The sequence below is a fragment of the Triturus cristatus genome, chromosome 2_2 (genome assembly GCF_964204655.1).
Source record: "Triturus cristatus chromosome 2_2, aTriCri1.1, whole genome shotgun sequence".
Taxonomy (NCBI): domain Eukaryota; kingdom Metazoa; phylum Chordata; class Amphibia; order Caudata; family Salamandridae; genus Triturus; species Triturus cristatus.
This window is the reverse complement of record NC_140582.1, coordinates 557,857,561-558,434,276: the sequence shown is the minus strand read 5'-3', so window position 1 is coordinate 558,434,276 and position 576,716 is coordinate 557,857,561. Positions and strand designations below refer to the sequence as shown.

The 576,716-nt window shown below is 44.8% G+C and overlaps 1 protein-coding gene across 4 annotated transcripts; it reads left to right on the top strand.

Moving 5' to 3' along the window:
* The first annotated feature begins 206,044 nt into the window (after positions 1–206,044).
* MAP9 (microtubule associated protein 9) lies at positions 206,045–482,397 on the top strand. 4 transcript variants are annotated; one of them, XM_085641709.1, is made up of 14 exons: positions 206,045–206,203; positions 246,217–246,398; positions 297,849–297,954; positions 301,171–301,521; positions 309,582–309,790; positions 316,663–316,783; positions 319,888–320,138; positions 348,742–348,815; positions 356,826–356,988; positions 366,940–367,029; positions 379,454–379,618; positions 382,904–383,049; positions 430,501–430,636; positions 478,993–482,397. In XM_085641709.1, the coding sequence occupies exons 2-14, from the start codon at positions 246,321–246,323 to the stop codon at positions 479,110–479,112; spliced, it is 2,010 nt and encodes a 669-aa protein (XP_085497835.1). In that variant the 5' UTR covers positions 206,045–206,203; positions 246,217–246,320; the 3' UTR covers positions 479,113–482,397. The 4 variants fall into 4 exon arrangements, with proteins under 4 accessions (XP_085497835.1, XP_085497836.1, XP_085497834.1 ...); XM_085641710.1 differs by lacking the exons at positions 206,045–206,203; positions 246,217–246,398 and adding an exon at positions 246,746–247,263 and having other exon boundaries at positions 478,993–480,824; XM_085641708.1 differs by lacking the exons at positions 206,045–206,203; positions 246,217–246,398 and adding an exon at positions 247,311–247,487 and having other exon boundaries at positions 379,454–379,615; positions 478,993–480,824.
* The last annotated feature ends 94,319 nt before the right edge of the window (positions 482,398–576,716 follow it).

Sequence of the window (576,716 nt, the reverse complement as noted above, 5' to 3'; positions counted from 1 at the left end):
CCTCATAAAGGCCCAGCATCAGGATTTTTAATTATTTCTGCTTATAAATCTCAAAGCTGAAAACCTTCCCCTTAAGTCCTACCTTTAAAGCATCCCATACCAATGAACATGAGTTTGAGTTGCGATTGATGACAAGAAATTGCACAATCCAGTGTCTCATATGGCTAATGAACATGGTGTCCTGCAGAAGTTTCCTAAAAACTAGAAGGATATCGGAGGTCGACAGATGCCTATGACGGGAATAGCTAACATAAGAGGACCGTGATCCGTAGTAATCCTGGGGCAAACCTGAATTTGGGTCCCTGAAATGAGCGTCTTAGAGATAAAAAAAATAATCTAGCCTAACAAACTTATTATGTGGATGTGAAAAAAACGTAAGGCTCGGGTCAGGATACCTCAGTGTAGGCCGCACATCAACAAGTCAATAATCAGACAACAACTGCTGTAAAGCCTTAAAGACTATGGGCTCAGCCCATGTGAATATTGAAATCCCAACACAGTATCAAAGTTAGGCCATGATGCTAATTCTATATTAAGACCTTTGAGTACCTGCGCCTCATCATGATTCAACCCTTAGACTGAGCATACAACAAACTTGGCAGCCCCTACTGCGCAGTCCGTAATAACCTAATGGTCCTGCTTATCAGCTAGTACCCTGCCAGTGCCCTGTACACAATGCTTAGCCCAGATTGGACCCCCCGGACGGTCATACTCTGTTGTGTACATGCAATTAACGCATAGCCAAGCTCAGTTAAAATTTGCATTTACCCCACGGAATGTGGGTTTCCCGTATGCAGACCACATCAGGTTTCATCACCCATAATTCAGCTGCTACTTGATGCCTTTTTCCCTTATTATTCAGACCACATACATTGAAGGAGCAAATCCTTACCCCTATAAGTGACAACCTATTCCCCATTGAACCAAGCAACACCATTCCCTGAAGTAATCCTTCTAGATATTACACCGTATGCACCCAACAAACTTCCACATGTTATGGGTTGGTTTTTTATACCATCCCCCACCCTGACCCCCACCAGTGTGCCCCACTCCACACACTCGTGCCACCTCCCTCCACCCCCACCATAGGAACCGCCACTGGAGCATCCTCTATTAGTCCACCCCACCCCCACCCAAAAAAGAGGCAATAGGACCAATAGTCCCATAAGATGGAAAACTCCAGGCTACCCAGATCACCACCCCCCCCCCCCCACTACAGCACCTATCCAACCCGGCTCACACCAGCACATAACTCTAGAGTGATAAAAATAGAGCCTAGTGCCCCAACTAAATTTACAGTACAAATTATTAAGCTTGCACCACTGAGTAAAAAAATGACTGCAATTATTATAGATAACATTCAGCGTAGCTGGATTCAGAAGAAACACCAGTGCACCCTTCCCCTGAATTAGAGGAATAAGCTGCCAAAGCTGCAAGTGTTTTTCCATCGTCTGGTGGCCAAAATAGAGCCTAACAAAAACCTCACTACCCGTGCCTGCCCTTTTTCTATCTGGCCGTGCCAGTTCATACACCTCCTGGTGAGACTGGAAACTATTTAAACATATCAGGATTGTCCTGGGTCTCGGAGTGGTTTCTCCAGCTCTCGGTTGCTGTTGTGTTAAGGAGAATCGATGCACCCTCTGTATTTCTTGATTCCAATTCCACTGCGAGAGTTCGGGAAAAGCTTCTGAAAAAAGATCAACAATGAACTTTCGCATGTCCTGTCCTTCAGTGCCCTTTGGAATACCCACAACTCTGAGGGTATTCCATCGCAGGCAATTCTCTAGATCCGTGAATTTCCATTGTGTTATCTTTTTGTGAATGTATTTCTTCAGTTATAGATTTCTGAGCTGCAAGTTCATCCTCTAAAGTTGAAATTCGAGCCTCAGCTTCAATGATCTTTTCTGCAAACTCTGAGCAAGATCTGCCAATACGCCTTGCGGAGTTCTGGAGTTTTCGACATGCACCGTGCATCCTTTGACTCTGTTCTCGTCTCCTCTCTGTGCACCATTATACTCACAGCCAAAGAAATCTCCTCAGGTATTTCCAACATGGCCTCCCCCATATGATTAGATGTGGACACCCCTTTCAGTCCCACGTCCCGCAGAAAATTAGTAATCCCAAAGAAGTGTGCGTGGATCAATAGAGTGAGCGGCACCCTCCAACAGCTCATGCTTCTTAAATACTGTTATCAAACCAGAATCCAAATTGCCAGTAGTTTCTTCCTCAGGATGCATACTGCTTGCCTCACTCCAGCAGCTATCAGGTGACTCTCCTCCAGAACGTGGCCTGGGGATAGACAAGGTCTTATCTCTTATGAGTAAGAGGGATCTCACAAGGAAAAGAAATTGTCCCCAGAGTCAGTTTCTTTTACAAAGTCTTGATTACAGCAAGTGCCATCTACCCCTTGTCTATCAGGCACAGGAACATTGGCTGCTTTTAGTTTCCTCATGGCCATTTTACGTTGTATCATACTATTTGCCCTGCTAGGCTCAGTATGGCCCTTCGGGGTACCGTCCCCCATTGGAGTCAAGAGAGGTACTGAGGCATGTCCATCCTTCCCCCAGTCTCTCCATTAGTAGTAAAGCCACCGCCAACTTTAACCATCATATCATGTCTGCCTGGTGACTCGTTGAGCCGGTGGGCAGCATCAGCCTTAGAGTGAGGCTGACCGGTCCAAACAGACAGGTGTTGCTGTCTACCTGGTTCATCTTCATGACATATTGCAACACTACCTGGGTCAGTGCATTCACTTTGAGATGGCTGAGTTTTCTTTTTCTTCCCTGATAAAAATAAGGAAGGTGTATTCTTCTTACCCACAGATTCACCTCCATGGAATTTATCCAATTTCTCTGCCGCGACTTCTGAAGTGCCGACACCACGCTGTGTTCCGAGACCTCCCTTCAATGTCCCGGAAGTGTCAGCAAAAGCCCGAAGTTTCCGGCCCATAGCGGTCTTTGGAGGCATCACAGAAACAACACCGCCACCGTCCGTAGCAATGCAGGATGGACGCAGATCCGAAGGTAAGCACTGGGCGGTGTTGTACAAGGGGGAATGTAGCCGAAGGATGCCGCAAATGATCCAAATCATTCCAACCTTTCCCACCGCTATAGTCTACAGTGTAGGGCTAAAGCAGGATTAGAGCAATCGAGTCAGTCCAAAACGAAGAGGGGGGTTCCAGGAGCAACAGCTTATGCGTACGACACAGCGGGTGCCATCTTGCCCCTGGTAAACCTCTATCAAAATTAAATTAATAGCGCTATTGTGGTTTTTTAAACATTTTGCTCTTTATTTAAAAAAAAAAAAAATAGTTAATTTATACAAAGATGTATCACACAAATATTTTATTAATGTATTATAAAATGTAATAAACTTTTCAAATTATCTCTATACTTTACCATATTGAGCTGTCCACTACGACAGTGGCGGCGCAAACAGGTAAGTTATGTTTAACATTTTTGTATGTTATCTTTATTACTTTGCATGAGGCATTATTTTTGCTTTAGTGTCCATTAACCCTACACTCCTCTTTCTGTTTCTTCTATATTCCATTATGTTCATGCAGCCTACTCCCTTCTGTCTTCTTTGTTTTACTTTTATTTCTTACTGTGTGAGCAACCTGTCTCTTACCACCCTTTTACATTTCCCCTCTGCATTCTCTTCTCCTTCCTTAAATCATTGTTTTCCTGATCCTTCCCTAGCCAATTCCTTCCATTCTTAAAAAAGTTATACTTTTGATTTTTTTTGACCATTTGAGTCTTAAAATGGATAGCAATAATTTCAGATTATTTAGGTATTGTTTTATTACCGTGCAAATACTGGGGTTGATAGTGATTCTACTAAATAGATACCTTTTGTCTTTTTTCTATAACCTGCCGAAGTCCCCAAAGAGGATGGTAAGGAGTGACAGGACTTGGCTGCTAGGAAGAGTGGTACATCAAGTTCCTTTCTCAATGACAACTGCTGCATTTGTTAAGTTATCCAGTCCTTGATCCTAAGCACGATCCCCAATCATTTTGAACTATCCACCTTCCCCTATATGTTCTGTCTCTGTCGCTTGCCCATTTAAGTTAGAGTGTAGAAGAAGAGGTGTGTTATCCAGTACCCATTGCCCATCCATACCTTCCACCTCCCATTCCGGTCCTATCCCAGCACATAAGACATTTCACCCATAATGTATTCCTAAGTTTCTTCTTATATCAGCTCTTATACTGGTCTGTCTTCTATATTTCATTAACCACCACCTAACCTGTCCATAGGCATACCTAAACCTATCTCAAGTCAACCATTTAGAAAACTCCGTAACCCAGGAATATTATTTGTTGTACTGGGTAATACATTAAGGGAGAGGTTGTGTTATGGGGCAGTGGGACTTCTTAGGGTGGGAATCGGTGTGGAAAGAGCAGGGCCACTGGAATTATTATTATAATGTGCTAATGTACAAATTGTGTCCCAGAATCATGGCACCCCACCAAGTTACCTCAGATAATGATGGATGATATATAGTCAAATAAAATATTCAGCATAAATGTAATGCGCCCAATTTTTATAGGGCTATTTTACTTTACTGGTGAAATGTTTGACCCCCTATTAATTCAAATATTTCCTCCAGTTGAGAAAAAATATTATGGAGGAGGTCATGGAATAATATGTACAAGAAAAGGCCCCAAAACACATTACTTGTCCTTGGCCTACCATTGTTAACATGCTTTTTCTGCACTCAGATGCCCCTTTCTTGCCAGGGTGAGGGTGTTTGCTTTGTCAAATGTGCCATTTTTGTAACTCTCCCCACGTAACGGATTTGCGCAGCCCAACAAGTGTCAAATCTGTTGATGGTGAAAACAGAAACACCACAATGGACTGCACAACTTGGGTGATGAAGGTGTGAGTTGTCATGAATAAATAGACAGGTGGGATTAAGGAAAGCTGAGAGAGAGCAACAAACACAAAATTCAGCAACTCCATGAGCATATCACATCTGTCATGGAAGGAATATGACAATTAAATTAACCTATTCAAGCAGTCTTTAGCATCCCACAGACTCCAAGGTTAGTTCCAGGCTGGAAAGGGAGGACAGAGAGTTCAAAATTATTTATAATGAAAGTAAAGTCAATGATACTGCATACAAATGGTGCAACAGCATTCTTTCTGGATTGCCCACCCTAGGAACATGGCTGAACTGGAGAACAGCAGGAGTGACATGGAATTTCCTTGCAAAAGAGAAGAATTGTAGAATGGGAAAAGATGACAATATTTGAATAAAAATAAGCAAGGTTTAGCTGTGCAGATCATGTCAACTTATAACCACTTAGAATTAGCCACTCACGCCACTAGTGTGCTTTATTCTAAATAAATAACCTCTAGTCCACAGCTCAGTCACTTAGGCCTCTTAGAGTCATTCTTTCCATAGCTGTAGATAGGCATTGGACCTTCTCCCATATGCTGCTGATAGGACTTGCACATTTTATTTATTCAAAAAGAGACTGACCTGTTGAATAAGAAAGTAAAGTGAAATTTTGCCTTAATCTAGTATAGTTAAACCGAGAGGGCTCAAAAGAACAAAGAGATGCCAGAGTTTGGTTACCAAAAGGACAATCCAAAATGACCACCAAAACCTTAAATACTAATGTTACATAAGCCTCTCCCATCCATCACATGAATCATTATTTGGCATTCACTGATGCAAGTTACCTTTTTCAAGTGTGATATCCATCTACCTACCTCCTTGTTTCTTTCCCAGGAAAGTGACATACATAAGCAGTAAAGTTCTTTAAATCTTCACTGACCGCTGAGCATTGGAATGAAATAAAAATTAAGCATAGGATGTAAGCAATGGATCATGGCAACCATGTGTGGAGCTAGCCTGGCAATGCTGGAATGGTGCTCCCCTTGCTGCCAATCCCTCAGCAAAAGATACAAAGGTTGTAGGTGCTCCGGGATAGAACACAAAGTGTCAAAGCTGCTCATTAAAAAATAGCTGCCCGTGAGCGGAAGCACCACATAAAGCCACTCAGGGGGCTAGTTTACCTAACTGTTGGCTTATGTGATGACCAATAAAGGCTGGGGTACCACCAATGATTTGTAAATGTGTTGTAGGGGGCTCCAGGAGCTGTAGCAGCCCCCCAGGAATATTCTTAGGAAGCTCACCCAACCTCCTTCAGGGGATGAAATGCCTGCACCCAGGAGAGGTTTATAGTGATTTCAAGCATTGCCATTGCAAAGCTTTTGCTCTTGTGCTCTGGAGCTTAGGAGCCCCTTGTGGTTAGTTCTATGGCATTGGTAATCTAAGAGTAATACAAAGAAGAATCTGACGCACACATTTTCAAATTTAAAAAGCTTTATTGACAACATTGAATCTGACAATTCTGAATGCTATTGATTACTAATTCTATGTTTATTGATTTCAATGTGGGGAGAATGTGCAATGTTGAATCATGACATGCGTCTGCTAATACTAATGTGGTGACACCCTGACAAAACCAGTAGGCCTGCCTTATTTAAAATGACGCCCCCTTATGTTGTGATCTTGCATCTAAACCTCTGTTGCTTATACTGAATCCTAAAGGAGGCTCCCCAGCCTGGCCTAGCGCTGTGGCTCTGAGCCTAGGCTTTCCAAAAGCTTTTGATACTATCCATCGGGAGAATCTATTCTTGGCCTTTAGATGATTTGGTTTTGGCCTTAAATTGTCCTGTTCATTAAGACACTCTTCTCACACAATTCTGTGAATGTCTGAGTGGGGAAATCAATCTCCCCCTTTAAAATAAGCAGTGGAACCTGGCAGTCCTGTCCCTGTCCCACTTCCTTTTTGCCCTCACTATGGAGCCACTGGCATACTAACGCCATCCTGGTATGGAGATCTTGGGAATCCTGCTTCTGGATGGACCCAGACAGACCCCTAATATGCAGATGATCTTCTCCTTTAACTCCATGATTTTCAGGACTCCAGGGCCAGTCTGGCATAGACCCTCTCAGAGTTTGCTGCCGCATCAGGCCTCTGAGAGGACTGGCCAAAATCCTGCATCTTTCCACTGACTCTCATGGCCCATGATACTCAGCTTGACCTTGGAGGGTGCCTCCTTCAGTGGACGCTACCTGGGCATTAGGGTATATAACACTGACAAATACATTTTTTGATGGCAATCAACCTAAGTCAGAGACATCCATCTCCTCCAAAATATCATTTTAGATGGCTCTCCCTCTGTCTCTGATTGGGTGTGGATATCTTCCCAAGATGCTGGTCCTCCCTCGCCTCCGATACTGCTTCTAAGATATGCCGTTAGTCCTTCCCCTAGCATTTTCTCATTATTTAGACATGCTGCTGGGCAAACTTGTCTGGCACACAGGTAGGAGGAGAGTGGCTTTTGCTTATCTCCACCTCTCAACAGATGTGGACTCCTTTTTTGGGCTTTATTATCTTGCTGCTCAGCTTCAGAGGTTGAGGGGGTGACTGTCTGGCCTCTCTCTTGTAGAGACCGCATCTCGGTCTCAACTGCTGCATGGGAAAGACCTCAATGCCCTCTTAATCAGGACCACAAACCCCACTTTCCCGAGTGGCTCTGCAGGGTTATACACATACTATTATCTTACCATCCGTGCTCTCCCATTCGCCCCTGAAATCTCTCAATTACGTCTCAGGACCTCTTGTAATACCCTAAATTCTAAGTACCTTTTAAAGTTGGTGTGAGTTTAATATAGTAACCATAGGTGACCTCCATCATGAGGAACATTGGCTCTCCTTTGAAGAACTTATGAACAACGTCTGTTGTACGGTTCCTACTAATTCAGTAAGACTGTGCGTTTGGGCAACATAACCGACAAACTCTGGAGTCTGCCCATATCATCAGAATATGTTGGCATAGTTTGCCATCTGGACCTCTAAACCTTACAAAGTACATGATGGTGTCTGCAACCTCAGAACATGACAACCCCGACTCCCCCAAGGAAATCATGGAAACAGATCTATCCTTTCGTTGTCAACTCTGGCATCCCCAAAGGGAAACAGAAGAAGTACACAAACTGCCATTTCAAATATTTATTGAAGCAATTGGGCTATTGTGAAAAATATGTGTTCTGCAATGATTAATAGAAGGAAACAGAGCATTGCAACCAGCATTACAAGAATAGTGAAAAAGATGAACACTTCAACCACTGTGCATTTGCATTGATTATATGGATATATATAATTGTTCAGCTACCTAACTCTGCCTGTCCTAGAAAGCATAGGGTGCATGGGTCTGCTAGAATAACTTGTGGTGGTCTACCCCTCATTTACCTGCATGCATGTGTCATCTGATAGCCAATCTTGGTGTAAAATAGGCCACTCTCCTTCTCAGGATAGTGATTGGCTAGAATTCAGGCAAAGGGCGACTGCAACAATCCATCAAAATGTTCCTCTGCCTAAACAAATGCTTGGTACAATGTATATAATAAACTGGACCCATTCATTCTGTGCCTGAGCTCTGGCCTAACTGTTTTTGATGATTCTACCCAGCCAGAGCTGTGGCCAATCAGACAACAACAAACAATGACATTTCGAGTAGTGCATCCAATCCTTGTACAGAATGTTCTAAGGTATGATAGTGTGCCTACGAAAAACGTAACTGTAAGCAAACCTCTTCTGAGTACACTATGTCATGCTGGCGTGCAGGCACGTGATTGCTAAAAGTCATTGTCTAAAAAAGATTTCAACATTAAAAGTGAACATGTAAAATTAAAGTGTTTGTGCACAGGGCCTTTTAGCCTCATGACAAGTCGGCCTCCACAGGGGCCAAATTCCTCTTTATAACAATATAGACCTCACTTTACGTACTCTATGGCCCATTTTAAGTTCACCCTTAGAGACATATGCATTTGTCCAAGCCCTAATTACTATAGGTGGTATGAAACAATAATATGATCAAAGACTTGCTATCGATGGTATCAAATCAAATAGTAAGTATAACCATCTTTATTATTTGATTGATATCATCAAAAGCAAGGGTGCGATCATGGTAATTGAGCATATGGTTTCATTCCACCTACAGTAATCAAACATCCACAAATTGTATACCTGTCTATGATGAGTCATTTTTTCAAGGAATTTAATAATCCATGTGTGTTTGAAAATCTTTGACATGTTTGCACTATGCAAGGTAAGAATGAACTTGCTGCAGAAAGGTTTGGGATTTCAAATCCTTCATCTTCTACACTGATTCATTAGGCATTCATTTGTAATCCATTTTATGTCCGCACCGAGTCTCCCTGCACCTTTGTCAGAGTCACAATGGTTGCTGTGCTGGACTTTTATAAGGCTACCACACAAACACTTTCAGTAAATTTCAGTACTTTTATTTCCATTTCATAATACAGGACCATCAAATCCAGACTTTTGACCGAAGCATTTAAAAAATAAAAAACAATTTACAAATATCAGTGAATCAATTTAAGTGTGCAATTACTGGTTGTATATTGCTAAACAGGGACAAACTTACACGCTTCTTGCATCTCCACATGTACAGAGTACTGTGGCAAAGAGGAATAAATATGACAGTACCATCCTTGTGTACCAGCACTATAAATTACTTTGAGTCAAATTGTTCACCCTCAAAGTTATTGCACCTCTTCTTCCCACCCAATCAGTCTTTGATTTTGGCCATCTCTTTTGGGCTAATCAGCACAGAATACCCAGGAGAGGTACCTCGGTTTATACTCAACTTTTACTCTCTTAAGGTTGTCTAAACATTATGTTATTCTGAGTAGGAGTAGGAGCATATCTGCAATTTTCCAAAGTAGTAAATGCTATCTGCACCAGCAAATACCTACAGGTCAGAGGTCTGTGGCTTATGATATGACATCGGCAACTACAGATGGCACGTGTGTGCTCCTCAGTATCACTGAAGTGTACAAAAATGTTTGGAGAGGTGTTTAAAAAATGAGAAGACCTTCTTTGGTAGACAAGAGACTCACATGTCTCCAGGGTATATAAACCGCTCATATAGGGGCTGATTTAAAGTTAGGAGGACAGAGGGCACCTCATCGGGATGGTAGAGAACATTGCCCCTGCCATCCTGAGATTCCTCAATCTGCCAAATCTAGAGTTGCCCACCAGCCCTGTGGACAACTCTTATCATTTATAGGAACTACCGTCAGAGCAATTCCTGTCAAAGTTGTAAAAGTATGACCATGAATTTTGGGGAGAAAGTACTCCATCGCCATTGCGACCAAGAAAACCCTGTCTGCCAAACTTCAAATAATCCACATAGTAAGGCTGAGGACAAAGAGTTAGGTAAGAAAGATAACTGGTAAGTATATAAATTGTCTTCATTTGCTCCTATCATGTTTAAATACCAGCAAGATTAACTCAGTTTTCGTTTTATAAAATCAGCACAAGCAGCGCAACACTGCACGCCAGAGGGCACTGCTTCTTTCTGCTGCTCGTGTACAGTTTCAGCCTATCAGTCTCTGCACTTAAGATGTTATGTTGGGAGTCGAAGGAGGAGGTGGGGAGAAAAAAAAAGAGGAAGATTACTTATATTGAGTTGTAGATTTTTGTTGAGGATTCTGTTGGTGAGCATGACAGACTGTTTAAGAAGGCTTCAATGGCTGTTCCTGAAGCCATAAAGAAGCAGATATGGACCAGAATACAACAAATAATCAATGCAAAATATATATGGTGGAAATTCTGAAGAGTTTGTATAACCTGTGTTCCCGCACGAAGGAGAAGGAAGGCAATCAAATGAAGATGGCCACGGCTACAGGTGGAGGACAGATCAAAGAACCATCATCCTCCTCTATGGAAGAGATGATTGAGTCTACGTTGCATCCAGAAGTCATCTCAGGAGTGCCTAATGCTGACGCTTCTGTCCCCGCATCAGATGATCAAGATTAGTTGATTACTATTTTCATTCAAAAACATTTAGCTCTTGTATAATTTTTACAACACACATTTTAAATAAAATATAACAATGATTAACTTTTAAATGTATTTTATTTAATGGATTTAAGAATTACGATGTTTTCAAAACACCTCCATCAACATTGAGCAAAATATACATTTCATGTTTTCATAGCGTTCCACACATTGCATTATGGATAATGTAGTCAAAATGCTGAGATGAATTTGTTTGGTTCCACAATCAGACATTTACATGTGTATCCTCATGGCCTGGCAAATAAATACTGTTATTACATCATAGAGCTGTAATATAAACCAGAAATTCGAAAAGAAAATTGTATGTTAGTAGCAATGTACAATGTTAAAATAGAAGCACAGGAGTTCGTGCAGGGGTGGACTCCATCTCGAAGACTCCCTGCCTTTCTGCCTGAATCGCTGTCGCGCCCAGAGGCGCTTAAATTCATGTTGCGGGTCCCGCTCCTTGGGAATCCCGCGTTGCACACAGGAGTTCGTGCTGGGGAGGACTCCATCTCCCACACTCCCTGCCTTTCTGCCTGAATCGCTATTGTGCCCGGAGGTGCTTAAATTCACATTGTGGGTCCTGCAGCACGGGATATTTGTGGGCGGCACCTGGGCAAAGCCAGGGCCAAGGGCAGGCCCGTCATTGCCAGGAAGAGGCAGGGCAGAGCCATTTCCCTTGGCTTTTCTTTTTCGCTACTACTCGTGTGATATTGACGCCATCCTAAGGTACTGTACCACTGCAACTACATTTTTCTTTAATGCGCCTGGGCTGTGATTTATTGCTTTGACCAGGCAACTCAGACAGCCAATTGATGTGATTTTAAAACTATCCATCACTTACTTAATAGCATTATTGGACTACAGTCGGTGCAAAGGAATATTCTGCAGTTCGCTGAGGTTGGCAACTAACTTGAGCTAAGGCCTGATTGGCTTTATCTGTGTGGCTGTGGGTGGTTCTGTACCTTCTAGACCTGTAAACCTAGATCTAGGAATATAGATGGGGAAAATAAATCTGTTGTTGGTCGAGGAGGGGAAGCATAGGTGAAATCCAGCAAAGCCAAGCAGGCCCGTAAGAATGCTGGGAGTAATTGTGTCCTAGATCGTATTGATGATCTATTGGTGCAGTGTGAGGAGATTTTGTAGCCCAGGTGGACACTCATCGGACACCAAAACGAATCTCCTTCAATATTAGGAAACATAACATGTGCAGTAGCAAGGCAAGTGACAACTGATGCCGATGCTGACCCTGAGCCAGTGAGTCCAGTCCCACTTGTAAGTCTCACATCTCAAGCCCCACCTGATGCTGGTCTTATACTCAGTAAGTAAGTTTATACCTCTCTAAAAACTGAGTGATCATCAAGAGGGTAGGGAGGACATGAAGGGAGTCATGGGGGCAGAAATTGCAGGGGAGGTGGGCAAAAGAAGTGAAGCTGGAGGTGATGCGCCAATCAAAGGGCTATCCCTGATCATCTCTACTGTGACCAGGATTGTAGAAGATCTGAGGGCAGAAGCTATTATGCTGGGATCTGCAATTGGGGAACTAAAAGGACAGGTTAAATTTGTATTATCCAGAGGGGACAGCGATACACAGGCCTCGACCCAGATCACCACCCGACACCCCAATATAACCTACTTAGCATGGGTTGAGTCACACCCACCTTCTGCACGACCTGCCACTGCTAATCTTAAGTGTAGCGTCATTGAGGTGGCTTTATGTAAAGATCTACGGGTGAAGTACAGCTTAGTTACAAACAAAGAAAGGTTCAAAGGGGCCACAGGGATTTCCCCCTAACTATAATCACCCCCTAAGTTTCACCCAAGATTGCAATCCTCCTGATAATCACCAAGTCTGGAGTGATAATGTGCCATCGCCCACAAGACGTATCTACATGACCAATGTGTCCAAAGTCTCCTCTCACTCAAGGTACAAAGGGGAAGATTCCCTCATTAATAAACCTGTACACTGGATTCGTCATGTAAGGGGTTGCTGCTCAGTTATAAGGGAGGACATTGTGCAAGCCAGAAGGCTCACATGCTCTAACAACCCAATGGATTGTATTGAATTGCGTTTGGCCGACGGAAAGTTGTCCCATAGTTTGATAGCTCTGGTAGCTAGATATAGCCCTCCCACATCCACAAGCATTCAATTTAAGTACAGATTGCTGCAATGTTCTTTACCATGTTCAGTCTAACCTTCAGTCCCCCATCTTGGCTTAGATTCTAATTTAGCAGCCAATGATTGACTTCAATACTTAGGCAACCACCAACACCCAAAGCCCCCATTGGTTCAGTGGCCCATCTTTCAAAACACCCAGTCTTTCCATCCAACCAGAAGCCAAACTGCTAGAGATCTTTCCCAAACACCCCTGCTCAATGGCGACTGGAAAGCAAATGAGTTATCTCCCAGTGAAGGAAGGCTTTCGAGAGGAGTATCATTCGTAAAACAAACACAGCCTGATGTGCAGCCCGGAAATTCAGTACACGAGCTACGATCTAACTCGTAGATAGACAGGTATCCAACTAGTATCTTGGAATAAGGCCGGGGTAAGGTAAAAATTGGCACTCTGACATTGGATTGAATATATAGAAAACTTTGATATTTTCTATACTCCAAGCGAGCTGGAGTACCTTTCCTGTTTACATTCCAGACTATATAACATTTCATCGACCAGCGCATTCTTGCAAGCTTGGTCGGTAACGCTGGGGGTTGTTAATTTGGGTTAGAATTGCTCTCCAATGTATAATCCATGAGCTTCCGTCTAGTAGCCCAGACATTTTAGGCATTCAACACAAAGGACAGAATGGTGTCTCGCTTGACATTTATAATGTCTTTGCTAAGGGAACTAGGGCGGGAAGGAGGTCAGCTACAATACATGAGCTGGATGAGTTTTTGGGCGACAGGCCCATATTGCCAGCATTGATTGTAGCTGGTGATTTTAATGTTTCTTTTGAACCATTGGAAATGGAGGACTTCTGTGAAATAACAGAGATTGATGAGTTGTGGCATGTTCCCCAAATTGATCTGCCTCCCATTAAAAAACGGTCACAGGTGGCACTCCAATTCAATGCATTTGCATTGGAGTTTGGTTAAAGGGCTGCTAATGGTCGCACTAGTTTAGAAAAAACGGGTGCAAATACTTTCAATCGGACTAACAATATTAGTTGCCTGGATTACTTTTTGGTTGACGTACAATTATGGCCCAGTTTGATCGATATGGCAGTGGGTGTTACCCCCTTGAAACTCACATTGGTGTAGCCCTGGGGGTATGGGGGTTTCTAACTTACGAAAACCTGTTTTAACGTCAAGGGAGTTACTCCCAACAAATGATAATATGCGGCTCAAATGGGCCCAGGTAGCTTTGGATGAAGGCAAGCTTGAACTAATTAAGCGAAACTCATCGATTAGTACAGCAGAGGTCAGAAGTTTAACTAACAAGTTGGGGGGCTAATAGGGATTCCGGCCTGCCACACTCACCTATTTGAGCAGTTGTCTATATTTCTTTTTGAACTAATGCGTCAGCCCAAATCTCAGATCTAAGTTAAGATCTCAGTTTGTTTGGTTTAATCAGGAATGTAGAGGCCTTAGAAGACAACTATCTCAGGCAACTAGAACAAGGAATCTAGGTCTAATAAAGGAGCTGAGGAGATCCTATAAGTTGGTCCAGGTGAGAGCTAAAAGGGAGTGGGACAACAATCAATGGAGCCTAATCAGGGAGGCCTGTGCCAGGAAAGATTCTCAGAAGTTGTGGCTTCTAGTTACCAGGGGAGACGCCAACAGGCCATTACCTCAGTTGAATAATATTTCTATTAGAGCCTGGTTTGACCACTTTTCCTTATTATATTCAGGGCCATATGGACCGGTTCTACAAGATCCCACCCTGGAGATCGACCAAGTTACAGTTAAGGAATTTTTTCCAAAAGTGACTTTAAATCCGGGATCAATTTAATTGCAAGGGCAAAAGCACCAGGACCTGATGGTATTCTGGGCTACGTATTTCTATATGACAGCAAGAACTGGACTAGTTATATTTTGGTCCTATCTAATGCTATAGCAGAGGTGGCCCAAATACCTAATTCCTGGAAGGGAGACAAGGTGATCCCTGTGTATATGAAAGGTGCTAGATCTTAACCTTGTAGTTGTAGACCTATCAGTCTTATAGACTGTGTCCAAATGGTGTTCGCTTGTGTACTCCTTGCAAAGATTCAGGACAGGATTAGAGAACACAATATTTTGACCCCCTTTCAAGCTGATTTTAGACAAAAAACAAGGTCCATTGATCAGGTGTTTCGTTTTTCCCTTTAGACTTGGAAGGCTGTGCTTCTTGGATGTGGGAGTCTTCACATAGCCTTTATCGACCTAAAGACTGCCCTCTATCTTGTACCTAGGAACAAGCTCTGGCATGTCTTAAAAGAGATGGGTGTTCCTATGGAGATCTCATCACTTGTTATTTGCCTCAATGAGGCAAATTTTGCTAGGATTTGATAGGGTTGCCAAGTTCAGCTTACTGATCCAATATAAGTAAATAGGAGGGTACCCCAGGGTTGCGTATTGGCACCTACACTGTTTTCCTTTTTTGTGAATGACGTCGTCCAGTTTCTCTTGGAGGCCCCTGCAGATGGTCCGACTTTAGGGGGGATGAAAGTGGTAACCTTACTGTTGCAGATGATACATTGTTAGTATCCAAAACTCCAGGAGGGTTTACGCTGCTTCTAAATTGCTTTAAAGCTTTCTGTGATTCTCCAGGATTAGAGGCCAACATCTCAAAGATGCTTAACCCTCACAAATCTTTTAGAGGCAAACTAACCTTAGGAGGGGTGCCTTAGGAAAGGGGCGAGTACCTTAGATTATCTGGGTAGCATCTTATCGGAAGACATGTCATGGAAGCCCCACATAGCTAAGCAGACCCTGAAGCATAGACAATCAGTAGGGGCTCGGTTAAAAGAACATGGTATCTACTTCGGCAAATTAGTGGCAGCTCCACTCCAGATGTATGCTGCCAATGCAGTAGGTTCAGCTCTCTATGGAGCTAAACTCTGGGATTGGGAAGGGATGGATGCCCTCTTGAATTAAAAAAATACGTTTTTGAGGTCTCTGGCCCCATTACCCCAGAGCACGCCACTCCACCCATTAAGGCTGGATTTTGGTAGAGTTCCTATTATGGAGAAGGCTAAGCTACACCCTTTACTCTTCTGGCTACGTATAAGCTCTACTCCTGAGTTTCTGCCATAGTCTACAGCTCTCATGGAAGTTAACAGACTTGACCATTACAAGAAGATAGGAAGGATCCGCAATGTGAAATCTCTCCTGACTGCAATAGGGCTAATGGGTTACTGGGATGTCAAGGATCCAGCATAACTCCCTAGTAAAGATCTAGTCAAGAAGCAGTACTGGGATTGGGTAGCACGCGCTTCATTTACCAACCCTTTATGGGGCCGTTTAACTATGGAGTTTATGGATTTTAAAATGAACAGCTCATATGAACAGTATTTAAATATTATCACGAAACTGCATGATAGGAAACTTTATTTGCAGTTTAGATTTGGCTCCCTGGCCCTTAACTCTTTCACACGTTCCTGGCAGCAGCCTTTTGTAACCTCCCAGAATTGTCCCAATTGTGCTTTGGTAACAGAGTCAATTGCCCATGTATTTTTGCCTGTCTGATCTACTCCTGCCCAAGAGTAATTAGGCTCAAACCAATTCGCAAGCAACTGGGTTTTACCAATTGTGGTGAAGCTCTTCGTATTCTTAGATCGGACTCCAGTCCGGCAATTGCTTTATCAGTTGCTAAGTTTTTGGGCCGTATGTGGGTTATTAGAAAGAACCTGTTTAAGGAGTGAGCCAGTTGTACATTTTGTTTTTCTTTTTTAATCATTGAAGATTGTTTTTATCAAGCTATCTGCACAGAACTTAGTGTTAATATCGAAATGTAGTGCATTCTCAGATTAAGGGCATCATAGTGGGCCATGTTGTCCATTTTGGAATAGGCATAGGTTTTTGTTGCCCTGGACTTACATTGTGTACCAAAGATTTTATTAATTGTAAAGAAATTTTAGATCAAGGTTTGATTGATATTTTTATTAGGCTATTAATGCATTTGCTGTTTTTTTATAATTACTTATGAATTGTATTTCATTTGCACTTTTATGGTCTTACGGCCGAAATAACGTTTTTATGATGATGAATTTCTTTGGTTCCACAATCAGACATTTACATGTGTATGCTCATGGCCTGGCGATAAATACTGTTAATACATCATGTAGCTGTAATATAAACCAGAAATTCGAAAAGGAAATTGTATGTTAGTAGCAATGTACAATGTTAAAATTTAGACAAATGATGACCATTAATATTAAAGAAGTAATTTTATTTTGTTTTAAATTAAAATGGATCAGTCTTCTATTGCTACACAAAACAACAGATGTGAGTGAGACATTATCTTAGAATGAAGATGAAAATACCGAAAACCTTAAAATTCTCAATGAAAGTAAAACAAGCAGCCACTGCAACACATCTACACTTGTTAAGCAGGCTACAACTATAATAACTTCATTAACAGGTGAACTCTAAACCACACAATTAGTACTTGCATAGCATAGAGGAAGAAGGCATGTGAGGACTAATGTAAGGCCTGGGACACAATTCCAAATATTTGAGCAATCCATGCTCAAAATGCAGTAAAAGCAGCACAGGGCAATATCAGTACTGATTCAAAGGGCTGCCAGATTAGAAATATTCAATTTCTGAGGGCAATGAAGTAACGAGAGCAGGCTTTAAGGACTTAACTGTAGCTATCAAAGATCTTGCCGTAAAATGGCTCAAGATTCAGCATCACATGAGCTGCCATCATTTTGACATGCTGTGGAAAGTTTTGCTACAGTGATATCAACTATGTGTAGGAGAACAGATAACATGCCTTTTGAGTTAGTTCACTACAGTGATGATGTGGCAAAGAGCATTGCACAAATTACAAACAATCTTGGGGAAATGCAAACTGCTAATGCTTTTATCAGGCCACAGAGGTCGGTTAGTGAAACTGAGGAGAGCTGAAATGAGAGCAGTTTGTTGGAGCACCAGCTACACCAAGGAGCATTAGAGGTCAGAGTGAGGAAGGCAAGGAATGGCCAACCTGTGTTCTAATCAAAGACCAAGGACTGGATATCAAAGGTTTAAACAGTGAATAAAAGTATGCAATGCGTATTAGACCAAGTTGAACATTTTAATTACTATGGTTAAATGAAAATAACATTTGCTTTGTAAAAAAATGAGTTGTCCATTTGAAACATAATATGTGAATAAAAAACAAAATGGTAATTACTATTTTAATAATTTGGAACACTGTTTTTCTTTGTATATATAAAATATGTGTCAAGCACTTTAAAGTAGATCTACGTCAGATCATCTCTTGGCGTGCACGTCTTCAATAGCTCTTACAACATGTAACATGCAGCATTGAAGAAGGTAAGCGAGTAGAAATTATCCTCCTCACAATCCTCGCTTGCTGGCTAACTGGGTAAACTTCTATACACAGCTAGCTAAGTTGTAAAGCACAGCACATGTAGCAACACACAGTAGGGTCATAGTCAAGGACACCTCTACTTCTCTGCAGACTTCTGAATCTGCTTTTGAGTAAGCCAGACGTTTTCTCTATAATGCTCTTTGCATCTCCTATGTCTATGTACTAGATTGAAAGTAGGGAGTCATAATCCATGACCGTAAGGAATGTACACTATAATTTTAACGAAGAGGTTTAGTTTTTTACAAAAACTGTAAAAAATACAAACAAGTTAACAGATGACTTAAAGTTACCTAACAGCCTTCTAGAAAACTCACCACTGGGTGGCCGCTCCACAGTGTTTAAATCTGTAGGAGTCATGAGTGCTTCCAAGGTATCATGCTACTAGGTCTGTGATCAGATGTTTTGCATTACATACAACTTGTATGCTCAAGGAACTTTGGCTTTTTCTCTTCTGAAACACATACTTCCTGTCAGAGGGTGGACACATCCAAATATGGGTATCATCTACACATCCAAGCACTTAGGGAAATTGTGCAATGAAATAGAATTACATTTCGGTATTTTTCTATTCTGCAGGGGCACTTGGAAAGGAAATGTGGGAATGTATTCTAGCAAGGTTGCGGCTAAGAAATTCATTAAAACCTTGCATTGTCTACTTTGGGATATCCCTCCTGCAAAAGCCAGAGTGCATCAGTAGCTACCAGAAACTAACAGGTGTAAGCTTCAAAATACCTGAATATGTGTAAGTACTGCTACAATTCATTGTGTAGGCCTGCTTAATAGTGGGTACATATCATGAAGTAAATTAAGAATGACTCGTTTTGGAAAGCTGTATCGTTCATGAACATCCTCACCAGTTTGCTCAAGCAAAGTCACCCTTTGCCTGAATATCCTTTCTCTTCTCCTCCTTCTCCACATTTTAGCTCTAAGAATCCACATTTTCCTCACTAAAGCATAAAGTGCAGCCAATGCAAAAGATTGGAAGGCATTTTGGAACCTTATTTTTACCTGCAACTGGTTACCACCTGTTTCAAATCAGTGGTATATTACACTCTGCCTTACCGGATTTGCTATTAGCGAATGTTTTGTATATCGAAAAAGTGACTTACTATTTGGAAATCACATTTAGTGATTCTGTATTTTCTACTATTACAATAAGAAAACACATTTTTTTATGTGCGATACACTATTTTAGGAAAATAATTTTGCACAACTTTGTATATGTCGATCCCTCTATTTAGTGGCTGCTAATCAGTTTGCAACTGGTTAACAAATTTCAATTCTTTATATAAATCAGGCCACGGGTCAAAATGCTTTGAGAAACCGAGACACTACGACTAGAGTATCGAACCCCTCGTGAGTTGAGCTAGATCAGTTGCACCAGGACCCAACACATTTGCTATGTGGAACTTATATTTGCATTAACCAACAGCTCCAAAAGATAACATTTGCACTAATTGATCAATGCAAATGTCCTTCTTTGGGTTTTTTCATCACTAAAAAATTGTTTGCCACTATAGCGAAATTTGCCAGAGCAACATTCAATGTCACTGGTGCTATTTACATGGTATGGCCAGAAGGATTCTTCTGATACCCTACACGTAAGGGCTGAAAGTTTTGATTGTGTTACCTGAGGTTGAGCACTCGTGCGTGCCTGCATATGGAAGAGAGTGGGAGAGAGAGAGTGTGACAGAGTGACAAGGTGTTGGGGGTTAAGAGAATGGATTTAGGCTGTGCTGCATTTTCTCGAGAGACAGGTCTAACACGTCAATGTTTTGCTCAGTACTGTAAAGGTCACTGCAAAGGCGAGTTAGAGAGAATAAGAATCGTCTGTTCGAGATAGCTTCTTGAAATCGAAGGCAACCAGAATGCAGCTGTGAAAAGAAAAGCTGATGGCCGAGAAGGCGTTTCGGCATTTCTATGCCTGGCTGTCGAAAATAGTCATCTTGAGCAGCAGTTAGCAGATAAGGTTGCCAACATGGCTTAAATTAGCACCTGCCAGTGTTATGATTAAAATATTTCTCAGCAAGATGAGTACATTAAGGGGAATGTTTGGAAGGCAGAGCAGAACAAGAGCTTCGCGTGAAGCGCGTGCTTTATTTATCGAGGTCTGTTTATGATCGTTCTTAAATACATTAGATGGTGATTGGAATGCCAGAAAAAAATGTCAATTATGCTGTAAAACGCCCTACTGCCGAATACAGGGTTTGCGTGTGGCAAACAGAGACATATTCCCCAGGCCTGTTTCTAAAATTCAGATTAAGCTTCTGTCATAATTAGATTTCGCCGCTGAGGCCATCCTATTCTTCATGCTTTCCGTTTACTTTAGGTGAACGAAAATACCCTTTGCAGTCTTCGCTGCGTTTGTGCATTATACTCTGTGCAGTCGCTTAATCCCTCCAATAATAGCTTCCAAGCAATTTCACACAGCAGCCATGAAGATAAATGCCTAATGGCTGAGAGATCTCCTGCAGGCTTCTAATCACTGGCCAGGAAGCGCATCTTTGAACTTGTGCAGTGCAAGGCTCACTGCAAAGCAAAGGCTAATTTAAAATCCACGATTGTATGCGCATTTTAAAGAAAAACAACATCAGCTTTTGAGAAAAATCACGACCGGGCTGCAGAATGAATATCAGCAAATTTATTTTAGAAGCTGAAGCATACCGTGTTCGCATGCATTGCTTTGGAGCCATTATCCTGGTATATCAAATACCCAAATAGGTAGGTAGAAAAATAAATAAATAAATAGTTCCCTAATTGGAAAAGCTTCAAAGTACTGTATGCCTAACAGGAAGCTCCCACATTTTGCAAGCAAATATGCTACAACAGTGGTTCTTAACCTGTGGTCTGGGGAACTCTGGGGTGTCTGGGAAGCCTATTGAGAGGATCCTCGAGAGCTTAGAGAATGAAATAATATTAACAGATTAATAAAGTTGATGTAAATAAAGAAGCAAAATGTAAACTGGAGACCTAAAATTAAGGGCCTGATTTCGAGTTCGGCGGTCCAACCTCCATACAGCCGCAGTGGCAGTTGGAAGAAGACCGCTGCTGCAGCAGTCTCCCGCCCGCAATATTGCAATGTTCCTGATGGGCCAGGTGCGTATTTTCTTATGGTGGTGAATGTTTTTCATATTTGTCAATGCATATGTGTATATTTTGATTGCACAAGTGTTGAATGTACACATATGCATGAAACATGTGGGGAAAAAAAGTACTACCCAATGCTCGAGTCTGGACAATATTTGCCCATTCTAGTCAATGGGGTACATGGTTAAATAAGGACTTACCTGTATTTCGGCACAAAAAGGGTGTTTTTTTCTTCAGGGACAAGCAGCATGCTATGAAGGGGGTAATTGGAGGCAGCGGTCCATGTCAGAGACTGAAAGGAAAAAAAGGAAATTGGTGAGTATGCACCCCAAATCCTTTGTCTCTAGCGACTCGACGATCGGCTTGTCTGAAAGTTAACTCGTAATTCGGACAGCTGAGAAACTTCTCTATAACACCCTACAACAGCTGCTTTCCGCTGACCGACAGTCGGCGAATGTCTGTCTGCAGTGCTCCGGTGGACTTTCGAGGCGCAATCCAAAAACATTGCAACATGGCGGGCGGACCGCTTATTCGGAGGCGGTGTATCTTACTCCGACGCAACGGTGTGACTGCCGAACTCGTAAACAGGCCCTAAATTAGTATCCTCAGATTGAGTCATGGGAGCAGTGCAACTGCATTAAACAAGGTATATAGTATGGTTGATATGTGGCTTCAATTGAATTTAGAAAAGCTCCAACATTCCCATAAAATTTTTAATTTAGATTTTTTTAAATATTTGTTTGTGAATTAAGTACAATATTCCATCATTTATTTATTTGTTTGATGACTGCAGTTTTTTATGTGTACTATATTGAGGGGGACCACCGACGTCAAAATGTTAAGAGCTATAGAATAGGTAACTAGCCAACATACACAGAAACATTGCTATTTTAGTGCGCTTTACGGAGGATAATGCACAAACACAGCGAAGACTGCAAAGGGTATTTTTGTTCACCTAAAGTAAACAGAAGGCATGAAGAATAGAATGGCCTCAGCAGCAAAATCTAATTATGACAGAAGCTTCCCCTGAAGTTTAGAAACAGGCTTGGGGAATATTTCTCTGCTTGCTACATGCAAACTCTGTATTCGGCACTAGTGCGTTTTACAGCACAATTTTCATTTTTTTTCTGAAATCCAATAACTGTCTAATGTATTTAAGAATGATCATGAACAGCCCCCGATAAACAGAGCACGCGCTTCACGTGAAGCTCTTGTTTTGGTCTTCCTTCTCAAACATTCCTATTAATTTACTCATCCTGCAGAAATATATTTTAATCATAACACTGGCAGTTGCTAATTTAAGCAATGTTGGCAACCTTATCAGCTAACTGCTGTTCAAGATGACTATTTTCGACAGCCTGATGTAGACATGCCGAGACGCCTTCTCGGCCATCAGCTTTTCCTTTCAGAGGTGCATTCAGGTTGTCTTCAATGTCAAGAACCTATTTCTAGCAGACAATGCTTTCTAGCTTGCCTTTGTAGTTACCTTTAGAGTGCTGAACAAAACATTGATCTTGTTAGACCTGTCTCTCGAGAAAATGTAGCACCGCCTAAATCCATTCTCTTAACCCCCAACACCTTATCACCCTGTCACACTCTCTCTCTCTCTCCCACTCTCTCCCACTCTCTTCCATGTACAGGCATGCATGAGTGCTCAACCTCACATTACAAAATCAAATATTTCAGCCCTTATGGGGTAAGTTGCCAGATGAATCCTTCTGGCCATACCACATAAATAGCACCAGGGACATTGAATGTTGTTCTGGCAAATTTCACTATTGTGGCAAACAATTTTGTAGCGATGAAAAAAGCAAGAAAGGACATTTGCATTGAAATATTAGTGCAAATATTATCTTTTGTAGCAGTTGGTTAATGCAAATTTCTCGGGTCCTGGTGCAACTGATCTAGCCCAACTTTTGAGGGGCTCAATACTTCAGTCCAGATCTCTCGTGTTTTTCAACGGTTTGTAACCTGTGCACGTGCAATTTACCACTGGTTTGAAACAGGTGGCAAGCAGCTGAAAGTATAAACAAGCATTTACAATGCAATCGGTCTTGCATTTGGGACCTTATATGTATTTAGCTCTGCAATACATTAGCGTGGGTGCTGAAACATCTACTGTTCTTTAACATGGAGGAAAGTAAGCACTAAACTGCTTGACATGCCAGGTATGGGAACACATAGAGAGAAATATTGCCTTTCAGCAGGAAATGCTATAGTCCAAAGCCCTGTTTTTAATATAAAATCAGGGCCTTCTGTGATCATATATCAAAATATTATTGACTACGGCTGCTCGTGGAAGACAATTTCTATGGACTGGAATCTAGAGAATGCTAAAGTGATTCTGGTATTTTACTGACCTCTGCTGTTCGTTTTCTATCAAGAAAGGTAAATAGAGGCAGTTAGCAGAAAAAAATGAAAGTCCCTCAGCAGACAGCAATTCTGGTATTTTACTGACCTCTACTGGCCTTTTACATAAAGACAGTTAAATAGAGGCAGTTGAACAAGCAGAAAGCAATTCTGGTATTTTACTGACCTCTACTGGTCGTTTTCTATCAAGACAGTTAAATAGAGGCAGTTGAACAGAAAAAAAGCCCCTAAGTGGAAGCAGACAAGTCCTAGGGCAGATCTCCAGAGCCCACAAAGTGCATACACATATAAGTATATACTAAAGTATATACAAGAGGTCTTGAATGCTCGACCTAAAAAGGCCCCAATGTTCCTTGCAATCTTTTACATTGACTGCACTCTAAGCTGTAGGTAGGAGAATGTGCATTCTTGGAGCTAAAAGGAGAAAGAGGAAAAGAGTAAGGATATTCAGGCAAAGGGTGACTATGTTTGAGCAAACTGATGAGGATATTTATGACCGATACAGCTTTCCAATACAAGCCATCCCTAATTTAATTCATGGTATGGACCCACTATTAAGCTGACCCACACAATGCAGTGTAGCAATACCTATACATATTCAGGAATTGTGTAACTTACACCTGTTAGCTTCTGGTAGCTAACAATGCACTCTGGCTTTTGCAGGAGGGATATCAGAAAGTACATAAAGTAAGGTTTTAAGGAATTTCTCGGAGACAACGTTGGCTAGAATACATTCCCACATTTCCTTTCCAACTAACCCTGCAGAATCGAAAAATACCGAAATGTAATTCTATTTCATTACACAATTTCCCCACATGCTTGGATGTGTAGATGATACCCACAGTTGGATTTGTCTACCCTCTGACAGGAATGATGTGTTTCGGAAGAGAAAGAACCAAAGTGTCCTTGAGCATTCAAGTTGTATGTAATGCAAAACATCTGATCACAGACCTAGTAGCATGATTCCCTGGGAGCATTAATGATCCTACAAATTTAGACACTGTGGAGCATATGAGCGGCTAGTCCAGGGGAGAGTTTTTTCGGAGGCTGTTTGTTAGGTAATTTTAAGTTATCTGTAATTGTATTTGTCTTTTTTGCAATTTTTGGGGAAAACGAAACCTGCTTTGTTAATTTTCCGACTATTTTGCATATTCCTTAAGGTCATGGATTATGACTCATCACTTTCAACCTAGAACATAGAGATAGGAGGTGCAATGTTACTCACAGATAAACCAGGAGCATAATATAGAAAACATCTGGCCTACTTAAGAGCAGATTCAGAAGTCTGCATGTAAGTGGAGGTGTCCTTGAGTATGACCCTAAAATATGTTGCCAAATTACAGTTACATGTGCTGTGCTCTACAACTTAGCTGTGCATGGAAGTCTACCCATTGAGCCACCAAGTGATGATTTTAATGAAGATAATTTCCACTTGCTGACCTCCTCTAGGACCTGATGCTGCAAGAGCTCCTGAAGACGTGCGCACCAAGAGATGTGACACAGAACTATTTTAAAGTATTTGCCACATATTTTGTATATATAAAGAAAAACAGTACACCAAATGTTCAAAGTAGTAATCACAATTTTTTTATTCACAGATTATGTTTCCAATAGACAACTCATTTTTTTACACAACAAATGTTCTTTTCATTTCAACATAGTATATAAAATGTATCAACTTGATGATCTAATATGCATTGGTTTATTTATATTCACTGTTTACACCTTTGATATTCAGTCCTTGGTCTTTGATTGGAACACAGGTTGCCCCTTCTTTGCCTTCCTCACGCTGGCTTCTACTGCTCCTTGATGTAGCTGGCTCACCAACAAACTGCTCACACTTGAGCTCTCCTCAGATTTCCTAACAGACCTCGGTGGCCTATTAACTGCGTTAGCAGGTTGCATTTTCGCAAGCTCAATTGTAATTTGTGCATGGCTCTTTGTCACATCACCACTGTGGTGTACTAACTCAGCATGCATGTTTTCTGCTCTACAAATAGATGATGTCACTGCAGCCAACCTGTCCACAGAATCTCAAAATGTTGGCAGCCGAGTGTTTTGAGTCTTTGTTACTGCCTGTGTGATGCTGAATCTTGAGCCATTTATGTGGCAAGGTCTTTAATAGCTATAGGTAAGTCCTCAGAGCCTGCTCTTGTTAATTCATTGCATTAACGAATGGACTCTTCCTACTCTGGTAACCATTTGAATCAGTATTTATATAGCCCTGTGGTGCTTTTGCTATATGTTGAGCATTGATAGCTCCAATATATGGAATTGTGCTGGAGTAGGACATGCTTCACAGATGTCTTGTGTCACAGACCTTACATTAGTCATTACAGGTTGCCTTCCTCCATGCAATATAGGTACTGATCATGTGGTTTGGAGTTCACCTTTTACTGAAGTTACAATACTTGTTGTCTGCTCAACTAGTGTAGATGTGTTGCAGTGGCTGCTTGTTTCACTTTCAGTGGCAATGAGAGTATTCATTACGATTTTCATCATTTTCATCTTCATTCAAACATGGTGTTTCACTAACATGTATTTCTGTTTGTGTAGCAATAGAAGACTGATCTGTTGTAATTTAAAATAAAATAAAAGTACTTCTTTAATATTGATGGTCATCATTTGTGTATATTTTTAAATTGTACATGCTACTAACAATCGAATTTCCTTTTTTTATTCCAGGATTCTATTACACCTACATGATGCATTAACAGTATTTATTTGCTAGGCCATGAGCATACATTATGTAAATGTCTGATTTTTGGACCAAACAAGTTTTTTCAGCATTTTGACTACATTATCTACAATATATTGTGGGAAACAATATGAAAACATGAAATTTATATTTTGCTGAACGTTGTTGGAGGTTTTGAAAACATTGTAAATTGTTAATCTATTAAATAAAATATATTCACAAATTAATCATTGTTGTATTTAATTGAATGAAAATAGTAATCAACTAATTTTGAGATTCTGATGCAGGAACAGAAGTGTCAACATTAGACACTCCTGAGATGGCTTCTGGATGCAACATAGACTCAATCATCTCTTCCATAGAGGAGGGTGGTGTTTCTTTGCTCTGTCTCAAACCCATAGCTGTTGCCTCCTGCATCAGATTGACCACCTTCTCCTTGGTGCGGGAGTGCAGGTTATGCAACCTCTTCCGAATTTCTGCCACAGACCTTTTGGTGACTCCAACAGCATAGATATGTAGTTGTATCCTGTTCTATATCTGCTACTTTATGGATTCAGGAACAGCCATTCAAGCTTTCCTAAGATTCTGTCATGATCACCAACACACTCCTAAACCAAAATCTCCAAGTCAGTTTAACTCATCTTCTTCTTTCTTTTCCTCCCCACATCCTCCTCTGGCTCTCAGCTTGACATCTTGAGGGCAAATACTGATAGGCTGGAAGTCAACCTCTGTCTGTGCTCTGCTGTTACAGGCAAATGCACTTCCTGAACTGGGTGCAATACAGGATCATTGCAGGTGAGTTATTTTTCCAATTTGCGATTCATAATGATTGGCATTTGATGATTCTATGTATAAAAATACTGAAGGGCTAAATATCTCTCTTTGCATAAAGTAAAGGTATGTAAATCAACTTTAGAGATTCTTGTTTTGGTAAATTTAGATTTGTAGATAAGGCCCCTGGTAGATAATTCTGATTGGTTTCAACTAGAATATAGTATTTAGAGAAAATATGGAGTTGGAAATGTCGACTAACAAAAATATCGAGTTGTAAATATCATGACACAGAAATATCAACGCAAACAGATAGAGATGATTCGACGGAGCGCTGCAACTTTTCAGACACTCACCCCCAGTCACAGATCAGGGTTGAATCTATCATCGTTCTTTAGCTCACTTTGCCACCTCAGTTCAGACCCAGCTATGTGCAAATCAGTCTTGACCCTGTGCCTCATGGGAACAGTCCAACCGGAACTACCTAGCCATATCTTCCCTGAACTGGAAACAAGCATCCTGGGACCAATTTCGGAGTAACACCCCACATGAGCCAGGCTATCTTGAATCCAATGGCAAAGTGAGTAAGGGACCAACATCTGGGCATACCCTGCCAACTTAGGGCGAACAAAGCAAACACAAGGAGATGATGGACGGAGTGCTGACACTTTTCAGACACTCACCCCCACTCACAAATCTGGGTTGAATCCATCATCGTTCTTTAGCTCACTTTGCCACCTCAGTTCAGACCCAGCTAAATGCAAATCAGTCTTGACCCTGTGCCTCATGGGAACAGTCCAGCCCGAACTGCCAAGCCAGATATTCCCTAAACCGGAAAAAAGCATCCGGGGACCTAATTTCGGGGTAACACCTCTCATAAGCCAGACTAGCTTGAATCCAGTTGAAAAGTGAGCAAGGGACCCACGTCTGGGCATACCCAGCCAACTTAGGGAGAACAAAGCAAACACAAGGAGATGATGAATGGAGAACTGAAACTTTTCAGACCCGCACCCCCAGTCACAGGTCTGGGTTAAATCCATCATCGTTCTTTAGCTCACTTTGCCACCTCAGTTCAGACACAGCTATATGCAAATCAGTTTTGACCCTGTGCCTCATGGGAACAGTCCAGCCCGAACTGTCAAGGCAGGTCTTCCTTGAATCGAAAACAAGCATCCTGGGACCGGTTTAGGGGTAACATCCCTCATCAGCCATGCTAACTTGAATGCAGTGTTAAGTGAGCAAGGGACCCACGTCTGGGCATACCCTGCACACTTAGGGTGAACAAAGCAAACACAAGAAGATGATGGATGTAGTGCTGAAACTTTTCAGACACTCACCCCCAGTCACAGATCTGGGTTGAATTTATCATCGTCCTTTAGCTCACTTCACCACCTCAGTTCAGACCCAGCCATATGCAAATCAGTCTTGACCCTGTGCCTCATGGGAAAAGGCCAGCCCGAACTGCCAAGGCAGGTCTTCCCTGAAACAGAAACAAGCATCCTGGGACCAGTTTCAGGGTAACACCCCTCATCAGCTAGGTTATCTTGAATCCAATGGCAAAGTGAGCAAGGGACCCACGTCTGGGCATACCCTGCCAACTTAGGTTAAACAAAGGAAACACAAGGAGATGATGAACGGAGCACTGAAACTTTTCAGAACCTCAACCCCAGTAACAGGTCTGGGTTAAATCCATCATCGTTCTTTAGCTCACTTAGCCAACTCAGTTCAGACCCAGCTATATGCAAATCAGTCTTGACTCTGTGCCTCATGGGAACAGTCCAGCCCAAACTGCCAAGGTAGGTCTTCCTTGAACCGGAAACAAGCATCCTGGGACCGGTTTCGGGGTAACACCCCTCATCAGCAATGCTAACTTGAATGCAGTGGCAAAGTGAGCAAGGGACCCACGTCTGGGCATACCCTGCCAACTTAGGTTAAACAAAGGAAACACAAGGAGATGATGAACGGAGCACTGAAACTTTTCAGAACCTCAACCCCAAAACAGGTCTGGGTTAAATCCATCATCGTTCTTTAGCTCACTTAGCCAACTCAGTTCAGACCCAGCTATATGCAAATCAGTCTTGACTCTGTGCCTCATGGGAACAGTCCAGCCCAAACTGCAAAGGTAGGTCTTCCTTGAACCGGAAACAAGCATCCTGGGACCGGTTTTGGGGTAACACCCCTCATCAGCAATGCTAACTTGAATGCAGTGGCAAAGTGAGCAAGGGACCCACGTCTGGACAAACCCTGCACACTTAGGGCGAACAAAGCAAACAGAAGGAGATGATGGACATAGCGCTTAAACTTTTCAGACACTCACCCCCAGTCACAGATCTGGGTTGAATACATCATCGTTCTTTAGCTCACTACGCCACCTCAGTTCAGACCCAGCCGTATGCAACTCAGTCTTGACCCTGTGCCTAATGGGAAAAGTCCAGCCCGAACTGCCAAGGCAGGTCTTCCCTGAACCGGAAACAAGCATCCTGGGACTGGATTCGGGGTAACACCCCTCATCAGCCGGGCTAGCTTGAATCCAGTTACAAAGTGAGCATAGGACCCAAGTCTGGGTATACCCTGCCAACTTATGGCAAACAAAGCAAACACAAGGAGATGATGGACGGAGTGCTGAAACTTTTCAGACACTCACCCCCAGTCACAGATCTGGGTTGAATCCATCATAGTTCTTCAGCTCACTTCGCCACCTCAGTTCAGACCCAGCTATACGCAAATCAGTCTTGACCCGGTGCCTCATGGGAACAGTCCAGCCCGAACTGCCAAGCCAGATCTTCCCTGAACAGGAAACAAGCATCCTGGGACCTGGTTTCAGGGTAACACCCCTCATAAGCCAGACTAGCTTGAATCCAGTGGCAAAGTGAGCAAGGGACCCACATCTCCACATACCCAGCCAACTTAGGGTGAACAAAGCAAACACAATGAGATGATGAAAAGAGAACTGAAACTTTGCAGACTCTCACCCCCAGTCACAGGTCTGGGCTAAATCCATCATTGTTCTTTAGCTCAATTTGCCACCTCAGTTCAGACACAGCTATATGCAAATCAGTTTTGACCCTGTGCCTCATGGGAACAGTCCAGCCCGAACTGTCAACGCAGGTCTTCCTTGAATCGGAAACAAGCATCCTGGGACCAGTTTCGGGGTAACATCCCTCATCGGCCATGCTAACTTGAATGCAGTGTTAAGTGAGCAAGGGACCCACGTCTGGGCATACCCTGCACACTTAGGGCGAACAAAGCAAACACAAGGAGATGATGGACGTAGCACTGAAACTTGTCAGACACTCACCCCCAGTCACAGATCTGGGTTTAATTCATCATCTTTCTTTAGCTCACTTCGCCACCTCAGTTCAGACCCAGCTATATGCAAATCAGTCATGACTCTATGACTCATGGCAACAGTCCAGCCAGAACTGCCAAGGCAGGTCTTCCCTGAACAGGAAACAAGCATCCTGGGACCGGCTTCAGGATAACACCCCTCATCAGTCAGGCTAGCTTGAATCCAGTGGCCAAGTGAGCATGGGACCCACGTCTGGGCATACCCTGCCACCTTAGGGCAAACAAAGCAAACACAAGGAGATGATGGACGGAGTGCTGAAGCTTTTCAGACCCTCACCCACAGTCACATGTCTGGGTTAAATCCATCATCGTTCTTTAGCTCACTTTGCCACCTCAGTTCAGACCCAGCTATATGCAAATCAGTCTTGACTGTGTGCCTCATGGAAACAGTCCAGCCCAAACTGCCAAGGCAGGTCTTCCTTGAACCGGAAACAAGCATCCTGGGACCTGGTTTCAGGGTAACACACCTCATCAGCAATGCTAACTCGAAAGCAGTGTCAAAGTGAGCAAGGCACCCACGTCTGGGCAAACCGTGCACACTTAGGGCAAACAAAGCAAACACAAGGAGATGTTTGACGTAGCGCTGAAACTTTTCAGACACTCACCCCCAGTCACAGATCTGGTTTGAATTCATCATCATTCTTTAGCTCACTTCGCCTCCTCAGTTCACACCCAGCCGAATACAACTCAGTCTTGACCCTGTGCCTCATAGGAACAGTCCATCCCGAACTGCCAAGGCAGGTCTTCCCTGAACCGGAAACAAGCATCCAGGGACCAGTTTCAGGGTAACACCCCTCATCAGACAGGCTATCTTGAATCCAATGGCAAAGTGAGCAAGGGAACCATGTCTGGGCATATCCTGCCAACTTAGGTTGAACAAAGCAAACACAAAGAGATGATGAACGGAGTACTGAAACTTTTCAGACCCTCACCCCCAGTCACAGGTCTGGGTTAAATCCATCATCGTTCTTTAGCTCACTTTGCCACCTCAGTTCAGACCCAGCTATATGCAAATCAGTCTTGACCCTGTGTCTCATGGGAACAGTTCAGTCTGAACTGCCAAGGCAGGTCTTCCTTGAACCGGAAAAAGCATCCTGGGACCAGTTTCGGGGTAACACCCCTCGTCAGCGACGCTAACTTGAATGCAGTGGCAAAGTGAACAAGAGACCCACGTCTGGGCATACCCTGCACACTTAGGGCGAACAAAGCAAACACAAGGAGATGATGGACGTAGCACTGAAACTTTTCAGACACTCACCCCCAGTCACAGATCTGGGTTGAATCCATCATCGTTCTTTAGCTCACTTTGCCACCTCAGTTCAGACCCAGCTATATGCAAATCAGTCTTTACCCTGTGTCTCATGGGAACAGTTCAGTCTGAACTGCCAAGGCAGGTCTTCCTTGAACCGGAAAAAGCATCCTGGGACCAGTTTTGGGGTAACACCCCTCATCAGCGACGCTAACTTGAATGCAGTGGCAAAGTGAGCAAGGGACCCACATCTGGGCATACCCTGCACACTTAGGGCGAACAAAGCAAACACAAGGAGATGATGGACGTAGCACTGAAACTTTTCAGACACTCACCCCCAGTCACAGATCTGGGTTGAATCCATCATCATTCTTTAGCTCACTTTGCCACCTCAGTTCAGACCCAGCCGTATGCAAATCAGTCTTGACCCTGTGCATAATGGTAACAGTCCAGCCCAAACTGCCAAGGCATGTCTTCCCTGAACCGGAAACAAGCTTCCTGGGACCGGTTTCAGTGTAACACCCCTCATCAGCCAGGCTATCTTGAATCCAATGGCAAAGTGAGCAAGGGACCCACATCTGGGCATACCCTGCCAACTTAGGTTGAATAAAGCAAACACAGGGAGATGATGAACGGACCACTGAAACTTTTCAGAACCTCACCCCCAGTCACAGGTCTGGGTTAAATCCATCATAGTTCTTTAGCTCGCTTTGCCACCTCAGTTCAGACCCAGCTATATGCAAATCAGTCTTGACCCTATGCCTCATGGCAACAGTCCAGCCTGAACTGCCAAGACAGGTCTTCCCTGAACGTGAAACAAGAATCCTGGGAAAGGCTTCAGGATAACACCCCTAATCAGCCAGGCTTGCTTGAATCCAGTGGCAAAGTAAGCATGCGACCCACGTCTGGGCATACCCTGACAACCTAGGGCAAACAAATCAAACAGAAGGAGATTATGGACAGAGTGCTGAAACTTTTCAGACCCTCACCCACAGTCACAGGTCTGGATTAAATCCATCATCGTTCTATAGCGCACTTTGCCACCTCAGTTCAGACCCAGCTATATGCAAATCAGACTTGACTGTGTGCCTCATGGGAACAGTCCAGCCCGAATTGCCAAGGCAGGTCTTCCTTGAACCGGAAACAAGCATCCTGGGACCTTGTTTCAGGGTAACACCCCTCATAAGCCAGACTAGCTTGAATCCAGTGGCAAAGTGAGCAAGGGACCCACGACTGGGCATACCCAGCCAACTGAGGGTGAACAAAGCAAACACAAGGAGATGATGAACGGAGAACTGAAGCTTTTCAGACCCTCACCCACAGTCACAGGCCTGGGTTAAATCCATCATCGTTCTTTAGCTCACTTTGCCACCTCAGTTCAGACCCAGCTATATGCAAATCAGTCTTGACCCTGTGTCTCATGGGAACAGTTCAGCCCGTACTGGCAAGGCAGGTCTTCCTTGAACCGGAAAAAGCATCCTGGGACCAGTTTCGTGGTAATACCCCATATCAGCGACACTAACTTGAATGCAGTGGCAAAGTGAGCAAGGGACCCATATCTGGGCATACCCAGCACACTTAGGGCGAACAAAGCAAACACAAGGAGATAATGGACGTAGTGCTGAAAATTTTCAGACACTCACCCCCAGTCACAGATCTGGGTTGAATCCAAAATCGTTCTTTAGCTCACTTCGCCACCTCAGTTCAGACCCAGCTGTATGCAAATCAGTCTTGACCCTGTGCCTAATGGTAACAGTTCAGCCCAAACTGCCAAGGCAGGTCTTCCCTGAACCAGAAACAAGCATCCTGGGACCGGTTTCGGTGTAACACCCCTAATAAGCCAGGTTAGCTTGAATCCAGTGGCAAAGTGAGCAAGGGACCCACGTCTGGGCATACCCTTCCAACTTGGGCAAACAAAGCAAACACAAGGAGATGAGGGATGGAGCGCTGAAACTTTTCAGACACTCATCCCCTGTCACAGATCTGGGTTGAATCAATCATCGTTCTTTAGCTCACTTCGCCACCTCAGTTCAGACCCAGCGGTATGCAAATCAGTCTTGACCCTGTGCCTAATGGGAACAGTCCAGCCCGAACTGCCAAGGCAGGTCTTCCCTGAACCGGAAACATACATCTTGGGACCGGTTTCGGGGTATCACCCCTCATCAGCCAGGCTATCTTGAATCCAATGGCAAAGTGAGCAAGGGACCCACGTCTGGGCATACCCTGCCAACTTAGGTTGAATAAAGCAAACACAAGGAGATGATGAACGGACCACTGAAACTTTTCAGAACCTCACCCCCAGTCACAGGTCTGGGTTAAATCCATCATAGTTCTTTAGCTCGCTTTGCCACCTCAGTTCAGACCCAGCTATATGCAAATCAGTCTTGACCCTATGCCTCATGGCAACAGTCTAGCCTGAACTGCCAAGACAGGTCTTCCCTGAACGGGAAACAAGAATCCTGGGAAAGGCTTCAGGATAACACCCCTAATCAGCTACGCTAGCTTGAATCCAGTGGCAAAGTGAGCATGCGACCCACGTCTGGGCATACCCTGACAACCTAGGGTAAACAAATCAAACACAAGGAGAATGATAGACAGAGTGCTGAAACTTTTCAGACACTCTCTCAGTCACAGATTGGGAGGAATCCATCATCATTCTTTAGCTCACTGCGCCACCTCAGTTCAGACCCGTTATATGCAAATCAGTATTCACCCTGTTCCTCATGGGAACAGTCCAGCCCAAACTGCCAAGCCAGATCTTCCCTGAAAAGGAAACAAGCATCCTGGGACCTGGTACAGGGTTACACCCCTCATAAGCCAGACTACCTTGAATCCAGTTGCAAAGTGAGCAAGGGACCCACGTCTGGGCATACCAGCCAACTTAGGGTGAACAAAGCAAACACAAGGAGATGATGAACGGAGAACTGAAACTTTTCAGACCCTCACCCCCAGTCACAGGTCTGGGTTAAATCCATCATCGTTCTTTAGCTCACTTTGCCACCTCAGTTCAGACACAGCTATTTGCAAATCAGTTTTGACTTGGTGCCTCATGGGAACAGTCCAGCCCGAACTGCCAAGGCAGGTCTTCCTTGAACCGGAAACCAGAATCCTGGGACCAGTTTCGGGGTAACACCCCTCATCAGCCATGTTAGCTTGAATCCAGTGGCAAAGTGAGCAAGGGACCCACGTCTGGGCATACCCTGCCAACTTCGGAAAACAAAGCAAACACAAGGAGATGATGGACGGAGTGCTGAAACTTTTCAGACACTCATCCCCAGTCACAGATCTGGGTTGAATCCATCATCGTTCTTTAGCTCACTTCGCCACCTCAGTTCAGACCCGGCTATATGCAAATCAGTCTTGACCCTATGCCTCATGGCAACAGTCCAGCCTGAACTGCCAAGGCAGGTCTTCCCTGAATGGGAAACAAGCATCCTGGGACCGGCTTCAGGATAATACCCCTCATCAGCCAGGCTAGCTTGAATACAGTGGCAAAGTGAGCAAGGGACCAACGTCTGGGCATACCCTGCCAACTTAGGGCAAACAAAGCAAACACAAGGAGATGATGGATGGAGTGCTGAAACTTTTGAGACACTCACCCCTAGTCACAGGTCTGGGTTGAATCTATCATCGTTCTCTAGCTCACTTCGCCACCTTAGTTCAGACCGAGCTATATACAAATCAGTCTTGACCCTGTGCCTCATGGGAACAGTCTAGCCCGAACTGCCAAGACAGGTCTTCCCTGAACCAGAAACAAGCATCCTGGGACCGGTTTTGGGGTAACACCCCTCATCAGCAATGCTAACTTGAATGCAGTGGCAAAGTGAGCAAGGGACCCACGTCTGGGCAACCACAGCACACTTAGGGCGAACAAAGCGAACACAAGGAGATTATGGATATAGCGCTGAAACTTTTCAGACACTCACCCCAGTCACAGATCTGGGTTGAATTCATCATCGTTCTTTAGCTCACTTCGCCACCTCAGTTCAGACCCAGCCATGTGCAACTCAGTCTTGACCCTGTGCCTAATGGGAACAGTCCAGCCCGAGCTGCCAAGGCAGGTCTTTCCTGAACCGGAAACAAGCATCCTGGGACCGGTTTAGGGGTAATACCCCTCATCAACCAGGCTATCTTGAATCCAATGGCAAAGTGAGCAAGGGACCAACGCCTGGGCATACCCTGCCAACTTAGGGCAAACAAAGAAAACACAAGGAGATGATGGATGGAGTGCTGAAACTTTTGAGACACTCACCCCTGGTCGCAAATCTCGATTGAATCTATCATCTTTCTTTAGCTCACTTCGTCACCTTAGTTCAGACCCAGCTATATGCAAATCAGTCTTGACCCTGTGCCTCATGGGAACAGTCCAGCACAAACTGCCAAGTCAGGTCTTCCCTGAACCGGAAACAAGCATCCTGGGACCGTATTTGGGGTAACACCCCTCATCAGCCAGGTTAGCTTGAATCCAGTGGCAAAGTGAGCAAGGGACCCACGTCTGGGCATACCCTGCCAACTTGGGCAAACAAAACAAACACAAGGAGATGATGTACGGAGCGCTGAGCCCTTTCAGACACTCACCCTCAGTCACAGATCTGGGTTGAATCCATCATCGTTCTTTAGCTCACTTTGCCACCTCAGTTCAGACCCAGGTATATGCAAATCAGTTTTGACCCTGTTCCTCATGGGAACAGTCCAGCCCGAACTGCCAAGGCAGGTCTTCCTTGAACCGGAAACAAGCATCCTGGGACCGGTTTCGGGGTAACAGCCCTCATCAGCCATGCTAACTTGAATGCAGTGACAAAGTGAGCAAGAGACCCACGTCTGGGCATACCCTGCACACTTAGGGCGAACAAAGCAAACACAAGAAAATGATGGACTTAGTGCTGAAACTTTCGGGACACTCACCCCAGTCACAGATCTGGGTTGAATTCATCGTCGTTCTTTAGCTCACTTCGCCGCCTCAGTTCAGACTCAGCCGTATGCAACTCAGTCTTGACCCTGTGCCTAATGGGAACAGTCCAGTCCGAACTGCCAAGGCAGGTCTTCCCTGAACCGGAAATAATCATCCTGGGAATGGTTTTGGAGTAACACCCCTCATCACCAAATGCCAATGTGCTCTCAGCTCCCAATGGCAGATACACTTGTAAGATGTTGCAAGGCAGTTTCAATGCTAAGTGATGGGAGAGATAGGCCTTGCTACAATGAAAAACAAAATTAGCAGTATTTCGCTACCAGGACATGTAAAACACAACAGTACATGTCCTACCTTTTAAATACACTGCATCTTCCCCATTGGACTACCATGGGCCTACCTTAGGGGTACCTTACATGTAATAAAAGGAAAGGGTTTGGGCCTGGCAAGTGGGTATCGAAATGGCAGTTTATAACTGTACACACAGAGACTGCAATGGCAGGTCTTAGAGATGTTTGCAGGGCTACTCATGTGGGTGGTAAATTCAGTGCTGCAGGCCCCTAGTAGCATTTTATTTTCAGGCCCTGAGGGCACAAAGTGCACTGTACTAGGATCTTATTAGTAAATCAAATATGCCAATCAGGGAGGAACCAAATATCATTTTAGACAGGGAGCACTTGCACTTTAGCACTGGTCAGCAGTGGTGAAGTGCCGAGAGTCCTAACTGCAGCCAAAAACAAAATGCAGCACACAGTCACAAAACAGAGGATCAGAGGCCAAAAGACAAGAGGAAACCACGTCAAAAGATGTCAGGTCTAACAATCTGCCTCTTCTTGGGTATCTATGAAGTAATTGAATTCCATGATCCATGCTGTCTATCTGGCACCAATATTCTGCTTCTTGGCAGTGTCGAAAGGCGTGGTGGTTTCAGGAATGCGGCTGCACCATACTTCCTGCTTTTTTCAGCAGTCATTGAAAAATATCACTATTCTGAAGGCCTTTTCACTGCCCTAGATGCCACTTGCCTCTTTGCAGGCATTGGCAGCTCAACTAGGCTTGGTCGACACACCCGATTTGACGTTGTGTGGCACTTCCCTTGCACGTGCTGGTAAGTACGCTTGTACTTCCATACCTGGTTGTCACCGACTTTGGTGTCTGCTTTTTATTGATGATAGCTCTATGTTTCGCTGTATCTCTTCTTTTGACCTTACCAATGGGCTTTCAAAAATGCTCCTTTGTAGGGTCTTCAACTTCTTTGAGATCCGTATATGGGCTGGAGTGTGGCTCTGAATCCACATATGCCAACTTCGAACTACTTCTCATCCAAAAAGGTACACGTGGCACACAAGAGGAGTTTGCTGTAGCTTTGCACACATCCAGGGAGAGGTTTCTTATTTCTTCAGGGCACAGATCCCGCACTCGTTGCCAGTTGTAGGAGCCTCCACATCCCAGGAGCATGCAAATCCATACGCCACACACTGAGTTCTCGATTGTTCATATTTATTCATCAGTACACAATCTCAATCTGCTCTTTGATTACGTCAAAACTATTAATAACTACACCTTAAGACCTCCCAGTTATGTACTTCCTTTACTAAGTCTCCCCACAACCACAAGGGTCCTAGGACACATAGGGCCTTATTACGAGTATGTGGTGGTGGTCCGACCACTGCCATACTGCGGGTCCACCCACAGAATTCTGAGTGTGGAACTTGGACCGCCACAAGACTGCCGGCTCCCCGTGGTTCAAGGGTCCTCCTGGTCTGTAACCAGCTTGAATATGTTGGCGGTGCTGCTGTCAGCACCGCCAAGCATATATGAGTTGCCTTTTTACTGCCCTTTTCATGGCGATGAGCCCACCATGATAAAAAGGGTGTCACAGAGGCAACTCCTGCCAGATCTAGCCTGGGGGTGCGTGCAGGGGACACATGATCTGTCCCATGTAATTGCACCCCGTTCCTGCATGGTGTGACACCCTGCAGGTGCTGGCCCTCCCACCATAGATTACACTCCTAATCTGGCGGTGGGTGCACTACGAGCTTGGTGGTCCTCCTATCAGCACAGCGGTGCCTTGCCAATAGAAGGACTGCCAAACTCACAATAAGGCCCATAGTCTAACAACATTACACAAATCACCACACAAAAGTCTGAAAAGCAGCTGAGAACTCGAACAAGGGTTTGAGATTTTATTTAAATATATATATTTTCTTATTGTGCTATGTTAATGGCACTGGCAGATAAAAAGAACAGCAGGTTCTGTCCATCCTAAAGAACTTTACACTAAACATCTATGGAACTGGGAGACATAGAAGCTGCTAACAACTTTAGTTTGGCTTTAGGCTCCAGAGAATCACGTGACCTACTGCCCTCCTGCCAGTGGAGAACATGGAAGGTGTGTTCCATCATGTGCCTCTCACACCAACGGTCTTTCCCACTGCAACCTTTTCATGAACACCTCATGGCCCACATGGGGCGTAGGCAGTGCTTAATTTGTAAAATATTAAGTGCAGGTGCTCACATTTTTTTAAGAGGCCCCACTCACTTCCCGGGGTCCACCCACTTCCTTCAGTGGCTCAACCCACTTCCTTTATTGGCTCTACTCACATCCACAAGTCTCAACTCATCATAGCCACCTCCTCACTTCTTGAGCCACACAAAAGCTGAAGACCTGGCTCTTCATATATGCACCAAGGGACCTCACACCTACACACCTGCCCAAGCACCTGGATACCCTCTGGGTGATTAGTGCGCTTTACAAATCAATATACCATAATATAAAATATGGGAAGCCTTTACACACATTCTGTAATTCAAGTTCACTTTTAATTTGTTGTTCAAGATAAAAATGCAGCTTTAGGAAAGGTCATTTGAGGACTTGTGGCAGCTTCACAACTTAGAGAGAATGTGCTTGTACGGTGCTGCTTAACAGAAAGAAAGGGATGAAGGAAAAAATACATTAACCTCTTCAGTGCCCATGACGAGATAGTCTGGTCATGGAGCACGGTTGCGCTGTGCCCATGACGAGACTATCTCGTCATGAACCCCACCCACTAGTGCAACGCCCGGCACAGGAGGGGGAAAGGGCGTGGCACTGAAGGGGTTAAAGAAGGCACCAACAAATGCAGGCAGGAAGGGGAGCACTGGTCTGGAGTGAGGAAAAAAATTAGTAATGGATGAAAGGAGGGAAAAAAGAATGAAAGGGAGACATGAAGGGATAGGGGGAAAAAGGAATCAAACAATGTGAGATGGAGGACTAGAAAGAAGAAAGGAAGGAGGAAAAAAGCAGAAGGAAGGGTTGAGGATAAGAAAGAAAGAAAGAAATTAAAGAAGGGATGAAAGTAGCAGGTAAAAAATAAGGAACAAAGGAAGAAGAAAGAAGAAATGCACCAAGTGTGGTGATTGAATAAAAGAGATCTCAGTTCCCCTTGAGACATTTTGTACTATCAACCTTTATATCATGCTTTGCACACCCCCACGCTCTGGCCAGTGAGCCTGCATTGCTTAAACAGGTGCTTCTCACAGGGACATGCTAAAAGCGTGAATACTCGCACGTGCTGCAAGCCTGCTGACACCGATATCTTGTAATAATACATTAATATTATCACTTCCAATAACTTTAACATGACAAGAATGTCTCTCCATTCCTCTGGAGTGCCGCGCAAACTTCAATCCACAACACCAGCCTGTTCCTCCAGATTCAAGAGGAATCATTTCTTTCATTGCACATGCTTTTTCAAGCACAGTCCTCTCCTCTCTCTATTTTTAAAATAAATTACATTCCAAGCATATTCTCACATACCCGTGCCCATAACAATGCTACCTATGGCAGGGCTGACTCACAGTATAAAAACAACAGGAAAATGCGGCTACCAGAAATAAATTATAATTCTGACACTTGAACTGCTACACTGCCTTAAATTTCAAGCTAGAACGCAGTAATAGAGCTCAGTGGGTTAGGGCCCAGTAGCAAAGATTTGAATGCAACTTGAGATTCTTTCATTCTACACCTTAGTTTTGAAGTTAATAAAATAAGCACACCTGAGTTAGCTTTAAAAGTACTATGAAGCCCCACGACCAAGTTGCTAAGAAGTATATTAAAAAAATAGGTTATTTCTTACGCATTGCAGAAAGAATTACTGCCCCCGGCCACGTATCTCACCATTAGGGCTTCTGCCTGACTGCAGCAGGGACCGAGCTGCCCCATATTAGCAAACTGAACCACTTAGAGACACAAGACACCAGAACCGCAGGCTACGCATTACGGAGACTGCATTTTAGTTTTAATTAACCTGAGGCCTGCTGCGCAACACGCTGCTTGCTTCTTCTGTTTTCGGTGGCTTAGTGCTGCGGCAGCGCAGTATGCTGGGGCGGGCCGCGGGCGAAACAGTGATCATTGGTCCAAATCGGGACCCATATTTGAGGATTATCCATGGAGAGACGGGGCTGGACTAATATCATATTTTTACTTTGGTTATTGGTAGCACTTCTGTGACTGATTGGAGTGACTGGTAAGCTGAGGCAGGGACCCAGGCAGTGTGTGTGTCTCATAGTAGGATGGGCATCCGTGGCGTCTAAATTGAAATATTTTAAGCAGATTCACGTGCGATATCAGCTCTTTGCCGCCCCCGGTGAGACCCGTGTGAACTAAGGAAGCAGGCAGCAGGATAATATTGAGTGTAGACCCGGCCCTGACAAATAAGTGCCGGTGCTAAGCACCGGAAAGCACCGGCACAAATTAAGCACTGGGTGTAGGGAAGCCCCCGCTTTACCAGCTTCAGTGACGGTCGGGGTACACGCGGGTAGACTGTATTTACCCACTAATTTCTCAGGGCAGATGCCGTCCATTCTGCCAAGAAGCTGAGCCCCACTGAAATTTGTTGAACTTGTCCTGGTGTAATTTTCAGACACCGGGACACGTTCAGCAGTGCCTGTACGTTGTCTGCTTTCCATTCCCAGCAGGAATGTGCAGACAGGGAGGGGGCTTTTTTTATTTTCACTGCCAGTTGGGCCACAGATAAAAGCTGAAGCTAAGGGGCCATCAGACCTTCTTTTGTTCCCATATTAACCAGGCTGGGCACTATCGAGAGACTCACAGCTAGATTAAAATTCAATGGAAGGGAAACAAAGGCACGCAGCTTGTTATCACTTCACAGTTACTTAAGAGGGGCATGTTTTTGACTTTATTCAGTCCCTGTATATAAGATATATGCATGTATTGTAAGAATGTCTGATGTGTTGGTATGTCCCAGTATTTGCACAATTAACAATTTAAATACCACTATTGTATTTCTTTCATAGCACTACTCATCCTACTGCAGGATGTCAGAGTGCTTTACGTAACATACATATTATCCAATGACAATAAATCATGTAAACCATATCTCCCCAGCAAAAGTGTTAACCTCTAGAGTTATCTTATTTTATTCCCTGAGATTTAATGGGCACACAAAGATCTCTGCAGCATGTGCTTTAAACCCATAAGATATTTTGAATGGCAGACTTTGCAACTAATTATGCAGAACAGGTCTACCACAGCATTTCTCCTTGTTGTCAATTTCTTTGTAGCAGAGTTGAAAGAAAATGTATGAGTTGGGCCCCAATTTTGCATTGAGGTTGTGCCATTTTTTGGGGCACAAGCCGACGCAAAATCTCATTTTTTAAATCTCGTATTGCACTTCAATGTACTCATGACACACCTGCTAAACATGTGTAAAGTCTTATTATCTGATATTACTTCTTGTGATGTCATTTCCTGTGATGCCACTGCTGATGTCATGCACCGAGACGTCATGCACTATAATATAAAATCTAAAAAGAAATTCTTTGATGCTTCTCAAGACAAACAGACTCTCTACTGAAATATTGAAGCCAACGGTACAGGCAAATCAAATGATGTTAACTACTTATAGCATCCAGCAGTATCTTAAAACATTTCAGGTGGATGTTATAGAATGATGTAGACCCACTTTAGATTGGGGATCTTTCACAGGCTTACTAGTTTTCCTACCATGAACGATTGGTCTAGACCCATGAGTATGTGCCCATGCGATGATATGTCTCAGCAATCAAACAATGCATGTTCTTTTATTTTGTACATTTTATTCTGTACAAAGGAAGAGGTGGACTTAAGTTCACTTGGTCTCAGACAATGTCATCCTGCGTTTTAGTACTGCAATTTCTAGACAATTATCTTTTTACAATGTCATTAGCTTTATTTTTTTAAATGGAAAGAAATGAAGGAAAATCATTTTTATATGAATTTTTCATAATATGTTATGCCCCTCGATCAAAATTGAAGGAAATAGGACTTTTTACTTATGTAACTGTTGGCATTTTTAATATTTTTTAATAATAATTTCAAAGCTATATTGATTATAATGTTGTGTGATATTATGTGCTTTTATGATTTTTTTGTTGCAAAAACGAAGAAAGCTTTTGTTGAATTGATAACAGGTGCCATAATGTCACTTGCACACTGCCAAACCTTGTTGGTCCCCCCACTTCTTTTTTTAGGACTTGTGTCCTGGGTCAGAATAACTTGTTATTGCCCATTATTGTCTTTTATCTGTGACATGAAGGTCACAAGATAAAAGCTAAAGCAAATAAACATTAAAGGGAAAAAAATACATAGCAAAGCTGTGGGGTCAGTCAAAGGAGTCGCAAAGCGGAACAGAAAGAAAAGAAATTATGGCAATGACATAAATAAGTAAGAGGCTAATGGAGTGATGGAACAGCAAGGAGAAAGAAAAATAAGACTGCAAAGAAGGAAAGAAATGACACACAGCTGATATGCAGAAAGGAGGGCGGAAAGGAGGGAAGAGAAAACGAAAAAAGGAGAAAAAAGAGTGAAAGGAAGATAAAATAGAGGGAAAGAAAGTGATGGGAAAAAAGAAAGATGTCAGGAAGGAAAGAAAGAATGTAACAACAAAATTATAAAAGAAAAATAGAAGGAGGGAAAGAAAGAAGGAAAGCAGGACTCAAAAATTTAAAATTCAAGAACAAATCTCAAAAAGAGGAATGAAAGACAGGGAAAAAGAAGACAAGGAAAGGGAGAAAAGAAGAATAGAGAAAAGAAAATTAAAGAAGGCAAGGTATAATGAAACGAAGGAGGGAAGGAAGGGCAGGAAGATGGTAAGTAAGGAATGAAAAGAATGAATGAGAAAAGAGGGGAAAGGAGAAAAGAAGGAGAGAAACAAAAGAAATGAAATAAAGAAGGGCAAGCAGGCGAGATGGAAGGAAAGAATAATGGACAGCATGAAAACAAGATGGAAAGGACTTAAAAGAGTGGAAAGAAGGAAAGAAAGAATACTATAAAGTAGAACAGAAAGAAGGAAATAAAGGTAAAAAGACAGAAAGAATGATTAAAAGACAGGGAGAAATAGACAAGGAAAATATTGATGAAGAATAAAAGGAAAAAAATAGAACAAAGGATAGCGTAATAGTAGGGTGGAAGGGGAGAAGAAAGGACGACTGGTAAAAATGCAGCTGTTCTTTTAAATCTGTGCTACAAAAAAAGCATTGTTTCACTAATTTCTGCATGGGAGAGAGAGGAACAAAGGCCTGCATAGAAATGGTTGAGGTCTCTCACTTTGCTCTCATGTTTACTGCCTTGTGGTTCAAAGTGGGAGGCATTTTATTTGTCTGGCTACTGCCTTGATGGCACAGTTCCTCCCTCCCTTTGACTCGGAATTTGGATCCTCTGAATAGTAGCACTTTCTGGGCAGTTCATCTCACTGATTACTGAAAATGGCCCAAAAGTGTGCACAAGAAAAACTCCTCTATCTTGATTGACATTCGCCAAGGGAAGCTAAGCTTTTGTCGCTTTCTTCTTTATGGATATACTAAGTCAATCAGTTTCCCTGCGCTAGCCTGCGATACCCTTGTGCCACCATGGATGAGACGTATTTACAATACGACGCACCATGGCACAAGGATTGACAGATGCGTCAGAAATTCAGACGCATCTGTTGGCCCAAAAGTCACGCATTGCTGGAGTCGTGTCCCAAGCACGACGCAACTCCAGCAATGCATGTTGAGGTCTATACTTACTGTATTGCATCACTCCTTACGCCTGCTTCAAACAGGCGTAAGGTTTTGACGTAGTGGCATCCTAGAAGTGGCACTGTGAAATCTTTTAGATTTCACTGCGTCACTTTTACGAGGCTTTCCTGCGTGGGAAGGCCGCAGGGCTTAATACCGTGACGCATCTCCCTAGATGAATCACGTTGTAACTTGGCCGCATTATTTACGCCTCCGCTGCATCACAAAAGTGACGCAACAGTGACGCAAAAGTGTGGATAGGGGCTTGTAAATCTGCCTCTAACTCTGCTAGAGAAGGTGGCATGCCCACTTTCCGAACACACCATTTTCACCATAACTTCACTGCTCTCCATGTCAAAAATGCCAATAAATTAAGCAAATTGTATTACCTAACTTATGCTAATTGAAGCCTGTCTAAATTTGAACATCTAATTATACTTAAACTTTCACACCAAAAACACAGCAGCAATATGTCCTGCCGAGGAGCCCAAAATAGAGACAGAGAAGTAGAGATATGTAAAGAGCGGTTTTGATAATTTTACAAAGATGAGCAATTTGTCCACTTTGCCCATGCATTACGTACTATGTTTAGGATGTTTACTGCATTTATCTTTAAACACACGAGCCCCAAACCACATTGCTGTAAAATATAAGCAAAAAGAGTATGAGGAAAATATCTCACGTCTCTCCTAGTACATGAAACTGTTCCCTGTCTCCAACAGAGAGGCTTTGCTACCACCTAATGGATATCAGAAATGTTACAACAGCATTTGATTTCTGAGACTTAAGCGTATCCAATAAATTATGGAGTTATTTTTCCCATAAAAGTGTTTAAAGTTCAATGAAGGTGCACGACAATGACTCCACTAGGATTTATGCAAAAATACGGTTGTTTAAAGAATTTTGTCACAGCTCTTCTCAGATCCCTTTTCCATTTAGTATTCATTGCTCCGCTCGCTGCATAGATATACAAATTTCTACCAGTGTGTATGCAGCCATTAATGAAAGTTTACTTCAACTCCTCGTGTCGTCTTACAAAATACATCCTTTAGGAAACTGTTCATTCTTCAAAAGGAGTACATATTTATTTGAATTCAAATATAATAAATTATATTATACGAATTTAGCAGGTGGCTGGGGTAAGGTTAGCGAGGGAGAATGTGAACGGGATGGGTTTTGTAGTGTAAGACACGCACTTCGGTCTCAATGCGCACCCCCTCCCCCCCCCCCCCCCCGACCTTCAAGTGCGCGCATCCAATGCCCTGCTGAACGTACTACAAAAGAAACAAGCTCCCATCTATAAACAATGTCCCACCTGAGAGAGAGCTCATTTTGAAAAGCAGAGGCATCAGGTCAACTGTGATATCCGTATATCTTCTGCTTCCAGGTTAAACATCGGTGCACCTGAAAGGCTCCGTGCTGCAAAATGTCTTTCAACTCTTATGACCCACTGGGTTTATCCTTAATGTTAGGCCCCTAACTTTTTGCCTTCCATCTTCCTGTTTGGTGACGTTTTTGTTGCTTTTCAGACTCTGTGTACTTTACCACTGCTAACCAGTGCTAAAGTGCTTTTGCTCTCTCCCTAAAACATGGTAGTTTTGGCTTGCAAGAAATTGCCATATTCAATTTCCTTATGGGTCCCCATGAAAGTGGTACTCACTACATGAATCCAGGGCCTGTAAACGAAATTCTAATGGTGGGCCTGCAGCACTGATTGTTCCACCCACCGAAGTAGCCTTTAATAACATGTCTCAGGCCTGCCACAGCAGCCTATGTGTGCAGCTTTAGACTGCCATTTCCACCTGGCAAAACAAACCTTTTGCTAGTATCAAATCTTCCTTTTTAGGTCTCGCGAGCCAAAGGCTCGAAGAGACATTTTATATCTGGGCTTTTCAAAGTGCTGCCGTGGCCTAAAGCTACAGTGCACGTGAACGTGCACGTGCGCAGCGCCATGTGTCTTAACTCCGTAGCGATCGTAAGCACGATCACTTTCACTTTTGCGGGCTCCTCTGTTGCTGGCATTCCCCCCTCCCTTCTCGCCCAGCCCTTCTTGTTAAAGCTGCAGGCGTATTAACGCAATACTGCATTTCAACTCAAATATTCTTGTGCATGGAGCCAGTATTTGTATTGGGGCATTTAAACATCTATAACCGAGTGTTTGACAACATAAGATGAAAGTAATTTACCGTTGCGATTCATCCTGGCGTTTCTTAACCCCGCAACGGAGCTGAAAGTTAATTAACATGACCACGTGTCACACAACCAAAGCAACTTATCGCAGTGCTTTCCAGGGTTCCCTAAACTTGTTTTTTTATTTAAAGGGTAGCACAGTTGTCTGTTTCCCTGTCATGATTCTTCCCCCACAGTAAGGGCGTTGACGAGGAAGCACAGGACAAAGTATAATGACGATTACCAGCAAGTAATCACAGCATAACAGAGCACTGATGTGCCTTCTTAATATTGGTTACTTGCTACCCACCAGGACTTTACCACTTTCATTAATACCCTCCCAGCTCTTATCTCATACCTGCTCATGTCACCGCTGTACATTTCTACGAGTCGTACCATATCACAGCATTAATGTTGAGGGTTAAACCTGTATGCAACTTAAAGTTAGCTTTTTATTAACACAAAATGCGGCATCTTTTATTGACTAAATCCATTCCTGGACACGCCTTCCTTTATACAGCGGGTATCCCACACTGAAGATCTGACATCACAACTTTTCCTGGCTCGTTTTTTTTATTTCATGGAGCCAATATAAGCAAAGCTTTGATTTAATAAGATTCTGGACAAACACTGACATCATTCAGCGGCCGCTTATCAAAGCAGGCATCCTTCCCTGCAGCGACCATCTGGCTCGCCTCGCTGCTCGTCCCTCCTGGCTCCTGCGCATCTTCATTTATTACCTCTCAGTAAACAAGCTTCAAAGGGGCTGCTATCATCATTCACACCTCCCGTGCTTAGCAGGCAGCGCGGTGCCCATTTGCCTTGCATACCACGCTCCTTCTGGCCGGCGACCACAAAGCTGAAGCCATTAATCCAGTAGTCTAACAAGGTCCTGGGTTTCGTTAGAATGGTGCAAATATCTGCGCATATTTGAGAAGGGCATTCTCTGACCTGGAAATCTATGAATTATGGAGTGATGGTGACGGGGCACAGAGCGTAGAAGTGCCAAGACGCTCTAAAATGGTAAACTGATGTTGATGTGGGGAACATATTTGACACATGAGGATGTTCCACCTGCACCTACGTCATGTGAGTAACTCCAAAGATGTTAGCTGCCCATCAACGCAATGTGCTTCCAGTTCCTTTTACAAAATACATCGGTGAGCTGCTCTCACACAGGCGACTCTAGGCTCTACAATGTTTCACTTTACTACCGAAGTCATTTTTGGGTTGCGTTTGCAGTTTTGTGTAGCGCAACCACAACCCGAAGGTATAGCAGCGCTTTACATGAGCACCAGTTACATTACACATGGACAAACCCTTCTCTTTTTTATTACAGTATATGCAAGTGATTAACTGGCTTGCGTGTTATTGTAACGAATGAGTGCTCTCCATCACACATATGAACAACTAAAGGCCTACGTGAGTTGACAGGGCAAATATGCCAACATTGTGGATTGTAATTGCTTCGCTGCACCGTGCAATGAGGGGTTTCAGTCTCCAGGTCGGTAATAACCATGTCCACCTGTAATTACCGGTTCCCTTGCCGTGGGCTTATACCTGATTTCAGGGACATCTCTGCTACCATTTACCCCATTAATTGAGCTAACGGTAACAGGGTGTAGGGGGAGTTGGAGGAGGGGCAACGCGATGCACAGGGTGGAGGTGGGGAAGGCGGAGGTGAAGATGCAGGGCAGGCTTTGGGGCTGCTGGGGTGCCACAGGAGGTGGCCGGGTGGGGCCAGGCTGACCACAACTCCAACCCAACCTGCTTTTAATTTTACTGGGTGCAGGTGCTGAAAATAGAAAATATTTGCTCCTGGCACCCATGAATTGGTCAAGGTGTGGCAGAGGAATGGGGTGGAGGCACAAAAGGGCAGAGTCATGAAAAACTGTGTTTAACAGTCAACTTTACATTTTTTTTTTTTACTCTGCTGCCTAGAAACTGGCACTAAGGACAAATGAGACATCAAGTCTGTTCTGGCTTACCCAATTGGTCACACAGTGGCTGCATCTTAAAATATATTATGGAGTGAAGGCACTGGCCGCTGAGATCTTTGTGTGCCTAGTACTTTCATTGGATAATAATGGTAAGATAATTCTGGTGGTTCCAGGATTGATCTGTGTTTTATCTAATCAAAGTTTTGACTCATAAAGTAGCATAAAGTGTTACTGCATCTGCTGAAAAACACATTGCATAAGATGAAGATCACAGATTTGTATTCTAGGTAGATAAGTAAGTTGATCATTGCCTTTGACACAGAGATCCATATGTTGTTTGCAGTTCATACGTTGCAATCCTTATACTATAGAACAGTGAGCTCTGAATAGTCATTAAGGCGCTGCATGCAAGCTGCTAGCTATGGTGGGGTTAGAACCTTATTGTTTTTTTCTCAAGCTATCATTTTTCTTAGGTTACTACAAAGGGTTCCTTTTCGGAGTGATACTGCCTAATTGGTGCAGATAACCTCAATCACTTTTATATTCTGACTTTGTATTTCTCCCGACCATGCACTATTTAATATAAAGCCTAGCAGTATGGGCCATACATTCTAACCCTCATTGCCTTATATAACATTTCCTGCACTTTGATTTACACACTTGTATGATTTATTGTCTGTGTATAATATGTGTATGTGTGTGATGCAAAGCGCTCTGACAACCTACAATGGAAGGAGTAGGTATATACAAAGCAAATAAATAAATGAATTAGTAAGTTCTATTTAAATCACTATTTGTGTAATTACTAATACAGATGCTCCTGACATTCTTACAGTGCATGCATCTCTTACTTGCAGGGGTTGAACAAAGTCAAAGCCCCGGCTCCAGTTCATAGTTTCTGTTAAATATTTCTGAAACTACAACAACCTGAGTGCCTTTGTTTCCCTCCATTGCATTGGCGTATAGGTTTTAGGCTACAGATAGCTCCCACCCAGGATTAAACTAAAACAAAAGAAGCGCTGATGAACCTTTAAATCAGGCCTTTGTTTTTGGCCCAGATGGAAGTGAAACAAGCATTGGCATAGCCAATAGGTCTCGCTTTTGGGACCTTATAAGTGTTTAACTATGCAACAGTTGCATAACTAAATACTTATAAGGTCCCAAAAGCGAGACCTATTGGCTATGCCAATGCTTGTTAATACATTTCACCCGTAGGCTAGGTCCTGGACAGCCCAGAAGGCAGGATGGAGTGTATTTAAAAAGTTGGGTATGAACCTTTTAGTACATGTCCTGGTACTGAAAAACTCTGAAATTCGGTTTTCACTACTGCAAGGCCTACCTTTCCCATAGGATAACATTGGAATTACCTTTTTACTTTAATGAGTGATAATTTCCAAATAAGAGCAGGTGATCAGTTCATGCTTGGTGTCTTTCGAATAATAATGAAAACTCCTCCGTCATGGTGAAGTCGGAATTTAAATTTCAATTGTGAAAATGCCACTTTACGAAAGTTCATGCCACAGCCATTTATTGCCTGCAGTCTGATACTGGGTCACATGACTGGGCGTAGTTGGCAGTTAGGCTTTATGCATTTCTCCTACACAGCCACACACAATAGAAATCTTAGATGGGGGCTATCACTGGCAGAATGAAAGGGCGGAGCTGGGCACAACCCCACTTACACTTCAATAGCCTGTGTCCTGCCTCGACACAAATGTCTGCATACACAGGGGCTTCCATGGAGCACTTGAGCATCGCCTCCTCCCCCAGTGGAGGCGCCAGTGGCATAGTTGAAAAAATTAAATCCCATCCAAAGACTATGCAACACCCATTGCTACTCTGTGCTGGTTTAGGTGGTACTGGTGCAGCCTGCGGGACAGGCTATTAACAATGGCCAATCCGGGTGATTGGCATGCCATGACAATGCTCAGCAGTGTGAGGTCCAGTGTGCATGTCAGGTTGGACAGGTATTTAGCTATGGCCAACCTGACATCCGCACTTCAGACTCCTTGAGCCAGTGCTCTGTTTAGGAGGCTGGAGAAACACAGTGCATCCCACTGGTCTCTTTTGGAGCGCTGGGGGCACCTGCTCAAACCAATCCAGGGTTTACTCCCATTAACTTTTAAGTATAACAGCAAAGCCTGGATCGGTTTGGGCAGACTAGCCTGGCCCCGCGGGCCATGCTTTCAAGGCAGTGCAGGGGCGGAATGATTGAAGAAATGACCAATTACTCAGTGGCTTTCGTTTAAAGCCAGAGAGTGATTGGTCATGTCTTTAATGGTGATGCACCAGCACTGCTTTTCCCCTCATGCACAGCACTAATGACGGTGGTTGTGTTTGAGGGGAGCGAAGATGCAGTTGCCTTCTTGTGTCTTAGGCCACACTCGGAGCATGTGACCTTTAAGCTTGTTTAAAGTCTGTCTCTGTTCTTCTCTTCTGAGGCAGAGAGTGGCAAAACCCCTGGGTACTATGTGAACAGGTTCATTTATTAGGCTTACCACATAATTAACTTCTTTTTCTCCAATAAAAGCAGCTTTCCTCCCCTGTTATGTGCATGGGTAACATGGCGGGACATGTTTTTCTAGGTGGTCTAAGTTCTCGACAGACATCACATGAAAAACGTTGCTCAAATGGCACAATAAATACGTACATGCCTTTACAGACTCTGTTATTAGATGAAAGCGAGACTTTGTTGTTAATCTTTTAATCCTGTTACCGTGATCAGAGGAGGATGTAGTGTTCTTATGCCAGTGAATGAAATGATCTGCTTGCATGCACACCTGCTGTACGTTGTTGTGTACAATTCTGGCCCAAGCACATATTCATGCAACCAATTACATCCCTTCCTGCTTTCAGCATTGTGGTCTAATCTGGATCTCTCACACCACACTGTTCTATGTACCATAACTCATGCTTATGATGCTAGTGTTGGGAAAAACACAACCTCAGCTCGACATTCTGTTTTCTGCGCATCTAACCTAACCTCTCTATGCTAAACAGAAATAAACTGTGTAATGTAGTCTGATTTTGTGGGAAAGCGCCCGATGCCTTGGAGGCAATTCCACATTATAGAAAAAACTGCAGAAAGGGTGCGCTGTAAATCTGTTGATTGATCTTGAAAGCCATATCAAACAGTGGAAATACGCTTTTTTTTTAAAGCAAACCAATCAATGCAAACTTATTTCAGTTATCTTGTACCTTCAGTACACTTGTATATCATATATATTCACCATGAGCTTTTGTCTCCTATAGCACCTAGGTGAGTAATGAACAAAAAGTTGAAAACATTGCCCCTCAGATTTGTAGTAGCTCAGGTTACGGGTTGATGTTTTAGATAGCACATCGACCACCTGCCCTCACTCGCCACACTGACTTCTGACATCTTGTACAGCAGATAGGTTACGGGAGTTGGGCAAACCAGTGTCAATCAGCTGTCTTTGGGGGGCTGTATGAGCTGTGCATGGGATGTGGCAAGATGGAGATAGATGAGCAGCCATGGGGGCAATATTACCCACATAGCTATAAGGTTTATTAAAAATGTATACCACTGCCAACTCATGCTAATTGCGCTGTATTGTTTTGTATGGTATGCACCATTTGTAAAGCACCTCATACCCATGACAAAACTCAAGCGATAACATCTCTGAATTTCAGATTACTCTGCTTAAACCTTTCCTAGGAGACTTGTCACATTTTCTATAGAAATTGGGAGGTAAAGGGTGCAGGAGGTGTATTAACCATCATAGCTAATAAAATCTTTAGAAATCTATGTGTGCCCAGAGAGGAGGTTATAATATTGGCAAGACCACTCTGGTGGTTAATGCAGTTCTAGAAGAGTTATATGTTCTGCCCAGTCACAGTGTTGACTCATAAAGTGGCATAGAGGGTGTTAGAAATGGGGTTTCTGGTTTGCTGGAATTGCACCTCAGCCAGGCAGAACCCACCACTATAGTCAGGGCAAGAAAGTTACACACCAAAGATAAACTGTGTTTACACTCTGGTAGCTTGGCACAGAGCAGTCAGGCTTCTCCCCAGACGCACATGTAAGGCGTTTGTGCAACACATTCACACCAGTAACACAATGAATACACCACAAAACAGACTCCACACCATAATATATATATAATTCACAAAAAAAACATAGGTTTCAGGGACGTTATAGTTAGAAATTAGCATTTAACAAACCTTTGAATTGCACTGAAAAAAACATAGATTTCAGGGAGGTTATAGTTAGAAATTAGCATTAAAAAACATTGAAAGTCACTGAAAACAACATAGGTTTCAGGGACATTATAGTTAGTTGGACATTTCACTCGTACAAAACCAGAGAAATCCAGCCGGTATAGTTAGTTGAGCTAAGTATCACTCGCACCCATGCAATGCACTGCTGCTGACATCACATATTACATCACTCATGACATGGTCAGTGACATCACTGATACTGTAAATAATCTAGGGCAACTTCAACTGTATATGAAAATCAGAACATGTCTAATGAAAGATAGTGACACTATGGTATAGAAAAATACAAAATCATTTATTAAATAAATATAATAGTGAATCTAATGCAAATATGTCTGATCATTATAAATGTATGGGATAATTTGACTTGAGCAGCATACTAACTTCAGTCATTCATCATACATGCATGCTTCCAAATTGATTTTCAATGTTTCAATGCTTAATTTAATGGAAGTACAAATCATTGATCAGCTGTATGTACTGTAATTAAAAAGTTTTCATTTGAACACATAATTTTCGGGTGGTTTCCAGATTGTCTTTCAATGCGCGTTTTGGCAGCCCACTGCCTTCTTCAGGAGTTCCACCTCCAAATAGTATGTTCATTGGGTAAGTAATACTGGACTGTAGATATAATCTCGTTTGTAGTCAAAATGAAAAGTCATCCCTGGTATAATGGACGGATTCAAATAAAGGCAGATTCAGTATTTGCTATGATGTTACATTATGACCTGAGATTGATCAGCCCAAAGAGAAAACCCAATGATATTTCTATGCGGTGCACGTTCAATATTTGGCCATAAACTTATGGTGATAAGAAAAGGTCTATTTCGAGAAAACACGGTGTTGCTTGGCTCGCATTACTCGGCGTTTCTCTGCATTGGGCCGTTTCATACATATCGGTACAAGATCTCGAGCTGCCTGCACTCTGCATTTAACTTGCCTGAAACCTAGGCACCTAATGGAATCAGAGCTCTTCCATGGAATCTGAAACCCTTTTGCTTATAAGTTTATGTTCAGAGAACTGTATATTAAGGCGAGCCAAGCAACACCGTGTTTTCTCGATATAGACCTTTTCTTATCACCATAAGTTTATGGCCAAATATTGAACGTGCACCACATAGAAATACCATTGGATTTTCTCTTTGGGCTGATCAATCTCAGGTCATAATGTAACATCATAGCAAATACTGAATCTGCCTTTATTTTAATCCGTCCATTATACCAGGGATGACTTTTCATTTTGACTACAAACGAGATCATATCTATAGTCCAGTATTACTTATCCAATGAACATACTATTTGGAGGTGGAACTCCTGAAGAAGGCAGTGGGCTGCCAAAACGCACGTTGAGAGACAATCTGGAAACCACCCGAAAATTATGTGTTCAAATGAAAACTTTTTAATTACAGTACATACAGCTGATCAATGATTTGTACTTCCATTAAATTAAGCATTGAAACATTGAAAATCAATTTGGAAGCATGCATGTATGATGAATGACTAAAGTTAGTATGCTGCTCAAGTCAAATTATTCCATACATTTATAATGATCAGACATATTTGTAATAGATTCACTATTACATTTATTTAATAAATGATTTTGTATTTTTCTATACCATAGTGTCACTATCTTTCATTAGACATGTTCTGATTTTCATATACAGTTGAAGTTGCCCTAGATTATTTACAGTATGTATTTCCCTGTCTAGGTGAACTTCACATTAGTTTACAGGGGGGCCCTTGTCTTTGCATTATCAGTGACATCACTGTTGACATCTCAAGTTACATCACTGATGACATCACTAATGACATCATCCAGTGACTGTGTGTTTCTGTAAAGTTTAAATATGTTTTATATACATATAGACCAAGGTGTATTGAAGAATGAATGGGTATATGACTGTCTGAATGGATGATTTAGTAGGTGTGTGAGTGACTGTATAAGTGATTGATTAAACGTGTCTCACTGAATATATAGGTTAGTGACTAAACTGCGTGAATGTCTGTTTCGGTCTGTCTGTTGGTATGTAAGCGGCTGCATGGGTTGGTGAGTAGCTCCATGAGTGTCTATATGGGTTATTGATTGCTTGTCTCAGTATCTGTATGGGTGCCTGAGTGTCTGTGTGGGTGGGTTGGATGCGTGTGACTCACTACATCGATGTGTGAGTGGGTGATTCACTAGGTGTATGGGTTCAAGAGTGCATCTGTGAGGGGCTTTATGGGGTGGGCGAGTATGTATGGCTGTGTTGGTGAGTGAATGGATGTCTCAGTGGTACGTGTGAGTATCTACATATGTGAAAGGCAGTATATGTGAGTGTTGGAGTATATAAATGACTATATGTGAGAGTGAGTGAATGTGAGAGTGGCTGTATGGATGAGTGTGTGCTTGTGTCAGTGATTGTATCAGCGAGTAAGTATGTGTTAGTATCTGTGTGAATAAGTGCAGTTGTGTGTGTATACCTGTATAGGTGAGTAAATGGGATGTGATTGATTCTTTGCATGACTAACTAGCTGTGTAAGTAACTCTATGGGTGAGTGGCAGTGTGTGAGTGCCTGTATAGGTGTAAGAGTGCATATGATAGTCGCTGTATTGATGAGTGACTGCATGTATGAGTGAATGTATGGGTGAGTGAGTGGATGCGTGTGTGGACCTTGGAATCAGTGAGTGGGTATGTAGTAACTGGTATTGGTGTGGCTATGGTTTCGAGAATGGCAGTCTGTATTTTAGAGTGGGTGTATCAAAGGTTATATAAGGCTGTGAGGAGGTGCATCAGAGGGTCACATGCATGATGTCATCAGTGATGTCATTTGAGATGTCATCAGTGATTGAGGCAATGTTGCCAGTGCGCACTCGTGATTGTAGCTAGATGAACAAAATAAAATTGAATTTTAAACAGTGTGCATCTTTGCCAGTACGCCATGTCCAAAGGCGTCAAGTCTACTGAGCGAACAAGTATGCTAGAAGGGGAACCCTTCCAGCGAGCAGGAGCATGTATCCAATAATAATATTGTTGTAAGCTGCTTTAACTTGATTTCAATAAGTTCTTACACTTTTGATACTGTTGATAGGATTTCTTTTTAATTGGTGATTATGGTCACTGAGGACATGGTGTAGAATCAATAGTTCCTTATATGTCAAATCATACTCAGTTGAATAACACATTCATGTATCCCAAAGCATTTCTGGTCAGAACATGACCCTTCATCAGGAGTCACTTCATAAAGGTTCTAAAGAAATGAAATGAGACAGAAGGCTTTTAAAAAACTATCTACTGATTATTACTAACCCTGGGCGGAGTTCGTGTAGTCGCACTACGCGGACTTCTACGAAGTGGTAAAATGACTCCACAAGCTACACGGAATTCCGCGAGTACGGGGAGTTGCTTGTTCTGCCCATTCGCGATGCATTTTTCCTGTTCGGGAACGCGTTTTGCATGTTCGGGACGCTGTTTGCATGCTCGGGGGAAATATCTTGCGGACTTACCCATGCGGTCGTCAATTGGCGCGGCCATCTTGTTTTCCACTTGTCCCGCCCGTTCGCAATGCGTATTTCCCGTTCCGGAACGCATAGTGCATGTTCCTCCCCATTCGTGAAGCCTATTTCTTGCTCCCGTACGCGTTTTGGGGGAAGAGGGGGGGGGGAATAACGCCCAAACTTGCCCATGCGGTCCCAACGGGCACGGCCATCTTGTTTTTCACTTTTTTCCTATGGTTCTGGGCCTGCTTTTCTATCCTCCTGCTATCTTTTCAATCCTTTCTTTCTGGAAACTTTTTTGGGATCTTTTTGATTTATTATCCATCTTTCTATTTTCCTGATTCTATATTTTGAGTTTTTTTCGACTTTTTGTGTGTTTTTCACTACTTTTTCACTTTTTTTCTATTGCTTGCTTTTTTCATTTCTTTTACTTACTTTTTTAATTCCTGTCTTTCCTTTTTCTGCCCCCGAGAGTCCAGAACCATGGCAAAGGGCAAGGTGCATCACAGCAGCCAGAGCCGTGACCGCTTTCCTTGCAGAAGGTGGTGCCCAATTGGGTTGCAGGCACGGGCCTTATTTGGAGAGGCGGAGGTGGCCACACTTGTTTTTTTTGTGCAGCGCCACCTCCCCTTAACCCTGGCAGCAGGCGGCAGACCTGGGCCCGGGTACGGTCTCCGGGAGCATCACCAGCAGTGGGGAAGGGTGCGCCGGGCAGTGTTTTGCTGCTCTGAGGTCCGGCGCACCCCTACCCAGCTTACGCACCAGTGGTCCGATATATTGGACTGGGAGCAGGACCTACTGGACCTGCTAGGAGTTGAGGTCCTGGGGCTAGGTGAGTAGCTATATAATATTACTACTTTGAATTCTTGTGCTCTGTGTTATATATTGCGAATATATTTTTTTTCCGAATAGCATGAATGCAGCTGCTTACATTACAGGTAAATGACGTTTAAAAATCTTCTGTGTTTGTTATGTCACAGGTGCTCGGCGCTACTAATCTTACTTGTTTGCAACTTTGCGCTCGCTTGCCCTGATTATGTAAGAGTTTACTTAAGTTAGGTAATGCTGGAGAGACTCTAGTCCTTCTTTTTTCCTCCTGTCACTAAGAGATAGTGGTGGATTGATAGGTATAGTTACCTATTAGTATTAGTTGGTAATTTTTTAGCGGTCTGCTTGATGCATCCTCTGTTACGTCACGTGCTGCTGAGTGCTGCTTACCCCAGTCCTTAGTAGAACCTTTTGTAATTTGTTTAGTGAGTGTTAATAGGCTTAGCACTATCAGAACATCAGCAGCAACCAACCAATAATTTGGTGTATGCAAAACTTTATGCATGTGTCCTCCATCTATGCATTTTTGAGGACTAAAATAAATGGAAATGCAAATTTAGTGAACAATTGGCCAGCCTGGAATAGGTGGGCTAGGTCAGGTGTTACTTAGGCTTAGTTAGTATTCTGGAATCAGAATGGAACACTGGATTAGTATTCATAAATAATAAATAGACGGTCCGCAAATCCCGCACCGATACTACTAGTCGACCAGATTAGATAGGTCAATTTTATTGCAATTGTTTTCTCCATAAATGGTTTTTGAGCGTTTTAAAAAATATTTTATTTGTTTCACACCAAGCATCAATGTTTGTCTCTTTCTTTCTTATATCTTTCATGATCAGCATCCAGGGGCATGAAGACGGGGTCGTTGGAGTCGGCGGGAGCAGTTGCACAAGATGCCGGCCGGACCGCTCCTCTACCGAGGGCTCTGCTGCTGACCCCAGTAAGTCCTCCTGTTGTTAATATTAATAAATATACTTCCCTAACTTTTACTGCACCTTATTTTTTCCGAAACTATTATTTCCGTTTCCTAATTCTATTTTTTACCAATTCTTCTTCGATCTAGACTATCTGTTTCTAAATTCTTGTTATCCCTGCCTCTAACTGCCTCTGCTATGACTCTGTACTACTACTATTAGTCTGTCTGTAGCTAAGTTTGCCCAGTTGGCCACTCTATATTTGAAAGGTTTCAAAACTCAGATTCAGCAATAGCTCTAGCCACTCAGTCTAGTGCTTTGGGTTGTCCTCTTCTAGTCTTCTTAATCTTGAGGCTTTTCAACAATTCCCACCAACAAAATGCCCGACCAGATATTTTACTATTTTTCATAGGATAGGACATACTACTACTAGTCTACTCTACTCTAGTACCCAATTTGTAGTAGTGATGTATGTTGTATATGTATGTATTAACTTTTTTTCAATCTTGCTAGTGAAAAAGAATAAATAGGGGGAGGTATATATGGCATCTAAAAAATGTGTAAAGTTTTTTCTAGGCATCCCGACCACCAGTGCCGGGGCCAGTGGCAAAGGCGACGCGGTCAGTAAGGAGGGAGCAGAAGATGCGGCAGCCTCAGGGGGTGAGCCAGCAGCAGTGGTGGAGAGTGGTAAGCTATATTCCTTACTTATTGACATTACACTCGCTGCAAGGGTGTACACTGTACTGTTGAGAGAGACTAAGTTGTTGTGAACAACGGTTGAAGAAGACACCCTTTACTTAGCATTAGCAATAGCATTAGCGGCAGGAGTTGAGTAACTAATGGCCTCTTCTATCTGACTTCAACTCAGCTGTGAAAGTTTTATGGAGAAGACTAAGAGTCAGATCAGATTACCTTGATGGATGGGTTGAACAAAAAGGGAAAGAAGGGTGGAAGGAGGAAGGACTGGCGAGATGTAATATTTATGACTGGCAGAGAAGGATACGCGGGATGCATGCACAGGTAGCTGATAGGAAGGAATCAGATGCATCAGATGGGTGGTTGAAGGATGGGTGGAAGGTGAAAGAAAAGATGCCTGCCTGGGTGGGTGAAACTGTATGGGTGGATAGCAAGAATCCTCCAGGGTGTTTCATGGGTCAAACTCAAAGCCAAGGCAAGCAAGGAAGGAAGGACGCATGGGTGGTGGTTTTAAAAAAAAAAGAATAAATGTTTGTTGATGGTGAAACATACTAAGGTTTGTTGAGAGATTAAGAAGAATGCTAGACATGTTTACTTTGAATGGATGGATGCCTGGATGGTATTCATCATAGATAGCATAGGTGGAGACTGTCACTGGATGAAGAGTCTTAGTTTGAAGAGAATGTAAAAGAAACCGCACCAGAGTAGCAAAGCCAAAGAGAATAGAACAAAGTTGTATTTTCAGAATACACCCTTGACTCACATTAGTTTGCAAGCACAGCATATATATTGTATATGTATGTGTTATCAAGTGCCTCCCTCCAACTCCGAGGCCCACTCCCTACCTATGTTAATTTATTTTTAACTGTGTCAGCCTGCCATGGGTGGCCTAACGGCTGCATGTTTATTGTTTACACAATCAATCAAAACAAAGTACCTCATGTTGTCCCATATATAAGCAATGATCATTTGGATCTGATATCATCTGCCTTTTTGTAGTAGTCAGGGCAGGGTGATAGTGAAATTGAGCAGTTGCCCTTGATGTAACAGAGTATGGCCAGTGCCACCCATAATAGAAAAATACGATGATTGTGTAATTAGCTTCTCCACCTGCGGTTAAGACCCTGATGGACAAGCAACTGAGAGCCCGCCGAATCCGATAAGATTGCCCCTTTTCCTGGTGGGTGGGAATTGGGCGTTGGGGTTTTATTCATTCACCGGACATTGGTTCGACTTTTTATTGTTGGACATTGGCTAGCGTTAGGGAGAGGGGTGGGTCAGGTGTTGTAGGATTTTTTACATAGTTTATTTTTGTTAGGGGATTAAATTATATTTATACTTAAACTTTACATACAATGTTAATGTTTTGTGGGGGGGTTACTGTTTTACGTCACACGGTTTCCTTGCTGCTGCAGGACCGCAGCCAGTGTTTGATTTAAAATAAATCTGACGATTTTGTAACACACAAACTGATAGATGCGGTACCCCTCACTGAGTGGCTTGTCCTACTAGTACTGTCAGTCTCTCCTCCTAGTCTATGCATTCTGCAACAGGAGGACTCAAGGGGTGTGTGAATTAATTAATTAATACAAATTATACCTCCCCCAAACTTCTTCTCTTAACCTAGGCACAGCGATGGTTGAATGGCGATGATGGTTTGGTTTCCCAAGATGCCATGGTTGTGGTGGTAGTAGTAGAGACTGGCAGTAGCATTTGCAAAAAAAGAAAATGAGACAGTCAGTCACCTGAGGGAGACTCTGGGAGGAGTAGTAGAACAAAGTACAGTACATACACAGGAAGACTGCCAAACAATAATAATAATGCTAATTAGCAATGCTAAAGTAAAATAAAACATAATAGTGGCGGGGATAGCCTAGTACAAGTTAAAAACTGTAGTTGTGTTGAGTCACTCGACACAAGCGTAACCTTTAGTGCTGTGTAGGAGGATGATTAATTCAAACGATGTCGGCAATTAATGATGATGGATTAGATTCCTTTGGAAAAAAAATTGACTTGCAAATATACTGAGCATGGGTCGGCAAGCAGAAGAAGATCCTCGCCCTGCCTTGAAATTGAATTAGCATTGCTTTCACCACATCCGCCCCAGCAAGCGTGTGATCAATTATTGGGGTACATTAAATTTAGTCACACCTCAATATAAATCACACAGCCTGGGTAAAGAGGGTTAGGGTTTGATGAATGGGTGGAAAGGGGGTTTGGGGAAAGGTTTGACAAAGAAAAACACTACGCATGGACAAGCAACAAACATAATCTTGGCAGACGACCATCATATCCATAAATCTGTTAAGGAAGAAAAAGGAAATGCATGCATGTTAATGATGACTTGATGGTTAATGATAAGTAGTACTTACTAACTAGACTATTAAACAGTACAGGGCAGCAGTATATTATTAATTATTATGCAATGTGCCATGCCTGTCTGCCCATAATTACATACATTTTTACTTCTGTTGTACCGAGCTTACTTTTTAAAGCTAGCAAAGAAAATTAAACAATAGCTGTAGGAATCAATTATAGGCAGAAAGCAAACAACAACAACACACAGTCATAATGATTGGAGAGAAAAAATTAATCAAATTATTTAAAAGATGGACAAATTGGGGAGTTGCATCTCGGCATTCCTCTTGGGCCTCCCTTCCATGGACGCTGCATCCGTCAATATTGGGTGCCACTGACTGCCTGGCAGATACGGATTGGTAGGTGACTGTGAGTTGTTTTTTTCTGTTTAGCACAGGATAAAGGCAGGCCTGTAAGTAAAGATGGAAAAACAAAAGGGATATTTAAAAATTAAGGAGAAAAAAAGCATGAATTACGGAGGAGTGCAAAAACTTTCAGAGCGGCATGGCTAAATCATGTCTACTCTGTTGTCTGTTTCCAGCATTGACCTACAACAGCAAAGGACAGAGCAGGCCCACGGCGCCCACCCAAGCTCCACTTAGCTTAGCTTTTGACTGAGGCAGACAGAGCACACATGTCACATATACAGCAACATAGCATTTTCCAATGTAAGTAACTAAATCAATGGCATGCACAGCTGTCAGTCATACCACCACTACTACACTATTGACTTGACTCCACCACTACACAGACATGTAGGTCTGCGGTGGTTGTTGTTGGCTTGTTTACCTTTTATGCCACTCATTAAACGCCCTGAGTTATTCCATCAATCATCTCCGATCCTACTGACTGACTGCGAAGATATTATGTCACTGGGGTCATTATCATGGTGTACCGATTGAGTCCAGATTCCATATTCAAAAATGCAATGGATCGGCCTGTAGTAGAAGTACAATTTTGTTATTAAACAACAAGAAGGGAAACATTGACTTCAGTCTATTTTAGTGTGTAGATTAAATAATAGTACACAATGAATTCACTTCACCCACAACAGACAACAACCACACAGACACCAATCACTCAGTGTCAGCGTCCAATGCATGCCAGCATTACCTTATCCTTGTTCTCATCTTAAGTTAAGGGGCAGTCTCTCTCGGCGCGGAAAGGAGGATAGCTATAGTAGTCATCAGTTTCCACTTCTTCTGGAGGGCCTCGACGAGGCAACATTTGTTTGCTCTATTCTCCATCCAATCATCGACTGGCTTGAGGGAAATGGATTTAGGGCGAGTCAGGAGGATGGAGCAGGACTCGGAGGAGTGGACTTAAGTTAAATGCACAGAGCTGCAACTCCAATTGGGAAATAAAAAGACTAGAAGACGGTGGTGATGGATGTGTTGTGATTCGAAGATTCGAACCAGAAAGAAAGAGACACACACAAATAAAAGTAAAATAAAGAAGAAAGAAAGTAAGAAGTTTAAAGCCTAGTTGTCAGGGAATTATAGCTTGTCCTCAAACTCTGGTGGTTCAACCAGAAGTAGGTAATCATCTAAGACACTTCTTCCATCACCTAAATCGCTGTCCTCATCTTCCTGAGTTGTTTCACGTATTTTGTAATTCAGTGGTATAAAGTGCTGATTCATTTTGATCATGGTTATCCTCTCCACGTTTTTGGGTGAGTGACAGGTCATTTTCACTCTTACAATGGCATCATTAGCACTGAAAACAACATCTGAAGAGACACTTGCGACAGGACAATCCAGATAGTTTATCGCTAGCCTGCTGAGCACTGGCCATTGGCCCCTTTTCCCATACCAATACAGCAATGGGTTTTGATCAATGTAGACCTCTGTTGGGTCATCCAGATAGGTGTGGACCACCCACTAAATGTTCAGGGGTGCTCCAATTTGCTGGGCATCTTTTGTCTTTTCATCAGCACTGGACCTAGCAAGCCCTTGCTGTAATTATCAATCCCGTGCCGATTGTACTGGGGCTGATGATCCGGTTCTTGCTGTTCTCAATAGTGTTGATGATAGCTCTGAGCCAAATGCACTGCCCTCAGGCTCTGAAGTTGAACTTGACGCCGGATGCCCTGCTGCAGTACTTGTTGTGGGTTTGAGTAGCAGGCCTTTAATTAAGCAGCCGTTCAATATCCAAGTCACTGGCTGCCTCAGCTATCCAAGTTTTGTACTGGGCAACATCCACTTCTGAAAAAGGAATTAATGTCTTAGTGTTCAGTGCCAATTTGGATTGTGGGTCCAGAATTGTGGCACAAATGTAATGTTTTTGTAAAACAATGCGAGTTTGCACCCTTGTATTTTCAGCTAAGCGACGGGATGAGCTCTCCACCATTTCATATGCTTCGTTTTTTTCCTCCACATCTTTGTCAATTTCAGACACCTCCTTCAGCTGTTGCTCTAGCATGTGCAACAATGGGATAGCTTGGCCCATAGTACAGGCCTCCTTGCTGACTTCACTTGTGAAGAGCTCGAAAGGAAGAAGCATCTCTGTCAGGCATTTAACTAGGCCACATCGGTCCATCTGCCTTTCACAGTCGCATCCCTTATTCTTTGCATGACATACTCATTGATTGGTCTGTACTGATCAAGCATGTAATAAGTTGAGTTGCAACGTGTTGGCACCTCAGGGATGAGTGCTTTGACTGGCATTCTATGCTCACGTTGAATGATCCTCAGCTGCTTCCGGGCTTTAAAAGAATGGCTGAAATGTGTGCATGTTCTTCTGCAGGTGGTCAGTAAGTTGCTGACTCGGGCTACTTTTTTCAGAAAGTCTTGAACAATAATGTTAATGAAGTGCGCCAAACACAGGACCCTGAAATAGCCACCATCCTGCATGGCCTTAACTATATTAACTATATTACTGCCATTATCCGTGGCAACACAACCAATGTTAAGCCCTCTTGGGCACAGCCATTCAGACCTTGCTGTTAAACTCTTCCAAAATGTTTGCAGCAGCATGAGATTTCTCCGTGGCAAACATGGCTACAGTTGCATGTTTCCGAGTTGAATAAACAATCTCAGCAGTGTCAACACCTGCTTCAGATATCTTTTCTCTAAACCCCACAAAAGAGATTCATTGTGCAGTGATGCACATGTAATCACTGGCTTGGCAACTGTTCCACAAGTCTGTTGTCAGGTGGATATTGTGAATAGCACTCTGCTGCAAAGCTTGTCCAAGCAATTCCAGTACACCATGATGTAGTGCTAGAACAGCAACTCTGGCGAAATAGGACCAGCTGGGAACCTTCCATTTTGGGCAGATGGCTGTCACAAATTCAAGGAAACCCACTCCTTCCACAAAAGAAACAAGCATTTGCAATGCAATAGGTCTTGTATTTGCGAGGAGTTTAAGCTATTAGAATTGTAAATGGCAAAGCTTTTTATTTATATTTCAAAAACCAAAACAAATAAAAAGCATTGTCATTTACAAGTTAAGGGGAGAGGGCATGTTAAGGGTGGAGGGTGGGGAGTGCATGTGGAGGATGGAGAGGGCATGTTAAGGGTGGAGGGCGAAGAGGACATGTTAAGGGTGGGGAGTGCATGTGGAGGGTGGAGGGCGAAGAGGACATGGTAAGGGCGGAGAGTGCATGTGGAGGGTGGAGCGGGCATTTTAAAGGTGGAGAGGGAGGAGTGCATGAGGAGGACGGGGACTGCATGTGGAGGGTGGGGAGTGCATTGTAAAGGTGGAGGACAGGGACTGCATGTGGAGTGCATGTTAAAGGTGGAGGGCAGGGAGTGCATGTGGAGGGTGGAGAGGGCATGTTAACGGTGGAGGGTGGAGAGCCCAGAGGTCCATGTGTAGGGTGGAGAGTCGAGAGGTCTATGTGTAGGGTGGAGAGCAGAGAGGTCCATGAGCTGAGAGGTCCATGTGTAGGGTGGAGAGCAGAGATCAGAGAGTTCCATGAGCTCAGAGGTCCATGCGCAGGGCTGAGAGCCGAGAGTGCATGCGTAGGGTGGAGAGCCGAGAGTGCATGCGTAGGGTGGAGAGCCGAGAGTGCATGCGTAGGGTGGAGTGCCGAGAGTGCATGCATAGGGTGGAGAGGACATATTAAGGGTGGAGAGGGTATATTAAGGGTGGAGAGGGCGGAGAGGGCACCTGGAGGGCAGAGAGGCCACCTGGAGGGCAGAGAGGGCACCTGGAGGGCAGGGAGGGCACCTGGAGGGCAGAGAGGGCACATGGAGGGCAGAGAGGGCCATGGGGGGCAGAGAGGGCATGTGAAGGGCAGAGAGGGCATGTGGAGGGCAGAGAGGGCATGTGGAGGGCAGAGAGGGCATGTGGAGGGCAGAGAGGCCATGTGGAAGGCAGGGTTTGTATGTAGCGGAGAGTGCATGTGTAGGGTGGAGAGCAGAGAATGCATGTCTAAGGTGGAAAGCAGAGAATGCATGTGTAAGGTGGAGAGCAGAGAATGCATGTGTAGGGTGAAGAGCAGAGAGTGCATGTGTAGGGTGGAGAGTAGAGAGTGCATGTGTAGGGTGGAGAGCAGAGAGCGTGTGTGTAGGGTGGAGAGCAGAGAGCGCATGTGTAGGGTGGAGAGCAGAGAGTGCATGTGTAGGGTGGAGAGCAGAGATTGCATGTGTAGGGTGGAGAGCAGAGAGTACATGTGTAGGGTGGAGAGCAGAGAGTGCATGTGTAGGGTGGAGAGCAAAAGTGCATTTGTTGGGTGGAAAGCGGGATTGCATTTGTAGGGTGTAGAGGGCATGTTAATTGTGGAGTGGAGAATGCATGCGTGGAGTGAAGATCTTACCTGTGGAGGGCGAAGGAGAGTGTGGTGGGAAGTGAAGCACATCCTTACAGTGACACTGGCTGGGGAAGGAGGTGTGCCGCTGCAGGGTCAATGGTACAGAGGGTACAAAGGCCTGGGGGGTGAGGGCAGATGCAGATCGGTGCAGAGTGTGGAGGTGAGAGGGACTATGAAGTGGTGTGAGGGTGGGTGTGAAGTCACGCCCAAAGCGGGATACTTTGGAGCATCAGATCAGAGTCTCCGCTTCGGCTCAGCAGCCTGTGATTCTGGGCATATGACTTAATTGCGCAGTGACTGTAAATGAGTGTGCCCTTGTGTAATGTGACTGGTGCCCGGGTAAAGCACTTTAGCGCCTTCAGGGTGAGTTGTCGCTGTCAGTCGCCAATGAGCAGAGCAGGGTGTGAAAGATTTATTCAAGGGAGGGACAGGAGGCCCCTCGGTTGTGATGGAAAAAGAAGATATTTCACCTCTGGGGATCGCTGCCAGTACCTCCCCCGCACTGAGGTGAAAGCAGTCCCTGCTGCCCCGTGTTCTCGCCGTGGCGTAGGCTTTATAAAAAAATACGCGGAAGGCATTAAATACATATACCAAATATAATTGAGCAATGGCTTAACCTAGACAGTTGCAGGATTGGTGAAAATCTAGCTAGATCATCAAAAGAAAACAAAGCAATGGGAGGGGGGTGGGGGGAGAGTGCATGGGCAGGAAACTAATGCTGTGTGTGTTATCTGGTAAGCAAAAACCCTGCCTGCAACTGCTAATAGGAGAAAGTCAGTTAAGAAAATAGTGCTCACAGAATGCAAATAAAGCACACCAAATAACAACACAGTAAAAGGTCCAGTCCTCATGTGAGGTTACAAATGCAGACAAGGCGGTACTAAGGAGGGACTACTAAGGCTATTCACAAATCAAAAGCAATCCTTTATAAAGGACAGTAACAGAAGCCAATTGAAAAGATGGGCAGGAAATGGGCAGAGCTTCTATTCCATACCTCCATACAGCATGTTTTGAAGAGACAGTGCAAGCGCTGACTAGGCGAGAACTAAAAAAGGACATTAGCTGAGCAAAAGATCTTTGATTAATGGAGAGGGCAGGGGGTGTAGCGGAGCAGAGCTACACCAATGGGTAAGAGAGGAAGCTAGGGCAGGGGTTCCAGATTGAAGCATATAATTCATGAACAGTGGTTTCAAGCCTACCTAGGTGAAAAAGGCTTGGCATGAACAGTAGCAGGCAAGGCTACTCTGTGTCTGTGGTGAAAAAGAAAAAGAAAAAAAAAGAAATCACAAAACTGGATGCCACTGGAGTTGTGGGGCCGGGAGGAGGGGCTCATTTTGTGTGGGGGCGGGGAAGAGGGGGTGTTGGTCACGGTGAACATTACATGGTTCTAGCAGTCTATCCCCCCCTTTGGTCTGGAAGATTAAAGAGCAGATGATTGTAACTCTGGACTATTAAAGTATGCAAGTAAAAGGGTACAGCAGACATGAAGCAAATAGCGTATAGAGGGGGAGAGGGTTGCAGACGCGTCACCTACAAGCAAAACAAATGAAGCAGAGCTCGCTAACAGCAGCCGCACTCTCATATGGAGGGGTGGGTGAGGGATGCTATGTTCCCAAAGGGCAGGGAGTTTGTAATGACCTCCAACAGTCCCCTATACGGTAGAGATGGGAGCAATAACCAGGCACAGAGCAGTACACACAAAGCGCGAATATCTCATAACTTGTAGTCTCAACTATGCACATAGAGCAGCAGTGGTTGGGGGGTGTAAAGAACAGTGGGGGAGAAGGGGAGGAACTGGGAGGGAAAGGGGAGGAACTGGGAGGGAAAGGGGAGGAACAAGCAGGCCCACACAGGGCAGCAATTTCAGAAAAATGACCCACACACTATGCTTGCCACATGGATCATATGATAGGGAGCATCTAAAGAGCATTTATAGTCACTAATATGGAGTGAAGTGAAAGGGCCCAAGGCAGGGGTACGGAGTAGGGGGCTAAAACACAGAAACCCCAGTCAGGGTTACAGAGCAACCCGAAAGGACACATCAGGAGGGTGTTAGAGGATGAATAAGGGTACGGTGAAAAAAGGCAGGGCGCGCATAAAATGGCTCCTACAGTCATGGGCTGTCAGTCAAAGTCTGAATAATTCCAGCATATTTGGGAGAGAAGGGATCAAGGGGTTTTGTCACCAAGAGCAGGGTGAAACCAGTGGCAAGTTGAAGATCTCCTTCTCCTTGCACCTTTCTGGAGCTCCTAAAAAAGATAAGGATGCAAACATGAAGCGTGGCCGCTGCTCCACACATGGCACCGCGGATGCACCGGTGAATAGATTGTCACTGTATGAAATCACCTCAGCTAGGGACGGTGACAAACATGATCTGTGCTTTCCCACTTAATTTTTTTTCTTATTTTCCCATTTATTGTGTTTTTGTTAAAAGATTGTGATTACATTTCCCCATAACTTCCCTAAGGGCAATCGGGATTTAAGCAATGATTCATAGTTTTTTTTCATGATGGAAATTTGTAGTAAGGTAACTAGATACTCTTGCTCTAGTTTAGATGTTACACAGCAAGGGGACTGGATGCAATCAGAGACATTGAATGCCACAGGGCTGAAGTTACACCCCTGCCAAAATATCAAAATTCAGCATCACCCATAAAATTAGTTGAACCCGATCCAAGCTGCTTTCCTCAAGCTAAACCACATAAAGGGGCCAGGCACCTTCTCTTTAGAAAGAAGCACCTTTCCCCAGTACAACCAGCCTTCACAAGCTGGCAACAACCTTCCTAACATCATGAGTCTAAATCCACCCACTGTAGACTGAAGACTGTAATGCGGTCACAAAATTGTATGCCTAGCATAATTCAATGGAGACAGCAATGCAAAATGCGAAACAAAAAAAAAAACCACAATCAAAGTCAGGGTATCAAATAAAAACAAGCGGCCATGGGGCCGCAAAAGTGAAAGTAATCGCGGTAAAGCGCGGCGGGCGCGCCCGCGCACATGCACTGTAGCTCTAGGCTGGCCTGGTAGCACTTTTTGGAGCCCTCTTAATAAGTCTCGCCAGACCAGCGCATGCGCTGGGTCAGGCGAGACCTAAAGAAGGTCCAGCGCTAACATTTTAGCCAGCTTCGCATTGTACAAATGTGCCCATGGGTGGTTGCGTTCGTACCGCCCCTCCGACTGGATGGATTTCTTTCCTTTCTGGTGCAGCTGATGCAGGTGACTTCTTGAACCCAGTTAGGCTCAACGACACACTTTTTTTCATTGCAGTCTCAGCCTGACTCTTACTACAGTGCCACTGAGATGTTGCTGAGGAGGATGTGGGCGGTACCACTACACTGCTGGGGACAGGGCTACTTTGTGTACCAAAGAAAATGTCTCCCTCTTGTTCACTTTCCACCACGATCATATCTTCTTCTACTTCTTCATCCCCACCAACAGCAATGGGTGCACTTTTACTTTTTTGTACGCTAAGTAGGTGCGCCTCCCACTGGGTCATGTGGTGTTTTTTCAGATGGGTTGTTTGGCCTCTGGTACCATAGTTTGTACCAAGCTTATTCCGACTAACCACATATCGAAAAATTGAGCATATAGCAACGTTGTCCTCCTTACTGCTGACCGAAAAGAAGTCCCAAACTGGGAAGGTGAAGTTTCTTGTGCTGCTGAAGGTGTCACTTGCAATGCCGGATAAACCTGAGGGTGTGCCTGGAATTTGACTCTGTGCAGTTACAGTACCACTACCTACTGAGGTGGTGGTTGAGCTTGATGTAGGTCCTTGCCAGGCCTTTGCAAATGCAAATATGGAAGCTGGAGGTCGTGTTGGTGTTACCTGTGTTGGTGGTATCCGTGCCACATCCCTCACAGCAATTTGGGATGGGGTAATAATAATGTCGGTCTCCATCTCCACTGGGGTGGGAGTGATCTTCATGATGATTGCCTCGTCATCATTCTCCTCTTCTACATCTTCCTCCATAACTCTAAGGCTTTCTGGAACCTTCCTTTTCCTTAGCCTTGTCGTGTGGCGTGCCTCACTCCCAGGCTGAGCTGGTGGGTTCCAAGTGGTATCTAGATCATCAGAAGGGGGCTTGAAGAAGAAGTTGATGAACAAACCCTCCTTTTCCTTGCTGGGGATCTGGAAGACAATCGATCTTCCGAAAGAGTAGCTTGCTCTTCTTCGTCTGCAGGAAGCTCGATTTCCTGAATTGCCCCTACTTCGGGAAGAACAACTACTATTGTGGGCTGTTGTTTTTCTTGTTGTTGCAGCTGTTGTTCCGGCCGTTGTTGCCAACTTATCTGCCGAGTTTCCGCCTGCGTTGATTGGGTACTACTTTGCGAAAATGACATTTCAACATCACTGCTCGTTGGCGTTTGCACAATTAGACTGGCGACATCTGCGACACTCATGGGCTTGGGCCTAGGTTGGTGGGGTGGGCCCGCTGATGCGGAGGTGCTGCTCCCAGCTTGGTCCCCGACACCGCTGATGCAGGCATAATTTTTTGTTCCCAAAAAACATATTGGGCGGCACACCAGTCTTGGCAAGTGGCAGTGCCACTTCCTTCTTCTGTTCCTTCTTCTCACTGGCAACTACTTTCTTAGTACTGGAGGACCTATTACCTTTCTTTGGGGCCATCTTTTTCTGATGTCAGCAGGACACAGGTGCACAAGTTGCAGAGATGTCTGTGGTCACACGTCACGTGACGTTGTGCACAGCAGGACTTCTGTCTGGCAGAACAACGGGTGATGATGATGACACCTCCTCCAAAGTCTTTTTGTGCACCTAAAAGCAAAGAAGCCAAAAGAACATCAGTGAAATGTAGCATTTGTTGTTTTGGTTCAATTACTACTAGTACAAACATACAAATATAATATATAACTTAGTGTCTGGTGGTCACACTTGTTAGTGTTATGTTATTACATTATGTTAACTCTGTTTAAGTTATAAAAAAAACATAACAGTGTAGCCATGTGCGAGACTTTAACAACAAGGGCTTTCATGGTATACTGTGCACACTCAGGAAGGATAGGAAAGAAGAACAAAAACAAAAATACAAATGTAATGGAAGTGTAACCTGCTTGGCATTAATTTGTGCATCACGTCATTCAGGGAGCTGCAGCAGGCAAAGGGGATGGAGGCAATAAGCCAAGAGGAACAAAGGAAAGACATGCAGGCCTATATGGCAAAAGCAGCACACTGCTAAACTACCACCACAAAATGGCCACCAGCCACATGGTCACTCACAGTCACAACAAGCAGGAGGCCTGGCAAACAATGAACTCAAGCAGGCCTATATGGCCAGACAAAGGAACCATGCTAAACAACACAGCTTTACTGCAAAAATGCAAAAACGACAATCCACAGGGCTAAAAAATGTGAGAAAGTTACGCGGAAACCACACAACACACACACACATCCAACAAAGGCATTTATTTGACGCACACCAAAAAGTGAAATTCCGCCAAAAAAACAAATTTTGCAATTCAATCCAATGCCATCCATGCCCTAAATGATGTTTAAATTCAACACACACCACAGAGACAGTTGTTTCATGCACCCATGAGTAGCTCTGGGCCTACTGGATGAAAGGCCTATTGGCAGCCTAGGCCACAAGCTTGCAGGCCTATGGCAAAAACACCCTGGCGGGCTCCACAAAATGGCCACCAGCCACATGGCCAGGCCACCCACAACAACAAGAAAGGGAAGATAGACAATGCAGGCCTATGGCAAAAGCACACTGCCTGGCTTCAAAATGGCTGCAAGCCACATGGCCAGGCCCACAAGAAGCCTAGGCCAAGAGGACCAAAGGAAAGAAATGCTGGTCTAAATGGCAAAAGCAGCACACTACTAAACTACCACCACAAAATGGCCACCAGCCACATGGTCACTCACATTCATAACAAGCAGGAGCCTGGAAAACAATGAACTCAAGCAGGCCTATATGGCCAGACAAAGGAGGCATGCTAAACAACACAGCTTTAATGCAATAAAATGCATCCCTCCATCATTAAGAATTCAAATCTTAGTGAATACTTGTCCATAAAGGCTTGCTGAAATATAATAGATTTTTACGAAAACTTGTCCTGAAGAAGGTGAAGAAATCAGGTTTCACCGAAACGCTGCGTGAACTCTTTTATAGTTTTCTTCATGGTTTTCTTCATTATGTATGAGACCTTTTTGTATGATTAATGGATTGTATCTATAATTGATGTATTGTAACCTCTTCAATGAGAAGACTTTAAAAAAAAATCTTTAACAAATATTTTTTAATTCTGTGAAAATTGTATTGTTTCTTTTTCATATGTTTTTAAATAAATTTATATAATATAATTACTCCCTCTTTTTCACTTTGAATGATTTACTGCACATTGAAATATTTTTGTATTTTTAGAATATAACTTGAAAGAACGCTGATACTCACTATAACACATGATCCTTATTGAGGCGTATTGAGGCATACTCTCAGTTACGGAGGACTTTGCCCCAAACCTTAACATTTTAAACAGGGACTTTTGTGTTTTCTGACTTTACTACCCCGTCCCAACTCTAAGAATTAGGGTAACTCCCTTTCTTTTCGATACAGGCCTATAATAGCCAGGCAAAGGAGGCAAACTAAACAACACAGCTTTAACGCAATAAAATGGGCTAAACAAGGTGTGCAAGTTACACAACAACCACATCACACACACACACAAACACAACAAAAGCCTTTATTTAACACCCACCAAAAAAGTGAAATACCTAAAAAAAATACACATTTTGCAATTTAATCCAATGCCATCCATGCCCTAAATGATGTTTAAAATAAATGCAACACACACAGAAAAAACAGTTGTTTCATGCACCCATGACTAGCTCTGGGCCTACTGGCTACCCACAACAGATTAAATAAATTATGAAAAGTACAAAAATTGTAGTTGCAGCAACTGCAATGCCCCAATCAAACAAACAACACCAACTTACCTGTAAAATTTCAAATCTATAAGTCCTCAAATCCAAAAGTCCTCAAATCCAATGATATATGATGCAGCAGACACAAAAAGTGATCCTTCTAGCTCCAAATCCAAATGAAAAATTAACAGGACATAAACAAAGCACTGGGAGGAGCCTGCTAAACAGGAACAGGAAGATGGAGACTCTGGGGCAATTCCTTCCTCTCCCCCAAAAACCTAAAAAAAGAAACAGGACTCCTTGCACAAAAAAGTACAGCCAAATGTCAATCTGAGGAGTTTTTTCATCCAAATCATCATTTTCGAGAAGGTTTTATGCTGCTCCAGAGATATTCTTCTCCAGATTGCAAATTTTGCATGTTCGGCATCGCGAGCTTCACCAAACTTCCGCCGGATGTCCGATGGCACGTCCGAATGATGTGTTTGCTATCGCACACTCTCGCGGGATCGCGCGGGCGGCTACCAAGATCTTGCGGCGCACGCAAACGGATAGGAAAACTTGTCGGCGAACGCAGGGATCCTGGTAAATCGCTACCGTGCACGCAAAAATGCATTTTGAAAGCGCGAAAAAGGGAAAAACTCAGCTACACCGCAGATCGCTGAGTTTTTGGTAACTCCGCGTTCTACGCAGAACGCAGAGCTGCCAAAAATCCACAAACTCCGCGAGCGGAGCGGATTTTACCGCCCAGGGTTAATTATTACCAGATAACTAGCATTGATTACAACCTCCTGATTGTGAAAGTTGTGCACACTCATGAGTCTGATTGTGAATAAAGAGAACCATGCTCACCAAACTTAAAATTGGGCTACCGTGCCAACCGAACCAGTGTTCAAAACCCATGAGTATGTCTGTTCTGAAAAAATAGCATCAGTGGGTACTCATATGTGAAAATAGTGCATCTGCTGGTATGATCAAAGGATCATGCTGCTTAAAGCGTGATCACCTTGTGCGCGCTTGTGCATTCATTCTTTTAATAATATCATTCAACATGTACAAAGTGAGACCTTAAGAAGTGACCGCGTACTGCGCGTGATAATCCATTCACTCAGTTTGTGATCTCGTAAAACAAAGTAAGTGAGGAATAAAACGGAAACTAAAAGACTTAGAGTGCAAAAACGCGGAGCTTACCGAGACAGTGTCAGAAACCTGACTGCTTCACCAGAGATGTTAGTCACACGACGCGGGTTGAGTTGAAAGGTTTAATAGACGTCTTGCTTGGAGACGTTTTAAAGGAGAAGTGCTCACTGTTAGAAGAACGCAAGTGATAAAGCTAATTGAAAAAGCAAACTGAAAAAGCAAACAACATGTCACAGTGTGAATAAAACCAGGCAATGCTGCTTAAACGCAAACGTAAAGTTACAATTTACAGGCTAGATTAATAAAAATAAACACCATAAAATATACAAGAATAGAATTACATAAATCGTAATCAGAGGCTGCACATAATATGAAAAAAAGTTATAGAAAACAATTACATTCAAGTCTGTCATTCATTCCATGCGGTTGCATGGCCTGCAATTTCTTTGTCCAAAAGAATTCAGATCTTGCCAACATTTTTTGAGGATCCATACCCTGCTTGGGTTTAAGTGCCTCCAGTATAGTAAAGCGAAGTTGTGAGATGTTGTGTCGTGCTTCAATCCAATGTGTTGCCACGGTATATTTCATGTTTTGATTCCAAATGTTGCTTTAATGTTCCCCCACATGCACTTTTACTTTTCTTTCAGTCTTACCCACGTAAATGTTGCCACATGGGCATTTTAAGGCATAAATTACGTTAAAAGTGTTGCATGTGCTGGAATGTTGAAGCTTTATGGTGGTGCCTTTAGTGGGATGCACAAACACATTTCCACTGATCGCATTGTTGCAGTGTACACAATTCATACATTTTTGCATGCCTTTGTGGACTTGTGCTGTTTTACAGTGTCCTGGTTCTGTATGAGTTTTTTTCGCGTAGGTACGATCTGTACATACCCGATGCTGGGTGAGGGTGCTGGGGTACGGTGTTGGTGTGCGGCGCGTACATGCGGTGGGGGTATGGTGCGTACATGCGGTGGGGGGGTTGGGGGTACAGTGCGTGCATGCAGTGCTGGGGTACGGTGCGTACATGCGTTAAGGGGCCTGGGGGACAGTGCATACATGCGGTGGGGGTACGGTGCGTACACGTGCGGCCCTAGGGAACGGCGCGTACATGCGGTGGTACGGCGCATACATGAGGGGGTGCTGCGCATACATGGGGGGGTATGGCGCATACAGTTGCGGGGCTGGGGTGCAGTGCGGACAGGGTGGTGTACGGTGCTGACATATTTGGGGGTGGGGGGCTGTATGGCTCGTAAACGGGCATGAGTTTACCCGTGTACATGTGTGCTACTGCGTTGGCTCCGTACGGGTCTTTTTACGTGCGATTGTGTATTCGGACGGACGGTCGGGATCGTACTTGCGCGCTCAGACTTGTGTTTTACGATTTGTACGTGAAACTGTCAGGATCACTTTCGTACACTTTTCCCGACGATATTCGGACGTGGACACTTTCCGACGCACTCTCGTAGACTTTTCCCGACGCTAATCGTAGTTATTTGTCACGGACGGATCGTACTTGCCAGTTTGTACGGTCCTTGTACGACTCGTACGTAAAAAAATACGGATACGGGTCGTACGCAAATTATTTTTACCGGATCGGAATCGGCACCATAGTGTCAATCAATCAATACGTAGGATATAGCATTCCTAGAATCCAAGTAATAAATTATACAAAATAAATAATGAGTACATTGCATATAGTCTCAGTAGAATGTTTTTTACCTGAGCTAGCATCAGGATTCTCCTACCGTGATCTTGATAGACTTCTGTGGTTCTTTCACCCATTCACACACATTAAATATGTTTGTTTTTACACGGGTTGGGCTTTTATGTTTATCATGTAGGAGATCTGTGATTAGAGTCATGTTATCCACCTAGGTGGGTACTGTTGTCTTGATTTTCCTTTGTGTATTATTGTTTACCCTGACAGGCACATTAAGTGTTATGCATGAGATTATCCCAGGTAGGACTCACTTGGTTACACCTTAGGTGAACCCTTAGGTGGACTCCCCTTCTCTATTATATAGGGATATAGGGGACACTTTTTTTTAATGGTGTAGGGATCCAAAAGCCCTGATGAATGCCCCAGACCTACTTGGCTCTTTGTGTGGGCAGAAACATGTTGGCCGTTTGAGAGATGGATCAGTGATATTATTCTCTGTAGGGTTCATCGATTTCTTTTTTTTTAGTGTACCTCAGGTCCTCACTAATAAAGGTGACAACCGAGGAACCTGAAGGCATTTTTAATCTAACTGGATCCCGCTCTATCCTGTAAGTTTTATGTAAGAACTTCCTCTTACTGCCAGAAGTCTTCACGGAGGTTTAGTCCGCCCCGGTAGTACCATTTTACCAGGGTGGGGAGAGGATGCCTATGATGAAGCATGACACAATATTGGGTGTGAGGCATCCTATTCCATCAAGGATGGCCTCCTAGACATCCTTAAAGATTTCACATGACTTAGTACATTTGGATCTCCATTACTAACCACGCTTCCATTGCTTTCACATGAATATGTGGCTACCTACTTCTTTCTTGTGTAGTGGCTGTCTGGAAAGTATGCACAAGGTGTAGGTGCCAACCAGTCCCAGACATGGATTGGAGTCAGGCTGCACAGCACATGAGTTAAAAGCACAGAGAAATGCTCACTTTCTAAAAGGGGCATTTCTAAAATGGTAGTAAAAAATCCACCTACACCAGTAAGCATGATTTATCACCACTATTCCAAACACACCAAACATGGCAACACTACTCCTTTCAGATCAGGAATTACAACTTAAAACACATATAAGGGAATGCCTAGTGCTAACCTATTGGAGGAGTAGGCCTCACAGTAGTGAGAAACAAAATAGGGTGCTTGTCACTACCAGGACATGCCACACAATAAAGGAACATGTCCTACCTTTTACTTACACAGCACCCTGCACATAGGGCTACCTAGGTCCTACCTTAGGAGTGACCTATATGTCGTAAAAGGGGATTTTAAGGCTTAGCAAGTAGTTTTAAATGCCAAGTCAAAGTGGTATTAAACTGTGCACACAGGCCCTGCAGTGGCAGGTCTGAGACAGGTTTGAAAAGCTACTTCTATGGGTGGCACAATCAGCGCTGCAGACCCACTAGTAGCATTTAATCTGCAGGCCCTGTGTATATGGCATACCACTCTGCAAGGGGTTTACAAGCAAATTAAATATGGCAAACAGGTGTAAGCCAATCATACCAAGTTTTAGGGGAGAGGGCACATGCATTTTAGAGCTGATTAGCAGTGATAAGGTGTCCAGAGTCCTAAAGCCAACAAAAAGGACAGAGAAATAGGAGGAGAAACACAAAATGTTTGGGGACAACCCTGCTTAAAGAGTCATTTCCAACAGAGGGCTAATGTCCTGTTGCAAAACACATTGTGTCAAATTCAGGTCACAGATTTGTATTTTATGTAGATAAGCAAGTGGGCTTCTGCTTTTGACATGGAAATCATTTTTTTACTTTTAGTTCATAAATTGCAGTCCTTCTAATATAGCACAGTGCTCTATTTACCGGCATCAAGAAGCTGCATATAAACTGTAAGTTGTGTATATGTACTTTTTTTTTACTGCATTGTGATGTACTGTTCTTTGAAGAAGTGTGTCTTCAAATCTTTCCTACATTACAGCAATGTTGGGGTGCTGTTGATTGATTTGGAGCTATTATTTCACATCCTGGGTGCTGAGATGGAAAAAGCCTGCTGTCTTGTTTTTTTCTTTTTTGCCCATCTTAGTCTTCAGTCTGATGGTATCCTGACTGCGGGATTGCCAATAGCCACCAGAGAAGGTGAGCTTGGCAACATGATGGGGTGCTGTTCATGATGACTTTGCTAACCAACTACATCATCAAAACCAGCTGAATTATTCACAAAGTGTGTAAATGATGCAGCTGGTTTTGAAGATGTAGTGGACCAGCAAGGGGAGTAAATCGAGTTCTATTAGGATGGAGTAATATGATCATATTTATCCAGGCCCTGGATAATATGTGCAGCAAGCTATAGATGCCCTTTAGGGTTAAGGTCTTGCTGTTTTTTCAAGTGAAATAGCATTTGACCAGATGAAAAAGGGGTTATCCCAATCACAAGCAAGACTATGGTGGCAACTGGAACAAAGAAAGTAGTGTACTGTATACCAGAATTGAGGTCGAGTACAAAAATCCAGATTTTGGATATGACTGAAATGTTCTCTCCTGTCTAGCAAACGTCATCCTTTATGGAAGAGGAAAACTCACACACATAATAATAATGTCATGCTTCATCATCGGCATCCTCTCCCCACCCTGGAAAGGTAATGCCACCAGGGCGGACTCAACCACCTCGAAGACTGTAACGGAAGGAGGGAGTTATTAAATAAATTCTACTGGACAAACCAAAAGGGGATCCAGATTAGTTAAAAATACTTTAGTGTTCCTAGGTTATTACCTTTATTCAGCAGGACACTAGGTATGACTAAACACCAAACATGGATGGGTACGTGGAGAGTAATGGCTCAAATCCATCTACTATCTGTCAACATGTTTCTGCTCATATTTATTAGTCTAAATGGTCTGAGGTATTCTTCAGGGCTAATGGACCCCTAAGACTTGATATTGTGACTATCCAAGTCACCAACACATAATGCTAAAAAAGTGTGAGCTACCTTTTCAACCCAGGTGGAACCTACCTGGAACTGAAAAAGGGTAAACTTGATTCTCTAAATTTTAGGGGAGAATGGCATTATGGTCACAGATGGTTTGGTGTCCTTTCTAGTCACACGTTTTTCAGAAGGTACGCCACTTGTCTATACCTGTGTGTTTCGCCTGGTCTGAACCACTAGTACGAAAAACGAGTTGTATCATTGTGTCCAGTCAGATAATCACATTGAACAGACTTAGTAGATTTCATTTGCAAAGGCATTTAAATAAACATATGCATCTGTGCAGCACTAAGCATTGTGTTATCTCCAGTCAGTTGTCTCTTGTTACAGAATGGAACAATTATGTCATCATCATACTGCGTGTCTTGATTAATGTCATAACTACAAAGTAGTCTCCCACCATACAATATATAATCCGATGCAGTACAGAGACCGCTGTGTGTGCAGGTAAGATAATTAAAAACATTACTTGTCACACTGTGCAATTTGCACACTATAGAATGTGTTGTTAATGCAGTAGGATTTTTCATGTGTTTAAATAATTTAAAACTTCATATTCACAATTGCTTCATAAACTTGTTTGCTTTCTCTTTAAATTCTATTGAAATTTGCTTTAAAATGCACAATTTTCCACTCTTTATTTCAAACGTTTCTCTGGACAGATTCCCCCCTCTCTGAGCCCTCCTTGTATGTTGCACTGGCTCACCTATGCAAAGTACAGTCTGAAAGGTTCACACCTCACCACTATGAAATATCACTAGCCACCACTAATTGCAATGGGTCGGGTAACAACTTGCTGAAAATAAGTAATTACTGGGGAATTCGAGCCGGCATTACCAATTCCATCAGTAATTCCCCATTTCTAAGTGGAACTTTAGGGTCCAACTCATAAAGCACTGCATTTTTTCCACCATCAAAGTTACCAGTACCCCTGGTGTCAGAAACTCCACAGCAGAGAAATACCAGCCCAAGTTCTGGGCCACGCATCACGAGGAACTGAATGCAATACTAAATGGTGAATACAGATTTTGCTTTTCCTCAACAAGCACCACTCTCAATGTAGACTTTTCATGGAAATCTTAAAAACAGAAAGAGTTACTTTGAGTGGGCCAAAGCTGTTTCTGTCTTTCTTTCACGAGTGGAAGATGATTTCACATTCTGTCATTTCCAATATGCCAACATTTTTACCTCCTTTGAGCTCAGCAGCTCACATTCTCTTGAGCCTAAGCTAAACAGAGCGCTTCACACTTGCCTTCAACTATCTTAGAGCCACATGTACAAGCATTAAGAATTGCGATTTCCAAATTGTGATACTTACTGAATCGCAATTAAGAAATTGCTATTCTTAATGTACTGAAGAATATATTTAAAAATAGGGATTCCTAGAGCGGTCTCAAATCGACTTACCTCATGAATATTAATGAGGTAGTTCTTAATTTGTGACCCACTACTAATCGCTGCCATCACAGGGATGGTGGACTACTGGGGTCAGCAGACCACCATGTATGTGATCGCTTTTAAATAAAGTGGACTATTTTTAAATGCATCCCATTTTCCTTACGGGAAAACAAGATGATTTTTAAAAAAAAAAGAAACTTTTAAGTTTCATATATTAACAGTACTCAGTGGTCCTTGGGACCACCGCCTGCTCAGAAAACATATTTTTTCCATTCTCAAAGGGGATGGGGTCTGATTGGAACCCCGTCCCATTTGTGAATGGTTTGCCACCTACTTCTAGAAACCAGTAAAGTATGAATGTTTTGCGATTAGAATTCAAAACATTCATACAAACCACAAAGATTTGGTATTTGGAATAGATGCCATAAACATGCCCCTTTCAAGTACGGAATAGCAAACACAAATTATGTAGTAACGTGTTAGTGAATCACAATTTGTGCTTTGTAAATATGAAAAAGCATTTTTGTATTTGAAACCGGTACGATTCTATGAATCAGGCCATTTGTGACCACAAAAATGCTTTGTACATATCGCCATAAAGTAGCCATTAGTCTCTGTAAGAACCCCCATTAAAATTCTTACCCATTTGCAAAACATACCCTTGAAACATCAAACAATCTGGAGTTGTGAATGACCATGATGCATTTGCTGAAAACAAATAAATCATGCGCATTCACCACCTGTAATTTCCTAATCAGCATAAAAGTCTACGTTGTGATGCTTTATTTATTGCCCTCTCCACTCGTGTGGTATCGTTACCTACAATACTGTTTATGCTCAGAGTGGTTTCTGTCAACCTACAATTGCACCTCGCATGCCTGTTATCCAGGTGACATTAGTGTCCTTCAAGTCAAAAGTACAACCAGCTTAAAATTGATGTGCTGCAAATTAAACAAGAACAAACCAAATGGATACTTCAGTATGCATCATAAAATGTCTCATAAAAAATACATTCATGAGTACATCTCATTTGCCTGAACTTTTGTTGCTTGAATGCAACAGCTACATTCATTTTTTAGCTAGTCCTCGATAAGAATCATAGGGTCTTATTTAGAGTTTGGCAGACAGCATTCTCTGTCAAAATGGGACAATTTCCTGTCTACTGTATTACAAATTTCATAGGCTGTAATGCACTTATGATATGGTGGACAGCATATCCGCTATGTTTGTGGCAGAGTATCCCAGCAGCTCATTTATAGTTGAGCGCATATGAATTAATTTCTCACCAATTGTCCACTCATATGGAGTTAACAACTCCACATGCAAGGACAATGCTATTATGTCAGATTTATAGAAATCTTAATCTTTACTAAAACATGTGGGTTTCTGGGCTATATTCCACATATTGGCACACTGTCTTCGCAGATGGTGCTTGTGAGACCTGACATCCTTCATATGTTTTTCCCCTAAACACTTTTCCTTTATCCCTCCTGATTTGCTGAATATATTTTTGATGGCTCTAGGACTCTTCACACATTACCACTGCAAACCAGTGCTGAAGAGCTTATGTTCGCTCCTGTAAACATGGAAAAATGAGCTTACACCCAATTGGCATATTTACTTTACTCGCAACCCCCTAGTAAATTGGCATACTATATACCTAGAGCTGGCAAATTCAATGTTGCTATTGGGCATGCAGTACTTATTGTTCCATCCACTTAAGTAGCCCTGTAAAACATGTCTCAGACCTGACATTTTAGCCTGTATGTGCAGTTAACACTTCCATTTTTACCCGGAAAAATAAACCTTTTTGCAAGGCCTAAAAACCTTCCTTTTTAATACATATAAGGCACCCCTAGAGTAGGACCTGAACAGCCCACAGAGCAGGGTGCATTGTGTATAAAAAGGTGGATATGTACTTTTAAGCTTTACATGTCCTGGTAGTGAAAACTTCTCAAATTCATTTTTTACTTTTGAAAGGCTTAACTCTCCCATAGGATAACATTTAATAAGTGATCCTCTTGTTTGGCAAGCGGTAGAAATGTCATGTTTGTTGTCTGAGGAATTAAAATTTAAAACACTCTTTAAAGGTCAAGTAAGATTTTTAAGTAAAAAATTCTTAAAATGCCACTTTTAGACGGCTGGAATTTTCTAAGCCTAACTGTTAGACCTGGCACCTTGGCGTGGGTCTCCCTTCTACTTTTCGCTGTTGCCTCATGTATTTTTGCTGGTGTTAGATGCTCAGGGCACTGTGCCACTACTGTCCACTGTCACAGTGCAAGTGCTCCCTATGTTAAATTATTGTATGAATTAGTGATTCCATGATTGGCTGATTTGGTTTACTTGTCAGACCCTAGTACAGTGCACCTGGAGTGCCCAGGGCTTGTGAATCCAAATGCTGCTGGTGGGCTTGCAGCACTGGTTGTGCCACCCACAGAAGAAGCCTGTAAAAGTGTGTCTCAGGTCTGCCATTGCATAGCCTGTGTGCAGTCTAGTACTGTCATGCTGACTGAGCAAGTGCACCCACTTGCCAGTCCCTAAACCTTCCCTTTTCTACATATCAGACACCCCTATGGTAGGCCCAAGGGCAGGGTGCATTGTAAGTATAAGGTAGGACATGCCCTGGTGTGTGTGGCCTGTCCTAAGAGTGAATTACAGCCAATTTCGTAATTCACTATTGCAAGGATACCTGTTCTCCAGAGGACAGAATGGGCAGTTTAGATTATTACATTTTATAATCTTAACTGACTCAGGGAACATGGTAGAAATTCGAATTTAGTATGCCTGAACTCAGAATGATAAAATACATCTTTTAGTGAAGTTGGTTTTAACATTCTGTGTTTGAAAATACCACTTTTAGAAAGTAGGTATTTTCTTGCTTAACTGTCCAAGCCTGCCTCTGCTAGGTTGTGTATTGCTTGTCTGGAGTTTGAGTGACAGGGCTGGGGAATTCCAGGAGACAGGGTGAGGTAGCCCAGTGGTGAATAGAGAGATCTGCATCTAGATGGGAGGGAGGAGTTGCACCTGGGACCTGAATAGAACTGTGCCTTCCCTCCACAATTCTGGCTCCACCTCCTGTGGTGTGTCTGATGTCTCTGCCCTGATCTCTGAAAGGAAAGAAGGAGTCATGTAAACAGAGTGCTCCAGGGCTGACCAGAACCGGTTTGGACTAGGCAAAGGCCCCTCTGTCCACAGAGGACAAAGGATTTAGGGGTATAAGTAGTGGGACCCTGATGCCAAGAATTTAGATCACTTTTGGAACAAGAAGAAACATTTACTGAGGAGCAGAACCTGAAGAAACTGAGGAGAGACTATCCCTAAGATGAAGTGTTGCTTGGGGGATTTTACCTGCAGTGGTTTGCCTGACTGCCAAAGGAAGGAGAAGAGACTTTGTGTGCTTATTTCAACTTGTAAGGATCTCCAAGGGCTTGAGAGAAGAGCTTGCCTTTTGCTGAAGTCTCAGGGACAACAGACTTCAACCACCAGCTCCCCAAGAGTTGGTGGTTGGCGCCTGCTGCTGTTTTGGGCCTTCTGAGGGACTGCGTGTTGCAAGGAGCTGGAAGCGCGACTCAAGATGAAGAAGCGTGTCGCCGTCGCTGCTACTGCCGTCGCATCTTGGATGTCACCGCTGTAGCTGTCGTATTGCACCGCATCGAGAGAAGCGTCTCGCAACGCCAAAGAAGCATGTCACCTTCGCAGCCGCTGGGGCTGTTGCATCACACTGCATCACGAGAAGTGTCTCGCATCGGGGAAGAGGCGTGTCGCCGTCGCTGTCGTCGCATCTTGGATGTCGCCGCTGTAGCTGTCGTATTGCACCGCATCAAGAAAAGCACCTCGCATCCACGGAGAAGCGTGCCGCCGTCGGAGCTGCTGTCGTCGCATCACGGAACAAGGGTGTCGCCGCTGCAGTTGTCGCATCGAGAGTAAGCGTCTCGCAACGTCGGAGAAGAGTGTCACTGCCAAAGCCACTGTCGTCACATCACTGGACAAGGGTGTCGCCGCTGCAGCTGGCGCATCGAGCCGAGATCTCACGCAACATCAGAGAAGTGTGCCGCATCAGGAAGATCTTCACGTCTTTATTTCTTCGCACCAAACTTTCATCGCATCAACATCGTTGCAACACTTTCGTTGCCCTGCGTGTCGCATCTAAAGGTACATTGACTTAAAGTGTCACTTTTAAGAACTAAAGAGAACTAAGCTAAATACTACCATTTTAAAGTAACAGTATTGTGGATTTTTGTCATCTATGGCCTTGTGGTAAATCTATATAAAGAATAATTATTTTTGATATAAAACTGGTGTGGTATCCACCTGTAGTGTTGTCACTTGATTACTGTATGTGTTCACAAATACTTTACACACTGCCTCTGAGATAAGCCTGTCTGCTTTTGCCAAGCTACCAATGTGTTGAGCAGGGGTTATTTTAGGAGTGTACCCCTTTACCCTGACTAGAGGAGAGGGTCCCTATTTGTCACAAGTCCCTACCTGTGCCAACTAGAGACCCCCAATTCTAACACTAACTATTTGTTGTCTGCAGCCTGTTTTCTGGGTCACACGACTAGGTGTAGTTATCATTTGGCCTTTGTGTATTTCTCATAGACAGCCACACAATCTAGGGTCTGTGTGATGGTAAAATGGGGCATTCTGACTTAATGAGAGGGGCAGAGCTGTTCCCTGTCACACTTTCAAACCAAAGACAAAGCCTCAGCTCACATACAAAAAACCTCACATCATACAGACTGAGACCAGGACAGGGAGGCAGAAAATTCCAGACACTTCTGTAGAGGGGGCACTCCAGAGGTTTCATTCACTTCAAAGTGGGCATCAAGTATAAAAAGGGGATCCTCCATTTAGTACACTCCTAGATCTGTGAATACTACAGAAGAACTGCCCTGCAGCCTGAAGCCAGCCCTTCTGTCTGAGAAAGAGGACTGGACCTGCACCTTTCATCCCAGGCAACTTGAGTGACTACAGATGCTAGTTAGCTTTGCTCCTGTTCTGAGCTATAGGAACACAACAAGCTCCATAGATCTCTCTGAACCTCCCCAGCTGACCTGCTGCACTGGACCTGACTGGACCTGCAAATGGACTTCATGACTGCAAACATGCTAGATTGCACCAAAGTCTTGCCCCTGACCGTAAATGTGAAGCACTGGTGGACCTGACTCCTCGTGCTACAGCACCCACCAGGAGTTACCAGCAATGCGAGATCAGCACTTCACAATACAGCTTTGACAGCCAGCAGTGACCTCCAAAGCGAAGCTCCAGAAACCATTGTCAATGACGCCCGACAGGATTTTCGTGCTACAGCAACGACCATTCGCGACGCCTGGCCTGACCATCTGCAACGCTCTCCCTGCTCCTCGCGGTCTCCTCCACCGTAAATGGAATACTTCACGTTGGACTTTAGAAGGTAACTTTTTCAGCAGGATTAAGCGTGTCCCTGTATATGACCCGCATTCCATTGTGCTGGGCCTGAACTTGTGTCTTTCACCTGGTATCGCACGACCAGGTAACCATGAGTGGCGCTTTGTGATTTTATGCGCTATACTTACCTTTAATCTTTGAAATTACATATTTCCAGCTCAAGTGATTGGATTTTTATTGTTTTGATGTTAAAAAATGCATTCTATTTCCTCTATTTTTCTAAAAAATGTATTGCGTTTCTTGTGTTGTGTATTCACTTTTTTTATTTTTTGTTATGTATATGGCGCGAACTAGACCCGAGACATCGGGTATCACAGCACTTTACATGAGCACCTGTTTCATTACAGATAGACACATTAATTTTTGTTAGGCACAGGGAGATGTGGGGCCATATGTAGGTAGAACCGAATTTGCGATTCTCAAATTGCGTTTTTCGGCGAATCGCAATTTCGGAACGCAAATTCCGATGTAGGTATTTTTTCGCAATTATTTAGCGATTCCCAAAAAATCGCAGAATAATATTGCGATTACCCAAATAGCGATTCCTTAATTGCGAAATCGCAAATAAGGAATCGCAAATCCGGGAATCTGCAATTCAGGTGCAGAATGATGACATCACACCCAGGAAGTGTGACTGCCCATGCTGCACCTGATTGCCAGCAGCTGTGATTGAGCCAGTAGCTGTGTGAGAGCCTGTGTGGAGAGGAGAACAGTTTTGCTCAGCTTTTGGAAACAAGCCAAATGGAGTCCCAGGGGCCTGAGAAGCAGCATGATGAACCACCAAGGAAGAGGAAACATAAATTCAGTGACAGGGAGCTGGAGGTCATCACACAGAAGGTTGTCACCAGCCATGATCTCCTTTTTGGGAAAAGTTCCCTACGATTTCCAGAGGCCAGAAAGCGCAAGATATGGAGTGACATCCAAGAGAAAATCAAGGCCATTGGTGTCACACACCGCAGTGTCGAGGACCTATGAAAAAGGTGGTATGACATGCGGCAGAGGTCAAAGGAGAGGGTGGCCACAAGACTTGCAGAGGCCAAAAGAAACGGTGGGGGGCTTCCACTGCAACAGAACCGACGCCCCTGGAGGAGCTGGTGGAGGGCACACTGCAGCCTGAGAGTGTGAGTGGAGTGGCTGACCTGGACAGCTCCGAACACACAGACACCAGACAAGGTAAGATGCATGCCAAAACCCCCTGATACATCCCCAACCCACCCACAACCCCCAAAAGGCAACCTGACTGCAACTCCAGTACATGTCACACAGCACACCCAGAAATGCATTATGGGAGACGTAGTCACATGCACTGATAACTGTGCCAGTGAGACACAGCCAGGTGGAATAGGGAGGACTCCATCATGCAGATAGTGAAAAAGACAGATAGTACCATGTGAATTTATTGTGTAAAACTAATGCATTACAAATGCCAGACAGGACACAGAACTAATGTGTGCCATTCAATCCACAGCACCACCACCAACACACGATAGAGAGGCTGAATGTGAGGCAACAGCTGAGATGGAGGACGAGGCAGGCCAGGAGGAGCAGGGCGAAGCCAGAACTGCAGGCACAGCACCATGCAAGCGCCGCAATATTGTAACACCACTACCACTGTTGGAGGCACAGGCACCAGACACAGCAGAGGAGCAACAGCCAGTGCACAGGCAGCGTGCAATACAGCACCAAACACAGTCCCCTGAACACTCCAGAGTAGGGAGAGGGATGAGACGCAGGGCACGGCCGTCCACCAGCACTGCTCCTGGTGAAGAGGACACGTTGTTCTCGGGCCTCGAGGATAGCATGCTCAAGCAACAGCGCCTGCAAGTAAAGGGGATACGGTCAATCCAACGGCAACTGGCTGCACATAACCACAACATGACCGAGTTGCACGCAGGTGTAATGGCCATGACTGGTGCTTTGGAGGGACTGTGCAGGGAGATTGCGAGGGACAGGGCAGCCCGGCGCCGGGAGAGACATCGCCTACACACACGGCTGGACCTATACACCAGGGCAGTGAACCGCCAGTCAACCGCCACATCCCTGCTGGCTAGAAGATGTGTCAGCATGCAGCGCGAGATGGCCCCCTGCTGCCAGGACGTTGGCAGTGTCCTGGTGCAGGTTACACATGCGGTGGACCAGATGCGCGCAACTGCCACAGGTGGCATAGGCACACTTGGTGCCATGGACACTCATGAACAGTCAAGCAGGAGCAGCATCACTCCCCCACTTCCACAGGACAGACGCCGGAGTGCACGCCAGTGCAGAGTGGATGATGACTCCAGGGAGGGCACTGCGCAGACACAGCGAGGCTCAACAGGCCGTGCACGTAGGAGGTGAAGGGACACAAGGGACTAATGGCCATGTGTGACGCAACCCAGTCCATGATGACTCAGTGGCTGATGGTAGTTATTGCACTGTGACACAAACATGTGCATGCAGGGACTATAAAGTCACAATGTAAGATACCTTCATTCCTGAAGATAAGGAAATAAACATCTCTGTAAGAAACCAATCAGTCGCATCGTGTCCTCATTACTAACTTAGAAGTAGTTTTGTGTGATCTCATCTCGTCTCATGCGTCCGGCAGCAGCACCAGCACCACCTGCCGGACCGCGATGTGGTGCTGGTCCATCCTCATCTGATGATTCAGAGTCTGTCAGGTCCACTGGGGTTCCTTTTTTGGTAGCGATGTTGTGTAGCATTGCACAGGCAACCACAATCTTGCAACATGTCTCAGGCCTGTACTGTAGCGCTCCTCCACTCTTATGGAGGCTTCGAAAATGACTCTTTAGGATTCCAAAGGTCCTCTCAATGGCACAGCGTTTGGCTCTGTGTGCACTGTTGTACCTCCTCTCACCTGCAGTTGCTGAATTCAGGTACGGTGTGAGGATGTAGTCTCGTACAGCATACGCACTGTCACCTGCGGGGCATAAGCAGATTCAGGTTCAATAGTGTCCTGACACTGCATCACTCTACTGCCTCTGTGTGTGTTTGGCATGCATTTACCTAGCAGGTAGCCCTCTCCAAAATCACCATTTGTGAGTCTTCGATGTAATGCACAGTGGCGAAACATAAATGAGTCGTGTGTGCTTCCAGGGTATTTGGCCACAATATCAGTGATTATATGTTGGGCATTGCACACTATCTGGACGTTCAGGGAATGATATGACTTTCTGTTGCGAAATACATACTCATTATGTGATGGGGAGAGATTGCGACATGGGTCCCATCTACGCAGCCAATGACATGGGGGAATTGGGCAATTTGGTAGAATTCCTGCTTGGTCTGATCTAGTGCCTGTGGAGTGCTTGGAAATTGTATGTGGTGATGCAGCCTCTGTACCATTGCATCCAGGAAAGCATGGAGGAAGCGCAACAGTGCACTTTGTGAGACACCTCCTGCTGTGGCAATGACCCCACTGAAAACTCCCTGATGCCAGGAGGTGCAGTGAGCACAGCACCTGAACATGGGTGGGAATGGAGTGTGCCCTGCGTGTGGGGTGTTCAAGTATGGGTGTCAGCTCCTCTATTAAATCCAGGATGCTGTGTGGGTGCAGCCTGTAGTTCACATGGATCTCCTCATCGGTGAGTTGGAAGAGGGTGATGCGTGCTCTGTAGATCCTTTCCTGGCGTCTCCTTCTCTGCGTGGCATCCCTGATTTGCAGCCTCCTGGCTATCACGTACAGCCCAGCCATGGTGGGAAGTCCCTTTGGCATTGTGGGCCTGTTTAAATAGGTTGCACTTGGTTACCACCTGCTCAGAGTTGGTGGTAATTGAGAAGTGCTAAACTGCGATTATTGAGGAATCGCTATTAGCGAATTTTTTGAAAATCTGATTTTGCGAATTCGCAAATTGCGATGTCGGTAATTGCGATTTCCGCTAATACTGGGACGCAGACTGCGATTACGCTAAAATATTCGCAGAATTAGCTTTACTCAAAATTGCTAATCGCTAAATTAGCGAATCGCTATTTTATGCAGCGGACACCTTTCCTACATAGGTAAAGTCAGTTTTGCGATCGCAAACACCCAGAATCTTGCGATTCTCAGTGTTTGCGATCGCAAAAGTGTTTCCTACATATGGCCCTAAGTGATTTGCACAGAATCACAGGATGTTGAGCGTAGTTGCCGAGACCCAAACCCGGTTCTCCAGCTTTGAGGTCGACCGCTCTAGCCTTAAGGCTACATCCTCTCCTCTCTCACTTTATTACTGTTCGTGTGCTGCATAAATACATTAAACATTGTATCTAAGTTAAGCCTGACTGCTTTTGTGTCAAGTTACCAGAGGGATAAAGCACAGGTTAATTTAGTGACTTTTGTGGTTCACCCGGACAAGGATTGTGGCTATTGTTTGAAAAGGGCTCACAATCCCTTCAACCAACAACCCAACTTCTCACATTGGTGCACACTGGTGGAATTCAGTACTTGTGTTTGGGCACTGTCTTACAATAATTTGTGTAACACAAAAATCCCTTTATAAATAATTTGATACAAATTCGATTTTTTAACATTCTCCTTGATTGGCTTCTTTTGCGTGTTTAAACTTCACTTCTATTCCACCTGACTTTGTGCATCTGTGACCCAACCAGCAAGCATTGAGTTTGAGCTCAATAATCTGGAGGGCTACACCGTGGCTGAGCTCAAGGGATCTGCAGGGAGGAAGGGCTGCCAGCAACTAGGGCCCCATGAAGCAGGAGCTCCAGAAGGCCATCAGGGCCTGGTGGGAGGCTCACAAGTTACAGGCTGCTGAGGAGGAGGAGGAGGAGGAGGAGGTGGATGTTGAGGAGGAGCAGGAGGATGAGATGGAGGGGGAGGATGGCAGCCCCCTGACCATGACTCTAGAGGAGAGAGGAGGACCCACAGGTGTTAGGTCCCTGACAAATTCAGGGCATGCAGCAGCATCTCTTTCTGCAATCTGTATCCAGAGGAGCTGGAGGGCAGGATGGCAGAGAGGGATTTGAAATGTGTGCTGGCCAAACTCAAGCTGTGGAGGAAAGTGGCCAAGGAGGAGGGTACTGAAAAGAGGGTGGCATGGGAGGCTGCTGCCCAGAGAGCCATGGAGGAATGGTGACTGGACCATGAGCTAAGTATTGAGAGAGGTGTACATCGAAGCCAAGAAAGTAGAATCCAGCAACAATTGTGGCAACAATAACTCAGTGTCCACTTAAGGCAATAGGGTCCACATCCTCAGAGATCTGGTGCCTAACTTTGTTTTGGAGGGTGACATACATAAGTGGTTTGAAGCATATGAGGTTGCCCTGGAGATGCACATTGTCCCTGAAGAGAATTGGGGGACCAGCCTCTGAAGGCACATACCTATTGAGGGGAGGATGCCATGATGGCCCTAAGGTAGGGGACAGGATAAGGTACCCCCAATGAAGGACATCCTTATCCAAAAGTATGGGCTTACCCCTGAGAAGTACAGGCAGAAGTTTAGGGACAGACAAAAGGTGCCACAGCAGTCCTTGGTGGATTTTGTAGATCATATTTGCAAGGCAATTGATGGTTGGGTGAAGGGCAGTGATGTAAACGATTATAAGTAGCTGTACAATTATTCTGCTAGAGAGCACATATTGAGCAATTGTTTTCAAGAGCTGCGCCTACACCTAGTGGATAGTAAGCTCACTGACCCCAGAGAGCTTGCGAAGGAGACAGACCACTGGTTTATTACTGGTGTCCACAAGAACGTGTCTGTGGGAGATCACCCTAAAGATGGACAGGGTCCCCAACAGAGGAAAGAGGGAGGACAAAAACATACAAATAAGTTCTCTACAGGCCTCCAAAATAACTCCCAATGCAAAGGCAGCAGTCCCAGCCTCTTCAAAAGAAAAAGGGATTGAAGTTTGACCCCCAGTCTACTAAATACTACAAGCATGGGCATGAGACTGGGGGGATCCCAAATGCCTCAAGAGGGTGCAGCCTCCCACTGGTGGGCAGACACCGGGGTTGGCCACTTTAGCGCTTGAAAAGGAGGTGGTTGCAGTCAGCATTAAGGTGAGAGCGGAGCTGACCTTAGTATTTCTGGGTGATGAGGAGATGGTGCCCAAAGCCCACATGCCTTTCAAATGTTCAAAGTACAGGCAGGCAGGCAGTGGGTTACCATTAAATGGTAGATGTTCTTTTGAGGGACACAGGATGCTGTATGACTACTGTAAGATGTAATCTGATGCCCTTAGAACAGGTGATACCCAATGCATTCCTCCAGGTCATGGTTGCAGATAACTGTGAGAGTCACTATCCCGTGGCTCTGGATCACTCTGAGTGGTTGGGGGTCTCAGATTCTCTAAACGCAACTGTGAGCCCTGCTATGCTTGTACATTGTCTGTTAGGCAATGATATAGAGCACACTGTCTGAAAAGAAATGGAGCTCAGGTCACACCTGGAGATATTAGGATAGCTGGAGTGGGCCTGCATGACCACCCAGTCCATGGCTACCCAAGAGGTTAGTCAAGTAGGCCTAGAGCCCAGGCCACTGCCAAGAAGAGGAAGGACAACATGCATGAAAAATCAGCCCTTGAAACTCCCACGGTCTAGGTTGAAGGAGCACCTGAGGACGCCCCCCAGGAGCATACAGGGAGGATATTGCCACCCTGGGAGACCTGCCAGAACTTGCTGGATGGCAAGTTGAGGGTGGCCCACCAGGGAGAAATTCTGCAAGGCACAGAAGGAGTGCCCAACTCTAGAGGGCTTGAGTTTGAAAACTGAGGCCCAGACAGCTGTAGACACCTCTAGAGATCACCTCATATATTAGGAGAATGACCTCATATACAATGAGACAAAAGCTCTAATGCTTGGGTAAACCCATGTTTTGGGGATCCCCAGTGCTCCACAGCCTTCCTACTGGGACTCGCTGATGATGTACACTTGGGAGGGCATCTGAAGCAGGATAAAACCTTTGCCATGCTTGTTACTCACTTTTATTGGCTGCAGATAAAGATAGTTTCACATACATTCTGTAGGTATCGTACCACCTGCCATGCCTGCGGGAAAACAGGGGAAAAGCTGAACGCTGCCCTAGTTCCCTTGCCTGTCATTGGCACTTCCTTTGAAAGTGTTGGCATCGACATTGTTGGGCCCCTTGACCCCAAAACTGCCTTTGGCATTGTGTTCATCCTGGTTTAGTGGAACATGGCACTAGAAACCTGAAGGACATGCAGCTGAGATCTTTAACTGTATCTCCAGTGGATGGGGCCTTGATGGGGATGTGTACTTAAGTGGGATTCCCCAAGGAAGTGGTGTCTGACAGGTGTAACAACTTCATGTCTACTTACATGAAGACCATGTGGGATACATGTAAGGTAACCTACTGGTTTTCCCCATCCTATCACCCTCAGACAAGCGGGTTTGTTTAGAGATTCAAAAAAGCCCCCCAAAGGCATGGTTATGGGCCTTGCTGAGCCCATAAGGTGGATGTGGGACGTCTTCTTACCATACCTATTGTTCTCTATAGGGAGGTGCCACAGAAAGGAGTCTATGGCCACCTTGTTAGGTGACCTCTCAGTTGGTAAAGAAGGAATGGGAACAAGCTCCCAAGAAGCCCCCCCACAATGTAGTCAGCAACATGCTGGCTCTCCAAAACGATCTGCAGCACTTCCAGATGAAGGCCAAAGAGAATCTGAAGGCCAGCAATGAAGTAATGAAGCTCTGGTATGATCAGATGACCACTACGGTAGAGTTTCATCCCAGACTGAAAATGTGGACAATGGAGCCAGTGGAGCACTAAGACCAAGACCATTAGTCATTGCTTTATGAGGTGGAGGAGAGAAAGGGAAAGGTTACCTACTTGGTGGACTTCAATACCCCCAGGAACCCCTTAAGGGTGCTCCATGTCAATTTCCTCAAGCCACACAAGAGGTCTGAAGTCACTATGCTCATGGTGACTAATGATAATGAGTGCAAACCTCTTCCTGATCTCCTATTTTCCAAAGAGGGCTATGGGTCAGTGGAGGGTGTCAACCTCTCCCCTACCCTGACTCTAGAACAGCAGAGGGACTATAACCAGTTGCTGGTGCAGTTGGCGTCCCTGTTCCTACTCTCTCCTGGGCTTACACATTTGTGTCCCCACAATATTGATACAGGAGACAGAACGCCTTTAAAGAGCAAAATTGACAGACTGTCTGTCAAGCTGAGGGCAAGCATTATGGAAAAAGTCTTCAAGATGCTTGAATTGAGGGTGATTGAGCACTCCAATTGTCCCTGCTCCAGCCCTGTGGGGTGCTGGTACCTAACGACATCCCACTGGTAACCACCCCAGAACTCTTTTTCTGTGTGGATTATAGGAGGTTCAATACAGTTATCAAAACTGACGCTCATTCAATCCCCATAGCTGATAAGCTCATTGACAGGCTGGAAGCTGCTAAGTTCCTGACTACCTTTTACACAACATCAGGGTACTAGCAGATTGCCGTGACTGAAGGCGCTAAAGATAGTTCTGCATTTTCTACCCAAGAGGGTCGATTCCAATACAGGGTAATGCCCTTTGGGTTGGAAAATGTCCTTTCATCCTTCAAGAGTTTGGTCAACAGGGCCCTGGCTAAGATGGAGGCATTCTGTGCTGTCTTCAGCTTCAACTGCAAAGAACACCTGTTTCACCTCCAAAAGGTGCTTCTGGCTCAGCAACAGGAAGGTCTGACTATCAAAGCCATTCTGTGTTACATCTGGGACCCTTGGAGTGCGGGGGCAAGGTGGAACCCCTCCTAGCTAAAATAGAAACAATCCTGGCATGAAAGTCCCCCAAACCTCAAACCAAAGTGAGGGCCTTCCTGGCCCTCAATGGATAATATAGGAGGTTTGTTAAGGGCCATGGCACCATTGTTGCCCCTTTACCTTAACTGACTTCCAAGAAGCAGCTGAAGTCAGTGATCTGAACAGAGGCCTGCCAGAAAGCCGCTGACATCCTCGAAGAGGCCATGTGCACAGCATCTGCACTCAAGGCCCCTGAGCATGGCATAGGGGCTGTACTAGCACAGTTAAACGAGGAGGGCATAGACCACCCTGTAGCCTTTATCAGCAGAAGGTTATTCTCTAGGAAACATAGGTGGAGTGCAGTGGAGAGAGAAGTATTTTTTGTGCTCTGGGCACTGAAGAAGTTTGGACCATACATGTTTGGGACACACTTCCGGGTTCAGACAGACCACAGTCCCCTCAGATGGCTCATGGAGATGAGGGGTGGGAATCCCAAACTAATGAGGTGGTCCATCTTTCTACAAGGAAAGGAGTTTACAATGATAATGGTCTTTCCAGGTTCTTCCGCCTTAGGTATGAGAACTCTCTCAAGTGTGTTTGTCTGGGGGGGGCACACATGTTAGACCTGACAGCCTTGGCATGGTTTTCCACAACGTTTTTGCCATCATTCTTACTGTTTTGCAGAATTCATCTTTGTTGGCTCTAAGACTCTTAACCACGGCTAACCAGTGCTAAAGAGCTTGTGCTCACACTTGTAAAGATGGTAAAATTGGCAAACATCCAATTGACATATTTGATTTAGTATAATGTCCCTAATAAAGTTGTACATCATAAACCCAGGGCTCGTAAATTAAATGCTAGCAGTGGATCTGCAGCCCTTATTGTGTCATCCACTTAAGTGGCCCTGTAAATGCTGCTCAAATTGCAATCAGTATGCAGTTTTAAACTGCCATTTTGACCTTGCAAAAAAAACCTTTTGCCAGGTCTAAATCTTCCTTCTTAAAATATATGTCAACCCTAGGCTAGACGCTAAACAGCCCTTAGGGTAGGGTGTGTTGTATTTATAAAAGTTGGACATGTACTTTTAAGCTTTACATGTCCTGGTAGTGAAAGACTCTCACATTTCTTTTCTCTATCTCAAGGTCTACCTCTCCCATAGGATATCTTTTGTTTTGCAGCAGGAAGGAATATCATGTTTGGTGTCTGAGGATTTATAATTTAAAACCCTGTTTGATGGTAAAGTCATATTTTAAGTCCTAATTCTTAAAATGGCACTTTTAGAAAGTGAGGTTAAAGGTTACCTGTCACACTTGTACTTCAAAGACACTGTCTCACCTCACACATGAAAGACTTCACAAACCCTATTGAGTTTGAAGACAGATTTGAACCAGGGCAGGCAGGCTCAAATTTCCTGATACTTCTGTAGGGGAAAGATTTCAGAAGTTTCTTACACTTCAAAGTGAGCATCAGGTATAAAAAGGGGACCGTCAGACCCACTCATCAGTACACTCCTACCTAGACCTGTGGAAACTACAGAAGAAGGACTTCCCTGCTGCCAGAACAATGCCCTGTTGCCTGAGGCCTGCCCTGGTGTCTGAGAGGGAAGACTGGACCTGCACCCTTCATCCCAGACTGCCCGAGTGAATCCTAATGCTAGTTAACTGACTTGCTGTTCTGTGTTACAGTGGCACAACAAACTTCTGAGGTCTCTTTGCAACTGCTCAGTGGACCTGCTACACTGGACCTGTTTGAGCCCTGCTGGTATCAGCTGGACTGAGTTCCTGCTATCAAAGAGGGACCCCCCCGTTCCTACACTTCATGAAGAAAGGATAAATCCTAACATTTTTGCTCTTTGCAACCGCAAAAGAGCCAGTTTGCGCCAAGATCATGCCACACGCGCCAACCGCCAACGCAAAGTTCTTGTGAACCTGACTATTCACGCAAAAGTAACTGCCAGCAGCAACTGGCAACGCGAGATCTGCACTACACACTACAGTATCAACAGTCCAGGGTGACTCCCAACGCTGAGCTCCAGCAAAGACTGTCTGCGATAACCGACAGGATCTTTGCCCTACAGCAATGCCAGGCCTGCTCGTCGCGCTTCAGCGATGACTATCCAAGAGACTCTCCTGAACTCTTTGCACTGGACTTTAGAACGCAACTTTTTTTTAGCCGATCTAACCTGGTCCCTGTATCTGGCCCCAATCCCATTATAGTCAGGCCTGAACTTGTGACTTTCCCCAGTCTCGCATGACCATATATCCACGAGTGGCACTTTGTGCTTTTAGGCACGATACGTACCTTAAATCTTCGAAATTGCATATCTCTGGTTCTACTGATTCGACTTTTGTCGTTCTGGTGTCAAATTATTTATTCAAATTGACCCTATTTTTCTAAATTGGTGACAGATTTTTCTTGTGTTTTGTTTTCACTTTATTATTGTTCTGCATAAATACTTTACACATAGCCTCTAGGTTAAGCTTGACTGCTTTTGTGCCAAGCTACCAGGGCGTTAAGCACACTTTAATATAGCAACTTTTGTGGTTCACCATGACATGGATTGTGGTTATTGTTTGAGAAGGGCTCACACCCCTCTTATCCAACTAACCAATTTCCCACAATGCCCAAAAGCAGTGAAAAGAGCCCCTTCTTTTTAGTGTATGTTTTTGGCACATGAAGGAAGGAAGAAGGGCCCCAATTCTTTGCTTCCTGTCATGCTGTGATGAGATGTAAAGCAGAAGTGCAGGAGGGCGTTCAGAGACTTTACTTGCCCCGATTCGGTAAACTACTTTTTCTCTGTACTTTGGCAATGGGAGTTAATCAAAGAGCTTTTCAATATCTCTCAGAGCCGTTCCAACATAGTAAATCAGATGATTGAGAAGCATTTATTAAAAGTGTCAGTCCTACACATGAACTTACAAACAGGGCACAAGTCCTACAAAAAAAAGTAGGGGTCTAACCTAGAATCAGAATGCAAGTGGCAACACGGTGTGTGACATCCCGGCGCATGACATCCTGGCGCATGACATCAAGGCGCGTGACATCGCGGCGCGTGACATCACAGGAAGTGGCATCATAAGAAGTGACATCAGATCTTAAGCCCTCACATATATGTTTAACATGTCTATCATGAGTACATTGGAGCACATTTTGAGTATATAGGGAAACCCTCCTGATTCAGGCAGAAGATTCACACTTTTGTAAGCTACACATAAAACAATGTTGTCTTTTGTCAGTGTAGACTTCCTCTACCTATAGTGCTTCAAAAGAAAAAATAGTGCTACTTAATTTATTTCTAAGCCTCTTCAGGGGTAGTAAGCACTATATAAATTACATTTATTTTGTGTAAATACCGGGAAAGACTAACACATCTGACATTCTTACAGTGCATACATATCGACTTAAACAGAGTCTCCACAAAGTGAAAAGTTGCCTCTCTTAAGAATGTGTGAAGTGCTACCAAGGTGTGAGCCTTTGTTTCCCCTCAGCTGCATTTGCTTCTAGGTGTGAGGCTCCTGACTGCTCCCAGCCAAGAGACTGGAACAAAAGGAGGCCTGATGACCCCTCAGATTCGGCCTTTGTTATGGGCCCAGCAGGAGTCTTAAAAAAGAAAGGCCCTTCCTGCCTGCACGTTGTTGCGGTCCAAAAGCAGACAACAACGTGCAGGCGCTGCTAAATGTGTCCCGGTGTTAGAAAGGGGATTTCTGGTTGGCTAAGGCTTGCGCCAAAGCCAGGCAGAAACCACCACTCTAGTCAGGACAAGGGAGTTACACGCCAAAGATAACCCCTGCTCACCTCCTTGGTAGCTTGGCACGAGCATTCAGGCTTATCCCGGAGGCAATGTGTAAAGCGTTTGTGCAACACACCCACAGCAACAACACACTAGGCACACCACAAAAGGAACTCCACACAAGGTTATATCAAAAATAGCCTTTTTATTATCATAAAACACATTAGAATAGTAATCACACAATATACACTGTGCCAACTGGAACTAGGCAACATTTACAGGGGATTATATACACATGACAGGGCCACTTGGACCACTGTCAAGATCATCACAAAGTGAACATAGTAAATGTAGAATTTATAATAAACGTAGAACACAACCAGTAATTACTGGCAAAGACTGTACTCAGCATCATCCTGTAACACAAACCATATTATGCACAGTATCACCTCAGGTGTAAAATACTTTATGCGCCAACCTCATAAGCCTAAACATAATAGGCCATAACCTCTTAAGCATAACTCACATTAGGGGCATAAACCACAGTATGCAAATAACCTCATACATAAACCACATTTAGAGGCATAAATCAGGGTGCAGAAATCACACACATTTCCTGCGCACCACATTAATCACATTAGGGCCTGGCGCCCTATCAAACTAACAGTCCCCCTGGCCAACTGGCCTCCTCAGAGGGCTCAAATACCCTATGCCCAAAAGTGTCAGGGCGGCTGCCAATGCAGCAGAATCCCCAAGTGCGCAATTGCGCTGAGGCACAGGAGTGTACTTCACTCCTGTCTCACAAAAAATGCCTCCAAAGAACTAATGGCCTAAACATTGCAACTGCCGCTAATTGCCGTGCAGCTGTGATGCAAAGAAGGCCTGGCACTCACTGTGCCCTCTGAATAAGTATGCAAAAACGTTGCAGCTGCCCGCGCTGGTGCGGCGCAGCTGAGAACAATGTAAAATGGACCCTGGAACGACTGTGCCCTTGGGGCCCCACTGGGGCTCTCTAAATAAACTGCCCCCATTGTTGCAGTTGCCCACTGTCAAGCGGGGCAACTGTGAACACGTAGAAAAAGTGGGGAAAGCACGGGCCCCTCTGAGCCCTCTAACAACCAATATGCCCCCTCGTTGGAGCGGCCCGCAACGGCAGGAACGCTCAGGCACTGACAATGTGCCTTGGAATGCACAAACAAGGCGAACCTGGAGCCCCCACTCACCGGGACTCTCTGGGCATCTGCTCCTCTTCTCTTCTCGTGCTGGAGGCGGCGTAGCAACACGTGGGGCTCTCTCTCTCATGACAGCCTCGCCTGGACTCCTGCTGCACTTCTGCCGCTGCACGTAGGCAGGGTGGGCTCCCGCCTGCCTTCATCCTCTGCTTCTGGCGCCGGGGCTCCCAACAGCACACGGGAGCCCTGCTCGGGCCGGCCACTCATGCCCTTCACTTCCGGCTTTTCGCTGCAGGCCCCGCCCATAGTCAGGCGGACGTGCCTAGCTTCCGGGTCGCATTCAGCAGCGGCCCGGCATCTACTTTCGGCAACTTCTCCTTTTCGGCTGCAATGGGGGTGGGCACCTGCCAAAATACAGCACATAAGCGGGTGGGCACCCGCCATCAACTCCAAACGCGGGGTGGGCACCCGCTATAAAATCACCAAAATGCGGGGTGGGCTCCCGCTTCTTCTTCCGCAATTAGGGGGAAACCCCACGGCGGGATTCCCTCTGGCCATATCACAGCGCAGCGCTGCGGAGCCCTCGTGCTCCTTCTTCTTTGGTAAGGCTGGAGTCCCCCTCTCTGGGGTACCAGCAATAAAAGTATAGCGCTCAGGGGGTGCAAAAAGTCCTTAAGGTTTCAAGGGCATAGCTGGGCCCTGGGAGGCCAGCATAAAGGGCCCTCCAGCAGGGAGGCAAGCCCCCATGGCGGTTCCTCCTGGGCCCCAGCAGCAGCAAGCCCCCAGCACGTCGGACCAGCACACAAGCACAGAACAAGAACAACTTCATGGGGTCACAGCCCCTATACTTAGACCACACCATCCTTTGTCTGCAGCGTAGGGCTTGGGGAACTAGATGCAACTGGTTCAGTGAGGAATTGGATCACTTTGTTTTCCAAGCTCCTCTTCCCCTTTGTCAGGTGGGGGCTAGGTGATCAGACACTCCACAGGGAGCGGAGCCAGCATTGTCCAGGCTGGGCACAGTCCTATTCAGGGTCAGGGGATTACTCCTCCCACTACTCCCAGCACAGATGTCCCATTCAGCCTAGTGCTGACTCACCCTGCCCCTCCTGGAGCCACACACACCTCCTAGCCCCTGCCACTCACCAGCTAGACATGCAATTCACATCAGGCAGGCAGACACATAGCACACAGAAATGCCAACTTCTAAAAGTGGCATTTCTCCCATAGTCATAATAAGTCTGCGCACACCATCGCGAAGCATTTATTCTTACAATTTCATACATACTAAACTCAACCACGCTGCTCCTCTCATTCCAGGAATTACCACTGACACACTGATCAGGGAATCCCCAATGCATTCCTATGGGAGGGCAGGCCAACCTTACTAAATGTACACAGAGAGCGCACGCACTTTACACTAGACCACAGTGCTAAAGTGCCCAGAGGCCTTAAACCACCAACACCATGTCAGAGAAAAGGCAAAAAAGTTTAGGGGTGAACCTGCCAAAAAGGGCCAAATCCAACACCCGGTGTTTGCAAATGACACTGGGATGAATTCAGCATATTTCTGTGGGGCCCAACTTCTTGGCAGGGTGGACGGTGCCCACCCTGTGAAAATAGTGGGTGGACTCCGTTCACCCGCGTGTACCCCTGATTCGTGCCCTGCTTACAAACCTTCACACTAGTCCTCTCCTGTCCTGATGACAATATTGTTAATAATGAACCACGGTACAAGTCGGTTGCCATGTGCACCCTTTATGTGAACTAGATTCTTAATATAAATGGAGCCACATTACCGTCTATTAAATAAAACACAAAGAGGATTTTATAAAGCACACATCCTGGTATTGCAAGATGCTCTCAAATGTAATAATGAAGAAAAGGGAGGCACAGTTATGTTACGTTAAAAATATTTATATACCGCAAATACACCAACCAGGTGAATCTGGAGTAACAGCCTGTCATTCTTTTTTTTTTTTTTTGTGTTCAAAATATTTTATTGAATTTTTGTTCAAATACAACTAAAAGATAGACAGCACATAAAATATTATGATTAAGCAATAATACCTAAATAACATTGTATATCGTAAGCAAAATCATATAAAAAAGTATCTTAGGTAATGAGAAAATACATAATCAAAAAATACCAAAAGGGAGGATAGAAGAGGGGGGGGGAAGGTACGAATATACCAATTGACGTAGAAAATGCAAACAGATCTACTATATGCAATTATAAAACTAATCATATTAAGTACAAATCTGAATTAAAATTATTCATACAGCATTAAATGGATAAATATTCATCAACAGGTAACCAAAAAGATTGATAAGAGAACAAATTATGAGTGATCCCCTTCATAGATAATTGAGCACCTCTTCTGGAAAGAATAACCCATGACCACCAAGCATTAACAGATAATACAGAGACATCTTTCCAACAAAAAGTAATGGATTTTAAAGCAGCCGAAATAAGAAAATTAAAAAGTTTACTCTCTAAATCATGTATGTTTTGTGGAAGAATGGCAGATTTACAGATTATTAACTGATAGGAAAGATCAAGTTGAAATTTAAAAATCTTCTTAATGATATCCCAAACTTCAGACCAAAATTTAAAAACCAAAGGACAATCAAAAAGCATGTGTTGTAATGAGCCAGGGTGTGATTTACAATGCCAACAATCAGGAGAGGGGAGAAGTTTAGCTTGGAACAAACGTGATGGAGTCCATATACGATTATAAAGGATATAAGAATTAGTTTGGTAGATTGAAACAGGCAACCACCCAGATATACTATTAAGCCAAATATCTTTCCATGTGTCAGTGGACAAGGAAAGTGAAAGTTCATTATTCCAAAAAGTGGAAATCATCTCTATATTGCTACCTAGAGTATCAGATAATTGTTTAAATAAAATAGACACCCCATGAGATGATTTTGAAACTGTTTGAATATAAATTGCTAAATCAACTGTAACATTAGAGGGGATGGCATTAGGAAAGGAGTCTAAAATTGAATTGCACAAATATTGATACTTAATAAGATCAGATTTAATTAAACCAAAACTAGTTTGCAATGTTTCAAAAGAAATAAACGTATTATTAGAATAGACATCTTTAAGATAAAAAATGCCAGCCTTAATCCATGAAAACCAGAAATTAACATTCCTGTTCAATTTAATAACATTACTATACCATAAAGATAATTCAACAGTGTTATTCATGGGAAAAAGAAAAATCAAGTCAAGATCATTAAATAACATTTTAGTGGATTTAATAATAACTGACTTTTGAATAAATGGGGCATTATTATGCATGGACACCAAAGTAGGTAAAGGAAATGGATTCGTAATTGATTTCTCAATACGGAGCCACGTAGGAGAATTATTTCAAAAGGAGCAATTAAACCATAATGAACTTTGTTTTAAAATAAAAGCTTTATGATAAAGAAAAAAGTCCGGAATACCAAATCCAGCATTACGTTTAGGAACTCTTAATTTTTTTATACGCAATACGAGGAGGTTTGTTGTTCCATAAAAACTTTGACAAAAGTTTATCAACATCTTTATAAAACTTTAATGGAAATTGAGTAGGAACCATGGCAAGGGTATAGAATATTTTAGGAGCTATAGTCATTTTAAGAGAATCCATCCTACCCCACCATGAAAGATGTAATGCTGACCATTTAGACGTTTTGTCTTTAATATAGTTTAGGATGAAATCACAATTTAGATTGATTGTCGATTTTATAGAAGAGGAAAATAAAATTCCAAGATATTTTATCTTATTCTTTTGCCAAATAATTTCCTGCATGGGGAGCATATCAGGAGTGCAAAAAACATTTAAGGGAAAAAATTCAGTTTTATTAGTATTAAAAGTGTATCCAGAAACTGCAGAATACCTTGTAATAATATCCATTAATGAGGGAAAAGAAGATATAGGGTCACTAACAAATAAAAGCACATCATCCGCATAGGCAAGGGTTTTAACAGTAACATCCTTAATAGTGATTCCTTTAATATGGTCACAATTTCTGATTAAGTTAAGAAAAGCTTCAATGCCAATTAAAAATAAGAGGGGAGAGAGAGGACAACCTTGTCTTGTACCTCTAAAAAGCGAAAATTGAGTTGAAATTTGACCATTAATAAATAGATGAGCAGTAGTAATATAAAGCTGAAATCATACGAATAAAGGTATCTCCAAAATTAAATGAGGACAACGTATGGAATAAAAATTGCCAATGAAGTTTATCGAATGCTTTTTCAGCATCTAAGGCTAAAATTCCAGATGGCATCGATAACGTGGGACTTTGTTCAATAATATGTAGCAAAGTTCTCGTATTATTAGCAGAGTATCTATTCTTCATAAAACCAGATTGGTCAGGGTGTATAATAGAATCTAATATGGGGCCCAATCTAGTAGCAAGTATTTTAGCATATAATTTACAGTCTTGGTTAATTAAAGATATGGGACGATAATTAGATACTCTGGTGGGATCTTTATCTGGTTTTGGAAGTACTATAATTAAAGCTTCTGTAAAAGAACCAGAAGTAGTTCCCGTGGATCCAAAAAACGTAAAAAGTTGATGCAAAAATGGTAAAAGGTGTGACTGAAATTCTTTGCAGAATTCCGCAGGGATCCCATCAGGACCCGGAGATTTGTTCTTTTTAAGAGATTTTATAGCTGATAGGATTTCATCTATGGTAATAGGTGCATCAAGTCTAGTTTGATTAGATTGTGAAATCTTGGGTAATTTACATGATTTTAAAACGGAGTCCATTAAGGAAACCTCCAGAAAGTCTGGTTTATTATATAATGCCGAGTAGAAATTCATAAATTCATTAACAATTTCATTGTGAGAGAGAGCAATATTTCCATGAGGACCAAGAATTGAGTTGATTTGAGTTTTATCTTTTTTTATGCGCAAATAATTAGCTAATAGTTTACCGGATCTATTGGCATTAAAAATAAATCTAGCTTTAGCATTAGAAATTTGAATACCTGCCCTTTTACTAAGGATTGAATTAAATTCATAGCGCAATTTTTGTAGTTTAAATTTATATTGAGGATTGTTGGATGTAATAAAAAGTCGTTCAAATTTCGCAATTTTTTTTTGTAAGTTTTTCACAGTAGCATGAAAGGTTTTATTTTCATGGGCCATAATAGATATTGTGACGCCCCTAATATAAGCGTTGAAAGCATCCCATCTATTTATCATAGAAGTAGACCCTTCAGGATTAAGTATAAAATATTATTGAATAGCAGCTAAAAGTTTGGGCTTGTTATACTCATTCAAAATTACACCAGTGTTCATTCGCCATCTAGATTGTTTAGTAAAAGTTGACTCCAAGTTCAAAACCAAAGAAATCATCGCATGGTCTGAAATATCAATGTTACCAATATGAGGAGCAGTTATTGAACCAATTAGATACCTGGAAACCAATAAACAATCAATTCTAGAATGGGAATTATGAGGGTTTGAAAAGAATGTGTAACATTTTTCTGTAGGAAAATGTAACCTCCAAATGTCAACTAATTTAGTGGTTTGAATAAATGATTTGAAAGCAAAATATACCTTAGAAGGGCAAAACTTGGTAAGAGATGATCTATCTAACAAGGGGTCAAAGATGACATTAAAATCACCTCCGACAATTAAAGGAACATTACCAATCTTTAGAACCTCTGTTGTAAGATTAGACCAAAAAATATGATCATCTGCGGTAGGACCATAAACATTTAATAAATATAGAACTGAGTCATGAACTTTAATTTTAACGAGTATATATCTACCATCCTTATCAGATGATTTACTCAAAATTTGACAGTGTAATTTTTTTGCAAAGAGAATAGCTACACCATTTTTTTTACCATTGGCAGGAGAAGAGACAATAGCATCTACCCATTTTTTCTGCATATAATCTAAAATTTTATCATCTATATGAGTCTCTTGTATAAAACAAACATCAGCTTTGCAACAACCAAGGTAATCTAAAATTTTTGTACGTTTAACTGGATGGCACAATCCTTTAACATTTAATGAAATTACTTTAATATCATGGATATTAGCCATAACAGAAGAAAAGAGAAAAGAATACAAGAAGTGAAGAATAAAAGAGGATCAAGAAAATGAGAACAGGTAGCTCCATAGACAGAAGAAGTAAAGGAAAAAATGAAAAAACATAGAAAAAACGACAAACAGAAGACATAAATGTGAAATGTGAAACGCACACACGCTGTACAAGCATGACCGAAACCGCTGGAGCCCAATAAAGAGAAACTTCATAACTGTGTCAGAAGAAAAAACATAACTGGCAAAAATCAAGTAGCAGAGTCATTGGTATCCATAGAGTGCAGAGACTGCTGATCCAAAAAATGCTTCAAATCTTCTGGACGTTGAAAAGATTTCGAAAAATTATCCTTCCAAATGCGCATCGTCGATGGATCAAAAAGACCATATTTATAGCCCAAACTGCGAAGTTGCGGGCGAAGAGCCGTGAATTCTTTGCGAATTGAAACAGTTTCTTTGGCATAGTCTTGATGAATAAATATTTTATTCCCATTAACCATCAAAGAAGGGATTTCTCTAGCTGCTTTTCTGATTAAAACCAAATGGTGGTGTCGAAGAACTTTGAAAATCATTTGTCGCGGTTTTGTATGTTGAGGGTTCCTGTGTGAGGGAGTCCTGTGGGCTTTATCAATTTCAAACTTTTCTGAGAATTTAATTTGTAGAAGACCAGGTAATAAATTCTCCAAATATAATCTACAGTTATCCCCCTCAACATTTTCAGGAAGATTAAATATGCGTAAATTGTATTGTCTGTTACGATTCTCCAAATCCAATAATGTTGAGCACATAGGAGAAATTTTTGCCACCAGTGGAGTAAATGAGTCAAGTTTGACCTTATTATCGTTTATTTTGATGGAATTATCTGATATTTTCATTGAAAGGCTGGCCATATCTTTACGCACATTTTTTACTTCAGAGGCAATGGTATCTGTATTGACTCGAAGTGCCTGAATTTCCTCCAATATTAAAGACAGCGAAGGTTCAGAAGACTCCACTACTTTTGATTTAGCAGAAGGAGGTGAAATTTGCTGCCTCCTTTTATTAACAGAACTCTTATTCTCCATTTTAAAGTAAAAAGATTCAAAAATATAATTGCAGACACAAAATAACGAAGGAGGAAATGAGAGCTGTGGAAAACAACAAGGAATGACTGGTGCAGCAGCTAAAATGGGCTGGGGGCGTGGTTAGGCCCAAGCCAGGCCCTTTCCTGAATGATCACTCCGCCCCCTTGACTGAAAGCCTGGCTGTACCTGAGAGCTGTGTAGAGAGCAGGAACCAGGCGGTGAGAAAACCCACTTCAACTGCGCAGAAACCTCTCAAAACGCTCCACAATGAAGGTTGGTTCCTTAAAAATGCAGCGACCTCCTTTATGCTGCTTTTCTGACAGAATTTTGTCGTTAATGAAGTAAAAACGGGTCGAAAACGCTCGAAGACCTCACGCGGCGGCCATCTTGGATCGCGCGCTCGCGCGTCTCCAATGAACAGCCTGTCATTCTAATGTTAAGTGGAAAAGAATTCCAGAACCCGGGTGCTAATACAGAAAATCTGGAACCTCCTAGTCTCTTCTTCTTAAAAGGGGGAGTAACCAGAAGGTTAAGATGCAGGGACCTCAATTTACGACAAGGTTATGAATTCGAGAGCAGATGAACTCCGGACTGATGTCATGGGGAAGATTTAAAAATGAGGCAAAAGCAATTCACACAACAACGGAGGACAATTCAATCAACATATGAAAATTATTGATATTAGTTCATGGAACAAGAAAATCAATATGGAATAAGACGTATAAGCCCTGACGGAGTCTACCTAATTTTGAACGAAACGCATTGGCGGGATGCTTTGGGTGCTGGACTCTATGTTTTAGAGTGGAAGTAAATCAAGAAAGGACTTTTCCTATAAACAGACTTGAAGATTTGTGACCTTTCTTTTTGGGTGCACCTTTTCACTCTGTTTCAACATTTTGAAAATGATGGTATATTTCTCTTAGATCGTTAGAGAAACATTTCTAGGTGTCATGGCGCCCGGCAATCCTGACACAGTAAAGTAAAGCATTTGCCTAGGATCACCCATGATGGTCAAATTGGCAGGCCAGGATTGATTCCATCTTTTCTCATTTTAGATTTTTCAATTTAATCTGCAGACTGGCATCTCTTTTTCCTGTTTTACTTGAATGTTTAATGCTTTGTTATTAATTATTGGCTCATGAGATTAGTGCATGGTTAGCAGGTAGAAGCAGGGCTTGAAATAGGCTGGGTCCCTACGGGGGTAAGACCTGGTAGTAATTAAAAGCTCCTTAACAGGCCCGATAATTCAGTCCACAGTTTCACTGACAAGAAGATTGATTGATTTCTGAACAATAAGAGTAAAACATGTTAAAGTAATCCAAGTCCGCGATTTAGTTAATGTCCATATCGTACGTTTTACTTAATCTTTTATTCCCGGGAGTGTTTGCTATTTCGTGCAGGTTGTTTTTCGCTTTTTGTGAGCCAAATTACTCTTGTATAGTGCATACTTTGAACTAAGTTGCATAAATGTGTTTATAATAGTCTGCAATTGAGAATTCTGATGTTGAGTCTGAATGCAGACTAAGTTTCTTACTGTGGCTATCACTAAATCAAAAATGTGTTCTGAAGACATGGTCGTCCAATCCTTGGCCTCTCTGCAGCGCGCACACAGTAATGATCACGTGTACTAGTGCAACTGTGATGCTATGCAAATGTGTGTGAAGGAGCTAAATAGTGGTCAAAATATTGATAATGTGAAAGTAAAAGAAAATGCAGTACTTACAGGTGTGTAGGTATGTTGAGTGTCTTGGGGTGGTGAAGTGATGGAGATGAGAGGAAGGACATACAGGGCAGAATGAAATAAAGGTGAAGCGGGAAAAAATGAGTAGTGAGACTTGCAGATGGATGATTTTAGAATGATGTGAAGAGAAAAAGGGCACAAGTGTTTAACATAGACTGCAGAGGAATGTGGTGTGAAGGGATGAGCAGGAGCGAGTGAGACCATTACCATTTCCACAGACCTCAGTAATGTTTAGTTCACAATCTTATAATTTTAGAATTGAAACATTTGTTTTACAGAAACAACATTTTTTATCGTATATGTGAGAAGTTGGCCTGGCATATGCTGCCCACTAGTTATAGTGGGCAACTTGCACCAGTCCAAACAACCCCTTATTGATGATAGGTTAAAGAGAACCTTTATAGAAAGCTATCCCAGTGGTAGCTATGGAGAGCAGCCTTCAGGCTAAGTCTTGAAGAAATGTAAAGCAGCTTGTTTTACCAGTCTATAATCTCTTGAATGGCTAAATGAAAGGCAACCACACCAGGTATATATATAAAATATATGTATTCCTTACTAAACACACCCTACTAGTCTATTTATGAGGCTGGAGGTCAAAACTCATAAGTTACACTTCAAATATTACAGGTAAGTAGCACAAATACACGTTAGGCCCTAGGGGCAGGCCAAACCACATACTAAAATAGTGGTATAAGAACCACGACTTAACTAGACACAAGGCCTAGAGCCTGTAGAATCTCTGGGACCCCAAGGAACCACCCAAGGTAGTGACACAGGGGACCCACGGGGGCCGTGTGCAGTGTGAAAACACAGCCGCGAGCTCCCGTTAGCTTCTATGGGGGAAGTCGCGGTTAGTTTTTTAAAGATTAGGGACACTTAGAGATGGACTAGGACAAAACCCTTTTGGGCTTAGACAGTTCTAGGGTCAACATCCACGAGAGCATTAGAGTACTCGAGTTACCTCACCCAGGGAAGTCGTGTGCATAGGTGTCAATTGGTGTCGGGTCGCTTCGTTGTTTTCAATGTAAGCTGGTGAAGAAGTGCTGCTACCGTGAAGATGAGAAGTGTCCAAAGAGATCCAAGCCTGGATAAAAGATGTGAAGAACCTGAAAGGAGAGGGGACAGAGTCTGGGTCTCTTGCCAGTGACCAGGGACACGATAGACGAATGCCCACCGATGTCGGGTGTTTCGGGTGAAGATTGACTCTTCAGCCACAAGGACCAGGAGGCGTCGAGGATGACTAGGAGCTGGATTTGAGCTGTACCACAAAGGATGTCGAGTGCTGCAGCATTGGTGCCCGGATTGGACACAACAAGCCTTGGCAACTGCAACCCATGCAGAAAGGAGAAAGGTGCTTCGGTGCGGCCCAGCAAGGTCCGACAGTCTCCCCCAGCAAGGAGGAGTCAGGGTACGTCTGGAGCAACTAGGGAAGCCCAAAGGAAGTCAGATTTACCTTCACAGGGACCCACCATTTGACCGACCAGGGATCGCGAAAGGACCTTGAGAGGAATCATAAAATGGCGGCCCACGGGTCACTCGGGGTGACTAGGCTGACAATCTTCGGTGGATTCTCTGCCCGGGGTCTGGGCTACAACTAACCCAATGCACAGCCTCAGGAGACGTCGAGAAGCTGATGCACTTGTAAATGTGCACTGTGTCCAGGGGTTCCGGTTGCACGGTACCCACGAGGGCTACAGGTCTCAGCTTTACTGGGGACCTGGTTTGGCCTCTGGAAAGTCTGGAAATCCACCTCTGGTGTTGCCAAGTCTTCGGTATCCGGAAGGAGCTTCAGAGATGCAGACCGGACAGATGCATCTTTGGTGCCTACCAAGCAGGGGAGTAACTCCTTTACTCCAAGAGAGATTCTTCCATCATCTGGCGTTGAACAGATCGTCGAAGTTCCAGGATTCAGTTTCAGAGTTTTGTCCAGGGATATCTAAAGTCCTGTTGCCAGGGGTTCCTACTTTATTCCTAAGGAAGGGGTTGGACTAACTCAGGGGACCCACCTATGGGAGGGTTTGGAAAGAGGGGTGGCTACACCCATTTCCTTTGTCCAGTTTCGCGTCAGAGCAGGGGCTGGTAGCCCCTGAACCGGTTTGAGCTGGACTATGCACAGGGACACCAAATGTGCCCCCACTGCAGGACTTCAAAGCACTCTCAGAGTGCACCCACACAGCCCCAATACACTAAAGCCTGTCTGGGAGGTGGTGACACCTCCCTGTGACAGGAAACCTATTGTCCAGGCCTCCCCTGCCGGAGTTTTGGTCAGCAGCAGGAGGCCAGACTCGTGTCTGTGGCTGCAGCATCCATTTTGTGATGCCAGGGCTCTTTTAAGTTGGTACCGGGTATACCGGTGCTGTCATGTCTCTCCCTCTAGAAGGGTGGGATCATACTCCCACACCAGTAACTGGTGTGGGGGTATTATTCCAAGGTGTTTGACACCAAACACGACATGTTTCCGTGCAGCCAGTGTGGTAAATAATTTAATTACCGGGACTTAATTTGATACGGAAACATAATAAAAATAGCTCAGTAAATAAGAGGCAGAATCCGTGGTATTAGAGGTTCGGAATGGGCTTTATTCCAGAGGTCGATTATAATCGGTTGCTCCAGGTTCCATCACCACGAAGGTTCAGGAAGTGAAGTACATACGTTATTGACAATCAATTACTTTTATACAATAAGCATTACAGTGAAGCTAATACAAGAGGCGTAACAATTGATAGTGGAGATAATATATTCATACGTGACAAAGATAGGCGTAACTGGGTGTGTTTACAGAACGTCATCAGATGTGATGTCATAAGAGGGTGGTTACATGAAAGAATTTCGCAATGTCAGCAGGAATACTTGGCAGAAATGCGCGCGCAGCAGTATGACGTGTGATTGACGTGCAACTAGGGGGTGAAGGGGACTTGACATTTAGCTCTACATGTGGCGACAGAAGTCTGGAGGGTCAAGTCAACCTAATCCCAAATCATATCTAACATCCTATGTTTAAAGAACTATGTTATCCAAAAGAGAGGTCTCTTCGAGTGGAATCTTATTCTATACTGACTATACTGACTATTAGTGCGTGTACAAGCGTCTAAGTGTCTATACTAGATGCGAGGGCGGAATCTTCCATAGAACAGGGCTATGAATTATTTGCATGAAGACAGAGAAGCCGGGCCTTTGCTCGGTAACTGGCAGAATGTTTACTTAAGCTACTAGACAGGAATGCATTGGGCAGGGAGCGGAGCAGATAATTTTCGAAGGTGAAATACAATTTTTGGCAGGCAGCAGGCTGATGTCAGGCTTCGTGAGCCGCGCAGAGAATGAGACAAAGTTCATGGTCACAGATGCAGGCTCAGACTGGAGCTTTCAGAGGCAGAAGGCAAGAAAAGCTTGATGACAGAATCAGGGCCTACTTGCCTGGACTGAAAAATGGCATAAGTGAACCATATAAAGGCGGTGGCCTTTCGTACTTAGGAATGGAATATCCGGCCCATTCATGGCGGATCAGCAGAGGACATGTTAACGGTGGACGCACATGTATTTGCGTCTTCATAACTAGAACTGGAGGGAACATACATGTACTTGTAACATGCACATAGAACCGTTGGGGTCCAAGATAGGGGACATAACTGACCAGAAAAATCCATATTTCCACATTCCCTCCTTGTCCCCTACTTGCCCGTCAAGAGATATCAATCTTCATTAATCCATTGATCTGTTCATATAGCATCATTTGTTCTTCTTTCTTCTTCCGGGATCTTGAATGAAAATCTTGATGTGGAATGCACGATGTGGCACACAGACCACAAATCGCTGGTCCACATTGCAGGCATAAGCAACAACTGAATAATATGAGAAGGCCAATACCTAGGAAGGATAGGACTCTCCATCCAAAGGTAGATAATACACTCCAAAACCAACCGGACCAAGTCCAGGTGCCTGGATTCTGGTGTATCTGGCTTACAATCTTATGAAGGCGGGTTATGGCCTTATATACAGATGGCGAATTTTCTGGTATGAATATGCAACAGCTTGATCCGATGACCCTACAAGCTCCGCCCCTATCGGCCAGGATGACGTCAAGGACAAGACGATTTTGAAGCACAACAATCCGCATAGCAGACTGCTCTTCTGTTAAATTGCCTAAGGCGGAAATAGTTTCGTTCACTACTGCTTCAAGGGTTCTAGTTAATCTACGTATCAGCTTACTATTGGTAACTGTACCTATATAGGGAAAGAAACCTTTATTGAAATCGGTGTATTTTTCCCATGCTGTTTCAGTGTAATCGACTATTGGGAGATCTCTCCTTTCCCTATTATATACTAAATGAATATTTCTGTGATAATCAGGAGGAGCTAGAAAAACAGGTGGCAAAAGGAATCCAATGTAGCAAGTACCATTCCAATCTAGAGGCAAACGTACATATGCCGTCTGACCACATATGAAATAGGAATGGCGGGAAGCTCTAAATGTAGACTTGCCTTGATCACTAAATTCTACTACAATGGTGCATTTACTATGGCCCATATGTATGGAACCATTCTTTCTTACACATAATTCACCTTTTACTGGAAATATTGACATAGCGGGCAAAATTGGAGTAGCTTCGGATTCGACATTTAGGATCATAAGATTAAGCGTAAAGTTACCTAATCCATACACTTCATTTTCTAGATCAGTTCCTGTTCCTTTGGGAAGTCCCTCCTTGTTGGGGTGGCAGACCTTAAGTAAAACTGAGTTCAGATTTCCCCATACCCCATTGTCTTGATAAACTGCAGAGTTCGAATCTTGGGAATTAATTAAACTAAACCATGCTCCACAGGAGCCGTGGGTGTGAACGGGTATGGAAAAAGAGGTAGAATTCCTTTATAATTCTGATAGGGAGGGAGTCGGCCACATATCCAACAATTTGTAGCATTGCTAACCTGATGGGAATGATGCAACATACTAATAAACGTGTTATTGCGCAGTGCAAATCTATAAGACAACTCAAGCGGAGGTAATTTACCAAAAGAATGTTCAGCAGTAACATTGTAAATATGTCTAGAAATAGGATAATATATGTGCAACAATATACTTGCAATAATTACTAAAAGACTTGAGAAAAATAAAATTAATAACGTCACTATGCAATGACTACGCAGTGATTTACAGTACGCCTGTCGTTTCAACATTTTTCGGGTGTTTTCTCTATTCAGGTCCAAGGGATACATGTCAGAGACAATTCAACCGCTTCACCTTGGAGAGGACTTAAACAATCAAATTGCTCGACTGATTGGACCTGAGCTTTAATTTATAATGTTCAGAGTCACTTTTTTCCACAAAAGGAAGTTTTGAGTCAATGGGTGAAGACACACAAGGTGAGGTATTCACATCTGATTTTAGTCCATGAAATTTCTTGATATGACTTGAATGAATCCATCCTTTTCTGCCTTCGACCTTCACGGCTGTTCTTGTTGTGAGCAACACCAGCTGAGGTGACCTCCACCTAGGTTCCAGCTGCGTCTTTCGATCAAAGTTCCTCACGAGGACTAAGTCTCCCGGAACCACGTCATGGGGTTTCACCTCAGTGTTGTCAGGAAAAGCTGCAGCTACCTGTGAACGACAAGATTGTAGTGCAGACATCAAGGAAGCCAAGTAATCTGTCAGCATGTTACAGTCAATATCAGTTATTTTGCGTGGTATAGGCGTCCCCCACATATTTGGTGGTCTGCCGAAGATCACTTCATACGGGGATAGCCTTGTTCGAGAGTGTGCTACCATTCTTGTGTAAAAGAGTGCAACTGGTAATGCTACTACCCAGTCGACACCTTTCTCTCTGCATATTTTGGATAATCTTATTTTCAGAGTCTGATTATGTCTTTCTACGAGACCTGCTGCTTCGGGGTGTCGGACACAGTGGAATTTCCACTGATAGCCTAACAAAAGTGAAACGTGTTTCATTAATTCGGATGAGAACGGCTGGCCGTTATCTGAGTGAACAACACGTGGTAAACCGTATCGTGGGAAGAATTCTCGAACCAACTGTTTGGCAGTAGTCGGGGCAGTGTAATCTGAAACCGGGTATGCCTCCGTCCAACGGGAAAGAGCACACACAACTACGAGAACATATTTGAATCCTCTACATCGTTCCATCTGGATATAATCCATCTGGAGGACTTCAAAAGGATGATCAGGAGGATGAAATCCACCCTGTTCTACGGGAACGCTTTTTCCTGGGTTGAACTGGCAACATATCATGCAGGTACGAACTTTTTGTTTCGCTGCTGCTCGTAAATGCTTGTTGAACCAAATATGTTGAATGCTGTCTAGCATTGCTTTCTCTCCTAGATGTGCAGGACTATGTACAGTGTTAATTATAACTTGGACCATTGAATCAGGAAGGAACCACACAGATTTTTCCTTCATCATCCATCCTTGATCGGTTTGGATCCCTCCTAATTCAGTCCATTTCTTTATTTCGTCTGGTGTAGCGTATGTCTGTATGTCAATTACATCAAGAGCGGGATCCTTAACCATCATACAATGTGGTGGTATCTGGACTATTGTCTTTGTCATGTCGGATGTTTGAGTTTGAGCAGTCTGTTTAGCTGTTCTGTCAGCTAGATCATTGCCTTGAGAAATGATATCAGTAATTTTCGTGTGAGCTTTACATTTCATAATCGATATTGCAATGGGCAAATGTATTGCATTTAATAAGGCATGAATGAGGGGTCCGTGCTGAATGTGGGCACCGTGAGAAGTTAAATAACCTCTCTCTCGCCACAGCACGCCGAAGTCATGTACGACTCCGAATGCATAACGTGAATCAGTGTATATGTTGACTTTTTTATTTGTGGCTTGAATACAGGCTTGTGTCAGAGCGACGAGCTCTGCTGCTTGAGCGGACAAGGTATTTATACACTTGGTTTCAATAATTTCAGTGTCTGTGGTGACTGCGTAAGCGGCCACTAACTCTCCTGTACTTGTTCTCATACATGAACCATCTACATACAACGTCAGGTCTGGATCTGACAATGGGACATCTGTCAAGTCTTGTCTGGGTTTCGTCGTGATTGTAATAACATCAATACAATCGTGGGCTAATGGGTCTGTTCCATTTACAGGTAAAAGTGTGGCAGGATTCAATGTGTTACAACGTCTGATTTCTATATGTGGCTGAAACAATGTTAGTTCGTACCCTGTAAGTCTTGCTATAGTCAAATGTTGTGTTTGCGTTCGGTTCACAAGAACCTCTACTGCGTGTGGTACTTGTACTGTCAATGGATGTCCTAACACTATGGCATCGCTTTGTCTGATTGCTAAAGCTGTCGCTGCCACTGATTTCAGGCACGCAGGCAGAGCCTGAGCTACGGGATCTAATGTACTAGAAAAATAAGCACATGGTTTGTGTGCTCCTGCTTGTTCCTGTGTGAGTACTGACAAGGCAGTACCTTCGCGTTCTGTAATAAAGAGTGTAAACTGTTTACTGTAACATGGTGTTGCTAAAACTGGCGCTTGACATAAAGCTTTCTTTAAGCTTTCAAAAGCGTGTGTGTGTTCCTGAGTCCAAGGGAGGGCAGTCGATGTGGCTGCCTCCTGTGTTGTCAACTGAATGAGTGGTTTTGCTAGAAATGCATACTGAGGGATCCACTGCCTACAATATGAAGTGAGGCCTATGAAAGCCCGCACCTCCTTTTGTGTCTTGGGTATTGGCATGTTAGCTATTAACTGAATGCGGTCGGGTGTAAGCTGCCTTCCCTCCTTGGACAGCGAGTGACCAAGGTAAATAACTCGCTGGACACAGAATTGCAGCTTAGAAGGGGACACCTTGTGCCCTTTTTCGGCTAGAAATTGTAAAACTGCCAGTGATGCTTTTTCACATTCAGGTTCGCTTCGGGCGGTGATCAGCAGATCATCGACATATTGAAGCAAAGCAGTGTTAACTGGCATGTGGATACTGTCAAGTTCTCGTTTCAGTGCTTGGCTATAGATGCTGGGGCTTTCTGTAAATCCTTGAGGTGCGCGTGAGAATTTAAAGCTACGTCCATTTAAACTAAATCCGAACAAATATTGGCTTTCCGGATCTATTGGGACGCTGAAAAAGGCATTTTTGAGATCAATTACAGTAAAGAATGTTGCTTCGGAATCAATAGCTGTCAGTAATGATGAGATATCGGGGACCACAGGGAATTGTGGCACAATACACTTGTTTAATTCGCGCAGATCAATAATCAATCGATATACTGGCGGGGCCTTCGGATCTGTTCGTTTGAGAATCGGAATTATCGGTGAATTACATACATTGGAGTCTGTTTCTACAACCACTCCTTGGGCAATGAGCTCGTCAATGATTTGTAGTAAAGCCACTACAGCATCTGGTGGTAACTTGTATTGTCGCATTCGTGGTAGTACCACTCCTGCCTTTAGTGTAACTCGATATGGTGTAATATTCATGCAACCAACATCAGTAGGGCCTTGTGCCCATAGATGTGTAGGTAAAGTCTGCAATCGGGGATCCATGTCTCTAGACACATAATGACCTTTAAAATCACGTAAAAACAATCTTACTCCTTCCGGAGAACAACATATTATAGCTCCTAGAGCTTTCAATGTCTTTATTCCTAACAGGTTTTCTGGACATGATTTAGTAAGCAACAAATCTGTAGTTCGGGTCAAAGGTCCTATCGTAAGTGGAAGAGGTTGTGACACTTCATTAACAATAGGTCTTCCTGAAAAACCAAGGGAAATATTCTGTGAGCCTGAGAGGGGTGCCCCTGGAACTTCACTACGTTTTATAGTTGTTCGACTTGCCCCTGTATCGAGTAAAAATTTTCTGTCTTGGCCTAATAATTCACTATGCACATAAGGTCCTTCTTGATCTACAGGGATCTCGATAAGGGGTAAGTCAACTTCCCTCTCTAGGCTGGTTCATGCATATCGTTGATAATCAGGATAGTCATACTGTGCGGTCTGATACAATTGTCGTGTCGTGGTTTGCGTGGCAGCAACAGGCAGCGCTGGTGCAGCTGGCACAAACTGTATAGTCTGTTGTGGAGCTGGCATGGCCTGTGCATGCTGCGGTGCTCCTTGTTCATTCTGATCCTGTCTAAGTGGCCGTGGTCTTTCTTTTGTAATACCCGTGGCGATATTACGCTTCAGGACTGGGCAATCGTGTACATGATGACCTAGTTGTTTACAATAGTTGCATGTCCCTTTTACAGGTCCTGCTAAATCGCCAGAATGTGTCGTACCCTTTTTATGTCCTTCAGCTGGAACTGTCTGGGAGACTAGCATTTTCATTTTTGTGTCTTTCATGCGTCTTTGTTCATGATCTTGTTCCTCTCTAATTCTATTGTGATGATACTGTAACATTTGTAACATTTGTGATGGAGTGTTACCTTGCCAGGTACTCTCGAATTTTAATACTCTATTCTTCACTTGGGGCAAGGAATTTTCAACTAATTTTGTCACAAACAGATGTGGGTATGATTCGCTACTTGCTTTTATACCACTATTTATACCAAAACATTTTTCAAATCGTGCATAGAAATCACTAGTGTCTTCATCTTGCTTTTGTTTACAGGCTGAAATTGCACCCCAGTCTTCCTTTTTCGTGGTTAATAAACGTGGCAGTACCTGTACTAGTAGACCTGGCAGTGCTTTAGTTTTGTCCCCAAGCCCTGAACCTGGACCTCGGGCCTTTTCTTCATTTTCTAATGTTGTCCAATCTATTTTTTGGTCTCCCACCTCCCACTCTTTTTCCTTGAGTTTTTCATAAATGCCAGCAGGCATTAATACCTTTAATATTGTCATAATGTCGGGATAGGTATACTCTCCCATGAGTAACATGTCTTTAATTTCTCGGTGGAAACCCGCTGGGTCTTTGTCATGACTGGGTACCACTTTCTTCATTTCCAACAATTCTATTTTCGATATGGGCGTATACACATATACACGTTTAAACTCATTGTCCTCGCCCTTTATTGGGTGCACTTCTCGTAAGGGATTCTGTCTGTCCATGTAATACATGGTTCTTTCCTTGATGGGCAGTGAGACATGTTCTGGGCATATAAAAAGAATGTACTGCTTTCTTGATTCTAGTATTTCTTTAATTAGCTTAGTACCTGAACTTCTCCATCTATTCGTGAGTAATTCGGTCAATATATCAGGTAAGGGACCAGGATCTGAATGTTGGCTTTTATATAGTATAAGAAGTTGTTGAATCATATAAATCCCAGCTAAACGCTGTTCATCTGGGGTGAGATTCAAAAATGTGTGTGCTATTGTGTCATCACTATACTTCCCGGGGCTGTCAACCCAATGGACAGCTGACCTGGCTAATTCTTGTTCATCCATAGAATCGAGAAAATGATAACCCCTTCGTTCTCGGAGTAATTTATCTGCTGCTTGGAATGAATGCTCGTTAGACCTTATATTTGTTATTGGTGTTTGAAATGTCCTGTTATTTTCTAGACACATCGGACGTATCGGATCAGTAAGACATCTAGTACTATTACAAGATTTTCCTCTACCTACATAGGCTACGGTTTCTGACTGTCCTGTGGGCAGTCCTGATCCTTCTTCCTCCTCGTTTTGTTCAAACTGGTCTACCGTTAATCTTTCTTCGTGTAGGCGTTCTATTTCTTTACGGATCTTTCTGCACATGGCTATTATACAGTTTTGCTTATCATGTCTCCCTTCTGATATATTCTGGCTCCATCTGGTAAGAGTTTGCATTGCTTCCGGGTCTACCCCCGGTCGGTCTTGATTTCTGATCACACAATTTATGAGGAAACGCAACAGTTCCCCCTGTATTTCCACTTTCTGGTATTCCATAGCTCTGTTAATACATTCAGAATCTCGCCCGGTTTGGACAAAATGATATATATTATCTAGATGTGCAGTCATTCCTGGTAATTTCCCTAAATACACTGCGGCTCGTCTGATACGTAATGATGCTAGGATCATTTCGTCCTCTTTTCCGGGCACAGGGTCATATCTACAATCTATAAGAAGTTCCTTAAGCGTACGGGCATTTATGAGTTTGGGGGTACGTGAATGTGCTGACTCTTGAAAAGTAAGTTTATTTATTCTAGGTGGCGTAGAAAAGATATTGGTAGCACCTCCGGTAGCCCCATCTGGGGTATCGGGTGTGAAAGGATTTGTTGAACGTGATACAGCAACTATAGGTGTGGATACAGCTATAGAAGTAGCTGTAGGGACAGATGCAGAAACAGATGTGCTTGCCGGAACTTGTGTCAGAACTTGATGCTGTAAGGGTACAGGTACAGGATCTTGGCGTTGAACCTCCCCGGCCAACGGTCTATGTGGGGCGGGGTTAGCATACTCGGGAGCTGCGTCATCTAAATATGAGGAAAGAAAAACATCTTCTGCGGTTCTAGGATGCCCCTTAGGATGTACCTTTATTGGAAATAATGGGGTTGGCAAGTCTTTTGGTATCCCTGGAGTAGCCTTAGGTAATCCTTCAGCCAGAAGGGGATACATACCATTCATAAGGGCATTTCTTTGTCTGTCTACTTGTTCTGATTTCACTCGTGCACCTTCTTTAATTAATAGATTTTCTCGGACTTCATTTGAATTTTCTTTACTCTTCTCTTCCTGTCTACGTGCTTTTTCTGTACGTCTATATGATTCTTTACGCCATAATTCAATGGCGTCTTTCTGTGATTGTCTAGCTTTCTTTTTCCACAATTCTTCCTCTACTTTCACGATGCACTCTGCATCCCAGGTCCCAGCTGCGGGCCACCTCTGACTTTCTGGTAATTCCTTAGTGTAGTCTACCCATAAATCGAGAAATAATATGGCGTCTAGGCCATGTTTATGATACATGAAGTACCCTGGAGTGTCCCTAGGAGGAATGGGAACAGCTTCTTCGAGTACCCCTTTTCTGGTTGTGATCTGTCTTAATTTCGAAAAGAGCGGCATATTGAGAACTGGTCTGCTACTTGATCTTGAACAAACTTAATACAATAAAACACAATAATGAACAGTCATTCATACCACAATATGCAGGACGTATCAAATACATTTAACATTTAACATTTAAAATGAGCAGCGGTGATGATGACGATGATCTAGGAAAAACTTAATCATTTAAACATGATACTCGACTTGAACTGAATTATTCTGAATTTTTATACTTGATATACTAGATATACTGCTAAACAGTACAGATACACTGCTGAAACAGTGCAGACCGGATTTGTGTACCCAAACCCGTCTGGGCCGGCACAACTTATGTGCACGCCAGAACGCCTCCCCAGTAATGGTACTCACCGGGTAGCTCGGAAACGGAAGGCCTCAGAAACTGGACTGAACTTGAACCGGACTGGACTCGACTCGAACGCTTCGGACACTGGACTCGACTTGGAACTTCGGAAACTGGTGGGCCTCTGTATACCTCGGATCTTGCTCTCTCAGCTAGGCTCTGGTCGGGATACTTCGCACTTCTCACCGCCTCGTCTGGGTGTTGATCGCAGCCTCAGTCGCCCCCGCTTGACCGGAGGGAGATACAGGAAATCCTGCTGGTACGCGTTGTTGTCCGTCCAGCTGTGGCAGGAGACCGGGCCTGCAACGCACCGCCGGCGCGTGAGATGAGAAAGTGTCCCTATTCGGGCGCCATTTATGTGGTAAATAATTTAATTACCGGGACTTAATTTGATACGGAAACATAATAAAAATAGCTCAGTAAATAAGAGGCAGAATCCGTGGTATTAGAGGTTCGGAATGGGCTTTATTCCAGAGGTCGATTATAATCGGTTGCTCCAGGTTCCATCACCACGAAGGTTCAGGAAGTGAAGTACATACGTTATTGACAATCAATTACTTTTATACAATAAGCATTACAGTGAAGCTAATACAAGAGGCGTAACAATTGATAGTGGAGATAATATATTCATACGTGACAAAGATAGGCGTAACTGGGTGTGTTTACAGAACGTCATCAGATGTGATGTCATAAGAGGGTGGTTACATGAAAGAATTTCGCAATGTCAGCAGGAATACTTGGCAGAAATGCGCGCGCAGCAGTATGACGTGTGATTGACGTGCAACTAGGGGGTGAAGGGGACTTGACATTTAGCTCTACATGTGGCGACAGAAGTCTGGAGGGTCAAGTCAACCTAATCCCAAATCATATCTAACATCCTATGTTTAAAGAACTATGTTATCCAAAAGAGAGGTCTCTTCGAGTGGAATCTTATTCTATACTGACTATACTGACTATTAGTGCGTGTACAAGCGTCTAAGTGTCTATACTAGATGCGAGGGCGGAATCTTCCATAGAACAGGGCTATGAATTATTTGCATGAAGACAGAGAAGCCGGGCCTTTGCTCGGTAACTGGCAGAATGTTTACTTAAGCTACTAGACAGGAATGCATTGGGCAGGGAGCGGAGCAGATAATTTTCGAAGGTGAAATACAGTTTTTGGCAGGCAGCAGGCTGATGTCAGGCTTCGTGAGCCGCGCAGAGAATGAGACAAAGTTCATGGTCACAGATGCAGGCTCAGACTGGAGCTTTCAGAGGCAGAAGGCAAGAAAAGCTTGATGACAGAATCAGGGCCTACTTGCCTGGACTGAAAAATGGCATAAGTGAACCATATAAAGGCGGTGGCCTTTCGTACATAGGAATGGAATATCCGGCCCATTCATGGCGGATCAGCAGAGGACATGTTAACGGTGGACGCACATGTATTTGCGTCTTCATAACTAGAACTGGAGGGAACATACATGTACTTGTAACATGCACATAGAACCGTTGGGGTCCAAGATAGGGGACATAACTGACCAGAAAAATCCATATTTCCACACCAGTCCAAAGTTAGCATTTACCGTTGGGTTATAATGCACTTAAGAGTATATGGTCAGACTGCATCACAGACAACCCCGGAGAAGAGATTCCGAAGGCTGAAGAGGGGCTCTGCTCATGCATGGGCACCCTCTCTCACAAAACCAAGCACCCTGCCTTCAGGATTGATAAGGCCTGCCATAGGGGTGACTGATAGATTTCTATGTGCAGTGATAGGTGAGATATAGTGAACCTATATCTCTGTAAGGGGTGCATGCACCACCAAACTCAGGCTGCAGTAGCATACCTGTGGTGTCATTTTGGAGGGCTTCCCAGGTGTGGCATGATACTAGCTTCAGCCCCTGGTACATAGTATACCATATACTAGGGACTTATAAGGGCACCCCAGGATCCAATCTGTGGTGTACCTAAGGTACATGGAATCAATTTAGAGAGGAATCGGCTAGGCTGGGGTCCTGAATAGCTGGGCCCCAACCAGACTAAAGATGAAAAACAGTGTTACAGCAGCAAAAAGTGGGGGTAACCATACGAAGCAGATCCTACTCTCCTCCACGACCCCCCCCCCCCCAAGGCAGGAACATTAAACTAACCTTGAGCAGTTGAGTCTTCATGTTCTAAGTGGAAATATCTGGAGAGTCCATCTGCATTGGCATGGTTACTCCGAGGTCTATGTTCCACTGTATGGTCCATCCCCTGTAGGGAAATGGACCACCTTAAAAGTTTGAGGTTTTCACCCTTCATCTATTTTAGCCATAAGAGGGGTTTATGGTCTGTCTGAACAATGAAGTGAGTACCAAACAAGTATGGCCTCAACGTCTCCAGAGCCCAAACCACAGCAAAGGCCTCCCTCTCAATGGCTGACCAATGTTTCTCTCTGGGGTCAGCCTTCTGCTTATGAAAGCTACTGGCTGATCCTGACCTTCATCATTCAACTGCGACAGTACAGCCCCTACCCCCAACTCAGATGCATCTGTTTCCACAATGAACTTTTTGGAGTAATCAGGACTTTGCAGAATGGGAGCAGTGCACATGGCCTGCTTCAGGTCATCAAATGCCTTTTGACAGCTAACTGTTCAATGAACCTTTTTGGGCATTTTCTTGGAAGTAAGGTCATTCAATTGAGTCACAATGGATCGATAACCTTTTACAAATCTTCTGTAATACCCAATCAGGCCTAAGAAGGCTCTCACCTGAGTCTGGGTAGTGGGAGCAACCCAGTCCATTATGGTCTGGATCTTTCTCTGCAATTGTTGAACCTGGCCTCCACCTACAAGGTGGCCCAGGTAAAGAACCTGACTCTGCCCTATCTGGCACTTAGTAGCCTTGATAGTTAGGCCTGCCTTTTGCAGGGCCTCCAAAACATTCCTTAGGTGGACCAGGTGATCCTCCCAGGTGGAGCTAAAGACAGCAATATCATCTAGATATGCTGCACTATAGTCTTCCACGTCTGTAAGGACTTTATTCACCAACCTTTGGAAAGTGGCAGGTGCATTCTTCAAACCAAAGGGCATCATCACAAATTGGTAGTGCCCACTAGGGGTAGAAAATGCTGTCTTTGGCTTTGCATCATCCACTAGTCTGATCTGCCAGTAGCCAGCTGTAAAGTCAAATGTGCTCATAAACTTGGCTGAGGCCAAAGTATCTATAAGCTCATCTGCCCTTGGGATGGGATGAGCATCAGTCATAGTGACTGCATTGAGACCCCTGTAATCCACACAAAACCTCATCTCTCTCTTACCATCTTTGGTGTGAGGTTTAGGCACCAGGACTACTGGACTAGCCCAAGGGCTATCTGAGGGTTCAATGACTCCTAAATCCAACATATTTTGGACTTCTGTCCTGATACAGTCCCTGACATGATCAGGTTGCCTGTAAATCTTATTTTTAACAGGCAGACTGTCCCCAGTGCCCACTTCATGAGTGCACCAGGTAGTCTGACTTGGAGTCAGAGAGAACATATGCCTGAACTGGCTGATAACTTTTCTGCAGTCAGTTTGTTGCTGGTCAGTGAGGCTGTCTGCCAAGGCTCCACCATCTACTGATCCATTATCAGGGCTCTGAGAGAGCAGGTCAGGGAGTGGGTCACTCTCTTCCTCCTGTCCCTCATCAGTTGCCATGAGCAAGCCCTTGTCAGGCCTGTCGACATATGGTTTCAGTCTGTTGACATGGAGTACCCTATGGGTACTCATGGGAGTTTCAAGGTCTACCAAGTAGGTTACCTCTCCCTTCTGTTCAACAATTGTATGGGGGCCACTCCATTTATCTTGGAGGGCTGCTGGGGCCACAGGCTCCAACACCGACACCTTTTGTCCTGGCTGGTAAACAGTCAGCACAGCCTTTTGGTCATGCCAGACCTTTTGCAATTCCTGGCTAGCCTCAAGGTTTTTAGTTGCCTTTTTCATATACCTAGCCATCCTGGAGCGGAGACCAAGTACATAGTCCACTATATCCTGTTTAGGGGGTTTGAGAGGTAACTCCCATCCCTCCTTCACCAGACACAATGGGCCCCAAACAGGATGGCCAAACAAAAGTTCAAAAGGGCTGTAACCAACCCCTTTTTGTGGCACCTCCCTTTAGGCAAACAAAAGGCAGGGCAAAAGGGTGTCCCATCTGCGCCTAATCTTTTCTGGGAGACCTTTGATCATGCTCTTTAACCCCTTCGATGCGCATGACGGAGCGGTTCCGTCATGCGTGTCGGTTGCGCTGTGCGCATGATGGAACCGCTCCGTCATGGCCCCGCCCGCGCACAGAACCTTCAGCACAGCGCGGAAATCCGCGCCGCGCTGAAGGGGTTAAGGTTTTGTTGACTCTTTCAATTAAACCATTGCATTGTGGGTGATAGGGTGTGGTGAATTTATAATTCACTCCACACTCCTTCCACATTGCAGTCAAGTAACTTGACATGATGTTTGCACCCCTTTCAGATACTACTTCCTTAGGAAAACCCACTCTTGAGAATACACCCAAGAGGGCCCTTGCCACCACAGGTGCTATAGTGGTCCTAAGTGGAATGGCTTCTGGGTACCTAGTGGCATGGTCTACCACCATCAGGATAAATCTGTGCCCAGATGCAGTTTGAGGATCTATGGGACCAACAATGTCAATCCCCACCCTCTCAAAGGAAACCCCCACCACAAGTAGTGGTATCAGGGGGGTCTTTGTGGTTCCACCAGCCTTGCCACTGGATTGACAGGTCACACAGGAGCGACAAATTTCCTTAGTATCTTCAGACATGTGGAGTCAATGAAAGTGAGGAACAATTCTGTCCCAAGTCTTGTTTTGGCCCAAGTGTCCTGCCAAGGGAATATCATGGGCTAGTGTCAATAGGAAGCCCCTAAACTTCAAAGGTATTACCAACCTCCTGGAAGCACTAGGCTTGGTGTCTCTACACTCTGAATAAAGGAGTCCATCAGCCCAATAGATTTTATGGGTGCCACTAGCATTCCCAACATCCTCATCAGCAGCTTGCTTTCTGAGGGGTTCAAGAGAGGGGCAGGTTTTCTGCTCCTGGCTCAGATCTGCCCTGGAAAGGCCCCCTGTCCCCAAGAACTCAACCTGGTCAGGTTCAAGCTCCCCTGGGACAGTTCCTTCTTCAGGTCCAAGATCATCTCCCTCAGGAGGCTGATCTGTATTCTGAGTCAGGGGGAAGGTACTGCCTTAACCCTACTGCTCCTACTCTTGGGAGGCACCTGGTCCATTCTTCCAGAATCCAGGGCCTGTCCAGTGTTTGAAATTTTGACCTGTGACCTAGTCACAGCAAATACATGTGCAGGGATCCCTAGCATTTCTGCATGTGTCCTGAGCACCACTTCAACCCAAGCTGAAGTTTCCAGATCATTGCCAAGCCAGCATTCAACAGGGAGGTCTGCACTTACCACAACCTTTTTGAGGCCAGTTACCCCTCCCCAGGAGAAATTAACAACTGCCAAGGAATGGTCTGCCCTGACATTGCTAGCATTTGTCACTTGCTACATTAAACCAAGTATAATCTGCCCAGGATCCACAAGATCTTTTGTCACGATTGTGACACTTGCTCCTGTGTCCCTGGATGCCAAAGCCTCTTTTCCATTTATCAAAGGCTGCTGTCTGTATTTGCCCAAGTTACTGGGACTCACAAAGGAAGACATGTCGATGCCTCCATCACAGATCAGGACAGCCTGAGTTGGAACTCTGACTAGGCCAGAGTTCTCCTCAGAACCCAGGGTTAACCCTACTATACCCTTATTCTGAGTATTACCACCACCAATTGTAGCTGAACTAGTGGGAACAGTTGCCTTAGGGGCAATGGTGGCTGGAGTTGAGTCTTTGGACTTGGTGCAATCTCTAGTCCAGTGAGTTTTCTGCTTACAGATCTTGCACCATGGTTTCTTTTGGCCTTTTCCTTTATTAGATTGGGATTTTCCCCTGAAGAAGATTTTTGGGGACCTTGTGAAGATTTCTGGTCTTTACCCTTCTCCCCACCCTTGTCAGAGTTCTTTGAATCTTGCTTCTTCTGGTCACCACCTTGGTTCTGAACCTTCTGCCTCACCCTGGTTCTGACCCATTTGTCTGCCTTTTTCCCAATTCTTGGGGAGAGGTCAGATCAGAGTCCACCAGGTACTGATGCAACAGCTGATTTTAACAATTATTAAGGATCTGCTCCCTCATAATTAAATTTTACAATCCCTGAAAGTCATGCACCTTGCTGCCAAGTAACCAACCCTCCAGAGCCTTGGTAGCACAATCTACAAAGTCCACCGAGTCTTGATTTTGTGCCTTTTGGGTATCTCTGAATTTTAATCTACATTGTTCAGTGGCTAGGCCAAACCCTTCAATCAATGCACTTTCCAGACTGGAGTAATCATCAGCACCCTCCTCTCTAACAGTGAGAAGCTTAGCTCTACCTTTGTCTGCAAAGGAGAGCCACAAGATTGCTGCCCACTGCTACCGGGGGACCCTTTGTACTTTACAGGCCCTTTCCAGTGCAGTAATCCATGTGTGGATGTCATCTCCACTCTGGTAGGGAGGGACAATCTTGTTTAGGTTTCTATGGTCATGAGACCTCTCCCTAAACACTAGGGATTTTGCTGCCACCATGGGACTCTAGTCCCATCTTTTGACTAGCTCTATGGAGCTCTAGGGATTCCCTTTCTAAGGCTATCTGCTCTCTTTTAATTTTCAGCTGAGCTTGTTCATACTGAAGCAGTCTCTCTCTCCTTTCCTGGGAGGTTTCCCTCCTATGAGCAGAGATAGAGGTCCCTATACATGAACCAGAACGGTTAGACTCCCCTGAGGGAGATATGGACCTTCTAGGCCCACCACCAACTCTCCCAGGAGGGACAAAGAGAGGACCATTGTGGTTCTCTTCCTCATCTTCCAGGGGAGCTGGGTTTTCCAGGTCAAGATCATTGTCGACTTCCTGGTCAGCATCAGAGGTCTGGTCATGGGGAATTTCACCCCTAGGCCCTTCCTCCCCTGCTGCCCCACCCACTCTGCCTACCCCTTAAGACCCTATAGGTCTTCTGAGATCATCCAACAGAAGTACCTCTATGAGGCGTTGGGTGTTTGCACTTTTGCCTGTCTTCAGTCTCCTAGTACTGCATAATGCTCTCAATTCCAAGAATGGGAGATTATCATACTTGGTTGGAAGAAGCCCGGTGGCTTCTTGCAGGGACCCACTGGTTCCTGGCCTTGAAGACATCACTAATGAGGTGTGGTGTATTGCACTACCTACTCTACTGTGGCCTACTAAACTCTCTTGAGTTGTAGAAAGAGTGTGCTAAGCCCTTGACACACAACTCTAAGTTCAGTAGAACTTACTGTATTCTAAAGCTTGTATTATATGTACCTTAGGTACCTTTAGTGGTTTTCAGTTAATCACTCAATTGAGATTATCTGGTAAAACAATTGCAAGCTGGAATCCCACCCTCTGCACACCAATGTAAGAAGTTGGCCTGGCATATGCTGTCCACTAGTTATAGTGGGCACCTTGCACCAGTCCAAATAACCCCTTATTGATGATAGGTTAAAGACAACCTTTATTGAAAGCTATCCTAGTGGTAGCTATGGAGAGCAGCCTTCAGGCTAAGATTTGAAGGAATGTAAAGCAGCTTGTTTTACCAGTCTATAATCTCTTGAATGGCTAAGTGAAAGGCAACTACACCAGGTATATATATAAAATATATGTATTTATTACTAAACACACCCTACTAGTCTCTTTATGAGGCTAGAGGTCAAAACACATAAGTTACACTTCAAATATTACAGGTAAGTAGCACAAATACACGTTAGGCCCTAGGGGCGAGCCAAACCATATACTAAAATAGTGGTATAAGAACCACGACTTAACTAGACACAAGGCCTAGAGCCTGTAGAATCGCGTGGACCCCAAGGAACCACCCAAGGTAGTGACACAGGGGACCCACGGGGGCCGTGTGCAGTGTGAGAACACAGCAGCGAGCTCCCGTTAGCTTCTATGGGGAAAGTCGCGGTTAGATTTTTAAAGATTCGGAACACGTAGCGATGGACTAGGACCAAACCCTTTTGAACTTAGACAGTTCTAGGGTCAACACCCATGGGAACACCGGAGTACTCGAGTTATCTCACCCAGGGAAGCCGGGTGCATAGGTGTCAAATGGCGTCGGGTCGCTTTGTCGTTTTCAATGGAAGCTGGCGAAGAAGTGCTGCTGCCGGAAAGATACGAAGTGTCCAGAGAGATCCAAGCCAGGATCAAAGATGTGAAGAACCTGAAAGCAGAGGGGACAGAGTCTGGGTCACTTGCCAGTGACCAGGGGCACGATAGACGAATGCTCACCGATGTCGGGTTTCGAGTGAAGAAGGTGAAGCTTGACTCTTCAGCCACGAGGACCAGGAGGCGTTGAGGATGACCAAGAGCTGGATTCGAACTGTCCCATAAAGGATGTTGAGTGCTGCAGTCTTGGTGCCCAGATTGGACACAACAAGCCTTGGCAACAGCAACCCACGCAGAAAGGAGAAAGATGCTTCGGTGCGGACCAGCAAGGTTCGAGATACTCCCCCAGCAAGGAGGAGTGAGGGCACGTCTGGAGCAACCAGGGAAGCCCAAAGGAAGTCAGAGTTACCATCACAGGGACCCACCAGTCAACGGACCAGGGATCGCGAAGGGACCTCGAGAGGAATCACAAAATGGCAGCCCACAGGTCACTCAGGTGACTAAGCCAAAAATCTTCGATGGATTCTCTGCTCGGGGTCTGGGCTACAAGTAATCAAATGCACAACCCCAGGAGACGTCGAAAAGCTGATGCACTTGCAAATGTGCACTGTGCCCAGGGGTTCTGGTTCCACGGTACCCACGAGGGCTACGGGTCTCAGCTTTACTGGGGACCTGGTTCGGCCTCTGGGAAATCTGAAAATCCACCTCTGGTGTTGCAAAGTCTTCAGCGTATGGCAGGAGCTTCGGAGATGCAGATCGGACAGATGCGTCTTTGGTGCCTGCCAAGCAGGGAAGTAACTCCTTTACTCCAAGGGAGATTCTTCCATCATCTGGCATTGAACAGATCGTCGAAATTCCAGGATTTAGTTTCAGAGTTTCGTCCAGGGATATCTAAAGTCCTGTTGCCAGGGGTTCCTACTTTATACCCAAGGAAGGGGTTGGACTAACTCAGGGGACCCACCAATGGGAGGGTTTGGAAAGAGGGGTGGCTACACCCATTTCCTTTGTCCAGTTTCACGCCAGAGCAGGGGCTGGTAGCCCCTGAACCAGTTTGAGCTGGACTATGCACAGGGACACCAAATGTGCCCCCACTGCAGGACTTCAAAGCACTCTCAGAGTGCACCCACCGAGCCCCAATACACTAAAGCCTGTCTGGGAGGTGGTGACACCTCCCTGTGACAGGAAACCTATTGTCCAGGCCTCCCCTGCCAGAGTTTCAGTCAGCAGCAGGAGGCCAGACTCGTGTCTGTGGCTGCAGCATCCATTTTGTGATGCCAGGGCTCTTTTAAGTTGGCACCGGGTATACCGGTGCTGTCATGTCTCTCCCTCTAGAAGGGTGGGATCGTACTCCGACCAGTAGTTACTGGTGTAGGGGTATGATTCCAAGGTGTTTGACACCAAACACGACATGTTTCTATGTAGCCAGTCCAAAGTTAGCATTTACCGTTGAGTTACAATGCACTCAAGAGTATATGGTCAGGCTGCATCACAGACAACCCCGACGAAGAGATTCCGAAGGCTGCAGAGGGGCTCTGCTCATGCATGGGCACCTTCTCACACAAAACCAAGCACCCTGCCTTCAGGATTGATAAGGCCTGCCATAGGGGTGACTGATAGGTTTCTATATGCAGTGATAGGTGAGATATAGTGAACCTATATCTCTGTAAGGGGTGCATGCACCACCTTACCCAGGCTGCAGTAGCAGACCTGTGGTGTTATTTTGGAGGGCTTCCCAGGGGTGGCATAATACATGCTTCAGCCCCTGGTAGGCCTCTGGGGTACCTATGCCCTGGGTACATAGTATACCATATACTAGGGACTTATAAGGGCACCCCAGAATCCCATCTGTGGTGTACCTAAGGTACATGGAATCAATTTAGAGAGGAAGCAGCTAGGCTGGGGTCCTGAATAGCAGGGCCCAGCCAAACTAAAGTCGAAAAACAGTGTTACAGCAGCAAAAAGTGGGGGTAACCAGAAGATGCAGATCCTATTCTCCTACAGTATACAGCTAACAGCCACTGATAAAGCCAGTATTCCTGGCTTTTTTTAGGTGTATTCTATATCTGGATGCAATTACAGAAAGCATAGAAAATCAGTAAAATACCAGTCAGGTGGCACACTATGGGAAACTCAGATTTTTGCTCAACATGTTTAGGCTATGCCCTTATTTATATAGGCTCCACCCCTTTAAGAGACTCCCTAGTTGTTTTATTCATGGTAAAACCCTGGATGAAAGCCACAAGATATCTTGGATTCTTTTTTAGCTTGAGGGTCCATGAGATACTTAAAATAGAGCCCGGTACCTGGGCACATCCCTAGTGAGGGGAGGGACACCCTACTGGCCTTAGAGAAGGGGGACGAAAGAGGCCTCCATGAAAGATGGTTTGACCCCAGAAAAGTATAGGCAGAAGTTCAGGGAGAGTCAGATGCTATCCCAAGGGACCTGGGTGGATTGGGTTAATTCTATTTGCTAAGCACTGGTTGGTTGGGTGAAGGGAAGTGAAGTCAAGGATCATCAGGGGCTGTATACGTTGATTGCAAAAGACTAAAGCACATGTTCAGCCTTTGTTTTCCAGATCTGTGTCATCATTTGATTGACAGTAAGCTCTCTGACCCCAGGGAGCTTGCTAAGGAGGTAGACCTCTGGGTCAGCACCAGGGTCCAAAAGAAGGTTTCAGGGGGAGATCACCACAAGGGTGGACAGGATCCTCACCACAAGAAGGAGGGGGGGGGGGCAATGAGTTCTCTAAAAGGCCAGGACTCCCATCTCACCACTGAGAAGAAAAATAGATGGTTCCCTGACAGCAGGTCTTCAGGGAAGGCACCCTCTTAGTGCTTTGAGCACCAACAGGAAGGGCACTGCAAGGAAGATGCCAAGAGTCCCAAGCGGGCACAGCCCCCCACTGGTGGGAAGTCACTGGGGTTGGCCAGTATAGCGCTTGGGAAGGAGGTTATCCCAAATAGTGTGGGGGACAGAATAGAGGTTATTATAGTTCCCCTGGGTAATGGAGAGACGGTGCAGAGAACTCACATGCCTAGTAATACTAGGAAATACAGGTAGTGGGTCATCATCAATGGGCAGGAGCTGGAAGCTATGAGAGACAATGGAGCCAGCATGGCAACTATCAGATGTCATCTGGTGACATCAAAGCAGGTAGTCCCTAATGTGTTCCACCAAGTTGTTGAAGCTGACAATCGTGAAAGTCACTACCCAGTGACTCTGGTTCCCTTTGAATGAGGGAGGTCTTAGGCTCCTTAAGCATAGCTCTGAGTCCATTCATGCCTGTGGATTGTCAGCTTGGCAATGACCTGGAGCATACTGCTTGGAAAGAGGTGGCACTCAGGTCTGACTTGAAAATGTTAGGGTTGCCTGAGTGGGAGTTCCTAACCACACTGTCCATGGCAACCCAAGAGGGTAGTCAGGAGGACTTGGAGCCTGGAGGAATGGCCCAGTGTCTGCCATGAAAAGGAAGGGCAAGGAACATGGGAAAACATCCCCTAAAACGCCCACAGAGTCAGGGAGGAGGCTGACCCTGAGAGGGATGCCCCAGTACCTACAGGGAAGGATGTGGCCAAACTGGGGAACCTGCCAGAGCAGGCCAACTGGCAGCAGGAAGGGGGTCCCACCAGGGAGGAGTTTTGCAAGGCGCAGAGGGAATGCCCAACTCTTGTGGGTCTTCGGAAGCAGACAGAGACCCAGGCAGCTGGTGCCACCTCTGGTAAACACCTGATATACTGGGAGAATGGTCTCCTGTATAGTGAGCCTAAGGCTCCTAAACCTGGTGCAACCTGTGTGTTGGTGGTCCCCAGTGTTACATGGCCTTCCCCTGGCAGGTCATTTGGGGGCAAGACAGGACCTATGACAGGCTTAACACCCACTTTTACTAGCCTCAAATGATTAAGGTGTCTGGTGCGTTCTGAATGTCCTGTCCTACCTGCCAGGTCAGTGGCAAGTTAGGGGGGAAGTGCACGCCCCCCTACAGCCTTTCCCTGTCACTGGCACCCCCTTTGAAAGGATGAGCATCAATATTATTTGGCCTCTGGACCCCAAGACTGCCTTGGGCAACAGACTTGTTCTGGTCTTGGTGGACCATGCCACCCAGTACCTGGAGGCTATGCATCTGAGGACTGTGACTGCACCCAAAGAGTCAAGGGCACTGATGGGGATCCTTACCTGTGTAGGTTTACCCAAGGAGGTGGTGTCTGACTGGGCTATTAAGTTCATATCAGGGTACATGAAGGCCAGGTATAAGGGGTGTGGATAATCCTGTCACAATTCCGCTGCCGGTTATTCACTGACTGCTTTCATTACAGTGTAACCGGGTGCGGGACGATTTTATGTCTGTAAACTACAATTCCCAACAAGCTTTGCGAGTCACGCCTCACGCAAAGCCGGTCGAGGGGTCAAGAGGCGACGGGAGGATTTCCGCATTGCCGATGATTCCGTTGGATCAAGCCCTTCGCAGACTCCTTCTTAGAGCCACGTTTGTGGGACGGTAAGAGTGCACAGGCATCTTTGGTTTTGGAACCTCCGGTAGCGGGAGAAAATTTCCGCTGCTTAGTCTCGCTGAGCTCATTTGATTGAGACCCGATTCCTACGGTCCCGGTCAGGGGAATCTCAGTGCATTGTCCCACAGCCTACTGACTCCTCTGTTGGCAGAGACCGCTATTTCCACGGTCTTATGCAGAGGAGCTTTGCGTTTGTTTTCGTGTGATCCCATCGGACTCCTCTGTTGGCAGAGATACGTATCCACGGTCTCGTGCAGAGGAGCCTTTTTTGATACTATTCCTGATGGAAGTTAATAGCGGACAAATTTCATAGAAAGCTGGTGTTCGCATTAACTCATTATCGGATGTCTATTTTAAACTTGCATACTGGTAATTGTGGCTTCATACTACGCCCAAATGTGTCCCGGCTAAAGACATGAGGTTATTGCTCTTTGGTCCGGAAAAGCTCATCAGCTCCTTTTCTTTTTCTTCATTTTATCTCAAAATAGGAGAGAGGGTCGAAGAGCGTGTGTTGCCACTTCTGGCTAGGCTTCTATCTTCACGTCATGGCACCTTGGTAGGTGGATGGGGGGATATAGAAAACCAAGCTCCTGTACAGTGCGAAGAAAAGTCTGATTTCATTGCATAATTTCTTTGTTTGGTTTTTACAACCTAGTGTCAGTAGGTGAACTTGCCGCTGCCCTCAGCTCTCTTCTATGTTCTAGTTTCTACCTTTTGCTTTTCAGGTGAGGGGTGGGAAATAACTTACACATCGTCTTGCTTACAGTTTGCTTCTCTACGTCTATGGGTTGTATCCGTGCTCATCCTCCTCTCCTTCTCAGATCTCCCTCCCCGCAGTCCCTACCCTTTTCTTCCCCCACTCGATTACCCCAAAGTCTGTGTGTTTCATATGCCTGACTTGGGGTTGTCCAGAGGTGAGCCCCTTTAGAGCATCAACACAGTCCTGAGGATTTGGGACAGAGGAGCCTGACAAATCCAATAGGTTCTCCACTCCTTACCACTCCTAAACCAATCGGCTTGTTGAAAAGTTCGACAGGACCCTAAAAGGGATGATTATGGGCCTGCCAGAGCCCATGAGGTGAAAGTGGGATGTCCTCCTGCCATTTTTTTGTTTGCCTACAGGGAAGTACCACAGAAGGGGACTGGCTTCAGCCCCTTCAAACTTCTGTATGGACACCCTGTGGGAGGACCTCTCAGTTTGGTGAAGGTGTGCCTGGAGCAAGCTCCTGGTAGAGCCCCCAGGATATAGTCAGCTACATTCTGGCCCTTTGTAACCAGACAGCACACTTCCAGAAACTTGCACAGTAGAATCTGGAAGCTAGCCAGGAGGACATGAAACGGTGGTATGCCCAGAACGCCCCTCTGATCGAGCTTTAACCTGGTCAAAAAGTATGGTTGATGGAGTTCATGGAGCATACGGCCCTGCAGGACTACTGGTCAGGGCTGTTTGAGCTAAAGGAGCGCAAGAGTCATGTCACCTACTTGGTGGATCCAAGGCTCCCAGGAACCCTTAAAGGGTCCTTCATGTCAATCGCCTCAAGCCCCGATTTGAGAGGTCTGAGCTTATCATGCTCCTAGTTGCTGATGATGGGGTGGAAAAGAACAGTGAACCTCCCCCCAATGAAGCAGGATGGGTCAGTGGAAAGTTTCAGCCTCTCACCTACCCTGACCTAGAACAACAGAGAGACTGCCACCAGTTGCTGGGACAGTTTGCCTCTTTATTCTCTTTCACTCCTTGACTCACTGCATGGAGCCCCCATGATATTGATATTTGTGAAAGCAAGCCTGGTCCAGGCCTGTGGTTTTCATTCCCAAGGCTGCCCCTCCAGGTTAGGCCTGGGCAAAAATTTCGTTCCGTTCGCGGAAATTGCGATAATTTGACATTTTTGCGTTCCGCGGAGAGCGCGAAAATGTCAAAAATTCCGGTTTCCGCAGCTTGGCGATAATTTGTTTCTTGCTCGCGCTGTAAAATGATACATTCTCGCGCGCGCGCGATCGCCTTACCTGAATCCCTGCGTTCGCCGACAAGTTTTCTTGATCCGGTCGCGTTCTCCATGAGATGTTGTATTGTTTTTAGCCATTTGCGCTGTCTCGCGACAGTTCGCGCCCGCAGTGACGTCATGCGTCGCGCGATCACGTCTTTCTTCTCGCGATCATGCACCGCGAGAACAACTCAAAACAAGATGGCCGCGCCCGCAAGCAACCACATGGGTAAGTTGGCGACCCGCAACCATGCAGAAAATCTCGCGAACATGCCGGAAAAAAACTTCCGCATCTTTGCGATATTTCTGCTTGTTTGCGATAATTTTAAACATTCTCGCGATAATTTGCGAAGGTTAATTCCGCAAATTCCGCCCACCCCTACTCCAGGTGTCACACCAGAACATAGGTTCTGTGTGGACTACTGTGGGCTCAATGCGGTCGCCAAGTCTGATGTGCACCCCATCTCCTAAACTGATGAGCTCATAGATCGGCTAGGAGCTGCCAAGTTCCTCAGCATGTTTGACTTGACGTTGGGGTACTGACAGATTGTCTTGATTGAGGGGGCCAAAGAGAGGGATGCATCTCTACCCCAGAAGGGCACTTCCAGTTTGGGGTAATGCCCTTCTGGTTGAAGAACGGCCCTGCCACCTTCCAGATGTTGGTGAAGTAGGTCCTGGCTGGGTTGGAGAACTTCAGTACAGTCTATCTACATGACATTACAGTCTTCATTTCTAGCTGGGAGGACAACATGTGCCTCCACCAGGAAGTGCGTCGGGTTCTGCAGAGTTCAGGTCTGACTGTCAAGACCAGAAAGTGCCAGATATGGCAGGGTTCAGTTGTCCACTTGGATCACCAAGTGGGAGGTGGTAAGGTGCAGCCCCTCCAGACCAAAATTGAAACCATGCAGGTTTAGGATCCAACCCCCCCCCCCCCCCCCCCCCCAAGACCCAGAAAGAGGTGAAGGCCTTCCTAGGCCTCACTGGCTGTTTCAGGAGATTTCTCAAAAGATATGGCACCATTGTTGTCCCCTTAACAGAACTGACTATCAGGAAGCAGTTACATCAGGTGATCTGGACAGAGGTGTGCCAGCAGGCTTTTGACACCCTGAATGAGGCCATGGGCCCAGAACCCGTGCCCCAGGCCCCTGACTTCTCCCAAGAGTTCATTGTGCAGGCAGACACCTCCGAATATGGAGTAGGGGATGTGCTCTCAGAGATAAACGAAAAGGGCCTGGATCAGCCTGTAGCCTTCATCAGTAGGAGGTTACTTCTCATGGAACAGAGGTAGAGCCCCTTAGACATGGTAGTCTTTGCTCTGGTCTGAGCTCTGAAGAGGCTGAAACTATACCTTTTGGCACTCACTTCCGGGTTTAGACAGATCACAGACCCCTCAGATGGTTACTGCAGATGAGGGGCCAGAATCCCAAACTGTTGAAGTTGTTCATCTCCCTACAGGGAATGGACTTTACGGTGGAACACCATCCTGGAACAGACCATGCCAATGGTGTTGGTAGTTCCAGGTTCTTCTTCCCTAGTGAAGAGAACTGCCAAGGGGTTGGGTAGCTCCCCCCACTTTCAGCTGGGGGACACACGTGTTAGACCTGGCATACTTAGTGTGGTTCCCAAGACCTTTTGCCTTCAGACCTCTTGTTTTGGCTGACTTTGTTTTTGCTGGCTTTAGGACTATGGGCACATTAACACTGCTAACCAGTGCTAAAGTACATGTGCTCTCTGTTTAAAACATGGTAACATTGGCTTATCCACAATTGGCATATATAATTTACTTATAAGTACTTAGTAATGGGCACTATGTGTGCCCAGGGCTTGTAAATTAAATGCTACTAATGCAGCACTGATTTTGCCATCCACTTCATTAGCCCTTTAAACATATCTCAGGCCTGCCACTGCAGAGCCTGTTCATGCAGTTTTAAACTGCCATGTCGATCTGCCAAATTAAACCTCTTGCCAGGACTAATCCTTCCTTTTGAATACATATGTCACCCCTAAGGTAGGCCATAGACAGCCCAAGGGCATGGTACAGTGTATTTAAAATCAGGACTCAATTAGTTTTTCACTACTGCCAGGCCAATATCTTCTATAGGATAATATTAGGATTACCTTATTACATTTTATAAGTGTAATTTCCAATTGGGAAGAATTGGATTCCCAAGTTTGGTGGCTCTAGAATTACAATTTAAAATCACAACTTATGGCGAAGTTGGATTTTAAATTGCAATTCTGAAAGTGCCACTGTTGAACAGTTCTACAACAAACAAATGATGGACGGAATGCTGACAATGCAGGCATTCTCCCCCAGTCAAGAGATCTGGGTTAAATCCATGGTTCTTTTGCCCACTACGCCACCCCAGTTTAGACATGGCCATATGCAAATCAGTCTTGACCCTGTGCCTCATGGGAACAGTCCAGCCCGAACTGCCAAGTCATGTCTTCCCTGGACCGGAATCAAGCATCCTAGGACCGGTTTCTGGCTATCAGCCGTCATCAGCCAGGATAGCTTGACTCCAGTGGCGTAGTGAGCACGGGTCCCACGTCTGGGAATACCCATCCCACTTAGGGCGAAAAGCGCTACAACAAACAAATGATGGACGGAATGCTGACAATGCAGACATTCTCCCCCAGTCAAGAGATCTGGGTTAAATCCATCGTTCTTTTGCCCACTACGCCACCCCAGTTTAGACATGGCCATATGCAAATCAGTCTTGACCCTGTGCCTCATGGGAACAGTCCAGCCCGAACTGCCAAGTCATGTCTTCCCTGGACCGGAATCAAGCATCCTAGCACCGGTTTCTGGCTATCAGCCGTCATCAGCCAGGATAGCTTGACTCCAGTGGTGTAGTGAGCACGGGTCCCACGTCTGGGAATACCCATCCCACTTAGGGCGAAAAGCGCTACAACAAACAAATGATGGACGGAATGCTGACAATGCAGACATTCTCCCCCAGTCAAGAGATCTGGGTTAAATCCATCGTTCTTTTGCCCACTACGCCACCCCAGTTTAGACATGGCCATATGCAAATCAGTCTTGACCCTGTGCCTCATGGGAACAGTCCAGCCCGAACTGCCAAGTCATGTCTTCCCTGGACCGGAATCAAGCATCCTAGGACCGGTTTCTGGCTATCAGCCGTCATCAGCCAGGATAGCTTGACTCCAGTGGCGTAGTGAGCACGGGTCCCACGTCTGGGAATACCCATCCCACTTAGGGCGAAAAGCGCTACAACAAACAAATGATGGACGGAATGCTGACAATGCAGACATTCTCCCCCAGTCAAGAGATCTGGGTTAAATCCATCGTTCTTTTGCCCACTACGCCACCCCAGTTTAGACATGGCCATATGCAAATCAGTCTTGACCCTGTGCCTCATGGGAACAGTCCAGCCCGAACTGCAAAGTCATGTCTTCCCTGGACCGGAATCAAGCATCCTAGGACCGGTTTCTGGCTATCAGCCGTCATCAGCCAGGATAGCTTGACTCCAGTGGCGTAGTGAGCACGGGTCCCACGTCTGGGAATACCCATCCCACTTAGGGCGAAAAGCGCTACAACAAACAAATGATGGACGGAATGCTGACAATGCAGACATTCTCCCCCAGTCAAGAGATCTGGGTTAAATCCATCGTTCTTTTGCCCACTATGCCCCCCCAGTTTAGACATGGCCATATGCAAATCAGTCTTGACCCTGTGCCTCATGGGAACAGTCCAGCCCGAACTGCCAAGTCATGTCTTCCCTGGACCGGAATCAAGCATCCTAGGACCGGTTTCTGGCTATCAGCCGTCATCAGCCAGGATAGCTTGACTCCAGTGGCGTAGTGAGCATGGGTCCCACGTCTGGGAATACCCATCCCACTTAGGGCGAAAAGCGCTACAACAAACAAATGATGGACGGAATGCTGACAATGCAGACATTCTCCCCCAGTCAAGAGATCTGGGTTAAATCCATCGTTCTTTTGCCCACTACGCCACCCCAGTTTAGACATGGCCATATGCAAATCAGTCTTGACCCTGTGCCTCATGGGAACAGTCCAGCCCGAACTGCCAAGTCATGTCTTCCCTGGACCGGAATCAAGCATCCTAGGACCGGTTTCTGGCTATCAGCCGTCATCAGCCAGGATAGCTTGACTCCAGTGGCGTAGTGAGCACGGGTCCCACGTCTGGGAATATCCATCCCACTTAGGGCGAAAAGCGCTACAACAAACAAATGATGGACGGAATGCTGACAATGCAGACATTCTCCCCCAGTCAAGAGATCTGGGTTAAATCCATCGTTCTTTTGCCCACTACGCCACCCCAGTTTAGACATGGCCATATGCAAATCAGTCTTGACCCTGTGCCTCATGGGAACAGTCCAGCCCGAACTGCCAAGTCATGTCTTCCCTGGACCGGAATCAAGCATCCTAGGACTGGTTTCTGGCTATCAGCCGTCATCAGCCAGGATAGCTTGACTCCAGTGGCGTAGTGAGCACGGGTCCCAAGTCTGGGAATACCCATCCCACTTAGGGCGAAAAGCGCTACAACAAACAAATGATGGACGGAATGCTGACAATGCAGACATTCTCCCCCAGTCAAGAGATCTGGGTTAAATCCATCGTTCTTTTGCCCACTACGCCACCCCAGTTTAGACATGGCCATATGCAAATCAGTCTTGACCCTGTGCCTCATGGGAACAGTCCAGCCCGAACTGCCAAGTCATGTCTTCCCTGGACCGGAATCAAGCATCCTAGGACCGGTTTCTGGCTATCAGCCGTCATCAGCCAGGATAGCTTGACTCCAGTGGCGTAGTGAGCACGGGTCCCACGTCTGGGAATACCCATCCCACTTAGGGCGAAAAGCGCTACAACAAACAAATGATGGACGGAATGCTGACAATGCAGACATTCTCCCCCAGTCAAGAGATCTGGGTTAAATCCATCGTTCTTTTGCCCACTACGCCACCCCAGTTTAGACATGGCCATATGCAAATCAGTCTTGACCCTGTGCCTCATGGGAACAGTCCAGCCCGAACTGCCAAGTCATGTCTTCCCTGGACCGGAATCAAGCATCCTAGCACCGGTTTCTGGCTATCAGCCGTCATCAGCCAGGATAGCTTGACTCCAGTGGCGTAGCGAGCACGGGTCCCACGTCTGGGAATACCCATCCCACTTAGGGCGAAAAGCGCTACAACAAACAAATGATGGACGGAATGCTGACAATGCAGACATTCTCCCCCAGTCAAGAGATCTGGGTTAAATCCATCGTTCTTTTGCCCACTACGCCACCCCAGTTTAGACATGGCCATATGCAAATCAGTCTTGACCCTCTGCCTCATGGGAACAGTCCAGCCCGAACTACCAAGTCATGTCTTCCCTGGACCGGAATCAAGCATCCTAGGACTGGTTTCTGGCTATCAGCCGTCATCAGCCAGGATAGCTTGACTCCAGTGGCGTAGTGAGCACGGGTCCCAAGTCTGGGAATACCCATCCCACTTAGGGCGAAAAGCGCTACAACAAACAAATGATGGACGGAATGCTGACAATGCAGACATTCTCCCCCAGTCAAGAGATCTGGGTTAAATCCATCGTTCTTTTGCCCAATACGCCACCCCAGTTTAGACATGGCCATATGCAAATCAGTCTTGACCCTGTGCCTCATGGGAACAGTCCAGCCCGAACTGCCAAGTCATGTCTTCCCTGGACCGGAATCAAGCATCCTAGGACCGGTTTCTGGCTATCAGCCGTCATCAGCCAGGATAGCTTGACTCCAGTGGCGTAGTGAGCACGGGTCCCACGTCTGGGAATACCCATCCCACTTAGGGCGAAAAGCGCTACAACAAACAAATGATGGACGGAATGCTGACAATGCAGACATTCTCCCCCAGTCAAGAGATCTGGGTTAAATCCTTCGTTCTTTTGCCCACTACGCCACCCCAGTTTAGACATGGCCATATGCAAATCAGTCTTGACCCTGTGCCTCATGGGAACAGTCCAGCCCGAACTGCCAAGTCATGTCTTCCCTGGACCGGAATCAAGCATCCTAGGACCGGTTTCTGGCTATCAGCCGTCATCAGCCAGGATAGCTTGACTCCAGTGGCGTAGTGAGCACGGGTCCCACGTCTGGGAATACCCATCCCACTTAGGGCGAAAAGCGCTACAACAAACAAATGATGGACGGAATGCTGACAATGCAGACATTCTCCCCCAGTCAAGAGATCTGGGTTAAATCCATCGTTCTTTTGCCCACTACGCCACCCCAGTTTAGACATGGCCATATGCAAATCAGTCTTGACCCTGTGCCTCATGGGAACAGTCCAGCCCGAACTGCCAAGTCATATCTTCCCTGGACCGGAATCAAGCATCCTAGGACCGGTTTCTGGCTATCAGCCGTCATCAGCCAGGATAGCTTGACTCCAGTGGCGTAGTGAGCACGGGTCCCACGTCTGGGAATACCCATCCCACTTAGGGCGAAAAGCGCTACAACAAACAAATGATGGACGGAATGCTGACAATGCAGACATTCTCCCCCAGTCAAGAGATCTGGGTTAAATCCATCGTTCTTTTGCCCACTACGCCACCCCAGTTTAGACATGGCCATATGCAAATCAGTCTTGACCCTGTGCCTCATGGGAACAGTCCAGCCCGAACTGCCAAGTCATGTCTTCCCTGGACCGGAATCAAGCATCCTAGGACCGGTTTCTGGCTATCAGCCGTCATCAGCCAGGATAGCTTGACTCCAGTGGCGTAGTGAGCACGGGTCCCACGTCTGGGAATACCCATCCCACTTAGGGCGAAAAGCGCTACAACAAACAAATGATGGACGGAATGCTGACAATGCAGACATTCTCCCCCAGTCAAGAGATCTGGGTTAAATCCATCGTTCTTTTGCCCACTACGCCACCCCAGTTTAGACATGGCCATATGCAAATCAGTCTTGACCCTGTGCCTCATGGGAACAGTCCAGCCCGAACTGCCAAGTCATGTCTTCCCTGGACCGGAATCAAGCATCCTAGGACCGGTTTCTGGCTATCAGCCGTCATCAGCCAGGATAGCTTGACTCCAGTGGCGTAGTGAGCACGGGTCCCACGTCTGGGAATACCCATCCCACTTAGGGCGAAAAGCGCTACAACAAACAAATGATGGACGGAATGCTGACAATGCAGACATTCTCCCCCAGTCAAGAGATCTGGGTTAAATCCATCGTTCTTTTGCCCACTACGCCACCCCAGTTTAGACATGGCCATATGCAAATCAGTCTTGACCCTGTGCCTCATGGGAACAGTCCAGCCCGAACTGCAAAGTCATGTCTTCCCTGGACCGGAATCAAGCATCCTAGGACCGGTTTCTGGCTATCAGCCGTCATCAGCCAGGATAGCTTGACTCCAGTGGCGTAGTGAGCACGGGTCCCACGTCTGGGAATACCCATCCCACTTAGGGCGAAAAGCGCTACAACAAACAAATGATGGACGGAATGCTGACAATGCAGACATTCTCCCCCAGTCAAGAGATCTGGGTTAAATCCATCGTTCTTTTGCCCACTATGCCCCCCCAGTTTAGACATGGCCATATGCAAATCAGTCTTGACCCTGTGCCTCATGGGAACAGTCCAGCCCGAACTGCCAAGTCATGTCTTCCCTGGACCGGAATCAAGCATCCTAGGACCGGTTTCTGGCTATCAGCCGTCATCAGCCAGGATAGCTTGACTCCAGTGGCGTAGTGAGCATGGGTCCCACGTCTGGGAATACCCATCCCACTTAGGGCGAAAAGCGCTACAACAAACAAATGATGGACGGAATGCTGACAATGCAGACATTCTCCCCCAGTCAAGAGATCTGGGTTAAATCCATCGTTCTTTTGCCCACTACGCCACCCCAGTTTAGACATGGCCATATGCAAATCAGTCTTGACCCTGTGCCTCATGGGAACAGTCCAGCCCGAACTGCCAAGTCATGTCTTCCCTGGACCGGAATCAAGCATCCTAGGACCGGTTTCTGGCTATCAGCCGTCATCAGCCAGGATAGCTTGACTCCAGTGGCGTAGTGAGCACGGGTCCCACGTCTGGGAATATCCATCCCACTTAGGGCGAAAAGCGCTACAACAAACAAATGATGGACGGAATGCTGACAATGCAGACATTCTCCCCCAGTCAAGAGATCTGGGTTAAATCCATCGTTCTTTTGCCCACTACGCCACCCCAGTTTAGACATGGCCATATGCAAATCAGTCTTGACCCTGTGCCTCATGGGAACAGTCCAGCCCGAACTGCCAAGTCATGTCTTCCCTGGACCGGAATCAAGCATCCTAGGACTGGTTTCTGGCTATCAGCCGTCATCAGCCAGGATAGCTTGACTCCAGTGGCGTAGTGAGCACGGGTCCCAAGTCTGGGAATACCCATCCCACTTAGGGCGAAAAGCGCTACAACAAACAAATGATGGACGGAATGCTGACAATGCAGACATTCTCCCCCAGTCAAGAGATCTGGGTTAAATCCATCGTTCTTTTGCCCACTACGCCACCCCAGTTTAGACATGGCCATATGCAAATCAGTCTTGACCCTGTGCCTCATGGGAACAGTCCAGCCCGAACTGCCAAGTCATGTCTTCCCTGGACCGGAATCAAGCATCCTAGGACCGGTTTCTGGCTATCAGCCGTCATCAGCCAGGATAGCTTGACTCCAGTGGCGTAGTGAGCATGGGTCCCACGTCTGGGAATACCCATCCGACTTAGGGCGAAAAGCGCTACAACAAACAAATGATGGACGGAATGCTGACAATGCAGACATTCTCCCCCAGTCAAGAGATCTGGGTTAAATCCATCGTTCTTTTGCCCACTACGCCACCCCAGTTTAGACATGGCCATATGCAAATCAGTCTTGACCCTGTGCCTCATGGGAACAGTCCAGCCCGAACTGCCAAGTCATGTCTTCCCTGGACCGGAATCAAGCATCCTAGGACCGGTTTCTGGCTATCAGCCGTCATCAGCCAGGATAGCTTGACTCCAGTGGCGTAGTGAGCACGGGTCCCACGTCTGGGAATACCCATCCCACTTAGGGCAAAAAGCGCTACAACAAACAAATGATGGACGGAATGCTGACAATGCAGACATTCTCCCCCAGTCAAGAGATCTGGGTTAAATCCATCGTTCTTTTGCCCACTACGCCACCCCAGTTTAGACATGGCCATATGCAAATCAGTCTTGACCCTGTGCCTCATGGGAACAGTCCAGCCCGAACTGCCAAGTCATGTCTTCCCTGGACCGGAATCAAGCATCCTAGGACCGGTTTCTGGCTATCAGCCGTCATCAGCCAGGATAGCTTGACTCCAGTGGCGTAGTGAGCACGGGTCCCACGTCTGGGAATACCCATCCCACTTAGGGCGAAAAGCGCTACAACAAACAAATGATGGACGGAATGCTGACAATGCAGACATTCTCCCCCAGTCAAGAGATCTGGGTTAAATCCATCGTTCTTTTGCCCACTACGCCACCCCAGTTTAGACATGGCCATCTGCAAATCAGTCTTGACCCTGTGCCTCATGGGAACAGTCCAGCCCGAACTGCCAAGTCATGTCTTCCCTGGACCGGAATCAAGCATCCTAGGACCGGTTTCTGGCTATCAGCCGTCATCAGCCAGGATAGCTTGACTCCAGTGGCGTAGTGAGCACGGGTCCCACGTCTGGGAATACCCATCCCACTTAGGGCGAAAAGCGCTACAACAAACAAATGATGGACGGAATGCTGCCAATGCAGACATTCTCCCCCAGTCAAGAGATCTGGGTTAAATCCATCGTTCTTTTGCCCACTACGCCACCCCAGTTTAGACATGGCCATATGCAAATCAGTCTTGACCCTGTGCCTCATGGGAACAGTCCAGCCCGAACTGCCAAGTCATGTCTTCCCTGGACCGGAATCAAGCATCCTAGGACCGGTTTCTGGCTATCAGCCGTCATCAGCCAGGATCGCTTGACTCCAGTGGCGTAGTGAGCACGGGTCCCACGTCTGGGAATACCCATCCCACTTAGGGCGAAAAGCGCTACAACAAACAAATGATGGACGGAATGCTGACAATGCAGACATTCTCCCCCAGTCAAGAGATCTGGGTTAAATCCATCGTTCTTTTGCCCACTACGCCACCCCAGTTTAGACATGGCCATATGCAAATCAGTCTTGACCCTGTGCCTCATGGGAACAGTCCAGCCCGAACTGCCAAGTCATGTCTTCCCTGGACCGGAATCAAGCATCCTAGGACCGGTTTCTGGCTATCAGCCGTCATCAGCCAGGATAGCTTGACTCCAGTGGCGTAGTGAGCACGGGTCCCACGTCTGGGAATACCCATCCCACTTAGGGCGAAAAGCGCTACAACAAACAAATGATGGACGGAATGCTGACAATGCAGACATTCTCCCCCAGTCAAGAGATCTGGGTTAAATCCATCGTTCTTTTGTTAGTGGGCAAAGGAACGATGGATTTAACCCAGATCTCTTGACTGGGGGAGAATGCCTGCATTGTCAGCATTCCGTCCATCATTTGTTTGTTGTAACGCTTTTCGCCCTAAGTGGGATGGGTATTCCCAGACGTGGGACCCGTGCTCACTACGCCACTGGAGTCAAGCTATCCTGGCTGATGACGGCTGATAGCCAGAAACCGGTCCTAGGATGCTTGATTCCGGTCCAGGGAAGACATGGCTTGGCAGTTCAGGCTGGACTGTTCCCATGAGGCACAGGGTCAAGACTGATTTGCATATGGCCATGTCTAAACTGGGGTGGTGTAGTGGGCAAAAGAACGATGGATTTAACCCAGATCTCTTGACTGGGGGAGAATGCCTGCATTGTCAGCATTCCGTCCATCATTTGTTTGTTGTAACGCTTTTCGCCCTAAGTGGGATGGGTATTCCCAGACGTGGGACCCGTGCGCACTACGCCACTGGAGTCAAGCTATCCTGGCTGATGACGGCTGATAGCCAGAAACCGGTCCTAGGATGCTTGATTCCGGTCCAGGGAAGACATGGCTTGGCAGTTCGGGCTGGACTGTTCCCATGAGGCACAGGGTCAAGACTGATTTGCATATGGCCATGTCTAAACTGGGGTGGTGTAGTGGGCAAAAGAACGATGGATTTAACCCAGATCTCTTGACTGGGGGAGAATGCCTGCATTGTCAGCATTCCGTCCATCATTTGTTTGTTGTAACACTGTTGAACAGTTGACATTTTCTTACTCTAGCCATCTAATGCCTGCTGTCTGACTCGGATTGTATTTCTGGGTTGGCAGATAGCTGGGCACACACAAAGGGAGATTAGGTGTGACTTGATGAGCCATCTGTGTCCTGATGGGCCAACCAGGGCAGGAGGGGGAGGGAGGAGATATGCACACAACATCATGTGTACACCTGAATAGGATGTGTCCTGTCACCACACAAAGGGTTGCATAACCGGCTGAAGTGAATTTGGAGCCAGGGCAGGAAGGAAAGGGACTGTGTGCACTTCAAAGGAATCTCTTTGCAGTCTCCCCCACTTCAAAGACTCAACTGGGTATAAGTATGGCACCTCAGACACCATCACTTCAGAACACTTCTTGATCTATGAATACTATGCCAGAAAGAAGGGCTGCTATGTTTCTTATGTGAATGCCACTCTGCCGGACTGCTAATCTGATGGACTCCCCCTCTCCTGTGCTGACATGCGGCTATCTTGTCTGAGTGAGAATGAATGGACTCACATCACTTGAACCCAGAACCAGAGTGACTCGAAAGGCTTGCTAGCCTACTGATTGAAGTCTAAGGGATATAAAAGACTTCGAACTCACCAGCTACAGCTCCTGGACCCTGCCATCTGTGAGTCTGCCCAGCCAAGTGGTGCCAACCCAGTCCTGGAGCCTTGGAAGTGGGTTTGAAGTGCTGTTCCAGCAATATCTACACATTGCTGTTGATGCAAGGACTCGGAACCGGCGCATCTCCTCCACTGCGGGCGCATCAGCACAGTTGCAAGGATCGACTGACGCATCGCAGACTACACAGCACATCGACTGCATTCTTGATGCATCACCGCCGTTGCGCGGCTCTGACCGACACATCACCTACCTGCGTGGACCAATGATGACACATTATCTCATCTGCACCCCGCATCTCATCTTTGACGATGACACAACCAAGGTACTTTGCAGCTGACCAAGGATGGTCCATGTATCTGACCAGAACTCCATCACGGTCTGCCTGAACTATTGGATTTGATCCAGTCTAGTGCAACCAGATAATCCTGGTTGGCACTTAATGCTTTTAAGCACTGTATTTCAATGTATTCTTTAAAAATTCATAACTCCAGTTCTTATTATTGGATTTATCTGGCATTGGTCTTGTTTTGGTCATTAAATTAAGCTCTAGTCTTCTAACCAGGAGTGGTATCTTTTTGTGCAGGGTTTTTACTGTTCAATCGTTTGAAGTGTTGCACAAATACTTTACCTCTTAAGTTAAACCTGACTGCTCTGTGCAAAGCTACCAGGGGATGAGCACAGGTTAATTTAGGGTCTGTTTGTGACTCACCCTGGCTAGGATTGTGGTTCCTGCTTGACAATGGTGCACACCTCTATCCACTAGAAACCCGAATTCTAACAAACACAAATATAATTTTCAACCTAGGAGGAATAGCCGCAGGCATTTGAGTTTTTGTCTTGAGGTCATCACCAACTAATCCTAATAAACAATTAATGCTGTCCATGTTGAAACGACAGAAATAATTTTTCGCTAACTCTTACCCATAGGGTCAAGTCTTTACATCAAAATAAGTGGGCTCACCTTCCCTTTTCTCTGAAAGACCATCACCAAAAGAAAGCGCCTCATCACTGTCCATATCTTCATTTATTTAAGTAGATCAAAAAAGCATTAAGCAGCGGTAGCTTGCACTGAAAGAATTACACCTGTCACCAAAAGTGTTAGACTGCATACAACAAACATTTCCACAGCAGTCCTAGACAGATGCCCATCTAACAAATGTTACCATAAAAAAGTACATAAGCAGTGAAGTGGCCTTATGGTAGTGATTAAGGACATTTAATTTCAACAGAGGAATTTGAAAGTGACAGTGGCAAAAAAACTTGAAGTTTGATAAATATTTAGTAATAAAAATGTCATTAAACACTACAACATTAATATAGTCACAACTTCTTCAAAAACTCCCAGCTCCATCCTGCCATTCATAAAATCCAGTAATAAAAGGAAAAATTCATAAATGAAGGGTTGGAGGAAAAAAGTGCAATAACAAAAGCAGAATGATAAAACAGCCTTTTTACTGCACTTATATGCACTATTGGTAATCAAGGTTTTAGGCAGGGCGTTTTATGCAGTCTCTTACAGAGCCACTTGGGTCCTAGCTAGACAGCATTAACATAGTTTATAAAGATTAATGGAGAAACAGTGGTACAGATACAAAAAACGTACTTTACTATTTAAATGTGACGATTTCTGACCTGTTGGAATAGGTGAAACACCACCATTTAAAATTTACAGCCACACCCTGTTCTGCTTAGCTGTTGACTTTCTGCCAAAATTGTGGCTAAATAGTTCTTCTCCTAATTGTGCTACATGGTCATAACCTTCTGGTGTTTGGTGGCACTGAAATTCCATTTGGTGAGAGCAATGGCAATTATGTTCATGCCTGCAACGTGAATTGCAAATGTTGGGCACTCCTTAGCTGGTGCCACACCCTGCTCTTCTCCTCATTCTCCATCCTTGTGCCTTACGCTGCTCTTCTCCTCACTCTCCGTACTTGTGCCTCATGCTGCTCTTCTCCTCACTCTCTGTCCTTGAGCCTCATGCTCACGGTCTTCTCCTCCTCACTCTCATTCTGTGCACCTCAAGCCGTGCTTTATCTTTAAGTATTTCAGTTGCGCCTTTCTTTTGTTATGCACGGTGCTGCTCGCCCACCTATTTTTATTGATTTTGAATAGACTTTAACATATGTTCACTCAGCACTGTCCCCATTTCAGGAGCACCGCGCTTTCCGGACTGGTCCTAATTTTTTTATTTCCCCTACTCATGTTTCGCGTTTGGAGCCCTATCATTACCCTTCGAGCACATACACAGAGTTTCCATTGCCCCAGCCCCTCCCTTTCTGGTGGAATCGAGTGAGGCAGCAAGAGGTCTGGGAACCCGCTCAGCCTCAGCGCAACAGGACCCCAGCAGCAATTCAGCACCGAAGCAGCACCAGCTCAGCATCAGCACAGCATCACCTCAGAACAGCACCAGCCCAGCACCACCTGAGCACCAGCGCAGCACCAACCCCTCAGCATAACTTAGCATCATTCACCCCACCTCAGTATCACACATCACCACATCAGTAGCACACAGCACCACCTCAGCATCATCGCAACACCACCTCAGCATCATTGCAGCACCGCCTTAATACCAGCGCAGCACCACCTCAACATAAGCACAGCATCACTTCAACATCAGCACAGCACCACCTCAAAATCAGCGCAGCACCATCTCAGCATCAGCACAGCACCACTTCCACATCAGTGCACCACCAACAGCACAGACCCACCTGAGCAAAGCACAGCCCCACCTCAGCTCCAACACAGTCGCACCTCAGCAGCAATTCAGTACCAACGCAGCACCACTTACGCATCAGCACCGCACCACTTAGGCATCAGCGAGGCATCACCTCAGCACAGCACCAACTCAGCATCACTCTGCACCACCTAAGCACCAGCTCAACACCACCTGAGAACCAGTGCAGCACCACAGCATCACTGAGCACTACCTCAACATCACCTCCTCATCAGCACACCCCCACCTCAGCATCACTTGAGTGTCATTCATTGTCACCTGAGCATCACCTCCGCTCTAGCACACCACCACCTCAGCATCATCCAGCATTACCTCAGTCTGTCCCAGGAATCTGGCATCCATTGATTCACCCCTAGTGTATGTCCGCTGCTAGTGTTGCACTTCAGGTAGTATTTCCAAACCTCCACTCTTCTTCTGTTGGCTTCTTGGTTATATCTAAGGCAACAAAAATGCTTAGCGCTTTTTTATTATATGTTTTGAACATGCTGTTCAGCAGCCACAATGCTCCACACCATAGTTTAAACTCATTGACATATAAGGTCCCAAAGACGAGACCTATTGGCTATGCCAATGCTTGTTATGGACAATGATGTGACTATTCCTAAAGAGAGGCCTTGGCTCCGCCTACATGTTAGTAGTCAGGAGTACATGTTTTGATTGGTCAGAAGTGTGATTCCACAAAAAAAGTGCTTGCCCTCCAAGCTGCTGTAATTTTGTTTATTTATCCAGATGCCTAAGCTTGACCGTTGAGGGTCATAGGCAAGCATTGGAATGCTATTAAAGCATCTTTGATAATGTATGTTATTTTTCTCTGGCAGTAGCACAAATGGCAGAATGGCAGTCATTAACCTACATGGAGTTTTAGGTCTAGTTTGACAGTGCAAATGTCATCTGACTGTTTAAGCTACACCGATATTGTCATACAGTTCTTTGCTTCTGCACAAATAGATATCTATCCCTGTCTTATTCAATTGTAATGCTTCACATTACCATGCAACATTCCTTTAAAGCCAGACCTTTTTGTATAGCCAATGCTTGTTTTTAACGTACTGCAGCCAAGTATAAAGGAGGCTGTAAATCAGTCCAACTGTGATTGCCGCTCAAGGCACATGAAGCTATTTACTACGTTCAGCTTAAATGTTTTGCTACCACCTAGTGGAAATTAGGTAAGTTACATTGTTTTCAATTTCCTCGGTGCACGGACATTCTAGTAAAAACTACTTACTATATGACATGATCAAATGCATGCACTGGCTTCCTCAATAGACAGTGTGTATGCTTTGCGGAGAAAACAAGCAAAAAGAGTGATTTCTTCTAAAACAAGCATTTGCAATGCTATAGGTCTCGCATTTGCGAGAGTTTAAGCTATTGGCATTTGTAAATGACAATGTTTTTTATTTATCTGTTTTGATAATAAACACATAAATAAAAGGGATTTTCATTTACAATGCCAATAGTTCAAACTCTTGTAAATGCGAGACCTCTTTCATTTCGAAGAAGTGGCCGCCATTGTCCCGGGCTGCTTGGAAAGTGAAATTGCACATGGCGCGCTGAATGTTGTAGGAAAGCATATCGTGCCTGCAGTAGGAGAAACTCATTAAAGAAAATAGGGCAAGATGAACGACCCTTTTTTGCGTCCGCAAATGTGAGATACTCCCGTTTGCGACCGCAAAAAAGGTTAATGGAATGTACAAATGCTATATTTGCGACTCCCGCTATTATGAAGGGGCGTCCATTCCTAATATCGAGTCACCTCACCATGCCATGTACAATTGTTTTGTGTCCATATTAGTGCCCACAAAACACTTGCAGTTTAAAACCACTCGCAAACTGGAAGGGGTTCCAGGGGACCCCATCCCCTTTGTGAGTATGTGGGAAAATATTTTTAGGAGCAGGAAGTGGTCCCTTGGTCCAAGGGACCGCTGCCTGCCCTTAAAATAATTTAACTGAAAAGTTTCATTTTTCTTTTTTAAATGCATCCTGTTTTCCTTGATGGAAAACGGGCTGCATTTTAAAAAAAAAATACTGCTTTATTTAAATGCAAAAAGAACTATTGATGGACAGAATGCAGAACAATGTCATACATTCACCCCAGTACAGAGATCTGGGCCTAAATCCATCATTTTTTGTTCACCACCATGCCATTCCTGTTTGGACCCAGCCATATGCAAATCAGTCTTGACCCTGTGCCCAATGGGAACGGTCCAGCCCGAACTGCCAGGCCAGGTCCTCCCTTGACTGGAAACAAGCATCCTAGGACCGGTTTCGGGGTTTCACCCCTCTTCAGCCAGGATAGCTTGATTCCAGTGGCATGGAGAGCACGGGACTCACATCTGAGCATACCCGTCCCACTCAGGGTGACAAATGCAAAAAGAACTATTGATGGACAGAATGCAGAACAATGTCATACATTCACCCCAGTATGTGTCTTTTGCTTTATTTAAAAGCAGTCCCAGACATGCTGATCTGCTGACCCCAGCAGGCCAACATCCCTGGGAGTGCTAGCCATAAATCATGGGGTAGCTAATTGTGACAGCCTTATTAATATGCATGCGGCATGCGATTTGCGACACCATTAGGAATCGCTAATAGTGTCTGAGACAAATGCGACACAATTTGAGAATCGGAAATTGGTGAGTCGTACATCTGGCCCATACTGCTACAGACTAAATAAGACATACTGTGTAACAACTGAAGTATAATGGCCAGACCACATGGGAGGTTACAAAATGAAGACAAGGCTGTACTAAGGTGGGACTAAAAAGCCTATTAACAAATCAGAAGCCAGCATTTACAAAGGACAATGACACAAGCCAATGAAAAATATGAGCGAAGAGTGGACAGAGCTTCAAGTCCATACTCGAATACAGCATGCGCTGCCCAGGCTTGACCTAAAGAAAAATGCACATGCACTGCAGAAACACTGGTTATAAACAAGTCATGATACACTGCAGGCAATGTTTATTGTGAATCTGTTAGTGCATGGCAGAATGCACCTTAATCTAGGCAATGCAAAGCAGTTAGCTCAGTGCTGACGTGATTACAAATCGTGACACAAATCAGACACCTTTCAATAAGTGTGCATCGCATTATGCTCCTTGACCAGAACATGAAAAGCTGCAAGATGTACACAGTACCTTATTTGTTGGCTCTACACACCCACTTACACCACTGAGCCAGTTAAGTCCAAACCAGAAACAGCAGCAAGTATGGACTTTATACTAGGGGTGGGCGTAATTTGCGAAATTGACTTTCACAAATTATCGCGAAAATGTCACAAATCTCCGCAAACACGCAGAAATATCGCGAAGATGCGGAAGTTTTTTTCCCGCCCGTTCGTGATATTTTCTGCATGGTTGCGGGTCGCCAACTTACCCCTGCGGTTGCTCGCGGGCGCGGCCATCTTGTTTTCAGTTGTCTCGCGGTGCATGATCGCGAGAAGAAAGACGTGATCGCGTGACGCATGATGTCACTGCGGACGCGAACTGTCGCGAGACAGCGCAAATGGCTAAAAACAATACAACATCTCATGGAGAACGCGACCGGATCGGGAAAACTTGTCGGCGAACGCGGGGATTCAGGTAAGGCGATCGCGCGCGCGCGAGAATGTATTATTTTACAGCGCGAGCAAGAAACAAATTATCGCAAAGCTGCGGAATGCGGAAATTTTGACATTTTCGCGCTCTCCGCGGAACGCAAAAATGCCAAATTATCGCAATTTCCGCGAACGGAACGGAAATTTGGCCCAGGCCTACTTTATACTTGAAATGTGCCTCCGTACTAAGCTTTCTGTTATTTACACAGATGGCGACAGCAATCAAAATTATCTTTTACATGTAACATAACTCTAAAGAGACTAGAGTCTTGTGTTACAACCGAGACAAGATGGCCACCACTGTGGAAGTGAGACTTGATGCGCAACAGTGGAAAGCAGACAGGCATAGAATATGGGCTTTAGTTCCCACCTGGGACCACAACCAGGATGACAGGAAGCTCCTGCTACGAAGGCTTGGCTACCCGGCGTCCTTTGCAAAGACTGAGTATACAAGCACGGGCAGCAAGCACGATATGGCCCCAAGAAGTCACCAGTCACTCAGCCTAGCTAAAAGCAACTAGAGTCGCTCAGCCATGCAGCTCCTGCCGCAATGCTATGAGGTGGGTGAATGGAAGTTAGTGGCAGTAACTCTTTTCCGGCCTCCAACCACACCATCAGGCTGATGGCAGAAGAAAACACTAGGGATGCCGCATACCCATTGCCAGTGAAAAGAGAACAGTACACCACGTAGGTTTATGGGTGTATTTCCGTACAACAGTGCAGTAACTGTCGTGTCCAAGTTGCAGCTTTTGCAACTGTCACCAAACGGCCATATCAAAAGGATACCACGCGCCCTGGAGCACACAGCAAGTGTGCATGGCAATTATGACATCACTACTCCCTCAGATGCTTTATTATTATGCTAACATACCACACAAATAGCCCCTGAGAAACTATAAAGATTTAAATGCCCTAATGATTTCACTTGGAATCCCCAATTCTGAAAATTACCACAAGGCAGCTCAATTCCAGTGGTTAGCGAGGTGGTTGATAGATACAACATTTGGAGAGGCATCATGGCTTTGGCCCTGGGAACACCCCGGTGAGATACTGTGCCATTATCTGACACTGAGGACTACAAACACAGGATGGTTATCTTTTTGGGTGATTTCTTTGATACCAAGGTGGAAGAAATACTGGTGCACACGAAACGTTGCACATTTGTATTTCTCCAATATACTATTTGGAGCGTTATTTGCTGGACTATCGCATAATATTCAGGAATGGACCATTTGTAGAGTCATGATAGTAGGTGACTCATATGAATCTGGAACCCTACTACCGTTTGCAGTCCTAATGGAACTGGGGCATACCCACGGGCCTCTTTCTTAATTTCGGAGGCATGGTACGGAAACTGACAAAGATTGGGACAGAATACTAGAATATCCAATCCAAGTCCCTGAACGTCCCAGATTAAAACTCCAACAATTCCATTATCAAAATAGGGCATATTTGAATACCAAGCCAAGCGAATTGGCTTGATGGGACAATCTAAACAAGTTCAATGCCCAGATTAAAGGAACAAATGGCAGATTTCTAATATGTGAGCTGGTTCTGTCAATATATGGTAACATTCTGGAAAGTTGTGACAGACAAACTAGAACACACAACAGGCAGAACAGCACTATTTGACCCACAATGCTGTTTGCTGGGACTATAACCCAGTCCAAAAAAGTATAAGATATGGTCCAGGTTAATAGACTTGGCCTTAGAATTAGCAAAAAGATGCACAACCACCCAATATGGATGCCACGAAGGGCTCTGCTGTGCAGCAATGGTCATCTTTGGCAGGGCAATGGGTTGATTTAGAATTGGAAGCGTTGAGACTGGACAATTATAAGGGTCTGAGTACACAAGAACATACACACCGATGGGAGGAATTATTTATAGCATTCTGTCCGGCAAACCGTGACGCAAACACCTAGAGAGGCACGAGGAGCAGGAAAACACACCTCCAAGAATGAAATGGCAACAATATGGTATGCTTACCCCGCCTGGCTTTTGCATTTTTATAGGTTTTACTGACAATGTATAAGATGTCAGTTTTAGAGCAGACCCTAAGCTCTGTACACACTGTCCATGTTTATCTTTCGTTATATTGTATGGATCATAAATAGCTTTTTAAATGGAAACAAATAAAATGTATTTAAAGAAACACGATGGCATGACCAGTGGCGGCTGGTGACATTTGAAAGTGGTGTGGCGTTAAATTATGACAGTTCTGCACTGAGGCGAGCGAGCCTAGCGAGCAAGCCTAAACAACCTTCGGGGGGATCGGGGGTTCTCCCCCGAGAAAATTTTGAAAAAATAGAGGATAAATGGAGCATTTTCAAGCAAATATGAGGAAGCAGGAAGGTTATTAATGCAATACACCCAGCAATGCCCCAGCCTCTTCCTTATGACCCCTATTACCCTCCCATCTCTCTCCTTTGCTTCTCTCCACCTCTCTCAAGGACCGGAAGAGCAGCAGCACTTTAATCAGGTCCTCTGGAATTATGCAACAGGAAGTACCAAATAATGCAGCAGGGTTGACTACATTTTACAGTGTAATGCAGGGTCGTATTTCATTATTATGTCACTTTCTGCACATGTTAACACTATGTAAGTAAGAAATGTGCCATATACATTGGCATCAAACTACGCACTTTCCCTGCTAACCGGAACGGTAAAAGGAATGAAAAAGATGCCGCGACACGCAAGTCTGACATATATCATCACATTGGTGACAAACTCACAAAGCACTTTTTTTTTTCGAGGGCACATAGTTATGAAATGCCAGAGCGGCCACTTTCACAGTGTGACCTGAAAATTACCACCAATCAGGTCAAGCTGTGCAATAAACCAGGACAGACGCAAATCGAATTACATGCTATACCATAGAGTTTCAGATCGAGGTTCATCATTCAAAATGCAAAATTCTTCTTAGTACTCAGCAACCTCAGAAAAAAGCAACACACATGAACCCTTCTTGCTTCCAGATATCAACCTTGTGGAGGATCAATGTGCTGGTTCACACAATCAAGGCAAACAAAAACACATTCAATAGCAGAAAACAGTTTTCCAGGAAAAGACACAGAGTCATTGTTCCAATATGGGTCACCTCTTTCTGTCAATTCTTGCTGTATTTCCAACATTCATATAACGTTTAAGTGGAGCGAGCAGTTACTTATTTCTCCGGCCTCACACTATTTTAAAGCGGCAGTGCTAAAGAAAAACAGACGTTGGTATAGAAAAGTAACTTTTCTCCTGGAGTCGACGTCATTACTAAGAAAATGTAATGCAAAGTTTCCTAATACTCTTATTTACAGAGGGACACAGTTGTGTGAAACAAAAGATTACATGGAACCAGTAGGCTATTTTACCCTGTGTCAAAACAACTAAAACGTGGGGAAAGGACAAAGTGAAAAACTGAAAATACAGAGATGTTTGCTTTTACACCAGCAGCACTGAGAGTAGGGAAACATCCTTGATCTTTGTAGATACAAAGGGGACCAATACCAATTGTGTCAAATTTTAAACTATCAACATTTCAGCATCGCGTCTCTGAGGAATCTCTATATCGTGGCTGGTGTAATGTAGTCCAGTGCCAGATTGGGTCGCCAGTGAGTAAATGCAGATTGACCCCTAAGCATTTTTCTTTAGCTGTTCTTCAGTTTGTGAACTCCTTTCAATCCCTGAAACTTTGGAGAAGTACATCGTCTGGCTTTAATTTCATGTGATTAAACATAAAATGAAATTGCAAAGTTTGCACCGAGAGTAGCAAATCTTTTTCAGAATTCCAATGGACAAATATTGCTTTAGATACTTCATCAGTGGACGTCTTCATTAACCCTTTGTGTGCATATCGCACTGCCCAATAACCTGGAGCGCTCATGTGCTTCGTTTTACAGAGATACCCACAGCGGAGATAGACCAGGTCGTGCTAGGAGGTACTCTAATTGTGAAAGATGAAGGGCCAGGTCGAAATTACACATAGAAGGAAGTTGAAAGCCCCCCAGATGTAGAGTGGGCATGTAGCGTAAAAGGTTTTAATCTTGCCCCCTCCGAATAAATAATTGAATGTCATCATCTATTTGCAAATAAGAACTTTGGGACTAAGAACTTGTGCTGTACTACGAAATAACCTGCTAAATAGATTATGACCTTAAGAAATACTATAACAAAAACGAGAACTATTCAATTCCTTTGCAGCCGCGCCTCGTGTCGTGTGGGGGGGGGGACGTTTTTTAAAATTAAATCCTACCTGTCCTGAGCAGGTCCGGGTCCACCGTCCGCGCCGCCTCGGGTCCGTTTCCGTACTTCTGGCGCCTACTCACTGGAACAGCCCATCAGTGCTGGCATGCATTGCAAGCCCCCTCTCAGCCAATCCTGGTGCTGGAGCAGCACCAGGATTGGCTTAGAGCAGGCTTACGCTCCGCCCGCCTACCCATTGGAGACCGAGGTTTGAGCCTTGGCTCAACCCTCGCTCTCCTAATGGGCATGCGCCAGCCTTTGTAAACACGAGTGCGCATGACTGGGCACGGTGCAAAAATCGCCCTCCGTCCCCACTCATGCGCACTTGTGTGCTGCTGGCTGCCTGTCAGTCAACATGACGCCAGACCGCCCACCCCTTCAGACTCTGAAGGGGGTGGGCGGTCCAACGTCATTCTGACTGACAGTTCTCCCTCCCTCAGCGTCTCTGAACGTAAGTAAACTGAGAGTTTACTTAAATTCAGAGACGCGGCAGACGCCGAGGAAGCTGCGGGCACGGGGAGCGGGCGGGGGGGCAACGCCCCAACGCCCCCAATGGACGGACCGCCACTGGGCATGACTACATTCTCGTTCTGTTCGATAACACCCTGGTCTGAACTATCGCCTTTATCTCCACTCTTTGGGACAAATGGTGTGACATTCTGAATAATTTTCAAGTGATAAGTTACATGTGTGACTACGGCTTTGATGTAAAAATCAAAACTTAGTTCAGAGTCGAGAACGAAGGCAAGATAAATAGTGAGAGTGACAAGTTTAAATGGGAGACGAAAAGGGCAGTCACGTGGTTAGTTCGTGGGGTGAGAAAGTTATATTTTTGGTTGCAAAACGGGAGGAGTTCGATATATTTTGAGTTACATTTTAGTTTTGTTTGTTTCAACCAGTTTTCTGTCTTCTCAATGGAAGTTGCCCAAGTACAGAGGTCGTTAGAGCCAGCTTATTGCTACATTAAACAATTTACTGCAAATAGAAACAAGTCTTACCCTCAGAACTACGGACTCACGAGACGAGAACAACTCTCTGACAGACATGAGGGCGACGGAGATAGAGTAAATAGTGACCAGGTGGGTGGGGGATTGAAATAATGCCGGGCACCCGTACTAAAGTGAAAGCGGGGAAGACAAGGCGGTACTAAGGAGGGACTAACAAGCCTTCTAGGGAATCAGAAGCCAGCATTTACGAAGGACAATGACACAAGCCAATGACAAATGTGGGTGGGGCTTCTATTCCATACTTCACTACAACAAGTCTCGCAGCGCATGCGCGCTGCCTTTAAGCTCGACCTAAGAATACTTTTGGCAGCTGGGAGATGGAACCACGCTGAAGCATGTTTATATTGTGTTCAATACACTGTGAATAGCATACATGTAGAGAGCCTCATTCATGAAGCCTTTTCCGAAAATGCATAATTTTACCCATGGTTTTTGTGTGCATCGTACGTTGTTAATGTTATTATTTTGAAATTTCCAAAAGCTATTGGAAGCGTACATAGATTAGTAAGAGTACTTCCGCCAGCGCAACATTACGACATGTTAGCACAATATTATACAGTTAAAAAGCTACCAGCAAGGTGCAGTGTTGCTTGGGTTTACAAATGTGAGCTGTGTAGGGATTATCTCCTCAAAATGAGGACAGTGAAGAAAACATAGAGGAGTGGCACTGACTTTTACGGCAATACAACCACACCTACAAAAGGGCAATTTAGTTTAGCGACAGCCTAAGTAATTAAAAGGGAACACAATTTTCGTACTCTAGTAGTACTATAAGCCAAGGAGGCTCAAAATTCTACCAATTCATCATAGAAGTAAGTCACACTCACCACAGTCACACCGGTAAACTAAAGAATTCACACAAAGACCAACAAATGCAGTGAATTACACTGAAGCGCAATGAGAAAATGAAAAAAATGGGCAACATAGCACGAAATAAGTCAAAACTAGTGGCTGCTCCTCCGCTAAGAAGCGTCGCCCACTGCTATTTGAGCAATGCAAAAATAAAAATAAAATGATAATAACGAGGCGTTATTATTTAATTTTTCTGTGCGGGAATGGAGCCAGAAAGGTTGGGGCGGACTGAGCAAAGTGTGCAGTGGTTTGCACTCCCTAAGTGCACATAAATGTTTGGCTGGCCATCTTGGGCTGGCCAAACATTCATGAGCACTTATAATGTAATCCACCTGGCTGTGTTACGCAGCCCGATGGAACACATGGCCAGGCGCTCAAGAACTGACTGAGCGGCCAAACAGGCCGCTCAGACCAAGCAGGACACTGCTCATGCAGCGTCATGATTGGCTCAGAGAGTCTGCTTCCGGTGCTGCCAGTGTAGACAAAGAGGATGGAGGAGAGGCATGCGGCTGCAGCAAAGGGAAGGAAAGTTATTTTTCTTTTTTTAGCCATTCCCCCCACACCTGACCCCCTCCTGTTCTGAGGCAGCCATTGCTGGTCAAAACAATGTGGCAACAACAGCAAAAAGCCCTCCAAAACACTGCATGAAAACACAATACAAAAATAGAAATGTAAAATGTAAACATACAACAAGCCAAATGTCATACCAAATGAAATTTGAAAGACAGCAAAACACATCCATAACCAGTACACCCTGAACAAAACATGTTAAGTTGCTTTGCATAGCGCAGTAATCACCCGTGAGGGTATCCAGGTGCTTGATCAGAGGTATATGTGCGTGGTTCCCATCACATTATTCGAAGAGCCAGATCTTCAGTTTCTTGAGAAACTCAAGAAGTGAGGAGGAGGCTCTGATGTGTTGTGAGAAATTGTTCCAGCTTTTGAGACCTTTTTTAAGAAAATCACCAACCCCCTGTTCTCCGTTTGTGATTATGTGGCTGAGCATAGGTGTTTCAAAGTGTTAAAGTCTGTGCAGCTCTTGAGGTAGATAGGTCCCGTGTTGTGTAGGGCTTTGTAAGTGTGCATGAGGAGTCTGAACTGGCTGTGTTTGTGGATGGGGAACCAGTGGAGCTCCCAGAGGTGGGGTGAGATGTTACAGGGAGAGAGGTTGAGAATGAGTCTTACAGAGGTGTTCTGGGAGGTCTGAAATCTGTTTGTTAGAAGATTCCGGCGTACAGTACGCTTCAGTAGTCAAGGCTTTTTACGTGACGGTTCATCTGGTATTCTGCAGGAGACATTTGAAGATTTTTCGCAGCATTCATATGAAGTGGAAGCCAGCGGAGCTAACTGTGTTGACCTGTGATGGCCTGTTGAGATTGTAGTCCAAGATGTACCCCAGATTTGTGGCGTTATTGGTGGGTGTTGATGTTGGAGTGGGTCTCCGTTCTAAAAGGTACCATTTGTCGTCCCACGGGGAAGTGCTTGTCTCCAAAGACCAGTACTTATGTCTTGTTAGAGTTCAGTTTAAAGTAGTCTGTTCTCATCCATTCTGCCGCAAGGGTCATGTACTGGCATAGAGCTAAACATTGCTCCATGCATTTCCTAAATACCAAGTCTTTTCCCTATTCGAGCTACCAAAATACAGGACAGCAAATATCAAAAAATCATAGGAAAGGGTGGGAGTGAAACCTCAATTAGAACAACTGTACTACACCCTGCCACGGGTCCACTGAATAAACCTACTGACTAAGCACACGTTAGCACCATAATAAAGGCAGTCACAAACAAAAAGACTTTTCCACGATGGCTGCAGTCTTTAAAAAATGCCACTGATGAATCAGGAACAACAGATCAGGAGAGAGAGGATATTTATATAAAGAATCACATTGTTTGGTAAGGTTAAATTCGTAGGAGAGATCCAGCTTCCCTTCACATCTGAGCATGGACAATGTTAAGGAATGGAAAGTGGAGCTTACTTTACCCCCGTCCCACTCTCATTCCATGCATACCATGTCAAGATACTCTGCGCTGCATTTACTGCTTATATTGTGTCGTACCACAGAGCCAGAGTCATCAAGCCTGGTATCTCAAAGGCCGATCAGTGTCTTCTTAAGGAGTTTGAGGACCCTGGATAAGAGATATGGTGGAATCCCTATTTGGAACAACACCACAATTTATTATGCATTTTCAACTAATTCAAGCCTGTATAATAAAAAACTATACTGAAGTATATGTTAAACTTTCAGAAACTGGGCCACACAAAATAACTGAAACCTGTTTTACTAGAAACACAACATTTCTTAAGATGGCATTGGGTAGAGGGAGACAAAGTAAGAGGTACGGGCAGGCAGAGAGAGAAAGAGTGGTTTAGATAGTGAACTAGACATAGTAGACTGAGGTCAAATGTATATAAAGTGCACTTTCCCATGGGGGCCCTTGGAAGTTGAACGCCCTGGGCAATTGTCCACTTTGCCCATGCCTTATAACTCCTGACTGGCCAGCCAGTCCTGCACCAGATATTGTGAAGTCTTAACAACCAGCGGATCAGTGCATCATCAGGCCTCAGGCTAGGTATGTCATGGCAGTTGGATTCCCTTCAACACAGTACAGTACAATAGAGCACATCCAAACTATAGATGTATTATAAAGCACTCTTTTGGTCAACGCTGAGCTTCAGTTGACTTGAATACATGGGTGGTATTGCACTGCCAAGAATGGGATCCCTTTGTCTTGTCATGGTCTGGTCAACAATTGTATCCTAGTCTGTTGCGTATTGCACAATATTGTCTTGCACTGAATGTACACTGTTGAGGATGTGATTCAAATGTAAAACCAAACAACATCCTGAGACACCATTGTTCAAATACTGCTAGAGCTTAACCTTCTGATAAATTTTACAACAAACATAGCACATGTTCATGCATGATGTGTTTCCCTGTTATGTGGGAGTCAAAAATAGGGATGGTGCATCTTCAATAGATGATACATGTTTGCAATGTTTATAGACAGCAACCTCAATGTTGTGGGAGATTACCATCCAAAAGGAAACACTATACATCCATAAACTGCATTTATATCAATAATTGCTCACAGCTACAAATAAAACAATATGCATGCATCTGTCTACATAATTTGATCCCTTTGTCTTGTCATGGTCTGGTCAACAATTCTAATCTATCTACACATACTTTGGACAATAATCTCAGGGCCACCTTTATGAAAAGTTTTGCATTGCCCTGGTCCATCCAAGGGGACGCATGGTGACGCAAAACCTAAAATGAGATTTACCAAGCAAAGCAAGGCCACCTTGCACGGTCCTGCCCGGCTCGGCAAATCTAGAGTAACGCAGTGCAGTGCAAATTGCTGCCCTGCACTATTCTGCAGCAGGGAGGAGTGCCATGCATGAAGCGTTGGGGTTCACATGCATCTACCAATGCACTCTGACAAATTCCCAGATTTACCATTACTGGTAGACCTGGGTATGCGTCAGAATTGTACTTCCCCCCACCAAAGGTGCAACGAGGAGAAATGTATTTATTTTTCCTGTTTTTTAAGTTTCGCCTGCACAGCGCTTTAGCTGTGTTTGTGAAATCTATTGGTTTTAATATAAATGTTAAAAGGGGCTTACATCCTGCCCCCTCGCTATCCTGACATTTCATTGGTTTCTGTGCTTGCCACTTACTTTTCTTCTGTTTCTATTGGCTGTAGCATATTTTCCTGCATTTACTGCTTTTCTTATCAGTTTACCCCAACCGAAATACTGTTAACTTCTGCTTTGATGGAACTATTTTTTCATAAAGTTTTGCCTATTTCTGCTTTTTCGGCTTGTGCAATACTTCAAATGAAATTAGCAGATTTATGTAGCCCAGTTTAATACCCAGAGAGATTAAGTGATTTGTCCGGAATCACAGTATATTGCGCCACCGAGACTCAAATAGGGATCCTCAGCTCTAGAATCAGCAGATCTGGCTGATGCACCACATCGTCTCCACTCCTGTGATACTTTTTTAGGTCGAGGACTACCGGTCTGCCGAAGGCAGAACCGGAAGTCGGAGATTTAATGTTTTCTAGAGTGGCTCCTTAGCCCGCCTCTCTTTTTGCCTCTCCTCCATTGGCTGGCTTCCTAAACGGAGGCCAGCCATTGGAGGAGAGAGCCGTCCCTCCAAATAGGCTCCGTCTTTTTCAGATTCGGGGGCGTGTTCTTGCTGTTCTTTCTACTTTTTAGCCACGCTCTTTCTCAGGCGTGTTTTTCTCTCCTCCAGCCAACGGCAAGAGGAGAGAAAAAGAAACACGCCCCCGAATCTGAAACCGCCGCTGCGTTTCTCCGAGGCATTTCTGCTTCGCCTCGGAGAAAGGCAGTGGTGGTGTGCTTGCGCGAGAGAAATAACCGTCCTCTGTACTTAGCCTAGACATCAGGTTCCTCAGACTGCCTCAGCTAATACGGCGCCCCAGCCTTGCCAATTTGCTGGGGCGGTGCGCTGCCACACACTGTGGCCAAACGGAAGGGCACGATTACTCTGACCCCCTCCGCGGCTGCCGACCGATCGGGTGCCTTGCCAGCGCACCCGGTTGACCTATGACCTCGTGTGCCGTTCACCGTTGCAAATAGCTGGGGTGATGTGCGGCAACAGCCAAGCCCCTTCAGGCCATACCACAGGCAGTTAATGGGACAAACGTCCGCCCCACAAGACCCAAGCACTGCTGTGTGCAGGTAGCTGCGGATTACGCACTACCCACTCAAGGCACCTCGCGGCAGTAACAGAGGGCAGCCGCAGACACCGCATCTTCACAAGATGGCTGACGTAGAGCCGACCCAGGACAACCGACCTGTACGTTAGCTAGTCCGTCTTCAGTTTCCATGAGACAGCGAGCCCTGGACAGTCTGAAGATGGAGGCGTCCGTGGTGCTGAGCCTGGACACACTGCCCACTGACCCTTTGCTGCTCATCCTGTCCTTCCTGGACTATCGCGACCTGACCAGGTACCTGGGGGCGGGGAGCAGGGAGGGTGTAGGGGAAGCGACGAAGAGCAACACGGAGTGCAGAGGGTCGATGTTAGCAGTGGAGAGGGAGCAGGAGCCTGACAGTGGGAGCTACTTCAGCTGATGCACTTTCCACTTTATATGGTGGCAAGTTGGTCGCTGTTACTTTTGACGCTTGGAGTCAGTCTTGCCCTTTAGCTGACATAAACTGCTACTTTGGGATTTTAAAACTTTACCTTGACCTGAAAATATGCAAATTGCAGGTTTCTGGGTGAAGATGTCACACAGGATACGGGGATGGCCACCTGGCAGCTCAGTTAGTCATTACGTGTTTGGCATCACTGCTCGTACAGGCAATAGAGTTGTTGGCACGTCTCTCCACACCCCCACGTTAGCTTTAAGATGCCTGTTAAAAATGTCTAGCTCCTTACTGGGAGCCTTACTGGCGGTCGCTCATTCAGCCCAAACTAGCGTTTGAGTCACTAGCACATTTTTTTCTGTTCATTATTACACCTCTACTTGTATCTTGTATGTATTCACCGCATTGCAGACTGAGACTGGCAAATTCCGTGACATCACTTCTGGTGACACCACCTAACTTGGAGCGTCCCCGAACCTCTGTTTTTAGGACTTGTGCCCTGGTGTATTTATATATTTCTATCTCACTAACTCACTTTCACTCTCTTTCACTACCTCTCTCTCTATCTCACTACATCACAACATCACTCTATGCTTATATATCACTACCTCACAACATCCCTCTCCCTCACTACCTCACTCTTTCACTACCTCACTCTCTATCTCACTACCTCACTCTCTATCTACCTCACTCTCTATCTCACTACCTAACTCTCTATCTACCTCACTCTCTATCTCACTACCTCACTCTCTATCTACCTCACTCTCTCTCACTACCTCACTCTCTATTTCAATACCTCACTCTCTATCTCACTACCTCACTCTCTCTCTGCTAATGCAATAGGTATCACATATGCAAAAAAAAAAGCTAATGCCAATAGAAATGACAATGCCATTTATTGAGGGATACAAAAATAATAAAAAAATAATGAGCAATACCAATAGCTCTACCTATAATATTGCCGAGACCATTGCATTGTAAATGCTTGTTTTTATTTAGTATCTGCCGTTTCATATGAGTGTAACTGCAGGCCTTTATCGGTTCTACAAACATCATCGAACTACAAGCAGCCGTAACTAAACTGTTATTATTATGGAGGTTTCTGTTTCATTTAATAATCTATTTTCTTTCCTGCCACACGGAATGCAAAATTCAGCTTTGAAGAGCAATGTCTGGCAATAATTTTCTTGTAGTTGATGTTGAGATGTAAATCCATTCCTGGTTAATTTATTTTACTGTATTGTATTGTGGTAAAGGCGCCTCAAATGAATATATTATTGGAATGCGAGATGTAATTAATGTGTTGTTGTTTTTTTGTCAGCAGTGTTTTACTTGGGTGACATCATGTCAATAAAACGATTCTTTTGCAGTTTGGCCGCTTCTCTAACTTTAAGTCCGCTAGATGGTGCTGCAAGCTTTCATCTATCACAGCTATTACACTAGCTCGCAGGATCTGCTTTGTTAGCATTTCCTGCTGTGAATGCAGCTGGAAATGTGCAACACATCGGTTCTGATTGTTTCATGTTTTTGGAGATGCGTTGCCTTCACTGTATTTCTTTGCCTCCTATTCAGTTGGTCTTACTTTGATACTTTATTAGCCCGAATGTGCCTCCTCCACTTTCTTGCTGGCACACTTTCTATTCTCTAATTCTTAACACCTTATCCTCTGTCCTAACAGTGAGGCGCTGTGCTCCAGGCAGGGTGGACTTAGGGTGACCAGACGTCCTGGTTTTCCCCGGACAATCCCGTTTTTTCGTGAAGTGTCACAGTGTCCGACACTTTCCTCCAAACTGAATAAATATCCTGGGTTTTGGTTGCCTGGGATGAGCACAGAAATGGCCTGGTTTTTGAGTAGTGGCTGAGTTGAGCACACACACTGGTGTTAAAAAGATGTGCGCATGCTCACTTCTCACTACTGGAGAAGTTATGGCGTGATGTCAATCCAGATGAGGTTGTGGTTGGAAGGGAAATCCTTTGGAGAGAAACATTTTCTCTTGAGATTTCCCTTCTCTTTCTACAATGCAGCAAGAATGTCATTATGCCAGACATCGGGGCAACAGCGTGTCCGAACCGCCAGCATGACCCTGCTCAGCTCACTTGGAGTCAGAGGTCACTTACTGCACCAAGATCCAGCCAGCCACCAGTGTAAACTGTAGTCCTACTTCTATGTCTATTACCTGTACCGGTGTATTGTTTTGGGAATCTGGTCATCCTAGGTGGACTGGAGTGGAAACCTTTTGCTAATAATCAGTGATCATCATATATGCAGCTGGCCATGGCCCTTATACTTGGGTGACTTTGTTTCCCATTGATGTCAATCAGGTGTGTCATGACCTGCCCACGTGGATGTGATCTGTACTGACCTCTCAGCCCAGTGCTTATCGATAATCCTACTACTCTTTGCCTGTCCCTATCTTAGTTACCATTATGTTGTATTGCCACCTGTGCTCCTCTTTACATGTGCAGTTTAGATTTTGTTTGTCCTCTGTGTTCTGGAACGGAAGCTGTCACTACTGGACTTTATTAGATTAAGACTGAATTACATTTCAATGGCGCCAACGTATTAATGGCTGTGCTTGATTTTACAGCACTTTGGAAAGCAGCGTCTCCACTCCCACCCTCCTCCCACTCTCGGGGTTTTTCCGTTTGTCAAATTGCCCTTCCTTTTTCAGGACACAGGCAGCAGGCACCAAATACTCTACCCTTCTGCTCATCTCTGCTCTACCCTGACATTTACGGCCAGATCTGTCGGCATTGGAACTGGGTAACCAGGTTCAAGTGTCAACATCTGCTCAACATTCTGGGATTCTGTGCAAATCACTTAGCCTACCCATCCCAAAAGAAATGTGACAATGTTTAATGTAAATATTGCTGAAATAAAGTGCTCCAATGCCTTAGGGCTGAGTCTGTGTTATATAAAAATTACAGAAAATGCACAAACAGGTAAAAACAAAGCCTTAACATAATAAGGAGACACAATCATACCCATTTAATGAATGATTTTTACAAAGTGAAACCAGAATGCCTTGATAAATCACGGCTTCCCTGCTTGAATTTTGTGATCTCAGGCATATATTTTATTTTACAAGCACTTTCAAATACGTGATTTCAGAATTTCAGCTGCACAAAAGCAGACTGTGTTTGATTTAATAGACCATAATGTTGCTTGATAGTGATCTGGGGCGCAGACAGGGTTCACATAAATACTGTCCTGCCTCTTATTTTACTAATGACACTGTCATCAATGTAGGGGCGGGGGATAAAGGGTTCTAAATCCATGTTTAGGAAACTATCACTTTTACAGTACTTCTTAGTGCAACGCTGTCATGTGACCTATTAATGTCAAAGCTTCCAAATGTTGATACAAACATATTCAAAGTCCAGCTTGTGCACGGGCTCTAAGAGCTAAGGCAGACCCTTGGCTCGGCTGTCCGTGTTAATTTGTTGTATAATCACCCTAGGGTTGAATAGGGAGTCAGAGAAGTGTCATATGAGATATCACCACCAGGCACTGGTCTACATGCAAAGAAGGAAGGCTTTTGCTGCTTTTGTCCATATAGTATTTTTAATGCTTTGAATATGATTTTTATTAAAATGTCAAAATGTTTTCTTTTTCAATTTTCCTGTCATGCATTGTCTCTCGTTCTTTTTCAATCCTGAAATTATTCCCTCTTTAAGTTTTGCATTATTTTCTTGCTTTTTCCTACAGTGATGCTTTCCTCTCCCGTTTAATTCTATCGCAGGACCGGAGGCTCAGATTACGCTTCTCACTTTCTTGACTACTCAAACAGCAGCCAATGAGAAAACAGTAAACATTGAAAAATACTACATATCCCATGAGGCTTTGAACCACGTCTCCTTCATTAACCAATCACACAAGGTTAGCATACAAAATAACGAGGCACCATCTTGACTACCTCTTTCTTTGCTGTTCCACAGTCAAGATAAGTGCCTCATTATTTTGCTCATGCTTGGCCTATGTCTGTTCACTATTTCCTTATGGTACACTAATTATTCTGTATTTTATGTTTATAACTGTATTTACTTTCATACCATTTCTGCGCCGCACGGTGTTTATCACGCATGTTTGTCATTCGTTTTTCCTCTTCAGCGCGTGTTTTGCTTCCAATTGTGCCTTTAGTTGTTGTTTTTTACTTGTGACAGTAAAAAATAATGGGGTAACCCTGTGTCCCTCAGAACCTGGGTATAAATATGCAAAACAACAATGGTTCTGTCGGGGATAAGCTATTCCTTTGATGACAAAAGATTAATCAGAGAATAATTGCTTTACATAAAATGTATGAAATCAAACACAGTGATTTAAAAGAAACATGGGCATCATGGAACACAAGAGAAAGACACTAAGTTGTACGTATTTTCAAGGGATGATATTTATATAAATTACGGCATTTATATATATATTTGCAAAATGTCAACTAGGCTGTCAAAACAGGGTACGGTATAAAGTGAAGTGTACTAAAGTGACATTTTAGTGCTGAGTGACAAAGGTGCAGTGTATATCATATATACAAGGTGGATGAATGTACAATTTTTACAAGGGAAAGAAATTGACGATGGTAAGAGTATCAGGACAAAACAATGTCTCTGGCGGATAAAGAAGTTGCTGATTGATTTGAAACCAAAGACTTGATAAGTCGGAACCATGTGGAATCGTCGACGTTTCAACCCTGACAGGGCTTTGTTAAAATGTTGTGGTGGGTCTTCATCAGGACATGGAAGGGGGAGACAGCCTAAAGGCAATACAAGTAGGGGTCATAGTGTGTTCCATGAAGGGCAAGACAGGGTGAGGGTGAAAGTTAAACAATAACTCACCCAGTCGGGGTAGCCTCAGGCGTCCTTCTAGGGTTAAGGGTGGCCAGGGGATCTCTGGTAAATGAGAAGACTCAAACCAAGCAATGCGCTCATCTTGGGAGATCTGCGAATAAGCATGTCTTGCTTTAAGAGGGCAAAACACATCAGGAGTGATGCCCATCATTGTATAAAATCAAATTCCAGTTGGTAAGGATGCCCACAGGGAGAATAGATGTGTATTGCTTTAAGAGGGCAAAACAAGTGTGGAGTGATGACTGTCATTATATACAATCAAATTGGGTAAGAATGCCCACAGGGAGACTTACCCACGGTAGTCAGGAAAGCTCCGGAGGGGCGAGGTGTGGTAGCCGTAAAGAGATCTGGAAACAAGTGAGTATTTACATGAGAAGGTTTTTGCATCAAAAGGGAGCATTTGATTCCTTATCTATGGGTAGGCCGGGATCCCACATTGCAGGCTTACCTACGGCAGCAGGAACGGACTGTTAAAAAATCAGCCGTGTTAGGAAGGAATGAATCGAAAAAGGCCCCTCCTGCATGGTTGGTGGGAAGTCAGGTTTAAAATGGATGGGGGTGAAGGGCGAGGAAAAGGTGGATAGTTAAAGCGTTTTAGTAAGCTGATCCCAAACTCTCAGGGTAGTGGCCATAGGGGTACTGAGGTAGGCATTTGGTGATCTGTGTTGCTTTTTCAACCACAAAAGATCCCAAATGGTCGTCCCAGTTATCTGGCGGTCCATATGTAACCAATGTTTTTCCGACTCCCTAAGCGACCATTCCTTGATGACCCGGAGCTGGGCCGCTCGATGATAACTTCTAAAATCCGGGAGGGCCAGGCCCCCTTCTGATCTGGTATTTTCTCGTGTCGAAGCACTCGCAAATTAACCAACAACGTTTCCTGTTACTGTCACAAAACTAAATACACATTGTAGTGGGCTTCTCTTCTTCTTTTATTTTCATTTGAATCTCCAAACTTCTTTTATTCATAACATTCTTCCACTCCCAACGCGTTTCGTCGATAGGGATTAACCCATGCGACTTCCTCAGGGCTGGAAGCAATAAATAATATACATTGGAGTATAGAAACATGAGGCAAGGATGGCGAGGATAAACACCACATTTTCTTATTAATATCACATACCTTAATGCACTTTGAAAGCAATAATGTCCTTATCTCCTTCCTAATGGTCGTTTTATTATCCACCAATACCTAAAATGCAAATTTAACTCTAAATGACACTGCACTAAAAGATATTATGTCAGTCAGGCCACATGTCTCAAAACGACTGAAATATAGTCTCACCTGATTTCACTGAACACTGTAAGTGACCATTAGCGCAATTGTTTTAGCAGTATTCCTCAAATATGTAATCCAAGTCTCTGAAGTACGGAGACCTATGAATAACGATAAACACCAGATTTTTAATTTGAATCCTAACATTACTACATGGCATCCCCCAATAATCTCTTATAAATCTCTCCTCTTACTTACTTTTTGCAATGACAACGTCCCCGGATAAGGAACCGTCTTCGTGTCTACTCGCGTCGCGTTTCCTACCCCTGTTTATCCATACAAGCAACATAAACGAGGTGACTACTCCGTAGTTTAAAGAGCGCCATTTTGGATAGGTTTCAATAGTACCAAGGGAGACCAGACACGCATTTCTCGGGCGCCATTTAGGAATGGTTTCGAACATATAATTGAAACCAAATCAGACCTATCTTTTAATTAGGATAAATAAAGTGATCCACGTGAATATTCGTGGCCATTATTATTTTTAGTTATACCCCGCCATACCTATAATTTAAGTTTCTAAATTCCCCATAAACGCATACCATATTATGGTCTGAATAATAATGCCTTTCTTAACAAGGCAACCTTAAAACATTACCGCAGTAAATCGTTTCTGTTGTTATGGCAACAAGTAAATTAAAAGTGGTGTTTCTAAACACTAAGTGAAATCAATCCATTATTCCAGACTATCACACATTAAGTGACAACTCCACCATCATCACTAATTAAATAAAGCATGAGCATCTTTCTTCTTTAATTCTTATTTTCCAAATTACTAATACAGTATAACATGGACATATGTACCTATGCAGAAATCACTAGGAACTGCATGACACATACAGCTAGAAAATAGCTACCAACTTAAGGAAACATCGCAACTCCAACAAGCCAACACTAAATCTGCTTATCAATCTTTCTTTTTCACCGACTGACCCCTCCATTAATCTCTCATTCCCCTAGGAAATACTGTAACTCACGGTCATAATTAAGACCATCCTCCACGGCCCTCAAGCGCATGATCCATCTTGCCACATGCCTCCGCAGTGCGAGTTCTCTATTTCCTCCACGCGCTTCCCTCTTAACATGCTCAATGCCACAAAATTGAAATGATTTATGTAAACCTTGCGAAGTACAGTTTTGTATGTGTTCCGCAATTGGATATCTTTGATCGTTATTCTTTACAGCTCTCCAATGTTCAGCAATCCTGTCTTTAAGAGCCCTTATTGTGCTTCCCACATATATTTCCTCACACCTACAATTAATTACATATACAACATATTTAGTACTGCAATTAATATTAGTCACAATGTCATATACTTGTTTACCATTATACTGAAATTGTTTAGTTTTGTCTTTCGCATGTTTACACATCCCACAGTGGCCACATTTAAAAAAACCCTTACTCATTTGGGTAAGCCATTGTTCCTTCTCAGCCTCTCTAGGGTAACTTGGACTCAAAATTGTACCCAATGTTCTCCCTCTTCTGTATGTAATTTGTGGTTTGTCTGACAGAAATTCCCGTAGCGTCCTATCCGCCTTCAGGATATGCCAGTGCTTGTGCATACTCTTATAGAGAATTGAATTTATAGGATTAAAATCCGTTATCATCCTAATCAAATTAGACTTGTCTGTAGTTTTTTTGGGGTTTAAGGTGGATGCGCGTTTTATCTTGAGAGCCCTCTGTGTCGCCACCTCAAGGTCTCTTTTATCATAGCCCCTTTGGGTGAACCTCCTTTCCATGTCCTTTATACATTCCCTGAATTGGTTGTCCTCACTACAGTTGCGCCGTGCCCGTAACATTTCTCCATAGGGAATTGCCCTAATCTGATGTTTGGGATGCGCACTGCCCGCATGTAAAATAGCGTTGCAGGACGTAGGCTTACGATACATCCTACTACAGATTTTGTCATTGTCTATAAACAGTTCCACATCTAAAAATACCAAATTAGTCGAACTAACACAAGAAGTAAATTTGATATTCATAGTATTGCTATTCAGGTAGTCAATAAATCCACTTAATTTTTCTTCTGTTCCTGTCCATATTAAAAGACAGTCATCTATATATCGTCCCCAATATAAGATGTCATCATTCCAATGAATACCCGCTGGGCCCCATATCACTGATTCTTCCATCCAGCCCATGAATAGATTCGCGAAAGCAGGCGAAAATCTTGAACCCATAGCCACTCCCTGGGTTTGCCTAAACCATTCCCCATTGAATAGAAAATAATTATTTGACAATATAAGATCCGTCATTGTTAATAACATTTGAGTATGTCCCCATTGGCTAGCTGGTTTTTTCATCAGGAAGTATTCAATAGCTTTCAGACCTAGATCGTTGGGTATACTAGTATACAGTGATACAACATCCAACGACACTAGTTTCATTCCTGATTCCCAAGTAATATCACTCAATATGTTTAAAATATGCTTCGTGTCCCTAATATATGATGGCAGATTCACTACCATCGGCTGTAGGAACACGTCGACATACTGTGAAATTCGTTCTGTAGGACCACCTATCCCTGCCACAATGGGCCTCCCTGGTGGAAAAGGGAGGTCCTTATGAATCTTTGGAAAGTATATAGACAGGGATAACGTGGACGATTCACTTTTAAATACAGCAATTCATCTTCATCTAAAAGGCCTTGATAATGCCAATCCTGTAACAATCCATTAATTTTAGTGATCAGAGAGAACATGGGATTATATGAGACTTTTTGATAGTTATCCACTTTATCTAATTGGGAGTAAACCTCATGATCATAATCCGTTTTGTTCATTATAACAATGTTACCCCCTTTATCCGCCTTTCTAATAATTATCATAGGGTCTTCTACTAGTATCTTAAGTGCCTGACGTTCACTTGTCGTCAAGTTCTCACCCCGATGTCTAAAAGAATGACCCAATTTATGTACACCGTTCTCAAGATCATTAGAAACCAAGGTATCAAAAATTTCAACATTGTTCCCACTAGTAAGGTTTGGGGACCATCTAGACTTCTCTTTCAAACCACTCGTCAAAGATAAATCTGGTCTTACATCCAAATCCTCCAAAACTTTCCCAATAGTAACCGGATCATCTTCCAATTCGGTTATAGAGAGTAGAGTCACTGTATCTTGTATATCTCTTATCGTTAATGTATTAGACACTGAATCACAAATCTGTGAAATACAATCTTTATTAGGCATAGGGTTCAAAGCAAAGTGTTTCTTCAGTTTTAGTTTCCTGATGAACCGAAATAGGTCTATCTTTGTATCACAAATGTCTCCTTTATAAAAAGGACAATAACTCAAACCTTTTTTCAATAAAGTAATCATCTCATTTGTCAGTATTCGATCCGATAAATTAATGACCTCTACCTCTCCAGTTCCTGAACTGCTCAATCCTTCTTGTTCCAAGAGCGCGTCTTCATTCCTACTTTGTCCCCCTCCCTTCCTCCTTCCTTTACCTCTCCTTGTTTTCTTGTATTGTCTACTCTTTTGACTTGCTCCCTGTTCCCTCTCTTGATACGATTCACCTCCTGTAGAAAGGAGGAATTTCCCAAAGGGCCCTGTTGTCTCTCTATACCACTAGATCCACCCTCCACATCACTACCACTTGTTGGTATTGTGCTTAGTGATGTGTTACTTGAACTAGTGGAAGGCATCTCTGCTGATTTTTTGTTCTTGTCTATTACAATCAAATGATCATATTTTTTGGAGAATGTAAAAACCCTCCCATTCTTGTAATCAACTTCGTCCCTTTTAAGCTTACGTGCTTTCCTTTGTTTCACATCATTTTGATGATTTACTAGAACCTCCTTTAGAATTTCATAATTTTTTGCTGCTACTTCCGGCTTATTAAGAGATGCGATCTCTTCCTCTAATTGAGCAATTTCTAGCTGTAGACTTTTCACTTTCCTTTCAGAATTTTCAATTAGAATTTCCATTAATTTAACAGAGCTAGATGTTAGCTCTTTCTCCCATAAACCCAAAAGATCCTCGTCCAAATCATCATAGGTTGGGATGATTTGGGAACGGAGACCCCTTGGAATCCTATTCAGTTTCAAGTACTGTTTGAGTGTGGTGCCATCCCACCATTTTGACATCTCCGAACGTTTCAATCTTTCTAATCTCATGAATTTACTTCTTAATCCAAAGACATGGGACATGAAACAAGTGAGTTTCTATACTCCAATGTATATTATTTATTGCTTCCAGCCCTGAGGAAGTCGCATGGGTTAATCCCTATCGACGAAACGCGTTGGGAGTGGAAGAATGTTATGAATAAAAGAAGTTTGGAGATTCAAATGAAAATAAAAGAAGAAGAGAAGCCCACTACAATGTGTATTTAGTTTTGTGACAGTAACAGGAAACGTTGTTGGTTAATTTGCGAGTGCTTCGACACGAGAAAATACGTGAATCAATCTCTGATTGTTGTTTTGAGGATTAGGGTGCCTATCCTCAAGTTGAAAGCACCGCACTAGGATAATTGTGGATCAATATTACTAATGGTGTGAAATTTTGCTGGTTGCGCGTTCTTCCCTTGACACCCATTCTTTTGTTTCTGTACCAATTAAGGGTAGCTGCACCGCAAACACTTTAAATTGTTATGATGAGTGATAATCTTGACAGAGACAGACTGGCTGCAGAACTGTTTGACAATTTGTGCAAAGGAAACACGGTAATAGAAGCTATAAGAGTAACAAATCAACCTAAAAATGAAGGATTAAGAAGTAAATTCATGAGATTAGAAAGATTGAAACGTTCGGAGATGTCAAAATGGTGGGATGGCACCACACTCAAACAGTACTTGAAACTGAATAGGATTCCAAGGGGTCTCCGTTCCCAAATCATCCCAACCTATGATGATTTGGACGAGGATCTTTTGGGTTTATGGGAGAAAGAGCTAACATCTAGCTCTGTTAAATTAATGGAAATTCTAATTGAAAATTCTGAAAGGAAAGTGAAAAGTCTACAGCTCGAAATTGCTCAATTAGAGGAAGAGATCGCATCTCTTAATAAGCCGGAAGTAGCAGCAAAAAATTATGAAATTCTAAAGGAGGTTCTAGTAAATCATCAAAATGATGTGAAACAAAGGAAAGCACGTAAGCTTAAAAGGGACGAAGTTGATTACAAGAATGGGAGGGTTTTTACATTCTCCAAAAAATATGATCATTTGATTGTAATAGACAAGAACAAAAAATCAGCAGAGATGCCTTCCACTAGTTCAAGTAACACATCACTAAGCACAATACCAACAAGTGGTAGTGATGTGGAGGGTGGATCTAGTGGTATAGAGAGACAACAGGGCCCTTTGGGAAATTCCTCCTTTCTACAGGAGGTGAATCGTATCAAGAGAGGGAACAGGGAGCAAGTCAAAAGAGTAGACAATACAAGAAAACAAGGAGAGGTAAAGGAAGGAGGAAGGGAGGGGGACAAAGTAGGAATGAAGACGCGCTCTTGGAACAAGAAGGATTGAGCAGTTCAGGAACTGGAGAGGTAGAGGTCATTAATTTATCGGATCGAATACTGACAAATGAGATGATTACTTTATTGAAAAAAGGTTTGAGTTATTGTCCTTTTTATAAAGGAGACATTTGTGATACAAAGATAGACCTATTTCGGTTCATCAGGAAACTAAAACTGAAGAAACACTTTGCTTTGAACACTATGCCTAATAAAGATTGTATTTCACAGATTTGTGATTCAGTGTCTAATACATTAACGATAAGAGATATACAAGATACAGTGACTCTACTCTCTATAACCGAATTGGAAGATGATCCGGTTACTATTGGGAAAGTTTTGGAGGATTTGGATGTAAGACCAGATTTATCTTTGACGAGTGGTTTGAAAGAGAAGTCTAGATGGTCCCCAAACCTTACTAGTGGGAACAATGTTGACATTTTTGATACCTTGGTTTCTAATGATCTTGAGAACGGTGTACATAAATTGGGTCATTCTTTTAGACATCGGGGTGAGAACTTGACGACAAGTGAACGTCAGGCACTTAAGATACTAGTAGAAGACCCTATGATAATTATTAGAAAGGCGGATAAAGGGGGTAACATTGTTATAATGAACAAAACGGATTATGATCATGAGGTTTACTCCCAATTAGATAAAGTGGATAACTATCAAAAAGTCTCATATAATCCCATGTTCTCTCTGATCACTAAAATTAATGGATTGTTACAGGATTGGCATTATCAAGGCCTTTTAGATGAAGATGAATTGCTGTATTTAAAAGTGAATCGTCCACGTTATCCCTGTCTATATACTTTGCCAAAGATTCATAAGGACCTCCCTTTTCCACCAGGGAGGCCCATTGTGGCAGGGATAGGTGGTCCTACAGAACGAATTTCACAGTATGTCGACGTGTTCCTACAGCCGATGGTAGTGAATCTGCCATCATATATTAGGGACACGAAGCATATTTTAAACATATTGAGTGATATTACTTGGGAATCAGGAATGAAACTAGTGTCGTTGGATGTTGTATCACTGTATACTAGTATACCCAACGATCTAGGTCTGAAAGCTATTGAATACTTCCTGATGAAAAAACCAGCTAGCCAATGGGGACATACTCAAATGTTATTAACAATGACGGATCTTATATTGTCAAATAATTATTTTCTATTCAATGGGGAATGGTTTAGGCAAACCCAGGGAGTGGCTATGGGTTCAAGATTTTCGCCTGCTTTCGCGAATCTATTCATGGGCTGGATGGAAGAATCAGTGATATGGGGCCCAGCGGGTATTCATTGGAATGATGACATCTTATATTGGGGACGATATATAGATGACTGTCTTTTAATATGGACAGGAACAGAAGAAAAATTAAGTGGATTTATTGACTACCTGAATAGCAATACTATGAATATCAAATTTACTTCTTGTGTTAGTTCGACTAATTTGGTATTTTTAGATGTGGAACTGTTTATAGACAATGACAAAATCTGTAGTAGGATGTATCGTAAGCCTACGTCCTGCAACGCTATTTTACATGCGGGCAGTGCGCATCCCAAACATCAGATTAGGGCGATTCCCTATGGAGAAATGTTACGGGCACGGGGCAACTGTAGTGAGGACAACCAATTCAGGGAATGTATAAAGGACATGGAAAGGAGGTTCACCCAAAGGGGCTATGATAAAAGAGACCTTGAGGTGGCGACACAGAGGGCTCTCAAGATAAAATGCGCATCCACCTTAAACCCCAAAAAAACTACAGACAAGTCTAATTTGATTAGGATGATAACGGATTTTAATCCTATAAATTCAATTCTCTATAAGAGTATGCACAAGCACTGGCATATCCTGAAGGCGGATAGGACGCTACGGGAATTTCTGTCAGACAAACCACAAATTACATACAGAAGAGGGAGAACATTGGGTACAATTTTGAGTCCAAGTTACCCTAGAGAGGCTGAGAAGGAACAATGGCTTACCCAAATGAGTAAGGGTTTTTTTAAATGTGGCCACTGTGGGATGTGTAAACATGCGAAAGACAAAACTAAACAATTTCAGTATAATGGTAAACAAGTATATGACATTGTGACTAATATTAATTGCAGTACTAAATATGTTGTATATGTAATTAATTGTAGGTGTGAGCAAATATATGTGGGAAGCACAATAAGGGCTCTTAAAGACAGGATTGCTGAACATTGGAGAGCTGTAAAGAATAACGATCAAAGATATCCAATTGCGGAACACATACAAAACTGTACTTCGCAAGGTTTACATAAATCATTTCAATTTTGTGGCATTGAGCATGTTAAGAGGGAAGCGCGTGGAGGAAATAGAGAACTCGCACTGCGGAGGCATGAGGCAAGATGGATCATGCGCTTGAGGGCCGTGGAGGATGGTCTTAATTATGACCGTGAGTTACAGTATTTCCTAGGGGAATGAGAAATTAATGGAGGGGTCAGTCGGTGAAAAAGAAAGATTTATAAGCAGATTTAGTGTTGGCTTGTTGGAGTTGCGATGTTTCCTTAAGTTGGTAGCTATTTTCTAGCTGTATGTGTCATGCAGTTCCTAGTGATTTCTGCATAGGTACATATGTCCATGTTATACTGTATTAGTAATTTGGAAAATAAGAATTAAAGAAGAAAGATGCTCATGCTTTATTTAATTAGTGATGATGGTGGAGTTGTCACTTAATGTGTGATAGTCTGGAATAATGGATTGATTTCACTTAGTGTTTAGAAACACCACTTTTAATTTACTTGTTGCCATAACAACAGAAACGATTTACTGCGGTAATGTTTTAAGGTTGCCTTGTTAAGAAAGGCATTATTATTCAGACCATAATATGGTATGCGTTTATGGGGAATTTAGAAACTTAAATTATAGGTATGGCGGGGTATAACTAAAAATAATAATGGCCACGAATATTCACGTGGATCACTTTATTTATCCTAATTAAAAGATAGGTCTGATTTGGTTTCAATTATATGTTCGAAACCATTCCTAAATGGTGCCCGAGAAATGCGTGTCTGGTCTCCCTTGGTACTATTGAAACCTATCCAAAATGGCGCTCTTTAAACTACGGAGTAGTCACCTCGTTTATGTTGCTTGTATGGATAAACAGGGGTAGGAAACGCGACGTGAGTAGACACGAAGACGGTTCCTTATCCGGGGACGTTGTCATTGCAAAAAGTAAGTAAGAGGAGAGATTTATAAGAGATTATTGGGGGATGCCATGTAGTAATGTTAGGATTCAAATTAAAAATCTGGTGTTTATCGTTATTCATAGGTCTCCGTACTTCAGAGACTTGGATTACATATTTGAGGAATACTGCTAAAACAATTGCGCTAATGGTCACTTACAGTGTTCAGTGAAATCAGGTGAGACTATATTTCAGTCGTTTTGAGACATGTGGCCTGACTGACATAATATCTTTTAGTGCAGTGTCATTTAGAGTTAAATTTGCATTTTAGGTATTGGTGGATAATAAAACGACCATTAGGAAGGAGATAAGGACATTATTGCTTTCAAAGTGCATTAAGGTATGTGATATTAATAAGAAAATTTGGTGTTTATCCTCGCCATCCTTGCCTCATGTATTCCGCAGTGTGTTTGACTAGGTGTTTTTGTACCTTTTTGGAACTTAGGAGACAGTTACACAAGATTAAGGTACCAATTGGCTTTATTTGGAGGCATGAATATTTGGTGTGGTTCACTGTTGGGAGAATGGTGCCATCACGAATGTGTTTAGTGTTCACTGTTACAATGGTGGATGATCTTTTAGAGTGAACATTCAATTGATGGGTCGAATTCCTTATTATATTAATTATATATATATATGTGATTATATTAATAGTGTGTTGTCACACAGCATGTTTTTCCTTTGCACATGAAATAATGTGGGCTATGGGACATGAAACAAGTGAGTTTCTATACTCCAATGTATATTATTTATTGCTTCCAGCCCTGAGGAAGTCGCATGGGTTAATCCCTATCGACGAAACGCGTTGGGAGTGGAAGAATGTTATGAATAAAAGAAGTTTGGAGATTCAAATGAAAATAAAAGAAGAAGAGAAGCCCACTACAATGTGTATTTAGTTTTGTGACAGTAACAGGAAACGTTGTTGGTTAATTTGCGAGTGCTTCGACACGAGAAAATACGTGAATCAATCTTTGATTGTTGTTTTGAGGATTAGGGTGCCTATCCTCAAGTTGAAAGCACCGCACTAGGATAATTGTGGATCAATATTACTAATGGTGTGAAATTTTGCTGGTTGCGCGTTCTTTCCCTTGACACCCATTCTTTTGTTTCTGTCCCTTCTGATCTGGGCCAAGCCAGAATCCGATGCGAGAGTCAGGCCCTTTGGTCCTACCAGATACATTTTGTGACTGCTTTGTTAAGGTCAGCAAAAAATTCCCTGTCTACATTAATCGGGAGGCCTTGAAAAAGGGAAAGTAGTCTAGGGAGAATATTCATTTTTATCGCGTTTATTCGACCAATCCACAAAGTGTAGGCCGCCCTCCACCCTTTGAGATCATCTTTAATCTGCTGCAATAGCGGCTTTCTAGAGGCCTGAGAGTTTGGGGGTATGCCTGACCCCAAGGTAAGTAAGATGTTTGTGAGTGCAACAGAAAGGCACAGTCTCACGTAGACGCTCCCAGTCAGCCGCAGGGAGAGTCAAGTTTAATAGAAATTATTTGGAGCTGTTCACCCGAAATCCCGCCACTCTCTCGAAGCTCTCCAGCTCTATTAAGATTGCCGGGAGCGTGGTCTGAGGATCGGTAATGGGTAGGAGCACATCATCAGCAAATAGAGTAATCTTGTGAGTGTCTGGGCCAAAAGGCACCCCCTTGATGTCTTGGTTGGCCCTTATCCTCTCTGCCAGAGGCTCAATACTGAGCGCAAACAACAAAGGGGACAACGTGCAACCCTGTCTCGTCTCCATCGTGAGCATGAAAGCATCAGACACCGCTCCATTCAGAAGAACTCTAGAAGTGGGAGAATGGTAATTGGCCTGCACGACATTTATAAACGCGTCACAAAAGCCGAATCGTTTCATGGTTCTAACTAGGAAGTCCCAATCAACACGATCAAAGGCCTTTTCCGCGTCCAGCGAAAGGAGGGCCACGGGGATGCTTTTCCTCTGCACCTTTTCAATAATATGTGCCATTCTGCAGGAGGTTTTCATGAGTCTGACGTCCCTTGATAAACCCCGATTGGTCGGGATCTATCAACGCTGGGAGGAGGCTTTCTAGGCGTGTAGCTAACATTTTTGAGTAGAGTTTAGCATACAGGTTCAAGAGAGAAATTGGCCTGTAAGAGGCACACATTGTTGGATCCTTATCTGGCTTGGGGATGACTGTAACTAGGGCCTCTCCCATGGTGTCCATGACTCTGTACGCCTTTGCTATCTCATTAAATAGGGTCACTAGGTGGGGGTCAAATCGGGCGCAAACGTACGATAGAAGTGGCCATTAAGCCCATCCGGGCCCAGTGCCTTCTGTAGTTTCAAAGCATCTATTGCCTTTTGAAACTCCTCCTTGGTGAACGGCTTACTCAGTTCCTCGTTTGTGTAAGCCGAGACTTGGGGCACGGAGAGGGACTACAAGTAATGCTCCTGGGCTGGGCTGTCTACTGGGTCCGCGGAATACAAAGCTTTGTAGAATCGGCCAAAGGCATTCGGTTTGTCCTCTTCCAAGCAGTGGGAGACGCCCGCGTCATCCACTACCTGTCGAATGTAGTCTTTTTCTTGTTTTGCCCTGAGTTGGCGCGCTAAAAGCGAACCTATCTTATTTCCACTTTCATACCCTCTGGCCTGCAGTCTCAACAGTGTACGCTCGGTCCTGTTAGTGTAAATGGCTTTCAATTTCCCTCTGAGGGCAGTAACTTTTCGAAGCGATTGGCTGGAGGGGGACGTTTGATGATGTTTTTCTGCCTCTCGAAGGTCTTTTTCCAGGGCCGTGACTAATTCTATACATTTGCCCCGAATCACCGCCTTGAAGGCATCCCAGTTGGTAGAAAGGAAGTCTGGGCTGGGTCGTTGTGTTAAAAAAATTCTGTGATGGTCGCCCGCAGGTCATGCCTAAGAAGTCTGTCCCGACTAAGAACAATGGAGAAAAACCACCTCCTATGTTTTAACCGTGGCCCCGGCCAATCTAATATAGTCTCTAATGGGGCATGATTGGAGAGGCAGGTCGAGCGATAACGGGAATCCAATACTCCCCCCAGAAGAGATTGACTGAGGAAGGCATGGTCTATTCTAGAGTGGGTTCTATGGGAGTGGGGAAAAAAGGAGAAATCTTTCTCAGTGGGTTGGGCATCCCTCCATGCATCTACCAAGCCTAATCACTGAATCGCCGCTTTAAGAGATGCACTAAATGTACCCCCGTATCTTTTTGGGGATGGTTTGTATCCAACGTGGGGTCCCAGATGAGGTTAAAACCCCCAAAAGCAGAATGTCGCCCTTAGCAAACTCTTCCAATGTGGTCAGGAAGGAGGACAAAAAATCCAGTTGGCCTATGTTAGGTGTGAATAATGTGGCTATGGTGCACTCCCTACCTCTCAGCACCCCGTGCACCATTACAAACCGCCCTGAACTGTCAGATTTAGTCGCTTGCTGCAGAAAGGGAAGCATGGAATGGAAGAGGAGGGCCACCCCATTCTGCTTCGAGGCGGCAGAGGAGCGGAATATCTGAGGATACCTCTTGTGTTTCAACCTACCCTCCTCAGTTTTCTTGAGGTGTGTTTCTTGTAGAGCGGCCAGGAGGATCTGATGATCCGATAGATATTTCCAGAGGGAGTGCCTTTTATTGGGAGACTTAAGCCCCGTCACGTTCCAGAAAAGACAGTTAACTGCCATAGCCTGGGGCACATCTGTTCCATCTAATTGTAAGTCCCACCAGGGTGTCTCAGCTGGACACCACCCTTCCCATGCCCCCGACACCACCCCGCCCTGCACAATAAGAAATCACCATCATACACAACAAGGAAAATAACAAATAACTAAAACATTGAGTTTTAGGAGCCTCCATCCCAGAGGAGGGATTCCCGTCGATCAACCTCGGAAGCGAGCCCAATTTTGCTCCCAGTTACCCCAGCTATTACGCAGTCAGGGTGCACATTTCATCTTCCGCCTCAATGTAAAGCATGAGCATTACCCACAGCAGGAACCAGACACCGAAGTCTCTCTGCGGGTAGTAGACTCACATACACAGAGATCGCGGGGAAGTCTAAGTGGAGACCTTAGAACCATGACCAGATTACCTTGGCTCCCCCACCGGGGCTACTTGCCCTTGTTCAAGGTCGCTCCCCCATGAGAGGGACTGCTCATCCAAAAAACTGTTCCCCAGCAACCATCTGTAATTAACTTGGAGTCTTCTTGTTCGTTCGACCTGCCATTCCGTTTCTCGCGCCCGACTCCTTCATTGCTCCGCGATGTGGATTCATTTGGAGAGGAGGGAGAAGGGAGACCCAGGAGCTCTATCGCCTCTCCAAGTTCTGTACAGTGAACCGGCTTATTGTCCATGTGGAAGGCAATACCGAAGGGATAGGTCCATCTGTACTTGAATTGGCGTTCTCTCAGCGCTTCTGTCACCGGGCAGAATTGCTGGCGGTGGATCAGGGTGGCCTGGGTCACATCCTGAAAGAGCGAGCAGGAAGCGTTTTGGAAGGTGATTTTCTCCCTGTTTCTCGCTTTCTGCAGAACCAGTTCTTTTGTCTTGAAGGAGCTAAATTTCGCTGGGATATCCCTCGGCTTCTTGTTGGAGCCAGGCAGCTTTGGTCCCACTCTGTGCATTCGTTCGAGTCGCACCTCCGGGCCCCTCTCTCCAATGACAGTGGAGAAGAGGCCCATCAGGAAGGCCTCCAGGTCCGGGCCCTCACTTCCTTCCTCCAGACCTCTAATTCTTATGTTGTCGAGTCGAGAGCGATTTTCGAGGTCCTCGCATTTAAGGAGAGAGGCCTTCAGTTGCTCGCGGAGCGACGCTGTTCCTTCCTTAAGTGGGCCCAGTCGGTCCTCCAGGTCCTGACATTTCACCTTCACATCTAATGTACGGGCCCCCACCGAGTCTACATCAGATTGCAGAGCCACCATCTTCTCTCTCATCTCAGCCCGGAAGGATTCAAAGGAGGCTGTCATGTTTGCCTTAATGTCCTCTCGCAGTTCCCTTTTGAATTCTCTGAGCGAGTCTAGTAGATCCTCTCGAGTGAGCGCCATGGTGCCTCTTATCTGTGCGTCACTGTATTTGGCGAAACCCGCTCCTGGGTGGCCAAAATAGTTTGAGACTTTGTTATTCACAGTCTTTTTGGGCGGCATATGGGGACTGAGGCGGAGACCACGCCAGGCCCCGACAAGGAGCGGGCGTCGCACCTGACAGACCGCCAAAAGTAAGACACGGTGGCAGGCTCTCACTGTACTGGACCTGTGGGGCACCGCACCGCGGATCTTCGGCTCAGCGAAGAGGCTGTCTGGACGTATTGTGGAAATTTGGTGCAGCTCATCGTCGGGGCCCCCCTCCGATCAAATGGTGCAGCGACACATCAGGGGGCCCAAATCACAAGAGTTATGGCGCCAAGGCAGGTTGCTTTGTTCGTCCCCTCAGCAGGCCATCCAACCACCCCACATACCATCCCCCTGGGGAACCACACTCGTAACCTCTGGACAAGGCCCGTGGCTTGTAGTTGCTGTAGCACTAGAGCCTCCACTGGAGAAAGCAAGGAAGCCCGGAACGGGAACCAGACTGTTGTGTGGTAGATGGGTCAGGACCAGTGCTGTAGAAACTGAGGGGGAGATCCACAGCCCGGGGAGCCGGCTGGTCACTGCTGGGTTTCACACTCTGACCGGGTACCACACGGTGCAAAATGGCGGCTCCCTGTCTGCGACCGCTGCCATGTTTGGGTCAGGCAGGCAACTTCTCCCACATTGGCGCGCTCTGCTGCTTTCGGTCCCCCGTCTTCCAGAAGCAGGGACAAGGCCACCCGCGAACTGGTGAAGTACTGGGTTTTTAGAACCCAGCGGTGCAGGGGAACACACCCTAAGACTTCGAGTTCTTGCTGTTTCAGACCCACATAAACACAGAGTCTTCTAAGGTGAAGTCAGAGATCGTATTTATTGGCTGCAGACCAATTACAGGTATCCGAGAGGTACAACACAATGTATGTTCTCAGGAGACTGCTTCAACTTACAGATACGGCCTTCTCCTTATATACAAAATATCATGCTTCAGGCACACATTCCTCGTTTTACGATATGGTCATTCATATGTATTCATTACAAACGAAAAGGCAGAGTCATGATGACCATCCCACATTCCAGTTCAGCCAGCCCACAATTATTTACCCAGCGAGGCTCAGATCCCTCATCAGATATCAGCAGGCTCCAATAAACACGGGCACCTCCTGTTGGTAAAACAAGCCATAAAGCAGGAAGAGTCAGGCGTGAAAGAGATTAGCCGGAGGCTTGTGTGGGATGAAAAGGCTTTATGGTGTGTCAAACCCTGATGTTAATCACAGGTGGCTGTAGGACGGGGAGCTCGTGAGACCGGACTGACCTGGGGCAGTGGAGCCATATTGCACAGGTCACGGAGAAGTCAGATAGAAGGCACATGTGTTCTGAAGGCCTGTGCATGTCCTTAATGCGCAGCCTATGTGAGGGCAACCATAAGATGGCTACCGCTCCAAAATGGAACCCACGAAGTCGGTGTGTAATATCGTACACGAAGTGAATCCATCGATGAAACGTTATGCAAAACACTTGTACATACTGCATTGGCCATTCACGGTTCGCTGATACCGGAATAGGCAGGGTAGGGCTATGCCTCCTCGTGGTCCCAAATTTTAAAGTACCACACTGGTCTCGGCAATGGAGAGGCTCACTGCTGGGCAGGGAACCCCCTAGGAACGGCGACTCCACGCAATCAGCCACCGCCACAACAGGGTCAGGCAGGCAAGATCCCTTGACACATACTTCTATTGCCTTCAGGCTGTCTCCCCCTTCCATGTCCTGATGAAGACCCGCCACGAAAGCCTTGTCCGGGTCGAAACGTCGACGATTCCACATGGTTCAGATGTATCAAGTCTTTGGTTTCAAATCAATAAGCAACTTCTTTATCTGCCAGAGACATTGTTTTGTCCTAATACTCTGACCATCGTCAATTTCTTTCCCTTGTAAAAATTGTACATTCATCCAGCTTGTATATATGATATGCACTGCACCTTTGTCACTGAGCATTAAAATGTCACTTCACTTCACTTTATACCTGTCAGCGAGTCTCGGAACCCGAGACTCCCTCCATTCAATCCCTCGCTGACGGCTCCTTTAAACCTTCCATGCAGGATGCTGGCGGTCCCTTTAACGTGGACTGGCTGGGAGTAACCACAGAACAGGCCCCGACGACGTCACGGATATCCTACCAATCAGAGACTAGCGACGACGCTAAGACGGAAGCCGGACAGGACACCAGCGCGAAAGCCCGAGGAGGAGCCGAGGAGAGAGAAACGAGTAAGACGGAGAAGAGAGGAGCACGAGAGGCGACGGAGAAGAGAGGAGCACGAGAGTCGGAGGACGGGAGAGGAGCGGAGGGAGTTGCTGAGCCAGGAGGCCAACTACACCACGTCTCGCCCCGCCACGCGCCTGGAGGAGCGTGGCTGGGAAAGGTACGGGGTCGTATCCTGGGCTTCTTAAACACACGGGGAGGGCGTTAGGGGAGGTTGTTCACTGTTGGGAGGGCACCTGGGCTGTGACCGTTTCTTTCCATAGAGCCCTCACTCACCTACTGACTTCTAATCACACGAGTGTTATTTTGGTGCTGGAACCCCGGTGACTCCTCACTCCCCTTTCCCCATCAGAGTCCGAGAGGACGAGAAAGGTCCCCTAACGTTGGTATTGTTTTCCCTTCTTTACATATTCCACGGAGACTTCGGGCAGACACCGCCTTCCGCGGACCAAGAAGAAGATGGGTACCAAAACAACCAGAGGATAAAGAAGAAGTGTCAAAGATAACTGTTACAACCAAATGAAATAAAACCCTTACTACTCCTACGTCGTCTTTGGGGTCCTTCCTATAGATAGGGGAGCATAGCGCCCAGGCGACAAGTGGCGAGCCAGATAGGAGTAGTAAGGAACCTCCACCCGACACAGGACGGAATCGATAGTTCACCAAATGAGAGAGGGACAGGCTAAAATGGAATGGGCTATTGAACGGACTTCCACGCAAGCCGAAGCCGACAGGGCCATTTTCACGTCAGCCATACAAGCGCAAGCGGAGAATCTGGTGAAGTTGACCGAAGGACAAAATCTCCTTATGGCTTCTCTAGGGCAGGCTAGAACCCCCGCCCCTCCAGGAACAGTGGTTCCCCTCCAAAAGCTTACACCCGGAGAAGATCCATTGGCCTTCTTTCTCAACTTTGAACGGGCCGCCCGCGCTAGTTCCTGGGCAGGGGAGCGGTGGCCCTTTTATCTTGCACCTTTGCTGGTAGGTGAAGCCCAGGCGGCATATCAGACTGTGAACAAGGACGGAACTGCTACCTATGCCCTAGTGAAGCAATACATTCTTGATTGACTGGGCGTGGACGAAGAGGCTCACCGGTTGCGATTTCGACAAGAGCGTGGCGCTTCCGGGGATCTACCCAAGACTCTCTTCTTTAAATTAAAAGAGGCCGCAGATTTGTGGTTGAAATCCCACAAGTCCACTATGGAGGAAGTGATGCGAAAAATATACTTGGAACAATTCCTCGAAGCTCTCCCCTATCCCAGCCAACGCTGGCTGAAACAACATGCCGGCTTAACCCTTGAACAGGCCGTGGACATGGCCACATCGTATGTCAGAGCCCAAGGTCGAGCCCCACCAAAAGAACCCGAACGCTCAACCAAGCCTCTTGTCCCGGGAAGAGGAGATCGCAGGACAACTAAAGGCCCCCCTGATCCAGCACGACCCCGAGGAGCCAGGCCAGAATACCCACCTTTTTCCGGTCCCCAGTGCTATGACTGTGGGGAGTGGGGACACATAGCTCGCTATTGTAGGAAGAAGAGGGAAAAGGAGGAGCCCATGGATGTGAGCTACGCACCCCATTCCCTTCTCTTCGCTCAGGAAACAGGCCCTGTGTTTTATGTAAGTGTCAAAATACAGGGAAAGGGAGTTAGGGCATTACTTGACTCAGGCTGTAAGCATTCCGTAGCCAGACAAGAACTAGTCCACTCCTCTTGGGTTCTACCAGGCCGGAGGGTGGGAATCAGGTGTGTGCATGGGGAGGTCAGGGACTACCCTCTAGCCACCATCCAGCTACAAACACCCGCAGGGGCCACCATGACTGCGATAGTGGGCGTCCTTCCCGACCTTCCCGAACCTGTTATAATAGGAACCGACAATCCCTGTTTTACTTCTATGATGTACGAAGTATTAGGTAACCCCAAGCCTTGTCCTGTCTCGGTATTGACCCCAGAGCCCTGGGCAAAAGACACCCACTTTCGTACGGCCCAATTAAATGACGCCAGCCTAGTCCATGCCTGGAACAAAGCTCGAACAGAACTAAACCAACGGGATAAGACGTATCCCACTTTCGTTGAGCGCAATGGTCTCTTATACCGGCTAGCAAAGGAAGACGCTATTCCCCAACTACTGGTTCCCTCCAGCTTTAGAGATCAAATACTTTTTTTTGCACATGCCCATCTTCTGGCAGGGCACGTGGGGGCAGAAAAAACCGGACAAGCCATCCTTCAACATTTCTTCTGGCCCGGTGTATATGCTCAGGTCCAGAAATATTGTCAGGAATGCCACATCTGCCAGCGGCGCAATCCATACACTCCTCCTGCGGTCCCTCTACAGCCTCTCCCGATCATAGGCAAACCGTTCGACAGGTTAGGCATGGACCTCATTGGACCCTTGCCCAAATCCAGTCGAGGACACCAATATGCCTTTGTTTTGGTGGATTACGCCACCCGCTATCCAGAGGCCTTCCCCCTTAGAGCAGCCACCACTAATACCATTGCACAGCGGCTATTTGAAGTATTCTCGAGGATGGGCTTCCCTAGAGAAATAATCACTGATCAGGGTACTCCCTTTGTGTCCAAGCTTATGAAACAAGTATGCCAGCAGCTCAACATCAGACACATAAAAACCTCAGTATACCACCCCCAGACAGATGGGTTAGTTGAACACTACAACGGTAGCCTCAAACTAACCCTCAAAAAACTTCTGTCTGGGGACGGGAGAAATTGGGACCAGTTGTTACCTTTAGCCCTTTTTGTACTAAGGAGCCAAACCCAGTCTAGTTTAGGAGTGTCCCCTTTTGAACTCCTCTTTGGGCGGAAACCCAGAACCCTCCTCGAGATCACGAAAGACAGTTGGGAAACAGGAGGGAAGCAGGAAGCCGAGGACCTGCTTGATTACACCCGCCAATTACAATCCCGGCTACACAAGTTGAGAACCCTAGCCCACGAACACCTACTTATCGCTCAGCACAAACAAAAATCCTTTTACGATAAAGGAAAAAAATGGAGGAACCTAGAGGTGGGTGACTGGGTCTTGGTGTTGTTACCCACATCCACACAAAAGATGAGGAAGGAGTGGCAAGGACCCTTTCAGGTACAGAAAAAAGTGGGTAAAACCACTTACGTGGTACAGACGTCCCGGAACAAAACCCAGCTGTACCACATTAACTTATTAAAGAAGTGGCTTGGAAAACCTCCGGTTTCTTCCCAAAACGTCTCCCTCACCGTCCCCCTGTGTCATACCGTCAAGGAGGTACCTATCAATCCCAATCTCTCTACCAGTCAACGGGGAGATGTAGATGCTCTTCTACTCCGGTTCGCGGGGGTCTTCTCCGACCAACCTGGACGAACACACCTAGCAGAACATACCATTCCTACTCCAGCAGGTGTCACCGTCAAGCAAAAACCCTACCGGATACCAGAGGCCCGACGAGCGGCCTTTCAAGCCGAAATACAACAAATGTTACAAACCGGAGTTATCACCCCGTCTCATAGCAACTGGTGTTCCCCGGTGGTCCTGGTGCCGAAACCAGACGGAAGCATCAGGTTTTGTATAGACTTCAGGGCTGTAAATAGGGTGTCCAAACAGGACGCCTATCCTCTTCCCCGGGTGGATGAATTGGTGGAACGCCTTGGGGAGGCCAGGTACATAACGACCATCGGCCTCACAAAAGGGTACTGGCAGATCCCACTGGCTCCTGGGGACCAAGAGAAAACTGCCTTCTCAACACCCTCAGGGCACTACCACTTCACTGTCCTCCCATTTGGGCTGCATGGCGCCCCTGCCACTTTCCAACGAGCCATGGATTCCCTTCTGAAACCCCACCTTCCTTATGCCTCTGCTTATCTAGACGACATTGTCGTATTCAGCAAAACCTGGTCCGAACACATACAACACCTGACCAGCGTTTTAGACAGCATTTGTCAGGTGGGTTTTCAAATCAATGCCAAGAAATCCCGATTCGCTTATCATCAGGTGAAATATTTAGGATTTCTATGGGGGACGGGACCCTACAACCACAGAATGAAAAAGTAACAGCTATTCAGGCATTGACCTACCCCAAAACCAAAAGAGACCTAAGGGCATTCTTAGGATTAGTAGGTTATTACCGACGGTTCATCCCGCAATTTGCCGATCTAGCCGGACCCTTGACGGATCTCCTCCGCAAAACCCAGGCTTCGCCCCGCTTGCGGGCCCCCACGGACTTAGAGGCTAAGGCCTTCCGGTCTCTCAAAGACGCTCTCACATCCTCTCCTGTGTTAGTGTCCCCTGACTTTCAGAAGCCCTTTATCTTACAAACAGATGCCTCCGGGGTTGGGATAGGGGCAGTACTCTCCCAGGAAGATGCTGAGGGGTGTGAACGTCCAATTCTCTACATCAGCAGGAAGCTGTTTCCCCGAGAGCAGGCTTACTCCACGATCGAAAAAGAGTGCCTAGCCGTCCACTGGGGAGTGGAGAAACTACGTTATTATTTGGAAGGTCGTTCCTTCATCCTCTTTACGGATCATGCCCCTCTCACATGGCTCCAGCGTAACAAAGGCCATAATGAGAGAATCCTCCGCTGGTTCCTAGCCTTACAACCCTACCGCTTTGAGGTTAAGCATCGAAAGGGGTTGGACCAAGGGAACGCAGACTTTCTCTCCAGATATCCGATTTCCCCCGATCGTGAAAATCCGGGGGATGGGATGTGTCAGCGAGTCTCGGAACCCGAGACTCTCTCCATTCAATCCCTCGCTGACGGCTCCTTTAAACCATCCATGCAGGATGCTAGCGGTCCCTTTAACGTGGACTGGCTGGGAGTAACCACAGAACAGGCCCCGACGACGTCACGGATATCCTACCAATCAGAGACTAGCGACGACGCTAAGACGGAAGCCGGACAGGACACCAGCGCGAAAGCCCGAGGAGGAGCCGAGGAGAGAGAAACGAGTAAGACGGAGAAGAGAGGAGCACGAGAGGCGACGGAGAAGAGAGGAGCACGAGAGTCGGAGGACGGGAGAGGAGCAGAGGGAGTTGCTGAGCCAGGAGGCCAACTACACCACGTCTCGCCCCGCCACGCGCCTGGAGGAGCGTGGCTGTGAAAGGTACGGGGTCGTATCCTGGGCTTCTTAAACACACGGGGAGGGCGTTAGGGGAGGTTGTTCACTGTTGGGAGGGCACCTGGGCTGTGACCGTTTCTTTCCATAGAGCCCTCACTCACCTACTGACTTCTAATCACACGAGTGTTATTTTGGTGCTGGAACCCCGGTGACTCCTCACTCCCCTTTCCCCATCAGAGTCCGAGAGGACAAGAAAGGTCCCCTAACGTTGGTATTGTTTTCCCTTCTTTACATATTCCACGGAGACTTCGGGCAGACACCGCCTTCCGCGGACCAAGAAGAAGAGGGGTACCAAAACAACCAGAGGATAAAGAAGAAGTGTCAAAGATAACTGTTACAACCAAATGAAATAAAACCCTTACTACTCCTACGTCGTCTTTGGGGTCCTTCCTATAGATAGGGGAGCATAGCGCCCAGGCGACAATACCATACCCTGTTTTGACTGACTAGTTGACATTTTGCAAATATATATATATAAATGCCGTAAATTATATGAATATCATCCCTTGAAAATACATACAACTTAGTGCCTTTCTCTTGTGTTCCATGATGCCCGTGTTTCTTTTAAATCACTGCATTTGATTTCATCAATTTTGTGTAAAGCAATTATTCTCTGATTAATTTTTTGTCCTCAAAGGAATAGCTTATCTCCGACAGAACCATTGTTGTTTTGCATGTTTTTTTACTTGTGAGCATTTAATTTTCCTCTTACTCGCATCGCGAGTATTCTGCTCGTGTTGTTGCGCGTCTCGCGCTCGGGCTGGCCCACCCCCTCAGGGGGCAAGGAGCATGCCGGAGACCGATCGGGCTGCTTGCGTGTGTCTCGGGAGCCTGCACGCATCTGTGCAAGCGTTGCAGTCCTCCCTCGAGCCTGCTGGACGATGTCTCCCCCCGGGCTAGGACAACTGTGGGAATAAGCAGCAGGGAGTGATTGGAGCCGGTACCGGGCCTCAGCTAAGCTTTTCATTATGTTTTCTCAGCGTTTGATCAGAACTTTCACCCCTCAATAACCTGCATTTGCAGGAATTCATTTTTGGAAACCCTTGCTTTAATAGTCACGCAGGGTTTAAATACCCTTCATTAGTCCTACTTCCAAGGGCTTTTTGGTACCTTTTTTTGTGGCCCCACTGCCCCAGCCTTTTGCTCACGGCCGACACCCTTTCTCTATTGCAAGGCAGGGTTGGAAAAACTTAAGCTTCCCTCTGGGGATTTGAGTAAAGTATATATATTTATATACCTTTCACATGATGTCAGACTGCGAGGTCTATGAGGAGGAACTGGCTGCTTATGGTCCTGCAGAGGACGAAGATTTTTATTATGATGACACTATGGAATCTCTCATAGATAAGAGATTAGATTCTAAATTGGATAAGGCCCTCTCTTCCGCCTTACAGCCTATTTCTCAACGCCTTGACCAGTTAGATGCCCAACTGGCACTCCTAATCCTAATCCTTCAGCTATCCCTCCACCCGAGTCCCTTGGTCTCCCCTGGCCCCATGTTCAGGTTTACTCCAAGTTACAAAAACAAGGGAACATGATTACGTTGCAGACCCGGTGCTCCTTTCCCCAGACCCGGCCCCCTCTGTCCCTATTACTGATACGGATACAGATTCCTACCACGAATTGCGTCCTCGCAAACGCGCCTAGAAGCGCAAGCACTCCTTCTCTCCCGTCCGACCTTCCCTGTTCACTTTTGACCCCTCTGATTTTGGCCACCCCCGCTCTTCAGATTGCGCTCCTGCCCCGGCAGTTGCAGAGTACATGCAGACTCATCTGCGCAAGAGCTTTGATAAAGAAGTTAGAGCCCATCTCAGATCTGAATGTCCCCATCCTGACCTGGCTAGCAAAACTGCTCTTACCCCTGAAATCGATTCCTCAATGACCACTTTCCTGAAGAAATATGAAAAGGATCCCAAAAAGGGCATAGATCGTGCCCTTAGGGCTTGCCAAGACAAGCTACTAGATGTTTCAGGCCCCTTGGCCAAAATTCTGGAATTAGCTCTTCAGGCGCAGGAGACTGGGGCAGCTATTCACCCGGAGGTCCTGGCTGGTTGGACCCAGAGGGCGATATGCCTCCTCTGCATCACCAACTGCGCCCTTTCCTCAGAGAGACACAAGTCATTCCTTTTACGAATCGATCCACAATTGGTGGAATTAGCTTCTGCCGAACCAGGCCCCCTGGCAGAAGGACAGCTCTTTGGGGAGCGTTTTGTCAAAGACATTGTGAAATTTGTCAACACGTTTGCATCTTTGGACAAGTCACAATCCTCGCTCAAGAGGCCGTTCCATCCCTTCTCTGGCAGGGCCAGTCGTGGCAGGGGACGCTCGGCCGGCCACTACAACAATACAAGTCCTCACTGTGGCTTCACCCCTCGACGAAGAGCCTATACCCAGGAACTGGATCAAGCACGTTTTTACCCCTGCAGATCCCAAGGCTTCCGTGGCTGGTATAACAGGGACATCAACAGAGGCTTCAGGAACTCCGATGCCCAATCCACAGGTAATTCCTCCAATCTTTCCCATGACCCCTCTAGGGGGCAGACTGTTGCCTTTTGTGAAAAATTGGGCAAAGATCACTACAGATGCGTGGATCATACACACAGTCCAGGGTTATCAAATAGAGCTATTAGATTCCCCTCTTCAGTCAGTTCCCCCTTGCCTCTCCTGTTTTCCCTACAAGAGCTGGCTTTAAACCAACTCAGAACTTCAAGAGCTTTTGGAAAAGCAGGCTATCACCCTAGGACCCTTCATTCCCGACAGGTTTTGTAGCAATGTCTTCTTGGTGCAAAAGAAGGGAGGAGGACAGAGATTTGTCTTGAATCTCAGGGAGTTCAATCGTTTTGTCGTATGAAGCCACTTGAAGATGGAAGGCATCCATCTTCTACGAGATCTATTATTGGAAAAGGATTGGATGGTCCGATTGGATCTAAAGGACGCTTACCTGACAGTTCCTATTTTACCCCTCCCATCAGAAGTTTCTACAGTTCTCATGGAAAGGGCAATGGTACCAATACTTATCCCTCCCCTTCAGCCTGTCCTCAGCACCTTGGGTGTTTACTAAACTGCTGAAACCTATGGTCACTCACCTGCGAGAGATGGGAGTTCGCATGCTAATATATCTAGACGACATGCTGCTTCTCGCTCAAGATCAAACACTTCTGCTCACTCATTTACTCTGGAAAACCTCTCTGTTGCAAGGTTTGGGGTTTGTGATAAATCTAAAAAAATCTATGGTCATTCCGTCACAACAGGTGGACTTTTTGGGGTTTCAAATAGATTCAGTGAACGCTCAGTTACTTTTCCCGATGACCAAGATCATATCTATAAAAAAAGGGAGCTACGTTTGATCCTATTGAAACAGAGGGTCTCTTTGAGGTCCCTAGCAAAGTTTGTGGAACTTCTGGCTTCCTCGATTCAGGCTATCTTCCCGGGACCTCTACATTTCAGGGCGTTGCAGAGCCTCAAGATTCAATATCTTCATAAGAGGTACTCGTAAGATCATATGATTCATCTGTCTCCAGAGGCTCAAGAGGAGCTACGCTGGTGGTTAGATCACATGGAGGCATGGAATAGCAAGGCCATTTTCGGAACCTCTCCCGACGTTATCATAGAGTCAGACGCCAGCCGATGGGGTTGGGGAGCAAGATGTGGAGACTTTGCCACAGGCGAGCGTTGGTCCACAGAAGAATTAAAGTTACACATCAACAGTCTAGAGTAGTTAGCCGGCTCGTTTGCCATAAAATCGATCTCTCCTCTGAAAAGCAATTGTTGCATCCTCCTCAGGATGGACAATATCTCAGGGGTGCAATACATAAATCGCCTAGGAGGGACGAAATCCCTACTATTGGCCAATATTGCAAGGGAGTTTTGGCATTTTTGCCTAGCTCAGAAAATCAGCATAATAGCAGATCCAATGGCTTTGGGAACAGATGCGTTTCTCCAGCATTGGGTGTCTCAGAGGAATTATGCCTTTCCCCCCTTTGCCTTAATTCTGAGAGTGGCGGCTCAAGTCAGTCGGTAGGAGACATCATTAGTATTAGTTGCACCGTTATGGAAGACACAATTGTGGTTTCCGACACTGTTGGAATTGTCAGTTGACATGCCGTTTCAACTGCCAGTGTTTCCGATGCTACTCCAGGACCCAGTGGGATACCCTTCATCCTCTGGTCCTTCAGAATCAGTTATCCCTCATGGTTTGGACGCTCTCATACACACGAACGAATTGAGGGCCTTCCATCGGCAGCTGCCGAGTTTATACAGCATCAACAAAACAGAAATGGTGCCAATGCTGCACTCAACTTACAAAAGAATTTTGACTATGAACTGAATAAAACAAGTTCACTCTAAACCACTTTTTCCGTTGAATTTAATCAGAATTGTTTTCTTGCAATAAGTTGGCTTATTGTTTTGCACGGTTTCATTATCACAATTATAGCAATTCACAAATAGAAAAAACAATACATCATTAATATTTACATTACATAGACATATATGAACGACACCATCACTAGCATACTCCAATCACTCAGACAAAAGCAGACACACTTCTCAAACACACTCACTAAACATTGTTTGGAAAAAACAACTAGCAATTGAATATAAGCAATATATCAGGCCATCAGCAAATCTCGTTTAAAACAATTAAACTGTATTTAATTTGGTTGTTTAGTAGATGATTGGCCAAAAGCGAAGGTAGGTCTACGCGTTTCGAATCCCTTCGCATAGGGGATTCTCATCAGGACCAACACTGTCTGCAACAAAACAAACACAAAACTGAGTTAACCAAATGACCCTAACTCAATCAAAAAGGACCACACTCCTTATTCTAACATCTTACCTACACCTGAATGGACACAGTAGAGGCTTTTAATGTGAAACGCAAATTCTTCAGAAACCCTAACACCAAGGGAAGAAAAAGAAAAACAGAGGAAGGGGAGTGAGTAAAGGTACCAGCTTTAGTCTTCAAGCTTAGAAGTGCAGTGGTCACGCTAAATAGGAGTCTTAGTTATCAGGCTAGTGTGGTGTCTCTGTCATCTGGCGTCACAATGTCAGTGAACTGAATTCACGGTATAGCAGTCCGCACTTTTTCGGAAAAAAATCCGTCTTGGACTAGAAATTCTAAAAGAGATGGAAGACATGGACGCAAGCCTTCCGTTAGTTCAACTATTAAACAGATAGCGAGTTCTATCTATTCTCACTGCGCTGCAAGCCACAGTATTGCTTACCTTTTGAGCAGTCTTTACAAAGTCCTCGGAGAGCTCTCAGTCCGTGCGTCAGCCGCCATTGTTATGGAATAAGCGTCCCACAGGAAATGGTATCTATTTTTATTTTCACTGGTCGTGTTATCGCCAGAAGGGAATTCTGGGATGTGTAGTTTCGGCACAGAAACAGGCTAATCCGTATTATGCGCAAATCCTGGGCTGCATTCCGATTGTGTTATAAATCGTTATCGGGTGAATCTCGACTGCAGCGATTCCAAGTTGGTTGTGTGTAAAGAGCCTGGCAGACATGTCGAATGCTCATGAGGAAATGTTTTTGGGGTGTGTGGTTTCTAAAAAAGAGGACTAGTCAGCATTACGAGTGTTTCCTTAGCAGTAAAACGATTATGTTGTAAATTATTGTCGGGTGAGTCTCGACTATGACAGTTCCAAGTTGGTTGATTGAAAAAAGCCTGAATGGACATGTCAAGTGCTCATGGGAAGTGTAGTTTAATAGAAGTGTGTTGTTAACCCAACAACACAAAACTTTATCGAAAACAATAAACAAACTCATTCCAATGCGTGGGTCAGTTCTGTATTCATAATAGGCGGATCGGGCAAGTACATCAGTGGTAGGTACTTTGGCTGCCCCCTGAACGCAATGTGTGCGTATTTACAAGGTCCGGATGTATTGTAACCAAAAACGGCTGGAGAGAATCACAAATTATAGATCTCAGAGATTTCATTCAAACCGTGCACCGACGTATTAAATTTAATAATGAGCATGGCTTCCCTTTTTAATAGTTTAGCATCGAGGTCGCCCCCTCGGCTGTCTTGTGTAACTTTTGAAATGACAGTCCATTTAACATCTTTTTCTGTGAGGTTGTTAAGATGCCAATGATTCACCAGCGGGGCATTTTGCACATTCTTGCGTATTCTCGATTTGTGTTGTTGAATTCTGAGCCTGGCCTCCTGATTTGTTTTCCCGATGTATAGTTTGTCACATGGACATAGAATCCCGTACACCACGAATTTTGTTTTACAATTTGAAAAGGTGTCATGTTTCCAGTGAATTCTCCTGTGGGTGAAATGGTTGCCTTCCATGGTAGACTCACAGCATACACATGTGCCACATCTATGATGGCCGTGAATTGGGGGAAGGCTGAGAAAGCTTCTTATACTTAGGCTTTCAGTTTTTGGAAGTGCGGCTCGCACTATCTGGTTGGCAATGCTTTTGTCTTTTTTGAAAGCAAATAGCGGGGGCTCTTTAAGTGAGGTGTCAAGACTCTTGACCAGATGCCAGTTTTGGGAAATGATCTTTTTGAACCAATTGGATGTGGGACTAAAAGTGGAAACGCACACAATCCTGTCCATTTTAGATTTGTCCTTTCTCTCTAGGAGTACCTCACGCGGGGTCCACCAGGCTCGTTTGATTGCTTTTTTCAGTAATTTTTTAGGATAGCCCCTGGATAAGAGGTTGGTTTTTAGATTTTCAGCATGAAAAAAGTATTCATCCTTGAATGAACAATTCCGGCGGATTCGCAAAAATTGGCCATAAGGTAAATTGTCCCTTAGGCTGCGCGGATGATTGCTTGAGTAATGCAATGCTTTATTTCTATCCGTTTTTTTCTTATACAGTGTGGTGACAAGGTGACCATCACTTGGATAGATCTCAACGTCCAGAAATGGCATTTTGAGTTTTGAATAATCCAAACTAAACTTTATGTCTGGTGTTCTGTTGTTTAGCCAGTTTACAAAACCTTGTAGTTGATCTTCACCTCCAATCCATGTTAAAAAAACATCGTCGATGTATCTGACCCAATTTCCGATGTAACTTGAAAAGGGGTTGTTGTTATATACGAATCGGTCTTCGTATTTGGACATATATAGGACTGCCAGCTCTGGGGCAAATGGCACCCCATTGCGACGCCTTTGATTTGAAGGAAAAAGTCATCTTTAAAACAAAAATAATTGTTTTTTAAAGCAAAGGTGGCTAATTCCATGATGAATTGTGTCGGAACCTTTTCGGGTTTGGGTCTGCTGTTGAGAAATGACTCCAAAACGGCCAGCCCTTCATCCTGTGGGATCTCCGTGTAGAGTGAGGTCACGTCTAGCGTAACCAGGAAATGTAGATTTTCTTCAAATTCCATTGTGCTTAGTTTGATCAGGAAGTCCGTGGTATCTTGTAGGTACGATTTTACCTCTTGCATGAACGGTTTAAGAAAGAAATCCACGAATTTAGATATTGATTCAGTTAGGGACTCACAGCCCGAGACTATTGGACGTCCCGGGGGGCAATTTTGATCCTTATGCACTTTTGGAAATACATAAAAGATAGGTATGCGAGGATTTTTATTTTTTAGAAATACATATTCTTTTTTGCCTAGAAACCCTTGTTCAAATCCATTTTGAAGAATGTTGAAGAGTTTGCCTTGTAGTTCGACAGTTGGATCTTTGTTCAACTTCCTGTAGCATTGTCCGTTTGAAAGTTGTCTCATCACTTCTGTTGTATAGCGTTCAGTGGCCCAGATAACAATTGACCCGCCTTTATCGGCTTGTTTGATTATTATAGATGGATCATTTTTTAAGGCAAACAGCGCTTCTTTTTGGACTCTGGTCATGTTGGATTTGACAAATCTCCTTTTTTGATTTTCAACTTCAGTGATGGCTGATAAGACGACTTTCTCAAACAGAATTACTTCTTTCGGAGTTTTTGCTGTTGGTGGACAGAACGTAGATTATTTTCTCAGTCCTGTTGTTTCTAAATTATCCTTCGATGGATTGTCCAGAAAGAAGGTTATCAAGCGTATCTTTCGGCAGAATTCAATAAATTCCGTCTTGAGTTGGACAAAGTTAGTTCCTTTGGAAGGAACAAAGGACAAACCCTTTTCTAATACACTATACTCGTCCTGTGTCAGAATTTTATCTGAAAGGTTGAAGATGGATGAAGTATTATGTTCAAGTGGTTTTGGCAGGGGACCAAACACTGGAGTCCTTAGTTTTTGTAGTTTTGACGTCTTGTGGACATTTCCCATGGCTGGTTGGTAAATCTGGACCTGCCACGGGGTTTCTGCTGGCCTCGTCCTAAAAAAGACGGTTGTTGGAAATTCTGTTGGAAATTTTGTTGGAAATTACCACGTCTATTAGACTCACCTCTTATGTTGGCGTTGTCTGTGTCACTCCCACTCGATGAGGAAGATGTTTCGGAGAAAGTAATGAATTTTTGTCTAGATCTCCCTTGATAGTCCGGTAGAAATCTACGTGATTCAGATCTTGTGTAGAAATCAGTTTGAAGATACGGATAAACTTTTTCCAATGAGAAGTTCTTTTTGTCCTTTTCGAACTTAGTGCCCTTTTTCTATTTGTGAATTGCTCATGCTACTGAGCTCTTTGAGACGCTCAAAAGCCTGAACCTTGTCCAACATGTCTCCGAACCCACTCACATCAAGGGACATGTTTTGGACCAGATCTGGACCTGCAACCTGGAGTTGTCTCTACCAGTCATACGTCCGTGTGCCTGGTCTGACCATCACTTGGTAGACACCACCATCACGGCTGCTGCTCAGGCCCCTGCGCCCTTGATGGCCGGCGGCCTTGCCCGCAAATGGAGTTCATATGACTCCCAGGGATTTCTTATCGCCCTGGCTGACTCTTGCCCGGTGATCTCTGACCCTATTGACACGGATAGGCTAGAACATAACGTGGCCTCCTGGCTTGAGTCGGCCAGCGATCTGTTTGCTCCCTTGGTCAAATTCCCCTGCACTAGACACAGGAACTCTCACAGATGGTTTTCCGACGACCTCAAAGCCCGGAAACTCAAAACCCGTCAGTTGGAACGCATCTGGAGACATGATTATTCTGACCTAGCCAAACAATCTTACCTGATTGCCCGTAAAGAATTCAAGTCAGCTATCCGGTCAGCAAAAATTGAACACTTCGCCAGTAGGATTTCTCTGGCAGCTAACAAATCTAAGGAGGTTTTCAGAGTTCTGAACGAGCTAACCACAGATGACAGGACCCTACCAGCCCAGACCCCTACTCAGGAGGCCTGCGACACCCTGAACTCGTTCTTTTTAGAAAAAATTTCCACAATTAAAAAATCCATTCCTTCACTTTCCCAACTGTCACTACCGGATACTTCCCTTAATAACACATTGTCCTTCACTTCTTTCCCGGCTCTAGACTCTTCTTCTCTGGCGGAACTAGCCACTCGTGTAAAATCCGGCTCCCCAAATGACTGCTGTCCACCGTCCGTTTTGCGGAGCATATGTCTCAATTTACCTGACAGTATCCTTCGTCTCCTTAATAGCTCCCTCAGTAGCGGCGTCTGCCCCACTTCCTTCAAGGAAGCCATTCTGGTTCCTTTACTAAAAAAACCTGGCGCCGACATGTCGGAGCCATCAAACTACCGCCCCATCTCCCTTCTCCCTTATTTCTCTAAACTTATGGAGGCCCATGTCACTCGCTGCCTATCCAGGTTCATAGAATCCTCTGGCTACCTTGTACCAACTCAGGCCGGCTTCAGACCCGCCCATTCTACTGAAGCCGTTATTCTGGCAGCCCTTGACACACTCAGAGGCAACGCGGACGCAGGAAAACCCCAAGCCCTCGTCCTACTGGATCTGTCGGCCGCGTTCGACACGGTGGACCATGACATCCTTCTCCACCGTGTCGGGCAGGCGGGCATCCAGGGCGTTGCTTTTGAGTGGGTCAGGTCCTTTCTCACGGGGAGAACTCAGGCGGTCCGCCTTGGTCCCTACACTGCCAAAAAAACTCTCACATCCTGTGGTGTTCCCCAAGGCTCTTCCCTTTCCCCGCTTCTCTTTAATCTTTACCTCCGACCACTTATTCAATCACTCTTGAAATGGGACATCGTCACTTATAACTACGCTGACGATCTCCAGATCATCTTCCCCCTCAACTCTCCAAATGCCATCAAAACTTTTCATGGAGCCATGACTCACATCCAACTCTGGATGAACCAGAACCAATTGAAGTTGAACCCCGGTAAAACTGAGCTTCTACTCCCTGGACTCAGCTCCACCTACTGGGGCCCACAGTTCTGGCCTCCAGAGTTCGGCTCCCCCCCCGTTCCTGCAAAAACAGTAAAAAGTTTAGGTGTCATCATTGACACCGAGCTTTCTCTCAGGGCTCAGGTGGGAGCGGTGGTTTCCTCCTGTATGTTTCAACTTCGGAGGATCCGCAAAGTCCGCCATTTTCTCCCCCCGGCAGCACTCACCCAAACTGTTATCTCGCTGGTACTCTCCCGCCTGGATTTTTCTAACGCTATCTATCACGGTCTTCCACAATACCTGATTCAACGCCTCCAGGTTGTTCAGAACCAGGCTGCCCGCCTGATCCATGGAACACCCAGATGGCAATCAGCCAAACCTTTGCTTGTGAATCTGCACTGGCTCCCGGTCGAGCGAAGGGCTGCCTTCAAGGTGGCTTGTCTTACCTTCAAGGCACTTCATTGCCCTTCCCCTGCTTTCCTGAAATCCACCATCCACCCTTACTGTCCCATACGTCATCTTCGATCCGCTCACCTTGACTTGCTGATCATCCCCAGGGGCAAAACCAAGAGATTCGGCGGACGCCGGTTCTCCCAGTTGGCCCCTGGACTCTGGAACACCCTCCCTCTTTCTATCAAATCCTGCTCTTCCTTCCTAAACTTCAGGAAAATGCTAAAAACTTTTCTCTTCCCTGCCCCCATGTAGATTCTGTTACCTCCACTTCCCCCTCACTCTGCTCTGTTCTGTCTACCAGCGCCAGGAAGCTTCGGTGTCAGTGCGCTTTACAAGCAACACTTAACATAACATAACATAACATAACATTGCTATAATTGTGATAATGAAACAAACATGTGCAAAACAATAAGCCAACTTATTGCAAGAAAACAATTCTGATTAAATTCAACGGAAAAAGTGGTTTAGAGTGAACTTGTTTTATTCAGTTCATAGTCAAAATTCTTTTGTAAGTTGAGTGCAGCATTGGCACCATTTCTGTTTTGTTGATTATATATGGCTTGGCCTTGCTGCTATTGAGTCAAAACCCTAGTTTGTTCTTCGAGTTTATACAGCAAGCTTGGGCTCCATCCACCCGCAAGCGATATTCTGCATCCTGGAAGCAATGGTTTGGTTGGTGCCTTCAATGACAGGTGGATCCCTTGGGATCTGATTTGAAGGAGATTCTACATTTTTTGTCTGAATGTGCTGAGTCAGGTCTGTCCTACAGATCAGTCAATAATTTCAGGTCGGCCTTATCGGCAGGACATAACCATATTGATGGAAAACCAGTGGGATTTCACCCGTTGGTGTCTAAGTTATTAAAAGGTATCAGAGTAGCGCGGCCTCCGCGACCCAGATATACTACTTTATGGGATGTCTCCTAAGTTCTTTCTTTGTTAAAAGTCTGGCCAGACAATAAACATTTATCGTTAAAACAACTATCAGCAAAACTAACTATGTTGTTGTGTCTTATTTCCTGTCGTACAGTGTCTGATGTTAATGCTCTAGATTTGGCAGGAAGGGTGTTTTCTCCCCAAGGTGTGTCTTTTATCATCTCTAGCAGGACAAAAACAATGTCTAATTCGGTTGAGTATCCTGCTTCTCCTCATAATGAAAAGTTGTTAAAATGTTTAAAAGTGTATGAGGAACATACTTTGTCTCACAGGTCTGATCCTCTAGGACCATTACTTTTAGCTATCCAGAAACCATTTCGTCCAGTCTCAGCAGCCACTCCAGCGCGTTGGATCAGATGGGTGATGGCTGAAGCTGGCATAGATATTACTGTTTATGGGGCGCATTCTGCAAGGGGCGCTATGGCGTCTAAGGCCTTCCTTATAGGGTCTCGTCTTGAGGACATTTTGAAGGCTGCAGATTGGTCATCGGATTCTGTGTTTAAAGTTTTTTACTATAAGACTACTGTGCATGTTTCTTCTGTTGTTGTTGGTCAGCTTTGAACCAGCATAATCTGAGCCTCCGGTCCTGCCACAGAATACAAAATGTTCCAGCATTCGCAACAAGAATTTTAGATTCTATTAAGGACACGGAGGCGAGGATTATCCCACCCGTTGGGGCAGGTAAGAGTTACAACTGTCAAATTGTTGATGATGAATAATGTTATGTTATTTCCCACCCTGAGATATCAAACCTTTTTTGGTTCCGTATTTTCAAACTTGTTTCTGTTTCAAGAACGGATTCCAAACAGAGTTAATTCTACGATTCTTCCTGTCAAGGAACTTCTCGCTGTTGGAGGATGGTTGTCTCGTCTGGGACCTGTTGGGAGTTGCTCTCCATTGGGAGCCTGAACTGCTGTTGGTTGCTCTTTGTTGAGAGCCAGGATTATTGCTTTGTTTTTCGGACACTGAAGAACTGCTTATTGCAAAGAAAGAGATAGTCAAGATGGTGCCTCGTTATTTTGTATGCTAACCTCATGTGTGATTGGTTAATGAAGGAGGCGTGGTTCAAAGCCTCATGGGATATGTAGTATTTTTCAATGTTAACTGTTTTCTCATTGGCTGCTGTTTGAGGAGTAAAGAAATTGAGAAGCATAATCCTCACCTCTGTGTCCTTAATAGAATCTAAAATTATTTTCGCGAATGCTGGAAAATGTTGTATTCTGTTTCTCGTGTTGATTTAATTCCACTTCTTTAAAATGATGTTTTCGTTTTGTTTTGCATTCAAGATATCTCTTTAAGTTTCTCCTTTATTTTACATTTAGTTAATATCTTGAGGCTGTCCGTTCAAATAATGCGAGGTCCCGGCAGAATAAACCAACAAAACAGCTGAGTTCCTTGGTGAGACCCATCCTGAGTGCCTCTGTAAACTCAGAGCAGAGATGTGTCCATTCCTTCAGCTGCTCAGCTTGGAGAGCTGCTACTTCTGCCTACTAAAGCCTATGCTCGCCCTCCTTAGGTGGGAGGGGCTGCTCGTGCACCCGTCCAAGAGGTCCAATAGGCAAGACCTCTGGAGTCTGCCAAAGCCAAGAGATATACATCCCAAAGGGGATACCAAATATTATTACACAACACCTTTCTAGAACTGCCAATATCTAAGCACCAGTAGGACCCAGCCCATTTAACGCCCTGTGTATTGTCTTTGCAACAACTAACAGTACTGCTGTTTTGGGTCTTGATGTTTGATCTTTGGTAACTCACTTTCTCCCTCTGCCTTTGTCCACTGATGTGTAAGAAGTAAACATTAAGGGCATATATTCCCAGTCAGAGGCGCAACTAGAGTCAAATTTCGGGGGGCTAAGAAAAACAATTCGGGGGGGGGGGGGGGGGCTGATTCTTCCAGCAACAGGCAGAGTGGAGATGCAAGGGCTTTAAGAAGGGATGAAAAACAACATACCCTCATTAACAAGCAAATGGTCTTTTAAAGACCTGTGAAGTACTCGGGTGCGGCTGTGTGTGTGTCCGGGAAGCTGTCTCAGCCCTGGCTGCCACACACGAGAGGGGGAGGGGGTGGCTGAAGCCCCTTGAGCACATTGGGCGTTGCGCGCCTGTTCCAAGGACAGAGTCCTTGGCATTGTACTCATTCACACATTCAGTGATGTTTATTTTATACAGACATGCTAATAGACCCAATTTAGGCGAGAGATTCCCAATTTTTAAGCAACAAAATGGCTTAATTTTGGCTGTCTCCTACCTGAAACTACTTATATTTCAATAGATGGTAATGGGGGAAATACATTCTCCCGATTTCTTTTTTTATTAGAATCTCACTCCTTCCTCTTATAAAATGTTGGCATGTATGTTTTATCAGCAGAGGGCTGGATGCATCACGGGACGACCCCGCCTGTGCTGCACATTCTCCTTCCTCGCCACTAACAGGTACCTGTTTCACAGCCATAAAGGACTGAAAGAGTAACACTGTTCGTCCGTTAAGAGGATTAATTTATAGAGGGAACCAAAAAGCAGGACAATTGGACTCTTGCAGTACTTCGGTCCCGGTAGTAGAACAAAAGTAAGTTGCACAACTAAACACCTGAAAGCCACTCCACTGTGCTATACTAATTTTTACTCCATAGTTCGTGTCTCTGAAGTTTGCTCAGCTTTTACACACCGCCAGGAGAACAACGTAAGAAACCGCACAAGTCCCGCCCCCTAAGGCCACTACCTCCTCGCTATTTTCAGCGCAACAGAGATTTCCTCTGTGACGTAGTTTCCGGCCGTCGCCTGGTAACGGCAATGGCTTCCCAAGCTGAGCTCCGGGCACTGTAAACGGAGGGACTGATACGGCCGCTGCCACTGGATCAATCAGCACAGTAGGAAAGCAGACGGGAGTGCCTTCGGACTACAGGTATCAACATCTTGGGGAGTCTGCCACTAGATGCGCCAGCGCTTTCACAGCTCGCTTGATTCTCTTATCGATTCACTTACATTGGCTCTCGCAGGTCGAACTGATATGTCTCACAAACGGGTTTTTAATGTCAGTATACATTGGTTTGGTATAGCACAGCCTCTGCTTGTTTAGGGCACTGAGAGTCGCTTGCCCAATTCTGCAGCCCAGTATTCGTTGTCCTCTTTGATCTCTACGTACAGTATCAGATGTAAATCATATATGTGAGTATCCTGGCTTCTGTGACCAGCTCCTATTATTTCCTGGGGACAGGGGCTCAACCAGACCCTAACTTCAGGGTGCGTGTGTGGGGGGATAGGGGGCTATACTGAAAAGTGCTGGTGGGGCTACACTTTCGCACACTGGACACGTTTAAAAGGCCAATAGGTCCGGTTTTAATGTGACAATGCATGGAAAAGGCATATGTGGTAGCCTGTCCCTTCGTGCATTAGCACATTAAAGCCAGATCTTTTATCTTCCCCCAATGCATTCCCCTGAGACACCGAGCACTGCTGGAGCTGTGTGTGTACACCAGACCTGCGGGCATCAGATGTTTGCATGATGGTTAGTACTGAGCGAATCCTATGCATGTCTGAGGAAGTAGCATAGCACGGATGCCTTGGCCCTGGTGCAAGCAGGGGAAATGGGCACCTTGAATGCTGGTGTGGTAGTAAATACAACAAGCATTGGCATAGCCAATAGGTCTCGCTTTTGGGACCTTTATAAGTATTTAGTTATGCAACTGTTGCATTGCTAAACACTTATAACGTCCCAAAAGCGAGACCTATTGGCTATGCCAATGCTTGTTAGAATCCTGGGACTCGTAGTCCTGGATTTATGCTGGGTTAAACTAGACTACAAGTCCCAGAATTGTAATTAAAAAAAAGATTCGCCTAACATGCCACGCATTGATATGAAAAATTTGGCAGCTAAATTACCATGCGGTTTGGTTGGTGGCATCTACTTAACAAACACACGATTTGATACTAAATCATTAAACTACATGTTTGCAGAGGACCCAGATCCCCCAAATACTCCTTCAAAATTGGCTTTGAAGCCTATCTTGCTTGTACAAATATGTAAGGTCATTAGTGCTTTCAACGCCGCAGGCTTTTAAGAGATACATTGTCGCAGCAGTGCACAATACTTATATCAGAGGAAGGTCGGCAGAGGTTGGCTGTTCTGTTCTCAAGCACCAGTAGAGGGCGTGCCTCGCAAATATTCTCGACTTATGATCTACCTACAGGGGGGTTCAAACCAAAATCAAAAGGGACAACTTTTTTCGGTAGATTTAAATGAAACAAAACACAAATAAATTGTTTTCACTTGAACGGTGATTTTCTCACGCAAGAATTCACAGAACCTTCCACGTTGAACTCTGCATAGATCAGGCAGCTTGTGCTGCGTGTTAGGGGCAGGCCCGTGGCTTATCAGCTCTTCTTAAAGTGAAAATAGTTTAATAGTTAGCTGGCCACGTTGTGTATTCTGGGGGTGCGGCCGCTTCCGCATCATGAGTTCTGTCAGAAACTTAAATTCACTCTAATCGAACCTGCTCTGTGTTGACGTGTTCTACGTTTCCCAGTGTAACTTTAATTGACGAGAACTTTCCTTGAAGCAATTAACTCACACAATGTCGTTTTCTGCAAACACACGTCATGATTACACAGAGCGTCCACAGACGGTTGCACACTTCTTTTGTTCTGAATGCACAACGTTTTAAAATTGAGCGCCACATCACATTATTATTTAATACAAGTATGTAACTTTTATTGGAGAGTGTGTTGCAGTAACGCATTATACATTCGAATGGGTATAAATCACACATATTATACTACTGAGAATATAAGGTCTAAAAAAAAGCCTTATCGGCAGGGGTGTGGATGATTTTTATTCTTACGTAAAGGTGTTTGTGGGATGTCACGGATGTGTGATACCAAGGTGAACCTCGTCTGCACGAGTACAGTGTTCATTTCTAAGTGTAGACTGCGCGCGCGCACACGGTGTGAAAGTCTCATTTCTGGTTTTGCATGCCCAATAGGGGACTAGACGTCCCGGATTTGGCCGGACAGTCCCGGTTTTCCGAATACTGTTCCGGGTGTCTCGGCGGTTTTCTTAATTTTAAATGTATATCCTGGTTTTTGGGACAAGATCAACTCAACCTGTGAAACAATCCACTTAGATAATTTTTTGGATTTCAACATTGAAATTATGCCCATTTCTCTGCTCTACGGCTCAAAGCAAAAACAAACGAGGGTAAAGAGAATGTCTCTGTGAGCCTTGTGCTCGGCTGGCGCCTCGGGCATGTTTAATATGGGAACACATGGGAATGCAAAGCCATTAATCAAGCAGGATGGCTCTGTCTCCACTTCACGCCCAGGGAGGAGGGAGATGCGAGCAGAGCATCAAAGGGTTGGGTGAGAAGGGAGGGGGGAATGCAAGGGTCAAAGCAGCGAAAGTGAAAGTAATGGAGCAGAGCATCAAAGGGCTGGGTGAGAAGGGAGGGGGGAATGCAATGAGCAGAGGAGCAGCTGTGCACGTGCATGTGATCTCGTGCACTCAAGGTTTAGGCCAGCCAAAAGAATGTGGGTAGCACTTTGAAAAACCCACATATAAAATGTCTCTTTGAGCCTTTGGCTCACGAGACCTAAAAATTATCAGGGTTCATCGGTCCCCTCAGCTTTCTGGGCTCTAGTGCCACTGCACCAATGGTAGCTATGCCGCTGGTCCGATGCAGAGAAAAGTGCCGTATCTATTTAAAAGTAGCATGAACTGCATAGTGATAAAATGTTTCCATAGAACACGAAGATGTGTGTGGGAGGAGTATCCAATGTGCCCAAGAAAGGGCTCTCACATACATAGAGAAGTATACTTTGGGTGTGAAGAATAAACCAGAATAAAGAAATAAAGAAAATTGTGGGGAGCTTTTATCTGGCTGTCACAAAATGAGGGGGGCTCACCAACAGCTCAAAAGGAAGGAGAATCCACAGAGAATATTAGGCTGGATACCTGTTAACAATTTGAAAAGCATGCATTTGTTAGTATTTCTATAGCATGAACCTAGCCCGAGAGCAACAGAGCGTTGCACATTATGGGAGGTGATCAAAAATGATGCAAGATTGTATTCATCAAGTGGTAGCTTAAATCTTTTTGTTACACTCACTTACAGTAGTATTTCACACATTAAAATTATAAGAAATTTTGATTAAGTGATTTCCCACAACTGCACAATTTTCAGTTAATGCCAAGCCGATTTCAAACCAAGGTCCTCAGAGGAACAGCTTAGCAACTAGACCACACCTTCTTCCGTGGTTGATTTATTTGAACTTTCAAAGAAAGCTTTAAATATTTGATTTCAACGCTCTTTGTAAACACGCAAGTTCTGTTAATGTTTTAACATAGCCCTTAGGCCTTATTCCTTATGCCGTCTAGTGAGTCGATTGAAAGCAAATTCTTTTGGTATTTATGTGTTATACATGGGTAGCACCTAAATGAGTTGTCTCTTGTTTAAGGTTGAGTTTTATCTAATTGCAGCTACACAATGGTTTAAAGTTGAGTAGGCACAGAGGATACTCAATAGATTACTTATTTCAGCAAAAATGCCTTCAAAAGTGTCACATACACCAGGTCGATAAAATCATTCATTTTAAGAACACATTCGTACTAGTATAATTTCATAAAAATTCAAATCATGTCAATTGGAGCAACACCAGGATTAAAAAGAAAAGAATAAACAAAAAACAAAAAAAAATAAAAATATATATATATATATATATATATATATATATATATATATATATATATATATATACACAATATTAGGACATCCCAAAATATCATTAGTAATAGTTATACAGTTAAAGCCTCCTTAGTTGTTGGTCACCAGCTTATAATGGTGTAAACCCTATATTCTGCCTCGAGGGATAGCCTAATTAGATACTATTTGCCACTCTACTACCTGCCTCTTTGTTTTGATAACCCACATGTGGCAAAGGAACTTAGCAACTCCGCAAACAAACACAGCTCTTGTGTCTGATTTTAAAATGCGGAGAGCTTCCCAAAAGTTCCTTGTGCCCAGTTGCTGGCAGATGGGCTTGGTCCATTTCCGTCTTGGACCTGCGTAAGCAGTGCAAGCAAACAACACATGGGCTATGGACTCTACAGGAGCCACGTATCGTGGACATTTACTGAGGCACGGGTCTTTAGTAAGCCATCTGGCTTTTACCTCATTAACTGGAAGAGTGCCAAGCCTGAATTGTACATAAAGCTTTCTGTCTTGGGTTACTAGATCAAATAGGGTTCGAGAAATCTGGTCAGTTTGTGGATTAAGAATTCTAAAGTTAGTTGACCCCTCTCGGCGCTGTCAATGTCTACTTGTTGGACCCATTCCCAATAGTGCTTCTTTAATGCAGCTTTCCGGAGCAGGGGCGAGTAGTCATTTTACAAGGCTTCTTTTAGCCCTATGTCAAATACAAGCTTCTTAATGTTACTCAGCCACCCCACCTTGTTAAAAACATCTAAGCGGATGACCTCTGCCATAGCTTCAGCATAAGATGACTACTCCGGGGTCCTCTTGACTCTGGCCCAGAATAGCAGTGGATGGAGTTTAGCAATGCCGCTAATCGGACGTTGCCCCATATCTAACATAAGTGGGCAGATTGGGGAACTTTGGGGCAGCATCACTAGGTTCCTTATGAATTTGTGCTCCGATATAGAGCTCCAGTATCTTTTCGAATCTCCACAATTCGCAACCGTACGCACAGAGGATACTTAACGGGTAACTGTATAATATAGTCCAATATTATCATTGAGGCGTTCTAGTGATATCTTTGCGCCTGTGGTTTGTAAATGTCTCCGAAAGTCTGAGATGGCAATGACAAGTGCGCGTTATGTATTTTTTTATTATACAAGCTGTTTTATTTAAAGTGCAGGTAGCAATGGGCATTGACTATAATTAAAACGTTGAGGTTTTGTTTCCTGTTATAAACAGATTCCTGATAAAACAGTGGGCAGTGGTGAGATCAGTGGATTTATGTGAATCTGCAGCTACAGAGTTTATAGCATAGTTATGAATTTACTACAATTTCCAAAATATGCAGATTTCCCCAAAATTGTTTCTAGTTAAAATGGATAAAAATAATACCACCAGACAATTTGCCACATAATTTGCATTTTTAACTGCATAATTTCAATAGCCTTGGTCCTCCAAGCTGCATACTTTAGTAACCCAGACAATGTAAAACCTCTGGACAGTGGTTTGGGGACCACCATTAGGATGACAACATTTGTATTTTACACATAACTGTGAAATATTTTCCATATTTTACGGTTCCTTGTACTACATGGGTTTTATAACACTGCTTTTTGTGCAAAACAAGTACCAGATCATGAAATATTTGTATTATTTCCTCAAAGATATAATAACTTCTCAATAAACTTACAATGGCTATGCACTGCTGTGAGATGAGCGAGGCAGTATCGTAAATTGCACCATACAGCAAGTTCCCATTTTGTTAGCACTAGGTTATAATTTTCTTATATAAAAAAAAAACTACACATGTATCCCTAAGCCAAACTTGTTTCTTGCTCTCCAAATGAAAGAAAGTTGGACAAAGATGCACGCTGTAACAGAAATTAATCATGGGAAATCGTGTTGGCATAAGAGGATATGCAGATTGTGCACACCAATTTATCTAACTACTATTTTGATCTAGGAGTAAGTAAAGTGAACAGCAATACATCCATATATTTTTTTGATGGATTCAGATCCCAAATCTGAAATCTCCAATTTATTACAAAAAATACTCAACAAAGCATTGGATATTGATTAGATAGATGAAAACACAAAGATGTACCTGACGAGACAATTTCCGAGAATACCAAAACTATATATGTTCCCAAAAATACACAAGAGCAAGATGGATCCACCATTTCCACCTATTGTGTCTGGGTGTGGCTCAGTGTTTGAACCCCTGGGGAAGTATATTGGCATACACTTACAACCCTTTGTGCAATCTTGGCAAAGGTAGATACAAGACACAACAGATTTCCTAAGACGATTGCAATAATTTCCCGCAAGGCAAAATGAAGAATGGCACCTATGCACTATAGATGTGGTTTATTTATACGCATCAATCCCACACTTTGAGGGCCTAGAAGCCATTGAATGGGCATTATTACAACAACCCACAACAAATGCACACAAAGGTTTCCTGCTTGAATTACTGAACTTTACTTTGCATCACAGCTACTTTGAATGGAACAAACAATTCTGTCTGCAGTTGAGCAGAAATTCTATGGTTTTCGCAGGGGCACCAGCGTATGCCAATATACATGGCAAAATTTCAACAAGAGGAAGTTTTATCAAACTCATCTTGGACAGATAATCTATTATTTTTCTGCTGATATTATAGACATTTTCATGATATGGAGAAACACCATGTTTATGCTGCTTGAAAATATCAGAATGCTGAACTCCAAGAACCCTAGAATACAATTCACCCATATTATCAGTAAGACAAGTTTGGCATTTTTAGATGTGTGGATGGCATCACAACAAAGATGTATAAGAAGCCGACAGAGAGGAATAGCTCCTTGCTTTTTCAAAGCTTCCACCTGCACTGTTTAATTCGAAATTTGCCATACTCGTAATTCCTTCGAGCAAGGAGAATATCCTCAGACATTACTGCATGTAAATCCACATTGGCAGAGCAAAAAGAGAGATTTATTAATAGAGGATATCCTAAACCGTTACTGGAAAATCGTGAATGTCCATCGTTATCTATGGAACGCAATAAATTGTTGCAAAGGAAACCTAAAGAAATAATAAACAGGATGGTGTTTGTGTCTAGATTTTCAATCAAATCCAGGAACACCAAAAACATTATTCTTTAAAAAAAAAAATATATATATTCTTAACTGCTGGGAACTTTTACAGCAAGAATTGGACTTCCACGGCCTGTTTGACCAGAAACCAATGTTTGCCTACACCAGATCATGTAATTTAAAGGAAATTCTATCTTTGAAGGTTTCACCAATCATCCAAGAGAAAGCAGGGACTAAAAAGTGCCTAAATAGCATTCACTTCAATAACATCACCACTGGGAATATTCTATTGCACCCAAGGACGGGAGAAAAAATTCAAACTGAATAATTCAGTCAATTGCATTTCCAGTAATGTAGTGTACACCATTAAATGACCCTGTGGCCTGCTGTATGTAGGAAAAACTGAAAGAAAGATTAAAATCAGACTAACCGAACATAAAAGTAAGATCATGAACAATAACGTTAATTTCAATCTTGCTGCTCATTGGATCGAGCATAGACACTCTGTTGCACAAATGAAGTTCCAAATCAATGAGACATTGCAAAATTTCCCATGCAGAGATAATTTCAAAACATTATTGCAGCTGGAAACATTTTGGGACAAGAAACTGGACACAATGAATCTGAATGGATTAAATGACAAATTAGAGATAGGATTCTGCTTATGAGGGATCCAGATGTAATAAACAATATGGGATACATTCAATATACAGAACACACATTAGGTACTATTTCTCTGCTTTGCATACAATAACATGTGTAAAAGCTAACCGTTCTCCTTTTTAAAGCCATGATTGTATGGCCTTTGAAGTTCCAATAGCTCCAAATAACACCTCACACCTTGTGTTTACACCTGTCTTTATTCTAACTCTTCATACAATAGGTATCCTCTCAATGTGTTTCAGTAGACTAGTTTTTGCAATATCATGATTATTATTAGAGAGCAACGATTGTCATGAAAGAGGCCAAATTTGGAATTGTTTGCAACGCATAGATTACACGTGGCACGTATAATTTGTAATACCCCCACAGTTGAATAACAGCACCTAATAGTGGTTCAGCAGATTTTATTGTCGGATAGTAGAAATCAATAATTTTGTCATCATTCTTTCCATACTATTGGATTTAGATGGCACCCATTAATGGAAATGCCACTCATGAAACTAACTTTACTAAATAGGGCAATAGCCGGCAAAACAAACTCCAGTATGGCGCTCATGGTCACTATATCGATGCACAAGATGTTGCGAGAGGCATTTCGAAACACTTGTTTTACCTGGCATACCTTGCTCAGCACGCCGTTGACTCTAACTTCGTCAGAGAGTTTGGACACGCTGGAACAAATTAGGTAAGGAATCATTAGGCAGAGGCAAATATTCGTGTGTTATATCCTGTTGAGACATAATACTCACTGAGCACTATCTGTTTAGTGCAGGTAGGTAGTGGGCAGTTAAGGATCATTTATTCGCTCCGGGAACATGTGGTTGCAGGTATGAGAATCTCCAAACTTCCTTTAATTGTGTTGAACAATCCTAATGGTAGTGATTAACTCAAAACTTTTTGTTTTATCTGCAAATAGATAAACTTACCTTAGCGTCTTAAAGGTAGATATCTGTGTCTACACAGTAAGTACAAATTGTTTCTGATGCAAGAGTTTGGGATCATCTCAGGCATGTGCTTTTCTTACGTCGCATGTTGGGTTGAGTTTTAATACATAAGACGTATTTTTAACACTCAATAGCATGGAACGCTGGCATACAAGAACAGCAATTATGTTCTCAAGGCGTAGTTGGTCCTGTCTTAGTGGAATAGCACAATCAATAAAGTTGGTGTAACACACAATATTGGCAACACACATCCTACTTAGACATTGTTATACACCTTTAAATGACAGGAATACACAAAGTAAAAAGTATAACAGTTAATAATTGACATGCGTTACAGATCCACAAATGTACATAAGGAGTTTTTTTTAGGTCTTGCCAGGCGTTAGCAGCGCATGCGTTGCTCTCGCCATGCGAAGGCTTCTTGGAATCAGTACGGATTCCGAAGCTTTCAGAAGCCCCGCCCATCTTTTTCATTCGCTGGTGTGACGCTGGCGCCATCCTCCATGGTAAACGCTGGCTCATGATTGAAATGGAGGCTTCTTAGTCCCTCCTGGTTACCGCCTTGTCCACTTTTGGCCACGCCCACAGGAACTTGATCTTTTACTCCGCGGCGTGACACAGTGTCTTCTAATTTCTCGGTGAGCACTTACTTTTTAATTCCCAAAATGACGTGGCATGGCGATAGCTTTTTAGGTCACTCTGAGGACCATGCCTGTTTATTTATTTAATTACAATTTGCTGCGCGATTTGCTTTCACCGCGCTTGTTTTGTGCTTTTAGGCAGTGTGTGTTCTTCTGCTATCTGGTTAGGCGCCCGGTCTCCAAAGCAAAATGTTCTGCTGTATTCCCAGTTTTCAGAGGTCTTGCCACGAAGTTTGTCCACTTGTACTTTTAGAAACCTTTTCGAAGGACGTTCCCTGCAGCTGCGAGGGCTTTGCAATGTCTCTGCTTGCTGCCTAGACCCCTATATATATCTTTTCGGCTGTTCGTTTTGCTGCCAGTCGCAAACTGTAAAATCGCAATTTTGAAATGTTTGAGAGTGTGCAAACTTAAAGAAAGCTGGTAGGCTCGGTGCTGAAACGGTGCCCTTCTCAGGCCTCGGCCTATGCTGGGACCTGCTTTGTTCTGTGCAGCGTTCCCTCAGAGTTAAGATGTTTGCTGCTCCGGTGCTGTAGAGGCAGGTTGCCTAGGGAGTGTGGACACCAAGGCTGGCAGCAATGAATTACAAGGTATATTTTTGGTTCCGTTCTTTCCCCCGTCCCGTTTTGTCGCCAGTGACATTGAATCGCTGACGATCTGAGAGTGGCCGCTGTTTACCTAGTGTTTTTTTCTTTTCTAGTTTGCACGCAGAGTCAGTCAGCAGCCTGTTTGCTGCGGTACAGCCAAGGTAATTTGTATTCTAATTGCAGGGGTTGCCTTGGCAATGGTTAGATGACAGGGAAACATTTGCAGACGGGGTGCACAGGCCCCTCATTGCTCACTGATCCACAGGCTGACCAGAAAGGGAGCCTAATGTTAGGGAAGTAGGGAATAATGCTTCGCACTGACCCCCGAGCACACAGGCCGTAGTGAGGTCCCGCCTTGTACTCAGCTGGCTCTGGGCTGCAACACACCAGCTTCTCACCTGAGCAATTTCAGGGACTTTTATTGTAGCCCGATACTGCAGTGTGATCAATTTTGAGCCTTCCAAAGTTTGTATCAAATAAACCTCTCTCCAGCTCTGAGGGGCCTGAAACAGAAAGTTTGTTTGTTGAAACGCCAATCGCTGTCCTCAAAAGTGTTTGCCAAAGTCTTCAACAAGAGCAGAATAGTTTTTTTACAAAGCTCTCTCTGTCTTTTGGAATGAAAGCCACATTTCCCTTTCAGTGACGTCTGAGTCCATTTCTTTCTCTTTAAGAACAAACTTTGATTTATTTCATGCCATGCCCCCCGACAATGCACAGATACACCCTGTTAGACCTGGTACCATTGGCGTTAGTCTCCCTTCCATTTTTTCTGATTGCCTCCTCTGTTTTTGATATGCTTTGCTAGTTTAGATGCTTTGGGCATTGTGCCACTTCTATTCAGTGCCACAGTTCAATTGCTCCCTATATTAAATTGATGTATTGATTAGTGACTCTGTTAGAATCCGGGGTCTCTGGTTGGCGCAGGTATGCACTTGCGACAAGCAGGGACCCTTTTCATCTAAGTCAGGGCAAAGGATCACCTCTTTAAAAATAACCCCTGCTCACCCTCTAGGTAACGTGGCGCGAGCAGTCAGGCTAAATTTCCAGAGGGCATATAGGTTAAGCGTTCAAGTTGTCCCACACAATAATCACCACCCCACCACACAAAGACACAAGGCTGTATTTATGTCCAAAATATAATTCTTTATATAAAAGGTTTTCTTTCAGGCAGGTTGCATAAATACAGTTCTCTTGGTAAAATAATCCAGTTACTCTCAAAATGCTTTACGGGCAGTCCACAGTTGTAAAAATGGCACAGTTCTCTTTAAAATAGGTTTCTTAGGTCTTCTGGGCACTTCGTAGCGCCTTTGGGGTGCCTTTGGCAAGGTTTTTACAGTGCCTTGCCGTTTCCCACGCTTCTCGCGTGAGCCGGAGTACGCTTGCCGAGTCTCACTCTTCTCGAGTGAGCACCGGTAATGCTTTTCAATGCAGTACGGTTAAAACGTAGGTACGGTTCGAACCTTGCTGTTCCCAGGGTAAGTACGGGTCGAACCAAGGCTGTTACGGCTCGAACTCAGCCAAAAGGAGCACTTTTCAAAGCGCCATTATTTCAGCTGGCAGTACGGTGCGAACCAGGCACAAGTATTTACAAGGCGGGTACGAACCAAGGCACTTCACAGGCAGTACGGTGCGAACCAGGCACAAGTATTTACAAGGCGGGTACGAACCAAGGCACTTCACAGGCAGTACGGTGCGAACCAGGCACCCGTAGTTACAGGGCAGGTACGGTTCGTACAAAGGCAAGTACGGGCCGTACTTTTCACGCGCTGGCACAATACCTTGCAGATTTCACGGGGAAGGTTCGTGGCGGCCTCGCGGTCCAGTCCAGGGGTGTCCCACGTCGCGCTGGTGTCCCCAGTGTCCAGGGGACGGCGGAGCTTCGTGGGGCGCTCGGGCAGGATGCAGGTTGCCACGAAGGGGGTCAGAAGCAGGAGGGCAGCCTCGGGGTGAGATCACAGCGCCGCGCGCTGTTAGCTTCGGCCGGAGACGCGAACCAGGGCACTTTAGTCCTTTGCAGAAGCCTCTACAACCCGGCAGGGGTCACAGGGACTCGGCGCTCAGGCGCGGAGATCTCCACCTTACTTTGCGAGCTACGGCTCGAGGGGGCAACTGTTCACGGTGCTCGGGCTGTCAGGCCTTTACGTTGTTTGCAGCCACGCCAGCAGCAGAAGTCGCGTTGCTCAGCGAGATCAGGGGATGCACAGGTTCTCCGGGGTCAGCTTGCTGAATCACTTCAAGGCACTTCTCCTCTTCTTTCAGGATGGTAGCGCCCACTGTTCCTGGGGCGCAGGTCAGGGGGCAAGTTCACACGCAAGCCCTTGGAGATTGTTTTAAAGGCACAAGTTGAATCAAAGTCCTTTTCTTCAGGCTTTCCCTCTCCTTCCAGCAGACAGGCACCCACTGCAGGCCAGTCTCTCAGGCAGAGAGACAGTATTCCTCCTTCAGCTTCTCCAGGTCCTTCTCCTTCAGGCAGAGTTTCTTCTTGGCGCAAACAGGATCTGATTTCTTTGGAGCCAGGCTCCTACTTTTATACACCAATTCTTTTGTTCTTTAGCGCCAGGGGGCCTGGGCCTGGCTCAGTCCAGTTTTTGGAGCACTTTGTTGTGGTGACTCTGCGCTTTCTTTTCAGCAGCAGGGCAGAGACATCAGCCGCTCCACAGGGGGCGGTGCCGGCTTTGTGCTGGCAGAGCACAGGTCTATTCAGAGTCAAAGGTGTACTCCTCCCACCCATCCTGGTGTAATCTCTCTACCCACCACCTGGCAGCCAACCTGTCTCTGGGGTTTCCCCAACCCTGCTCCTTACTGTTGCTAGGCAGAACACACACACAGCGCAGAGGCGGACTGAATGGCCAGATCAGTAAATACTAACTTTCTAAAAGTAGTATTTACAAACACAGGATATTAAAATAAACTTTACTAAAAGAAGTATTTTATTATTCTGAGTCCAGGCATACTAAACATGACTTTCTACCATGCTCTATGAGTCCACTGGGGTCACAGCGTGTAGTGACTCCAGCAGCCCATTCTGGCCTATGGAGAGCAGGTAGCCTTCAATAGTGAAAAACGAAAATGGCTGTAATTCACTATTAAGACATGCCACACACATCAGGGCATGTCCTACCTTATGCCTACAATGCACCCTGCCCTTGGGCCTACCAGAGGGGTGACTAATATGTAGTTAAGGGAAGGTTTAGGGACTGGCAAGTGGGTGCACTTGCGCAGTCAGCGCGACGGTACCAGACCGCACGCAGGTTCTGCAGTGGCAGATCCTAGACACATTTTACTAGGCCGCTTCTGTGGGTGGCACAACCAGTGCTGCAAGCCCACTAGCGGCATTTGTATTTACAAGCCCTGGCACTCCTGGTGCACTCTACTAGGGGCTGACAGTAAACCAAATGAACCAATCATGGACACCAATCAATGTATACATTTTACCATAGGGAGAGCATATGCACCTTAGCACTGGTCAGCAGTGGTAAGGTGCCCAGAGTCATAAATCAGCCAACACCAGGTCAGAAAAAATACAGGAGGAAGGCAAAAAGTTTAGGGATGACCCTTCAAAAAGGGCCAGGTCCAACACAACCCCCTTCCAGCCAAAACGCAGGGTAGACCAATCACCACCGTGATGGTCTTCCCTGCTTGGGGCGATAGAACAAGGACCTGGCCCGCAACTGCAGGGGCAGACTCCATTTCTACGCCAATCTGAACCTATCGGACTCCCTCTGTCCATACTCTCAGGGCCCACCAAGCCAATCCATGGGGAACCCTTCTCCTTGCCTGTGGACACCACCTGTGCAGCACCTAACCTTAACTGGCCCACAGGTGTGTCCCACCAGAGAGACAGCAAAATGCTACAGTGGCCACTGACAGTAGTCAGGGATGAGACCCAGGCCGTATGCCTCTCAGGGCTCTCAATCCTCTGTGGTGCCAGGGAGCAGGGGCCAGTAGCCCCAGGTGCTTGGCACCCTTTGTCCATTCTCCCCCTTGTCAGGTCAGGTATGACATCCTGGCACTGACCCACCAGCCCCGGGACTGTACCCAGCGGCTGGACCAAAGACTGGGGTGGCCTCTCCCACACCCGGTCCTCCTCCTTGGGGCTCTGTACCCTCCCACCTGGAGTGGCACCCCCTTCCAGAATTGCCACGGCACCTGTGGCAGGTGTCCTGCGCAATTCGCCCACCAGTTCAGGGGTTCTATCCTGCAACTGGGTGCCCAGGTCAGGGGGGACACCCTGAACCTGGCCCTTCAACCTAGGGTCTAAACCCTTCAGTTGAGCCGGGGTCAGAGGCGAGGACTCCCTCCCTCTGCACCCCCTTCCAGAGTACTGCCCACTCCCAACTGGCGTGGTACCCCTAGAAGCAACATGGGTCAGGACACTGATTACAGTGGTCCCACCCTCCAGGTCAGACAACACCTGAACCTGGCTTCCCAACCCTGGGTCCAACCCATGCGGTTGAACGCTCGCCTGGCGCACCAGGACTTCCCGGGGAGCACGCATGCCCCCCCTGAGGGTGACACATAACTCATGTGTCGTGTGACAGTCTGCCTGGCGCTGATCTCCAGACCCCTGTCCATCTGACAGTGCCTGAAGATCCCCCAGGACAGAAGTGGTGTCACCATGGTCACTCACGGGGGACGCAGCCCTTCTGGCTGGCCCCTGACCCACTGGTTCTTCCACTGGGGACTCTTTCCCCCTCTCACCCCTCAATCTGGACCTCTGCACCCTCCCAACTGGAGCGGTACTGCCAGACACCAGAACTGATGGAGGCCTGCTTACAGACACTCCCAGCTCACCAGACACTAGGGGATCCCCCTCAACGGGTGGCCCATCAGGACAGCCTAGGCTCCCCGCCTGGTGTTCCCTTAAAGAACCATCCAGGCTCTGAGACTGGGTTTCGGGCACCTGGGGGCACGCAGCCCCACACTCACTCCTTCTCCACTGAGACAGGACGTGAGCCCCTACACCCCTCCCACTACCATGGGACCTAGCTGGGCTACTCTGCACCACTTCCACCACTCTGGGTTGGAAGATACCTGAGCCACTCCCCACAGGGTCACTCCCCAATGCCTCTCCAGACCCTCTGGAATCCACCAAAAGGTCTGCCTCCAATGTGAGTTCCCTGCGGTCAGAGAACTCACCCTCCCACAGGTGTTGGCCTAGCTCTGGAAAACAGGGACTTAAAATATGCTCTCCCACAATTGGATCACACAGCCCCCTAGCAGGGTTAACCAAACTAGCCTTCACCTTACCATCCAGTGCCTCACACACGTACTCCACACCACTCTCCTGAGACTGGCAAGACAGTATCTGACTGTCTCTGTCACACAACCCACACTCTTCTGGGCGGTCTTCACACTCACCTACCAGGACTTCAATGTTGGGGGAACCCCTCTCCCTGCGCCTCTCATCTAGAGCCAGTAGAGTGTCCCTCCCGCCACTAGGACTATGAACCCCTGCGCCAGTTACCCTATTCCCTTCAGGGATACTGCGCACTACTGGAGCTACCTCATGCCCTTGAACCTCCTGGTGTGTGTTAACCCCCTCCTTCAAGTCAGGCGCCACATCTCTGGGTGTGCGTACTACTCTTTCAACACTAGAGAATTCAATACTGCTGCCACCATCTGAGCTGGATTCCTCCTCCCACTCAGAAAAGCTCAATCTCTGAGCTACGCACCTTTCTTGTTGCTGGGCTGAGACACTCATGGCCTCAAGCCTCTCGAGCTCCATATCATATTTCTTCATTAGGAAGTCATGCTCCATCTGAATCTTTCTTTCTTCAAGAGCCATTTTCTTTTCTTCCAGAGCCAGCTTTCTGCTTTCTAGCTCCAATTGGATTTTTAATTCCAGCTTTGCCAATAACACTTCGTGATCCCTGGCGGCCTGTCTGTCTGCCAGCTCCTCTGGCAACAGGCCTCTGCCAAAACTGCGAACGCTTTCCGCTGGTTTCAATGGTGTAACTTCCTTAGTTGCACCCCTTGATTCAATCCAGGCTTTCAGCATCTTGTAGAGATCTGATCTGTTCTTGCATCCTGCATGTGGAACCTTGAGCTTCCTGCAGAAGTACTTGAGTTCAGTTCTCTTGTAGCTGTTCAGTTTTGACTCATCCCATTCAACCTCTCCAGCCTCAGAGGCTTCAGACGCGGTTTTCTCTATGCTGTTTGAGCCCGGCATGGCTTCAAACGCAAGGGATCTTCTTTTTCCTTGGCAAGCGAAAATTAAAACTTGAAAAAGTTCTGTGGTTTAAGCTACTGGACTGTCCACTGTGCAATGGTTAGTAATCACTGCGCAGACACCAAGAACGCAAATCCGTAAATCCGCACCGCTGCCACCAATGTTAGAATCCGGGGTCTCTGGTTGGCGCAGGTATGCACTTGCGACAAGCAGGGACCCTTTTCATCTAAGTCAGGGCAAAGGATCACCTCTTTAAAAATAACCCCTGCTCACCCTCTAGGTAACGTGGCGCGAGCAGTCAGGCTAAATTTCCAGAGGGCATATAGGTTAAGCGTTCAAGTTGTCCCACACAATAATCACCACCCCACCACACAAAGACACAAGGCTGTATTTATGTCCAAAATATAATTCTTTATATAAAAGGTTTTCTTTCAGGCAGGTTGCATAAATACAGTTCTCTTGGTAAAATAATCCAGTTACTCTCAAAATGCTTTACGGGCAGTCCACAGTTGTAAAAATGGCACAGTTCTCTTTAAAATAGGTTTCTTAGGTCTTCTGGGCACTTCGTAGCGCCTTTGGGGTGCCTTTGGCAAGGTTTTTACAGTGCCTTGCCGTTTCCCACGCTTCTCGCGTGAGCCGGAGTACGCTTGCCGAGTCTCACTCTTCTCGAGTGAGCACCGGTAATGCTTTTCAATGCAGTACGGTTAAAACGTAGGTACGGTTCGAACCTTGCTGTTCCCAGGGTAAGTACGGGTCGAACCAAGGCTGTTACGGCTCGAACTCAGCCAAAAGGAGCACTTTTCAAAGCGCCATTATTTCAGCTGGCAGTACGGTGCGAACCAGGCACAAGTATTTACAAGGCGGGTACGAACCAAGGCACTTCACAGGCAGTACGGTGCGAACCAGGCACAAGTATTTACAAGGCGGGTACGAACCAAGGCACTTCACAGGCAGTACGGTGCGAACCAGGCACCCGTAGTTACAGGGCAGGTACGGTTCGTACAAAGGCAAGTACGGGCCGTACTTTTCACGCGCTGGCACAATACCTTGCAGATTTCACGGGGAAGGTTCGTGGCGGCCTCGCGGTCCAGTCCAGGGGTGTCCCACGTCGCGCTGGTGTCCCCAGTGTCCAGGGGACGGCGGAGCTTCGTGGGGCGCTCGGGCAGGATGCAGGTTGCCACGAAGGGGGTCAGAAGCAGGAGGGCAGCCTCGGGGTGAGATCACAGCGCCGCGCGCTGTTAGCTTCGGCCGGAGACGCGAACCAGGGCACTTTAGTCCTTTGCAGAAGCCTCTACAACCCGGCAGGGGTCACAGGGACTCGGCGCTCAGGCGCGGAGATCTCCACCTTACTTTGCGAGCTACGGCTCGAGGGGGCAACTGTTCACGGTGCTCGGGCTGTCAGGCCTTTACGTTGTTTGCAGCCACGCCAGCAGCAGAAGTCGCGTTGCTCAGCGAGATCAGGGGATGCACAGGTTCTCCGGGGTCAGCTTGCTGAATCACTTCAAGGCACTTCTCCTCTTCTTTCAGGATGGTAGCGCCCACTGTTCCTGGGGCGCAGGTCAGGGGGCAAGTTCACACGCAAGCCCTTGGAGATTGTTTTAAAGGCACAAGTTGAATCAAAGTCCTTTTCTTCAGGCTTTCCCTCTCCTTCCAGCAGACAGGCACCCACTGCAGGCCAGTCTCTCAGGCAGAGAGACAGTATTCCTCCTTCAGCTTCTCCAGGTCCTTCTCCTTCAGGCAGAGTTTCTTCTTGGCGCAAACAGGATCTGATTTCTTTGGAGCCAGGCTCCTACTTTTATACACCAATTCTTTTGTTCTTTAGCGCCAGGGGGCCTGGGCCTGGCTCAGTCCAGTTTTTGGAGCACTTTGTTGTGGTGACTCTGCGCTTTCTTTTCAGCAGCAGGGCAGAGACATCAGCCGCTCCACAGGGGGCGGTGCCGGCTTTGTGCTGGCAGAGCACAGGTCTATTCAGAGTCAAAGGTGTACTCCTCCCACCCATCCTGGTGTAATCTCTCTACCCACCACCTGGCAGCCAACCTGTCTCTGGGGTTTCCCCAACCCTGCTCCTTACTGTTGCTAGGCAGAACACACACACAGCGCAGAGGCGGACTGAATGGCCAGATCAGTAAATACTAACTTTCTAAAAGTAGTATTTACAAACACAGGATATTAAAATAAACTTTACTAAAAGAAGTATTTTATTATTCTGAGTCCAGGCATACTAAACATGACTTTCTACCATGCTCTATGAGTCCACTGGGGTCACAGCGTGTAGTGACTCCAGCAGCCCATTCTGGCCTATGGAGAGCAGGTAGCCTTCAATAGTGAAAAACGAAAATGGCTGTAATTCACTATTAAGACATGCCACACACATCAGGGCATGTCCTACCTTATGCCTACAATGCACCCTGCCCTTGGGCCTACCAGAGGGGTGACTAATATGTAGTTAAGGGAAGGTTTAGGGACTGGCAAGTGGGTGCACTTGCGCAGTCAGCGCGACGGTACCAGACCGCACGCAGGTTCTGCAGTGGCAGATCCTAGACACATTTTACTAGGCCGCTTCTGTGGGTGGCACAACCAGTGCTGCAAGCCCACTAGCGGCATTTGTATTTACAAGCCCTGGCACTCCTGGTGCACTCTACTAGGGGCTGACAGTAAACCAAATGAACCAATCATGGACACCAATCAATGTATACATTTTACCATAGGGAGAGCATATGCACCTTAGCACTGGTCAGCAGTGGTAAGGTGCCCAGAGTCATAAATCAGCCAACACCAGGTCAGAAAAAATACAGGAGGAAGGCAAAAAGTTTAGGGATGACCCTTCAAAAAGGGCCAGGTCCAACAGACTCCATGATTGGGTTATTTGATTTACTTGTCAGACCCTAGTACAGTGCACCATGTGTGCCCAGGGCTTGTAAATTAAATTCTACTGGTAAGCTTGCAGCACTGGTTGTGCCACCCACAGAAGCAGCTTGCAAAGTGTGTCTCAGGCCTGCCATTGCAGGGCCTGTGTGCAGTCTGTGACTGCCGTGTCGACTTGGCCAGTGCACCCACTTGCCAGTCCCTAAACCTTCCCTTATCTTCATATCAGACACCCCTAAGGTAGGCCCAAGTCAGGGTGCATTGTAAGTATAAGGTAGGACATGCCCTGGTGTGTGTGACATGTCCTAATAGTGAATTACAGCCATTTTCGTTTTCACTATTGCAAGGCTACCTGTTCCCCATAGACCAGAATGGACAGTTTGATTATTACATCTTATAATCCTAACTGACTCAAGGAACATGGTAGAAATTCGAGTTTAGTATGCCTGAACTCAGAATGATAAAACACATCTTTTAGTGAAGTTGGTTTTAACATTCTGTGTTTGAAAATACCACTTTTAGAAAGTAGGTATTTTCTTGCTTAACTGTCCAAGCCTACCTCAGCTAGGCTGTGTATTGTGTGTCTGGTTTTGTGAGTGACCGGGGCTGGGGGATTCCAGGAGAGAGGGTGAGTCAGCACAGGACTGAATAGAACGATCTGCAGGTAGATGAGTGGGAGGAGCTGCACCTGGGACCTGAATAGGGCTGTGCCTTCCCTCCATAATGCTGCCTCCACCTCCAGTGGTGCATCTGATGTACCTGGCCTGCTCTGTGAAAGGAAAGAAGGAGTCTTGTCAGCAAGGTGCTCCAGGACTGACCAGAACTGGTTTGGACTAGGCAAAGGCCTCTCTGCCTTCAGAGAACAAAGAGAAAAGTAGTATAAATATGGGGACCCAGACCCCAAGATTTTAGATCACTTCTGGAACAACAAGACAAACCTCTGCCAAGGAGAAGAACCAAAGGAAGCTGTTGGAGTTGTACTGCCCCCCTGCCAGTATGCTGTGTTGCTGGGTTGGCCTACAGTGATGTCTTCAGAGCCAAGGAGAGAAGAAGGAACTTTCAAAGGACTTTGATCATCTTGCAGAATATTTCTCCAAGGGCTTGAACTTGTGCTTGCCTCCTGCTTCAGTCTCGGGGACAAAAGACTTCACCACCAGCTCGACTCTGAATTTCCTTGCTGGGAATTCTATCTGCAGAAGCTTGCGTGTCGCTGGGAGCTGGAAGCACGACGCAACAAGAAGAAGCGTGTCGCTGCCGCAGCTGTAGTTGTCGCATCGCCGGAGAAGCGTGCCGCCGCATCTCCCCAGAAGCGTGTCTTTGTCGCAGCTGTCTGCTGTCGCATCACCGGAGAAGCGCGTCGTAACTGTGAGGGTCGCCGTCGCATCACCAGAGAAGCGTGTCGCAGGGCCTGTCGTGGCTCCAAAGTACAGAGTCGCTTCAAGGCTGCCAGGGCGTGCACACATCGTCTTCACATCGTCGCATCAAGGGCGCCATCTTATCGCATCGCACCGGATTGTCGCATCGCATCGAGGTGCCATCTTGCCGCATCGCAACCCGGCCGCAGCACGAGAATCTACGCATCACCACCTCTCCGGTAAGGATCAAGACGCATCCCCTACTCTGCGCAAGCATTGAGGCGCGACACATCGCCTCCATTGAAGCAAGGAACCGACGCATCTCCAACGCTGCGAGTCTTTTGTTTATTTTGCGTTATGCATCCAGGTACTTTTGTGAGAACTGTGTCGCATTTACCATCTTTAAGTCAATTTTGAGTACAGTATTGTGATTTTTTGTCATTTGTGGTCTTATGTTAAGTCTATATAAAGAATACTTATTGTTATAAAACCTGTGTGGTGTCCATCTGTAGTGTTTCCACTGTATTACTGTATGTGTTCACAAATGCTTTACACACTGCCTCTGAGATAAGCCTGTCTGCTTGTGCCAAGCTACCAAGGGGGTGAGCAGGGGTTATCCAGTAGGGTAATCCCCTTTCCCTGACTTAGAAGCAAGGGTCCCTATTTGGTCATAATCTTTATTTCGGTTGTAAAACCATAAATAATACACACATATTCTTCCTTAGCAATGGAGCCATGATACAGTTAACACAAGTAAAAGTAGATATTTAATACACCAGGTTCTAATGGTCAAGTATCACATAATGAGAATTGTAAACACCGGGGAAATCACTAAGATGCAACCTTTCTATGTGTGTACTCAATTAAAAATCAAGTAAAAAGAATAAAACAGGAAAAAAGTGTGAGTGCAATGATGACTAACGATATCCACAATTTAAGAAGATTTTGATAAAAACTTTGAAAAGGAAGTTAAAAACAGGATCCTGGAGATTAAAGCACCCTCGATTTGTAAGAATTTTACTACAGCTGGTCCCTGGCACAAGGAAAATTGGACAGAAGCCTTCGCCTAATTGCCCAGAACCGGCCAAGAAATTTTGCAATGGCACATACAAAGGATTGTCTCGTATCTGATCTTAAAATCCGTAGTGCGTCAAGATGGCAATGGGTCCCCAGCTGTCTGCATAGTGGGACCAACCAATTTCTTCTTGGACTGTCGTAGGCTAAACATGCAAAGAAAGCATGGCCCACAGTTTCATTTGGGTCGGGGCAGGATGGGCATCCTTTGGGCTGGCTGGTGTTGTTTAGCCAAAGGTTGGTAAAGGCATTGATGGGTAAGCAGCCAAACCTAAACTGGGTATACAATTTCCTGTCCCCAGGCACTTTGATGATATGAAGATATTTCTCAAGGTATTTTGAGGATTTTATGTCTAAAAAAATATCGGTTAAACAACCATGACGAATCCTCGAATAGGTGGTCTGTTCTACCCATAGCCAATATTGACGCTTTAGCTGGTCCTTTAAGTACCATGGCGGAGAGCTAGCAGGCTCATTAGGGAGGCCAATTGCTGCCCGAACAGTATTAACATATTTTATCCACCCAATTTTTTTGTTCCTGTCCAGGGCGGACACTTCGTTAAAAGCAGCAACATAAGGGGCCAGGTCGGGGGTAGTGACCAACCTATACCAAAAAAGCAAGAGGCGCAGATTCACTTGGTCATGTATAGACTTAGCTCCCAGGTCCAATTTCAAAGGAAGGAGGGGGCTGCTTTGGGGCAGGGCTACAAGACTCCTAAGAAACTTGTTTTCAACTGTTGTTAATTTCCTTGCGTCCACCAGACCCCACAGTTCTGCCCCATAGAGTACACTGCTCACAACCTTTGAGCTATAGAGTTTAAGAGCTGGGGCTACGGGCTTTGTATATGATAAACAAAGCTCGCGCCACAATGCCCCTGCTAGCTGAGAGAATGTTAGGGATGCCTTGTTCAACTGATTATTCCAGGTCATCCTATCGGAGACCACTATGCCCAAATATTCAAAGGAGCAAACCCTCTCCAAAGGGACATTATTTAGGACCAGATTCCATTTAAAGGATTTACGAGGGTTCATTATCATCAACTTGGTTTTGATGGTATTAATAACCAAGCCCCTCTCATCACAGAAAGCCTTAAATTTGTCCAGGAGCTTCTGGAGACCCATAGGAGTTTTAGATACCAAAAGGGTATCATCAGCGAACAGCAAAGCAGCTAAATTCTGGTTCGCCAACGAAGGGGCACCAGCTGGAGTTGAACATAAAAGGTCGACAATATGATTGACATAAAGGGGAAAAAAGGGTAGGGGCCAAAATGCACCCTTGGCGTACCCCGCGCCGGATCTTAATTGGGTCGGTAAGTTGTCCCTGGTTGCCCCACCTCACACGTGCAAAGTTATCATCATGCAACCTGACCAAAGGTTCTAAAAGTTCGAGGGGCATTACCATATTCATGAGGGTTTGCCAGAGTTGGTCTCTGGGGACAAGGTCGAAGGCGGTTTTGAGGTCTATAAAGGCAAGATATAAGCTGACTTTGCCCAACACACCCACCTTGCAATATAGCAAGAGAAGGCGAAAAGCCTGGTCAATAGTGCTGGTCTTCCGTCGAAAGCCTGCCTGTAAGGGAGAGAGGATGTTCTTCTCATCCATCCAGGTTTGGGTTTTAGTTAAAAGCGAGCGACAGAAGATCTTTTGAGCGCAATCTATCAAGCTAATTCGGGGGGTAGTTGGAGGGACTAGAGCTGACCCCTTTTTTGAAGATTGGAATCACTTCCGTCCCCTTCCACGAGTCCGGAATCTTTCCTCCTCCGGCAATGTCATTGGCCAGGTTCATAAAATAAGTTGCCCAGTTCTCCCTGTCAGCGCGGAAGAGATCGCCTGGGATGCCATCTGGGCGTGGGACGTTAGCAGGTATAATGGCATCTAAGGAGCTCATAATCTCTTTCCTGGTAAATGCAATTATGCTACGTTGGGCGTCCAAGCTGGGGGGCATCCGAAAACTATTGGTAGTATTACCTAAAGAATATAGCTCATTAAAATGATTGTACCATTCTAATGATGTAATGTTGTTGGCCAGGGGAGGGCTGCATTCAAAATTTGTCTTGGCCACTAACAGCCAGAATTGTCGCGGGTCAGGATGACCTATAGCCTCCTCTAGCTCTTCCCATCTCCCTTCATCCCATAGCTTTTTGGCTATGCCCTGTACCTGTTTATAGGCCCTTCTGCAGTCACGGATGCTTACTTGGTCCCTATTTTTAATAGCTGTGGTCAATCTTGCTCCAGCAAGCCTACAGTCCCTATTGTACCACGGATTTGCTCCAAGGCGGCTACCCCGGAAGGATCTGGTCTTGGAAAAGGGAATGTAAAAGAAGGTAGCCAAGTGCTCAAAGAATGCTCCGTGAAGGGCACTACAGGTGTTCAAGGAGTGAGAATCACTACTTGCTGGTTCTAATATAGCTAAATGCTCTGTTAGAACTTCATTGATCTTTTGCATTTTAAGTTCGTCAGCCAGGACCATGGGCCATTTAAGCCAACGCTTATCATTTGTGGCACTCAACTCCCTTGTGCATAGTGGGGCAGTAGAGTCCTGCCGAATACTCCCCCATAGATGGCTAATAGATAAGTGTAGGGAGTTGTGATCACTGTCGCAGGCCTGGTGTATAAACATGTCCTGGACTTGAGGCCACAGGGTCAGATCCACTAATATATAGTCGATCCGACTTGACCCCTTTGTTCCTATGAAGGTCATCCCACCACTTCTGTCGGAATTGGTTCGCCCATTGGTAGCCCTTAGCCTGTATTCCAGGGAGATTGCGTTCAGTTGGAGGGCAGCATGGGACCATTTTTTGATTGGGGGTAATTGCAACGAGGGTACCCTCTAAACTTTGTCCTCTTCGGACACGTCAAGGGACTCAACCCAATAAAGGGGTTCGAATGTAACATTAAAGTCACCACCAATTATCAGCGGATAGCTGACATTCCTGTCTCCCAATAGGTTACCCAAAGCAAGCAGAGTCGGTGAGCTACCACCTCTAGTGCTCCTGCCATATACATTGTACATATCAACAGTTAACCCATTCCCCAGGGCTAGCCTAATCCCCAAAATGTCCGGTCAAGGGTACCTACCTCTTCCAACTAGAGACGCCTAGTTCTAACACACCCCTTTTGGCCATACAGTTTTATTACTAAGGAGAGGTCCTTATCGTTAATCTGGCGGGCGAGGGAGGACTCTTGTTGTCCTGCAGGGCACTCTTACTGATAAAACCCCTCCCTCTGTGGCCGCCTGACTTGATAACTCACAAGGCCATAACAACTGACTGTGACCTTGCAGTGCCGAAGGTCAGAACTTCGTGCTTCCCATCCTTTTTACACAATAGTACTAAAATGTGTCCAAGGAGAAAATAAACTTGGTTTGAGTTTAAAAAAATATATTGTTCATAATGGCCAGTTACACTAGTCCTGCTTTAGAGACTAGAACTGGTGTTGGTAATGGGAAGAATGTATAATGTTTTTAAGAGCTCCATGTTTGGAACAATTAGTAATTTCAGGAAGATACCAATTTTTTTCTTTGTGTGTATGCAGTTTTATATAGCGCAAACTCGACCCAAAGGTGTGTGGTGCGCTTTACATTAGCACCAGTTGCACTACAGGCGGACACATTAATTTTTAGGCACCGGGAGATTGAGTGATTTGCCCATAATCACAGGATGTTTGAGCATCCCGCCAGACTTGAACCTGGTTCCCCAGCTTCAAGGTTGGCTGCTTTGGCCGTTAAGCAACACCCACTAGTAAATACAGCAATCTGTAGTAAGCATAAAATGTGAGTATCTTTAATTTTGAAAAAAAAATTTGCATTTTGGGAACGGATTTATTATGTTATTGCATTGTGTTACGTTTATTTATGGCAAATATGCGATCAGTGGGGGTTGTCCACCTAAAGTGTAGTTCGCAACGCAACTACAAGGGCTGCTAATGAGAGTAATACACTGGGGAGAAGAAGGGATCTTAGAAGTTGGACATATTGTATGTAGTAACAATCATCTCACCTCTGAACTGTACAAAATTGCAGACTTCAACACACAAAAGATGATTGTACAAATGTGCGATCCAACGTTTGCGAAGGTGTTTTTTTGTGTAGTTGATCACATCCACTAATGCTGAGCCAGTGTGTGGTCCACTTGTGCTTGTGGTCGCCATGCAATCAATACCTCCGCATTTGAACCTTGCTTCTATAATCTGTCTCAAATGACGAGTGATGCTACTCCTGTCTTCTAATTAAAAACACTCGCAGCTTTAAACAGATGACAAAAGAAGCGTTGAAACCAAGCCCTGAGCAGAGAGCTGGGGTTGTTGCAGATAACTTTAAAAGCCACAGCGGCAAATCCCAATGTGCACCTCGGGTTGCACAAAACACACAGCACAAGCGGCCCAATGACACCCAACCACGCACTAGCACTGCTATATCGCACAACCGTTTGTGTGTGTGTAAACACACACAAACATGCACACATAACACACAGCTGCAAGTACCCCCTCAGAAGTTATCAAACTGCATGACCCAGTGTGTAGTAATTGTATTGCTCCTGAATTCCTGGCAGCGCAGCACCCAGGATAATGTGCTGCATGGATAAATACTTATAAGGTCCCAAAGGCGAGACATATTGGCTAAGCCAATGCTTGTTTGTTTTTATTGCAGATAGGCCCCTGATGAAGGGACTTCTGTCCCGAAATGTATTGGGCACATATTTTGATTGTTATTTGAATTTCTTTGGGGGTTTTGGGCATTTCCTGTGTTAATTTAATTTTGATGTATGAAAAATGTTTGCTCATTGGAAATTGGATACCATCGATTGATAAAAATAATATACAAGAAAAAATATATTAATCACAGTATAAATAAATGTGATGTACTGAGAAATATAATTTTTTATAATATTGTTTCATTGTTGACATATTGTCTGAAAGCTGTGCACGTCTTGTCCAAGTTGCCTGTTGGAACTTGGCCCCCACTGACATACAATTAGTGTTGGCAGCCACATTAGTGAATGAGCAGAAGCCATGTAAAATGTATCCTTGTTATGGGAAGCATTGGAAGCATAAGACACTTCTGCAGGATTGGATAGCCAGGAGACCTGTAAGTAGACCCATCCATGTGCCCTTTTGCACTCCTTTAAGTGGGCTCCGGTAGCTCCTGTCGGTGTACAACACCTGCATCCTCAGCCAGTACAGAGCTTATGATCCTTCACCTGAACAGATGCTCTCTTAGGAAGCTGGAGGTACAGCTAGCAGTATAGGGGAGTATGCAAAACATTTGTCCACTGAGGGGACCATGATTGATTTGAGCTCTTCCCTTTGTTTGTGGTAATATCAATACATATATGAAAGTTAGAGCACAATCACTAACAGAGGATCCTGCAGGAAATCCCTCATCGTGGTTCTGAACACTATGAACTAAAGGGTACTTAGAAGCTTTTTAGGTCTCGCCTGACCCAGCGCATGCGCTGGTCTGGCGAGAATTCTTGAGAGGGCTCCAAAAAGTGCTACCAGGCCAGCCTAGAGCTACAGTGCATGTGTGCGGACGCGCGCGCCGCGCTCTACCGCAATTACTTTAACTTTCACGGCCGCTTTGATGTTTGATCGCGATTGCGATCACTTTCGCGGCCCCACGGCCGCTTGGCATAGCCAATAGGTCTCGCTTTTGGGACCTTATAAGTATTTAGTTATGCAACTGTTGCATGGCTAAACACTTATAAGGTCCCAAAGGCGAGACCTATTGGCTATGCCAATGCTTGTTATATGACTTCTTACTGAGAAAACATTTTAAACTGTATTGGTTCTTTTTACTGTTTAGTGAGTAAGTGTAGCAGTGACCCCCTATCGGTCGGATCACACTGTCAAGGACTGTGGCTTTATATTATGCACCAACTATACCTTAGAAACTATCAGATATTTCTTAGAACGGAAATCACAATTTATTCTGGGGTTATGGCTCTTAACTTATATTTACTTTAATGTGAATTAAATTACGCACGGGTCAATTAACTTTTTGAGCAGGGTATTTTCTATCCTTATTAACTTTGGAGGATCATGGCAACACGTTACTTCTTTTTCGTTTTGACCACTACCTATCTATTTTGTTATAGGCAGCACTGTCTCATCTATGAAACTGCAGATTGACCATTGATACTTGGACGTCGCACAGGGGTGCTGATTGATTATTAGTGGCCATACAAGTATGTTGATATGACTAGATTAGAACTTTTGACATTATAGTAGGAGACTATGGAACCTAAACGCTTTGGGAGAATAGTGGCCTAATGCAACTTTCTCTCATTGCTACAGATTCCTATTGACATTTTACTCACGGGTACTATCATATGACGTTGCGGTGGAACAACACACGTCAGGAACGTCTAGATGTCTGATCTGAAATTGGTAGTTCCACTAGTATATTATATATAGTTTTAACATTAGAATGGAATGAATCACTCGTTATTTTCCTTTACACTTCCACTTCTTTATGACACTATTTAGGATGAACTATATTTTTTATTTTTGGTGGATAATGGTATTAGTGCCATTATCTCTCACTTCTTTAACAAAATTTCTTTCACTATAAGGCGACTGAAGATCTCTCTTCCTAGCTCAAGGACTTGACAACATTTCTCTTCTATTCTTATTTTGACTCTTACTGTTAGAGACTTGCTTTACTGCCATTCCACTTTGGGCAAATAATGGCTAAATCACTTTAATGCATTACTGTCAGTTTCTCTTGATTGCCTGATTTTGAAGGCACATATCTATTCATAGGTGTAATGCAGCGCTTTGCATGGGTTTTGACTGGGCCAAAATTGTAGACATCCATGGTGTTTGGTCCAGGTGCATTTTCGATCACTCTGCACTGTTTGAGATTCTGTAATTTCACTTCAGCCTGGGGACGCAGTTCAAGCACTATTATTTGGAGGTGGAGGACCACTGGCAATATGGAGGTGTCAGTCTGCAAGCTTACCAGTCTTGTTCTGAAGCAGCCTAGGGCTGTGAATAGCTGGTTGCAGTTGTTTCGTATATTGTTGATTGTAGACATGTTTACATTTATGTAGAAGATGAAACTTCAAAGAACAACTGAGGAAGATAGTGGTACAAGATTCTTTTTCAAATATTCTAGGTTTCTCCATGACGAATGATGTACCCACCAACAGTATTGGCATTAACCTGCCACAGGAAATTATTTTTGACTTGGTGTTCTAGAGCTTTGGTCTTTGTGTTAATTAGAAATGTTATACCTTGGCAGAGTGCACTTGGACAAAAAGTGTCTGACCAAGGCACAATGATCAAAATATTTGTGTCTACAGGCGGTGTTAAGTCATTGCTACTGAATTTAACCACTACGAAAGCACAGCTCTGCTTTTCTCCTCCATTTTTCAACTCTCCTCGATGCCCCTTGTTGACGTGCTTTATATCATCCCTAGTTATAGGTAGATGTGGTTCTCTGAAGAACACTAGTCGTCCATCGACTCGTGTTGTCTTCGTCTGCTGTTCATCATTTAAACCCCCTTCACTTGAGGGAGACCAGACATTCTCAAGTCTATCATGGTCCATTATGTTGGTTACCCTGCTTTCTGAAGACTGGACACTAACCCTCCATCCAGTCCCACGCTTCATCCAGCTATATAAAGTTCCATGTCCTGTACTCATTGATGACATACAGCTTTGAGGAAACATTATCATGTATTTATTTACTTGTTCTTTAAGCTCTCTTTTAACCAAATCAAAGCTGTTTCTTTGCTTTTAGCAGGGTTACATCAGGAATAGTCCTTATTGTTGTATTTTCATAGTACATTTGCCTTTGCTGCCTAGCCGCTCGTAGCGCCACATCTCTGTCATGATGGTAGAAGGTACTGGCTATAATTCTTCTAAGAGTGTTCTCCCAGCCTCGTTAGGGGTACCTGAGCCCTGTGTGGAAGCTCAACTGAGAAGAGATTGAATAACCCTTTCGGCTTAAGTATGTCAAGAATCAAATTTTCTACGAACAGTTCTACACTCGCATTCTGCCCATTTTGGCATCCCTACTATTCATATGTTATTTCTCTTGCATCATCCCTTGGAGTCTTCCAGTCATGCCTTTATCACAGTGTTCTCTTTTTATAGCTTATCCACTGCACTCAAGAGTGTTTTGATTTCTCCTTTGAACATTATTATATTCTGTTCCTTTTGCATGACTCTCATTTATTTTTTGCACATCCGTTCTCAGGAAATTGACCTCGATACTCTCTGCGTCAAATTTAGAGATTTAGCAGGCTTTTGGTGTTTTATGCCACTAATGATATAATATCTATCATGGGCTTTGATTCTTCATTTGGCACGATGGTCTCTTCAGGCACAAGCTTCTGTGCCTCTGTGGTACAGTTTTTCACACCCCTGTTGCGTGAGAAGGCGTACCTGTCCATCTTGCATTGCCTCCCAACCTTGTCTTGCCAGAACTGTGTTTTGCCTGTCAGATATCCGTCTTTTTTCTCCGCAGTTCCAGTGTCTCAGTGGATTAGAGAACTGTTAATTGTGGCCGCATACTAAGGAAAGGAGCCATAAGCAGACCACTAAATATCCTCTGTTGTTCCACACCCCACCTCTCATGTATTCTCACAATCGCACTAGTCCCTCTACTATCACTACCAGTAGTTCTTTTAGGGGTCACCATTATATCATGACCCTTTCTCTGACACACACTTGACCCACAGTCCGGATGGGGGGCCTGAGGGTGGTCACCTCCTTCATATGTTGCCTCCTAAAGGCCTTCTTTCACTGCAGAAGGGTATTGGGCCTCTGTGTGTGAGGGGTAAGGAAAGAGACCACACTCATTCTTCCTGCTGTTATTGTTGCCCCGCCAAGTCCTCTCTCTTTGAGGCACAGGAGCTCTATGGACTTGGGGCGATTTGGTCAGCATCAGGCCATGCCCCCAAGGTTCAAATCAATTGTACCATTTTTTGTTCTATTTTCTTTTCACTTGGAAACCATATTCAAGAACGTTTTATAATCTCTGGAATATCTGGTGAGTTGGTAATTTCACACTCAATTTACCCATTTACTCTAGACTTTGCTGTTACTAAAATTTAGGTACGTAAATCAGATGTCAAATATTACTGGGAAGATTTATGCATTGCAAAAGAACTGTAACTGTTTGGGTATTCACAGATTTGACTAATCCCAGAGTCTGTGATCTAGCACATCCCTGTTACCACTTCTGAGCGTAAATTTATAACTGCGGAAATTCTTACACTTTGGCAGAATGTTTGTTCTATTGCGTGGAATTTGCTGGCCTATACATCCAGAAATCTTTTTCTTTGGACCAGGATGTGTGAACTGCACCAGCAAATGTAATATTTTGCCACCTAAATGGAATTCATGTGCACAAAAAGCTTTGTGAATCTGACATAACGTTCCAAAATTATATACTAAAGTGGTGTTGTCCTGGACTAACACTGGCTGATGCAGACTCAGTCTTGTTCTACTCTCTGTCTGGCATAGCCCTTTGGAGCAGCTAGCTTAATACTCTTGTGTTGCTCTAAAGCTTGGCAAATCTTCCCACCCGAAAGGAAAAATATGATTTTTTTTGTCTGCGCAACTAAGGTTGAATCTCACTGAGTTGTCTCCAGAGTCAAACGAACCAGAAGTGGCGGTCGTTCCTTCACATATCTTAGCCCCAAACTCTGGAATGCTTTTCCTATTGGTCTGAGAAGGGACACTAGCTACCTGAGTTTTAGAAAAATCTAAAATTCATCTCTTTCTTTATGCTATCTTCCATTGATGCCACTCTCTGTACTATAACTAGCACTGACAGGGGGGGAAGCCCATTGGGTAGCCATGCGCTATATAAAATCAGTGAATAGAATAGAACGGTTTTACCACTATCTTAAGCATGTTATCTTTGAGGTTGGTAGGATTGGAAGAGTGACACTTTAGAGAAGATGTTTGCACACTTGTGGTTGTCTATAAAATATAAGTACTCTCTCTGGCACAGTATACTGGAGCTCAGCGAGTGCAGTTTGATCACGCCCAAGGATCCTACCAAATACCTTTATAATTTGAGCAGTTACACATTTTGATTTCAATCAAATAGGATTTTGTTGGGTTTTTATTTACCTGTGACCAAAAGTTTACTTTCTAGATGTCATGAATGAAATTGATTAGAGTTTTTCCACAAATATCATATCATATTTTTCAATTTTATTTACTGGAATTTATTAAAAGAACACCATCCTAACTTGTTGCTGAGAGCTGTCATTCAACTGACTTTATAAAGACTGCTTTCAGTTTAGTATCAGCAGTATTCAGCATGTTTAAGCATAGTCAGTAGAAGATTTGCCAGAAAGTATCAATATCCGTTGAGTCCATTCATACAGCTATATTCAGTGCTCCTCTGTTTCAAAGCTATATCTGTGCCTTGCCAAGAGTAGACTCATTTGTATGAATGTTAAAATGTGGGCCCTTTTTAGTGGCCAGTCTGTACTCCAAATTATGCAAATGTAGCACTGTATTCAAAACACCAATCCAGCTTCCTACGCATAACATGTGTTTAAACAACATCACTATGTTGACGTGACACGGACAACAATTACATATTATTGAACTGGGCTATTATACACTTTATATAGGTACTTTAACTGAATGAGCTTAAGAAAGAATTGTTGAACACTTTCTCTATCAGATTACAGCATGTTGCCTACTGTAAATTAGTCATATAATATCTTGAAGCCATGTTTCCATTTCTTGCGGGCTTAGAAATATGTGGCAGTGCAACTTTGATGTTTCCTCTTGTAAGGTTTTGTGATCTTCCCCTTTGTCCCTTAACCCCAACTAGGGTTCACGATAAAGCATGTTCAGTTAAACTATCAAGGAATCTTTCAAGTCTTGATTGCAAAATGTGACTGTTAGAAATTGGGCCTCTAGTTGGCAGAGGTATGCACCCTGTCCAAGTAGAGACCACAATCCTAGTTAAGTTAAGCTAGATACACACTAAAAGATAACCTGTGCTCACCCTCTGGTAGCATGGCTTATCTAAAGAGGAATGTCTAAAGTATTTGTGTAACACACACACACAGAGTAACACCATGAAAACATCACAAAAATACTGCGCACAGGTTTAGAAAATTCGAGAATATTTTTTTTATGAGAAAACTAAAACCAAAATGAGAAAAATCGAATAAGTAGAGCCAGAGTTAGGAATTTTTAAAGAATAAACCAAAAATAGTGCTTAAGGTCAATAGCTATAAGGGGTTATTTGAGGTCATGCTAGACCGGGGTAAATTCAAAGTTCAGGTTGACTGTAATGGAGGGCAGGCTGGCTACAGGACTCAGACAGGTCCTGCTGACAAAGTTCCTTAGCTAGAGCAAGTGTTGATGTCAAAGACTTGATGCGAGAAGTTGAGGAGGCACTGAATCATCAATGGTCCCGTGGATGGAGGTGAAGCTTCAGCGCTGATCCGCGCAGTCGATGAAGACTTCTGCATCAAACTCCTTTAGATATAGGCACTGCGTCGTCTAGCCATCCTGTCTGTCAAGGCGATGTTGTCGATCAGCTTCTGAGTCTCCGTCAAAGGGCAATGTGTTGGTTTTGATGAGCAGAAAGTCATCACTGCGTCGATTTTGAAGCAAAAACAGCTACAGAGCCACTTCTGAGTCCCATGACTAGATTGGCACCTCAAGCAAGGAAGGACTCACAGATGGCAAAGTCCAGCAGCAGCCGGGTTGTAGAAAGTCTTTGATGGCCCGTAGTCTTCAGAACAGGGGGCAAGCCAGCAAGCCCTTGGAGTCACTCTGGATTCAAGTGAGATGGGATTCAGTCCTTGTCCTCAGCAAGGCAGCAGAGATCAGCAAGCAGCAGGGCAGCTCAGCAAAGCAGAGTGCAGTTCCTTGAGAACATTCCGCCAAGCAGAGTGGCAATCCTTGTAACACAGCAATCTTTCCACCTGGCAGGAGTTTCAGTAGTGTACTATCTTGGTAGGGAGTCAGAGGCCCAGCACTTATTCTCAGTTGTGCTCTTGAAGTGGGGGTGACTTCAAAGCAGGCTCCTGAAGTGCACAGGTCCCCCTTTCCTCCCAGCCCTGGCCCCAGACTATCAGTAGGGGGTAATCAGCCTTTTATATGGGCAACAGGACACTGCCTATTGAGTTGTAAGTGTCAGATCCCCTTTCTCTTCCTGCTATAGAAGAGCTATCAGAATGCAGATGAGTTCTCAGTCACATCTACCCTTCCTGCAATTGTGGATGTCTAGAAGGAATCCACAAATTGTAGTTGTCACCCACCCCAGACGTGTATTGGAGACAGTCTGCAATTCACACAGTGCAGTAAGAACAGAGAAAAGTTCAATTTCTAAAGTAGGAATGTTAAATCCAACTTTACCAGTATAGAGGATTTATCAATATTGTTAGACTTGGCCCTTTTGGCAGGTTCACACCGAAACTTTTTGCGCTCTCCTAGCCTTTTTCTGTAACCTGGTGTTGGTGATTTTAGGCCTCTGAGCACTTTAGCACTGTGGTCCAGTGTAAAGTGCGTGCGCTTTCTGTGTATGTGTGGTGAGATGGGCCTGCCCTCCCATAGGAATGCATGGGGGATATGCGTGTCCCTGGTAGTTCCTGGTGTGAGAGGAGTGCAGGTTCGAGTTTGGTATGTGCGAACTTGTGAGAATAAATGCTGCGCAATGGTGTGCGCAGATTTATGGTGACTGGTGGAGAAGTGCCACTTCTAGAAGTTGGCATTTCTGTGGACTGTGTGTCTGCCTGCCTGATGTGGAATGCATGTCTGGCTTGTGATTGACAGGAGCGGAGAGGGCTGCAGAATTCCAGGAGCCAGGGTGAGTCTGCCCGGTGGTGAATGGAGAGATCTGCATGTAGATGGGAGGGAGGAGTTGTACCTGGGACCTGAATAGGGCTGGGCCTTCCCTCCACAATGCTGGCTCCACCACCTGTGGTGCGTCTGATGTCCCTGGCCTGCCCTGTGAATAGAGAGGGATGCTGAGAAAAGCAAAGTGCTCCTGAACCGGTTGTAACTGGTGCTCCCCTTGCCATACAGTTTGTGACAAAGAAAATGTTGTATAAATATAGAGGCTGTGACCCCATGAAATTGTTCAGTGCTGTCTTGGTTCCTGAATCGTGCGGGGCGCGCTGCTGCTGGGACGCAGGAGGACTTGCCAGGATAGCTGCCTCCCTGGGCCCAGCTATGCCCTGGAACCTTTTGCTTATTCTCTTTAGCACTGGGACTTTGGGCTGCTCCAGCGCCCTGCGCACTCTTTCCTTTATTTTTGGAGAGCACCTGGCTCTTTCCTGCTACAGGGGGAGCGCTTTGCTATGTTTCCTTTTCATGTCCCAAGAGGAAGAGCAAGAAGGATTTGCAGCACCACACTGCTTGGAAGGAGAGAGAGGGAATCCCCAGCTTAGGGATTCCCCCTGTGATGCTTCGCGGGTGCCCACCCCGCTGGGATGCCGTGGTTGCTTTTAATTAATGGCGGGTGCCCACCCCGCTCATTTTGATATTTTAATCGTGGGTGCCCACCCCGCTTTGATGGCGCATTTTTCTGCACCTCGCGGGTGCCCACCCCGCTTATTTTGTGATATTTTAATCTACGGGTGCCTACCCCGCTGGTATGCCCACTAGCGGGTTCCCACCCCGCTTCAGGGATCTTTAATTGAGCGGGTGCCCACCCCGCATTGCGCCTGAAGAAGATTACAGCCGCCGGACGAAGCAGCGTGACCCGGAAGCCAGGTGAACTGCCTGACTCCGGGCAGAGCCACGGCCAGAAGTGGAAGGGGGTGCGAGGAGAAAGCGTCAACCTGCCCAGCAGGGCTCCCGGATGCCGGTGGGAGCCCTGCACAATGCCAAAAGAAGTCCTGGGTCCCAGGAGGGGGCCCGGGTGCAGCGAGGTGTGCCGGTCCCGCAGGCTGCTGCAGCTGCCGAGGAGACGAGCAAGTCCCCAGAGCACCCGGGAGCATCGAGAGAGAGCCGATGAGTTAAGACGGCTGGAGGGGGAGAGAGGCCCAGAGTCAGAGTGGCCCCGTCTAGCAGCGGGCCGCTCCAACGTTGGCCATATTGTTTCAGGAGCCCGTACCCCCTTTCAAAGTTCTGGCCATATTTTCAGCTGCCCCGCTAACGAGGGGGGCAGCTGCACCGAGGGGGGCAATATTGATCAGAGCGGCCCCTTCTAGCAGCGGGCCGCTCCAACGTTGCGCATGATTGTTTCAGGAGTCAGTGCGCTCCATGGGGGCATGTTTATTTCCCGAGCCTGTGTGGCTCCAACGTGGGCCATATTTGTTTAAAGGCAACAGTGGGGGCAAGTTCTTTTTGTTGGTGCATTTGTCTAAGGAGAGCCCGTGTGCTCCAGTGTATTGTGGTTCCTGATGGCGGCCCCAGATGAGCTCCCCCGAGGCACATTGTCGGTGCCTGGAGCAGTGTAGGGGCCATATTGTTTTTAGAGCCCCAGTGGGACTTGAGATGCACGTTTAGTGCCAGTGCTTGTTTTTGCTGGCCATCTTTCCCAGCTGCCTAGCAAGTAGTGGGCAGCTGCAACGTTTAGGTCTGTGCAAGAGTGCGCACCCTTGACTTGTGCTGCTTAGGCAGCGCGCCCTGACATTCTGGACACAGGACATTTGAGCCTCCTTATTGAGAAGGCCAGGGGGACTGGGAGGTTTGTAGGGCGCCAGGCCCTAATGTGATTATGTGGTGCTAGGAAATGTAATGTATTTACTATATTTTATGCACCCTGTGTTATACCTCTAAATGAGGTCTTTTATGATTATGAGGTTGTTTTGCATATCATGGTTTATGCTAGTGAGATTATGTCTCTCTGTGTGATTTATGCCCCTAATGTGAGTTGCGCTTAGGAGGTTAGGGTCTAATGTGTTTAGACTCGTGAGAGGATTGCATAATGTGTTTTTGCTGGTGAGGTTGGCGCAGAATGTAATTTGCGCCTGATGTGATACTGTGCATAACGTAGTTTATGTTACAGGCTGATGCTAGGTACAGTGATTTCCAGTGGTTGCAGGTTGTACGTTTAGGATCTGCTTTACTTTTACTAAGTTCACTTTGTGATGGTTCTGACAGTGGTCCATGTGGCCCTGTCATGTGTACATAATCCCTTGTAAATATTGCCCAGTGCCAGTTGGCCCAGTGTATATTGTGTGATTACTATTCTAATGTGTAATGAGAATACAAAGGCTATTTTTGATATAACCTTGTGTGGAGTTCCTTTTGTGGTGTGCCTGGGATGTTATTGCTGTGTGCGTGCGCAAATGTTTTACACATGGCCACCGGGATAAGCCTGACTGCTCGTGCCAAGCTACCAAGGGGGTGAGCAGGGGTTATCTTTGGCGTGTAACTCCCTTGCCCTGACTAGAGTGGTGGTTTCTGCCTGGCTTTGGCTCAAGCCTTAGCCAACCAGAAATCCCATTTCTAACAAATACCATTTCAAAGATATGAAACATGTTGCAGCTACTCCTTTCTTATCAGGAATTATAGCTTAAAAGTGCTTTAAGGAATTCCCAATGCTTGCCTATGAGAGGAGTAGGCCTCACAGTAGTGAAAAACGAATTTGGGTTTCTGTCTCTTCCAGGGAATGTGAAACATTAAAAGTACATGCCCTTCCTTTTACTTACACAGCACCCTGCCTTTAGGGCAACCTTGGGTCTACATTAGGGTGACCTAGGTGTAATAAAAGGGGATTTTAAGGCTTGGAAAGTGGTTTATATGGCAAGTCGAAGTGCAAGTAAACTGCACATACAGACTTTGCAGTGGCAGACCTGAGACAGCATTGAACGGCTACTTGTGTGGGTGGCACAATCCGTGCTGCAGGCCTACTAGTGACATTTAGGTTATAGGCCCTGGGAATATGGGACACCACTTTACAAGGGACTTACAAGTAAACTAAATATGTCAATTAGGTATACACCATGTTTCGTGGAGAAGCACAAACTCTTTATCAGTGGGAAAGTGCTCAAATTCCTAAGGCCAACAGAAAGATACTGCAAAAAGAGGCAACACATTTGGGGGAAGACCACCCTAAGAATGACAGGTCTAATAGTGACTGAACTGTGTAGGCCTGTGACCTGTAAGAAAGTGATTATTTTGGGTTGGTAGTCACCCACCTCAAGGAAGAACAGTACTAATATGTCATGGTAAAACACAAAGTCACAAAATTAACCTGAGCTCAACCCTTTGGTAGTTACAGCACCGAGCAGACAGACTTATCTTAGTGCTAGGCATAAAGTATTTGTGCAGCTCCAAAACAGTTACAAAGTAAACATTCCAAAACTAAGAATCCCAAACGCAATTAAAAAGAGTAAAGTTTAATAAACAAAATGACACCAAATCAACAATAATCTAATAAGGGTGAAGCAGAGATATGATTTTTTAAAAGTTTTAGATAAAATTAGCTCCAAAACGTACTAAGCACCAATGAAAGTCTATGGAAGTGCTAGACTGGGAATTAGGCGTGATTTCAGGCTAAGCAGAATGGAGCATAGGTCAGATACATCAAGTGAGTTTGTCCCGGTAAAAGATTTTACCTTCTGACTTGGTCTTTTTTTATGGCGTTAATAATCCTACAGCAGGACAAGTCTGAGACTGTTACTAAGGAAGGTGCACAAAAATTGGACACCTTTGCCACAAGGTTTCCCTGGAGGCTCTGTAGTCTTGGAAGTCCAATAATTGTGTTAGTCCCCACCTTTCAGGGTTTCTGGATCAGCTCCTCTGGGTCACTTTTAAGGCTCACAGGACCCAAAAAACAGAATATAGGAAACAGGACTCACCCTAACAGAGGCCAACAGCAAAATCCAGTCCAGGTCCAGTTGATGCTGGTCACTTCAGGAAAAAGGAAGGCCCCTTGCAGATTGTTTTGTCCCTGTAGCCACAAGGAGGTGAGGCAACTGAACATTGTAGTCCTCTTCTTTGTCCAGGGTACAAGACGTAGTAAGTGTAGTCTTTCAGGGCTCCTCCTAGGTCACAAACAGCTGGTCAAGTCCTCTTCTGATTTTCCACAAATTAAGAAAGTTTTCTGAGGAGGGTGCATTGGGATATCAAATTTATGGTTGGTATTAGCCAATGGGTGGTGTTGACTCCTGAACACTCACTAACCAACGGGGAAAAAGTTCCTGGGAGCAACCATACCCACGTTTTGAGCAGTTCCTGTTTGCCTTACTGCAAACAATCCCACAGTGCCCCTAGCTCCTAAAATGCATGATAGGGAAGCATTTGTTTCCTGATGCAGAGCTCGTGTGTTCACCCAGAGTCAGAGGTATAGCCAGGGAAATGAGCAGTCCCCTTCCTGTGTCCACTACAACCCAGTTCTGGGGGTACCTTCCCTCCCAGTGTGTTTGGTGCCATCACTGCTAGTTTGGGTCTTGGGGGCTAACACTTCCTCTTCTTCAAGTCTCAACTTCTCACCTTATACTAAACTGTGAGTGGGTAGTCTTCACGCCTGTCGTTTTCAAGTTAATGAAATTCCCAGACCCAACCCAGCTGTACTTCCTGGGCTGATAGGGATCAAATTCACCACACCCAGTTCATCCTGTCATGAGACCTAAAGCCATTGTTATGCTCTGGGATCAGTTTTCACGCCTCATTAAAGCTAAGCTTCTGCAGGGTAGCTGCTGGCAGGCTAATTCAGATTAGCCTCCAGGAGCTGCTGGCAGGATAAAGGTAAATCACTGTTCCTCAATATTTATAAACATCCAACATCAACAATGAATTGTAGTGTTACTAAATAGCTAAAATATGTAATGACAAATACATGGTCCTTCTTTGTACCATAAGATGAGTAAAAGCCTATTGTTATTGTCAATGACTCAAGATTTTATGGCCAGCTATGAGTTGCTCAGAATATGCGATTGTTATTGTTTCCAAGATTTAAACTGAAAATAGCAGGCACTGCAAAGAGACATTAGTGAGTTGCTATAAATCATGGATTTCCTATGACCAAAGCCATGCCAATTTGTAAGGAAAGCCGGCTATTACAGAATGGATTATTTGTTTGCAAATTTGTTTCATACTAATATTCTAAAATATCTACCATGGTTCCAGACCTCAGGATCCTCCACTTACACGTTATTGTTGCTTTTCCAATAGCACTGTCAAACAATAACGTGTTTAATACTTTCCCTGCTAAACCCATTGTTTCCACTTTGGACAGTGCGCACCTAATCCTCAAGTTGTGTCAGTCCCATGCAACAGAAAATGTATGCAATAGGAATTAAATTAACTGAATAATGCTACACTGGGATACCAATGGAACTGCTACATATGGTGTCAAATGTGTTTCCTGATTAGGAGTGTAATAGATGTCAATGTGTTCATTCGCCAAGTCTTCCCATGAATGTTGGAATAACAACTACAGTCAGCAAATGACTGCTATGATTTTGATGACAGTAGACCCCATATCATGTGATTTCTCCTGAAATAATTGATAAGAAACCAACATATCTGGTCAGTAGATGAGTTGGGAAAAGTTATTTCAGCAAGGGAACTCAAAATGAATGACTCAAGCATGCTTAGATGTTGTATAGAACTAAAGGAAATTGAACATGTGAATAGGAAGGATGACACACTGTCTTTATTTTTCATTTTAATGTCTTTGCCAATACAGGAGTTTAAAATCCTAAAGTAATACGTACTGAACAGTAAGACAAGAGTAATATCTGGAGAAATAGTGGATGGACCAATGTGATAACATTACCATTATGAGAACAGAACATCAGGGCATGAATTCACTCGTTTCTGATATATATATATATCAGTGGACAGGTTCTAATACTTTTCAATATTTCATTGCATGCATACTGTCTGCTTATTTTTTTTGTTTTTCTCCAATTCGATTTATCTTAACATCACTTTCATTTTTGTGTTTTGCTCCCAATTATAGTCTTGACTTTGCTACAACACATTTCAACAATTACGTTTAACAGAGCACAACATATCTGCAAAGACAGTGGCTACGGGATTGGCTTTTCAGTTTCCCACAGCATTATGTCTGATGATGAAAACATTGGCACCACCTTAGCCTACACCAAGAGTCCAAAAACCTCCAAAAGAACCTCATTTCAGGTATAGTTGTTTCACAAGACTGTCCTTGTCTTTCATGATCTGTGTTTGAGTGAATATTTACTTTTCATCAGATTAATCTGGTCCATTTTTAGGTCGAGCCTAGGCAGCGCGCATGTGCTGTCTGGAAGACCTGGAGTAAACACTATACGGAGTGTAATCCCGCCTGCTGCTTGGGATTGGTTCCCTCCTGCGTTGCTATTCAGTCCTGGCTCCCTATTGGTTGGTGGTCCCATACAGCATTTCCGTTTCATGTCAAGGCAGCACCGACTAACTACAGTTTACTTACGCTATAGGTGTTAATCAGTTCCTTTGAGGACTACTTATTTTATTTCCTGATGATTACCCACAGAGGACACACATAACTTTTACATACATGGGTGCTGCGCTTTATGTTTAGCACGGCGCCCGGTTTTATGTTTTGCTGTCAGTTTCGTTATTATTTGTTCCCTGCTTGTTGTGTCTTCGCTGCCCCTTTCACCGTCTGTGTGTGCGCGCCCCACCACTACTTCCCGCCTGTCACTCCTTGTTATTGTTTGTTAACTGCTTGTATCTTCTGTTAAGCCCAACCCTTGCATAGTGCGAACCCACTTCACTACAAGCTGCTGCAGGTAGCTTGCCTCCCTGCCTGCCTGCTGCCACATTCATTATTGCGGCTTTTGTTCTGCCACCAACATATCGGGACCACAACGACCATGACAGTGACGGCAGCATAGCGAGGAGAGGAGAGGCGGAAGATTTGTATTTTAACTAGGGGAAGGCTCACCGCGACCTTCCTCCTACCCCCTCATGACGCAGTCACAAGACGGAAAAGACTCCATGGACCACGGCCTCACAGTGGACCAGAAGGCTCTTGACTGTTCCTGTGGTGGGTTAGCGGCGGTGAACTACTGTTGCTCACAGTTATTAGTTCGATTTCTGTAGCTCCATCTCTTCCATTCTAAAATGGCCAAACCTGGAGGGACACTTCCTAGTTCTTATTCCCTAGAAAGTCCTTTCTCTATCTCTAATACATCACGTAAATACACAAGGTTGGTAAAACGGCATCCTGCTCCTTTGCTTTGGACGCCACACCACTGCTTTGGCGTACAGGTACTTGGTTTCTGTGGGTTGCATTATGTATTAACTTTTATTATTTTTAACCCATTGCAAGTCTTTCCTTTATGCCGATATTTGCACCATCTAGGTAGGAGAGTACCAAGGACTCTGTACCGCATTTGTTTAATTATTCTTATCTTTACTTTGTTTGCTCCAGTGCGGACATGCAGCCAGCGAGATCTGTGAGGAAAAAAGTAGTAATTTGCGAATGACTTGAATGTCCTATTCACATGTACTGACAATATGGTTTTGATCAATATTTGAAAATCCATGAAGTGCATTTCATGTAATGTTAGGAAGTTTATATTCTTTCAAAATGTTGGTCAACATGTGCATGTCGCCACAGTTTCTATTTCCTGCTTTATCAAACAGGTGTGTAATGCAGCCACTTTCACAAGAAATCATCAATTGTATTGGTTAATATGTAGTGATAGTAATAGTATCGCACATCTCATAAATGCTACATAGCAGCACATGTATGTCGCAAGCCTGAGCTCACCAGTGAATCATACAAAATTTACTTGCAAATCTTATCCCCTACCATAAGGGTAGCATTCAGTGTTTCAGCACTTGGGTTAAAAAGTCAGTCTTCGAAATGGTACAGCCTGCTCCACACGGGGTGCCCCTGATGGCATATGTTTTGGAACGGGCAGTAGGAATACCACTGGTGGTAATTTGTTATACCGCCATACCAGCCATTACAGTGGAACATATTAAAAGCACCTTCCCACTCCCGCAGTCTTGGCTGCCTCTCTGTTCATTTAATGGTGCAGTGCACTGCTATGTGAGTCCCTAGGGAGCGCCTCCCTCAGAGAATGGGGCAGATGACAAGGGGTTAAAATGGCAAGCGGGGTGCGGTGACTCCATTCAAATGGGTAACTATTCTGGCAATAAGAACATGCCCACCCTAGCTACTTTTAGGAGGGACTGTACCTTAGAAAACCGGACTGTTGAAGCAGCGTTATTCCGCATTAAGTCACAATCACTACATCTTACTAAAGGGCGTTCATGTTTATTTCCATGCAGAAACAGAGCAAGGTTTAAAAATAAATTTGAGAATAAACCAGGCCTTAGGCCAACAGAGTCAAAACACATTGTCAGCATCTTCAGCATCCTCTAGTTTGTCTTTTCTTTCTTTTTTTGTTTTTGTTTGGACCTCTACTGAACAGAGAATCCCCAATACTTCTTAGTGGGCGCTAACGCAGGCCCGTCAGCATTTCTCCTCACTTGCCCTCCACGTTGTAGGGGTGCATAGGAAGTTGCCTATACAAGCGCTTAATAATCAAGTGCTCGATATTTGTGCCTTCAGTGTCGAATTGAATGGTGCAGTAGCAAGCGTATGTGACACCATTTGGCCACAAACACAAGTGCCTTAGGTTTGTATTTTTGCATTCATAAATGTATAGATACAATGTCTACCTCACAATCTATACATTAACAACGCCGTTTTATTCAATTTGCAAAATTATTTCCTGATACTTTGCCAGGTGCATCCGTGTATCTTTTAAAAAATGGCTGCCTAGTCCGTTTTTTAAATGTCCTTTAACCACCATAATTTATTACGTTATTGGTACTGAAGCTTTCATAAATAAAAAATGATGTTTCTTTTTCAGGAATACCATGTTTTAATTTCCTGAATTTGTGTGCAATAAAAGACTGCCTTTCTTTGTAATTATGTTTAATTGCTTTTAAACTTGGTATCACAAACCGCGCAAATACACTCCACGCCATGCCACATAATATCAATCCACACACTTTCACTCAATGCCACACACTTCCATGCCACACATTTCCATGCCACACATTTCAGCTCTACACATTCCATTCTACACCACTTAATTCAACAACATACCACATATTTCAACTCAACAACACCATTACGCAACACATACATCCATTCTGCACCACAGAATTCCACATCATGTCACAAAATTCAACAGCACACCCCATAATTAAATTCCACATAATTACACTCCCTGACACACAATACCATTCCACACAATTCCAGTACACTCAATACCACATAATTACTATCTACATAATTCCACTGCACACAATGCCACATAATTCCACTACACAAATTCACTCCATACAATTCCATAATTAAAAATTCCAATCCAACCCACATAATTCCACTCCACATCACATACATCTACTCCAAACCAAAACACATGGGTAAAAACAATATCATTTACAACACCAATGACTCTAACTCTCACAAATGCGAGACCTATTGCATTGGAAATGCTTGTTTAATGTATGGTCTAATGATACTAGACGATAATGGGGCACCTTCATCTGCTCTGTTTTCTATTGTGTAACACAATACAGGAATGCCATGCAATAGCATCCCTTAAACTTGTGCAAACCTACTGCAGCCAACATTATGGTTTTGTTGTCAATTTTAATTTACGATTGCAAGAGTCCCTGGGTCTTCCTACCGAGGTGCCTCACTTTTTCCACCATTGAGATGCCTGTGCTGCAGTTGTTGAACTAAGGATGTGGGGGTCTAATGTGATATTTTCCATCATTCATACATTTGTGAGTGGGTAGGAAGCTCAGCTTGAGGAGAATGCAATGGAATAGAGAAAGCAATATAACAAGGATTTAGTAATGCTAACACAGGTTTGAACACCGGTCTCAGAGAAAGAAGACAATTCAGTTAATTTGTAATTCAAAAATGTTTTTGACAGTGCTCAGACAGAGACAAATTATATTGTGTGAAGGAGCACAGTTTATGTGTTGCAAATTATTGACCTTTAAGCTTTCACAGAGCTCTCCTGGTGTGCTGTAAAAAGATATCCCTCTGCGTGAAAGGACTACTGCTGACAGTTGTGTATGAATAAGGGTGCCTTCAACTATCGTCTCTGGTGGGTGAAGTGGGGATGTTGTTTATTAATCACAAAGGGATCCGAATGGTCAGATCTTAGTGCTCTCACACAACCGATAGGGTGTCATGCTTCATCATAGCGCACTCCTTGTCAGGCCGGCGATGCAATGCTTGACAGGCCTAGGGGCTCTGTATCGGAGATCTTTTGATCCTTAACGCTGTTCAGATGAATGCATGTGGGGGATTATGAAAACTAGGGTGGTGACAAAAGTAAGATTAAAAGAGTCTAAGGGAACCAAGGAAATATTTATGGAGTAGCGGTCCCTTGACCCACTAAAAATGGTCGGGTTATCCTGAGGTCACAATGTACCCTGCTAGCTAAAATGTGAGAAATATGGTGGGGTCGACATGTTTCACTTCTATGTTGCCAGGAGGGTCAATCGGCATTTCATCAGGACCTAAATCAAATTAATCCTACCCTGTACAAGTCTGTTGGCCCAACTAAAGGTCATGGGAACCCACCAGAGCAACACATACTGCACCTGAATCGATGCAGTGGGGCTGATTCCACCTATAAGAGAAGACAAAATAAACTGAAAAAAATAAATGTTACCGTCGGGAATATAAACTATTAAAAGAAAAACTTTTCCAGGAATACTCTAATACAATATTTCTCTTTCTGCCCAAAGTAAACAACTGTTATGTCATGTCCTGAACAGAGGGAAAAGGCCAGGAAGCAGAATTCAACTGAAAAGGCCACAGATGTAACAATAATAGAGTAGAAGTTGTTAATTCTATGTAAAAGTGTATACATTTCTGTAGTCATGTTTTACCTCAGTATGAAAATACACTTGTCTGCAAAGATGCAAGAAAGAATCTTGGGGAGTCATTTAGAGGTTGACGGATACCTTATCCACCTACATTGTAGTTCAACTAAGTCATTTAAAGATGAACGATCTCCAAAGGTAGAACCTTAGCTGGCTCTGCCAGTGGAAACCCTTGATCTGGTGGTCCATCCCTTAGCTGAACCACCATATTTACAGCAGGATGATGTTGCTGGATTTCCCTGCCCAGGGCCACAATGTGAATCAGTCCCAGATGTGGAAAAGAAACAATGGCCATACAACACTGATCTAACGCTCCCTGCGTGTCACAGCCATATATTTTTACATTTCTTAAACAAACTCCCATCTTGGGAGTTTGTTCCAGAAAAACTAAAAAAGAATGCATGTAGAGCTAACAGTCATGTATCCGCTCTACATTGTGGTGTGCCTTCAATGCATCTGCCACACTAAAGGATGCACTGAAGGCACCGAGATCTCTGCCAGGCAAACAGAGAACATCGAACTCGGTGAAAGGAATCTTTGGTTTTATCCCTATCCTAAATAGGGAGGGGATACTGCCACTGTGATCTGGCAGCCTTTGAGTTAATGGGCAGTAAGTCTCCACCAATGGGCTGAAAGTCCCACAGTTTCTCAACTCAAAATGATGTGGGAAAACCATGACTTTGGTGAGGTAGGAGCGCCACCTGCTCTGCCAAACTTTAAAGGACCCCCCTTCATTTCTCTCTATGACAGTTGGTTCTATTGCATGGAAGAAATGTGAGTAGTCCTGTTTTGAGAAATTCACCCTCGCTCCTCCTAGAATAATGTACTTAAACACTTCAACTGGAATAGTTCCTCTCTAGGAAAACATAGGCCCTAAGTGTGGTGGAATCTTAAGACTGGCCAATGAGATTGCAGGGGATCCGAATGGTCAGATTTTAGTGCCCTCACTCACCCGATAGGGTGTCATGCTGCATCATAGGGTGCTCCTCGTCAGGCCGGCGCTGCAATGCTTTACGGTCCTGGGAGCTCTTTATCAAAGATCTTTTGATCTGTAACACCATTAAGATGAGTGCAGGTGGGGGGATTATCAAAACTAGGGTGGTGACAATTGAGAGTAAATGAGTCTAAGGGACCGAAGGAAATATTTATGGGGTAGTGGGTCCTTGACCCACTAAAACGGTGGGGCTACCCTGGGGTCACAATGTACCCTGAAAGCTATAAGGTGGGGTCGACAATGTTTCACGCCTATGTTGCCAGGTGGGTCAATCGGCATTTCATCAGGACCTAAATCAAATTAATCCTACCCTCTACAAGTCTGTGGGCCCAACTAAAGGTCATGGGAATCCACTAGAGCAACGCATACTGCACTTGAATCAAAACAACTTCCTATGATAGAGAGAACCCCCAACCATGATGCTTGTTTTAATTCTGAGCTAGCGTTTCTTCAGACCAATCAATCAAACTATACTGGCTGGCAGTATTTTGACTTGTAACCATGGCACCTTGGAGTCGTGTTTCTCATGTAGCGTTACTTATACGTGGTTTCAAACACAGGTGATAGATTGTCTCAGTGTAATGTTGTGTGTGGTTTAAGGTGCACAGACACCCTTTACTCGCTTGAAGGAGGAAAGTGCCAGGGCACTCGCCAGGAGGCCAGCACAGCGTGCACCACATAGTACCACTGCCAGCGCAGTCAAATGCAGTAGCATAATGATTTAAACAGGCATGACTGGCAGGCATGTCAAATCAAGTTCCAGTGCCCGTGAAGTTGAAGGTTTTAATAACTAATAGAATAAGAGTAACAAAACTAGCTGTGCATCAATGTTACATGCCTTTCATGTGCTTTGCACAGAAGGAGTAAAATGTGGTGTACCTTTCCCCAAAAACTCACCTGCAGCTGTGTCTAGTGCAAAACTGCAACCGCTTCACATTTGCTTGTTAAGTGCCGCTCTCAGTGTGGAGGGCTTCAGATGTAGGCCGGAGCCTAGAACTAAACAATATGGAAGAACACATTTTGGAAGCATCAATGGTGCGCTGCTGGCAGAGTGTCTGCGGTGAGAGGCCCTACATTCACTCATTAGTTTTGCTGGCAGCACCGCACAATGATCAGTACATAATCCGGCAGGGATTTGATGTCACGTGCATGCCCCCAGCTCGCAGCTAACCCTAAGCGGCAGGAGGGGAAGACCAGATGCAGGGTTTTGTGCCGCTGGCATCACTGGCACATCCAATGCAAGGGTTCGAGTCCTACCACCGGCGGCAAATGTTAGAAGGGCGTCGTTGTAGGGAGAGGATTCCAGGACTTGCCGGTCGAGCGGGTTATATAAACGGCACTACAAATGCCCATTAGCCCGCACTGTCAATTACACCAGTGCAATAGTATGTCACCACTGCTCAGAAGACCATTGGTGTGGGCATCCTGTCAGGGTTTCGAACTAAAGCACCAGTGTGAGCCGCAATTGTTATCTAGCTTGTGTCTGAAGGATCACTATTAGTGGCTTTGTACTAGCCACCTATCAAGTATGTGATTCTTAACTATATACTAGCTGACTGGGGATTGACTCTCGGTAGGACTGGCACAGGTGGATTCAGGCGAATGCCGGGGTCATAGATATGCCCAGCGCTAGGGACAGGAGCATTCACTTACCCCCGAGGGGTTACCCTGGCTAGGGAGCTTTCTTTCCCATTAGTACAAATGTTGCCCTTCAGCTAGCACTGGTACAGGCACTCGCACAGTTGGTAAGCACCCACACAACCAGCTGTGACAACTGTCAAACTTACCTACTGGCAAATGAGGGCCATTCCTGCTCTGGATTACCTAGGAAGGTTGTATTTTATTACAGGAACAGGGCCTAGCCGGTCCCAACACTGTATTGGCAGAGTACTTCATGAGAGTCATACGCAGAGGGAAGGGATGTGGTGTGAGCTATGTGCTACTGTTCCAGAGGGTTATCTCGAGTAGCACTGTGGAGGATTATATCAAGGGAGATGGAAACACAAAAGAATTCAGCAACCTGCAGTCCCAGGCACCAAGAAAGAGGAGAGGTAAAGCTGGTTAGGAATAGTCCTACTGGAGAGAGACCAGAGTATTAACTGGTGCCAGCGCTGCCTCAAATTCAGTACCACAGACGGTAAGGTGCTCGCTATGAGTGGGGGGGGGCATCATGCAGAGCACATGATGGTTAAAGAGTTAGTTGAGCATTTATCCTCTTTCCTTTTGGTTAATTACATTTCATAAATCACGAACCAATTTAGCACAGTAAGCTAGGATCCGGCACGGAAGAGAGGCAGGCTAACCGGGAGTTATTGGGTAGGACGAGAAGTGTCCCCAGTCTTTAAATATATGTTGAGAGGTGCCACAATACGTTAGCTGAAACCAGACTAATGACCTCCAGCCTGGTACTAGTTGATCAATATTAATGAGCGATGATCTGTGGGTTAAGGAATGTAGGTGGGAGATTCGGTTCAATTTCCAGAGTCACACAAAACCGCTTAGAGGTTACATTGCTTTTGGAAGAGTAGGAGGGCTGAAAAGCTGTGCTCAGTCATACCGGCAGCACAGCGCCCGTAAAAAAGCTTGCTGGTGCCAGCATAAGCTAATCATGATTTTAGTGATGCTGAAAGTGAGCTATGCTACACAGCTACACAAAATGCCGATAGAATAGAAACAAACTAGGGGCATTCGCAGACAGCAACCCCACTCAGAATCACAACTGCATACTGGGGGGGTTGGGAGGGGGGGGCAATATTTCTAAAAAGGTGTTGGGGATTCAATCAACAATAGGGGCTGGGTCATTAGAACCCATCGGGCGTGGACTAATAGTCAACAACAAAGTACTTGGCGCATGTGGGACCAGGGTACGGTGCACAACACAACCTGAGGACTAGTAGCACCGGCTGGACATGTTGAGGGGCTCTCTTCTCGAGAAGGAATAGAAGGATGGATGCGAAGGGTAGGCTAAGTCACACACAATGAATAAAGAGAATACAGGTGGACCAGGGCAACCTTGATCTGCAGCCCCTTGGGCTGAATCATGGGATAAATTACATTAGGAGAACAGTATTCCCAAAGGGGTGCATCTGCACTCCAGTCATATCCAGAAATTATCCTTGACTAATGAGCCCATATACTTTAAGAATCTTCAAATTAGGCCCATGCGAGGGGCGGTGGCACGAGCCTCACCATTTAGATAGGTGAGGCGGTGCTGGAAAAAAGCTGAATTCAGAGAACCCTTCTTCCGGGGTGTCCACAGGAGTACACAGACGAAAAGGTTCAGCTGCCTGGCAGGGAGCGATAGGTTCCTCCAGAACATCGTACAGGGGCTAGAACGAATTTTCTTGTGGGCCTGAGGGGAGCTGTCAGTGGTCGGTAAACCACATTCAGCGTGGCAGGAGTCATACGGTTTAACAATAAATATCTTCACATCATGACATAAGAGGGCAATTGCCTGAACAAGGTCCTTGGGATGCCTTAACGGCAGGGACTCTTGAGACAAGTGTAATTGCCCGAACAAGGTCTTTGGGATGCCTAACAGCAGGCATACTTGGGGCATAAGGTAAAATGGTCAGCGCGGGGGGGACCCGGCACATGCAGCCCAGGCATGGACACAGGGCCACAAATGCCACAGATTCGGTAGCAAGTTGAAGCCTTGAAGCCATGACCCACTGTACCAAGTGACAGAAGTAGAACTGTCACAGCAGTTGTAAGCAATTTATGACAACCTGGAAGCGACATCATGACTGTAAGGTTGATGCATTGTAGAATTAGAAAAATTATGGTCATTAAGATGGAATAAAGTATAGGAGGTATACTGTAAAACCTGTTATGCACTGGCTTACGTTATAATCCGAGATAAGCACAATGCCATCATGTCAAGTGTGTACTAACGTATGATGTGGGTAAACTGCGGCCGTTCTAATGCCATATAGGTCTTGATGTATATAATTGAACAGAATGAATGAATAAATGAACGTCGAGAGGTCCTTAAGATGCTCGCACTGCTGAGGCGGGAGGGGGTTGCCGCCGACTGAGAGGCACAGCCAAACCTAAAGGGAAGGTGGCTAACACCCCTCTCCTTCCCCGTGGGCAGCAGACAGAGGCCACGGCAGCAGCAGGGCATGAGTATGCACCAAAAAAGGAAACGGGTCGGTGAATGACCAGGGCAGTTTGGGTTCAAAGGTCTCAAGGGGGAAGGGCATGGTCACAAGTGCGGCCATAAAGGCGACCGAGACAAGCAGTCCCCCGGTTTGTCACCAGAAGAAATTGATCCTACGGACACCAGAGAATGCGGACGTCGCAGCTGCAGTGAGACGAGGGGGCAGGGAGCCACAAGGGTTAACAATAAATATCTTCACATAAGGACGTAAAAGGGCAATTGCCCGAACAGGGTCCTTGGGATATCTTAATGGCAGGGAGGCTTGAGACAAGTGCAATTACCCGAACTAGGTCCTCCTTGTGATGCCTAACGGCAGGGACTCTGGAGTCAAGTGGCCAGGCAAGGTCCTTGGAATGCCTCACGGCAGGGGTACTTGAGGCATAAGGTAAAATGGTCAGTGCAGGGCGGACACAGCACTTGCAGCCCAGGCATGGACACAGGGTCACGAACGCCTCACATTGGGTAGCAAGTTGAAGCCTCGAAGAAGCGACCCGCTGTACCAAGTGACAGAAGTAGGACTGTCACAGCAGTTGGAAGCAATTTATGACAACCTGGAACAGACATCATGACTGTAAGGTTAATGCATTGCAGGATTAGACAAATAATGGTCATTAAGATGGAATAAAGTATAGGAGGTATACTGTATAACCTGTTATGAGATGGCTTTCGTTGTAATCTGAGATAACACAAAATGAGCATGATATTGACCAATGCCATCATGACAAGTGTGTACTAACGTATGACGTGAATAAACTGCTGCCGTTCTAATGCCACAAATGTCTTTGTGTATATAATTGATGGAAATTAATAAATGGCGGGAGGGCCCAGGAGATGCTCGCTTAGCTGGTTGGTATACGCAGGAATTAGTCAAAGGGTAGAGGCATTAGTGCAAGTATGTGACAAAGTATAAGGGTTATAAGTGGTTCAGTGCATGAATGGATGGATGGATGAATGATTGCATCCAAACACTTCCAGCTATAAGACAAAGATACTGGCTCTACCAGTGCTTTTTAGGTCGAGCCTAGCGCAGCGTGCATGCGCTGCTCTATGGGAGGCTTCTTGTGAGCACTCCAAACTTCTCCGTGTGAGTCTGACTCCTCCCACACATTGGATTGGCCTTTGTGTGTGTCTTTCAATAATGAAAGCACGCAAATGGCCAAAGGCGGGTGCATGTCCCACCTCCTTTCTAATGTGTCACTCCCACAGCGTTTTGGTCTCGGGAGTGAGCAGCGGCGTGCAGGGTGGTAGCTGCATTCCTTCCACAGCGGGGTCCTTTAACAAGGCTGTTTCCGATTATGTGCGCTTCTGGGAGGGGTCAGGGGGTGAGGGCTGGGGCTTTGAAGGTGTCTGTTTACACTTTACTTTTCTCCGTATGTTTTTCTTACCCGGTTCTCAATGTAGTTATTTTCAAAAGCCTTCGGTCGATTTAAGTGCCAAACCGTGTGATTTCTGTCTCCTGACTGCGCACACTGGGTTTTGTTTTTGGTTATTCTTCAGATCTATTTCCCAGCCTGCTTTCATCTGTATTTGTGATTTTATGGAGGTGTTGCTTCGTCTTGCACACGCTAATGTTCTCATGTGACTGAGCGAATTCGGTTTATTTTATGAACGTTTTCAACCTTTTCCGGCCCCACCTGTTTTTGTTTTTGATGCACAGCAGTGGCAATGTTCCTGTATGAGAAGCTGATGTCTCTTTCCCTAGCTTACGTGTGGCTTTCTTTAATATTTGTGTATTTGTGTCTCTGTCCGAAATGTAAATGCATTTGAAGGTACCTCGCAGATTCTTCAAGCTAAGACGTGCTTCTTTGTCTTCTAAAATAAAAATGCACTGGCTTTGTAGATTTCTCAAAAGATATTTCAAAGGTTCCTCAAACATTTGCCTCACCCGGCAAGAAGTGCTTTCCATTGCTGCTTTCTCCTCCCTTCAAGATGGTATTATCATTTACTAGAGGTCTTTGCAATAACCACAAAACACCTCTCGGCGGCGTTTGACACCGTGAACCACACCATACTGGTGCAACGGCTGAGAGATTTGGGAGTGGGAGGAACCGCCTTAGCCCTATTAGCCTCCTTTTTGGAAAATAGAGAGCATAGACTATTCTGGGAGGATATGAAATCTGATAGCTTCCATCTCCCCTGTGGAGTGCCACAGGGATCGGCCCTCTCCCCTACTCTTTTTAATCTTTATGTCACACCTTTGGCTAACCTCGTCAGGAAACATGGTTTCACGTTAGTATCGTACGCTGATGATTCCCAACTAATAATATCAACTATTAATCAGCCTGAATCAGTTGCATGCAGATTTCATGCGTGCATTTCGGAGATCATGTCCTGGATGGGCCAACATTTTCTAAAAATAAACACTGATAAAACAGAGGTGATGGAGTTTGGACCTGGCCTGCCGTTGTGGAATCAAGCATGGTGGCCGAGAGAGGCGGGAGAATGTCCCTCCCCTGTAGAGGTCAGAAACCTGGGGGTCTTCTTTGACAGCAAACTTAATTTTGCTGCTCAAGTCAACAGCCTGACGTCTTCATGTTTCTTTTTACTGAAAACGCTCAGAATTTTTTTTCCTTACATACCCCAGGAACTACAAAAAACGGTAATGGTGGCCCTTTTTCTCTCTAAGCTAGACTACTCTAACGCTCTTTTTTTAGGGATAAATAAGTTTCAATTGTTGAAGCTACAGTCCCTGCAAAATGCATAATTGCAGGCTAAATGACTTTCTTAGTGTTAGAAACGGGGTAGCGTGATGCGGAGCGGGTAGGACAAACTCGAAGACATTGTGTAAAGCATCTGCGCAGCACACACAGGCGACACACCAGGCACAGTACAGAAAGAGACTCCACACCAGATTAGGTGAAAAATAACTTGTGTATTATGAAAAACACACCAGAAGGCAATCACAGTTACGAACACGGTACCAACTGACAACCAGCAATCGCTTACAGGGGGGGACTATTTACAGGGCAGGGCCAATCGGGCCGCTGCCAGAACCATCATGAGTCCACGAATAAATGAAAGTCCATAAGCAATAATGTCTCACCGGCCGTACGTACTGGAGAGAAGACATGCACTTGGCATAAATCACTTTAGGCATTTATCAAGGTAGGCCTAAACATAAAACCAGCCACGTAGGCATTAGGGAAAATCATTAGGCATAGAGACATTAGCATAGAGCATACGCATGTGAGCACTGAGGCATCATCATTATGAAAGCATTAGGCGTACCCAGCTTGGCTTAGGCAAAAACCTAGAAATAACTCTTAGGCATAGAAACACAATTATGCAGCCTACCAGCTTACGTCACCTTGGGCCTAAACTCCTGAGGCATAAAAGCAAAATCATTAGGCATCAGTCATGAGGTATCAGTCACATTGGGCATAACATAACCTTGGGCATAACCTTATGCATATAAGCACATTATACTTCATACCCACACAAGTACCTTGGGCCTCTCCTCAATGTGAACATCAGGCCTACCAACAGTGTAAGGCATCAGGCATAGAATAAAAACATTAGATAAAAATCCCATTAACAGTGGGTATAACATTAGCGTAAGTCAGAGCAGGCCTAAACAGGTGCATGGGGCATTTCTTTAGGCGTAAAAGCACATTATGCATTTTATCAGCATACATGAAGAATGAGGCAGGCCAACATGGTGCAGAAAACACATTATGCCAAACATCAGTAGTTCGTCATGGGAATACCACCTGGGTGTATAACCCACCATGCATCCCAAACCATATGCCCCTCGTGGCAGCTGCCTACTGTCCAGCGGGGCAGTTGTGGAAAATAAATGCAGCGCTGTCCGTGGGATGCAGGACTAAGAGTCCTGGGGGCTGAAAAACAGTTGTAGCACTTCACAAGGCGCTAGACAGCAAGCAGAGCACAGTCAATGCACATATAGCACTCTGGCAGCACAGCGCTGCAGGACCCATGCACCTTCTTCTCCTGGGCAGAGGCTGGAGGCAGCACTCACGAGGCGCTAGATGTCTCACAGTCCCAGGGTCCCACCCGAGAGAGTAGCACCCACGCTCCTCACTTCCTTGGAGTGCAGGCAATCAGAAGATAGCGCTCACGAGGCGCTAGGCGGCAGGAAAGTTCTTAGGGGCTTGGATAGCGCTGCAGTCCTCACAAGGCGCTAGGCAGCAAGAAGAGCCCAGTCACTCCAAATATAGTGCCCACGAGGTGCTAGGGGAACATGCAGGGGGACTCCCTCACCAGACGTCAGCTGCAGGATCCACGCTCCTCTTCTCTTTGGGGATGGAGATATAGCGCTATGACAGCACCGCGCTGCAGGCGTCAGCTTCTCCTCTGGCAATCAGGAAAGTTGTGCCTCCCAGGTGCTAGGGAGCTGACGAGGATCCAGAGTCCCACACAAGGAAGTAGTGCCCACACTCCTCACCGCCTGGGAATACAGGCAGTCAAAGTTTAGCGCTCACGAGGCGCTAGGGCAGTGGGGCAGGCAGGCAAGGCTGGGCAAGATCAGCAGACAGTGGGCACTCAGTACAGGACAACAGCTCCTAGAAGCAGTCATCTCCCATAAAGTGGCACTCCTCCTGACATAGCAGTCTTCACTCCAGCAAAGGCTCTCACTGGCCCTGTGGACAGCAGAGGGATACAGATGGCTTAGAGGCCAGCACACAGGCCCTTGGCAGAGTGTCCCCTCTCAATCAAGTTCATGTTCAGTCCGAGCACATGGAGGCACAGCTCCTCTACATATCCTCCCCTCCTCCCACCTACCAGAAAGGGCTAGAACCTTCTAGAAGGCTCCTGGCAGTTCCCAACAGTCACTGTGGGGGAGGTGTAGAGCGCCCTGGGTGCCAGGCTTCCCTCCAAAATCTGGGGGTGCTGGGAAACCAACGACTAGACTGGCAACCTACCTCAGGCAGGCAGCACAAGCACACAGAAATGGCGTCCATTTTAAAAGTAACATTGCTTTACAACAGTACAAATAAATCTGCGCATGCCATTGCGCAGCAGGTATTATTTTCCTCTCACACCACACATGGCATATACATTTCCTACCATGGGGGAGATGTCCCCTAAAGGGGGGGGGGGGGTTCCTAATATGCCTATGTAAGGCAGGAAGCACACACATTTGGCACTGCTAACCAGCGCTAAAGTGTCCAACGTCCTACAACCACTCATTCCACAACAGCAAAAAGGCCAGGTCCAACACTTAGACTTTAACGTCACCTGCTGCCAAGACTGCACCTTGTGTGGGTGAGCATGGGGAGAAGGTCAGAATTTCGCCATCCATTATGATAGGGTCCTACAGAGTCTAGTTTGAACTCAGGTGATGTAAGGTTTAGTTTTCATTATCATCATACTTGGACGTGGGCTGAACATACTAACCAAGCCATAATTATCTTCACCTGGGTGAAATCTCTTTCATACAGACCATACCTACTTCTCAAAGAATTATTCCCAAGCTTATTGAAGAGAGTAATCTGTACCAAGCTGCCTGCGTGACATAACTAGTTTAGCTGGTGAATGGTGCAGTGGAGGAGGGAAGTCAAAACAAGCCGTCTCTTATTGTGTTTCACTTCCATGATTATTTAACACTTTCACTTCACTATTGTATAATGATAGCAAAGACTCCTTTATCACAACTTTACAGAACTTTGACCCGCTGCTGCAAATAGCCTGGGTCCCAGGTTTTGGCGACATTTATTTCATTCTCTGATGTACATGTCCTGGGATTTCTTAGTTAACCACTTGGGCGGCACCAATGATTGAGAGCCCAACACCATGTTTAAGCTTTGCACCAAAGAACCTAAGATGGGAGAACATGTAATATACTGTTAATGACAGAATTTTCCACAGGCACAGTTTAAGGTGAACATAATTCACAGATGACTCAAAGGAGGCATTAGCTGGAGTTCTGTGATCTTCTCGTACTGTTACAAGTACGTCCTACGAGAAGCACAAGACTGAGAGTAAACGTGGTGATAGAGCGCGGGTTACCAGCTCTGGTCACACAAACACCTCATTCATACAATAAGCTAGTAAAACCCTGCTGACATCAGTTTTGTATAATACCTGTAATTTTGTTATTCACCTTTACCAAGTCTTATCAACTTGATAATTATAATTTCCCTTTTCTCAATGAATCAGGTTGCTGTGTTAGTTTAAGGTAGAATGACATTTACCTCTTTACTCTGAATAACCACAGACTCAGGAAGTTTTGAAGACCTTTATCTAAATTAATTTGTGAGTCAAAATTCAATTACAGTAACCACCTTCATTTCAAGAGGCAAAGTACACAAAAATAATTCATAGTAAAGTTAAATGATCAATGATGACGGTACCTGGAAAAGGGAGGAGGGAGAAAGGGAAAGCAGGCATAAAAGACAGATTTTGCTGATTATATTTATCTGTGGTCTAAGATGAACCTAACTCCGTAGATAGGGGCCAGATGGAATCTCCAGGACAGATTACAGATAGAAGATCAGGCAGATTCAGATCTGGAAGGGTAACTTCTTCTAATGTGCAATGTCAGCTGTGCACCCCTCTCTGGCACTACTCTCCTCGGGTGTCCCTTTTTCGCGATCCCTCTAGATGAAATTATTATCGATCAATATCTCGAACTCTCGGACAGAGTTTCTGGCAGCAGCAGGGTCTGAGACGGCGTCTCAGACAGTAACTGGAGCAGCATACGCGTTGGGTCAGTGACGAGTCGGAATGACCGATCTGACAAGTCGGACGAGGTCTCTAGCTATCTTACCTCAATTATACTGTTTCTTTATTCGTGTACCACCCTCAAATGTTTCATTTTAATGTTTTCCCCTATTCTGATTAAGCAAGATGAGGAGGTGAGTTCATCACACCACCTAAAAGTGAAGTTTTCTTCTATGAGCAATTCTTCTATGTGCCCGCCCCTTAATTTCCTTTCTTATAGCTTTATTCCCACCCACATTTCACATTACTCAGTAAGTTAAACATAGTATTCAAAATTGTTGCTCTCGCAGGGGTCATCAGTTGAACTTCCCAGGCTTCTTCATTCAAGGTGGCCTCGACTGAGTGACACGGAAGCCATCATCGTTTCCGGCCAGTCTCTATGTGCACAATCGCGTATTCAAGTGAGGTAGGGATTCCAGTCACCCTCTGAGGCCCAAATAAGAACTAATAACAAAGTCAGAAAAAGACACATTAGTACATGGAAACAAATGATTTCACTGTATACCAGTTATTTCTACTCTAGCCCCATTTACTTATTTAAATCTTTTGCATTAGTATTTAATAGAACTTACGAGGTTTAGTTTAGCAGTAGCAGGTGCATTGCCATGTGAGTTCAAAGCGGCTATTTTTAGTGCCATTGCGCAGCTGCAAAGTTTTTCCACCAAAAGCGATAGTGTCATACTACGTAGATGCAGTAGACGCATGCGCAATAGAAATCCCGCGTTTTGTCGGCCATTTTAGGACAATCGGATTACTTGTTAGTAATGCACATAGAAAAGCTTCCCCTAGATAACATATGTAAGGTGTGTATTGCGATTTTAGTATTTACAAAACAAATTGATTACATTATTACATGTTATTTAAGAGGATTGGATCCAAGCAAGTTTCTTTCACGAATCCTTGCTCCATCAATCCCCTCTCTGATGGTATTTATTGCCATCACTAATTTTCTACTGAAACAGATGCCAACTTTAGAACATCTCTAATTCTTCTTCAACCCTTTCATTTCATTTCTCTTCTTTTCCTTTTTGCATTGTAATCCTCTCATTCTTTTATTAAAGTCTCCTTTTAATTCTTCTAGCTGTATTTCTTCAAGTTTTCTCTTCTTGCCCCTATCATTCACTTCATATTTCTTTTTTCCTTTAAAACACTTGTGCCAGCACATTATTGCTAAGACTAGTAGGGTTATTCCCATTATGGGCAGTATTATATGACCTAGAATACCTATACCTAAATTAGAAAACCAACTACCTATGTTGGAAAAGCTATTTGCTAATTCGTTCCTTACACTTTCAACTTCCAGTGGTTTAAACTCTTCCTCCAATTTCGTAATACTTTTAATATACTTTCCAATTTCAACACTTTTATCTGGAATATACGTGCAACAATGTTGCATTTCCAATAATTTACCGCTCCACCCTCTTTTGCCACTAATATGCCACGGGCAAGTCCATTTTGCATAACCATAGATCTGACCGCAACTAATTCAGTGTTGATGAGCAGAAATCCTCCAGCAGTGTCAGTAGATAACCGATCAACTACTGTAGACAACTGACAATTTTTCCGTAAATTCAGAAGAACTCCCACTGAAGGTATCAATGCACCAAATATGTCACCTACGATCCCTGAAAAACTAGCTCTTTTTACACGCGTTAGTCCATTTGCTTCTTCATTGTTTCCTGTGAGTCTCTTTACATGATAAACTTTAGGGAATACTATTCCAAAATAGCAACTCACATACCAATGGTCTGGCAGCCTAAAGCAGGCTTTATTACCACACATAATAAATTCCAGGAAATACTGGATCAGTCCCTCCGTTTAGTCCCCATCCCCCGATTATTAGGAAATTATGCTCACATTCACTGGAACCAATAAATTCATTGTTAGATTCTGTTTTTAACCTATGGAGACAGATTTTCCCTTTTTTTTCAAAATCTAAAGACATGGCAGCATGAGTTTTGCCACTTGCAAAATGCTCTTCTTCCTTAGCCCATTTCGGTATCTTAGGTTTAGGTTCAGAAGCTCTTCATTGGAAATCCTGTCTCCTTTGTTCAACTAAATTCAAAAATATTTTCTCTTCTTCACGTAATTTACATGTTAGATTATGATTATGTGCTTCAGCTATATCTATTGTCTTCATGGTTAAGAAATATTCACCCATAAATTCAGAATCTCTCGTACTAAGAACAGGGTTCATGCTCTTTCGCAAGGGAACCTCAGAAAACATCACATCTACATTAGAATAATAATATTGCAACTTTCCTGTTCTTTAAAATAAGCTTGCTAAAACACTACAGGAGATACCATAGGTTAAGGGTAAATGATGATAGGTCACTCCTTCTGCAACAGATGTAGGTAATTCCATGCATACATAACAGTCACTAACTTCCATAGTTTCTACATATTGTACTAAGAGGTTAGTGAAAACATTTAAATCAGTTCCATATTTATTTTCAGTGTGATGTAAGCCTGACTAATCTGGTGTTTCTAATTCTACTCTATCTCCTTTGGTAGTAGCTTCCTTTTCCTGTATGTTAGTGTTATTCTGTACACTTTTGACCATTAAATAAGGTATGGCCACTGTTGATACTAACCATATTTTGAGTATTACAAATATGCTACATATACACACCACAACATTTCTTTAAACAATTTGGTTTTCCAGCAGTCCTATTGTCAGCCATTTTTAAGGGGAAAAGAAGATTTCTCTTCTCTATTTGAACAAATCAACTTTGGAGCAGAGTTACAAGAGGGAAATTCGGTTCAAGGGGATCTCACTTCTTCGTCAATTTGCTCTGCATTAACATTTCCAATTTCCTCTTTGATTATCTTTAAATTCTCAAAACCCTTGAGAATTACATATGTCCATTCAGGACCTTTGAATTTGTTATTTATAAATTTTGCTCTGGGGCTTCTTCGTTTTGAGCTTACAGCTGCTTGCCCAGACCAACTGAATACTTCGTTTACCTGCTCTGGTATTGTCTTGAGGTGATATTTCAATCTTTTGATAACATCTGGCCTATTATCACCTTTTCTGATGCGTTTAGCTTACACTGCACTTGCACCTTCTTCAAATGTTCTTTTGTTTTCGTTGATTTGTGGCACAACTTGGTTATTTCTGTCTTCAGATTCTTTCTCTGTCTTCTCTTGTGTAGGGCTTACTAATTCACTATTTTCTTTCTGAATGTTTTCTCTTTCACTAGTTTGTCCTACTTCAGGTTCAATTTTTAATGCCGTTTTCTCTGTATCTGCCTGAACTTCTGTGACTTCCCTTACTGGCTCTTGCTCAATTCCCTTTGAATCTTTATTGTCTTCTATCTGATCAGTCTCTCTAGTTCCTTCCCGTCCTTCCCCAGTCTCTGGCTCTATAAATTTAATTTCTTTTGTTTGGGTAATTGGCACCTTCCCTACCTGGTCCTGCTCAGGTTTACAATCTAATTTATTTTCTGTTGCTTGAACACTCTCTTCTCTGCCTATCTGGTCCTCGCTTCTTTCCTGACTAGCTTGTCTAGTTTGGCTTCTTGTTCTTATAATTATCTCTGGTATATCTACTACAGGTATCCAATCATCCTGACTGGTGCTCGGTTGTTCCTCGTCAGCTACTTCAGGACCTGAGATCCTTCAGCTGTGCAACCTTCAGCCCCCTCAACTGCCTGAGTCAGTTGAGGTTCCTCCTCATCAGGTGCTGGTACTCTTTTGGTGTGGCTTGCATGAATCCAATTAGGCAACCCTGCACATTTTACAGCTGTTGTTGTAACTAATATAACCTGATGTGGTTTCTCCCACCTTGGTGCTAGGCAAGTTTCTCGTGTGTGATTCTTCACTACAACCCAGTCACCGGGATTCAGATCAAGCGCTTGAATTGGCTGCCTTGCGACTGCGTCTTCTCCAACCTGGTGAGAGATAGAACGCACTTGGTCAGCCAATTCTTTGCAATACTCCAGTATCAAATCATCAGTTATATTCGACAACTTGTGTCCTGGTATACATGCCTGCTTCATTGCTCTTCCCATGATGATTTCATGAGGACTCAACCCAGTCTGGAATACTTCTGAGTCCCATCAGAATAAGAGGTAGGGCATCAGGCCAGTCCAGTGGAGTGGATGCGCACACTTTCCCCAACCTCGACTTAATTGTGCCATTCAATTGCTCTATCACTCCAGAGGCCTCTAGGCGGTATGCACAGTGCAGTTTCTGTTAAATTTTAAATGCTTCACAAATTAATCAAATTATTTCATTATTAAAATGAGACCCTCTGTCTGATTCAATAGTTACCGGAAAACAGAACCGAGGAATGAGTTCTCTCAATAGGAGTCTGGCTACCTATAAACTGTCATTTCTTTTAGTGGGGTATGCCTCCACCCATTTTGAAAATAAGCAAACGATGACAAGTAAATATTTTAATCCTCGACAGGCAGGTAACTGAATGAAGTCGATTTGAAGTCTTATAAAAGGTCCTTCAGCTTTTCCAATTTTTCCCATATAGACCAATGTTTTCTTGCCTGGATTCATTTGTTGGCATATCAAACACCTTTGGCATAATCTTTCTGCAGTATTTCTAAACCTTGGGTTAAACCAATCTTGTCTGAAAAGTCTGATCATTGCATCTCTGCCTATGTGAGTGTCTCCATGATACATTCTAGCCATAGGTGCAAGCATGCTGTCTGGCAACACAGGTCTGTCGTCTAAGTAGACCCAAACACGATCTTCTGCCCTTTGTGTACAACCAATTTTCACCCACTCCTCTTTCTTTTTTGTTTCTGCCTCATCTTGTAGTCCTTTCACTTCTCTCCATGTCTCTAAACCTGACAATAGCATAAGTTGGAAGCTGTTTCCACAATTTTCATTCTTTCTGTTCACTGCCATTCGAAATCTTGCTCAATGTTGGGCAACCTGGTCAGCGTATCGATTACCTGCAGTCACACGGTCATTTCCTGACTGGTGTGCGACACACTTAACCACTGCAACTTCTTTTGGTAACTGTATTGCTTCAAGCAATTCTTTGACAAATTGTCCATTTTTAATGGGAAACCCCGAAGAAGTCAGGAAGTCTCGCTGTATCCAAAGCTGGCAAAAATCGTGCACAACCCCGTAACCATACTGACTGTCAGTGTAAATGGTTACTCTCCAATTTTTCTCCTTTTTGCAAGCTTTAATTAAACAATCCATTCGGCTATTTGTGCAGATCTGACTCCGGGTAAATAGGATGCTTCGACTATTTCAGCCAATGTACACACAGCATAAGCAGCACTTAATCCTCCCTCTTCATGGCGCATGCATGAACCATCTACAAATAATTCATGCTCAGCATCTTTTAACGGCTCATCTTGAATATCTGGACGTGGTTTTATACTAATTTCTGTTACATCCAGACAGTCATGTTTGGGCTCATCTTTTACTTCTTCATTGTATGGATCTGGTAACAGAGTAGCTGGGTTAAGTACAGTACATCTGACAATGGTCAAATTCTCTGCTCCTAAAATGATCCTTTCATATTTTGTTAATCTACTCGGGGTAAGGTATTGAGTCCGGGTTCTTGTTAACAGAATAACAACTGCATGGGGGACATATACCTTTACAGGGTGTCCCATCACAATTGTCTCACTTTGCTCCAGACTTACACACGTTGCTGCCACAGCCTTTAGGCATCCTGGCAAAGCAGATGCTACAGGATCTAAGGTAGCAGAAAAGTATGCCACTGGGTGTCGCATCAGGCCATGAATCTGAGTTAAGAACTGAGAGGGCACAATCATCTCTCTCGCAACAAAATAAAGTGAAATCTTTTGAGTAGTCGGGCATACCTAAAGCAGGGGCTTCACATAAACAATTTTGAAATTTCTAAAAGAATTTCATGCTCTCATCATTCCATTCTATCTGTTCTTTTGCTCGTTTCTTTGTCATCTGTATCCAGGGTTTCGCCAGCAAGGAAAATCCCATAATGCACTGCCTGCAATATCCAACTACCCCTAGGAACATTCTTATTTCCTTCTGGGTCTGCGGTAACTTAATTTGTTTTATTATTTGTATTCTTTCTGAGGTCATTCTGATGTCCCAGATATTTTACTTCTTTTCTGCAAAACTGTAGCATCTCATGGGACACTTTATGTCCACCTTTGGCTAAATGGTTTAGCAAGGCTATGGAATCTGTCACACAGCCACTCTTTGTTTTTGAAGTGACCAAAAGATCATCAATATAATGTACGAGGACAGATTCTTTAGGCATAACTAAAATCTCAAGACATTTTTTCAAAATCTGGTTAAAAATTGAAGGACTCTCTTGTGGACCCTTGAGGGACATGATTCCAAACGTAAACACGATCCTCAAATTTGAAAGAAAATAAAAACTGACTATTTGGATGCAATGGGATGGAGAAAAAAGCATGGCATAAATCAATCACGGTGAACCACCTCGTATTCCATGGTATTTGGTACAGGATTACTGCAGGGTTGGGCACCACTGGACAACAGGGCACAACAATTTTATTAATTTTTTCGTAAATCTTGAACTATCCTATATTTGCTGTTTGGTTTCTTAATGCCAATTATAGGTGAGTTACAGGAACTACTCATCTCTTTTAATATGCCCTGTTCGACCATTCTGTTAATTTCTGCTGCTACACCAGCTTTAACTTCAGGACTCATTTTGTATTGCCGGGTGTTTGGAAAAACCGCACCTTCCTTTACCGTCACTTTGACAGGGTCTACATCTGTCATTAATCCTACTTCTTTTCCAGTAAAATCACACACATCTAGATTTACTGTTAATTTTACCTCTTCTGGTAAGTCATCTTGAGTTATTATTGAATATAATTCATTTACTTCTGCTCCTTGCTTAGCTAGCATGATTTTGTATATTCCGTCTTCATCTGGGGTTTGAATAGCAACACCATCCGGTGTGCAGAATATGGTGCAATTCATTTTGCACAACAAATCCCTCCCTAATAAATTCACGGGACTGGAGTCGCACACGAAAAATTTGTGCATTTCTTTGAAGTTTCCAATACTCACTTCCATGGGCTTTGTAATAGGGGTCCTAATTTGTTTATTAGAAACGCCCACTACTTGGATCGCTTCTCCCGAGAGGGGTAGGTTTGGAATGTCTGCTGTTCTCACAGTAGAACGGGTAGTACCAGTATCCAACAAAAAGGTAATCTCATTTCCTTCTACCTTTCCGTCTATATACGGACCTGACTGGTAAACCGGTAAGGATGCGCCAAGTACGCAATCCTCAACCCCCCCCTCTCAGACACCGTCATTGATCTTGTTCATCAAAATATGGGTCCTGCAACTGAAACTGTGATGTTAGGTAATTTTTCTTACCACTTCCTTCTTGAAATCCGGTGTCTGTACTGTACTTGGCTTGACTCACAAATTTTGGCATGGGGCAGGTGGCAATTGATTCTGTAGGTTTACAACCTGTTGTGGTTGACTCATTATCACCTCATTCTGCGTCTGTGGATTTAAATTTTGATTTGGGCTATTATTATTTTGAATATTCTTACACTCGTTTTTCCAGTGCCCCAATTTTCCGCACCCGTGGCAAGGGAATTTTTTCTTTGCCTCTTCTCTGCTTAGTCGCCCTTTTGGTTTCCCCCCATTATTTTCACCATTTCCTTGCCCTTTTCCTGGTTTCCCTGCCATGTTAGTTAACTGGAGCTCTTGTTGTTCTGCTAGCTTAACTTGTGCCCACATCACATTTTCTTCTAAAATTTTCCGCCTATCGTCAATTTCATCTCCACAGTACTTTGCATATTTTAGAATCTCATCTATGGGTTTTGCTTGCCAACACAAATTATGCTGTTTAATCATTTCAGAAATTCCTTCTTTAATCCATTGACAAATAGATGCACAAAATGAGTCATATCTTTATTCCCAATACTTTCCACCCCACTATGCTGTTTGAACACCTGTAGAAGGCGCTCATAGTACGCATGAACAGACTCATCCTTTTCCTGAGTTGTTCTATCTATTTTAATCCAATCTGTCTCCTTTGGGGAAATTTTCCCTTTCAAGAAAGTTATGACCTGGCTATTTTTTCTCATAACTTCTTCAGATGGGGCTCCCGTTTTCTTGTCTCTCGGGTACTCATCATTTGTCCAATCAACCGTGATTTTACACTCGGCCCACAAATCAGCCGGTACCACTATGTGAAAAAGACCATCCAGCTCTTTCAGCAGAACTTTCTAAACCTTCACAAACCTTTCGACGTGTCTATACCACTCCACAGTCTTTTCTCTCAGCTTTGGAAAATCATTTGTAAATGACAAAATATCCTATCTGGTCCATGGGACATGTACATAACCTCCCCCTGGAACGTCTCTCATTGGGTACAACCCTTCTGCCTTTTCTGTTTCTTTCATTAAATATTCTGATGTTACTCAACTGGTCTGTGCTTCTTCTTTTTGATTTGTCCACCTTGCTTTCCACCTGTCTAAGTCTCCCCATTTTTGCAATATCGTCATTAATTTCCTAACTTGCAACTTTCTCCCAGACACGTTCATATTTTCTAAATCTTTGTCAGAAAATTCTGCTCTATAAAGTTTTTGCAGAACCTTAGATCGTCACACATCAATTCCAGTTTCAGAGGTCAGATTCATTAACTTTTCATGAAATATTTTTGTATTTCGAGTTATGCTTCTGCAAATGAACAGCAATTCTTCCTCATTAAAGGTATTCAACCTTTCCAACCCTACATTTCCCGCTATCATTTCTTCCAATTCGACTCTTCGTTTAAAAACATCTATTATTTTTGGTGGTGGGTCGGGTTTTTCTATGTCTCGTGTCCGTCTTTCTAACTCTTCTGGTGTTATTAGTGTGGCACTCTTTGTTCCGGTGGATGTCTCAATCCGTACCTCTTTTGAATATCCTGGCGTGACTCTTCTGGGTGTGTCATTTATTTGCCCTCTTATCGGCAAGTCCATTAATGAAATCACAAACTCGCACTCACTAGCTTGGTCATCGAATATTATCTTCTCTTTTCTAGGTTCAATGATTGGTGTGGTCATGACAGGAGTTTTAGGCGAGTTTGATTTATCTCCATACAGCGGGACAACAGGACCTATAGTCATAGGTATAGTTAGCGCTTCAGGATGTGTGTTTAACTGTGTTATGTTTTGTATTAATTCTTCTCTATTTTTATTTATTACCTCTCTTTCCTTTTCTTGGAGTACCCTTTCCATTGTTTTCTCATGTACTTTTTGTGGCACCAAGGGTGTCTCTAAGAGTGGAGCGCTCGGGGTAATTCTGCTTGGCCTTTCCTGATATGGCGGAGGACTTTTCATTAATATCTCATCTAAATAATCTTCATCAGAGTCTCCTCCACCTGTCGTCATTAAGTGTTTTTTTAGGTCTCACCTGGCGATAGCAGCGCATGCGCTGCTCTCGCCATGCAAGTGCCTTTTGCGATCGATTCTCGGAATTCTTTGCATGCATGCGTAGGGATGGACAAAGATGGACAAAGATGGCTGATCTCGCCAGTTATCCAAACCTAACAGCATGCGCGTGCACGTACAGACAGTGGACAGTCCGGCGCCATATTTATTCCAAGCTTTCCATTGTCATGGCAACTAAGCTTCTTATCAGAAGCTTCGTCACGCAGCTTTGTTTTTATAGCGTGAAGTTTACCCGAAGGTATCATGTATCAGAGCGCTTTACATGAACACCAGTTGCGCTACACAAGGCTGTAACTTTTCTTGGCCAGGACATAGGGGTCTGCGGGGTCCACCATGATGGCGACAAGATGTGTGACAAAGTGTCCAGTAAAGAGTATCCCAATGACCACATAGACTGCATACGTCCATCTGGCTTGTTGTGTTTTTCTGCTGTATACATAGTATGGCAGGCGCATTTGTCTTCCTTGTTTTCTTTGCAGAGTTCGCAATTCCTAAGCACTACTTTTGCCACTATGGAAACAGCTTCTCACTTTAGTTTTTCCAGTCGCTTACAATCCCCTTGGTCCTAGCGCACACAATGTTCACAGCACGTGACTGACAAGGCCTCGCCTTAGTATGTTACCCGATGTCACCATGGCACCTGGGACATTGTTCTCCTCGTTTGGATGTAGTTCAGCAACCAAATGCATTCTGGGACTTGTAGTCCTCGTTCACGTCCGTGGAACTAGCGCACCAGAACGCAGAAAACCCCAGGCCTGGAGTACAGCATTTTTGGTGACCTGGGTCCTTCTGCCAAACACACTTTTATCATCCCCAAGTTCGACCTTAGGCGAGGGAGAGAATTCTCGAGGGGAGCTTAGGCAAAACCAGAGTTGTCACGTGACTCCTGCAGCTAAAAATATTTGAAAATCACAACATGAATTGTGCTACATAATTATTTTTTTTGAATGACTGTATAATTTATTTATGAGACAATTAAAGGGGAACACGCGTTTTATGTAGCCAGGACGTTGGAGCCTGGATTTCTAATCCAAGACAGATGATGCTAAAATGAAACTACATGTCCCAGAATGCCATCCGCTGTTTATTAAAAACCAACACTGTCTAATATATTGGAAACTGGATTTTACGGTCAGCGGTGCCTGATCAGCTTAAACACAACAACATTGTTTTACATATATTTGAAACACTCCTTCAGACGTAAATAATGCAGTGCTGTAAGTTACTACCTGTAGTTGAAGTTACATGGTCTGCCTTTCAAAGGAATGCACACCATCCAAAGGACTGCTCAGACGTGTCTTTCTGCTTCAACTTTGAGGTACACATTTAAAAATACAGTATGTATTTTTCATTGTTGTAGTAGGCTAGCAGGATGACATTTCCTAGTAAATTTCACACAAGATGTGTGTAAACTCCAACTCCTCATCCTTTGTGCTCCTTCTTAGGCAAGGTGGAAGCAACCAGAATTTAAAATGGCGTCTTCGTGGGATACGGAAATAACGGATAGTACTGGAGCATACGTCAGAAAATAAGACGTATGCATTTTAGAAGGAAGGTACACTGCCAAATCACTGAAACAAAAAGCTAGGTATACAAAACATCAACACCGTTATACGTCATGTATATTAATTTACTGAATCAAATCATTTTAGAAATATAAAAATCATGAAAATCTTTAATATTTATACTGAACATAACATGGCGGCAATAAGGATCAGAACAACGGTGCGATGAGCAGTACAACAATGGAGCAGTGAGGCCCTAGGGGAAACCCGTCTCAGGGCGACGAGGAAGGGGGAGGACTAGGGATAGAGTAAAAGGTTGTAGGGAAAGCTGTAAAGCAGCACGAGTTAAACAACCCCCTGTAGCTGTGACTGCTGGCTAGCCCCTGGATGTCCTTTGGAGTCCATAAGGCGGTCCCAGGGGACAACGAGCATTGAAAATGCAATAGGTCTCTCTTTTGATTAAGTTAAAGCCATCTGCTTTGCTATACAATACTATTCGCAAAGCAAATGGCTTTAACTTAATCAAAGGCGAGATCTATTGCATTTTCAATGCTTTTCATCTCTGTGCATTTACTTCCTGTCTGTTCATCAGCCATCATTACAGGATATAATCCTTCAGTTAACATGGCTTGCCTCCATTGTTTCAACTGCTTGTCTCGGGTTTCACATGGACATTTTGGGTAAAAACTACTCAAATTCCTGTTACACCTTGGTCTATCTCGTTCAAATGCCTCAGTTAATCTAGGTCTGGGTTCTAACTCATTCATTCTTGTGAGTAAATTATGTAAAATTCTACCATTAAATGTTCCGTATTCTGGGAAAGCCATCATCTTTTGTGTATTTGATCCAATTATCTAACCATACACAGGTATGATAACCTCTCTCTACCATCATGTAGGATGCGGGGGGTTTTGGAGGAGGAATGAGAATTCCTTCTCTAGTTTTAATGGGCTTATCTTTTTTGAAATAATTCTTTATTTTCTGCATGAACTACATTTTTCTCTTCTCACCGTACATTTTTCGTGATCTTCCTCTTAAGTACTGCTGGTAAGCAAACCCTAAATAATTTCTATCTGGGTGACACTCTGTTAATGTGGGATCATACATACACAATCCGTAGTCTATTATTATTCTTGGGACTTCTATGTTTATAGTTACTCAATCTTTTCCTCCAATATTAGCACGTCTCTATTTTCGCATCCAATCAGAAGTCAATTTACCCTGTGCATTTAGTCAATGCTAGCGCGGCTTTTAGTGACGTCAGTATCACTCCTTTCTACTGACCCCTCCTTTACAAAATTTCGCGTTAGTCACACACTCGCTGTCCTACCAATCCCAGCGGAGCTTTTTGTGACGTCAGTGCAGCACCCGCAACTGACCCCTCCTTTACAAGGTAATGCGTAACTTAAATTTCTCAATATTTGATACGTATTTTGCATGAATCAACAACATAAAACATTCGCTACTGGGTCAGATTCTCTAATTTCCAAAGAATTGTCAATTTAATTTACTGCGAGTAAAACCTTTCCGCTTACCCTTCACACACTACGAGTAAAACCTTTCCGCTTACTCTTCACTCAAGCATCAGAGAACCTGCTACTCCTTTTGTATTACCCTTTCTAGGTGCTATAAGACCAAAGTTTTGCCAACAACCTCCTTTGCTGCCTATTATTCTCACTTACATACAGAAGAATAATCCCTACTAGTGCTTCTAGTCTTCCCTAACTTTCAGCACCTTTTCCAAATCCTGTCAAGTAATCTCACTGCAGTATGGCTTCCATTCGCCACCCAATATTCAATATTCCCGGGAACTTCAGACAACATGAATAACGATGACAACAACAAGTGTTAATGCATATATCAATAATTTCAACCACAATTTTCACTACCTAACTAACTAGAACCAAACCATGCCTCAGCTACCAAGAAAAACCTGATAGAGCGTGGGTTACCAGCTCTGGTCACACATACACCTAATACTCACCTGGGCCCAAACCACATTCATACAATAAGCTAGTAAAACCCAGCTGACATCAGTTTTGTATAATACCTGTAATTTTGTTATTCACCTTTACCAGGTCTTACCAATTCGATAATTATAATTTCCCTTTCCTCAATAAATCAGGTTGCTGAGTTAGTTTAAGGTAGAATGACATTTACCTCTTTACTCTGAATACCCACAGCCTAAGGAAGTTTTGAAAACCTTTATCTAAATTATTTTGTGAGTCAAAATTCAATTACAGTAACCACCTTCATTTCAAGAGGCAAAGTACACAAATATAATTCATAGTAAAGTTAAATGGTCAATGATGACGGTACCTGGAAAAGGGAGGAGGGAGAAAGGGAAAGCAGGCATCAAAGACAGATTTTGCTGATTATTCTTACCTATGGTCTAAGATGAACCCAACTCCTTAGATAGATGGATACTTCTAGAACAAACCTATAAATGCAGAAATCAATAAAAAAATCTACTCTCCCATTAGCTATGGTGAGTCAGATTTTATCAGGTCAAGCTATTTTTAGCACCTACTAGTCTGTTCTGTTGAGTCAACTTAAGCTGGAAGGAACAAGTGTTCTGTTCATTCAGAAAGTGAATGAGCAGTAAACATGCCTTTAAATCGTGTTTTTAACTTGACACATTTGTCCTCTTTTCAAAGACAGAGGTCAAATGTCAGTTTTCTTTTTACTAATTGTTTCTTATCTTATCCAGGAAAATTGTGTTTACTGTGAAACAAAAGGCTGTAAGATGTCAAATGTTGTTTCTTTTCTATCACACAGCATTTAAACAGCATGTAAATGAATAGTACAAGTATTTTTTTTTAAAATCAGGAATTACGAAATAATTGTTTTTTTTTAATTCAGAAGTGTGATACAAGTCAAAGATTTAAATAGGCGCAAAATAAATAGAACACTTTACTTGGTAATCTGCGAATGACAAATATTTTCAGAAACTCAATTTTTATAGTTTTATCAGTAAAATTACATGTGAGTGGGAAATGTTGTTGCCATTTCAATAGATAATATGCTGATTGCAAATTAATGTGCTACCACTTCATGCTTCAGGTTTGTATTTATTAAAAGTTTTAGGTCTCACCTAGGCAGCGCTTGCGCTTTCTCTTCGAGACATGCTGTATTCAGGATATGGGCATAAAGCTCCACCCACTTTACGCCCATCTTTTTAATTGCCTCCTGCCCCTGTCCTTTGTAAATGGTGGCTTTTCATTGGTCAATAGGCTTTGTAGTCCCTCTTTAGTCCCACCTTGTCGCTCCTTGTAACCTCCCATGAGGACATCCCCTGTTACATGTGTTGTTACTCCCTAGCTTTCTAATTACAGCCTCAAGGCACTATTTTCCTAAAAGGCTTCAGGCAGGACACACACTTGGTCCTAAGCTAGGCTGGCAGTGGTTAATTCACTCACTTGAACATCTCACATTTATATGAGACCATCTATAAATTTCCCTTCATCAGCTCAACATAGAGTACAACCTAATCCAAAATTAACTTAATAATTATTTTGTCACATTTCAAAGCTACAAATTGTATATATGAGCATAGCTATTTGAATGTATTCGTAGTACAGGATTGCATGCAATGCATTATGGGTAGGGTGGATTTACCATATCTGCTGCAGGGTGCAGTACCATATGTGACCAAAAGAGGTCCCATGGGCCCTTTTACTTATGCTTTAATTAGAGCCTTGGAACACTATTTTCTTAATTGGCTTTCTTCTGCCTGCTGTTGGCACGCTCTCTCTCCCTCTCACAATGTTTTTTAAAATTTAAGCAGCACTGCCACCTTAGATAGGATAATGGCGGACGTGTTTTTCTTTTACCTGAACATGGGCGTGCTTGTTTTGTTATAATGCATCGTCAGCTGTCCATTGATTTCACCACTGCCTTACGACTTTAAACATATATAATTGCTCATATTTCAAGCAGCTGTGTACTGTTTCGCTTAGGTAGCTTATGATGCTCACTAGGGACCTCTAGGAGTAGCTTGTGGTACTGCCCTTAGACATGCAGTGCTGGCGCCTTGCTCACTAGGGACCGCTAGGAGCAGCTTGCAGTATTGCACCTAGACATGCAGTGCTGGTGCTTTGCTTACTAGAACCTCTAGGAGCAGCTTGCGGTACTGCACCTAGACATGCAGTGCTGGTGCCTTGCTCACTAGGGACCTCTAGGAGCAGCTTGTGGTACTGCACCTAGACATGTAGTGGTGGTGTCTTGCTCACTAGGGACCTCTAGGAGCAGCTTGCGGTACTGCACTGAGACATACAATGCTGGTTCCTGGCTCACTACGCAAGTCTAGGCCTCGCATTACTGAAAGTATGAGCTATTGGCGTTGCATTATTATTTTCAACTCCAATACCTCAAACTATCAGTAATATGAGACCTATTGCATGCCCAATGCTTGTTAAACATGATTTGAGAAACATTCCTGCCCTCACCCTGATGACAATGCCGTTAATGAATTAAGAGTCAAGTCAGCGGTCAGGTGTATGCTATATGTGGGCAGATTTGGGATATATATATATATATATATATATATATATATATATATATATATATATATATATATAATCTACTGGCGGTTGCCAGTAGATAGTTATAGTTAGGACCGTGTTTCCATTGGAAATCCGCAACATTCTATTTGGAATAACTGCGGCGCCGGTTGACGAATAATCACGAAATTTTCAAAATAGGTGGGGCGCTCCGCTCCGCTCCTACCCTGAAAGTCTCGGGGGGATTCGTCAAGCGGGGGATGAGAAAAAAGGGGGGTCCCAAAACGCGTTTTCCCCATGCAATTTTCCATAGGGACCTTTAGTCCAAGGTACAGCCCGAACGGCTGAACAGAATTACTTGAAATTTGGCAGAGAGGTAGTCCTCAGGTCAGGGAAGTGCCTTTTGCAGGTCTGGTGTCAATCTGTTCAGTAGTTCCTGAGAAAATCAAAAGTAAAATCATATATATATGTGGGCGGAGCCTAACCACACATCTCATCCTGACATCTGATTGGCTGTCAGCACTTCATCCAAGAAGTGTTGGCAGCCATCTTGGGACCAATATACATGATAGCACCTCATTAAAAAGCATTGCAGTTAATAGAAGGTTTTAAGACTTTAGTTACATTATAAATCATTTGTTGATGGTACCATACTTATTTTAGGAATTGTGGTATGTTCTAAGGTGATTTCACCATGTGAAAAAGCCTTCTGCTGGGATATCATGATTGAGAGAAAAATATTTTCTCATGCTTTTCCCTCAGAGGTTTGGAAGGTGATCTATAAGCTAAACTGAGAGCTTATTTTCTGTAAATTCACATTATCTTTCTCATTCATGTGAGAATGAAGTCTGACATTCTCAGTAAAACATGTACATCCAACAAGGGCAGAGACTGTCAGTTGATTCCTTTGTGTTCTACTGCAGCTTCCCAGAGTGTTCCAAAGAACAACTAGAGCGCTAACAGTCCTACTTATGATAAACATATGGCACACCTGAAGCCATCTTGCTTGGATTAAAGTGGTAACTCTTAAAACATTTAATTTAAAAAGGAACAAAATGAGGGGGTTCATTTTTCCATAAAAAGTATGATTAGTGCTGCAGAAAGAAAAATTAGGGCACATTTTGAGTGACTTCTCAAATCCTCTTCTATTTCATTAAAAAATTCTGATATGCAGACTGAAACATGCACTTTCAATACCAGAAGCAGTTTTCCCTGGTGAGCAGTCAGTGATCTAATGAGCAAAAAGAGTGCTAACATTCTGAATTTATGGCAAATGTGTGACACATCTGAATGCCTTCTTGATGGAATCAAAGTAAAAAACTGAAAGCATTTTCTACTGAGGAGACTGCAGTACATGAGGAAATTAGGAAACTTCATAACAAATAAATCTCCCAAGATGGCCACCGGAGACAAAAGAGCCCAAATGTAGCCCAAATATCACCCAGATGTAGCCCAAGTATAGCCCAATGACAGAATGTCCCAGAGTGTTCTTAAAAACAACTAGAGCGCTTACTGTCTTCATTATGACAAAAGTATGGCACACCTGAAGCCATCTTGATTGGAATAAACTGGTAACACTTAAAACATTTAATTTAAAAAGGAACACAATGAGGGGGTTCATTTTGCCATAAAAAGTATGATTAGTGCTGCAGAAAGAAAAATTAGGGCACATTTTGAGTGACTTCTCAAATCCTCTTCTATTTCATTAAAAAATTCTGACATGCAGACTGAAACATGCACTTTTAATACCAGGAGCAGACTTCCATGGTGAACAGTAGTTTTACTACAGTGATCTAATCAGCAACTAGAGTGCTAACATTCAGAATTTATGGCAAATGTGTGACATATCTGAATACCTTCATGATGGAATCAAAGTAAAAAACTGAAAGCATTTTCTACTGAGGAGACTGCAGTACATGAGGAAATTAGGAAACTTCATAACAAATAAATCTCCCAAGATGGCCACCGGAGACAAAAGAGCCCAAATGTAGCCCAAAATCACCCAGATGTAGCCCAAATATAGCCCAATGACAGAAGTGTGCAAAACACTTATTATTTTGTGTTTTTGCAGTGTTATATAGTGCAGACTTGTCAGGTATTGGAGTGCTTTACATGAGCATTGGTTACATCACACAAGAACAAATTCATTTTGGTTGTAGACATGGGGAGACTAAGTGATTTGACCAGAATCACAGAATGTCGAGCTGAAGCAGAAACTCCAACCTGGTTCCCCAGTTGCAAAGTCTGCAGTTCTGGAAGTAACACCACATCCTCTCCCCTAAGTGCAGCATTTAATCAAGTGGTCAACTGGATAAAAAAACATAAAGATAACAAATAATTTAAAAGTGCTTTGTCGCTATTTGAAAACTCAGAAAATATGTCCTTATTTTAGTCTTTTAGAGCACTAACCATAATTTTGATGCCAATAAGACTCTCTCATATATGTAATTTCTAAAGGAAATGCTCTAGGTATTACAGTTTTGATTACATCAAGATGGCGTGAGGCGTTCCACACTTTTGTAATAAATATAGAATGTTAGCAATCTAGTTGTTCATTAGGATACTGTTGAGAGGCAGAGGCCAGGGGCACGGACTCTGAAAATTAAAGGCAGGTAGGAGGGTGCAAAGGCAACAATTTAACCACACTGAGCAGGCAGGAAGGGCCGTGGCAGCACAACAAACTATGGAGGGCAGTGGAAAGGGGGGCTGGGGCAACAAACCAACAATACAGGACTTGCAAGAGAGGCTGTGGCAATGTAATAGACCATTGTGGGCAGAAGGAAGAGGCAATGGTAGTACAAACATACATTCCAACAGATCCGATTCAGCCAGGAAACGTCCAATGTTTTTAAGCTCAAATGGGCTTTATTTGATCTGTCTCCTGTCTACAATCTCCTCTTTTTCAATGTAACTCAAAGGGGAAAATCAATACCCCAGTTTTTTTTTCAAAATCTCCCTCTTACCAAGTTCAAAATGTTTGCAAGTATGGTACATTGGATCATGGAAGGAAATTGGGTAGGGACATGGACTTGTTCTTGGATAACAGAGGACAGGAGGGACATGGAGAGGTGCACCAAAATGACCCTGCAGGGCAGGCATCAGGGTTTGCAGCAGCACAATACACCACACAGGGCATGCGGGACGGGAGTGCAGCACAACAATCCATAGAAAGCAAGAGGGAGGGGACAGGACCATGCACATGGACAACAGAGAACAGAGGGGCAAGAGGCAATGGTAGCTAGCTGACCATAATGGACAGACAGGAGAGAAAGCTGCAGCATAACAGACCATAAAGGGCAGGAGGGACGGATCAGGGGCATTACAATGGAACAGACAAGCCAGGAGGGAGGGAGTAGGGGTCTGCACATGTACACAGAGGGCTGGGGGCAAGGGGGCAGGGCAGGAGCAGCAAGATAGCCATGGAGGTCAGGCAGGATGGGCACTACAAGCAAGACACACCATGAAGAGCAACACTGAGACTGTGATGGCATACACACAGACCATGGAGGGAAGGTGGGAGGGGGTCAGGGGCAGCTAACTGACCACACAGGGAAGGTGGGAGGGGCCATGGCAGCACAGAAGACCATGCATGGCAAGTGGGAGGGTTAGTGGCAGCACAATGGCTATGATGGGCAAGAAGGAGGGTGCAGGGGCATGCACAAAGGACGATGGAGGATAGAAGGGAGGGTCAGGACCTGTGCACAGACAAAGTTCAGGGGAAGGGGCCTCACAACAGACCGCACGGGGCAGGCAGGAGGAGCAGTTGCAGCACAACAGACCAGGGAGGGCAGAAGGGTGTGGCAGTACAATGGACCATGTAGGACAGGAGGAAGAGGATAGGGGCATGGCATGTGGACAGGCAGGGTGGAGGTGGCAGGGACAGGTTATAGTCATCTGACAATGCTAGGCAGGTGGGAGGGGAGTGGCAGCTCAACAGAACACTCAAAGTAGATAGGAGTGGCAGGTCTATGGAACATGGTGGGCAAAAAGGATGGAGCAGGGGCATGCACAAAGACATCGGAGGGCAGGGGGAAGGAGAATAGGGGCAGCAAGCTAAGCACAGAGTTTAAGCAGGAGGTCAATGATGGGGCATAGAATTGGGCAATGGAGGGCAGGAGGAGTGGACTGGTACATCATACTAAATTGAGGGCAGTGGCAGCACATCAGCCCATGCATGGCAGGAGGGAGGAGGCTAGTCCATGGATTCACACAACAGAGGATAGAGAGGAGGGGGATGGGGCAGCAAGCTAACTGTTCAGAGAAGGCGGGTATTAGGAACTTTATTGTTTTTAAAACGTGTGTCTGTGCAAACTACTTAAAATATGAACAAGTATGCAGCATAATCTCACTTTTATTCAAGAAGAAGAGGACGTTTGTGACTGTGACTCCGGGCTCACTTGGCAGAAACATCCCCTGACCCTCCACCCCCTATCGCAAAATGTAATGCCCGTGAAAAGGGTAGGTGAACACAGTGTTATATAGAACATAGTCCTGAGAGCACGATTGAAAATGAAAACTAGATATAGTGTATGGTATAAACTATGCACCAAAAAGTGTGATATAAGATGAACCGGGCGTGAAATATAATATGCAATACATTGTGCGCAATTACAGATTCATTGGAGAGCGCGAGATAGCACAGGCACTAGCATGTGCTATGCGATATGCGCCTTGGAGTGTAATATGCACAGGGCAGTGTTGTGTAACCTAACTAGTCTCTAAAGTTGTAATATAAAATATGTGCTGGGGAGTGTAACGTTGCATATGCACTGTGACAAAGATATGGATCCCAGATTGTAATATGTATGGCATAGCACTGTGCGTTATAACATAGACATCCAGGAAGGCACGTTAGATGGGGCAATATAACCCGTGCGAAGACAAGTGTGGCATGACATATTCACGGGGTGGTGTTACAGTGCACATGGGCTAGAGAGTGTCATAGCATATGCACTAGCTAGTGGAATACAACACAGAGGTGTGTGGCACTCAGCAGGCAATGGTGGGTGTAACACAGCATTGGGCTCTGCCAGGAGCGAGCTGTGACTCTCAAGTGATGTTCGTCCCCTTTCCAGAGAGTAAAATAAAAAGTATTACACATCCGGCAGTAGATGTGTGTTTTATTAACCGTGAGGGGGGTTTCTTGCATAGGTTTGGTCGAATTTTTGTCGAATCCCCTTTGAATGGCTTGGTGTGCATGTATATTAAATGTGCCCCTCAATAGCTACCCATGTTTGTATAAATAAACGACAAGGGTGTCTACCGGGATTAGGCACGGTAGGGCATCAGACATGTCAGAGCTTCACTAGTGGTGTAAATACATTCCACGTGGATTCATTGTATGCATAGTCGCCTTTTAATGAATATCACGCAAATCGCCGTGGTGATAGGTACGTACGGTTTGTCCAGCATGTCCTAGGTGTGTCTATAAATATTTTTTTTTTTTAAATAATAAAAAACAGTGGCCGGCCCTGGGGATTGGGGTCAAAAAAATATAATTAGGAGACAGGCCCAGGGGATGGGGTCATCAGGGCCAATAAATTAGAATAAGAAGTGGAACCAAAATTTAAATAAATAAAAGACTGGCATCGAATTACTGAAGAGGTTGTTGTAACTGGTATTGGTATGTCCATTGTTTTGAAAATTTTAGTCTCTATTTTTGAATGTGTGTATCAAAGGTTATATTAGGGTGAGAGGAGGTCTCCCACTCTATCACAAGGATGATGTCATCAGTGATGTCATTTGAGATGTCATCAGTGATGTCATGAGTGATGTCACTGACCATGTCATGAGTGATGTAATACGTGACGTCATCAGCAGTGCATTGCGGGCGCGCGAGTTATAGTTAGCTGAACTAACTATAACGGGGGAATTTCAATGGTTTTGTACAAGTGAAAAGTCCAGCTAACTATAACACCCCTGAAACCTATGGTTTTTTCAGTGAATATATATATATATATATTCACTTAAAAAACCATAGGTTTCACACATGTTATAGTTAGCTGGACATTTCACTCGTAAAAAACCAATGAAATTCCCCCGTTATAGTTAGTGCAGGCAACTATAACTCACGCGACCGCAATCCTCTGCTGATGACGTCAGATATTACATCACTGTATTTAGACACTTATTTACCCATGTCTTCTTCCATTAATCTTTAGCTATACATATATTACAAATATTTATTTTTCAGAAAGACACATATATCATCAGTGATGTAATATCTGACGTCATCAGCAGAGGATTGCGGTCGCGTGAGTTATAGTTGCCTGCACTAACTATAACGGGGGAATTTCATTGGTTTTTTACAATACAGTGACATTTCCCATTGCAGGGTACTCTCTTGGTCTTTCCATCAGAATCATTGCCAGCCCAATTGTGGTCTAGTTGGTTAGTAGGAATCTGTGTAACCAGGAGACATTGTTTTTAATCCTGGCCACCCATATGGTAATATTGTTGTGTCTTGGGCACTGACTTTTTAACGTACGTTGTTGTCCAAGATTGTGAGTATTTAAAGTCACCCTAAAAGCTGATAGTAAGCTTGTGGTTAAAAAAGAAAATTGGTTGGATAGTGCTGGGAGGGTGAGTAAACAGTGCCTAATCCCAAAATATAAAATGGTTGTAAAGTAATTTCCTTTGTGTGAGAGGCTGGCTCAGTATACGATGTACACTTATGTAAGTGGACACCTTGCACTGATACAGACAACCCTTGTGATTCTAGTGGTCTTAGACTGCCTTAGATACTCTCTATTTTTTTAAATTATTTTTTTATAAATATGTTTTATTGATTTTCACCCAACAAACAACTTACATTGGTCTCATAACAGTATATTGACTTCCTGATTTTTTTATGTCGCATTTCTTTGGCTTGGCATGCAGATAAAACTCAATTCCATTGTTCCCCATCTTCCCCGCTTACATATCTCCTTATGATACGCATTGTCCAATTTATAACTATAGCCAGGTATGCTCCCTCTGTGAATCCATATGCCGCAAGCTCATTCGATCAAGGCTCCCATCTAATCGCGAAACATTCCCACCCCTTTGACCCTCCCAACCCTCTCCACCGGTGTGTTCGACATTACCATCCTGCTAAAGTCATGCAGTATGTAAGTTGGTCACGGGCATATAGCTCCCTCGCTCGCTGGGTCGGCCAACCGAGTCGACGTCTTTCCTAATTCCGCTACTTTTGTCTTGTTCGTATGAGGAAACCAGTGTAGCATGCATGCTCCCATGTTTGGATCTATCTGCCTGTCCGTCACTCCACATAAGATCTCAACCACTTACTCCCAATATGTTCCTAATTGCGGGCAACTCCACATCATGTGAATAAAATCTGCTTCTTCCGAGTTGCACAGTGGACATATAGCTGTTTCTACATTAAAATATTTATTACTTCGCGCCGGGGTTAAGTACGTCCTGTGCGAATATATAGAAATTAATGAGCTGAAACCTAGCATTGCGCGTACTCTTCCACGCCCCCTTTACTATTCTCGACCACGTCGTGTCAGGGATTTCTTTACCCAGATCTGCTTCCCACTTCCCTTGCAATTGACTCAGCGGCTGCCTCCCTTCCTCCCCCATCCTCCTGTATAAGCATGTTATGGCCTGGAAGGTCCCTGCCGCCATCACTATATACTGGCACGTTAGAGATGTCTGTGGCTCGGTTAGCCCTACACCCCACCTACGTTGAATTGCCGTTGTGAGGGTGGAATGCAGCAAGAAAGCACCCCTGGGTAGGCCGTATCGGTTTTGCAATGTCTGGAAAGGCAAAAATACGCCCTCTTCATACAGATCCCCTACCATTTGCACGCCCTGGTCTTCCCATGCAGCTAATGTAGACCAATCTCCCCCATGCGGAAGTGCTGTGCACATGCCCAGAGGGATCTCCGGCGCGTATGGCCGTAGAACCCCACTACGGTTCCAGCATAATCTCAGCATCTGCTCTTCATGCGTTAACGTGTCAAGCCGCAATCGCTGACCAAGTATAACAAACGATAAGACATGACGTGATATCCATTGACCATCCGGGCCCCTGAATTCCCTTGCCACTGCCTGAGTAAACCACTTCAGCTGAGCTGCCAAGTAGTATTGCTCAAAATCCGGGACCGCCCATCCTCCCTCCGCTCTGGGTCGCATCATCGTGGTCAAGGCCACTCAACGCCTGCCATACCCCCATATAAACTCCCCCACTAAGGATCTGAGCCTTTTGAATAATGAGCTTGGTACGCATAACAGTAGCGTCCTGAAGTAGTATAACAACCGAGGCAACGCCACCATCTTCAACAATGCCACTCGGCCCGCCACCGAGAGTGGTAATGTGCTCTAAAATGCCATACTCCTTTTAATCCCTCTAAGTGCTCTATTTATATTACCCTCCAGCAAATCCTCTTGCTTATGGTAAATGTGGGTCCCCAGATAAGGCAAACAGCGTGATTCCCATTGTATACCTCCCACTTGCCGAGGGTTCTCTGCCATCTGTCTCACAAGGAACAGGCAGGTTTTCGCCCAATTCACCTGAAGCCCTGTCGCCTCACAGCAGCATCGTTGCCCCTATCAAGGATTCTGCGGTGTTAGCCAGATACATCAGTAAATCATCTGCATAGAGCGAGATGTACTGCATGTCTCCTCTCAGATCCAGGCCAATATATTAGTTCCCCATTCTGGCGCGCACCGCTAGTGGCTCAATCCCTAGTGCGAACAGCAGCTGAGACAAAGAACACCCCTGCCTCGTTCCCCGCTCTACAGAACATGGCAGTGATACCATCGCCCCCGTCCGCACCCGGGATGTCGCCGTGTGATAAAGGATCCGGGTCCACTTCACGAAACCCTCTCCTAGGCCCATCGTTCGCATAACTTGAAATAAAAACGGCCACTCTAAGCTATCAAAAGCCTTTTCAATATCTACTGAGAGGACCGCTGCCACAGTAGTCGAGCTGCGATTCCCCTCCAAGATACGGACATTGCACATGTAGCTCAAGGGTTGGGGTTGCACATTTACTGCTGTGTTTCGCGTAGGAATGAAGCCCGCTTGGTCCGAGTGGACCAGCTGCGTCATGTACGGGAGGAGCAAGAATTCTTCTCAGTATTTCTTAATCAGTGGTCAACATTGACAATGGACGGTATGCTGACAAGTCGGTCGAGTCTCTCCCGGGTTTCAGTAATAGGATGATAATAGCTTCACGAGTGGTCGCCGGTAGCCTCCCTTCCTTCTACGCTGCCTGATACATCGCTAATAACCGTGGCGCTAAGCAATCGGCGTACGTAGAGTAAAATTCTATGGGCAGACCATCTACCCCTGGCGTTTTGTTACGCACCATGTTCTTAATTGCACCCCTGATTTCACTAAGCGTGATCGCCTGTACGGGAGGAGCAAGAATTCTTCTCAGTATTTTGTAATCAGTGGTCAACATTGACAATGGACGGTATGCTGACAAGTCGGTTGAGTCTCTCCCGGGTTTCAGTAATGGGATGATAATAGCTTCACGAGTGGTCGCCGGTAGCCTCCCTTCCTTCTACGCTGCCTGATACATCGCTAATAACCGTGGCGCTAAGCAATCTGCGTTTGTAGAGTAAAATTCTATGGGCAGACCATCTACCCTTGGAGTTTTGTTACGCACCATGTTCTTAATCGCACCCCTGATTTCACCAAGCGTGATCGCCTGCCCTAACATATCTTCTTGTTCTTGCTCCAAACTAGGCAATATTAATTCAAAGAGGAACTCCCCTATGGCGTCCCCATCCTGTCATAGTGGGCTACGGTAAAGTGCAGCATAATAATCTAAAAACAGACCATTTATCCCTTACTGCATATACACCAAATTCCCTGTCGGTGCCGTCAATCCCAATATAGGTGTGCCCCGGACATGCGGATTAGCTAATCACGCTAACAGCGTGCCTGATTTATCTCCCTCTGCATGCACCTTTGCCTGATACAACTTATAGTCAAAGGAGCGTAGCCTTTCCACCTGAGCCGCCACTGCTTCTCTAGCCTCCATAACCTCCCTGTGTATGCTCTTATCTTTTGGACGAACCCTCTCAGCTTTCGGCAACCTATGCTCTGCCGCCTCTATATCGTTCAATAGCGTTTTCCGCACTCCCACCATCTTGGCAATACATAATCCCCTGACTACCGTCTTAAAGGCGTCCCACTCAACCATCACCGACGTCGCCGTGCCCTCATTCTCAGCAAAATATTGGGATATACCCATTCCAAGATCTGTGCAAAAGCCCGGATCGTCTAAGGCCTCTGGTCTCAATCGCCAGGTTGGTATCACAGCCCTCTCCTGGACCCATCCAATCTGCACTAGCAACGGATTATGGTCCGATACTGTCCTAGCTAGGTATTCACTATTACCGACTTTGGCATGCACATCCGGCGTGCATAGTACCGAGTCCAGCCGCACGTGCAAATCATGGATGCTGGAGTAGTAAGAATAATCTCGCTCCTCCAAATGATGCTCCCACCAGGTGTCCACTAATCCCCAATCATTCTGCCTCCCTCGTCTAGCCTTAGAGAGTCTATGGATCGGGGCATCCGGAAGCTGGGGTTGGGACCTGTCCATCTCCACATCCGCAATGGAATTAAAGTCTCCTCCCATCGATGTTGAACCAGTCAAATATGGCGCTAGCTTACTTGACAAATGTCCAAAAAAAGAAGCCTGATCCACGTTAGGGGCATATATGCTACCCAGTGTCACATTGGTACCATTGAGGCGGCCGGTCACTACCACAAACCTCCCCTCTGGGTCTATCAATTGTTGGGTCGGCTGGAACGGAACTCCCGCTCTAACCCATATAACACCCCCCTAGCAAATGCCGAATAAGTCTTGTAAAATAATTGCCCCCTCCATCTACGTTTCAGTGCTAGCCCTTCAGATTTAGTAATATGCGTCTCTTGTAGGAAGGCTATGTGGGTGCCCCGTCGTACCAAATAAACATGTACTTTGTGGCATCTAAGCATCGAATGGAGCCCCCATACATTCCAGGTAATACATTTCAAATCATGTTGCAAACCCATGCAGAAACCGATTCCTCATGAAACAGTGCCCCACACATTGAAACACACCAGTGGATTTACTTACCCCAACCAACACCCAGAACTCTCCCCAACTACCCTCCCAGGACAGGCGTTACAACTTTAGTACCCATCCAAAGTATCACTCAAACCGTTCCTATAGTAAAAACCTAAGAAACCCACTCACACAAATTTATGGGGGGTGGGCTCAAAGCCTCAGAAGGTAGACTTCCTATACCTTCAGTAGCTTGCGCTGTATCCCCGAGAAAACTAGTCAGCCCCATCCAGGGTGACAATTTGGCGGGAGTACCACATTATTGACTCACTGGGCCCTACTGACTCCTCTTACCACCATCACTCAGGCGTCATTCAAACCCCCAGTAGACGCCCCCAGTCCGGAACCAGAGCCCTCCCCAACTCAACAGTCCCCAAAGCCAAGTCCTGGCACAATGCATCCACCATCTCGTTTGCCGTTCCAGCTGTCACATGCGGCAGATGGACACTTCCCGTGTCCGATTCCTCGGTACCCGACACCGCCGAGGCCTTCTCAGAGTTTGACGCCTCCTCTGCCACCATTCCTGTCTCTTGCGAAATGGCCGCAACAGCCTGTAATGCAGCCGAGCATTCTTTCTCTGTCTGTGTTCCAGTGGGCTTCGATGTCTCCGCGTGATGTCGTCGGGTTCGTCGCGATCGTCGTGGTCGCGGTCCCTCCTCTGGCGTACCCTTGACACGCCCTGCTTCTCCGGCTCCAGACCTGTACAGTTCCAGCCAGTCCCAGGCCTCCTCGGAGCTGTCGTGGAAGTACGTCTTACCATCCAGTATTATCTTTAGCCGTGCCGGGAACATTAGGGAATATTGTAGGCCTTCGTCTCGAAGTGCCTTTTTGACTTCCAGAAACGATGTTCGTTTGCGCTGTACTTCGAGTGTGTAGTCCAGAAACACAGTTACTTTCCCATTCCCCACCTTGTATGGACCTGCCGTTTGAGCTTTGTGTAGCAATAGATCCCTGTCCTTATAGTGAAGCAGTCTAGACACCACTGGCCTAGGCGGTCTCCCAGAGGCCAGTGGGTGCGCCGGGACTCTATTTGCTCGTTCCAGAGTGTAGAACGATGAGATGTCTTCAGGCGCCACCTCCGCTCTCAGCCAAGCTTCCAAATACTCCACCATACTGGTTCCCTCCACTCCTTCCGGCAATCCAACCATGCAAATGTTATCTCTTCTATTCCTCCCTTCTGCATTCTCCACTCTCCGTTCCAGCACCTGCAGTGCGCTGGATGTCCATCTTTCGGGCTTCCATTGCCGTTTGGGCAGGCTCCAAGGTCTCCAGAGTCGCCTCTGTCTGCTTCACCCTGTCAACCAATTTAGCGTGGTCGGCTCGGAGCAACCCCAACCCTTGAGCCACATGTGCAATATCCAGTTGCAGCGCCTCCCTGGTGTCAGGGGTGGCTTGGAGTATTTGATCCACCTGTTGTTGCAGCATCCCTTCAGATCGCTGCTGATGTTCTTCCTGCTTGTCCGGCCCTCTCATTGCCTCTTCTTGCTCAGGGGGCGCTCCCACCGGTTTTCCTCTTCGCTTCCCCATTATTACCTGCAGTGCAAGTTCGATCACCAAGTCCGGCCTCCCTCCAGTGCCTGGTGATATGCACGGTCCACCAGCAATAACTTCAGGGTTCTATCCGCCTAATGACTGTACCCCTGTTTCAATTTACTCCTCACGCCTCACAGGTGGATACCTCGCTGGGCCACCGTCTTAGTCACCCTCAGCCAGGGCCCGTGCCATGTTCCACAAACAGCACCTTCCAGCCTCTAACACCAGCCAACCACTCAGCAGCGCCCCCCCCCCCCCCCCGGAGTCCTCACTTCCCGTGGGCACCAGGAATGTGCACCCCAGGACCGAGGAAACGATTCAAATGTCCATGCGGTTATGGCAGTCCACTCCAGGGATTCCCACAGAATGCGCCTGCCGCTATCCCTTTTCCTCTGGACTACCGGGAGTGCACCGCTCCTTCTAGTTTGTCCTCGCCGTCGGCGCATCCCTAGTTCAGCCGTCTTTCGTGCACTCCAGTGCCCCCGCACTGCATCTCCTGGCGCACTATACCTGCTCTATACGTCCGCCTCAAGTCAGCTGGGTGCTTATTGGTAAGGTTTCACTCTCAGGCATCACCTCCCAAGCCACAATATCTCTCTTTGCACCCCTGAAGCTCACCTCTCGTTTGCTGTTATTGGGGAGCATGCTGGGGGCTGTTCTCATCAGCTCAGTCAGGTCCAACCCTGCTGCCCTGTCCCCTGCGCCAGATTAGTGCTTCGAGCCTCATTGGAGCTCAGCACAGTGAAGCCACTGCTCACCGGGCTGTCCTGCCACCACTTGTCTCATTTCACAATGGTATGTGCCTCATGGGCTGGGCTCCGCTCGTCTCGGCACTCCCACTGCCCCTCAGTGCTGCACCAGTACTTCACCGCCAGCCTGCAGCCTCCGGACGCCACCCCGCCTCAGCTGCATCAACGATGCTGTCTGCCGTCTCTTCTGCGCCTCCGTCTCTCCCAGCACTTAAAATGGTGGCTCTCCCCTTCGTCCAGCCTCTCGGGCCGAGGCTAAGCAGCACCACAGCGGCTTCCGCGACCAAAAGTGCCCCCCGCTCATCTTCTCTCCACGGTACCTTCTGCTCCGGGGGTCCCCCGTCCTGCTCCTCCTCACCTCCGGAGTCACAGTGTCACGTAGCGGCAGGAGGTTCCCCGGCGCCGCACCACCGGTGAGCAGCCCCGATCCTCGTGCGGTCAATAAACAGCTCAGCGGGATCTGTATCAGCGCGATCGTCACCATGCGGGACCGACGTCCTCCGATGTCCCCACGTCGGCCACACAGTTGTCTCCCAGCTCCCCGCTCCGCTACTGCACAGTCCCAGCCGCCAACTTGCCCTTTCGTCGGGGCAGTGCGGAGCTCTGTGCTCACGCGTCTTCCCCTATCTGCTCCGTAGCCACTCCCCGCTTAGATACTCTCTAAGTGGTAGTTGTGGAGAGCAGTCTTCAGGCTTAGACCAGAAGTAGTGTAAAGCAGCTTGTTTTACCAGAGCATGATGTTATTGGTATATATTAAGAGAAAAAGAGCCACACAGTGTATTTATAAAAATATGTATTTATCATAAGGCACTCACTAACACATACAGAGATCTCCTAGCCGGAGATATACACAATGCACACAATACTTTGCAATGGAAACAGGTAAGTAGCACAGAATACACAGTGGTCCTTAGGGGTAGACCAAACCATATACTAAAATAGTGCTATGCGAACCACGACTCGAGTCGAGACAATAGTCAGAGGAAGAAGAAGTGCCGGGGACCCAAGGAACCACCCAAGGTGAGTATCTAGGAGCCCCACGGAGGTAGTGTGCAGTATAGGAACATGACCACCTTCTCCGTACAAACAGCGTGTAAGTCGCGGTTGCAAATCTTTAAGGAAGAGGACCCTTCCCAGTGGACCCTGAAGAAACCCTGTTTAAGAGAAGAGGTTGGAGAGCTACCCCACCTGTGGATACTCTTGGAATCAGGTTACCTTCACCAGGGAAGCCGGCTGCATAGGTGTGAAGTGGCATCGAAAACCGTTGTCTAACTCAATGGGAGACTTCAGGAAGGTGCCGCTGCTGGAGAAGGTGTAAATGTCCGGTGGAACCCAAAGGTGGATTCAAGATGTGAAGAACCTGCAAGCAGAGGGGACAGAGTCAATGCCACTCAGGAGTGACCATGAGACACGGAAGACTAATGCCCACCGATGTCTGGTGCTGCAGGATTACTGATGGTGACCTTGAAACTGTGGGTGTTTGGACCAGGTGATGCTGTGGTAGACCAGGAGCCGTACATGAGCTGTCCCACGTTGGATGTCGAGAGTTGAGGGGTCAGCGTCCGGCAGGAGCACCAACAAGCCTTGGTAACTGCAACCAGCGAGGAAGTTAAGAAGATGCAATGTCAGAACCAGCATTGTCCAGGACACTTACCACATGCAGGGGAGTCAGAGCAGGCCTGAGCAATCAGTGAGGCCCAAAGAATTCAAATGTGACCCTCGACAGGACCCACAGGCCGGAGGCACTGGAGTCTCAAGAAGACCGCGAGCAGCTTACCAAAGAAGCAGGCCCACGGTGCAAGCAATGCGGTGTGGTTGAAGATTCTGGTCATTGGAGATGCTTGAGGTTGGGGCTGCTACTTGGAGCCCGAAGATCTTGATGGCAAGTCAACTCAGTGCTCACAGGTTTGGTTCCTGCGGCTCCTACGAAGGATACTGGCCTCAAACTTGGTGAGAAGATAGGGCAGTCCTCAAGGGATGTGGAGAACCACCACCTGTGTTGCTGAGCCTTTCGGAGTCCTTGGGAGCCCAGGATCAGCAGACCGGTCAGCTTAGTTGCGGTGCCTGCAGATGCAGGGAAGTGACTTCTTCACTTCAAGGGAGATTCCTTCAGGTGTCTTGGATGCCCACAGGCCTTGGAAGGTTTCCTGTATGGAGCACAGGCACGGATGTTGCAGCAGACGAGCAGGGCGAAGAGATCAGAAGCAGCAGGAGTCTTCCCGGTTGCAGCCTTGATGCCCAGAGAGAAGTCCAGCGAAGTCCAATGTACCCAGACGGTCGAAGATGAAGTGGTGTCTGAGTTGAATCGTGTCCCATGACGAATCTAGGGATCCACCCTCCGGTAAGCCCTTAAGTACCCTAAGGAAAGTGTTGGGATGATTCAGGGTTCCCTCCCAGGGGAGTGGTTGGACAGTGGGAAGGATACTCACATGTCCTTTGTCCAGTTTCAGGCCAGTGAGGGAGCCAAAGGGCTCCATGAGCTGGTTTGAACTAGACTATGCAAGGAGGGCACCAAATGTGCCCTTCAAGCAGATTGAGTGGTGCTAGCAAGTGCTGCCACCCGGCCCCAATACACTAAAACCTGTCTGGGAGTAAGGATACTTATTGTTCTGCCTTCCCCTGCTCGAGCTTGGCTCGGCAGCTGGAGGGCAGAATAGTGTCTCTGGTCGGCAGCAGCCATATTGTGCTGTCCGGGTCTAGAAGACTAGTACCGGGAGTACTGAGGGCTCATGTAGGGCCTTTACAGTGCTTGGAATCATACCTCCCATACCGTTTACGGTTAGGGGTTATGATTCTGACATGTTTGATGCCAAACACAACAGGGTTTGTTAGAGCCAGTTTCAAGATGGTCATTGCGTAATGATGCGGTGCCCCTCTATATGTTATATGGCTGTCTCACTCACAACCCGAGAGAATGGACTATGAAGGCTGTGGGGGTGTCCTGCTCATGCATGGGCACCCGCATACTTAGAACTATGCACCCTGCCTTCAGGATTATAAAGGCCTGAGGTAGGGGTCACCTATAGGTTTTAAGTGCAGTGACCCTAGATATAGGAAACCTATATCTCTCGTAAGTGGGGTTAGCCCCAGCTTACACAGGTTGCAATGGCAGGCCTTTAGTGATAGTTTGAATGGACTCCCAGGTGGCATAATACATGCTTCTGCCAATGGGGGACCTCTGGGGTACCTATGCCCTGGGTATCTTAGTACCATATACTAGGGACTGCTAAGGGTACACCAGTATCCAATCTGGGATGTACTTAAGTACTTGCCATAACAATGTAGGGGAGAAAGCAGAGAAACTGGGGTCCTGATTAGCAAGATCCCAGTCAGACTAGTCAGACTAGTCAGAAACAGCATAGCACCAGGCACAAAGTGGGAGTAACCATAAACGCAGATCCTGCTTTCCTACACTTTGTAACAAGCAGTACTGTATTACAATCTCAGGCTCTCAACTTGTCAAAATGTTTGATTATGAGAAAACTGCATAGCGCATAGATTATAATTATTATTAAGTCTATCACTTGTGAAACTCTACATGGATATAGTGGCATAGTAGCACAGGGTAAAAAAGTCGTTATTTTTCTTATCCTTTATTTACAGATTTATACTTAATGTGGACAGACAGTTATTAGGGGGCTTTTTATTTACCATCCATTCCACAGCAGCAGTGTGGTTTGTTCTTTCTATGTCTCAAGTAGCACCGAAATCATGATCCCACGTCACTGCCACTGAACTCTTGGTTGTACTTGGTGCCTCCTTCCTGCCAGGTAAGTGGCTCAGAGGCTGTCTCTGTCCAGACTGAATACTTCTTCCTGGCATATCTGAGGCAATGGGTACCCCTGGTATGTCCACCCTCCTCCATCAGCCCTGCTTCTCGCACCTCAGCTTTATCCAGATTATGAGATGCACACCTCTACATCAATGATGATGTGTGTTCAGGTGCAGGAGATGTTGAATCTGCTGTTCCAGCCCAGAGGATCGAATCAAATTGCAGCCTGCATCACAGCAGGTATGTGTGGCTCATGATAGATCAGATCCTGAGCCCTGCATTACCGTCTAAGTTCACGGAGACAACCAGCCTCTTTCTGTGAAACAAATGAGCCAGGACACCATCGTTTTCCCTCCCCCTATATTGTTGGGCATGTGGCCAACAGGAAACAAGACTTGCAGGAGTTTCAGCAGTGAGCCACCATTCTTGTTAGTGCCAAACTTCACACCCCCTCCCTTAGTTTTTGATAAAATATAGGGCCTGATTCACAAAATGCCTCTGCACTCGTAGCGGAGTCTCCGCACTCGGGGCTGAAGCTCTGCTATAAGAATTCACATTACGGAGATTAGGCCTGAGTGCGAAGACTCCCAAGACAGGAGGGCCTTCGCCACAAGTGCAGAGGCCATTTGTGAATCAGACCCTACAGTCTTTCAGTGTCCCCACTTTATTCTTTGTACAATCTGGAAATTCCTGAAACTTGCATAATGTCAATCTCTGTTTTCAATAACTCCCTCTCTGTGCATGTTTGCTTGCAGTGATTACTCTGTGTTCTGTGTGGACCTGGGCGGTAAATTCCGTTCCGCTCGTGGAATTTGTGGAATTCGGGTAATTTTGCGTTCCGCGGAGAACGCGTAATTGCCAAAAATTCCGCGATCCGCATGTTCGCGGAATTTTTTGCTTGTTCGCGCTTTCGAAATGCGTGTTCGCAAGATATTTCTCCCCGAGCACGCAAACAGCATTCGTGAAAAGGAAAAAAGCATTGCGAATGGGTGGAACAAGCAATTCCGCGTGTTCGCGTAACATTTGCGTGCTCATGGAGATTTTTTACCATTTCGCAGAGCTCTGCTTAGCGCAACTACACAAATTCCGCCCACCCCTAGTTCTGTGTGTGTGTGTGTGTGTGTAACATACTGATGTAATTAGTTTTGCCTAGGTAGACAGGTGTATTGTTTCATGAGATTTCATTGTACGTAAGTAGTTGATTTATGACAGTCTCCCCTTTTCATATTTTATATAGTTGCAACTTTCCTTTTGCCGTAGTCACATGGCAATGGTGTTTTGATGTTTTGCGCTTCAATTGAGGGATTGTATTCCTTCGTTGGCAGAGGTCATCTTCGGGTACAGGTGCTTATGCAATTGACGTTACAATTGCCTCAATGTAAGTACTTTTTTGTGCTGGGGATTTCTAAGTAACTCTGACAGTTTACTTGAGGCTCAATTACGAGTCTGGAGGTCAACAGACTGCCAGACTTGTCTCCCAACTGCCCTATTGCGATTATGGTGATCGGACTGCCATTGCCCCGCAGCAGCCACCAGGGAACCGCCATTCCCTGGTGGTATTTCGGCAGTCAGGAGGCCGCAATATGCTTGGCTGGACCGCTGCAGTCCCACCAAGCATATTACGGGTTTCCTCTCCACCGGCGGTGACATGAAGGTTCCTACTCCATGAACACCGCGGCGGAGAGTAAACAAAGGGAGCCCTGCAGGGCCCCCTTGTACATCTGAGCCCTGGGGTGCATGCAGGGAACAGAACATGTGTCCCCCTGTATGCATACACCTCATTTACTGCACGGCATTGAATTGTCAGTCCATGCCGTGCAGGAACTGTTTTTTGGTGTTCCCATTGTGGTGCCCATTTTCAGGGCACCGCTGTGGGAATGTGAAAACCAAGCCCGCCAGACAGGAGAAAACTCCTAATCTGATGGACATACTGACCACGGCTTTGGCGGTGCAGCGGCGGGGCGGACCAGGTTTCACACCGCCAAAGTCATAATCGGGCCCTTTATCTTCTTAAAAAAAGGATTATTCTTTTCTTCTGCCTAAATGTTCTTTATGAGCTTCATAATCACATTTTAACAGTGCTGGTTTCCCTTGATTAGACCCACGCTGTTTAGTAGTTTACGATCTCACACTTACGAATGTCACATGCCCTTGTAACAATTCTGAATTTTAGTAAGGCTACCAGCTTCTTTTTATTCTCTAAGTATTTAGTCTTAACAATACCTTTATTTTCCTAGAATTGCCAAGAATCCCTCAAAATATATGTACATCTTTGCAATTTATTTTCGTGTCTTTGGAAAGGAATTTAAATATAAGTACTTTTCTCCTTTCAGGATGAGTTGAAAAAAGCGGTCAGTGCCCGGAAATCAAGACACCCAACTATACAAGAGTCTGACGATTCTGATTACTCTGATGAATTTGAAGAAATCGATGATGACGGTATGAATTGCTATATAATCGTTCTGGAAAGGTTTGATTGTTTAATTATATCCTCATTGCTTCAACAAAAGAGACAAGAAAAACACTTGTAGAAACCCTGTGATTTCGACTATTGTAATAAAATTAGTTTTAACAGACTCGCATTAGTTATAGCTGAGAATTTCGGTCTAGTAACAGATTGAATCTAGGATAGACAAATATTGTGTTCAAGGGATCACCTAAGGTCATCACGAATAACATCTGTTGTTAAAAGAAGGTTTGAACATGTTATTGGAACATGAGTTGTAGGATTATTGATACACCACATATAGTCTGTTTTCAAGGAGTGACCTACCTCTCCCTCCTTAGATCGCCATGGAAAATGGTTTTCAAAGCAAAAGGTAATCCACGATGATGTGTGTTTCTTCCTTCCTTACTCTCACCCTCCAGCCCTTGGTCCTTCAATTATTCATGTATGTATTCATTTGTTATTTACAGCAGAGATGGTCAGCTTGTTGCCATGATGATTTCGTTGATTTACGTTATGAACCTAGCAGCTAATACAGTAGTTAATAAAATGTGAAGAGCTGGTGGGTTGAGTCATGAAAATGATATACATCTTGTACAAATATGATAACATTTCCTTTGGCTCCAGGTCAGATAAACATGTGCATGGAGAATGGCATGAAGGGTGTGTTTTAGTAGGCCAGTTTATGTGTGTGGGGGGGCTTGGAAAGCACCGATACTGTTTGCAAATTTGTGGGATGGCTTAATGTTGTGAAAGGGAAGGCTGTTGATCATGTTGACTAGGTAATTGTTTAGTTCAGTGGAAGTTTCATTTAGACTGTGCCAGAGAAGTTGGTAATTGTAGGAAACTGGAATTGGTGTTGTTCATTTGTTTGTTTGTAGTGAATTATGCTTTGAGGGTGATAAAGTCTTCGAGTAAATGGCCTTTGTGCCACTTTTCTTCCATTGTGAATTTTTTATTGGTGTATGACACACTTGGTGTGCAGGGTGACACAGGGCGGTTTGAGTGTCGGAGAGATCATTTGTCTGGAAGGTTGCTGAAGTTGTGAGAGAATGGAGTGCTTAAGTGAGTAATTTTTTTAACACGTGTAATTTTGATGGGCTTTCAGTGTGTGTGGTGGCATGTGGAGTGAATTTAATAGTTGTAAGACCGGTCCAGTGGTGATGGATTGAATTAGAGGAGAGTGGGAAGGAGGACACTCTTTTCCAAAGCAGCTACTATGTGTTTCTTGTGATAAGATGCCTTTATATTCGATTTGCAAATTCGGTGGTGAGTCAATAAGCCAGAATGAGGAGTTGAATAGGAAGAGTATATTCCAAACCATTGAACCTCAAATGGTTTTCTTCTTAAATGATGGAACTTCAGTTTAAAAACCCTATAAAGGTGATACTTTACTTAGCATTTAGGCAGTTTGGCAATCTGACAAATTACATTCACTGCTCTAAATCTACCATCTTGATTATTTAATAGTTTGCAGATCTCTATGTTGCCTTCTTCACTCCTCTAATTATCCCCATTATTATTACTTTATAGTTTGGTTACCTTGAGGATAGTGGACAATTGCTTTAACATATTCTAAACCAATTTCTGCTTCAATGATTTCGACCACATATTATGGGACAAGAAGGTTCTTGGCTATCAAGAATTATAATTGAATGAGCCAACCTGAATTTTGATATGTTTTGTCACCGCTGAGTGCTCACCAATTACAAGAGCTTACCTTACCAAGAGGCAAGACCTAGTTCTAATCACAGGGAAAAACTTGCGCAGATGGAGGTTTTTTGATTGTCCTCAGTACAATATTTAGGATTGCTCCTGGGGACAATGGGGACCTGTCCGGGTTGCCCCTTAAAAATGAATGACATACAATTCTGTCAGCTTTTCGTTATTCACGAACATTTTATATGGAGTTTCCCTGCCTAGAAGTTCTGTAGAACTACAGAAAATGCAGATATGAAGAGTTGTTATAATGTTGCAAATGAAGAAAATAAATTTGTTTGCAGTACACACTCACAAGTCTGCCATACCAAATGATGCAGATTGCCCACCACCATTTAAATCACAAGTAGATCTAGTAGATATAGACTATGTATGGAAATTTCAATTTATATTGATTTCCATATATCATGGATAAAATGGCGGTGTTTGAGAATCTCAGGAAGCTGAACATCTAACTGTAGACTTAAATCTATTGATGTGTAGATATTCAGCTTTTTAAAAATCTTTAGGAATCTCTCTGGTAGCAATAAACCAAAGCTTTGCACTCAAGATATGCTGATTAACTTTGCAGCCACTTTCCAGTTAAATGATATGAACTTCAATACAGATGTCCTTAATATTTTGGTCTTTTTTCTTTACCATACTTCATATAGGCAAAGCTTGTGACATAGGGAGCAATTGCTCAATTATAGGCATAACATTTGCTTTTTAAGACCCGCCTCTGTTTCCAAAATTCTTTGACTAAAGATAATTCAATTAACATATCTAACAAAATGTTCAACATTTATACAATGCCAGCAAATAGTGTCTTCAAACAGTTCAGTTTCAAGTGTGTTTTAAGGTGACTATAAACTTGGTAAAATATACATTTAAAAAAATGCACTTTGATCAGGCATTGTTGCATATTCTAAATCTAAATCAGGACTAAATGAATGAAAAGTATATTTACCTTTATTTTATTAGCGATAACAAATACAAAATACAACAGACAATAGTAATATTAGCAATTCGTTTTTTTAAACAATATAGACATACTACAACTATTAGTCTTTGTGACCAGAACCTGCCTTTCCCTTTACATCGTCGTAAACGAAAAAATATGTATATTTATTCCCTAAAGTTTGACACATTCATTATACATATACATTTATAATGTTTTGACACTCAACCTAGGTTTACTTATATTTGCAGTTGATTGAGTAAATGACAATGTTAGGAACTTGGACCATTTTCACACGGTTTCCCATTTACCAACCAAACTCCATACTTTCTCCTTGCTCTTAGGTATATTTTTACTAAACTGTGTAAACTATAGCAAAAGGCAATTTTCCTTCAATCAGTTATGTAGCTTAGATTCCTTTAGGGTGGTAATGAATTGGAGCACCAGAGTACTGGATTAAACGTTAAGGTAACATTTGTTCTTTAAGCTTATGTAGAGAAATGATTATGCCCAGCAAATAGTATGTGTGGTAATATCCAGACCATTTCAGTTTCAGATGTCTTTAAAAACCATTTTACTAAGAAATCAACAAATGAAAATACGAAAAGGACAATTTCTAACAAGTTTCTGTTGTCTGACGATGAAGATGAGCCACAGAAGATGTCCTTTCTAAAAAGTAAAAATTTGATTGATTCCTATGAAGATAATGAGTGGGAACACAAAAATAATGAAAATAAACCACCTTCCAATAAAGATCTCAGGCCTGAAGGTGGGGAACAGAAATCTTCATTCTTTTCTGAACACCAGAAATTCAATACAACAGTTATTCAAGATGAGGGGGATGCCAAACCTGTGCCTATACCCAAACCAAGAGATTACAAAATTAAAGCTTCACAATCAGGTAAGATCTACTATATTTGTGCTTTTTCCATTAGTGTTTGTTTTCACTGGGCAAGTTGTCTGTGAATGCAACTATGAACATTTTAAATAATGGAACCCTTAAAGCAAGTTATAGTGAACCAAATTCAAGCATGCATATGAAAGTGGCAATCGCATCTCAGTACATCATTTTTTCATAGAAAAATTAGTTTGCACATGTAATTGTCAAGATATGACTTTTATTACTATGTGAACTCTAAAATGCATTGGGTCTAAGGGATGCGTGCACTGCGGGATTCAAGTGTTGATTAATCTTGATATCAGAATTTGCTTGTTGATATTTGTTTAGAGCACACAAAAAGGGGATACAGCCAAGAAAGATGTAGATTTCTGGTGAAAGTGGATTCCATATGTGAGGTAGCTGCTGGAGTGGGTAAATTGTTAGATTTTGGGTACTCTGAATTTTCTCTGCAATACACAATCCTCGCATATCTCCTGGAGACATCGTGTTTGCCAAAGAAGTGTAATTAGATATATTGGTGCCCTGAATAGCTCGTTTCTACTAAGTAACTCTAATTTCTAAAATTAGATTTAAGAGTATTACGGTGCATGCACTCGTAACATGCTGTTTTGAAGATATTTATTATTATTGATGAAACAGCATGGCAGGCCAGACGCGTTTCGGTCTAAGAAGACCTTTATCAAAGTTAAACCTGCACTCTTTCACGTCGCTGACGTCCACAGCCAAATATCTTAATTTTGAATTTTGTAGTCCTCCAATGGATAACTTTTGTAAGGCATTCTGGGACATGTGGTACATCTGGCAGTGTGTTTTTTAATCCCTCTGGTGGGTGGTGCTTTTTCTTGCTGCTTCATTTAATTATATACTCTTAGGAAATTTGCACAACAGTCAGCAATCGTTACTCCATATGCAGTCCCATTTTCAAAGCTGTTAGGATCCAATATCGGAGACAGTCTTCGGCGGCAACTCATTACCCTATTCGTTTTCACAGGCTACACAGTTGGTTCCGGGGGGCAAAAAAGCTCTCCTGTTAGTCGTGCGTCACTCGTCGGCAGAACCAAGCAGTTTGAATATTAGCATATTCTCCCTAGCAGGAAGTGTAATTGGATATATTGGTGCCCTGAATAGCTTGCTTCTACTAAGTGACTATAATTACTGAAATGAGATTTACGAGTATTAAGGCACACGCACTCATAAGATGCTGTTTTGAAGATATTTATTATTATTGCGGTTGTAGTGTATGGGCCGTGGGGCCCTTGTACTGTTGTTTCTTAGTGCTATTATATAACGCTCCCATAATCCCTTCTGTGTCAAGGAGATGACGGTCCATACGGAACGCAGGCTCATCCTGCGGTGCATGATGCCACTGGCTTATGACGGGGAGTTGCAATGCCCAGTAATAGGTCCGTATGTGTGGGAGGGCGATCCCTCCATCATACCACCCCTTAAACAGTTTTTCCATGGCAATGCGAGCTGTCCCGCCATCCCAGAGGAGTTTGGTTACTTCAGTATTAATCAGTGCGAAAAAGGAGGGGGTAATATGAAAGGGGGTATTCTGTAGGACATATAAAAATCTGGGCAGTGCCATCATCTTGAAGAGGACCGCTCTGCCCAGCAATGTCAGAGGTAAAGAACGCCAGTGTTTCACATCCCGGCGGAAGCGGGCCAGGGGCTTCATGAGATTTGCCTCCGCGTGACTTGAGGGGTGATATATATGCCGAGGTACATGAAACCTCCTTCCGCAATCTGAATGTCGCAGTTGCGCGGTAATTTAGGGGGGGGGGCATGGAGAATATAAAGCAATGACTTCAACCAATTAATAGTATAGCCTGAAGCTTTGCCATAGGCCGCAGAGATATCGAGGAGGCAATTAAGCGAGCGGGCCAGGGACGCCATATACAGAAAGATATCGTCTGCATAGAGGAATATGCAGTCCTCCCATCCCATAGCCCATTTAAGCCCCCTGATGACCGGATCCTGACGGATCCATGCCGCCAGTGGTTCCAGTACTATTTCAAACAGGCGGGGGGAGAGTGGGCAACCCTGTCTCGTGCCCTTCCCAAGAGGGAAGTCATGCGAAGTGCGACCGTACGCTTGAACCTGCACCATGGGTTTAGTGTACAGGAGATGCACCCAGGCACAAAACCTGGATCCAAACCCCATATGTCGGAGCACTGCGAAAAGGAAGGGCCACTCCAAACGCCATACGGGCGTCCAATGAGAGGATGACAGCATCTTCTGCAATAGTGGAGCTCCAAGCAATAACCCCGTGGAGTCTACGAAGATTTAGAGCCGTGTTGCGGTGGGGCATGAAGCCCGATTGGTGAGGGTGGATCATCGTAGTTAGATACGGTTGAAGTCACATTGCCGATGCTGTGGCCAGTATTTTGGCTTCGGAACTTATAAGGGAGATCAGTCTATAAGACGCCCTTTCTTGGGGTGGTTTGCCCGCCTTGTGAATCGCGACTATGGTCACTAGGCGCTGATCCCTGGGGAGCTCACCCACCTCAAGACTAGTCCTATACATATTGAGGAGGTGAGGAGTGATTTGGGTCGCCATTTTTTGGTAGAGTTCCACTGGTATGCCATTTGGCCCCAACGCTCTCCCAGTTTGAAGCGCCCCAATAGGTGTGGCAAGTTCATCCGAGGTTAGCTCAGCGCCCGAGCGCCGAGACTGCGTCTTTTGGTAGTTAAGGCAGGCAGATGTCTTGGAGGAAGGCGAGGTTATCTTCAACTGTATTGGTGGCTGTCGGCTTGTATACACCCATGTAGTAGGAGGCGAGCAAATCCACTATTTGCTGTGGGTCCACAGTTACATCTCCGCTTTCCACACGGAGTTGGGTTATCCACCTGCTGGCACGGTCTTTTTTGTCCAGCCAGGCCCGAAACTTGCCCGCCTTGTCATCCACTTCGTAAATAGTGTGCTTTGTGGCTTGGAGTTTAGCTTTCGCCCCCCTCCCATGCAAATGTTTTATATTCTTGCTGTGCAAGACTCAGTGCATGTGTGGTGTCATCAGTTATAGCGAGCGCATGGTTTGCCTCGGCTTGGGCCACCCCCTGTTCAAGGTCTTCCAACTGCTGTCGCTGTGATTTCTTATGTCCGGCTATCAGTGCATACGCATGTCCGCGCTGCACTGTTTTATAGGCCTCCCAGAGCGTTACTGGGGAGGACACTGAGTGTTCATTTTCAGTTAAATTGCGCCTTGTGGCCGTGCAAAGTCCCTTGTGTATTGTAGGGTATTGGAGATATCCCGGGTGTATTGGGTACACCCTCCGTCGTATAAAATTATGGGAGGAGAGCGTCATATATAGAGGAGAGTGGTCTGATATCCCCTGGGGCAAGTGGCGAGCCTCCGTAACCCGTTCCAGCCCAGTCGCTAACATGAACATGTAATCGATCCAAGAGAGGCTATTGTGAACTCCTGAGTGGTATGTGTATTGTCTATCTGTAGGGTGTTTAGTCCTCCAAACGTCTATCAAGCCAATGGCATCAATAAAGTATGTGAATTTGAGGTTTGCACTCCCAGGGTCCCTGGGAGGGTGCTTATCAAGAGATACTTCTATCACAGCATTAAAATCCCCCCAATTATAACATCTCCCACTGTCCGGTATAGCAAAACAGCGCTCAACGCTGGGAGAGCCGTTTGGTGCAGTGCAGGTGGGACATAGACCGAGACTAGGTTATAGGGCCGACCTTCCCATTGGCATGTCAGTGCTACAAAGCGCCCTAGATCATCCGTTTTGGAATCAGTGAGTATTAGCGGGAAACGTTTATTGATCAGAATCCCCACCCCACGGGAGCCGGAGGTAAATTCCGAGTGAATTGCTCTCTTGTATCCCCATCTGTCTAAGGCTTTCGTGCCGGAGCCTGTCAGGTGTGTCTCTTGTATCGGAGCTATCGCTGGGCATTTACGCTTAATATGTTGAAGAACTAGCCCCCTCCTAATCTTGTCACCCAGTCCGTCCATGATAGCACCGTGAGAGATGGGGCCACTCCCTCGGGGTTTTGGGGCGAGTGGGCCATTCGAATATAGAGCCTCCGCTTTCTTGGTCCAGAAACAAAAGCCCATCCTGGGCAGAGGTGTCATGCCGCCTCCCCCAGGATGTGCTGGGTCCACCAAGGGGTCTTTTGCTGCCCCCAGCAACTGGCTCCCACTGGTTCTGCCCCCACTTTGGATGGCAGAATTGATGGGAAAACCATGCTAGGAAGAGAGGGGTGCCCACTTTGCCAACCCCACCCCTCCGGTGGGGGTGTCGAGGTGAAGCACACATCTGAGTCCTCTCCATTTTGAAAATGAGGGGACTCAACCAATTCGGGTGAGGCTCATGCCCCCTCCCATTGGAAGGTGGCATTATAGGGGCTGTACGCACTCCAAGGGAGGGACCAATTGGTCCTGACCTGCAAACCCCTTTTAACACCTCTAAATCTAGTATTTAGGTCCCACCCTGAACCTTGCCTCTTCAGATTCAAAGAAGAAAGAAGAAGGGCCGAAGAGCCGAGCTGACCCGGGAAGAAGAGTACACCAACTGTTTTGGCCCCAGCCCTACCGGCATGTCCTGTGTAGAACCTGCCTACAGCGAGAACACTGGCGAGTCCAGCAGCCAGCAACCCCCAGAGCCCAGAAAATCTGCCTGCACTCATCTAACCGACTCTGTCTCCTGTGAGCACCTGATTTGCACAAGCCAAGACGCACTCTCAGAATCCGGATCCTGGTGGCTTGGCGATTCTGCGCCACTCTGCACCTGACACCCACTGCCCAAGTTCTTGTGGCCCAACACCACGAGGAGGTCTCCTCAGCGATCTTGACCTGGGATCTGGTGATCCCCGACCTCCCTCAAGCTTCAAGACAACACCTGCAGTCTCAACCTGAAGGGTCCCCGCTACCGGCGCTGGGGAAGAAACCCGATGCCAAAAGACACCCCTTCACCCGGCGCCCCACGGCCTTGGGTGGTCCAGCCGACTGTGTCCAGGCATCCCCCAAGAAACTCAACTTACCAATCTAGCCAGTGGTCGCCTTCAGGAAGTCTCCCTGCCCGAGCCTGCAGCAACTTTGCCGAACTGAAGGTCCCCATTGGAAACCACTGGGTCCCTGATGTCTTCTTGGCACCCTGCACCCAGCCGACCCTGTGCTACTGGTGATGCAGCTACTGTACTGATCGTTGGCCCCTGTAGTGCTGACCTTAACCCCAGGAGCTTTGCTCCCACAACCGAGTGGCTCACAAGCAGACCCTAACCGAAGGCCCCGTTAGCCCTGCTGGCTAACATTAGGCGCCTACACTCTACACCTAGCCGCTAGTGGTGGACCTTGGGTGCCCACCTAGACCTTGGGTAATTTTGGTCCTGATTTCCAAAACTCCCACTTGTAAGTCCAGTACTTACCTGTAAAACCAAAAATTATTTTTCTCCCATATGAACCCATTTAATGAGCTTTTGTGCCTAAAATGTTGTGTTGAACTGCTGTTTTGTATGGAGGAAATAGTAACTATACCTAAAACCAAGAAAAGTCTTACTTACCTTGTATTGTGAGATTCCTCAGTGTGGTATCTAGGCATACCACCCCAAGTAGTCAATGTAATCTGAAATTAATCAAAAAGTATGATTTGGTAAGAAGGGGACCCCTACTAGAAACAATGAATCTTGCTAGCTGTAGGGACAAGTACCATAAGGGGTAAGAGGAAAGGCTAGCCACAAGATCTATGATGATTAATCACAAAAAAATGTCAGGCTTGAGTCTTAACTAGAACCAATACATAGAAAAATAGAGTGCATTTAAGATAAACATGTACATATGACTAAGAAAGATTCACTATCTTACAAAATATATTTTTTATTATTTATCCTTCCATCATATTCTTTCTTTCTTTTTTTCCTTTTCTTTTTATGTTTTAATATTTTTCACTGGACATTATTTCACATATGTAGAGTAATTCATAAATAAATAGCCAATATTTACAAAACATGTACATCAGCATGGACACAAGCACATATGTACAAAGAAACAAATGTTATACCAAAAACACCAATTGACAATACTATACAAACAATTATTAAAATACAAGATGGAGTTGATGTGTTGGCAAGCAATTCAAAGGCTGGCGGTCGATGTAAACAAAGAAAGAATATGATGGAAGAATAAATAATAAAAAAATATATTTTGTAAGATAATTAAACTTTCTTAGTCATATGTACATGTTTATCTTAAATGCACTCTATTTTTCTATGTATTGGTTTTAGTTAAGAATCAATAATAAAAACGTATTCTAAATGTAATTACTATATAATTTAAAGTGCTTTGTGAAACCATATCAACCTGTAGCAATTGCAAATCAATTTCGAATTGTATTTCTGTGTAAAGGTTTACAATTGAAAGTGCATTTTACCTACCTGGTCCAAGTCCTGCTTCGTTCTAGAAATAAAATATAAGTATACCTTTTTTATACTTATCCAATTGATCTGGATTCTGTTTCTGAGTGTGTGTAATTAGTCCTTGAGTGAGTGAATACAATAAGTGCTTAACACACCCTCTGGATTAGCCTACCTACTCGCCCACACTACCACAAAGAGAGCTGTTAGTACTTATCTATCTGGCCCCTGCTATATCTCTGGGGACTCCCTGGACTCTGCACACTATACCTTACTTTGGTATAGTATATACAGAGCCAGCTTCCTACACACTCAAAATGTAAGTGAGCTGAGGGGATGTCTCACAGTGCTGGATATAAATAAAAGTAAAACCTATTTTGTTCTGGGAGAGCAGTGTGGGTCTGGTCCGCAAGACAAGTTAAACCTATTGCACAAATTACATTAGTGTAGTAATAAATCATACTCTCCTAATTCTTAATCTTGAATGATAAATATAATCTATGTAACTCTAGGACAAGAGATAATATGGAAAGACCAGCTTCCCAAAGGATGTGACGGAAGTGTGAACCAATACAGAAATGCATATGCCATAGCATGCATTCAGATGAGCTCACATATCATAGATTTCAAATTCCCAAATTGATATGTGTAAATTACCATTTAGACGTTAACTTACCTAATCGTGGTTTCAGTCCAGTTTAGCTATATTCTGAACCAAAGTCAGAGATTTGCAGTTTAAATGCATTTTAAACAATACAAGTATGGTCTGTAGCAGGCTGCAAGGAGAAATGCAGTCTAAAATAATGGTATATTTTAAGTGTAAGTGGGAAAATGTGTTCTTTTCTCCTACACTACCTATCTGTACTTTGCATTGTACATGGGCAGTTGTCTTATAACAGTTACAGTTAATGGCAATTTGTAAATAAAAATAATTTTTAATTTAACTACAGCGCATGTATTTGAGATCCGTGTAACAGACCACATCCGTTGCAAAGTTCATTATACCATATGTCAAATATAAATTTAGGAAGAACACTTCAAAAAGATTGATTCATTTCCTTTTTAATAGATTACCTTTAGAATAATTGTGTAAGGTTAAAAAGAAACTGCTTCACGGACGCCTCATGATTAGTTTGTATGGTGTTTCCTCAGCAAGTCTGTAGAAATGGTTGGGGAGTATTTATCCCACCCCAATATGTGTTGCCTTCCTTATGCACAAGTGCATGCACAAAGGGACAAGTGAATTCCAAACATTTTCATCAAGTACTCGGTACAGTTGTAACTGCCCTATTGAAATAGATTACAAAAGCCTTCACAGACATGGTAGGCTATTTGAAAAAAATATCTAAAATGGTCATTATTCTTTTTTCTTTTTCCTTAATTCGTAACTGCAATATACACATTGATTTTTGTAAAATTGTGTAAAAAGTTGCATAACTGTTTGTACAGCACCCTACCGCATTGTTTGGTCTGGTCCGTACTAACAAAATGTGCCTAAAAATCAAATTGCCTTAACTGCACCTATGTGCAGTTTCTTGTAAATTGTTGCAGTAACTAATGGTTGAGCTGTAGCCATGTGTTAGTGATAAGAGCGTTAGTAGCTGTACCAAAAAGCAGAGGTTTAATTGAATGTAACTTTACTTGCTAATAAAAGCGCAAGCTTTAGAAGCTCACAAAAACTCTCCTTTTCCTTTAGACGAAGGAATTGCCCTTTCAGCATCGGATAAACCAACACCTCTCGAGAGGGGCATTCTAAGAAGAAGCAACCATGTAGAAGAGTCCAACATAGACGAGAGAAGTTCCAGCAGCAGGTCCTCTTCCTCACTCTCTGCACCTTTATCTATGACAAAGCTGAATGGTAAAGCATCGGAAAACATTGCACTCTTCGAAACCTTTAGTTCAGAGGTAAACGTGGTGCTGAACCTGAAATATTCTAGTAATCCAAAATCAACTATGTTGACCTAACTCTGCATCACTTTTGGGCCTATGTTTGACCGAGGCTCTTTTTGATGGTGATCTCCACATAGTATGTCTTTCATGTCAATTTGTACCGGGCCATTTTGTTTGCAGGCATGTTTATTTTTTCTAGTGTACAAATGTAGTTGTGTAGCAGTGAAACGCTGTAAAAATAGAACAATCAGCAATTGATGTGGTCAATGAGGAAGGTCCAAGTAATGAGGTAGTCCCTCATCCAGCACCAAGATAACAGTTATTTACCGTTTTGGAACACGCTGCTCATTCTTATTCAGGCGTAGATTTCCACCATGCACTCCTGCATAACAACTCCCCCATTGCTTTGAACCACCAGCACAGTATCTTATGGGAAAAACTGGAAACAATGCTTGCTAATATAAAAAGAAAATTATTATAGCATTATTTCATGTGTGGGCACCAGAGAGCGTATTCATAATGATTGGAGTTCATGCAGTAACTGTTCTGTAATTATCTCATTTTGTTTTCATAGATTGACCTAATTAGACAACATCCATTCTTGTGTAATAGTTCTTCACAGATTGTACAACTTAAACTTTTTTTTGTGCTCGTGCATTTTATTCCAAAGGGAATTGAATGCATGCAGTTGTTTGCCTTCTTTCCTTTTGGAAGCTCCCTTTGCTCCTCTCCCCCACCCACAATGCTAGCGCATATAACATGGTACATGGTAAAATGTTAAATGGTGAAATCTAACCTCCCCTCAAATTGCAGATTCCAAGTTGCATAACCATACCTTAATTCATGTTGCTACAAAGTGCCAGAATGCTCTGACCTCCTTTAAACTTTTCCAAGGATTGTCTTTGTTTGTGATTTTTTTTTCTTCTGAAGGTCTTCTGCTAGTCTCAACCTTAATTCTATAACCCAACAAAAAATTCTCTGCAAGATTTGTTTTCATATATAGGCCTACTTTTCAATTAATATGCTAATAGAAACCAACAGAAATGCCAATGCTTGTTTCAAAAAAGGGTTGACAATCATTGCATTCCAAGGTCAGGCAGGTAGAGGATGGACAGACAATATTTTGTTGCCTATAAGAGTGTTACCTGTAGCGGGGGGGGGGGTATTATTAAGTACCAGGCAGGACTCCGTCTGAAGGAATAAGTGTTCCTTCACTGAGGAGAAAAACAGCTATTGGTGCCATTTCAAGAGGGAGACTACTTGATCTTTTTCGTCTTTTTCCAAAACGTTAAATATGTAATTCAGGCGTGAGGGTCATCCACTGTTTCGATGATAGGTAATTTCACTCATGTGAGTTGCATAGCTTTTTTTGTCTTCAACAGCCCTACTTCATTGGATGTATTTTGCTGGGTAATTTTTCAAAGAGACTATCTGAGGAGGCATTAGTGTCACATTGAAGAAAATGTTTTGTACCTTAGACTTCTTTAGTTGTAATGGATAATAAATTCTTCTGCAGATTTGTTAACACCTATTAACTTACCCCTCTCCTTTTTCCCAGTCCTTGGATGGGCTTTTGTCTATATAATTCTGAGAACTGGAGGGGTTGAGTCTATTCTGGCCATTTATGTATGAGTGCTGTATGGTTGGTGGTGCACAATGCCAGTGTAACACTTGTCTCCTTGACATGTGAAAATGTCTCCAGGGCCTCAGCCTGTAGCGGAAAATTTTGTGAATAAACAATCTGCAGAGGGAACACAGTGTAGATCAGAACCAGAGTTACTAGTTGTTAGACCTGACATCCTTGGTGAGGTCTTGGCCCAAATAGTTTGTCTACCCCACCCCTCCTGGTTTCTGAATTTGTTTTTGTTTGTATCAGTACTCTGTGCACTTTACCACTGTTAACCAACACTGAACTGCTTGTGCTCTCTCCCTAAAACATTGTAAAATTGGCCTCCACCTGACAGGCCCATTTACGTTACTTTCAAGTTTCTAGTAAAGTGTTAGTACTTGTACCCATGGCCTGTAAATTAAATGCTACTAGTGGGACTGCAGCATTTATTTTGCCACCCACTTGAAGTAGCACCTTAAAACACGCCTCAGACTTGTCAGTGCACCCAGTAGTGCAGTTTTAAAACTGCCATTTTGACCTTGCAGAATAAACCTTTTCCAGGCCGCAACCTTCCTTTTTAATAGTTATAATCACCCCTAAGGTAAGCTCTAAAGTCCCAGAAGGCAAAGTGCATTGTATTAAAAAGCAGGATCTATATTCCTTAAGTTTTACATGCCCTGGTAGTACGGTAAGGCCTATCTCTCCTATTGGAGAACATTGGGTTACCTTATTACATTTGATAAGTGTCAACTTTGGATTGGGAGCAGGTAGGAATTTTATGCGTAGACTCAAATTACTTTTAAAGGGAATTTTAAATTACAAAGTCGGATTTTAAGTCATAGTTCTGAATATTCCACTTTTAGAAAATACAAAACAATGCTAATACAGACTATCCTTTTACACACACTTAGTTTATTTCATGACCACTATATTCAATAGCAGTTGTCACCATTTATTTTTTCACTCATTAATCATAACACCAGTTTATAAACATTGAAAACAAACAAATAGATCAGTTCTGAGTTTTGATTACCCAAGCAAGAGATGTTGTTACTTTCAAGCAAAACTACAATTCATTTATACACTCCTTTTTCAATGGACAATGCAACCTAACAATGCTGTGCTACTGAAACCAGGAGTGTTAAGACTTCATTAGTCAATCCCTTCCACCCTGATTTCCCGTGCCACTTTGTAATGCTTGTTGGTTGCAACGCGTTTCAAACCTGTAACTTTATTTTTGGGTTCTCCTCAGAACTATAAAAAATAAACTCAAAATATATGTCATTACATCTGAACTTCTTTAAGGGTTCTAGAAACATTAATATCTATACTTTCGGCTGGCAATCAAATTACTTCATATTTACTTGAAATTCATATACAAGGACTAGAAAGAAAAACTGTCCTCGCTAATCTGATGAATGTACCTAAAACACAACAAACATGGGCCTCATTACCATTCAGCTGTAGTTTACTAGCCCAATCTCACCCCACCTAATGATACTTCCGTAATTACTCACACAAATAAACAGAAGCAGCTCCTTCAAACACAGACTCTGCCGGACCGCCCTGTCCAACTCGCTCAGGACCTCTTTTAATCTAAAATCAAAAAACAATAAAGAAGGCAGAACGTGAATTCAGCTCTAGGCGCACAAATGAACATTTGGCGTAGTACCAGACGCTTGATCAGAAAACAGACAATCGGTAATATTTTTCACCTGGCCCGACCTCTTTGTCTCCGTTCTTGTGTTCTTTTATGTTGCAGCAATGCATAAAACACGAGCCCTCAACTCCAACAGAGCATTTGTGGAAATTACACGCAAGTTGTTATAAGCAGAATTCAATCAAGTCTGTAACAAATGTGGCCTACGCAAGCATGCGTAATCTAATATGCTTACTTTTTCTTGTTGCTTTCGTTAAGTTTCCGTAAGGCGGGGAACAATGCTCTTGGCTCCTAATTGCAAAATATTAGGGTAACAAGGCTCTGCATTTGAGATATTGGAGAAATTAAAGTTATGAAACACCAGATCTTTATTTATCCACAACTTTGGAATAGAAGAATTTGGCCATGCGGTCACAGAATGAGTTCTCTGTATGCAGTGGAGCTTAAGGAACAGTTAGACAGCTTATTACCTTAAAATGATCTTTCAAGGATTTAGCTGAGGCAAGTTCATTGGTGCAGAGCGGCAATTTTTCCTCCTTGATGACCGCTTTATATGTGGCCAATATAGCCTTGTAGACCATCTTTTCAGGATGAAGGTAAGATTTTCGCCTTAATTATTCCTCGTGATGCAAGCCTGTCTAAGCGGCGTAAGTCTTTCAGAGAACCATGGTGCTGTGGGCATCTTTCTTCTTGAGTGGATTACCCTAAGTGGGGCTATGATATTACTGGATGCCGTGAGCCGAGAACAGTTCTGTGACCGATAGCTCGACGTCCTCATGAGCTGTCCATTTGCAACTATTCAAGGCATGGGAAAGGGCTTTGGCATTGAGCCCTTTCCAGTTCCGTTTAAGAAGTAAGTTTTTACTGTCAGCAGGAGAACTATGGTCAGGAAAGCAGGAAAGGAATAAAGGGACAGCAAAATGGTCGTTCCTCGTATGGGGAAAAGGGCTAGCTGCTTTAAGCCAGTCATCGATGGTAAAGATGACATCCAAGGTGTGGCTGGCTTTGAGTTGCAGCCGTGACTATTTAGAACAGTCTACAACTGGCCATTACTTCTTTAAAGGCCAGGGTGTCCTTGGAGATGTCACTCTCCAGATGTAAATTAAAATCTCCTAACACTGAAAAGTTATTTTTACCCAGATAAAGTTTAGTATGTGTGCAATCGTGAAAATGAAGGAAGACCTGGATCCCGGTGGCCTATAAACTAGAATGCCGGTAAAGGATTCATTAGGGCAAATTTTTAAAGAGAAAATAGTGCCTCACAGAGATCGGAGTCGAAGACTGGAGAAAGGTTGCAGGTATACTCACTTTTGTATATCACTGCTAGCCCACCCCCTACTCTACCAACTCTATTGTGTCGCTTAATCAGGTATCCTGGAAGGATAGCATCCACCAGGCCAGGGCCAGAGCATTTTTTGGTCCAGGTCTCTGTAACAAAGACCCAGTATGATGAATTACAAAACGTTTTATGATTAATGATTGGGGAAAAAATGGTGACCACTCTATTGAATACAGGGGTCATGAAAGAAACTAAGTGTGTGTAAAAGGATAGTCAGTATTGGCATTGTTTTGGTGTTTTGAATTTTTACTGGCTCAGCCTTGCTGACAGAAAGAGCCCAACCCTTGTTGTAGATGGTATACTTTTAAAAAGTTGGCACTTCCCTGTCCTAACCATTTGTGTCTTCTGACAGTATCCTGGATGTCTGTGAATGGCTCTGCTGTTGGGCTTTGTCTATTCCTCTCAGACAGCGAAACAAAAGGGGACTAGCTGTGGGAGCATGGGCCATCCTGCCGTGATGGTTGGGGGCCGAGTTCTTCCTTGCTCCACTTACATTTAAAAGGGCTTTGCCTCCTGAACACACAAAGCAACCTGCTGCTAGTCTTTTGTCTCCCCAGACTTTCTGGAACCTTGACATGAGAAGGGAAGAACCTTCCATAACCAAATGTGTGGGTACTATTGGAAATCCCTCAACTCCAAAGGTTGGCACCAGATATAAATATCGGATCTCCAGAGTCAGTCTTCATTACACAACTGGACCTGTGGACACTATAGAGGAAGGACAGCCTTGTTCACCAGAGGACAGCCCTGCTGCTACCAGAGGAATGCCCTGCTCTCTAAGAAAGAAGACTGGCCCTGCTCCATTCATCCCAGGCTAACCTGGGTGACTCCCAGGGTCAGTTGGCTGACATTCTTTTCTGAGCTAGAGGGGCACAACAAACTACAGAGGCCTCCCTGCAACGTCCCAGCTGACCTGCTGCAACTGGACCTCCCTAGACCTGCAGCTGGACCAGCATGAGCCCTGCTGGCATCTGCAAGAGTGAGTCCCTGATCCACCAAAAGTGCCTCCCCATGTCCTCGACCCTTGGCTTGCATCAGACTGCACTCCTCAACAAGAAAAGGTGTTATCAGGAGGTTTTGGGCTCTTTGCATCCGCAAACTGGCACGCTTGTGTCAAGACTCTGCCACTCGTAACGACTGCCAACATGAAGCTCTGGTAGCTGCAGCTACCGCCGGCAACGACCAACAACACAAGATCTGCACTTCACGCTACAGCAACAATAGCCCAAGGTGACCAGCAGTGCTGCTTCCGACAGGACCTTCGTGCTACAGCGATGACCATCTGCACTGCCAAGTCTGCTCATAATACTGCAGCGACGACCATCTGCGACACATTCCTTGCTCCTCGCACCCTCTTTTACTCTGAACAAAATTCCTCACGGCGATTTTGAAAAGTTAACTGTTTCAGCTTGACTAAGCTGATCCTTGTATTTGACCCATGCTCCATCGCTGTCAGACTGAACTTGTGGCTTTTCCCCGGTCTAGCATGACCAGATGACCATGAATGGTGCTTTTGTGCTTTTAGGGGTTATACTTATCGAAAACTTTGCAATTGCAAATCTCCAGTTCTACTGATTGAATTTTTTCTCATTCTGGTTCAATTTATTTATTTATTGCTCTATTTTCTAAATTGGTTCTGAGATTTTCTTGTGTTGTGGATTCACTTTTTTGCTGTTTGTATGCTGCATAACTAATTTACACATTGCCTCTGCGTTACTCCTGACTGCTTTGTGCCTAGCTACCAGAGGGTTAAGCACAGGTTGATTTAATGACTTTTGTGGTTCACCCTGACAAGGATTGTGGTTGGTGCTTGAGTGAGGCTTCCACCCTCCTCATCCAGTAACCTAATTTCTTACACTGGTTGTATGCAACTCATCTTTTCATTCCACCAAAATTGTGGAATCTGGGGATGGAGTGCTCATCTTTTTGAGCACGCCTCATATTTTGCCCTCACTGGCACCATTGAGATTTCTTTCCCAGTGTCTAAGAATATGATCATGGTGATCTGTTGAGTTTATAATTTCAAATGTATAACTTCATCGAAATTTGATTTTTTCTGCACTTACTTTAAGTTGGTGTATCATTTCATAAATATGAAGTTATTTTCCTTAGATTGTTTTTATTTGACAATACCTTGTTAATTTTTTCCATGATAAAACCATTGGAATGCAGTTTGCTGGCTTTAGAAGATTTCCCTTTTTCTATCAACATACTGAAAAACAGAACAATTAAAGATAGTAATATGTTGTGTCTTTTTTTCTTTTTCTTTTAATAATAAGGGGAAGATTCAAAGCAGCCCTCCATCGCCTACACCAAAACCTAGACGTTCATTTGCTGAGGATCACCTTGGAGTCTCAGTATCGACAGTCGCTCCAGAAGGAACATTTCCTTTTATAAAAGGTAGGGAAGTTGCAATAGAATCTGTGCAAATTTGGATATGATCTTATCCACTAAGGGCCTCATTGAGAGTAGCCTCTTAATTCCAATGGGGCGAGTTACCTGCCCCTTCAGAGTTATGAAATTTGTAGAAACACCACAAACCTCTTAACCTTCACTCCCAGATTTCAACAGCTAAAGGCAGCCAAAATCTTGACTGGAAAGTCCAAATTGAGCGATTACCCAGGAATTACCGATTCCTGTGGTAATTCCTAATTTTTTGGTCTTTCAGAGATAGATCAACCTGGCCCATCCAGCCTTGAAAGGAGCCTCTAACCAGCAGCCCACCAAGGAAATATCCAGTGCCGGAATGGTCAGTTAGGCCCTGCTTGACCTTCTTTTGTAATGACCCCAGGGTCTTTTCCTTGAGTTGGTGAATTCCTGCAATGCAGAACTGTGCATTTATTTTAAGACAGTGTGTGTCAAAAATGCATATATGTAGCTTTCAAATTCTTTGAGTTAGTGCGCCAGTTGCACACAGCACAACTCACAAATGGGGAGCAGAAGTACTGATCTTCAATGTAGGAAATTAAATTAAATTGATATTTGTACAGTGCTCTTCTACCCAAAGGTGTATATGTGCTAAGATTTGAAGAGGAGTAAGAGGAAGGAGAATCATAGACCTGAACGGGTAGCACATAGGAATCACTGAGCTCTTAAGCTTATTTATTAAACATCCTGGACCTTTTTGGCATGTACCATTGAAAGTAGTGCTTCATTAAATCAGGACTGCCACTGTGCAGTGACTTAAAAGCAATTCCTAAGAATTTTAACTCAATCAGTTTTTTTACCGAAAGCCAGTGGAGTGCCGGGAAGACATAGGAAACCAATTGATACTTAGAAGTTCCCAGAAGAAGCCGGGCAGCCACAATTTGAATAATCTAAAGATTATGTAAAGATTGTTTATAAAGGTTAACAAATAGTGCACTTCAGGAGTCTATTTTGGAAAAGATGATAGCCGTGATGACCAATTATTGTAGGTCCAAGGGGATGAAAGGAAAAGTTTTTCTGTAAATTTTGAACATAAAAAAGCAAGAGGAGGAGATGCAGTTCACCTGCCCTTCAGTTGACAATTTGTTATCAATGTAAACTCTTAAATCTTTGACTCTGGTGACCGATGTGGGAAGCATCCCTAGTTCCTGAGGGCCATCATATATTGGGCTAAAAAGAAGTGTTATTCCTAAATTACTAGACCTCGGTTTTGTCCGTGTTTAGTTTTAAACAGTTACACTTCTGATTTGCTGCATGCAGTCATGAAAGTGGAAGGCAGCCATGTCGGGGTTCCCTGCAACGGACACTATAATTTGGGTCCCAGTACGACACCACTGCGTAGCCAAAGGATTTGATCAGTTTAGCCAGGGGGCTGACGTACAAGTTAAAAAGGGTACGACTCAGGGCAGAGTCCTAAGGAACCGCACTGCAGAGAGCGAAAGAGGAAGATTTATGACTGTTCAGTTCTATGAACTGATCTCTATCAGAAAGAAAAGACTGAAGGAGCTTGAGAGCCAGACCCTCAATTCCTAAGGAGCACAGACGGTCAATGAGAAGACAATGGTTCACCGTATCAAACGCTGCTGTGATGACTTCTAAAGCCAAATTGGGTGGAATCTAAGAGCATGTTCTTCTGAATAAAGAGTGTCAGCTCAGTGTTGATGGCTTTCTCCACCATCTTTGCGGGAAAATGGGTCTATTGTTGTTATGATTACTGTTGTCCATATTTGGGTTTTCAAGAGAGGCAGAATAGAGGCCATCTTCCATTGTTTTGGATAATGGCCTATGGAGAACATCCTATTGAAAATTAGCATAATGTGTCTGGGAATAATAATGGGTGCTAAGTAAAGGATTTGGGGGGTTCAATAAAACTTGAGCTATTTCTATATAGAGAGAGGGGTAAAAGATAGAAGATAGAAGTTAAGTGTTGCCGACTAGCGAGCCTGAAATGGTTGATTGTCTTGGTAGTATCAGTAAGGGTCATATTGTTCTTTTCTGTATCCAGGACAACGTCCCTATCTTTTGATACAATGCCAAAGGGGTTGTTGGTTGGGAAGGTTTTGTAGATTGCTCCGACTTTATTTTGAAAAAAAGTTGCTAGCTTATCGTAGAAAGACATTGTTGTCCAATGTTGTTTTTGGTTCTGGTAGCTTACTCAGATTGACCACTGTGGTAAAGAGATCCTTAGGAGCATTGAAGGCTGATTCATTTTTTTTTTTTACAAGGTAGCTGGATTTTGCTTTGTGCTGCATCTCCTTGTATGTCCTAATGGTCTTCTTAAAGACGACTTTATCACCAGGATCATACTTAGTGCACCATTTTCTTTATGGCCTTCTACAAGTTTGTTTGTGAATTCTAAAGTTTTTATCGAACCAAGGCTCAGAGGAGATAGCCAGTTGGTATTATGAGTTTTAAGAGGGGCCAATACATTAATGCTGGAATCAAGCCACTGATGGTAGGATTTTTTGGCTGCCTCTAAGTTCGGAGTAAGATCAGGCCTGAAATTGGCAAGATGTGTGGTGAGAAGTTCCAGGGTGCTTTTATGCCAGTGGCGGCAAGTTTGAATTAACTGACTGGGAGGAAGCTCTTGAAAGGTTACAAGTGTAGTTGAAACATCACTGCACTGTGGTCTGACCAGAGGAGTGGCAGAATATTTATAACTTGATCATATATGGTTTGTCTGAGAAACTCCTGTCTAAAGTGTTGCTGCCAGAATAAGTTAGGGCCTTCACTAGCCTAGTAAGTCCAAGGCTGTCGGAGTGTCAAGAAGGTCGATGGTATCTTTGTCAGCTATGATTTCTAGATGAACAAAGATACTTTAGGATGATTGATTGGTACCACACCCACTTACATCATCGGGAATTTCCCCCAAAAGTAAGTGAAATAAAATATTAAAACCATGCTCCTTAAAAATAACCTACACACTTTCATTTTAATTGCTGAGCCCTTTGTGTTACTTTTCTGTGGACCATTTTGTTCCTCAAAAAAGATCAATTTGGCTTTTTTTTGCACTTTACCAAAGGCTCTAAAAGTATGCATTAAAAAATGTGTTCATTGTTTTTATTCCATGAATCTAGAACCTTCTGAATTGGAGCAGCAGTGCAGTTCACAAGCAAAAGATGAGGACAGGCGTTCCCCTTCTGTTTTGGAGCTAATGATGGCTACTGTGTATGAGCAATCAAAGCAGCAATTGATTGAAGCCCCCCCTCTTGAAAGCAGTGACTGTGAAACACGAACGCCCCATAAAAGTAGACAGAAGGTAGAATATGACTCTTCCAACTCCTGTGGACATGATGCAGAAAACAAAAATGCAGCTGAACAGCAGAGGGTAAGGGCTACATCTTTCTGTTGTTGAACGTTCTTCTCAATCTCTGTCCTTCAACAAGATAGTACTATCAATATATATTCATAGATGTGAAAAATCTATCAGTTACTCCATGGGCCATATGAGGTAAATAGTTTTGTGTTGACAGTATTATAATGTGTTGAGGATTCATTCTTTAAAAAAAGAATATTTTATTGACAATTTTGTTGAAAACTACATTATAACAATACAAATGCGAATAGAACATTCCAATGCCCGGAGAGGAGTCAATAGCAGTGTGAGACTAGACAGTAAGAGCAGCACACACATCAATCACGTGACCTATCAATCCAAACCAAACATCTACCCCAATACTCCCACCCCACAGCTTGGTCCAAAAAAAGCATCCAGCCTTACCACACAGTATTCAGCTAGGATCAGGCAAAGGAAGGGAGGATGAGGCAGGTAAGAGGCAGTGGCAACGGGCTGATCCAACCTGGGGAGTTGCATCAGCCCTGCAGGAGACCCAGGAAGATAGGGCCCACTACCAATGAAGGGGAAGAAAAAGGGTGGTGGGAGGGGCACACAGCAGGGTAAACCGCTAATGCCCTTAAGCCTCCCAGGCAGGCGGTAGGGTGGAGCAGCCGCCGACCCGGCCCCCTTAGACTGCAACTCCTCCAATAAAGTATCCCAGGTTCGGGCTACCTCCAAAGATCACTCCCCCCTCTTTTCCTCCGTGAGCATGCTCGCATCCAGATAGTCCACCCGTTTCAACTCGTCTGCTTTCCACTTTTCCAATTAAGCATCATTTGTTGCTTCGTCAGTATCAAGAAACGATCAATCGACCTAGTAGTGTGTGCATCAATTGAGGAGGCAGCTAGTAGCAATGCCACCAACATCCTGTTTTTCAACGCTGTGCTCCTCTCATGGCTGAAGCATGTCCGATCAGCATGTATATGCTCCAGCATATGCGGTAGCAGTCCCGTAGCCAACACCCAGCTCAGGACCTTGTAGTGAACGTTAAGCAGTGATAGGCCGATACGACTCCAATTCATGCAAGGGACGGCCCTGTTTATGCAGAGGTACTATTAATGCTCCTCCATAGTAGGGTGTACCACCCGGGTCTCATGCGCCAATCGGTAGACTTCCACCATGCGAAGGACCAGTTGAGCAATGTAAGCAGCATAAAAACCACTCGTAGCCCATCCTAACCCGGCGCCTTATCCCTTGCCATGGCGTTAATCTAAGCCACAATATCCTCAGACGAAATATCCGTTCCCACCCCCTCTGCTGCCTCCGGGTCCAGGGTTGCTTGTGTTCCAGTTCAGGGGGACATGGCTTGGCAGTTCGTTCTGGACTGTTCCTATTAAAGCAGGCTGAAGGCTAATTTGCCTGTAGCTTGGTCATAACTAAGGTGGCATGGTGTGCAAAATAGCGATGCATCTAGTGGCTGGGATTAATTCAAGCATTCCATACATCAATTTTTTGTATACTTTAGTGTGTCACCGTAAGTGGGACAGGTAGGCTCAGACTTGGGTCCTGTCCACCCCGTGTCACTGGAACCAAGCTGTAACCAGCTGATGAGCCCCTAACTAGGGTGAAACCAATCCTGGGTTGCTTGTGTTCTACTTCAGGGAGGACCTGGCTTGGTAGTTTGGGCTTGACTGTTCCTATTGGAGCAGGGTCAAGGCTGATTTGCCTGTAGCTGGGTCCAATCTGAGGTGGTATGGTCTGCAAAATAACAATGGAATGGCATATGGCCCAAGTGATTGTCAGTGGCTGGGAATAATAGTCATCTCGAAGTATGAAAATTAACCTAAGTATACTGTTCCGGAAGCTAAGTTAGAGAGAAACTATCTCAAACTATCAACAGGTACTCTTGGAAGCATGTGCTCTTAGAAACAAATGCCCTCACTCACCCGAAGGTGAAATGCTTCATCATCGGGCTGTGCTCCACGCCGGTCTGGCACTGCAATGACCGGCGGGCCTCGCAAGAGGGCACCTTTAACTGGAGATCTTTTCAAAATGCCTGATGAGCACACCTGGACAGAGAGTGATGTGTCCAGAAGGTGAGAAGATTGGCAAAAGTATGAGGCTAAAATCAACTATGGACCATATGTGTCAATGTACTTAATGAGATCTCACTGGTCAATGTTGAGATTAAAAGAAAAGTAACAGATTAATCGGGAAATAATAGTCTCTATCTGTTTGCAATGGAGTGTCAATCACCTGTAGACCTGCTAATGTGCTAAGTTCTACAATCACGGTAAGCCTGTTTCATGCCTTATATAGTCATGGAGCGATCTGTTGGCATTTCGTCCAGACCAAAAGTCAACTAAATGTGACATAATCTTCTCCGCAGAGTGAGTAGCTCAGTATCATTTTAACCCTAAGCCCCCACACAATGCATAGGTGATAAGGTGCCCATTGACATCTGTATGAGGTAACCCTCCTCAAAGTCAGGGTAAAACTACCTTTGTATGCCCAGGTCTGTCACCACAGTGTCAATTTTATGTTACAGAGGCTCCGTGATGTCTTTAATGGCTGCCAGGATGGAGTCTAATGTGGTAGAAAAGTCCCTGACAGGGACTTCGTGTGTATCACTATGGGGGCTAGGATGTGGCCGACCACCCCCTTTGATCCTCCTACATCTGGAGCTGCTGCCCCTGGTTCCAGTGATGGAGAGTCCCCCTCCAGGCCACCTAACAAGATCTGGGGATATCACTTCCCTGCAGAGCCACGGAGGAGGGGAGGAAGGGTTATAGGAACATCTTAGTGCGCCTCAGTCCAACAGGGCAAAGGACATCCCAGGGTGTAGCCAACGTGCTAGATCCCCACAGGATTGCCGTATCGTAAAGCCTCCAACAGTCCACGAAATCAAGGTCGATGCACCCCACAACAGCCCCAAGCACCTAAGAAGTGTCAGACACTGGGCCTTGCTCATCACTGCTCCCAGTTCAATATGGACACCCGCTCCCTCCAGGGCGGCATGCATGTCACCAAGCACCTCTCTGCTGATGCAACGCATGTGTCGCAGACCTCCAAGGTCTCTTCTACTTGGCTCCTTGGGCACGATCTCTCCTGTGGGCAATGCTCCAGGCCTCTCTTGTTCAGGTGCAGCTGCAACAAGAGGCTCTGGTCGCACTTTATCACCACCTTCAGGGCACACAGCGGGAGGGGGACTGCATGGCCCCCTGGCTATCTTCTCAGCAGTCGGCCGCCCGGAAGGCACTCAGCATCTTGTTGTGGATACCACCATCTTTAGGCTGTGTGCCAGTGGCCATTCCCGAAGCCTTGATTGGCAATGCCGGTGCCCAGCCAGTTTGCTCTCAGTGGGTCAAGGGTATCAATGGAGTTCTCACATGGTACCCCTTTACAGAATAGGGGCCCTTGGTGCGGATTACATGGGGATGATGGAGTACCACGTCCTGAGGGTTTATTCTTTGACATAACGTTATACCTAAATTTGTCAGTAGTAACATGGGGCGGAAAACATCCCGTACATGAGTCCGGAGAGCATGTGTTTGCTAAGATGGAGGTTCGTCTAGGGCAAGCCTGTCTGGCATCAATGTGAATTGCGGGGCTCCTCCAAATAATTTCTATAGTCCTTTCTAGTGAATCAGAGTCTAGGGTGTGGAAAGTAAGAGAAACCCAGCGTAGGGAAAAATCTAATCCTCCTCCGTCCTTCTCCAGATGTGTTGGCCACAACAAGCTAAGTGGGAAGCCTCTCCCTCTTTTGTGCTTTTGTTTAGTATTTAGCTCTACCTACCTTCCTGCTGATACTAGAGGACAAAGACTATGGCTTGATCAGTCTGGGAGAAATATTAAATGTAAGGAGCTGCCTGAAACCGCTCTCAGAGCTGGACCTGCGGAATGCACAATTTCCCTCTTCAAACTAAGTACAAGTATGGAGCAGAAACTCATGCCAAGATTTCTCAGCAGACAGATCTGCAATCTCTTAGTAGTGGAGAGGAGAAACTCTTGTGTGTTCCATGGTTGAGGTTACTGACTGCCAACTCCCCTTTACCTAACTCAGAACCAGGAACCTAGAAATTCTACATAAGAAGAGCTTCCTTCAACCTGCCTTGAGGGTAGGTGCTGACTGAGGGTCAAATGCTAAAGAGGTGAACTCGGTGTTCCGTTTTTGGCTCAGTATCACGGAAAAGCTATAGGACAGCAGAGGTAAAATGTTCTGATTTTTAGATTGTAAGCCCAGCTACTCCTTTTTGGCCTAGGACTCTTGAAAAGATTCACACACTGCGTTATAATTTATAATTAGACTCCTGTAAAAAAGATCCTACAAAAGGTTAATTACTGAAATACCACTAGTATAAATGCAAAGTATACAATTTTAAGGCCCTCATTACAAGTTAGCTCTTAATTTTGATGGGGCTGGTAACAGCAGTTAGTGGCTCCATGGGAATTATGAGATCTGTAAAAGCACTGTGGATCTCTTTCACATCAAGTTTTTGGCAGATGAAACCAGACAATATCTCTATGTGAAAGTTTAGAGACAAATGAATTTCATGGGCACTGTACCTAAAATTACTGCTTTTCTCTAGTAATTACTTTTTTCTTATTTGACCCTCAGGGTCCCACATGTGATGTTTTCTCCACCCTCAGAGTTACTGGTACCCCTAAACTTGCTGCACATGCCTCAGCTCTTTGGCTCTCAGTCACTATGACTGTTGCGAACTCACCGGAGCCCAAGGGGTGCAGCACTTATCCTACACATTGACCGTTATATCTTGCTCCTGAAGCAAGTCACCTGGAGCATCCTTCCATGCTCTTGCCAGTGCTTTTGCCAGTACTGTCACTGCCACTCTGTCACTGCCACAGTTGCCATCAATACAGATCTCTGCATCATATGCTGGGCAAATGCAGGCAGGTGCTTCCTCCTCAGTCTCTGTCTCCATTTCTGTCTCGCTTCCAGTGGCTGCTCACACCTTCCTCCCTTCCTTGCCCAGCTTACCGACCCACTGGGTATGATGCGAGACTCCTAGTGAACATATACTGGTGGCAGGCAGTGAATCAATTACTTCCACCCAGTTGGCATCACTGCTGTCACGGCTACAACAGCAAATGTAACTCTCAAAAAGCAAGTTATTACTACCCCCACTACCCCCAGCAGGGAAGAAGCAGGGAGTGAAGTGAAGTTCTCTGGAGCCTAGGCTCAGTCCCAAGAACCCCCTGCCAAAGATTTGCAAGCTTATCTAAAGGCAAAGGGATGAAACACAAGTCCACTTAATTGAAGACGCAACAACTATGCAGAAGATTGCTGAAGATGTAAGTGGGATCGCAGATCGACTAAAGGAACTTGAGACCAGAACCTCTGGAAATCAGGATGCTGTGATCCGCAAACAAGAAGCAGTGTACAAGCATACACAGGGTGGGCATGTAATGAGGAGTAAGGTTAATGATTTGGAGACTTGCCAATGAAGGAACAATCTTAGGGGCACTCAGAGTCCCGGAGGGCTACAAGGGGAAAGACCCACGCACATTTATTGTTGAGCTCTTCAAGAAAAGGCTTTCCTGAGTTGTGTGACTGGGACTGGAACTCACATATACTATGTGTTGGACTTGGCCCTTTTTTACAGGTCATCCCTAAACTTTTTGCCTTTCTCATAGCCTTTTGCTGACATGGTGTTGGTGGTTTTAGGACTCTGGGCACTTTAGCACTGCTGTCCAGTGTAAAGTGCGTGTGCTCTCTGTGATAAATATGGTACGATTGGTCTACACCTGTTTGGCCTATTTAATTTACCTGTCAGTTCCTTGTAAAGTGGTATCTCATACCCAGGGCTGGTGAATTAAATGCTTCTGGTGGGCTTACAGCGCTGATTGCGCCACCCACCAATGTAGCCTTTCAAACCTATCCCAGGCCTCTGCCATTGCAGGGCCTGTGCGCGCATTGTTACTGACGCTGTGATGTGGCACCTAAAGTGTGTGCCATGTCTGTGACCTGACTGTCTGGACATAGGGCATTGGAGCCCCAGTGTAAGGCCTGTTGGCCTGGGGTCAGGTGTGGTACCTATGTGTACCAGAAGGGTGCAAGGCCCTTGTCAGTGTTACTATAGTGCACTGCTGTTTTGTTGCATAATGTGGGTTATGCATAAGGTGTTTAGGTTGATGGTTTATGTATAATTGATCTATGCACAGAGATTATTGTGTAATGTGTTTTATGCCTACCGCTTATACCTAATGTCATGCTATGATATTTTAGGATGGTGTCTAATGCTAATGTTATAATGCTTAGGTCATTATGGTACCAGTAGTTACTGGTTGTGTTTTAGATTTACTCACCTGATCTGGTGGTTCGGACCGTGGCCCGATTGGCCTGGTCCTGTATATAATCCCCTGTGAATATTGCCTAGTGCCAGTTGGCACAGTGTATATTGTATGATTATGTTTCTAATGTGTTTATGACAATACAAAGGCTATTTTTGATATAACCTTGTGTGCAGTTCTTTTGTGGTGTGTCTAGTGTGTTGCTGCTGTGTGTTTGTGTTGCGCAAATACTTTACATATTGCCTCTGGGACAAGCCTGACTGCTCGTGCCAAGCTACCAAGGGGGTGAGAAGGGGTTATCTTCAGCGTGTAACTCCCTTGCCCTGACTAGAGTGGTGGTTTCTGCCTCGCTTTGGCGCAAGCCTTAGCCAACCAGCAATCCCAATTCTAACACTATGCATGGACAGATTCCCATTCTCACATAAACCCACTGGACTGCAGAACTCCCCCTACTCTCGCTCCCTGCTAATATATATTGTCAATGTCTTACTTTAGCAGAATATTTTTTCAAGGGCCAAGCCAACTGCACAGATTAAAGTTGACAATATATCCTTCTTTGTGTGATCCAACTTCTGTCTCTTAATATTTGTGCGTAGATGGAAACTATGCATGTGCTTCTCCCCCCAATCCAGGAGCCTTCGAAACATAAAGTGATCAGGCAAGACAAAACTTACTTTTGTAAAAAGAAACGAGATTCAAGGTAGTTAGTCTCCAGTTGGACTCATGTAGGGGGTTCACAGTGGGTCACCTACGCACACCTACACCTCTGCTTCCACACATAAACACACAGACACTGCAATGAAGTCTGAGCCTAAGTGCTACTGCTAGTATAGGTCATAATATTATGGAAGATGTCGAGTGAGACTGTTTCAATCACTTAGGTCAGTTGAAGCGTGAAATATTATATTGTTTGGTTATGAATTATGTTTTTTCTTAAGGGACAAGGGTCAAGAGATATTAATTAAGCTCTCACAGTTTAGATTATGATAATTTAGCACCCAATGACATTTGTCATGGCTAACAGGGGTTCATCAATGAGGTACCCGGTTGCTATCAAGCATCAACAGTAATGAAGTGGTGGATTGCCCCTGAGGAAGGGGGGGTGATGGGTGTGAGGCGGGGGTCGATTTGCCTACCCACAGAAGGGGAGGGGGGTTCTTCTCTTCAGATAGGGTGAGGGTGAGGGTGGACAAGTGTGTAATAGTAAAATTGGCATATGAACAAAAAGGTTGACTGCCCGGAATGTCGGCTTAGAAGTTAAGAAACAATCCTTATACAGATCTGTAGCTAGTTTTTTCGAATGAAGCAAATTTTGGGTACTAAAATAAAAGTTTTAAGTGTCGGTTTTAGAGGATTTAACAATCCCCATAAACCTAAGCCAGAGAGGAATCACCTCTAACAGTGCAAAATAAATATGTTTGCAAGAAACACATCACATATAAAGGTTGATCAGTTTTTAGACATATGGGGTACTCGCTCCAAGCATACACTTTTCAGCAATGCCTTGTAAAAATAAAAAACAGTGATATTGAGCTGCTCAACAAATCAGCAGGCAGGAAGGCAGTGGATTATTGCAGAAATTAAGACTAGTGCCCAGACAATAATTTGCTGTATAATATGTGTCCCCAATTTGGACAATCTATCCATGTTCGATAACACATCCATAGAATGGGTAACTGGGAGGGGGATCTGTTGCTATAAAATGATTTTAATTGCATAGTTGACTATTAGTTGAATACAACTTATAAATCTACCACTTGTAGAATGGCCAAAACACATAATTCAATATTGCAAATAGTAAAGGTTCACAGTTTTAGATGCGCGTGACGGATGTTAAGAAGTGAAGATGGTGAGTACACATATTATTCACATGTCCACCAGCATTTTTCTAGAATAGATATGGCTTTTATTCTAATTTAACAGCCTTTAAATCCATGGATATAGGCCCAATGGTGATATCAGATCACAATCCACTTCTCTTAGAGCTACACATAAATGGGAAAATGCATAGATGGACGTTTTATTGCACATTTTTGAAGGATCACGCAAAGTGTTCATACATGCTTGAAACCTTATTGGATTTTCTGAAGCTTAATCTGCATAGTAGCTCACCACATATGGTCTGGAATTCCTTAAAGGCATATGTGTGGTGTATCACAATCCGAAATATAGTTAATAAAAAGCATGTACAACTTGCTGAACGCGAGATTGCAATTGTTGAGCTATGCATGCTTGAAAAACAAGATGCAATTGCCATACACAGCAATAGAGGTGATAGCATGAAATATTTAGATTACTCCCTGAATGGAGACATATAATCAACTACACTATTAGGAAAAAATCAGCAGCAGCAGCCTACCTGGAAAGGAAGGAGATGGAATAAGGGGAGTCCATCTGTCGGGTTCTAGCATGTAAATTAAAAGAACTGAACAGCTTTATTGAGATCAAAGAAATTAAGGATTCAGGGGTTGTGTGCACAACATTCCAGATCATATACTAATCTTCAACCAGGAATTTTACTCTAGTTTCTAAACTGCAGAGGTGCATACCTAAATTGCCGGTACGGCCAAATATCTAGAGAACATCTGGCGGCCACACGGATGCTGTCAAAGATATTATAGACTCTCTAATAACACTTGATGTTAATGCCGCTGGAATTTGATAAGGATTTTATTGATAAATTAGCACTAGTTATATTACTCATGGGGCTCTTGATTGGTACTGGTTCCAGTATTCCTGGAACAATATTAATATTGCTGTATTTTTGAAGACGTATACAATGTGGATGAGTGGTGGTTTTACCGTCCAATCTCCCTCATAAATACCAACGTCAAAATTTACATAAAATTAATTGCAGTTAGAATGGCTAAGATTATCCACCTCTTGGTCAGCTCTGAACAACACAGGTTTATGCTGGTTTAAGATATGACTGCACACATGCAATGCCTCATCAGTCTTTGAATTTTGCAAGATGTATGCAAGAATGTATGCATGCTTATGCTGGATGCTGGGAAAGCATTCAATCGAGTGTCCAGGTAGTATTTATAGATGGTTATGGGTAAAATGGGATTCAGTAGTATAACAATTGGAAGAGTCCAGGCATTGTTTGTGGAGTCTAGGCCTGGGGTTGAATTGATGGGTAGTAGCTTTTGTTTGCCACTTATCTAGAATCGTATTTGTTGGCCATTAAAAGTCAACACAGAAATAACCCAAGTCACACTAAATAATATTTGAGTGGAGATAGCAGATGACGTTGCTGTGTTTTCTATAATATATCATCTATAGTTGCTATAGAAAACAACACCATGCAATTTTGTCCTGTATCGATTGAATGTGGATACATCTTAAATTGTAGCAATTATACACCCACTCATAAAGATCCACGAATTGTCGAAGCAACAACCTTCTTAACGGATAGGTGGCAGTGTCACTGCATGTAAAAAAAATAAACTTGGGGAAACTATTAAACACAATAATCAGACAGTTAAATTTTTTTAATTGACTCCCTATCTAATTTCTCAGTCGATTTAATATTATTAAAATGCTGCTACATCCAAAGTTCCTTTATTTGTTCAGATCTAGATCCCTTTATATTACCTAACATGTATTTCACATGTATCAATTCCGCTATTAATAGCTTCATCTGGAGTTAGCGCAAAATAAAAAGGGCTATACATATCATGAAACTACCCATGCAGAGAGGTGGGTTGAATCTTCCAGATTTTAAGGTATAATATTAATCCTACATTGCCCAAATAATATCTACTTTTATATTCAAAATCATTTAATAAATGTATTACTATGTTTCAGAAGGGCCTGGGTCAAGAGTTCTGGAAAATAGTTTTCTCACAAATAAAGACCCAAATTACTTTAGAAGGGTTAGGTTTAAGACCATTACTGGCATTTTGAGTATCTGGCGGGCATGGAGCAAGCTATACAATGTTACACCAATTAATAGCTATTCTATTATGTAGGGCAACACTCGGCAACATCCCATTTTTCATGATTTCATAGTGAAGTCATGGAACAATCATGGACTGACCATAGTTGGCCGACTGTTCCATATAAACATTATGCGATCATTCCAAGATCTACAGAAGGAATTCTCTGTCTAAATGTGAATTTTTCAGGTACATAACTTCCTTATAAAAAATGAGGGTAATATAAACACAGATGAAAATAAATTACTGTACTGCCTCTGTTAGAACTAGGGTTTCTGGTTGCCAGAGTATGCACCCTGTACAAGCAGGAACCGCCACTCTAGTTAGGCTAAGCTAGATACACACTAAAACATAATCTGTGCTTACCCTCTGGTAGCTTGGCACAGATCAGTCAGGTTTATTTAATGAGGCAATGTGTAAAGTATTTGTGCAACACAGATGTTGCTTGAATTCAAAATCTATTGAAAAAAAACAGAAGAAAAGAGGCACTTGGCAAAACAGGAACACAGAAAGGCTTTGGGAATCTGTCTTTGGAGGCCCCCAGCAGGGCCCCCATGGGTGCAAGGCCACCGAATCACAGCCTAGGTGCCCCCCTGCTGTTCTCTGCACCCGGTTGCAGGCACCTTGAGGTTCCTGCCACGGGGTGCAGGTATGAACTGCCAGTCTTGTCTTTACAGTGAGAGCATTCATTCTGTTTGTAATGCATGCTCCAATTGTAAAGTATAGGATTGCGACCGAACAGGGTTTGGTTGCCTCCTACTTGCTGGGTTGGAATCGACGGCAGGAGGTCATTCGGTTCCAGTTCCCAAATGATGTCGGACGGACTCCAGTCCATCCGACATCGTAATCAGGCCCATAAACTACAAAAATCCAATAAGTGGAGCAGGGGTTATGAATTTTTAAAGAATAAATCAATAAGTAGTGCTTAGAAACATATAACGCTTAGTGGTTACTTGAGGGTGCGCTGGACCTGGGAAAATCCAGAGTTCAGGCTGACCAGGATGGAGGGCAGGCAAGCTACAGGATTCATGCAGGTCCTACTGAAAAAGTACCTTGGATGGAGCAAGCATCTACGACTCATTGCGTTGGTTCCGATCCACGCAGGTGATGAAGGCTTCGTCGATGTGCCCCTTCACGATGCAGGCGCTGTGTCGTTGCTGATCCGTGTTGTCGTTTGTCGTCAAGCTGCACAGTTCGTCGAAGCGATGTCGTCTATCGGCTCCTGTGTCAGCGTGGAACGGTAATGTCAGTTCTGATCAGCGCAAAGTCATCTTTGCATCTATATTTTGATGGTTCTGCACAGCGAAAGCTCACTTTCAAAGGCCAAGGACTTGATTGGCACCACTTGGAAGGAATTCACAGATGGCAGATTCCAGGTGCTTTTTCAGGGTTGAAGGAAGTCTTTGATACCATTGAGACTTCAGCAGAACAGAGGGCAAGCCCTTAGAGTCACTCTGACTTCAAGTTAGATGGGTCAAGTCCGTGGCCTCAGCAGGGCAAAGATCAACAGGCAGCAGGTCAGCAAAGCAGAATAGCAATTCTTCGAGAGCAGCAGTGAAGCATAGTGGCAATCCTTGTAGCACAGCAGTCTTTACTCTTGGCACAGTTCTTAAGAGGTCCAGTAGTGCACTGTTGTGGTAGGGTCCGAGCCCCAGTACATAAACCCAGTTGTGCCTCTGAAGTGGGGTGACTTCAAAGAAGGGTCTTTGAAGTGCACATAGGTCTTTTCTTCCTTGCCCTGGCGCCAGACTATCAGTAGGGGGTAATCAGCCCTTTGTGTGGAAAACTGGACACTGCCTATTCAGTTGTAAGTGCTGGCTCCTACCACCTCTTCCTGCTCAGGAAGAGCTATCAGAATGTAGATAAATGCAGATCAGTTCCCTGTCACACCCACCCTTCGTGTGTTTGTGGCTGTCCAGGGGGAATTCACAAAGTATAGCGGTCATCCACCACAGATGTTTATTGGAGACAGGCTGCCAGGCACATGCAGCAGTAAGAGCAAAGAAATGTCCACTGTTCGAGTCATGTGGGCTGCTGAATTCATATCTGTGCATAGATCGCCGCCTAGTGTTGGGTCCGGATGATTGCACATTGTTGTCCTGGAAGAGTCTTCGAAGTATCCTGAGATGGGTGACTCCTCCCCTGGACCACAGTGCGCATGGGCATCCTCTCCATCCCCAGATTGTTTTTTTCCGCCATTGGGTTCGGATGCAACTATCTTAGCTCAACTTCGGAATACTTAGTTTTAGGCCAAAAGGCCTATAGTTTTCGTCGGTACAGTTACCGTTCGGTGTCGACTACTAGTTCTAGTGATCCACACCCTCTTCCAACTTTCGGACCGCATTGGTCAAAACTTCGACGCTCGATCGACGATGGAATCGAGAACTCCGTTCAAGAGGTGTCCGTTGTGCCACGCCAAGTACCCTCACATCGACGTCCACCCAGTCTGTAACAAATGTCTCTCGCCGGATCACGACGAATCGAAATGCATGGCCTGCGCACGGTTCCGATCCAAGAAAACTCTACGGAACCGACGGGCAGCGAGGCTCGAGGCGCAGCAGGCAGCGCCCGCACCCACCAACATATTCAGCACCGAGGACGAAGACGCCGAGAGCGTGGAAGAAATAGTTTCTAGCCCCGCTTCAGAGCATGGTTCCCGATCGGACGACGATGACGAAGAGCTCTTTCGACGTGAAGAAGCCGTCGACGAGGTAGGGGACTTCGACGAAGCCTATGGGGCTGAAGAAGACAGCTCTCCCGAGGAGCTAGGCCAATCCGTCGAAACGGAGGCCGAAATTGTACTTCGTCGTCAGGCTCCGGTCGAGGGATCGCCTTCGGGCCTTACCCAAGACCTAATACATGGTTCCTCGGCCCCGCCTTCCGGCCCGGCATCGAACACTATGCAAGAGCCACTATTACCAAAGACGACCGGGTCGTTGAACCCAAACACATCCATCGCTCCAGTCCCTTCAAAATCGAAAGCGAAACTGGTGGTGGTCGGATCAAAGGCGTCGAAACAGTCCACTACCCCGGCGCCAACGCCGAAAAAAGTCGTCGGCTCCGAACGCGTACAGAGAGACTTCGGCGCCGAGCTCACCGCAGCAGACGCGGTCGACGCACAAAAGAAGCGCGCCCTCGGGCACCACAAGGCACCGACACCTTCGGCGCCGACACCGAAGCATGTGGCCTCCGCAGTCAAAATGGCCGCCTCGGCTACGTCGACGCCTAAAGCACCGATGCCGAAGAAGTCCTCGACTATCGATGCATCCCTTCAAACCAGTGACCCCCTTCCGACAAAAAAGTCGGGGTCGGCCTCCACGCCTCCTACCAAGATGCCCACCAAACCACCATCTCAGTTTGCTGTGCAGCAGGTCTCTGCATCTCTACAACGCGTCCGGGACCGGGTAGCCCTCCACTCTACCTCGGGTCCCGACACTACATCACCCTGTAGAGTGCACTCGGAGCCCACCAACATTACCTTTGGGCTGCCACCGACATCGGCACCGAAACTCTTTCAAATTCGGACACGTGTCCTCCACACACAGTCCACCACCTCTGGCCTAACAGAACAAGACTCTTCAGGGCCACAATTTATCGACGCCGACACTGGCAGGCTAATGCTACACAAGCGCAAAATCACGCCAGTCAGGGAAGAGGTGCCATACAAAATTCCTCTTAAACGCAAGCTACCGGCAGAGCAGGAACCAGTTCTACAAGAACACTTCCATCCCCTCCAACTGGATCCGCAGTCCTTTTCTCCTACCCCTTCTGAATCGGACCCGATGCAGGAATATGGTGGGGACGATACCATCTACCCCGGGGACGCAGATCCCGATGAAACACAAGACCCTGATCAGGCATGGGATGACCCCACAGACCAAAGTGTCACGCCACATACTCAGGATGCGCAACTCTACAATATTAAAACGTCTCCTACAGAGGACACGGCCACATTTAATGCCCTTATCGAACGGGCTGCTGCTCATCACGGGGTGGAGCTACATTCTGACGCCATTGAGGAGGACTTCCTGCTTGACACTTTCGCATCTTCAGAAAGGACTGTCAAGACTCTGCCCATGCTTAAAGGGGTTCTGAAGCCTGCCAAAGACATCTTCAAGGACACCACAAGAGCCCGGGTGTTAAACCCCAGGATTGAAAAGAAATATAAGCCTGCACCTGGTGACCCTAAATACATTAGGGGTCAGTTGCCATTAGACTCTATGGTGGTTGCCAACGCTCGCAAAAGGGCCCACTCACAGACAACTGGTGATGCTCCTCCCCCAGACAAAGAGTCAAAGGTCCTTGAAACATCGGGCAAACGTGTTGCAGCGCAAGCAGCCAATATCCTGCGCATTGCCAATACACAGGCACTCCTGGCACGTTATGACAGGTCACATTATGACACGCTGGAGTCACTGCTCCAACACCTACCAGAGGAGTATAAAGAGTCAGCGGAACTCCTCATTAGAGAAGGACAACTCCTCACTAATGCGTCCATAAAATGCGCCCTAGACGCAGCTGACACAGCGGCCAGGGCAATAAACACAAGTGTCATGCTGCAACGCCATGCCTGGTTACGCATCTCAGGCTTCAAACCCGAGATCCAAAACAATATCCTCAACTTACCAGTTAACACAGAATTTTTATTTGGCCCAGACGTTGACACTACCCTAGAGAAAATAAAAAAAGACACAGATACCGCCAAATCTATGGGGGCGCTACAAACCCAACAATTCCGTAGTGGCTCCTTTCGTCGCACTGGAAATAGGGGAACGTCAAGGGGTCAGGGGTCACAACAACAGTATGCTAAAGGTGGCACACAAACCACCTACGACAAAACCAACAGGGGTGGATATTGTGGATCCAGCACCAAGGGCAGGGGACGTGGATATGGCAACACCAGGTCCTCCCCAAAGAACAAACAGTGACGCCCTCTCCCTACCCCCCGACCACTTAACACCTGTCGGGGGACGACTCCAGCTGTTCCTGTCCGCATGGAAGAACATCACCACGGACAGGTGGGTCAGGGACATCATTCAACATGGGTACTGTCTGAAACTAACTTCCACTCCACCCAACATACCACCAAAGCACCGTCCTATGTCAGCCGAACACTTAGATTTACTCCAGCAAGAGGTGCTTGCTATGCTCGCAAAAGGGGCCATAGAAGTAGTGCCCATCGCCCAGCAGGGCACAGGGGTGTACTCTCTGTACTTCTTGATCCCAAAAAAGGACGGCTCGCTCAGACCTATCCTAGACCTGCGACCCCTAAACCTATATATACTATCGGAGCATTTCCATATGCTCACCCTCCAACAGGTTCTCCCACTACTCAGTCAGGGGGATTTCCTAGCTACGCTAGACCTGAAGGATGCATACTTCCACATACCAATACACCCTTCACACAGGAAATACCTCAGATTCACTATTCAAGGGAATCACTATCAGTTCAAAGTTCTCCCCTTCGGAGTAACAACAGCACCCAGGGTCTTTACCAAGTGCCTGGCGACAGTGGCCGCGCATCTGCGAAGACAAAATATTCACGTCTTCCCTTATTTGGACGACTGGCTAGTTCAGGCCAAGTCAGCACAACAATGTGCCACCCACATGTCCCACACCATTCACCTTCTTCACGATCTGGGATTCTCACTAAATTACCCAAAATCAAGTCTCCAACCTGCGCACGTACAACAGTACTTGGGCGCGACAATCAACACTCTGGCTGCCACAGCTCAGCCAACTTTAGTGAGAATGACGATTCTCCAATTATTATGCAGAGAGAATCTTGATTTCATTAAAGACATTCGGAGGCTAGCATTATGCAAATACTTTTATTTGCTGCCCAACATGCAGCCCTTTAAAGAATGTTATTACATCATAAACAAAGGAACATTAACAACATAACAAGTAGGTAGTCCCGGTAACGCTCATCCTCTTGGACTGCAATGACACAGCGACGTGAACTTGAGACTCCAGAAAAAACGGTTAGTCCTTGGTATCTGAGAGAAAACAAACAAAATTGAGTAGTAACAAGGGAATAAATCCCTAGATAGATTAAAACCAAAAAGCGTAACATTTTAAGTACGTAACATATAAAATACCAAATGCATAAGTATTAAACAACCCAAACCTCTCAGGGAGAGGAGGGTGGGATAATGCTAGCCTCCGAATGTCTTTAATGAAATCAAGATTCTCTCTGCATAATAATTGGAGAATCGTCATTTCATTACAAGACCGGAGGCTATCATTATGCATGTTCAAAGCCATGTAGAGCTACACTGCTAACATGCTCAATTGGTCTCAAGTAAAACTTAGAGAAACTACCTGCGTTAGACCAATCTGCTGCTTTAAGTATTTCGGGTAGGGAACCTCCCCCCCAAAATACTTTGCTAGCCATAGCGCCTCTAGAAGAGTGAGCTCCAAACCTAGACAGATCCACTCCAGCCTCCTGCATGATAGAGCGAATCCACCTTGATAGGGTAGCTGACGAGACAGGTTTAAAAGGTTTAACATATGATAAAAGAAGTTGGTCGGAACCAGCAGGTCTGAAGGGAGAAATTTTGTTATCATAACATTTCATACAATTAACAACACATAGTTTTTCACATTCCTGAAAGGTAGGATAGAAGATGGATTCTGACATAGTTTTGGTTCTTTTCCAGATATCAAAATGAACGCCCTCACAGGAATAAAACCTATTTGAAACCTCTAGTGCTCTAATATCGGAAACCCTTCTGAAGGAAATCAGGCATAAGAGAGTAGCTAGTTTCATAGATAATCTTTTAAGGGATAGAGACCTATTACAAGGCCATGAGATGAAAAGATTAAAAATAAGGTTAACGTCCCAAAGGGATTGATAACGGGCCTTGGGAGGTCTTCTTAAACGGATGCCCTTCATAACCCTTTTAATAAGAGAGTTACTACCAATTGCAAGATTGTTAACAAGAGAATGACCAGATGAAATTGCAGATCTATAGCAATTGATGGTTCTAAAGGAAAGACCTAGGTCAAAGAGATAAGCAAGGTAATTAGCTATATGTTGGAGAGGGCAGTGAACGGGATCCAGATCCCTTTCCAGGCACCAACTAGACCATTTTCCCCAGATGCCTTTGTATCTTTTCCTGGTACCTGGAGCCCAAGAGTCTTCCAGTAAACTTTTAGCTTCTCCCGAAAGGTCAGGATATCTTTCTGAATTCCTGATATCCTCCAAACAAGAAGGTTCATCTTCCCTTCGAGAACTAAAGGATGTTCTTCTCCGTCTGGGCCCAAAAGAAGGTTCGGGGATGAAGGAATTAGACGAGGGAAATCTACTGCCAGTTCCATTACACCTGGAAACCAAACCTGAGACCTCCAAAAGGGAGTTATCAGGATGATAGAGCACGGTTCGAGTCTGACCTTCCACAGGAGTCTCTGTATCATTGAAAAGGGGGGAAAAGCATAAGCTCTGATCCCACTCCAAACTTGGACGAAGGCATCTATACCCGAGGCATGAGGGTCTGGCCTCCAACTGAAGTACCTCTGTACTTGGTGGGTAAGCCTGCTGGCAAACAGGTCCAAATGAATTGGACCCCAAAGCTTCTGGATCATAGAGAAAATCTCTGGGTTTAATTTCCAATCGCTCGAGTCGTAAAGGAATCGAGAGTTCCAATCTGCCCTCAGATTTTCCAAACCGGGAATGAATTCCGCTCTCAATGTTATTTTCTGATTCCAACAGAAATACCAAATTCGTTTGGCAATGTCTGAGAGATTCTTGGATCTTGCCCCACCAAGGTGATTTATATAGGAGACAGCTGAGAAGTTGTCTAAGCGGATAAGAGTATTTGAATTTTTTAGTTTCTCCTTGAAGCTCATCAGGGCATTCAGAGCCGCAAGCAATTCTAACGAGTTTATGTGGAGGGATCGTTCTTCCATGGACCATCTCCCTCCAGTCTCTAGGTTGTTTAGGCGAGCACCCCAACCGCGATTGCTCGCATCCGATTCTACAGTAAAATCTGGAACATTGCCGAAAATAGCTTTCCCGTTCCAAGATTGGAGATTTTTTAGCCACCAATGAAGGTCCTCCTTCGCATCTTCCGAAAGAGGAAGAGAGTCCTCGTACCAAAGGCCTTTCCTCAGACCCAAGGCTTTTAGTCTTTGAAGACCCCTGTAGTGAAGAGGACCGGGAGAAATTGCTTGGATAGAAGATGAGAGGAGTCCTAATATTCTGGCTAAATCTTTTAAACGAATATGATCCTTGGAGAGGGTTAGAGCGACTTGTTTTTTTATTTTGGTCACTTTCTTGTGAGGTAGAATCAGGTTTGACTTGATGGTATTCACATTGAAACCTAGGAATTCTAATTCTTGAGATGGGATCAGAATGGATTTCTCCGAATTTACAATGAATCCCAGATCTTGGAGGAGAGTCATGGTCATTTTTAAATGTTTCAGAATCTCTATTTTGTCTTGAGACACAATGAGGATATCGTCCAGATAGATTATAAGACGAATACCTCTCTCTCTGAGGTGACTGACTACAGGACGAAGCACCTTGGTGAAACACCAAGGGGCTGAAGAAAGACCGAAGGGGAGACATTGGAATTCGAAAAGATTTCCTTTCCAGGTGAATCTGAGGTATTTGCGAAAATCCTCGTGCATAGGGATGGTAAAATAAGCATCCTTGAGATCCAGCTTTACCAACCAATCCTTTTCTTGTAAGATATCTCTCAGAAGGTGGATACCTTCCATTTTGAAATGTCTGTAAGTTAGGAACTGGTTTAATGATTTTAAGTTTATGACGGGACGCCAGCCCTTGTCCTTCTTTTTCACAAGGAAAATAGTGCTTAGGAAGCTTTTTGACATTTCTGAAAGCGGGATCTTTAAAATTGCTCCTTTTTGTAACATTTGTTGGATCTCTGACTCTATTAAATTCGAGTTTTCTTTGTCCAGTATAATCTCTTTGGGAAACCTTTGTTGGAAAGGATCTAGAAAGAAGTCTATTTTGAACCCGGTCACAGTTTCTAGAACCCATGGGTCTTTGGTGATTCGGGACCAATTTTGGACAAAATATTTCAGTCTTCCTGCTACTTGACAAGGAATGAAGTAGGTTTGACTTACCTTGGAAGGACTGGTTAGAGAAATTCGATCTTCCGCCGCGGGCTCTTGGACCCCTTCCTCTTTGGGGATAGAAATTGGAGCGTGATCCTCTGTAGGGGCGACTGTCTCTTGATTCATGGGGAAAGAAAGGGGACTTGTAGTATCCGCGGCTGGCAGGTAGTCCCCTTCTGCCAGCCCTTCCAAAAAGTGGACGTCCACCAAAGACTCTACGGATATTAGATTGGGCTCTGCTAAAAGCGTTGAATGTGGCCACGTATTTACCCAGTGATTTAACGAAGTTGTCACCAAATAAATAGCCTTTGGTGTCACCCAAATCTTCTTTATAGGAGAGGTCGGCCAATTTAGGGTTCATTCTCAGGAGAACTGCTTTTCTTCTTTCCGTAATTAAGTTGGCATTGGCATTGCCGATAAGGCATATTGCGCGTTGCGCCCACCCTCTTAAAAGATCAGAATTGATAGGAGTATTATTAGCTCTTGCTTGTTCGGTCATATCCAAGATTTTGGATATTGGACCCATGGTGTCCAGAAGCTTATCTTGAGCTTGTTTCAAGCATCTCTCAATTCCCTTTCTAGGGTCTCTTCCCGATTTAAAAAGGAAGGAGATTAGGTCTGGGTCGAGATTAGGTGTGGTACAAATTTTATCCTCCGTTGAGGGTCTGGGGCATTCATTTCTCAACAAATTTCGTGTATTAATGTCAAGAGGTTTTCTTACCCATTTTGAAATATATTTACCTACGTGGTCCATAGGCCACCATTCGGTGCTTCGAGGGTGGCGAATGGTAGTAGGATTAAACATTTCCTCTCCGCGTGGGTCTTTAACGCTGAGGGAGGAAGTTGAGGCTTTATCTAAGTCCTCATCCAGGTTTTCAGGGGTATCCCTTGGGTCAAATACAAACTCATCAAAATCCTCATATTCTGTTGTTTCGTCATAATAATCTTTGAAATAATCTTTTGTCCCGTAGAGGGTACCGCTTTCTATCATGCCGCCATGGGCACCCATTCTCTCTGCCTCAAGAAATTGAGGTCTATCTATTGTGTCGCTATGGGCACCAAAATCTCTTGTAGCGTGAGAGCTACCGCCTCTGTTGGCATTGATAGGTGCCTGCGAAATATGCTTTCTTTTCTGGGAAGCTTTTCCCTTATATTGAGACCCAGAGGTGGAGGGCGATTCATCATCTGATAGTGAGAAATAGATCTCGTCATGAGGGGGAGGCCTTTTCCTTTTAAGGAGAGCAGCATCCACTGCTTCCTTGATTGATAATTTAAATTCTTTATCTATAAACCTCTTAAGGTTATCATCCAGACCTTCTTGTGTAGGAATATGTGAAGGATTTCCATCGGAATCCATCGTTAGTAAGTAGTTAAATAATTAAATGGAAAAAAAAAAAAAACCTCAAGGATAAAGGGATTCGTTGGAATTAAAGATGTTTGATTTTAAAAAAGGCCCCTAGATGGCAGTATTGCACAAGCAAACCTTGCGAACCACGCGTTGAAGATCGGCTCCGATAATAGAGATATGCACCAAAAGCTGTCGAAAACGGGCTCGTTAATTTCAGTTGCGAGACCGGAAGAGGTAGGTACGCTACGAGGAGACGTACTCTGTGCACGGGGAAGACGCATGAGGAGACGCGTCGGCTAGATTCTGAGCGCGAGGAGGACGCTGGCAACAGAGCGAGGATGCGCTTCCGTGTCTCGAGATCTAAGATTCAACGAGACACGGGAGAGCGCGTTTGGCAAATCGGCAACCCTCAAATGGTGAGAGGTTTAAATAAAAATAATCCATGACCTTGGAAAGCGTAAGAGACGAATAATTCGCGTTTCTCAAGGGTACAGCGCTAATTAGCAGAGATAACGGAGTGCTAAAGTTGAAATACACGGAGTGCTAAAGTTGAAATACACGGAACACATGTGGGTGTATGCCAGGAGGTGAAAGGGAGTTAGAAAAGGGGGGTTAATCGCCGTAAATTGGCAGATAACGTCAATCAAAGAAAATAAATGATAACATCATACAGTATCTTAATATAAACGATCTAACAACAAACAGATCCTAAATATATGAAGTCTTACTCTAATGAAAATATATAAATCGAAAAACAGTGAAATATTAAGGCATTTTGCCAGTAAATCATGGATAATAAAGACTAGAGTAAAGAAGGTACTTAGCTGTGTCAGGGCAGCAGACAAAAGAGGATGAGCGTTACCGGGACTACCTACTTGTTATGTTGTTAATGTTCCTTTGTTTATGATGTAATAACATTCTTTAAAGGGCTGCATGTTGGGCAGCAAATAAAAGTATTTGCATAATGATAGCCTCCGGTCTTGTAATGAAATCAACAGCATGAAACTGCTGATCTCAAAATTCAAACCTCAACACTCCCTTCCGGCGCGAGTGTTCATGCAGTTGATGGGCATGATGGCCTCCTGCATCTTCATAGTCCCACACGCGAGGCTACATATGCGCCCGCTTCAGGAGTGCTTAGAACGTCAATGGAATCAGGCTCACGGGCAACTAAAGGACCTAGTGTTGGTGAGCGGTCGGGCATACAACTCTCTGCATTGGTGGAACCCACAAAACCTTTGCAAGGGCCGACCGTTCCAAGAGCCTGTTCCACAAATAATACTGACAGCGGACGCGTCTCTCCAGGGATGGGGAGCTAATGTACTCAATTACACAGTGCAGGGACTATGGACTACACAACAAAAGAAGATGCACATCAACCTTCTGGAACTGATGGCAATCTTCCTGGCGATGAAAGCATTCAAAGTACACCTGTGCAACAAGGTCGTGTTGATCCGGACGGACAACATGACTGCCATGTACTACATACAGAAGCAGGGAGGAACACACTCTCCACAGTTGTCTCATCTAGCTCAGAGCATGTGGAAGTGGGCCATTCAGAGGAGCATATTCCTCATGGCGGAACACCTCCCAGGCAAGGACAACCAGATGGCGGATCTGCTCAGCAGACACAGCCACCAGATGCACGAGTGGGAGTTACACCCCTCAGTACTCCAACCGTACTTCCAGCAGTGGGGTCATCCAGAGATAGACCTATTCGCCACAAAGGAAAACGCAAATTGCCAAAGCTTTGCCGCCAGGTTCCCACATCCACAGTCGCAGGGCAATGCGATATGGATGAACTGGTCCGGCAAATTTGCGTACGCTTTTCCCCCAGCGCCGCTGATACCGCTGCGGGCACGCAAACTGCGACAGCACTCACTGACACTCATCCTGGTTGCTCCAACATGGGCACGCCAGCCATGGTACACCACCTTTCTGAACTTTCCGTGGTGCCGCATCAAAGGCTGCGGATCAAACCCGCGCTTTTGACGCAGAACCATGGAGAAATTCAGCACCCAGATCCGCAACAGCTGAACCTGGCAATCTGGCGCCTGAAGTCCTAGAGTTTGGCTACCTAAACCTGCCACCTGACTGTATGGAGATCATTAAGGAAGCTAGGAGACCCACTACCAGAGCTTGCTATGCAGCCAAATGGAAGAGGTTTGTCATTTATTGCAACAACAATCACGTTAACCCGCTAGACGCATCTATTCAGAACATAATCTGCTATCTATTACACCTATACCGATGCAATCTGGCATACACCTCAATACGTGTCCATTTAACAGCAATAGCAGCCTATCTCCAAAACAGGCAGCACCTCTCTTTGTTCAGAGTGCCTGCCATCAAAGCCTTCTTGGAAGGCCTTAAACGGGTGATTCCCCCAAGGCACCCCCCAGCACCGGTGTGGAACCTCAATTTGGTCCTCACCAGACTAATGGGTCCACCCTTTGAACCTCTCCATTCTTGTGAGATTCAATTCCTCACCTGGAAAGTGGCTTTCCTGGTTGCCATCACTTCCTTAAGAAGGGTTAGTGAACTCCAGGCACTAACCATTCAGGAGCCATTTATACAAGTTCACGCAAACCGGGTCGTTCTACGTACCAACCCCAAATTCATGCCTAAAGTAATATCGCAGTTCCACATGAACCAAACCATTGAACTGCCTGTTTTCTTTCAAAACCCACAAAATGTCGCTGAGAGGATGCTCCACACACTAGATGTAAAGAGGGCCCTCATGTACTATATTGACAGAACTAAAACCTTTAGGAAGACTAAACAACTCTTCGTTGCCTTCTCTCCACAACACAAAGGCAACGCCATTTCCAAAACAGGTATAGCCAGATGGATCGTTAAATGTATCCAAATTTGTTATCAAAAAGCTAAACGCACATTAACGATTCCACCACGAGCCCACTCAACACGAAAGTTAGGGGCGTCCATGGCTTTCCTAGGAAACATTCCTTTACAGGAAATATGTAGAGCAGCCACATGGTCCACTATACATACATTTACCAAACACTACTGTGTAGATGTACACTCAAAACAGCAGGCAGCTGTAGGACAGGCTGTTCTCAAAACTCTTTTTCAGACTGCTGCAGCTGGCACGGGTAGCCGCCGCTAATAGGAGGTACTGCTGTGTATTCTATGCACAGATATGAATTCAGCAGCCCACATGCCTCGAACTGAATATGCTACTTACCAGTATGCATCTGTTCTTGGCATGTAGGGCTGCTGACATTCATATCGCCCACCCTCCTCCCTGGCGCCTGTCGCAGCTGCAGCTCTCAGAATTACTGTATAGCATGGTCATCACTTCCTGTATCTACTCCATCACTGCCACAATGGCGAAAAACAATCTGGGGATGGAGAGGATGCCCATGCGCACTGTGGTCCAGGGGAGGAGTCACCCATCTCAGGATACTTCGAAGACTCTTCCAGGACAACAATGTGCAATCATCCGGACCCAACACTAGGCGGCAAACTATGCACAGATATGAATGTCAGCAGCCCTACATGCCAAGAACAGATGCATACTGGTAAGTAGCATATTCATTCTAAAAGTGGCATGTTGTACTCTCCTCTTATTCGGTACATTCCGTCCCCCCTGTACCTCCCAGTTGGTTTCCCCCATGCCAGTGTTTGCCAACATTCCACTGTGCCCTCCAGCTGACTGGAACCTGTGATGGTGTGAAGACAAATAAAGAAGAGTTCACCACTTACCTGCGCTTTGTCTTCTTTGTAACACTGGTGACGAGGATGGGGTCTTTATTGGCATTTTCAAAATAGTAATGTTAATGACAACTTTACCAGTAAAGAGGATTTATCATTATCATTTCAAAGATATGAAACATGATGTAGCAACTCCTATAATTGGAAGGTGCACTCGTTTCACAGTCAGTGAAGTGAAGTGAGTCGCTTATTTCGTACAAAAAGTCCTTTTATTCAACAAATTGTTCAAAACTGGCACACAGCCAACGCGTTTCGTTCCCAATTCTTTGCCAGTGGGAACTTCGTCAGGGCTCCTAAGTAGTCGGTCCACAATTGGCCTCAATTGTGTAGCGCAAATGTAGAGCTCTCTCAGGCTGAACAATCCCAATCAAATGATTTATATAGACTTGGCCACTCACTTATATTTGGTGAGAAGGAATATCTTGAGCGATGTGGAGTAGTGTTTCATGCGGCATAATAACCGGCAGTAAGGATTGGTTACTGCCGGTTATTTTTGTACGGAATAAGCGACTCACTTCACTTCACTGACTCTGAAACGAGTGCACCTTCCAATTATTCTGTTTTTAGCTTCTATATAACACCCTTGGACGGCGGGTGTGGGAAGAGTTTGCACCATCATACGAATTGCTATTATACATGGACTGGAAGTGCTTGACCTTGGTTTGCCGTTTGTTCTTTTTGTTTAACATGTAGCAACTCCTTTCTAATCCAGTATTACAGCTTAAAAGTGTATAAAGGAATTCCCAATGCTAGCCTATGAGAGGAGTAGGCCTCACAGTAGTGAAAATCAAATTTAGCTGTTTGTCACTACCAGGACATGTGAAACTTAAAGTGCATGTCCTGCCTTTTTTTTTTATACAGTACCCTGCTCTTAGGGCTAGCTAGGGCTTACCATGGGGTTGACCTATGTGTAATAAAAAGGGAGTTTAAGGCTTGGCAAGTAGTTTTAAATGTCAAGTCGAAGTGGCAGTAATCTACACACAGAGGCCCTACAATGGCAGGCCTTGGACAAGTTTGAAAGGCTACTTGTGTGGGTGGCACAATCAGTGCTGCAGTTCCGCTAGTAGCATTTAGGTTGCAGAACCTGGGTATTTGGTATACCACTTTACAAGAGACTTAGGGACCGATTATGATGCGGTCTGAAACGGCTCCAGCAGTTGGTTGGAGCCCTTCAGACCATATCGTAATCGGCTGGTCGGATTCCTTTCCGACCGACCTATTTTGATGGGGTCGGTCGTAAGGGAATCCAAATCAGATTTCCAAATGGCCTCCGACGGGCTCAGAGAAACCCGTCTGCCATTTGGAAAGCCCTCAGTAATGCCTCGGCCGGCTCTATCCGGCTGAGGGATTACGATGGCAGATTCCCACAGCTTTTCTGTGCCGGCCTTTCCGACACAGAAAGGTTTTGAAGATATGTCTTTAGGGGCCCCCAGCAGGGCCCTCATGGGTGCAAGGCCGCCGTATGGCGGCCTAGGGGGCACCTATGGTGCCCCCCAATCGATCCCTGCACCCGATGACAGGCACCTTGAGGTGCCTGCCATGAAGTGCTGGGATGAACTGCTCTTTACAATGAGAGCTTGCATTCCATTCGGAATTCATGCTCCCATTCTAAAGTATAGGATTGCCTACTTGTTGGACTGGAACCGATGACAGGAGGCTGTTCGGTTCCAGTTCCCATCAGGCAAAACGTTTGGGTCATTTTCCAACAGCCTCTATGAAATAAATATTACTGTTAAGAGTCAAGTGTTTTATAATATATTTATGAAGTAGGTCAAAGATATATTTTGTAGATCATCTTTGAAGTGGAGAACTTTATTGGGCAGGATATCAGCTCTGATGACCTAAATCCATCCTATTAGGCTATGATACATTTAGGTCAGCCAATCTCCGAATACAACAATTTAAGATTTTGCATCATGGTATACGCCTCAGAAACTTTTTTATAAAAGCGTCTTGAGAATTGAAGATGCTATAGCTGTAATGCAGAAGATGCTAGTGAAGTGCACATGTTCGTAAATTGAAATTGCCTAATAGAATTCGGGACTAAAGCATTCTCTGCAATTTCTGATGTATTAAATCATGACATTAAATTATGACATTACGCTAACAACTAAAATGAGCTTTTTGCCTTTGATGTCACAGTAATTCCACCACAAAATGTATGTATTTGTAATGCAATTACTATTGCAAGGTTATGTATAGCCCTCAAATGGATCATCCGCACCCTCCAAATTTTGACCAAAGGTGGAATTTTGTCTATCATACTAATGAAATGTCAGCTATATTGGAAGCAACTAAAGGTGGGCAGGGGAAAAGGCGGTTATATGAGAAATGGGGATCTCGGATTGCACAATCATTACAGTGTATTACATTGTAGATGGACCTTGATTCATATAGAAGGACATATATCTGCTCAGATGCTATTTTATGGCTGACATCACTGTGATTAATTGTGTATATATCTGTTTGTTCCTATCCCAAATAAAGGATGAAAGAAAGAAAAAAAGGGGCTTAGAACTGTCTGCCACCGCACCCTAGTCCAACGCCTCAACGACACCGTCATCCAGGGGAATGCTCTGGAATGGATCATCTCATACCTCTCCGGCAGAACACAGAGAGTACGCCTCCCTCCGTTCCGCTCTGAGGCCACCGAAGTCATCTGCGGCGTCCCGCAAGGATCGTCGCTCAGCCCTACTCTCTTCAACATCTACATGAAACCCCTCGCTGCCATCGCACGCCAACACAACCTCAACATCATTTCCTACGCCGATGACACCCAGCTGATTCTCTCCCTCACCAGAGACCCCGACACCGCCAAAGCCGGCCTACACGAAGGGATGAAAGACGTCGCCGAATGGATGAACATCAGCCGCCTGAAGTTGAACACGGACAAGACAGAAGTCCTCATCCTGGGACCGTCGCCCTCCGCATGGGACGACTCCTGGTGGCCCCCGGCCCTGGGCACCGCACCCAAGCCAACGGACCACGCACGCAACTTGGGCGTCATCCTGGACTCCTCCCTATCGATGACGCCGTCTCCTCATCTTGCTTCCACAACCTCCGCATGCTCCGCAAGATCTTCCGATGGATCCCGACCGAGACCAGGAAGACTGTCACCCAGGCCCTCGTCACCAGCAGACTAGACTACGGAAACACCCTCTACGCCGGTACAACAGCCAAGCTTCAGAAAATACTTCAGCGTATCCAGAACACCTCCGCCCGTTTCATCCTGGACGCCCCCCGACGCAGCCACATCTCGAGCCACCTGAGAGACCTGCACTGGCTCCCTGTCAACAAGAGGATCACGTTCAGACTCCTCACCCACGCACACAAATCCCTCCACGACCTGGGCCCAAGGTACCTCAACGACCGCCTGACCTTCTACACGCCCACCCGACAGCTACGATCCGCGAACCTCGCCCTCGCCGTCGTCCCTCGCATCCAGAGAGCCACCGCCGGAGGAAGATCCTTCTCCTACCTGGCGGCTAAGACATGGAACTCCCTGCCCGTCCACCTGCGGCTGACCCAGGACCACCTCGCCTTCAGGAAACAGCTCAAGACCTGGCTGTTCGAGCAGTAGCAGACCCCCTCCCCCAAGCGCCTTGAGACCCTTCCGGGTGAGTAGTGCGCGATATAAATTCCATGATTGATTGATTGATTATACAGCAAACATCCAAAGACCTCTGAGTCAGATCAGTCAAAAGCAAAACTGTCTCTTAATAATTAATGATCTTTCCGTAGTAGGGAAACAGTTACTTTGTCTTGGATTGTGACATATTACTTTATATATTGTGTTAATTTTAGTTCCTTTGAATTATTAAAAAAATACATAAATATATATTGTAGTTTTTAGTTTTGTAGTTTTTTAATCAATAGATGTACTGCTTTTTGTTTTCTGCTCAGTATCTTTATCTGACACTTTAAATTGTTTATTGTCTCCTCCTGAGTTAAATGTTTGAGTTTATTGACTTTCAAACTACGCCACATGCAGCTTCTATCATTTGCCTTAAGTTTTTGATTGGAATTTTCCTTAAAAATGCAGTATTAATAAGATGTACAGTACCTTACCCTGGTAAAATGCTAACGTCAGTTGTAGTGTTTATACATATCTAATGTAGTACTTGTAGCATAAACATAGCATAACCATGTGAAACAAACCTATACAGTTTGAAACATGCCATGTTTTAACATCCTCTGTCTAGTGTTCATGTTTGCTTGTTATTATGTGTTCAAGCACAAAGCAATCCAAGAAAAGAACTTAAAGAACAAAGAAGAAACCTCAAGCCGATTGAACTCTCCATCAACAGGGTAAATATGTTATGTTATGTTATAAAATTTGTAGAGCGCATGGCTGCTCCAGCCTCAGGTTAATACCTTTAAATACCTAATGTCAGGGTTGGATATTGTGATAAGGTCTAGGGGAAATCATAGAAGCCTGCTATTTAGACTTTCTCCCCTCTAAACAAAATGGAGAAGGCTCTAGGAGAACAACTACAACAGTTTTCTATAAACCAGTGACAAAGGTTAATCAGTCAGAATGGAAGCTCTTATGTCACTTAACCAGATACAATTGTTTTCCTTCTCAGTACCTCTCCAGAATTGTATCCAAAGAGATTTTTTAAATCATATCCAGAGTGTGAGCAAATGAGCACATTACAGTAAGAAGCTAGTTATTAGAACTTTTGTAAGTCCTTTCTAAATCTTTTCCACTTTTTTCCATAGTTTTACCATAAAACTAGTTGTTTTTGATGGAAACTAAAAGCTACAGCGTCAGATATGCTGTCCTTTTGTGAAACCTTAACCAACCTTGTGCTTTTGTGCGCTGACCTCAAAGATCTACAGAAACTTTCACCATCATCTTAACTTGCCTATTCTCAGGATACCCTGAAAAGAAGAAGCAGTATGCTTATAAAATGTTCATCAGCATTAGTGATGCAAAAGTAATATGAGGAGACCTATTCCTCATTTTACCTTTACCTAGTCTTCCTCTTCGGAAGAGGGTTATTTCATGATCAGGTGAGCATGATTCACCCCTGTGCCCAGCAAACATCTTGCATATTTATTTTTCTTTTTGCACTTTTTATTACCAAGGCTTCCACATTTTAGGACTTTTCTTGAATTTCTCATTTCAAAGGCATGTGGAAGTGGATTGTTGAGTTATGGGAACTAGAGAGTCCACTTTCTTGATGTGCTCTTTTACTGAGTATCCTCAATACCATAGCATTCTGACCCAGAAGCTTAAGGTGAGGAATCCCTGGCTCACATTTAGTAGCGTGATACCAGCAGCGTGATCTTTTGTAGTAAAAGTTCATGTGAAGATAAAACAGCAGTGAAGGTAAGGTATTGGGTACTTAAAAGATTCAACAAAGGTAGCTACAAGGAAAGCATTCAATAATTTTTTCTCCTAAAAATAAGATAGAGGGATTCAAATGTTATAAAGAAAACAAAAACTGCCCCTGGGAAAAGCGCTGGAAAAAGTTTTTCAAGTTTTCGTATTTGTATTCAGCACTAAGGGAATGTAAGGTCTTATGAAATAATTGCAAAATTGAAAGGGCATATATAAATAATTTTGGGTATAAAGAACATTCAGAATTAAAATTAAATCTGTGGTGCTGTAAAGAAAAGAAAATAGTGCAGAGGGGATCTTGGGATCGGGAGGTATTAATGCTGCTGGAACTCATCAACGGAAGCAGCCTCTACCAATTTCTTTCAGGTTGTCCTTACAAGCTTGCTCAGTATTTCGCTTCCCTAAGGTTGCTTTTGGACCCTTATTGCAGTGGCCTTTTGTAGATGTATATGGGTAAGGCCAGAAGGAAAACAGATCTTGCTAGAATCCTGGGGTTTGACCACTGTGCCAGAATAATGCAAAGGGTGTGAGTATTTGGTCATTTGAAAGACATTGCAAAAACAATGTATATTACCAAACATTAGCATGTACACTGATGGGAAGAGTGAAAGGAACCCTGCAATAAATAGCATGGAAAGTAATTTGTGAAGGGACATGAGTGTCAGAATGGAAATCAAAATCAGGACTCTGAGTTTCTGGTTTAGGATTAAAATATTGTCTTTCTTTGCAAATGTTTGGCTGTTTCTTAGATTGGTGCATTAGATGTCCAGTTTCTCTAGACCTTTCACAAGTGTTTTTTGTGAGACGTCGGGTATTGAATGACTGCTGAATGATCGAGTATGGCTTAAACGATAAGGACTATGGATTGCCTGCAATGTATTTTATCTTCTCTTCACAGCTGTTATCAACCACATATAAGTGTGTGTAGATTTACCCCTTTTAGCCTTGTAGTCTGGTGATGACGTTTGCTCCTGAGGCATGAAACTCCAGGTCAATGGTTAGTGTTGATGCCACACTGAACACCTCCTGATATAGGGCCAGTTGCAAATAACCAGTTTCCAAAATTCAGGCATACTTCTTTTAGAAACAAATTGAGGAAGTGTTATGTGTAATGGTCAGGAGATGCAAGAAGTAGCTAGGAAAAAGGATTCCAGACCATTTTACTACTCAGTGGCTGTGTTATTATCATCTTTTTCCTGATCTGATGAGGATCTCAATAACATACACTACACTTATCTAGCTGAACAAAGATGCAGAGAATCCTGGCATGATTTTTGGGCATGCTTGGCTTTCGGAACTTAGCGAGAACTGGATACTATCTTGTCATAGGATAAATGCTATACAGGTGAAACCTGTGTTCTGGTGTATGTAGTTCTAATGGGCTTGTGGGTTACACCCCCTTCACTTGGCTCATGGACTTTCTCAGGTTAAAGTAAGTTTAGAGGCTCTATTAACAATAACATGTTGGAGGTGCAAGACTCAATTTTGTAAATTATTTCTTGATATAACACAGATTACAAATGTGCATCTTTAAGAAATTTGAATGACTATTTGGAGGTGGAGCTTCACAATGCTTCCTTTGTGTGTCATTGTATATTTACCTAGGATAGCTGGATCTATGTATATAATGGTGTGCATAGTGATGATAGCAATACATTTCTTCATAAGTAACCAAATTCAAATAAGGGGTATTCAAAGTGGCATGTGCCTGTAAATCAAATATCATTTGTTTTGCAGTCTCTGCATCCAAGTAACCTGAAACAGAACCAGAAATAGCAATGTCATTCATTGAAACTTTCAAATCATATAGTAAAAGCAGTGTCTTAGTAGGTCCCATAATTTGATAAGGAACCTTTCCCCAAGATATACCCTCTAGAACAGGACAAACTGTGATGTTTGCAGTGTAGAGATTTCCTTGGGCTCTGTGAGATAAAAGATGCAGCTGTAGTTCACGAACCACAGTAGTGTAATTGTTCTTTTAGGAACGTAGTGTCCATTTAGTAGTAGTAGTAGAACCGTGATCCTCATTGATGGCCGTAGTGCGCCAGGAGGCCCCTTTGCAGAGTGGTTGAGAAAGGAGCGAGGCCTCCGACGAGGTCTCATCATTCCGGCTGTGGTGGACTTACTTGTTGATAAAATAGGGGTTCTTGGCCCCCAACAACCCTCAGCAGCCAGGAGGAGTTAATCCCCCAACCAGTAGAATTCCAGGAGGCCTTGTGTGCAGAGTGGTTGAGAAAGGGGGCAGGCCTCCAACAACTTCTCAGCAATCCAGCTGTGGGGTACTTAGTTCTCGCACCAGTAGGGGTTCTTGTCTCCAATCACCCTCAGCAGCCAAGGAGGGTTCATCCCCAACCAGTAGTGTGCCAGAAGGGCCTTGTGCAGAGTGGTTCAGTAGGGGGCCAGGGCCTCTGTTTCAGCAAGCTCAAGTCTGACCTTTATTCTGCCTCTTCCTGCTCGTTTCTGACTTTTATTCTGCCTCTTCCTGCTAGTTTCTAACCTTTATTTTGCCTCTTTCTGTTCATTTCTGAGCTTTATTCTGCATCTTGCTACTCGCTTCTTTATTTTACCACTTTATGTTCACTCTTTCTGCTTATCTCTGACCTTTATTTTGCCTTTTTGTGCTCATTTATGATCTTTATTTAGCATCTTTCTGCTCATTGCTGACCTTTATTCTGCCTATTGCTGCGCGTTTCTGACCTTTATTCTGCCTATTTCTGCTCGTTTCTGACTTTTATTCTGCCTCTTCCTGCTAGTTTCTAACCTTTATTTTGCCTCTTTCTGTTCATTTCTGAGCTTTATTCTGCATCTTGCTACTCGCTTCTTTATTTTACCACTTTATGTTCACTCTTTCTGCTTATCTCTGACCTTTATTTTGCCTTTTTGTGCTCATTTATGATCTTTATTTAGCATCTTTCTGCTCATTGCTGACCTTTATTCTGCCTATTGCTGCGCGTTTCTGACCTTTATTCTGCCTATTTCTGCTCCTTTCGCACCTTTATTCTACCTCTTGCAGCTCATCTTTGACCTTTATTCTGCCTCTTTCGGCTCATTTGTCACCTTTATCTTGCCTCTTTCTGAACTTTAGTCTGCCTCTTTCTGCTCATTTCTTACTTTTATCCTGCCTCTTGCTGCTTGTTTCTGACCTTTATTATGCTTTTATCTGTTCATTTCGGACCTCTATTCTGTCTCTTTCTGCTTGTTTCTGACCTCCATTCTGCGTCTTACAACCTGGGGTTATTTAAAGGCAAGCAGGGGAGCCTACGCTTGCATTTTCTGAAAATGTTGCTTCAAATTCTCAAATATCCTGAGGGGGGGGTCGAACTCGTTTGATGCAGAGTCTCAAAATGGCTCCTGACACTTCTTGGTTGGGAAGTGTTGGCAGCCAATCAGAGCTCTGCATTTCCCTGCACAAGCTTGTCTTTATTCGCAAAGTCATCGCAGCCTGAGATATCACGAACTGTATTTTCTTAAAATCTCATGAACTACTGAACTACTGAATGGATTTACACCAAATACCAAAAAGCACAATCTGTGGATCAAAAACTAGCTTTCTGCCAAATTTGGTGTATTTCTGTTAAGTGGTTCGGGCTGTAGGGTTCAACTACGTGTCCTATGGGAATTATCATAGGAAAACACACTTTTTTGAGCCCTCTTTTTTTCTTGACCCCCGTTTGACGGATCACTCCAAAACATGCCATGTACATCAAAAATTATTATAACACTTTTTGGGAAAAGTTCGTGGAGATTCATCAACCGGTGTCAAAGCTACAGGCAAGTCCAAAAACCCTTTTACTATGGAAACATTGTCCTAACTATAACTACATACTGGCAACCGTCAGTAGGTGTCATATATATATGTATATATATATATATATATATATAGTGTAAAACAAAGACCCTCAATTCGTAGAAGCACTCGGCATCAGAGTTAATGAAGGCGCACAGGCATTTCTTCATCGGATATTTTCCTCAGCCTTACGCGTTTCGGAGCGTCATGCTCCTTGGTCACATGCATAACAGTCTTGGCGCAGTTTACACATAAAGGCATTCTACCAGCATTTTATTTATTCAGCCCTTAATTGGCAACAGGTAAGTTCAGTTTAGTACTGAATGCTGGGTTTTGCAGTCCGTCATTCTTTCTCTTTTCGTGAGCTTTATGATGCCTTTAGTTATTGTTCCCTCATAGTAGGTACTGTGCCAATTTGTTAATTTAAAACTGCCCTCCAGTGGGCTTCCAAGATGAAGAAATGCTCCGTTATTTTTGGCAAACTGATAGCCCACTCGGAGACGTTTGAACAGTTTCATGTCTCAGTGCAATCCGTGGGGTGGTGCAATCTCCTCGACTGGATAGCCGATATCCGCGTAAGGCTGAGGAAAATATCCAATGAAGAAATGCCTGTGCGCCTTCATTAACTCGCGTTGTTTATGGAAGTCCAAATCGTCAGACTCTGTACTGCAAGATGGGTAGAGAAGGAGGACAACATAGGAACCACCCCGTCCATAGTGTGGGCAATTAGTCTACATCTATTTCTGGTTTACACCCAATGAAATTACCAATTTTGTCAGACCACTCTGTCCTATTGGTCAGTTTCATTAAGATGAGATGATGTAGTAGGTAAAAGTATACAAATCCAGAAAAATTAAGAAATCCATTACTTTGCATTTTCCTTACTACCACTGTACTGTAGTCATATGATTGGTTGTGACTTTTTAGGAAGTAGGCGAGTTCATGTTCTCATCCTTTGTCAGTCCTTTCCCAAGCATGTGCTCTAGGAAGTAACATTTTTTTGGGAAGTGCAGTTGATTGAGCTACAAACGTGAAAGGAATCATTGGGTGTTAGAGCACAAGTACAAACTTTAGGAAAGGTTCCCATAGGCTTCAGACTATTCAGTTCATCAGTTCATGCAAGGAAACAACAAAAAAAAGGTGGGGCCTTCAAGAAACACAGCTTGTGCACAATGAATTTATGATTCTCACATTATTGAATACAATGCATTAGTTCCTAAAGTTGACAGATTAATGGTTTGCATCTAGATCAGGTGAATATAAAGTACCCATATTAAAAAAAATGTAACACTTCATTATTATTTTGCATGCTAATTTGCAATTCTCTATTCACGGTATGGGTTAATACATCATTCAGGATTCGAAAGCACATTTAAAATAAATATTTCACTGACCATGTCATGCTTGATGTGTTATGTGAGTTCATAAGGAGTACATTGCGATTGTGTAAGTTATAGTTAGCTCAGGTAACTATAACTGCTGATTTTTACTGGTTTTCTACGAGTGAAATCTGAACCTAACTATACCATCGCTGTAACCTTTGTTTTTTTCAGTGACTATAGAGGTGAATAGATAGATAGGTAGATAGGTAGATAGATAGGTAGATAGGTAGATAGGTAGATAGATAGATAGATAGATAGATAGATAGATAGATAGATAGATAGATAGATAGATAGATAGATAAATAGATATTAGTACTTCAAGTGATCTGTAAACAAACTTTCCACGCAGTGTAGTGACTTAGAGACTCCCAGTGTTAATGTTGTAATACATACCTGCAATGTATTGACTCATGATGCACTGCCTGCATTGTAATTCCCCCCCCCTATAGTCCTTTGATGTAAAGGGCGTACACCATAGGTGGGGATGGTGGCATTGGTAGTGGCAGTATTAGTTGTGTTAGTATTAGTGGATGGTGAATTGATATTGGTGACTGGTGTTTTAGTGGTAGTGGTACTGGTATTCATTGTGTCGGTGTGGTGTTGGTGCTATTGGTGGTGGTGTTCATTGTTACTGGTGACAGTGGTCTTAGTGGTATTGATGGTTATGGTTTTGTTGGTGTGGGATTGGTGGTGTGTGGTATTTATGGTGGTGTGGTTTTGATGGCGGTGATATTGGTGTTGATATTGGCCCTAGTGGTATCTGTAGTGGTTGTGATATTGGTGGTGATGATATTGTTGGGTGTGTATTATTGGACATTGTGTAATATTTATGGTGGTAGTGGTGTGGTGTTGGTGATTGTGCTGTAGGTCTTATTAGCATTGTTGGGCGTGGTATTGGTGGCTCTGATCAAATGGGCACGTATTAACATAGTACATTTCATACACACACCTTTTAATTGTTTTTTATTTATCACATTGGCACGGCCTTCTCTCCAGATTGCTGTCTGATACGATAACCAAAAAAAAGTAAGAGGATATGTTGGTGTTCGGCTCATGCTGCAGTAAAGAAATATGATTATGTTTTCTGTACAATGCATGTATGGGATAAAGAATTGAATGTGAGAAAAAGTGAGATGGTCAAGTATATATTGTAGACATAAAATAGTCCATCATGTCTTGCAATGTAAGACTAGGATGTAGAATGATCCACCAAACAGCCATTAACCTAACCGTGAAAGAAAGATACTCCTGTTGGCTGTTCTGTGGTGTGACTGATAGTGTCTTAAGCGAATGCCGAAAGAGGCTGATCTCAATAGGTCACTGTGTTTCAAAGAGGATTGAGTCAAAGCCCATTCTATATTTATGTTGTTAACAATAAGAACCTGATATTGATGGACGGGTATGGAGCATATTGGTGGACATGTTACTCTGTCACAAACGTGACTTATTTCCCTAACACCTTATTATAAGTGCCTTATATCCAATGGCACTTGTAAAAAAGTAGCCATCCTGTTTATCACATTTGTGACAGAGTACCCATTCACCAAACTCTAAATCAGGCCCAAAGCATGGCAGTAAGCTGCTGTCTCAAACTAGTCCTAAAAGCAATTGAATATCAATGAAACAATGTATACAATGTTCAGAGAATGTTGAAATGTTTTCCTCTATATAGAGCTTCCAAATGAAATGTGCAAAGCCTTTAGAATCAAAACACCACCATCTTATGTGATGTTTGTCTCACCTTTTGTCATTCTCTGTAAATGTGTTCTAGTTTTGCAGATTATTGTTTTGCTCTTCCACAGGTGCCTAAATGCTGCATTACCAAATTCATCTGCTAGAAATAGCACATATAAAACAGCAAAATCTCGATATCTGGGAACATTAACAGTTTTGGATAACAAACAGTTACTGAAAAGTGCTTCAGATCCTGAAGCAGCAGACACTTTACGAGCAGCTGTCTATCAGGTACACTTATCATTTACTCTTTGGAAGAAGAAAATGAAGCATGAAACAACTAAATGCACAGAGATGTTTTATAGTTTTTCTTGTCCTAACTATTTGGTGCCTGCAACCTGTTTTCTGTTTCACATGACCAGGTGTAACTGGCAGTTGGCCTGTGTGTATTGTTCCAAGACAGTGAGAAAAAGGAGGAACAGGTGCTGGCAGAATGGGCCATCTCTGACTTGATGAGGGGGGGGGGGAGATGTACCTCACTTACACATCACAAAGGTTCTGCTTAAGCACTCTTAAAAAAGGTTTGACACTAGTCTTTTGAACCCCCAGATAAGTTGGTGCCAGGGCATGGGGGCAGGAAATTAAAAGTACCTCGGGGTGGTGGGGTGGAAACCTCCAGGATCTTCTCCTACTTCAAAGTTGGCACTAAGTATGAATATTGGACCCTCAATCCCAACTCTTAAGTACACCTCTGGACCAGTGGATTCTAGAGAAGAAGGACTGCTATATTTCTCTGCTTTCAAAAGGACTGTTACTGTCCTGCCTGCTACTTTGCACCATGCTGCCTGCTCCCCTGCTTGCTGAGAAGGGAGCTGGACCTGCCCCCTTTATCCCAGACCAAGGATCACCTGACATACCTCCTGACTGAACTACAGGGACATAACAAGCTCTGGAGGCCTCCCTGCATTAGCCCAGCTGACCTGCTGCCTGGACCTGCAACTGTATCTGTATCTGTAACTGAACCTGCAACAAGACCTGCCTGAGCCATGCTGCCTCTGGTGGATTGAGCTTGTGATCCCCAATAGGTGCCGTTCAGGTCCTGTACCTTTGGTGTGGCATCAGTTGAGCTTTATCCTCAAGGAGAAATCCTGACGTTTTGGGCTCTTTGCGACTGTGGATGGGCCAGTTTACGCCAATATCTTGCCACCCGCACCTCCTGCCAACACAAAGCTCCAGTGCACCTGACTGTACCACAGTGACCACCAGTGATGTCCGCGACCACCAGTGGTGACTGCCAACACAAAGCAACTGCAATACCCGTCTGCGACACCTGATTAGACCTTCACGCTACAGCTTTGACCATTCTCAATGCCTGACCTGGTCTCTATGCTGCAGTGATGACCATTTGTGACATTTCTCCCTGTTCCTCGCGGCCCTCTCCACCGCGAATGGCACTCATTGCGCGGAACTTTAAAGGGTAACTCTTTCAGAGGGGCTAACCTGGTCCCTGTATCCGACCCGCACTCCATTGTGATTGGCCTGACCTTCTGACTTTCACCTGTTCTGACATGACCAGATACCCACGAGTGGCACTTTGTGCTTTTAGGTGCTGTACTTCCATTAAATCTTTCAAATTGCATAACTCCAGTTATAGGGACTGGATCTTTGTTGTTTTGGTCTCAAATAATGTATTAAATGACCTTTATTTTTCTGAATTGCTTCTAGATTTTTCTTATGTTGCGTTTTTACTTTATTACTGTTTGAGTGCTCCATAAATACTTTGTGCATGGCCTCTAAGTGAGGCTGCCTACTTTTGTGCCAAGCTACCAGGCATTAAGCACAGGTTTATCTGGGGTTTGCTTGTGACTGCACCTTGATATGAATTGTATTTACTGCTTAAGTAGGGTTTTACCCCCCCCCCCCTCAACCACTAACCCAATTTCTGGGTAACCCAATTTCCAATATTGGTGTTCATACGTGAGATTTGGACTTGTGTTTGTGCAGTGCCAATTCTGTTACAAATGTTTGATATCAATTTTTTTAATGTTCCTGGGTTGGCACTTTGACTATTTCTAGTTTCACTCTCATTCTACCTGATTGTCTGTGACCATGCCTTCCGAAATGGAATTCAAGCTCTTCAACCTAGAGAGGTACACTTTGGTTGAGCTCCAGCAGTTCTGTAAGGAAAGGAAACTTCCAACTAGCAAAGGCACCAAACAGTTGGAGCTTCAGAAAGTTCTGATGGCCTGGACGAAGGCTAACTAGTAGATGACAGCAACAGATGACTGGGATGGGGAGAACGATATGGAGAAGCAGGACAAGAACATGACCTGGATACCAGTCCTGAGATGCAGCATTCAGGGGAAGGGATTAACTTATCTCCTGAATTGGTACTCGGTACCAGAGCTGTGTGCCATCACAAGGCCTGTCCTCAGAGGTGCTGACAGACAGGAAGACTGAAAGGGGGGTTAGGCTACAAAGGACCAAGCTCAAGTTGTAAGCAGAGGAGAGGATGGTTGACTGAGGCTTGGCGAGGGAAAAGGCTGAGGCTGAATGAGCCTTGGAGGAAAAGAGACTAGGCTTGGAGGTGAGGAGAATGGCTCATGTTGGACTCAGCCCTTGAGCTGAATCTCAGAGAGCTGGACATCCGAGACAAACAAATGAAGTCCAGCCATAATAGTGGCAGCATATCCGCAGTGCCCTCTGGAGGCAGGAGGGTCCACATTCTAAAGGATCTAGTGCCTAACTGTGTTGTAGGAGATAAAATCAACAAGTGGTTTGAAGCCTATGAGGTTGCTCTGGCGATGCATCCCTGGCGATGATTGGGAGGGGCAGTCTCTGGAGGCACATACCAAGTAAAGTAGGGGATGCCCTGCTGCTCTAGAGATGAGATGCAGGATGAGCTACCCCCCCCCACCACCCACATGAAGGACACCCTTGTCAGGAAGTATGGCCTCACTCTAGAAAAGTACAGACAGAAGTTTAGCGATGGCTAGAAGCTGCCCCATCAGTCCTAGTTGGATTTTGTAGATTCCTTTTGCAGTACATTGGATGAAGAACATTGTAGGAAAAGATTACCAAGGGCTGTGCAACTTAATGACAAGAGAGCACGTTTAGTCTTTGTTTTTCAAGCTGCGCCAACACCTGATTGATAGTAAGCTCATGGCCCCAGGGAGCTGCTAAGAAGGTGGACCTCTAGCTCAGCACCAGGTTCCAAAAGAAGGTACCTGGAAGTGATCCCAAGAAGGGGGTGTCGGGTACCCCCGAGCAGAGTGAGGGGGAGGTCAAGGAAGACACAGACAAGTCACAGAATAAGGTTGAAGGAAAGAGTTCCCTTGCCTCTTCTGAGAAACAGAGAGAAGGTTCTTGCGGGGAGTGGTCTTCGGAGCCACAATTCTAACCCCACTGCTTTTAGTGTTCCCAGCTATGACACAAGGAGGGGGTCTCTATCTGTCTGTCCTAAGAAACCAACATGCCCTGATCGCCTTTAGTTGGAAGGTGGAATCAGAAAGTAGACTTGTGATCCCTGAGGGTTAGAGTCATCATTTCCACTTGTTGAAAGTGAATGGGATCCCTGCATCTGCCCTGAAGGACACCGGGGCCAGCCAGATCATGTTAGTGGAAAGCCTGTTTTCCTCAGAGTAGTACACAAGCCAGGTGTGTAGGGTAACAAACTCTCAGGGGCAGGACTTTTTCTTCCTCATGGCTCTTGTGTCTCTGGTGGTAGCTGACCCAGAGGAGGGCCATAGTTAATCCCCAGATGTCCATAGACTTCTTTTTGGAAAATCATTTGCCTCTATAGTCAGGAGAGTAGAGAGGGGCAGCCGCCCAGGGCACCCTGACAGTTCGGTTTTCTGCAGGTACAACCCCCAAACAGAGGGTACAGGAACCCAGATGGAGGTGCAGGGCAAGGGAGGACTTACCCTTGTCACCTGTTCAGACTTGGGATACATACCCTGGGAAGAAAAGCCAGTCTCAGGAGACCACCACTGGACTGGTGGGAAGGAGAGTGGTAGAAGGGCACTTAGGATGGTTGTTCCTCACACTGAGGACACTCAAACGAAACCCTGGATGGCCTGTCTCTTGACAATGACAGGTGTCAGTGGCCTATGTCGGTTGCTGTCCATATGGGCGAAGATTACCTTGGGCTGGGGACAGAAGTCTGATCCAGGGTTGGAATGGGCCACATCACTTTGTTGGCCATGGTGGTACTGTCTGCCTACTGGGACACATCTGTGAGCAAGTTAAGGTTAGGTGCTGCACAGATGGTGCCCACAAGTAAGATGGGTTTCCCATGGGTCAGCCCAGTGGCTCAGAAGATTGTAGGCAGGGGATACAACTGAGATCAGAGGGGCATAAAACTGACAAGTGTCACTGCATAAGAAGACCTTCATCCATACTCTGTTGCCGTACTCTATTGCCTAAGCAGGGAAGCCCCAAGGTATTGATTAGTCTATTAAGGCTTTGGCTGGAGGGAGTCGTGTTGGAATAGGATGTTGTGGGCTCATGAACTGAATATAAAGAAGTTCGACCTGAAGGCCAAACAGTGGTCAGACTCTAGCTGAAATTATGACAGCAACAACAGTGTTCAATTGAGATCAAAGAGTCCACAAACCCAAAGACCTGGTGCCCAGCTTTAAGGTGAAGGATGATATTGATAAGTGGTCCACATACTACGAGGTAACCCTTTGAGTGCATAAGATCTCAGAGAAGTTTTGGAGGGATAGTCTGTGGAGGCCCATGCCAGCTAAGGGAGACATCCTCTGTTGGCTTTTGAGGTGGCTGACCAGATGTCCTACACCCCCATGAAAACAGCTCTTGTCACTAAGTTTAGTCTCACCACAGAGGGATACCACTTAAGGTTTAGGGACGGTCACAACCTCACTGTCCAATCTTGGGTAGATTTTCTGGGCTTCTCCAGTAAGGCATTGAAAGGATGGGTGTTGGGTAGCCAAGTGAGCAGTTATGAGAGGCAGTTTGATCTAATTTTGAGAGAGCATATGCTCAATAGGAATTTCACTGATGTGTGCAAACACCTGGTTGACTGGAAGCTCACTGTCCCCTGTAAGCCTGGACTTGTGTGAGGTAGAGTGAAAGTAGGGTGCCTAACACCTGGGGCTCTTGCCCTCCACTTGGACAAGCCTCAGAGTTCAGAGAACTCTGGATGGCCTGAGGCCTGGATGTTGACACTGACAACTGTCAGTGGCCTCTGTTGGTTTCTGTCCTTAGAGACAGAATTTTTCTTGGATTGGAACAGAAGTCTGATTCAAAGGGCGGAATGGGCCACATCACTTTGTTGAACATGGTGGTTTTGTCTGCCTACTGGGACGCATCTGTGTGCATTATGGTAAGGTGCTTCATAGATGGGGTCCACAAGTGAGGAGGTGAGTTACCCAGGGGTCACTCGAGTGCCTCAAGAGAGTGTTACTAGAGAGATCCAACTGAATTCAGAGGAGCATAGAACTGACAAGTGCCACTGCATATGAGGGCCTTCAACCACATTCTATCGCCTAAGCAGGGAAATTGTAAGCCTGAATCCTATAAATAAAGAGCCCCTTGGAAACTCATGGATGTTTGGACCTTAATATCTTTGCTTGTTGTGTGGAAGGTTGATTATAGAGTGCTTATCAATCAAAGAAGGGGGGGGGGGGGAGACTAGGAGCTTGTTGAGGTCCAGTACCCGTGCTCCATATATATAAACCCAAAGAATGGGTTACTGTTCCTATGAGGACATGACTAGTGTCCAGAGAGAAGTTAAAAAAAGTGGGGAAAGGAGTTTCTAGGTTCTACTCTCTCAGAATGATACAATCGCAGAATTTGTCTCTTGTTGCCCTCACACATCCCAAGGGGTGTCATACTTCATCATTGGGCGCTGCTCCTCGTGGGGCCAGCGCTGCAATGCCCTACGGATCCCTAGAAGGGTCTCTTTAGCGGAGATCTTTTTATTACGCCGTATGATGAGTGAGGGTATGAGATTTCTTTGAAGAGGGGTTGTGAAAGGTGAGTGAGTGAGTATTTTAAAACTGGCTAGGTTATACCATAAACGTTTTTTAATATGTTAGTTCCCCTGTCAGAATAAAAAACCCGCAGGTAATTGTTACTGCTGGGGTAATGATGAACCCTAGTTACTAAAAAGTCAACATGTTTTGCGCCTTATGGTGGTCAAAACCATCCTTGACGCTTCATCAGGACCAAAAGTAATGTAAATAGTTGTGAGATACACAAATAGATAGCTTATATTAAAGTGGTAGAGCGGTCCCCCTTGGTTTATGTGAAAGGTGGCGCCAACGCATAGTAACCACTACTCGACTGCCAAGCAGGGGAGAGCTAATGTGGGTGCTAGGCTCAGGTGTAAGACACGTGTACCGTACATTCACTCTGTGCACACACTCTTATGGTTGTGGTGCAAAGCAGTTCACTTGTTCAAGTTACAGTTTCATCTTTTCTATTATATGCTCATATACTCCTTGTCATCGCTTGTTGATAAGGTGGAATGCATACATCTTTAAACATTGAATTCAGCATATTCTTAACTATTAATAATGTTCAATAAGCTCCATAGGCTATTGCATGGCCGCCCGCACCGTTACGGGCTGTAATTGTCAATGGCAGAAAGGGGAGAAGAAACTGAGAGTTTTTAGAAGACTATGTGGTGCTCCAGTACCCTGTATTGGTATGGGCTGCATAGCCCATTGACTGTTCCTAAGGGAGAGCCGAAGGCATCTTACTTACGGTTTTAGCTGGGTGCACGAGTCTGCTACACGCACCATCGCATGCGTGCCTGGATGTTGGCTGGGAGGTTTGCCGGTTCCTATAAAGTAGTAGTTCTCCTGTTACCTGACGTCCGGCTGCTTGGCTTCCGGTGGGTGTTCCCCCCCATTCCATAGCGCATGCGCCATCTTGGAGTGTGATCATTTGCACAGTGCATTATGAGGCATGCATTTAAGCTTTGAAGTTATGGGGGAAAAATCTTGGAGTGTTGATTAGTGCAGGGTGCCTTATTGAGCCTGCATCTAAGCGTGTTATGTTTGTGGGGACAAGTATGCTGATACTGTTGCGCATATGTGGGCATCGAAAAGAAGTGTAATACACACCGGGAGGAGTGATTAAGTGCACATTTTTTTTACCATTAATTGTGTATCAACGTACAGAGTAGTGGTAGACTGCAGACTTTTGGAGCCTATTTAGACATATCATGTCAAGTGGTATTGTTAGGAGTGGAGAGTAATGAGTTTCGAGTCAGGTGCCCCTGTCAGACAGACAAGTGTGATGTGAGCGCACATGTCTCTGTGCTTGTTACATGTGTGCTCGCCGTTTAGTGGTGAATAGAGACGGATGTATATCTTATATTCAGTGGGCCCGATTCACAGAACTAACTTAAGACAAAATCCTAACCTTACTACCATTTTGGTATTCACAGAAGGCACTTACTCATTTTGGTATTCACAGAAGGCACTTACTCATTTCGGTATTCACAGAAGTTAGGACTCCTAACTTTAGGACTCCTAAATGCCTTCTGTGAATACTGAAAGTCTTAAAATTAGGATTGTTCTCAATTTAGTAGTAGTAAAGTTAGGACTCCTAACTTTAGGACTCCTAAATGCCTTCTGTGAATACCTAAAGTCGTAAAGTTAGGATGTTTTCCAGTTTAGGAGTAGTAAAGTTAGGTGTCCTAACTTTACTACTCCTAAACCGAGAAAAATCCTAATTTTAAGACTTTCGGTATTCACAGAAGGCATTTAGGAGTCCTAAAGTTAGGAGTCCTAACTATACTACTACTAAACTGAGAAAAATCCTAACTTTAAGACTTTCGGTATTCACAGAAGGCATTTAGGAGTCCTAAACTTAGGACTCCTAACTTCTGTGAATACCGAAATGAGTAAGTGCCTTCTGTGAATACCAAAATGAGTAAGTGCCTTCTGTGAATACCAAACTGGTAGTAAGTTTAGGATTTGTCTTAAGTTAGTTCTGTGAATCGGGCCCTATGTTCCACAGGGCACATGGGGGGGAAGAACTCATGTTTTTCTGGTTTTCTGATGTTAGAGACACAATAAGACTTATATCTAGAGGAGACTCAAAATCATGTTTCACAACGTCCCAAGGTCTGATAGGGATGGGCGTGTCCATCAATTGTTTCTTTTGCATATGTCGCCTCACGTGTGAAGGGTATGTCCTGACATGGGTCCTGTGCTCACTACACCACTGGATTCAAGCTAGCCTGGCTGATAAGGGTGATGCCCTGAAACTGGTCCCAGGATGCTTGTTTACGGTCCAGGGAGGACCTGGCTTGGCAGTTCGGGCTGGTCTGTTCCCCTAAGGAACAGGGTCAAGACTGATTTGCATTTGGCTGGGTACATACTGGGGTGGTGTGGTGAGCAAAAGAATGATGGATTAAACCCATATCCTTGTCAGTGGGGGTGAATGTTTGCATTGTCCAGCATTCCATCCATCAATTGTTTCTTTTGGAATGATGAAGCATGACATCCCTTAGGATGTGTGAGGGCAACAAGAGACAAATTCTGTGATTGACTCATTTTGAGGGAATAGAACCTAGAAACTCCTTTCCCCACTTTTCTTTACTTCTCTCTGGGCACTATTTGTGTCCTCATAGGAAAATTAACCCATTCTTTGAATTTATGATGATAGAGTGCTACCTGCTGGTTTGGTCCATGACAAATTCCGTCCTTCATCTGGCACTGCCCAGAAAAATAGACTAGAAGCAATTAGATTTTCGACGTCATTTCTGGACCTATACAGATCTTGTTTTTATAGATTGAGATATTGTAATTTAGAGTTTTTTTCTGAAATTAAATACATGTCAAATTGTTTCTGGATTGCTGCCACCACGCTTGTATAATGAATATTGGCAGACATTTTAATTTAGGAGAGGTCATACTGCAAGCACTGGCAAATTCGCTTTCTGTGTGACACACAAGAACCACATGAGATATTTCTCAGTTGGAAAAATATCATTAACCAAAACTATCTACATTAGCACAAAGGTAGCTGAATTATTACTACATAACTGGTAGTGGCACCCCATTTGTGTTAGTTGTTTAAGGACCCATGGGGCCCCTGCTGAGCCATATACTAGGTTGCACTTCTTTCTTATTCTGCAACTATTGTAACATTATTGATAAATATTGGTAGTCATGGTACCTGGCAGCGAAGTGGGTGCTGTGTGCAGGCATGGCTACTTGTCAGCTTTCACTGTTTTTGCTGTTTAAGTGTGGAGCTCAGCATTTTCTAGACAAGGCAGAATAGATGAGGGCTACTCACAATTGATTGACCATATACATTTGGCCTCATTTATAATACTTCCATTCGCAGTTACTGAGAGATTATGGCGTCCACTGTTGTCTCTTTCAGATTTTATTCAGTGTGTAGACAGCTATTCATTTATCCATCCATCCATGGACTGAAGTAGCACTTTAACTGCAAAATAGCCTGAGCAGTCATATTGGCTTTCCCAGTGCTTGTTGTATTTGCATTTAGTTCAGCAGAAACAGTGTTCACAAGGAACTCATTTTTCATTCAGATGCTAATTTACGCAGCAATTAGTGTATCCTGCTTGAATTAAGCAAAAGAGGTCAACAATAATAGGATAACGCCTTAGTCCATTTAAGGCATATCAATATTTAGGCAAATTCAATGTTGCTACCCACAGTAGAATAATATTTTGTCTTCCTCTCTTTAGCCAAAGTGAGCGTTATTTAATATTGCATTATCATTTTTTATACATTTTTCCATACAAAAAAGGCATAAGAGAAACATACTTCCTGTCAGTGTATCTACACTATATACATTTGCATATTTGAAAGTGAATAATGCGCCCCAGTGTGATGACCATAACCACGAGAGGATCGAGTATCGTCGGCTTTTTAGAAAAGGGAGAGCCCCCATCAAATCCAATTAATTGAATGTATTCTTACTGGCTCATCTTCTATGTACCAATAACCATTGTTGTAAATTCTCTACTGCACTGTATATACTACACGGGTTTGGTTATGGTCATCACACTGTTTCTGCTGAACTAGCAATACCCAGTTCTCAAGGACATTTGGGTCGCTCTTGTTTTTGTAAAAAGTATTTGCACTTAGAGCGCTAACAATGTGGAATTTACGTGGTTGTGATTAGTGGCCAGTGTATTCAGAACTAACACCATTTCAAACTATGTCACAGAGTTATCTCACCATATTCAAAAGAACTTTCAGGTAACAGTTTTCTCCTTCTGTTCTATAGGACTGGCTGGAAAAGAAGAAAATATTTTTACAGGAGCTACAGAAAATCAAAAAGATGGAAGAGGAAAAGGAAAGGGAAAAAAGAAGATTGGTGTGTTATTTTTAGCACTTGGCACCGTTTGTTATTTACACTGTACATTGAATGATTTTAAATTATTAAGATCATTGTTTTTTTCAAGTATCTTTAGTAAAATTAACTACAATCTAAGGGTCTAAGTCCAACCTTTTTAAAGGTCAGAATCAACACTATTCTGTGTCTTGCAAGTAGTCTTTCTAACCGTCTTCTGTAATTTCATTTGAATAGATATACAAACTTAGATTTGATTTCAAAACAATGAGTAACCAGCAAAGATGAACCAAAAATTGTTGCATGAAAGTGCACATTTTACAAATAAATTAATGAAATAAATTTGAAAAGCGCAATGGATCTGCTGCATAAGGCGCGTCCTGGCGCTAGGTGAAGTAAGACACAGCGAAGGGAAGTAAACTAAAAGAGGAGTCCACCAGCCATTATATCTCTCTGAAGAGGTGGGTCTTCAGAAGGCTCTTGAATGTGTTCTCAGAGGTGGCACATCTAATATACTCAGGTAAGCGAGTCCAGAGCTTTGATCAGTTCGATCAGTAGCGGCAATTGACCCTCCCCCCCTCAGCGCCTTGAGACCCTCACGGGTGAGTAGCGCGCTATACAAATGGTTGATTGATTGAGAGCTTTGGGTCCAAAGAAGAGAAGGATTACCCACCTGATCTTCTAGATCTTGCAAATGCAGAGCAAGTTTTGGTTGAGTGAGTGTAAAGCTCTGCGGGGGAAAGTATCTTGATTTTGTTGCAGTTGCATTTATGGCCTATCAGTTATGTAGCCATCATCGTTCTTGTCAGAGCTTTGAAATTTTACAGCAATAAAATAAAATATTTTGTGATTTGTAAAATATGCACAGGAATGCAATGATGTTAAAAATTGGAAAGACGAATTTTCAATAATAAAAGTACAACATAAAAGACGAAATGTACTGACAAAGCAAGTATTACTACTGTGAGTGCCTTTGTGGACATAAGCTGTGCACTGGTGATTACCTCAGGGATCCCTCACATGCATATTTTGTGTTGAGACTCTAGCTGGAGGTCTTTATCCAGTCACACTCACAAAATGGTTAAAAAGTTATATATTTGAACATCTGAATTGAATGTGACAGATGTGCTCTTCCACAGGATATAGGAATGTTCCTCTGTAGTGTTTGTTGTCAGATGAGCTTAGAAGGGTTGTTAGTTATTGCTTTTGAAGTGCGTAGAGTTGACTCTTTCTTTTGCTGATTGGCTAAATTTGTGACAAAGAATTAGGTGGATAGACTATATATAATGAGTGAATGTTTCAATGTTAAAGAGTGTTCATCATCATCATATTAATCTTTATTTGATTATACATCATAATTATAAAAGATAGAAAAATAAAAGCCACATAGAAAACATTAAAATATACAGACCACCTTATTTCGTTCAAATCAGACATTCTACAAACATTAAGTACAAAGTAAAAAGAGCGAGCCAGCCTATTGTTCACCTCATCATAAGCTAGGCACACATTATTTTATTCCAGTATAAGGCTCCTTTTAGATAGTGGTGACCGCCAACATCACAACGTAATCGGGTAATAACTGTAAATGTAAAAAAGCAGGTCGAAATTGAGTAATACCCCTCGCTTTTAAGAGTGGCAATAGATACTTCTTATGCAAAAAATCATAAAATGTACAGAATAAGACCACCTGTATTAAGGTTTGGGGTGAGCGATTATCACATGGACAGATTAAAAGTGCATGGGGATCATACTGGCCCGGTGAAAAACAGATCATTGCACGGATGGAACCCATGCGAAATTTTGTAAGCAATGATGTTTAACTGCTGTAACCCATTTGCCGTTCTGGTCATCAATACCGCGTCATCAGCATAAAGTAGAGTGGGCACACTGACGGACGTTATCTTTTTTTCAACCATGCAGCTGTTCAATCTATTTATATATAACCGGAACAACATTTTTACCATCACATATCTCTGCCTTACCCCTGTGGTAGGCTAAATGATTGGAATGTCTCTCCGTCCATGCCATATCTAACATAGGCGTTTACGTCCATGTGTAAGCGCTACCGAGATCCATAAATGCAAAAAAAATTGACGCCTGTTTCGCCACTACATATTTCCCTTTTATGAGGTTATGATAACAGAATTGTTTCAGTGTGCCCATCCCCTCCCTAAATCCATATTGGACAGGGCAAATAATGGCGTTTACCTGATCTCATACTCCTACACGCTTTAAAACAATGTGACCTACCACCTTTACAACTGAGTTTAACAGGGAAATCAGTCTATAACACGTGGGGTCCTGCCTGTTCCCCTTTTTAAAAAATGGGACTATAGTAGCAGATTTCCATGACAGCAGTAAACCTGTCTGGGTCACAGCATTAAGTACATTAGTCAGAATTGAAGCCCAGAGGTGAGGTTCTGCCTTATATTAATCCATTGGTATCCCATCTAGACCATGGGCTTTATTGGAAGAACTTTTAATAATTGCTGCATAAACCTACTCATGATCAAACCTGATCTCAAGTGAGTACAGGCCGCCGACATTACCTTTGTCTATGGGCATTTCTGTATCCAGTGCGTACACTTTATGGTAGTGCGCCACCCAGAGATATGTAGAGAGGGAGGAACCAATGTCTTCTTGAGCGGCCATATTGGGCTGCCTTCCATTGACCACGGCCCAAAAACCATTGGAGCCCCTAGTGGTGCAGGTAGACACCAACCATTCCCAAGAGGCTTCTTTGAGCATAGCTTTATGGTTTCCAATAACATATTTGTGCGCTCTTCATGCATCCTTGATGATATCCCAATTGTGGGGTTTGGTGTTAAGGGCGTTGCCAGCCTGCCTGCATGCTTTATTAAACCAGCCCAGTTTTGTACCCCAACATCTCGACATATCCCTCATAATGGAAATTGTTCAAATGCTTCCAAAATTAATACAGGCTATGTTTCGAGGGCTAATAAGGGCTCCATGATAATTCCTACATTAAGACTGACCACAGACTTAGACAGTGTTGGAAATGGAAGGTTGCGCCACTTCATCCTGAGGTCCCCCGTCTTTATTAATTAAGCCAATCAGGCCTGGATCGGAGTTTATGCCCGGACTGGCTTTTACTCCTATCCTAATTTCTATTCGGTTATGGTCGCTGAAGCTGGTTTCATGTACCACCCCTGGGCTAACATAGTCGTCGAGCGACCTTGCAATATAAACATACTCAATAATGGTCCTTTTCCCCCATCCCACAAAGGTGTGTATTTCCCTGGACTCACCGGGGCCCGTGGAAATAAAATTTCTTAAACCAGCCTTCCCAAATGACTCCGATAGCTTGCGACCCCTTAGGTCAAACCCTAAATTGCTAGTCGGACAATCTTCAACCACAAAGGGGCTGCGATTCTTGCCGTTATCTCCTAGCTTAGTGTTAAAATCCCCACCTATTATACTGTTAACATTTTTTAAATAGGCACGAGACGTGGCCAAATGGATGAACACTAATAAACTCAAAATGAATGCGAGCAAAACAGAGGTGTTATTCTTTGGAAATCTCAAACACCCCCCTCCGGACTTGTGGTGGCCAACGGAAATGGGCCCTGCCCCATCTCCCGGAACCCATGCAAAAAATCTAGGAGTAAGATGGGATGAGAATTTGTCTTTCTTGCCGCATATACCACAGCTTACCGCTGGCTGCCTGCACAAACTCAGAAATTTGCGAAAATTTCTGCCCCTGCTACCAGTCGAGTGTCGAAAAACGGTTGTTCACGCAACAATCACATCTCGACTTGACTATTCTAATGGCCTCTTTCTTGGTCTGCCCAAATATGCGGTGCAACGCTTACAGATCGTGCAGAATGCGGCTGCGAGATTGATAAAACGTGTCCCTTTCAGGCAGCATATCTCTCCGCATCTGCACGAGCTGCACTAGTTGCCAGTGGCAAGCAGAATTAAGTTCAAGGTGCTTACCTTGGCTTTCAGAGCACTAAAAGGCACGTGTCCCAACTATCTAAAACTTCGACTTCCCCGTTACCACCAAAAACGAGAGCTGCGCTCAAACTCCTTGCTCAAGCTAACTTCTCCGCGTGCGAGGAAAGCTAGACTTGGAGGCAGGTCCTTCTCTGCCGGCACGGCTAAACTATGGAATACCTTGCCCCCTGCCATCCAATCTGCCACTACAGAAGCTAGCTTTAGGAAGCTCCTAAAAACTTGGCTCTTTATGCAATAATCTTGATCTTCCCCCTGACTACTCGCTCTTGGCTGTAGGACTCGCTAGCGCCGGGACACCTCACCTGAGGTAGCTGTTCGCGCTCTACAAGCATCTGTATTATTATTATTATCTAGCCTCTAGTAGTGATACTGCTTCAAAAAACGCCTCAATCTGACACCCAGGGTCACTAATAGAGTTATAAAAATTCACCAGAAAAAAAATTGAAATCTTTAGAAACAATCACCCATAATATCTGTATCCCATTTGTATTATTCGATTTAATACCTTTAGTCAGTTTTGTAACAGCAGATTCCAATGTGGACAATCATTCAATCAAAGGGGTAGTACTTTGCAGAATCACGTCCTTGAATTTGCCAAGCACTGTGGGCCAGTCCATATTTGTAATACTCGCTGACTCCGGGTAGTCAGGGCTAACCTAGTTTGTTGGTAAGTCAGAAGAAACTTTTGGAACCTCCACTATTTCCGGACGTTTAGCTTGCCGCTTCCTTTTGGGCAAGTCTAAGAAGTTGGCCTGGTATATGCTCCCACTAATTAAAGTGGCACCTTGCACCAGCCCAAATAACCCTTATGGTGATTTAAGAGGTCAAAGATAACCTTAGAAAGCTATCCAAGTGGTAGCTGTGGATAGCAGCCTTCAGGCTAGTCTTGAAGGAATGTTAAGCAGCCTGTTTTACCAGAATGTAACCTTATAGTATTTGTTAAATGAAAGGAGAACCACACAGTAGTTATAAAAATATGTATTTATTAATATAACACTTTCTAGTACGACATAGTATCCCCTACATGGAGAAAGTCACAAAGGACACAATACTTAAGCACAGAAATGACAGTAAATAGCACTAATACACAGTGGGCCCGGGGGGGGGGGGACTAAACCATATACTAAGAAAGTGATATAAGAACCACGACTCAAGTCAAGATGGTGTCAGGAGGACGTAGAATCGCTGGGACCCCAAGGAACCACCCACAGTGAGTAAATAGGGACCCCACGGAGGACGGGTGCAGTATCGGAACACAACTGCGTGCTCTGTACAATTCTATGGGAGAGTCCAGGTAGAACTTTTAGAGTTTAAGGACCCTTTCCAGTGGACTTCAAAGAAACCCCGTGGAAGATAGGAGGTTGGAGAGCCACCTCACCCATAGATACCGAGGTACCCAAGTTACCTATCCCGGAGAAGCAGGGTGCATAGGTCTGAAGTGGCATCGGAAACCGCTGTCGAACCCAATGGAGGACTTCGAAGAAAAGCCGCTGCTGGAAGGAAGAAAAGTGTCTGTTTGTATCTAAAGGTGGATTCTTGTCGAAGTGTACCTGAAAGCAGAGGGGACAGAGTCTGGGTCACTCAGGAGTGACCAGGGGCTAGGTAGACGAACGCCCACCGATGCCGGTTGTTTCAGGTGCATTGATGGAGTTCTTGACTCTGCAGCTAAGTAGACCAGGAGATGTTGAGGATGACCAAGAGCTAGATGCGAGCAGTCCCACGAAGATGTGAAGTACTGAGGGGTCGGTGTCCGGCAGGAACACCAACAAGCCTTGGCAATGGCAACCCACGCAGAAGGTCAAGTATGTGTACAGTTCAGACTAGCAAGGTCCAGGAGGCTCACCTCAGCAAGGGGAGTTAGGACAGGCCATGAGCAACCAGGGAAGCCCAAGAAACGCAAAGTTGACCCTCAAGTGGACCCACAGGCCGGAGGCACAGGAGTCGCAAGAGGACCTTGAGCGATTTCACCAAACAGCAGCCCACGGAGCACTTGTTGCGAAGAGGATGGAGTTCTTGGTGCCAAAGGTTGGGGCTACTCAGAGCCCAATGCACTTGTTCGGGAAACGCCAACAAGCATATGCATTTACAAATGTACGAGGTGCAGAGGAGTTCGGGTATTGCAGCCCCCACTAGGGATTCTGACCTCAAACTTGGTGAGAGGGCATCTCGGACCTTGAGGGACCTAGACACCCACCTCGTGTGTTGCTGAATCCTTTGGAGTCCGTACGAGCTCAGGGTCAGAAGACCGGACAGCAGTGTTGCGGTGTCTGCGAATGCAGGGAGTGACTCCTTCAGTCCAAGGGAGATATCTTCGGTTGTCCTTAATGCTTCAGAGGTCCTGCATGGATCCTGTATGTTGCATGGGCACAGACGATGCTTCAAACTGCGAGGGAGACGATCTCAGGCCCAAACAAAGTCTAGTGAAGTCCAGAGTGTCCAGACGGTGGATGTTCAGTGGTTTCTGGTTCTGAATCTTGTCCACATCGAATCTAAGGTCCTGCAACCAGGTAAGCCCTTATTTATCCACGTAAGAGGGTTGGCAAGATTCAGAGGACCGTCCCTGGGGATGGCCTGGACAGGGGGGAGGTTGCTCCCATGTCCTTTGTCCAGTTTTGCGCTAGAGCGGAAGCCAACAGCTCCCAGGACTGGTTTGAACTGGACTATGCACAGGGACACCAAATGTCCTCCTCATGCTGACTTTCAGTCACTTGCAGGCTCACCCACCTGCCCTGAAACACTAAATCCTGTCTGGGAGGTGGTCACACCTCCCTGTGACAGGATGCCTATTGTTCTGCCTTTCCCTGCTCGAGCTTGGCTCAGCAGCAGGAGGGACAAAATGTCTCTCTGGTCGGCAGCAACCATTTTGTGCTGCCCGGGACAAGAGGCTGGTACTGGGAACACCAAGGACCCCACGATGCTCGCTTCTGAGGGGTGGAATCATACCTCCCACACTGGTCACCGGTGTGGGGGTATGATTCCAACATGTTTGGCACCAAACACGATAGGTTTAGTTTCAGTCGTTTTAGAGTTGGTCATCACGCCGTCTCATAATACCACTCTATATGTCGTAAATGGCTGCTTCACTGACATCCTGGGAGAATGGACTCCGTAGGCTGCAGGGGTGTCCTGCTCATGCAGTGGCACCCTCTCACTTAGAACCCAGCACCCTGCCTTCTGGATTGTTAAGGCCTGCTATAGGGGTGTCATAGGTTTTAAGTGCAGTGACCCTTAGATATAGTAAACATATATCTTAAGTAAGTGGTGCATGTAGTTTCATTTACATGGCCTCTTATGGGTGGCATAATACATGCTTCAGCCCATGGGAGGCCTCTGGGGTTCCTATGCCCTGGGTACATGTGTACCATATACTTGGGACTGAGAAGGGTACCCCAGTATCCAATCTGGAGTGTACCTAAGTACATAACATAACAGTTTAGGGAGAAAGCAGATAGACTTGGGTCCTGATTAGAAGGATCCCAGTCAGACTAGTCAAAAACAGTATCACATTTAGCAAAACGTGGAGGTAACCATAAGAAGCAGATCCTACTTTGCTACAGCAAGGGTGAGCAGATGCTATTGTTTGGAGTTTCCAATATGGCACTGTCTTGGGGGTGATCCACTAAATAGACGCTGGGGAGGTTTTGGTTGCTCTGCACCACTGGATGAACTAGAGGGGCAGACTGTCGAGCATCCGTTATTGTGGCCCCTAATAATAGTTGCAGCCCCCCCCACCTCCATCGATAATCTAAGTTCAGTGGTATTAACCCCTACTGCTCGGGCCAGGAAAGAATCCAAAGTGGTGCTGTTTTGAGCCAGATCTAGCATCCAATACATCCAGCAAACCTGAAAAAAAAAAAGTATGGGATATTAAATAAATAAATGTTGTATTGGGACTTACCCACTCGTTCGGCTAGCTTCACCGGTGAACAAGGGGGGATCCAGGCCACCCTCCTCCAGGTGATGATGGGCTAAGACCGGCCCGGTCTTTGCTTGGGCACGTCCCGCGCTGAGTGAGCCCCAGGAAGCTTAAATGCGCACCTCCGGGCATGGGAGTATGTTGACGGCGTCTGCTGCTAGGGCTTGTGGTCCTGCCCCCATCTTCTCTCAAACACCGGACGTCCCGTGCTGCGGGAGCCCCAAGTAGCTTAAATGCGCGCCTCGGGGCTCGGGAGTACGATGGCAGCATCTGCCGCGTCTTCTGCTGGGGCTTGTGGTCCTGCCCCCACCTCCTCTCAAACACCGAGCTTGATGACTGACAATATTTAATTATGTAAATTGATGAAAGATATCAATCCTGAAGAACTGTTGTTAAAGGTAAGTATTTTTTTCATCCTGTTGTGTCAAACTATTATATTGAAATTCTACCTCCCGTGTCAGAACATGGAAACCTACTGCCACATGACAAGAATGTCTATGACATGCTCTAACGATGCAGCCATCAACAATGAAAAGTGTTTCCAAAATAAGGATATTAACCGGACTAGACTACTGCAAATCAAATTAATTTATTAGGATGGTATCTTGCTATATATGTGAAATCAGGCATCCATTTGTCCTCAAGTGTTGGACAGGAATACTAATATACACACGCACCACATAATGTTGCCTAATCCGGGATAAGTATATGTGGCAACTTCTTTTAAATATCTGGAGCAGAAGATTTGTCAGAAGATACAAACACTCATAAAATGAAATGTGCTAGATAAGACCCTGAACTAAGGTATGCTATAAAAACACGAATAAAAATCCCTTCAGCTTCAGTTGAAGGCGCATTATGCAAATCGAAGAGCAACTGAAATTAACAGATATGGTTAGCTATGGAACCTTAAGTCTACCAATGCGCTGGCGATTACTTGACCAATGACATTATCAGTGATACCACTAAAGCGAAACATAGTTATTTTTTTACATTTGTATTCTGCAGGTTGAAAAAACAACAGTCTCTATATATAAACTCTGTGAGCACATCTATCTGCTGACAGTGTTTCTGTAGACTTATAACTATGTTGTGTTTATTGTTTTGTATACTATTTGAGTGTAATTGCAGCAGCCTTTTGTATGTGTGAATCCTCTGTAAAACCTACTTGCTGACAGTAGTACTGCAGCCTCATATTTTCATGTAATGTCTATGAGAAGTTGTATTTGCTATACGTAGAATGGCATCATCCGTACTCCTCCATGTAATTTCTGTGTAAGCATTTAGTTACTCACAGGGGTAATGCATGTCCACAAATACACAGCAAACATGATTTTTGAGTGTAATTTCAGCACGTTCCTCTACATATAATGTCTGTGAGTGAAGGTTTTTAAGGGAATTTTATCTTTACTCATGACGTATGAGCGTTTGTGACCTCAGTAGCCAGATCTAACTTGCCTTCAAATACCCTTTTTTATTGAAAATATATAAAGTTCCCGGAATCCTTATATAGAACATGCTAAGCATTTATTATATTTTTGACACTTACCTACATCTCATTTCATAGATCACAAAATATCCTCCTTCGAAACCATACCCCTGCATTCTAACAGTACCTCTTCTCCTTCAGCCTTTGTACTCATGCCATCAACTTTTTGCATGAACTCACATAGCACCCACTAATAATCGCATCTAAATCCTATTACTTTAATCTATCACAAAGAAACTGAAGTAAATTAGTGGAATGGTTTCCATCACAGCGCAAGACTAATTCAAATAACCACTGACTTCTGAATTAACCACTAACCTTTGATTTTGTAGTAGAGTGGCATTCTAAATGTCTTTAGAGGCCTCATCTTGGGTAGTGAGTTTTGTATAAATGCAAGTGCAATACAATACAACAAAAGACAACTGTAGGTTGACTCCCTTGTCCACTGGCCTTACCTGTGATGAAAAAGTTTAGCATTTTCGAGAATATGGTTCCTTAAACAGTGGTTGGATGTGCCTTCCTCCTGAAGATAAAAGGGACCGTTTGAAAGAGAGAATCATGGGACCCAACTCCTTCTCCAGCCTTTCTGAGATTGCAGTTTTTGCTCTTCATCATTTCATTCATCAAATGTACGTGGATGTGGTTGTCATGAGCTTACATTTGGAAGTATGCCAGGTTCTGCCCTAACACATATATTGTATATACCCAAAACAAGGTTATATGATATCCTAGTACAGAATGGGACCGGGAGTCATTAAATATGAATATTTTTATGGGAACAGAGGTACTTATCAAGTCAAATACAGAGAACAATGTAGTCTACATAATTGTGAAATTAAAAAAATAAAATGCAGACAAAGAATATTTGCCATATATGAGTAAATTCTTATGGATATATTTATTCCATTATCATGATTCTCAATTTTGTAATCAAATCACCTAGAATTTGGTAAAAGTGCTCGGTATTATTATTTGGTACTCAATGTGATAAAATCATTCCAGTGCCTAATACAAAGTGGTTTCCATTATGGTCATACCTAAATCAAAAGAATGAATCAATATGTGACTGGTTAGGTATTGTTTATGAGTTTCAATCCACTAACAATGCAGCATCATCATCAGGACTTGGCAGTAATAAAAAAACACAGGTGTGGAATCAAAGGTTCTTTAAGCTGTGAATACAGAGAGTAAAAGTAGGAATTAGGATAGAACAATAATCTATGGAAGCACACATATGTACTTAGTGGTAAAGGTAAAAGTCATTCCATTCACTCACTTTCAGGAGCCTCTGATAGGCCTAATTAGGAAAATAGGAAAATGTTAAAAGTGGATAGAGTAGATTCCAATTTTAAGTGAGGTAGTATATACAATTCTACTCACCCAAGGAAAAATCCGTAATGAGATTAAGGGAATGAGGTGAACCAACCGGGATAGGACAGGAATTTCTATAGGTAAATCCATGAAAATTAAATCTAGTGTAGGAGCAGGCCTCATGGCAGAAAAATAGATGGCCCAGAAACCATCTGAAATCAGGGAAGAATTTGAGTAAGAAGTACTGCAACATTGGAGTGGGCTGTCGTGCAGTGAGGCCCATCGCCTGTGGGAAAGATCCCTCGATTAATGGAAGACACGTCCATACTGGAATTACAGAGATGGTCGTGACCCCCAGGAAGGTGATATGAAGCAGCTGGGGAAAGTAACTGCCAGGAAGTGCACAGCAGGATTGCTGGAGTCCATCAGAAATAAGACTGTGTTTTGGTTGAAAACTAGAACGGGAGTGGGTGGAGGCCATCTTGAGTGAAGAAATGCAGATGACTAAATTGGGGGAACCAATTGTGGAAGGGTATAGTATTACTACTTGTGGAACTAGGAGATGTGAGGTTAAAAAATTTACTGAAAGAAAGAATTATTGAATTCAATTATTCTATAGAATGGGCCATGTTTGGCAACAACAAAGTTTAATTGTAATTACACCAAACAATTAAACAAGTGAAATAAACTTATAAACATAATGCACACAACAGACGATAAATACTTGTGAGAATTGTTCAATCTTCTGCTGTGATAGTATTGACTGACCATGGAAGATTGTCCAAAAGTCAATTTTTCAAGAAATGCAAATCCTCCATACTGTTCAAACCTATGTTTACAGTGTGGCGAAGTGGAGACCAGCTAATTCTATGTCTTGTTGCCTCAGATCTTCCTTGGTGTGGGGTTTTTCCTCATAATGTGTAAGCTGAGACACAATGTGAACCTTGCATCCTGCCCCTTTGTTGGCAAAGGCACCTTCACCACTAAGCATGAGTATTCTTCCATAGATTATTGTCTCTTCTATCTCATACTAATTTCTTCCTTTTCTCTGTGTATTTACATCTTATGGAATCTCTGATTTCTGTTACAGGCATATTTTGATTTCTCTCCAGTCCTAAGCATGCTCCCACATTCTAGGATATCAAAATGTGATCAAGTATACCTTACAAACAACATATTGACTAATTCTGTTTTTATGTTTGGTCGTACTGGAAACCACTTTGTTATACACTGGATTGACTTGGACAATGTGTACCATGTGTGAGCACCGAGCTCTTTCACCAATTTTAAGTGATTTGATTACAAATGAAAATTAGGAGTATGAATTAAATTTATCTTTTATAACATCATCATATATGTCATATTCTTTAACTGCATATTCTTTTTTAATTGCAATATTATTATGGACTTGCTTGTTCTCTCTATTTGAAACTATATGGACCACTTTTCTCTCACAAATTGCTAACATATGTATTATGCTCACTTGTAGGTTTTGAATGCCATCACAAAGAGGGAGGATTATTGTTTTACTCCTCAGGCCAATTCCATCAGCCCAATTAATTATTTATGCTTCCTGTTGAGGTGAAGAGAACTGATCTTGTCACAGAAACCTCTGCCCAATATTTTGTTTGTTCAAGAGCATTTTGTGACTGCCATTGTAATAGGATGCAGAGAGATTTATTGAAACCGGTGCTATAATCTACCATGAAGTATCTGTTATTAATTTTTAAATTGGTGTGTATTGTTAACAGGAGGGGGGTGCTAAAAAAGAAGAAGCAAGTGCATCCTTTCAAGCCTGGAAGGCAGTAAAAACCAAGGAACTTAAGAAAAACTTAATGAAACTGAAAGAAGAGGAGGAGAAGAAACAAAAAGAATTTGAGCAAATGGCAGAGAAAAAAGAAGAATCAAAAAAGGCAGTGAGAAATATATTTTCTTTACTATTAAGAGCATGCATCTTTATTTTAATTCAAACAAGAATGTTGCATTTTAGAATGCTTGCATGTTTGCTGTGTAACGTGAAGCAAGTCACTAAACACAGCAAATGTAGATGTCCTACAATTCAGAATACAAATTCAACCACAAATGTAGTGACGGTCTTCTTGCAACTTTATCTTGTTCTACACTGTATCCTTTCATCATAGGATCAATTAAAATCTACAGTGCTATCCTTAAGTAGCTGGGCGCTGATAGGAAAACTTCATCAATCTTGTGCGCTCTGTGCTCCATTAATGTTCCTTCAGGAACAACGTTATAACGTTATATAATACCAACATCACAGTTAAACTGAAAGGTTCAAGTAATGCCAACGTTTGTAGAAATGCAATTTTTTTTATTGTTGGACTACTTATTACTACTTTCGTTTGTGGTGTGTAGATTTCATTGTTTCTTCTGAGTATTGTGGACAACTATAGTTCCTACAATATTGAAACTTTCATTGCTATTTATTTGCTTATTTGTATCTTGTACCATTCTCAATGACAACATTCCTTGATCATTTTTACAAATTACTTATTTAAGCAGACACCAGAAATCCAAAATTATCTTACAGATGATAGCCCTGGAATCTTGAGATCTTGCCTAAGTGAAGCAGATTTCCTGCATTTGCCTTGGTTTCACATACCTTGAATTTACTCCAGTTTAACTAGGATGACACAGTTCAAGTCCAAAATATTATTTGAGCAGGACTGTGTACCTAAAAATGTGATGCTAATTTAAAGTTCATAAAAATCTTCAAAGAATCTTCTTAAAGGCTTGTTTCAGCTGACTGGATTTCAGGTTTTTCCAAAGATTCTCCCAACTGGAACTCCCATCGAAATGGCTCTGGAGCCTTTCATGCACACCTCTGTTATATATTTACAAATAAAGTTTAAATAAGATTGCGAATATTTGTCCAGGGCAACTCCAAGGGTTGCACAAGCACCCACTTGGATAGTGTTTTATTTAGATTTAAAAACTACAGATGTTTTATTCCGTTAAATTTACTCCTGTTACTACTGCTCACTTACCATTGCTGGTTCACCTTTGACTGCAGCAATGTTTCCAGCCTGCTGGTAATATTCAGAACTTAAGTTCTGAGCGAAGGTAAAATAAGGTATATTGTTAATCTTCCTTAGAAGTGTGAAACAATTAAATGGTCTGAGCCACATGAAAAGACAGCATCATACGTTTAATTGCCTTCACTTTGGTAATGAAAACACATCTAGGTTACTGTTTTCAATCAATTGTAACCGCTTTCATCAACATTTCTTCTTCATCACTATTTAGCCCCCTTGCTCTGTTAACAGATTAGTCCTGGGAGTTAGATAAGCCAGTCAGGGTTTGCATACAACCAACATTCACGTTTGTATGAGTCCAGATGGCACGAGCAAGGTAAAAAGAATGGTATAGGGAGCATATAGGAGAAAGGAGTGGGTATTGTTTCACTTTCTGATGTGCTGATGCGTTCAAGCCCTTTCTTGTAACAATCCCTGCACATGGATGTTGGAAGTCATCAGTGTTGTTGTCACCAGTGGATTTGTTTATGCTCAAATAAAAGATCTAAGACCTCAAATTGCTTCTTCAGAAACATACCATAGCCAATCTTTTACTCTTCACCTGGCTCATAACCAAGTCTCAGTTAAAATAATTGGGTGTCGCCCCATATGAAAGAGGTTGTCACTTTCCTCTGAAGTGTTATCTTTCAAAGCTTTTAAAGATATTAGCAGCCACTATCTGGGAGGTTTGAGGCACAGCTTTGAAATCTGTTGTAAGGGTTATGGACCTGGGAATGATCCCTTGCTGGAAAATGAAATGTTAATCTTAATGAAGGTGCTCCAGTGAGCACATCCTCCCTTGATTCATTACCGTTCCTCTCATTGGTTACTAATTAAAGTTTGGTTGCACAGCTAATGCAGAAAAAATACCTACGATAAGCTTGTTCCTAAGACTGACCCTTCATTGGCAAAAGAACCCTACCCACGGTTGAAATACAATTTTAAGAGGAGCAGGACATGGAGAAGCAAACTAGCTGATGTTGGTCTTGCTTATATTACATTCTTTCAAATAATTCTGAGCAGAGCGGAGTTCATTCTGATAAAATCAAAATATGATGTTCAAGTTGGGCATCTTAATATTCAGTTTTTGCAATGCATAACCAGAAGTTAATTACTGTTGAGAAACTGCAACATCTAGCAATTGGCGCAGTCTTTACATTGAGAGGGGTAAACATATATTTAATAAGGCACAGCCAAAGCAAGCAGTAGTGGATAGAAAAATGAATAGAAAAAAAAATTCTGTTTCCCCAAACATGTTAACAATGGGTGTCCGACAGTGCTGTACAACTACTATGTGTTAGGTATCTGTAACTGCACCCTCACGTAGATTATTTTCCCTGCAGAATGTGACAAAAAAATTCACCACTGCTATTAAAAAACGGGAAGCATCTAAAACTCTCATTGGTGGTCTACTCTAAAATTGAGAATCCTGTTCCAGGGCCAAATACACAGAGGTTATTGTGTTAATATTTTGGCAAGCATTTGCACAATCCATATTAAAAACATTAACAATGTATAATGTTATGCTTTAGGCACTGTTTCTTCACAATCACACTTCCTGGGCATTTCTCTGTGCCTACCTTGTCAGCTTCTCTCCCAACTGTTCCCTACTCCTTCCCTGCAAGGAAGGCTGTCCATGTATCCTGTAATATATTTCCCTGATCCTTTTAGAAGATTTGACCTAGTCCTGACCGATTTCTTAATTTCCAGGGGTACGTTGTGTCTACTAATTAGGAAAAATTGCAATTTGGCCTGAAATCACTTGCAGACTTAGAGCAGAAAATACAAGTTGCCAAACAACTTTCCAAATTGGCTAGCTACTTTTTAGACAGAATTGAGAGTGGAGTCTACACTAAACATTTCTCAGAAAAAAACTATGTATTGGTTAGATGAAGCAGTAGCTCGAGCAAAATGTAGGGTACAATGAACATTTAAGTCGTGTGCCAAGCTGGGCATCTTTTTCATGTCCAATAAGCATTACTTGCTCAACGAAAGCTTGTAATGCATGAAGGTTCCATTGCAGGCAGCAAACAGTCACATGCATTGTTATTTTACAAGTAGTCAATGGAAACCTTTGTATTACATTTTATTAAGATAGGCCATGGGAGGTACTGACACAAAATATTTTCTCACCTTGAGGCACTTACAGAAACATGTTTTTGGTATTAGGCTTTTGAAAAATGGAAAGAAGATAAAGAAGAGCACCTGAAAGAGAAGATTCGTAAAGAAAAGCAAGCTGAAATGGCAAAGAAAAGAAAAGAGGAGCAGGCTGTTGCTGAAAAGAAAGAGGAGAGTAAAATGGCCTTTTCCAAATGGTATGGGCATGCAGTTTTGTTGTGTTATTTGCAAATGGGTTGTACATTCCTAAGAGTCATTATCTGTGATGGATTGATATGAACTTTTAGCATTTGACCAACAATAACTTGTCTTTTTTAAACAGCACATGTTGCAAGAGATATCCCTATTTGTTATACTCTTGTGACTGACCGGTTTCAACATTATTATCAGTAATGCTAGTTAAGATTCAGAGTTGGATTTTTAGTTTTAGTTTCCTTAAGAATACATTTCTTTGTTTTGCAGTGCTGCAATTACAATATATACACAGTAAAAAAAAAATCATACTAGTTGATAAAAAGAATGACACGTTAACAGTTTCTGAAAATTTAGATTTAGGGCCTGATTACCAGTTTGCTGGTCCTGGAGTGGGCCCCCATACCAGCACCCCACTCCAGGGTGGTCAAACTCGACCATCGTCTGCCAGATAATGAGTAATTTCATTGTCTGGTGACGGGGGCATGGCGGCCCAGCGGCGGTGCAGTTTAAAGGCGCATAGTGAGCCTTATAACTGCACTGCTGCGGGACTGCCAATGGACTTTCCTGCTCGCCATGGACTGGGCAGTCCATGCCGTGCAGGAACAGGGATGCATTCACACGGGGGGCACAACATGTGCCCCCCTACATGCACCTCCATACAGAAGGGCAACAGGGGGCCCTGTAAGGCCCCCTTGGTTTCCCCACCGCCAGCCCTTTTGTGGCAGGCTCACCCCCATGAAATGGCTGGCATTGGAGAAACTCATAATATGCATAGTGGTACTGCAGTAGCACTACCATGCATATTGCGCTCCCAGACTGCTGGCCACCACCGGGGATCCCCGATCCCTGGCAGTTGCGGTGGTTCCAAAATGCTCCAACCGCTGTACTCTTAATACGGCGGTAGGACCCCTGGTGCGACGGTCTCTGACCGCCACCACACCTCCACCACGGGTTTGGCAGTCAAGTGGACTGCCAAACTCGTAATCAGGCCCTGAGTAATATTGTTTCTCATGGAACAGATCTTCCTCGCATTCATAATTTAAAAAAATATTAGCAGTCACTAGCTAGGAGGTTTGAGACACAGCTTTGAAATCTATTGTAAAGGTTATTGTAGGAGAGTAGGATCTGCACTTATGTTGCCCCCACTTTTTTTCAGATGTGTACACTGGTTTCTGGCTATAGTCAGGCTGGGTCCCTGCTAATCAGGGCTCCAGTCTCTCTGTTCTCTCTAAACGACTTGGTGTGCATATTAGATGCACTAGTGATTGGATACTGTGGTACCTTATGAGCCCCTAGTAAATGGTACCTTAGGTACCTAGGGCATAGGTACTTCACAGGCCTACCAGGGGATGCAGCATGTATTATGCCACCCCTGGGAAGCAGACTCAATCTGACACAACAGGCCTGCTACTGCAGCCTGTGTGAGGTAGTGTTAGCACTCCTCACAGAGATGTAGGTTTCTATATCTCACCATACACACACATATAAACATCAGCCACCCCTATGGCAGGCCCTGTCAATCCTGAGGGCAGGGTGCGTGGTTTACAATGTGAGGGGATACCTCTGCCTGAGCAGGGTCCCTCTGCAGCTACCAGAGTCTATTCCCTATGGCTGTTTGTGGATGCGGTTAAACCATATACTCTTAAGTGCATTAAAATGCTAACTTTGGAATGACTGCATCAAAACATGTCGTGTTAGGTGTCAAACAACTTGGAATCATACCCCCACATCAGTCCATGATGTGGGAGCATGATCCCACCCTTCTAGAGGGGACGACTTGTAAAACTATAGAAATCCTATAGAGCCCTGGCATCACAAAATGGATGCCACCAGCACAGACACTGGGCTGCCCTCCTGCTGCTGACTGAAACTCGCAGTGGAGGAAGCCCAACAAAAGGCATCCTGTCACAGGGCGGTGTCACCACCTTCCAGACAGGATTTAGTGTATTGGGGCTGGGTGGGTGCACTCCTAGAGTGCTTTGAAGTCCTGCACTGGGGGAGCAGTAGGCTCCTCTGTGCATATGCCAGCTCAAACCGGTTCAGGGGCTACCTGCCCCTGCTCTGGCGCGAAACTGGACAACAAAGGGAAGTGGGTGTAACCACCCCCTACCCTGACCCTCCTAGAGGAGTGGTCATAGAGCTAGTCCCTCCCCTATCTTCACTATAAGATAGCAAGCATTGCCATTGCCATTCAGATAACCCTGGACGACACTCTACAAAGAAGAATCCTGGCCCTTCGACGTTCCACTACCTTTGGAAGACAGACGAATCTCCCTTGGAGTCAAGGAGTGACTCCCCTGCTTGGCAGGCACCAAAAACCTTAATCAACTGTTGCAAACTTTCCCGCTCCCGCCGGAGTTCGAAGTCCCTGCTGCTCCGGAAGTGGACTTCCTGACTTCTCGACAGCCATTGTGAGTCCCCAGCGAAGCTGTGGCGAGTGGACCCCACGAGTGACGAGGAACAGCAATACCCGGGGACCGTGCACTATTGTCGAGTGCAAACCCTAAACAACGTTCAACGAACTTGTGCATTGGACCATTCGTGGCCCAAGCCTCCAGCAGGTCTTGCACCAAAAATCAGCGGCCTACCCCGTCCTGAGTGACCGTGGGCTCCTGTGAAGCATTTCCTGAGGAGGCGTCTTCGCGATCACTTGCCCGTTGGCTAGTGGGTCCCCCGAAGACTTTCTCATTGACTCAAAGGGCTCCACTGGTTGCTCCAGGCCTGACCTCACTTACCCTTGCTGGGTGAGTCCCTCAGACCTTGCTGGTTTGCGCCATCGACTTTCTTCAGTCTACACGAGACTTGCAGTGGCCAAGGCTTGTTGGCTCCAATCCGGTTGCCGACACCGCCATCAGCCGCAGACGTCGTGGGACACTCCAAATCCAGCTGCTGGTCATCGTCGAACTCTCCTGGACCTCGTGAGCGAAGAGTCAAAACACCATCGACGACCTGAAATCACCCGACATCCGTGGTCATCCATCTTCCTGGCCACCGGTCACTGGCAAGTGACTTTGAACACTGTCCCTTCAATTTTGAGGTCTTCTCCATCTTAAATCCAGGCTTGGATTCCACCGGACACTTCTTCAGTCGACGCAAGCAGCAAGTCTTCTTTGGTCTCCATAGAAAACAGCGACGCGACCCGACACCAAAAGACACCTATGCACCCGGCTTCCCTGGGTGAGGTAACTCGTGCACTCCGCTGCCCTAGTGTGTGTTGGCCCTCGAAGTACTTACCTTGTAAGTGGCTTGCTTGTAGTCTTCCTCAAAGTACCCTAGAACTTTAAAAATCAAACCGCGACTTGCACCATTATAATCAATATGGAACCCGCTGCTGTGTTCACACACTGCACGCGTCTCCCGTGGGCCTGTTACTTACCTGCTAACACTGCAGTAGTGAAGCCCCAGCGATTCCCCAGACCCTAGGCCTTGTCATTTTGCAAGTCGACATCCTTATACCATTTTTTTAGTATATGGTCTGGTACGCCCCTCGGGCTCCAGCCATATTTGTGCTTAATTTATTGTGAAACATTGACATTTGAATGTGTACCTGGTCTCTAATCTCATAAAGAGATTAGTAGAGTGTGTCTAGTAATAAATACATATATATTTGATATATATACCTGTGTGGTGTCCTTTCATTTGGTAATTCAAGAGATTATAAGGTAAAACAAGCTGCTTTACATTCCTCGGAGACTTAGCCTGAAGGCTGCTCTCCACAGCTACCACTAGGATAGCTTTCTTTAAAAGGTTGTCTTAAACCTATCTACCATAAGAGTCGAATTGGACTGGTGCAAGGTGGCCACTATAACTAGTGACCAGCATATGCCAGGCCAACTTCTCACAGTTATGGACCTGGGAATGATACCTTGATGGAAAATGAAATGTTAATCTTAACGAAGGTGCTCCAGTGAGCATATCCTCCCTAGATTCATTACCATCCCTGTCATCGTCTCCTAATTAAAGTTAGGTTGCACATCTAATGCAGAAATAATAACTAGGGTAAGCTTGTTCCTCAGACTGATCCTTCTTCACCAAAAGAAGCCCTACCCACAACTTAAATACAATTTTAAGAGGAAGTAACCTTTATCACTGGCGATTACAGTTCAAGCAGATTTGTTTTCCTAGAAATCACAATATTCTTAAAAAGTGGAGAGGGAAAATGAGTATATTTATTTGAATACATTTTAAACGTAAACATTTGGGACATTTCTGAAGTTGAGCTAGGAGGTCGGGAATTATTGTATATGTCATAAATCTGGTGAGGATTCTCTCGCAGAATTATTATCCTAACTTCAGGAATATTTACAAATATAATGTGCTAAACAGCTTTTAAAGCAAATAAGGATTGTGGCCAAGATGGCGCGCTGATAGGACGTGCCTTACGGTCCCTCCGATCCGCCCTCCTGTGGACTCATCAATATCCCTGGCATCCTCGACTGCGAATGCCCTGGCAGGCTCTCCAAGCACCTGGGAGCCCAGCCTGCGCAGTCAGGAGGCCACAGAATGATCTTGCTGCTCGCCCTGTCGCCACTGTGGTGCTGAGTGCAGGAGCCGGAGTCCTGCTGCTGAGAAAGGGCAGCAAACGCGTGGTGAGCTTGCAGCGCATGTGGGCGTCCCTGGCCTGGATGCTTTCCGGTGACCCTGTAGAGAACCGGGGCCTGGCACCAGGCTATTCTAAGCAGTGCTGTCCAACCGGGCTGGGTGCCGCGAGGGTCCCGTGATCGGCGGCCTGTTCAAGAAACAAGATGGCGGCTGCCTGCGGCCTATGCACCTGTGACGGAGGAGTGATCCAGACCCAGTGGTCCCCAGGCTCGAGAGAGGGGCATGCGACTTTCGTGCTCCCCTCTGGCTGTCACTGGAACTTGCAGCTTTTTCTGGGGCTGAGGTGAGCGGAGGTGGCCTATCAGGGCAGCTGAGCGAATTGGACGACACTGGAAGAAAGAAATCCCGAGTGTCTGGGGCTGAAGCCGAGTCCTAGGCTAGATGACCCTCCCAGTGGCTCTGCCGCCCGCGTTGCAGGTGGCTGCTTCCCTGCGGCATCCACGAGACCAGGAGTGAGGGCCAACAAGGAGGAATCCGTCAAGACAACAAGGAGTCCCCAGAGGGGTGGGGGAGTGGCACTCTGTGGCCTGGGTGTGAGAGGTTGGCCTGGTATATGCTGTCCACTAGCTATAGTGGGCACCCTGTACCAGTCCAAACAACCCCTTATTGGTTATAGGTTAAAGACAACCTTTATTGAAAGCTATCCTAGTGGTAGCTATGGAGAGAAGCCTTCAGGCTAGGTCTTGAATGAATGTAAAGCAGCTTGTTTTACCAGTCTATAATCTCTTGAGTGCCTAAATGAAAGATAACCACACCAGGTATATATATATAAAATATATGTATTTATTTCTAAACACACCCTCCTAGACTCTTTATGAGGCTACAGGTCAAAACACATAAGTTACACTTCAAAACAGTAATAAGCACAAATACACGTCAGGTCCTAGGGGCGAGCCAAACCATATACTAAAATAGTGGTATAAGAACCACGACTAAAATAGACACAAGGCCTAGAGCCTGTAGAATCGCTGGGACCCCAAGGAACCACCCAAGGTAGTGACACAGGGGACCCACTGGGGCCGTGTGCAGTGTGTGAACACAGCCGTGAGCTCCCGTTAGCTTCTATGGGGAAAGTCGAGGTTAGATTTTTAAAGATTAGGGACTCTTAGAACAGAGTCAGGACCAAACTCTCTTGGACTTAGAAAGTTCTAGAGTCAACACCCACGGGAGCACCGGAGTACTCATGTTACCCCACCCAGGGAAGCCGGGTGCATAGGTGTCTTTTGGGGTCGGGTCGCGTCGTCGATTTCAACGGGAGCTGGCGAAGAAGTGCTGCTGCCGAGAAGATGCGAAGTGTCCGAAGAGATCCAAGCCTGGATTGAAAGATGAGAAGAACCTGAAAGCAGTGACCAGGAAGGCGATAGGCAGATGCCCACCGATGTCTGGTGATTTCAGGTGAAAAAGGTGAAGCTTGACTCTTCAGCCACGAGTACCAGGAGCTGTCGAGGATGACCAGGAGGTGGATTCGAGTTGTCCCACGAAGGATGTCGAGTGCTGCAGCGTCGGTGCCCGGATTGGACACAACAAGCCTTGGCAACAGCAACCCACGCAGAAACGAGAAAGATGCTTCGGTGCAGACCAGCAAGGTCTGGGGGACGCACCACTTGGTAGGGAGTCGGGGCACGTCTGGAGCAACCAGGGAAGCCCAAGGAAATTCAAAGTTACCCCCTCAGGGACCCACCAGTCAACAGACCAGGGATCGTAAAGGGACATCGAGACGAAACACAAAATGGCAGCCCACGGGTCACTCATGGTGACTAGGCCGAAAATCTTCGGTGGATTCAGTGCTCGAGGTGGGGGCTACAAGTCAGCTCAAGCACGACTTCAGGAGACGTCGAGAAGCCAATGGACTTGCAAAAGTGCACGGTGACCAGGAGTTCCGGTTCCACGCTACTCATGAGGGCTGCGGGTATCAGCTTTGCTGGGGACTCGGGTCGGCCTGTGAGATGTCTGGAAATCCTCTTCCTGGGCTGCAAATACTATGGAGTCCGGCGGGAGCTTTGGAAATGCAGACCGGCAAATTGCTGTGTTGGTGCCTGCCAAGCAGGGGAGTCACTCCTTGACCCCAAGGGAGATTTTTTCAGTCCTCTAGTCTTGAGTAGAGCGTCGAAGTTCCAGGATTCAGCTTCAGAGTTTCGTCCAGGGATATCTAAAGTTCTGGTTACAAAGGTTCCTTACTTATACCTAAGGAAGGGGTTGGACTAGCTCTGGGGACCCACCTAAAGGAGGGTTTGGAAAGAGGGGTGGCTACACCCATTTGCTTTGTCCAGTTTCGCGCCAGAGCAGGGGCTGGAAGCCCCTGGGCCGGTTTGAGCTGGGCTATGCACAGGGACACCAAATATGCCCCCAATGCAGGACTTCAAAGCACTCGGAGAGTGCTCCCACCCAGCCCCAATACACAAAAGCCTGTCTGGGAGGTGGTTACACCTCCCTGTGATAGGAAACCTATTGTCCAGGCCTTCCCTGCTGGAGTTTCGGTCAGCAGCAGGAGGCCAGACCCGTGTCTGTGGCTGCAGCATGCATTTTGTGATGTCACGGCTCTATTAAGTTTCTACCGGGTATACCAGTGGGGACATGTCTCTCCCTCTAGAAGGGTGGAATTCTACCCCCGCCGCCAGAACTGGAGGGGGGTAGGATTCCAAAGCGTTTGACACCAAACACGACATGTTTCTATGCAGCCATCCCAAAGTTAGCATTTACCGCAAGGTTATAATGCACTTAAAAGTATATGGTCAGGCTGCACTACAAACAGCATCAGAGAAGGGTCTCCGAACGCTGCAGAGGGGCTCTGCTCATGCAGGGGCACCCTCTCACATAAGAACCAAGGACTCTGCCTTCAGGATTGACAATGCCTGCCATAGGAGTGACTTATAGGTTTATATGTGTGTGTATATATATATATAGTGATGCAGGTAACCTATATCACAGTAAGGTGGTGCATGCACCACCTTACCCAGGCTGCAGTAGCAGACCTGTGGTGTCATTTTGGGTGGCTTCCCAGGGGTGGCATAATACATGTTTCAGCCCCTGGTAGGCCTCTGGGATACCTATGCCCTGGGTACATAGTATACCATATTCTAGGGACTTATAAGGGCACTCCAGAATCCAATCTGTGATGTACCTAATGTACATGGAATCAATTTAGAGAGGAAGCAGCTAGGCTGGGGCCGTGAATAGCAGGGTCCCAGCCAGACTAAAGTCGAAAACCGGTGAAACGCCAGCAAAAAATTGGGGGTAAACATGTGAAGCAGATCCTACTCTCCTACACAACCCCCCCCCCCTCCAAACGCAGGGACATTGAACTAACCTTGACCAGTTGAGTCTTCATGTTCTAAGTGGAAATATCTGGAGAGGCCATCTGCATTGGCATGGTTACTCCCAGGTCTATGTTCCATTGTATAGTCCATCCCCTGTAGGGAAATGGACCACCTGAGAAGTTTGGGGTTTTCCCCCTTCATTTGTTTTAGCCATAAGAGGGGCTTATGGTCTGTCTGAACAATGACGTGAGTACCAAACAAGTATGGCCTCAACTTCTTCAGAGCCCAAACCACAGTAAAGGCCTCCCTCTCAATGGCTGACCAACGTTTCTCTCTGGGGGTCAACCTTCTGCTTATGAAAGCTACTGGTTGATCCTGACCTTCATCATTCAACTGTGACAGTACAGCCCCTACCCCCAACTCAGATGTATCTGTTTGGACAATGAACTTTTTGGAGTGGTCAGGACTTTGCAGAATGGGAGCAGTGCTCATGGCCTGCTTCAGGTCATCAAATGCCTTTTGACAGCTAACTGTCCACTGAACCTTTTTGGGCATTTTCTTAGACGTTAAGTCATTTAGGGGTGTCACTATTGATCCATACCCCTTGACAAATCTTCTGTAATACCCAGTCAGGCCTAAGAAGGCTCTCACCTGAGTCTGGGTGGTGGGAGCAACCCAGTACATTATGGTCTGGATTTTGCTCTGCAATGGTTGAACCTGGCCTCCACCTACAAGGTGGCCCAGGTACACAACCTGACTCTGCCATATCTGGCACTTAGTAGCCTTGATAGTTAGGCCTGCTTTTTGCAGGGCCTCCAAAACATTCCTTAGGTGGACCAGGTGATCCTCCCAGGTGGAGCTAAAGACAGCAATATCATCTAGATATGCTGCACTATAGTCTTCCAGGCCTGTAAGGACTTTATTCACCAACCTTTGGAAAGTGGCAGGTGCATTCTTCAAACCAAAGGGCATTACCACAAATTGATAGTGCCCACTAGGGATAGAAAATGCTGGCTTTGGCTTTGCATTATCAGCTAGTCTGATCTGCCAGTAGCCAGCTGTCAGGTCAAATGTGCTTAGAATCTTGGCTGAGGCCAAAGTATCTATCAGCTCATCTGCCCTGGGGGTGGGATGGGCATCAGTCCTAGTGACTGCATTGAGACCCCTGTAATCCGCACAAAACCTCATCTCTCTCTTGCCATCTTTGGTGTGAGGTTTAGGTACCAGGACTACTGGACTAGCCCAAGGGCTATCTGAGGGTTCAATAACTCCCAAATCCAACATCTTTTGGACTTCTGTCCTTATACAGTCCCTGACATGGTCCGGTTGCCTGTAGATCTTATTCTTTACAGGCAGACTGTCCCCAGTGTCCACTTCATGAATGCACCAGGTAGTCTGACTTGGAGTCAGAGAAAACATATGTCTGAACTGGCTGAGAAGTTGTCTGCAGTCAGTTTGCTGCTAGGCAGTGAGGCTGCCTGCCAAGGCTACACTGTCAACTGGCCCATCATTAGGGTTCTGAGAAAGCAGGTCAGGGAGTGGGTCACTCTCTTCCTCCTGTCCTTCAGCAGTAGCCATTAGCAAGCCCATGTCTGCCTGGTCAACATATGGTTTAAGTCTGTTGACATGAAGTACCCTGTGGGAACTCCTAACGGTTCCAAGGTCTACCAAGTAGGTGACCTCCCATTTCTGTTCAACAATTGTATGGGGGCCACTCCATTTGTCCTGGAGGGCTGCTGGGGCTACAGGCTCCGAAACCCACACTTTCTGTCCTGGCTGGTAAACAGTCAGTACAGCCTTTTGGTCATGTCAGGTTTTTCGTAATTCCTGGCTAGCTTCAAGGTTTTTGGTTGCCTTTTTCATATACTCAGCCATCCTGGAGCGGAGACCAAGTATATAGTCTACTATGTCCTGTTTAGGAGGTTTGAGAGGTAACTCCCATCCCTCCTTCACCAGACACAAAGGACCCTGTAAGACCTGGGGTCACCAGGCCCTAAGGGGGTAACGTGACTCGAGCGGGTGGGCACCCGAAGGCTTAAGTGTAAAGCGACCATACAACACACACATCCCCTGAAGCAGGAAACGAACACAATAATGGACACCACACAGTAGGTTCAATGGAAATCAATCAAGTTTATCTAAGCAGTTAGATGCAAATGCAGGTCATGAGATGGCAATGGGCATTACTTGAATACATTAGCATTAGATTCACCAGCATTTCATTATGGTGCCATAGGCAGTACCTGAATACATTAGCGTCAGATTCACCAGCAATTCATCATAGTTCCATTGGCAATACCTGGAGAACCTGGGGGAGCGGTAAACACAGCGGTTAACCAGCGCGCTGCGCCCCTCCCACCACTAGCGTTTCAATCCGCCGTAGGCACCTCGCGCGGTATTTCGTAATTATCAGCGCTTCGACATAGGACTGGTAAATGTAGCGCCCCACCTGGGAAACTAATAGCGTTTCAGGGCACAACTTGCGGGCTTACCGCTACTCATGACACCGTTGGCGCTTCAGAGCAAAACTTAAGAACACAGCGCTACTCGTAATAATCAGGCATTAAGCACTTCAGAGCAGAACTTAAGAACACAGCGCTACTCGTAATAATCAGGCCATAAGCACTTCAGAGCAGAACTGGAGAACACAGCGCTACTCGTAATAATCAGGCATTAAGCACCTCAGAGCAGAACTTGAGAACACAGCGCTACTCGTAATAATCAGGCCTTAAGCACCTCAGAGCAGAACTTGAGAACACAGCGCTACTCGTAATAATCAGGCCTTAAGCACTTCAGAGCAGAACTTGAGAACACAGCGCTACTCGTAATATTCAGGCCTTAAGCACTTCAGAGCAGAACTTGAGAACACAGCGCTACTCGTAATAATCAGGCCTTAAGCACCTCAGAGCAGAACTTGAGAACACAGCGCTACTCGTAATAATCAGGCCTTAAGCACTTCAGAGCAGAACTTGAGAACACAGCGCTACTCGTAATATTCAGGCCTTAAGCACTTCAGAGCAGAACTTGAGTACACAGCGCTACTCGTAATAATCAAGCATCAAGCACTTCAGAGCAGAACTTAAGAACACAACGCTACTCGTAATAATCAGGCCATAAGCACTTCAGAGCAGAACTGGAGAATACAGCGCTACTCGTAATAATCAGGCCTTAAGCACCTCAGAGCAGAACTTGAGAACACAGCGCTACTCGTAATAATCAGGCCTTAAGCACTTCAGAGCAGAACTTGAGAACACAGCGCTACTCGTAATATTCAGGCCTTAAGCACTTCAGAGCAGAACTTGAGAACACAGCGCTACTCGTAATAATCAGGCCTTAAGCACATGGTCCCCTGTACGCGGCAGTCAAGAAGCAAGGGGGCAATCCCACGGAGGGGAATCCGGGTCTCCGATGCAAGGGGGGAATCCCACGGAGGGTCCTCCACCAGCCTCCCGGGGAGCAGGGGGGTGAGTCCCAGGCCTCCGCACGGCCACGCTACCTCCCAGCCCCCGGGGGTCACCTTGATCTCGGCGTCCTTGGGGTCGGGCAGTCTCTCGGGGGTTCTTCACCTCGTCGGGTCCCGCAGTCAGTGCGCTCAGCGGCGGGGGCGGCGACGCGCAGTCTGCCCTCGTCACGTGGGTGCCGGGGGGGCGGCTTCACGGTCTCTCACAACTCCTGCAGACGCTGCGACGGGGCCCCGGGCTTCTCCGCGGGCCCCGGGTCGATGGGGGCAGGCTTCTGGTCCCCGCACCAGGGGGGGTGACAAATTAAGCGGGATGACGGATCGCTCAGCGCTCACCCGGGGACTGGCTCAGGGGATCCCAGGCAAGGTCGGGGAGCGCAGGGGTCACAGCGCTAGTACCTGGTTGATCCCCCAGCAGTCCAGCAGTCACTTTCAGCTTAGGTTTCAATAGGGAGATTCAGCATTAGGTTTCAGCATTCAGTTTCAGCATGAAGTTCCAGCGCTTAGTTTCAGCATTCAGTTTCAGCATGAAGTTCTAGCGTTTATTTTCAGCATTCAGTTTCAGCATGAAGTTTTAGCGTTTAGTTTCAGCATTCAGTTTCAGCATGAAGTTCTAGCAATCGTACCGGCGACGATGTCTCTGGCGCCCTTAGGGGTTCTGTTTCTTGGGGGTAGGGATTGAGTTGGTGACTAGTTCCCTCCTAGTCAGGTTCGGCAGATGGCCCCTGGGTTCTCCTACCGCTGGGCTAGATCAGTGGGCTGTACAGGATCCCTCACTCACTTAAAAGGCAGTACCTAAGTCCTGTCACTTTCAGAGACATAAGTCCCTGGCTAGGCCCTACCGCCTAAAACTCCTGCGTGGATCCTCCAGGTCTGCTTTACCCCAACTGGCCAACTGACTAGAAAATGTTCCCTCCCTCTGTTAAGTAGCCCTAGGTCAGGTGACCTCTTTCCAAGGCGGCAAAAGTAAAAACCCCACCTCCCTTCTAGAAGGTTCCAGCACATTGCAGGAGCTTCCCCATTCTACCTATGGGACAAAAAAGCCGGGCTGGTGTCGCAACATTGTTGTGGGGTTCCAGCCAGATTCTGGCAGCTAGGGAGCTACTAGAAAGACCACTCTGCAGTAGAATGGGCCTGTGGCAGCCATCTTGGGAGAAGGGAGTACCTGCACCTTAACACTGATTGGCACTGAAAAGGCGCCCGGAGACCTAAGTCCAACATAAAAATGAGGGTGGAAAAAATGAGGCACGATCAAAAATAGAGGGGGAGACCACCCTAGGGCTGACAGGTCTAACACGCGTCCCCCCCAGCCGAAAGAGGGGAGAGCTACCCAACCTCTAGGGAGTTCTCATCGCTAAGGCGGAAAAACCTGGAGAGACCGTCAGCATTGGCGTGGTCAACTCCGGGCCGATGTTCCACCCGAAAGTCCATCCTCTATAGGGAAATGGACCACCTCAACAACTTGGGGTTTTCGCCTCTCATCTGCATGAGCCAGCGAAGGGGGCGGTGGTCGGTCTGAATTAGGAAGTGAGATCCAAAGAGGTATGGCCTCAACTTCTTCAGCGCCCAGACCACCGCGAAGGCTTCTCGCTCGATGGTGCTCCATCGCTGTTCCCGAGGGAGGAGTCTTCTGGAGATGAAGGCCACAGGTTGATCTTGGCCCTCGGTGTTGAGTTGCGAGAGCACCGCACCTATGCCGTGCTCTGAGGCGTCCGTCTGTACAATGAATTCCTTACTGAAATCTGGAGTTGCGAGTACTGGAGCGGTACACATCGCATGTTTCAGCGTTTCAAATGCCTCCTGGCAAGCAGCTGTCCATATGACCTTGCGAGGTTGCTTCTTAGATGTCAATTCTGTCAAGGGGGTTACGATGGTACCATATCCCTTGACAAACCGGCGGTAATACCCAGTGAGGCCGAGGAAAGCTCGGACCTCTGTTTGGGTCTTGGGGGGCTCCCAAGCCAAGTTGGTCTCTATTTTGGCCTGGAGGGGTTGCACCTTACCTCCCCCCACCAGGTGTCCCAGGTACACGACAGATCCCTGTCCAATCTGGCACTTGCTGGCTTTAATGGTTAGGCCAGCGCGTTGCAGCGCCTGCAATACCTCCTGGAGGTGCTGCAGATGGTCCTCCCAGGTGCTGCTGAAGACAGCTATGTCATCCAGGTAGGCCGCTGAGAAGGACTCCAGGCCAGATAGTACCTGATTCACTAACCGCTGGAATGTGGCCGGAGCATTCTTGAGCCCAAAGGGCATCACTTGGAACTGGAAGTGGCCCTCGGGGGTGGAGAATGCTGTCTTCTTCTTTGCTCCATCGGCTATGGCAATTTGCCAATATCCGGATGTTAGATCAATGGTGCTGAGGTACCGGGCTGCTCCCAGCCGGTCCACCAGCTCGTCTGCTCGTGAGATGGGGTGAGCATCTGTCTTCGTGACAGAGTTCAACCCCCGGTAGTCCACACAGAACCGAAGTTCCGGTGTGGTACCTGGTAGGGGCCGCTTTCGGCACCAACACCACCGGACTAGCCTACGGGCTGATGGAAGGTTCTATCACCCCCAGCTCCGGCATTTTCGCTACCTCACTCTGGATGCTATCTTTCACTCGGTCAGAGAGCCGGTAAGACTTATTCTTCACCGGTAGGCTGTCCCCTGTGTCCACATCATGGGTACACAGATGAGTGATTCCAGGCGTGAGGGAGAACAACGAGGCGTACTGCCCCAGGACATGGCGGCAGTCCCTCTGTTGCTCTGGGGTCAAGGATGGGGAAAGGACTACACCTTCCACGGAACCATCCTTCTCCTGTACCGCTAGAAGGTCAGGAAGAGCTTCACTCTCTTCCTCTTCGCTCCCATCCGTCACCATAAGGAGAGCAAGCTCTGATCGCTCCTGGTGCGGCTTCAGGCGGTTGACGTGGAGCACCCTATGGGGCTGTCGGGGGGGTCTTTAAATCCACAACGTATGTGGTCTGGCCTCGTCGCTCCACAATCTCGTACGGACCAGTCCACCGGTCCTGGAGGGCACAAAGCTCCCCAGGTTCCATAACCCACACCTTCTGTCCAACGTCCAACTCGACCGTCCGAGCGTTGCAGTCATACCACTCCTTCATAACGGTCTGGCTAGCCTCTAGGTTCTCTGAGGCTGCCTTCCACAGCTTGGCCATCTGGCTGCGGAATGCCAGCATGTAGCTGACAATGTCACGGGGAAGCTTCTGCGAAGTCTTCTCCCACCCCTCCTTCACTAAACTGAGGGGACCCCTAACGGGATTGCCATAGAGCAACTCAAACGGGTTGAACCCGACTCACTTCTGCGGTACCTCCCGGTAGGAGAACAACAAGCAGGGGAGGAGGACGTCCCATTTACGCCTCAAGCCCTCTGACAGGCTCCGGATCATTCCCTTCAAGGTTTTGTTGAAGCGCTCTACGAGCCCGTTAGTCTGGGGGTGGTAAGGAGTGGAGAACCGGTAGGTAACTCCACACTCCTTCCACATGGCCTGCATATAGGCCGACATGAAATTCGTGCCCCTGTCCGACACCACGACCTTGGGGAATCCCACTCGGGTAAAAATCCCCAACAGTGCCCGCGCCACCACCGGTGCAGTGATGGTCCTCAGAGGAATAGCCTCTGGGTACCGAGTGGCGTGGTCCACTAATACCAGAATGAACCGGTGTCCCGCTGAGGTCGGAGGGTCCAACGGCCCAACAATGTCTATTCCGACCCTCTCAAAAGGAGCCCCGACCACCGGGAGCGGTTCCAAAGGGACCTTCAATTTAGTCCCAGTCTTGCCACTTGCCTGGCAAGACTTACAGGTCTTACAAAAGGTGTCTGAGGCAATTCTCATCCTGGGCCAATAAAAATGTGGGACTAACCGCGCAAAGGTTTTGTCCTGACCCAGATGTCCGGCTAAGGGTATCTCGTGCGCTAACTCCAGCAGGAAGGCCCGGTAGCATTGGGGGACCACTATGGCCCTCGAAGATCCATGCACCGGCACCTTAGGCTCACTGTACAGGAGGCCATCCTCCCAATACACATGATACCCGCCCATCTCCTGATTGGCCACTTGGGCTTCGGCCTCTCGCCGCATGCCTTCAAGCGTGGGGCACGCCCTTTGTGCCTGACAAAATTCCTCCCGGGTAGGCCCTCCTTCCACGTGCCAGTCGGCAAGGGTCGGCAAGTCCCCCACGGGAACGACATCCACCTCCGCGGACTCCGGGGGCACCTCTGCGGCCTCCCCATCCACCTCACGGGGCGTGTCCTCTACCACCTTCTCCTCTCCACACTTGGCGTTGGGTTGGGCCATGATTCCAGGCTCCAACCCGGGTTGAGTTCCATGCCGGGCAGCCATGGACCGCGTGACTACGCAAGTCCACCCTGGTAATCCCAGCATCTCGGTATGAGCTCGAAACTCGACATCTTTCCACTTGGTGTGCTCCAGGTCGTTCCCTAGCAAGCACCCCACAGGCAAGGCAGGGCTCATCGCAACTCTCAGTAGGCCTTTGACTCCTCCCCACTCAAATGGAACACGAGCCACTGGATAGTGACTCACACTGCCGTCAGCCAATACGGCCGGATGGAACTCCTCGGGGACTACTTGGTCTGGGGACACCAGCCGCCTCACTACGGTGGTCATGCTGGCACCTGTGTCCCTCAGAGCCTCCACCTCCTCCCCGTTAACTCTCACCCTCTGCTGATATTTAGCAGTGTTCGGGGACAGGGACACTACGGGGACCATCTCTCTATCCCCGAATGAAACCAGGGTCAGGCCTGTCCACTCCCCTTCCCTATCTAAGGGCAGCTCCACCCCAAGCGCTACACTACTTACCCCGGGGCTCTTCCCGCCCGTTGGGGCTGGGGGTCTCTTGTGACACTTGGGATCTCCTTTGTAGTGTCCAATTTCCCCACATTCGTAGCACCTCACAATCCTTGGCTGCTGACTCCTGTCAGGGTAAGTGGGTTTTGTGGAATTGGACGGGGGTGGGGTTCCTACTCCTTTCCCAAACTTATTTTGGGGGTCTTTTGAGAACTCCACCTTTTTATCTCCCCCCTCTTTCTTCTGGGGGAAACCCTGTCCGCCTTTCGAGCCATCTCCCCCGGGGCCCTTGTGAAACACCCGGGTGCTCACCCAAATATCCGCCTCCTCCGCAAGCTCACGGGGATCCGTTAACTTGCGGTCCACCAGATGTTGGCGCAGCTCCGGAAAGCACTTATCCAAGAGGTGCTCCCTTAAAAAATGATTGTACAACCCTTGGTAGTCCTGAACCTCGCTGCCACGCACCCAACCATCTAGTGCCTTACGGGCATAGTCAAAAAAATCCACCCAATTCTGTGTGGACAGCTTATGGCTGCCACGAAACTTCTGCCTATACCTCTCGGGGTTGAGACCAAATTTCTTTAGTAAGGCCTCTTTCATGGGGGCATACCTGACCTCATCCGCCTTGGCTAAGTATAACAGGGTGTCCCTGACATTGGGAGGTATATAGCGATACAGGCCACCTCCCCAATTGCTCTTGGGTACCCCATGGGCTGTCAAGGCCACCTCGTATGCCTCCAACCACTTGGCAATATCATCCCCCACTGTGTAATTGGCAATGACTTCTTTGGGCAAATAAAATTTTGACTCTTGGGGATCTCTTGGTACGCTGCCACCATTGTCCATATTGGACGCATTTAACTGGAGGGCGCGCAGCTCCAACTCCTTCAGCTGAAGCTCGTGCGCCAGCTTCTTTTCCTCCATTGCCCATCTCTTGTTTTCTCTCTCTTGTTCCAATTTGGTCAATTCCCTTTCTCACTCTTGTTCCAACTTGGCCAGCTCCCACTTTAACTGCCTCTCCTCCCTCTTGTCCTCATACTCCTCTGGAGACGCGCTCCTCCTAGACCCTGTCCTACTGCTGGCCCCAGAACGTCTCCCTGGGGGCACATATTCAGACCCATCTACATTTAGTATGTCTAGTACTTCCTGGGCGCTCTCCTCCTGAGGTGCATCCTGCGCCTCCTGTCCCTCATCCTCTCTCCCCTCTGGGTGGGCCTCTACCCATGCCCTTAAGGCGGTGCGGAGTTCCGGTCCTTTGGCCCTCCGCACCCCAGGCACCCCCATCCCCTGCCCGAATTCTCTCAGCTGCCTTACAGTGTACCCCTCGAGGTCGGCTAACCGGAATTCCATCGTGACAGGTGGGGACCTAGATATCAAGCAAGAAAAATTCTAGGATATGGGTGACAGTTTCAAGCTAACCAGGATTTTACACCCTTAATCTGGACAGTGGAATGCAATCAGTGCAGTAATAAACAGTTGCAGAGCTTCAATACAATAGGCGTTTAATTGTGGTGCCCTCAGCTTCACGGGAGGGTGCTGTATGGTCACAGGTCCTAATCCCACCACTCGCCAACAATGTAAGACCTGGGGTCACCGGGCCCTAAGGGGGTAACGTGACTCGAGCGGGTGGGCACCCGAAGGCTTAAGTGTAAAGCGACCATACAACACACACATCCCCTGAAGCAGGAAACGCACACAATAATGGACACCACACAGTAGGTTCAATGAAAACCAATCAAGTTTATCTAAGCAGTTAGATGCAAATGCAGGTCATGAGATGGCAATGGGCATTACTTGAATACATTAGCATTAGATTCACCAGCATTTCATTATGGTGCCATAGGCAGTACCTGAATACATTAGCGTCAGATTCACCAGCAATTCATCATAGTTCCATTGGCAATACCTGGAGAACCTGGGGGAGCGGTAAACACAGCGGTTAACCAGCGCGCTGCGCCCCTCCCACCACTAGCGTTTCAATCCGCCGTAGGCACCTCGCGCGGTATTTCGTAATTATCAGCGCTTCGACATAGGACTGGTAAATGTAGCGCCCCACCTGGGAAACTAATAGCGTTTCAGGGCACAACTTGCGGGCTTACCGCTACTCATGACACCGTTGGCGCTTCAGAGCAAAACTTAAGAACACAGCGCTACTCGTAATAATCAGGCATTAAGCACTTCAGAGCAGAACTTAAGAACACAGCGCTACTCGTAATAATCAGGCCATAAGCACTTCAGAGCAGAACTGGAGAACACAGCGCTACTCGTAATAATCAGGCATTAAGCACCTCAGAGCAGAACTTGAGAACACAGCGCTACTCGTAATAATCAGGCCTTAAGCACCTCAGAGCAGAACTTGAGAACACAGCGCTACTCGTAATAATCAGGCCTTAAGCACTTCAGAGCAGAACTTGAGAACACAGCGCTACTCGTAATATTCAGGCCTTAAGCACTTCAGAGCAGAACTTGAGAACACAGCGCTACTCGTAATAATCAGGCCTTAAGCACCTCAGAGCAGAACTTGAGAACACAGCGCTACTCGTAATAATCAGGCCTTAAGCACTTCAGAGCAGAACTTGAGAACACAGCGCTACTCGTAATATTCAGGCCTTAAGCACTTCAGAGCAGAACTTGAGTACACAGCGCTACTCGTAATAATCAAGCATCAAGCACTTCAGAGCAGAACTTAAGAACACAACGCTACTCGTAATAATCAGGCCATAAGCACTTCAGAGCAGAACTGGAGAACACAGCGCTACTCGTAATAATCAGGCCTTAAGCACCTCAGAGCAGAACTTGAGAACACAGCGCTACTCGTAATAATCAGGCCTTAAGCACTTCAGAGCAGAACTTGAGAACACAGCGCTACTCGTAATATTCAGGCCTTAAGCACTTCAGAGCAGAACTTGAGAACACAGCGCTACTCGTAATAATCAGGCCTTAAGCACATGGTCCCCTGTACGCGGCAGTCAAGAAGCAAGGGGGCAATCCCACGGAGGGGAATCCGGGTCTCCGATGCAAGGGGGGAATCCCACGGAGGGTCCTCCACCAGCCTCCCGGGGAGCAGGGGGGTGAGTCCCAGGCCTCCGCACGGCCACGCTACCTCCCAGCCCCCGGGGGTCACCTTGATCTCGGCGTCCTTGGGGTCGGGCAGTCTCTCGGGGGTTCTTCACCTCGTCGGGTCCCGCAGTCAGTGCGCTCAGCGGTGGGGGCGGCGACGCGCAGTCTGCCCTCGTCACGTGGGTGCCGGGGGGGCGGCTTCACGGTCTCTCACAACTCCTGCAGACGCTGCGACGGGGCCCCGGGCTTCTCCGCGGGCCCCGGGTCGATGGGGGCAGGCTTCTGGTCCCCGCACCAGGGGGGGTGACAAATTAAGCGGGATGACGGATCGCTCAGCGCTCACCCGGGGACTGGCTCAGGGGATCCCAGGCAAGGTCGGGGAGCGCAGGGGTCACAGCGCTAGTACCTGGTTGATCCCCCAGCAGTCCAGCAGTCACTTTCAGCTTAGGTTTCAATAGGGAGATTCAGCATTAGGTTTCAGCATTCAGTTTCAGCATGAAGTTCCAGCGCTTAGTTTCAGCATTCAGTTTCAGCATGAAGTTCTAGCGTTTAGTTTCAGCATTCAGTTTCAGCATGAAGTTTTAGCGTTTAGTTTCAGCATTCAGTTTCAGCATGAAGTTCTAGCAATCGTACCGGCGACGATGTCTCTGGCGCCCTTAGGGGTTCTGTTTCTTGGGGGTAGGGATTGAGTTGGTGACTAGTTCCCTCCTAGTCAGGTTCGGCAGATGGCCCCTGGGTTCTCCTACCGCTGGGCTAGATCAGTGGGCTGTACAGGATCCCTCACTCACTTAAAAGGCAGTACCTAAGTCCTGTCACTTTCAGAGACATAAGTCCCTGGCTAGGCCCTACCGCCTAAAACTCCTGCGTGGATCCTCCAGGTCTGCTTTACCCCAACTGGCCAACTGACTAGAAAATGTTCCCTCCCTCTGTTAAGTAGCCCTAGGTCAGGTGACCTCTTTCCAAGGCGGCAAAAGTAAAAACCCCACCTCCCTTCTAGAAGGTTCCAGCACATTGCAGGAGCTTCCCCATTCTACCTATGGGACAAAAAAGCCGGGCTGGTGTCGCAACATTGTTGTGGGGTTCCAGCCAGATTCTGGCAGCTAGGGAGCTACTAGAAAGACCACTCTGCAGTAGAAGGGGCCTGTGGCAGCCATCTTGGGAGAAGGGAGTGCCTGCACCTTAACACTGATTGGCACTGAAAAGGCGCCCGGAGACCTAAGTCCAACATAAAAATGAGGGTGGAAAAAATGAGGCACGATCAAAAATAGAGGGGGAGACCACCCTAGGGCTGACAGGTCTAACACGCGTCCCCCCCAGCCGAAAGAGGGGAGAGCTACCCAACCTCTGAGGAGTTCTCATCGCTAAGGCGGAAAAACCTGGAGAGACCGTCAGCATTGGCGTGGTCAACTCCGGGCCGTTGTTCCACCCGAAATTCCATCCTCTATAGGGAAATGGACCACCTCAACAACTTGGGGTTTTCGCCTCTCATCTGCATGAGCCAGCGAAGGGGGCGGTGGTCGGTCTGAATTAGGAAGTGAGATCCAAAGAGGTATGGCCTCAACTTCTTCAGCGCCCAGACCACCGCGAAGGCTTCTCGCTCGATGGTGCTCCATCGCTGTTCCCGAGGGAGGAGTCTTCTGGAGATGAAGGCCACAGGTTGATCTTGGCCCTCGGTGTTGAGTTGCGAGAGCACCGCACCTATGCCGTGCTCTGAGGCGTCCGTCTGTACAATGAATTCCTTACTGAAATCTGGAGTTGCGAGTACTGGAGCGGTACACATCGCATGTTTCAGCGTTTCAAATGCCTCCTGGCAAGCAGCTGTCCATATGACCTTGCGAGGTTGCTTCTTAGATGTCAATTCTGTCAAGGGGGTTACGATGGTACCATATCCCTTGACAAACCGGCGGTAATACCCAGTGAGGCCGAGGAAAGCTCGGACCTCTGTTTGGGTCTTGGGGGGCTCCCAAGCCAAGTTGGTCTCTATTTTGGCCTGGAGGGGTTGCACCTTACCTCCCCCCACCAGGTGTCCCAGGTACACGACAGATCCCTGTCCAATCTGGCACTTGCTGGCTTTAATGGTTAGGCCAGCGCGTTGCAGCGCCTGCAATACCTCCTGGAGGTGCTGCAGATGGTCCTCCCAGGTGCTGCTGAAGACAGCTATGTCATCCAGGTAGGCCGCTGAGAAGGACTCCAGGCCAGATAGTACCTGATTCACTAACCGCTGGAATGTGGCCGGAGCATTCTTGAGCCCAAAGGGCATCACTTGGAACTGGAAGTGGCCCTCGGGGGTGGAGAATGCTGTCTTCTTCTTTGCTCCATCGGCTATGGCAATTTGCCAATATCCGGATGTTAGATCAATGGTGCTGAGGTACCGGGCTGCTCCCAGCCGGTCCACCAGCTCGTCTGCTCGTGAGATGGGGTGAGCATCTGTCTTCGTGACAGAGTTCAACCCCCGGTAGTCCACACAGAACCGAAGTTCCGGTGTGGTACCTGGTAGGGGCCGCTTTCGGCACCAACACCACCGGACTAGCCTACGGGCTGATGGAAGGTTCTATCACCCCCAGCTCCGGCATTTTCGCTACCTCACTCTGGATGCTATCTTTCACTCGGTCAGAGAGCCGGTAAGACTTATTCTTCACCGGTAGGCTGTCCCCTGTGTCCACATCATGGGTACACAGATGAGTGATTCCAGGCGTGAGGGAGAACAACGAGGCGTACTGCCCCAGGACATGGCGGCAGTCCCTCTGTTGCTCTGGGGTCAAGGATGGGGAAAGGACTACACCTTCCACTGAACCATCCTTCTCCTGTACCGCTAGAAGGTCAGGAAGAGCTTCACTCTCTTCCTCTTCGCTCCCATCCGTCACCATAAGGAGAGCAAGCTCTGATCGCTCCTGGTGCGGCTTCAGGCGGTTGACGTGGAGCACCCTATGGGGCTGTCGGGGGGGTCTTTAAATCCACAACGTATGTGGTCTGGCCTCGTCGCTCCACAATCTCGTACGGACCAGTCCACCGGTCCTGGAGGGCACAAAGCTCCCCAGGTTCCATAACCCACACCTTCTGTCCAACGTCCAACTCGACCGTCCGAGCGTTGCAGTCATACCACTCCTTCATAACGGTCTGGCTAGCCTCTAGGTTCTCTGAGGCTGCCTTCCACAGCTTGGCCATCTGGCTGCGGAATGCCAGCATGTAGCTGACAATGTCACGGGGAAGCTTCTGCGAAGTCTTCTCCCACCCCTCCTTCACTAAACTGAGGGGACCCCTAACGGGATTGCCATAGAGCAACTCAAACGGGTTGAACCCGACTCACTTCTGCGGTACCTCCCGGTAGGAGAACAACAAGCAGGGGAGGAGGACGTCCCATTTACGCCTCAAGCCCTCTGACAGGCTCCGGATCATTCCCTTCAAGGTTTTGTTGAAGCGCTCTACGAGCCCGTTAGTCTGGGGGTGGTAAGGAGTGGAGAACCGGTAGGTAACTCCACACTCCTTCCACATGGCCTGCATATAGGCCGACATGAAATTCGTGCCCCTGTCCGACACCACGACCTTGGGGAATCCCACTCGGGTAAAAATCCCCAACAGTGCCCGCGCCACCACCGGTGCAGTGATGGTCCTCAGAGGAATAGCCTCTGGGTACCGAGTGGCGTGGTCCACTAATACCAGAATGAACCGGTGTCCCGCTGAGGTCGGAGGGTCCAACGGCCCAACAATGTCTATTCCGACCCTCTCAAAAGGAGCCCCGACCACCGGGAGCGGTTCCAAAGGGACCTTCAATTTAGTCCCAGTCTTGCCACTTGCCTGGCAAGACTTACAGGTCTTACAAAAGGTGTCTGAGGCAATTCTCATCCTGGGCCAATAAAAATGTGGGACTAACCGCGCAAAGGTTTTGTCCTGACCCAGATGTCCGGCTAAGGGTATCTCGTGCGCTAACTCCAGCAGGAAGGCCCGGTAGCATTGGGGGACCACTATGGCCCTCGAAGATCCATGCACCGGCACCTTAGGCTCACTGTACAGGAGGCCATCCTCCCAATACACATGATACCCGCCCATCTCCTGATTGGCCACTTGGGCTTCGGCCTCTCGCCGCATGCCTTCAAGCGTGGGGCACGCCCTTTGTGCCTGACAAAATTCCTCCCGGGTAGGCCCTCCTTCCACGTGCCAGTCGGCAAGGGTCGGCAAGTCCCCCACGGGAACGACATCCACCTCCGCGGACTCCGGGGGCACCTCTGCGGCCTCCCCATCCACCTCACGGGGCGTGTCCTCTACCACCTTCTCCTCTCCACACTTGGCGTTGGGTTGGGCCATGATTCCAGGCTCCAACCCGGGTTGAGTTCCATGCCGGGCAGCCATGGACCGCGTGACTACGCAAGTCCACCCTGGTAATCCCAGCATCTCGGTATGAGCTTGAAACTCGACATCTTTCCACTTGGTGTGCTCCAGGTCGTTCCCTAGCAAGCACCCCACAGGCAAGGCAGGGCTCATCGCAACTCTCAGTAGGCCTTTGACTCCTCCCCACTCAAATGGAACACGAGCCACTGGATAGTGACTCACACTGCCGTCAGCCAATACGGCCGGATGGAACTCCTCGGGGACTACTTGGTCTGGGGACACCAGCCGCCTCACTACGGTGGTCATGCTGGCACCTGTGTCCCTCAGAGCCTCCACCTCCTCCCCGTTAACTCTCACCCTCTGCTGATATTTAGCAGTGTTCGGGGACAGGGACACTACGGGGACCATCTCTCTATCCCCGAATGAAACCAGGGTCAGGCCTGTCCACTCCCCTTCCCTATCTAAGGGCAGCTCCACCCCAAGCGCTACACTACTTACCCCGGGGCTCTTCCCGCCCGTTGGGGCTGGGGGTCTCTTGTGACACTTGGGATCTCCTTTGTAGTGTCCAATTTCCCCACATTCGTAGCACCTCACAATCCTTGGCTGCTGACTCCTGTCAGGGTAAGTGGGTTTTGTGGAATTGGACGGGGGTGGGGTTCCTACTCCTTTCCCAAACTTATTTTGGGGGTCTTTTGAGAACTCCACCTTTTTATCTCCCCCCTCTTTCTTCTGGGGGAAACCCTGTCCGCCTTTCGAGCCATCTCCCCCGGGGCCCTTGTGAAACACCCGGGTGCTCACCCAAATATCCGCCTCCTCCGCAAGCTCACGGGGATCCGTTAACTTGCGGTCCACCAGATGTTGGCGCAGCTCCGGAAAGCACTTATCCAAGAGGTGCTCCCTTAAAAAATGATTGTACAACCCTTGGTAGTCCTGAACCTCGCTGCCACGCACCCAACCATCTAGTGCCTTACGGGCATAGTCAAAAAAATCCACCCAATTCTGTGTGGACAGCTTATGGCTGCCACGAAACTTCTGCCTATACCTCTCGGGGTTGAGACCAAATTTCTTTAGTAAGGCCTCTTTCATGGGGGCATACCTGACCTCATCCGCCTTGGCTAAGTATAACAGGGTGTCCCTGACATTGGGAGGTATATAGCGATACAGGCCACCTCCCCAATTGCTCTTGGGTACCCCATGGGCTGTCAAGGCCACCTCGTATGCCTCCAACCACTTGGCAATATCATCCCCCACTGTGTAATTGGCAATGACTTCTTTGGGCAAATAAAATTTTGACTCTTGGGGATCTCTTGGTACGCTGCCACCATTGTCCATATTGGACGCATTTAACTGGAGGGCGCGCAGCTCCAACTCCTTCAGCTGAAGCTCGTGCGCCAGCTTCTTTTCCTCCATTGCCCATCTCTTGTTTTCTCTCTCTTGTTCCAATTTGGTCAATTCCCTTTCTCACTCTTGTTCCAACTTGGCCAGCTCCCACTTTAACTGCCTCTCCTCCCTCTTGTCCTCATACTCCTCTGGAGACGCGCTCCTCCTAGACCCTGTCCTACTGCTGGCCCCAGAACGTCTCCCTGGGGGCACATATTCAGACCCATCTACATTTAGTATGTCTAGTACTTCCTGGGCGCTCTCCTCCTGAGGTGCATCCTGCGCCTCCTGTCCCTCATCCTCTCTCCCCTCTGGGTGGGCCTCTACCCATGCCCTTAAGGCGGTGCGGAGTTCCGGTCCTTTGGCCCTCCGCACCCCAGGCACCCCCATCCCCTGCCCGAATTCTCTCAGCTGCCTTACAGTGTACCCCTCGAGGTCGGCTAACCGGAATTCCATCGTGACAGGTGGGGACCTAGATATCAAGCAAGAAAAATTCTAGGATATGGGTGACAGTTTCAAGCTAACCAGGATTTTACACCCTTAATCTGGACAGTGGAATGCAATCAGTGCAGTAATAAACAGTTGCAGGGCTAAGAACCTGGGGGTTAAAATCGACAACGAGCTCTCGCTCAAATCCCAGGTTTCCACTCTTACGGGAACATGCTTTGGGATACTCAGAATGTTGCGCAAGTTCTTTCCCCTTCTCTCGGAGGAACATCGGAGGATCACTGTTCAGGCACCCATAGGGTCCAGATTGGACTATGCAAATGTCCTATATCTGGGTCTGCCTGAATACCTCCTCCAGCGTTTGCAGGTTACTCAGAACGCTGCTGCTCGTGCAATTTTTGGCCTGCACCGCCGCACCAGTGTCTCCAATCTCCTCGTATCCCTTCACTGGCTTCCGGTGCGGAAGAGGATACTTTTCAAGGCCATGACTCTCGCCCATAAGGCCTTGCATGGCAATGGTGCCAAATATCTTCAGAGGAGGCTGGACTTCTATCGACCTGTACGATCCCTCAGGTCAGAAGCTTTGGCTCGGGTGCCACGCATCAAAAGGGCTCGGCTAGGCGGCCGGTCCTTTAGCTTTCTTGCTCCGCAGCTATGGAATTCCTTACCGGTGTCCTTGCGAAACACCGCTAACCTGCTTGCCTTCAGAAAAGACTTAAAAACCTGGCTGTTCACTGGATAATCTGCCCCCTCTTTAGGCCCCTGCTCTTTTTACTGTTATGTTTTCCAGCTCTTTCTTTGGTCTGGAGCACAAAAGCGCCGGGACACTCCTTTGGAGTAGCCGTTGCGCTATAAAAGTCCCATTTAACATAACATAACATAACATAACATTGCAGAGCTTCAATACAATAGGCGTTTAATTGTGGTGCCCTCAGCTTCACGGGAGGGTGCTGTATGGTCACAGGTCCTAATCCCACCACTCGCCAACAATGTAAGACCTGGGGTCACCGGGCCCTAAGGGGGTAACGTGACTCGAGCGGGTGGGCACCCGAAGGCTTAAGTGTAAAGCGACCATACAACACACACATCCCCTGAAGCAGGAAACGCACACAATAATGGACACCACACAGTAGGTTCAATGAAAACCAATCAAGTTTATCTAAGCAGTTAGATGCAAATGCAGGTCATGAGATGGCAATGGGCATTACTTGAATACATTAGCATTAGATTCACCAGCATTTCATTATGGTGCCATAGGCAGTACCTGAATACATTAGCGTCAGATTCACCAGCAATTCATCATAGTTCCATTGGCAATACCTGGCGAACCTGGGGGAGCGGTAAACACAGCGGTTAACCAGCGCGCTGCGCCTCTCCCACCACTAGCGTTTCAATCCGCCGTAGGCACCTCGCGCGGTATTTCGTAATTATCAGCGCTTTGACATAGGACTGGTAAATGTAGCGCCCCACCTGGGAAACTAATAGCGTTTCAGGGCACAACTTGCAGGCTTACCGCTACTCATGACACCGTTGGTGCTTCAGAGCAAAACTTAAGAACTCAGAGCGCTACTCGTAATAATCAGGCCTTAAGCACATGGTCCCCTGTACGCGGCAGTCAAGAAGCAAGGGGGCAATCCCACGCAGGGGAATCAGGGTCTCCGATGCAAGGGGGGAATCCCACGGATGGGAACCAGAGTCTCAGAGTGCGGTGCCACTCCTGATCGACAGGGGGCGCACCGGGTCCTCCACCAGCCTCCCGGGGAGCAGGGTGGTGAGTCCCAGGCCTCCGCACGGCCACGCTACCTCCCAGCCCCCGGGGGTTACCTTGATCTCGGCGTCCTTGGGGTCGGGCAATCGCTCGGGGGTTCTTCACCTCATCGGGTCCCGCAGTCAGTGCGCTCAGCTGCGGGGGCGGCGACGCGCAGTCCGCCCTCGTCACGTGGGTGCCGGGGGGCGGCTTCACGGCCTCTCACAACTCCTGCAGACGCTGCGACGGCAGCGACGAGGCCCCGGGCTTCTCCACGGGCCCTGGGTCGATGGGGGCAGGCTTCTGGTCCCCACACCAGGGGGGGGGGGGTGACATATTAAGTGGGATGATGGAGCGCTCAGCGCTCAACAGGGGACTGGCTCAGGGGATCCCAGGCAAGGTCGGGGAGAGCAGGGGTCACAGCGCTAGTACCTGGTTGATCCCCCAGCAGTCCAGCAGTCACTTTTAGCTTAGGTTTCAATAGGGAGATTCAGCATTAGGTTTCAGCATTCAGTTTCAGCATTCAGCTTCAGCATGAAGTTCCAGTGTTTAGTTTCAGCATTCAGTTTCAGCATGAAGTTCTAGCGTTTAGTTTCAGCATTCAGTTTCAGCATGAAGTTCTAGCGTTTAGTTTCAGCATTCAGTGAAGTTCTAGCAATCTTACCGGCGCAGATATCTCTGGCGCCCTTAGGGGTTCTGTTTCTTGGGGGTAGGGATTGAGTTGGTGACTAGTTCCCTCCTAGTCAGGTTTGGCAGATGGCCCCTGGGTTCTCCTACCGCTGGGCTAGATCAGTGGGCTGTACAGGATCCCTCACTCACTTAAAAGGCAGTACCTAAGTCCTGTCACTTTCAGAGGCATAAGTCCCTGGCTAGGCCCTAAAGCCTAAAACTCCTGCGTGGATCCTCCAGGTCTGCTTTACCCCAACTGGCCAACTGACTACAAAATGTTCCCTCCCTCTGTTAAGTTGCACTAGGTCAGGTGACCTCTTTCCAAGGCGGCAAAAGTAAAAACCCCACCTCCCTTCTAGAAGGTTCTAGCACATTCCAGGAGCTTCCCCATTCTACCTATGGGAGAAAAAAGGCGGGCTGGTGTCGCAACATTGTTGTGGGGTTCCAGCCAGCTCCTGGCAGCTAGGGTGCTACTAGAAAGACCACTCTGCAGTAGCAGGGGCCTGTGGCAGCCATCTTGGGAGAAGGGAGCACCTGCACCTTAACACTGATTGGCAATGAAAAGGCGCCCGGAGACCTAAGTCCAACATAAAAACAAGCATTGGCATAGCCAATAGGTCTCGCTTTTGGGACCTTATAAGTATTTAGTTATGCAGCACAATATCCTTGGTGCAACAACATCAACTGTTGCATGGTTAAACACGTATAAGGTCCCAAAGGCGAGACTTATTGGCCAATGCTTGTTTTCCTTCCAGACACAACGCGTTTGAAAGTCAAATCCCAGCAGACAGTTCACTTTCAGCACACTCTTCGTTTGGCTTCCTAAGCAGTAAGAGAATACACAGAGGCACCACTAATGCGCCCAAACAATCAATCACCGGCAGTTACACCAGACACTGGTCACCAATCAAAGGTCCACCTTCTCCAAAACAAACACTGCAGGCCATGCTTCTCTTTCAGAAAGAACGCTAAGAGCAGCCTTCCTGCCTCTCAAGGGCAATCAAAGCCACTTGCTGTGCTATTGAAAAACAAACACAAAATACAAGCAGCAATTAAAAGCTCAAATGGTACCTTGCAAGCAGAGTTTCAAGTCAGGAAAATTAAACTGGTTGGAAAAAAATTGTGTGGGGTGTGATGGGCCTCGTACAACAAAAAGAAAAAAAGAAAATACAATAAAAAGTCTATGAATTGAGAAATACAACTCTGAAGGGCCACGCAGGCACATGCTTTCATTTTAGTCTTCACTATAGAGGTGTAAAGATTCAACACTTATTGCAGCTACACAGCTTGTCGTTTTTATCACTCGCTCGTAAAAACGATCGGACAGGATAGTTTGCTCTCTGTGACTCCATGCAGTGTGTGCCAAAAAAGCACATAAAAGATTAGAAGGAATCATGTAAAAGGAGCTGCACGGGCAAAGAAAACTCGAGGACGTTTCACCACAGAGAGGCAGACACCTGGAGGGGGGAAGGGAGGGGGAAAGCTAGAGAAGGGGGCACGAGTCTGACAGGAGCCGTTGAGGGGGCGCCGGGTAGGGGGAAGATGCATGTTTGGAACAGCAATACCCGTGGGGGAGGGGGAATGGCTGAGAAACGGGGCGAACTAGGCACGAGACCTAGGGAGTAAAGAATTATTCCTCAAGAAAAATACATTGCTTTGCAGACACCAGGAAAAGGATTACACCTGTTCAGCACTAAATTTAAAACGACCCATTGCTCATTGAAGGTGGGAACAGGCATGAGTTAATTGCGTGGTTAATTATTACCTCGAGCACGAGTGTGGCTGCAGAAACGCAGGTCCTTGCAGTTCGGTCCTCGAAGGGGCTGCTCTTACCAAGGCTGGGGCGTCGCTACCAATGCTGCAGCAGGTACGATTGCACCAGGGGCCCAGAGGCCTTAGATGTACACTGTAGCCTGACTATTAAAGAATCTAACTTTCCAAGCAGAGGTGAGGCGGGGCCATTGTCGTTGCTCACACGATTGGCCCATGGCACCCTTGCTGCGCCTATGACTGAAAGCCATTTGTGAGTCGTTGGCAAGAGGCAAGAAAGTGTCAGGTAGAAACAAGAGCAATTCTTATATTCAATTAAAAAAATAACCAGTAGATGGCAGTGTTGTCCAGGTCTTCCAATATGGGGAGAGAGTGAAGTAAAATCGTCACACGGCTCGAGCAGGCACTCTAATATAACTGCCGAAAACAAAGTTATAAAATCGTTCAAGAATTTAAGCCCACATAAAATGTAGAGTGAGATCAAATGAATAGTCCTCAATGGCGTCATGATGAAAATATCAGGAATGTAACACAGTTGTTTCTATGCGTGCAGCCAGAGAAAATAAACAAACGAGAAGGGAGGGGGGAATGCCAGCAACAGAGGAGCCCGCGAAAGTGAAAGTGATCGTGATTACGATCTACGGAGGAAAGACACATGGCGCTGCGCGCGTGCACGTTCACGTGCACTGTAGCTTTAGGCCACGGCAGCACTTTGAAAAAGCCCAGATATAAAATGTCTCTTGAGCCTTTGGCTCGCGAGCCCTAATGAGGGTGGAAAAAATGATGCACGATCAAAAATAGAGGGGGAGACCACCCTAGGGCTGACAGGTCTAACAGACCCCTAACAGGATGGCCAAACAAAAGTTCAAAAGGGCTGTAACCAACCCCCTTTTGTGGCACCTCCCTGTAGGTAAACAAAAGACAGGGCAAAAGGATGTCCCATCTGCGCCTAAGCTTCTCTGGGAGACCTTTAATCATGACCTTTAAGGTTTTGTTGAATATTTCAACTAAACCATTGCATTGTGGGTGATAGGGTGTGGTGAACTTGTAGTTCACTCCACACTCCTTCCACATAGCAGTCAAGTAACTAGACATGAAGTTTGCACCCCTGTCAGATACTACCTCCTTAGGAAAGCCTACTCTTGAGAATACACCCAAGAGAGATCTTGCCACCACAGGTGCTGTAGTGGTCCTTAGGGGGATTGCTTCTGGGTACCTGGTGGCATGGTCCACCACCACCAGTATAAATCTGTGCCCAGAGGCTGTCTGAGGATCCATGGGACCAACAATGTCAATCCCACCCCTCTCAAAGGGAACCCCCACCACAGGTAGTGGTATCCGGGGGGCCTTTGTGGTTCCACCTGCCTTGCTACTGGCTTGGCAGGTCACACAGGAGCGACAAAACTCCTTAGTTTGTTCAGACATGTGGGGCCAGTGAAAGTGAGGGACAATTCTGTCCCAAGTCTTGTTCTGGCCCAGGTGTCCTGCTAGGGGAATATCATGGGCTAGTGTCAATAGGACGCATCTAAACTTCAGAGGTATAACCAACCTCCTGGATGCACCAGGCTTGGGGTCTCTACACTCAGAGTAAAGGAGTCCATCATCCCAACAAATTGTATGGGTGCCACTAGCATTCCCAGCAGCCTCATCAGCAGCTTGCTTTCTGAGGGGTTCAAGAGAGGGGCAGGTTTTCTGCTCCAGGCTCAGATCAGACCCGGAAGGGCCCCCTGTCCCCTAGAACTCAACCTGGTCAGGCTCAAGCTCATCTGGGACAGTTCCTTCTTCAGGCTCAAGTTCATCTCCCTGAGGAGTCTGATCTGCATTCTGGGTCAGGTGGGAAGGCCTTAACCATACTGTTCCTCCTCATGGGAGGCACCTGGTCCATTGTTCCAGAAACCAGGGTCTGTCCAGTGTTAGACATTTTGGCCTGTGACCTAGTCACAGCAAAGACATGAGCAGGGATCCCTAACATTTTTGCATGTGTCCTGAGCTCCACTTCAGCCCAAACTGAAGTTTCTAGATCATTGCCAAGCAAGCACTGTACTGGTAGGTCTGCACATACCACAACCTTCTTAAGGCCGGTTACCCCTCCCCAGGAGAAGTTAACACCTGCCAGAGAATGATCTGTTCTGACATTGCTAGCATTGGTCACCTGGTACATTTCACCAAGTATAATCTGCCCAGGATCCACAATATCTTTTGTCACCATTGTGACACTTGCTCCTGTGTCCCTGAATGCCAAAGTCTCTTTTCCATTTATTAAAGGCTGCTGTCTGTATTTGCCCAGATTACTGGGACTCACAAAGGAGGACATATCCATGCCTCGATCAGACTAGAACAGCCTGAGTTGGAACTCTGACTAGGCCAGAGTCCATCTCAGAACCCAGGGTCAACCACACTACACCCTTATTCTGAACAATACCACCACCAATTGTAGCTGTACTGGGGGGAACAGTTGCCTTAGGGGCAATGGTGGCTGGAGTAGATTATTTGGACTTGATGCAGTCACTGGTCCACTGAGTTTTCTGCTTACAGATTTTGCACCATGGTTTCTTTTGGCCTTTTCCCTTGGTAGACTGTGAATCCCCACCTGAAGAAGATTTTTGGGGACCTTGTGAAGACTTCTGGTCTTTACCCTTCTCCCCACCCTTGTCAGAGTTTTTAGGATCTTGCTTCTTGGGTTCACCACCTTGGTTCTGTACCTTCTGCCTCACCCTGGTTCTGACCCTCCTGTCTGCCTTCTTTCCCAATTATTGGGGAGAGGTCAGATCTGAGTCCACCAGGTACTGGTGCAACAGCTGATACTGACAATTATTAAGGATCTGCTCCCTCATAATCAAATTGTACAATCCTTGAAAGTCATGCACTTTACTGCCAAGTAACCAACCTTCCAGAGCCTTAGTAGCACAATCTACAAAGTCTACCCAGTCTTGATTCTGTGCCTTTTGGGTATCCCTGAACTTTAACCTGTATTGCTCAGCGGTTAGGCCAAACCCATCAATCAAGGCACTCTTCAGACTGTTGTAATCATCTGCCTCCTCCTCTCTAACAGTGAGGAGCTTATCTCTACCTTTGTCTGCAAAGGAGAGCCATAAGATTGCTGCCCACTGCTCCTGGGGGACCCTTTGAACTTTACAGGCCCTTTCCAGTGCAGTTATCCATTTGTGGATGTCATCCCCACTTTAGTAGGGATGGACAATCTTATTCAGGTTTCTATGGTCATAAGACCTCTCCCTATCTCTAGGGATGTTTCTGCCACCAACTTTTTTCTAGCTCTGTAGAGCTCTAGGGCCTCCTTATCTAAGGGCTACATGCCTCTGTCTGATTTCCAGCTGAGCTTCCTCATACCTAAGCAGTTTCCCCCTCCTCTCCTGAGAGGTTTCCCTCCTATGAGAGGAAACAGAGGTCCCTACTGAAGAGTAAGAATGGTTAGACTCCACTGAGGGAGATCTTGACCTTCTAGGCCCACCACCAACTCTTCCAGGAGGGACAAAGAGGGGTCCATTGTGGTCCTCTCCAGCACCTTCTAGGGGAATTGGATTTTCCAGGATCCGATCATTGTCATCTGCCTGGCCAGCCTCAGAGGTTAAGTCATGGGGAGTTACACCCCTAGGCCCTTCCTCTGGTGCTGTCCCACCCACTCTTCCTGTCCCTTCAGACCCTAAAGGTCTTCCAAGATCATTCAGCCTGAGTACCTCTATGAGATGCTGGGTGGTTGGACTTTTGCCTGTCCTCAGTTTCCTAGCTGTGCATAATGCTCTCAGTTCCATGAATGGGAGGTTATCATACTTGGAAACTAGACGCCCATTGGCTTCTGGCAGGGACCCACTGGTTCCTGGCCTTGAAGACATTACTAGTGAGGTGTGGTGTATTGCACTACCCACTCTAGTGTGGCCTACTAAACTCTCTTGAGTTGTAGAAAGGGTGAGCTAAGCCCTTAACACACACCTCAAAGTTCAGTAGAACTTACTGTTATTTCAAAGCTTGTATTATATGTACCTAGGGTACCTTTAGTGGTTTTCAGTTAGTCACTCAATTGAGATTATCTGGTAAAACAATAGCAATCTGGAATCCCACACGCTGCACACCAATGTGAGAAGTTGGCCTGGTATATGCGGTCCACTAGTTATAGTGGGCACCCTGTACCAGTCCAAACAACCCCTTATTGGTTATAGATTAAAGACAACCTTTATTGAAAGCTATCCTAGTGGTAGCTATGGAGAGCAGCCTTCAGGCTAAGTCTTGATTGAATGTAAAGCAGCTTGTTTTACCAGTTTATAATCTCTTGAGTGCCTAAATGAAAGATAACCACACCAGGTATATATATATATAAAATATATTTATTTATTTATAAACACACCCTCCTAGACTCTTTATGAGGCTAGAGGTCAAAACACATAAGTTACACTTCAAAACAGTAATAAGCACAAATACACGTCAGGTCCTAGGGGCGAGCCAAACCATATACTAAAATAGTGGTATAAGAACCACAACTAAAATAGACACAAGGCCTAGAGCCTGTAGAATCGCTGGGACCCCAAGGAACCACCCAGGGTAGTGACACAGGGGACCCACGGGGGCCGTGTGCAGTGTGTGAACACAGCTGCGAGCTCCCGTTAGCTTCTTTGGGGAGAGTCGCGGTTAGATTTTTAAAGATTAGGGACACTTAGAACTGAGTCAGGACCAAACCCTCTTGGACTTAGGAAGTTCTAGAGTCAACACCCACGGGAGCACCGGAGTACTCGTGTTACCCCATTACCCCACCTAGGGAAGCCAGGTGCATAGGTGTCTTTTGGGGTCGGGTCGCGTCGTCTATTTCAATGGGAGCTGGCGAAGAAGTGCTGCTGTCGGGAAGATGCGATTGTCCGAAGTGATCCAAGCCTGGATTGAAAGATGAGAAGAACCTGAAAGCAGTGACCAGGAAGGCGATAGGCAGATGCCCACCGATGTCTGGTGATTTCAGGTGAAAAAGGTGAAGCTTGACTCTTCAGCCACGAGGACCAGGAGGCGTCGAGGACGACCAGGAGCTGGATTCGAGCTGTCCCATGAAGGATGTCTAGTGCTGCAGCGTCGGTGCCCAGATTGGACACAACAAGCCTTGTCAACAGCAACCCACGCAGAAACGAGAAAGATGCTTCGGTGCAGACCAGCAAGGTCTGGGGGACTCACCACTTGGTAGGGAGTCGGGGCATGTCTGGAGCAACCAGGGAAGCCCAAGGAAATTCAAAGTTACCCCCTCAGGGACCCACCAGTCAACGGACCAGGGATCGCGAAGGGACCTCAACACGAAACACAAAATTGCAGCCCACGGGTCACTCGGGGTGACTAGGCAAACAATCTTCGATGGATTCAGTGCTCGAGGTGGGGCTACAAGTCAGCCCAAGCACGACTTCAGGAGACGTCGAGAAGTCAATGCACTTGCAAAAGTGCACGGTGACCAGGAGTTCCGGTTCCACGCTACTCACGAGGGCTGCGGGTCTCAGCTTTGCTGGGGACTCTGGTCGGCCTGTGAGATGTCTGGAAATACTTCGGAGTCCGGCGGGAGCTTCGGAAATGCAGACCGGCAAATTGCTTTGTTGGTGCCTGCCAAGCAGGGGAGTCATTCCTTGACCCCAAGGGCGATTTCTTCAGTCCTCTAGTCTTGAGTAGAGCGTTGAAGTTCCAGGATTCAGCTTAAGAGTTTCATCCAGGGACATCTAAAGTTCTGGTTACAGAGTTTCCTTACTTATACCTAAGGAAGGGGTTGGACTAGCTCTGGGGACCCACCTAAGGGAGGGTTCGGAAAGAGGGGTGGCTACACCCATTTCCTTTGTCCAGTTTCGCGCCAGAGCAGGGGGTGGAAGCCCCTGGACCGGTTTGAGCTGGGCTATGCACAGGGACACCAAATGTGCCCCCAGTGCAGGACTTCAAAGCACTCAGAGTGCTCCCACCCAGCCCCAATACACATAAGCCTGTCTGGGAGGTGGTTACACCTCCCTGTGATAGGAAACCTATTGTCCAGGCCTCCCCTGCCGGAGTTTCGGTCAGCAGCAGGAGGCCAAACCCATGTCTGTGCCTGCAACATCCATTTTGTGATGCCAGGGCTCTATTAAGTTTATACCGGGTATACCAGTGGGGACATGTCTCTCCCTCTAGAAGGGTGGAGTTCTACCCCCGCCGCCAGACCTGGCGGGTGGTTAGGATTCCAAAGCGTTTGACAACAAATACGACATGTTTCTGTGAAGCCATCCCAAAGTTAGCATTTACCGCGAGGTTATAATGCACTTACGAGTATACGCGTTGGCTATGGTCTGTTTTAACATGTTGAAAGAAAATTTCTGAATAAAGGATCAAAAAAAGAAAAGAATCGTCTCTGCTGAAAGTCCATGTTTTTTGAAAGACGAACTGTCGACAATTATTTATGTCATAAACAAATGTTTAATATCTGTTGCTTTTTGGGTGCTGGACCATTGAATTTTGCTTCACTTACGAGTATATGGTCAGGCTGCACTACAAACAGCATCAGAGAAGGGTCTCCAAACGCTGCAGAGGTGCTCTGCTCATGCAGGGGCACCCTCTCACATAAGAACCAAGCACTCTGTCTTCAGGATTGATAAGGCCTGCCATAGGAGTGACTTATAGGTTTATATGTGTGTATATATATAGTGATACAGGTAACCTATATCACAGTAAGGGGTGCATGCACCACCTTACCCAGGCTGCAGTAGCAGACCTATGGTGTCATTTTGAGTGGCTTCCCAGGAGTGGCATAATACATGCTTCAGCCCCTGGTAGGCCTCTGGGGTACCTATGCCCTGGGTACATAGTATACCATATACTAGGGACTTATAAGGGCAATCCAGAATCCAATCTGTGATGTACCTAATGTACATGGAATCAATTTAGAGAGGAAGCAGCTCGGCTGGGGCCCTGAATAGCAGGGTCCCAGCCAGACTAAAGTCGAAAAACAGTAAAACATCAGCAAAAAGTGGGGGGTAAACATGTGAAGCAGATCATACTCTCCTACACTGGAAGGTGACAGTGACTGTCCCATCCACACACAGGTGAGAGCGGCAGAGTGCGTCTGGAGCCCACATTGTATATTGGCTGCCACGTTCGAGGGAGACTGCATTGGCAGGTACACCTCATGCTAAAAAATATGATATAAATATAAAAGTTGCATACTCCTGGGGACACCCATTTCCCATCATCTTCAGATGGGTGGGAAAACTCCATCAAATCCACTCTCTCACGGCTGCCTGTGAATTGCTACTAAAAGAGAGCATCGAGGGTACCACTACCAGACAGATCACCAAGGAGCAGAGGACCAACAAATATTCCATACTCATGCCTTCCAATACACTGAGTGTAGTCGCCCTTAACGTGAAGGGGCTCAACAACCCAGTTAAGAGACAGGCCATAGTCTCCTATCTGAAACAGACAAACACTGATATATGACTACTTCAAGAAACACACCTGGTTGCAACTGACTGGCATCTCCTTAAAACCAAGATCAACAACATTTTACCTCCATGGCAAGTAAAAACACCGAGTTAGCAATCCTGGCCTCACGTTCTTTTCGGGGGAAACTAGGCCCTAAACTCGCAGAAATCAGAGGCCGGTTGCTCGTCCACCGGATACAGCTGGGCCCTCACTCATTAGTAACAAGTTCCTTATATGCACCCAAGGATGGAGGAGGGTGGGCGCACGCTACCTCACATCTTAGCACACAGTTTGCCCCCATGCATCCTAGTAAATGTAGTACATGATAACACTTAATTTGGTGTCAGGCTTTAGTTTTTCAGCCTTGGTGGTGCAGCCAGTGCTGTGTATCTCTAGACACATGTTTCAGGATAGTTGTCCTTCTTCAGTAGAGAGCAACACATTCTTTGTGGGGGTGCTGGAAATGCTGCCCAGAGTCTTCTCAGGTCTCTGTACCACTCGCTGGGCGCAGGTGCATTAACCAGGGCTCGTCAGGTCATTAGCTCAAGGGAACCTTTTCAAACAGTAGGAGGGTGGGCGCACACTACCTCACATTCCAACACTCAGTTTGCCACGATGCATCCAGTAAATGTAGTGCATGATAACACTTAAAGCTTTAGTTTTTCACCCTTGTTGGTGCAGCCAGTGTTGTTTATCTCTAGACACGTATTTCAGGAAAGTTGTCCTTCTTCAGTAGAGAGCAGAACATTCTTTTGGGCAGCATTTCCAAAGTACCTGTAGATGTGTCAAAGTTCTAAAAGCCAAACAGCCGCAGAGATGCAAAACAAAGAGATGCGATCCTGAGACTTTGGGGAGGCGATGCGACAGTTCTGCGACACGCAGAGGACGAGTTGCGTAGAATCCAGTCTGTTTGGGAAGTGAGGCATTGATTCTTCGTGACGGTTACGGCTCGCAGGTGATGCATCAGGAAAGCGTGCCGCACAGGTACGATGCGTGGAAATCTGGGATGCGGCGTCGAGCAGTGTTACGTGGGTCTTCTTCACCCACAATCCCTCGATGCGTTGATTCTTGCAGCAACGGTTTTCACAGCGGCACGGCGATGTGTGAAAATTCTTCTTGCGCTGTGGAGATGCGTCGAGAAAACAGACGCAAGGAGAGTGATGCGTCAATTTTAGCAGTTCGTTACGTTTCTTCGTTCTTCTAGTTCCCAAACAGCAACAACATCCTCCAGAGGCCTAAGACTGACACAGGCACCTCTAGCCAGATCAGAACTCACAGCAGCAGAGTTCAGGGGAGCTGGGGTGAAATCTTTGTGTCCCTGAGACTTCAGAGCAGGAGGCCAACTGACTTCATGCCCTTGGAGATCTCCTTCAAGAAGGGGACACAGCACAGACCTTCTCCTTTCCTTGGCAGAAAAAGCAACTGCAGGCCTACTCCAGACACACAGCCAGGGCAGTACTTCGCCTCAATCTCTCCAGCTCTTCTCCTTGGCAAAGGTTCCTCTTGAATTCCAGGAATGATCTAAAGTCTGGGGTTTTGGGTCTGATACATATACCCCAAAATGTCTTTGTTCCCTTTGTGCAAGGGGCTCTGAGCCCAGTTCAAACCAGTTCTGGGGGGCACTTTGCAAATGAACAACAACATCCATTGTCAGTGTGAGCCTTGGCTCCAGACACACCACAGGGGAGCGGAGCCACATTGTGGAAGGCAGGCACAGCCCTATTCAGGTACAGATGCTACTCCTCCCACCACTCCAAATGCAGATCATACCTATTCAGCCCAGTGGTGACTCATCCAGACTCCTGGAGCCACTGCACCTCCCCAGCCCCTGTCACTCCAAAGCCAGACAGTCAACCCACAAACAGACAGAGGCACACAAGATGGTTGAACAAGAAAATAGCCACTTTCTAAAAGTGGTATTTTCAAACACACAATTTAAAAACCATCTTTACTAAAAGATGTGTTATTAAATCCTGCGTTCAGGGATACCAAACTCAATTTTTCTATCTTATCCCTATGGTAGGATACGCTTGTAAAATGTTAAAAAGCACTCCCCATTCTGTCCTATGGGGCAAGCTAGCCTTTCAATAGTGAAAAACAAAATTGGCAGTATTTCATTATCAGGACATGTTACTCACACCAGTACATGTCCTTCCTTTCACATACACTGCACCCTGCCCAGGGGGTTCCGTGGACCTACAATATGGGTGCCCTATATGTAAGAAAAGGTAAGGTTATGCCTGGCAAGTGGGTGCATTTGCCAAGTCGACATGGCAGTTAACAAACTGCGTGCTGGCACCGTGGTGGCAGGCCTGAGACATTGTTTTCCGGGCTACTCATGTGGGTGACACAATCAGTGCTGCAGGCCCACTAGTAGAATTTGATTTACCAGCCCTGGCACACTCAGTGCACTTTCATGCCAATGATGGAGAACCAATCACAATACCAATTTACACATGGAACACTTGCACTTCGACACTAATCAGCAGTGGCAAAGTGCCCAAAGCATCTAAGCTAGCAAAAACGAAATCCAGCACAGCATCAAAAACACAGGAGATAGAAGCAAAAAGTCAGGGAAAACCACCCCAAGGATGCCAGGTCTAACAGAGTGGTTAATTTGTTGCAGTATGGAATGCCACCATAAGTGCCACAATGTTTTACTGGTTCGCTATTGTAAGCTCATATTGTGAAACAATAAAAAAAAATTTGAACCATAGAAAAAAATTAAGTTTGAGGTTCAATTTAATATTTGATCCATGTAGGCTGGGGCTCTAGATTATGTGTCAGCCCTTTACAAGAGCCCTAATTAAGCCCAGGGGCTGATGAGAAGGGCCTACAGCAGAAGAGAGTTGCTTGCTTCCTAGCATGCAATTTTACCCACCTCTCCACTGCCTCTCGGTGATATGCAAGGTGTGCCAGAGGCAGTTTACAGCAGGCACATGAATGCTGTACCTCTTTTCAGGGCAAAATTGGCAGGTCTGTTATTACCCAGGGTCCCTTTGTAAACCTCCTGGCTCCGCAGTCAAGGTATATATTAGTTTCTCACTCGCTGAGTCCAGCCCTTGTATTCTCTCCCCACAACTTTAACAGCAGTAGCTGGGGGATATCACTAAACAACCACACAGCACATCTCTCTGCAGACGTCCAAGATGTCAAAATTTATGGGCAAATCCCTGAGGTGAATCCAGTATAATGAGCAACTTCTCCTGGAAAACCAGTTCTGCAGCAAGTGTTCCCTCTGGTGGAGATGCCTGCCAGTCTTCCTCAACAAAGAAATCCCTCACATTTGCCTTAGGGAGGTGGCTGCCCCTTTGATCCTGTCAGTAGGAGATCACACCTAACAACAGGCCCATGGTACCCTTGCCTGGTGAGCCTTTCACACTTCCAGGCAGGAGGGCAGCGGGCTGTCTCACTTGACAACTGTTGCAGTTAATCAGAAACTGGTACTAGAAAATTTGGGCAAGAACGTGGGGACTTTCTAAAGTCACCTTTACGTTGATAGTTACTTTAAATTCGACTTTAGCAATATTTCAGATTTAATGTAATAATTAATTTGATACCTTGACATACTACTTTTGGTATTCTTGAATGGAAGTTTTCAGTATGTGAGCGTAAAAGCTTAACCCCACTTTAGTCAATGGGAGTACCAGCCTTGCTACTATGAAAACGATAATGGTGAGTTTTCACTATCAGAGCCAATAAAATAGAAAATAAACATGTGCTTTTTAATACCTTGCACCCTGCATTGTGGGCACTAACAGCCTCATGCATCAAGCCAAAATCCAGTCGGTAAAATACCGATTCGCTAATAGCTCCCGGTATTGAGTTAAAAATACCCAATCCCAATGCATCAACCCAAAAGCAAAAATCGCTATTTAAGGAATCCTTAAATAGCGATTCCTTAAATAGCGATAGCATTTAAGGAATCCCAAATTGAGATTCCTTAATTTAAGGAATCTCAATTTGGGATTCCTTATATGCTATGCATGAAAGTTAAAAAATTAGCGAATTCGCTAATAGGGGGAGCAAATTACCATGAAGATGAACTGCATGGTAATTTGCTAAAAGTTTGAAAAATGCACTTTTGTGCATTTTTCAAAGTTTCATGTTGCGCACACACATGCCGTTAGAGCATGTGTGTGTGCAACATATGTGCACATATCAATTTCAGGGGTGCAATAGGGTGTCATTTTGACACCCTTGCACCCTTGAAATTGCATGAGCAATTTGCGAGAACCTACTGGTACTCGCTATTTGCTCATGCAATCTCCAATTCATTCCTATGGGCCTGGAGGCCCATAGGAATGATTGGGATGGCATTCCTTAATTGCTACTCGCAATTTGCTAGTAGCAATTAAGGAAAGTTAAGGAATCGCTATTTGAATAGCGATTCCTACATGCATAGCCTTTTGCTATTCCTTATTAGCGATTCCTTATTTTTCGCTAATAAGGAATCGCAAATGGCATTGTTGATGCATGTGCCCCTTAATGCCTACCTTAGAGGTGACATAAATATTAAAAAGAAAGATTTGGGCTTAGCAAAAGGGTTATTTTGCCTAGTAGAGCTGGCAGTTTAAAAGCTAACTGGCTTGCTGAAGAGCAAGCTACGACACCACTGACAGATATACCTACAAGGCTGCACTCAGACACTATTGCTAGCAAATAAGATACATGAAGAAACAAGCGTTGGTAAATGCGTTAGGTTTGCCTTAAACTCTCCACTGGGCTCTGCATGCACAAGATCACACTTTTTGATGGTGGCTGTGCACATGAAACTTCTTTTGGTACTAGTCCTTTAACTTAAGACACCCAAAGGCCTTGATCTAAAGATGACAGCAAGTGCAGACGTTGGTAATCCGAAATTACCCACGGGTTAAGATTATTACATACAACACAAAGGCCCTTGTTCATGATGTGCGCAGGTGAGTCACATATGGCCAAGAAATCAAGTTCTGCAAGGCGAAACCTAAAAAGGTCTCATCAGAATATGCATAGGCATCTCTTGACAGAATCTCTAGTTTGATGTCATTAAAGAAGAGTTGTAGCGTGCAAAGCCGGTCCTACTTGTAAATAATTTTAAGTCAAACAAAATAAGAGACACCAACTAACAGAGTGTAGTACTGCAGAATCGTGCTGCTCAGTCTCAGTACACTTAGCTTTGACAAAGTCAAAAAGAATAGTTTTAAAGTGATTCTACATGCAAATCGCATTTGAGCATATTAAGGCGAGACGTTTGGGTTGGTTTCTTTCTCTATTCTTTTGTCTTTCCTTGGTTAGCCCGTTGCTGTTTCTCCTCATGACTTTCTCCTCCACGATGCCCATGGAGACTGCTTTACTTTACTCATGTGGTGAAAAAGCACAACCAGTTCACAGTTTGGCGCCGAAAAAAGTTCCTGTCATTCAAAGCTTTTTTTTCTTTTGCTGATGCACCCCTCACCTCAATGCGCTCAGTAAATGTATGGCTTGACTCCTCACACCCCTGTCACATGACCAACGATCTTAAAGCTGCATCTGCACGTATGCCCTTGTTGATATGTCTACTTACGTTTTTTCAGCTGCATAAGTAGAGTTTATGTGTGGCAGTTAACCAACTCCAGTTTTTTCTTTGCGTTCTGGTACTTTTAGTGTTACGTTTCCAATGGAATAAACTGCCTGTAAGCCCCAAATGCAAACATGAAACATGGACTCAGTGACTCAGTGAGTTGCTCACGTGTGGACCTGAAGTGTACTCTCTACAGCTGTCTAAATATTAAAAGCCACCAACTGTACCCGGTGCCTCAACACCACACAGTGTAGGGTAATGGTGCAATGTGACTGCACTGATTTATGTTACAGTTACATGTGTAAATAGTAATGCCACGAAGACTGACTCGCAGTGCTTGCTAGAACAAATGCAAGCAGCCCAGGGAGGGAAGTAAATGACATCTGGAGTCAGTGGGAATTACCTTCATCCAGAGACTCGAGAGGTTTCCCATATGTAACGAAGTCCTCTTATTCTGCATCACTGTCCTTCATTGCCATCTTTCCCCGGGTACGGAAGCAAATGGGGCTAAACTGTTTCCGGTACAGTTCAAACAAGCAATCTTGTGTTTCAAAAACTTAATTTCTTCCATGTGTACATTGGCATATCCATCTAAATGCTAGCACTTTAAATAGGTAAAATAGGTAAAAACAAAATAAATCCCATGAAAAACATTTCACATATGAATCAACTAAAACGCTAGCCTCACTTCCAGAGGATAAGCTTAAAGTTGCCATCTCACAGCATCAAACACGTTTTCCAGTGCTGCAAATTTCAGCTGTTGAAGCATCCTGATCCTTTTGCGCAATACTTCTGAGTGCAATAACATTATTTTCAGTGCAATAAGTATAAACAAAGTTATCATTCCAATGGCCAGTGCTTAGTTTGGAGGCAAGGACCTATTTTGTATCCTCCTTTTGCAGCCCAGAGAAAGTCAGAAGGTGAGAAAGAGGGAGGGAGATGAAGATAGGAAACATGATGGGAACAAGCAACACAAGACAGGTTTCGTCCTGATTGGGCTGGACTGTTCCTAGGGAGCAGAGTCAAAACTGGTTTGCATATAGCTGGGTCTAATCTGAGGTGGCATGGTGGGTAAAGGAACGATGCATTGGAATGCTACACCGAGGAATTGCTGGAATCCTCCCATCACCTTTTGTGTGTTTGATCTTATTAATTAGACCTTCTGGGCAGTCTCTCATCCTTCAAGAAATATCTATGAGAAGAAATCAAAAGCAATATCTTCAAAGACCTTACTGCCCTGAGATATGACTTGGAAGAAACAATTGCGACATTGAGAGCCGATATATGCTCCGCCTGCTTTGGGGTGGTGGAAGCTGAATGACCAATCAAATTGCTGAACAAAAGAAATATAAAAAGTTGTAGATAGTTGCAACTCCGTCTCCTCACAAAACGATGCTGTCATTTGCAAACTCAAAGATCTTGAAAACCATATCCAGCAAGAACAATAGAATACAACAACTAGGGGAGTGGATGGAAAGTCTGAACTTGTGCATGGTCTGTTTGCCACCCTCCCGGGGATGGGTCCGGACCAGATAAAGGTACACAGAGTCCATAGAGGACTGTGACAGACTGGTGACACGGGTAGGTCACCTGGCATCTTTGCAAATCTCTGTGACTACTGGACTAAAGAAAGTGTCCTGAAGGCAAAAAGGTGAAAAGACCAGGTGAGCCACAGAAATTAAGAATTCTACTCTTCGAAGCTACACAAATGTCACCCTAGGGTCAGCTCCATATGTTGAAGGGACTATGGGTTAGTGATAGATTTGATATTTATATGGAGGGACTGTCTGAATAATAAACCCTTCTGGAGGGACGATTTTATTGGGATGCAGACTATCTTGGAATACCTTTTCACAAAGACACTGTCATTGTCCTTTGGGTTTCCAGCTAACACTATGCAGTACCCAAGTAAAGGAAACCAGGCAATCATGTGGAACTGTCTGGCAGCGGCAAATACCACAATTGCATCATTCTGGAAGAAAAAGGAACCCCCAGACATCGCTCACTGTGGCTTCTCATGCAAATGGAAAAGCTGGCCTGTAACTTAACTGAAGGTGCTAAAGACTTTGAACAGCTCTTGGACCCTTAGTACAATACTTAGCAACTGGCACCCCCGCATTATAATATCTGCCATGTTTGGAAGTATTGAAACTGTTTTAGACACAAGAGGGAATCCCTCTAATAGGAACTGAGCAATACATTTGGCAGTTGCCCCAAGCAAGGCTAAACTGATTCATGGGACGACCTATCACAATTTAAGAGTGCTTGGATGATCAAGGGAATGTTAATTTGGTAAGTTATTTACTTCAATATGCATCAACATTTCAATCCAAGGCGAACAACGGGATACATATATGTATATATTTTATGTGTATCTAAACATTTGATACTGCTTGTTATTCTGTTTCTAGCATTTGAATCCATGAAACATTCAATGCTGGAGAAAATAAAAAGCTACCTGTAACTGCAGATCTTTAGCGTGTTTATCTTATATAGAATGCACATGCAGCATTCCCTCCTCCCTAAATAGAGGCTCACGTAAAACATTTCATTTGTCCTAAAACTGCACTCTTGTGCTAAGAAATTTGAAGTGTGAAGGATGGGTGAGGCAAGGAGCACTCTCCTCTCATGTTCTGATGCTTGGGCCTTTTATGGTATGGTGAATGTGCTAATAAAGGGGAACTGTTTGGGCCAAGCCAGGCAAGCAAAGCCTCATGCTGTTATGTTAAAATTACAGAGAGCCTCCCACTTTGACAATGAGGAATGATTCAAGCATGTGGATCTATGAAAGATATAAACGTTGGAGTACTACAGTTGCATATGAGTACCTTTTTCCTTCCTCACCTTCAGAACATCTCCAGGCTGGGTCCGTAGAATTCCTCATCAGTGCTCCCGTACCACCAATAGGTGGCACCATGTGACTCCTCAGTGGCTCCATACTGCTCCAGAAAGGATGGATCAGAGATGTGTATAAGGGCCACCTTGTACACTATCGTTGGTTCCTTTTATTCCATGCTCCTCGACGCAAATCCATAGCTCTGCTCCCATCTTTGTCCATCTTCAGGCAACTTCTAAATTTGTCTCAAACAGGGACGAAGTCTCCCTCAGAAATCACAGGAATCAAGTCTTGCCACAACTGCATGAAGCAGATGTCAGTTATGGACATAGATGACATGTGCCTTTGGTGCTGTGGCTCTGGGCATGACTTGAAGTTGTGTGATAAAGGGGCCCGTGGGCCCGAAGGTGATCAGTCTTTGAACTTTATTTTGGGGCTCTGGTTCTTTTGAAGTATCCAATCCTCTGCCCTCTTCTTTCTGTTGAAAGCAGTATGTCACAACAGGACTGACTCCAAAGCTGAAAGCCCCACAACACAGGCCATAGGAGTGACTAGAGTTCACTCCTGAATGTCAGCCACAGTGATTTGTGTATCAAAAGGTTAGCTCAGGGCCCAAGCTTTAATCTTTATGATTCTTTCATCAGCCCCATCTCCTTCCTGAGACATACTCAGGCCCCTTCCTTGTGACCTCTCCCAGAATAGTATAATAATAATTCATATTTGTAATAGTTCATGTTATTAAAGCGCAAACATATCACCCCCTTAAGGGTTTCAAGGTGCTGGTGGGCATCGGGCAGATTAAGTGAGCTATTGCCCAGAGTCACATAAGGCTGAGCTGAGCTGCTGCCGGCACCGGGGATCGAACCGTCAGCCCCGAGCTCCGGAGTCGGCTGCTCTGGCTGCTGCTCCACACCTCTCCCCTGAACCTCTCACTGAATCAAAGAGCACCCTTTGAAATGCACAGGGAAAGCTTGGCCCTTTCCCTCTTCAGTGTGTGGCCCACTCAGCTTATAGGAATGCAGCAATACACATATCTGTCTAGGATGATTTGTCTCCCTCAGCTCCATGTTTTACCAGGCAGGCATGGTCTCCTAAAATGGAACCTAGAGTACCCCATGTATTGTACCATCAACATGCTGACATATACCCAATGGATGTATACAACCTACACACACTGCATAGCACTGTATCCTTCCATGTACTGGACCACTCATAGGCACACATACATCCAGCACATACATATAATATGCAAGCACTTCACAGCACTGTATCCTTCATCTACTATACCACTCATAGGCATGCATAGATCCTTTACATGCATTTACCATGCCTACGCTTTATCGCACTACATGCTGTATGTATTGTTCTACTCAGAAGCACACCATGCACACACAGCTCAGTGCTGCATCATCCTTGATTTATACCCTTCCCAGGCACACATGCACGCAGCGCAGCTACATCACTCCTCTGCTCCACAGCACTTCACAATAAACTGATGCAGGCTAAGGGTGAGTTAAGCACACAGCAGCAGAACTTTAAAAATTAGTGACCCTGTAGGCCTCACTCCTGTGATACTGGTTATAAAAGGACCTGTTCACTCCTTCTGATAACGACATGGTACGCTGTCACCACCGCACTCATGCTTCTTAACTCATGGTGAAGGAAGTAACCGTCCACCACTATGAGGGTAGCACTTTGGATGCCCCTTCCAGTACAACAAAACCTCAATCCGTGAGACAGGCCTGTGTCATGGTGCACACGTTTGATCCATTTTTGCCTATGACAAACAAAATCAACATTAAGGATCCAGACATCAGTACAGTCAGGCACTTAGGGTAAGGGTGCACATTCATCACCATGCAGAGGACTTTTCCGGCCCAGCAAGTGCACTCTAATTTTAGTCTGAAGCAGCTAAATGATGCTCCTCCTGAGAAAACTAATCATTTTAATTCTAAATGCTCCTAAATGTTATACATTTCCAAATAATCAATTTACAATATCATAGGTTATTTAAGAAGATGTACCTTTATGTGTCCCAATTATCTACTCTAGAAAATGCTGTTTTTTTGTGTAGTTATTGCTACCTAGTTCTTCTTTTCTATTAACATTTTAGTCATTTCCAAAATGTAGGAGTGAAAAAAAGGAAGATGTTCTGAAATCAAAAAAGAAGGAAAAACTCCAAGAGGAAAAAGAAAAGCAAGAGAAAGAAAGAGCTGAAAAAGAATGGCAAGAAAAAAAGGCAATGGAAGAGTATGAACGATGGCTTGTAAGTACTATCCTTCAGTTTTATATCTGTCATAGGGAGAGCTGCATGTTCTTTCCAGATCTAGGGCTGAGTTCAGCAGCCCCTATTATGTAGGCAAGTATCTACCATTCTGTGCTTCAGTTGTTTTTGATTTCTCCTCTCTAGTAGCTCTCATAGGCCCTAGCTTTGAAAACATTTTCAAACTTATCGCAGTGTCTCTTTATAATGCTTCTTGGCTTGAACCATATGTTTCATGGTTCTGTGTGAAAGTGAGGAAAGTTTTCAATTCATGATAAATCACTATTGCCTCACACTCTTTAGGGTGTCCTCTCATTAGGTTTCGCTACAGACAGCTTTAGCTCTTTGGAAAAACTTGATGGCACCACACACCCATAATAGGCACCCACCACAAGCACAATACGTAATGTACCATGGCATTGAACATACAAAGGAGCTACGGGTCAACTTCTTTCAGCTATAGGTTTGTTAGGCTGAAACCCTTTCAGGCATGGAATTGATGGGTGAATAGTTCTATTTTAAGATCAGCCCATGGCATCTTGCAGATGTACACTTTGTGCCATTAGCTTTCTATTGCAACTTTGGAGATTGGGAACATGAGTGTTCCTTAGTAAGATTAAAGCTTCTACAGAGCTGGAGCAACAGTCACCTCCTGCTCCTTGCTCCCTCCCCTTCCTCATTTCCCACTGCTGTTACTCTTTCCCTATCTGTCCCATTATGCCCACACATAAACTCTCTCCCTTGTCATGTCCTGTTGCAATGGCATAATGCTTTCTGCCGGAGGCCCAGCAGATGTATTTTTCCAGGACTCAGTTTTAAAACAGCCTTATCATGAATTCTTAGCAGGGTGTCTTTTACTTCTCCAGTATTGATGCTTTTATAGATTTACATGCTTGAATCTTCCTTGTCGTCATGGTGGGAGTCCCACGGTAACAGTAAAATAGCCGTATCAAAGCTTAAAAAACGTAATCTCCCTTGAAATTCTATAGCATTTAGTAACCAGTTAACCTCATTAAAGAACATCCAAACTCCAGCCAATCACATCACAGACCCAGAGTATCCATCCCATGCAGGTCCATCATACCTCAGATTTCCTACCGCACGTCGTGTGTTAGGGAGTCTCCCTGAGCCTTGCTCAGTCACAGTGTTTCTACCTTGACCTTTTCAACTTTCAGCTAGCAGTTCCTTTTTCTTCAACCTTCTCTTCAGCTGAGGTGCTGTTGGAAAGTGAGTGTACCATTTTCTGTCTTTGCCGCAGAATGTCTGAGTCTAAAAAAGGGCTGTTTAGGCCTTGCAAGACTTGTGGAAAGTCCAGGCTTTTCTCTGAAGATCCACATAAGGAGTGCTTTCACTGCCAATATCTGTATCATAAGCCTAGAGACTGTAAGCACTGCCTGACTTCAAACACCCTCAAGGATCGTAAGGGAAGACTTCTCCTCTGGCTTCAAAAGAGAAAAACTGTAAAAGATTCTGACTCCGAGAGTAAGTAGAGGCCTCATACCTCCTCTAAGAAAAGGAAGGAAGAAGATCCTCCTTCTGTCCAGAGAGATCCAAAGAAATCAAGATCTCAGAGCAAGGAGTCTTCTGTGGTAAAAAGGGCTAAAAGGGAGCAACCTGTCTCTTCTCATGCCCAGCAAAGATCTGGCTCTTCACCTCCATCTGCGCCACATACTCCCTCACAGAAAATCCACCCCTCAACGTGCTTGTCGACGAAGCATACTCCGTCTATGACCGGTGAATCAGGTGCACTGTTGACGGTTTCATCTGCGACATCTATGACGTTGACTGTCAGGATAACGATAGCTGTGGCGTCGACGAAAACTGAGGTGGTGATTTCGACGACGACATCTGTGAGGAGTTCTACATCTGCAAGAGCTTCACCGTCGACGATTCAGCTGAGTGTTGCATTGTCGACAAGCGTCTCCACCCTATCAACAAGCGTCTCCACACCGTCGACCCAGTCGCTCGTGCTGTCGACGTTCCTGCCTACGATCCCATCGACGGTCCCGTCAACGAAGAAAATTGACATGCCCATTTCAAAGACAATTCCATCCTCATTGCTTTATTTCTCCAAAATAAATCTGCTGCCTCCTACTCGCCTCCTGGATTTCCAGGAATCAGAGGATGAGGGTCCTTGTGGTCCCGCATACAGCCCTTCGCAGCTTAGGGTCAAGTGCCAGGAATCTGAAGAAGAACTAGATGACTCTTCTACATATTTGGAAGGGGATTATTCCTTCTCAGACATTGGACACACCGGCATGCAACGCTTGGACACTTTTCAGGAGCATTATCCTTATTATGGGCAAGAAGAGGAGGAGCGTCAGCAGGAATCCGCCAATAATGTTCCAATGTTTCTAGTCACAGACTTACGTCTGATGCTCAGTGACTACTATAAGCATTTCCCTGAAGCTAATTTCCTCAAGAACCAGCTCCTGTACAGGAGGATCCTGTCGTCATCCCTGATCAGCAGGCTGCACCTGCACCACCGAAGCAGAAATCCTTACTACCCTTGCAGATCCCTGTTTAAACGTTGGACAGTGGTGACCAGCAGCTGGAAGAGGGTGAGCTGCAATTGGATTCGGATGTCCATGACGAATGGATTGACTATGTGGCACACACACCACCTTCTCCCACTCTGCCAGTGGCTGATTCTTCTCCGGCAGATATCGGCGGCTTCCATGACCTTTTAGAGCGATTTCAATGCCACCATTAGGGCATTCCTTTTGTTGACTTTCTGTGGCAGGAAGGCCTTAAGCTGATGAAGACTCCAGCTTCTGTGCCGGCTGTGATCAGACAAGAAGTACAGGGCGCCTAAGGACTCTCCTGCGTGCCTTATTGGCCATCCAAAGCCTGATTCCGTGATAATGCAAGATGCCCAATGAAGATCTAAGAGTCCTGCATCACCATGTACTACCCCGCTAGACAAGGAAGGGCGCAGGTTAGATAATATCGGAAAGAGATATTCAGTGCTGGCGGCAACGGCCATCAGGGCCATGGCCATTCTCCGGATGTATGATCGGCAGATACAGAAGCAAAAGAAATACTCTCAGACAGTGAGAGAACCTCATCGGAAATCATTGATGTGGCGCTAGACATCTCTTCTACTGCCTTTAGACAGATGCCTGGTGCTGCCATGTTGCGAAGACAGGGATGGCTCAAGTCAACGACATTCTACCCGGAAGTCCAAGCTAATGTGCTTGGCATGCCGTTCACTGGTAAGTAGCTTTTCGGTTAGTATATGGATGAGGCGCATCAGTCTATTAACCCGTTCCGTGCGCGCGTCAGCCAACGGCCGTCGCAAGCAGTACCTCGCTAGTGCTGCGCAGGTCCGTTGGCCGACGCGGCCCCGCCCACTCATTAGAACTCCCGCACCGCAGCAGAATTTGCGCTGCGGTTAAAGAGTTAAATCAGACACGGACACAGCTAAATCCTTGGCCAATCTAACACACAAGAATTTTTCTTCTTTTGGAGGAAGAGGCCAATTTGCATCTCGGCCCCAGCTTCAGCAGCGCCTTCAGCCCTACTATCAGCAGGGTTTCCACCCGCAATATTCCACACAGTCCTTTGGTCAGACGCCCACACCAGCTTACACAAGAGCCCCAGCATGCAGACATCCCGTATCTGGAGGAAAGTCTCATGATGCAGGTAGAACACAATGACAATTTTCAGGCACCCGTCACCCCAGCCCCACTCAAACTTGCTCCAAATATTCATTCAATGGAATACCATTTCCTCTGACAAATGGGTGTTAGACGTCTTCAACCACAGGTCACACCCTAGAATTTCTTCAGCGACTTCTTAATTTCCATCCCCGGAGACTACTCGCCATCATCTGGTGCTTCTCAAAAGAGAAATAAGTCTCCTTTTTGGCAAGCAGGCAATCGAGGAGGTGCTACGCAGTCAATACAACCTAAGCTTCTACTCCCAATTTTTTCTGAGAAAGACAAAGACAGAAAAATGGAGGCAAATTATGGACCTCAGGTTGTTGAACAAGTTAATCAAAAGTCAGCCTTTCAGGATGTTGTCGCTACAGGAGATTCTTCTTCTCTTCAACACATGGGATTACGTGACCTCTCTGAATCTTCTGGATGCATACTTCCATATTCCCATACATCCAAAGCATCATTGTTTTCTCAGGCTGGAGGCGGCAGGGTGCCATTACCAATCCAAAGTGCTGCCTTTTGGACTAAAATCACCACCCAGGGTTTTTACCAAGTGTCTGGCGCCAGTGGCAACCTATCTCTGGTGTTCCGGGCTCCAGGTTTTTCCCTACCTGGATGACTGGTTGGACAAGGCCCCATTCTTTCAAGGCGCCAAAGAGTGCACGAGTGCCTGTCTTCGACTTTTTCACTCTGGGTTTCAATCTCAACAGAGAAAAGTCCTCTCTCCTTCCCTCCAGGACACTGTGTTTCTGGGAGCGATATTGGATACCAGCCGCTCAATGACCCTTTCCACAGAGGAAAGAATCTCACATCTTCAGAGGATGGCTCAGTCCCTCTCCTCAAGAGGGTGCGTTTCTGTGAGGACTTACAATTCGATGGTGGGAATGATGTCCTCCTGCATCCCGTTAATACCAGACTTTCGATTGTTGATGAGACCTCTCCAGGAGCAGCTCGATTCTCAATAGATTCAATCTCGAGGCTCCTTAGATGACAGCGTCTCAATCACGCTGGAGATGATCAGGGCGATGTCCTGGTGGACAATCAGATGCAATCTCTCTCAAGGCCTTTCCTTCCTCCCAATAAAACCAATGATGATAATGACAACAAACGCTTCCATGGAAGGATGGGAATTTCACCTCCAGGAGCTTCAGGTGCAAGGAAGAGGGTCGTATCAAGAGTCTTTGTGTCACATAAATTTGTTAGAGCTAAAAGCAGTCTTTCCAGGGCTCCGATCCTTTCTACCAAGGATAAGTAATCGTCGATTCTTGTCTGCACAGACAATACTACCACCATGTTCTATCTACAGAAACAAGGGGTCTCTGGCTCTGCCAAGCCATGCACTACAAATTTGGAATTGGCTAATTCACCACAACATATCTATGCAAGTCCAGCATGTTCCATGAATTCTGAATGAATGGGGGGGGTCCGTCAGCAGGGACACCAAACAGTGTCACGAATGGAAGATGGATGCCGTTCAGCTATGAAGGGTGTTTCAGTGTTTGGGATTACCAACCCTGGATCTGTTTGCTACATCACTCAATAAAAATTGTGAATTCTATGGCAGCAGTTTTCCTCAACCAGGCTCTCTGGGGAATGCCTTCCATTTTTCCTGGGAAGAAACGTTTGCTTACGCTTTTCATCCGTTCCCACTCATTCCAAAAGTTCTACAGAAAATCAAATGGGAACCTTGTCGCATTATTCTCATTGCCCCGGTGTGGGCAAGACAGTACTGGTACACAGAGCTGTTTCGCCTATCAGAGACTTCACCAATCCATCTTCAACCAACGGAACATCTGCTTTCCATCGACCAAGGCCAAGTGGTTCAGCCACAGATTCACACACTTCACTTGTCGGCTTGACTCCTCACCACACGGAGTTTGGTGACTTAATTCTCTCTGAGTAGTGCTGTTCAATACTTAGCAAAGCCTTAGCTCCTTCCAGAGTCAAGTGCTACTCGGAAATTATACTGTTCCTGGTGTGCAAAGCACTCTTGTCTCCTCCGGAGGATGTTTTGCTATTTCTCCTGTCTCTGGCCAAGGCTGGTCTTTCCCAATCATCGATTAAAGTACATTTAGCGGCAATTCCGACATATAGGAGACATTCAAATCAGTTGTCTCTATGGCCTTAAGACTAGTAAACAAATTAATGAAGGGTCTTTTTAGACCTTATCCACCAATTCAACCCCCTCCGATTCTCTGGCAACTGAACATTGTTTTGTCGCATCTTATGAGATATCCCTTTGTGCTGATTCACAAGTGTGATTTGCAGTATCTCTCAAGTAAGGTGGCTTTTCTCTTAGCCATCACGTCTGCTAGACGCATTAGCAAAATTCAGTCCTTCACTGCAACGAAGCCTTACCTACAGTTTCAGCAGGACAGGGTGGTGTTCCGCACTAATCCTTCCTTCATCCTTAAAGTACCTAGCACGTTCCATCTAAATGAACCGGTGGTCCTGCCTTCCTTTTTCCCTCCTCCATCTACACCAGCAGAGAGAGGTCTACACTCTTTAGACATTAAACGTTGCTTGAAGTTTTACTTACAAAGGACAAGAGCCTTTCGTAAATCTACCCAGATCCTCATCACCTTCTCTCCCCCTAGGGAGGGTCATGCTTTGACTAGAGCATCTGTTTGCACTTTGGGTTTTCTCTACTATAATTTTCTGGCATGAGAGAGCTGGACGCCTGCGAACATCTAAAGTTACTGCCCATTCCACCCGGAAGATGGCAATGTCCTCGGCCCTGTTTGCCGGGGTGTGTTTATCCGACATCTGCAGGACTGGGACATAGACAAACGTCCATACCTTCACAAGGCACTCCTGCCTGGATGCCTGGCGGAAGACGGATATTGCTGTTGGACAAGCGTCCTTACGACATCTGTTTGCTTAAGGTAGGCCTCGTCTCATTGAGGTTTATTATTTTTTCCTATGGTACTATTTTGAGGTTTTTTTCTCTTTGGATTTAGACATTTGCTATATTTTATATATGTAGATACTGCTTTATTTGCTTGCGGTTTTGGTTATAGACTTATGATCGCGTGGTGGGATGGTTCACCTTTCTTCCCACCTCCTTTAGCTATTATGTACTGCTTGCTATTCTGATTCAAGCATGTGAATCTATAAAAGTTTCAATACTGGAGAAAAAGCAAGTTACTTACCTGTACACTGTGATTCTTCAGTATTGATATCTTTTATAGATTCACATACGGCCCTCCGTCCTCCCCTTCCAAGCTCACCTTCCATACCTCTTTTGTTTTACTAAGTGCATTTGTGCTCAAAATCTGATGTATGGTGGCACTGCAGGGGATGGATACTCTGGGTCTGAGATGTGATTGGCTGGACTTTGGATGTTCTTTAATGAGATTAACTGGTTACTAAATGCTAATGAATTTCAAGGGAGATTAAGTTTTTTAAGCTTTGATGCTGCTATTTTACTGTTACCGTGGGACTCACACCATGATGACCGGGAAGATTCAAGCATGTGAATCTATAAAAAGATATCAATATTGAAGAACCACATCGTACAGGTAAGTAACTTCTTCTTTATGTTATGTATATTTGTTATGCGCACTATCACCCATGAGGGTATCCTTGTGCTGAGCCGGTGTGTGACCCTATCCCTGCCTATAGTAGGATGGTTAATTGAAAAGCCAGATCTTCAGCTTCTTGCAGAATTCAAGGAGAGAGAAGAAGGATCTGATGTGGAGTGGGAGGCAATTCCATGCTTTAGGAGCGATGTAAGAGAACACCCTTCCTCCTGATCTGGTTCTGTGTATGCGTGGGATGTGGTGAGTAGGAGTCCTGGTGAGTGGAAGTGTCTGAATGGTTGGCAAAAGGAGATGCAACAGTTCATGTAGGTGGGGCCTAAAATATGTAGTGACAAGTGTGTTTGGGAGCAATTTGAAATGAGCGTGTTTGTATATCAGGAGTCAGTGGAGCTCCCTGAGGTGTAGTATGATGAAAGTTCTGTGTGAGAGGTCGAGTATGAGTCTGATTGCTGGGTGGTTTTGTAGTCTTCTAGTGAACTGCTCTTAATCCCAGCATAGAGGGTGTTCCTGTAGTCCAAATTGCTGGAGCTAAAGGCATAAGTGATCATTTCTCTGTTGCTTGGGAGCTATTGTCCAACAGTTTTCAATTGCGCTAGAGCTAAGCACAGCACACAGACTGCACATCTCCAATAGTCTGAGGTACCAAAATTGTTTTATGTTTTAGAAAACGACTGTGCACATGTTTTCTTAGTTCACATGTAATGTGTGGCTGACAAAGTAGGCAGCCACTCACAACTGTTTGTGTACCCAGTGAACGATGATATTCATGGAGAGTTTACACTCCTAGATCCACAATCGCTTGAAGGTTTGGGCACAATAGAAACCTGCACAGTATATTGCGCTTACATTCACAGAGTGGCAGTGACACTTGGTAAGAAACATTCAGGGTCTAAGTTTCTAAAACATATAAAATGGAAAATTAACTTGTGTCTAGTTGATCGATGTACTTTATATCACTGCTTAGTCCTGCGAGTTGAATGTATCATGGGCAGATGTACCAAGAACTGGTTGCAAAATGCTGGTCGCAATTGGAAACCACTATTTTTGCTACCAGTGTGGTAATTTGCGGGTCGACCCATGTACTAATAGGTCGGTTTGCAAACTACAGATTCCAATGGGTCGCCATTCGAGCCACCTCATGAATAGTAAAAAGGTAGATCGCAAATTGTGACCCACTAGGAATTGCAACCGGGATTCACTTTTTTTTAATGCAACCCATTTTCTTTGAAGAAAAACAATCTGTGTTTGATGATGAATTTTAATAAAAATACAAGTTTGTTTCATTTTTTTAAGAGTAGATGAATGGTTTACCACCTTCTTTGAGGAGGTAGTAAAAGATTAATGTTTTGCAACCGAAATTCAGTTGCAAAACAGCTCCTATTTCTGTGCCCCACATAGAGACATTTTGTATGTGAGTTTTCAAAGTGCTGCTGGCTGGCCTAGCGCTTGCGTTCACGCGATCATGCATGCGCGAACCACCAGCCTTCAGCAGCACTTTGAAAACTGTGCTTTAGCGCGTCATCGCGATTTCGATCACTTTCGCTTTCAGAGCGATCGCGATGACTTTCGCTTTTATGGCCGCGTGGCGTTACTTTTGCTGCCGCGCGGCCAATGCTTGTTCATTCTGATCATACGAATATGGCACCCGCTTTAAGCCTGTGCGCAGTTCCACGGTCCACTTATCCAATAAGTCGCTTTCCAACTGATCCTGACCAACCCAATATGGCGCCCATTGCAGCTATACGTAACCTTTACCTTCCGGGTCACGGACCAGAAGCATTTTGGCTCTCCACCCTTAAAATGGCCACCATATTCAACATGGGTGATGCACATCAATTGGCTGCAATGACTCGGAGTGGCATTATGCCAAAATTTAGAGGTAAGCGGCTCCCTTGGAGACCTACTCCCCCCAGACGCATTTCCCCTCCTCCCAGTTTTAGATAGTCACCCACCTCTTCTTTCCCATTTAGAATCCCAAGATATATATTGATAAAGACGACCTGATCTACTTAATCAAACGCAAACAACAGTAAGCGATGAGATACCCATACCGTACACGGTACACCCTCGCCGCCCGATCCACCAATACTCCCTGTTATAGCTACCCCACTATACGCACGATCACGGACACTAAAATAACTTAAGAATTACTCTAGGCACATATGCTCGCCCTTCACGGCACAACACCACTATACACTTTGAATTTGATAGGATGTATTGTAAGTGATCATAGTACCTTCTACTTTACACCTCTCACTTAAGACACCATGCCACTATCGCCCAACGCGATAGCGCATCCACCCAAACATATGGTCCTTAAACTACACTTCCTGTTGATAACCTGTCACGATGTTCTTGCATGACTCTTGCCTAGATCCGACTTTTTTCAACGTATAGATTTCATCACACGAGCCGTGCCTGCTTATTTTTAATCACGCACGCTGCGCTAGCGGAGGTTCTCCTCCTCTGTATACTATACTGCTCCCTGCCTATCTTGTTCTAAACGAATATAAGCCCGCTTTATTCTGTCTTTTATTCAACTGTTTATCTATCGTCCATGCATGCTACCTGTTTCTGCTTTCTCTATCCGTTTATGTTGCTACTCACCCTTAGTTTAATTTGCTTTGATTGTTTGTAATTAGGCTTATGGTTCAGCTTTCCTTATTATATTCTCTCCCATCATGTGCTGCCGTTCTCTATGAAGTGTCTTTCCGTCATTATCCAGCTTTGTATTAAACATGAAAATAAAATAAATGAAACAAATATTTAGGTTCCACTCACCCGTCTCGTGTTTCAACCACATCTCTCTTCTAGCTCTTAAAATCTAAAATGCTGTCTCTACATCTCTTTGCTCAGCTACCACTCTGTGCTCTTTCCACATCCTCTTAAAACATGACATAGTTTTCTTTGACTTTCAGTCGTAACTCAATGATGCTTCATGTTTTGAACTTTTTACTTTTTTGTGCTCCATCTTTGTCATTATTACCAAGCAGTCTGGCAAAAGTGTTTTACAAATAAAAAAAATCAAACCGAGAACAAATGCATGTCAGTTCTTTTTTCGGTTGTCTGATCCTGCAATGAACGGATTGGAAGCATTTAGATCTTTTGACATCTGGGCATTAAATCCAGATTTAAGGAAGGTTGTTCGGTTTATCAGGGAACAAGTCGTTGAATCTCTGACAGCTATTGTAGGCATGGCTGGATATGGTTAATGGAAAAATGGTTCCAAAAGATCCCTGAGACACTGCCGATCAGAAAGCGAACACCAAATACAGAAAGGACACTAGTGTATGGTTTGGGAAAGATGGAATGCATAGAGAGCATGTGGCCTAACGGACTAGGGCGGTCGCTTTCAAATCTGGGGGGAAATACTATGCCTAATAAAAACAAACATTGGCATAGCCAATAGGTCTCGCCTTTGGGACCTTATATGTGTTTAGCCACGCAACAGTTGATGTTGTTGCACCAAGTATATTGTGCTGCATAACTAAATACCTATTTATTTATTTTATTTATTTATTTAGTGCATTTTTATAAAGCGCGGACATTACCCAAAGGTGTGAGAGCGCTGTACAATAGAGCTAGTTACGTTACAAGAGAAAAGTGGTACAGAATATAACATTACACAGACTAAAAATGAAGGGTACACAAACACAAAGTCCAACACAGCACACAGGGGTGAGGAATGTACAGGAAAAAATACAAATTTACAACGAAGAGCGAACTTCCTAGAGGGGCCTGAGAATAAAGGGTGCACAAACACAAAATCCAACACAGCACGCAGGCGTGAGGGATGCACAGGAAAAAATACAAATTTACAATGAATAAGGTCCCAAAGGCGAGACCTATTGGCTATGTCAATGCTTGTTCTTTTTAACTAGTCGTTTGGCAGAGTTCTGTGCTGCGGGTTCTTTATATGTGCTACGCGCGATCCATTGGATTTCCTACTGCATAATGACACACGCGGCTTTTATTATGGGAGAGTTCCTCTATCTGGTTCCAAATTCGAAAAGCTCGTTATTATATGAACTCACACGCTCATCTCTATATCAGCCACACGGTGGCAGCACCACCATTACTAAATACCTAAGACGGCACTCGTAACTTGTTATATCGTTCTGCCATTGGATCCCCACAAATATTTTCCTGTTATCGGCCTACTAAAATTTCGGGAAAACATATTGAAAATGAATACAACAATAGGAGGAAAAAGAAACGCATCGCATTTGTAAACTGGTAATTTATTGCCGTGCTAATTAGGATATTGTTCGTCTGTGTTATGCATAAATGATTCTGTTTCTTTTATGTTCATAGAGCTATATTTGTCAACTGTCCTTTCTATCAATGCGATTTTTCATAATCTTTAACTACTTGCGCGTAGATATTGTGACTGTCATCAAAGAGATGTGGCCAAGATGCTAAATAATTGCCAAAGGCCCCGTCAGGTCTAACTTGCTAGTAATCTTGAGGTTATCATGCTACGTAACACTGTGACTCGTCCCTAACAGGCTAGATGGCCTGATGATGGAGTGCGACCAATTGTGCTAAAGCAATCAAAACCCAAGTTTGCAACAACAACCTAATGTTTAACCAGTTGTTTGAACTCCTCTGACATGGCACAGTCCTTTTCTGTCCAATTGTATTGTCACCCACTCTGCCAGAGGAGCCTACCGCATCAATGACGGAGGTTTTCATACAAAACAGGCACAGAGCTCTCCACCCTGTCAAAGGCCATTATGATAGCGACTTTCGAACCAGACCTGTTGCTTACATAGTATATGTAGGATGGGTTATGGGCCCACCCACTTCAACCATTGGCTTTTTTTGGACCAGTTTTATTTTTTCCAGACATTGTCTTGAGATTTTGTCCGTAGCATTTTAGATCAACCCAGTGGAGTGTCTGCCTCTTGCCCCATGCTATTGACTGTTTTGCTGCATTATTCTTCCTCCAACGGATTTCTTGCATTACAATGCATGAGGGAACATTCTACATCTGTGAAGCACAAACAATCATCATGCTTTTTGCTATATTCTTTCACAGGCACTCAAAAGGAAAAAAAAACAATCCTTTTGTTATTCTGTTCCTTCCCTCTTACCCCAGTATCTCCCACTGCTGTTGCTGCTGTCTCATAATCTTGCAGTTCTCTCTCCCTGGCTCCTTTCTTTGCACCTTCCCTCCCTCCCTCCCCCCCCCCCCCCCAGTTGCTCTTGTTGCTCTTGCCCCCGACTGTTTCTGAGCAGAATCCCTGCAACAAGCCCATACACTTAGGCCCACACTTCACATACGGAATGAAACAACAGATCTCTGGCAAAGATCTCCCTTGTGGGAGCCCTATGGACATTGCAGTGCCGGCCCAATGAGGAGCATGCCCTTGAATGAAGCCAGGCCGGGTCTGGAGGTTCAGTGGACTAATGCATCCACTGCTGGGGCCTGTGTTCGACCTCATAGTCACAGGTTCAAATCCCAGCGTGTCCACTCAGCCTTACATCAATCTGAGGTAAAAAAAAAATGAGTACCATTTAAGTTGGGTAACAATAAACAACTGCTATTCAGTGCTAAGATACCCCGTCGGGGCGAATGTGCGCTTTACAAATACACATGTTTGAAGCATGAGAGTCATCTGGGTGTGTAAGGGCTCTTGCTCCTGAGCAAACAGATACCTGCATACCCCCTTTTTGTTATGCTATATTAATTTAGTAGCATTGGCTTCAACTGTTTTATGGGTTGGAGATAGCTTTCATAATATCTAATAGAGATATTTCAGCTGTGTGCTTTTGTTGGAGGAGATTACCTTGTAAATGTTACAACTTTCCCCCCATCTTGACAGACTTCCCTTTTACCAGACTTCGTGTCTGATATTCACATTTCTGAGGGCCTTTTGCGTGCTTGCCACTGATTTGGACTTTAACTTCATTCATTTCTCTGCTATTTTGAAGTAAAGGTGGGCTAGATTCCGGGACAAACCTTCGGTATTAGCTTCTTGTAATGGCAGCTCTTCAACCTCAGAATGCCTGTCTGATTCACTACCATCCTCCAGTGTGAGAGTAATGGTCAATCCTGTCAGTGGTTGTTTGATTCAAGGCCTTACAAACTCGCTTGAAAACCATGCTCCGTCAAGGCGATAATAATTATACTCTTTATTGCATGAGTATTTCAAATAATTGCAGAAGCTGCAGCATACAAGAAAACAATAATAAAAAAAGATATCTGTACAAAAAAGCACACCCTCTGTCACCTTATGGTATTCTTATAGTAAACGTGTGTTTAAAACCAACTCCATGAATTTTAAAAAGCAGCGTGTTAGTTGTGAGTCAGCATCACTTAAGCTTTCACAGCTGCTGTGCAACTCATGATTTTCAATCAGAGGAAGACCGGTCTTAGCAGTGTTCTTCTCAAGGCTGTCAATTCTGTGCAAATGCATGTTATGTGGATTCATGTGTCTCTGTCAGCTGTGCAAAATCTGCATGTATTGTCTGATTCACCTCTTAGGCGGATATAGCGAAAGCCCTTTATTGGTAACGAGCAGGGCCTTGGTCTGGTTCACCTCCACTCTCTCTCTGTGCTAAGTGGTAAATCCCAATACTTTTGCCTATATTGTTTTCATAAGTGCATGCCACGATCCAACTGTGCTTCATTTTTTAGACAGCAGCATCATCTTCTGCAAAGGATATTAGTTTTGCTTGTTTTGCTACTAGCTTTTTGTGTGATCTCAGCCCCATAGACCACATCAATTTACACTGGAGGGTGTTTAAGGACGTTTCCAGATATTGTCCCCAAAGGCTTGTGGTCTCCGAGTCTGTGAAGTTTTGCCACAATAAAAGTTTTAATCATCCTTCTGAGGCTGTTCATAATTTAGAACATTAAGCTACACAGAAGGCCTGTTAAATGAGTGCTTGCTTGTGGAAGTTAGTCTCCAGGCACATTTGCACATGTGCTGTGCTATCTGCGAGTATGAATAGAAGTCTGTAGAAAGGACGTTGAGCAGAATCTAGCCATCTGTAGCATTTCCTGTTGATAACTATCTTGCCATATGATAGAGTAAGCATAAGTTTGCTACGGATAGCTCGAATAGCTGGGCCCATCATTGGACCCCACAGCTTGTTAATTAATCGGGTGAAAGAAGTATTTAAAACAATCGCCAAGGTGTTGGCACCCACAAATGCATTCTAACTTACTCGGATTTATAGACTAGTGGCCTCTTTTGTGTATCTTGCGACTACTGACTACCGCTTTTATTTTATTGTTGTTTGTGCTCAATATGTTATTTTTACTGTATTCACTTAGTTAAGATAGCTTCCTCCGGAGGACAGTTATTGTTTTCTCAAAGATTACAGTGTTATCTGCATACTGCAGGGTGTTAACTGGATACTACATTCTCCAATGCTGTTTCCAAATCTGCTACATATATGTGACAGAGCATTAGAGCTAGACCTTTCAACATATTAATTCTCTCTGTAGTTATCGTATCTGAGGCCAGCCTGATTTTTACCCAAGTGTTCGAGTATAGGCTGATAATCACTTTCAGGACACATGAGGGGTTTTCCCAGCTCTCTAGCTTTCCACATAAAATACCACTTTCTATAATATCAAATGCTGTTTTATAGTCAATGAATGCTGCATATAGAAGGTTACTCTTTATGGTAATAGATTGATGTATAAGCATTGACAGTAAAGATACAGAAAGTATGCTGTTCCTAATTACGAGACAAGGGAAAACTAGGGGAACCGGTTTTGCGTGGTCATGAGATGTAGGAGGACGGGGATTCCTCCTCTCGGAATATGGGGCCCTCACACACCCGGCTGGGTGTTATGCTTCATCATAGGGCTGCTCCTTGTCAGGTTGGTGCTGCAATACTGACGGGCTCCCTATGAGGGGATGTTTGGCGGAGATCTTTTATTCCAAATTGTCGTTTGGTGCCGTGGGGGTGAAGGGCCTAACCAGTGTAGATGAGTGAGTGGAGGTGTGTAACCTGAAGTTAAAACAGGTTTGGAAGTACCAACGAAAACAATTTTAATCAATAGGTCTCCCAACCTGATTAAAAGAAACAAAGGCTCATGTCTGAGGTTTTGTCTCAGGTATGGCGGTCTATTGTGTGGTCAACATGTTTCTCGCCTAGTAGTCAATCAATCTGGTGGCTATTGGCCAGGACCTTCTAAAATCAAATCTATCTACACACTGGTGGTTATATGGTGTAATCTACCTCTTTAAACCAGCCTAACACATACTATGTGTAGTACCTGTTAGAACATGACCAAACTGGTGAAGGAATAAAAACAAATCTTAAGATCTGAGACTTCAGTATAAACAAAACTCTTGTGTTCCCGGTGTGACAAGCTCACAGCACACAGTGGTGATGGCTAAAACATACACAACGTGAGCGCTGTGTGGGTGACTCACACAGACATTTTATCGTGAAAATTACACAGGCACATATGGTGGAACACCACCATGGTTGCAGAAAGAAATGATGAACTTATCCCAGTCGGGTTTCTCATTTTACTTCATCAATACCCGTCAGGTATCACACAAGGGACTCCCTATGTACTGTGTGGGTTGTAGGTCAAAAGAAAAGGAGATTAGAGAACAACACGTAGGATGTTGTAGGAACATGGTTAGGTATATGGAGCAGTGAGGGAGTTGTTTAAAACTATCAACACTTAAAGAGAGGCAGCGGTTAATATATGTTATTGAAATGGACAGATCATGTGGTGGTCAAATGGACATGAGCTGGGTGTAAAGCTTGTTTGCTAAAAATTGCCTGTGTCCTTGTCAGGACAGGTATATGTGTAAATGCCACATGTCAGGTTACAATAGTCTAGAAACATTTGGTCTGTGGCAGGGGCACCAAAGATTGTTTGCTGTGCTACTACAGCTGCATAGATAATGGGTCCGCGCTAGGTGTAAAAGCTCTTGTAAGTTTCGGTAAACTGTGCATAATGAAAACCAGACTAACATTAGATGAGCTTGCGTGTTGCAAAGTAACTAAGAAAACCCCAACATTAAGGAGAATTACAAAGGCTCTGGGCAAAGTGTACCCTGAGAAGCACTGCGTTATCGTACACAAGGTACTCACGTTTGCTGAATCAGGAACAGACTCTCTGACCTACCCACTACTGCCGGGATCAGGAGGTACTGGGAAGGATTGTGGATCTGTTTAAATACTGGGAGTGACTCAACCTGAATTGGCGGGAAGCTCCCGGTTGACTCGCAGTCCGCACTAGACCGCTCAAGTCATAGGAGGGAAACTGGTATTCAGTGGAGGCCATCTTGGATGGCTTGAAATCCTGATCATGGGAACCGCCATATTGGAGTGGGTTAGGGCTTCTCTGGTGGTGTGGAGTTGCTATTATGCTCCAACTAAGTCTAGTGGTGATAACTCACGTGTTTCCCTATATTTGATCAAAAGGAAGTTGCAATCCGTTAGCCAAGCCATATTTAAAAAGGTTACGTAAAATGATGATAACAGTGTGTACTCAGTATGTGATTAACCTCCAAGGTGTCATAAGTACCTTATGGTTAGGTAAAATGTACCAGGACTCCAAGATGATTCGTGTGGGTTACTATATGAGGATAACAGAGTGCACTCGGTATGTTACCACGCAAAACCGGTTCCCCTACTTTTCCCTTGTCTCGTAATTAGGAACAGCATACTTTCTGTATCTTTACTACGTGTGGGCACTTATTCTGGACCTGTCCAAAAAGCCCAGAGTCCCTCCTTTGTGATTGGTTATAAGCATGGCCAACCCCTGTGGGACTTTCCTTATGTAATTTAGGGCAGGTACTTTCACCTTCCTCTTACACTTAACTTGGCACCTCGGCAATTGCCGGTCTTGCCTACCCTTACAACGACCGATATTCTACTGATCCCGGGGTCCTTGACCTTTATACCATGGAGGAGAACCAACGTCTTAGCTTCGGGGATGAAATAGTTGCAGAAAGTTTAAGACCACCTCCACTTTTAGATGCAGAAAGTGGTGCAGCGACAGGCAGTTAGTCGGAAGACTGGTAATCGCTGACATCCATGAAACGTGAATGGGTAAAAATCACACTACACGGAGCCTTGATGACAGAATATCTAAGGCCTAATATAGCCCCCAACGGCCTACTGGTAAAAAACTTCCCTTGTCTATTCCTTGAGGATGACGTTTTAAAAAAAGAATGGTCCCTAGTGGCATGGAAATGTGCTAGGGATTTGTTAATGCTTATCATTAACACAGCTAAAAAGATAACCGATGCCCTGCAAATAAGGATTCAAACAGCAAAAGGCGCGCTTAAGACCACGATTCAAATCACCGCTTTCAAATCAAAGTTGACCTAGATAAATAATGTGATTGCTGAGCACAAGGAGTACTTGATGAAGCAAAAAATTGCAAAATTACAGAGAGATATTTGCAAGTTTGACAAAGAAAAGGTATACCCATATCTTAAAGCAGACTTTGTTCCCCCTGGAACAAACAACTGTTCCGATGAAGGCTCGTACACCACAAGGAGGGGCTCATCCACCAACAGTGACTCAAGTTCTGAGGGTTGAGGCGGGAGCAACCCAAGAAGGGGAGGTCACAAAGGGTTCTCAGGGTTCCAGGTGCCACAGTACCATGGACCGGCCTTTTGGCAGTACCCAATGTTCCCCCCAGGCCCCGCCAGTTCTGCCCACCTGGCAATAGCCAACCTTTTTTAGGCAGAGGCTTGGGCAGAGGGCGCGAGCGAAGAGAAAGCAACCAGCAACAAAAAAGAGTACAATGGGAAGAACCACAACAGAATGTAGTGGAGACTCTGAGCCGCACCAAGAGGAGAATTTGATAGTCAATCTTTCGCAAAGGGTTTTGCCTTACATTGAAAAAAGAGTTCTACAGAAAGGCCTAGGTTATGTACCAACCCCCAGAATAGATACATTTCGCGAGCAATGTGAAATTCAGAATTTCTTCCGCAAAGTACACCTCAATGTCTTCTTTCATGAGACACCAACGCCCGAGACAAGTGATTCAGGTTTACGCAACCCTTCGACTTTCACTCCCAACAGTAGTATGGTTCCTAATGAGGTGCTCACCTTTGAACAGGCTGTACTTAAGGACTTAGCAAAGAGCACCACCCCAAGACACTTTTGCAATATCTCTACAGCAGAATTGACGGCTGTCAGTTCCCTTGCTAATCACACGACCATCACTATTAAACAAGCTGACAAAGGCAGAGCAACCGTGATCATGTCTACCTTAGACTATGACACGGAATGCCAGAGGCAACTCAGTAACCACCAATACTATACACTGATTGCCAGTAGCCCAGTGACATGACTGGCCAAGACCATTACAGCTATGGTCTTTACAGCAGAAAGCCAGGGCTGGTTGAGCAAAAAGGAGGCAGACTTCCTTATTAAAAAAATCCTAAAGTGCCCTATTTTTACATTTTGCGAAAATACACAAGGCACCTCACCTGTCCCGGGCAGACACATAGTCTCGGGAATTGACTCAATACTCGAACCATTGTCCAAATTTAGTGACCATTTTCTACAGCCACTAGTCAAACAAACCCCCTTCGTCTTGAAGACACGGCTGACGTTTTAAGTCTTATTACAGAGATTCAACACACTAATGACATCAACCTGTTGTTTACTCTTGATGTGGAGGCCCTCTATACCAACATCCCCCAGAGAGCCACCTTGAGTGTGAAAAAGGAGGTCTTCAACAGAACCAACTGGGCCTCTTCCACTTCAAGCAGTTTTGTCCTTGAATGTGCAACATTTGCGCTCACTGAAAACTTTTTTGATTTCAAGGGCCAACTTTACCATCAAACCCAGGGTACTTCCATGGGTAGTACTTGTGCCCCAAGTGTAGCCTGTTTATACATGGCAGCTTTTGAAGAGAGTCCGATCTTCAATGACTCAAACCCCTACCACACTAATCTTCTCCTGTGGAAGAGGTTTATTGATGATATTGTCATTTTTTGGTCAGGTGACTTGAGGACCTACGAAGAATTCTGCAACTGGATTAATACCTTGAACCACTACCTGAGATTCACCTGTTCTATATCTCACTCTGAGATCCCTTTCCTTGACTTCACCATTAAACTCGAAGATGGAAACCTAAGCACAACTATCTATAGAAAACCTACAGACCGCAATAGCCTGTTGTTGTTTAGTAGCCATCATCCATGAGCATTAAAGGAAAACCTGCCTTTTGGTCACTTTTTGAGGGTGCGAAGAAATTGTAGCAGCCTAGAGGACTATAAAACTGAGGCAGATCTGCTGGCTAACAATTTGAGCAGACGTGAATACCCACAACACAACATTGAACTCTTCAAAAAAAGAGCTAGGAATAATAACCACAGACAGAAAGAAAAAACAGACACTCTCACATGTGTAACTACCTATACACCTGATTCCAACAGAATCAGGAACGTGATCAAAAAATATTGGGCTATATTGAAAAAAGGGTCCCTGGAGCTTGACATTCCCAGATTTGCATTTAAGCGCACGAAAAATCTCAAAGATATGCTAATACATGCGAAACCTAAGCCACAGACAGTGACTTCACAATGGGCAATTGTGGGACTTGCCGCCAGTTCAGGGCCATTTCCCTTGCGGGACCTTCACAGTATGTGCATTTACCGAAGTGACTAAAACAATAAATTTCTCAGACTCCTTCACATGGGACGTATGAGCTCACATGAAATGCAATACATCCAATTGTATCAGAATCAGAATACATCCAATTGTATCTATATGATTACCTGCTCATGCGACCTCATGTATATAGGTATGACCACCAGACCAGTGAAAATGCGCATCACGGAACACCGCAGTCATTTCCGGTGTCATAAACTTAACACGAAAATGTGTACACATTTCAACCTACTGCGTGATTCACCTGTCTCACTACGATGGGTAATACTAGAAGCACATCCCAAGATTAGTAAGGGGCCCTGTTTATGAACGAACAGAGATGGGTTTACTGTCTGTCAACCAATACACAAGGGTTGAATGGGGAATTTCCTTGGAGTACACTTAATACTTGACACTCCCATAGGCCAATAATGCAGAATCCCCATTCACTTTACAACATGCACACTAACATCTTAGAATGTATGAGCGAGGGTTAGATAACCCCTCAACCACAGAGATCACCATGACTCCTTATGACACCTTGGAGGTTTATCACATAGTACACTCTGTTATCATCATTTTACCTAACCTCTTTAAATATGGCTTGGCAAACGGATTGCAACTTCCTTTTAATTAAATATAGGGCAACACGTGACTTAGCGCCACTAGGCTTAGTTGGAGCATAATAGCAACTCCACACCACCAGAAAAGCCCCAACCCACTCCAATATGACGGTTCCCATGATCAGGATTTCAAGGCATCCAAGATGGCCCCCACTGAATACCGGTTTCCCTCCTATGACTTGAGCGGTCTTGTGCGGACTGCGACTCAACTGGGAGCTTCCCACCAATTCAGGCTGTGTCACTTCCAGTATTTAAATAGGTCCACAATCCTTCCCAGTACCTCCCGATCCCGATGGAAGTGGGTAGGTCACAGAGCCTGTTGCTGATTCAGCAAACGTGAGTACCTTGTGTCTGATAACGCTGTGCTTCTCGGGGTACACTTTGTACGGAGCCTTCGTTATTCGCCTTAATGTTGGGGTTTTCTTAGTTACTCTGCAACATGCAAGATCATCTAACGTTAGTTTGGTTTTCATTATGCACAGTTTACCAAAACAACAAGAGCTTTTTTACACCTAGCAGGGACCCATTATCTATGCAGTTGTTGAACCATACCAAACAATCTTTGGTGCCCCTGCCGCAGACCAAATGTTTCTAGACTATTGTAACCTGACATGTGGCATTTACACAAATACCTGTCCTGACAGGACATACGCAATTTTTAGCAAACAAGTTTTACACCCATGTTATGTCAATTTGACCACCACATGATCATAAATTAACGGCTGCCTCTCGTTAACTGTTGATAGTTTTAAACAACTCCCTCACTGCTCCATATACCTAATCACGTACCTACAACATCTTACGTGTTGTGCTCTAATCTCCTTTTCTTTACTCCTACAACCCACACAGTACATAGGGAAATCTCTTGTGTGATACCTGCTGGGTATTGATGAAGTAAAATGAGAAACCCGACTGGGGTGAGTTCATCATTTCATTCTGCAACCATGGTGGTGTTCCACCATACATGCCTGTGTAGTTTTCATGATGAAAGGTCTGTGAGAGTCACCCACACGGCACTCACATTGTGTATGTTTTTAGCCATCACCACTGTGTGCTGTGAGCTTGTCACACAGGGAACACAAGAGTTTTGTTTATACTGAAGTCTCAGATCATAATATGTGTTTTATTCCTTCACCAGGTTGGTCATGTTCTATCAGGTACTACACATAGTATGTGTTAGGCTGGTTCAAAGAGGTAGATTACACCATATAACCACCTGTGTCTAGATAGATTTGATTTTAGAAGGTCCTGCGAATCGCCACCAGATTGATTGACTACTAGGCGAGAAACATGTTGACCACACAATAGAGCGCCCTACCTGAGACATAACTTCAGACATCAGCCTTTGTTTCTTTTAATCAGATTGGGAGACCTATTGATTAAAATTGTTTTCGTTGGTACTTCCAAACCCGTTTTAACCTCCTTCAGGTTACACACCTCCACTCACTCATCTACAAGGGAGGTAATGCTAAACAACCTTCATAAAGTAGAGAGAAAACATCAATATAGCCAAAAATAACGTTAAGCAAAACCTATAGAAATAGGCAATATCAAGAAACAAGAGTTTTAAAACTCCTTACCTGCAATAGTTATATTAAATCCGACCTTAGCAAGTTGTTGGATGTATTGTAACTATTATTTTTAATTATGTTGCAACTTCACTCCTGTCAAAAGTTAGACTTTATTAAAGTTTAATAAAGCCTTCCTTTGTCAGCTTATGGAGCTAGCAGCACTACAATGGGGAAAAACGACTGACTGCTTTTCCCCTCATCATTGCTATCAAAACATATTTTATAATGTACTTACTTTTCATGAAAAGGTACCCTACTCTTGGGGCACCTAGGACAGACCTTAGGGGTGACTTGTATGTAATAAAAAGTTAGTTTTAGATATTAAATGTACTTTTAATTCCAAAGTCCAATTTTGATACAGTTTTATTTTAAAACCAGCCTGCAAGGCAGGGGTGACTTTAAAAATGACACCAGACATCACAGTGGTACACACTTAGGGCATTACATCCACTGGGGTCTCTAAACATACAGGTAGGTTGTCTGAACCAATTGTAATTACCATATACCTTTTAAACAGAGCACTGGCCCTGGTCCTGATTATCAGAGCCAAGGGCACATTCAGAGTCAGTAACCTCAGTCAAAAAATGGGGGTGATCAGGGCAAAAAGGATGACTTCCCTAAATCTTCATACACTACGAAGATCCGGCATACTGCGGTAAGGCTCTCCAGATAGTACTGCTTTTCTTGATTTCAGAGAGGAAACTGGAGGATATGTTTCTACATTAAATCTACATACAAAAGGGCACACGCTTTGGATTCTTTCACCCTCCACCTGCACACTGTTCCTCGAGCCTGGTGTTGAATAAGTGAATTTCCAGCAAATCGTAGTCCCACCACAAGCCAGGCAGCAAAGCTGGAGCACTGCAGCTTATGAAAGAGGTTGAAAGGCACCAAACCACCAGACACAAGCCTCATGGCACTCCGCCAGTGATTCCAAGCAAAGAGCACTTCTCCACAAATTCTCTCCTTCTTCAGAACTGAGCAGTCACACAATGTGCCACAGATAAGCAAAATGCAGAACTCCCAAAAGTCTGCAAGTCATGTTTCGCTGTTCCCCCTTCTCCAACTGTTGGGATCTATCAAGAGCTTTCACATCCACCACCAAAACACTTTGAGAAAAGCAGCTCCCATTCTGCCCTCCACTGACCTGCCTTTTTACAAGTAAGTGCAGATTGTTCCTAAAGCCTAGAAATGGAACTGATGTTATCTTGCTTTACTCTCCTCTTTTTGCCTGGATCAGCTGCTCCCTCCTCGAATGGCATCGGGACCTCTGAGAGCCCTGCACCCAGCTGTATCAGCCAACTACCATATTGGACCTAAAAACAGGTCTGATACTTCCAATGGTTGTTGATATAAGCAGATGCCTAAAACAGAATTGCTTGTCTTGATGAGTAGAAGATTCCTGCTCAAACCACTAACTCAAATCCTGACACCTGGCTCATAGGAACTTGATTATACGTTCTGTGTTCTGACTTGACTTGTTAATCACAAACCACCTTCGCTGGCCGTAGGGCTTAAAGGTTCAACAGGGACTTGAATTTCCCACACCTGCTAAAATTGTAACTGGGCATCAACAGATGCAGACTCATGTTGCCTATCTCAGATGGCCTTCCAAGGTATTTTTTACATTTCAGACCGTTTTAGTGTGACTTGAACACTTTTTATCAGCTGCCTGTGGTTTTCACTAATGGAGATTCAGCTGTTATTTATCTTAGGGGTACACCCTATGTCAAAACATTTAGATCCCCTAACCCTATAACACCAGGACTCAGTTCAGTGTGCGATGTATGAGGAAGACAACTTTGGTTTACAGCAGACATGCACTCTACCCTGTTTCACGTGAAAGAAGTGATTTCTGGTAAACAAAACAGCCCCCTTGTACTCAAGGATGAGTGGTGATTAGGAAACCTACATTTTGTGTGTAGAATGTCACACTCAGGCATCTGTATTAATAATGACACAGTGTATGTTTGAAAAGCATTTAATCCCATAACCTGCTAATTAGTACATGCAGTGTGACCACAAGCTATGTAAAGCATATTGCTATCATCATGGTTACTATAATGTAAATACAACAAACATTGTTACTGTGTTTCTCAGAACTCTTATCACTACACTGAGAGCATGAAAATAAACTAACTTTGCCTAAGGGGAAAATGTTGTCACACTGCATATCTGAGCACAGCATGTCTCGGTTTACCAGACACTCAGCTGGATGTCTCCAATCTCAGTCAAAAAGGGACTGGAATCAGTAGTCTAAAATCTGACTTCTTTCTGAACAGCTCTGGTGTGAAGGCCTTTCTCTCCTGTATGGTCAAGTCTCAGTGTTTATATAACAAACTGACCACTGCTTAATCTAGCTGATTATAAGTGAAAAGGAAGGCAGAAACATGGCGGAAAAATCCACCAAGACCAGTGTTCCTGATATGCATCACCTCTGTGCACATACCATCTCTGCAGCCTGGTGTATGTACCAGGTGACACTAAGGAGCAGATATTCAGGGCATCATGGCTAGACTTGTCTCTTATTCTGCTAATGATCAAACAAAAAGATGTTGTTGTGCAAACTGAATGTGTCTGTGTGTTATATACAGACAGCTAGTTTGAGGCTGACAATGGAAAATAACTCAGTCAAGCTAACTCCAAGTCTATTCAAAATGGAGTCTGGCCCAGGAATCTATATATTCTAAGTGCGCCAGTGGCGAGGTCATTGCTGTAAAATCTCTTTAACATATTCTATCAAACAAGTTGACAAAAATCATATTTTGTGGAAAAACGTTAATAGAATTAAGGAAAGCATTAAAAAGTTTGTCATAAAGCATAATAAAACTATGCATAGGGTTTGCGGATTGGATACATTACATCTTTGCATAATATAATTATGCATAGCGTTTGCAAAATGGATACATTTCATCATTACTTAAAAGCCTCGCTCGTGCCTTTAAAAAACAATTGTATTTGCATTTGCATTAAATGAACATGTTTACTTGTGAAGTCTTGCATATTTCAAGCTCTTGCATTGTGCAATATTGCATTTTCAATAAAATATAAAGTGATCACAGCTGGGCTTAATAAAAGCTACATTTTGTCAATCTAAGCAAACTAGGTATGCTGTTATAATGAGCTACTTGGAAAAAGTTAAAGTGGCTTACAAACAACAAAGATAAGGCAAAAATAGATGATGAAAAAAAGAAAAGAATATAATGCTCCAACGAAATCTCCATGCACGTGAACATCAGAGCACCGAAACAGTTCCCTTACCTTCAGTCATTGCATCCATGTAGCACTGTCCTTTTTAAAGTTCCTCATCATCTGAAGTTGTTACATCAGGGCTGTTGTGTGCTGGGGACACACACGCTATGTAACAATGTTCAGATTGCATGTGAAATGCTGCATATGGCTGCAAAGCTTCTATGGTATATTCGCTTGGTGATTCAGTATGTGGCTCAAATTGTTTATTAGATGAATCAACGCATGCCTCTTTGCCTCCCACCATGGATTGAGGGCATATCAGTGATTGTGCTGCTATAGATGCAAGAACGAATAGTCAACAGCTTAAAAGGCGATGGTGGTCCATCATACTGGGCAGTTTGTAGGTTGAGCATCATGATTGTGGGGCAAAACGTCCAATTTGAACTCAATGATCGCACAAAACATTCTTCATCTATGCAATTCGTAGGTGGTTATTCTAGATACAATTCCAGTCATTCTTCAAAGGGACAGTCCATGCACCAAACAATGGTCTCACTCTGTGAAGGTCAACTTTTCTAAATGACAACACTTTCTTCACTGATTTAAGCAAGGCTTTCATTGCCCAAGTAGCACTCTAATCTGTCTCGGCAGAGCTGTTCATGCGCGTACCTTGTTTCCATTTTGTTCTCTGACAAGGTACCGATTATGAATGAAGAAAATGGGGACAGCCCCACAGCCAGTGACCAGCAGGATTATTAGAAACCCTCCTGAAATACTTGAGTAAAACGGATGAAAAAATATGGGTATTATTCTCAACACAATCTTAAATGCAGTCACCAGACCAGAGCTGATGCTCTTGAAAAAATGCACAAAAACAGTTTTACTGGATGTGTTAAAAATTGGTGCACCATGTCATCAAAGTGTGTTGGATACTGCGTCCTGAGTAGTGTATGTATCTCTGAAGAGGTGTGAGCAGTTTGTAAATCAAAAGAATCACCCACGTATGTTAAAACCATGTATTTCTGGAGTATGACTGCAACAAGCTTGCTAATTTGTCATGGAATACCTTCTATGATATGACTAAGTGGGTGAAAGAGGTTATTCCACAGCATTTTATCACTTTTGATACTGTCAACAAATATGGTAAGCATTCAGTCATCCCACAACAAGTAGAAATTGCCTAAAAGCAGATGTGCTCCCATTTGTCAACAATGTGTGTCATGTTTGAATACTCAGTGTGGGAGTCACTGAAATAAAGCACACTAATCCTGGCATTGATCCATTATGGAGGCCATGAAGAGATATCAAATCTCACAGCAGTGAATGCGTAGGAGTTTTTTTTTTACAGCTCTGCACACTTACTTAGACATATTTGTCTTCATTCGGACACTGGCACTCAAACAGGAGTGTCCACCTCTGATCTAGAAATTGATGGATTCTTTCGTACCATCACAAGAACTGATACTTTTGGCAGACAAGGAAAAGAAACATATCAGAAAGTGAAATAATTTTATGCAAAAGCTGACTATAGCTGGTGTGTCGGCTACAGAGAACATTTGATTTAATTGTAATACTGTGTATGTGGATTCTTTTTTTGCTAAGGTCCTCTGTGTAAGAGTCAAATTCTATGGCACAAAGATTTTTTACATATTCAGAAACTGCCAAGAAACACACCCAGGGCACAGTACTTGTAGAACCCAATTTAATTAGATTATAGCTCTTAATTGAGCTGGGCCATGTTGCACCATGCTCATGTAATTTTGTATAAGGTCAAGTGCAGAGGACAATATTTGAAATAGTGAATACACACATCTTGACAATGTATTCATACCATTGTCTACTACTTGCAAAGATTTTTCTAAATTTTCTTTGTCAATTTGGCTAATTCTTTCAGCTGGTACTTGCTGTGAAACTTTCCACAACTCATTACGGCACAAATCAGGCGTTTTGCGCTAGGAGTATACAGTCCCAAAATGAAGTCTGAAATATACATGTTTTCTCGTTTTTGTGACAATTGCTGCTTTACAGCTTGCAGACTGCAGTGTTGTAACCAGTGGTGATATAATTTACCACCACTTTAAGTTGTAACTATTACAGGTATATCACCGTTATAATAGCGTGGATTAGAACAGTTATCTCTGAAACCAGAAATATTGGATGGGAAACGATTCAGGCATACATTTGTGTCTACATGCCATAAGACCCAACCTTCAGGATGGAACATAGATGAATTATATGTACCATTTTTAATCCTGTCATTTATCGTGTTTACAATCATGATAATTTTCAGTTTCTAATCTGTGAACCGTGTTGCTTTAAGAATGGAAGGATTTTTAATAACTTTCATACTACCAAAACCCAACCTGATATTTTGCTGAATAGTTATGGGTATTGTGCATGCTATGAATAGGGCTTATTTACCTTGTATTGGCCAAAATTTGGTACCTCATACATTTTGTATGTCTACAGTTTCTTTCCAATACTCATAAGCCTGTTTGTTTAGTTTTCTATAAAATCCATCAGAATAAATGAGTTTAGTGCTTGGCATTATATGCTTTCAACCTGCCTCTAGCTTCTGTTTGTAATAGCACGCAGAGGGATCATGGTTTGAATTTGCGGTACTGCCCGCAGGTGGTGCTGTGAAGTGTTCCCAATATGTGTTATTGTATATTTCACTGTAGAGCTAGTTCTTTGAAGGTAGTGATGTGCATAGTGATTGTAGCAATGCATGTCCTTATAATTAAACACATTTAAATAGGGATCTTCGTTTACAAGGGTGGTATATGCTTCTAAATCAGACATCATACTCTTATTGTTTCTAAATCCCATTCAGTGAGATGGGACCAGGAGTTATAATATCATCCATTGAAACTTTTATGGCATACGGTCATTGCAAAAATTTCAGTGGGCCCCTTACTTTGATAAGTTACTTTTTCTCAAAACATGCCATCTTGTATCGGATAAACCATAATGTTCACAGCATAAAAGTATTTTTGAACGCTGTGGGAAAAAAGATGCAGTTGTAGTTCTTTTGCCACCATCTGTAGGACAGTTCTGTCTGGGACATAATGTCCATTAAACAATAATAACACAATAGTGAGCATTACAAGCCACATGATAATGAATAACACTCCTGTCACAATCCAACCATAGGACCATAATTCCATCAAATACCTGTCACAAAACCAGTGCCATACTTTAGAATCTTCCAGAAGTGATGTGTTTGAGGAATCTGAAGGAAGGTCAACTGTAATGTATCCGGATTCAGTCTCACCATAGGTTCTGGTTCTGATGCGTAGCATCTCTATAGATTTTGTCTCAATAAGGGGATCATAATATAACACATCATTTGATTGCACTGTTTCCTCTTGCAGAAATGTAGTCCCCAAACTCTTCCATAGAATCTGACGTGTGTTGTAAAACAGGATATGCAGCATACTCAACTGTCCCCAGCCGGGGACTTAAACGCTCATGGTTATTGGGCTCTTCAAGGGTAATTTCCTGCAGGGTAGGGAGTGGATGCAATGTTCTACCCTCAGGCCTCCTTTGTTGTATCTGGGTGGGATGACTATAGAGAATTGTTCACATGATGTTTCCTTGCGTTATCAATCAATACTTGTTTATCCCTTTTTTGAGCCAAGCAATGGAGGCAAGACTATAGGTCATGGTCACTTTACCCCCAACCCAGGTACAGGTAGTGGATATGATTGTCTAAACACTTGCTTATCTGGAATCTATTCTCAAACTAGATCTCCTATTTTGGGGATCCACCCTTTTGTGACTGGCATAAAGGAACTATGGATCAATGCCTAAACCTACATTTGCTTATATCTAAATATATCTTTGCTAAAAGAGGAACAATCTATATGGCATTTATGGACTTGTCAGAGGCCTTTGACTATGTTTCCCATCCTCGACTATGGTCTATCTTGAAAGAGATGGGAATTTACAAGGCCATTATCTCCTTCATAAGACAATTTTATGCACAGGCTACAGCTTGCAAACAATATGGAAATAAAGGAGAATGTACTAGATGGTTTAAGATTGAAAGACGGGTCAGAGAGGAATGAGTCCTCGTTCCTTTTTTATACCAATTGTGTTGAGGCGCCCCTGCTTGATTCTGCTCTAGATGTCCCTATGATAAATTAGACCCGTATTCCCATTTGCGTATAACGCAGTGCTTATTGCCGGGACTGACATGGCACTGCAGAAACTGATAACTGATTATGTGAAATTTATGAAAAAGCTGGATCTATGTGTAAATTAAGCTAAATCCTTTCTGGTAGTGACTGGCCAACGGGCAAAGGAAATTCCAGTTTTTTTATATAGAGGGCCGCGAAATAGACACTTTCTCGTATTTGGGAATATTGTTTAATAAAACCATCTCTTGAAACAATATGGTTGCTAACAGAAGCTTGTCTTTAGAAAAAAGTATCAATGCAATCTTTATTTTTATCAAATAATTGGGCTCCAAACCATTGGATGTCTTTAAAAATATATTTAGGGCCAAACCTATCTTTGTTGCGACATATGACGCAGGAGTATGGGGACACACAAATTCTGAGTCACTGCTATCAATAGAAGATATCTTTTTGAAAAAATTAGTAGCCCTCCCTAGATGTTGTTCCTCATTTAATTTTCACTGTGAGTTAGAAGTTCCTTATATATCAGACTAGGTCCGCTTAGCCCCAATCCTGCTGTGGCACTCGATATGGAGAAGGGAATCACTACATCTAACCGAACATATCATTAAGGATTGTCTCTCGCTTGATAATGTTTATAAGATACCATGGATCTTGCTCGTATGTTCGACATACTTTTATCACTCTCGGTTTACATCTGATTGAGACTCAATTTACTTGTGTTTCTGTGTCCCAAAAATTAATTAAAAAAATAATTTTTATGTAAAATGGAAAGAGAAAGATATAAATATAATCATAACAAAATTACGATCTCAACCTATGTGAACAAACCTGTTATCCCTGGAAGAACAGCCAACTATCTCTCATTTGTAACAAATTCCCAGCATCAATTTGTATTGTTAAGGTTTAGACTAAATCTTATTCCCTGTATGCTGGGTTTTCCTTCTGGGATTTATTCGCAGCAAGCATTGCCTCCTTGCCATTGTGATGGAGTTCGACCCAAACTGATCTTCATTTTCAGTTTTTTTGTAAATACTATGCACTTTATCTGAAAAAATGTGTTGTACCAATCATGCGTAAATATAAGTTTAAGCAATGTCAACCAGCTTTGTATATTCTGCAAATGTTACATGATTATTATATTTGCTATTCGGTAGCATCTTTTTGTGTCAGTCGATAAAAGCAAGAAGCCTTTATAAGTAATTATGACATATAGCCATTTTTAAGTATGCACTTTTATCTGATCTATTTTATTGTTTCTTGAGGATGATTTTTAACAAAATGTGTGCCCTGTGCTTTTATGATCTATGTGTATTTTAGATTGAATATAATATTTTGGCTTGACTGGCGATACCCTCTCTTCACCCCCATCAGAATCAGAATACTTGACATTTAATAGCATCTTTGTGGCATCTTGCACCTTATGTAAAACAGACAAATGTAGGTCTAGGTCAAAAGGATTTTCTTCTGCCACCTTCATAGAGTTATCCAGTTCAGGAACATACATAGGTATTCTGATGAGTACCTTGCTTGGTGTGCGACCTCCCAACACTCCCCTTTCAAGTTTTTTAATGCTCTCTGGACTCCATAGAGATGATGGATCCAACTAAGACCTGCACTCAACACTCGGACCATTAGGGCTGTTTTAAATATGTAATTAGCGCGCTGTACTAAATAATTTGTGTTATTTTTTAATAGAATACTGAATTGCAGACATACCCCTAACAACCTCATTGCATCCTTGTAAGCCTTTGAGGCGAACGCTGCACCATCGTCTGAATTAAATTTGTTGGCTGGCCCTTTGGCTATCAAACACCGCAAATCCTTTATAACAGCATTGCATCAGCACATCTCTCAGTCCTTAACCAGAGGAACCAAGAACATTAATTTATTACAACTAAAATGTATTTAAAGCGGTTATCAGATTGTAAGGGACCACAGTGTTCCAGATACAAAATATTAAATGGTTTGTTGTAGATCAATATTGAATTTTGCTGTGGCCTCTTAATGGTGGAATGTTTTACTTGCTGGCAAATATCACATTGGCGCAAATATTCCTTGGTTTGCTTTTGTAAACCTGACCACCAGTAACTTTGTTGTAGCAATGAAACTGTGACTCCAATCCCAGAATGTGCAGATGTCAAACCCTCATGAGCTGCCCTAATTAATTCTAATCTAGGCAGATTATTAGGTATCACTTTTTCTCCCACTCTGGGTAGGAAAACCATCAGAGTGTTGTCCTAACTGTGTAGGAGTATTTGCAAAGAGCCCTTTTGGAAGTGTTCCACCCTTTGAGGGTTGTCGCAATGGCAGGCAATATGTCTTTAATGATTTTCGTTTGAGATCAGTTCTCAGCAGCTATTTCCGTTGCTTTTGCTGCAGTCAGCCGCAGAATTCCCTAAAGCATGAAAACCAACATGCTGTTGTCCAAGTGTATGACTTTCATGGACCAATGGATGTACATCTTTTACAATGGCAAACTTTGCCCAGAACTGTTTATTTTTAATTGGTTTCCCAATTGAATCTTTGAATCCCTTCATTCTACAATGTGGTAAATATAATTATATGCCTGCACGCAGGAAAGAAGAGTCAGACTAGATTAGTGTGCGAACTCCTGTCTCAGTCTTTATCTCTGCGATCTGTGCGGTGCTGTCGCCCAAAGTGTGAGTGTATGTGTGTTGCTTCAAATCTCTGCACCACTGCAGAGGCTGCTGATTATTTATATTTTGTTCCAATAGCTGGTTACGCTGAACTTTTTGTTTAGATAAAGCTCTTATAGCTCTCAATGGGTAATATTTATTGAATCATAAGCAATTTCTGCTCATATTGGAGAAAATGTTGTGTTCTTAGTGTAGGATCATATTGAAACTACACATCCACTGTGTTTATTTATTTATTTATTTATGTCATTTGTAAAGCACATAAATCACCCCAACTGGGGTATCTCCGCGCTATGACGGCCCTAGACAGCAATACCCAGTGCTTAGAACAGTGAGGTTTTTAACTGCTTTCTGAAGGCTATATGGTTAGTGGAGAGTCGAATGTGGATGGGGAGCTGGTTCCAGAGAAAAGGAGCTACATAAGAGTAGGATGTTCCCCCCCCCCAACCGGGTTTGTTTTATGCGAGGTACAAAAAGAAGCTCTTTGGACCCAGAGCGGAGGGTCCTGGAGGGGTTGTATCGGGTCAATTTATCTGCGATGTAGTTAGGTCCCAGGTTGTTAAGGGCTTTATAGACCTTACAGCAGATCTTAAATTTAATCCTTTTCTGAATGGGGAGCCAGTGCAGTTTGCGGAGTAGGGGGAGTGAAGCTGTTCTAGGGGGGGCATTAGTCACTAATCGAGTTGCTGTGTTATGGACTACTTGTAGTCTGTTTAGGAAGGATTCCTTAGCGGAGATCAACAGAGCATTACAGTAGTCCAGAAGACTCGTGACTAATGCTTGGATCAAAGTTTTCCGTGTGTTTGATGAGGATGCCAATCGAAACCACCTTGGATGTAGTCGTCGAGCATTTGGAATGCTGGCTTTGGTGGATGTCTCAAGAGCAGGTATGGGAGAAACAACAATAATGTTTTTTCTGTACACCAAAGGATACTGTTTTAAATGACAGTTTGTACAGCCGAAATAATTTTCTCAGTGTATACAAAATGTGATTCTGTATTTGAGTATAAATATGATTTGTATGCTATGGTACCTGTCTGCCTTTCATTTTATATTACATAATTGTAGCCTGAGGTGCTTGGTACATGTTGGACTTGGCCCTTTTTGCAGGGTCATCCCTAAACTTTTTGCCTTCCTCCTGTATTTTTTCTGACCTGGTGTTGGCTGTTTTATGACTCTGGACACCTTACCACTGCTGACCAGTGCTAAGGTGCATATGCTCTCCCTATGGTAAAATGTATTATGTGAATTGACTTCATGATTGGTTTATTGGATTTACTGTCAGTCCCCAGTAAAGTGCACCAGGAGTGCCAGGGCTTGTGAATGCCAATGCTGCTAGTGGGCCTGCAGCGCTGGTTGCGCCACCCACAGAAGCGGCCTTGTAAAATGTGTCTAGGGTCTGCCACTGCAGAACCTGCGTGCAGTCTGGTACTGTCATGCTGGCTGGGCAAGTGCACACACTTGCCAGCCTCCAAACCTTCCCTTTGCCTCATGTTAGTCACCCCTATGGTAGGCCCACGGGCAGGGTGCATTGTAGGTGTAAGGTAGGACAAGCCCTGAGTGTGTGGCATGTCCTAATAGTGAATTACAGCCATTTTCGTTTTTCACTATTGAAGGCTACCTGCTCTCCATAGGCCAGAATGGGCTGCTGGAGTCACTACACGCTGTGACCCCAGTGGACTCATAGAGCATGGTAGAATGTCAAGTTTAGTATGCCTGAACTCAGAATAATAAAATACTTCTTTTAGTCAAGTTTATTTTAATATCCTGGGTTTGTAAATGCTACTTTTAGAAAGTCAGTATTTACTGACCTGGCCATTTCAGTCCGCCTCTGCTGTGTGTGTGTGTTCTGCCTAGCAACAGTAAGGAGCAGGGTTGGGGAATCCCCAGAGACAGGCTGGCTGCCAGGTGGTGGGTAGAGAGATTACACCAGGATGGGTGGGAGGAGTACACCTTGACTCTTGAATAGACCTGTGCTCTGCCACCACAAAGCCGGCTCCGCCCCCTGTGGAGCGGCTGATGTCTCTGCCCTGCTGCTGAAAGGAAAGAGCAGAGTCACCATAACAAAGTGCTCCAGAACTGGACTGAGCCAGGCCCAGGCCCCCTGGTGCTAAAGAACAAAAGAATCACTGTATAAAAGTAGGAGCCTGGCTCCTAAGAAATTAGAATCCTGTTTACCACAAAGAACCTCTGCCCGACTAGGAGGAGAAGAAGACGCTGGAAGGACTGGCCTGCTGCTTGCCTTGCTGAGAAAGGAGAGGAAAAGACTTTGCTGCTTTGTGCTTGAACATTCTCCAAGGGCTTGATTTGAGCTTGCCCCCTGAACTGAACCCCAGGACCAGTGGGTTCTCTGTGCTTTTGCTCGTCCCCCAAATCGAGCCGTGTGTGCATCCCGCTGGAAAGGGACTGCGCCCCTCATCGCCCCCTCCTAGGGCCGTGACACTCGGGAGCTCGCCGCCTTAACCCCGTGAGAGCCCCGCTCCGTCTGGAGCCGCTCTCTGTCCCCGGGCTAGGTTGTCTGCGCCTCTGTCACCGCCTGCCACTGTAGCGCGCTGAAAGCGCTGTCACCCCTCCCGCCAGAATCCTTCCGACGATCGTGATCTTCGCCGGGTCACCAGCTGCACGGACCGTGCCCTGTGACCCCGCTTCGCTATCCTCGGAACACCTCAGGCCGCGCTGCCCCCGCTGTGGAGACCCCCCCCCTGCACCGCCGTGCTAAGGGTCGCTGGCCGCGCCTGCCTACCTGCCCACACCCGCTGATTGAGGACCCAAGAACACTTCCCAAAGCTGAGCGTCGCACTGACCCGTGCCGACTCTCCACACAACATTGCTAAAGGAGTTCCAGTATCGGGCTCGGGGCCCGCACCGCCTTACTTCCCCGTAAATCCTCACCGCACCACACGCCCGTCTCACCTCCCGCTGCCCCGGAGCCGCTGGGGGGAGCTGTGCACGGCGCAGGCGCGCCCACGACAGATGCGTGAGCCGCGGTAGGCCTGAAGTAAGTCAAGACTGGAATCCCCCAAGTGACATTGGTAAAAGACTAAAGAAGCATCCGCTTAAGGAACCGTTTGCCTGCTTTATAATCTGGTGGCATAGAAACAACGTTACTAGTCTTGTGATAAGTCTGCGTATTGAGATAACTATTTTTATATAAAGAAGCGTATTTTCACATACCTAAGCCTGGTGTCCGTTTCTGGGGGAGATTAATGTATTTACTGTGTGTGTGATTATAATTGCTTAATCAACAACGCCTGAAGAATCGCCTTGGCTGCTCATGCCACGCACCTAGAGGGCGAGCAAGGGTCATTCCAAAAGGGGTTATCCTTTGCCCTGACGTGGAGGAGAGGGTCCCTGCTTGACACAAGGACATCCTTGCGCCAATCAGCGATCCCCGAGTCTAACAGTACAGTTCTTAAAACTAGGTTGGTCTTGTTACCCCTAGTTTGCAAATATTTTGATTCTAGAATATCTACCCGGAGAGCACGCAGGATTATTGTCTGTCCAATGCTTTGGAGAGAATGTGGGAGTTAATAAGTAGTACAGTGGTTTAACTCACTCAGTATAATATGGCAAGTAAGCTGGACCAAAATTAAGGAAACCCAGCAGGGCTGGCAACTTTTTGAACATATTTGAGGATTCCAAAGTAGCGAATTACTGAAGGAAATCTGGTGCTAGTCCTTTTCCCTCACTAGATAGCTCATACCCCAGGAAGATTACACACAGGTAAGCTATGTTCGATTTTCTGAAGTTTATTTTGTAACAGTGCGAAAGCAATATGGTCACTATCTGGTCCACTTGAGTTAAGTGTGTGTTTAAATTATCATCTTAGCTTTTAGTTTTATTGGATTTTGAGTCTGGATCCGAGGCTCTCTCCTTAAGGAAATGACATGAGGTATTGATTTTCCATCCCACTGTGCGATAGCACTAGAGAGAGTTTTATAGCCCAATCCCTACCTAGATTTACCTGATATCCTCAGGTACCATGATGTAAAAGGATACTTTAATCAACTCCTCTCCCTGGGGTACTTCCCTAACAAAGACTGGAGGTGAGCCCTTCTCTGCCAAGATTATGTAATAGGCATCAGATAAATGTGACCAGAAGATTGCTTTTATTGTGCACATAATATCCTCTTCTAGTTGTATTTCTACACTGTAAACCCTATCAGGAAGGTTTACTTGTCTGTCAAGGGTTTCAACTTGTATGTACTTCTCGGTTGTATTCACCACCAGAAACTCTTGTAGAGTCTGCTGCACTATTGTTACTTCCAGAAGCATCTGTACCCGTCTCCCATTCTACAGAAGTGTTCATTGTATGCACTGCGTGTTTTTAAGCAAGCCCGGCTTCCTTCTTCTTTTTAACATTTGTTTTGGGGTCAGAACCTTTCTCTTCTTTCTTTATAGTAACCTCAGCGCTTCGTTCTGGTTCTCCTTTCTGTTTTGCATATTCGTGTCTGCATCTGTATTCACTGCAAGACTCTCTCTCTGACCTCCTATCATCAGAGTCCAGAAAAGAACGGGAAAAACAGCTATCAGAATACTGATACCAATCCAGCTTTTTAATCTTGTTGCCTTTCCCCAGACTGTTATTACCCCTGCAGGATTACTGCTCTGCCAGAGATCCAGTCCATTTTTTCTCTCCCTCCCTTTCTGCTTATTTCTTGCTTCAGATATTTTTAATGCTACTCTGTTTCACCCTAGCTTTTGATATGCAGTTTTACCAGTTGTGTCTCTAAGGTGTCACAGCAGTGGCGGCTGGTGAACTTATAAAGTGGTAGGGCACAATTCCCTTCATCGATTTTACAAGAGTGCAGTTAATTATGTTTGGCAATTATGTTCTCTTTTCTGTACAACCAAAAACAAAAACAAGTTAAAAGAAAGCTGCCTCTAGGCCAGATCTGAATATCATAATAACCAGTTCCCATTAAAAGAACTACATCACATACATTTATCCCAATCATTTGAATCTCTGGAAGGCACTCTTTATTGAGAGCATTCATATAATGTACTGAAAAAACACTTCCTTCTGACTCTGTACAGCAGTCAACTATCCTTAAGGATGTTTTTCCACTTGAGACCTGCTCGGTGATGTTACTGTAGTACAGAGTATGCTACAGTTATTTGTTTTAAATACAGTAACATTTTACAGCTTTAACCAGTTCATTTGACAACATAACAACACAATCTATAATAAAACCAAAATATTCAAAAGGCTGGAGTAACAGAAAAAGGGCAGGCTGTAATAAAGCAGAAAGCTGTAAATGGTAATGGTAATGCATTTCATTTCATGCAGTTATATTCACTGCCACTAGTGGAAGTAATAATACTGCATAACACTTAACAATAGGTGAATAAAAAGCTTATTCTTCCAAACTGAGCTTTTTTTAAATTAAAAATAACAATTATCCATCAGCTGAGGACATTAACATTACACAAGATCACATTCATTTTTGGGCATAGGGAGATTAATTGATATGCTCAGAATCACAGGATGTTGGGCCGATGAGAACATAGTACCATACCTGACTGCCTTGTTTGCTGTCTGAAAACACTCCATATAGTACCATATTCAGCAGGTTGCTGGTTGGGACTGTGAGCAGCACCACTGGTTCAACAGCAGCGTGATGTTAGAAAATTGGTATGCCATGCCGAAAAGCATGTTCAACTTAACAAGAAAAGCTAAAAGACATCCTGTTTAGTGCATGTAAATCAAGGCCTGTGATGGGGATGCAATACAAGGGCTTGTTTCAGCCAACACCAACGAATGCAAGAGATGGTGATTTCTAATTTGAAATGTAAAGTAATTAAATTTAAATTAGACACTGTGATACTTTCTAACTACAGAGGTTTTCAGCTCCTAAATCGGTCATTGATTTCAAAAGTTTGAATAAGTTGTGTCTAAAGGGCTTCTAACGAAAGCTAAAAGAGCAACTGATGCATTATGCAGAGGTTGCTTCTGCACCACACCAGGACCGACTCACGATCATTGGGGGTTCCCAGTACATTCGCAAATTTGACCGACGTTGAAAATAAGTAAACTGGGTAAACTGGGATAGTAGGTTTATAGACCATTGGGAAGGAAGGTGACATATAGGCTCTGTTTGACGGTATGTGTGTCAGCAAAGTATTGCAATGTATTGTTGCACGTTACAAATCTCTAGTACAGGAGCACTCACTGTGACGGAGGGACTCCACTGAATGTGTGACACACTCCCGTAAGCAGGGATACAGCTTATCTGCTCTTCTGACAAGATTCTACTCACTGCTGATTGGATGTTAGGAAGGGCTGTGTCAGGGTCAGTGAGTTCATCTGCTTGATGGACTCTTCCCCATGCCCTCACAAACTCCAACCAACAGTGAACAGAAAGAAAAAGGAGGGTCAATCAATCAATCACTGCATTTGTAAAGCGCGCTACATACCCGAGAGGGTCTCAAGGCGCTGGGGAGGGTGGGGGCTACTGGTCGAAGAGCCAGGTCTTGAGGAGTCTTCTGAAGGCCCGCAGGTCCTGGGTCTGTCGTAGGATGGTGGGGAGAGTGTTCCAGGTCTTGGCGGCGAGGTAGGAGAAGGATCTGCCGCCGCCGGTGGTTTTTCGGATGCGAGGGACTGTGGCGAGGGCGAGGTTGGCTGAGCGGAGGCTTCGGGTGGGGGTGTGGAAGCTGAGTCGGTTGTTGAGGTAGGTGGGTCCGGTGTTGTGCAGTGCTTTGTGTGCGTGGATCAGGAGCTTGAAGGTGATCCTTTTGTTGATGGGGAGCCAGTGTAGGCCTCTCAGGTGGAGTGTGATGTGGCTGCAGCGGGGGACGTCGAGGATGAATCGGGCCGAGGCGTTCTGGATGCGTTGGAGTCGTCTCAGGAGCTTGTTTGTAGTTCCTGAGTAGAGAGCGTTCCCGTAGTCGAGTCTGTTGGTGATGAGGGCCTTGGTAACGTTTTTTCTCGTGTCGAGGGGGATCCATTTGAAGATCCTGCGGAGCATACGGAGGGGTTGAAGCAGGACGCGGAGACGGCGTTGACTTGCCCGGTCATGGAGAGAGTGGAGTCGAGGATGACCCCCAGGTTGCGTGCGTGGTCCGTGGGTACCGGGGCTGTGCCTAGTGACGTGGGCCACCAAGAGTCGTCCCAGGCTGATGGGGTGGGTCCGAGAATGAGGACCCCTGTCTTGTCTGAGTTCAGCTTCAGTCTGCTGTCCTTCATCCAGTCGGCTACGGCCTTCATTCCTCTGTGGAGGTTAGCTTTGGCAGTGTGGGGATCTTCGGTGAGGGATATGATCAGCTGGGTGTCGTCGGCGTAGGAGATGATTTTGAGGTTGTGTTGTCGTGCGGTGTGGGCGAGGGGGGCCATGTAGATATTGAACAGCGTCTGGCTGAGGGAGGATCCCTGTGGGACGCCGCAGATGATCTCGGTGGTTTTGGAGCGGACGGGTGGGAGGCGGACGCTCTGGGTTCTGCTGGAGAGGAAGGATGTGGTCCAGGCCAGGGCCTTCTCTTGGATACCGGCGTCATGGAGGCGTGCTGATAGGGTGGGGTGGCAGACCGTGTCAAAGGCTGCTGATAGGTCCAGGAGGATGAGGGCGTTTGTTTCTCCTTTGTCCATCAGGGTCCGGATGTCGTCAGTGGCGGCGATGAGGGCGGTCTCGGTGCTGTGGTTGCTGTGAAAACCGGATTGGGAAGGGTCCAGGATGTTGTTAACTTTGAGCTACCGGGTTAGCTGTTTGTTGACAATCTTCTCGGTCACTTTTGGCGGGAAAGGCAGCAGGGAGATGGGCCGGAAGTTCTTGAGGTCCTTGGGGTCCGCCTTGGGCTTCTTCAAAAGGGCGTTGATCTCCGCGTGCTTCCAGCTTTCAGGGAAGGTTGCTGTCTCGAAGGAACAGTTGATTGTTTTCCGGAGGTGGGGCGCGATGGTTGCGCTGGCTTTGTTGAAGACGTGGTGAGGGCAGGGGTCCGATGGGGATCCGGAGTGGATGGAGTTCATGGTTTTGATGGTGTCTTCATCGCTGACACTGGACCAGACGGTCAGGCGACTGGTGCGAGCGGTAGTCGCAGGGGTGGTGGATTCGGTGGTGGGTGCGGGGGGGTCGGAGTTGAAGCTGTCGTGCATGTCGGTGATCTTGCGGTGGAAGAAGGTGGCCAGGGAGTCGCACAGGTCTTGAGATGGCGGGATGTCGTTGGTGTTGGAGCTGGGGTTGGAGAGTTCTTTCACGATGCTGAAGAGCTCTTTGGTGTTGTGTGCGTTGTTGTCTAGGCGGTCCTTGAAGGCGGTCTTCTTGGCGGTCCTGATGAGTTGGTGGTGTCTGCGTGTGGCGCTCTTGAGGGCTGTGTGGTTGTCTGGTGTTCGGTCGTGGAGCCATTTCTTCTCCAGCTTCCTACAGGTGTGCTTGGAGATCCAGAGGTCCTCGGTGAACCAGGCGGCTTTCTTGTTGGTTTGGTTGGTTGTAGAGGTCTTGAGAGGGGCGAGGGTGTTGGCACAGTTGTTGATCCACTGTGTGAGGTTGGTCGTGTCTGGGTCGGTGGGTGGTCTCAGGGCGAGGGCGGTAGTCAGTTGGTCTTCGGTGACCTTGCCCCAGCAGAGGCGTGGTAGCTGTTGGGTGCGGTGGTGTGTGGTGGGTTTTCTGAAGGTGAAGTGGATGCATCTGTGGTCGGTCCAGTGTGGTTCGGTGGTGTGGTTGAAGGAGACGTGGGGGCTTGCGGAGAAGATGAGGTCGAGCGTGTGTCCAGCGGCATGAGTAGGTGTCGTTACGAGCTGTTTGAGTCCGAGGTTGGCGAAGTTGTCGATCAGGGCGGTGGAGTTGGCGTCGTTGTTGTTCTCGAGGTGGAAGTTCAGGTCCCCGAGGAGGATGTAGTCCGTGGAAGCGAGGGCGTGGGTGCTGATGAGGTCGGCGATGGTGTCACTGAACTGTGGGCGGGGTCCGGGAGGTCTGTAGATGAGAGTTCCTCTGAGGGTGGTGTTGGGGTCGGTGTGGATCTGGAAGTGCATGTGCTCGGCGGTGGTGAGGGTGTCATCGGTGTTCGTTGAGATTTTGATGCAGCCTTTGTGGATGATGGCGATTCCTCCTCCCACTCCGTTGGTGCGGTCTCTGCGGGAGATCTTGTAGCCCCGTGGGATGGCTATGGCGATGTCTGGTGCTGAGGTGGCGTTCAGCCAGGTCTCCGTCAGGAAGGCGACGTCGGGGGCGGTGGAGTCCTGGAGGTCCCAGAGTTCGATGGCGTGCTTGCGAGCGGAGCGGGTATTGAGGAGGATGCAGCGGAGGTGGTTGGGTTCTCTGGCTGGTGGTGTGGAGGGTTGGATGCTGGTGAATCTGCAGTTCCGGCAGGTGAAAGGCCCCTGGGTGCGTTTCGGGGTGGCCCGGTAGCAGGGGTGGTCTCGTCTGGTGTTGAGTGCGTGGAGGGGTGCTTGCGTCGTAGTGCAGTCTGGCGTTGCGAGGGGTGCGGGGTCCAGGGGTTTTGGCGCTGGGTGCGGTCCAGGCGCGGACGGGCGCAGACGGGCTTGCCTTAGTCCGCTGCGCGTCCGCTGCGCGGCCTCCATATGAGAGCAGAGGGAGGGAGAAGCAGCTGGGAGGTGGGAGCGGGGCGGCCAATGGGAGTGAAGGGGGCAGGGACGCAGGGGCTCAGCGGCGGGGGAAAACCTGGGAATGAAGGGGGCAGGGCCGCAGGGGCTCAGCGGCGGGGGAAAACCCGGGGAAAAAACGGCAGGAAAAGACGGCGGGAAAGGGACAACAGAGCACAGGGGTACAGAAAGCAAAACACAGGGGCACAGAATGAAAAAACAAAGTGGCACAGAAAGCCAAGTGCAGGGGTACAGAATCAAAAAGGGAGCGAGCAGTCAGGCGGCAAAAGAGGCAACGGAGGTTCAACCCACAGGGGGCTGCGTGGCGGATGGGGGGAGCAACCTGCCTGGTGACAGGGTCAAAGGTCGCTCTCTACCACCGCTTCGTGGCCTCCATATGAGGGCAGAGGGAGGGAGGAGCAGCTGGGAGGTGGGAGCGGGGCGGCCAATGAGAGTGAAGGGGGCGGGGCCGCAGGGGCTCAGCGGTGGGGGGAAACCCGGGGAAAAAACGGCAGGAAAAGATGGCGGAAGAGGGACAACAGAGCACAGGGTTACAGAAAGCAAAACACAGGGGCACAGAATGAAAAAACAAAGTGGCACAGAAAGCCAAGCGCAGGGGTACAGAATAAAAAAGGGAGCGAGCAGTCAGGCGGCAAAAGCGGCAACGGAGGTTCAACCCACAGGGGGCTACGTGGCGGATAGGGGGAGCGACCTGCCTTGTGACAGGGTCAAAGGTCGCTCCCATGGAACCCATGAGTTTCTTTCCAGCCTGCACCACCCACTAACATGTTGGTTGTTTTTAAATAACCTGCCCCCTCTCATTGAAACCTATGGCACTGAGTTGAGTTGGCCCCACCCGGGCCACAAGCATTGCTCCCGGACTGATCAAACCAGTAACACTGACAAGAGGACACACCCTTCTATTACATAAGCACTTGCACTTGAGCCTCATGGTCGAGTAAGAACCTTGCTTGGCACAGGTGCAGTTACATGCCCTGCAAAGAAAAAAAGCACGCCTCTCAGTCCTTATACTGAGCTGATCCTGTATTCCATTCTTCTCCTCCTCCTCTCCGCCTCTGTGTGGCAGGGCACCGCCCCTTTCTCCCACATGCACCAACCGCCCCCGCAACTTAGGTGTAGGTATCAGCTATGATTCTTGGTAGCTCACATTCTTGATCCTGTGCCGAAAAGCTGCCATTCTCTGTTGATTAGCCAGTGCTGATGCTTCCCCACAAATATTAGTTAAAATAATAGAGGAACTGTGGCAAAATTACTAATTAATTTCATACCCAGATCCAAGGCTAGTACAGCTCCTTGTTTATTTTGGACCTGTTTAATTTTCTCTGGGAGTACCGTCAATGAGGGTGTACTGTGCATTGTAATATAAATGCCTGCAAAAATGCTTCCTACGAGTGGCATCATCTCTAATGATAGGCATATAGTAAGAATTCAATGGTTACCTTGGGGTGTTGTGTGAGGGTATACCTCTTCCAATTGTTTGGTCTTTGCGAGCAGTTCAGGAGGGTATTTTGTCACGCTTTGTGAATATTTTTCTCATGATTGCATTTATTGTCTGTGGACTTACTCCTGAATGGCAAGTTGTCCTTGTGCCATAGGTCCTACTGGAACCGGCCTATTATTTAAAGTCCTTAATACATATTGTAAAAGTCCTCTGTACATTCTGACTACATTATTTAATAGTGCTACAACTTCTGTTAAAGTTAGTGCACCTGGATTTTGATATTATGCATATTTCTGGTAAGGTAGCCCCTTCATTACTCAGAGGCCCCAATCTGACTGTGTGTGTGTGTGTGTGTGTGTGTGTGTGTGTGTTTGTGTGTGTGTGTTTGTGTGTGTGTTTTGGTGTGTGTGTGTGTTCATGTTCTCAAACCAATTTTGATGTTCCTGGTATGTAAGAAGCATTTACAGGTATTGGTAAGTATCCTTAAGTACCGCAACTGGTTGATATTCATAGGAGTGTGCTGTGTTTGCAACAAGTGCCTCAAACAACACCCATAAGTTAAATATTTCATATTTCAAACATTTTACAAATACATGTTTAGCTAATACAAAGATAACTGCCACACCCGCTGTGGAACTCGATTTGCCTGTGCTGTGTAGCTGCCTGTAATTAACTCCTATCACACCTTCAGCATGAGCCTTCATCTTAGGAGAAGAGATTCAATCAATAAGATCCAAAACTTGAAAACAGCTAATGAGGATTTCATCCTTTTAAGAGTCAAGCTTGACTACCCTGATTTATCTAAAGGAGGTTTGAACCATGATTACAACGGTCATCCCTGTTTATTTGTACTGATGTTTCTCTTGAGTGTGTTTATTTATGACTACTCATGGGCCCCCCAAACATAATCTGAAGTCCCGCGTTGGGCGCCATGTTATGTTTAGGGGTATACCGAAATTCTACAGGTTTAGCTCCCCTACCCTACAACACAAGGATATAGATCAATGTGCTATAAATGAGGAAGGCAAATTTGGTTCACTGCAGAGCTCTGCCCTATTTCAAGAGGGAGAATTGCTTTCTGATATGCAAATTAGTCCCATTGTTCAAAGGGACATAGTGGTGTTTGGGAAACCCACATTTTGTTCTTAGAATGTCACCATAAATCATCAGTACTATTAATGACACAATGTATGTTCCAAAAACATTTATTGCCGTAATCTGCTAATTAGTTCATGCCGTGGGACTACAAGCCATATAAAGCATATTTTTATTCTCAGGGTTACCATGAATGTAAATACGACAAACCTTTCTACCATGTTTCTCAGAAATATGTTCCTAAATCCTACATGGACTCTTATCACTATTCTGAGAGCATTAAAATACACCAACTTTGCCTGAGGGTGAGAATGTTGCAATTGTCGCATTTCATACCTTAACACAGTGTCGGGCTCAAAACATCCCCTTGCCCACTCACATTCTTGAGCAAGATTTATTCAGGACGAGCTATTATTAGGTACTACTCACCCTTTCTGGTCAGCTGAAAATCCTCTAACTTCAGTCACAGAACAAAAAGTAAATGTAGGAAGATAAACTGCCTTTCGACCTCTGCCTCTGAAAACAGAGCTAATGTGACATGATAAGATTTAAAGGCATGTTTATTGCCCACAAAGTGAAGGAGCCATAAAAATGCCTTTAAATCTTGTTATCTTGTCATATTTGCTGGCTGTCAGAGACAGTGATCAAAATTCAGTTTCTCTTCCTACATTTATTTTTCTTTCTGTGACTGAAGTTAGTGGATTTTGTAAAATAAACTGTGTGACAATTGAACTGTGCAAAGCATGTTAAATGAAAGGCTATAATATGTCAAACTTTTTTTCTACACAACACTTAAATAGCTAAGTGAAGTGTTCAAGCATTTCAAATATATATCACTAGTTATAAAGACCAGTTTTTGTAATTCTGTGGTGAATTTTTTTTTTTATAGGATCAAAACAAATTGGTGATGTACAAATTTTAAATATTTTTGCTGAAACGCAATTAACAATCATTGTTTATGGGCTATTACCAGTAAAACTACATGTTAGTGGGAAATGTTTGTGGCCATTTCAATGCAAAACATGTGATCTTAAAATGACAGTGCACTACCACATCATGCTTTGTTGATATATTTATCAAAAGTGAGTTTTTAAAATGAACTGGGAATTATTACTGCTCCTGCCCAGATGACAATGCTATTAGTGAACTAAGAGGCAAGCCAGGGATAATGTGTATCCTATATATGGACTCGAGTCTAGTAAATAAAATAAGTTTATTGTAGAGCAGAAATAGTGAACTTGCATATTTGAATGGTGCTCTCTTATGTGATAATAAAAACGCAGATCCATAAGACAACATATTTGCCTAGGATAACACAATTTGAGACCAGTTCACAGGTCAGGTACATTACAGTTAGTTTGAGTACATTATTAAAATTACTAGACCTATAGGGTTAGTAAAAGTTTTATGATTTTTCAAGCCCTGAATGTGTTATAAGACAATCAGCTGGATGAGGAGGAGAGAGCTGAATTCAGGTTTGACTCCATGTGTTCAATCTCAGTCAAAAAGGGACAGCAACCAGTAGTCTGGGATTGAACTTCTTTCTTAGCAGCTCGGGTGCTAAGGCTTCTCTCTCTCAAGTGGTCAAGTCTATGTGTTTATATAAAAACTGACGACAGTCTAATCTAGCTGACTATGAGTGAAAAGCAATGCAGAAATGAGGTGGAAAAATCCAGCTGCAAACAGTGTTTATAATATGCACCACCTCTTGTGGATATACCATCTCTATATCTTGGTTTAAGTACCAAGCAACCCTGAGATGCAGATAGTCAGGCATCTTAACTAGACTTCAGGTTTCATACTCTGCTTATAATCAAACAAGAAGATGTTGTGCAAACTGAATGTGCCTTTGTGTCATGAAGTTTGCAGACAGCTTGTTTTAGAATGACGATGATAAATAACTCAACGCTAAGTATATTTAAAAAGTGGAGTCAGGCTGAGGAGTCAGCTCCTCATCTCTCTACTTGAGCATGGCACATTGAATGCAGCTCCCATTTCATAGACCTGTTCGAAAACCTCTTGAGGTCAATGTTGTTTTTTTATTCAGCTACTTTTCCCTTAAAAATATATTTCAATAGCTGGTTATTTTATCTTCAATGGTGCAGTTTTTATAATTAAAAACAAAATAATGTGGTCAAATTTTGAATTATTTTTTCTGAAGTAAAATTACATCTTTAATTTCATATCTAAGCTTGGTTTAAACCTTTAAAGTTTTCCTTAATTGTATTAGTGTACAGATTCAATCAATCAGGGATGGTAAAGTGCAGCCACTCACCCACGAGGGTCTCAAGGTGCTGGGAAGGGGGTGCGGCTCCATTGAGTGCTGGGGTCATCCGAAGAGCCAGGACTTGAGGTCCTTCCTGAACTGGTGCATTGTGGGGGCTAGCTAGAGGTGGAGGGAGAGGTCGTTCCAGGCCTTGGTTGTGAGGTCGGAGAAGAATTTTCCTCCTGGTCTGACCTTGTAGATGCATGGGACGTTGGCCAAAGAGAGGTCAACTGACCAGAGGTGTCTTTTGGGTGCGTGGAAGGAGAGGCGGTTGTTCAGGTAAGTTGGTCCAGTGTTGTGTATGGCTTTGTATGCATGGGTGAGGAGTCTGAAGGTTATTTTTCTTTCGACTGGGAGCCAGTGGAAATAGCGGAGGTGTTGGGTGATGTGGCTGTGGTGGGGGATGCTGAGAATCAGTCTGGCTGCGGCGTTCTGGATGATCTGGAGTCTGCAAAGGAGTTTCTTGTTGATTGCGGCATAGAGAGCGTTGCCGTAGTCCAGTCTGTTACTGATAAGGGAGTACATGCCAGTTTTTCTGGATTCAGATGGGATCCATATGAACGTCTTTTGAAGAATGCGGAGGTTCTTGAAGCAGGTCGATGATACGGCGTGGATCTGGCAGTTGATTGTGAGCGATGATTCTTTGGTTTTGTGCATGGTCCATCGGGATGGGAGAATTTTCGAGGGCGGGGGTCCACCAGGAGTTGTCCCATGTGGAGGGGGTGGAGCCAAGGTTGAGGAGTTCTGTTTTCTTAGAGTTGACTTTTAGGCAGCTGTTCCTCATCCAGATGGCGACGGCTTTCATCCCTTCTTGGAACTTGTTTGGTGATGTTGGGTTTGTTGGTGAGCGAAAGGAGAAGTTGGATGTCATTGGCATATGAGATGATGTTGAGCCTGTGGTTCCTGATGGTGGTTGCGAGGGTGGCTGAGGGGGGAGTATGGGGCTGAGGGAGGAGCCCTGGGGCACTCCACAGTTGGTCTTTGTCTGTTCCAAGAGGTAGGGCGGGAGTCTGACTCGCTGAGCTCTGCCAGTGAGGAATGAGCATATACAGTTGATGGCCTTGCCACGGATGCCGGCCTTGTGGACTCTGGTGGCCAGGGTGCGGTAGATGGTGTCGAATGCAGCCAAGAGTTCCAGGATGATGATTGCTGCCGTTTCGCCCTGGCTGAGGAGGGAGCAGATTTAGTTGGTGGTAGCAAGTAGGGAGGTCTCTGTGCTGTGGTTGCTGCAGAATCCAGATTGGGAGATGTCTAGGACATTGTTAGCTTCAATTAAGTTTGTGAGCTGTGTGTTGACGGCCTTTTCAATGACTTTGGCTGCGAAAGGAAGCAGGTAGAAGGTCTTGAAGTTTTTGAGGTCCATCTGGTCTGTGTAGGGTCTCTTCAGGAGGGGGGTGACTTTGGCGTGTTTTCAGTCATTGGGGAAAGTGGCAGTTTTGAAGGAGTTCGGGTGCAATGGCTGAGGCAGCTCTGTGGAAGATGTGAGTTGGGCAGGGGTCTGAGGGTGCTACGGAATGGATATTTTCATGGTCATCAAGGTGTCTTCTGTCGAGAGAGGGGTCCAGTTGAGCAGGGGTCCAGATTTTGACACTTGGTTCCCCAATGGTATAGCACCGCCCCTCAAGCCATGCTTTTTAAGGGAAAAACAAAGGCATTTACACACGCTCTGAATTTCAAACCTGGAGGGGTCAATCTGAAAAACCACAATGTTTTCCAGTTTTAAGTGTGTATGTTATAATGCGTTATTAATGTTGCACTTGAATAATTTCTGAAATCTGGGGTTGGCTAACTATAGTGCTTAATGAAAGTGAACTATAATCACAAATATTTGAAACAGTGAATTGATAAAGGAATATTTATATAGAGATTTTATAACGATGGGTGTGCTAACAGTCCTGCAATACTTTCTACTTTAAGAATGTATTCATGTGCTCTTTCTTTTCATTCGATATCTATGTTATATCACTGAAGTCTAGTTCCTCTAATTTAGTGCTTTTTAATCTCTACAGGAAAAGAAAGAAAGAAACGATAAAATTGTGAAAAAACAGAAAAAACTCCAAGTCATTTTAGAAGAGGAGCCAATACCTCCGTGGAGCCCTCCTGGCAGGACTGTGCCAATGGGGAAATGATTCAAAATCGAATGCTCAGTTTTCATAGACTAATGTTTATTCCTAAACAACTGATTTTGAGAAGGCTGGGGGTCATATCTTGCATTAATTATTTAAAAAAAATTGAAGCCCTTTCATGGTTTGTGCATAAATCTCTACAATATTTGAAGATTTCCCTTGTGTCCGTAGAGGGAAGTACTCTAAATATTCGTTGGTAATCGCACATTTTTTGAAAATGTTTATGATAAAACGAATAAGAAAAACATTCGCATTTTAATGCCACTGTGCACCGTAGTAAGTTTTCCCATTGCCAAACTAAGCTGCTGTTAGTATAGCAAAAACATCAACACCCTCCTCTGTTTCCAACCCCTGCAGAAGTTTAGTTCACGTGAATTGATTTCCCTGTTTTTGGTTTTTGTTTTTGATTTTGTATTTCTTGATACACCGGTACTCATTTTAACATAAGTCTACAATAATTTCCTGAGCCATTTTGGATTCATGCCTATAGGCAGTTGGCTGATGTATGCAATACGGTTGTTTGAAATTAAACTCTGCAAAAATACAGGTAGAATTGGTTGGATACAGGCCATATTTTTAGGGTTAAAAGTGTGATGAGGACGACATAGCTGTTTTTAATATCATACTCAAGCAAATAGCACGCACGGTTTCCTGCTTCCTTGATGTGTTTTCAATTCTGTAATTGTTTCATAGTCCCACATGGTACATCTGTTGCGGTGGTGCATTGTGTAGACTCTCTTGGGTTCTTTCTTGATTTTACCAGTACTGCTTATATCCGTAAGACTTTTGTGGTGCCTACCCTAATGCTAAGACAATTGAGCTTTGGCATGTGTGAAATTATATTTGAAGTGAGCATCTACCTTGCAGAAAAATATCCTCAAAAGATACCAGCAGGAGACTGATTGGAACCGGAGAGCCTTTTTCCGCGTGTACCAGTCTTCCACTGATCTCTTGCAAGATGTTTTTTACTTGTGCTATTTGATCCTTAAAAAATGCTTCACAGGATTCTGTAATGCAAATTTAGCATAACATGAATTTTGGACATGACCCGAATTTCCCTAATGTAATTAAAATTTCAAATTTAACTTTAATCCTGTATCTATTTTCACACCGTTTTTTTCTTGACATATCGATTGGCTAATGCCTTCTTGGAAGGATCACCTCAAACGTCTCAAAGTAGCTGTTCATTTAGTTTACGAGTTTGAATACAGGACTTGCAACTTCGGCTTTAGCTCATATTCTAAGGGGTTCCCTGGCTCCTTTGAGAGATTGCACTATGTTTAAAAAATGTCTGCCTGGGCTTTAAGGCGGAAATAGTGTGCTGCCTACTACATCCCAGAGGAAGTCCAAAATTGTCTGTGAGACACTTCTATTTTGTGCTCAACCATTTATTTTTCCATTATCCAAGAATTCTAAATCTTAAACTTATCCTTATCTTTCTTCGCTTTTATTTGTGAGATAATGCCCTGTATGATCTTTCAGTTGCAGTTTTTACAGTTGTTGAAGGGGATTTTGCACCATAACAATTATATGTAAATAATTTCTTGTTGTGTAGATAATTTTACAGAAAGTTTATTTTCTTGATGTATGTACATTGCAAATAATTTGTTTTTGTTTTGTATATTGATTGTGATTTTTGTGTGTTTTTAAACCTGCGGCTTTGTATTGTTTGTAGTTTTTGGTACAAAATGACTTTGGGTTAGTTTTAGCTATAGAAAAAAAATGAAATATATACAAATAAATCTCACAAAAGTCCTATAGTATAGCTTACTGGTTATCTTCTGCTTCATTCGCTTAAGATTTCTCCAGTGCATCTTCCTATTTTCTCTATTGGCCCAGCAAATGGTGGCCTGGAACATGATGTTATCTTCAACACTGGACTGTATTAATGCTCTCTATTCAAGTCTTTATTCAAATCCTTTGTAATGCTCCCATCGTTCTCAGAATGCAGACATATATTTATTTAGAAAATGCACAAATAACAACCGTATCACGTATTGTCTTGTTACATTGTTAGTGGTATCTTCATATAGGTACTTGATTTATGTATTCAATATTGCACTTTATTGCTACAGATCTTTCCTTTCCGTGGCCAGTACTGGGTCTGTCTACAACCTAATGCTTGATTGTGAGAGACACATTTGCAATTGAGGATAATAAGCAATGTACATTCTAATTATTTAAGCACTTTCAGCTGAGTCTTTTTGACTAAGGAATAAAACCCACATTACTTTCAAAGCGGCCTTGAAGGTAAGTGATGGGTCCCTCTATAGAACAGTGAAAACATGGGTGTTTTGAAAATAATGTTGTGGGTTTTTTCTGTGACTGCGTCCCCGGGTCATCTTAGTGGCTACTTCTTATAATAATAGTCAACCAGTCATTAGTTGTGGTGCGTCAGTTGCACAGCGACATTTTAATTTGGTTGCTCAGTCCACAGACTGGAGGTCTATTTATGCTAGATTTCTACACCAAATCCGAGTGGCAAATTTCAGGTCAACCAAGTGTTGCATGTTGAAAACCAAAAAGGGTATTTGTTATTTGAAATGTACAGCTGAGCTATGGTAAATAAACATTAGCCATTTTAAACAGTTTTTCATAAACAAATGAAACATCATACATGAAACTGTACGGCAGGGCTTTTACATACAACATTTCACAGGTATGGCTCGTGCATCAGCAATGTTGATGACTCTGGGTGAGTGAGGAGCACTAGCAGATAGCCTTGATCTAGATTGAAAATGCACGCAAGAGGTGAGAGTGGGCCCCGATCTTGTCAAAGGTGCCATATGGTCCTACAAGTAAGCAACGTACAAATGGAAATGTACATTTCTCTCGCCTTGAGATTGCACTGCAAACAAACAAATACTTGCAAATAGCAAAATACGTTTTAGATAAATAAAACAGTTTTTCCTTGGACGACATACAAATATATTTTTCTTGATTACTTGTTTAGTATGGTATACCAAAAAACGTGAAATTGGAGCAGTCTTGATTGAAGCAGAATGCCTGTTTTTTGGCTTTAGCGTTCAGTTTGTGAAGCAGATTCTTAAGTGCAGCTCTACCATTTCATACGTGTACTTGATAAAATATGTGATTTTAGACAGAATGCTATAGTTTACTTAATTTCATTAAGCTATTTACTTAATGTCATTAAACTATTGTATATTTAAAAGTATAAAAAATATTTCTGGTAGACTATTTTCAAGCAACATATGTGAATTACTCGCCAACATTTTCTGGATAATATTATGTTTTTATAATTGTATTAAAAGATTTATTACTAAAACATATTACCTGTTCCGTTTTATTTGTAATACTTTATACTGTTGTGATGTGTGATCCTCAGAATGGTTTAATTCTTTCTGCAAAAATCAGGATCTCTGTTAGGGGAAAGTCATTACCAATGCCTGTTTCACTTTTCACTGCTGGTCGGTCTACCTGAGGACAAATGCCCACATTGTGACCCTCACACATTCATTTTATGTACTTCAAGTTCTTTCCCTTCAATCACTGTTGTCTTCTGTCAGTCTTTGTGTCTCCAAGCTTCCTGTGTAGTCTGGGAAGGATGACACAGGGGATATGCAGAGATCAGTGGTTGCCATCCTGCATCCTTGTACAATTTCATCTATGGGTGCCTGGTGCTACCAGTCGTTTCACACAGGCCTAAAGGAGGTGAAGGCTCACCACCAGCTATTCTCTTACCCTCTTTCTTTCCTAAAGTGATATGCCTTAAACCCTGTTTTATCATTTTGGATCATCATAACATGGAACAAAAAACAAAGAATCCAGTGTATATACAATGTACTTTAAAAGGGTTGCGTTAGTGTCCTTAACAGTTATTTCTACAAAATAACTTTCTTACGCTGTATCAAGTCTTGATAGGTATAGATTGACTTTTATCAGCTTGTTAATGTATTAGTAGGATTTTTCTTTCACAAAACATTTGTTTTAAATTGTGAAGATACTTTTGTGTCCTATCCCTACCCAGTTATGCTAGAGGGTCAAAGTCTGGCATAATTAAACGACTAAACCTCATCACTAGGGTAAGAAAAGGAGGAAAAGTTAGTCAGTGGAGATATTTCTAAAGCTATCTTAAGGCTGATTTAACTCTGCTGGCATTGATAGTGGGCTCATGTTGAAATGTTCATGAAAATACAGATAAGGCCAAGACTTGAGTGTTTTTAGTGACATCAAAAAGACAAGTAATTTGAGCTTTAAAAACCTTGGAAGGGTATGACATTCAAACACATGAATCGCAAACACTTCAATAAGTGCTTTCCATAATCCTCTGTATGAGTTTATAAAAGGTTCAAAGTCCTCAGTTCAGTGGTCTACCATTGATTGCATCTTTTTTCACGAAGGAATTAGAGTAATTAAAAGTTAAGGAGCTGGACTAACAAACCTAGCAGACCCAAATCATGAAGGTTCTTGTTGATAATTATTTTGGGTAGCAGATTTAAAATGTTATCATCTATAGTGTGATTGATACTCAATACATTGAAATGTGTTTATGTAAGGGATTCGTATGTTTTGATTTAGGAAAGATCAATTATATTATGTATTTGTATGCATTTGTATGTGCAATACGTCTTTATTGGAGAGGTTTTCATTGTAGTACATTAATAGCATTGTGAAACATATTTTTATGATAGTTTGGGGTGGTATTATGGGCCTACATATGTAGTATTTTGTGGGTGGGGGCTGAATTACAGTGCTTTACATGAGCACCAGAAAATGTTATACATAGTTGGGGGATACACCGGGAGATTAAGGGCCAGATATAGAGATTGGCAGATACCACAAACATGACAGATATCCTATCCACCTCATTGGAACTGAATTATATCCTTTGCCATTTGCAATATGTCTGCCAGACCCTAAATCAAGCCCTAAGTGATTTGACTGGAATCAGAGGATACTGAGCATAGGCCAAGATGCAGACCTGGTTCCCAAGTCCCCAATTCAACACTCTAGACACAAGGCCATATTGTGTTGTGTGGGTGGGTGCAATGCTGATAGCGAGTAGGGTTTGGGCTTTGACAATGTAAATTATACATGTATAGTGTGCTGAACGACCTCCATCTACACATAACCATACTCCAACAAGCCCATACATGCAAGTCATTCACAGGGCCACCAGCCTGCATGTGTTATTCTGTTACTGCACTCTCATGCACATATGATGCTGATGGAAGCAAGTAGTTGGTGCTTCTCATACACAGTTATATGTGGCATGTGGAGTTCCTCAGAAAGTTTAATGAGCAGAACGTGGTAGATGGACTGGCATAACGGAGGTAAGCATCAGCGTGCCCAAATAAAACGAAAGTAAAAATAGACATGAAATCTACTTAAACGGGAAGAAAGGGCTCTTATCTCTACTGAAGAGCAGCACTATAAATATGCCTAATATAGAGCGCTGAGTCTTTTAATGTCTTAGCATCACTGTCTTCATTCATGTCAGGTGGATTTCTTCGGGGTAGTAGAATTCAAAGAGCAAGTCATATAATGTGTGCTTCCTCAGACTGCTATTTGAAAAGCCCCCCAAACTATTGGATTTTTTGCCAAACTAAGTTCAGCCTCTGCATTTACATCTCCTATTCTCAGTGTGTGCCAATCAGAATGTTTTCATAGACAAGTTTAGTTCATTTTTATTGTACATGCTTACAGTGTGTGTGAACAAGGCGATAAGTGTTAACTGGGTACGCCATGTTGGTTTAATGAAGCCTGTTTTGGGAGAAATACTTAAGAAACAGCATGTCCATTTGCCCCTGTGAATAATAAGTAACGCCATAATCAGTTGTAGGTGAAGTAATTTTGAGGCTTTTGTTTGGTGACCATAACAGTATCTTTTGTTAGGACTTCCATGTTAGTTTGGTGTAGCATATTGCCAGATACTCATCCTTAAAATGATTAAAATGTGCAAACAGAGTCAAATACATTGTTTTAATCTTTCTAATTAGCTCTTTCATTACTAAAACAATAAATGCAACTACAAGTTGGTTAGACTGTAAATGCCCTTTTTTTTGGTCTGGCTTGACAGCACAGCTGTTGCTAGGCAACTATGTTAGTAACACTTGGAGAGGAGCTTCGGCTCCGCCCACATGTTGGGAGTCAGGAGTACATGTTTTGATTGAGCAAAAGTTAGGTGCTTCCACAGCAAAGTGCTTGCCCTCCACGCAGCTGTGATTATACTTTCAGGGGCACACACATGATAATGTTATGCTGTTAAAGTGTCTTAGATAACGAGATCATTTATTGTGTTGTTGTTTTTGCATCAGCACAGATGGGAGCAGGGCAATCATTAAGCTGCAAGGATGTTTAGGCCTGACTTGACAGTCCAACTGTCACCTCATCAATAATATCCATTCAAAGACCATCTCCTTCTAATGCTTCCTTTTACCATGCAACATTTCTTTAAAACCTGACCTATAGGCATCACCAATGCTTGTTTAGCCAGGAGGGGATTCTGTCCTGATTACGCAAGTGTGATAGTGATAGAGTGTGTTGAAATTAAACTAGAATTGGTGGTGGTGTTAATTTCTTGCCCCGGTAATCTGTGCTTTGTTTCCAGAGATACTGCTTCACCTCTGCTGAATTATACAGTGCTGCCAAAAGATTCTGGTCCTTTGGGTAAAATGTGACAGAACAAAGTATAATTTGGATCTGTTCCCTTCCCAGAAATAATCCTGACCTATTTGTTGATTGACATTGTATTCTAAAAATGTATACAGTGAGCACCCACACTTTGTATTTGAGTCTAGCATCTGTTAAACAGAGTGCTGTCTACAAACTAAAATACATTCTTTCATGATAGTTTTTGTAATGTGTTTCCTTCTGCACGATTTGCAAAGTATGTTTTGCTGCATTCGCAAGTATTGTGTTTAATGACAGTGGAAAGCATGCTGAACACATTAACACTACTCCTCAGTGGTCATTTAATGTGTGATTGTATTTACAGTGCCAGGTTCTAGAATTAAACAGTAGTTCTGTGACAAGAGGTGACTATTACAAGGGATCTCTGCTTCGAGACAAGTAAGACAAATAAATTACTGTGTTTATGCACGGTCGGTCCTTAGTTTAATCATCAGTTGAACAATCTACTTAGTTAATCGAAAATGAGCCTGGTAGTAGTTGAAAAGCTGCCACACTTTACAAACACTTCAAATGCAAAAAAGAAACACACAGAGCACAGCTTATAAGATAATTTGCTGCCTAATATTTCAAACACTATTTCTCGGGAACGTTCTATTTCTGACACCAGCGTGGACATTATCATTGCTTGTGTATTAAATTAGATTGAGCGAATATTGTATAGTATATGAGTAAAGCTGTGGGCAACATAGAAGTTAATGTGCAGTTGTAGGTGTCCAAATCGAGTTGTTTGTTATTCATTTTTTTCATGCATAGACCTATTTGTTATAACTATATAAACAAAAGAATGTGTTTTGAAGAGCTTCTTACATTGGTTGTTATGTTTATAGAACAGAGGTTGCATATGAGGGCCCAAAATGCAAACAAGAGCCTTTCACTGTGTGACTGGACTCTGATGCAATCAGGTTCCTCTTTCCCCTGTATTGGCTGTAAATACCTAGTTCTGGGCAATAGCTTTAACCCAATTTCAGCTCTCCGTCAATCATGTTATTGTGTTTTTGCTTCTTCGCCCTAAGTTGAGGGTATGCCCAGACATGGGTCCTTTGCTCACTTTGCCACTTGATTCAAGCTAGCCTGGCTGATGAGGGGCATCACCCCTAAACCGGTCCTACAATGCTTGTTTCTGGTCCAGGGAAGACCTGGCTTGACAGTGCGGGGCTGACTGTTCCCATGAGAAACAAGGTCATGACTGATTTGCATATGGCTGGGTCTAAACTTGGGTGGCAAAGTGAGCTTAAGAACGATTATGGATAAAACCCAGATCTGTGTCTGAAAATTTTCAGCGCTCTGTTCATCATCTCCTTGTGTTTGCTTTATTTGTCCTAAGTTGGCAGGGTATGCCGAGATGTGGGTCCCTTATTCACTTTGCCGCTGGATTCAAGCTAGCCTGGCTGATGAGTGGTGTTACCCCGAAACCGGTCCTAGGATGCCTCTTTCTGGTCTAGGAAAGACCTGTATGGGTAGTTCGGCCTGGACTGTTCCCATGAGGAACAGGGTCATGACTGATTTGCATATGGCTGAGTCTGAACTGGGGTGGCGAAGTGAGCTAAAGAATGATGATGGATTAAACTCAGCTCTGTGACTGGGTTGAGTGTCTGAAATGTTTCAGCACTACTTTCATCATCTCCTTTTGTTTGCTCTGTTTTATTACACCCCAGATTTGTAGACTGATTGTGACCAAAGGATATGGCTTTGAGTCCCCATGTACATAAGATAGCTACACCCCTTTCTCTTCTTCATGGAGTTTAGTGGTTAGTTTATAACTGTGTCCCTGTATCTGGTATTCAATAAAGCTTGAAGGGGTTTGACATTTACTATGGCTGTTCGTTTTAGTTTTTGGACATGCCCTTCTGTATAATATACCGACACATCTGGAGTAGGCAATGCCCATAAGTTCTCGAGTTGTCATACGGTGACATACTCCTATGTGACCTTAATCTCCACTCTCTGAGTTTTGAGGGCTCTGTGGAAGTGGTGATGATAATGGGATGGCTTTGGAAGGACCTTTTGGGGATAGGTCAAGTGTAGGACCAGTATCTCAGGCAACCCATATTTGAGCCATGAAAATTGCATGCCCAGGCTTCTAGTAGATTGACAGGTGGAGTGATTCTGAACTTATTGCCTTAGGATAGGCATAGGCTAAGTCAATAGCTTTTCATAGGAACTCTTTGGAATGTTGTTTTGGCCATTGCCCAGTACTGATAGGTAGAGTGTCCAAATATTGTTCCTGTAGAATCTGATTGAAAATCTAAGGTCACTGTTGTGACTTGGTCCCTAAGTCCTGAATTCGATAGGAGAGTGTTCGTGGAACCTCCCCTTGTGTCTATTTAGTTTTATGAAACTACTGTTATTATAAGACTATTTACTCATTCCTAATCTTTTGAATATTGTGTTTTTGATATTAGCTTAGAGGGTGTCAACATTTGGGTTGACCGCCTGATAGGCTGCTTGGAGATCACAAACCAATAGGGACAACACACAGTGTCCCCAACTCTCAGATGACCAAGCATCATTCTACATGACTTTCAAAATTGGTCCAAAAAGGTCCAGATCATTCCTTGTTACATACTTTTGAAGAACTACCAATGGAACATTGGGGTGGATTCAAGTAGTTGCTATGACATTGGTGGGACAGATGGCAGTTTCCAGGATGTTTTAGCTGATACTAATCTGTTTGGAGTGGGGTTTCGTGTGCTCCCTTTACGACTCAACTTCTTTCTGGGATAATTGCCACTGTTGTCCCATAAGCAAATGCAAAATCCCACGACTGACACCACCTTTTACCAATTTGAGCCAAGAAGGGAACATTTAGCAGTCTTGAAGGTAAGTGGAACTCTGGTTTCTCAAAGATAAGGTTAGAAAAAAAGAAAACTGAGACCTGAATGCCAATTCACCTGAAAGTTAAATTAAAGAAACTAAAGAGTATGTTGGCTTCGCTTTCCTGATTGCTGGAGGGTCTTGTACTTCAAGTTGCTGCCAAGTGAGTATTCTGAGCCCTAAAAAACAAAACATAATTTTTTTTAGCAAATCGCAACATGGCAATTCTAATCTGTGTTGCTACAGGATCCAATATGGGGGTTCATCTCTATTTCCCAACAACTTTCTTACACATTGGCAAAATTAACACCAGTTATAGGAAAAAAGAAAAACAAATATAATACCTAAATGTGCTTCATGAGTGCTTAGGTGAATAAGTGGTGATTCCACCCCAACTCTGGATTTGTGAAGTATTCCAAACCACCATGAAAGCACTTGCCTTAGGCCACGGTCTGCCCCTGTGACTGCAGTTTCCCAGGTCTCAGCACCTCTTTACTGGGCAGCTGTATCATTCAGCAGTGTCCAGGTTTTCCATCGATGGATTCTTTCTCTTGTCCATGTATGAATTTACAGCTCCTCCAGGACATCTTCAGTGGTCACTCCATTTATGGGGGCAGCAAGGCATTGTCCAGTCTGCATCCCTGTTGTTCCTTACATCGTCTTCGAGTTCTGGGTCCCTGAGGCCCACCAACCTCTGTACTCCATTGGCAGTGCCGGTATTCCAGTGCTTGTTGCCTTTCAGAAATGCTGCTACTCCTCTATTTCCCAGCTTCTTCTTCCTGGGTTCCTTGGCTTCCTTTCTCTGCAATCCTGTCCCTGTGGAAGCGAAGCAAGGATATTGTTCAGATCCTCTCCATGAGTAGAGGTAGGAGAGAAATAATTGTCATCCACATGATCACCCCAGTGCCCCAATCATACAAAATCAACACTAGTAGAACATTATTGTAAAATAGAAAAACATTTTAAAGTGATGAAATCTTTAAATATGTGATTAACTCCCATATTTGAAAATGTGTTAGGAAAATAGTAAGGACTCTACATTAGAAGATTACAATAATTTAGAATTTTTTTTATTAGAAACAGTATGATACTTCTAGCACACCAAAGAGAGAAAAGGACAACTTGCTTCTAGAAATCTATCTTATCTGTTTTCAATTATTTTCTTATATATTTTCCTTCTCCTACAATGCTTCACTCTCTTCACTAGTGTCAATATATGTCCATTTCACGCATTATATTCTGTGCAGTGCTTCAGTGTGTCCTCGCTATGTCAGCTCTTTTAAAGATTGGTTGTGTGGTTATTTTGACCTTCCATAAGTATTGCCGGAATTGTTTACCTAAAAAACTGTACCTGTCAGACGTCTTGTCTGGATTGCAGCGAAACACTAGTCTACTGTCACCAAGATGGCCACCATTCTTAAGCACTCTAGGTATAAAGCCCTCTATAAATGTAGTTGGCTAGTTAGGTAAGAATTATGCCTACACACACAAAACACACATTTTAAATAACATTATTTAAATTTATTCTGAGAAGACTGACTAGTTTCTTCTTGAGTCTCAAACATATTTTAAAATATTTTTTATGCAAATCTTTTAGAACAGTATAAGAAAGTGGATTATTATTGGATTATTATTTGGCGTTGGTGACCCCCAATTATCGTTAAAATAATCACAACCCTTGCCAACGTGAACCCTCAAAGTAGCAAAATAAACCTGAGCTAAAACCTCCTCATTAGCTTTGGCACAGATCAGACAGGCTTAGCTTAGGGAAATGTGTAAAGTACTTATGCAGTATCAAAACAGTAATAAAGACGGAATGCAAAAAATTAAAATTCCAACCCGGATTAGCCGCTTAGATTACAATTTAGTAAACAAAATAACATGAAAACTAAAAAAATCCAATAATGGCAACCAGAGATATTATTTGTTAAAGTTTTAAGTAGCATTAACTCAAAAAATCATAAAGCGACAATGATAGTCAATGGTCATGGTAGACCAGGACCTAGGCATATTCGGATGGTTCACTGATAGAATATTGATGGTAAAAACATTGATGGACAAAAATATAGATAGTAAAAATATCGACTCCCTATACTTAAACAGGTAAGTACAAAAATATTGAATCAAAAATATTGAAATTAAAAAAATAGATGTAAAAAATATTGATAAAAAAATATGTAAATAACATAATATATATTAAAAATATAAAATATTAATATTATCTTTAACAAAATAAATTAAATTTAACATACATTTTAACTAAGTATAAAAATGTAACTTAATTTAAAAAATATATAAACACACAAACATAATCATTTATACTTATACATATTTTTACTTTCATTTTTAAACTTTGAAATTATATAAAACTAAAATATATACATATATCAATAATTTAAAATTAAATAAACATTCTATCATTAATTAAAACATTAAACTGTTAAAACAAAATTAAACAGTACATTTCGCAACACAATAAATACAACAGTAGGGAAAATGTTGGATAGCGAAACAATTACATTTCTATTCCAATTGCAATAAGTGCAACAGTAGGGAAAGTGTTGGATAGCAGAGGGGTAAAATTTACTATTCCCACTCCATTGACTGCAAAAGTAGGGTAAATGTTGGATAGTAGAAGAATTACATTAACTATTCCAACTCCAGTGATTGCAACAGTAGGAACAATGTAGGATAGCGGAGGGGTAAAAATTACTATTCCCACTCCAGTGAGTGCAACATTAGGGAAAGTATTGGGTAACAAAGGGGTAAAAATTACTATTCCCACTCCAATTAGTACAACAGTAGGGAAAGTGCTGGATAGCGGAGGGGTAAAAATTACTATTCCCACTCCAGTGATTGCAACAGTAGGGAAAGTATTGGATAGCAAAGGGGTAACAATTACTATTCCCACTCCAGGGAGTGGAACAGTGGGGAAAGTGCTGGATAGCGGAGGGGTAAAAATTACTATTCCCACTCCAGTGATTGCAACAGTAGGGAAAGTATTGGATAGCAGAGAGGTAAGTATTACTATTCCCACTCCAGTGAGTGCAACAGTAGGGAAAGTATTGGATAGCGAAGGGGTAAAAATTACTATTCCCACTCCAGTGAGTGCAACAGTAGGGAAAGTGTTGGATAGCAGAAAAACTAAAATTACTAATCACATTTAAACAATTAAAAAAATTAAATAATCTTAAAAGTAAATAAACAATATTTTAAGAATATACAATTAAATATATTAAACATCTAAAATGAATACATATTATAATGTTAATTACAAACAACAAAACCCTACAAATATGATATAAAAAATACATTTATAAACAATATTTATTTAAAAGGAACAAATATTCACAAACAAATTATTTAAAACATAAATGTATTTATTTTGTTCCCTACCCTATAACACTACACCAATAAAGACATCAACATTTTTATTGAAATGTATTTCCACAATTAACATAATTAATAATGAATTCAAAATATATTATTATTAAAAAAGATAATAAACATTCATTGAGCACACATTCTTTAACACTATAATATCCACAACAGACACCTAAAATTAATAACACAATTACGAATATTAATTACTATTTAATTAATTTAAATTAATTAACAAATAATTAATCATTCATTCATAAAGAATTAAGTATGTCTCACCCTTCCCACCATTTAAACCTATAAACACCACTACACACACTTAAAATGTATTACACAATTACCATAAGTAATTACTAATTAATTAATTTAATTAATAACTAATTAATAATTCAACAATAAAAAAGAAATGTCTTCCCAACCTTCACACCATTTGCACCTATAAACACCACAAAACACACCTAATTTATTTACACAATTTCCATAATTAATTACTAATTAAGTAATTTAAATTAAATAAGAACAAATAATAATTCATAAATAAAAAAAGAAATTACTTCCCAACCTTCACACCATTTCCACTTATCAACACCACAAAACACACTTAAAATCAATTACACAATTACCATAATTAATTACTAATTAATCAATTAAAATTAATTAACCACTAATTATTAAACAATTATTAATAAATTAATTTACACATTTAACACCATAACATCGCAACTAAACAAATATTAATAGATACAAATTATTCAATACATTATATATAATTAAATCACCTCCCACCCTATTTTCCTATAAACCCACAACCTGCTACGGAACTAAAAACAGAAATTTCAAATAAAAACAAATTAATAACTACTATAATACATTAATAAAATGTATATAATTAAATTACTTCCCACCCTATTCCCCTAGAAACGCACAGCCTGCTAAGTAACTAAAAACACAAAACTCAATAAAACATTTTTTTATAACTACAATAAACAATCAATAAAATGTATATACTAAAATTACTTCCCACCCTATTCCCCTATAAACCCACAACCTTCTACTCAAAAGTCAATTTAAAAATTTTTTTTTTTTAACTTATACATTTTTAACACATAATACAAATACAAACAATTCTTATACAAAAAACAAACATCACACATATATAACATATATACTAAAATACATAACATTAATAAAAAATCAATATTTTCCACAACTATATTTTTAAATACAATATTAAACACTTAGGGGTCCATTAGGATGTAGGGCAGTGGGACCACCGCCGCGTTGGCGGTGCGGAAAAATGCCTTTTTCTGCCCGCTAGCAGCGGACATCACGCTCGCCATATTAGTATGGTCAAACATAGGCCAATTTCTGACCACTGCGGTGCGACGCGCACCGCCATCAAAGTGCGCCCGCCACCGCGGCGGTGGGAGCCAATGGAGACCCTCCGCCGTGCGGAATGACGTCCACCCCGCTCCACAAATTAGGATGCCTCAAGCAAGCAGACGCACCGCAGCGGAGACACCGCCCAACCAGAGATGCCGGAAACTCGACAGCGGAGCGCAAAACCAGAGTTCCAGTCCACACCACCCGGACATGACTGCAATGGACCCAGCTCTACACGTCTTTCCGGTGCTGTACCTGCTACATCACCAGGAACTCATGGACCGCCGCGGACGACACCGCAGGTACGCAATAATACAACAAACAACACACAACCCACGGCCCGACACAGGGTCCAAATCCACATCAGACACCCTACGACGGACAGGGACACATCCACAAGGGCACCCACACATCACCCACATGCCACAAAGTCACCCGCTGCATCCTGGACACACAGCTACCGCCACCATGCAGCAATGTCCCGGTCACTTCACCGCAGCGGCGAACACAAGCATATACATGCGCACAATGCAGAAGGCAGGGCCAGTGCCAGGCATGGGCAGGGCACAAAGACCACAGGGACACACCCACTCCCACCACACACTAGCACACCCAGTGAAGGCACATGCCATGTGCCCCCCCCCCCCTGTGCAGCCCATGCACAATAACAAGCCAGGGCAATACATACCCTGCACCACACAACAAACAGTCATGGAGACACACAATGCAGGGGTGGCTGCACAGGAACACACAACACACAGCACAGTAGCACAGGGCCAGAGAAACACACACTACACCACACTCAGGGAAAAAGCAATGAGGACAAGCAACAAATGAACACACACAAGGAATCAACATCCAAATGGACACACAGCCTTCACAGTCACACATACATATCACAGACTGACACACACACACACATACACACCCCAAATGCCAACAGCAATGGAGCCCAACAAATAGGGAAACCAAAGTGGGCTGCACCCAAATGGGAGGCCATGGAGACACACAACAAGCATGTGTACATCACATCAACACAAGGAACAGAGCACAACACCCTCACACCATCAAAGCACACATGGCTGGAACAGTCAGTGAAATCAAACCACACACAGCTCAGTGCAACAACACAGGGAGACAGCAAGGCAAACCATGTATAGGCACAAGGATGAAAGGAAGGCCCTGAAGTAAAACTGGGAACAGCCACACATCCATACAATTACTTCACAGGAGTACACCAGCAGTACTACACACAGGGACCATCTACACACCTCAGGACTGACAAAAACCAGTAAGAATCTACACACATACCCCCTCACACCAGCAGCACACAACACCAGTGCCAAACCCACTGAAGGCTGCCAATACTTGACAGGCAATACACACACAAACAACCACACACCCTGGGCTCAGCCACAAACATCACACACACACACAGGGATGCCACCACAAATGTGGAAACAGATACAACAGACAAACACATAACCCAACAGAAACACACACAGAGCCACAACAACAACAGACATGCCCTGTGCAGCTAAACTGTGGAAAGGCAATGAGAGCACAGACACAACAGGAGTGCACAACCTCCTCACTCAGGAACAATGCACAGACAACATACCACAACACACACAAGAACTGCACCATCACAGAACAACACAGCCACAGCAAACAAACAACAGATGCACAGGCAGAACAATCACATAGCAAACATAGCACAACATCAGGGGATGCACACCAGGCAATCACAAGGCAACATACACACACAGCACTACATGCACAACAAACTGTGTGTGCACACCAAGCATACCAGACACACACAGACATCAGTGATAGAACAGCAACTCACACAACACCATACAGCCCAGCACAAAGACAACAGCACACCCAGGAAGTGAAGCAATAACAAAAACAACACACATACATCCAACACAACAGCCAATAGATGCACAAGTCTGGGACACCAAGGTGGAAACTACTTGACTACATGGCTGGGCAGCACACACAGTTGAACTGCATAGCAGCAACCATGACTGACAAACAGCACCAGAACATCACACATGACCCATTGGGGAAATGCACTGATTGACACATTGACCCTGGACAAAGAACTGCACCACAAAGCACAGTGGCACAAATGAAGTCATGGGGAGGCACACACACATACAAACCAAGGGGACAGCTCACACCAAAGTGAAGTGTACTGCATGTCAGTAGGGGACATGGCAGGAGTGTACCATACACAAAGAGAGGGAGTGCAGACCCACCATGGGTAGGCAGCTGAAGCACAGATAGGGGATGGCATGACAACACACACAACATGCCACACTGGAGGCAAGAAGGCACCATGGGACAGCAAGGCATGAGAAAACACAACCACAATGGCAGTGTGGAGCAGCAGGTCTGCACAGACCCCACAAACAGCCACCAGACACATGGATGTGCAACAAAACACAACACTGAATTGCCAGTAACACCCTCTGCATACTCACAAGTGACAAAAACAACAAGTAGGAGTCAAACAGAACTGCAAGGACACACCAACGCACTGCACAGTGCACAACATACAACTCACACATGGGCATACAACCAAATCCACAGGGATGAACAATCAAAACAACAGGCACACAACTCCTGGGTGACATGTGTGTAGTTGACATTGCATAGGCATGCACACATCAACACTCCCCACAAACTCACCCCCTTCACACTGCACACTACCTGGCCATCCAATAGCACACATGGAAAGTAAGCCATGGGACTAGGGTGACCACACACATACACCACTGGGCACACATATAGGAAGAACACACACATGATGCCCCTGGACAGCCTGCCTGCAATACAATGTGCAGAAACCCACCCTGTGCTGAGAGTGCCCCCCAACCTGACATGTGTACAAAAGAGCCAAAATGAACTAATCAAGTAAATGACTACTGCAAACCATTCGAAATTGACACTGTTGCCACCACAAGCATCTGTGCCAAGAAGAACTGAAGACCCTGTCACCCCTGAAAAAAAGAGAGCAAGTGAGCCCAAACATTGACCATGTTGAAGTGCCACACAGACCATGTGGCACAGTAAACCATTTACACACAGCAAAATAACTTTATTCAGTAAGTTCATTGACAAAATAGACAACTGGAGCAACTGTCTTTATTCACAAATTGCACAGATAGTCACCATGAGAAGAGAAGAGTAAGGCACAAAATGCAGAGCATGTCCATGAGAAGCTGCACAGGCAAGGGCAAAACAGCAGTGAACAAAAAGGCCAGTGGTCAGGGCAGAGTGCAGAGCATGTCCATCAGAAGCTGCACAGGCAAGGGTCCACAACAGCAGTGAACAACAAGGCCAGTGGCCAGGGCAGAGTGCAGAGCATGTCCATGAGAAGCCGCACAGGCAAGGGCAAAACAGCAGTGAACAACAAGGCCAGTGGCCAGGGCAGAGTGCAGAGCATGTCCATGAGAAGCTGCACAGGCAAGGGCAAAACAACAAGGCCAGTGGCCAGGGCAGAGTGCAGAGCATGTCCATGAGAAGCTGCACAGGGAAGAGTCCAACACAGCAGTGAACGGCAAGGCCAGTGGGCATGACAAACTGCAGACTGAGTCCATGAGAAGCTGCACAGGGAATGTGTGCAACTGTACCTTTCCATGGTCAGCAACACAGTCAGGGGGCAACAATGTGCAGTACAGGGCCACCTGTGTGAGACACAGGTGTGTGAGGGTGACTAACACTCAGACTTGGCTGTCAGGCGGACTGGGAGCTGGCTGTGTCTTGGGGACTGTTGGGGCACTTAAAAGGGGAGAGAGCGGAACAGCTAAAGTAGGGATATCAGTGGCTTGGCAACCTGGAGGGCTGTTTGGACCAGGTGGTGTAGTGGCACGTAGAGGTGGAGTCATGCAGACGGGAGTCACGGTGTGGCTGGGAGATTGTGGAGGGGTCCCCTTCCACTTCTTGGGGATCCTAAATGGCTTGCCTGACTTGGAATCAATGGGAAGTGGTGTGGGCACAACAGGCACACACACCACCACTGCTGCAGTAGGTGCAGGCGCTGGCAGCCCCTCTGGTGATGTGCTGGACCAAGCGGAATGCTTTGCCTTGCTTCGTCCCTGCCCCCCCTTCCTCTGTTTACTAGGTGTTACCCCTACAGGGCCCTCCGGCCCCTGCTTCACTGGGCTTGGAATGGGAGTCGAGGTGGTTGGTGATACTGCCTTTGAGCCCTTCCTAGGTGTACCCTTGTCATGCACCACCTCCTTGGTGGCCACAGACACTGTACGATTATCTTTGTGAGATGCTTTAGGGGCAGGAGAGTCCTTGGATGGGGATGCCACTGAGGCATGTGTGCCTGAGGTCTGCTGCTTTGCTAATTGTTCACTGGTGTCACCTGACGGGCTTTTCTCCCTGCGCTCTGGGGTGCCTTTGGTCTTCTGTGGGGATGGTGTCTGCGCACGGGACCGCTTAGATTGCTGCTGCTGTGTGCTCCGTGTACTGTATAGTGACTTTGATGTATGTGGACCGTGGTCACTATCGTCAGACGTGGCCACTGCCTGGGGGGGATAAAGGGACTGGAGCTGGACTGTGAGAATGTGCCTGTTGCAGGGCAGACGTCACTGTTGATGACAAAGCCTGTCCGGTGCAGCCCACCCACGTCGGAATGTATGCCCTCCATGAAAGCAACCACCTGGGCCAATTTCTTGTTGTGGTCAATGAAGGCATGGAGTAGAGCTGTCTGGCCTACATAGAGCTGGTGCAAAAGGTCCACAGACTCAGCACTGATGGCAGCAGGGGGGACGGGCAGGGGCAGCGGTGCCAGGGATGAAGGACACTCTTCCCCTCTTAGTGGCTGGCAGGGTGGGCAATGGCCGCTGTGTGGTGGAAGTCGATGCAGAGTCCCCGTTCCCTCCAACATGGACGCAGCCCAGCTGGCATTGGATGATGTGGTGCTTTGGTTCTCAGGCTGGGACTCCTCCAGCAGACTCCTGTCCCCCTCTGATGCGCTGGTGACATCTGTGTCACTGGGCTCCTGGGCAGCTGTGGTGCTAGTTTCACCCCCACTGGTGTCCGTCTCCTGTCCCTCTGTAACCACAGGTGATGCTGCATGGGAGAGAGAGATGTAGGGTCAGGTCAGTCGCAAAAACAGAACAAACATATGCAAGCAATGCATGACAAAAGTAGAGCAGATCTACATGTTGCACACCGTGCCAACTTACTACATAGACTCAAGCAGTGCGTGGAAACTGGAAACTCAGGCATGAGTGAGCCATGTGATGACCACACAGCACAACACCCTGCTTGTGGCTCTGTTCAAACAGACACACAACTAGTTCTGAGCACATCTAGGGACATGATGGGGGCACAGTACTGGATGGAGCAGGAGGGAACAACACAGACCACAACATGCATGACAGTCCACAATGGACATTAGCCCATGCCACCCAACATGTCGTACCTTGGGGACAATAGAATGCTGCACATTGCTGTAAGATGTCTAGTCCTCCCCAATATGGGTGCATGCAATGGACGCATTGATGTACTCACAGTCAGATTGGGCACACTGCCGTTACCTCCCATGGGATTCCCAAGAATACACCAATGCAGAAGAAAACTGAAGAGCACAACTCAGAATGTAATGTGAAGGCACAGCATCCAAATCTACTTTGCAAGTACAGGTAGGGCAAATGCATGCCACAGGCACCCAGGCCAGCAGCCACTTACATGCCACGGCATCACACTACCAACATCACAGAGGCCAGCGCTGGCACAGGCTCTATACACATGCAGCCACTCCCATCCAAACTCAGACTTCCCAAATGCTCACCCCTGGCTTGCTGCTGATGCTCCTTCAAACGTGCATCTAGCTCAGGCTGTGTCACCGCCAAGATGCGCCCCATTAGTGATGTCATGCTGCACCGTGTCAGACGCCCAGTGCGAGGAAGCAGCCCCAGGGTCATCTATGCCACATTCTTTGCCAGCCGGCTGATGTCGTCCCATCTCTTGTGGCAGTGAGTGCGCCGTCGGTTTGAGACCCCCAGGGCTCGCACCTTTGCTGCAATGCCCCTTCACACGGCCTTACGCTGGTGTACCTTGAGCTGCAGGCACAAGAGGGAGAAATGATCAGGGACACAGTGCCATATACAGACATCTATCAGTATGACAGCAAGATACAACATCATCACATATCTAACAATAGGTCAATCAGAGACTATAGTACAGCCCGCATGGGAACCCTGCATGGGAAAAGCTGATGTTAAGCATGCAGGTGTGAGGAGGAACACAGTCCCTGCACATCTCACACACATGCAGGATGCCGGAACGGAAACACCCATATAACCTGCCCACATCTCCAGTCCATTGTTTGCTTGAGCAACACATATATCACATGTCAACCTGTGTTTGTGGGTGGACTCACTGTGTCTAAGACTGCACAGCCATCAATGTCCCTGTCTTATGAATATTTGAATGTGTCATGGTGGTCACATGAATGGACATTAGATCACAAATCCAATATGTAAATCACAAGGACAGTTGTGTGCAAACCACAGTGCTGAGATGGACCATAGCTAGAGTGATATGTGACAAGACTGATGTCATACTCTGTAAGTTGAGTGAGTTGTCCTTGTCTTTGTAGGCGGGGACTGTGCAGGCCAGCTGGGCTCACCCTGAGATGGACTACAGGGGCACACACAGACATCCAGCCAAGCAATCACTGTCCTGACTACAGCATGAACAACCTTCTGTGTCACTGTATGGCTGACAACACAACACAGGTCACTCATACATACATGTGCAGGGGGGAAAGCTGTGGCATTGGGTACACACACCCTCACACTGGAGAGAGCATGTCAGGCAGTGCATGACACTACCCCCACACCCCCAGGCAGATACTGCATCAGTCCACTACATGTGTGCCCCCCCTGCCCTACCACACCACTGTTGAAGACTTACCAGAACATTTGAGGCAGCATGTAGACTAGGGTACTGTGTGAGCACCTCGTCCACCAGGCCCTCCAGCTCCTCGCTCGTGAAGGGACTGGCATGGATCATATCTGTCCTTGCCATCACTGTGGACGTGAGACAACAGCAGGGGATTTTGGTGGTGAGGGTTCCCAGGCAGCAGTCCCAGGAGGCAGCAGCAGGTGAGGGGTCTCAGGCAGCAGTCCCTGGAGGCAGCAGCAGGTGAGGGGTCTCAGGCAGCAGTCCCTGGAGGCAGCAGCAGGTGAGGGGTCTCAGGCAGCTGTCCCTGGAGGCAGCAGCAGGTGAGGGGTCTCAGGCAGCAGGCTCTGTGAGCAGTGGCAATGTGAGGCTCACAACCAAATATATAGCCCCCTGGGGTCGTTTCAAAGGTGCAAGCTGCAGCAATTGATGGTCCAGGTCTGCCTCTTTCAAATGCATCCAATGACCGCCTCCGCGGTGGTGGAGCACGCCTACCGCGATCTTCAAAATTGCATTATGTCACCACAATCATGGCTCCCATTGGCTGTAAGGGCATGATCCATGACGGTAATACAATGCTGGGGCCCGGGGTGTGCTACCGCGATGGTGCATCTTTCAAATGCAGCCAATGACCGCCTCCGCGGAGGCGGAGCAAGCCTACCACGAACTTCAAAATTGCATCATGCCACTGCTATCGAGCTTTGCATGTGGCTCTAGGGTGCGCTCCATGGCGGTGTAACACTGCAGGGGCCCGTTGTGCACTACAGCGATTTTAGTGGCGGGGCATGCCAACTGCCCTTTCCACATGTCTCCATGCCCATGACTACCGCACTTGTGTGAATGGGGGTGCTGGTTACACACTGCCGGTGCCAGGCAGTAGCTACCGCGATATGGGTGCCATACAATGGCGATGGCCATCTGTCAAACATCAACAGTGCACAGTGCCAACATGTTCAATGGCACATCATTGTGCACACAATGCCAATGTTCAATTTACTCCACTGATGGCTACACAAGCCATGTTTGTGTGTGTGTGTGTAACTTAGATTTTTTTCTGTACCCACTCACATGTCACTTATGGATTTGATGTTGGTGTAGGCAGTAGAGTGGAGTCCTGGACTGTACAATGTGTACACATGTAAATGTGTTGAGGTCCAGTGACAATCACAGCAATGCTCGTCTCGATGAATGTTGATCTATTTAGCATTGCCTCTCATGTCTGCTCATGAACACATTCATCATTCCAGCGCCGACTGTGGTGATTGTGTGGTGGATGTGTGCCAGGTTGTAATGACGCATTAAGGTGTGACCGGTACAGCAGCTAGGTATGAGACTGTGGTTTTGATTAGTTACACATATGCTGGATGCTAGACTCCCAGGCGTGCACATGTGTACTGTGGCCATATCCCTATGTGCATTCACATAGCCAAAGGTGGTGTTTGAGGTACTTGTCTTGTGTAAGTTGACACGTGTGCCCTTTGTGTAGCTGAAGGTGTCCCTCCATGTAAGCTGGTCTGTTAGTTACTATAGATGTCAGTCATTGTGTCATCCAGAACGTGATATGCTGTGCACATCTCATGATGTATTGTATTGACATGTGTCCACTATCATCTCCAATAGGAGGAGGCCAAATTTGACTCGTCACTTGACGGTGCTGGAGGAACATGGAGGATGTTGCGATCATACTCAAATGCCGCCTGGACAGAGCCACCCTGAAAACCCTTTGTGATCTGTTGGAGCCCCACCAGCAGCCACGCAGGACTTATCCAACAGCTTTCATCCCTACTTATAAGGTGATGGCAGCCCTGCATTTTTTTGCCACAGGATTGTTCCAGGAGACTGTGGCCAGCGCTGGTGGGATGTCACAACCAATGTTCAGCATGGTGCTGCGTGATGTACTGTCCGCCATGATGCTATACAAGGACAGATACATCCATTTCCCCAGGGGTGCTGAATTGCCAGCTGTGAAGGGAGACTTCTATCCCCTTGGACACATCCCCAATGTTGTTGGGGCCATTGATTGCACCCATGTCGCTCTTGTGCCACCACAGGCAAGTGAGCACATTTACCGCAATCGCAAGCATTACCACTCCATCAATGTGCAGGTGGTGTGACTGGCAGATATGACCATCTCGCAGGTGTGTGCCTCATTCCCAGGCTCGGCCCACGACTCCTACATACTGCGGAACAGCATAGTGCCCCAGCTAATTGGCTAATCTTCTTCCAGAGCGTGCATGGATTGTGGCATGCTGTGTGTGTGACCTGCTCCCCTGAGACTCTGTGACATTGCAATGTCTATTTGTGTTTGTCATACCTAGGTGACTCTGCATATCTCAACCGTCCCTGGTTGCTGAGCCCACTGTGGAAACCCAGGTCCCCGGCTGAAGTCCACTACAATGAGGTCCATGGGAGGACACGTCGTGTGGTGGAGCATACTTTTGGCCTGCTCAAGTCACGTTTCCGGTGCCTGGACAAGACCGGAGGTGCACTGGCATACTCGCCCTGGAAGGTGTGTCAGATTGTTGTGGCATGCTGCATGCTCTACAACCTAGCCATTCGCAAGGAGATTCCCCTGCTCCTGGATGACCGTGAGGACCCAAGGCCCCAGCCTGCAAACCAAGCCGTGTCCAGTGATGTGGAGAGTGTAGAGGAGGAAGGTGTTGACCTGCGTGAACAGCTCATCGCCCGCTACTTTACTTGACGGTGGGTGTCAATGTGCAACATACCCATTGTCTGATGATATTGCTGTTGTCGTGAAGGGGCATGTGAGAATTGTAGCATCAGCCAGTTGTAGACTCAGTGGTGGTTGGAAATGTTTCTAGGACATGTCATTTGGGATCATCAACGGGACGTGTATGTTGACACGTGGGGGGCCATTGTAACATGTGCATGTTGGGTTATCCTAGTGTTAGGGCTTGTGTGATGTCTGTGATGCCACACCCAGACCAGTGACAGTTGTTCTGTTGTGTTTCCCTAGGTGCCTTCGACTTCTCCTTGCCTACATACAGCCCATGGTCCTGGTACATTGTGATCATGTTGAAGACTGTCCACCCTGCAATAAAGATGGAGCAGACACAACAACATGTGTGTGTGGATATTTTATTTACTATGGTGAGATGCGAGGGGGTGTACATTTCCAATGGGGGGGAGCAGTGAGTTGACAGTCATGGTAGATGAGATGGTCGAGTAGTCACCACATTGCGGTGGTGACCCAGTCCAACAGACCGATGCCATTCACAAGGCAGTGTGGGGAAGGACAGTCCAAAACAGTCAATGCAGTGGTGGAGAGGGTTGCCATCGTGGCTGGCTCCGTAATTGGCGTCTGGCAGGTGCTTGGCCTCCAGATACTCCCAGGGTCTTCTTGGGACGGCCCCTTCGTCATTTGGCGGGGGGGCCTGCTGCAGGGCCAGTGGGGGTCTGAGGACTCACCCCTCTCTGTGGGCGCAGGGGAGGATGGTAAACTGTCATTGTGCAGCCCACCAGAGGGAGGCAGAGGTGTTGTCTGGGGCGCATGCCTGTCCCTCAGTACCCTCACTTGCTGGCCCAAGAGGTCCACGATATGTCCCATGCGTCTGTCGATGGACCTCATCAGCAGGATGAGCTTGTGCAACAGATTGTCTGACTGGCCCGTTCGTCCCTGGGCCTGTTCGTATGCGCCCAGGACTCTGGTGATGTGTTCCAGGGAGTGCGTCCCACCCTCCTGGTGTCCCTGGGTGACCCTGACCCTGCCACCTGCCCTGCTGCCACGGACCTGTTGCCTCACCACTGTGGGCACCCGCATCCTCTCCCTGCCCTCCTCCATGGGTGGTTGCAGGCTGCACTGGGAGTGGTGGTGGTGGACGCATAGGTCATGACAGCAGGGGTCTGCTGTGGAGTTGTTGCCACAGATGTGGTGGGGGGGTGCTGGGGTCCTGGGACCTGTTGCTCCCTGGCACACCAGATGGGCCGGCCTCGATCTCATCGTCCACGGAATCCTGGGAGTCAACATCCGAGAGTGCTTGTACCGGGGGTGGAGACTGGCTCTGCAGGTTGCTGGTGTTGTCCTCGGCAGTGAGTTCTTGGTCACCTGTGGATCAGATGTGAAATGGTCATTGCAGTACACCCGGCAAGCTTTGTGTTAGCTATGTGTCACTCACTTTTTGTACACTGCACAATTGACATATCATCACATTGTTGACTGTGTGCAGTACTGTGCTTCCTGACATGATGCAGTGGTACAAGCATTACTTGTCCATGGTGCGAGGTGTCAAGGCATACCATGCGAACCGTGTAAAATTGAGGTTTACTGGGACTTGTTGCCATCTAGGGCCTGGCACAACATGTGTTTAATTGTGGACTCATGGTTTATTTGTCTGACCTAGCAGACATCACATCTGGCCATGGACTGGCCATTGTCATCTCCTGCATCCCTTTGTCCTGTCATGTGCATATCTTGATTTGTGCCACCACACATGCTTTCATATTTTTAGAATGGTCCTTGTTGCACTTGCCCCATGGCGATGCACATGTAACTAGGTGCTGTGCATGATTGTGCCCTGACTTTCTTCTACTTGTGCATTGGTGTGTCACACTTTGGTAGCTGTGACAGTTTCCTTAGCTTACCTGTGTGCACACTGTGCTTGGCAATGGGGTAGGTATGCCTCTCTGTGCAATGAGAGGGCTAGTGTTGTCATATGGCACCATTTAATTTGTGACAAATGGGTGGGTGCACGTACTGGCTACCTACCTATAAGTTTGTTTGGTGTACTGCAATGGCTTCCAACTTCTCCTGGGTGGGGTGGGGGAGGGCTCCATCCTGCTGAGGTGTGGGACAGAGGGAATGTGGGGAGTAGTAGTGCAGCCCTCCCAGACACAAACACTCTCCCAGGGAAGATGGCTACCTACCTGTAAGTTTGATCGGGTTGGGTAATGGCTGACACATGCTTCTGGGTGGGGTGGTGGGAGGGCTCCATCCTGCTCAGGTGTGGGACAGGGGGCATGGTGGGAGTAGTGGTGTAGGCCCCCCACCCCCAGACACCCTCATTGTGAAGATGGCTACCTACCTGTAAGTTTGTTTGGTGTACTGCAGTGGCTTCCAACTGCTCCTGGGTGGGGTGGGGGAGGGATCTATCCGGCTCAGGTGTGGGCCAGGGGGCCTGGTGGTTGTTATAGTGCTGTCTGCCTGTACACATGCCCCCATGGTTATATTGTTAGCTATGTTTGGGGTGAATGGGAGTGGGTGAATGTTGGATCTGTGAGCCATGTTTTTGTGAGTGTGTGGTGCAGATGGATGGTATGTGTCCTAGGTGGTGTAGCTTTGCAGTTGTTCAAGGCAGTACGTTGCAGAGTGGTGGTAGTCATTTGTTTGTACTTACCAGCCTCCACTCCCCCAGCTACTCCTGTGAGACTCTCTGGATGCAGTATGGCTAGCACCTTCTCCTCCCATTGTGTGAATGGTTTTGGTGGAATGGGAGGGCCACCGCCAGTCCTCTGAGCCAGCTCACGGTTCTTGCTCCTCCTCTCCTAGACCACCTTCTTCAGATCATGCCAACACTTCATGATTTCCTTTTTTGATCTTGGGGTGGTCCCTACTTCATTGACCCTTTGAACTATCCTAGCCCACATTTGTGTCCTTGTGGCTAATGGTGTCTGTTGGACCAGGGTCGCAAAAAGCTGTGGTTCCACTCTGACTATCTCATCTACCATGACCTTCAACTCACTCTCAGTGAATTTGGGCATTTTCTGTGTGGCCATGGTGTGTGGTGTGCAAAGTGATTGTGGGTGCAGGAGTGAGTGGTGGTTGTGGTTGTGCTGTGTATGGTGTATGTTGTGCAGGGGGGTTAGTTGTGCTGGTTTGGAGGTGGTGGTGGTGCTGTGTGTGGTGTGGCTGGTGATGTTGTGTCATTTGTCTCTCCTGTCAGCTGGGGTATGTGTTCCTTCTCGCCTGGAGTTTTGCAAGGGTTTGTGGTCAGGGAAGGGGCTGGTTTTATACTCAGCTATGTGGGTGTGTCCAATTGGGTTGTTGCTGACAGGTGTGTTGTCCTGGGATTTGTTTTTTTCGTTTTGCCATGCGGTTGTGTCATTGGGGTGTGTTTTGTGTATTTGGGAGGCACGTCTAGTTTTCTGTGTGCACTTTTTGGCCTTCTTGTGGGGTTTTGGCTTTGTCCGCCATATTTTTGACGGTTCGGTTCAGTCGGAGACGGTGGTACATACCGCAGGACCGTCGGGGATATACTAATTTCTTGGGCGGTGTCTCCGCTATACTTGCGGCGGCTTGTTTTTCCACCGCGATAACGGTCTGATTTTTTGGGCGGTTAATGCTAGTTTGGCTGCCAGTTTTCCCACGGGGCCGGCGGGCGGTTGTTTTCTGCTTCTATGGTGGTCGGGGTGTTTTTCCACCCTAGATCCTAATGGACCTTTTAGATATTTTTTAAATCGATATTAGTTACATAAAATCGATATTCTTGACCACGAGGATTTTACTGTCGATATTCCTAACCCACGATATTTTTACCACGGTATTTGTGCAACTTGATATTTTTACCTCGATATTCTTTCTCTGCACCTATTTGGATGCTGACCATGATGGAGCTCAAGTCAGATCCGCCAACCTGGTTTATCCCGGTATGAGATTTTACCTTCTGACTTTGGACTTTTAATTTCCATTTCACCACAGGAGTACAATTCTAAAGCCCCACATAGGCTCCAGGGAGGAACTGGGAGACTTTTAGAGTGTCAGGTAGAGGCCAACAGCAGGGTTCAGTCCAGGTCCAGTTGCCACTGATCAGCTGGGCAGTTGCAATAAAGGCCTCTTGTAGCTTGCTGTATCCCAGTATCTTGAACTGGAGGTCATCCTTATGGCCATTGGAGACGACTTCTTTGTCCTGGTCGCAGACAGCAAGTCAAGTCCTCTCCTGATCTTCCTTAGGTCATGGAGTTTTCTGAAGCGGATGCCTGGAGATGCCGCATTTATTGCTGGCACAAGCTAGTGGGTGGTAGTGACTCCTGGGCATGCCTTAGCCAAAACTATATAAAAAGTTGTCCTCTGGGGAAAATTTAACCTCTTGAGTGCCCATGACGAGCTGGTCTCGTCATGGGCCGCGGTTGCGCTGTGCCCATGACGAGACCAGCTCGTCATAAACCCCGCCCGCTAATGCAACGGCCGGCACAGGGCGGGGAAAGGGGCGGGCACTCAAGGGGTTAAAGCACTATCTCAACTTTCATTCACCATACATCCACCACTCACATGTTTCTGTATTGGCACAAGGACTAGTCGTAGGCTGGAGTTCTAACTTCGGTTTATTATAAAAAACTCTTTATACAGTGTATTTCATCAAGCACAATTGAGTAAAAGAGCTTTTCATCCAAAAAGATCACAATAAAAACATTTATATCACAAATCAAAATTTAAAAACAATATAACATGAGCCTATCTCAATCTATCTACGAGAGTTTTTTTTGTATAGAATCACAATAGACAATAGTATCTGTCATTTATCACCACAATCAAAACCGACAGTTAGACCAACTTTATAGTGTGTTGATATAAATCATCAGTGTCTACTATCCATACGTGTGCGAACAAATTTGAGGTTTATTTAGAGGGCGTCGACGCGTTTCGAAGGACTAATCAAATCATGCCTTCTTTTTCAAAACCATAAGTATTTTTCAACTCCCGTACTTTAATGTCTATAAACTTAAACAGATACATATTTTCAAAATATAATTATACACAGGCTAAATCCATTAAAAACATTCCATATATAATACATCAGTATTCCTAGTCTAGTAACCCATCCATTGAGATCTTATAGATACTTAGTATCATACTCCAATAGGGGGATTTCTTTGTGCCAATACACCAACCCCTTCAGTCTTACATCATTACAAGTGTTCAAATATGCTACTCCCACCCTAGATCATACAAACAGATACAACAGTACTTTCTTCGCAAAAGCGAACATATTCATCTTCTTATGTTGTTTCTTAAACTTCCCTTCATTCGTGTAAAGAAAGGCTAGTGGGTATTAATGATTTACTCAGGATGAGGGAGCTTCCCTTCGATTACTATGGTGTCTTTAATTCGATGGGTCCCGATCCTTCCAATGTATATCTGGGGATACCCAACAGGGATATAGTAAGTACACAGCTCTATTCAACTATGCTTCAAACTAAATCCTAACTACCACTTATTTATTTCAATTCGAGGTCCATTTGTTATATAACAGAGAGGATTTTTATCTCTCTCCTTACCTCTTCAATGTTTATAATGTGGAGTACCAGCGGTTTCTGTTCTGAGGCCACCTTGGTTTTTTGATAAAATAATCCCAGGTTATACTTCTATGCTGTTGTAGATCCTATAAAGACCAAATATCATTAGTCTACCTTATTCTCTTTGCTCCTCTGGACATGTTTTTTTATAAAAACAATATTATTTATTGATATCTACCTTGTTTATGAAGATAAGATTCCTATATTTCTTTCAGTGAGTGTCTCATCCTTTGTCCTATGTCTTTTGATTAAAAAGATACCGCTGTCCTTGTCTTCTCTATATTCAGCGAAGCTCAGCTGCTGTGTCGTTCAGCTTCACTTTCTCTGCCATGTGCAGTATTATAGCTTTGTGATCTTGAATAGATAAAAAAATAATAAAAATCATATTACCTAGCTAGGATTAATTCACAAAGAGAAATGTCTAAATAGAGCGATTTCAGAGCTTTTTTGTTCTTATCTTGTATCTAACTGACACATGCATATCCCCGTTGTTTACGTTTTTCGATCCTGCATAACATGCACTGTCTCGGTGCCCAAATATCACTCCTCGTTGTATAGCCGAAAGTAGAGGCGTAACAACCCACCCTATTTCTTTAGACCATTAAGTTGTTTAACCCTTTCTTAAATACGAGGGAAAAACTACAGGTCTTCGATGACGAAAAGATATTACGCCAACTTGCTGTGTACTTCTTTTATCTTTGGATCATCCATGCTGCATTTGATCCCTATTCCTCTAACTTAAATGAGTCTTACAAGCGCCCTTCACCCGCTAGTTCTACTTTCCTTGAGTGCCTTGTTTTTTACAGTGCTACGGATATACCTATTAGAATCCTTTTCTGACATCGCTTCTTTGTATCTAACTCCCACGGGGAATGAGGGGCCTTGCCCTTACCTGTTTATTAGGTTCAAGATCCGAGAGCCGGCGGCGTCTGTGTGCATCCGTCACGGTGTCGTCTATATCTTTCTTTGTCCCTAGTCCTTCATCGATTTCTATTTATTTTGATTCAACGTGCTGAGTAAGTCGTCACCACGCCCTTCGTACACTCCCTCACCAATCCGTTTCTTATTGGATCGCATTTGGCCATGCCGAGGCTCTACCTTGTCCCTTTACACTTTATTTTGGAGTAAAAGTTGAAAACCCAATAGAAACTTTATTAAAATGTGTTCATTGTATACACAGATATAACGTGTCTGTTTGTCTTTTTAACCGTCATTGTTCCTATACTATCAGTTAGATCTAGATTGTTGGATCGCATTTGGCCATGTCGAGGCTCTACCTTGTCCCTTTACACTTTCTTTTGGAGTAAAAGTTGAAAACACGATAGAAACTTTATTAAAATGTGTTCATTGTATACACAGATCTAACGTATCTGTTCGTCTTTTTAACCGTCATTGTTCCTATACTATCAGTTAGATCTAGATTATCTAATTCTCTCATCATTCTCTCTGACTTAAAATGTTACATCAGAGACTAAAAGAGCAAGTTTTTAGACCAATTAAATCTTATTTCTTGACCCCATTTGCACTATGTTGAAGACTTTATTTCCTTTTGTGCCAAGCATTTAGGGTCATCATATTTTTATTTTTAGATGTAATTCTTGATGGTTAGAATCTCTGAATTTATTTTCTTACACTGCTACGTGGTCTTGTAAAGGGACCCTACTCCGAGGTATATACTGAATTTTATGAAATTATTGACATCCAGTCCTCACGAGAGTTTAACCCCTTCTGTACTGCGTTTAGTCTACAAATGAACCATTGTTATCTCAGTTTCCTTTTCTTGGTTATGTCACCTCCTCTCATATTTCCAGATATCTTCTGAAGTATGAACCACCTCAGATCTTCACAATCATGTCCCAACTTAGAGAAGTGTTCCGTTAAGGGTGCATTAGCTTTCCCTGTTCTCAGTGCTGATTTGTGTTCCTGTATTCTCAACCTAAGTTCCCTGCCTCTCTCCCCGACGTAGCCCAGTTCACATGAGCAGATCAGCAGGTTTATAAGATTTTTGCTCCGACAGTTGTTGGGACTGCTACATTTGATCTCTTGGCCATTATAAACAATGGTTTTCGCCACTATGCAGTGTGCACAGATGGAGCATGTACCACATTTATTGTTGCCTATTGCTCTTGTCCCATATATGGTACTCTGCCCTTCTTTACTGCACTGCCTATAGGTCTTTACCAAACTATTTCTGATGTTCCTATTTTTTCTGTAGGCAAACTCTTAGCCTTAGCCAACTCTGTTTGTGGTGGTATAAAGGTTTTCTGTCATGGATGTTCAGTCACTTTCCAATCTGCACGCAAATACCCCCTAACATTGAAAAAATATAGATCTAACAAAGATCTCAAGAACACAGGATATTTGTTTAAATACGTTACTCAGCAGTGCCAGTGAAATATTGTGTATCTGATTTGTGTAATTTAGTAATTTGCCTTTTTCTGAAATATTGAGCCACACCAGACGTAAGGAACATCGGAAGTGCTGTTCCAGAAAAAGTAGGTCCATCAAGAATTCAGATTTGTGGACGATATTAAGTGATAAGAAGGCCTATTATGCCAGGGCAATTCTGCTATTAGTGCAACTGTTTGCTTAAGAGAAGTAATGTGCCATAATGGTGTTCTGAATCATTAGATACTTTGGAAGAAAATGAGGAATATGACGAGCTGATCTTAACAATCACACCAGGCTAACATGATGTAGCTACCGGGCAGATACTTAGCTGCACAGAGCACATACTCAACAGCACTTTTGCTTAACTGCCTGAACTGCACCCTAGTTAATGTTGATATCTGAGAACGTGAGGGCGCATATAAAGTCTGGTGCAGACTCCTGAGGTCGTAAGGTGAACTTGACCAGACTATACCTTATCAATTCACCAAGTCACCCCCACTCACATATGACTTGTGACATGTATATTATGGCTATTGTAATTATGTAGGGTACTACCGGTATTTTAGGTTGTACTGTTTATTTCTTAAGATATTATAATTTGAACTTGTGATCACATACAATTTGTAGTGTTGAAGGGTATGATTAAAAACAAGTATTTTGTTAGTTTAACTTAACTAATTTGATAATTTCTTTTAATTTTTAAAACATGTATTTGTGAACACGGTGTGCAGTACTCACAATATCCCTAACATCTGGCTATAACAAAGAATTCAAGCTCTCAAAGAATGGAATTGAATGACCAGGACCCAACTCCTAACCAACAGTAGAAGGCTAAACAATGGTAATTCATGTACTGTGCACATTGAACAGTATTCTAAAATGAAGAAATGCTGAATGAATAGTGTACTTGTAACATAACAAAGAATAAACTGAATGTAATGGCCAGAATCCCAAAGGTAAAAGAAAAACAATGGTGCTCATTTATACTCTGTGATTAATGGTGTAGTAGGACCTGAAAGGAGAAACATCTGTTCCTTATGACAATAATATCCTGATTTAGTATTACCCGATAAAAATGAGGCTCCATGTGCGGTAATTGTTCCCTAGTGATTCTGCACCTTTTCATCTGTGCATATACATAGCCCTAGAATATAGCTAGTTGTAATTTACATAGTTCGTGGTGGTGTACCCTCACTATCTCTGATCACTACTGTGAATACCAGTTGGTCTCCCTCCAGGTGGAGGAAAGCATAACAAAGACCTGATGGATGATGATACTTTTCACATAACAATCCTTGCGGAAAACACGATATACCGTACTTACGGCTTCCTCGTGGATGAGGGTTTTTAAAGATGATTAGAACCCAAGACCCTGGCTATAAACAGGACGAGTGATTTATTTTCCTATGAGTACTTACTTATTGGATGGAAGCCGAATGAATCTCAGCTTCTATCTCCCTCATTTGATCATAAGAGGGCTGTGAAACTACATCACAAAAGTGAGCCTACTGCTAAACCTTTCTTGCTTTAAGTCATGCGTCTTATAGAACACTTTCCATGCCTCTTGCAAGGCTACAAGTGCAATAATGCTTACTTTAGGTTTTTGCATATTTTTATGTTTGGCAGCTCTAAATAAGTGCCAGTATATAAGATAACTGGTTTGTTTTGCAATAACACTCGAGGCTTTAATTTTAATTCACAAAATGCAGTGAGTGTTTTGGGGGGTTGCCATTATTGATTTAATTAAAAATAAAACCAATATAAACTGTGAAATAAATTTGCTACACATAGTAAAATTAATACTTCTTTGTTAGAAATTGAGTCTCTAGTTGACAGAGGTATGCCACCTCTCCAAGCAGGGACCACAGTCTTATTCAGGGTAAGTCACAACACAATCCTGAATGATCCTGTGCTCACCCTCTGGTAGCTTGACACAGAGCAGGCAGGCTTAACTTAGGAGTCAATGTATAAAGTATTTGTGCAATAACTCGTACAACAACACAGTAAATACACCACAAAAAAACTCCACAGCAGGTTTAGAAAAGTAGATTATTATATACTGAACAAAACAAGACCAAAACGACAAGCATCTAATGTGTAAAAGTTGAGATATTGAATTTTAAAGGTCTAAATGCAAAAAAGCACTTAGAAAAAATAGCGCTAAAAAGGTTACTTTATGTCATGCTGGACCCGGGGCAAGGTCAAAGTTTGGGCTGACCGCAATGGAGCACCAGCCCTGGTATACAAAGTACCTTTCCTGGTCGCAAGCAACAAGATGCATCGATCTTCTCCACACAGTGAAAGTCAATCATCAGCTCCGAAGACGGATACCGAATTTGAGAGGTGATGAGCGATGTCTCCGTTTTGGTTCACACAGTTGGTGGATGCGTTGGAGTCAAGCATTGTAATCAGGAGCTCGAGTCGGCGCTGCATTTTTGTCAAACCTCGCAGCCGGGTCCCAAGTCCTCGTCGAGCCACGCAGGAACCTCGAAGAACACTGAGTTGGTTCTGATCGGTGCAGTGGTGACATGTAGATTTTTTAGCAAAACAGCAGCAGTACTTGCAACTGGAAGAGGACACCTCAGACAAGGGTAGGACTCAACAATGGCAGAATTCAGCAGCGCCAGCCCTATTGCAAGAAGTCATTTGTGTCCCTGAGACTTCAGAAAACAGGCGGCAAGCCCTCGGAGTCCAGCCATCCTTCAGGAGAGTCAAGGAGTAGCAACCAGCAGAGCAACTAGCAGAAAAGCAGTCCAGTTAAATCCTTTCAGCATCCCAGCATTCCTTCTGACAGAGGTTCAGTTCAAGATCCAGAAGTTTCTGACTTGTGCAGATCAGAGACCCAGTATTTATACCCAAAAGTGCCTTTAATGTAGGGAGTGACTTCAAAGCCGCTCTCTGAAGTGCACAAGGATCCCTCTCAACCCAGTCCTGTCTGCCAGGCTATCTGTGGGGGGTAATTGCATGTGGACAGGAAACTACCGATTGAAGTGCAAGTGCCAGCCTCTCCCATTCCTCTCTGCCAAGGAAGACCCATCAGAATGCACATGAGTGCTCAGAATGCATATGAGCCTCACCTTCTTATATTTGTGGCTGTCTAGAAGGAATGCACAAAGTGTAGCTGTCACCCAACCCAGACGTGTATTGGAGACAGGCTGCAAGGCACAAAAGACCTAGGAGCAGAGAAGTGTCCACTTTCTAAAAGTGGCATTTCTAAAACAGTAATGTTAAATCCAACTTCACCAGTAAAAAGGATTTATCAAGACCATTCCAAACATATGAAACATGAAAAAGCTACTCTTCTCGAATCAGGAGTAGGCCTCACAATAGTGGAAAATAGGCTGTTTGTCCTTATAAGGACATGTAAAACATGAAAGTACATGTCCTACCTTTTAGTTACATAATACCCTGCCATTTGGGTTAGCAAGGGCCTTTCTTATAGGTAACATATATAATAAAAGAGGGGTTTGGAGGCTTGTCAAGTAGTTTTCAAATGCCAAGTCGAAGTGGCATAAACTGCACAACATGCTCTGCAATTGCAGGCCTGAGACAAGTATGAAAGGCTACTAGTGTGGTTGGCACAGTCAGTGCTGCAGGCCTTCTGGTAGCATTTGTTTACAGGTTCTGGGTATACCACTTTACAAGGGACATACAGGTAAATTAAATATACTAAATAGATCTAAGCCATTCATAACCTGTTTAAGGGTGAGAGCACATGCACTTTAGCACTGGTTAGCAGTTGTAAAGTACTCAGAGTCCTAAAACCAGCAAAAAAGGTCCAAAAAAGAGAAGGAGGAAGGCAAAACCTTTGTGGTGCCACTTGAGATAGGGCCACCCCCCTAAAGCCAGGGTAGACTAATCAATACCTTGATGGACTTTCCTGCTTGAGAATGTGAACAATGGCCCACTACTGCAGGGGCACTTGCTAGTTCTATGCCTTTCTGAGCTAAGTTGGATCCCTCTGAATATACTCTCTGGGACCAATGAACTTGCCAATGGGGAACGCTTCTCCTCACCTGTGGACTCCATCTGTGAAGAACCTAACTTTAATTTGCTCACAGATGCATCCCAGTGGGCAGATAGTGTCAATATGGCTAACAAAGTGATATGGCCTATGCCACTCCTTGGGTCTGACGTATGTCCCCAACCCAGGCAAAACTCTGCCCACGATGACAGTAACCAACAGACACCGGTCAGTGTCAAGAGCCAGGCCCCAGGACAAATCACTGCTAAGTGGCGGCCCTAAGCGGGACCATTGGGTAAGCTTCCCTTCCAGGCTGGGGGCTGGTAAGGATTTTCCTATGGTCTCCTGAGGTTTCCTTGACCTTTTAGGCATCTCGGAGTGAAAGCCAGTAGCCCCAGGGGTTTTGCACCCTACTTCCACTCTACATCCCTCCAGTTCAGGGTGGTAGCCTAAGACTGGTCCTTCAATCCAAAATCTGTACCCCTAGGCTGCACAGGAATCCGGGCTGAGTCCTTCCTCCTGCTGCTCACCCATTTCGGAGTGATACCTCAAAAAAACTGAACTGTCAGGGCATCTTTGGCAGCCACCCAGCCCAGTGTTCCTGACCCTGGGGGCAACTCATTCACCAGAAGGCAGTCAACAGGCATCTGGGGACTTAGTATGACCCCCTCTTGGTCACCTCGCATCCCACTCTAGGGATACCAGGACATTACTTTTGACCGATTCCCGCTGATGGACTGGAGTTATCCTACAAACCTTGCCGGTGGACTGCTTACTGCTCTACTGAGACTAACCTATCCACCATCATGGTGTGGCTAGCCCCGGTGTCCCTCAAAGCAGTGACTGGGACTCCATTCATTTTGCACTGGTGGAACTGACAAATCCCACCTTCACGGTTCACCAACTCACCCTCTGAGTCTATCTCCCAACTGAGGGAGATCAGGACATGGTCTATGGCCTGCCCCTGGGGACTACTTTCCCCACATTGGCCACCCCTTTGGAGTTTCCACCAGTGGGTGTTTTTTTTGGACAGACAGAGTCCCCCTGCTTATCTCCAAACTGGGAGCAATCAAAGCAGTGGGGTTGAAAATGGGGCAGCCAGGGCCAGTGCCCACAAGAACCACCCCCCATGTTTCTTCAATGGGGCTTGGGAAACCCTTTCTTTCCCCCTTACTCTGGGATCTGTATGGGTCATCTTTAACCTCCCCCTCTCTCTGTTGGGGGAAACTGAAGCATTCTTCTTGGGGTCACTCCCAGGCACCTTCTTGGACACTCTGGTGTTATCCCAGAGGTCCGCCTTATCAGCAAGCTTCCTGAGGTCAGTCCCCTTACTGTCAACTAGGCACTGGTGCACCCCTGTAAAACAGGTACTGAGTATGTGCTCTCTCATGATTAAATTATACAACCCATTATAATCACTAATTTTGCTGACCCTCACCCAGCCATTCCATGCCTTACTGGAGTAATCAGTCAAATCTACCCAGGACTGTTTGGGGAGCTTCTGACTGTCCCAGAATCTGTAGCGATTCTTTTCGGGAGTCAACCCAAATTTGGCAATCAAAATAGCTTTCATGGGAGAGTACTTGGTTTGGTCCCCAACCTCTAATGTCAGAAGTGTGTCCCTTCCTCGGAGACTGCTGGATGTGACACGGAGCACCCTTATTTCAGGACAAAATTATTAAGTTCCCCAGCAGGGCGCACCGATTTCCACAGCGGCCCTACCCACAAGATTAAATATAAAAATGGCTACCACCTCCAAATTCATTTTGAGATTTCACAATTTGGAGTCTTCCTGAATCCTTCAGATAACCGGCCATTTTGTGACATATTTTAAGGCAGTTTTAGGAGAATTTTCCCAAAAATACGCTGTCTTCCCCTTTCATCCTTCACCTTGTCCTGAAGAAGGCCCACTGTGACGCTTTCTTAAAATAATGCTTATGTCAGGGTCGAAACGTTGACGTTGTTATTGCTTCAGTTTTTCAGGTCATCTGGTTCCAAATTAGCAAACAGCTGTGTAATCCACCAGATACACTGGCTCCCCCTTCATACTGACCATTTTTGCTCTTTTCTCCCTTGTATAATTTGTACTTAAATGTGAGTCACCCATTTATGAACCACACTCACTTCACTCATGTCCCTGAGGACCATCTTTTTTCACTATATTTAAAGTCACTCCAATATTTAATTGAATTGTTGACAGCCTTATCGTAAAATGCATAATAATGCTTCAAGTAAATACTTTTGACGCAGCGCAAAATTGTCTGGTTTATGTCTTCCAACTTAATCACTAATACATTGTTACTATAAACCAAAATGTATGTTTTATGATTGAGTTCTTGAAATCCGAAGCAATTGTTCTTACCCAACAGAACCAACTGTAGCTTTCTATATAGATACCCAGGTTTTGAGGGACACAGGGCTACCCAGTTGTTACTATACACCTTTCAAATGTAGCCATATGTTTCCACAGACCACCTCGGAAACCTTGTGTACCTTCAGTGCAATCTCATAAGCAGAAAAGCATTCATCAATGTCATCCCCACCACATAATTGAGCACCAGATCATTGAGTATACAGAACCTTTTATCTCCATCAGGTACTGCATGGATGTTGCCACCATCACTGCTAGAATCAGACTGCCTGTCCTTTAGCTGCAGCTCTTTTAGACTCAGTTCATTATGCCAACAAATGTTCCTTATCAGCTAAGGCTCTCTCAACTTCTCTTTCAGTTATTTTCACCTCAGCCTCTATCTTTAGCATCACCATCTCCACCTTGAATTCTCTCTCCGCTCCCTCAGCTTCTATGTGGATAGGTCATGGGAGGATGCACTGCTTTCTACTCTCCCAGGAGGCTAAAATCCAGGGGTATCCCCCTAAACTTCTGCAGGTAGCTCCTCAGAAGAGCCGATCTGAGGCTCCTCCAATGCATTATTCTCATAGGAGCGGTACTATGCCCAGGCTCTCAAGACCATTTGGAACTCCACCTTCCTGGTGGCTCCAGGAGAAGGTACCTCCATCTCCTCGCAGAAGCCTTTCAACTGAACCACTGTATAATCTTTCAGCTTGGCCAGCTCAAACTCCTTGCTCCACTTGCAGAACCAGCCAGAGACATGATGTAGAGGATGGATAAAAATGCAAAGCAGGGAACAATGAAGAAAAATTCAACATGGTCCTTGATGTGGCTGGGTAGTGTGCACATAGCTCTCCTATGGCACTGCACAAACGCAAGTCCTATATTCACTGTTGATCACCAATGTTAGAATTTAAGGGGCTTATTGACAAGCCCATTGCACCACCAGTGCTTCACTTTTATTGACCCATCAGCAGTACAATGGGCTTCTCCATATTTTCAATCCCATGTAAAGTCACCCTGCGTGACTTTTCATGGCCTTGTAAATATGTTTCCCTTTCACGCAATACTCTGCATGAAAGGGGCTTTCCATGTGTGTTCCTGTAAGTGATCCCATGCAACATCCATGGATCTTGATGCATTCCCAGATTTACAACATTTTGCGTCAGAATCCCGCGCCTCCCCAGGGGAGGCGTAAGGCGGTGCAATGCCGAGAAATAGTTTTATTTCTCCTCGTTTTTCCAATTACTATGCGTGCCTGCCTTTAATGATTGTTTTTGTGCAGGAAGGGACACCTTCGGGCATCATAGAGACACTGAAAGAGCAGAATGAAGAACTATTCCTGAAAAAAGAAGACTTGTAGAACAGAACATGTAGGGCTATATAAGAGATCTGCTACAACATGTGAGGAACAAACCACTGACTGAACCACTGAAGTTATTAGACCATTCACACAGAGGGGAACTTGGGACCTATATGAAAATATATCACATACCAGTGGGAATGTGGTCACCCCTTTTACTTTAGTTTTACCTGTCTTCTAATTATTTTCAGTTATTCAGGTCAGTTGCCTCTGATTATTCCGTAGCACTTAACCTCACTACCACACTCTACTTATTTCTCTGTCTCTTATAGTTCGTAGCTCCAGGCCACCAATCAAGTAATTGCATGTTTTACAAATCCATCATAACATAATATATAACATAACGTATAACATATAACATAACAAAACATAATAAAACATTACAGAACAGATAACATATAACAAAACACATTACATATAACATAATATAACATAACATATAACATGCTATAACAACACATACCATAACATAATGTAACATATAACATTGCATCTAATGAATGGACTCACAACAAAAAGCATAAGGGCCTATTCTAAGGAAAGTTCTATTGCCATGACAAGATTTTTAAAATGCTGCTTGGCTTTTTTGCCATAGTGGAAATCAAAATATCCCAGGAGAGCTAATTGAGGAAAGCTACTTTTAAATCATCGCAAATCACTTTTTCCACTTTAACAGATTGCAAGCATTTCTAAACATGACACTGGGGCAGCTGTCAGTTGTTCTGGCTCTTTTAACCTTCAGAGGAGCTTTTGTAAAGCTGGAAAGGGACAGCTGCTCCAGTATATCGGTTGTCAATTGTGGTGCTGGTGGTGCTTACTCAGACATGTGTCTATTGTTCTAGGACTCCCCAGGCCTCTGGGAAAGATGGGGACGGTTGGATGCTCAAGTGACGTGGACAAATCCTACCTCCTCCCTGTGGCACAGTCTAACATAGACCTCAGAAGAATGGGTTGGATGGGCCATGAAGAAACTCTAAACTTCCCCCGAGGCAAAGCCTTGCCGAAATGCTGGGTCAGGGGATTTTATGCAAGCATTTAGGCTTAGGGAAATAGGAGTATTTGGTAGCGCTTTGCTCCAGAATAGGGATAGGTGGTAACTCCTAACATCTTTCCCAAGTAAAAGTTTTATTTTATTAGACCCCCAACCTTGACAAGGGTTCTGATCTGTATTGATCACCGGGGATTTTATCCGGTCCCACAGACTTTTCAGGCTTCACGATCTGGAATACGGAGTAGGTGTCCATTCGAGTGAGGGATGAATGGAGGATCCTGTGTGTAGGGAGAATCATCCGGTGACCTGAGGACAAGGGTGGACTGGGATGAAGGAAGGGGTTAGAACCATCAACAAAATAAAGCTTGAGAAAATAGTTAGCCCACACTTCGGGAGGCATTGTGAGTTCCACGTGACTGGTTACATGTAAACTCCTATGTGCCACTATGCCCCAGAAGGAACGATTAGCTCTTCTGGAAAAAGCCTGCGGTATGTCCCTCCAATTGGCCTCCTCCCGCTCTTTTCAACAATTGGCCAAAACTGCCTTACATACCTTGTGGGAATCTTTGATCAGCTTCCTATTGCAGCTTTTTACAGCGGTCACGCGTTTTCGTTTGGCCTTCCTGCAATCTTTTGATACCAGCAGATCTGTTTCTTAATACATGGCTTGGAGCTGGAGTCCCTGTGACAATGTTATCTCAAGATGGAAGTAGAGTAGAATTTCTAAGTAAACAAGAGACTTCCTGGCACACAAGTCCTCAAGGTTTGTTAAATGATAGACTTAAACCTTCCTCATTAGCCTCATGGTCCTCTAGAGTAGGACACAGCTGCACCCAACCCCGAGTCAATACAGTCAGGGCACTGGTTAAGGCACAGTCATGTAGGTCTAAAGGATAAAGGGACTATTAGCAAAGATGTACATATTTGCAAAAATCACATACAACAGCATATACATCCACCTGAGGTAGTTGTTCCAAGACAAAAAAACTGTTGTTCTATCTTCAGGAATCCCAATTTATGACTCTAAGGGTCTACCGAGCCTATGATAGTGGCTAAGGGAAAAGCATGCCATGGAAGGTTTAAAACCTGCCTATTATAGGATTCAAAACCTCATTATGTAAAGACTGGGATGAGGAAGACACGCAAGGCAGTTCTGTCATATTTTGGTGTTTGTGGATTAAATATGACCTTCTGCCTGACACTTCTATCAGCACATGGCATAGGCGTGCATTGAATGTTTTCTTTTTTTTTAAATGGCAATTCGCTATAGAAATGGTTGTCCATTTGCACAGAGCACATGTGTCTGAGGCCTGTTTTAGAAGATTCTAATTCTGGCAGCAGTCAAATGCACCTGAGAAACAGGAAATGTAAATGGGGAGAGCTTGGACAAAAGATAGATTTCTGTACAAAATGAAGATCTGTCTGTAACTCCAATAGAACAAAATCACAGAACATGCTGCCTAACCAGTATAGAACCAGTTAGATAGTCACAATTAGATACCAGTGGCCACTTTATATAAATTGATGTTATCTTTTTAGTTTTTGCTACAGACAGCTTTAGCTGCCATCAGCAGACCTATTGTCCTCACTGCAACCCCCTTACAACAGAAAATAAACATTCACATACATTCAAATGCACATAAACATAGAGAAGGGGCGTTTGAATACCCCCTTCGGCTATTAGAGCGTTGGTTTAGCTGGCTTCAGACATGTGTTGACCATCAGGTTTGGTATTCACCAAGGGCATTTCCATGGTGTGTACTTCATTTTTATATACATGTTTTTTATTCATGATATAGTCACAATAGTGTGCATCCTGAATATCGAAAACAGAATAGCACTGTCACTGAATATCGAGAACAAAATATCGAAAGTGAAGTTTTGACAGGTAAGTATAGATTTTCTATTCCTAACTTCACATATGAATTTTCAGAATGTTCTTCCCTATATGCACTTGCTATTCACTATTTTGTATCTTGATATTCTGTCTACGATATTCTTGTAAATCGATATTTTAGGGGTTAGATATTCACTAGTACAGCCGTTACAACAAAGAGTTCCTTGCTGGCATGGGAGACAACAATGGCAGAGAAAGGGATCACTGCCAGGCACATTTAGCATCGCAGCTGCTTTCAAACTACTGTACTGTGCTTTCAAGCACTGTAGCTGCTACTAGAAAACTTCTGATGTTTATGGACCTGGGCTCAAATTCAATCAGTGAAAAACCCAATGCACAGCATAGTGCCACAGAGCTATGCTATGTTTCACAAGCATCCTTACAAAAGTAGTAGTACAGCACCACCAGCATTCGTGTAAACTTTTATATTCACAGGTTTCTCATTTCATATAGCCTTAAGATTAGTACGTATGAACACATCCCGAATGCTTTCTCAGATCATGCTTTAATTAAGATGAAAATAGTGGGCTCAGGGTTAAGGGCGAAAATACCGATGAGATGGTATTTGAAAAAACTGAACCTGGAAAATGAAAACTGGTGCACGTAAATAGTCAATGAGATTAACGTTTTCTTTTCCATCAATACAGATTCAGCACTAATAAATATAGTATTGGATGCATTTAAGGCCAATCTTCGAGTGGCAATTACATCAAAAGAAATCCCCCAACAAAAAGCTAAAAACAAGAAAGATTAAGGATTGAGGCAAGACTAGCACAGGCAAACTACGACCATATGAGGCATAGAAATTTCGAAACAAAACAAGAATTAATGCAAGCAAAACTACAGATGCAGGACAATTACTATCAACTAGGAGATGCAGCTAGCAGGACCTATCTTCAAAAGATATATGAAGAGAGTGAGTACACAGAGAAACTCCTTGCGTGGCAGGCAAAAGAGAAACCGGTTCAAAACAGAACTGAGAGCATACAGGACGAAGAGGCCAATAAACAACTAACAAATGCTAAGGATATAGGAGATGCTTTTTTAAGACACTATCGGAAAATCTATCAGACGGATAGGCAAATATCTCCAGACCTCATCACAGGTTTTCTTGATAAATTGTCGATCCCTTCACTGAACGATGATGCTAGAGAATCATTACTTGAAGATTTTACTATTGAGGAAGTTGACTCCTTGATTGGTTCACTTACAAATTGTAAAGCATCTGGGGAGGATGGACTCCCAGCAGAGTTATACAAAAGATTTGCTCCAATCCTTAATACACAAATCCTAAAATTAGCTAACAATCTACTTAAAGGAGGTGAACCCCCGCCCTCTTTTCATATAGCTGTAGTAGTTAGCGTTTTGAAGAAAGGTAAAAACAAGGAAAACGGCCACACATACAGACCTATAAGTCTTCTCAACGTTGACTATAACATTTTTACAAAGCTTCTTACAAATAGGTTGAATAGAATTGTAGGCCCTCTTATCCACGCAGATGAATGCAGCTTCGTGGCCGGAAGACAACGTGCGACGAATGCAACGTTCTTAATAGAATCCCTAGATTATTTCCATAAGAATGGTATTGAGGCTCAGGTGTGGTTTTTAAATGCCGAAAAAGCTTTTGATTTAGTATCCTGGGATTGTCTTCTCTTAATCCTTGAGAAATGTTGTTTCTCAGAAGACTTCATACAATTAATAAGTCGACTCTATAAAGGCTCACAGGCGCAAATTCTACTTAATTCTACTAATATAGGCTCCTGCCAAGTAAATCGAGGTACAAGACAAGGCTGCCCCTTTTCCCCGATTTTATTCGCCCTATTAGACAAAAGGCTTTATATACCACACCTCTGCAAGGCATGACAAATATAAAACTCTACGCCGACGATATTGTTCTTTTTTTAAATCCTAAAATACATACTCAAGAGGAGATTCTAGGCTCCTTTGCGGAATTTCAAGAAGTAGGAGGATACAAAATTAATAAGACCAAGAGGGAAATTATACTCTGTAACTGCTCAGTGGATACTCTCATGACAAATTTCAGGCTAACATATAATTCCCGTCCAAAGAGGTATTTAGGGATTTAGGTGACAGAAAGGGCAGAGGAACTGATTCATCTAAATTACATTCTCCTGCTACATAAAGTTACATTTTTATTAGTACAGTGGAATCAACTTCCATTATCAATTATAGGTCGTGTGGAGCTGATCCGAATGTCAATTCTACCACTTTTTAACTTTTTGTTTGCAGCAGTCCTGTGTGCTTGTGTTTTTCTAAGAGATAGATAGTTTATTCTCATCTTTTTTGTGCACTAATAAAACACCAAGACGAGCGCTAAGCACTTTATGTTGTTCAAAGGGGGAGGGAGGATACTATTTAGCTAATTTTCTACATAATATGCACAGATTCCTTGTCCAATCAGATAACCTGACACTAGATTATTTCTTTATGGATAAAATTTAATAGAATATCAAATTAAGGACCCAACAAAAGTAGTGAAAGATCCTAAAAAAGTGAGGTACAAAGTGCTTCAATGGATTCTCAAACAAAAAACTCAATTGTTTAGTTTCTGTGATATCCCAAAGATAAATAGCACAAAAAACTGTCCTATCTCCATATGGGAGAGGCCGCTCTATTACAGCCTAGCATATTAAGAAAGTGGGAGCAGAATGGATATAGACAAGTTAAAGATTTTGTTAACCCTGATTATTGGGAAAAGTGGCCTGAGATAGAAAATAGACTCATACATTCCAAGGACATGCTTAAATGGTCACATATTAAAATAAAGCATTTTTTAGAACCTATAGATGCTAAGACTTTAATGTTAAGCTCGAGAATAATTGAAGCTATAGAAATTTCTGAAAAAAGATCAGTAAGTGCTTGGGTGAAAATCCTTGGCGATAACTCTCATGTCACTACGTATGATAAAATGAGAGATAAATGGAGCAAAAAAGAAAATGTGCAGATCCCAAAAACAATTTGGAGCAGAAGTAATAAACTGAATGTCTCAGTAAATAGAGGGTCAAATTTTAAGCGTATGCAATTCTATTCAAAATGTTTACTCTATAGGACCCCCTCATCTTTGCATAATATCTATCCCCAGATCGAGGACAGGTGTTTTTGTTCTGATAAGGAAGGGGGAGGCTCATGGTCTCATGTCGTCTGGGATTGCCCAAAAATTAAGGAGTTGTGAGAAGAAATTGAAAAATATCTCAGAAACGCTTTGGGAACATCTATATCTATAGATAAATATGTTGCAATTTTAGGTTGCTCTCCAAATTAAAACGCGAATAATACATGTTAGAAATGGGATCTCTGGTTGGCTCAGGCTTGTGCCAAAGCCGGCCAGAGACCACCACTCTAGTCAGGGCAAGGGAGTTACACGCCAAAGATAACCCCTGCTCACCCCCTTGGTAGCTTGGCACGAGTAGTCAGGCTTATCCCGGTGGCAATTTGTAAAGCATTTGTGCAACACACACAGCAACAACATACTAGGCGCACCACAAAAGGAACTCCACACAAGGTTATATCAAAATAGCCTTTGTATTATCATAAAACACATTAGAATAGTAATCACACAATATACACTGTGCCAACTGGCACTGGGCAATATTTACAGGGGATTATATACACATGACAAGGCCACTTGGACCACTGTCAGAATCATCACTTAGTAAAGATAATAAATGTAGACATATACTAAACGTAGAACACAACCAGTAATTACTGGCAACACTATACTCAGCATCATCCTGTAACATAAAACATATCATGCACAGTATCACATTAGGCGAGAAATATATTCTGCGCCAACCTCTTAAGCCTAAACATATTAGACCATAACCTCCTAAGCATAACTCACATTAGGAAATACTCTTACTAACATAAACCGCAATAGGGAATACATCATACCTAAACCACAGTAGAGAATAACTCAAACAGAACACAGTATGGAAAACCTCATAATCATAAAAAAACATTTAGAGGCATAAATCAGGGTGCATAAATCATAATATATAAATTACATTTCCTAGCACCACATAAATCACATTAGGGCCTGGCACCCTGTTAACCTAACCGTCCCCCTGGCCAACTGGCCATCTCAAAGGGGCTCAAATGCCCTATGTCCAAAAGTCAGGGCGCACTGCCAATGCAGCAGAAGTCAGGGGTGAGCAATTGTCCGGACCTAAACGTTGCAGCTGGCACTAAGTGCTGAGCAGCTGTGAAAGTATGAGGCAAAGGAGTGCATCTCACTCTGAACTCAATCAGAACTGCCCCCAAGGAATAAATGGCCTAAACGTTGCAGCTGCCCACTACTTGCTGGGCAGCTGTGCAGATCAAATAAGGGCCTGGGCTCTCACTGGGCCCTTGGGATAACTAGGCCCCAACGTTGGAGCGCCCGCAACGGCGGGCCCTGCTCATGGCCAATAGACACTGTGCCTTCACTGGCACCGACAACCTGTGCCCAGAAATGCCCCCAAGCCCCACTGGGGCCCATAACTAAATAAAAACTGCCCCTCTCGTTGGAGCGGCCTGCTGCTAGATGAGGCTGCCCAGAAGACCAAAGCACCAACCATGCGCCTTGAAGAGCACCCCAACACTGAGGCGGCAGGCATACAAGAGCCCCCACTCACCAAACTCTCCTCTGGGAGGACTCTGCTCTCCTCCGGCCTCTCGGCGGCTGGGGAACTGCACACGGGGCTCTCCTCATCACATGGGAGCCCCGCCAACGAGCCTTTGCACTGGCCTCTCCTCACTTTCCCCGGGCCCCCTCCTGGGACCCGGAACTTCGCAATGGGAGCCTGCGAGGCTCCCAGACTTCCTCTTCCGGCTCGAGGCCCCGCCCCCAGTCAGGCGGCACGGTGCCTCACTTCCGGGCCACGGCGGTGATCTCCTTTTGAAGCGAGGTGGGCACCCGCTAGGAAAATAAATCAGAAATGCGGCAATACCGCGAGGTGGGCTCCCGCTGGAATTTACACGATACATCAAATGCGGCCATGATGCGGGGTGGGCACCTGCTAAATAGATAAAAGCAAAATGCGGCATAAAAGCGGGATGGGCACCCGCGATTTAGATATAAAAATGATCGGGGTGGGCACCCGCAATTAAGGCATAACGGGGGAATCCCCGCGAGGGGGATTCCCTCACTAAAGGCTGCAGCTCAGCTCAGCGCTGCGCAGCCCCCAGGCTCTCCCTCTCTGGTGGGGGAAGTTTAAAAGATAACGCTTCCAGGGCACTAAAGAAATGCTGCATAAAGCCCTGGAGATCCTGGGGGATGATTAGAAGCAAAAGGGTCCAAAAAAGGTCTTCTAGGTCCAGGGGCAAGGCAGGGCCCAGGGAGGCAAGCCCTCATGGCAGCCCCCCTGGGCCCCAGCAGCAGCACGCCCCAGCAGGAACAGCACACCAAGATTGAACATTTTCATGGGGTCACAGCCCCTATATTTATACTACATTTCCCTTTGTGTAAAAGTGCAGGGCATGGGTTTACCAGTCAGAACTGGTTTAGGGGGGATTTGGAGCACTTTATTTTGCTCAGCTACTCTCCCCTTTCTCAGGTGGGGGCTCAGTGATCAGACACACCACAGGGGGCGCAGCCAGCATTGTGGAGGGAAGGCACAGCCCTATTCAGGTCCCATGTGCAACTCCTCCCTCCCATCTGCATGCAGATCTCTCTATTCAGCACTGGGCTGACTCATCCTGTCTCCTGGATCCACCCACACCTCTCAGCTCCTGTCACTCACAAGCCAGACATGCAATTCACATCAGGCAGGCAGACACATAGCACACAGAAATGCCAACTTCTAAAAGTGGCATTTGTCCACCAGTCACCATAAATCTGCGGACACCATTGCGCAGCATTTAGTCTCACGAGTTCATACATACTAAACTTGCCCCTGCACTCCTCTCATACCAGGAATTACCATGGACACACATCTCCCCCATGCATTCCTATGGGAGGGCAGGCAAATCTCACCACACGCACTCAGAGCGCGCACACACTTTACAATGGACCACCAATACCAGGTCACAGGAAAGGCAAAAAGTTTAGGGGTGAAACTGCCAAAAAGGGCCAAGTCCAACACAACCCCTTTCCAGCCAAAACGCAGGATAGACCAAGTCCAACAATACACAAGAAGAATGTCTATATATATCTGCTCTAGTGGCAAGATCCTTAATTTCACAAAATTGGCGTAGCAAAAACATACCCACGTTTCAAGCATGGAGAGGTAAATTAAGCAAAGTTAGAGGACTAGAGAGGCAATATGCACGAAGAACGGGATCTCTTAGGAAATTCGAGAAACGATGAGGGCCCCTAGAATGTTACATTTTTGGCCATTTGGATTTATGAGAAATAATCGGCACATGTTCTTAGTCGAATAATGAATTCTGTTATAGTCAATAATATAAAGATTCTGTGCTTTTTTAATATATTACGTGTGTTGCTTACAAAAGGATTTATCTGAATAGTCTCATTAGATGACTATCGAGCACAAATGCACAATGCACTTTATCTTGTCTTTTATCGCACAAGCATTTATTGTATCATGTTTTTGAACTCTCAATTAACATATATATTAAAAAAACAGTTTCTTATAACCGGAGCAGCGTAATTTAGACTCCACCCTTTGTACCTCACAGTTATCCATTTGTTTATCCATATACAATTTTCGTTTACAATGTGTGACTAGATTTCATTAACATGTGGGATACATTTAAAGCGACTAATGGAATGTCATCATTGTAGGTACTAGGAATTTATGCATAAGCATATTTGGGTTGATTAATTGATTTATGTAATCATGTTTGCATATCCATGTTCGACATTTGTTCCCCTTATATCTTTATATGTATGTATTTCTATTCTATTTCTGTTTATTGAATTTATAGAGCGCATGGATGCCCAAGGGCTTCCCAGTGCTAAAAAAGAGCTCTGACAGTGAACAAGCTGAGCCAATGCCTAATTATTGTGGGAAAAGCCCAAAATGTTGATTCTCTTTTGAGTTAACTTCACTTTAGGCCTCAGTTGATGTATTTGTTTTAACCTTGCTAGTGGGCTGTTTTCTTTGTAGGTGCACTAACATGCTTTTTGTTAGCTAAAGAAAGACTCAATGTTTGTATTAGATGGCTGATAGTAAGGCCTGTGGGGCTGAATCTGGTATCAACCTTGAAGAAATAATGGTCAAAGGAAGCCTTCTACTTTTCTTGTACAAGGATGGTGGGAAGCCCAAGGCTGAGCTTTGAGGTCCCAGTTTCGCTGAGATGTGAACTTAAGGGAGTGTACTGATTTCATTCACATTTAGTAATTTGGTTGGTTCCTGGTGGTGTAAAGAGAGATAAGGATGTTTCTGAAGCTGCTGTTATTTTAATTGGTATTTCCATAGTTAGTTAGGAGGACTTTCTCTGACTCTAAGAGGGAATAGGTCTTTCTTGCTGGACTTTCCCCAAAGTGTGAAACTTTATGCAGAACATTTTTTGCATCGTACTTCTACTAAAGTTCAGTTCCATGCAAACACCTTCTATGGTCCCTGGCTTAGAAAGGAGAACTTCCTTTATGGAACATTTGTTTCCAAAAATTTGCTTTATTCTTGTTGTGGCTGTTACCATTCTGTCTTTCATATTTTTATACCTCAACCTATTGAATCATTTCAGTCTGCAAACTATAATTTTGTATCTCAGAAAGTTACTTATGCTGTTTATATACAGCTTTGATCAACCTTCTAAAATAAACCCTTAATGTTACCTATTTGTGAGAGGCTGTCTCAGTATATGATGTACACATATGTAAGTGGACACCTTGCACTGATCCAGACAATCCTTATGATGATTTTAGTAGTCCTAGACAACCTTAGAATGCTCTCTGAGTGGTAGCTGTGGAAAGCAGCCTTCAGGCTTAATCCAGAAGGTGTGTAAACCAGCTTGTTTTACCATATCATAACCTTATAGGTATAGATTAAGTGAAAAAGAACAACACAGTGTATTTATAAATAATATGTATTTATTATAAGACACTCACTAGCACATACAGATATCGCCTAGCCGTATATATGCACAATGCACACAATACTTTGCAATAGAAACACGTAAGTAGCACAGAATACACAGTGGTCCCCAAGGGGAGACCAAACCATATACTAAAATAGTAGTAAGCGAAGCATGACTCGAGTTAAGATACTACTCAGAGGATGTAGAAGTGCCAGGGACCCAAGGAATCACCCAAGGTGAGTATCTAGGAGCCCCACGGCGGTTGTGTGCAGTGTAGGAAGACGACCCCCTTCTCCGTACTAATCCATGTGTAAGTTGCAGTTGCAATTTTAAAGGAAGAGGACCCTTCTCAGTGGACCCTGAAGAAACTGCTTGGAAGACAAAAGGTTGGAGAGCCACCCCACCCATGGAGAACCTTGGAACCAAGTTACCTGCACCAGGGAAGCCGGGTACATAGGTGTGAAGAGGCTTCGTAAACCGTTGTCGAACTCAATGGGAGACTTCAGGAAGATGCAACTGCTGGAGAAGTTGGTAGTGTCTGGTGGAACCCAAAGGGGGATTTAAGGTGGAAAGTACCTGCAAGCAGAGGGTACAGAGTCTAGGCCACAGAAGACGAGTGCCCACCAATGTTGGGTGTTGCAGGAAGGATGATGGCGACGTTGGAGCTGCAGCTGTTAGGACCTGGCGATGCTGTGGAAGACCAAGAGCCGGTCACGAGCTGTCGGATGTCGAGAGTCCAGGGGTCGGTGTCCATCGGGAGCACCAACAAGCCTTGGCAACTGCAATCAACATGAAAAGCGAAGAAGGTGCAGTGTTGGGACCAACAAGGTCCAGGGGACTCACCACAAGTAGGGGAGTTAGGGAAGGCCCCAAGCAATCAGGGGAGCCCAAAGAATTAAAAGGTGACCCTCAACAGGACCCACAAGCTGGAGGCACTGGAGTCGTAAGAGGACCATGAGCAGCTCATCAAAGAAGCAGGCCCATGGTGCAAGCAATGCAGTGTTGTCAAAGATTCTGGTCACTGGAAAGGCTTGAGGTTGGAGCTACTTGGAGCCTGAAGATCTTTATGGAAGGAAGCCAACAAGCTTTTGCACTGGCAAGTCGATGGGGTGCACAGGGGTTCAGTTACTGCGGCTCCGACAAGGGATACTGGCCTCATACTTGGTGAGAGGGCAGGGCAGGTCTCGAGAGATGTGAATAACACCACCTGTGTTGCTGAGCCGTTCAGAGTCCGTGGGAGCCCAGGATCAGCAGACCGGTCAGCTTAGTTGCAGTGCCTGCAGATGCAGGGAAGTGATTCCTTCACTTCAAGGGAGATTCCTTCAGGTGTCTTGGATGGTTTTGTAGTGAAGATTACTATCTCCCTATGTACAATGCTAAGTTAGCACAACCGCATAAATGTTAGAAAGCCATTTTGCTGCTTTTGCTGCTTTTGCACACGACACTGTAGTTACATGTTATTATTTGAGAAATGCTTACTCGGCTTTGCTTCACATGAGAACTGTCTGTTGTTAACATCCTTAACAGTGAGCAGCGACCTTGGTCTGTACATTGTGTAAAGAAACAGTCTGGGTCACTAGACGGTGCATGTTGTGAGGTACAGGTTGATCGTCCCACTATTTAGCCATAACACGCACGCAGCTGCAGATACATAAAAGATGAGTGCTTTTAATATTGCAGTGCAGCATGTTTTAGATTCATTCAGAAGAAGAGCAGTCCCAGGAGAGAGCCTGCTGATCCTGTGATGTGATTCCACTAAGCTGATCCTTACGGTATGGGGTTCCCCATTCAAGCTTAGAGACCTTTTATTAGCATAATAATAATATTAGTTTGCTAGAGAAAGGAAGGTGGGCGATTGCCACTGTCATTTTATTATGATTGCTCCTTTCATTTTCTATGGTATTGTAACAATGCTGATGGTTCTGATCTTGACCATTTGTCTGCTTATGTTAGCCAAAGTACTGCATCTTAGAACGCGAGGTTTATAAAATAAACTCTTTAAACTTTTACTGCGTCTCTGTTTATTCTGTTGTGGACTGATGTAAGAATAATTACGAAAAGGTATTTCTGATCCCCACCATTCCTGAGAAATATTCTAAGTCGCTTGTTCTGGGTTGTCTATACATTGGGACCGCTGAGCTAGATCTCGGATAACGAATGGGACACTGATGCTGGCCGGATAGGGGTTCTGAGGTGAGTTTTTGGTACACCACAATTCACTGAGGTCCTGGGTTCCTGTGCATAGTTCTGCACATAAGCAGAATCCCTGCAACAGTTTCCTGTATGGAGCACAGGCACAGACGTTGCAGCAGAAGAGCAGGGTGAAGACATCAGGAGCAGCAGGAGTCTTCCCGGTTGCAGCCTTGATGCCCAGAGCGAAGTCCAGCAAATTCCAGAGTGCCCAGATGGTCAAAGTTGAAGTGATGTCTGAATTGAATTGTGTCCCATGACATATCTAGGGACCCACCCTCAGGTAAGCCCTTAAGTACCCTAAGGCAAGGGTTGGGCCGATTCAGGGTTCCCTTCCAGGGGAGGGGGTGGACAGTGGGGAGGATACTCCCATGTCCTTTGTCCAGTTTCGTGCCAGCGGCTCTCTGAGCTGGGTTGAACTGAACTATGCAAGGAGGGCACCAAATGTGCCCTTCAAGCAGACTGAGTGGCACTGGCAAGCGCTCCCACCTCGCCCCAATACACTAAACCCTGTCTTGGAGTTGGTCACGTATCCCTGTGACAGAATACCTCTTGTTCTGTCTTACCCTGTTTGAACTTGGCTCAGCAGCAGGATCGTGTCTCAGGTCGGCAGCAGCCATGCTGTTCTGTCTGGGTCTAGAACACTAGTACCGGGAGCACTGAGGGCCTGTCGGTGGGCCTTTACAGTGCAAAGATCATACCTCCCACACCGTTTACGGTGTGGGGGTATGTTTCCAACATGTTTGATAACAAACATCACAGGGTTCGTTACAGGCAGTTTCGAGATGGTCATCGTGTCATGACGCAGTGCCCTTCTAAATGGCTTTCTGACTTTCAATCCGAGAGAATGGAGTCCAAAGGCTTTAGGGGTGTCCTGCTCATACAGGGGCACCCTCACACTGAGAACGAGCACCCTGCCTTCAAGATTGATAAGGCCTGCTGTAAGGTTTTAAGTGCAGTGACCTGTCATAGGTGGTGTTGGCACCAGCTTACACGGGCTGCAATACCAGGCCTGTGGCGACAGTTTGAATGGTCTCCCATAGGTGGCATAATACATGCTTCAGCCTATAGGGGATCCCTAGGGTACCTATGCCCTGGGTACCTTAATACCATATACTAGGCACCTATAAGGGTACCCAGTATCCAATCTGGAATGTACCGAAGTACTTACCATAACAATTTAGGGGGAAAAATAGAGAGACTGGAATCCTGATTAGCAAGGTCCCAGTCAAACTAGTCAGAAACAGCATAGCATTAGGAAAACGTGGGGGTAACCATGCAGAAGGATCCTACCTTCCTACACTATTGATTCCTGTTCCTTATTGTGGAGTCATACTAGCGCCACAAGTTTGATATGTATTACTGATGTTTGCTCCCTACACCACTTCAAGTCAACTAACAAAGGTCCATACGACCAATGGGGAAATATCTTTGATGGTTTTACAAAAAGATTAAGTTGTAAGTACAAGCACCATCAGAACTGAGCTATTCTCTTGGGTACATTTTTCTCCTAGGAACTGATGATATCCTAGAGGTGCTAGGTTGAGTTCCCTGGTGCTGCAGATGGAAAAGTAAAACATCCTAAATTGGTAAATTAATTTTTGAAGAACAAATCCTGGCCACTTGGGCTGATGTTATCTTTGTAAAAGTTCCATAACACACACGCACTAAGGCAGGCCTTCAGCTGCTGCCCTAGTCAACAAACTGTGAAACTTCTAACTGCATGGACCGGGGCATACGTGTGTGATGCTCCAAATATAAACCACAGTCAGGTCAGAACAGGACATTCTATTATGGACAAAAAACGAGGCAGTGCGTTTATTTAAAAGAAATGTCAACAAAAACACTACAGCAAACATATCTCAAACATCAACACAACTTGGACTACTCAATTCATGTATTATAACACTTCTGAATAATGAGATTAAGGCTTGGTTCTGACCAACACGGTCTGAGTAGCCTCAGAGGAAAAGGGGTTAACCACAATTTAAATATCAAAGTACAGTGTGATTATTAAGACCACATAATAAAAGTCTGAGTCAATAACTTCAGGTTAAAAGGTTTATTACAAACTCTAAGCCAGACTGATATATATCAATGGTTTATCAATCTCAAGAACATAGTATAGAAATACAAGATTATCAAAAGAAGACCAAAGCATCGTAAAATATTGGTCCTCAACAGCAAAAAGCAGATAAAATTTCGGTGGCAGCAATGCAGAAAATTAGGAAAAGGATTTAATGACTAGATGAATAGCTTCAATCCTTCTCCCCATACATGGAAAAGATTTGCAACATCTACTAAACCCTATTGAATCAAGGAATCAAGAAATGTGACAGCATCAGAACCTCTGTAGAGGATTTATAGGTAAGGAGTCATGTGTAGCATGAAGCCACACAATCAGAGATGTCAGGAAAGGTCTGTACCTCTCCAAGTCTAAAAGGAACCTGACTAACCCCAAGGTGGGTTCACTAATTAAAATGCATAAAATACATTAGCGAAAAGTGATCTCATACATATCACATACCTTTTCCAGTTCACAAGAAGGAACTTGGTGCCCTAAACACTACTCCCATATTCCAATCTCCACTTCCAAAGCGTCCTTGGATTCCACCCTTCGTCTGAAAGTCTCAACTGGTAACTCTCCCTTTGTTCTTCATTAAAATTATTTGACCTTGCCAGTTGTTCCTCACCTCATTAGCTCAGAAATACAATGTGCTTTTCACTATCTAATGAATGTCTTTGGTCTTCACCTGCAGAGGAGAAAACATGTAGAAACACACCTTTCATGATAGTATTAAATGTATTGACTGTAAGCTTAAGGGCCACGATCGGGATTACTTGACAGTCTCCTTTCAGTGCATATTAGTTCCACAACCTACATATAATCCAATAAATGAAATCTTTAATAAAGGTATCAACTATATTATACTGTACTCTTTTATGCAGTACAAGAAACTATTACATGTATTATTAAACAGAAACAACATCTGGTCACAATTTATAAAGAAAGCATTGAACACACATATGACTCCTCACTAACCCCTGGTGATTGCACTACATTAAAAGCATTTTAGCACACCACCTTACAATCTAAAGCTATAGAAGATTAATGTAAGCAATCCAGAGGTTTATGAAAAGGAAAAACATTAATATGCACACACATATATATGTCAAAAGCACACAATAAATGCACATTCTATGCCTTTGGTGCACGCTATCTCATTAGTAATATTGCATGTGTGTGTGTATATATATATATATATATTCACTGCAAAAACATAGGTTTCAGGGGCGTTATAGTTAGCTGGACTTTTCACTCGTACAAAATCATTGAAATTCCCCCGTTATAGTTAGTTCAGCTAACTATAACTTGCGCGCCCGCAATGCACTGCTGATGACGTCACATATTACATCACTCATGACATGGTCAGTGACATCACTCATGACATCCCTCATGACATCTCAAATGACATCACTGATGACATCATCCAGTGAATGTGTGTTTTTCAGAAAATTACATATGTTTTATATATGTATATCTCAAGGTCGATGGAAGAATAAATGGGTATATAAGTGTCTAAATGGATGATTTGTTTTTGAAAAGTTGATTGTATAACTGACTGATTAAGTGTATCTTAGTTAATACATGGCTTAGTGATTAATGTTTAAATGTGTAAATATCTGTATCAGTCTCTCACTTTGTGTATAAGTGGCTGCATGGGTTGGTGAGTAGCTACATGAGTGTCTATATAGGTTATTAGTTGGTTTTTTGAGTATCAGTATGAGTGTCTGAGTGTCTGTATGGTTACGTAGTGCATAGGTGCATGAATGAGTAACTCACTTTTTGTATGTGATGAAGACAGCATGTGTGCAGGACTGTATGGGTGGATGAGTGTGTGCATGGGTGTGTTAGTGAGTGATAGACTGTCTCAATAGTGTCTTTATGAGTAACTACATATGTTTTAAACTAGTATATGTGACTATTGGTGTATATAAGTGAGTATATGTGAGAGCGAGAGATTGAAAGAGTTCCTGTATGAATAAGTATGTGTTTCTATAAGTGATTGTTTAAAAGACTAAGTATGTGTAAGTGTCTGTAGAAGTAAGTGTGGTGGTGTGTGTATAACTGTATATGCAAGTAAATGGATGTTTGATTCTTTATTATCATGAGTGACTATGTGTGTAACTCTATGGATGAGTGGTGTTGTGTAACAGGATGTATAGGTGTGTGAGTACATATGATGAGTGAGTACATGTATGAGTGACTGTATAGGACTGTTGGTGAATGAGTGGATGTGTATGTGGATCTTAGAATTACTGAATAGGTTGTTGTAACTGGTATTGGTATGTCCATTGTTTTGAACATTGTAGTTTCTATTTTTGAATGTGTGTATCAAAGGTTATATTAGGGGAAGAGGAGGTCTGCCACTCTATCACAAGGATGATGTCATCAGTGAAGTCATTAGTGATGTCATTTGAGATGTCATCAGTGATGTCATGAGTGATGTCACTGACCATGTCATGAGTGATGTAATATGTGACATCATCAGCAGTGCATTGCGGGTGCGCGAGTTATAGTTAGCTGAACTAACTATAACGGGGGAATTTCAATGGTTTTGTACGAGTGAAAAGTCCAGCTAACTATAACGCCCCTGAAACCTATGGTTTTTTCAGTGAATTTCTAAGGTTTTTTAAATGCTAATTCCTAACTATAACGTGCCTGAAACCTATAGTTTTTTCAGTGAATTTCAAAGGTTTTTTAAATTCTAATTTCTAACTATGCCTACAGAGATAGGACATGCAGAAAGAACCAACAGAAGTCGTCAAAGACGAAGAAAAGTGCAGGAAGAAGGATAACGTGCAGAAAGAACAAACAGAAGAGCAGAAAGAAGCCTTGTAGCAAAATCATCCTGTACCCTCAACTTTTTCAGATGGATACTGGTGGTAACTGAGTCTGACTAACCAGTCCTAGAGCCAGTGCTATGTTAAAAGACACTCAGAATACAGTGAAAACACCTACATACACTAGGGAACACTATGCGTTGGGGTCCCCCTTTGATCAGCATGACCTCCTCTGTAAGCCCCTAGTATATAATAGGGCAGGGGATTAAAACTACCTCTTAAAACGCGCCACAGGGCGTGTTTGCACACGTCACCTCAGGCCCCGTCGCCTCACTTCCCCACTTTGTAAACACGCCCTGTGGCCGTTTTAAGTTGGGAGATTAAGTCCCCTTGAATCCTCAGGGTCCCTAAGGTCCAACTAGCCCACTAGCTATCTCCAGTATGCGCCACAGAGCTGTGTTGCAGAGAGGTGTAAAAAGTGGCACAGCCTGGACCACCTCTCTGCAACGCAGCTCAGTGGCGCTTACTGGAAGCACCTGGTGGGCTAGTTAGCCCCCAGGGGCCCTCAGGATTGAAGGGGAATTATTTCCCCAACTTAAAACGCGCCACAGGGCTTGTTTGCACACGTTAACTCCTGCCCCGTCCCCTCCCTTCACCACTGTGTAAACACGCCCTGTGGCCGTTTTTAGTTGGGAGATTAAGTTAATTTGAATCCTGAGGGTCCCTAGGGTCCAACTAGCCCACTAGGGACCTCCAGTATGCGCCACAGAGCTGCGTTGCAGAGAGGTGTAAAAAGTGGCACGGCCTGGACCACCTCTCTGCAACGCAGCTCAGTGGCGCTTACTGGAAGCACCTGGTGGGCTAGTTTGCCCCCAGGGGCCCTCAGGATTGAAAGGGAATTATTTCCCCAACTTAAAATGCGCCATAGGGCGTGTTTGCACACGCCACCTCAGGCCCCGTCCCCTACCTTCACCACTGTGTAAACGCGCCCTGTGGCCGTTCTAAGTTGAGAGATTAAGTCTCCTTGAATCCTAAGGGTCCCTAGGGTCAAACTAGCCCATTAGGTACCTCCAGTAAGCGCCACTGAGCTGCGTTGCATAGAGGTGTAAAAAGGGGCGTGACCTAAGAACACCTGTCTACAACGCAGCTCCCTGGCGCACATTGGAGATACCTGTTGGGCTAGTTGGCCCTCAGGGACCCTCAGTATTGAAGGGGAATTAATTCCCCAACTTACAACTGGCCAGGGGGCGCGTTTGCAGAGTGCTGCAAGGAGGGGGCGTGGCCTCCAGCACGATGCCGGTCTTTTATTTATTTAATTTTTTTAAGAAGGAGGGATGTGTGGCCCCCCTTCTTTTTCTAATTTACTGGCCCTGGGGACCCCATCCCCCAGGGCCTGCACCCTAATTTGTTTTGTTGAAAAAAATAAATTTGGCCCTCCCAAGGCCTTAATCGGCCCTGGGGACCCCAACCCCCGGGTCATGACCTTTTTTTAATTTAAATTCTTTAGTAGGGGGCTGCGTTGCCCCACTCATCAGGTCACTTATGGCTCCGGGGACCCCATCCCCCGGGACCGGCCTTTGTTTTTTATACCAAGCCATTCAAAGGGGATTCGACAAAAATTCGACCAAACTATGCAAGAAACCCCCCTCACGGTTAATAAAAAACACATCCTCCGCCGGATGTGTAATACTTTTTATTTTACTCTCTGGAAAGGAGACAAACCTCACTTGAGAGTCACAGCGTGCTCCTGGCTGAGCCCAATGCTGTGTTACACCCACCAGTGCCCGCCGATTGCCTCACACCTCTGTGTTGTATTCCACCAGCTAGTGCGTATGCTATGACACTCTCTAGCCCATGTGCACTGTAACACCACCCCGTGAATATGTCATGCCATCGCACGGGTTATATTGCCCCATCTAACGTGCCTTCCTCGATGTGTATGTTATAACGCACAGCGCTATGCCATACATATTACAATCTGGGATCCATATCTTTGTCACAGTGCATATGCAACGTTACACTCCCCAGCACATATTGTATATTACAACTTTTGAGACTAGTTATGTTACACAACACTGCCCTGTGCATATTACACTCCAAGGCGCATATCGCATAGCACGCACTAGTGCCTGTGCTATCTCGCGCTCTCAAATGAATCTGTCATTGCGCACAATGTATTGCATATTATATTTCACGCCCCGGTTCATCTTATATCACACTTTTTGGTGCATAGTTTATACCATATACTACATCTAGTTTTCATTTTCAATCGTGCTCTCAGGACTATGTTCTATATAACACTGCGTCCACCTACCCTTTTCACGGGCATTACATTTTGCGATAGGGGTGGAGGGTCAGGGGGTGTTTCTGCCAAGTGAGCCCGGAGTCACAGTCACAAACGTCCTCTTCTTCCTGAATAAAAGTGAGATTATGCTGCATACTTGTTCATATTTTAAGTAGTTCGCACATACACACATTTTAAAAACAATAAAGTTCCTAATACCCACCTTCTCTGAACAGTTAGCTTGCTGCCCCATCCACCTCCTCCCTATCCTCTGTTGTCTGAATCCATGGACTAGCCTCCTTCCTCCTGTCATGCATGGTCTGATGTGCTGCCACTGCCCTCCATTTAGCATGATGTACCAGTCCACTCCTCCTGCCCTCCATTGCCCAATTCTATGGCCCATCATTGACCTCCTGCTTAGCCTCTGTGCTTAGCTTGCTGCCCCTATTCTCCTTCCCCCTGCCCTCCGATGTCTTTGTGCACGCCCCTGCTCCATCCTTTTTGCCCACTATGTTCCATGGACCTGCCACTCCTATCTACTCTGAGTGTTCTGTTGAGCTGCCACTCCCCTCCCACCTGCCTAGCATTGTCAGATGACTGTAACCTGTCCCTGCCACCTCCACCCTGCCTGTCCACATGCCATGCCCCTATCCCCTTCCTCCTGTCCTCCATGGTCCATTTTACTGCCACACCGTTCTGCCCTCCCTGATCTGTTGTGCTGCAACTGCTCCTCCTGCCTGCCCCGCGCGGTCTATTGTGAGGCACCTTCCTCTGAACTCTCTTGTCTGTGCCCAGGTCCTGACCCTCCCTTCTATCCTCCATGGTCCTTTGTGCATGCCCCTGCACCCTCCTTCTTGCCCATCATAGCCATTGTGCTGCCACTAACCCTCCCGCTTGCCATGCATGGTCTTCTGTGCTGCCATGGCCCTTCCCACCTTCACTGTGTGGTCAGCTAGCTGCCCCTGACCCCCTCCCACCTTCCCTCCATGGTCTGTGTGTATGCCACCATAGTCTCATTGTTGCTCTCCATGGTGTGTCTTGTTTCTAGTGCCCATCCTGCCTGACCTCCATGGTCATCTTGCTGCTCCTGCCCTGCCACCTTGCCCCCAGCCCTCTGTTTCCATGTGCAGACCCCCTATTCCCTCCCTCCTGGCTTGTCTGTTCCATTGTAATGCCCCTGATCCGTCCCTCCTGCCCTTTATGGTCTGTTATGCTGCAGCTTTCTCTCCTGTCTGTCCATTATGGTCAGCTAGCTACCATTGCCTCTTTCCCATCTGTTCTCTGTTGTCCATGTGCATGGTCCTGTCCCCTCCCTATTGCTTTCTATGGATTGTTGTGCTGCACTCCCGTCCCGCATGCGCTGTGTGGTGTATTGTGCTGCTGCAAACCCTGATGCCTGCCCTGTAGGGTCAGTTTGGTGCACCTCTCCATGTCCCTCCTGTCCTCTGTTATCCGAGTCCATGTCCCTACCCCAATTCCTCCTGCCCACCATGATTCAATGTACCATACTTGCGAACATTTTGAACTTGGTAAGAGGGAGATTTTGAAAAAAAAACTGGGGTATTGATTTTCCCCTTTGAGTTACATTGAAAAAGAGGAGATTTTAGACAGGAGACAGATCAAATAAAGCCCATTTGAGCTTAAAAACATTGGACGTTTCCTGGCTGAAACGGGTCTGTTGGCATGTATGGTTGTACTACCACTGCCTCTTCCTTCTGCCCACAATGGTCTATTATATTGCCACAGCCTATCTTGCCAGTCCTGTACTGTTGGTTTGTTGCCCCTGTCCCCTTTCCACTGCCCTCCATAGTCTGTTGTGCTGCCACTGCCCTTCCTGCCTGCCCAGTGTGGTCAAATTGTTGCCTCTGCACTCTCCTACCTGCCTTCAATTTTCAGAGACCGTGCCCCTGGCCTCTGCCTCTCAACAGTATCCCAATGAACAACTAGATTGCTAACATTCTATATTTATTACAAAAGTGTGGAACGCCTGACGTCATCTTGATGTAATCAAAACTGTAATACCTATAGTATTTCCTTTGGAAATTACATATATGAGAGGGTCTTATTTGCATCAAAATTATGGTTAGTGCTATAAAAAACTAAAATGAGGACATATTTTCTGAGTTTTCAAATAGCGACAAAGAACTTTTAAAGTATTTGTAATCTTTATGTTTTTTTATCCAGTTGACCACTTGATTAAATGTTGCACCTTGGCGAGAGGATGTGGTGTTACTTCCAGAGCTTCAGACTTTGCAACTGGGGAACCAGGTTGGAGTTTCTGCTTCAGCTCAACATTCTGTGATTGTGGTCAAATCACTTAATCTCCCCATGTCTACAAACAAAATGAATTTGATCTTGTGTGATGTAACCAATGCTCATGTAAAGCATTCCAACACCTGACAAGTCTGCACTATATAAAACTGCAAATACACAAAAAATAAGTGTTTTGCACACTTCTGTCATTGGGCTACATGTGGGCTACATCTGGGTGATATTTGTGCTGCATTTAGGCTCTTTTGTGTCTGGTGGCCATCTTGGGAGATTTATTTGTTATGAAGTTTCCAAATTTCCTCATTTACTGCAGTCTCCTCAGTGGGAATACTTTCAGTTTTTTACTTTGATTCCATCAAGAAGGTATTCAGATATGTCACACATTTGCCATAAATTCTGAATGTTAGCACTCTAGTTGCTCATTAGATCACTGTAGTAAAGCTACTGCTCACCACGTAAGTCTGCTGCTGGTATTAAAAGCGCATGTTTCAGTCTGCATATCAGAATTTTTTAATGAAATAGAAGAGGATTTGAGAAGTCAAAATGTGCCCTAATTTTTCTTTCTGCAGAACTAATCATAATTTCTATGGCAAAATGAACCCCCTCATTTTGTTCCATTGTAAATTAAATGTTTTAAGTGTTACCACTTTATTCCAATCAAGATGGCTTCAGGTGTGTCATACTTTTGTCATAAGTAAGACTGTTAGCGCTCTAGTTGTTCGTTAGAACACTCTGGGACATTCTGTCATTGGGCTATACTTGGGCTACATCTGGGTGATATTTGGGCTACATTTGGGCTCTTTTGTCTCTGGTGGCCATCTTGGGAGATTTATTTGTTATGAAGTTTCCTAATTTCCTCATTTACTGCAGTCTCCTCAGTAGGAAATACTTTCAGTTTTTTACTTGGTTCCATCAAGAAGGCATTCAGATGTGTCACACATTTGCCATAAATTCTGAATGTTAGCACTCTAGTTGCTCATTAGATCACTGTAGTAAAGCTACTGCTCACCAGGGAAGTCTGCTGCTGGTATTCAAAGTGCATGTTTCAGTCTGCATGTCAGAATTTTTTTATGACATAGAAGAGGATTTGAGAAGTCAAAATGTGCCCTAATTTTTCTTTCTGCAGCACTAATCATAATTTCTATGGCAAAATGAATCCCCTCATTGTGTTCATTTGTAAATTAAATGTTTTAAGTGTTACCACTTTATTCCATTCAAGATGGCTTCAGGTGTGCCGTACTTTTGTCATAAGTAAGACTGTTAGCACTCTAGTTGTTCGTAAGAACACTCTGGGACATTCTGTCATTGGGCTATACTTGGGCTACATCTGGGTGATATTTGGGCTACATTTGGGCTCTTTTGTCTCTGGTGGCCATCTTGGGAGACTTATTTGTTATGAAGTTTCCTAATTTCCTCATTTACTGCAGTCTCCTCAGTAGGAAATACTTTCAGTTTTTTTACTTTGATTCCATCAAGAAGGCATTCAGATGTGTCACAAATTTGCCATAAATTCAGAATGTTAGCACTCTAGTTGCTTATTAGATCACTGTAGTAAAGCTACTGCTCACCAGGGAAAACTGCTGCTGGTATTGAAAGTGCATGTTTCAGTCTGCATGTCAGAATATTTTAATGAAATAGAAGAGGATTTGAGAAGTCACTCAAAAAGTGCCCTAATTTTTCTTTCTGCAGCACTAATCATACTTTTTATGGAAAAATAAACCCCCTCAATTTGTTCCTTTTTAAATTAAATGTTTTAAGAGTTACCACTTTAATCCAAGCAAGATGGCTTCAGGTGTGCCATACGTTTATCATAAGTAGGACTGTTAGCGCTCTAGTTGTTCTTTGGAACACTCTGGGAAGCTGCAGTAGAACACAAAAAACCAATGAAATTGCCCCGTTATAGTTAGTTCAGCTAACTATAACTCGCGCGCCCGCAATGCACTGCTGATGACGTCACATATTACATCACTCATGACATGGTCAGTGACATCACTCATGACATCACTGATGACATCTCAAATGACATCACTGATGACATCACTGATTACATCATCCAGTGAATGTGTGTTTTTCTGAAAATTAAATATGTTTTATATATGTATATCTCAAGGTTGATAGAAGAATAAATGGGTATATTACTGTCTAAATGGATGATTTCTTTTTGAAAAATTGATTGTGTAACTGACTGATTAAGTGTATCATGGTGAATACATGGCTTAGTGAGTAATATTTAAATATGTAAATATCTGTATCATTTTTTCACTTTGTGTATAAGTGGCTGCATGGGTTGGTGAGTAGCTACATGGGTGGCTATATAGGTTATTAGTTGGTTTTTTTGAGTATTAGTCTGAGTGTCTGCATGGTTCGGTGGGGGGTATGACGTAGTGCATAGGTGCATGAATGAGTGACTCACTGTTTGTATGTGTTGAACAGAGCATGTGTGCAGGACTGCATGGGTGGATGCGTGTGTGTATTGGTGTGTTAGTGAGTGAATGACTGTCTGAATAGTGTCTTTATGAGTAACTACATATGTTTTAAACTAGTATATGTGACTATTGGTGTATATATGTGAGTATATGTGAGAGGGAGAGATTGAAAGAGTTCCTGTATGAATAAGTATGTGTTTCTATAAGTGATTGTTTAAAAGACTAAGTATGTGTAAGTTTCCGTAGAAGTAAGTGTGGTGGTGTGTGTATAACTGTATATACAGGTGAATGTATGTTTGATTCTTTATTAGCATGAGTGACTATGTGTGTGAGTAACTCTATGGATGAGTGGCATTATGTAACAGGATGTATAGGTGTATGAGTACATATGATGAGTGAGTACATGTATGAGTGACTGTATAGGACTGTTGGTGAATGAGTGGATGTGTATGTTGATCTTAGAATTACTGAAGAGGTTGTTGTAACTGGTATTGGTATGTCCATTGTTTTGAAAATTTTAGTCTCTATTTTTGAATGTGTGTATCAAAGCTTATATTAAGGTGAGAGGAGGTCTGCCACTCTATCACAAGGATGATGTCATCAGTGATGTCATCAGTGATGTCATTTGAGATGTCATCAGTGATGTCATGAGTGATGTCACTGACCATGTCATGAGTGATGTAATATGTGACGTCATCAGCAGTGCATTGCGGGCGCGCGAGTTATAGTTAGCTGAACTAACTATAACGGGGCAATTTCATTGGTTTTTTACGAGTAAAATGTCCAGCTAACTATAACATGTGTGAAACCTATGGTTTTTTCACTGAATTTCTAAGGTTTTTTAAATGCTAATTCCTAACTATAACGTGTGTGAAACCTATGGTTTTTTCAGTGAATTTCTAAGGTTTTTTAAATGCTAATTCCTAACTATAACGTGTGTGAAACCCATGGTTTTTTCAGTGAATTTGCAAGGTTTTTTAAATGCTAATTCCTTACTATAACGTGTGTGTAACCCATGGTTTTTTCATTGAATTTGCAAGGTTTTTTAAATGCTAATTTTTTTTTTTATTCTTCATTTTTTTCAAACATATTTTTAATTTAATTTTCTTTCATTTTATAAAGACTATGCTTAAATTTTTAAAATCCTTAAATATTTTTTTTTAATATATTTTTTAAAATAAACATGTACAATTTATTACCAGATTTTTTTTTTTTTTTTTTTTAGTACGCGTACCGTAAGCTCACGGTAAGCGTACGGTTTACGCAACGTCCGTAATCTATCTACGCAGCTTGCGTATAGTTACGCAATTTGCGTAGCCGCGCGTACTGCGCGTGGGACGCGTGCGCGCTTACGCCACACGCGCACGTTACGCGGAAGTGCCGGGGAGTGACTGTTATGCGCATGCGCGGAAGCGCGTGTCTTTTTTACGCGCACGCGTACTTTTTGCCGTAAGCGTACCGTAAGCGCACCGTAAGCGCACCGTAAGCGTACGGTAGGTCATGTGATCATGAAACACAACTTTTGATTGGTTGAAAGTACTTTCAGTTCTAGAACTCTCCTACACCACACCCATTCCCCTCATTTCTGCTTGTGATCCCTTGGGAGAAGGAGCTGGTTTGTCTTTGGGATACGATGGCAGAACAGCAGAGCTCTTCTGAGAGTGAGGCTAGCACCAGCAGCACTGTCTTGAGGCAGAGAGCGAGGAAAGTAAAGCCTTCTTATGTTTGGGATTATTTTACTTTTCCAGAAGGCCAGCAAAAGGTGAATGCACCCTTAGTTACTTGCAAGCTGTGTAAGCGTGTACTTTCTAGAGGTAATCCTAACAGGAAGTATTCCTTTGGGAATCACACCATGAAGAGACACCTCCAGGATGTACACAGAAGGACACATGGTCATCTTTTTGGAGGTAACTCTTCAGAAAGACGAGCCAGTACATCCACAGCAGCTCAGCCTGGACCATCACCTGCAGGGCTTACTCCTTCTTCTGCAGGTCAGGTGAGCCCTTCATCTGTGGGGGGAGAATCTCCTTTTGCTGGCCCTCTGGAAATGAACCTTCGATTTCGGAAGGTTGATATTCATTGCACATTTTGTAAAGGTCTAATTTGTCATAGGGAGACCAGTGTTTCCCTAGTGAACAACAAAATAGATCAGCACATTTGTAGCTTTGAATGATTTTCCCATGCTTCCTTTCTTCTGTCCCTGCATGAACACAACGGTTCTTTTAAGAGCCAACCTTATCTTCCATCTTTTTTGTACTTGTTTTTAAAAACTTTTTTTTTTTTTTTTTTACCGTACGCGTACGGTAAGCGTACCTTTTTTTTATTTTTTAAAAAAAAACACTAAAAATCATTTATCACATTATAAAGTCCTTGAGAGACTACAATTTTTATTATTGACTTACCATACTCACTCAAAAAAATATTTATTCATTTGTTTTTTTAAAAAATAGTTTTTAAAATAGTTGTAGTTTCCGAAAATTTTCTATATCGATCTGAAAATAAAGAAAAAAGTATTAATATTTTTAAACCATTTAATAATACAGTACACATATTTACATTTTTTACCAAAAAATATTTTTGCCTTATTTTTGCTGTTTTCAGAATAAATTGCATTTCACTATTAATTGTGAAAGCAATTGCATTCAGCCTTAGTGATGCTGAATGTATTTGCATTACAGACTTAAACCTGAAAAACCCACTGGCTTGTAAATACTGTGCATGACTATACACGGCAAGGACATGGGTGTGTGCTAAGCCTCTGCTTCTTCCCCAAAAAATTCGCTCCCCCTTTCCATCTAATGCAACTGTGAAATCACCAGAGCAAGACGCAATAAATCTCTGCCTATAATTCTTCTATGCACACAGAGTCATGTTTTCACATTAGTGCCAAAACGAAATTTCTTTGCCAATTTGAAAGCACACTTACTGCTCTTTTTTTTTCGGGCCAAGTGAAAATCTCTTTTTACAATTTGAAATCACTTTTACAGACTGACACATTATGAAACCACTATTTTTGATTTATTTAATTGCACGTGTCCAAGCTGTTTTTTTTTCAGACCACCACCATGTGCATTCTCTGTGACTGCCTACACTCCAGCAAGGGCAACCAGCCTTAGTGATGCTGAATGTATTTGCATTACAGACTTAAACCTGAAAACCCCACTGGCTTGTAAATACTGTGCATGACTATACACGGCAAGGACATGGGTGTGTGCTAAGCCTCTGCTTCTTCCCCCAATAATTCGCTCCCCCTTTCCATCTAATGCAACTGTGAAATCACCAGAGCAAGACGCAATAAATCTCTGCCTATAATTCTTCTATGCACACAGAGTCATGTTTTCACATTAGTGCCAAAACGAAATTTCTTTACCAATTTGAAAGCACACTTACTGCTCTTTTTTTTTCGGGCCAAGTGAAAATCTCTTTTTACAATTTGAAATCACTTTTACAGACTGACACATTATGAAACCACTATTTTTGATTTATTTAATTGGACGTGTCCAAGCTGTTTTTTTTTCAGACCAACACCATGTGCATTCTCTGTGACTGCCTACACTCCAGCAAGGGCAACCAGCCTTAGTGATGCTGAATGTATTTGCATTACAGACTTAAACCTGAAAACCCCACTGGCTTGTAAATACTGTGCATGACTATACACGGCAAGGACATGGGTGTGTGCTAAGCCTCTGCTTCTTCCCCCAAAAATTCGCTCCCCCTTTCCATCTAATGCAACTGTGAAATCACCAGAGCAAGACGCAATAAATCTCTGCCTATAATTCTTCTATGCACACAGAGTCATGTTTTCACATTAGTGCCAAAACGAAATTTCTTTGCCATTTTTAAAGCACACTTACTGCTCTTTTTGTTTTCGGGGCAAGTGAAAATCACTTTTTACAATTGGAAATCACTTTTACAGACTGACACATTATGAAACCATTATTTTTGATTTATTTAATTGGACGTGTCCAAGCTGTTTTTTTTTCAGACCAACACCATGTGCATTCTCTGTGACTGCCTACACTCCAGCAAGGGCAACCAGCCTTAGTGATGCTGAATGTATTTGCATTACAGACTTAAACCTGAAAACCCCACTGGCTTCTAAATACTGTGCATGACTATACACGGCAAGCACATGGGTGTGTGCTAAGACTCTGCTTCTTCCCCCAAAAATTCGCTCCCCCTTTCCATCTAATGCAACTGTGAAATCACCAGAGCAAGACGCAATAAATCTCTGCCTATAATTCTTCTATGCACACAGAGTCATGTTTTCACATTAGTGCCAAAACGAAATTTCTTTGCCAATTTGAAAGCACACTTACTGCTCTTTTTTTTTCGGGCCAAGTGAAAATCTCTTTTTACAATTTGAAATCACTTTTACAGACTGACACATTATGAAACCACTATTTTTGATTTATTTAATTGCACGTGTCCAAGCTGTTTTTTTTTCAGACCACCACCATGTGCATTCTCTGTGACTGCCTACACTCCACCAAGGGCAACCAGCCTTAGTGATGCTGAATGTATTTGCATTACAGACTGAAACCTGAAAACCCCACTCGCTTGTAAATACTGTGCATGACTATACACGGCAAGGACATGGGTGTGTGCTAAGCCTCTGCTTCTTCCCCCAAAAATTCGCTCCCCCTTTCCATCTAATGCAACTGTGAAATCACCAGAGCAAGACGCAATAAATCTCTGCCTATAATTCCTCTATGCACACAGAGTCATGTTTTCACATTAGTGCCAAAACGAAATTTCTTTGCCAATTTGAAAGCACACTTACTGCTCTTTTTTTTTTTCGGGGCAAGTGTAAATCACTTTTACACACTGACACATTATGAAACCACCATGTGTAACTACAACAAAAACAATTCCCATTTCTATTATTCATTTCTTAAGTTACCACATACATCCCCTCTCAAACTGTAAAATTAGTTAGTTGTGAAAGAAATGTGACACTCAAACAGCAGATTATCAGAGCCAGGATCTCTGTTCTGTTCACCTCTCTCCTCTCAGCAGAACCAGATAATGGCAAACTTTCCCTCTATTTTTCCACACATATACATGTAAGTTTCAAATCTCAGTGCTTCCCCCTTTTTTTCAAATGTAATCACACATTTCTATTGGTTGAAAACCAACCCTTTTCCAAAAGTACCCTGCCCCCAACTTGACTTCTGCCTAGTACCCTTCCCCCAACTTGACTTCTGCCTGCTACCATAGCAACAGCTCATGGAACACTGCTGTGTGCAGTTAGGTCAGAAGTTCGACACACAATGTTTCAATTCCACAGAGCAAGAGTGCTTGACTTTTCAAACCTTACAGCAAATCCATAGTACTGTTCTTTGGTTACACATTTTTTTGTACCAATACAAAACATGCTTCTATTAATTTTCACATACAGCCTAGTTTTTATTCTAGAATGGTATGAAACAGCCAATCAGTTCTTTTTGTTTTAAAAAAATATGTATGCCTCCATTTCCAAACTGTCTTTCTTTTCTTATTGCCATTCTACTGAAAGACACCTCCTGAGTGCATCCAGTTCTCCTTTGAAGATGTTCACAGTGTGGATTGTAGGGCACAGCTATGTCTTCTGGAGTGAAAAGTTTGCAGAGAAAACAGATATGGTGAGAGACCTTGCTTTGCCAAATGTAGACATTAAATGGATTGGTCAGAGAGGGTTAAAGTGGCACCAATTGATGCCATTGGTGAAATCCTTCATTCAAATCCAACACCCTGACCTCATAATAGTGCACTGTGGTGGCAATGACCTAGGCACTTTGACTGGGGTAGGTCTGGAAATGCTTATGAAGGACACCTTTGCACAACTGTTTACACTTTTCCCTAAAACTGCCTTTGTGTTTTCCAACATATGCCAAAGGCAAAAATGGAACTGGTCCAATCATTTCTGTCCACAGATTGACAAAGCAAGAAAGCACGTCAACAAATCTGTTTCTGCTTTCCTCCGTGACTATGGTATGGGTGCCATTTACCACAACAACTTGCGTTATGACATGCAAGACATTTATAGAGGAGATGGTGTGCACTTCAATGATGAAGGGAACAGAGTCTTCCTCTTGAACCTTAGACTCTGCATCGGTACTTACTTGTAGGTACCACTAAAAAAATGACTTCATAAACACAACAGCTCTTTTTAGAGCTCCCTAATTTCTAAACTCTTAAATCTGCTTTTCATTTATCTTTTTTTTTTTTTTTTTACCGTACGCTTACCGTAAGCTTACCGTACGCGTACCCCGTGATTTTTTTTAAAATCAATAAATGTTTTTTTTGTACTTTTCTGTCCTTCTTTGACCCCCTTACAAATGTTAGGGGGTCTGTAACTCTCCTCATTGCCCCCTTTCCTTGTTTTCACTCTTTTTTTTCAGAGTGAAATACACAAAATGGCGGCCGCCGCTTCCTGGTTTCGACCGATTCGAATGTTTACTAAGATCTAAGAGCCAATCAGAATCGCGCTCGCGCACGCCGCCGTACGCTTACCGTAAGCGTACGGTAAGCGTACCGTAAGCGGGCTCAGATATATATATTGATTTAAAGGCTATTTTCTCAGAATCTACTGAACAGATTTACACCAAACCTACAAAAGGCACTTCCTTGACCTGAGGACTACCTCTCTGCCAAATTTCAAGTAATTCTGTTCAGCCGTTCGGGCTGTAGCTCGTTCTAAAGGTCCTATGGAAAAATGCATGGGAAAAACGCGTTTTGGGACCCCCCTTTTATCTCAGCCCCCGCTTGACGAATCCCCCCGAGACTTTCAGGGTAGGAGCGGAGCGTAGCGCCCCACCTATTTTGAGAAATTCGCGAGGATTCGTCGACCGGCGCCAAAGTTATTCAAAATAGAATGTTGAGGTTTTCCTATGGAAACGTGGTCCTAACTATAACTACCTACTGGCGACCGCCAGTAGGTAATATACACACACACACACATATATATACATATATATATGTATTTATATTACCTACTGTAGGTAGTTATGCTGAGGATGCCGTTTTAATAGAAAGATTGTTTTTTCATTTGCCAATAACTTAGGTGTCGTTTGATGAATCCTCGCACATTATTCAAAACTCGCTCACTTCAGCTGCTATCTTGAAATGGTGATGCTTAACTTATTCCTTGACCTTTCTACTGCTGCTTCACCAAGGGCTCCCCTCCATTTGAATTGTGGTATGATCTCAGAGCATACTAACTAAGACGGTCTAGTGAGTCTGGCTTTCTCCGTCAGTCTGGCTATGATGGCCCTGATTAAATTCCTATGCCCCAGGTCAGCTAGGTCATTCCCCCCCAGATATACTACTATTGCATCAGACTTTCCTTCTCTCTGCATGTTGAATGGTAGGCAGCAGGTGTTTCCATCGCATCCCCGGCTTGCCCGAACTGGAGCCCGCAGTTTTGCGCAGCCATATTGCCTCATAATCCATGCATGCTGACACCCACCACTGAGCCCTGGTGATGAATGAATGGCCCAGTATCCACACCCTGTGCGCTTGACCGGAGGGACCTGTCATAAGATAAACAACTTAGCTTAAGTCGGGCTGGATGTATTCCCGGAAGGCCCAAAATGCCCACCAACCTATCTTTGTGTTTCGCTCTGCATTCAGGCCTTTGGCCGAAGCCATTGTTGCAGTGCCTATGCGAAATGAGTGTGGCGTGAATTAATTAAGATGGAGGCCTGCTACCCTAATGGCCATTTTAAGGACAGCATTACATTGGAACCGCCTGAGGTATAATCCATCATCATGCTGGAAAAGCGGCTGTTGGTCCTGGACACCACTCTTCAGGTAATTACACATGCAGAAAACCAGGCAGCTTCCCTGACTTCCAAGCAGTTCAAGCACTTGCCTCTGCCCTCTTGGTCTATTCTTGATCTCCGTAAGTATATTGTCATGGAGATGTCTTCCACATGCAGGTCCCCCCTTTTCAAGCATGCTGTCCCCGTGTGGAATCTGGCAAGGGCTGCCAGTTCGCTGACCCTGTATGCCCCGGAGAAAGCAAGGGCGACGGCAGCCCAAAGAGCAGTATTTCATGTCTGTGTGTGCAGATGCTCTGGAGCTCTTTAAATACTTTCCACAAGTTGCTGAAATATACGGGGTGTCTCTCATCTTGTTGCTTTGGTTGGAAGTGCCTCCATCCCTTCATGGCTGCTCTACAATAGAAAGTATTAGCAGGGACGCTGTTACCCACTTATTTTGCATAACTGGAACCTGCGCTAATGTGAGTTTGCACCCAGGATCCCATTTTTCTTAGGGAGAAGGTCCACTGTATAAATTCCTCCACGTCCCTACTGGACACTTCACCAAACCCTTGAGTGCCAGTTATGGCCTGAAACATCTCCTAGCACTTACTGTGTATTTGTTAGCTGTCTCGGAGTCATGGTCAGACCGGGTCCACCAGGTTCCAGAGTGCTCAGAGCCGTATGTCGATATCCAAGTGTGATGCCAGCTCCCTAATTTTCTACCACTGAAATAGAGACACTGCATCACCCACTGCATTTTCCACACCTGGAAAACGCCTAGCCCTGACTGTAATATTAGCCCTGAGCTGACTGCCCGCCAAATGCCTTAGTAAGCAGGCCAAAATTGAGCAATGCACTGGCCCCAAATTCAAAGCTTGGACCACTGTGAGTTTGCCTACTCATAAAGTAATTGGTTTGTTAGCGATCCGCTCTTCCCATATGGAGAACACAACTATGAAGGCCCGAAGCTGTCACCCCCAGCTGGATCGGTAAATAGCTGCAGCTGCCTGCAGACACCTAAGGTTCTCCCCAGACCAAGGTCCCATTGAAATCAGCTAGGAATGTTGTCCATTGCTTGAGATCCTCCTTCAACCCTTGTGTCAGCCTGACTCTGAGCTGCCTCTTTGTCAGCCCTCCTGCTAACACCTGGCAAATGGCCTCCCAGCTGATATCACACGGTTGGTGAAGTTGAGCTTGCCCAGTAGTTGCTGCATCTCTCTAGTGTAGCTTTTTTCTTACCCAGCAGTGTCACTATTATTTGATTCAGGTCATCTACTTTTGCTGATGGCAGCCGGCACAGGCCATGCATGGTGTCTAACTCGATGCCCAAGAATGATAGTTGCGTGGTCAGGCCCTCTGATTTTCCCTGAGCTTGTGTCCACAAGCTCATCTGCCAATGCCACAAACTGCCTCAACACATCCGCACACTGAGCAGAGCCCAGTTTGCCAATGAGCAAAAAGTCATTAAGGTAGTGGGTGCGCCCCCCTGCTGGGTGACGTTGCCCCAATAACCACTCTAGAAAACTGCTATAGGTCTAAAGACAGGCACAGGAAATCACACAGCCCATTGGCAAGCACCTGTCGTGATAGCATTGGTCTTCTAGCTTGAATCCTAGAAAATTATAGCTTTCTGAGTGGACTGCTAGTTGGCGCAATGCGGATTCGGTGTTTGCCTTAGCTAGCATGGCCCCTTTTCACCTTATCCAGATCTGGTCTATGGCATTGTCTATTGTTGCATAGGACACTGAACAACTATCCTGATCCAGCCACTTATCCACTGAATCCCCTGCTGGGTGTGACAAATGGTGAATGAGTCTAAACTGACCTGGCTCAATTTTGGAGACAAGTCCTAGCAGTGATACAACAAAATTTCTGCAAGCAGGGTCTGAAAAGGGGCCAGCAACCCTCCCTAGGCAGATCTAATTGTCAACGTTTTGCATACCTTTGGACGGGGTTTTCCAAACAGACTGCAGGGCTGTAGTTTTTATGGGTGTTGGTAGGTGTGTGGCAGATCAATAATTCACTTTCATTGCCACTACTACTGTGTCTCTACTTTCTTTTTGAGGTGGTTTGCTATCCCCAGATCCGTTGGCCCTCTTGCACTCAATGGGTGGGTCTGCCCCCGCACTTGCTACAGGCATGCCTAAACTGCCCCCATTTACAAACATCCTTATCATACCTCCAGCATGCTGTGTTGTGGCTTTACCTGGTTTTCCCATCCACATACACCGTTGCTTTGTTGCTGTGGGCAATCCCATCCAACCTCCCTTTCTCTCCTTTTCCCCAGAAATGTGTCTCTCTACCACTGGCTCCCACTCTTGCAGCCACCATATTGGTCGTACAGCCCTCCACGTCCTGATCGTGGTCCCAGTCTCTCTGAAGCCTTCATCATCACTGTCAAGTGTAACCCTGCTTGGCATACTTCCAACTGGGTGAATATGTTTATATACTTCATACACCAGATTCTCTCCTTCACAGCTAGTGGGATGAGACCATCCAATCTCATCTCCCTGGCTATTATTGGTGGGTTGCCTGATGACTAGTACTCACTGCTGCTCCGGCCCCAACACAAGCCTTTGTGTGGTCAGTGGATGCCTGTGGCTCTGGCTCCATACTTACTATGCTGCCTGTTTACTTGCTAATCTCCACTGCGGCCTTTGTGCCTCTCTGCGTGGCCCCTCATTAGACTGCTCTATGGCTGCCACTTCTTCATGTTCCACTGATTGTGCGTTGCCTGTGGCTGTTCAGGTCATACTGGTTGCACACCTGCTCTGTCCTTGTCATGGACCCGTGCCCTAACAAAAATATGGAGGACCAGCCGGGGGTTAGGGGCTCCCCAATCCCAGTCATGACCATCATGGAGTACAGGCGAATGGGGGCGGGGGTATGCTCTTTCCCCATTGCCCAACATTGTGTGGCCCCAAATGCCCCATTGCTCCCTTCACCAAGGTAGTAAGGCACCTTGCTCTGCTGAATTCAGTACTTCCACCTACATGCCTTAGTTGGCAATCCCTCCTGATGTCACCCTGGAGGTACGCCACACAGTGCCATCATTTGTCTACCCTGCTGCCCCCATAAAGCTGGGCACTTGTGGCTTACCATTGTTTCCAGCCTTGACAATGGTTTGCTCTGCTACGGATCTCCTGGCTGCCGCTGGACTGGCTACAGGCACCGTCTGCCACCGTGGTCGCTGTCATCTTCAGTGTCAGATGCCCTCTCCACAGTGGGCAATTGTGTTGGGCAATACCTCCTCCCTTGAACCCGCCCTTGCTGCTTTTTCCTAGGTCTCTCTGCGGGGGCTGCAGTTCCGGCTGTAAGCTTCCCGTTCCAAAGACCTTGACATTGGGGCCTACTGACCCTTCTGCTGTCTGCTCCTGTCTGCTCCCCGGTATTGTCCAGCTGGAGGGCTTCCTGCACTTGCCTGCTGACCCAATACTTACATTGACTTGCCACCAGGTTCTTCACTCTCCCCAGCAGCTCCTGAAGGCTGCTGTCCTGCTCTGGTCCTTCGTAGTCGTCCTGGATCTCCGTTCCGTGTGTTGCTGGCCTTGACCGCTCGCGTTGTCCTCCTTTTTACTCCTGTACCTGGCAGGCTTGCGATGCTCCCTCCCAGAGCCCCCAGGATGGGTGGCAGCACTTTTGGTTCTTGGTCTTGTTCACATCTTGCCCCTTAGGTCCTAGCTAACGTGGTAGGTGGTGCTTGCAGTTGTTATTTTCTTTTTAGCGCTGCTCCTCCTAGAGCTCGAATCAATCAATCAATCAATCAGGTGGTACTTGTAAAGCATGACTTATCACCTCAGAAGGTGTCTAGGCACTGAGGTTCTGATGCCTTAGTCGAATAGCTAAGTCTTAATCCCCTTCCTGAAGTCTGCGAGCAAGGGGGAGGTTTACAGGTGGAGGGTGAAATTGTTCCAGGACTTGGCAGTGAGGCAGGAAAAGGAACTACCTCCACTGTCCCTCCAGCAGATGCTAGGGATGTGTGACAAGGCCAGTCTAGGTAGAGCGAAGCTCCCTGATAGCAGCGCGCTCCTCTCCACATTGCTGCCCCTCTTTTATCTCGCTTTAAAAGGGTATCGCATCTCACACGGGCAACACGCTCCTCTCCACTCTGTTGCCCTCCCAACTGAAAAGGTACGCCGGGGAGTTCTTCAAAGGCAGGGCTCTCCTCTCACCGACCTTGCCCGACTTTACCAGTCCAATGTTCCGATGGTGAGGCTTCCGAATGGCAAAGGCTCATGACCTCCTCAGGGACCCCCTTCCATTTTAACCCGATGGTGATCTCCAAGGGGCCCCCGCTGATTGGTCCCCTTAAACCATGCTGACCAATGAGGTGCTTGGATTTTCCCGGGCTGTGGCCTTCCAGCTTGCTGGTTCCACCCCCCGGTATGGGTTTGTCGCTGGCCCCTCAGTGGTCCGGCTGCATCTCCCCAGCCCGCGTGCTTTCTGCTTTATTCCAGACTGCCCTTTTTCTGTTACACTGACATTTTTAATATTTTAGTTTTACTATAGGTATTGTTGTTATTTTATCAAATGAACTGCAGTGTGTTGTATCTGTACATTATATTGCTGCTCTCATTAAAGAAAGCTTTCCAGAGATTCGAATGATTGGGATAAATGTATGTGATGTAGTCCTTTTATCGGGATCTGGTTGTCATGATTTTCTGGCGTGTTGAGAGGCAGCTTTTTTTTTATTTATGTATTTTTTCATTGTACAGAAAAGGTAACATAATTACCAAACATAATTAACAGCGCTCTTGCAAAATCAATGAAAATAATTACACCCTACCACTTTCTAAGCAAATCAGATTATGCCTCACGCCACCGCCAGTATCAACGCGGATTTAGCATTTCAGTGCCAGATGGTGGAGGGGAAATGCAGCCGTATATTAGGCCAGTGCTTTTCTATACTATTTTTGGTGGTGTGTGGAGGTCCCAAAAGACCCTCTATCTGATTGAGACTCCAGAAAATCCCCCCTGCTAACAAAGTCGAGGGAGGTGAGACTGCCTACAGTAGAGACACTGGGGCCATATGTAGGTAGGCTGTGTTTTGCGATTCTCTAATTGCAATTTTTAGGGAATCGCAATTAGAGAATAGCAAAACGCTATGTAGGTAGGATTAGCAATTTTTTTTGCGAATCCCACCTATTCCTTATTTGCGATTCTCTAATTGAGAATCGCAAATAAGGAATACCTTGCCATTCATTCCTATGGGCTTAAAGGCCCATAGGAATGAATAGGAAGACATTCTCAATTTGCGATTCTCAATTAGAGAATCGCAAATTGAGAATGCAATTTCAAGGGTGCAAGGGTGTCAATAGGACACCCTGTTGCACCCCTGTAATGAGCATGGGTGCACATGTGGCGCACATACATGCCCTAAGGGCATGTATGTGTGCCACATGGCACTTTGAATAATGCAAAAAACTGCATTATTAAAGGAAATCGCAAATTACCATCAACCTGAAGTTGGTGGTAATTTGCGATTCCTTAAGCCAAAATAGCACAACTTGGGTGCTTTCTACATTGCATTTAAGGAATCGCTATTTGTGATTCCTTAAATGCATTTGCAAAATAAGGAATCGCAAATTTTGCGATTCCTTATTTTGCATGCAGATTTGCCTTCCTACATCCCACTTAGCAAAATTGCGATCGCAAACGCCGAAATTCGGCGAGTTTCGGCGTTTGCGATCGCAATTTTGCTTTCTACTTATGGCCCCAGGTGCCCACATTCGTGTCACAAAGCTATTTCTCCTTTTGGTGTAAAAATATGCGTGGTAAAGGAATATTCGTGGTAAAGGTTATGCATGGGAATGGCATTCGCATTGTAATGCATGCGTGGTAATGGCATGCGTTGCAACGGAATGCGTTGTAACATCATACAACCGGTGGGGGAAATGGCCACTACAACGCGCCCGTTTCCACACATATCATTAACCGCGCATGCATTGCAACGCATGAATGTTTAACACAAATAGCCTTTACCACACATACCTTTACTAAGAGATAAGTAGTAAAGGCATGTGTGGTAAAGGCTAAAATTAAAAAAAGGTGCTTGGGGGTCTCCCTCCCCCCCAAAAAATGCGTCCGGAAAGAAAAGAGAGCTTGGGGGGGTCACCCCCCCAAAAAACGCACTTGAATGGAGGCAATCGGGAGGCAATCGACATCGTTAGAGGAAACGGAAAGACACTTCCGTTTCCTCTTTACGACGTGCAACGTCACCAAGGAAGATCATGGAGAAGAGAGGACAGAAGAGACGACGAGGAGAGGCAAGGGGAATTTTAGATTAAAAAAAAAAGCGCAGAGGTCCGATTTTAGGGTTAAGGGCAAGGGAGGGGTATTTGTAAGAAGGGTTTAGGGGTGGGGGAATACCCTTTACCAAGAGCATGCCCTTACCATGCATGAATTTACAACGAAAATCGTTGTAAAAATATGCGTGGTAAAGGAATATTCGTGGTAAAGGTTATGCGTGGGAATGGCATTCTCGTTGTAACGCATGCGTGGTAAAAGCATGCGTTGCAACGGAATGCGCTGTAACATCATGCAACCCTCTAGTGGAGCACCCAGCCAGGAGAAAAGTATTCCTTTCTGATATCTCTCTCCTCTCCAAAGTAACTTCAATCATGCCTGCCCAGGCGGATTCTATTTTTACGCAATGAAGGCCTTGTTGTCGCCTGGACCCCGCAGTCTCATAAGTCGTACTTAGAAGATGGAAGGAACCCAATCTTGTAAGATTATTGCCACAACTTAAAAATGTTTTGTAAACACTAAAATCCAATATATTTTGTCATTTCTTTTTTACAGGTTTAAAAAAAATCTTTTGTGCAAAAGTACTCTTATTGTCTGAATTAAAATATCTTGACAAGTGATTCCTCCCCCATACTTATGCTTCTTTAATAACTTACAGTTGAAAGCCCATGTTTCACGCTTGAAAATTCCTGACTGTCCTTATGTATTATTTAGGGGCCCTTAGCGTGAACTTTTGCATTTTGATCAAACTGAAAGCACACGAACAAGACCATGAACAGCCTCTGGGTATATGGGGGGTGGCAGGGGCGCAGAAAAGGAGCGAAGCACGAGATGCATGAAAACAATTAACGGGAAAAACAAAGGTTTATCCTTTCTCCCTTCCGTCTCTGTGCCATTACTGTTTCTTGTGTATATAGCATGTCATGGTGGTGATAGGAGAGTTAACACTCTAAAGGATTATCTGCTGTCTGTGATTGTAAAAGTAATGAATATAATAAAGCAGTTTAGATAAAGGTTGGACCTGGTCCACGGCGCAAAGGAGTGAAGAGTGAGGAGTGTGTGTGTGTGTGTGTGTGCATGTGGGCGTGCGTGCGGGCGTGCGTGGGTGGGTGTGTGTATGTGTATAGCTTGCACCAGGTGTTGTTCAATAGGCATTATTGAATACATGGTGTTTAGTTGAATGAGCTGGATTATAGTTATGTGAATTAATAATTAATCAAGAGGGGGATGGGAACATAAATGAGGTCACGTTCGCTACACATCTTACTGAAATCTCTAGTAATGTGCCATGAATCCCACACCTTACCGCACAACTTCTACTATAGTCAGCAGTGGTGTGTTCAAAGGGGTGACCGTTATGTTCCACTTAACGTTCTAGCCAGCGAAGCAAAGATTGGGGGCCTCATTTACAAGCACATTGCGCCGCCGGCCCATGACTTTTTTATGAATAGGTATCCTTACTACGAATGCGCTTTTCACGCATTCCATTACAACGCATTCGTTACAACGACCATGTTGTTTCAAAACAAACCATTACATCGCAAGTCGTTACAACGACTTGCTGTAGGGCGCGCGCTGGATTTAGGAATAGTTTTATTTACTATTCCTACTCCAGTTTGTGCAACAGTAGGGAAGGTGTTGGATTGTAACTCCAACACTAGCGCACCCCCTACTGCAGGTTGTTGAAACGACTTGCGAAGTAATGGTTCGCATTGTACTGGAATGCGCTGCAGCGCATTCGTAGTAAATGATGTCTCCCCTTTTTTAGACACATCAGTGATGCAGTGTGCCTGCCCATATTTACAAGGCCATGTAAAGTCACCCTATGTGACTTTTCATGTCCTTGTAAGCAGTGGCGGCTGGTATTTAATGGCGGTGGGAGAAGCGAGTCGCGGTGGGTGGTGGTATCTAAGGTCTGTGATGGGGAAGTCTGACGAGAAGGAAATGAAGGCACTTGTTTTTCAGTTTGAACCTATCTTTTTTTACATGCATCAACTGCATTTTATGTGGGATTCAGCATTTAACCAGCTTTTTATTCCTATTGTAGGAAATACATGCAAAGGGTGATTTGTTAAATGTTTAGTGGACTAGTGTATAATATTAAGATAAGAAATATGCACATAGTGCTTGGAATTGTAGCTTTAATTGCCCAAACTTTACAATGTACAAATATATCCCACTGCACTGCTGGAGGTCCTTGCTGCAACAGTGAAAGTCAAAGGGCTGCTCTGAGGATTTTCACCATTCTCTTTATATGTGTGACCTTCTCTGGCTAGCCAGATAATTATGAACCTGGTGAGTAAGAGGAATGAGATGCAACAAGATACAGGAGAAGGCCAGAAACCAAAAGAGAACAGCATAGCAAGCAATGTGAAGTAGGGGCAGAAAGGGGTAAAGAAGGGGATGATGTAGAAAGATATGTGAGGCAGGGAGAGAAGTAAAGTAAATAGAGAAAGGAGAAGTTGACAGAAAGAAATATAAAGATATGTAAAAATAGGAAGAGGTGTGGGTAGCGAAAGAGAGGTAGTGAAATAGGTAAGATTTGAGAGTGGGGTAGGGAGGGAGAAGGACATTTTGTGAAAGAGGTGAGGTAAAGAGAGAAGTAATGTAGACAAAGAGATCAATTAGAGAGACAAAGAGAGCAAGAGGCAGAAGTAGACGGAGAGACCTAAGGAAAAACAAAGTGATGAAAGACAAAGAGAGAGAGAAAAATGAGAAGATATATAAAAAAACAAGCCAGGTAAAGAGAGAAGTAGGGAAGATAGAAACATAGAGAGAAGGATAAATGCTAGACAGAGAAATGTGGCAAAATAAGGAAGCGGCAAGGATAATGTGAACTAGAAGGAGATAGAGAACTGTGAAAGGAAGAGAGTGATGTAGAGCAATCTACAAAGTAAGAGCCTGACGGAGATAGTTGAGGTGGTGGGGCTGAGTTGAAATGGAGAAAAAGGTCCAGAGACAGATATGTGTTTGTGTCAGAGAGATAAAGAGAAGAAGAGCGAAAGGAGTTGATGGAGAAAAAGGAGTACTGGTAGCCAGAAAGGCGTATGATATTTAGAGAGATGAAGGAAAGGGAACAGCTGAAGAATGAAAGAAAGGAAAGTTGAAGAGATGAGACAGTGAACTAATGGAGAGGTAAGTTGAGAGGTTAGGTAATGAGAGAGAGTGATGGGCAGAGAGAGGTAAGGGAGTAGGGGAGAAATGAGGTAGAGTGAGAGAGAGGTGAGAGTAGTGGTGAGATAAAGAGCTAAGAGAGATATCACATAGAAGAGGCATGGGGGAGGAGTAGAGAGGCCGGGTAAAGTTTGAGATTAGGTTGTGTGAGAAAGTAGAGGGAGGAGAAATGGTGGGAGGTCAAATGGTAAAAGAGCAGTGAGGTGAAAAGAGGTATGAGGTAAAGTGAGGTAGGTAGACAAAGTGTATCAACAGTGATATACATATGGATGTAAATGCGACAATATCCCAGCAGGATATACTGAAATTATTTAAAAAGGTATGTACAAGACATTACAAGGAACAAAAGAGAGGAAACTCAAAGTTATTTTTTCAAAAGCGCCAATCGGCGTCATATATTTTTTGGATAGATCAACAGAGCACAACAGGGTATAAAATACTCTGGCAACCCTAGTGAAAAAGTGTACAAAGTGCTCGTGTTAGTGAAACAACGGCGCTAGTGACAACGTGAAAAAAACAACAACAGCCGGCGCATGAAGGCAATATGTACAATACAAGGTCCATATAACAATTTGCTGGATAGTAAGATTGGTAATTTTCTTTTTCAAATGAACCAGGTTTGTGTGCGCCAAGAGCGTTTAGGCTGGTGGGTAATGGTCAACGGCGTTTCGATCCTGCCAATTTAAGGATCATCATCAGGACCTGGGTTGCTTAATTTGGGAGTGCTCTGTAAAGAAATAATTAACGAATCAGAGCGGCGGTCAGGAGACAAGAAAAAAGGGGGGGAGAGTGTGGGCAAGACAATGCCAAGAGGGATGAGGCGTGTAAAGGAAAGAGGGCGGGGGGGGGGAAAAGGGGAAAAGGGGGGAGGGGGGGTGGGGGAGAATGGAGAAAAGGGGAGAAAGGGAGGCGGGCGGGAAAAAGGAAAGAGAAGCAGGGAGAGGATAAAAGTGGAACAGGTAAGGACTGGGAGCCTACCTTGTGCAAGGGGAGAGGGCTGAGTGTTCCGCAATAGGTGAATAAATTAGTGGAGGGCACGGGGGGGAAGTCTCCCTCGTAAAGCTGTAAAAGGGAAGGGTAAGAGAAAAGTTAGAAAGAGGAAGTACAATTACAGGGGAAACGGAGGCGGCAAGGTTCGATGGACTCACCGAAGCAAAAAGGAACTTCGCGGGAAAAGCAACCGATGTAGGGGGAGGACCAGGCTGCAGCCTAAGAAAGGGGGTAGAGGGGGGCAGAACGTTACCGGCTGTATAGTGGGGATATGACTGCGAACGATCAAATGACTATTAAAAGCTTACCCAAGGTGGAATGGAGCCGCAGTCAAGGATCTGGTCGCGTATATAAATAGCGATCCACAGCAAAACAGGAGTAAATCCAGAGCGGGAGAGAGGACTAGAGGAGCCAACTACATGTGCACCAACTAGGTCGATTAGTGACAGTGAGACGAGCAACGGAGCTGCCTAAATGAAGGCAGACTGGGCGTTACGCGGAGCCGTCGTCTATTGGACGGCGCTACCGGGAGGCGGGGAATGAGTCAGCGTTCAGGTAACTAAGGAGGTGGGAATGCAGCCCGGTTGCTATGGACGCTGAATGGACGGGAAAAGGAGAAAGAAAGGGAAGAGTTGGTGCGGGGAAAAAGGGCAGAGAGAGGGGCAAAAAAGGGGGAAGAAACCGAGACTGGTTTGCGGACAAAGGGAAGGGACAGGAGGAGGTAAAGTCTGACCTTAAAACCACCACAGTTATGCAAACAATAATGCAGAAACAAACATAATGGAGATAGAAATCAATTCATTAATAGAAAACAACAAGGTTTAAAATTATGAACTACCATTCAGAGACAGAGGGCAAGGGATATCTGGGTCTGTAGGGCATCTATTGCGGAACACTCAGCCCTCTCCCCTTGCACAAGGTAGGCTCCCAGTCCTTACCTGTTCCACTTTTATCCTCTCCCTGCTTCTCTTTCCTTTTTCCCGCCCCGCCTCCCTTTCTCCCCTTTTCTCCGTTCTCCCCCACCCCCCCTCCCCCCTTTTCCCCTTTCCCCCCCCCCGCCCTCTTTCCTTTACACGCCTCATCCCTCTTGGCATTGTCTTGCCCACACTCTCCCCCCCCTTTTTTCTTGTCTCCTGACCGCCGCTCTGATTCGTTAATTATTTCTTTACAGAGCACTCCCAAATTAAGCAACCCAGGTCCTGATGATGATCCTTAAATTGGCAGGATCGAAACGCCGTTGACCATTACCCACCAGCCTAAACGCTCTTGGCGCACACAAACCTGGTTCATTTGAAAAAGAAAATTACCAATCTTACTATCCAGCAAATTGTTATATGGACCTTGTATTGTACATATTGCCTTCATGCGCCGGCTGTTGTTGTTTTTTTCACGTTGTCACTAGCGCCGTTGTTTCACTAACACGAGCACTTTGTACACTTTTTCACTAGGGTTGCCAGAGTATTTTATACCCTGTTGTGCTCTGTTGATCTATCCAAAAAATATATGACGCCGATTGGCGCTTTTGAAAAAATAACTTTGAGTTTCCTCTCTTTTGTTCCTTGTAATGTCTTGTACATACCTTTTTAAATAATTTCAGTATATCCTGCTGGGATATTGTCGCATTTACAAGTATTTACCCAATCTCAGTTGGGTCTATGGGTATAACTCCTGTGATTATTCTACATTGTGAGCAGCTGCATAGCTGCGAGAGTAGGTCTTCTGACCCTCATCTCCAACTATTTCTAGTTGATTCTTTCAGTATTTCTTTCCTGATTGAATATGTCTAGAGAGGCCCCGAATTACACTGAAGATTACATTCAACGTATCTTGAGCGGTCCTTCCCTCCTCTCTAATTCTGGTCCCTCCACCTCCACGACCACCCCCACACCTAATTCCTCCAAGATTTTGCTAGACAGACTTGAAAAACTAAAGAAGAAACAGATTCGTACTACCCTTCATGCCCGGATGCTCACGGAGTACCTCAAGGCAGGGATTATTCCATTGGGTCTTCAAATACGTAACGTCCCAGCAATTTTCACCCAGGACCCAAAATTTCGCACTGGTTTCAGTCATTTGGCTACTACGTGTTCTCGTCATTGGATGGTTCTGGGTATAGATACAGCTATAGAGCACAGCCAAAAAGAACTAGAAGAAATTGCTGAAATTGAAAAACTAATTCTGGAAGACAACTCCATAACTGAAGCGAAAAATCTCTTGGAGAAAATCAATTCAACTATAACTACTTTCAATACCTTTGAACTTAACAAAAAAGTTACCAAAATACAAAAGGATATCAAATACTACAGTATAGACAAAACCTATCCATACCTGAAAGACGAATTCTATAATACCCCCTACAACCCGCCAAGGACACGCAACTGGGGTAGATTCAGAAACAACCAGCACATCACCTTCTCAGACTCTTCCAACACCTCAATAGAAGATTCGGAACATAACGAAGAGCCTAGCACCTCTAGGAACCAACACAAACTTCCATCCCTGTTGCCACCCGGTTTTTTAGAACAAGGCCGCGGACGCGGCCAGAACCGTCCACGCGCACGGAACAACTACCAAAACCAATACTCCGGCGAAAGGCAAACCAGAAACAAGTTTTACCGTTGGGGCCCTCAACAATAACTACCCCAAGCGACACCATGAACGTACCTGTCGACGCCATGGAACCCAATGACTCCCAATTCAGTACCAACCATGAGGTGATCCCAATATTCAATCTTTCGAAACATATTCTGTCGGAAGAAGAAACCAATCTGCTCAGTAGAGGCTTGAGCTTTGTACCTACGGAACGTAGTAACTTTATTGACCTACATGCACATTTACTACAATTCTTCAGACGAATCAGACTACGACACTTTTTTGCAGACAGACCGAATCCTTTTCACACTGATGCCCCACGCTTTCATCTTCCTTCTACCTTCCATCCCCCCTCACACACCATGCCTCCAGAAATACTGTCTTTTGAGCGATTGGTTCTCCATGAGATCGCAGATGTACAAAAAAAGTTTGAATATGTTCCTTACAATCTCCCGCTGGTTGAAAAACAGGCCTTACTTACCCTGAAAAATAGATCGGAACTCACCATCAAACCGGCCGACAAGGGAGGCGGAATTGTCATCATGGACAATGAGAAATACGACTTGGAAATCACAAGACAACTCTCTAATGTGGCCCATTATCGGAAGCTTACTGGTGATCCCCTGCCTGACTTAAAGAAAAAGATATACCACATTACGAAACAAGCTCAAACCAACAATATTATCTCCTCCAAGGAATTTTCTTTCCTGAACAATGCCCATCCACGTACACCAGTGATCTACGTCTTGCCTAAGATCCACAAGGACCTTCAAAATCCCCCGGGAAGACCCATTGTGTCTGGCTGTGGCTCCGCCCTTGAACCTTTGGGGAAATACATAGACTCTGTCATTAAAGAATTTGTTCCACTCACCGACACCTTTATAAGGGACAGCATGGATCTTATCAAGACCATAGAAGACAGACCTTTTGATGTAGAGACAGAATTGATGGCTGGTCTTGATATAGAGTCCCTATATACGAACATCCCACATGAAGAAGGACTTTTAGCCATCTTTGAACTACTAGAAACCAGACCTAAACCCACCCGCATTCCCACAGATTTTGTGATGGACTTATTACACATTGCCCTAGAAAATAATTATTTCCTGTACAAAGAGGACTTCTACTTGCAAATCAAAGGTGTTTCGATGGGAGCATGCTTTGCCCCGAATTTTGCCATTCTCTTTGTTCACAGACTTGAAACTTCACTTATACTCTCGCCCATCAACCCATTCAGACATCAAATTTCCTTATGGCGCAGATACATCGACGATGTCTTGCTACTCTGGAAAGGATGTGCCGCCACCTTATCCTCCTTTGTCAATTGGTTGAACAATTCCCAAACCCACCTTAAATTCACATGTGAACAAACCACCAATGACTTGCCTTTTTTAGATCTCACCATACATGCAGAGGATGGTCTAATTGGAACATCACTATACCGGAAGCCCACCGAGAGAAACACACTGCTCCATTACTCTAGTTATCATCCACGTGGGCTCAAAGATGGGCTACCCTATGGACAATTCCTTCGGATTCGAAGAAACTGCAAGTGGCGCAGAGACTACTTCAGAGAATCGGAAGTCCTATGCAATAAACTTACAAACAGAGGTTACCCACGAAAATTGGTCTCACGGGCACGTAAGAGGGCATGGTACTGCCACCGTGATCTCTTACTTACACCTCAACCTAAGAAAACCAATTCCAGGATTCCATTTGTCTCTCAGTTCAGCCCGAGTAGTAATCAGGTTAAGAAAATTATTACTCGTAATTGGACATTGCTGCGGACTAACAAATCCTTCCAAGAACCGCCACTCTTCTCATACAAACGGGGCAACAATTTATCGAACCATCTTGTCCATGCCATCACCTGGCCCAATAAATCGACCACAACCAATACTATCACCTCGAGCTGGGGTTTACCACCCATACTGGGCCACTACAAATGTCAATCTTGCAGTGTTTGCGAATTAACAACCAACACTAAAGATTTCAAGTTCAACAACCAATCACATACCCTGAACACATTTACCAACTGCCGCTCACAGAATGTGATCTATGCCATCGAATGCCCTTGTCATCTAGTCTATATTGGACAAACTACTCAGATGATTAAGAAAAGGATCATCCAACACAAGAGCAGAATCAACTGTAAAACCATTACAGCACCGTTGGTCTCACACTATCTGGAACAAAATCATGATGCTCTGGACATGAAATGGCAAGTTATTGAGCAGCCCCGCCTGCCTCCCAGAGGTGGAAACCTTCAAGCTCTCCTTGACAAAAGTGAATGCAAATGGATAACTCGTTGTAACTCTGTACACCATGGCTTGAACACGATTGATGAGTGGAATGGTACCATTCATTACACTACCTGATATACAACCCTCCTATACCCCTTCCATACCATTCCTTGTAACTCTGCCTTCCCTGATCCATTGTCCGATGTCCTACAGACCCAGATATCCCTTGCCCTCTGTCTCTGAATGGTAGTTCATAATTTTAAACCTTGTTGATTTCTATTAATGAATTGATTTCTATCTCCATTATGTTTGTTTCTGCATTATTGTTTGCATAACTGTGGTGGTTTTAAGGTCAGACTTTACCTCCTCCTGTCCCTTCCCTTTGTCCGCAAACCAGTCTCGGTTTCTTCCCCCTTTTTTGCCCCTCTCTCTGCCCTTTTTCCCTGTCCGTCACCATGCTGGTTCGATCCCCAGCTTCCCCGCACCAACTCTTCCCTTTCTTTCTCCTTTTCCCGTCCATTCAGCGTCCATAGCAACCGGGCTGCATTCCCACCTCCTTAGTTACCTGAACGCTGACTCATTCCCCGCCTCCCGGTAGCGCCGTCCAATAGACGACGGCTCCGCGTAACGCCCAGTCTGCCTTCATTTAGGCAGCTCCGTTGCTCGTCTCACTGTCACTAATCGACCTAGTTGGTGCACATGTAGTTGGCTCCTCTAGTCCTCTCTCCCGCTCTGGATTTACTCCTGTTTTGCTGTGGATCGCTATTTATATACGCGACCAGATCCTTGACTGCGGCTCCATTCCACCTTGGGTAAGCTTTTAATAGTCATTTGATCGTTCGCAGTCATATCCCCTCTATACAGCCGGTAACGTTCTGCCCCCCTCTACCCCCTTTCTTAGGCTGCAGCCTGGTCCTCCCCCTACATCGGTTGCTTTTCCCGCGAAGTTCCTTTTTGCTTCGGTGAGTCCATCGAACCTTGCCGCCTCCGTTTCCCCTGTAATTGTACTTCCTCTTTCTAACTTTTCTCTTACCCTTCCCTTTTACAGCTTTACGAGGGAGACTTCCCCCCCGTGCCCTCCACTAATTTATTCACCTATTGCGGAACACTCAGCCCTCTCCCCTTGCACAAGGTAGGCTCCCAGTCCTTACCTGTTCCACTTTTATCCTCTCCCTGCTTCTCTTTCCTTTTTCCCGCCCCGCCTCCCTTTCTCCCCTTTTCTCCGTTCTCCCCCACCCCCCTCCCCCCTTTTCCCCTTTCCCCCCCCCCCGCCCTCTTTCCTTTACACGCCTCATCCCTCTTGGCATTGTCTTGCCCACACTCTCCCCCCCTTTTTTCTTGTCTCCTGACCGCCGCTCTGATTCGTTAATTATTTCTTTACAGAGCACTCCCAAATTAAGCAACCCAGGTCCTGATGATGATCCTTAAATTGGCAGGATCGAAACGCCGTTGACCATTACCCACCAGCCTAAACGCTCTTGGCGCACACAAACCTGGTTCATTTGAAAAAGAAAATTACCAATCTTACTATCCAGCAAATTGTTATATGGACCTTGTATTGTACATATTGCCTTCATGCGCCGGCTGTTGTTGTTTTTTTCACGTTGTCACTAGCGCCGTTGTTTCACTAACACGAGCACTTTGTACACTTTTTCACTAGGGTTGCCAGAGTATTTTATACCCTGTTGTGCTCTGTTGATCTATCCAAAAAATATATGACGCCGATTGGCGCTTTTGAAAAAATAACTTTGAGTTTCCTCTCTTTTGTTCCTTGTAATGTCTTGTACATACCTTTTTAAATAATTTCAGTATATCCTGCTGGGATAGTGTCGCATTTACAAGTATTTACCCAATCTCAGTTGGGTCTATGGGTATAACTCCTGTGATTATTATACATATGGATGTGGGCGCATAGAGTGTGATAGCAAAGCCATATGTGAGAGGTATAGAGAGATGAAGTTCGGTGAGCTATATTATGTATGTTGAGAGACAAGAAGTCAACGTAGGCGAGGTAGGGAAAATGAGATAAAGAGGATGAAGGTAAATAGAGAATTGTAGAGAGGGAGGTTAAAAGTTAGGGTTAAGGTAATAGAGTTTAGGTGATGTACGGGGAGAGAAATGACACAGAAAGTTTATTTTTCTATCTAATTACCACCAACTGCCTGAGAGTGTGAAGGTTAAGGCTGGGCAGGCCAGGCAGGCACTCAATGGGGCAGAGGTATTCATTTTAAAGACAATGCAGCCCTCTGCTCAATTGCACAAGGGATAAACAGCAGTACAGAGCCAATAGTATTTAGAACATTGCATGCTGCTGTGACTAATCCTGCACTGGTGCACAAACAGGCTGCCTAGTGCTTAAATAAAGAGGAAATGCATGTGTAGTTTAAGCATGATTCACAAAAAAATAACTAGAGTCATAAGTTTTAAATAAATGTGCATAATATGCTCACTCATGTGGACATACATAGATGTGTGCTTACTTAATATTGTTTGTTGTTTCTATTGGGGGGAGGGGGTTAAAGTTTATCATTTGCTATGTAGTGTAGACCCTCGAAAACTCTCTCTACAAATAGACAGTGTTTTGGTGCAAGGACATGAAGGGACCAGAATCTCCAATTCTGAACGGTGTCTCTGTACCAAATAACAGGCATTGCAAGTTATTGATCCTACAGTCGAGAAAGCCATGTAGATCCAGGAATACCTGGTCCTTTTCCCCATGTTATCCCTGATTCTGGGCCCATAATGGGCCCTTTATGACTGCCATCTCCCACCTGTGTGTTGTAAGCTTGTGTGTGGTGTATGGGGTCTAGGAGAGGGCACGGCAGAGCAGAGCAATGCTGGTAGGAATTCCATTTGCTCTCCCATGGTGCAGAAGGGGACGTGGTTTTATCTCTACCGTCAGCCCCTTCCCAGAGTAATTTGCTTTTGCAACGGGTATAGATTTGCACCGGGTAGAGCCCGGTCTGATGTTTCAGGATCAGGGATTACCAGGTCCTGAATTTGTGGATGCAGGGATCCTCATGGCTGTATCTCCCCCAGGGGATACCACTCTGAGCAATTCTTAATGAGGCTGTTAGTAGGAGCTCACATTTGTAAATGTATTTCCCATACTTTTCAGAACATTTAAGTTACAGCTCCAGGGATGGAAGGAGAAGGAGATAAGTGATTAGAAAAATATTTTAGTATAAAAATAATTATCAGATAAAAAAAAAAAAAAATTCTAATACTTGTTTTATTCCTATCAATCAATCAATCAATCAATCAATCATGGCATTTGTAAAGCGCACTACATACCTGCGAGGATTTCAAGGCGCTGGGGGGGAAGCTGCTACTGTTCGAAGAGCCAGGTCTTGAGAAATCTTCTGAAGGTCAGGTCTTCGGTCTGCCGTAGGCGGATGGGGAGGGTGTTCCATCTCATGGCGGCGAGGTGGGAGAATGGTCTGCCGCCAGCGGTCACTCTTCGGATGCGGGGGACGGTGGCGAGGGCGCGGTCTGCGGAGCGGAGCTGGCGGTGGGGGTGTAGAGGCTGAGTCGGCTGTTGAGGTACGTTGGTCCGGTGTTGTGGAGTGCCTTGTGCGCCTATGAATGTGTACTTTAGTCAGCCGGTAAAATGTCCACATGTTAGAACAATAGCCTCATTAATCCGACATAGGTTATGTTTGCAGAGATTGAATCCTTCATGAAAAAGACAACTTAATTTACACCAATGCAAGGGTGTAAATTAAGTACTGCGTAAGTTATATCTGATGTTTTCCATCAGAAATATTGAAGTTTCAATCCTTAATCAAACAATGAGATAAAGTGTTGGTTGTTATTTCCTGCATTTCATTTCCTGTCCTATCCCATAAAGGGATGGAGATAAGTGGGTAGGCCCCACCTCCTTCCCTGGCCCCCCATACCAAGTTATTTGTTGATTTTGGAAAGCTCCTTCTTTCCTGAGCAATAAAGGGATCCTGTGCCCATCAACCTACCCGTTTCTTTTATATGCCCATCTTCAGAGGTCATCCTGAGAATGTGGTTCTGAACTGTTCTGTGTAGGCAAAGGAATCAAGCTATCCTGGCTGAAGAGGGGTGAAACCCCGAAACCGTTCCTAGGATGCTTGTTTCCAGTCCAGGGAGGACCTGGCTTGGCAGTTCGGACTGGACTGTACCCATGAGGCACAGGGTCAAGCCTGATTTGTATATGGCTGGGTTCAAACTGGAACGGCATGGTGAGAAAAAAACGGATGGATTTAGGCCCAGATCTCTGTACTGGGGTGAATGTATGACATTGTTCTGCATTCTGTCCATCCACTGTTGTTTTTGCACAGTGTATTAAAGGCAGTCATGCCCCGCTCTTCTTTTTTGTTCCCATTGGCAGAGCCGAACACATACCTCTAGATCTGATATAGAACCTCAGGTCAATAGTACTTTGTCTCAGCATGACAGCGTGGAGGGGAGAGAAATCATTGAAAATGTCAATCAAGTCAATTGCCATTCCCTAGACCCATAGTAACCACAGATACAAGGTAAGGTTAGTTAATTTATTACAAAGCCAAAAATAACTGGACATACTGACACCTCAAAATGAGGGTGTAGAAATACATTGGAACCAACATAAAGCTAAATCTGTGAATAAGGTTGAGACGATGCAACATGCACAAGACAATTAATTCAAGAATCAAGATACAAAAGATCAAGAAACACAAGTCCAAGTTCCCCTGCATCGAGGGTTGATGAAAATAAAGCATTACTCTATCCCTACACTAGCACTAACGTGACATCCCTATTTAAGCCTTCTTTGGGGCAGGATAGTTTAAGGTGTCAGTGTGTGAAGTCTTCCTTAGAAGTCTCTCCACTTCAGTGGGTCAGGTAGCATGAAGCTACTGAGACAGGGCTTGTTTTAAGATGCTCTCTTTCCAAAGTGAAAGTAAGAGTGGGGCTCTTTACCTACTTGCAATATTCCAACGTCACTGGTGCCTTTGCAGGACTCTTTTCAGGTCACATCATCCAATCAGGCCACATTCTCATAGGTATTTTTCCACAGGACATGCTCTCGAACAGTAACAAGATGACCTTGATTCCCAGGCCTTCTCCGGTGAGAAAATACAACAGTTCTCCTTATCGGCATCAACATTCAGTCTATCCTCTTTTCTCCTTGCCTGACTCCTAAAACAAAGACATTATTCTAACTACATTAATTCTTCATGTATTTTACATTTTACCTAAACACATCACATTTATGTCATTACGTTACAATATCCTAACACTTAGGTTAACATGACAAAAGATTATATGCGGATGCATTCTACATGTGTGATTATAATGCACCCATCCAAATCAAAATGGATTTTTCGCTAGATCACCATATAAACAGTTGATCCATTGCGGGGTGGATCTTCTTCTTTGGACTCTGTGGATCTGAGGGACAGCTCTGTGGTCCTGACTTGCAAGAGTGTGCTTTTGTCATTTTCAGCGTTACAACAAACAAATAATGGACGGAATGCTGACAATGCATACATTCTCCCCCAGTCAAGAGATCTGGGTTAAATCCATTGTTCTTTTGCCCACTACACCACCCCAGTTTAGACATGGCCATATGCAAATCAGTCTTGACCCTGTGCCTCATGGGAACAGTCCAGCCCGAACTGCCAAGCCATGTCTTCCCTGGACCGGAATCAAGCATCCTAGGACCGGTTTCTGGCTATCAGCCGTCATCAGCCAGGATAGCTTGACTCCAGTGGCGTAGTGAGCACGGGTCCCACGTCTGGGAATACCCATCCCACTTAGGGCGAAAAGCGTTACAACAAACAAATAATGGACAGAATGCTGACAATGCATACATTCTCCCCCAGTCAAGAGATCTGGGTTAAATCCATTGTTCTTTTCTACCCAGATCTCTTGACTGGGGGAGAATGTCAGCATTCCGTCCATCATTTGTTTGTTGTAACGCTTTTCGCCCTAAGTGGGATGGGTATTCCCAGACGTGGGACCCGTGCTCACTACGCCACTGGAGTCAAGCTATCCTGGCTGATGACGGCTGATAGCCAGAAACCGGTCCTAGGATGCTAGATTCCTGTCCAGGGAAGACATGGCTTGGCAGTTCGGGCTGGACTGTTCCCATGAGGCACAGGGTCAAGACTGATTTGCATATGGCCATGTCTAAACTGGGGTGGCGTAGTGGGCAAAAGAACGATGGATTTAACCCAGATCTCTTGACTGGGGGAGAATGTCTGCATTGTCAGCATTCCGTCCATCATTTGTTTGTTGTAACGCTTTTCGCCCTAAGTGGGATGGGTATTCCCAGACGTGGGACCCGTGCTCACTACGCCACTGGAGTCAAGCTATCCTGGCTGATGACGGCTGATAGCCAGAAACCGGTCCTAGGATGCTAGATTCCTGTCCAGGGAAGACATGGCTTGGCAGTTCGGGCTGGACTGTTCCCATGAGGCACAGGGTCAAGACTGATTTGCATATGGCCATGTCTAAACTGGGGTGGCGTAGTGGGCAAAAGAACGATGGATTTAACCCAGATCTCTTGACTGGGGGAGAATGTCTGCATTGTCAGCATTCCGTCCATCATTTGTTTGTTGTAACGCTTTTCGCCCTAAGTGGGATGGGTATTCCCAGACGTGGGACCCGTGCTCACTACGCCACTGGAGTCAAGCTATCCTGGCTGATGACGGCTGATAGCCAGAAACCGGTCCTAGGATGCTAGATTCCTGTCCAGGGAAGACATGGCTTGGCAGTTCGGGCTGGACTGTTCCCATGAGGCACAGGGTCAAGACTGATTTGCATATGGCCATGTCTAAACTGGGGTGGCGTAGTGGGCAAAAGAACGATGGATTTAACCCAGATCTCTTGACTGGGGGAGAATGTCTGCATTGTCAGCATTCCGTCCATCATTTGTTTGTTGTAACGCTTTTCGCCCTAAGTGGGATGGGTATTCCCAGACGTGGGACCCGTGCTCACTATGCCACTGGAGTCAAGCTATCCTGGCTGATGACGGCTGATAGCCAGAAACCGGTCCTAGGATGCTAGATTCCTGTCCAGGGAAGACATGGCTTGGCAGTTTGGGCTGGACTGTTCCCATGAGGCACAGGGTCAAGACTGATTTGCATATGGCCATGTCTAAACTGGGGTGGCGTAGTGGGCAAAAGAACGATGGATTTAACCCAGATCTCTTGACTGGGGGAGAATGTCTGCATTGTCAGCATTCCGTCCATCATTTGTTTGTTGTAACGCTTTTCGCCCTAAGTGGGATGGGTATTCCCAGACGGGGGACCCGTGCTCACTACGCCACTGGAGTCAAGCTATCCTGGCTGATGACGGCTGATAGCCAGAAACCGGTCCTAGGATGCTAGATTCCTGTCCAGGGAAGACATGGCTTGGCAGTTCGGGCTGGACTGTTCCCATGAGGCACAGGGTCAAGACTGATTTGCATATGGCCATGTCTAAACTGGGGTGGCGTAGTGGGCAAAAGAACGATGGATTTAACCCAGATCTCTTGACTGGGGGAGAATGTCTGCATTGTCAGCATTCCGTCCATCATTTGTTTGTTGTAACGTTTGTCATTTTCAGGCAGGAGGAGTGCTTGGACCCGCGGCTAGGTCCCTGTTGCCTAAAGAGGGCAGTGGTGCTTAATTTCCAGGATTTCTGCTAAAGCTGCGGAGGGCAGGAAGTGAATTATTAATATACTGTCCTTGGCAAAAGCTCAGGCAGGGAGGCAATGAATAGGTTCTGATTCCCCTCCTTCCATCCTCTCTAGTAAAGTGATTTGTCCAGCAGAGGTGCATGGGCCCACAAGTTGCTGCTTGCTTAGAGCAAACCCTTAAAAAACACTTCCGGTTAGAATAAATGCTTAGATCAGACACTCGACTGGCTCCCTCTAGGTCCCCTCTGGGTTGCGTATAGGCAGTCTAGTTTGGCATAGGTCAATGTGGTTTTAGTCCTCCCTGTTCTCCTGTGCTTCTTTCTCAGCATCAGTTTAAAGCATGGTTTGGTCTGCAATTGAGCCATTGTGTAGTCAAACTAGACAGCAGTGCTTGCCTTCCCAGAACCATCAGTCTTGTCACCGTTTTAGGTACTCTCTCCTTTCTCTTGGCCTTCCTTGAGTACAATAATGACAATGAAGGTAACAACTCTGGGAATGCATATGCGCAGAAAGCAACTTTTAATCATCTGGTGAATTATCTGTCCTTCAACCTTAAGTTTACTTCTAGTGATGACTAGCTGGGACCTAGTGACGAGTGAGTCCTCCAGTTCCACAAGCCTGCTTTTCTGAAGCTTCAATGAATTCTGCAGTCCATGATTGCTTACTGGAAAACTGGAAGAATGCTGAGTGGACTCTTGTCCCTAGGTTCATGGGATGCCTTTATTCTTTGGCTAAGGGTGACCTGAACCTTCCACAGTCTCTGAACTTGGACCCTGTGCAGGTGATCTGGAAGGTCATCATGCTGCAGTGTTCACTAAGGAGGTGGCTCTAGTGATGCAGTGAACAAGAAGACAGAAGCAGCCTTGATACCTTCCTACAGGGGTTTATTGCTTGACTTTTTGTGCTGGGATTTCTGGAGTATAGGTATCTCATCCCTAATTTAGGCTTTTAAGTCTCCTTTGTCAGCCATGCAGGAGGGTGTTGGTTGCTTTCAGCTGCTGGCTCACATGGAGACAACGGCTGGGTGTTTGTTAGATACCGCCTTTGATGCTCTGAAATTATCTATAAGGCCTAGTGGCAGACCATCGGCATATGCATAGCTGGCTTGTGGATGAGGCAAATAATTCCTGTCTTTTGGGAATGCCTTTTCTTCACCAGAAATTGATCGGGATGAATTGAACTCAGTAATTCATGTATAGTTTAAGAGCCAGAATACGTTTTATCAGTTCAAAGTCCTGGCCAGATACATTGGCAGGGACAGATATAATTATGAATATCCCGATAAGCCACGGTCTGAACTGTTTCCCAACTGCTCGCCTTTTGAATCAAGGGGTTTTTGTCGACCTTCTCTAAAACACCAGCTGGACCCCTCAAGGAAGAAATAGCAGCAGTCCTCGCTGCCAGTTTCAGGTGGGTTTAGTTTCTGACAAGGGGTCTTCTGTCCTCCCTCTCTGACTTCTTCACTAGCATCAATCAGGCATTTGTAAACTTCATCAGGTCCTTGGTCTAGCCGCAGGACGTTTCTCCGGTTCAATCTGGGGAGGAGAGTAGGGCTGATACTCCATCAGGGTCCTGGCACTGACATTTTCAAAGTACTAGAGGCTGGCGATTGAAACGAAGAAGCTCAACTACTTTGTGGCGACCTCACACTTCCAAATGAAGCACCTCAGCACGTTCTACAGCTGGTGCCCAAAACATTTTGTTTTTACATTTCCTCCAATATGCCTACCGGCATGTTTCCATCATAGCCTTTCATCAACAGTTTCTGAAATGTTGTGCGGGAAATTAACATTGGCAGGGCTGGGTCTTGCTCCTTAGACTGAAATCTTCCCCTCAAGTGTTCACCAAACTGCTGCCCCACTTTTCCATAAGGATTGGGGATGGTCTTCTGCTGCATGTTCCAGCCCATCAACATGTTCTCCCAATAGATAGCTTAAGCTTTTGTTTCTACAACACCATACTGTCCTCATAAACCAACCACGTTTCCACCCACATCCAAGCAATGCCTTTCTGTACATCAGTGCTTTGTTTGGGACTGACTTGATAATGATGTTCTTATCACCAGCTCGTGCGAACAAGCTTAGGTCCCATCTGTCACTTTTCTTGATGAAGGACTGGGCAACAGCCAGACAATATCTCCAGGTGCAGAGCAACATGGTGAGTGGATCCTTTGGTTGTTATTCCTGGCCAGGTGTATTGTTTGTGGTCTGACAGATCTGTTTGTTTTCTCTCTAAAGGCTGACCAAGCCTTCTTGGTGTCATTGGGTTTCTCTGCATCTAGATCCCCTGGAACAACACCTCCTGCTGTTTTGGATGCATGCAACAGAGGACTCAGAAGCCCTTCTCCTTGTATTAGAGAAAGGACATCAGCAAGCAACTTCAGTAGTGGTTGTTACCTTACAGTCTTGCAGGGGGCATCTCAGTCTCATTCTCACCATAGCTGTGAGCTATATTGGGCTGGAAACGATGCTTGGGTCTGCCTTGGCATGGGTTTTGTGTTTCTAGTGAACTGGGTCCTTCCTGTAACTGGAGGGAGGTAGCAGCGGCGTTGAGAGTTCTTTAGGGTTTGCATGGGAGGGAGAGCACATAGTAATTTTAGGCTGAAAACACT

Excerpts from the sequence above, each read along its gene's own strand:
- MAP9 (XM_085641707.1), top strand. The coding sequence starts at position 247,341 with ATGGCCAAACCTGGAGGGACACTTCCTAGTTCTTATTCCCTAGAAAGT. Across the intron at positions 309,791-316,662 it reads TCGAAACCTTTAGTTCAGAG|GGGAAGATTCAAAGCAGCCC; the intron begins GTAAACGTGGTG and ends TTTAATAATAAG. Across the intron at positions 383,050-430,500 it reads AAAATGGCCTTTTCCAAATG|GAGTGAAAAAAAGGAAGATG; the intron begins GTATGGGCATGC and ends TCCAAAATGTAG.